The 576,716-nt window shown below is 46.8% G+C and overlaps 1 protein-coding gene, 6 non-coding genes and 1 pseudogene across 12 annotated transcripts; 7 read left to right on the plus strand and 1 right to left on the minus strand.

The window, feature by feature from the left end:
- Nucleotides 1-124,783: 124,783 nt before the first annotated feature.
- On the minus strand, nucleotides 124,784-447,065 carry PXN (paxillin). Of its 6 annotated transcripts, none has more exons than XM_078667662.1 (16): nucleotides 446,773-447,058; nucleotides 290,554-290,780; nucleotides 231,111-231,211; nucleotides 230,856-230,995; nucleotides 221,985-222,186; nucleotides 216,376-216,511; nucleotides 189,856-190,863; nucleotides 188,839-189,102; nucleotides 188,205-188,642; nucleotides 187,854-187,934; nucleotides 186,646-186,768; nucleotides 185,737-185,907; nucleotides 148,119-148,292; nucleotides 147,456-147,537; nucleotides 136,368-136,516; nucleotides 124,784-130,490 (listed from the first exon to the last, which is right to left on the minus strand). In XM_078667662.1, the coding sequence occupies exons 1-16, from the start codon at nucleotides 446,783-446,785 to the stop codon at nucleotides 130,224-130,226; spliced, it is 3,576 nt and encodes a 1,191-aa protein (XP_078523788.1). In that variant the 5' UTR covers nucleotides 446,786-447,058; the 3' UTR covers nucleotides 124,784-130,223. The 6 variants fall into 6 exon arrangements, with proteins under 6 accessions (XP_078523788.1, XP_078523789.1, XP_078523787.1 ...); XM_078667663.1 differs by lacking the exon at nucleotides 446,773-447,058 and adding an exon at nucleotides 297,950-298,090; XM_078667661.1 differs by lacking the exon at nucleotides 446,773-447,058 and adding an exon at nucleotides 292,561-292,887.
- On the plus strand, nucleotides 313,762-315,268 carry LOC144791509 (uncharacterized; annotated as a pseudogene).
- Nucleotides 447,066-507,112: 60,047 nt separating the features above from the next.
- Nucleotides 507,113-507,251, plus strand: LOC144793104 (U4 spliceosomal RNA). The gene has a single exon (XR_013602768.1). It is a non-coding gene; the product is annotated as a U4 spliceosomal RNA (small nuclear RNA).
- Nucleotides 507,252-508,542: 1,291 nt separating this feature from the next.
- Nucleotides 508,543-508,682, plus strand: LOC144793146 (U4 spliceosomal RNA). Its single transcript, XR_013602803.1, has one exon. It is a non-coding gene; the product is annotated as a U4 spliceosomal RNA (small nuclear RNA).
- A 39,145-nt stretch (nucleotides 508,683-547,827) lies between these two features.
- LOC144793027 (U4 spliceosomal RNA) lies at nucleotides 547,828-547,967 on the plus strand. The gene has a single exon (XR_013602699.1). It is a non-coding gene; the product is annotated as a U4 spliceosomal RNA (small nuclear RNA).
- An 8,647-nt stretch (nucleotides 547,968-556,614) lies between these two features.
- LOC144793186 (U4 spliceosomal RNA) lies at nucleotides 556,615-556,758 on the plus strand. The gene has a single exon (XR_013602832.1). It is a non-coding gene; the product is annotated as a U4 spliceosomal RNA (small nuclear RNA).
- A 9,043-nt stretch (nucleotides 556,759-565,801) lies between these two features.
- LOC144793118 (U4 spliceosomal RNA) lies at nucleotides 565,802-565,941 on the plus strand. The gene has a single exon (XR_013602780.1). It is a non-coding gene; the product is annotated as a U4 spliceosomal RNA (small nuclear RNA).
- A 9,327-nt stretch (nucleotides 565,942-575,268) lies between these two features.
- LOC144793590 (U4 spliceosomal RNA) lies at nucleotides 575,269-575,406 on the plus strand. The gene has a single exon (XR_013603074.1). It is a non-coding gene; the product is annotated as a U4 spliceosomal RNA (small nuclear RNA).
- Nucleotides 575,407-576,716: the final 1,310 nt, after the last annotated feature.

The raw sequence follows: 576,716 nt of genomic DNA on the forward strand, positions 1-576,716 counted from the left end.
CTCTGCGCATTGGAATAATACCTTCAATAGTATAGGCCTAGACCAGACGTTAACTAGGTCTACTACTGTCGATATTAGACTTAAAGTTTTGGGTTTGCCAGCTAGCTCAGAGTTCACTAGAACCTTTCTCGAATAGGCAAGGAGGAGTTGAACCTCCCTGGATAGACAAGAAGGGATTTAGTTTCTGACAACCATAGAACATGACAACTTTGCTCTCCCCTAATCAAGAGTATATCTCTAGAGTCGTGTGAACAAAAGGCAATTTATTTTACTCAGTCAGTACGTGCATTCTTAGTCTCACCAGATTGTAGAGAAAAGGAAGAGACGGGCGTGTTCAATAAAAGATGGTATTTATTGATCAGTCTCTTTTCTCATACAAGAGAAATGAATCGATATTATTGCAATACTTATGGTCAAGTAAAGTGCATACATTAAAAGCAGAAGTATAAAATAATACTGTAAAAACATTGATATGGTTTATAAGCCATATAAAGGTTTAAAATGAATAAAATAGATACATACACATATACATTTGACTAATCGTACTCAACTGGTGTTTCTAGCTACGCCTACCCCGTGTACCTGACCTAAGCCTAATACGTGGGCGGGAATAGAAAGTTACAGTTTAAGTTAAGTTTGTTTTGCCAAGTGACTGACTAAAGAATTCTCTGCGAGGGGTTATTCAGTTCTGTACCTGGAATTTAGGATGAATGAGGGATGGTATCTCTCGTCTCTGGTCTCGATATTCCAGGCTGCCTGTGAGGGCTACCCGGAAGCGCCGGAGCTGGATTTCTTGGCAGGAGAAAAGCAGCGTGTTGTTCTCAGCGCGTCAGGAAGGCGGGGCTGCGCCAGCGGGGTCTGCTCTGCTCTGGGCTTCGGCAAGTCTGGCTGCTCCGATCTCGTCACCACCGCGTGTGTTTGCATAGGGCAATATCGGTAATATTTATACCTTTAAGGTGCCGAGATTGACGTAAGGATGGACATAGATACGTCAATAAGGATGTCATACGACCTGGTCGTTAGCACATTCTTTTGCTGAAGTTCTCGATGAAATCAAAACAATGGCCGCAGGGTTTTTCCCAGGTTGTCATAGGTTTGATTTGTTTTGAGAACTCCGTATGCCTTATCAGGGGCTGGAGGAATATCGCTTGTCTAATTAGATGGCAAGCGTTATGACCTAATCAGATAACACGTTCCTGTGCCGTAGTGTGGCTTAATCAGATAACGGTTTCTGCATCATGGGGGTTTTTGCATCATGGGCTGGCTGCTAGTTAACTTTTTAACCAGAATAGGGTCAGGAATAGGGGGATCGATACAGAACCTATAGGAATACATCACACCGCCTCCCGCTCTGAGTTAAGATGGCCGCCTCCGTAGTGTAGTTTTGTTTTCTCTTACACCACCATCTCGGTAGGGGCCATCGATCGTTTCTGGTTGGTTGCGGGGGGGGGGGGTCTCGCAGGAGGGTGTAAGCACTGACCTCTGTTGGTCTAGGTCTATTGTTCTCTCCCTTTGTGTTGGTTTTGACTTCTTTCCTCTTCTGTCCCCCGTCCTGCGTCCCCCGTCTCCCGTTCTGCTCCAAAATGGTCGCTTCAGGAGGTCGGTTTCGTATGTCAGTTTTGCTTTCATTTACATCCCCCGCCCCTGCGAGGCACTCGGTAGTCTCTCGCTGATTGGGTCGCATCTTGGGTGGTGGAGCGCCATGCAGAGGGTATGGCCACTGACCTCGTAGGTGAGCTGGTCTAGGTCTGCTGATCCGTTTTCATCTTCCTTTCTATTTTCCTTGACTCCTTTTCTTTCTGTGCTCCGCCCTGCGCCAAGATGGCCGCCTCCGTGGGGGAGATTCGCTTTCACTTATGCAGTCGTCTTGGCATTCGGCTCGAATGTGGGAGCACCGTGCCGGAGGTACAAGCACCGACCTCGTAGGTGTGCTGGGTGCCCTTGGTGTGCTGGGTTCGCTTTCCGGTCTCGCTCTCTTTATCCCAGGTGCCCTTCTGGTGCCTTTCAGTTGGGGTCTGGAACTTATCTCATCTTGTCGCCGCCATCTTGGTCGCTCGGGTCTTCGGCTGCCTTGCTGCTAACTTTCCCTTTTTTGTGTTGTTTGGCCTGTTCTGGTTATAATTTCGGTTCCCTCAACTGTGGTGCACCGTTTCTGATATATGTTGCGATGGTTGTTTCTTAGTTTAGATCGTGATATCACGCTGTTTTCTCTGGTAGCATCCCGAGGAGTTGCGGAGCTCTGGACTCAGGCAACTCTTCCCATTGCCTTGAGAACATCCTGCTTCTGTGCAGTTTCTGTCTTTGGTCATTCCAATTACTTTGTCATTCCGTAATTGTGTTCCCCAGATATGTTATGAATGTGAAGGCTGTCTGGATTTGTGTGAGTTTGGTATGAATGGGTTGCTGTGATGATGCTGTGTGTCTCTTCACAGGTCTCTTTGATTTGATTAAATGTATTCTTTACTTGTGCTGAGTTGTGAGTTAATTCTGTTAAAAAATATTTATAGATTTGTATATTTATGAAAACATATTTGATAAAAGAAATGAAAATAAAAAAATTATATTTCTTAGATTTGTTGTAATAATTTTTGTTGATTGGGTTAACACTTTGGTTTAGGTGCTCACAGTGCTCTCTTGGATTAACTCCATTGTATAATTATTTTGGTCATGAGGGAGACTATTTTTGTGGTTTATTATCCAATAATATTCCTTTATTTCTCAATTACATGATTTTCTATTTTGTTTTTAAAAATCTTTTTGTGCTTTAGTAATTTTTTTTCTAAATGTGTTTTTTTTTAATGGCAACAAAAATGGTAACTGGGACAGGAAGAATTCGAAAAATGTGCACTGAGAAATGTGCAAAAATATAAAAAGAAAAAAAATGTGCATGTATGATTTCTTTGCAGCACTGCGAATAGCTGTAACACACTATTCAACAACACTTATAACAATACTACAGTCCATGCAATACGTGGCCATTCTTGAAAACTCTGGAGCCATATACGTTATAGTAGTCTGCACCTCTGAAGGGACTTTCTGGCTGGGTATTGTTGAAGCTGCCACTGATGTAGATGGTCCTCCAGCTTCCCTCAGATAAATCGCCAGTTAGAAACATTTTCTATGATAGGTTTTAACATAATAGAAGATGGACGTCGTCCCACATGAATATTTTTTGTTCGCCCCTCTAGAGAGGGTCTTGTCACACATTGTGCATTGTACTAGTTTTGCAGCAGCTTTTGATTCTCCATGAGTTTGGGTAACATTGGATAGTTTGAGGTTTGTTTGAAAGTTATGTTGTGTTTCTGAGTTCAGATGTCGAAAGTTATTATTTTAAACTGTTGTTCTTTAGAAATATGCTTTTAAACTAATATGTCACTAAACAGCTAGACTCAAACTTTGTGTAAAATAAGTCTAAATATCCGTTTAACACTGTCATTTGTATTTATGACAACTGATGTCAACGCGACCTCCAGTATTACTGTAAAGGAAAATGCATTTTTTATGTAGTTATTTCGACAAATGAATACAAAGGAGAAAGTTAAATTAGTATCTTACTAAATAGCTATACTGAAACTTTATGTCAAATATGTCTATATACGCGTTTTACACTTTGTCGAAAATACCCGGTAATTGCAGCGAGCCCTTGGCAATTGCACTCATAGAATCAAACAGGCACTACCTGTGCAATCATCAAGGACTCCTTTCTCCACCACTCTGCAAACGCATCTCATGGTCTCATGGCATACTACTGGTTGGAGAATGATGTGATATTGGATGTGAAGGGACCTTGGGGACCAAGAAGCCCTCCTGGTACTATCTGTAAGTCCTACACAGCGGTTACAGGGCTGATAGAGTTAGGAAAAATAATTTCAAAACCTTAGAAATTCAGTGAAAAAAAAACCAGTTACAGGGACGTTATAGGTAGGCTGACATTTCACTCGTACAAAACCAGAGAAATTCAGCATTTATAGTTAGCTGAGCTAACTATAACTCATGCCTCTCGCAATGCACTGCTTATGACTTCACATATTACATCACTAAGGACATGGTCAGTGACATCACTGATGACCTCTCAAATTACATCCCTGATGACATCCACAGAATCTCTGATGCACCCACTCACACCCCATATAACCTTTCATAACCCATATATCCACTCGCTCACCCATACAGACACACACACTCACTCACTAATATAGTCACTGACATATCCACTCATAAAGCCACTCACACCGAGTCAGTCACACATCTACTCCCCCATACAGTCAATCACAGCCACTGACTCACTCATACAGTTACACACACTCACTCATACAGATACTAACACATACTCACTCACCTATATAGTCACTGACACAAGCACACACTGAACTATACAGCCACTCTCACATTCACTCACTCACCCATACAATCACTCACATACCCCATTACTCACCTATACTGCCTTTCACATACCCAGAAACTCACCCATATACCGCTGGACACACGCACTTACTCACCAACATAGCCATAAACATACTCACTCACCCATACAGCCCTTCTCACACACACTCACTAACCCATAAAGCCACTGACTCACCCACTCACTCATCAATACAGGCAGTCACACAAGCAGTCACACACCCGCACAGGCAGTCACACACCCGCACAGGTAGTCACACACCCGCACAGGTAGTCACACACCCGCACAGGCAGTCACACACCCGCACAGGCAGTCACACACCCGCACAGGCAGTCACACACCCATACAGGTACTCAGACAACCAATCACTCACCCACCCATTCATTCATTCACTGACACACCTAATCACTCACTTATACAGTCAGTCATGCACCCACTGAATCATCCATATAGGCACTCATGTACACACTGATTCACCAATACACCTTGGTATACATATCTAACACAAACCTTTTAAAAACACTCAGTCACTGGATGATGTCATCAGTGGTGTCACTGACAATGTCATGCGTGATGTATTATGTGAGGTCATAAGCCGTGCATTGCAGGGGCGCAAGTTATAGTTAGCTCAGCTAACTTTAACTGCTGAATGTGTCCGATTTTGAACGAGTGAAATGTCCGCCTAACTATAACGTCCCTGTAACCTTGGTTTTTTTCAGTGAAAGAAAATAATATATATATTTGTATATATACACACACCTACATATATAGGACTCAAGGGTTCAGGCCAGACTCCTGCTGTCAAATAATATGATATTATTCTGTGATTGGGTCTTTACATTTTCGCTGGTAATCCTGCACATACACACACAGCATGCACATACATCCACAGTCGCAGTGACCAACAAAATTAACAAGCATTTTCAATGCAATAGGTCTCGCATTTGCGATAGTTTAAGCAATTGGCCTAGTAAATGACAAGGCCTTACTTATGTTTCAAAAACGGAAACATAAATAAAAGGCATTGTCATTTACAATGCCAATAGATCAAACTTGTGTAAAAGCGAAACCTATTGCATTGTAAATGCTTGTTTTTAAAGTGCTCAATTTACCACTAAATTAATTTCGCTAATATTCCCTTGAAGAATAATGTAGTGCTCACAGAATTCTGTAATGGATATCTTTGCCCTCCAATGGAACCAAGCACTTTTCTTTCTTAAATCTCCACACTAGTGACCTGATGTATCAGATGGATTTAAACACTGTCACTGGAATAATGTGAATTAGTGACCGTGACATTTTCCGCATAGTTACGGATTTGTTGCATTTGCTAAATAATCCATAATCTGTTGCATGATATGCAGAACGTAATGAAAAAAGTTGTTACTAGCTTTAACGGATAAAAAGTTACTAAAAGCGACAACGTGCTGCAGCACAATGGAAGGCTATTCATTGGCAAAGGTTGGCTGGTCACTTTTTAGTTGTTGACCCTGGTTTTACCTCATTCTGTGTCCATGAGAAAATGTATTGGTGCCTTCTAGTTCCATCGTGGAGAAGAGGGTCCTAGAGCATAGAAGTGTTTTTATATAAGTGTGCCTGTTCTCTGTCAGCAGCAGATGAGGCGGGCACACCCCCATAGCTGCATCTCAGGGGCCTCGAAGGCCCTCCTGTTTTGCACTTTTTGCAACAAACCACTTTTGTTAACTAGACATGCACAGGCTCTAAGGGGTACTGAGGGCCATAAAACAACTGATCAGATACCTCAGTGGGTAGGTGCATAAATAATGAACGTGACTGAACTCTAGTGTGACCTTCGCAGCAAAAGTTTAAATGCACAGCAGGGAAGACTCAGCCTTTTATACTTCTGATGTCGATTGTATTTTGCAATAGTACTGTCAATATACTAAAAAAGTGCTACATAAAACCATAGCACTGCATAGGCAGTAATACTTCTGTGCTCACATTACAAATTGTAAAATAAGTTATTGGCTCAAAATGCTAAGAAGAGCACATGTTTTAAAAGTGTTTCTGGAGGTAAAACAAAGTCTCCCACAAACACAAGACATGCCCAGTTGTTTCCAACAGGACTTTTGGACTCCAGCTGCGGAACAATGTTTCCTCTGTAATATTCCACTAGCAGCTGGTGTGGGATTTGCTGCTTTTATTGCATTGTTTTCCCCGGTGTGCTTCTGAGGCTCATTTACATATTTCATGTGTGTGTGTGTGTGTGTGTGTGTGTGAAACAGCCCGTGCACGAGCGTACGCCGTGACCAGGGCACTAAGACACAAACATATGCAATGCAATAGATCTCGCACTTACGCGAGTTTAAGCTATTGGCATTGTAAATGACAATGCGTTTTATATATGTTTTAAAAACCAAAACATAAATAAAAGGCATTATCATTTACAAAGCCAATAGCTCAAACTCGCATAAATGTGAGACCTATTCCAAATGGTAGGCATAACGAACAACAGGAGGAAAGGAGGTGGGGGGGGGACGGACAATGGGAACTGGTTACCCTATGAAGCCAGAATACACCTGAAAATTGCGTGCATCACTTATAAGGCCTTACACCACAATTCGCCCAGTTACATAGCACAGAAATTGACAATCTCAGGAGGTTCAAGAACAACAAGAAGCGCACAAACTCTCCTCCTGAAACCACAAAAATTCCACAAGACAAAAACATACAAACGCTCCTTCTCAGGGATGGCCCCCAGGATTTGGAATGTCCTCCCTCCAGAAATAAGACCTTTCTCATCCACTGCATCCTTCAAAAAGGAAGTCAAATCGATCCTCCTGGCTAAATTCACTTGAACTGAAAACTGTGTAAATACTATTTAACTGTTTCTCTTTCCCCTGTATTACATTGTTTTTGTCTTCTCATTATATGTAAAGCGCTCTGATATCTGTAAGGATCTTGTTCGTGCTATATAAAACCTTGAGAATAAAATAAATAAAATAAATAAATAACACGTACCGTGTAACAGGTGCCTGTCGCCATGGAGGTGACAAATGAACAGGAGGTGGTACTAAGGAGGGACTAACAAGCCTATTTACGAATCAGAAGTCAGCATTTAGGACGGACAATGACAAGCCAATGGCAAATATGGGCGGAGAGTGGGCGGGGCTTCTTTTTCCTACAGTAGATCGCAAGAGCAGCGCATGCGCGCTGGCTCAGTTTCAACCTAAATATGCACATGTGGTAGTATGAGGGGTCAGAGTCACCAAAAAGGTGTACGGTTAGGACACATCTCATACAACATGCCAACCAGGTGGATATTACAGAGGCAAACCAAAGATTTCCTAAAATGATCCAAGCCTTGCGCTTTAGTAACATGGCCTAAGACTCAAGGGTTACTCATATGAGTGTTCAGGGACACAACACAAACAACCGTACAATATAACAGAAACAACAAAATGCCCAAGCCAAACAAATAAAAATCAAATAAATGGATCAACAATTATCCATGAAACAAATAACTAAAAATAATTAAAAGGACATGGGACAAAACATCCCTTAACAAATTTACCAACAAATGAACAAGTTACTTACAATCATTAACACTGTTTCTGGTAGAGAACCTAACTGCAGGTTTCTCACCTTTAAATTCTTCCCCAGGCGTCAGACTGGATTGGGAAACTTTTGAGCAGTACCGTTGCGCACTGTAGTGTTGGTGAGGGCCCTAGGCCCGCATGGTAGCTAGCAGCAATGACCTGACACAGACACCAGTTAGGGGTAGTGGGAATGGCCACGAGCACGTGCGCTCGGCCCCTTTTATTGCCAGCGTCATGTGACACCATGACGTCTGTGGTGGGTGGGTGTCAAGTGTAATACAAACACTCATGAACACTAGACCGTGTTCATGCTAGGACTCTACATCCCTCCCATTTTTTAATTGCAAAAACCCACCTACGGAAATCAACCTGTGGGAAAAACAAACTGTATCAGGATGCAGTAAAGTGTTCAACTTCCGCTGAGTCCTTTTATCCGCCGCTGCTTGGAATCACAGACGATGTACAATCTGCTGCGGGGAACGTCAGTTCACAGTGGCACCGGTGTGGGGGTGCTCGATGGAACCAGTCTATTGACGACTCTGCGACAAGATTGTCCTCACAGTCCTTCTTTTGCTCACTTCCATGGCGACGGGTGCCGTTAGAGTTCTTGTGGTTCGCCGGGGAATGATGCACGATTTCCGGTCTTGGCCTTGGCTTCATTTGTAGTCTGTGTCCTACTTGGCAAAAGGCAGATCCGTTGCAAGGCATCCCTCTCACTAGGATGACCCCTCTCGTCGGTGTTCCCCTGCCACGGGATATCCTTGAGGTCCTCTTTCTCGGATTTGCGCTGGGCTGGATGTGTCCACATCAGTTGTTCCTGCGCCGCCGTCAGTGGGGGTATGGGGCAGACCATGTGCCTCACCTCAGATTCCGCAGCCTCGTCCCGAGGTAGCTGTTGGTTTCTGTCTTTGCTTGCGATGTCTTCGCCCTCCCCGGACCTTTCGGATGGGCGTCGGAGGACCGTCTCTCGTCGCGGGGACTGCGTCCCGGAGGCCTCTGCCCCTGAGTCACCACGGCTGGCATGTGTCCAGTGTCCGTGTGACCCCAAAGGTGGATGTCACCAACGGTCTCGCTTGCTCCTCTCCGCAGATCCTGGGTGTGCGGAAACATCGTCTGTCAGCTGGTCTTCTTTGCCACTGGTGTTCTTCCGGCCTCGTGTTCCTCGCACCGTTGTCCTGGCACTTGTCGCCTTACTTCTCTTCGGGAGTGAGTGGTCTTCCTGCACTTCTCTCTCTTTCGTTAGTTGTTTCCCTGTGGGGACGTTGCTTCGCACTGACTTCTCCTTCTACTCTTAACTGTGGCAACAGGCCACATGGATATACTTTCTTCCTTCTCACGGTGGCAAACGTGCCACTCAGATCTCTCCTTTTCTTCCTTCCTTTTCGCAGTGGCAGACGTGCCACTCAGATCTCTTCTTTTCTTCCTTCCTTTTCGCGGTGGCAGACGTGCCACTCAGATCTCTTCTTTTCTTCCTTCCTTTTCGCGGTGGCAGACGTGCCACTCGGGTCTCTCCTTTTCTTCCTCCTGCATCGCGACATCACTTGGACCGATCTTGTGTCTTCTCTTCTGACCTGGGTCCTCCATGCAGTGCGCGCACCCTGCATGTGTACCCCTGGTCTTGTCCCCGTCGGGGACACTTTCTCCTTCTTCCTCAGCAGCCAGAGTTGGTGTCGCGAACCTTTTTTTCTTGATGCTTTCTTTTCTTGATGCTTGTTGGTGACGTTCGGGGGTTCACGTCCGTAGACCTTTTCATGGGTGAACGTCCTGGACCGGTTGGTGGTCCACTTCTGCCGATGCCGGGCAGGTTGCTTTCGGTCGTCCTGTCGGACTTTGCGCTACAACAGTTCCTAGGGACCCGTTGTGGGTCAGCACTTGATGGGCGATCATTCTGCGGATCGGCTCCTGGGAGGCGCCATGGATCTGTCGCGGGTCGGCACTTGATGGGCGATCGTTCTGCGGATCGGCTCCTTGGAGGCGCCATGTCGTGGGGTCGTCCGCGAAGATTGTTCTGCGCGATGGCGCTGCATGCATTCTTCTTTCTGCTTGCGGTGGCTGTGCGTCGCCACGTGGCCGTTGTTTGCGCACTTACTGTTCAGGGTTCTGGGACGCCTGTTGCAGGACGTTGGGTACTTGCTGCTTTGGCTGTCGTCAGGTACTTGATGCTTTGGACCGTTGGCGGGAGTAGTTGATGCTGCGGTGAGCGCCTGTGGCCACAAGGCGTCGCTGCTCTCTCCGTCCTTTGATTGCGGCAGTCGTTTCCCTGGACGTTCTTCTAGTGCTTGGCAGTCGTTTCCTCCAGACGTCAGTGCTTGGATGCTTTGTGAGGCATTGGTGCCTTTTCCCACGTCGCGTTGGAAGTGGCAGCCGCCGACTCCTTGCTGGTGTGTGTGGGTGTCACTTGCGCTGTTGCGCAGTTACTTGCTGCGTGAGGTTGGATGCTTTCTTGCTGCGGGAGTTTAGACGCTTTCGCGGGGCGCTACTCAATCTGTTGCCCCTTGCTGCTGCTGAGTTCTCTTGCGTGGTGCAATGCTTGTTTTAGTTCTTGTGGATGTAGGTGCACTGTTGCTTTTGGCCACTGGGTGGCAGTGTTGCTGGATTTGGTAGCAGCCTGTCTTGTCTTCCCCTGATGTGCACTCTATTGTCACAGTGCACAGGGGGCTGGAGCTGCTGCTGCTGGGAGCTGGTGAGTCTCTTTTATTTGCATCTCTGTGTTTGCTCACAGGGTGGGGGCACATAGGAGTGCCTGTGCATGTAAGTGAGGCACTGCAGAGTTTTGGTCAGGGGGGTTAAATGTTATGATTCTTGCCGGCACTTTCACTTTCTCCGGTATGTGAGGCACCTGGCAGCCAGTGTCTCTGGGGCACGGTTGCAGTTCAGTTCAGCGCTGTCTCTGGGGCACAGTTGCAGTTTATTTCCGCGGCGCTGGCCGCTTCCAGGCGCTTTACTATTGTTCTGCTTTCCATGGAGCCCACGAGGTGGAGGCTCCTCTGATCTGCGGCGGCGCTGGCCGTGTGTAGGCGCTTCCATCTTTCCCCTCCCCGCCCGCTGCAGCCTCGGCAGTCCTCGGGGGGGGGGGGGGTGTTGATGCTCGGTCGCTCTTCCCTGGGCGGGGGGTGCTTGAGGCAGGCCGCGGGTAGGCTCCGCCGGCTCTGCCTTTTCAATGCTGAATTAGGCTCCGGTCTCCCGCCGCAGCAGCTTCGCATTCCACACGCTGCGCGGCGGAGACCTGTCACGGACGTCGCAGGCCGCGGGTAGGCTCCGTTGGCTCTGCAGTTCTTATCCACTCGGGGGTGCCGTCGGCAGGCCGCGGGTGGGCTCCGCTGGCGCTGCAGAGTCTTCCTTTGGGGGGGGGGCGCTACCGGCGGGCCACGGGTGGGCTCCGCTGGCCCGGATCACATTGCGAGGGGGGTCGGGAGGCGGTTAGCTACTCCGCTCCCTCCCCCTCGTTGCTGTTGGTGATTGCGGGTCCGGCCGCACTTTATCTACGCCATCTTCAGTCTCTGTGCCCCGCCGCTTCTAAGCACACACGCGGCGGGGGCAGGGGACGACTCGGGCAGGCCGCGGGTGGGCTCCGCTGGTCCTGCTTATTTATTGGCACAGTTCATGGCGGGCACTTCGCCCCTGGGGCTCACCTTCGGCCGGCGGGCCAGATGCTTGGTTGCGGTCGTGGCGGGTAGGCTCCGCCCGGCTCGTGCCCCTCTCCTGTGGGGGTCTTCAGCCTCGCGGCCGTCGCAGGTGGGCTCTGGGCGGTCCGCTGTTGCTTGGTGGCACTCGGTGGTGGCGGTCGATGCGGGTGGGCTCCGGTCGGCTTGCTGTGGGGCTTGGATGTGCCCACCGGCTTCTCGGCGCGTTGCGCCTCGCTGCAGGGGATGCCCTCTAGGCGGGCAGCTCTCTTCCCCTTTTTCATGTAGATGAGCAGTGGGTAGTGGCACGCATGGGCTGCACTACCGGCCTCGTCGCCATTGTAGTGTTGGTGAGGGCCCTAGGCCCGCATGGTAGCTAGCAGCAATGACCTGACACAGACACCAGTTAGGGGTAGTGGGAATGGCCACGAGCACGTGCGCTCGGCCCCTTTTATTGCCAGCGTCATGTGACACCATGACGTCTGTGGTGGGTGGGTGTCAAGTGTAATACAAACACTCATGAACACTAGACCGTGTTCATGCTAGGACTCTACACGCACCACCAGGTGGCACCGTATTGATGCCATTCCGCTCCGGGAATGATACACGGAGCAAATTTAGGCCCTACTCCTGTGTGCTTACGGCAATTGCTTTTGAGGCAGTCAGCACCTCAGACACAGACTTCCAACAGCATACTGGCATCGACCAGTGTGGAAATTGCTAGATTCGGGATCTTTTCACCTAACAGAGTCAAATTCGCAGAACAGGGAGGGTTAGTGGTTAGATCAGAGGTCTTCAAGCTTTTTTGATCCGAGCTCCCCCTAAGCAAAATGTTTTCAGGTCGGGCCCCCCTACAAAACTTTAAGGCAATTATTGGTGGAGCGGGAGGGACATGGCTGTGTGCGAGGGACGGGCTTATGAGATGGTTTCAGGAATACTTTTTCTATAGCTCATAAACCATACTAAGTATGATACTTATAAAACAGCAAATGCATCAAACAAAAACATGTGTGGTCCCAAAAATACTGCTCCCCATTATTGGGGTGTTGTAGCCCCTCACACTCTTGGACCCAAATGCAACTTCACCTGCTGTATTATTGATAACAGCAGTCCGGAGTAGCAGGCTATCTCCTCTACATCTTTCACCTCTTCTCCACCATGCCTGCCCATCACTCCGATTTTGAATAAGGTTCTCTGTCTCTTTCAGAAAAAACATAAAGCTCCCACACTATGTCTCCCTTTTTTCTGCAAAGGTGCCCTCGGTCCTAATGCTAAAAAGGAAAATAAGCTCCCATGCCTCTTTTTTAAAGGTAGACAGTGATAACTGTGATGCAGTGGGCCCCTCAAACCCATGGGCCCCAGTCCTGCTGCATCAGTTTAATTATTGATAATCAGTAGTGGCCACTTACACACCTGGCAGCAGTACCTGCTTCACTAATGAATGGCCTTTTTTAAAGTAAAAAAAGGCCACTTATATTACCGCATTTGCTACGTAATCCATCCTCTGCTGCATAGTACTGCATTTCCAATTATTCAGTGCTGTAAACTAGTACTTACAAACATTCTATTCTGGAGGACCGATTTATTTCTTTTCGATAGATCTGCTTTATTGTGCAGTACAGGAAGACAAATACATCCTTGTTGCACACTTGTGTTTTAAGTGAACCTAGTTCTAAGTATGTTACGGTTTATTTTGCTGCACAATTCACTTATTTTGTGGTCTTCTGCCAAGTTTTTTAAATATGTTGAGCGTGGATTCAGCAGCCATTTAATCTCCCAAACATACTTTGGGATTGGATCACCACAGACACCTTGCTGCTGTTGTCATAAGGCCGTTTGAGCTCAGGTACAAAAAAAAAAACATCTACTTATTGCCGCACAGATTAATATGTCCTCACAGCACTCAAACAAACATTAACTATGCCCTTGGCCGCTAAACAATTTCCACCCCCTTTAACAATTTCTTCTTTAACTTCATCTTGACAACTTCCGTTAGTGACAAACCATTTTGCCTTTTCTCCTGACTCCAATATTTCTTTGCACCGAACCAGCCTATCTGCCCCTGAACCAAGCCTGCCTTCCTTTCATTCCACCATTTTCCTCTTACTTTCCGTTGCTCTTTTCCCTGTTACCTCTAAACTCGTCCTTGGTGCCTTTTGATGAGCTTGACCTCTATAACTAATACCTCTTTCTCTGACTGCAGCTCTTTCCCAGTGCTCAACCTGCTGCTGAAGCCTATTGTCCCTGTACCAGAGTTGGCTGGTAGGCTCAGTGCTTCCCTAGAGTAACTGCTCGGTTGTGAATTCAGTGCTTTGAAGCAATTACCACTCCCAAATCTCCCGGGGTGAAGAGGGCAGTACCTACCAATCCACCCAGTGCCCTGCAAGTCCCTCCCTTTGTGGTGTGCATTTAAACCTCATAGGAAATAACAATTGAATTTACCAACACTGTTGTTCTGTAATTACCACATTTCTCATAATCATGATTCAAGCAGAAAAAAACTGCTACCACAAGATTCGGGACTAAGGACATTTCTGTAATAAAGGCCTCCGGGCCGGCCTTAGTCCTGGTGGCCCCCGGTGCGACAATGTTTGGTGACGCCCACCTCCCCCCCCAATGACCACCTCGCCACGGATTCCCTCACTACCACCATTTGACAATGCCCCCCAAGTCTCCATTACCACTGTCTTTTAGATTAATTTAGTTTTATAGCGCCACTCATACCAGTTTAAGGTGTCGGAACACTTTACATCACACATACGTTGCACGGAGACAATCATACAAGTGTTAATCCGTGTATGGGAAATGTTACATAAGACAGCGGCCTACAAGTTGTAGGAGTCACATGTCATGCATACTGGTGGGCAGTATAGTTTAATAGCACTCAGCTATATATTAGTATTTTAACTTTTAAACTGCAACTAACAAAAAGATCTCTCTGAGAAAAACCATAACCCATTGACCTATTTATAGTGTATGTACTATGTGATCAGAATCGGACATGTTCTGTGCAGCAGGCATATTAACCTTCTGCTCTATGATGAGTCAAAAGAAACTTCCACTTCCAGACAAAGCTTCCGTCTCTCCCCAGAAAGAACATTAATCACTGGAGTTATTGATACTTTGAAAATTGCTGGGGCAAGGAACATGGCATCAGGTGCTTTGAAAATATTGATGTTTATGCATAATAATAAATACAGCCAGTTGTTAACTCAGTAATATTTAATGGGTTTTGAAACACTTATTTTGGTACTGTTGCTGTTAGCAGGATGTTGGTTAAATACATTCTTGAGCAATCCTCATATAGGTCAGGAATTGAAATGGGGCAAAAATAAAAATAAATGTCTTTTGTTTTTAGCAACCTTTTTGACCCTGCCAGCACACTTCCTGACCTCTGCCCCCATGGCATGCTGAACACCGTTCTCACAAGGGCTCGAAGTAAATGAAGACAGCCTGGAAATGCAGCAAATAAACATCGCCACACTTCCAGGCCATCTTCATTTACATGCAATTGCAGAGGCATTCGTGCCCCCTGGGAACCCATCCACGCCCCCCCAGGGGGGCGAGCCCCACAGTTTGAAGACCTCTGGGTTAGATAGAGTCTCTACCAGAAAGAGTATTACAGAATGTAACTTGTTCTTCTGATAGAGACTTCTATTCGCAGGATCTTCACCATTTGAAAAGACACCACAGCAATACCTATTTGGAGGTGGGTCTGTTAATTGGTTCATATCAAATAGGCCTAAAGGACTAAGGGCCCGATGTAGGTAGCCCTTTACCGATCGGAATCGGCCGAAAATACCGATTTTCGGCCGTTTCCGATCGGTAAAGGGCTATGGAGATGTAGGGGCACATTTTCGGTAATTTTACCGATTCGTTATCATTACCGAATCGGTAATATTTACCGATTCGGTAATGATAACGATTCGGTAAAATTACCGAAAATGCAATGTAGGTAGCCTAGGTTCCGGCAGCACATGGCTTACAGAATCGGTATTTTACCATGGAATACAAATCCATGGTAAAAAACCGATTCCTGTGTACATGCACATCTGTGCATGTACACATGTGCCATGTGACAGACAGACGTGCCCTTAGGGCATGTCTGTGTGCCACATTGCACACATGGCCGTTTTGGGGGTGCTAGAGGGTGTCAAAGTGACACCCCCTGCACCCTTGTGAATTCTTTAATTACCGATTCGGTAAATACCGAATCGGTAATGCCTAATCATTCCTATGGGCTTCAAAGCCCATAGGAATGAATGGGCATTACCGATTCGGTATTTACCAAATCGGTAATTTAAGAATTGTTAAGGATTCGGTAACGAATCCAGATGTTGGGACCTACATCCCATTTACCGATTTTTTAATACCGATTCGGTAGGATTCGGTATTTCAAAATCGGTAAATGGGATTTACCTACATCAAGCCCTAAGTGGGTTAAATGACCCTATAGATGAGGTCTGCCCAGACAGTAGTGCTTCGTGAACATATGGAGGGACGCTCACGTCGCTCTTTGATAAATGTCCAGGACATGAACTCTGCGTGCACGTTAAGTGGTAGCAGCCTTAGCTCTGGCTGAATGAGGCCTTCAGGGGGGCTGCTACTTGCCAATGCATGGCAAATCTTAATGCAGAGCACGATCCAGCTAGAGGTGGTCTGTTTCTGCACAGCTATGCTCATTTTCGCTCCTGAAAATCCCTCAAGAGCTGATCGTCTACAGAGTTAATCATCCAATTGGTGTTCTCTGGTATTATTGATGTAAAAGCTCAGCGTTCTTTTGGGGTCTGCGTGATGTCTAAGGTGGAGTCTCCTTTCCACTTTAGAGGGGTGAGGCAGAGCATAGAACGCCAGCAAGAATATGGTTTGACTGACGTGGAGCGGCATCACAGATGTTTGAAGGAAGAATGCCTCAGTCTGCAGACCTACTTTGTCTGGGAAGAATGAGATATATGGTGGGTTGACAAAGACCTTGTCCTCGCTCACCCTCCATTAGTAATGGCAACTAGGAAAACTGCCTTGAGGGTGAGAAGCCGCAAAGAACAGCTGTGCAGCAGATGACTAGGATGAAGACCTCTGTCCTTCCCAGGTAGCAAGAGGTAGCGTGAGTAACAACTACAACCCACATCTGAAGCAGGCACTCTCTCGATGGATCCTTTGGCCAAAAGAGATAACTCTTCCTGCTGCAAGTCAGACAATTAGTCCTCCATCAGGTGTTCAGAGGATGGGGCAGCAAGGTAGAGTATATGTCTTCTGGAAAATTTGCAGGACCCACCTGTCTGATGTTATGGCCTGCCCACCTGGTAAAAATAGTTGAATTCTTACTCCAACCGGGTGGCCGTGCACCACTAATGGCACACTAAATGTATTTGGCAGGTGGGGCTGCAGAGGGCAGTGGACTGACTGGCCCAGAACCCCAGACTGTGGGGTCGGTGTGTGGCTTGGCCTCCGCCACAACACGGCTGGGACCTTGCTGAGGCTGAAGTGGCTGTGTGTATGGAGCACCCCTGCCAGATGCGGATGGCATGGTAGAGCAGACCAAACCTAGGTGCACACTGTGGCACTGATTTCTCCAGAGCGGAGTCTGCTTTATTCCCAAATGGCCTAGTTACGCGACCCCCAGCAACCAGAAATAATGGGTTACACAGAATGAATTAAGAAGAATAAAAGAATTCTGGAACACAGAGCAAATTGTGTTTGAACTTCATTTTGAACTTTATTTTGAAGAAATGTTACAACCCTTTTGGGATTAAGCTGGGACGTCACCCAATCAAGGGGCACGCTGCTTGGATTATTCCCAAATGGGGCATGTACATAAGGGACGACAGACCATCTTCCAAAAAACCTGTTGTTCTAAACCAGGCATGGCAATGGATAGCATCGCTAATACCAATGGCTCAGCAAATTGAATCTGTAGTAGCCAGGTCACAAAAGATTGTATACTTAGCAGCGTCACAGCCATTCTGTATTGCCTGGGACAGCTCAAGACAAAAGTCTTCTAGGACACCTGGGAGGACTTCAGCAAAATAATCCTAAACAGGATGGAAATAGCGGCCCAAAAGGCAAGTGCCACTGACACCAAAAGCTTGTAAAGAGGGTAGTTTCTTCCAAAGGTCTCCACTCTCTTAGACACACATCTATAGTAGTCTGGAAGGCATTCAGGGTTGTCTGAGTGGTGAAAGCGTGCCCCACCAAGCTCTGAGGGGGAGGGTGCTCAGTCAAAAAAGCAGGGTTGCTGGGGGGCAGGGTGATGGCGCCACACAATCTGGCTATTCATGGGAGCACCAAAACAAGGTTTGGCCAGGACCCTAAAAGGGTGACGGTGAAGGCCTCATTAAAGGGCAACAAGGGTTCAGTATTGTAATTGTAGGCGAATGGGTGGGTACTGTCCGGGATTGTGGCAAAAGGAGAGTCAGGACCCAGTTTGATTGTCACATCCTCATCGAGTGGCTACACCCAAGAACCACTGGATAGAGAAACTAGTAGAAATAAAGAGGGAGGTTTATTTATTATGAACAGATCCAATGAACCAAGAAAGAACAGCTGACACATGTTTCGCCCGTGGGGCCAATCGGCCAAGGGCTTTTTCAAGGAACTTTCACCATTTTGGGACCATAGAGACTGCATTGTTACTGAGAATTTACCGATAACATGACTATAAATAAGACGCTTCAGCCTTGGAAAAGCCCTTGGCCGATTGACCCCACAGGCGAAACACACGTCGGCTGTTCTTTTTTGGTTCATTGGATCTGTTCATAATAAATAAACACGAAAACCAGAGAATTGTGTTTTGGATTATACTATCACAGGATACTATTACTAAAATATAAGGCGCAACAACCTCCCTCTTTATTTCTACTAGGGTTCAGTATTGGTTTGGTCTGCTGGAGAACTTCGGTTAGGACACTGGTCTTGACCTCCAATGTGGGGAGCAGGAGGATGAGAACTTCAGCTGCCCTTTGCATGACCACTGTGAAGGAGGCACTTTCCTCTGTTGCAGTGCCTTGGGGTGAGACTAGGCCGGTGTCAGGAGTGGTGTGAAGGCCGCAGGCATTCTGGAGGTCCTCATACTGGTTTTCTTCATAGTAGGGGTACACAAATTCATCTCCAGCATCATACGCATTGTGAGAGTCCGTCCAAAACAAGGAATGTAGTGTATGAGACACTCCTTGCGGAACAGGGATGGTAAGTGGCCCAGATGGAGTGGGCAAAGGCTGTGGTTCGTTGGACTCTGCGCTCAGCCTCAGTCCAATTTAGGGAGGTGCCGGCTTGGAATCAGAAAGCACAACAGGATTCACCTCCTCCTCCAGTATGTTTGGATTTGGTGTTGACGTTCCCGTAGCTAGCATGGGTCGTGCAGCCGAAGTCAGCAAAAGCACCAGTACGAGTCCAGCAGCAGTATTGGAGGGTCCAACTGGAACTGAAAATGAACCTGCAGGCGGCATCCCAGATGGAAGACTTCTCGGCTCCGTGGGGCCCGCAGGCGAGCCAGGGAGAGTCGGAAGGGACCCCAAGAGTTCTAACATTGCCTTGCTGAACTCAGCCTTGGAGTCGCAGATGCCTGGAACCTCTAACTGTGCTGGAAGAAGTTCTGGGATTGGCTTCAACATCAACCAACTTTAGGAGCAAGACAGGGTCATGGTGACACCCTTGTCAGTTCTCAGGTGTACAAGAGAAGAGGGAAATGACAGAGTCCTACTGGGATTTGTATGTCTTGTATTCCCCGTTGCAGAAGGAAGAAACATGGTGGCATGATTTTTTCTTTTCTGGCCCCTTCCTTCTGGAACTCTTTACCCCTTACCATTAGGATCTTTGCTTCTTATATGGATTTCCGCAGGGAGTTGAAGACCTGGCTCTTCCTGCAAGCTTTTGCCGAGTGGTCTGCCTCTCTGCCCCCCTGTACGTCCGTCCTTAGCGCCAAGAAACCGCTGGGTCTACGAGCGCTCTACAAAACTCTTAACTTTAACTTTCTTAGACTTACCGGAGGATTTGGAGCTGAACAATGATCGACCTCAGGAACTACTTTGGATTCATAAACGCCAGTCACTGCAGGCCTTTGAGGCGTGGCTCTATCCCAGGCACCACAGGCATACGATGTGGATCCGTGACAGACATTTGCATGCATAACTCCTTACAAGGTTCAAAACCTGTCATTTTGCGAGGTGACATCTCTCCTGGCACACACTGTAAATCTGACGGGCAATGTGTCACAAAGAAACAAGTGGTGCGCATATTAGTTCAGCACCCCATTTCCAGAGTAGAAACAGGTCAGTGCAGAATCACATGCTGCCACCTGGTAGCGTGCAGAGATACTGCAAAAAAGTTTCTGGAGCCTGTAGGACGCCTGGGGAAGTATTCAAAAGGTGAGGAATCTGTGGTTGGTATTCTCATCAGAAGAACTCTATATAAAACACAACAGTATAAAAGGAACAATAGAAATCCTCTTGTGGACGAAAATTACGTTACCATTTTCTTAGTGGTTGAATGGAAAAGAGAATATTCAGCATCAAATTAATATCTACTGTTAGCGTCCACTACACAGGAGCACCACAATAGTGACTGCAGGGCCTCAACACATCTCCACAGTTCTGAAAGAATGGTGGGGCTAAGGAGAAGAGTTACCCTTACTATGCTCACTTGTCTTCTGTGATGCCATTTTCCACTATGCATAGTGGAATGTTAGCCAGGGCATGGAAGAGCTCTAAGTTCATACTGTCTAGGCCAAATGACAAAGCCAGATCCACACCACAGGCCCCATAAACACCAACAAGGCTCATCTGTGATTGTACTATTAGGCACAGGCTGAGGGAACTTATTAGTCCACAGGACTCAGTCTTGCCTACTGCAGTTTCTTCACCTCATTGTTCTCCTCTGGTCCTATGGCTACCAACACACACACACACCCTTGAGTGCTTCAAATCAGGAAAAATCAGTAGGCAACGATAGTGTCATTTTCAGAGTTAAGTCACTTTTGCCAAATAGGGCTGCAACAGTTTCTACCGCACTATGCCCATGGCCAAATATATGGAGACTGAACGTACAGTCAACTAAAATCTTCAGGAGACATTTTGAAAATCCAATACTGGAAGCAAATTCCAAGTTAATCGATATTTTATTAGTTGTATAGAGTGTGGTGTTAAGCCCATCCTTGCGCTGGGAATGAAGGGGAGAGAACAAAAAAAAAAAAGAAAACTAGCATGGAAATACGAAATGATTATCAAATAATGATTAAAAAAAGAATAAAAAAGTTAGTTTGGTAGCAAAATGAAACAGTGGTTTGAATTCAGTATTTGGGGCGGTGCTATAAAGGAGAAAATTCAGACACCCATCCTCAATTGGAGAACCTTAGGAACAGTGAAAAGATTTTCCGATTCTGAGTGCAAAGATGGACAAGTTACATACTTGTAGTTATAGCTCTGCATCGTAGGTATCTTCATTGAAGTCATAAATTTGGAATATTTTCCCCGCAGTCTGCGTGGACGCCGGAACATGTCCTTTAATATACTTAGACTTCGAGGAAAATTTAAATGAAGAATGTTCCTCATTCAAAATATTATTTCCATAGAGTATCAATGTAGTCTGTCAGAGATTAATTTTCCTTCTGTTTAGTGATGCGATCTGCCTCCTTCAAAATTCCTATCACTTCTGTCCTTGCTTACCGCCCCCGCCCCCCCCACTCCACCCCTCACTTCACTGCTGAGTTTCAGGAACTGCTTGCCACACTAGCAGTTAACAACTCCTCCGTCCTAGTACTTGGCGATTTTAACTTCTGGCCATCTGATCCCACGTAAGACGCGGCATCTAAAGACTTCACGGATCTTCTCCATAGTTTACATTTTATTTCACACATGTTCACTTCTACCCACATCAAGGGGCATACCCTGGACCAAATCTGATCATTAAATATTTTGGTCACACCCCCAATCATCACGCCCTGTCTCTGGTCCGATCATTTTCTGATTTCATTCTTCCTAGACCCAGCCTGATTAAACGCCCCCCTTTCCCCAAAAATACCTGGGCTCGTAATTGGAACAAGGTCGACATTCCCTCCCTTTGCTCCTCTCTTCAAGACTCCTATCCTGTCCTAGAGGAGCTTACCCCTGCATCCCAGCGAGCTGCCATCAACGATTCGCTCTCTAGGACATGCAACCAAGTGGCCCCCTTGAAACGTGTCACAGTTAAACGCGCTCATAACGCCAACAAATAGTTTACTGATGACCTCAAGGGAAAGAAATTAGCTGTGCGCCAAGCCGAGCGCGCCTGGAGGCACGCCTATTGCCCAACACTGAAAGCCCACTATTCCCTCTTGCTTACCATATACAAAAAGGCAATTCTCCTGGCTAAGACCAACTATTTTTCGGGCAAAATACTCGCAGCCGAAAATCGGCCGAGGGAAATTTTTTCCACCGTCCACGAGTTGGCCTTATCAGACAGAACTTCCCTCAAACCTCCCCCTTCTCAATCCCTCTGTGATTCTTTAAACAATTTTTTCATTGAGAAAATTGTAGCTATCAAGGCTAACATACCTCCATCTTCCTCCTCCCCCTCTGCTTCTGATCCTCCACCCAACAGGTCCCATGTAGATCACATACCTCCTATGACCAGGGAAACTCTATCTTCCCTGTTGGTCCGGGTTAAATCTGGTTCCCCCACTGATGTTTGCCCAGCTTTTGTTCTGAGAGAGATCTTTTTAGCTTGCCCTATCCCCCCCCCCTTGGCTTTCCTCAACAACTCCCTCAGCAAAGGCTCTGTCCCTGGCCTTCACAAAGCGGCAATAATAATTCCCATCCTGAAAAAACCTGGTGCTGATCCCTCTTCCCTTCCTAACTATCGCCCCATTTCCCTTCTCCCCTATCTGGGTAAAATCCTGGAATGCCACATCACCACAGTCCTCCGCTCTTTTGTCGAGGACAGTGGCTGTCTGGCCTCTTGTTAGGCCGGCTTTCGCCCTCTCCACTCCACCGAGAGGGTTGTGGTCTCAGTCCTGGACAGACTCAGGGAGGGGATGGATGCCAACCAGCCCCAAGCCCTGGTCCTCCTTGATTTGTCCGCTGCCTTCGACACGGTTGACCATTCCATTCTCCTCACCCGTGTCGAGGCAGCGGGCATCAGGGGGCCCCCTCTGGCTTGGCTCACTTCTTTTTTGAAAGACCGTACCCAGGCTGTTCATGTAGCAGATTTCTCGGCCCCTCCATGAAAGGTGCAGTGCGGCGTCCCTCAGGGCTCCTCCCTTTCCCCCCTTTTATTTAACTTGTATATCTTCCCCCTTATTTTTGCTTCACAGCAACTGGAGGTCACAGTCTTAAACTATGCAGATGACCTCCAGTTGATCTTCAACCTTTCCCCCTCCCCTAAGTCCACCCACAATTTTCAATCGGTTATGATTTTCATCAGGGACTGGCTGAATTTCAACCACCTTAAACTTAATCCAGACAAAACTGAGGTGGTTCTCACAGGTGGCACATCCCTGGACCCCCACATTTTGGCCCACCTCACTTGGTGCCCCCTCCTACCTTCTCACTTCCCACTCAGTTAAAACCCTTGGGATCACGCTGAACCAACAACTTACCCTGCACTCCCAGATCAGCCTGGTGGTATCATCTTGTTTCTTTACCCTTCGTACCATCAGGAAAATTTCCAGATTCTTATCCCCCTCTGCTTTAAAACTCATTTTGGCAATGGTGTTATCTCGCCTAGACTACGGTAACATCCTGTATAATAGTGTCCTGGCCTATGCCCTTCGACGCCTTCAGCTGGTCCAGAACCAAGCCGCCCGCCTCATTCATGGCCTCCCTAAACTGCACCACGCCACCCCTTTATCAAAGGACTTGCATTGGCTGCCCATTCGAGAGCGGGCCCTCTTCAAACTTGGCTGCACCACGTTTCAGGCCCGAGCCGGAACTGCTCCAGCTTTTTTAAATTCTGAAATCAAAAATGACACCTCGGTCAGAGAACTCCGTTCCTCCACCCAGTCTCTCCTTTCCGTACCACGTTTCAGGAAGAAAAGGATGGGAGGGATGAAATTTGCTGTACTTGGCCCCACTTTCTGGTACTCCCTTCCCCCCACCATCAGATCTATACCCTTGTACTCTGACTTCCGCAAGGCGCTCAAAACTCATCTTTTCCTGCAGGCCTTTCCGTTTTAACCTTCAGCACCCCTTTTACTGGGTTCAATTGCATCCTCAGCCAGGCAAGGGGGAGCATGCGCCCCTGCAGCAACATGGGAAATTCGTCACGAGTGAGGGGGCTTTCGTCCTGAGACTGACGCCGCCAAATGGGAGTACTGGGGGCATCAGCGGCCAAGTCGGGTCGCGGTGGAGAGCATCGCTGGGGTCAACGCACCATCATTGGGGGCTGCACTGGGCCAGCCAGGCGAGTGGCGAGTGGCGGATTGGGGGGACGGCCAGCCTCCATATAGACACAGTCGGGAATGGGACCCCGACTTTCGTGGGAACGGCAGCATATCCACCGCCTGGGGACTCATCGGCTGGGGTCAGTGGCCGGGTCTAGGCCACTGTGACTAGGGATAAGCCTGGCAGCGACTCGTCTAAGCAGAGCACTATGGACAAGTTCACAGGCCAGAGGGCTCCAGCAGCACCGTCCGCGGGGTCTCCAAACACGGTGCCGGACAACGCGGCCCTCCTGGCCGCCATTACCCAGTCTAGGGATGCCCTAGAGGCCAAAATCGGGGCGGTCGGCTCAGATGTAATGCTCCTGCACCAGGACCTGAGGAATGCGGTCGCCAACATCACTGAGACGAGGATTTTGGGCATGGAGGGTGTGGACGCCAAGCTGCAACAGAAGGTATCGTCTCTCGAAACGGGGCCTGGCATCGAGAGTGGAGGATGCGGAGGAGAGGGGGCGACGCAACAACCTGCGCTTTGTTGGCTTCCCGGAGGACTGCGAAAAGGGGAATATGGAGCGATTTCTTACGGATTGGCTGGAGGGCTGGCTTCCCCCTGGGGAGCTATCAACCTGCTTCGTGGTGGAACGTGTACACAGGGCCGTGATGCAGAAGCCCCCCCCCAGGCACCCGCCGTCCATCATCGCCAAGGTCCTCAATTACCATGACAGGGACACTATCCTGAAACAGGCCCGAGCTAGGGAACTGCTACGCTTCAACAACTCATGTATCTTCATTTTTCCGGACTACACTAAGCTAATACAGCAGCGGTGGCAGTCGTTCTTGGCTGCCAAGGCCCACCTCCGTGAGCTCAAACTCCCTTACACTTTGCTTTATCCAGCCAGGCTGCGTGTGGTATACGGGTCCTGCACCTACTTCTCTGACACTTCGAAGAGGCATTCCACTGGACAGATGAAACTGTGCGGTTACGCCCTCACTCTCCCTCGGAAAGAGACTCCAACTCCTCTTCGGGCAGGCCTGCCCGGAATCATCATGGGGAGAGGGGGAAGGCCCTCTGAATCCAGGCGTCGCTCACAGCCTGCGGATGCCGTGGCCAGGGAGGGGTCCGTCTCTCGGTCACATGTTTTGGCGGACTAACACCAGGTTAACCAGTCAATTTTCTGAACTTGAATATTCTTCATTGGCCGGAGAAGCGTGCATGATGGCCGGTCTCTCTGTGAGGTTCCACAGAAGGAGAAGAGGCCAATAGACAATAGGCTGTGACTTGGGGATCCATTGGCGGGTGAGGGGTGGGATCTCCTGTTGGAGTCAGCCTGCTCTGCCTGCCGCAACAGGTACTTCACTGTTTTGGAGGTACAGGGTGGGGGGATGTTGTTGGGTTGTGTTTTTGGGAGGGGTTTGTGGGGTTGCTGCACTGTCTACCTGGGTTCTGGACTCTGTTCTATTATGCGGAGGATTTTCGATGCTGCCATTGTACTGTATAGGGCCTGCATGGTGTAGGAATGCCTGTTAGCACACAGGAGGCCCCTGGTCTTATTAGAATCCTCAGTTGGAATGTGAGAAGGGCACTCGACAAGATAAAAAGGGGGGCTATCCGAAAGTCGGCCAAGCGTGCCCGCTCAGATGTATTGTTGTTGCAGGAGACCCACATCATGGGGACTAAGGCACTATGCTTTCAGCGTTTTGGATTTACCCAGGTCTTTCATTCCGGGTTTGTGAGGGGTTGCTATTTTAATACACGGTAGGGTTGCGTATACACATGTTAAGACCTGGGGAGACCTTCAGGGCAGATACCTATTCGTGCAGGGCACGGTGGATGGTGAGATCTTGGTTCTGGGGAGTGTCTACGCCCGCCTCTTTCCTGTGGGCTGGTGGAGAGAATTAGGACCCTGTGGGCGGATATACCGGATGACCTAGCGGTTGTTGAAGGGGATTGGAATGATGTGATGGATGTGGCCAGAGACAGATGGAGGTCCGGGGGTTTATCAGAAGCTCGCCACCCTACTAAATTATACTCCTTAGTGATGAGCCTGGATTGGGTTGACCCTTGGCACATGATGCATGGTAGTACACAGGGTTACACATATCTCTCGGTAGTTCATGGTTCCCTTTCCCGTCTAGATTATCTGTTTATTCCACGGGTCTTTGACAACAGGGGGATGGCGGCGGACATGCTCCCGCAGGGACTTTCCGATCACTCTCCGGTGGCACTTACTATACAAGCTGGGGGGCCTGTGGGCCATCCAGTTGGCGTCTATCAGTCTGGAACCTTCAGAAGGAGGATTATAGGGACTGAATGGACGATGCCATTGATCAATATCTAGATGTTAATTTGGGTTCGGTCCCGGGGGCTGGGACTCTTTGGGAGGCCTGAAGCTCACCATTCGGCCCTCCCAGGTATCGTAGGGACGGATGGGCTACGTCGGCTATTGCACGTAGTTTTGCAGAGTATTATGCTCAGCTATATACTCCCATGGAATGCCTCCCGGTGGAAGTCATTGATCGGTTCCTGGACGATCTCCCGCCGAAGGCACTTCCAGATGATGTTAGGGAAGTGCTGGAGGACCAGCTTACTGATGAAGAATTAGGGGCGGCCCTAAGGGAGCTAAACTAGAGCAAGGCTCCTGGCCCTAATGGCTTTCCATGCGATTTCTTTAAGAAATATTTTCAGCAGGTGGTGGAGGAGGCCAGGGACCGGGGGTGTCTACCCATTGACGGGAGGCATGCGGAGATGGTGGTCTTCCACAAACCTGGTAGACCGCCGGAACACCACGCCTCGTATCGCCCTATCTCCCTCCTGAATGTGAAGGATAAGATGTTAGCTAAAGCATTGGCGAAACGTCTTCGCCCCCATATCGCCCTACTTGGGCATCCGGACAAGGCTGGGTTCATGCCCAAACGTGCAATCCGCCATAATATCAGGCGAGCACATGTGCCAGTCGCAATGGTCCAGGGATTGGGAGAACGGGCAGCGCGTCTGCTGATGGATATGGACAGGGCGTTCGATTCCCTGAGTTGGGTCTATTTATTTGCGCTACTGCTGTGGCAGAATTTTGGACCGTGTTTTTTGTCCTACCTAACCCTGTTGTACATTGACTTGACGGCATCAGTGTGAGTTGTGTGCTTTGTCTCTTCTGGTTTTTCTATTGGGCGGGACACCAGGCAGGGGTGTCCGCTTTCCCCATATCTTTTTGTTCTAGCAATGGAACCCTTGGCTGCCTGGGTGCGGATGGACGCTCAGGTATCCGGTTTTGAGTGGGCGCACGGACTCTCGGATCGCATCGCCCTTTATGCGGACAATGTATTGTTTTTCCTTGTCAATCATGAACGCACAGCCCCCCGATTGATGCGTATCATACAGATCTTTGGGGAAACGACGGGTCTATATATGAACCCTCAGAAGTCCTCCTTGTGGGTATTGGGAGGTCGGGGTGAGCTTGGTAGTTGGGCATCAGCGGTACAGGTGGTGATGGGGGCATGAAATATTTGGGGGTGAATCTGTCCGATTCTCCCACGTGACCCAGAGTGACCTGTTGGCCTCTCCAGAGTCCTGCATTTTCATATGGGTTGCCCTTACTTTCACAGCAGGATGTGATATCGTAGACATTGAGCTTTGTGTAGAGCAATGGCAGTCTGGATTAGAGATATGCTGTTCTAGAATAAGGAGACGTGCACTGGGGTGTGGGTGCACTGGGGTGTGGGGAGGCAGGGGGGATGTTGGGTGGTTGCAGGGATCGATTTTATTTGAATTGCCTTTCATGCTCTCCTGTTTAAATAAGTAAAACGGTCAAAGTCAATTCCTTTTGTATCGTACATGCGGAAGCTGTCTCTGGGATTCAGAGGTCTGCATCATATGTGTTATTTTGACAAATAAAATCGTGAAAAAAAAAATAGGTCTGCCCCTTTAAGAATCTCAGAAGCACCTTATCCCACAATGCACTAATAACGGCGCCTGTCAGGTACATGTGATAGTATAAGATGAAAATCGTATGTGCGTTAGCTGGAGTAGGTCAACCATACTGTGCTAATGCATCAAACTGAAACGTGTTTAACTATTTAAACAAACTCCCCCATGTTTCTTGACGGAATGTTGCTTTAGCTCGATTGTCTGCATTTAGGCAATAGTGTCTGGCAAAAGCGTGTACAGATCTCCAAGTAGCTGCCTTACAGATCTCTTGAATTAAAACTTGTCTGACACCAAGCTATTGTTGCTGCTTTATCCTGTAGAGTGTTAAATATTAAGGGGCAGATTTATGATAACTGGCGCATCCCCAGGGATGCGCCAGTTATTTTGCGCCGCTGCTCCGCCACCCATGGTGCACCGCATTTACAATGCGGCGCACCATGGGGCAAAAACGGCACAGATGCGCGACGCATCTGTGCCGTAAAGGTGGCGCATTGCTGGAGTTGCGTCGCAAGCGCGACGCAGCTCCAGCAAGGCTCGGGGGTGCCCCATCTTTACAATGCTGCGTCAAGACCTACGCCTGCTTCAAGCAGGCGCAGGGTTTTGATGCAGCATTGGCCTGAAAATGACTGAGTGAAATCTTATAGATTTCACTCAGCCACTTTTGCGAGGCGCACCTGCCCCGGAACGCCCACCCTGCGCCGGAACGTCCACAAGTGGCGCAGGGCTTTACAACGTGACGCATCTGCCTAGATGCCTCACGTTGTAAATGGGTCGTAGGGATGCGCCACGTTTACGCCACAGTTGCGTGACGCAAACGTGGCGCATTCCCAACATAAATCTGCCCCTTAATGTTAAGCATACTTATAGAGCACACTATCACTCCCCCACGGGCATCCAGGCGCTAGTGTACATTTACTCAAGCTATACACCCATATTGCAGTTGGGGTCCTACGCAAAGAGGGGACTAGACAGCATCATTAGGGTAGAGCCAGGTCTTTAATTTCTTTCTAAACTGCATAAGATCTTCCACCTGTCTGAGACTGGTTGGAAGTGCACATTCAGGCGGCTGCAGAACTAAATGCTCTTCCTCCCAGTTTTACTCTCTAAAACCTGGGTGCCTTTACAAGTCTGGCTGAGGATGATCGCAGGCTTCTGATGGGAGCATACCATTGAAATTTGCTCTGCAGGGGTTTGGCCCCAGTCTGTGTAAGGCCTTACAAACAATACAGAGCGATTTTAAATTAATCATCTGTAATACTGAAAGCCAATGGAGTTCCTTAAGGGCCTGGGAGGCTCATGATCGTCGAGGTTTCATCAGTGCTAGTTTGGACCGCAGTTGGCCGGAGTTGTCTGACTTCTCTGAAGTCTCTCGATCAGGTATTTTGGGGCCTCCAGAAGAAGGGCATTGCAGTAATCCAGCCGGCTCAGAATGCTTCTTACTATCTGTGCCTTAGTTGGAATTGGCAGTATTGGTAGGATCTTCCTTAGTACTCTTATGAGGGAGAAACTGGTCCCCACTATTTTATTTTACATGAGTCTCTAAACTCAGCCGCTCATCAATTGTTACTCCCACCCAGGTTTCGTACCGCCTCAGAAGGTGTCAGTGGCTTATCCACTGGGATTGGCCAGAAATTGTTCGGGAGCTGGTGCGGAATTTGCTGGGCTGCCCAGCATAAGATCTCTGTCTTATCACTGTTAAATTGTAGAGTTATTTTTAAGTCAGCGTGCAACGTCCTGCATGCACGTGCAAAAAATTTCCAGTGACAGTGATTGGTCCCCTTCCAGAGATAGGATAAGTTGAGTGTCATCTGCGTAATTCACCAGGCTGACATTATGGGATTTGATGACAGATCAGGGGGCTCATGTAGATATTAAATAGTATTGGACTAATTGCCAAGCCCTGAGGTACACCATACCGAATGATAGTGAAGTCTGATTGAAATGGGGGTAGTGCTACTGCCTGTTGTCTATTTAACAGATACGACTGGAACCATTTTAAGGCCATATCCGATTCCCCGACTTCGTTAAGCATTGCCAGAAGAATGTTATGGTTCATCGTAACGAATGCAGCGGACAGATCTAAGAGTATCAGTATGATTGACTGTCCCTTGTCTGCTCGCAATCGAAGTTCGTCCAACACCATCGTCAGGGCGGTCTCTGTTCCATGTCCCGACCTGAAGCCGCATTGCACATCCTCTAACTTGTTATTATTTTCCAGGAACAGTGACAGTGTTTTGCTGACCAATCATTCTAAGATCTTAACAGGATATGGTAAGAGGGAGATAGGTCTATAGTTTTTTGGGCACAGGGGTCCAGAGTAGCTTTTTTCAAAAGAGGTGTTACTATCGCTTGTTTCCAACAGGTTGGTAATGCTCCATTGCTCAGTGATTGTCCACATATCTGTCGGAGTAGTGGAAAGAGCGCTGCATCCAATTCTTTCCCGATCCTGTGTGGTAAAGGATCCATTGGGGAGCCTGAGGAAACACTTAGAGCTAATCTATTAAACTCCTCCTCTGAAGGTATCACAAAGTGGTCAAGAGTGCCGGTTTACCCCTGCCAGATCGTTCCTCTTTCCGAGTTGGTGGTGGTGGCTTTTGGCTCGTATAGCTAACGTCCTCCCCTTTGTTTAAATCGGACACTTTTAGGCCCTCAATAATTTTACTGATCTTTTCCTCAAAGAAGATCGCTAGACTGTCACAGAGATCCTGTGTGGCGTTAATCCTATTTTTTGTGTAGTTAGGGTTGGTGAGATCCTTCACTTTTTTAAATACACTTTTAGTACTGTTAGATGCTTTTAGGATAGCGCCTGCATAATATTCTACTTTTGTTCAGGATATTTCTTTCTTATAGTTACTTCTGGATGTTTTCAATGCGATTTTGTCCTCAACTTTGTATATTTTTTCTCCACTTTCGCTCAGCCTGCCTGCAGCCCATTTTTAAGTTGAACTTTTCATTGTACCATGGGGAAGCCCGTCTGCATGGTTTTTTGTGGTTTTTTGTAGGAACGATATGATCTAACGTGTTACATATTTGTTCACAAAGTAACCTATAATTTTTGTCCGGCGATGTCTTTGCTTTTCTCAAAAGTCCTTAACAATCTCTGCCTGGATGATTGTTTTCCTTAGCGGTGGCTGGGTCATTCTTTCTAGGATGGAGTACCACAAACTTGTTCAAATAATGGTCAGACCGGTCTATGGGTAGAATATCCTTGATTCCAATATCATTTGCTCCAGAGAAAATTAGATCCAGTGTATGCCCTGCCCTATGTGTTGGTCCTGATACCCACTGTTGCAAATTCAGGTTCTCACTGGATTTGAGGATATTTTTAAAGGCTGAGTTTAGATTCCCATTAGGCCATAGATTAAAATCCCCTAGGATAAGTAATCTGGTATGGGTAAGTGCCATATTACTGAAGATGTCAATGAGTGCCTGTTTCTGGAAGCTGTATACAAATGGAGGTAATGGATCCTACAACTGACCAGTCCGGATCTCAACAATTGATAAAACAGAACAAGTTGACTGATCAGGATAGTTTTCAAGGAAACTCAGGACCCACGCAGCCAATATGTACTGCGTGGCCAACAGTTTTTTATTACGAAAGAATTTATTTTCATTTGCAATTAAATTTCGTTGATTTCTCAAGAAATGACATTAAGGAAAAACTCTGTCAACACAGTCAGTTCAAAAACATAAACTTGTGTGTACAATATATACAAAATTTGATTGCAAATGAAAATAAATTCTTTCGTAATAAAAAACTGTTGGCCACGCAGTACATATTGGCTGCGTGGGTCCTGAGTTTCCTTGAAAACTATCCTGATCAGTCAACTTGTTCTGTTTCTGGAAGCTGGCAGAGCCTGGCAGTCTCTAGCATTTTTTTTTTTGTGCAAAATAATTTTTATTGCAGACATTCAGTACAGAAGTTTTATCACAACATTAACACCTCTTAGCTCTTCCATTCTTCTTTCTCCAACCATTTCTGTACACAGCCTGGAGGCCCACAACCCGGAGGTCGGGCGGCGATAAATAGCAGAATTCTCGAGGCCTGATGAAGTGTATTAGGTGTAATCCTCTCTCTTGGGAATGTGCTTGTCTGCTTTTCTCCTTCTCCCCTCTATGGAATCTCCCAATATTTACTAACTGTCCCCAATGTCCTGTCCCACCCCCCTCCCAAGTGTCCACCACCTACTCAGAAGTTCTCGCCACTGTCTCATCTATGGGTTCAATCAGGAGTCAGAGTCTAGTGTCTGCCTAGGTGCGCGATGTCCCCGGTGTGTGTCGCGGGGGCCGTTCTCGTCCTCATCCAGGTCATCCTCATCCTCCTGTAGTGTGCTATCTCTTAGGGCTTGAACCAATGCCTCCCAAGCTGCCGCCGTGTCCAATGCTCTATCGTCCGGTTTACGGCGAGCCGTCTGGTACCGGTGCGTACTGTCACATTCGGCCCACCTCAAGAACTCATTGACCCATCTCCTGTGTGTGGGACCACCTCTCGCCTTCCAATGTCGTGCAATTTCTCTTTTAGCTATGATCAGGCGCATGTCTATAAATTTGCTTGTGGTTTTATTTTTGGGCGTGTGCGGGAACCAGTGTAGTAGGCATACTGCCACATCGTATTTCAATGTCCTGTCCGTCACTTTGGTTAAAGTATCGCCTATCGCTTGTTAGTATTCCCGGAGGCCAGGGCAGGACCACAACATATGTTCCAGCTCCGCTCCTTCCAAAGCACATCTCGGGCATGCCGCGTTGGTTGCTCCAAAATACTTCTTGATTTTGCCAGGGGTCATATAAGCCCTATGTAGCACGTAAAAGTGGATCTGTTGAAAGCGCGCATTTCTAATGCTATTGCTAGCTCGTCTCACCGGGCCCAAGTCGTCTCAGGGATCTCCCTGTTAAGGTCAGCTTCCCATTTGGCCTTTAGCACCGTCAGTGGCGGCAAATTTTCCCGGAGCATTCCGGAGTATAAGCATGTTACTGCCTTATGGGTTCCGGCTGCCATCATGGTGTACTGACAGGCCATGGTCGTTGTTGGTTCTACAAGTCCTCCCTTCCAGTGCGTCTGTATGGCTCTAGTCACCGCAGCATGCAGTAGGTACTCCCCTCTAGGTAGCCCAAATTTCTCCTGCAACTCCTGATACTGGACAAGCGCCCCGTCCTCGTAGAGGTCGCCAATCACTTGTATTCCCGCGTCCTCCCAGCTCTGCAACTACGACCAATCTCCACCATGGGGGAGCGCAGTTACCATCCCCAGGGGTATCTCCGGGGCATATGGGTGTTGCACCCGCGCGCGACGCTGGGATCGGTTCCAGCAGAGCCTGAACGTCCGTTCCTCGGGTGTCAGATCCCTAAGAGCGATTCTCTGCTGCAAGGCGATATAGGCCAGAACATGGCGCGGTGTGCCCCCGTCTCTCCCACTCTCCGGACCTCGATATATCCTTGCTATCTCCTGCGTAAAGATCTGCAGTTGAGCAGCTAAATAGTAGAGTTCAAAATCAGGGGCCGCCAGTCCGCCCTCATCATTCGGGCGGGTGAGCGTCGCCAGCGCCACTCTACATCTGCCCGTCCCCCATATGTAGGAGGTCATCTGAGATTTCAGTTGGCAAAATAAGGATCTAGGTATCCAGATAGGGAGGGTGCGGAAGTAATATAGAAGTCGCGGCAGGGCAATCATTTTCAATAAAGAAATGCGCCCAGTGACCGATATCGGGAGCGTTGTCAGATGCCCCACAAGACTTACCTTTGCTTGTGGAGTGATTCCGCAGAGACGACAAGAGCGCCCGCCCCTGTACCCACCTGACCCTCGTGGAAATAGGACCCAGCAGGGATGAAATGGACGCAGGGAAGGGAGCCAGGATGTAGAGGCTTGTGAATGGTGTGGAGCTCGCGGGGGTCTTGGGGCCAGCTGGGAAACCAGAAAAAAAAACAGATCAGAAAGGAAACACCCTCCCTCTTTCTGCGCAACCCCAAACAAGCACACACAGAAGTAAACTCTTTCCGGGAACTCACCAGTGATTCTGTAGATTGTTGGTTCCAGACTCCAAACAGCTTCTAACCAGGATAACCAAAGGCGGTGCACCAGCTCGACACAACCAGACTAAAGCAAAAGAAAAGCGCTCCTGCGCATGTAATAGAAATCAGGTCTTCGCCTCTGGTGCCCAGGCATCCTTTATAAACAAAACAACTATGTCCAAGGCTCTTTGTTCAGAAGAGCTAATTCTTCTTGTAGCGCCCCTGTGAAATGAAAAAACCAATAAGACCAAAGGAAACCCCAAAAGAAAAGCACCTTTGTGCTAATGTCCTAAAGTCATGAATAGCGCTCCTGCGCGACTGGGGTAGCAAACAAACACGTGTAGCCTTGGCTTGCGCTTTGGCGCGGTGCACCACACGGGAAACAAATACAAGCGCTCCTGCGCGGGAACAAACAAACCATAAACTAAAGGTTCCAGCACGACGGAGACCCGCTGAGGAAACAGCGCTCCAGCGCGGAGTTTATCAGCTGAGGGAAGCGCTCCAGCGCGGGGTCACCGGCAAGTGAAAACGGCGCTCAAACTCCGATGCCGTGTCTCAGGATACTCAGGAAGAATCCGAAGCCCTGAGCCGGCGGGAAACGCGCTGGTTATGCGTTTCCCCCGGAAGTGCTTCAGGAACCTCGGCCGGCCGACCACAACTAGACCGGGTCGGACCTTCGCCCGGAAGTGAGTGCTTCTGTGCGTGCAAGTGGGGATGACAGGGAGCGGCTAGCGCGCGGGGATGACAGCGCGCGGCGAACCATGACAGCACCCCCCCCTAGAACAGAACCCCCCCGGAAACCAGAAAGGAGAGGCAGGACGAGGGCTCAGAGGCTGGCTCAGATGAAAAGCACGGACCAGAACAGGAGCATGGCGCACATGGGACAAGGGTTCCCAGGACCGCTCATCGGGACCGTACCCTTTCCAGTCCACCAGGTAGAACAGCTTACCCCTGGTACGACGAGACCCCAAGATAGCCCTGACCTCATACTCAACATGGTCCTCCACCACCACCGGAGAAGGAGGAGAGGGAACAGAGCCGCCAGAACGGACAGCACGTAGAAGGGAGACGTGGAAGACCGGATGGATCTTCATATGCGGAGGAAGCGAGAGCCTCATGGCCACAGGGTTGACCACCTTTTCGATGACAAAGGGACCCACATAACGAGGCAACAACTTCTTGGGGCCATGCACATTGAGGTGCCGGATGGAAAGCCAAACCCTGTCACCCGAGCCGTATGCGGGTTCTTTCTGTCTATGAGCGTCAGCATGTTCCTTGTAGGTGTCTTTAGCCTTGGCCAGTTCGAACCGCGCTTGCTGCCAGAGTCTGCGCAGAGAATCATGATAAGACCGCACCGTGGGTAACTGGCTGTCTCACGAATCCTCCCAGGCTGAGGTGCGAGGGTGACGTCCGTGGAGGCAAAAGAAAGGAGACATGCCAATGGCCGAGTGCTTGCTGTTGTTATACGCATATTCCGCCATCCAAATTACTTCTGACCATTCCCTCTCAACCGTAAGCAGCAAACAGCGGAGGTACTGCTCCATGGTGTGGTTAGTTCTTTCGGCCTGACCATCGGTCTGGGGGTGGTACGCTGAGGACAGGCGTACGTCCATCTCGAGGATCCTGCATACCTCTTTCCAGAAGCGGGATACGAACTGTGGGCCCCGATCCGTTATGACCACGGACGGAATGCCGTGGAGTCGAACCACCTCCTGCACGAAGATCAAGGCTAGTTACACAGCAGAGGGCAGTTTCACCAAGGATACGAAATGTGCCATCTTGGAGAGGTGGTCCACTATGGTGAGAACCGTGGTGTGCCCCGTCTTGGTGAGAGGGAGTTCGACCACGAAATCCATGGAGATGGTGTGCCACGGATACGGCGGAACAGGAATGGAACGCAGAAAGCCAACAGGGGGCTCTGATCTGTTCTTGCCAAGCAGACAAACGGCACAGTCCGTCACATGATTTCTCGTGTCGGTTACCAATGTTGGCCACCAGAACCGTCTCCGTACGAGATCAAGTGTTTTGTGGTAGCCAGGATGGCCGGCGAGGACATGATCATGGCATAGGCCGAGGGCTTTTTTCTGTTCAGGTGCCTCCGGAAGGTACATTTGTTCTCCCCTGTACTGTGATCCGTTCTCCAGTGTCAAGTCTTCGTTGTCTTCTTCCGGGACCTTTTGGTCAGCCTGCTTCAGGTCTAAATTCGTCGAGGCTACCACGCCTTGGAAGTGATTTTCCGGGATTATGGGGACCGGCTCAAGGCTTTCGTCTTCTCTGTCGGATTCCTCAAGACGTGAAAGAGCATCCGCTTTGGCGTTGTCTTTCCCTGGCCAGAATGTGATCATGAAGTCATACTCATTGAAAAACAGGGTCCATCGAAGCTGTCGGGCTGTGAGAGCACGGGCTGACCGCAGAAACTGGAGGTTTCTATGGTCTGTGTAGATGGTCACTGTGTGTTTGGCGTCTTTCAGGAAGTGGCGCCATTCCTCGAACGCTGTTTTGATGGCCAAGAGCTCCCGGTCTGACACGGTGTAGTTGCGTTCTGCGGGTAGGAGCTTCTTGGAATAAAAGGCCACCGGATGCAACAGTCCCGTGCTGGTGCCCCTTTGTGACAGCACTCCTCCTATGGCGTCCTTCGAGGCGTCTGCCTCCACGATGAAGGGTCGTTCGGTGTCAGGGTGTACCAGGACCGGGGCTACAGTAAAACACCTCTTTAGTTCCTGGAAGGCGTCGTCTGCTTTTTGGTCCCAACCAAAACGTACCCCCTTGCGTAACAAGCGTGTGATGGGTGCCACCATCTCGGAGAACCCCGTGATGAAACGTCGGTAGTAGTTGGAAAAACCGAGGAACCGTTGAACTCCTTTCACGGACTCCAGGATAGGCCAGGATAGGATAGCTTCCACTTTCTTGTTGTCCATTTGGATGCCAGCCGGAGTGATGATGTGCCCCAGGAACTCAACAGACGTGACGTGAAAAACGCTCCTTTCCAATTTCACGTACAAATGGTGTTTCTCCAACCGTTGTAGGACGGAACGCACGTGCTGAACGTGTTCTGCGGTGGTCTGTGAGTATATCAAGATGTCGTCTATGTAGACGATACAGAAGATGTCGATGAAGTCCCTCAACACCTCGTCGATGAAGAACTGGAACGCTGCGGGGGCATTACAGAGTCCGAAAGGCATGACCTGGTACTCGAATAGGCCGAACTTCGTCCGGAAGGCGGTCTTCCATTCGTCTCCCTTCCGGACTCTGACAAGATGGTAAGCACCCCATAGGTCCAGTTTCGTGTAGATGGAGGCGTTTTTGACCTGGTCCAAGAGATTGGAGATCAGCGGCAACCGATTGTTCACGGTGATGGTGTTCATTGCGCGAAAGTCTATGCAGGTCCTCAGATCCCCTTCCTTCTTCGATACGAAGAAAAGAGGAGAGGAAACCGGAGACCTGGAGTGACGAATAAACCCGTTGTCTAGGTATTCGTCCAGATAGGAGCGGAGGTGGATGTTCTCCTTTTCCGTGAGCGAATAAATCCTGCTGCATGGCAACGTGGAGCCGGGAATTAGGTCAATGCGGCAGTCGAACGACCGATGGGGTGGCAGCGTGTTGGCCCCCTTCTTGTCGAATACCTCGGCTAGGTCCAGATATTCTTTCGGTATGTCTGCTTGGGAAACCATCCCCATGCCTTGAACAGGCAACGTGCGTGCTTGTATGGAGCGAGCTCCTAGCAGGTCGTCCTTTGCATAACAGGTGCAACAGCAATGTTCCGAATCGAGATGTAGGGTTCGGGATACCCAGTCGATGCGGGGATTGTGCTTCACCAACCACGGCAACCCCAATATCATCTTGAACTGAGGAGCGTCGATGACGTCGAAACTGATGGACTCGGCGTGGTTGTTAGACAAGGACATAGTCATGTTCTCTGTTCGGTGTCTGATGGGGCCGGAAGTCAGGTCTGTTCCATCCACCGCCTTCACGGGTTCAGGTTGGGCCTTCGACACTGTCTCAATGCCCAAGGCACGGGAAAATGCTGTATCGATGAAGCAGCCTGTTGCGCCGGAATCCAGCATGGGGGTTACCATCCAAATCCTGCCCGCCAGATTCTGTAAGGACACTTCTATGCCGACATGACGGCTTCCATCATGTACTGCGGGGACCGCTGATGTACAAGAAGAAGAACCCAGTGGACGGATCCCCTTGTCTACTGGGTTGTCTCGTTTCCCGCCTTGTCGCCCTTGGTCACGGGTAAGGCAAAAGGCCTTCTGCCCCGAGGTCGCGTTGGTTTCGCCGGGCATTCCCTTACGAAGTGGCCGCTTTTGCCGCAGTACAGGCACTGGTTCTGCTTCCTCCTCCTTTCTCTTTCTTGACTGGTCAAGGGCCCTCTTATTCCGCCGATCTGCATGGGTTCGGACGCTTCACCCTGGGGAGCGGGTTCTTCTTTGGCCTTCTCGAGTCCCTTGTCCCCGAAGGACAAGAGACGGTTGTCGCTGCCTTTCCCCTTGTCTGTCTTTCTTTCCTGCAGTCGGAAGTTCATTTTCACCACCATGTCGATGAAAGGACCGATTTCGTCAGGCGGAGCAGGATACTGCGAGATGAGATCCTTCAGGTCATCACGTAATCCTCGATAGAACACTGATACTTTCTTATCCTCAGGCCAGTGGGCCTCGATAACAAGCCTGCTGAACATGGTGATGTAATGAAGCAGGTCTTGGTTGCCTTGTCTCAGGCTGAGCAGTTCATTGTCGGCGGCTTGCACAAAAGTGTGGCGAGCGAACATCCGTCGCATAGCTTCCTTGAATGTTGGCAGATGGTTGAGCATGGGATCGTCGTTCTCCACCATGGACCATTGAGCAGCGTCCCCTCCCATGTAAGACAGTATGTATGCGACCTTGGATGCATCGTCGGGAAAGGCCGCGATTCTAGCCATGAAATGCAATTGGCATTGGTGGATGAATATTCCATATTTAGTGCTGTCCCCATAGAAGCGTTCGGGTGGTGCCAACTGTACGGGATGGGGAGTGACAACCTGAATGGCTGTGTCTTGGTTGGTGGCGGCAGAGGACCCCCCAAAGGTAAACGTCGGCTGTCTCAACAGGCCTTCTTGTCTGGCTCTAGGACTAGGAGTGGTACCCCAAGGATTGGTGACCCCGGCTGCCATCTGGCCCTGTAGGGCCGTTATGTCATGGCGCAAGGCAAGGTTCTCGGTCTGCATGGCAGCCAGCATGACGGCTATGTCTTGCAAGGTAACCTCTGGGTCGCCCATGTCATCTGGGCGGAATAGTTATCGTGGGCTTCGGATTCTGTCAGATGCCCCACAAGACTTACCTTTGCTTGTGGAGTGATTCCGCAGAGACGACAAGAGCGCCTGCCCCTGTACCCACCTGACCCTCGTGGAAATAGGACCCAGCAGGGATGAGATGTACGCAGGGAAGGGAGCCAGGATGTAGAGGCTTGTGAATGGTGTGGAGCTCGCGGGGGTCTTGGGGCCAGCTGGGAAACCAGAAAAAGAACCAGATCAGAAAGGAAACACCCTCCCTCTTTCTGCGCAACCCCAAACAAGCACACACAGAAGTAAACTCTTTCCGGGAACTCACCAGTGATTCTGTAGATTGTTGGTTCCAGACTCCAAACAGCTTCTAACCAGGATAACCAAAGGCGGTGCTCCAGCTCGACACAACCAGACTAAAGCAAAAGAAAAGCGCTCCTGCGCATGTAATAGAAATCAGGTCTTAGCCTCTGGTGCCCAGGCATCCTTTATAAACAAAACAACTATGTCCAAGGCTCTTTGTTCAGCAGAGCTAATTCTTCTTGTAGCGCCCCTGTGATATGAAGAAACCAATAAGACCAAAGGAAACCCCAAAAGAAAAGCACCTTTGTGCTAATGTCCTACAGTAATGAATAGCGCTCCTGCGCGACTGGGGTAGCAAACAAACACGTGTAGCCTTGGCTCGCGCTTTGGCGCGGTGCACCACACGGGAAACAAATACAAGCGCTCCTGCGCGGGGACAAACAAACCATAAACTAAAGGTTCCAGCACGACAGAGACCCGCTGAGGAAACAGCGCTCCAGCGCGGAGTTTATCAGCTGAGGGAAGCGCTCCAGCGCGGGGTCACCGGCAAGTGAAAACGGCGCTCAAACTCCGATGCCGTGTCTCAGGATACTCAGGAAGAATCCGAAGCCCTGAGCCGGCGGGATTATGCGTTTCCCCCGGAAGTGCTTCAGGAACCTCGGCCGGCCGACCACAACTAGACCAGGTCGGACCTTCGCCCGGAAGTGAGTGCTTCTGTGCGTGCAAGTGGGGATGACAGGGAGCGGCTAGCGCGCGGGGATGACAGCGCGCGGCGAACCATGACAAGCGTGGCCCAAAAGGCCATACAGCCCTTCAGTGCCCGCATGCAGCGGCCTACATTACCTTCCAACATGTCTGCCGCCGTGTGGTATATATATACTCCTAAATACTTCAAACTGGTGGGCTCCCATCTAACCTCGGTTCGGTGGTCGGGCCGTACTATGTCTCGTCTCAGAGGAAACAAGCAAGTTTTAGCCCAGTTAACTTTCAGCCCTGATAATTCTCCGAAGCGCTCTAGTAGTCGCTCCGCACCCTTCAACGCCTTTGATCCGTCTTCTAGGAATAATAGAAGGTCGTCCGCGTATAAGGAGATGAATTGTTGGCCCTCTCTGCTATCTATGCCCCGAAAATGTTTACCTGTCCGGGCTTCAGCCGCAAGGGGCTCAATCGCCAAGGCGAACAGTAGGGGCGATAGGGAGCAACTCTGTCTGGTACCCCGTTCCACCGGGTATTGGTGTGAAACGAGGGGTCCTATCCTCACTCTAGCCACTGCCACCGTATACAGGACTCGCGTCCATTTGATATAACCATCTCCCAGGCCACAGTGTTCCATGGCCTTGTATAAATATTCCCACTCCAGACTATCAAACGCCTTCTCTATGTCTATCGATAGGACCAGGGGTGTCTGGGCTTCTGTGTGTGGGCGTTCCACCAAGCGTGTAAGTCTCCTTATATTTATCGTCGTGCTCCACGCCGGGATAAAACCCGACTGGTCTGTATGGACTAGGTCGGGCATGTGCCGTAGGAGCCTCGCTGCTAGTATGGCACTTAATATTTTGTAGTCCGTGGTTAGCATGGATAACGGCCTGTAGGAGGCCGGGCTTTCGCTCTCCCTCCCAGGTTTTAGCAGTGGTATCACCAAGGCCTCGCGCAAAGATTGGGGCAGATGGCCGGTTGTCTTGGCCTCATTATATATTGTTTGTAGTCTCGGCGCTAGCAAGTCTAGGTATTTGCTGTAGAATTCAATGGGTAACCCATCCAGACCCGGCGTTTTGTTGCGAGCCATCCGTTTAACCGCCCCCCTGATCTCCTCTAATTCTATGTCCCTACCTAAGTAGTCCGCCTGTTCCTGATCCAAACGTGGCAATTGTAGGTCCGCGAGAAAAGCTTGAATGTTGTTCTCTTGCCCCGCCAGCGTGCTCCTATAAAGGCTCTCATAGTATCCCTGAAAGCAATTTAGTATCTCCATCTGGGAGTATTGTATGTGGCCCCCTTCTCCCTCGACTGCCAGTATCGGGGAGCTTTGTTTAGCGGGGTTGGCTGGCCACGCTAGTAGTGTCCCAGCTTTGTCCGCCTCAACATGGGCCCGGAGCATGTATGCTTTGTGATCGAAGCTGCGGAGGCGTCCTACCTCCACCGCTACTGCCTCTTTAGCCAAGCTGACCTCCTCCTGAAGCTCGGGGTGGCCCGGTCGCGTCTTCTTGGCGTCTCTCAACTTAGAATCCGCCTTCTGCAGATCCTCTAATAATACCTTCCGTACGCCCACGTGTTTCCCTATGCACTGGCCTCTAATTACCACCTTAAAGGCGTTACATTCCGTCGCTCTGGAGGCCGTGGACCCCTCATTTTCTGCGAAGTACTGGGCTATGCCCTCCTCCAGCGCCGCGTGAAACAATGGGTCATCCAGTGTCTCAGGCCGCAACCTCCAAGTCGGGACGCGTGATACCTCCGTAACCCAGTCCAAACTAATCAACAACGGATTCTGATCCGAGAGTGTCCTGGTTAGGTACTCGGTCCGTGACACAGTCTGCATTACAGTCCGAGAGCACAAAATTGCATCAATCCGGACATGGAGGTCATGGAGGCTCGAGAAAAACGAGTAGTCACGCTCAGCTGGGTGATGTGTGCGCCACGCGTCTGTCAAACTCCATCTCTCTTGCCAATCCAATCTCCCCTTCGTGAGACGGTGTACGGGAGAGTCTCCCAGTGGAGGGTGGGATCTGTCTAGTGTTGTGTCCGCTACTGAATTGAAATCTCCCTCAATTAGGACCGGACCCGCTAAGAAGTGTGCTAGTGTCCCCGATAGTCCTGTTAAGAAGGTCATCTGGTCAGTGTTTTGCGCGTATATGCTACACAGTACTATGTCCCTGCCCCGCAGTCTGCCCTCCACTGACACATATCTACCCTCAGGGTCTATTATGTGCCTAGTCGCCTGAAACGGGGTGCCCGCCCTTATCCATATCATAGCTCCTCTAGCGAATGCCGAGTAAGTGGTGTTAAAGATCTGGACCCTCCACCTCCTTTGCAGTGCTATCCCCTCTGGTTTTGTAAGATGTGTCTCTTGCAGCAGCGCTAGATGCACCCCTATGCGGACAAGATACGCATGTACTTTCTGTCTTCTAGTTATTAAATTCAGCCCTCCCAAACATTCCAGGTCATACATCGCAGTGTATTTGCACTAGCCATTATCCCATAGTTCATATCGCGGCCGCTTTTGCATTTCTGTTGCAACATGAGTGGTGGTGCCCCCCAACTAGCCTTCGAACTGTCTGACATTTGAAATCCCTTACGTTCCGGAACCATCCATTGCCAGACAAATGAAGCAACCCCAACAATTCCCTCACACACCCCTCCCAGAATAGGCCCCAATATCAAACTATCAGTACCCATCCAAACTTATTCAATCCACTCAACTTCCCAACTAGTTCACGGTCGTAACCGTGAGTGCCTTGAGGGCAAACGGGTTGGGGCCTAGGCCGGAAGGTAGCTACGCAGGCCCCCCCCCCGCACCCTCTCTCTTTAGCAGCGGTCTGACATCCCGGTCAGTGCCCCCCCGACCGCAATACCTTACGTTCGTAAATTCTTCCCTCTGCAGGAATGTCCTCTGCACGTTATCTCTGTATCAGTTATTCAGGATCTCTTCTGATGTTTGTGGTGTCACCAGCGGGCCCTTGGTACTGTGTGTTTCTGAATGCTCCGTCTCCGATCCCGTGCCTCGGTCCTCTGAGTTCGAGCCCTGTTTTGATGGGGAGGCGTCCGATCTCGACAACGATTCCACTGCTTGTAATGCAGCCTGCCGCTCCACCTCCGTCTGAGACACCGATGGTTTCCGTGATCCCTGCCTTCGCCAGCGCAGCCTCTGTGATCTCCGTATCTGCGTCTTTGCACGCTCCCTCTCCTCTTGGACTCTGGCACCGCCCGTGCCCGCCTTGTATGTCTCCCACCAAGCCCAAGCATCCGCCGATGTGGGGAAGAAGTGTGTTTTGTCATCCAGTACCACTCTGAGCTTAGCTGGAAAGAGCAGGGAGTACCGAATGCCCTCAGTTCGTAGTTCTCGTTTAATAGATAAAAAGGAGGCTCGCAGTCTTTGCGTCTCAAAGGTGTAATCAGGGAATAGGGTCACTTTACTATTCGCTACCTGGAACGGCCCTGCATCGCGGGCTCTCTGAAGCAGAAGGTCCCTGTCTTTGTAGTGCAGCAGTTTGGCTACGACTGGCCTCGGGGGCAGGCCCGGCTTAGGAGGACTAGCTGGAACGCGATGAGCTCGCTCCAGAGTGAAGAATGGTGATAGGCCATCCGGCCCCACCGTGGTCTTAAGCCAATTGTCCAGAAACTTGACCATATCTCCCCCTTCCGTTTTTTCCGGCAGGCCCACTATTCGAACATTACTGCATCGACTCCTATTTTCGGCATCTTCGGCCCTCCTCTCCAGCATTTGTATCCTGCTCAGAGCGTCCGTGAGCCTCTCCTCCATGTTTTTGTGGGCTGGGGCTAACTCACCTAAAGTGTCCTCGTCCTCTTTGACTCTATCTTTGAGTTTGTCATGGTCAACTCTCAGGAGACCCAGTCCAGACACCACCTGCGCAATATCTTGTTGCAAAGTGTCTCTCGTTGCCGCAATAGCCTCCAGTATGCGGTCCTGAAGTTGCTGCAGGTCCGAGGGCCCCATAGGGCCACCCTCTGATGTCTCAGAGGTCGCAGCTCCCTCGGTTTTCCCCTTGTTTTTTACCATGGTGTCAGTTCACTGTTCGCATCAGTGTCCGTAATCCTCCGTGCAGCTGCCGGGACGGCTCAGTGGTCTCCTTCAGGTCGCGATATCACATCAACTATACACCCCGGGCTTCCAGATCATCAGCTGACTGGCCACTAAGAGATTCAGTCTCGGTCTCGTCACCAGGCGGGAATCTACGGCCTCCCCCCACCTTCAGTCCATCTCCTCCACGTGTTTGTGGCCGCTTCAGCCGCAAGGCGCCCCCTCCGTCTCGCCACTTTGGGCTTGATTGCCTTGCTCACCAGTGTCCGGGGGTCTACCACTACCTCTGTCGACAAAAGGGGATGTATCTCTGGGTGTAGTTCCTGCCCTATCCGCGGCCAGGAACTTATCCCTTGTTGGGGTCTTCTCATCAGGGAGGCCCACTCCCCAGCCGCTGTTCGTGCTGTCCCAGGACCCCCCAGTAGGCCAGAAGTTGAGGCGAGGTCGCCCCCAGTCCTGGCTGTCGCTCTGGGTTCTGGGCCTCGCCCAGTTTCCCCGCTCTGCCCTCGGCGAAATAAATACACCTCCGTCGCTCCCTCTTGATCTCGCCGAACTCCCCAGTGCCCCGGAGCGCGGTCGAGGGCCACTCAGCCACGGCCGGAGGCCAAAGAGGTATCCCCCTCCTTCTCAGCTTCAGCGCAGGGCCCGTCCGGGGGCGCTCGTCCTTTAAGCCCTGCTTACCGCTTCTCTCTGTGCGGCCAGGGTGCAGGACCCCCCACAGTCAGCCACCGCAGCACTCCTTCCCGCTCGGCGGTGTTAGCTACGCCGTCGAAACCTCCAATCCTCCTGGGTCATCCGAGGGTATTTCCAGCTTCTTTTCCCTCCATTCCGAGGGCCTAGGACCCCTTGGATCCGACGCGCTATGGGATCCCTCCTCCCCCGCCGAGGGTGAGCACTGTTCTTCCGGAGGAGGCCGTCTCTCGTCCGCGTCCTCACAGCCTCCTCTCATGCCCACAGGCGGTAGCCGCTGGACGCTCCTCAGTGGCAAGGAGCGCAGACTTCCCCTCGGCCCCGTTCCGGGAAGGGCGCACCGCCGCACTCCGGGCTTCCTCCTATGTAGCTCCGCTCCTCAGCCTCCCGCGGCAGGCGGCGCCCAGGGTGTACCTCAGCGAGGCACGGGATCAGCCGGGCGGCCACCTCAAGTGAGCTGCATTTCCTCCTTCGTTCCTCCTGCCGCCATCTTGTCACAGGGGTCTCGGCTTGGTCCAAGCCAGCGATCGGTGGGCGTCTCAGTCAGGGGTCATGGGACTCACCACTATCCCGCCTGGCCGCTCTTTCGGCAGATCGACCGCTTCCCTTGTCTGCACAGCTCCCGGAGAGGTGCCTCTCGTCTAGGTGTGCTTCTCAATTACTCCCGGCACTCGTGGCGTCCGCCATCTTGCACACCTCCGTGCGCTGGTCCGTGATCGTTTTTCCTTCGCCGGCGGGCTCTCGTACAGTTCCGCCAGTGGTTTCAAGGGTGCAGCCCAGATTCCCGCTGCCTCCGGTCTGCAGATTAGGGCTGTCGCGGGTGTCGCCGCACCTTTTACCAGGATAAATGCGGGGATCGGGCGCGGAGGTCCGAGCTCACGCTGCCATTCCCTCCGGCGCCTAAGCCACGCCCTGGCGGTCTCTAGCATAGTATTCCAGTCAATAAATGCCCTTCATGATCTTTCAATGAAAAATCCAAAAGTTCTATTCCCTCTGCATCATCAATTTCCATTGCGACAAAGTTCCAGTCCTCTTTAAAAATTACCCCTACCCCACCCCCTCTGCCACCCTTTCTTGGCTTTTGAGAGGCCTTGTATCTTGGTAGGCAAGCTAGTCCTAGTTCAAAATCTGAGTCAGGGCGCATCCAAGTTTCTGTCAGAAATATTACATCCAGGTCATGTGTTTCTAACATTAATTGAATTTCCAGGTGGTGTTTCACCACGGATCTGGCGTTTAACAACCCACATTTAAGCACATTCCCTTTGACGACTTCAGAGGCAATTATTTCAGTCCCTTATGCTTAAGGTCACCAACATAACCCCTCTGCTCACCTATAGCTCAGAGCTGATCACTTGAGTAACAGATACGTCTGGCCCCAGTCGCATTTTCCTCCAAACTGGCAGCATGACTGGTGCTGAGCGTGGCCTTAGCGTGGAAAGGTGTAGACGGGCTTGCCTTTGGCTCACCCGTTGCACGCGTCCGCCGCACGGCCACGCTGCGGCCGTGCTTGTGAAGCCCCCGGAAGTCAGCATCTAGACCGCTGACTAGGTTTCCAAGCCTGGTGTATTTTCCAGTACTCCTGGAAGTAATGAGGGCTCAGCGCACAAAGATCACGCACCAAACAAGGTGCGAGTGCGGAGCTTCTAACCAGCCAGTAAGCGTATGTTCATTTTCAAATTCTAAAAGATAGCTAAACTAAAACTAAACAAGTTTAAAGGTGGTTAAAACAGCAATTAAAAGTGGCTAAAATGCGATGGATCTGGAATAATTAGCGTCCAGAAATGCAGCAGATCGAACAATGTTTTTACATTTCTTAAAGTTAAAACAGGTTGAGAACAAGTAAAAACAATTTAGCAGAGTAGATAAAACGTGCAAATGTGACCAATGGTAGGAGTGAGCCTTAGGTTTACCTGGTAAAGGTTTATTAGCAATCTGTTAGGACAAAGAAATATAAGAGACTATCCATCTTGCTATAGATTGTTTGAAGCAGCCAAGCCTCATCCTATCCATAGTTCATAAAAAGATGATTTGACTTTCGAAAACCTGTCGATTTGTCTAACTAAAAGTTCAATAATCTTCTAACATCTAAAGAATGCAGGGTTCTTTCTGCTGCTGTAGTAGGGCTCGGAAACAAGCATTTGCAATGCAATCGGTCCCGCCTTTGGGACCTTATATGTATTTAGTTATGCAGCCCAATAGCATGGGTGCTGAAACATCTACTGTTCTTTAACATTGAGGGAAAGTAAGCACCAAACTGGGTGAGACACCAGATATGGGAACACATGGAGAGAAATATTGCCTTTCAGCAGGAAATGGTATAGTCCAAAGCTCTGTTTTTAATATATAAAATCAGGGCATTCGGTGGTCGTATCAGTGAAAATATAAGATTTAAAAAATATATATATTGTTATCTACGGGTGCTCATGGAAGACAATTTCTATGGATCAGAATCAAGAGAATGCTAAAGTGATTCTGGTATTTTACTGACATCTGTTGGTAGTTTTCCATCAAGTCAGTTAGAGGCAGTTGAACAAGCAGAACGCAATTCTGGTATTTTACTGACCTTTACTGGTCGTTTTCTATCAAGATAGTTAAACAGAGGCAGTTGAACAGAAAAAAGTCACTAAGCGGAAGCAGACAAGTCCTATGGCTGATCTCCAGAGCCCACAAAATTCAATACACATATAAGTAAGAGGGGATCTTTTAAGTCACCCCGGTTCACTCCGGAACTGTGTGAGCTACGAAAAAAATGTAAAAAACTTGAACGTCTCTGGAGGAAAGATTGGGCCTCAAATAGCAAAGAAACGTATAAATCAGCGATGAAACAGTATAAAATCCTCATAAAAAATACGCAAACTGCCTATTTTGAAGGGAAAATTCTAGCTGCTGCCAAATCCTCCAAGGAGACCTACCGCATAGTACGGTCACTTATGAAAGTCCCCGAAAATTCTCAAGATCCTAAAGTCCTTCCCCCAGCTCCACCCCCTGACCTACCCTCCAGCTCGGCCCATCAATCAAGATGCCCCGTCCCTGGACGCCTTCCTTCCCATTTCCATCGAGAGGTTGGAGGCCACCCTCAATCAGGTGAAAAGTGGGTCCCCGGAAGATCCAGCCCCCATGAGCAAGCTAAAACTAGTTGCTCCCACTATATCCCCCCTCCTAACCAGGCTCATAAATTCCTCCCTCTCCCAAGGGTCAGTCCCCTCCAACTGGAAAAGTGCGACAGTACGCGCTCTCCTTAAAAAGCCCCACCTAGACCCCTCTGATCCCTCAAACTTTCGACCTATCTCCCTCCTCCCAGGCATTAGCAAAGTGGCAGAAAAAATCGTGAACGAACAGCTTTCATTATTTTTAGAGACCAACAACCTCCACCGCCACTCCCAGACAGGGTTCAGACCAGGACAAGGGACTGACACCACCCTCCTAGCCGTGACAGAGGAGACTAGAGCCATCTTGGATACAGGGGGATCAGTGGCAGTGATTCTCCTGGACCTGAGCGCCGCCTTCGACACGGTGGACCACACCATCCTCCTCCACAACACTGGAGTCACCGGGACCGCCCTGGCCTAGCTAAAATCGTTCCTGGAGCATAGGACCTTCCAAGTGGCCGACAATCACGGTCACTCCAAAGCTCTTCCCCTTCGATGTGGGGTTCCCCAGGGATCGTCCCTGAGCCCCACACTTTTTAACGTTCACATGGCCCCCTTAGACAACATAGTTTCACCATTTGGCGTAAAGGTGGTCATGTACGCCGACGACACCCAACTAGTCGTCTCCATCAACCAGGTCGATCAATCCATGGAGAATCTAGCTACCTGCCTGCACAACATATCCAAATGGATGGGCGACTCCCGATTAAAACTCAACGGTGAGAAATCGGAGATCATGCTCCTAGGTGACCCACACAGACTCCCTAAATCCCTCTCCTGGCCTCCCAGCATGGGCACCTCCCCCACTCCAAAAAATGTAATCAAGAGCCTGGGATTCTGGCTCGACCAGGACCTCAGCTTCAGATCCCAAGCGAGAAAGACAGCCGGCACTTGCTTCGGCCTCATGCGTGCCGCCCGGATGATCCTCCCCCTTATCTTCCCCAAGTCTAGAAAAATTCTCATCCAGGGCCTTATCATCTCTAGACTGGATTATGGAAACGCCCTATACCTGGGCGCCCCTGTAGCTGTCATCAAAAAACTTCAGTACGCTCAGAATGCCGCAGAAAGACTCCTTACGGGAACGAAATCAAGATGCTCGGCTAAACCCTCTCTCAAAGCTCTTCACTGGCTCCCCATCCAGGAGCGTATCGCTTTTAAGACCCTATGCATGTCCCACAAAATTTTACAAGGCAAAGGCCCACCCATACTAAAACCACTCATCAAACCTCATAAATCCACCAGACAGCTCAGGTCGGACTCCCTTTTTCTTGCCAGCATCCCCAGAATAAGAAAAGCGCGCACGGGAGGTCGCCGCTTCGCTTACAACGCCCCCAAGTTCTGGAATAGCCTGCCCTTTAACATCCGTAGAGAAACCAACCTGCTGTCATTCCACAGGCTACTGAAGACCTGGCTCTTCCCCCAATAATATCACCTCAGGAGCACTTTAAGTCGAGTCAAGTCAAGTCAAGAGATTTATATAGCGCACTACATACCCATAGGGTCTCAAGGCGCTTGAGGAAGGGTGTGGAATTACTTGTCGAATATCCAGGTTTTAAGTTGTTTTCTGAATGCTAGGTGGTTTTGAATAAGGCGAAGGTGAGTGGGAAGTGAGTTCCAAGTTTTAGCTGCTAGGTAGGAGAAGGATCTACCTCCCATGGTGGTTTTGTTGATGCGGGGTACAGTGGCGAGGGCTTGGTTGGAGGATCGTAGTTGACGGGAGGGGGTGTAGAAGGATACTATAAGCTGATACTATAGCGCTGGGACGCCCTCGGGTAGCTACGCGCTTTATAAATCCAAATCCAAATCCAAGTATATACTAAAGTATATACATGAGGTCTTGCATGCTCGACCTAAAAATGTAGGAAGTGTGATTAATTGGACATTATGATAATCTGAGACTACTTTGGGTAAAAATGAAGAATGTGTAAGCAGAAATACTCTATTATGATGAAAAACTGTGAATGGTTCTGAAGATGACAATGCTTGTAGCTCACTAACCCTGCGTGCAGAGGTAATGGCTAATAAAAAGGCAGGTTTCCATGACAAATGTTGTAAAGTCAATTTATGGATGGATTCGAATGGATAACCCATTCATTTTGCTAGTACCAAGTTTAATTCCCAAGGAGGATATGGTCACCTAACTGGAGGAAATACTTTAAGTCCTTCTAAAAAAATCCCTAACCACAGGAATATCGAAGAAAGATGGTTGTGTTGGAGACTTTCTGTATGCAGTATTTACTGCTAAGTGGACTTTAATGGAAGAAATCTGTAGACCAAATCTGGCCAAGTGAAGTAAGTACAGGAGGATGGCACTCTTGTAGATTAATAGGATCATGGCCATTGTTTTGACACCACATACAAAAACGTTTCAGCTTGAATGTATAGCATGATCGCGTTGATGGCTGCTTTGATTCTTTTAGGATGTTCATGCAATCTTAAGGTAAATTTAAACAGCCGTACTTGCGATATTAGGAGCCATGCTACTAAATTCAAGGATTGGACCATTGGAGGCAAAATCTGCCCTGAAGCCTGGATAGATCTGGTCCAAGTGAAAGGCGTCTCTTTGCCATTACCTGCTTTGTTTGGTCGCCTTTCTTGCTCCTTTGTCCAGAGGAGGTTCTTCAGCGTACGACCACCACTGCTGCTGGTCCTTCCCGCCGCCGTTAACTACATCTCCAGCGGCCGCGGAGCGGGAGGACTACAGCCCCCACAATTCCTAGCGTGTCTGCCACGCCCACTGACACGCGCTCTTTCGTGCCCGGAGGCGCACAAAACACCGGTGCTCCCTCGGTGGAGTGGGGGACTCTTTGCCATTACCTGCTTCGTTTGGTCACCTTTCTTGCTCTTTTGTCCAGAGGAGGTTCTTCAGCGTACGTTTGCGGCCGTCCGAGGCCGGAGGAGGCTGGGCTGGGTCACCCCCCTTTCGTCTTGACCAAAATGCAGTGAGACATATATTTTAAATGTTATAAATATAAATATTATTGACTTTGTGGAATTGTATATCGTGCCTTGGGGCACTTAAAAATCTCATATTGTCTTTATTCATTTTATACTGTCAACTAATACCCTGGTGTGTAGTGTTATGTCGGCCCGTCCGAGAACGTCAAGAAGCTCTCATTTTGTACCACTGGGGGGTCTGTGTCGGGAACCCTTGACAATTTTATCACTAGAGGTGCAGTTGTATTGGAACGGGAAATAGAACTGACGGAAAAAAGACTATCACTAGAGCTCCTTTCTACGAAGAGATCTTCCTTGGGTACCATAATGGGTGCTGTTTCACCAGTGCAGCCCCCGGTTAATGGTATTCTGCACGGGGGTTCCTTTACAGAGCAGGTGGGGCCAATTGGGTCAGCAGGGTCCCAGTCTAGTAGCTCACCTAACTCTTCCACCGATAGTATTTCCATATTAGGGACAAGACCGCGACTCTCAAATACTCTTGACATTTCCTCCCAGTCCCGGGTTTCTGTGTCATCCTCACCTAAACCGGGAATGCTTGTAAATCTGCACCAGCTAAAGGCAAAAAAAAGCGAGGGGGGAGATTGCAAAAGGGAGGGCGAGTAAAAGTGTCTAAAATGCATACACCTATACCTGCTCGGGTTCACTCGGTAAACCTTGTAAACCCGACACCTACTACCGGGATTATACCTAAGGTGCAAAAATGTCCTTCGTCTGTTGAAAGCCAACTTCCTATGGGTCTCTCAGAAACACTAGAGCAGTTATTAAAGTCCCTGTTACTTCCATTACTTGAAAGGATTAAACAAATTAACGTGAATCTGGGGAAACTTGAAAGAGCTGTGATAGCCAATTCAGTTACTTTGGATAAGGTTGCGGGGCTTAGCCAGGGTTTGGGACCTCCGCCTACTTTGAGTGCGGATATTGTTTCCCCTGATCCCCAGATAATGTCCCAGCGGAGCGCATCAAATAAACATAAGGTGAATAAACCATCCAATGCTATTGAGATTGCTAGAGGGAAAGTAAACGATACAAGTGTGCGACCTGTGTCTACCGACTGTGTTACTAGCTCAAAATTGGTAGCCCTAGAACATTGTGTGGACCCACATAGTAGAGGAATAAGCAGTATTCCCCCAGAAGCTCCCGTGTATAAACTTACCCCCCCGAGTCATTACCCTACACAGTCATTCTTGCTGGTGTTCCTGGGATCCAATCGGATAGACTTGAGTCCCACAGTGAACTTAAAAACAAGATTATTCACTGGTTCAACATTCATGAATGCCGAGATTTTGCATGTTAGAAGGGTGGGGTGGTTGGGGCATAGAACAAAGGATATCCAGGGGGATTGCATAATTGTGAACTTTAGGGACCCCAGACTGGTTAGGTTTATATGTCATGACTCTGGGTACAGGGGTACTAGTGGAATACAAACGCTTGACCTGAACTTTTTTCATCCCAGCAGTTTTATTGGCCAAAGCTCCTCCCATCAGTTCGATTGGGAGATGTCTAAAAGACGCCCATTCACAACTAGAAGGCAGGTGTTTTAACTCCCCCTGATGAACCGTTCTGAGTCTCTACTCGGTCTGGAGGGGGTGGACTGACTGGGATTAGGCTGCAGAGAAATTAGCCAAGTTGGGCGTCATGTAAATAGAGCTGCTGTCTGGGTTTATTCAAAAGCCAGCACTAGTCCTACGAGGGTACCTCCGGTTGCAGTATGTACGGACCCATCCATACCCTCTAGTGGTAGTATAGTTAATAATGGCGCTGCTTCTGGGTTAGCCAATTTGGAGGGGTCCCCTGTGATAAAACTAAACTGTACAAACCACAAGTCTTGTATGGGTGACCTACAGGATGGGGAAGAAAAGTTGGCTAATGATGAGCTGGGGATCGTGGCTCTCGCCCCCATTGAATCCAGCTGCCCTAGGCTGACCAATATTTGTGTCCCGGCCCAAAAAAGGGTTTTCCCTTCTATCCCGCCCAGTACAGTTATTGATCTAAATCTGACCAAGCTGATCTCTTGGAACATTGCTGGCCTGAAGAGTAAAATACCCTCAGTGGAATGGTCAGCCTTGATAGAACAGTACGATATCTTGATCTTTCAGGAGACGTGGGCATTGGATCCTATATACCGTCCTGGGTACTTAAATTTCTGTAAACCCGCAGTCAGAGGAAAAAAAAGTAGACCCTCAGGGGGCCTAACCATTTGGGTTAGGCCGTCTACTAACTACAGTCCAACCGAATTCGTGGTTGATAGCCCTGACCTCCTTGTTATAAACATGCATCTGCCCAATCAAAAAGACATTACCATTGTAAATGTGTATAACCGGGGTCTGCCAGGTGGTCGTGGCTCTAAAACCTTTTCTGATCTTGATACATTCCTGAATTTTGATGGGCATACCAGCAATGTTTTAATTGCTGGCGACATTAACTGTACGTTCGAGCCCCTTTGTTGTGATGGAGAAATACTCACGACAGAGGAGGATGTACAGTGGAATATTCCCCCGCTGGACCTCCAGCCAGTCAAGAAATGGACTGAATCAGCTTTGCAATGGATGGGTTTCTGTCTAGAGCGTGGTTTCAGAGCGGTGAATGGTCGGTCCTCCTCTGATAAAACGGGCCAGTCAACCTTTGTAAATGGCCCCTACAATAGTAGGATTGATTGCATCCTCATTAAAATTGAGTATTGGGGCATATTGGAGGACATGGAGATTTTGGATCGCCCGGAAAGCGACCACAACCCCCTTGCACTGAGTCTTCGCATAAAAGGCGGTTCTAAGTATAATCCCACAACGGAGATAGCTACTGCCGATACACTGCTTACAAACGACACACGTAGGGTGCGTTGGGCGAAAGTTGCCATTGATCCTGGGGCAATTGAAGAGATCAGGCTATTGGTATTAGGGGCTTTGGGGGCACTGAGATCTCTCCCCCCTTTGGAGGACAATACCAAAGAGTCAATCATTAAAATTCACGATAATCTTTTTAATGACCTCAAAGAGCTCTTTTCCAAACCATGTAAGTCTCAGAAAACAGCTGCTCATTCTACGAGCACCTCATGGTATAATAAATCTTGTCGGGTTTTTTATGGTATCCTGGCATTGGCAATTAAGTCCAAAAACATATCCGATATTAGGAGAGCGAGGCAGAACCACCGCAAAGTGCGGCTCCGCGCCAAACTTGACTGGGACACCCAACATTGGTCCGATCTATTAGCAGCCAGTAAGCAGAAAAATCTAACCAAATTCTGGCATAGTTAAATGGGGCAACTCCCAACAATCTCAGATCCTCATTAACCATGTTCCCTGTGAGATCTGGGTGGAGCATTACGAGTCCCAGTTTTCTGGGATGGTCTCAAACAACGTTGACCCCCCACTAGTCCAGAGTGGAACACTAAAGCAATTACCTTTGATTGTAAGGAGGTCGAGGCAGCCCTGGAAAAGATCTCATGTGGTAAGGCCCCGGGAATGGATTGCATCCCAGCCGAGGTTTTTAAATCCGATCAAACCAACTGGATTCCATATATTGTGTTTTTGGGAAATGCAATAGCCAGGGGGGCTAGTATCCCGGACTCGTGGCGTGGTGCAGAGATTCTGCCCATCCACAAGAAGGGGGATCGATCCATCCCGGGGAATTATCGACCGATCAGTCTGATCGACTCCATACAAAAAGTAGTTGCTAGAATGGTCTTGGCCAGAATACAGAGCTGGATAGAGCTTGAGAACATACTTTCGCCCCTGCATGCAGGATTTAGATCCCGCATAATTACGATCGAGTAGGTCCTTAGGTTTTTACTAATCTACTGGAAAGTAGTGAGTTTGGGTGGCGGTACCATCTATGCCGCCTTTGTTGACCTCAAGTCAGCATTCGATCTTGTGCCTAGGGGCAAGCTGTGGGGGGCCCTCAGAGACATGGGGATGCCATTGGAGCTTCTGTCTGTTGTACTTAATTTACACGAGGGGAATTTCGCACAAGTCCGCTGGGGCAAACAAGGGCAGGTCACTAATAGGTTTCCGGTGTCACGCGGAGTCAGGCAGGGCAGCGTTCTAGCGCCGACCCTGTTTCTGTTGTACATAAACAGGGTCGTGCGCTACTTCTCAGCCTTCCCGACAGACGCCCCCTCATTAGGTGGCACGAACGGAGGGGAGGTATGTCATGGTGAGGGGCAAACTAGATGGGAGGGACCTTACTCTGGGCTGTCTGTACGCCCCGAACGTAGACCAACCTGCGTTTCTCTCCTTATTGTCCAGTAAACTGGCCCAGTTTCTGGTGGAGCCCTTGCTCCTTGGTGGGGATTTTAATAGCGTCACCGACACCACCCTGGACAGGTCGCACCCCCCCCTGCCCAATGCACCGGCTGGCAAACTAGCACTTGCGCGCACTGCTTGGCAGCGCCAATGGGGCCTGGTCGACTCATGGAGGGCTAACCATCCATCAGACAGGGACTATTCGTTCTTTTCCGCTCTCCATGAGCTACACGTTCGCATCGATGCCTTCCTGTGCTCTCAAGGCATACATGCAGAGGTGTGCCACAGCGAGTACCTCACGCGCACGATCTCGGATCACAACCCGTTGCTATTGCACTTGGGCTGGTTCCAATACCGCCCGCGAATCCCTGTCTGGAAGCTACGCCCAGAGGCGCTGGAAGACCGTCTCTTCCGCACAACAATAGCCTCGAACATCGAGGAATACTTTCAGATCAACGCGGGCACGGCGGGCTCGATCACGATAGAGTGGGACGCCTTCAAGACGGTGGTAAGGGGTCAATGCATTGCGGCAGCGTCGGGTGTTAGGAGGACGTTGCTAGCAGACATCACGAAGGAAGATGGGAAATTGCGAGACCTAGAGAGAGCGAGACCTGAGCGTCCGGACACACATGAGGCGCTACTTGAGGCACGGGAAGCAGTGGCGGCGACAGTGGAGCACCTCAGGTGCTTCGACTACAAGACCTACCTCACACGCGCGCACTCGGAGCGCGACAAGGTGGAGCTCTTCTGGCCTGGCTGGCCAATCCGGCTCGTCGGAGCTCGGTCATTCTTGAGCTCAGGGACCACTCGGGAATGGCACGGTTTGATCAGGGGGGGATCAATGAGGTATTCTACGATTACTACATGGAGCTCTACCGCAGTAGGATCCTGCCGTCGGCGGAAGAATTCCAGGGTTTCGTAGAAGGCCTGGACTTGCCCGAGCTGTATAGGGAGGACGCGAAGCTGCTCGGGGGCAAAATTGAGGAGAGGGAGGTGAAGGTCGCCATCAAAAGCATGGCGAGGAACAAGACGCCGGGCTCGGACGGGCTCCCAACGGAATTTTATCTCACGTACATCGACCTCCTGGCGCCCAAACTGACGCAGGTCTACAATGAGGCGAAGAGGCTGGGCAGCCTACCGACGACCGTTGGCGAAGCACTCATAGTCCCCCTACTGAAACCGGGCAAGCAGCCGTGGGACAGGACAGCATATCGCCCGTTGTCCATGCTCAACCTAGATTACAAGATCCTGAGTTAGATCTTAGCGACGCGCCTGCTCCCCCACATGGCCTCGCTGATCCACGCGGACCAGTCCGGCTTCATTCCGGCCCGCAACACGGCGCTTAATGTGCGACGGCTCCTGCACGTGTTGGAGGCTGACACCTATGACGGTGATGAAGCGGCGGTGTTTGCAGTAGACATGGAAAAGGCCTTTGACAGCCTGGAATGGTTTTATCTCTTCCATGTTATGCGCACGATGGGGCTGGGCGATGGCTTCGTGGATTGGACGGCGCTGCTATATCGAAATGCGACGGCGAGGGTCAGAACTGGGAGAATCATCTCTGAGATGTGTGCAGTGAGAAGGGGCACCCGTCAGGGATGCCCTCTCTCTCCCCTATTATTTGCCATAGCTGTCGAGCCACTCGCGGCAAGGGCCCGACTAGGACGGGCATATCAGGGACTAGATGTCTATGGACAGGTACACCACATAGCTTTGTATGCGGACGACCTGTTAATGTTTCTGGCGGACTAGGATGACTCTCTGCGCGGTGCTAAGGCCCTCCTGCAATCACTGAGTAGGGTGTCAGGTCTCCGGGTAAACTGGGCGAAGTCATACTTGTTCCCAGCTCGACCGCGCAGAATATGCCCACAGCCCTCGGAGGGGGTGACATGGGAAGGGAGGAGCCTGCGCTACCTCGGTACCTCGATATTTCACGACAAAGCGGATATTCTTGAGGGGAACGTCGGTTCGGCAATCAGACACGCCAAAGAGAACTTTGAGTTTTGGAGTACACTCCCGTTGTCGCTCATGGGGAGAGTGGCACTTCTTAAGATGGTGACCCTACCACGGCTGCTTTATCTCTTTAGGACCCTCCCGATCTGGATCCCGGCGGGCTTCTTCCGACAATTAAGATCGTTAGTAATCGGCTTTCTGTGGGGGACGGGCAGACGCAGAGTGGCACACAGCACACTTCTCCGCCCTAGAGAGGAGTGGGGGCTTGCGGTACCAGACTACGAGCTGTACTACCTGGCGGCTCAGCTGCAGTGGCTGACGCAATGGGTCGCACGAGCCAGGAGAGAAGGCGATGAATCAGGAGAACCGGCGGGCCCGGTTCAGGTATTAGCCCGGATTGTTCTGGGGCTCCCGCTGGGAGATTTTCATCTCACGCAAGAATTTGCGACGGCCCGGAAGAGCTGGAATAGATACCGCCGGAGGGGCCGCATTGGGGTACCATACGCCCCTGAGATCCCGCTCCGGCTGTGCGGGGCACTGCCGCATGGGGGCTCCTGGCACGGACTGGGGGATTGGGAACAGCAGGGACTCAAGTCCATGGAGGACCTCTATGAGGACGGGGCGATGCTGCCTTTCGACATACTGAGAGACCGCTTTGAACTGTCGGGGGGGGGGGGACTTCCTCCTTCACGCGGCGCTAACATCGGCAATCCGCAAGCACTGGAAGATGGGCATGACGGAGCCGCCACTATCTCTGGGATGCCAGTACGTGGTGATGATGGCGGGGACGGTCAAGGCAGTCACGTGCCTATACAGACGCATGGTCTCGGAGACTGTTGCTCCTCTGCTGGCCCTGAAGGCGAAATGGGAGGCGGATCTGCCGATGGAGATCCCTGACGAGGCGTGGACTGGCATAGTGGCGCGGGCCCGAAACGGAACGCGCAACGCTAGATTTCAGCTGATGCACTTCTATGTCCTACACAGAGCCTACCTGACACCTGACAAATTACATAAATACTTCCCTACTCACCCGGCGACCTGTCCGCGATGCCCGGCAACCTCAGCTGATTTCCAACACATGTTCTGGTCCTGCCCAGAGTTGAGTCCCTTCTGGCTGGAGGTAGTAGACACCCTGAGGGAGGTCACGGAGAGAGACTTACATCTATCCATAGCACACTGCATCCTACACTGGTTCCCACACACTTCGAAGAACAAGATTACTAGCAAGTTCTTGGACCTGGGTCTGCTCCTGGCGAAACGTGCCATAACATCCCAATGGAAAGCGAATAGGGGCCCTGTAGTGGAGAGGTGGAAGGCTGAGCTGCTCAAATGGGCCAGGTGTGAAGGAGAACTCCGTATGCAGGCCGCACTTAGAACAGATAATGACACGGCGATGGAGAAGGCCAGGGCGTGGGAGGGGCTGATCTTGGACCTCACACTTTTGGGCCTGGAGGAGGAGGACACCCCGGCACATAGCCCTGCCCCGGCGGACCACTTGCCCAGAGAGGTGGCGACCTAGACTCTCTCCCTTATTCCCCTACTTCCTGAGTGAGAACTACGTCTCATTTGTTGGATACTCCTGATGGGCTACTTAGGGTCTGCATTGGTCGGGATGACTGTGATCTTGCATTGGTGATGAGCTGGCACGCTTGGGAGGGTGGGGGGTGGAGTTGGGGGAAGGGGGGATAGTTCGGGAGGGGGTGAAGAGGTGGAGGGGGACAGGGTGGGTTGGGGGGGTGGGGAGTCCTTGCTTAGGCATATATAAGAAGAGACCTTCCTGCTTTCTCTAGTCTACGCGATTCGGGGAGGGAGCGTGAGGATTGCAAAGCAGCACTGTCTTGCTCAGGAAGCTGGTAACAACTGTTCCGTGTTATTCCATCATACGCACGTATTTATCTACTATTGTGCTGCTCGACCTCCGGGGTGTGAGCTAAAGAGCTGTGTAGCACGACTGTTATTAATTCGTAAAGGGAATGTTTACCAGCAGAAATGACTCATACGATGTGAATGTACCACTAATCTCGCTGCAATAAAAAGATATTTACAAAAAAAAAAAAATTAGGTGGCACGAAATATCCGTTACTTATGTTTGCGGATGACACCCTCCTTTCGCAGACACAGGTGGGCCTGCAGGCAGCATTAAATAAATTTGAGGAATTCTGCCTCGACCATGACCTCCAGGTAAATGTATCTAAAACAAAGTTCATGGTCCTTGCAAGAGGCAGACCCGTGGTGGGCCATGTCACCATGAATAGCATTGAATTAGAACAAACCAATGTTATGATTTATTTGGGGATTGTCCTAGAAAGTAAAGGGAGATGGAGACCCCAGATTGACTCCCTCTCTCTCAAGTTTGCCCAGCTCTCAGGGTGTCTGGTTAAAGAGCAGAGATCTTCGCAGACGAAAAGGATTGGTCCCGCATTAAAAATCTTTAACCTCAGGATAGGTTCAGCGATTTTGTACGGAGCGGACCTCTGGGGTTTTGCGGACCTTTCACCCCTGGTCAAAGTCCAGAACAAATTCCTTAGAAAGTTAACCGGCCTCCCCAGTTCTAGCCCTATTATTCCATTATTAATGGATTTGGGTAGTCATTCCATTGATGATTTAGCTCGTTTTAAGCCAGTGGCCCTCTGGAGGAGGATCTGGACAACCCCTGAATTAGCTCTTTCTGCTAAATCTATTCTGGATGTTAGGTCCATTATGGGGTCGGGTAATATCAACTGGTTTAAACAGGTCAGACTCCTTTTGGAGACCATGAGCTTGAGCGATTTGTGGACTGATCCCGAAAATGGCAGTTTTCCTTCCAAGAAAGTATTTAAAAGCCTGTACTGGTCGGTTGTTCGTCAGAAGCGGATCGGCCAAACACTTGTAACCTCTTTGACCGGTCAGTTTCTGGAGCATAAACTCGATCCTTTCTTGGAGGATTATTGGGATATCATCACTAAGCCCAGCAACAGGAAACTGTTCCACCAGCTAAGGGTCGGTTCGCTTCCCACTGGATTATTTACCAAAAGGTGGAGGGGCCAGGAGGGTGTATTTTGCCGTTGGTGCCCCACTTGCGTGGAATCCGTCGGACATATATTTTTTGAATGCTCTGCGTATGTAGCACCAAGGGCAAAATGGCTCAAACCCATTTGTCGTAACATGGGTACCAGGGTTGGGCTGGAAGCTCTAAGGATTATGAGGACGGAGACTAGTGAACCTATCGCAATTGAGGTTGCGAAGTTTTTGGGATGGGTGTGGATTATTAGGAACAAAGAGTAAACCACCCGGTTGGTTCTACGTAGCCTTGTTATCTTGACCGCCCTATGTATTTTTATACTCTTTCTACTTACAAATTTTGATACCATGTATTGGCCACGTGTATATATATATATATATCTATTTTGTTGTTTTTAGCGTTATCCCTGTTTTTATCTTTTTTAACAATTGTATTTTATCATGTACGTCTTATGATGAAAAAAAATCGAAATAAAGACATATGAACTGAAAGGCGTCTGTGACGTGCTACGGATAGTTGGAGAAGATATGTGTACCTCCACTGCCTCAGCCAGTAGGGTGCAATTAGAATATTTTGTGGCGTGATCGTCGTAATTTCTTGATTACTTGTATTATTAATGGAATCAGTGGAAAAATGTAGACAAATGGAGTGAACCATTTTATCAAAAGGGAATTGCCCACAGAGCGTGGTTCTGGTACACTGGACAAGAAGTCTCTGCATTTTTTGTTTTTTGCTGTGGTGAATAAATCTAATGTTGGTGTACCCAATTCTTTGAAGATGTCATTTACTACCGCTTGGTTCAGAACCCACTTGTGGTTTTCTTTGGTTTTCTTCGTAAAACTGACTAAGGAAGTCTGCTTCTACATTTTGGATTTGCGCAGTGTGGAAGGCTGTGAGTGATAACCATCTTGCTAGTGCCCAGAGCCACATTGCTTGAGCTTAGAGTGATCGTTGGCTTGATCTTGTTCCACCTTGCTTGTTGATATAGTACATTGTAGTGGTATTTTCCATCTGCATCATTGGACATGAGAGATGAAAGACAAGCCTTGAGATCAAGATTGACCTTTTTTAGCTCTAATAAATGTATACGTTTTAAGGCTTCTCCTTTGAGACCAACGCCATTGAATTGTGAAGTGGCTGATATGTGCAGCCCATTCTGAAAGTGAGGCATCTGACTATAGTTTGTGAGGGCATTTCATTCTGAAAAGGAACTCCTGCTAGTAGATTGTAAGATTTGGTTCACCAGGTGAGAAACTGATGTGCACAGCCTGTCAGATAAATTCTATCTTCCCAATGACCAGTTTTCTGAGACCATTGATCATCTAGACAAACCTGTGGAGGTTTTATGGAGAGTCTTGCACTTGGGACTATGAATATGCAGGATGCAATGATCCCAGAAGAGATGCTATCTCACGGCCAGTTGGTTTGTCTTGTTCCATTAAATGTGCACATTACACTCTTCTCTGAAGGAAACCCTTTTTCCTTTTGCATATCTATTTTTTTGCCCCTAGAAAAATGAGGCACTGAACTGTCGCGGACATCGATTTCTTGAAGTTGATTCGTAGACCCAGGATGGACAACAGGTTTGTTATGACCGTGAAGTCCTTCTTTGCCTTCCAAAGAGACTCTGCTTTTGTTAGCCAGTTTTCTAAGTATGGATATACAAACATTCCTTTCTGTACTAAGTTTGCTGCCACCACTGACATGCATTTGGAGAAGGTGATAGGAGCTGATTGTAGGGTAAAAGAAAGCGCATATATTGGTAATGATTGTTTCCTACAAGGAATCTTAGAAATTGTCTGTGATGACAAAAAATTGAACTATGGAAATGTGGATCTTGTAAGTCTACTGAATATAGCCATTCGTGCTTTATGTGTTGGTATGTTTGATGAAGGGACAGCATCCCACATTTTTCTTTTTTGATGTATTTGTTGAGGAATCTGAGATCCAGAATTGCCCGAAGCTGCCTGGAAAGACTTTTCTTTTGGACTAGAAAGTTTAGTTGAGGAAATACCTTTATTGATCTGATCTGGGGGAACCTGCTCTATTGCTTGTTTCTGCGGTGGTGATGTAGGTTGTGCAGACAAGCCGTTGATGTGGACTAAAGGGTGGAGGAGTTTGCTTGAACCGGAGAACATAACTATTTGATATGATGTTTAACACCCATCTGTCCAAGGAAATGGCTTTCCACTCTTCGAGGAAGAATTTCACTGCTCCCCCACCAAGAGTGGGAAACTGTAAAGGGAGTGTCCGATTTTAATTGTTTGCAGTTTGACATAGGGCTCTAACGGTTTTGTTGGGGTGGATCTCCCATTTTGGAAAGGTCTTTGATATGGCCTTTGAGATTGTCTCTGCAGTTGCAAATATTGATAAGGCCACCTAAGGGGTTGAACTTTGTGGAAGTAGTACCTTCTATCTCTAGATATGTACTGCTGCCTGTACATTTTCTTTTGTTCTTCAAGGCCAACAGCCTTTGGTGTTTCCACCTCATTCTTCATCCTCACTATCTCTTCCTCAGTATCTTGTCCAAAAAAAGAGGAACCTGAAAAAGGTAAATTTGCAACCTTTAACTGGGCATCAGGTTTTAGACAAGACAGTCTCAGACAGGATGTTTGTCGTAAGAAAACGCGATTACAGAATGAGGTGGCAGAGAGTTTGACAGAATACACCACTGCACTAACAGATTGGTCGGAAATTATTGAGCCCTCATTAACCATTTCCAGAAAATCGTGTTGCCTGTGAGATTGTGGATCAGCTATAAAGGACTACATTCCATCACAGATTTCACTGTGATATCTTCCTAGCAGAGCAGCAGCATTAGCATTTCTTAAATGGGTAGAGGCTGTTCCGCAGACCATATTTTCAATGGCATCCATTTGTTTGCACTCCCTTGCTGGTGACTTAGTGGGCTAACGCGTCCAATGTAGGGGGGCCTGTGTTCGACCTCATGGTCACAGGTTCAAATCCCAGTTGGTCCAATTAGCCTTTCATCCCTCTGAAGTCGATAAAATGAGTACCATTGAGTTGGGTAACAATAAACATCTTTTATTCAGAACCAAGATACCCTTGGGTGAACAAATGCTTTACAAATCTGTCATTTCATGTTATCTAGTAGAGCTGTGAATTCAAGATGCAGAGGCATGTCTACGCCGAACCACTGTAGCAATTATTGAACCAGGTGCATGATCTATCTTTAGAAAATCCACATCTTGTTGCAGAGGTCGGAACATTTTGAGTAGGCTTGGTGTAGCAGACTTTACTGTAGTGGAGTAAGGAACCTTTCCTCTACCATGTCTCGAAGACCTGGGAGAAGAGGAAGAAGAGATCTTGGAGTTGTTCTTGGCTGCAATGTTTCGAGGACCACTGATACTGTTGGTTGAGGTTCATCCACATTAGTGTTCAGGTTCCTAGCACCTCTTACAAATGTCTCTTGAAATGTAAGGATATTGTCCACTTGTGATTTCCTAGAAGGGGACTGAGGCGGAGAGTTTGGAGTGTTGAATGAATGAGTTGACCTGGATTATGACAATCTTGACCCTGATCTGGAGTGTGAGGGGGTCATAGATCTTCTGTCATAAGGCATCCTAGGTGGTGGTGGTGTTTGAATTGGAGAGGGAGATTTCCATTTCCTAATGGGCAACATGGATGTGGCTTTTCAAAACCATTTAACTGGAGACAGATTAAAAGGGCGTAAAGGAATCTGTAGAGGATTACCCGCATGTATTATAGGCCTTGTAGAAGGTAGCAAAGTATCCAATGAACCAATGGAGCCTCTGAGATGCGAATGAATGCGTAGAAGGAGACAGACCATTCTGAGGAAGAAAACAGACTGATTTGATGTACTCTTGACATCCAGACAGGTGTGATCGATGCAGTGCAAGTCTTTTTGTTGGAACTAGTCTTCGACGGTAAAGAAGGTCTTTTTGATGTCGAATGATAGGATTTCGACGTCAAACTGAGAGATCTGGGTGTTGATTGGTGCGTCTTCGACACTGAACGAGAGTGGGACTGCGTTGAAGTTGGTGCAGTTATAGTCTTCAGCGTTGACAGCAGTGATGGCAATCTTGCCATCGACTTGGACGCAGAGTGATAATGGTGTCGATATCGACCCTACCAGGGATGGTGAAAAAGTTGGAGCCAAACCTCTTGGTGGGGATGATGTTCTTGACGTCAGTGATCAATGCTGATGAGTGGTGTTGATGTTGGTAAGGGGATGTTTTCAACTGTAGATCTCCCACCGTGGGAGTCTTTACCAGATTTTTTATGCTTTTCAGCAGAAGGATGATATGATGATCTTTCTAGTCGTTGTCCCTTCTTTCCTTCTTCTGCATTCACGTCTTGCATCAGACCTCACAGTCTGATGACCTCCCTGTCTGAGTGTCCTCTGACATTTTTTGACAAATGATGCATTCTTTTGTCTGATGTGATGGAGAAAGACAAACCACAGAGACTTTATGAGCATCAGAGCTTGCCTTCTTTCTTCCACATGATGAGCATTTTGTAAAAAGAGAAAGCATTCTGACTGAAAAATCTTGTCAATTAATGTACTCAAAAGAGGGAATGATAAATTGTAGAGTATAATGCTTTTTCAACCACTGAAAATAAAAATAAATGTCATGGAGGTGTAAAAGAACACCTGAGGTGTTCAGAGATCCTGCCAAAAGGAGCTGGAAACAAATCTGATTCTCCCAGGCAAACCGTCACTACAGTGTATTGTGGGATAGGGTGCTTCTGAGGTTCTAAAAGGAACAGACCTCTTTATACCTTTCTGTCAGTGTTAGCCTTCAGGCTGCATTTTCTCCTCATGATTTTGGTATAAAGGAAGCCTTTTTCCATGATAATGTTTTGTGCTTGCAAAGGCTATTTAATAGCTTCAGCTATTTTTCTACAGCATTCAGAAGGAAAATACATCTCTGGCAGACTACACAGAGACTATGGAAGAATTATTTTGTAAGAGGAACATTCTTCAATTACATTTTCTTCAATTTTAAGTATATTAAAGAAGGTGTTCCGCGCAGGCTGCGGGGAAAATATTCAACGTTTATGACTATCAATAAAGATTCTACAATGCAGAACAAGAGGGTCTATATATCTTCACCTTTTATTATAGTAAGGTTGAGAGGCATAATATGGTCTATAGTGAAAAAAGAGAGTTCCTTGAAGATGGCACGCTGTGCTTTTGGGAGCCAATGAAGATTGTATAAATGATGTGAGATAGGGAAGTGGAGAGGAAGTTTTAAAATGAAACATGCTGCTGCTGCTGCATTTAGCAGTCAGACATGAAATCAGATGCTGAGGGTAGCCTAGGTATAAAGAACTGACATACAACTGGGTCAGAAATAAATCCAACGTTTCCAACACAGTTGGAAGGAGTAAGAGTTGGCCTAATACTGGCGAACCACCAAACTGATGACCCCATTGAAGAAGACACACTGACAATCTTGATCTAGGTTTTATCAGCATGAAAGAATGACAATTAGCTTGCCCTTGCTGAATGTTGCTGTTTAGCCTTAATCGGATTGGTGTGTCGCCCACATAGACAAAATTGTATCCGTTGGCCAAGCACAGGACAGGGGAGTGGGGTCAAGTGATTTAAATGTTAAACAAGATCAGACTCAAGGAGAAGACTTGAGGAACCCCACAGGGAAGTGACTTAACATCCTAACAAAAAAAAGGTAGGTGGACAGCATGAGAGTACTGAGTAAGAAACAAGGATAACAAGGACAGAAGTAATGCCGGGTTAAGGCTGGTGAGAGAGTAAGATGGAATAGGACTTCATATCAGATGCCACAGACAGGTCTAACAGGATCAAGGCGGCATTTTCATCTTGATCCACGATCATCCGTGACTGACAGAAGGAATGTTACCTACCTTGTAAGCATCTGTTTGTAGCATATCCTGCTATAGATTCACATGCTCTGCATACTCCTTCCATATAGTGTTGGACTTGGGCTCCTCCCATTGTAGGTAATGCGCATGGGCACCAGCTACATTGTAAGATTGTTTTCCGCACAGCGGGTGAGTATAAAGACGAAGCGTTAGAGAGGAAAGTCTAGTGCTATGCAAGAAGTCAAATACAGAGAATGTAAGTAAATGAAAGTACATCTGCAACAAACAAACGCTTCCGGGGTGGTGGGTGGGCATATGGGAATCTATAGCACCTCATGGTACGAACAGATGCTTACAAGGTAAGTAATATATTCCATTTGTAGCATGTGTGGATAGATACACATGCTCTGAATTAACTGTAAAATAGTACTCCCCAACCAGTGGTTAGCAGGAAGTTGTTGCAGAGGACAGAAACCGTTCTTAGGTGAGACGGATTAACTCTTTGTTGGAGAGCTAAGCCGTGCCCACAGTAGTGTTTGGTGAATATGTGTGGAGTAGACCATGTAGCCGCCATACAAATATCAGCTATGGGTATGTTTCCAAGGAAAGCCATAGCGGCTCCTTTTCTTGTGAGTGGAATTCCTAATGCCTTAATGTAGCAGGTTTGGATACATTAGACAATCACTCTAGCTATGCCCACCTTTGGAAGAGCATCCTTTGTGTGGTTTGGCGAAAGCAACAAATAGCTGCAGAGTTTTGCAAAAGGGTTTGGTCCTGTCAATGTAATGCATGAGGGCACACTTGACAAACCATGAGAATGGTCCTCACCCCCGCAGACTCTGGATGTGGGAAGACTGCGAGCTCAACGGTTTGACTGAGATGGAAAGGGGATACCACCACTTTCAGGGTGAGGCTTGCAATTCACTAGCAAGTCTTAAAGATGTGATAGCAACAATGAAAACAACCTTCCAGGAAAGGCATTGTAATAGGCACAAATGCAGAGGTTAAAAAAAGAGGGGTCATGAGTTTGGTAACGACAACGTTAAAGTTCAAGATAGGGGCAGGAGGGTACATTTGTAGAATAACCAATTTGAGTATTTCCATGAAAGCCTTGATGCCAGAAATTCTGAATAAAGAACAATGTTTCCTGTTCTCCATGTAGGCTGCAATAGCAGGTAAATGAAAATGTATGGAAGTATAGGTGAGATCTGATTTTTGTAGATGAAGGAGGTAGCAGACAGTATCCCGAACTGCAGGTTTAAGCAGGTCTATTTGCTTAGAAATGCAGCAGTGGACAAACCTGTCCACATGGCAGCATAGCAGGCCTCCATAGTGGTCCTGCATACTTCTTTGAAGATAGACATGCACACTTGAGGAAGATTAAGATAGCCGAACTCTAGGACCTCTGGAGCCAGATTGCTAGATTGAGTAGACTGAGTTTGGGGTGCCAGATTGTGCCTAGTGTGGGGAGCTTCTTGTGGGGAACCGACAATGTCTGTAGAAGGGTCGAGAAACATGGTGAGGAATGTTTTCTGAAACTACCGGACCACGTACAGAAGCAGTGGGAGAGGAGGATAAGCATAGGCAAAGACCCATACCAATTCATCCATCGAGCATTGCCCTTGGGCAGTGGGTATGGGAACCTCAAGGCGAAGCTTTGGCATTTTGGGCACTGGCGAAGAGTTCGATCTCAGGAAGCCCAACACCGGCAGTTTGGGAATAGGGATTGGGGGTGAAGTTCAAACTAGTGGCCTTTTTGCTGCATCCCGCTAAGGAATGCAAAATTGTTGTCCACTCCCGGAAGGTAACCCGCCAACATGTTTATCTAGTGGCGAAGCTCCAAATGCTTTGTGCGAATGCTGATGGCTGCAGTGTGTGCTGCCTTGGTTTTCGATAATACATGGTGGTCATGTTATCTGTTTTTATCAAGACTACTTTGTGCTGAACATGGTGAAAAAAAGCCTTAAGAGCTTTCCGGATGGCCAGGAGCTTGAGGTAACTGATGTAAAGACCCTTTTGATTGGAACTACCATGTGCCCTGAATGGTCAGTTGATGAAGATACACTCCCCACACCGAGAGCGAGGAGTCTGTGGTGAGGGTCCCTTGTGGAACAAGGTCTATGAAGGGCCAGCCCTGCGACAAATTGTTGCTGTTCCGTCATAGAGAATGATGAATGCTGGCCCGTATAAGCACTAGATCCTCCCAATCACCCTCCACTCGTGACCATTGTGCCGCCAGGCACTGTTGGAGTGTACACATGTGAAGTCTGGCATGTGAAAATATGGCTATGCAAGAGAATATCATTCCAAGAAGGTGCATAATTGTTCTTACCATCAACTGATGATTTGGCTGAAAAAGATGCTGCACCTGCTGGAATACTTGCACTCTTGCCTGACTGGGGTAAGCCTTGCTGGTGACTGTATTGAGTTTGGTTCCCAGAAAGGGTTGAATTGAAGAGCTGAAGATGGGACCTGATGCTATTTATAGCAAAATCCAAACTGTGGAGGCTGGGCATAGTGATCTGGGTGTGAGTGAGACACTGCTGTTTGCTTACAGTCTTGATCAGCCAAATGTCCTAAGTAAGGGAATGCGTGAATGTCGGTGCTTCTGGGATGGGTGGCTATCCATGTTTAGGCACTTGATGAATACTCTGGGGGCAATGGTGACCCTGAATGGCAACACTTTGATTTGATGATGCTAACCATTTACCACGAAGAGTAGGTAGTGGTGATGAGCAGGATGCATAGGTAAAGGTAGGCGTCTCATTTTGAGAGCGGTCATGAAGTCACCTTGCTGCAGCAGTGAAATTACATATTGCAGAGTGATAAGTGGAAATGTTTTGAAGACTATGTACTTGTTGAGAATTTCCAGGTTGTGGAATGACCTTAGAGACCCGTCCTCTTTGGGGATGAAAGTACACTGCCAACCCCCCCCCACTCCTCCCCCTACCATGAGGTTGCAATACTACTGGTTTTGCTGCCCCTTTGTGGATAAGTGGCTGAAATTCTTCTTGAAGATGGCACTGGTGTTCTGCGGCTCGGATGCATTTGCGGCGAGGGATGTGGGGTTGCAGTGAGCTCCAGGCAGTTACTGTGCTTTATGATGGAGCGGACTTATTGTTCAGATGTGATCTCTTCCAAGGACAGGTCTTCCCCCAACAGATGTAGTGTGATCGGGGAGGAGTGGAAGTGAGCCACTGCTTAGAGTAGGCAACTTTAAATCGAGCTTCCATTGACCTCCTGGTGCAGTTACATCTATAGCCTCCTCTTAAATACTCCAATTTTGACTGATGGTAGTATTTTTTTTGCTGCGTCTGGTAGGAGGTGTGAGAGTCTGGGTTAGTGATCTTACTGCCCTCCCACCCCCCAATACTGTGACCTGTGAAAGGACATTGACGGAGTGGATGTCTGAAGAGCACCTGTAGAGAAGCCAGGGCCCAGCCTTCACACATTGTTATGTTAGCATAGGCTTCTTAGAAGGTTAAACGCCATTTTGCCACTTTGCAGCTTTTGCACACAACACTACACGTAACTGTTGTTGTAAGTTAGACTGCTTGGTTTCCTCGCATGAGAACGGTTTGTTTTTCACATCCCTAGACTTACATCACGACCTTAGTCTGTACACTGCGTGCAGAAGCCTTCAAGGTCACCATAACAATGTATTGCTGTTATTCAGATTGATCGGCCCCCGCTCTAGACACAACACACACACAGCTGCAACCAACTGAAATTCTAGTCCCTTTAATATTGCACTGCATGCATGATTGGGCACTTGAAGAGAAACCTTTTCCAGACAGAGAGCTTTGCTGATCCTGAGATGTGATTCACCTCTGCAGATCTTGGAAGCATGGGGTTCCCCATTTAAGCCTAAGAGACCTTCTATTATTATAAAACCTAGTTCCCAGCAGGAGAGGGTGGTTCACAAGGCGCTTTAAGACCTGTTTCCACAAAAATTGTAACATGATTTCCCCCTTTGTGATTTATGGAATTGTAACAATGCTGATTGTTTTATTTCTAATCATATGCCTGCTTATGTTAGCCAAAATACTGCATCTTAGAGCACGTAGTTAAAAATAAACATTTTAAACTTTTTCGTGTCTCGGATTACTCATGTTGTGGACTGGTATGAGAATAAAAACGAAAATGTTCTTGATTCCCACCATTTCTGAGAGTACCCTAAGTCGCATGTTCTGGGTTGTCTAATCATTGGTAGCTTCGCTGTAGGACGGAGAACTGAGACACTGATGCGAGTCGGTTAGGGGTTTTGGGTACTCAGGTAAGGTTTTTGGTACACCACAATTCACTGAGGTCCTGGTTTCCTGTGCATAGTTCTGTGCATGAGCAGAATCCCTGCATCATGGCGCACCTAACGTTTGGTCTTATATACGAGACACTTGAGTAGTGCTTATATTAGTCCACGACACCCTCACTCCTGTTCCCGGTTGACAGCAGTGACGGATTAACTTACCTATATGGTTAAATTACAGGTTCATTCAAACGTAAGATTTAAAAAAGGTTTGTATGTTGAATTGCTGCCCGTTTGTGCTACAATTCATTTAGATTGTATTTCGAAACTGTGTCCTTATGGGTGACGTTGACATTGCTCAGCATAGTCGAGTACCACTCCGTCATCATTTGACCCAATACGGGGTACCCGCTGAAGGTATGGCGGTGCCCTTTGTGATTAGTGCAGACGCAGCATACCCTTTTGCGCTTTTCTACTCTTGGGTTAGGTTTCCTGTTGTGAATGCAGATGATGGTACATTCCATAAGTACACTCACACGGTGGTGTCTAATGCCTATGCACCATATAGGACACAGGAGATTCCACTTTCTGCTTGGCAGCATCACGTTTGGTTTAATGGCGCCCTACCCCACACCATAACTGCGATTCGGTTAGGTCCCTTGTCTATTCCTGGGGCCACTTGGCCAGTCTTGGCCGGGTTCACACCGCATCCGGTTTATCAAACAGTCCCTATAGCTGAGTTACGATTACTCTATGTCTCCATAGTCGTGGTACATAGGGCTTTAGTGTAATATGTTTCCCGCAACATCCAGGTGGGGGCACCTGGAGCTGCGGCGCAACCAATTGGACCGGCCTGGATAACAATTAGTCATGTCATGGTTAATTTAGTAATGGGCAAGCGCCCCCAGGATAAGGACGGGTTGCTTTTTTGGCTTGCCGAGAAATTTGACCAACTGGAAGCAGTATTTCCTAATACGACACCTGTGGAATAACACAGGATTCTGACAATTAGTTTGGAGAAAGACTTGGTGTCCGAGGTAACAGATTGAGAGACCTGGGGTAAATTATTTGCGGCGGTCTATGCGAAGTGCTTCGGCACGCCATCTATGACTGCCCTGCCCTCCGTTATCAACCATGTTCAAGATCAACACAGTCCGGAGGCAGCTGTTGAATTGGGAATGCGACTTGTCGGAGTGTTTGAAATAGTTTCCGATCTCATCCTTGCTAACGTCAAGGGAGATGCGGTGAGCTTTCAGGTGTTTAATGCTTTGCGCAATGTCCCCGAAGTCGATAAACCCCGGCAGTTGCCGAAGATTATTGCAGAAGCTTATAAAACCATTAGCCGCAATAGTTTGGGTGTTAAGCCTTTTGCTAAAACAGCAGCTCAACCACAAACTCAGATAGCTAAGTCTTCTAAAGAAGACTGTCCAGTTTTTCCTAAACAGAATTGGAATAGTAAAAAACAGGGGCAGCAGCAAAAGAAACAAGGGTCGTGTCCTGTATCACCAATACCTGTGTGTGCTGAGCGCACATATGATTTGCGTGACCGCGCAAGTAGTAAGTCACCTGATAGATTTCAAGTTCCTGATCAGCGTTCTCCTCATTCTTTACAGGAAACATTGGTCTCACAAACCGGTGGAGGTGACCGCGGCAGAGGCCGGCTTCACCAGACTGAAGGTAAAGGCAAGCAGGATGACTTTCAACGAAAAGCGCCCGCAGTTTCAGAAAAAGAAAGTTGCTGCTTTAACTGCAAGGTATGCCACGGATAGTGAAAACACAGCTTCGGAACCTGCCATGGGCGCTAATGCTGCTAGACAGCGCAGCGGAGGTTACAGTAGTGCAGCAAGCATTGCGTTCGTATCTGAAGGTGACAGCAACTGAAACGTTCATCACCGTAGAGACAGCAGACACTAGAGTGGCTCCCCCTGGCAGACTATATGAGATAGTCCTTTTAATTGAAGGTGACATACAACGTAAAATAAAAGGGATTTTTTGGGAAAATCTGACCTCTACATATGACATTTTGTTGGCTGAGGTGGACTGGCCCCCACTTTTCATTTCGGCCGCTCCGAGAGGGGAGGATGTAATCCTCCCTAGTTTCGCACACACTGTGCCGAAGGAGCAGGCGCATAATTTAGCAGAAGAGTAGGCTCAGGTGCTTGCATCGGCTTTGTACCGTACTCAATGTGGATGGGACATACTTTCGCCCAGACATGAGATTCCATTGCGGTCTATGCCACAGCCTCAACCCCAATATCCCATGAGGCGTGAAGCAAAAGCTCCTGTTGCAGAAATCCTTGAACAATTGGAATATCAAGGTGTGATTGAGACGTGCGTCACATATGAATAATTCTCTTTTTACTGTAGCCAAACCTGATGGGTTGTACCGCCTAGTATTGGATTACCGGCATTTAAACTCTCACTGTCAGACCTGCGTGGTGCAGAATACTCAAAGTTCGGCCCTGGTGGATAGTCTCGTGAGAAAAAGGTTTAAGACCATGCTTGACATAGCCAATGTATTTTTTTGCCATAACCTGTCCTCTATTAGTTGTCCATGGACAGCTTTTACTTCTGGCGACAAACAAAAACAGTTCAAAAGATTAGCCATAGGTTTTTAAAACAGTCCAGGCGTCTTTGCCGCACGGGTTGTCTCTCTGTTAGAGAGCATTGACCCTGATGCCTACTCGTATGTTGATGATATTTATCTCACAGACGGCGAATTGTGGTCGCATCTGTGTCGCGTTGACCGCATCATTGTTATGTTTGAGGACTTAGGTTACAAATTTAACTTTGCAAAATCTCACATTGCAGATTACGCAGTGTTGTTCCTGGGCTATAAGCTCAACAATGAAGGTCGGGGAAATGCGCACAGTTGCACGCTCCAAAAACTCTGAAAAAACTACATTCTTTACTGTTTTTTAAAATTTTGGGCGTACCTACATTCCAGATTATGCCCAGCGTATCAAGCCGCTATATCCGTTGATACAACCAACTTTTACCAAATGTTGCTGGCTGCCGGAACATTCAGCTATACTGCAATCTTTGCAGTCTGATCTTCTTGAATCTAAATACCTACTGCCTCGTGATAACCACACAAACCTGGTAATAAGAATTGTGCCAGGCGCGGTGGGTTTCACGTACTTGACGTTTATTGAAGGAGACACAGTCCCTATTACTTACAAGTCACACTTGTACACTTCGACTGAAATGCGATTTCTACTGTCGAAAAGGTTTTGACTGCAGTGTAAATGGCGATTCTGAATGAGAGAGCGCTGTCGCAGGGGAAACACATGTTGGTTGTTACACCGTATCCTCCCCTTGAGGCAGTGACGAAAGCCAGTGTACCTAATGCACATGTTACTTACCTTCGGTAACGACATATCTGTAAGAAACAGTAGTTAGTGTTAGATTCCTTACCTTAGAATATCCCCAGGCGTCTGGCTGGATCAGTAAAGTTTTGCGTAGCAGTACCCATCGCGTCGGTAGGCGTCGTCGGCGGCTCCACGTCTGTTGTCGTGATCGCCGGGATGACGTAGTCTGAGTACTTAGACACCGCCCTCGTGCGCTGACATCAGTTCTTGTACATAGCTTCCCCGCGCCAGGAACGCAGAGCCATGCGAGAGACAGACACTGGTACCCTGAAACTAGGGCCCTCAAAGGAAGATACCTTAACCCTAGATATCGGTTCGCAGAACGGGGAAGATGGGTGGGGCGGTAAGGAATCTAACACTAACTACTGTTTCTTACAGATATATCATTACAGAAGGTAAGTAACTTGTGCATCTGAAAGAAACAGGTTAGTGTTTGATTCCTTACCTTAGAATAGATACCCCAGCAATACCAACCCCGGTGGTGGGTCTGCGTACCAAGATCACACCAGAAAGTCCTGGAGAACGGAACGGCCGAAAAAGCCATCTCTCTGGACTTGGCAGTCTAGGCAGTAGTGTCTAGCAAACTTGTGCAGCGAGGCCCACGTAGCTGCCTGACAGATTTCCTGCATGGGGACTCCCGGACTCAGGGCAATAGTAGCCGCCGTGGCCCGAGTGGAATGGGCCCTCAAATCAACAGGAGGCTCTTTTTTCGCCAAGGAGTAACAGATCTTGATGCACGACCCACCAAGAGATGGTCCGCTTGTGCACTGCCCGTCCCTTCTTAGCGCCCACGTAACCAACAAAGAGCTGGTCGTCCACCCGGAATTGGCGTGTGCGGTCTAGATAGAACGAGAGCGCATGTTTTGGGTCCAGGCGGTGGAGCCTCTCATCCTCTTTCGAGGGATGCGGAGGCGGAAAGAAGGTGGGCAAGGTGATGGACTGCCCATTATGAAAGGCTGTAACCACCTTGGGCAGGAAAGAAGGACGAGTTCTCAAGACAACTTTGCCCGGATGGACAGAGAGGAAAGGAGGCTTAGAAGATAGAGCCTGGAGATCACTCACTCTCCAGGCAGAGGTGATGGCAACCAGGAAAGCAGTCTTAAGAGTCAGAAGACGAAGAGGGCAATTGTGAAGTGGCTCGAAAGGAGCGCACATAAAATAGGTTAGAACAAGGTTCAAGTCCCACTGAGCATCACGAAAGGAACAGGAGGAAACATGTGTGTGATGCCTTTCAAAAATCTATTTACAAATGGGGACTTGAAAAGAGGGGGCTGATCAGGAAGCCTCAAGAAGTCTGAAATGGCAGAGAGGTAGCCCTTGATAGTGCCCAGAGCAGAGCCCTGCTGGGCAAGAGAAAGAAGAAAGAGGAGAACCTCTGAAAGAGGGGCAGAAAGTGGATCCACAGCCTTTGCTGTGCACCATGCCACAAATTTGTTCCACCTGCAGGCGTATACCGATTTTGTGGAGGGACGCTTGGCTGCCAGAACCACGTCACAGACTTCAGGAGGCAAGTCAAATGGCCTCAACTGTGGCCGCTCTATCTCCACGCATGTAGGTGGAGACTGGACAGGTTCGGGTGGAGGACCGTCCCCTGCTGCTGTGACAGAAGGTCCTCCCAAAGAGGCAGGCGAATGGGGGGGGGGGGGAGATCTACTGACATGCTGAGTAGCTCGGGATAACAGTTTCTTCGTGCCCAGTCCGGAGCCACAAGGATGACTCGGGCCCGGTCGCGCCTGATCTTCTTCAGCACTCTGGGCAGAAGTGGTATAGGCGGAAAGGCGTACAACAGACCGCAGCTCCACTCGCGACGAAAAGCGTCTCCGAGCGAGTGCTGTCTTGGAAATTCCAACGTGCAGAACTGATGACATTGCGCGTTCGGTGGCTAATAGATCTAACCAAGGCTCTCCCCAATGCAGAAGGAAAATGCTACTTACCAGTATGCATCTGTTCTTGGCAGGTAGGGCTGCTGAGATTCATATCTTATTACAAAAAACAGTGGACCCTAGTAGTTTGGGTGATCAGGGTAAGAATAGACACAAACTGGAATAGTATTTATGTCCTTTGTCCAGCCGGACAGGAAGTTATTTGGCAATGCACACAATCAGAAAGTAATGTCAAGGGGGCACAGCCCGTGACCCACAGTGAACAAGACAAAATAACAAGTATAGGCAAGAGCGAGCAAATCGGTCTGTATACTTACAATCAGTGAACAGACTTGATTGTAGTTTGAGTGACCATTGTACATAGTATTCACAAGCATATTGAGTACATATGATCCTATTGTGTCGACGACGTTTCGATGCCGAAAAACAAGATAAATGGCATCATCTTCAGGATAAATATATAAATCATGTTTGTCTTGGAATTATAAACAATTGCCTTTCATGCTACATACTAATGACATTAGTGGGAAAAAAAATGAGGGAGAGAAGGGAAAAATCAATGTAATTACGTGGCCAGGCATGTTTAAAACAAAAAACACACGGTGGTGCAATTTACTATTCGCACCTCAAGGACCGTTCTTTGCTGGCATGCTTAGTGCTGGAGCAACGATCTCAAAATGTGCACTTAAACATCGGTGCAGTGAGTTTAGATAGTGAAGTGTGCTCGGCGCAGATGGCGAAAAAGGAAGGAGAAGTGATGGCGCAGTGCGAAATGGTGTTGGAATTAAAAAGCCCGAGTTCCAAATGGGAACCAGTTCAGAGAAAGGGTGATTAAAAAACAAAACGTTGCATATGGCGCAGTGCGAGACAGTATCCAGAATAGAAGTGAGAGGGTCCAGAGTGACTGGTGCACTAACGAGGAGTAAACAGTGTTGGATACAGGGTTGTCTATACAGGGAGCAGTTTTATGTAACCGGCATGGTGACATTTGAAGGCATTTTCACAGCAGATCCTAACCATGTATACAATTGTCTATACAGTGAGCAGTATTGTGTGAGCGGCGTGGTGGCATTTGGGGAGAAAGTTAATATCAAGGCTAGTCCTTAAGGCGTGGACAATTATCTCTACAGTGAGCAAGTTTGTGTAAACGGCGCGGTGATAATAGAGGAGAAGGGTATTACCAAGGCAGATCCTTAGGCAGGGAGGTAGTACAGGTCTAGAGAAGTGGATCGATTTGGACCTATGGAGAAGTATTGTGCAGTTATGGCAAATTGAGCGTTAGAAAAATGAGCAGAGTATAGTTAACAATGATAGCGTGTATTTCAGATTATCCCGCTTTTGAGTCAATTAGACCGTCCAGATCACAGCTCGCTGGGGAAAGGAAGCATGGGCTCAGTCACAATTGTGTGACAGGGGGGCTAGGGTAAGGTTAAGCGGGTTAGGGTGGGTGTACTTACAGTTGTGCCGGTTGCAGAATCGCAGGACGCGGCATCTCTGGCGGGGATCGCTGTTGGGCTGTTCTATGGGAGCCTGCTAAAAAGACATGTGGTCTGGAAAAATAAAGAAGGGACTAGCGCGGACTGTGTGGTGGCCATATTGGAATGGCAGTCATGCAATTAGTACACTGTGGCCATCTTGGAGTGGAGAATGAGATAGCATGGGGCATGTGGTTAAAATTAACAATAAAGGAGGGACTAACACTTAGCTAAGCGGTTCAAAGGTTAACTATGACGAGGTGGCCATCTTGGAGTGGAGAATGAAAGGTGGTGAAGTGGTAGTGGTGGTGATATAAGTGAAAATCAAGACTTTAAAACAATGTACATTCAAAATATCAAGAGGGGAAACAGATGATCACATTTGAGAAAATATTTTCTATCCAAGGACGGAGACAGAACATATCATTGGCAGTAATTTTTCTTTGACAGTGATTTTTAACCAGGCATATCGTGGAGATGTTTGCACCTTCAGTTAGAGGAGGGTTGTCCAATCCTCAAAGCGGTTGAGGCCCATACGGATACTGTTGGTCCTTAGTATCCAATGGAGCTTCTCCTTGTTAAGTAGTTGTGACACATCCGCACCACGTGGTGGTGGTTTGATCTGTGTAATAATTGTCCAAGTCAAGTCTCTTTCATTGTGTGCCTTTTCCACAAAATGTTCCACCAAGGGGGCGTTTTCCGTGTTGCATTTTATTCTGCTCCGGTGTTGCCCAATGAGAAGCTTTATTTTCTGAGTGGTTTGACCTATATATATTTTCATGCATGGGCAAAAGATCGCATACACCACATTTGACGAATTACAATTGATAAAATGTTTTCTTTCAAACTTGAATTGAGCCAAATGAAATGGTGTTGGAATTAAAAAGCCAGAGTTCCAGATGATGTAGCAAGTAACAGATTATGTTTTGGATGGAGGCATCTAATGGATTGATCTGGTTGTTATTGCAATAGATTACAAATCTTTTCCATTTAGCTGCGTAGCATGCTCTAGTAATGGGGCGCCTTGCTTCCTTGATAATGTTCATGCAGTCTGGAGGCAAGTTAAGGTATCCGAACTCTAAGACCTCAGGAGCCAGATCACTAGGTTCATCTGATTGGGATCTGGGTGCGTGATTTCGCCATGGTTCTGTGTTAGCAATTGTGGCGACAGGCGTAGTCTTTGGTGCAGGACTACTGACAGTTCTAGGAGCGTTGTGTACCATGGCTGTCTTGCCCATGTGGGAGCAACCAGGATCATTGTGAGTGACTGTTGTTTTAGTTTGCGTGCCACTAATGGAATCAGTGGGGTTGGCGTAAAAACATACGCAAATCTACCGGACCAGTTCATCCATATCGCATTGCCCTGTGACAACGGGTGTGGGAACCTGGCGGCAAAGGATTGGCATTTTGAGTTTTCTTTTGTGGCAAACAGATCTATCTCTGGTTGTCCCCATTTTTGAAAGAATGGTTGGAGAACTTGAGGGTGAATCTCCCATTCGTGTATTTGTTGGCTGTGTCGGCTTAGTAGATCTGCGATCTGATTGTCTATTCCTGGGAGGTGTTCTGCCATGAGAAAGATGTTTTTTGGAATTGCCCACTTCCATATGCTCTGCGCTAGGTGAGACAGCTGTGTAGAGTGTGTCCCTCCCTGTTTTTGAATGTAGTACATGGCTGTCATGTTGTCCGTCCAGATTAACACAGCCTTGTTGTACAAGAATTTCTGAAAGGCTTTCATTGCTAGAAATACTGCTAGTAACTCTAAGTGATTTATATGCAATGTCTTTTGTTTGACTGTCCAGAGACCTTGGACTGTATTGAAGGAGGTGGGCTTCCCAACCTGTCAGTGATGCGTCCACAGTTAACACTACTTGTGCAACTGGCTCTTGGAACAGTCGCCCCTTGGAAAGGTTTTGTGGGTTCCACCACTGCAGAGAGTTGTAAGTGCGACTGTCTACCAACACTAGGTCTTTTAGTTGTCCTTGAGCTTGGTTCCACTGTTGTGCTAGGCATTCCTGCAATGGACGAGTTTGAAGTCGGGCATGAGGGACAATGAATATGCAGGAGGCCATCATGCCTATAAGCTGCATGAACACTCGAGCTGGCAGGGAGTGTTGTGGCTGACATTTTTGAATGAGAGACTGTATATTGGATATCCTGGCTGGATTTGGATATGCCTTCGCCCCTGAGGTATCTATTGTTGCTCCCAGATATTTTTGTATGTGGGAGGGCTGCAGATGTAATTTTGGGTAATTTATGGAAAATCCTAGACTGTGCAGAAGCTCGATTGTCTGAGACATATGGTTTGCACACTGTACACATGAGTTGGCTTTTATGAGCCAATCGTCCAGGTAGGGGAACACATGGATGTGTTGCCTTCTGAGGTGTGCTGCTACTACTGCTGAAAGAAAAGCCAATACTGATAGTTGGTTCCAACAAAATGAATTCCAGATGTAAAGACCACAGTTCAATACATATGTGCGCTACTAAATAGCCATTTATTTTGAAAAAAAAAATTTGAACACACTTTTAAATTAATCATGGGGTTCAAAAAGACAACAAAATATATAGAAAAAGAAGCAATCAAAAGAAGGACACTAGAGTGGGATAAAACACCTCATACAAACCATCATTCATAATTTTCAAGCATCTCACAGTCATACCTCTCACATTCAAACAATCAAACAATATACCCAACACCCACTGGGGAAAATATTTATAAACCAGTGGGATGAGAACTGGGTCTGCTGTGTTATAAGTCGCTATTCATACAATTCACAACAGTACACTTTGCTACAAGATTTTTTGTAATACAATTTACATTTCAATCAATAAAATTGGAGAGTACAAAAACAGTCAAGATGCACTAATTCCATTTAACACCAAGACCTAAACAGCAGACCAAACAAGGCCTACGCGCAGGCCGGACTGGGAACCGAAATCGGCCCTGGCAAAGTGCTCAGCCAGCCCCCCCTCTCCCCTGGGGGTGCGACCGCACTCTTTGCTAGGGCCGGTTTTCGGCCGTTTTTGTTATAGGGCCGTTTTTGCAGCTATGCTGTGACAAAAACGGCCCCCTGGGTCCAAAACCGGCCCCCACCCATGCGGCCGACCGGGGGATTGCCCGGTGCCCACAACGGCCAGTCCGGGCCTGCCTACGCGTTTCGAATCCTCACTGTTGGCAGGATTCTCATCAGGGCCAGTAAGCTCTGTGGGAAAAAGGAGAAACATGTGTCTAGTTTCAAAGGTCAAAGGGTCAAGAATCTATCAGAGTACTACAACACCTAAGTACTCACTCAGCTTACCGAATGGTCCTTCAGCCAAAAGTGGTGAAATTCAATGAGTGGAGTTTAATCACCTAAAAAGGTGAAGAAAGAACAAAAAGAAAAGAAAAGAAGAAAAAAGGTTCTTTTAAAAAAAATTATTTTTTGTAGGTAAACGGAGAGTTATGGGCAGGGACAAAACGGATGTCTTACCTAAAAGACCGGTGGGTCGATGGTTAATATGGTTGTTGTCAATTTGAATAATGGAAAATTAAGTCTCGTCCTGGCACCCAGAAAACCAAGCGTAGCTGGTATAAGTTACAGGTCGTGCAGTATATGTCAACCCTAATGGTGACGGTAAAAGCGGCGTTCTCTTACCGGAGTTGATCCCGTCTCCGAGGGATGAAAGCTTACATGAACTACCACTCTTTGCATTTAAGAAAGAAAGTAGCATTGCCAATTATGTGGTGAGAGCTGCAGCCCCAAGGGAGGCCCAACCCACCTTGAGACAAATTATGGGTTTAAATCCCATCGTAGGTCACCACAAATGTGGTACCTGCGTAACTTGTGAATACACTATGGAAGGTTCGCTCTTTCAACACAAAGGCATCTCATGGAAACATGATACTTTCAGCAACTGCAAATCTAATGTGTTCCCCTACCTGGACGATTGGCTCATAAAAGCCAACTCATGTGTACAGTGTGCAAACCATATGTCTCAGACAATCGAGCTTCTGCACAGTCTAGGATTTTCCATAAATTACCCAAAATTACATCTGCAGCCCTCCCACATACAAAAATATCTGGGAGCAACAATAGATACCTACAAAAAATTTATTTTTTTAAAAGAACCTTTTTTCTTCTTCTCTTTTCTTTTTGTTCTTTCTTCACCTTTTTAGGTGACTAAACGCCACTCATTGAATTTCACCACTTTTGGCTGAAGGACCATTCGGTAAGCTGAGTGAGTACTTAGGTGTTGTAGTACTCTGATAGATTCTTGGCCCTTTGACCTTTGAAACTAGACACATGTTTCTCCTTTTTCCCCACAGAGCTTACTGGCCCTGATGAGAATCCTGCCAACAGTGAGGATTTGAAACGCGTAGGCCTTTTTTGTTCAGCTGTTTAGGTCTTGGTGTTAAATGGAATTAGTGCATCTGGACTGTTTTTGTACTCTCCAATTTTATTGATTGAAATGTGAATTGTATTACAAAAAATCTTGTATCAAAGTGTACTGTTGTGAATTGTATGAATAGCGACTTATAACACAGCAGACCCAGTTCTCGTCCCGCTGGTTTATAAATATTTTCCCCAGTGGGTGTTGGGTATATTGTTTGAATGTGAGAGGTATGACCGAGATGCTTGAAAATTATGAATGATGGTTTGTATGAGGTGTTTTATCCCACTCTAGTCTCCTTCTTTTGATTGTTTCTTTTTCTATATATTTTGTTGTCTTTTTGAACCCCATGATTAATTTAAAAGTCTGTTAAAAAATTTTTTTTCAAAATAAATGGCTATTTAGTAGCGCACATATGTATTGAACTGTGGTATTTACATCTGGAATTCATTTTGTTGGAACCAACTATCAGTATTGGCTTTTCTTTCTTGTTATATAGTATTTGGCTCAGCCCTACTGATTAGAGTCGCCCTAGTTGTTATCAGCTACTACTGCTAGGCATTTTGTAAAAACCCTTGGTGCTGTAGTTACCTCAAAAGGAAGAACTTTGAATTGGTAGTGGTGACCCTCTATTGTGAACCCGAGGTATTTCCTGTGAGCTGGATGTATAGGTATGTGAAAGTATGCATCCTTGAGGTCTAATGTAGCGAGAAAGTCGCCTTGCTGAAGTAGCGGGAGTACTTGTTGTAGAGTGATCATATGGAATGCTCTGAAAGTATATATTGGTTCAGAGGTCTGAGGTCCAATATTGGTCTGAGGGACCCATCTTTTTTGGGAATAAGGAAGTATAGAGAGTATACCCCTTGCCCTGGTGTTTGAAAAGGGACTGGCTCTATGGCTCCCTTTTCTAGCATGGACAGCACCTCTTGTTGTAACAGCTTGATGTGTTCTTTTGACATTGGAAGGTGTTTGGGTGGTATGTTGGGTGGAGTAGAAGTGAGTTCCAGGCAGTAACCATACTGGATAATTTGTCTCACCCATCTGTCTGTAGTAATGGCATTCCAGACTGGTAGGAATTGTGTTATTCTGCCTCCGACTGGTGTTAAGTGGTCTGGAAGGAGTGTGAACAAGTCACTGTTTGTTGGTGGCGGAGGCTCTGGTGTTATTATTACCACGTCCTCTGCCTTTGTTATTATTTCCTCTATAGGTTCCTCTGTTGGAGCCTTTATTAAAGGTGCCTTGGGTATTTGTTTTAAATGATGAAGAGGTTTGTGATGTGTTGCCTCTGCCTCAGCCTCGAAAGGAGGAGCGGCAAAAGGAGCCCCTAGACTGTTGGAATTGAAGTGCACCCATGGACTTTGCGGTGTCAGTATCTTTCTTCATCTTTTCTAAGATGGTATCAACTGCTGGGCCGAACAAGAAATCCTGGTTAATGGGTTGATTAAGTATGGTAGACTGTACTTAATGTTTAAAACCTGAGATGCGGAGCCAGGCATGCCGGCGTAGCAACACACTAGTGTCGACAGACCGAGCGGCTGTATCGGCCGCATCAAAGGCGCATTTTATAGATGCGTTAGTGATGAATTTACCTTCTTGAATTAGGTCGTTAGCTTTTGCCTTATAAGGTTCTGGTAGGTGTTGTAATAATCCTTCCGGTTCATCATAGTGTGCTCTGTCATAGCATGCTAAAAGAGCTTGTGTATTGGCGATTCTCCAGGTATTTCCTGCCTGAGAGGCCACTCTCTTTCCTGAGGCTTCTAAGATTTTTGACTCTTTGTCAGGAGGGGGGGGCATCACCTGTTTGAGAATTCACCCTTTTTCTGGCGTTCGAAACAACAAGAGAGTCTAGTGGTAACGGAGACTTGATATAAGAGGGGTGTGTAGGGGCTGGTTTATATTTCTTTTCAATTCTTGGATTGAGGACACGTGCTCTGGCTGGGTCTTTAAAGATGTCTGGTGCGTGCTTAAGTACTCCCTTTAGCATAGGGAGTGCGCGTATACTCTTCTCTGATGTTGGGAAGGTATTAAATAGGAAATCCTCCTCTATAGGGTCAGTGTGCATGCTTACACCATGATACTGAGCTGCTCTGTCAACTAGCTGGTTAAAAGCAACCGTGTCATCAGTAGGGGATGACTTAGTGGGATATGTGGAGGGATCTGGTATGGGTTGTGTATCATATGGGTCATTTTGATCTTCCCATGTGTGATCTTGGTTTCCCTGATCATCAGGGTCTATAAAGTCCTGATGAGGGTCTTCACCCATGTCCTCTTCCTCATCATAATGTGGAGGTGTAGGAGAGTATGGAACATAAGGCATGTCAGGAGTGAAAGGAGGAGGTGTAAAGGTCTAGAAGGGGATTTCCCAAAGTCCTTTTTCTTAGGGAGAACAGGAGAAGGAGCCTCAGTGTCCAGTCTTCTCTTGTTCTTATTGTAGACTGTTATATGTCCTGTATTAGGGTCTATATGCAGTCTATAAAGTCTGGGCTCACTGGATCTGGATGAAAAAGTTCTTCCACTGTCCGTGGCTTCGGCACCGATGTTTTTGGATCGGTCGCTTGCTTGTTTTTATTTTCATCAGGAGCTTTTTTCAGCTCTACGTCTCTTGTCGGTTCGACAGCTGTTTTCGGCTTCATGGCCTTGTTGGAATCTACCACCTTCTTATGTTCGGCGCTCTTTTTCGGGTCGACCGCCTTTTTCAGCTCGATGTGTTTTTTCGGGTCGATGACCTTCTTCGGTTCAACTGCCTTTTTCGGTTCGACAGCCTTTTGCGGGTCGGAGGCAGGGTTCGGATCGACGACCTTTTTCGGGTCGATTCCTTTTTTCGCCTCGATTACCTTTTTTGGATCGACGCCCTTTTTCTGTTCGACAGTCTTTTTCGGCTCGACGACCTTTTTTGGTTGGCTGGGGTTTTTCGGATCGACGGCTTTTCTAGTGTCATGGCCCGTTTTAGGCTGTGGAACAGTCTTTGAGTCTATGGCCTTTTTGGAAAGGGTCTTGCTCGGTCCCGGGGTAACCCAAGGCTTTGTAATGGTCTTCGGAGCAGAGCCGGAAGGCAGGGCTTCTGAAGCTGTTTCGGTCGCGGCTAAGGCCTTTTGGCGATGCTTTGACCGGAGCCTTGTCTGGAGGTGGAGGCAGGGTAGAGGCTTTAGTACTCACGGTTTGCCCCGGTGGGAGGTCTTCATCAGAGTCCGACTGGTCTTCTACGGTGACTAGCTCTAGGTCGGAGTCCGCTGCCTCTGGAAGTTCATGTTCGTCGTCAAAAATGTTTTCCGGTTCAGGTGCCTGTCGCTGCATCTCTTGTCGAGCAGCTCTTCAGTTCCAGATAGTTTTCTTCGACCGGAACTGAGCACAAGCTGGACAATCTTCCTCGTTGCGCTCTGGAGACAGGCACTTGTTGCATACTGTATGCTTATCGCTATGTGGAAACTTGGATCGGCATTGTGGGCATCTTTTAAACTGGGTTCTTTCCATCGGCGGTAGGCCCACGTGGCGTCGAAAAGGCCCAACGGCCCGCGTCGACTACCAGAGATGGATGGAAAGAATTCTCGAGTCGAGGGATACCGAGCGGAAACAATACTATCGAAATTATGAGGTTTTTGGTTTAGAATTTAGGGAACTTTCGATCCCGAAGTTGGAGTTGTCGAAGTGCATCCGAACCCAATGGCGGAGAAAAACAATCTGAGGATGGAGAAGATGCCCATGCGCACTGTAGTCCAGGGGAGGAGTCACCTATCTCGTGATACTTCGATGACTCTTCCAGGACAGAAGGTGCAATCATCCGGACCCAACACTAGGCGGAGATCTATGCTAATATATGAATTCAGCAACCCACATGCCTCGAACAGATACCTTGCCCCACGTGCGAGTTCAGATGCCATTCGTGATCCATCATGCACCGGCGGCTGAGTTTGTCCGCCCTGGCGTTCAAGGGAACCTGCCAGGTGTTGAACCACCAGGGCGACGCCCTGGTGTTCCAGCCACTGCCAGAGGCGCAGAGCCTCCTGGCAAAGGGTCCACGACCCAACCCCGCCCTGTTTGTTGCAGTACCACATGGCGGTGGTGTTGTATGTGAACACCTGCACTACACTTCCCCGGACAGAGGGAAGGAATGCCTTCAGTGCAAGCCGGATCGCCTGCAGCTCCAAAAGGTTGATATGGAGCCGGGACTCCGCCGGAGACCAGAGGTCTCTGATCTCCGCCTCTCCCACGTGGCCGCCCCATCCCAGGAGGGATGCATCTGTCACTACCACGTGCTCCGGTTGGGGTAGGGAGAGGGATCTGCCGCTGACCCAATCACGGTCCGTTAGCCACCACTACAACTGTCTTGCAGTGCCCTCCGAGATCCAAACGTGGTCGGACAGGTTGCCCTGATGCTGTGCCCACTTGAACTTCAGGTCCCACCGCAGTGCCCGCATCCGCCACCTGGCGTGATGCACCAGAAGGATGCAGGAGGCCATCAGCCCCAGAAGCTGCAGCGTCAACCTGACCGAGACTCGGGATAAAGGCTGAAAGATCGGAATCAGAGCCTGACTATCCTGAACCCACTGTTCGGGAGGATAAACCCGAAACTGCGCCGAATCCAGAACCGCTCCGATGAATAGGAGCTTCTGAGAGGGGCACAGGTGTGACTTCAGCACATTGATGGAGAACCTCAGCAGGTGCAGGAGGTCGGCCGTAATCTGGAGGTGGCTGACGACTGTCTGGGGCGAGCCCGCCTTCAACAACCAGTCGTCGAGGTAGGGGAAGACTGAAACCCCTAACCTGCGCAGATGAGCTGCGACCACCGCCATCACTTTCGTGAACACCCGAGGGGCGCTGGTAAGGCCAAAGGGAAGCACTGTAAACTGAAAGTGCTCGTGGCCTACCGTGAACCGCAGATAATGCCAGTGGGCCGGCAGGACAGGGATATGGAAATATGCGTCCTGCAAGTCCAACTCTACCATCCAGTCTCCAGGGTCTAGGGCAGCTAAGACCTGAGCTAAAGTTAGCATCTTGAACTTCTCCTTCCGGAGGAAGCTGTTGATGCTCCGGAGGTCCAAGATAGGGCCTAGGCCTCCTTTGCCCTTCTTGGGTACCAGAAAGTAGGTGGAGTAGCAACCACGTCATACTTCCGGCTCAGCAACGCGCTCAATGGCCCCCTTGGCCAAGAGGGCCATACCTTCCTCCTGCAGAAGTTGCAAGTGATCCCCCGACATGCGTGGCACTGTGGTGGCATGGCTGGAGGGGTTGCCTCGAAGGGGAGGGAGTTGCCCCTTCGGATGATTTGCAGCACCCACCTGTGCGACGTGATGGTACGCCAGTGGAGGAGGTGTCCTGATGTCCTGATGAGGGTCTTCAACCATGTCCTCTTCCTCATCATAATGTGGAGGTGTAGGAGAGTATGGAACATAAGGAATGTCAGGAGTGAAAGGAGGAGGTGCAAAAGGTCTAGAAGGGGATGTCCCAAAGTCCTTTTTCTTAGGGGGAACAGGAGAAGGAGCCTCAGTGTCCAGTCTTCTCTTGTTCTTATTGTAGACTGTTATATGTCCTGTATTAGGGTCTATATGCAGTCTATAAAGTCTGGGCTCACTGGATCTGGATGAAAAAGTTCTTCTTCCACTGTCCGTGGCTTCGGCGCGATGTTTTTGGATCGGTTGCTTGCTTGTTTTTATTTTCATCAGGAGCTTTTTTCAGCTCTACGTCTCTTGTCGGCTCGACGGCTGTTTTCGGCTTCATGGCCTTGTTGGAATCTACCACCTTCTTATGTTCGGCGCTCTTTTTCGGGTCGACCGCCTTTTTCAGCTCGATGTGTTTTTTCGGGTCGATGACCTTCTTCGGTTCGACTGCCTTTTTCGGTTCAACAGCCTTTTGCGGGTCGGAGGCAGTGTTCGGATCGACGACCTTTTTCGGGTCGATTCCTTTTTTCGCCTCGATTACCTTTTTTGGATCGACGCCCTTTTTCTGGTCGACAGTCTTTTTCGGCTCGACGACCTTTTTTGGTTGGCTGGGGTTTTTCGGATCGACGACTTTTCTAGTGTCGTGGCTCGTTTTAGGCTGTGGAACAGTCTTTGAGTCTATGGCCTTTTTGGAAAGGGTCTTGCTCGGTCCCGGGGTACCCCAAGGCTTTGTAATGGTCTTCGGAGCCGAGCCGGAAGGCAGGGCTTCTGAAGCTGTGTTTCGGTCGCGGCTAAGGCCTTTTGGCGATGCTTTGACTGGAGCCTTGTCTGGAGGTGGAGGCAGGGTAGAGGCTTTAGTACTCACGGTTTGCCCCAGTGGGAGGTCTTCATCGGAGTCCGACTGATCTTCTACGGTGACTAGCTCTAGGTCGGAGTCCGCTGCCTCTGGAAGTTCATGTTAGTCGTCAAAAATGTTTTCCGGTTCAGGTGCCTGTCGCTGCATCTCTTGTCGAGCAGCTCTTCAGTTCCGGATAGTTTTCTTCGACCGGAACTGAGCACAAGCTGGACAATCTTCCTCGTTGCGCTCTGGAGACAGGCACTTGTTGCATACTGTATGCTTATCGCTATGTGGAAACTTGGATCGGCATTGTGGGCATCTTTTAAACTGGGTTCTTTCCATCGGCGGTAGACCCATGTGGCGTCGAAAAGGCCCAACGGCCCGCGTCGACTACCAGAGATGGATGGAAAGAATTCTTGAGTCGAGGGATACCGAGCGGAAACAATACCATCGAAATTATGAGGTTTTTGGTTTAGAATTTAGGAAACTTTCGATCCCTAAGTTGGAGTTGTCGAAGTGCATCCGAACCCAATGGCGGAGAAAAACAATCTGAGGATGGAGAAGATGCCCATGCGCACTGTAGTCCAGGGGAGGAGTCACCTATCTCGTGATACTTCGAAGACTCTTCCAGGACAACAAGGTGCAATCATCCGGACCCAACACTAGGCGGAGATCTATGCTAAGATATGAATTCAGCAGCCCACATGCCTCGAACAGATACCTTGTGCCACGTCAGAGTTCAGATGCCATTCGTGATCCATCATGCACCGGCGGCTGAGTTTGTCCGCCCTGGCGTTCAAGGGAACCTGCCAGGTGTTGAACCACCAGGGCGACGCCCTGGTGTTCTAGCCACTGCCAGAGGCGCAGAGCCTCCTGGCAAAGGGTCCACGACCCCACCCCGCCCTGTTTGTTGCAGTACCACATGGCGGTGGTGTTGTCCGTGAACACCTGCACTACACTTCCCCGGACAGAGGGAAGGAATGCCTTCAGTGCAAGCCGGATCGCCCGCAGCTCCAAAAGGTTGATATGGAGCCGGGACTCCGCCGGAGACCAGAGGTCTCTGATCTCCGCCTCTCCCACGTGGCCGCCCCATCCCAGGAGGGATGCATCTGTCACTACCACGTGCTCCGGTTGGGGTAGGGAGAGGGATCTGCCGCTGACCCAATCACGGTCCGTGAGCCACCACTACAACTGTCTTGCAGTGCCCTCCGAGATCCAAACGTGGTCGGACAGGTTGCCCTGATGCTGAGCCCACTTGAACTTCAGGTCCCACTGCAGTGCTCGCATCCGCCACCTGGCGTGATGCACCAGAAGGATGCAGGAGGCCATCAGCCCCAGAAGCTGCAGCGTCAACCTGACCGAGACTCGGGATAAAGGCTGAAAGATCGGAATCAGAGCCCGACTATCCTGAACCCACTGTTCGGGAGGATAAACCCGAAACTGTGCCGAATCCAGAACCGCTCCGATGAATAGGAGCTTCCGAGAGGGGCACAGGTGTGACTTCAGCTCATTGATGGAGAACCTCAGCAGGTGCAGGAGGTCGGCCGTAATCTGGAGGTGGCTGACGACTGTCTGGGGTGAGCCCGCCTTCAACAACCAGTCGTCGAGGTAGGGGAAGACTGAAAACCCCTAACCTGCGCAGATGAGCTGCGACCACCGCCATCACTTTCGTGAACACCCGAGGGGCGCTGGTAAGGCCAAAGGGAAGCACTGTAAACTGAAAGTGCTCGTGGCCTACCGTGAACCGCAGATAATGCCGGTGGGCCGGCAGGACAGGGATATGGAAATATGCGTCCTGCAACTCCAACTCTACCATCCAGTCTCCAGGGTCTAGGGCAGCTAAGGCCTGAGCTAAAGTTAGCATCTTGAACTTCTCCTTCCGAAGGAAGCTGTTGATGCTCCGGAGGTCCAAGATAGGGCCTAGGCCTCCTTTGCCCTTCTTGGGTACCAGAAAGTAGGTGGAGTAGCAACCACGTCATACTTCCGGCTCAGGAACGCGCTCAATGGCCCCCTTGGCCAAGAGGGCCATAACTTCCTCCTGCAGAAGTTGCAAGTGATCCCCCGACATGCGTGGCACTGTGGTGGCATGGCTGGAGGGGTTGCCTCGAAGGGGAGGGAGTTGCCCCTTCGGACGATTTGCAGCACCCACCTGTCCGACGTGATGGTACGCCAGTGGAGGAGGTGATGGCGGACCCTTCCCCCACTGGCATTGTATGGGCCTGAAAGCTCGGTCTAGGAAGGCTTTGAGGCAGATGCTGCGGGAGCGGGTGTGGACTGACCTGGCACTCCGGCACTGCCACAGCAGTTACCACGTCCGTGACTGTGTTGAGGTTGGTTCTGCGGCCTGTGGATGGCTGGACGTGTGGGGGCGCCCCTCCCGTGGGCACAGAAGGGGTGAAAAGCAGAAGTTTGCTGACACTGGCCCGACAGGCCCAAGGACTTGGCCGTAGCCCTGGAGTCCTTAAAATGCTCTGAGTTTCAGGTACCGCGCACTGTAGTAAATCAAGATGGCGGCTTGTCACACTGATATCGGCCCGCTTTCGGTGCAATCTGACCCTTAATGCTGCCTTACTGCTGCCTCTTATCAAACGCCCGGCCAGTGGAACAGTGCTTCTGCCTTTTAAGTACAACCACTGCTGTTGTGTGGTCCAGCGCCAATACGCTCTGTAATACCCTGGGCATATTAAGTCTGCTGAGTCCTTGGCAATTTTTCTCCCTGTTAGGCACTCCACATCTGTGTTAAGCCTATGTCACGCTGCCTACCTTCCTGAAACTTATGTTGTGGTCCTGGTCTGCTGTTACCGAGCATTTGCAAGGCAGAAGCTGTAACTTTTCCACTATTACCATCCTTGCCTGACTCTAAGATGGCCGACAAAGTGTACATTCTTGCAGGCATTGACTGTTACTAACACTGGAGTTGGTTTTAGCTGGATAATTGCGCCCAAGTTAGTCCTTAGTCAACGGTCCCAATTTCACGGTGCTCTTTCTCCCTATAATCTACGGGAAATCGAGTGAATACAAATTACATTGTGTTCAAATGTATACTTACCTAACCAAGTGAAGTCTGCCCCTTGGTGGTTTTCAACTTCTACATCATGGGGGATAAAGAGGCCAAAAATCTCAAAAGGCTGAAAGCCGATCCACCGAATCCAGATTCGCCGATCAAAGAAAACCACGATATCAACGCCATGTTTGATACAATTCTAATCAAGCTTGCTGAAGTTCATGATATCGCTAAATCAACCAAAGAAGAGATTGCTGCAGTCAGGCAAGACATCAAAGATACAAATATTAGGATTTCGGAAGCAGAAGGTAGAATAAGTCAACCAGAGCATTCGGAAGTGACCGTGAGCAAATCCCTCAAAGAGCTATCACTCTCAACAACCTCCATGTCAAGACGCCTGTCTGAGTTGGAAGACAGAAATTGTAGGGGGAACCTACGCATCTTCGGCATTCCGGAAGGCGCAGAAATAAAGACGGATCATGCGTAGCTGTTCTGGAATCCTGGTTTCCGCGGGCCACCAATCTTTCCTTCAGCAATCCGCTGGAGTTCGACCGAGCTCACAGAGTTCCAACACGTATTACGCCAGGTCAAAAAGGCCCCAGACCGATTGTCTGTAAACCGCTCAGGTACCAACATGTGGAACAAATCTTGTCATTCATGCGCAAACACAACCACTTACTGTGGATGACTACCAAAGTATCCATTTCCTGGGACTGCTGCAAGGAAACTGTTAATACAAGGAAAAACTTCCTAGCCCTTCATCCAAGGTTACGCACGCTCAACTATCAATTCGGCTTTGTGGGCCCGGCGTGGATCCGAGTGCTGATACAGGGAGTTCCACAGATATTTACAGATCCGTCACATCTGAATAAATTCCTCGACGGTCCAGACGAGTCTTCAATGGACACAGCTGCATCGAATGCCCCGGAAGTGGAAGCCTAACATGTACTGCTCAGACTGCTTACGACATAGCTCACCAGCGGGCCTGTTAGTAATCCTTCCTCCACCATCAGGGACCTTGTGGTCCAAGTATATGATCCCATATCCTCTGTCTAAAGGTGTATCTTGCTGAAGGTTGTTTTATTCAAGGTGTTACTGTGAATGTTTGTTAGGATGTCGTATGATCCAGGACGTGATCTACAGCGTGGTAAGACAGACTTTTCAATATAATAGAACTGCACCAACTGTTGGTCCACATTTCTTGCTGCGACCTCCTGCGTGCTCCATATATTGTTACCAATTACTATTTGTTGACTCTTGTGTGATAGCCTTAGGCAATGTTTTGGTCCTCATTAACGCGATAGCTCCGAACTCTTATAGCGATTATACGAGGTGAACACTGCACATGTCGGTGACCCACTCACAGTGATTATGGCAACTAAGCGTTGTATCTGCACTATGTTTTCTACTAGGTTTCCTGTTGGGTTCCACAACACCACATGACGCACATTTGGATGTAATGTGCGAGTTACTTGTTTCTTACACTCTTTGGTGTAACTTGAGTGTACTACTTTCAAGACTGTTCGATTCCTGCATATGTCAGTGACCCATTCATAGTTCTTATGGCGACTATATGTTGTAATTACGCTTTTCCACATGACGCACTTATTGGAGATAATGTAGTTAAGTCATTTAACTCATGTAGTTAAGTCACTTAACTCAGCTGTCTTTTGCACTCTTCGATGTACTTTAAAGACTGTTTTAATGCTGATCGTTTGACTGTATGCAATATTTCCAGAATGTGCGGGTAGAACCTGTTAATGTTAGTTGTTCCGAATTCTGTAACTATTGAGCAGGGTATAATCTGCAACTGCCAAGGGAGAGAGTTGTTGTTGTTGCGGGGGGGGGGGGAGCGAGGGTTTGGGGTGGGGGGGGGGGGTTGGTGGGGGATCTTGTCCATATTGTTGTTTTTTTTCTTCCTTTGTTTTTCTTTCTTTGCTTAACTCTGTGTTTAAACAGCTGCTCCTCGTATTTCAGTGATAGTGCCCGACTTGTGCGTTTACTCATGTGCTATGGTTCAACAGACACTTGCTTCCTCATGATCTTTATCTCCTATAAATGCATGCCCCACTTGTGGTCCATTTGCCGTATACGGCACATGCACATAGCACCTACCACCATTCATGATTCATGTATCATGCTGTGCTATCTATCACGCTTCTCCTCATATCATGGTCCCAAACAAGCAGTCTATTAGTATTGTTTCACTTAACGTAAAGGGCATGAATCACCCGGTCAAGAAGAGAAAAATACTCGATCACATACACAGGCAAAAAGGTGATATAATATTACTACAAGAAACTAAAATTGACTCGCCACAATTTAATTCAATGAAGAATAAAGTGTACAGCGAGGCAATCGGCTCGGATGCCCTAGGAAAAAGGAACGGGGTCTTAACCTTAATTGCAAAGAGAGCCAATATTGACGTCTTACAGAGTACTGCTGATTCCAAGGGTAGATGGGTATCTACAAAATTGTTGAAGGATAATAAAGAATTCTATGTAACCAATGTCTATGCCCCTAACAAGGACGACCCAAGTTTTTGGAAAGAGTTATCCGAATACATTCACACGATCCCAGACAATGCGACACACATCAATGGGTGGTGACCTCAATCTCCCACTTGATTCCCATCCGTATAGATACTCTCACTGCCCTTTCGCCCGAATAGTTCGCACAAAGCACTCCTCAATCTCTGCTCCCGTTATAATTTGATTGACTCTTGGAGATTGTTGAATCCAACAGGGAGGGACTATACTTTTCATTCACCTCCACACAAATCATACTCACGCATAGATTACATCCTCATCTCTGGTCACTCCTCTGCTGATATTGAGAACACTTCCATTGAGCCACGTGTAATTTCTGATCACTCTTGCATCACGAGGACACTGGCAATCCATAATGAGGTTAAAAAATCAAACATATGGAGATTCAATAACGCGGTCTTAAAAAATGATGCGAATAGGAAGGCTATTCAAGCGGCCATATAAGAATACCTTGCTCACAATAAAAAGGGGATACTACCGACCTTACGAGATGGAAGGCCCTTAAGACCACCGTTAGAGGAGTGATAATCAAGATTCGTACAGCCATGAATAAAGACGCCAACAATAATTTAACACGCCTAGAGCAGGAGATCTCAACATTAGATAAGAGACACATGCTTTCTAAAGACCCTCAGACCCTAAATGACATAATGACCAAAGAATATGAATATAACAAAATTATTAGTGAGAGAGCTGGAATCTGGCTTAAGAATCACAAAAACTTCAAACTATGCCAAACTAACAAAGCTGGTAAGAGCCTTGCATCTTATCTGAAATTTAAGTTGCAACAAACTGCTATTAAGAGCTTGGTAGATAAATCAGGGACGTCACACACAGATCCCACTAAAATTGCTGACATCTTTAAAGATTTCTACAGTGACCTGTATAGTAAAAACAGAGACCTTAATAGCACCAAATTACCGCTGCAGACATCGAACACGCCATAAAAACTCTCAAAACCGGGAAAGCCCCGGGACCAGATGGGTTCAGCGTCATGTTTTACAAGAGCTTCTCTTCAACCCTAGTAGAGCCCCTCGAAGACTTATATGTGGGCTTCACTAATAGTGGTCATGTCACTGGTACCCCTGCAGAAGCAATTATTGCTGTAATTCCAAAGGAAGGGAAAGATCCGACATCCCCAAAGAATTACAGGCCAATATTGCTGATCAACCTTGACTGTAAAATTTATGCCATGATCCTGGCCAAACAAATTCAGAAAATCTTGCCCAAACTCATTCACCCATCACAGGTAGGGTTTCTTAAGAACAGACTGTCTAGCGACAACACCCGCACCCTAGCACACATAATAGAAAAGGCCAAGCTAATTACCGTTGCAGTAACTTAAGATACAGAAAAGGCCTTTGATAAGGTCGACTGGTCTTATTTGGAAGCCACTCTACATAAATTTAGGTTAGGAACAGATTTTATTCGTACGGTGATGGCCTTGTATTCTAACCCATCAGCGAGAGTATGAGCAGGTGGATGCCTTTCGTCATCCTTTAACCTGGAGCAAGGTAAGAGACAGGGCCCCCCTATCTCCCTCCCTCTTTCTACTCGCCATCAAGCCCTTCCTCTATGATCTTCGACATAATGACCACATTAAAGGCATTTGCTTTGATGAGTATACAGTCAAAATCTCGGCCTATGCTGACTACGTCTTAGTAGTATCCGAGAATGCAGAATTAGCGGTTCCGGCCCTGATGTCCTCTATTGCAGACTTTGCCGAAGTGTCAGGCTATAAGCTTAACAAGGATAAAACGGAGGTGAACCTCCTCAATAATATAGGTGATAGAAGCATTATAGGTAACTTTGGCTTATTCTGGCAAAAAAAAGCGTTAAATATTTAGGAGTAGAATTCGAAAAAGATCTCATTAGCACCCTCAAAATTAATGAACATACCCTTCATAAAAAGATATCTTCTCTTTTGGACGGTTGGTCACCAAAATTATTGTCGTGGTGGGGCACAGCGGAAACTCTGAAGATGATGTGGAGTGGTGTGGCTCACTTGTTAGAGGCGGCAGACCCGGAAGCAGAAGTCGGCCCGGGACCAGGGTCGATTCCCGACGCGGCAGGGTCATGGACCAGGGTCAGCAGACTCGATAATTCTCGCCTCGGTGCCCACTCTAACCAGGGGTCCCATTCGGCAACTCTGGGCATTAGCTTGCCTAATCTCCACAACGCCCCCCCCCCCCCCACGCTGGGGATGCTTGGCTCCACCTTGGGGATTCCCAGCAGGGACCATCCCACAGGGAAAGCCAGGACGGGTTCCCCAGCGGTATACAGCGCCGAGATGCCCCCCCCGGTGATTCGCGCGCTTTACAAAAATACATACATAACATGATCACATCTCTGGTCAACTATCTTGTAAGTATGTTACCTATGCTACTATCGGATGACTTCCTCACCAAAATATATAAGCTCTTCAAAACTTTTTTGTGGCGGGGTAAAAAAGACAATAATCTCCCTGAAGAAGCTCCAACGACCGAAAGATAAGGGAGGCATAGGACTACCAAACTTCAGGTGCTACCAGACGGCATATTTATGCAAACAAGGTGTGTATTGGTTCCAGCCTCAATCCGAGTACACTCCTGTTTGGGTTCATGTCGAAAAGGCCATCATTAACAACTTACCGCTACCATCCTTAATGACAATGGATCTGGCAGCCTTTCTTCACTCCAGATACATATTTCTTAACACTAGAAGGGCCCTCCTAAACCTAGAGAGACATTCTAAAGTTAAAATGAAAATAAGCAAATCCAATGTAACCACGTTATGGTTCAACCCGGCCATAAAGGAAGAGGGCAAACACCTCTATTGGGAACACTGGTCTAAGAAGGGGTTGAACTTAGTGAAAGATCTTTATGAAGGGTATTTGCCTTTCACCACCTTACACTCCCGGTTCGCTCTCCAACCTCTTGACTTTTATAATTTCTTATGTCTTAAATCCTTTATCTCTGCCAGAGTCTTCTCTCCGAACGATCCTACAATTTGTAACAAGTTATTTCAGTTCAGTTCAAAAGTCTATTTCGAATGTCAATTCATAAAAGACAGTACATAAAAACACCAACATTTTATAAAACCATGATAACAATCATCATCTAAAAGTTTTCTTCATCTAAAAGAATATTAAACAATTTAATAAACAGTTCAATAAAGACTTCCAGTTATAACAACAACCACGTTATCAATATATAGAATATATAAAAGCAGGCATTAAGAGACATTGGGGTTCCTAGTTCGAATGATCCATGCCCAGCCTAGGTACTTAGCCACACCGACCACTACCAGCTCGGATGTGTTAGTACGAAATATCCTCATGGCTTCTAAAAACCCTTTAATTTCAAGATTACTACATAGGGGTTTAAGCCATTTTAACCGTGGAACGCGGTAGGCTGGGCATGCAAAGAAAAAATGGCCCATGCTTTCCGGATGGTTGGGGCACCAAGGACAGGTATAGTTTGAGTTCGCAGACCATTTCCCGGCAAAGGAATTAACTGGGAGTGACCCGACACGGAACTGATGGTATAATTTCCGGTCGAGAGTTTTAGTGATCACATCCCAGTAAGGTTCTAAGGAAGGGGTCAGTTTATGTACCAAAAAAAGTCCAGTTAAGTTAGTGGCGTCTGACTGGACCACTGCTAAGTGCTTTACTGTGGCCCAGTATAGGTCCTTGAAATCCTGTTTAGAGGGAAAGGGGGAACCCCCCGGATTAGACCAAAGGTGGTTGAGTCCCATCTCTTCCAGCACAAATTTTACTTCCCTTAGCCAGGGGATTCGAGATGCGCCCCACAATGACTTAACTTCGTCCAGTTCCTTGGCAAATAGGCTAAGCTCTGGTGTGGTCCAGAGCCGTCGCCACAGGGCCACCAGACGGAAGTGGGCCAAATCATTGAAGGGTTTGCAACCCAAATCTAGCAACAATGGTTTGGTGGGTGTGGATTGAGGGAGACCCACCAAATTTCGCAGGAATTTGTTTTGTGCCTTAACAAGGAGAGACAAATCTTTATACCCCCACACATCAGCGCCATATAATATGGCTGTATTCATTTTTACTTCGTAGATTTTTATCACCGGGGCAATACGTTTGGTCAGGGACTTCCTTTGCTCCTGTAATAAGCAGCCCGAGAGGCGGACAAACTTAAGATATAAAGCCTCAATCTGGGGTTTCCAGCTAAAGCGGTAGTCCAGGGTCACACCCAAGTACATCATTGTGTCCACTTGTTCAATCAGGGCACCATTCAAGGTAATAGAGCTTTTGATTGGGCTTTTATTGCTAAAAACCATAAATTTGGTTTTATCTGTGTTGATCTGCAGATCATTAACCCTGCAAAACTCAGCGAACCTGTTGAGGGCTATTTGCAACCCCCTCGTGTTTTAGAGAGAAGCAGGGTATCATCTGCAAAAATCAACATCGGGTATTTAGACCCGCCCAAAGATGGTGCATCAGTCGGGGTATCAGCAAAGAATTTTACAACCTGATTGATAAACAAAAGAAATAAGGTGGGAGCCAACACAGATCCCTGTCGCACACCGCGTGTAACTGGAAAACTATCAGTCACCTGACCTTGTTTACCCCATCTTACTCTAGCGAAGTTTTCTTCATGGAGTCTAACCACTAAGTCGAGAAGTTCAGGTGGCAGACCCATGAGTCTAAGGGATTTCCACATTTTCTCTCTTGGTACCAAATCGAAAGCTGACTTAAGGTCCACAAAAGCGGCATAAATAGCACCACCACCCAGCTTGACAACCTTCCAGTACAACATATTAAGTCTAAAAACCTGATCTAAGGTGCTGGTGCCTACTCTGAATCCAGCTTGCATTGGGGACAGAATATTTTCTTGCTCCATCCACCCCTGGATTCTCGCGAGTACCATCCTGGCAGTTATTTTTTTAAGAGAATCTATCAGGCTTATAGGGCGATAGTTCCCCGGGACTGAGCGGTCTCCTTTTTTGAATATTGGTAGAATCTCCGCCCCTTTCCAGGAGCCCGGGATCCTTGCCCCTGCAGCAATTGCATTCACAAGCATGGTTATGTAAGGAACCCAAATGTCAAGATTCATTTTAAAAAGATCAGTGGGTATTGCGTCCATCCCAGGCGCTCTACCTGAATGGACTGCACCCAGGGCATACTTCGTGTCAGAGGTATTAAAAACAAGCAAGCAATCAGGGTTAGAGGGCAAGACTACTTCCAACTCTTGATGAATATCCTGATCCACGTTCGGAGCTCTAAACTGCAATGAATAGAAAGCCACCCAGTCATCCGCAGAGACGTGATTCACAGGGGTTTGGGAATCCAGGTTCGCACCCCACTTAACGATTTCCCAAAACTTAATTTGGTTTGATGTTAGACATGCCGAAAGGAGCTCTGACCAATGACGGTCATCCCACTCCTTCTTCGCGGCCCATAGCGCCTTTTTGTAGGTCAGCCGAGCCGTTCTAATAACGGCTGTGTCTCTAGATTTAATCGCTAAAATCAATCTACTGTGCGCTACCCTACAACTCTTATTGTACCATTTGTTCCAGTTATTTCATTTCATGTCAATGGGCCACATGGTGTCTAAGATCTATAAAATCCTCTCCCCTAACCCCCAGAAGACACATAGGAAGTGTGAGCTCGCTTGGGGAAAATGAATATAACTCCTCTAACATATAATTCGATTGGGATAAGATACACCTTACACCTTTTTCCAATAAAATATCACCGATACTCTCTCAAACTAAGTTCATGTTGATAAATAGAACATATTGGTCACCGGAAAAACTATTTAAGCTTAAACTCCTTGACAACCCCCTGTGCTGCAATTGCAAATCTCATGTGGGGGACTTGGCTCACATGTTCTTTAATTGTCCGATGCTCCAAACCATTTGGGACAAGATTTATAACTACATTCAAAGAACCTTCCACTACCGGCCTAGCAGGGAATTCGCATATGTTATGCTCAGGGCAATAGACACAAGGTTAGTAAGTGAACATGACCGTCACCTAATGGATCTCATGCTTACGCTTGCGTATAAAGTCATCTTAAGCAAATGGAAAAGTGCATCTGATGTTTCTTTTAAGATATGGCAAGAGTGGTTGGCCTCTTTAAGGGGCGCGGATGATGATGCACTCAACTCCTCACCGTGGCGAAAATCGCACGCCAAACTCTGAAGTTCACATGACTCTCTGGAACTTTGCTACGACCCGATTTAGACTTGAACAGTAGTCATGCCCACTGTTATACAACACGTTTCTGTCAACCATAAGGGCACATCATAGGCGCTTTTACTCCACTGTTACGATTCGGAGTACATAACATGAGTTTATGTTAGCTGCTGCTTCCGTTCTCAAATCATTCTCGTCTTTCGTTCTTCCTTTCTTCCTCTTCCATATCTCTCTTCTCTCCCTCTCTCTTTCCTTTCTTTCCTCCTTCTTCTCTTTTCTTTTTTCTTTCTTTCTCAAGTCCTCTCCTATTGCAACTATCCTTTCTGGTTAAGAATTGCAAGTATTTATGTATAATGTTCACAGTTTCCCCGATAGTGAATCCCTTGCTTAAATGGTCTTGATGCTCTTTCCTTAAATTGTGTAACTCAGGTTGCATTTTCTCATGATTGTAACTCAGTGTATGTTTTTGTATTTGATTTTGTAAAACTCTGCTTCTCTTAATAAAAAAGATTTGAATTGAAAAAAAAGCGACAGCCATCAAAGGGCATGTCCATGAGCGTGGACTGGACATCCCCCGAAAAGTTGGCAGACCTCAGCCAGGCGTGGCGTAAAACCGCCACAGTCGTTGCAATCGCCCTACCCAGCGAGTCCGTGGTATCAAGTCCACACCGTATGGAATAGGGTGTTGCATCCCGCCCTTCTGCTATGGCTTGGGTAAGCTTTGCCTGGACCTCCACCGGGCACTGAGGCAGCACATCTGCAACCGTATCCCACAGAGTGGGTGTAACGGCCCAAAAGGCAGGCGGTGTTGTCGGACCGCAGCCCCAAACTCAGTGAGGAGAACAGTTTCTTCCCAAACTGATCGTACCTTTTGGATTCCCGTTCCGGAGGAGCGGTCGGGAATGCGGTCTGGGATGTAGAGGCCTGGATTACCAGACTCTCGGGGGTGGGTGTACAGAAAGCAGGGGTCGCCCGGAGCCGGGCGGTGGCGTCGGGCCACGTTCCGATCCACAGGGAGGCCTGTAGAGGGCTTGGACCAGGTGCCCATCAGAAAGTCGGTGAGGGCTTCGTTAAACGGCAGTAGAGGCTCCGAGGAGCTTGCTTGCGGTTTGAGCACCTCAGAGAGGAGGTTAGTCTTCACGGCCGTAACAGGGAGCTCGAGAGCCAAGGCCTTGGCTGCCCTGGTCAACACCACGCTATAAGCAGCACCCTCCTCCGAAGCCACGGAGGGAGGAGAGATGAATCCAGTGTCAGGCGAAGTGTCTTGACCACTGGCCTCCCCCAGCTCATCTGCCCAGTCCTGGCTCAACTGGCACTGCTGTGCCAGAGGGTCCTTCGACCCCTCCCAGGTCTCCCCTTTATCCGTGTCCTGAAAATCAGGCAAAAATGACGGAGCCGGGTCATAAGTGAATTGCTCACCCATCGACGTCGGACACGGCGCCGAGTGGCGCCGCACCGGCGTCGGACCCAGAATAGGGTTGAACCCAGGGCCGCCGTCGTCTGAAGACGGCGCCGGGAGCGACACCATGGGGGTCGGCGCCAGCGGAGTCGTGAGGCCCACTGGCAACGGCCAGGATCCAGGCCTGGATCCTGTGTGGCCCTGTGGCGTCGGGACCGAAGTCGACGGCGCCGAAGCACCCGACTGCACCGGGGCCGGAGCCACCCGCCTGCTAGGGCCCCCAGTCGGGATTGCGGGACCCGAAGGCGATCCGGTAATCCTCGACGGAGGGAAGTGAGTTCTCATGGCAATGAGGAAATCACAAATCTCCTCCGGCGTCGCTCGCAGGCCAGGGACCGGAGGGTATGGGTCTGGCGGCGGCTCCGGTGGAACCGCGCGGGTGGTGTCGCCCGAGTCCTCAGCCGCGTTGCGCGAGCGGAGTCCTAAGAGCTATGTCGTCTCTTGGACTTTTTCTTAGAGTGCCTCGACTTATCGGAGGACTTGGAGCCCAACGATGGTGATGACTCGACTATGACGACTGCGGCTCTGCGACAGGTCCCTTGACTTCCTCCTCGACCGGGACCTCGAGCAGCGCGGAGCCGACTGCCGGAGCTCGAGCCTAGCCTTTGAGGTCAAGGCCCGGCAGTCGGGGCAAGACTTGTCGTCGTGGTTGGCCCCGAGGCAGTAAAGGCACCGACGTGGGGGTCGGTCACCAACATCAAGGGGTGACAGGCCTCACAAGGCTTGAAGCCAGGCATCCATACCGGCACCAGGAGTCGAAAAGATGATCAAAAGAGATCAAAAAAGTTGGTCAAAAAGTGACCAGAGTACTGCTCTTCCCGGATCTGCGCTTGCTGGCTTGGAAAAAAGAAGAACTGACGTCAGCGCGCGAGTTCGGCGTCTAAGTACTCCGACAACATCATCCAGGCGATCATGACGCCGCCGACGGACGCCGAGCCGTATACGACGCCTACCGACTCGCAGGGGTGCTGCTACGCAAAACTTTCCGGATCCAGTCTGACGCCTGGGGATATTCTAAGGTAAGGAATCCAACACTAACCTGTTTCTTTCAGATTTAAAAGCTTTGCATCCTCGTTGGATACAATGTGCCACATCTTGACGTCTCCTGATGTCACGTTTATCTTTGATTCCTCATTGCAAACTCAGGAGTACTTACAGTATGAATTTGTTCATCCTGCTCCTTTGTCCTAGCGCCCGCTTGAGGATTACCATTGTATCATTTACACTGACAGTTCGGCGCAACCAGCGACGGAATCTAAGCATGCTTATTCGGCGGCCTGCGCAATAGTGGCGAGTATCATAGTGAATGGCGAATCCAAGTCAGATGTCGTGCACATGCAGACCTTAGGGGACTGTACCGCCTATTTGGCAGAGCTACGTGCTCTGGTGCTTACACTGGAGTTCGCTGATCGTAGTGTGACTACACTCATAGTAAGTGACTCTTACTACTATGTTCCGTCTTTCAATGACAATTTATTCTTTTGGACTCAAAATTAATATTGAGATTCCAAAGGTAGCACAATCAAACAAAATGCTTTGGGTTCAAGTCGCAGAACTTAAAGAGCGTATGCCTCTCAAATGTAATTGCAGAGGCCGCCGCACCCCCCCCAAAGGGGGGGGGGGGCTCAAGGGCCGGCACCATAACCCACGCCGAGCCCCAGTGGAAGAACCGGTTCTGGGCGCCCAGAAGCGGCAGGAAGGCTCAACACCTCTCAGGGGAACATCCTGTTGGCACCAAGGAACCCCCAGCCAATAGGGGGGACAGCATGGTACGAACCCCCCAATGGGGGGGCAGCTGCAAGGAGCAGACGAGCAGAAGGGGGGGATATAAGCCGCCGCTCCCCCCAGATAGCTCCTAATTTTCGTGGAGCGGGGGAAGCGGCTCACCTGAATTTTTGGAGAATGCACATTTAACTATACGAGGCGAAGCTGTGCCAAGGGAGACGGTAGGAAAGCCCTGACCAAGAAAACCAATCCTGATGAGGCGAAGCCCGGCAAGGCTGGTTGGAGTTCGAGAACACGAAGAAAGTGAGGAAGGTGCGCACGCTCACAACCCCCGCTCGAGATTCTCTCCGGCTGTAACCCTCAGGAGGCTGCCTATGGCTGCAGCGAAACTATTTTGCTGTGGTCCTCTCTGTCTGGTGGCAGTAAGGGGAAGGATGGCTAGTACCCACTGAGCGGCCCCGGGCGAGAGGCGGTGGAGGCCGTCGCACGCAACCAGGAGATTTGGGGGTCAGGTAGACCATCTCGGGTCCCTCATAGTGAAACAGGGCCCCCGAGGCGCAGCCTTTGTGAGGCTCGGTTGCCTGTCCGGAGCTGGATGGGCACCAAGGGACGACGGAACGGAAGCTGCCTGGTCCCGCCGGAGTACGGCCTGCTGGGGGGGGGGGGGGAGGAGGTACCCACTACGGCTAGAGCAAATGACCTTGGAGCCCGGGAACCAGGTTTGATCCTCGGCTTACTTCAACATCTTACGAGTCGGGGCAGTGAATCTCCCCGGCCTACAAATAAATAAATAAATTAGCGTATCCTGGAACCTGCAGCGAAGCAGGTGGGGAAGCACAGTAGAATGTCGCAGGAGTTCCACCCGGGAGTGGCGCAGAAAGCCCGCGTTTTCCGGCCTCTTCAAACTTACCCAGGGAACCGTCCACCAGGAATGGTGACCAGCTGCAAGAAACCGAGCGCCAGGAAAGCGAACCATATGATGGTCCATCACCACCCCCTATTGTACCGCGAACCAGGAAACCGGCACTCTCGTGCGAGCCAGAAGGCGGATGGACAGAAAGCTGCATACGAGGTGTGTATAAAAATAAAAAAGTGTAAGAAATATACAGGTATGCTGTGTTAGAGAAGTTCGCGAGGGGTACAAAGGCAGCGGCGCAGTACAGCCCCAGCTTTAAAAAAAAAAAAAAAAACACCCCGGAAGCTGGGATGCCCTCCACCCAGCCGGCCCTTGAAGGTCGAGGAGCGCCTTATGCTTAGAGCGTGGTCTACAGATAAGGCTGGGTAGTGGATTATTAGCATATTGGTTGGAGAGAAACCACACCGAGTGGGCAGTATCAGAGTACCAGACGCCGTACATCTGCGAGAAAGGGGAGCACATGCGGGCGCAAGCCGAGAATAAAGGCCAACACGGGCGGGCGAAATAAAAAAATAAAAAATGAATGAGAACGGGCGTGAATTCGAGATGAGACCGCCCTGTAGAGCAAAGGCCCACGTGTAAAAAAAAAAAAAAAAAAAAAAAGGAGCATCCTGTAAGAAGGCAGAACAGGTGTGCACCGAGCTCCAGACTAGCATGTAGGTAAAGGAACCATGCGGGGAAAGGAGTATACGTGAGCGCGAGCTGAGATTTCGCTGTAGGAGCATACCCTGTAGGAAAGGAATGCACTTGTGGGCAGGCGCTGCGTAATGGTACATAACAAAGGAGCAGGCACTGTAAATATGCTGTGGGAGAGACCTTACCAAACTGAGTGTTAGAGGACCTAAGTACGAGTCTGTAAACGGCGCGGGGCTGCCGGCTTACAAACGAAGAGGGGCGGGCGTGGCGTAAGGGCCAGAGCCACCGTCTTTGTGACCGATTTCGAGCCTCGGCAAGAGCCCGCGTTTCTGGGAAGAATCTGTCTGTAGGCGATTCGCTGCGCCTACCAATAAAGTAACTTGCCCTTGGGTAATGTAACTGGGGCCGATAAGGAAAAAAGCGCTCCAATAATGTTAGGTTGAGTTCGTGCTAGTCAAGTGTATACCTTTGATCATGGTAGCCGTTATCGGCATACAGAAGCCCGTGCCTTAGGTGTGCATGATGGTTTGAGGGCAGTCACAGCACATGGCGCTAAAATGTAAACAACTCTGGGCGGAGCATTTAAGGATATTTTCCTGGAGTAGATCATAATGTTTATGATCGGCACGATTCTAATGTGGGCACATAGGGAAATCGAGACACATGACAGCAAGTGGCCTACACGGCCAGCGCGTCGACCTCGAAGCAGGGGCACCAGGTTCGAATCTCGGAAGGGACGCCTAACGTGATTGGCTCAAGATCACAACAATTTTTGAAGCAGCGAGCACAAGATTTACACACAAAGGTTCGGGTTTCCAAATTTAGTAAGTTACTTATGACATTTCCTCGGGCTCGGCATTTTTTGTCAGAGTAATGCTCCAGAAGCGGTCTCGAGCCTGGTCTAGGGGCTCAGCTCACGAATGCGTCTGCTGCAGGGGCCTCAGGGTCACAGGTTCGCACCCCGGTGGGCCTTTCATCCATCCGAGGTCGATAAAAAATGAGCAACATTGTTTTAGGTAACAACAAAGATTTGTTATTCAGCGCCAAGTATCCGTAGTGGTGAACATGCTTACATTATTACACAGACTGCGCTGAAGTGTGCATGCAATTTCTCGCTCTGAAAGAAGTAATCCGATTACTTAGATATGCATTACGTGTAACACCTCTCTCAATTTGTTCATGTCCACGCCTGTGTGCCTCTTGCAGTAGAGGTTTATTCCTTGCACAATGGGAATGTAGTCCTTCTTTCATAATAGGCTCGACAGGATCACACATCTCAAAATGCAAAGAAGAATCCTGGCCTGTAGCACCTCATTCGAGGCATCCGGAACTTGAGAAGCACTGCTGTCAGGGCTTTTTACTGAGACCAAGCAGTAGATACCAATGCTCAATATGGCGACCTGTTCCGCGTGCGTCCTTTGTGACTGGCTCCTGGCCAAGGGAGAGCAGATGTCTAGGGCTTGTGTGCGTCGGATGCTTATGTCAGGGCCGGATATTGTTAGGTGAATCCGGCTGGATACAAAGGACTTTATAAGGGCAGATTTCTACATTCCTCTTTTTATACAAAGCAGTGGTGCCCGTGGGGTAAAAAATCGTTCAAGGTTAAGGACACAACAATGTACCCATTCTGAGGTTGCAGCTGAAATCACTGCGTCCGCAGCCATGAGCCTCACCCTCGCTCGGAGCCACGACAAGCGGCTCACTGCAAGTTACCGAATTTTAATTATTCACACTACCTCAATGCGCGCAGCATTGGCAAAGCTGTGGCAGGCGAATTAGGGAATCAGCGTAATCCCGGACGCGGTTGTGGAGAGGTACGAAGTGAGAAAGTTTACGTCATTAAAAAAAAACAAAAAAAAAACTCAGACCTCTACAGACCTGGAAGCGCTGCATGCCAATAGGATGTCCGTCAGGTAGAAGGCACTGGAATAAGCATGAGGAATAACCCAACCCCACCCTTGGAGTGGAGACGCTTGCGGCATGATTGTGTAAACACGGACTTGCCGGAAGGTGGCAGGGGTGAAACTCAACACGGATTGCCCAGCCCCTCCTCCCCCCCCACCCCCCAAAAGGGGGACAATGGCGGTGGCGGACATTCCGCATCCTGGTGCTAAATATCAGATGCTTATGGCCAGTGCTACGGCATGTGGGTTATCGACCTCTCAAAGATGAAAGGCTGGGCTAGCCTACTCGGACTTGAAAGGACGACTTTGGAGCCAAACTCAAATTACAGCAATGGCTACATGAATCCGCGTGGCCACTAGATCCAAGCACAGAAGCTTGCCAGCACCAAGGGGCTCATCCCCACCTGGGCAGTCACTTTGCCCCAGGGGCACACATCTGTGCAGAGGGCGGATCACGACTATCCAATAACCCGTTGCGCCCGGCCCACCAAGTGCACAAGGCCGGCTCAGAATATGTATGGCGGTTTTCGCCTTGGGTTTGCCCTGGTCGCCTAGAGCCATTCGGCCACGACCGAGTCTAGCTGGCGGAAGGATGAGAGTCAGTGAAGTGCCTTCCGGTGCCGCAATTGCGCATGTAAGCCACAATAATCACGAGAGCTGGGGGGAGCCGCAGGAAGACGTGCGCCTCCCTGCGGCGTGGCGGAAATTGTTACAACGGATGGCTAAGGAGACACACCAACAGGGCGGTGTGTAGAAGTAGGCCACTCATTTTGGGATGCCGCACGGCAGGGTGAGGTGGCCGGGCCAAGGAGGGGAGTAGCAAACGGAGACGGCGCTCGCGGCCCAGACCCGGCCGGACGGCAGGGAACAAAAAAGGTAGCGAGTTGGGCCTAACTCCTTGGAGAAGCTACCCCTCCCTACACGCAAAGGGCGTGGGTGACCAGCCAAATGGTGGTCCCAGAGGTAACACGACAAAGAGGACTACCAAGGACTAACAAAGGAACTGGTTTGGTAGGCGTGCCATCTACGAACTGAATGTACCACGCTATGATCTGCACAATATGATGATTGACATGTTTATGACCCAGATATGATTTATGACAACGATGACATGTATGATTTATGACCCAGATATGATTTATGACTATGGCGATGGCATGTATGATTTATGACCCAGATATGATGTATGACATGTTTATGACCCAGATATGATTTATGGGATATGGTATTGACATGTATATGACCCAGATATGATTTATGATCCCAATAAAACTGCGGCCAACAACCACCACAACAACTACGACCTTGTTGGCTAAGTGTATTGGGATAACAGGGGTACTGGTCTTGGGGTAGATACTTCCCACGGTATGGGGGAGTCCGGGGGTTATTCATACTCTTGGTCACCAGCGCGTAGGAGTACACGCTGTTGGTAACAGTCTTGCTGATGAAGCAGCAAAGACAGCAGTGGCATCATATGTAGGAGCTTGAGTTACACGTTCCAAAAGTAAGATTGATGATGACATCTTGGCAGCCATTGCTGCAACAGAGAAATGAGGTAATTACCCTACAGGTTTTTCTTCTAAATACTCTTATCATTTAAGTCCTGATAAAGTTCCCTATGTGAGAATTAACGACGTTGGTGACAGATTGGTTCCCAACGCGAACTGCAGGCAAACCTTGATAACAGCGGCTCACGAGGGCATGGCCTTGGCTCATGCCGGCATTTCAGCGACTGTATCGATCTTACAGCAACGTTACTGGTGGCGCGGTTTGTATATACACGACTCGGCTAATTATGCAGACTTATTCTGCTACCAACACTATGGCAATCAATTCCTGCATAAAGCAAACACATTTATTTATATGGTTAATTCTACACAATGGCAACATTGTTCTGCTCCCGTTGAAGGCAGCTTGAAAACTCTTTTGAAGAAGTTTATATATTTTACTGATTTTAAATCAATCCAATCCTGACACCTTTTATTTTAAGATGACTGCTAAGTTCTCTTCCAAAGTTTGACTCACCCACACCAAATTACTGTATTCGAAGTCCTTTATCGATCAATTAGCTATAGGGGGCTAAGAGCTGTGGAAAGATACTATTGATCTTAAATCTATTTGGGGTTCTAAAAGCTGGCAAGTGCAAGGCACTGAAGCGTTGCATTGTGCAGGTCTCATCCCGAACCACATGTTTTTTAATTAGACTATTTCACAAACTACTTGCTTTGGATTGGCTACATCTGAAAAATTAAATGCCCCTTCCATTCCCGATTTGGGAGAATACTCTACATGGTACAATCACACTGATAGGTCCCCTGATGAATTACGGTCCCTAATTACAAATTCTCCTTTAATATTTCCAGCTTGGATCCCGAAGGTTGGTTATTATGGCAGAAAAGTTCAGATTCATGCCAACATCGTTTTCTGGGTCCGGCCCCAGGCTATACACAGGTTAGGGTGGATCCCCGTTTTGAAAACGCCCATTCTGTTACTACCTATTCAGTTGGCAAATTATGTCAGAACTGGCTTAATAATTCCACTTTAGCGTCAGTTAAACTTAATTTGTCCAAATTGTCTGACGGTGTTGATTTGAATGACTTTGTTAAAGGCCCTGTGGGAGGTAGGTCAAAATGATGGATATATGCTATTTACAACGAAGTATGGAACTTGTCTGGGGGCGTGGTCTCGGAGGCGACCAAGATGGCCGCTTCTGGTTGAAGCTCCGCCGGTCGGGCTTGCTTCTCCTCTATTTCGCCCGATGTCGGGGTGAGATGACGAGAATGAACATCACCCAGATATGCCTGGGGATATGCTAAACAAGCTGCCCGGATCCAGGTCCTGATCCGACCTCCCTGGAGGGAGCTATAGGTCCCGTGGTGCCCGCAACATCTCCACGGCCTACGCATTAAGTCTGGGTCGCTGCCGGGGCTAGTCAAGGGGTCCACGCTCGCAGATGCCCTGAACTTGGCCCCCCCTGCCCTCCTCTCCCTGCTTCTCCCTGTTCGCCACCTACTCTCTGGCCGCTGCTCTCCCCGACACTGGTCCCGGGCCCGGGACGTGCTTTGGACCTTCTTGGCCTAGTGCGATCTCAGACGCCGGGGCCTCGAGTTTCGAGACTGGCCGGCCCGGGGGTAGGGCTGCGCGGGGACTGTGCTGCGGATGCAGGTGGTGCTCGGGGCTATACCGGGGCAATCGGGGCACTGCGGGCTTCCTCCCCTCGGCAACCGGGAGTCGCTGATCACCTGCGGTGGTGCGGGGCCTGTGCTGTGGGACCCCCTGTCGTCCTGGTCCTGATATCTGCTTGGGGTTAGTAGTCCCTGGGGTGTCCAGTGAGGCGAGGCTTTACTTGGGCCCCGGACCGACATGATCCTGCGGCCTCCATCTCCCACATCGCCGAGGTCCAACCTACCTGCTTCCCTGGCTCCCGGCTTCTGGTCTGCCTGATGCCCACTGCAACCTGCGACAGGCTTGCCAACATCTTATGCCTGGCGGGGCATACTACGCCCATCGCTGCCTGCCGCTTGGTTGGTGCCTCTAACCCAGTGCTCATCATTGATCGGCGGGTACTGCCCTGCGCCCTCCTGGTGTTGCTGCTACTATCCTGGCCGCCTACTGACACAGATCGCTGGTCTCTACTGGTTGCACCCAGATTGCTCCTTTTGAATACCCGGTGCCCACGATAGTTCGCTGCATTTCTATCAGCCTGGGTGTGCTTGCGGCCTTCTCTGGTCACCGTGAGCAACACTGGTCATCGTGGTGGTGTGCTCCCGCTTCGCACTAGATCCCCCTCCCATTACTTCAACGGCCATGGTTAAAAAGGACCCCAGGCAACTCAAGCTCCAGTTCCACAAGGCACTGAGTGCTGCGGCAGATGCCCCCACTGATCCGACATCGGAGGCTCCTGTTGCCTCAGAGGTGGATGGTTAGTCGCCCCTGGTCGCAGCCATGCTGGCAGAGATGAGAGCGGGATTTAAAACCCTGGAGGGCCGATTTGACGATCTCGACACAAAGTTGGCGGGAATGAACACGAAGATCCAGGCGCATGACCGAAGATTAGAAGATGTGGTCGAGTCCAGGGTCTCAGACATACAGGACGGGGCCTCCTCCTCCTTAAAGCAGCTGGAACGAGTTGAGAAGATCCTCAAGAACGAAGATTTGGAGGCCAGGAGTCGCCGCAACAACATACAAATCCTTGGCGTACCGGAGACGACAGCCACTGGCCGCATGGACACATTCGTGGAACAACTACTCTCAGATATGTTCGGCAAGGACTCCTTCACTCAGGGCTTTGTGGTTGAACAAGCTCACAGACCGCTGGGACCTCGTCCTGGGCCCGGCCAGCCTCCCAGGCCCATTATCGCCAGGATTATGAACTTTCGTGATCGCGACACTGCTTTGCGTGCGGCTCGTGACCTGGGGGAGATCCAGTGGCAGGGTAACAAACTCTCGTTCTTCCCAGACTTTACCATCATGGTACAGGAGGCCCGGTGCAAATTCCAGGGAGTCAAAGCAACGGCTAGGAACCTGGGCCTGCGGTACGGTATGCTTTATCCAGCTCGGCTCCAGGTGGACATAAATGGCAGAGCACGGGTGTTCGACACTCCGGCTGAGGCACAGGATTTTCTCCGTGACTACAAACAAGGCCGCGCGTCTGGCTCTGAGGCCCCAAGACCTTCTACCCCCCCGACGCAGGCATCTCAGTCCAGTGTGGACCTTTTTTAACAATCCGGGACAGGCTGATTTCCTCCTATGTTATAATGCTCTTTCGTTATGTCCCATTGATAGTTGTTCGTTTTCACATGCAACATATTTGATTGCTGTATTGCCCGACCGGCGTGGGGTTACCGCTCCCCATGGTGTACACCACTGTGGTTCTCGTTGTTGTTTTGATGCTGCACTTTGTTTTCCCAGATCAGACATTCATCCTTCAAGTGCACTGATGGTTATGTTAGGGTCTGCCTCTTCTTGGGGAATGAGAGGTTGGGTAAGGGGTGGTGGGGGGTTTGTTTTTTGTTTAATGATGTTTCTTCCAGTTTGCATAAATTAATGATTATTTGGTGGTTTGTGATGCATGCAGGTATCATTTTGATAATTTTTATGCAGCTCAAATATTACAGCTAGGAAATGTGCCCGGTCCTTCCGGGCTTTCACTATTGACATGGAATGTGTGTGGCCTGAATAACACCAGGAAGCGTAGGCAGGTGCTGAATTATGTTGCCGGACACAAAATTGATGTCCTTTTTATGCAGGAGACCCACACGTCTGGCTCAGATGGCGCCTCTATGGCATCGGGCTGGGGCCCACATAGATTCTTTTCCAATTATAGTAGATATGCACGCAGGGTCTCCATTCTTATTCATAAAAGAATTCAGTTTGCACATTACAACACGTACCAGGACCCTGACGGACGCTTTTTAATCATCACTGGACTGCTGCTAGGACACAAGCTCACTTTGGTAGGAGTGTACGGCCCAAACACTGACTCTCCTTCCTTTTTTCATTCTTTACAGACTCGCCTCCTTTCAATTGACACTGGCCTTCTGATCATGGGTGGAGACTTTAACCTCCTGATGGATCATGATAGGGACAGCACATCCACCTCCCCTGACACCAAACCCCGTGCCCGTTCTGCCCTGCGGGAGCTCTGCGCGCAGTACTCTTTAGTTGATGTAGAATCCCATCTGCACCCACAGCATCCTGCTTTCACTCACTATTCTGGGTTCCACAATACTTGGACGAGGATTGACTATTGGCTAGTTTCCCCTGGGGTTGTGGGCTGGATCGGGACAATCATGACTCTCCCCCGCACTTTATCTGATCATTCCCCGGTGGTCCTGCAACTACGCATTCCCCGAGCAGGTGGTTTTGAAAGGCAGTGGCAATTCCCTGGCCGCGCCTTGATGGACCCCGTTTTTAACGAAGAAGTCAGTCAGGCAATTGAAGATTACTTCGAATTGAATATCGGTTCTGTCGATACATGGGCGGTCTTGTGGGAGGGCTATAAGGCATATATCCGCGGGGTTTGCATCTCGAAGCATGCAGGTGTCCTGCGCGATCTGCGCTCTACTTTGGATCGTCTTGAGAGGGATATCGCGGCTGTAGATTGCGAATTGCTCGACGATCCCACCGACTCCCTTAAAACACGCCGCCTTGAGCTATGCATGGAGTTCAGAGACGCGGCCGAGAGGGAACTATCTTTTCTCAACAAACACAGTGTGGCGTGTCGATATGGAGAGGGTGAACACCCGGGTAAACTCCTAGCTAATACTCTGCGCCACACCCGAGGGCCAGCGTAGATCACCTCAATGACTGGCCCCGACGGCTCCACGTTACACTCCACCCCAGATGTGTGCGAGTTGTTCCTCTCCTATTACAGATCCCTCTATACTTCCCGTCTGTCTGGAGATACCGGCAACTAAGAAGCTTATTTATCCGAGGGGCCCTGGTTTACCTGGAACTTTATATGCAGGACTTCCTATTGACTCCCATCACCCCCGATAACGTAGTTGAGGCTGTTGACTCTCTGCGTGCTGCTTCGGCTCCCGGTCTTGACGACTTTTCGGCGGATTTTTAGAATGCTTATAAGGATATATTGGTACCACGTCTAGTGGAGGTTTACGCTGAAGCTCTTGAAGCAGGTATCCTCCCCCCAACGTTCCGTGAGGCGGTGAACATCCTCTTGCCTAAACCCGGGAAAGATCCCATGCTCTGTGGCTCTTACAGGTCGCTATCCCTGTTGAATTTGGATTATAAAATCCTGGCCAAGGTCATTGCCATCAGGCTGTCCTTATTGATGGAATTCATTTTCTCCCCGGTACAATCTGGCTTCGTTCCACGTCGTTCCACTTCTCTCAATCTTCGGACATTGTTCACAGTTTTACATAGAATTGAGCCGTCTATCCCCGCCGCAGCTATTCTACTAGACGCAGAAAAAGCGTTCGATTCTCTTAATTGGCCTTTTTTCCTTACTGTCATGCGCCGTATGGGCATGCCGGAGTGTTTTGTTGCAACGGTGGCGCTATTATATACTAAACCCTTGGCTCGCCTGCGCCTCAATGGCACTTTGTCCGAGCCCTTTCCTTAGTCACGCGGCACGAGACAAGGATGCCCCTTATCCCCTCCTCTCTTTATTTTGGCCATGTACCCTTTAGCTAGACAGTTCCAGGAAAATCACCTACAACGCGGGCTACAGTTCCGCACTGGTCCCCAGTTATCTATGTATGCAGACGACACCGTTCTTCATGTTCGAATGCCCCAGGACAATTTGACCCCCTTAATTCAGGAAATCGTCCGGTTTGGTGAGTTTTCAGGGCTCCATATTAATTTGCACAAATCAGTTATTTTTTCCCTTACGGCTGACACTAAGCCCTGGCAATGTGAATTTCCATTGGAATGGTGGGATGATTCGGTCTGATATTTGGGTGTCCATATTCACCTGGACACCGCCTCAATGATCCGCCTGAACTATGGCAGAGCAATTAGTTCATTAGAATCGCAGGTCACGAGGTGGCTACGACTGCCCCTGTCCATGGCAGGCAGAGTTGCTATCATTAAAATGGTGGTCCTGGCCAGATTTCTGTATTATTTTAACAATATTCCCATTCCCCTCACCAAAGCCTTCTATTCTCAACTTCGCTCTATATTGTTACGCCTAGTCTGGGGAGACGGGACGCCTCGGGTCAGCTGGAAGATTCTGACCCTGCCAATGGACAGAGGCGGTCTCGGGGTCCCAGATTTTTACCTGTATTATTTGGTGGCACAGTGCTGTTATGCCTATGCCTGGTTCCACCGGGATGCGCGCATTCCATATTTGAAGCCAGAGGCGGATCTGGTACTACCGCGGCAACTTCTCACACTACTCCCCACAGGTTGCCCTCGGGACCCCAAGGATGTTCAGACGGTTTCCACCACATGCTGGGCCTGGTGCAGACTCTTGGGGCGGGACCTATTATATTCCCCCGCGTTACCCTTACCCAATTCCTCCCTTCTTTAGATCACCGGGGAAACATTGGTAAAGCCCACCCTGGAGAAATTACATGTGAACACTCTCAGAGACTTGTTTCCAGATGGACATGCATTCTCAATATCAGAAGATGCTCGCTTTAGTGAACGTTCTTTTATGGACCCGTTCATTCTGACCCAGGTGCGCTCTGCTCTGAGGGCCAGGTTCCCATCCTTTCCTACGGCCCCGGTCAAGGCCTCCCCCCTCACTCTATTGATACAGAGCCCTGATGGGGCGCACCTAATTTCTAAACTTTATTGACAGTGTGGGCTCTCAGGCCAATAGACGACTCCAGGGTCCGGGCGGCTTGGCAGGTTGACTTGGGTGGACCGATTTCAGACGACCAGTGGGAGCATTGTTGTAGAGCCACCAGTGACATCTCCTTGAATAGTCGACATAAATTACTTCATTTCAAATTCCTCCGTCGGATGTATTTTACACCCGCCCATTCTCACAGAATTGACAACTCCAGACCACACCATTGTCAGAAATGTTCGGCTCCCTTTGCTCTTCTCACCTGGACCTGTCCTAAGATCCACCAGTACTGGTTGAGCCTGCACTCTACATTAGGTGACATTCTATCTATGCAGCTTCAACCCACTCCCGAGATTGCTCTTCTCGGTTATGTGGTCAACGTTCCCAGGAAGGTCCGGAGGCTTGCTACGCTGGGCTTCCAACTGGCCAAGCGGGAGATTGCACTGTTGTGGGGTGGCAGGCGTGACGTTCTGCAATACCAACTGCGAGGAGTTCAGTACCCTGCTTCCCAGCTCGTCCAGACCAATTGATATTTGGAGCCCGTATAGAGACTTTATTTCCCGCTGTAAGACAGCACACGTACCTCAAACACAAGCTGGCTTCACCCCTGAAGGTATGGGCTAGATTTTTGTTATCATTGACATTTGATGGCGAGAGCATTGTTTGTTTTGTCCGTGTGGATTATGTTATTTTTATTTATTGATGTGTAAGGTGTTTTGCCCACGACACAATATTAGTTGGTGAAATGTTTTGTATCTGTTTGCTCTTTCAGATATGTATTATCTTTTGATTTTCTCTAATTCAACTGGATTGTATCTATTAAGTCATGTCTTTTTATCTGCAAAACTGGAAAATAAAGGTTTAAAAAAAGTATGGAACTTGACTCAAATTGAAGCATCTTCTAGATTAAGGGCTATTGATCAAGGTAATTTAGAAAAAGTGCTCGCAGTTGTTGATAATAGCATTAATACTCTTTCTTCCACAATTTACACATTAGCTAATATTGTTTCATCTGTTGTGGATATTGTACATGATGAAGTGTCTGTTTTGTACAATGGTCAAAATCAATTATGTTCCGTAATGCAGTTTGCTTGGACTTTACAAACTTTAAAATCTGGGAAAGTGCCTTGGGACTACATGAATACCTCGTCCCTATTTTTACCGTTTAATCTAACTGAACGACAACAGTTCATATCCATGGAGGATGTTTCATATTCACTTTTGCATATTGAAAAATTGGAACCTTTACCATTTTCTGTTGCTGAATCTAATTCAGCTGTATGGCTCTTTCATGGGTTAATAAGACTGCCCTTCCCCTTGTTTAAATTCAGTTTATGTATGAAACACTATGCCATAGGCAGATATGAACCATTGGGAAGCGCCTATCTCCATGAGGTTTGGTCTCTGCCATGCACATATAGGTGCCTGAGAGAGGGTAAAGAAGTGTATTTAAAGGGTGAGGAGTGCACTTCACACCTGATCACTCATTTTGCAAGAACATACAATTGCACGGCTCATAACACGCAAGCTCCAAATTTAGCCTGCATTTTAAAAGGAAATCCAGTGCCAGCAATAACACCAATTTTCACACCGCTGCTAGCTAATGGTAGCCATTTACTTTTAAATAACGAAGATTGCTGCGGTATGCTGGCAGGGATTCCATACATTGTGCCCGTTTCCCAACGTGTAGTTTGCTGTAAATATGTGCTCTTCCCGCCTCCGCATGGGAGACTTGATGTTTCCATCTCACCTTATATTACGACCTTGAAAGCAGAGTTCAACAAGATGAGTAGAATAAGGGTTCTATTGTCCCAGAAAGAAGTCACCCTTACTTCTTCCCGTGAAACATTTGTCCTTCACGTGGGTAAAACCCGCACCGAGGTGCATGCACTTTTAAATACTGATCTCCCACTTCATTTTGGCGCTTTGATTAACACAATATTCAATGCCTCGTCAACAAATGACTTGGCGCATTTTTTCAAAGTAGTAAGCTCTGGCCTTGTGACTTCATTCCAAACTATATTTGGTGTGATACCGGCATTTTTTCATTCTATTTTTTCCAACATCTTCGCCGGGTTACCATCAATTCTCGCCTTGGCTGCTAGTGTGCTACTGTTGATTTGCTTGCTCAGAAACGGCTGCACATTCTGCGTCACAAGACTGCGTGCCACGGCTGCTCCAGCTTCGCAACCGGATGCTTGAATACTATGAAACGCTACCTCTGGCCACCTTGAGTGTAGCATATGGATTATCCTTCCGGTTCTCCTACTTTACATGCGTGCAACCCGTTTTCCATTGCCTCCATTGCTGTTTTGAATGGGCTCTGGATTTGTGTCTCTGCAATACGGTGTCTCCTAACCCGGATTATGATCGACGAATGACTCCTTTAGTGTCTCATGAGTTGGACTGTTCTGGTATCGGGATTATGGCCTGTGCGGCGGCACATGGAGTCCTAGGGAATTGGAATATATGTGCGACTGCACATGACTTCCTGGCACGCAGCTATCTCTAACAACACGCAAGTTGTTCTCTGATGGTGGTAGTGGCTCCACCTGTCGAAGAACATGTATGTTCCTTCACTTTATTAAATTGGATGGCTGAATTATTTTCTGATAACAATGATTTCCTTTTGGAGGCTGTGGCGACATACTGTCCCTATACGCTAATGGATTAAAATTGGCATTTGTCCAGCTTCAACACGTACTGTACTCGAAAAATATTTTTACAATTTTTTCCATCTCCATGATGGGCAATATACCGCCCCTTCTTGGTTTTTTGTGTTTTTCCGAAATGCTTCGGACTTCTCACTCACAATCATCCAGTTTGGCAAATTTGGAACATGGTTCTGTCTCACTCGAACTTGAACTCTGCGTTCCTAAAATTGCTTCCCTTCTTGTACGTGGTCCGATCAGGGGAGGGCGTAGTGAAGACAGGGCCCTGCCTGCACACATTGTTATGTTAGCATAGACGTATTAGAAGTTTAAACGCCATTTTGCCACTTTGCAGCTTTTACACACAACACTACATGTAACTGTTGTTGTAAGTTAGACTGCTTGGTTTCCTCGCATGAGAATGGTTTGTTTTTCACATCCCTAGACTTACATCGTGACCTTAGTCTGTATACTGTGCAGAAGCCTTCAAGGTCACCATAACCATGTATGCTGTTATTCAGATTGATCGGCCCTCGTTCTAGACACAACACGCACACAGCTGCAACCAACTGAAATTGTAGTGCCTTTAATATTGCACTGCATGCATGATTTGGGCACTTGAAGAGAAACCTTTTCCAGACAGAGAGCTTTGCTGATCCTGAGATGTGATTCACCTCTGCTGATCTTGGAGGCGTGGGGTTCCCGATTTAAGCCTAAGAGACCTTCTATTATTATAAAACCTAGTTCCTAGCAGGGGAGGGTGGTTCACAAGGCGCAATAAGACCTGTTTCCACTATCATTGTAACATAATTTCTCCCTTTGTGTTTTATGGAATTGTAAGCATGCTGATTGTTTTAATTCTAATCATATGCCTGCTTATGTTAGCCAAAATACTGCATCTTAAAGCACGTAGTTAAAAATAAACATTTTAAACTTTTCCGTGTCTCGGATTACTGGACTGGGACGAGAATAAAAACGAATGAGTGTTCTTGATTCCCACCATTCCTGAGAGTACCCTAAGTCGCAATGTTCTGGGTTGTCTAATCATTGGCAGCTTTGCTGTAGGCCGGAGAACTAATGAGACACTGATGCTAGTCGGTTAGGGGTTCTGGGTACTGAGGTGAGTTTTTTGGTACACCACAATTCACTGAGGTCCTCGTTTCCTGTGCATAGTCATGTGCATGAGCAGAATCCCTGCAACACACCCATTGCCTTGGCTATACCCAAGTCCCTTTTCAGCTTATGAAGCATCTGGTCTACCTACGGTTCAAATCGGTCTTCACCGTCTAATGGTAGGTTCAGCAGATGCTGTTGTACCTCTGTCTTAAAGCTAGAGACACTAAGTCAGGCATGACGTCTGGCAAGGATGCTGGTATTAACACTCCTGACCGCAGTGTTGGCTGCGTCGAAATTGCAGTGGATGGCAGCGTTTGAGATGGTCTTGCCATCAGTAACCTGCTCTTGGCCAAGCACCCTCTAACTCCTCAGTGCAGTGTTGGAGGAGTTTCTCCAGCTCATCCCAATGTGCCCTGTCATATCGGGAGAGAAGGCCAATAGTGTTAACCGCTTCGCTGTGGCCGGAATACCCCGCGGTGCCGAGGAATCTGACGCGTGCGCGGTTCGGATGGCCCCCGGCCGTCCTCCGCACATGCCCACTGTGCTGTCAGACAGCCGGGGGCCGTCCAACGCACGGAAGAGGTTAACAATCTACCAGTGTGTGGCTGATTGTACTGTGACCCTCTTGTCTGGTGCATCAGTCTTTTTACTCTCTTAGTCAGGGGGTGGAGTGTCCCTTGGAACGTGGGTGGTGTTCGCATTTCATCCGGACGAGCGTGGGTGCAGATGTAAGGCAGGTAACTGGGTGTGTATTTTTTGTCAAACCTAGGTGTGAGGACCGGCTCTTTCAAGGCAAGGTCTTGGGCGCTGTCTTAAGCATACCTTTCAGCATCAGGAGGAACTAGAAGATTTGTTGGGCCTTTGAAAGGGTTTCTGCCAGGAACTCATCTTCCTGGACGACTTGCATATCTACTTTATGAAAAGTCTCCGCCCTGTGAATAACCTTGTGGTCCGAGGTAGTGTCATCAGGTGTGAAAGGTTTCATCGGTTACAGGTCATGGTCTGTATAACCCAGATGTTCGACATCGTAGTTTACCCACGGGTCGTCCATGGGTTTAGGATCCTAGAGGCATCGTATGGTTTAACTGAATGCAACAGGCTGCCCTCCCCTCCCCATAGGAAGAGAGTGGTGACTTCTCCGGTGAAGTTAGAAGAGGTGGAACATATGGGGACGGTAGTGAGGGAGAGGAAGAGAAGTTGAGTTGAAGATCAAGCAGAGAGGGGGCTAGTGCCCTTGTCCTTATGTCTTTTATGACTTGGAAGAGGTGTGAGTTCCAAGGAAATTTATTCCTTAAAGGATAACATTCTTTTCCTTGGCAGAGTCTCTTGCCACGACATTGGAAGCTGCTTAGGGGAGAATTTCCCAGTTTATGGGTAGATGAAGAGCTGTTTTGACAAGTGTCCAATTTCTCCAGCAAGAGCTGGAGAATAGGCTGCTCAAAGTCATCAAAAGTCATCGGTCGCCAGAGCTTTTGGCACAGACCGTCTTTTCAGCATCTGTGGTGTCTTCTAAGTAGAGGCCTTCGGTTAGGATGGTGGCTTCGATGTCGATGCAGAGGTTGGCTTCGGTGCCGGTTTTGACATCGGTGGTGGTTTCAGCATCACCTTCGATGCCGGAGAGAATGAGCACTTCAGCTATGAGGAAGGCCGATGCTCAAGCGGGGCCTTTGCTTTGTCCCCGGAGAAGGGAGCGGTATTCACGCTGAAGGCTTCTGTTGGTGCCGAAAAAGGCATATAGGCATGGGTAGACGAGCAGGCTGTTTTTAAGTCTCTGGGCTCAACGCTCCACCCACACTGGGGTGGTGTTCTGCCTGTTGTGTGGCCATGGGTTTTGACTGGGTAGTGACCGTACTCATGGTTAAATTGTCAGGGGGTGGTTAAACCTCTTGATCTTGATGCTGCTCCATTCTGAGGGCAAGCTTACTTCCGAACTGGAGTGCAACAACTGGGTTTTGGAAAGGCTGGCTTCTACCACCAGCCCAACATCACATTCCCCAAAGATGTTGTGGTGTCATTTCCATCTCACCTCTGCATTCTCGGATGGGCTGACCTCTGTTCGCATCGATATTGAATGGTCTTCTTTGACCACAAGGTGAGGCAGGCCTGCAACGTGGTCTCGTCATCCTTAGGAGAGAGGGAGAAATGCTGGCTTGATGGTGGGCAGTCCAGGGGAAGTTAGAGTGAAACAGGGGAGGCAGTATTGGAAGGGCATCCTTTCTATCACTGACCTGGCATTCTGGTCAAGAAGACACTGGTGAGAAGGGGTGATAGGCCCTAGGAAGGGGGCAGAGACCCTAGAAAAAGTGAGCGCGGTTGTCGAAGTTCGTCGAACAATGATTAAGCAGGATCACGGGCTTGCTAAGCTTGTTCCGTGACAATGAGAATCACAAAATCAAGGAGGCCTGCTGAGGAGCAGTTTTAGGCGCAGAACACGGAGCCTTATATGTACACATCCGAACTAGATGGCCTAAAAAAAAAATAATAATAATCGAACAATGGACCAATTGTCCATGAGTATTACCAACTAAGGGAGGAGTCACTATACTTATGATTCAAAAGACTTCTTCCATGAAAAACAAGTGGTAAACATCCGAGCCCAACACTGGATGGCAGGATTATGCAGAGCATATGTATCTAGAGCCACACATGCTACGAACAACTTGATTTAGTACTATTGTTGTATTTCTACCTAGGACCCTAATTCGATATTCCTGACTTATGCCCTTATGTGGTTATAATAAATAATATCCTTATAAAGGCATAAGAATCATATCCATTTTTAGTCGTAGCCCATGCAGTTCAAAATTAAGCAAGGCTACTTCCCCAGACTCCTAGAGAGTACAACGCGTTCTTTAAACAAAGCAAACCTCCAGCAACCTGGGAAATCCCCATGCTTCTGTTTTGATTTGTCCTAGAACTCCTGCGAACACTGAAAGAACGGCCAGTTCTTAGTGACATCTTTATTGACGTCTTATGTCCAACCTTACGTCAAACCCGGCACCTTTCAGGTATAAATATACCAACGTTGCCTTAAGCAAACACGCGGTGGTTTGGAGCAGAGCGGCTTTCTACTTGCCCGAGAGCCCAGCTGATGCGAGAGCCCACGGACGCCGCCCCTCCCTTTTGACGCACAGAGAGACGCTGTCTTTTTCTCCAGCCGAGACAATCCAGCTCCGGTGTTTTCAGCCACCCTTGCGGGTTACTGGGATATCGAGTCCTGAGAAAGAGATACCAGACCTCCTACTTTCTATTACCCAGGTACGGAGCGGACTAAACCCTTAAAGAGAATTCTTGGCAAAAACCAACTTAACTTAAACTGCTACTTACTTACTCCTTCCCACGTATTAGGCTTAGGTCAGGTACACCGGGGTAGGCGTCTTTAGAAGCACCAGTCGAGTACGTTAGTCAATGTATATATGTATGTATATATTTTATCCATTTTAAAGTATCATATGGCTTAGAAACCATATCAATGCTTTTACAGTATTATTTCATAATACTCGTTTTACTGTACGCACTTTACTTCACATTAAGTATTGCAATTATGGCAATTCATTTCTCTTGCATGAGAAAGAAGACTGCTCAATAAATAACACCTTTTATTGAAAACGCCCGTCTCTCTATTTCTCTGCACTCTGGTGAAACTAAGTATGCACGATTGACTGAGTAAAATAGCTGTCTATTGTTTTCACACGACTCTAGAGATACACTCTTATTCTGAGGGAGCAAAGTTGTCATGTTTATGGTTATCAGAAGCTAATCCCTTCTTGTCTATCCAGGGAAGTGAACTCCTCCTTGTTTACTCGAGAAAGTTTCTAGTGACCTCTGAGCTAGCTGGCAAAACTAATTAAGTCTAATATAGTCAGTAGAGACCTAGTCTACCTCAGTCCTACGTCTACACTGCTGTTTATATTATTCCAATGCGCTGAGCCTATTGGGAATATAGGAACTACACTACATGGCGCCCAACGTTTGGTAAGGCGATAATCTAACGCAAGACACTAGAGTAACTCAGTCGTTTTTTTTTCACACAGAACCCTTTTTCCCCGTAAATACTCCAAAAGACGTCTGGAGTGGGTAAAAGGTTAAAATCCGCCGGAACTTAGTAGGAAGAGATTCCTATGTATAGTTTTGGTTTAGTCAACGTTGAAGGATACAGTGTTCCAAAATATTGTGCACCTAATCTTTGTTTCCCTTGAAACTTGATCTGCAACAAAAAACTTTGTCAGTAAAATGCCTGACGGAGACGAAGAAAGAGATGCTACAGTGTCTCCACAGTTGTTGGATGACACAAATATCCAACAGAATGACGCGAATGCTATTTACATTCCGGCAAATATAAGAAGAACTATAACTATTAAACGTATAGAAAATGGACTGACATCACAGGGTGGTACAGTCATATTCGTGGTAGAGGCCCATGAATATCGGCAGACAAGAGGTATTCTATTCATGGATACACTTTCCAGCAGCAAACGCTGTAACAAGAGAATTCCACTATTACAAAATAGAGGAACCTCCAGATGAATACACTCCTTTCGAGGAGGTTGAAATCCCATTAAATTACCAAGAGCACCTGCTCTGATTTAAAGGCGCCCTAAAACATAAAAATCACATCACAAGGCTCGGTCCACTAGCTAGACCAGGAGCAACGTAGCCGGTTCTAGACAGCTACACACCACATCCAGACATTGATAAAATGTCAGACCGGAAACTTTTAGCTCAGCTAAAAATACTAATTAAAATACATACACAATTGGTCCAATATGTAATGCGGACTTCAACAGTCCAACCAGCAATTAACATTCCACAGCTGACCCCTCATCAGAGGAACACAAACAAAATTACACCACAGAACATACAATCATGTCTTGGTAAAACACCCGCAAAACGGGAACAAATTCCATTCTGGTTAGCACAAAAAATCACTCAAATAGTGGCAGTTTTTCCTGATACTACAGCCAATGAGAAACACAGAATTCTGACTATCTGTCTTCCAATGGGGATCGCACCACATGTGGAGGACTGTGACACTTGGGGCACAGTCTTTGCTTCCATCTACTCAATAAATAACACCTTTTATTGAAAACGCCCGTCTCTCTATTTCTCTGCACTCTGGTGAAACTAAGTATGCATGATTGACTGAGTAAAATAGCTGTCTATTGTTTTCACACGACTCTAGAGATACACTCTTATTCTGAGGGAGCAAAGTTGTCATGTTTATGGTTGTCAGAAGCTAATCCCTTCTTGTCTATCCAGGGAAGTGAACTCCTCCTTGTTTACTCGAGAAAGTTTCTAGTGACCTCTGAGCTAGCTGGCAAAACTAATTAAGTCTAATATAGTCAGTAGATACCTAGTCGACCTCAGTCCTACGTCTACACTGCTGTTTATATTATTCCAATGCGCAGAGCCTATTGGGAATATAGTAACTACACTATACTATGCAGAGATCTGAAATCTACAGAGGGGAACGTACTTTAAGCAGCTCAATAAAAATGGACAGTTAAACACTGAAGTTTCTCTAGTACTTTTAAAGGAACAAGTAAGAGAGAAGTAGGGTGGAAGATGCTTAGAATAGTAAGATCAGGAGTGGGCTTTTATAGTAAAGGCCCTACCAAAGCTTTCTTTCAAGCAGAGGTACTGTGGCCATGGTGACAGATGAATTACAAAGATCATTAAGAATAATAAAGGAAAACTGTGGGAGGACAAATGCCCAGAGAAGTACCAGATTTTATGATTGTAGGAAGTTGGAGAATTGAACTAATCCAGAGAAGAAACATCAGAAAGTGTTAGCCCTTAAGGATGAGGAGAACTGAAAAGAGAACTAGGAAGCGGTGGAGAAGAAACAAAAGATGGAAATGCAATGTTCAGAGGTAGGTAACTGAGCTAGCTTTCTTTCTGCACCCAGGAGTCTGTCACACTAACAGGATTCTAGAGCGGACATCAGACAAGATAAAATGAAAATAAATGCTGACTCATCAAGGGTAACATCTTTAAATTAGGAGGTATATTGACCCTCTAACACACTCTCCGCCGGAAGCACATTAACAAATAAATGATAGTGAAGGCTGAAATATATATATATATATATTTTTTTTTTTGGAAAGGACTTGTCTGCACATTTATTCACCTCCTGTACTTCACATCGAAAGTGTAGTTAAAAAATACTGGATCAATTAGTGAAAAGCACAAACACTGTAATTTGTGGATTCATAACTGCCAATATTCACAAGATGTATTAATTTCAAATGGGTTACTTTATATAAATGTGTGCAGGCAGCCACTGCATATTTGTTGAGACACAACACACCTGATGTACCAGTAAAATTGACCTGCTGTTGCAAAGATACAACCACTTTATATGTGCTGACAAGTTACGAATCTCTAACGAGGCCTCCAATCTCTGTCAAGTCCAAAGTCAGGGTACAGAGAAGATAATGCAAAAAGGCCAAGAAACTTACAGTACGACAGATGGAACCCCCTATGCCTGGTTTAACGTGCATGGGAAACTATTGGAAACTGATCAAATTTACATTACATACAATTTTAACGTGCAGCACTGAGAGATAGTCATGGATCAGGCAAACCAGGTGCTCAGGTTCAGCTATGAATGACAGTGCCTTAGCCATTAGACCACATTTCACGCTTTTTCTTCAGTGAAGAATCCAGGCACTAAGTACACTCATACATTCATATGACATTACCTCTTGAAATCTGTTTGGATAGCCAAATACCTACCCGTCCCTTGGATTCTTGTTTGGAAAACCTTTCCCTTTAAATTTTCCATATGCTCCACTTCAAACTAGTCATTTTCATAATTTTCTCATCCTGATTATTAATCATGCAACATGAAAACTACAATAACATAAGTGAAAATAATGGCAACTTTTATTGGTGTAATCACAAGTTTAAAAAGGGAAGCAAAGTTAAATGTTTACAGAAATATAGCAAGTACACAAACGCCTGGGGAGGGTGAGGGTCTTGGGGGTACAATTTGTTCAAGCTGCAATCTGAGTGGTTCTGACCAGTCCTCTTTGAGTCTGTAAGAGTTCTTCAGACAGTGCCATGAACAGAGCACCAAGGATTAAAAGACTAACTCACAGAAACCCCAAACATAAGATTTTAACAAAACAAATAGTTAAAAAAATATATATATAATTTGCAGATGTATGTAGGGCTGGATCGTCAGGCTGCGGTCTTGGACCCACAAGTCAGTGTCCAGCAACTGTGCCTGAGGGGGTGTCAAGTGCTCATTCTACACCTCTGTATACAACTAATGACCACAGCGTTAATCCAGGCTTCAAAAGGCACAAAACATCGTCCACCCCCAAACACCAATCCTTGGAACCAGCAGATCTAGGGCACAATAGATGTCTATACTTCTGCATTCCTCAGGCCCAGTGGCACCTGTGCTTCCCTCACGACCTACCTCTGACAATGTGATAATCAGCACAGGAAGGAAGAAAGTACAACTATGGTACCAGAGGTTATGTGTATGCTGGAACATTCAGCAACTGGTAAATCAGTACCAGCTGCTGGTTCCACTGGTGCATTGGAACCAGCAGAGTTATGGTTCAAGAGCACAGCCCCGCTACTGAACCACCTGCAGTGCAAACTCTTACAATGTAAGCAGCACCTCTACTTGAGTCCCTGCAGGGCTACGTTATCAACCGAAACCATAAGATAACTATATCAGCTCCTAAACAACTACAGGTCCAAAGAGATCCCCAGTCGCCAAACGTGGTTTTGGTAGTATCTAGAACCAGCACACCGTTAGGAGGACCTGGAGATCATTACTGCACATGCCCTTCTACAAAAAGGCTCTGACTAGTGGTTATTAATTAACCGCCCTTGCCCTTCTGTGGAATGCTCTGCCCCTTCTCTCAGGCGGACTGTCTCCCTTCTGGTCTTTTGTTACCATATTATCATTTGTTCATTGACCTCTCTCACCCATACATGCACAAACCCTGAGGGTGTTTGTGTGCGCTATAATTGTTTTTTAGTATTACAACTATGGATCCATGGAGATTTTCAGAGCTAGTGTGACTATGCTTCAAGAAGTATTCAAAACCAGTAACACCCATGGTTTAATCGGTCCCCAGAATCTGCATAGCTAAGGACTTAAAGCTGCCCGGAAGATAATCAAAAATGGGCAAACCTCACTGCTTAGAAGTTTCCATAATCAGCACACAGATTGTTCAAAAACATATCAAGTCCTGGTACATCTAATTCCAAAAGTTTAGAACCTGCCACCCTTTTTCTCCATGGTCAACAAACCTACAGATATTCAAAACTGGCCCACTTACATTTCAGGAGGTAGTAAGAACTATAATAGTATGGAACATGGATTATGCAAAAAGTAGCAGATATTTAAACTGAAATGGTTATTGTTCCTGAAGGATCGAAACTAGAGCATTTATAATTCCAGAAGGATGCAGAGTTATAACACTCCTGGTACCATAGGAATGCAACATGTTAACATCTAAGGTACTCAAGATATGCAACAGTAGAAACATTATCGGGCCAAAGGAGTGCTGAAATAGACTAATAATGGCAACAGAGGTATGCAGAGTCAAAAAACAAATAGGTACATATGTATCTTAACTTCAGAACCAAAAACATTAGGCAGTTGATATCTAGCCCACTCAATTGTACCAGAAACAAAGTTTTTGATTGTGGCAGGGGCTGGTCCCTGCTGTATTATCACATCCCAAGCATTAGTGGGGACGTCCCGGTTACAGAATTAAAGTGGGCTGGGATCAGATACTTTCAAAAATAAAGAAGGGGGGTATGATTGAGGATCATAAACAATTTAATGGTGCAACTATGAAATATCTTTGGTAAAAATTCAGATCTGTTTATCATCATGTTCCAGTTCTTACATCCCTTCGTTTCTTCTCCTATCAGGTGCCCTCTCCTTTAATTAATCCTTCTTTAAGCTCCACTAGCCTGATTAGCTTACAGCTGGGAACAAATTAGCCCCTACAGTGGTGGCAGAACCCCAGTCTCTGTTGATTCCAGGAGGCTTCGGGTGAAGGTCTGGGGGCTTAAAATACAGCAGTTATAAGAGCAGCGAAAGCTGGAGTCATGCTTACCAGCCTGTGAAAAAAGAGACACCCACCCTCTAACAGGAACCACCCTTGATCCGCCCCAATAAGAATATTCAATGTTAAGAGGTCAGAGAGCAGATCCAGCAAAGAGCACTGCAGGATCTCGAGGTTAGATTTAATATATATTTATATATAAAAGTTATCTTTTTCCTTTAAATCACTTCAAAAAGTCTTTGTATTAGCATTACAATTTAACTGCATAATAAAGTCAAACTTTGTTGTAGAAATGTATCAATTATTATCAAAGACACCGTACAGTATTAGTGTAATAGGAAGACCCTAGACTGAACAGTTCCCATAGTCAGTAGAAGTTGATGGCAGAACAGTCAGCAGGAAACATTATTGCCACTTGTGAGCGGAGAAGGTCATCCAGTCTGTAGAAAGAGTACTTACATGAACCCATTTCCTCAATAAAAACTGAAAAAAATATTAAGGCAGTAGCTTTCTAAGCTTTGCTTTTCAAAATCCCAGCACAGTAAGATTCACACCTGAGAGCAGCCTCAAGTTGTGTACATATCCCATATTTATGGATAAATTCACACTAAATTTCGATATGTTCAGGTTAGAAAAAGGGAAAGGAGTTGAGAAGCAATGGCACTTATTTTTTCCACCGTAGTGAAGGTAGGTATATATATGAACACTGAGCAAAGGTGATGGGGGTAATTAGGGTTCAATGGTGCATTCAGGTTTCTGAAATAAGTGACCCAGAGAAAAGAGATCATCCAGAATATAGGAAAGAAGACTCCATGCCACACTTTTGTTTATCAACTATATAGCGGCTAGATTCACAGTTCAATGCAGAAATATTCCAGTGTCTTTGCCTTGGGGGTCAATCAGCAACTAGTTTTAAGGTCAAGTGAAGAGTGGCAACAAGGACACTAACCGTTAATCAGAGGTTTCATTGGTATTAGCCCAGTAACTAGATCAACAGCAAATCAAACCAAGCCAGCCAAGTTCATGGCAGAGCAAACTGGGTACATCATGGTCAAGCAACAGGGGCAATGCCAAAGAAAACTGGGTCCACCAGATCAATGGCCAAGCAACACAGTAAACTAAAATTATGGCAATGTGAATGACGGCCATGCACAATTTGGCAATGTCAAATATGGCACCGTGGTCCAGAGCAAACTGAGTCCACCAGGTCCACAGGAAAGTAATCTAGATTAACCCAACCAGATGCCCTGCAAAACAAACTGGGTCACATCAAGTCACACAAGCTGGACCAACCAGGACCACGTCAAACTAAACTGGGTGAATTAAGTCCACACCCAGGCAAAGTGGGTAAACTGTTCTAGGTCCAAACAAATAGGGTCAACCAACCCTTTGACGAAGTAAACTGGATCAATAAGATCCATGGTGAAATAAACTGGACAAAGTCCATGACTGGGTAAGCGGAGCCATACACAGTTACAGCCAATAAATCAAAGCCTACCAGGGCCATGACACAGGAAGCGAAGTAAACCATATCCATGGTAAAGCATAATGGTTCACACATCTAGGCCAATGGTCAAGCATGTCATATCAACCAGCTCAATGTTATAGCAATCTATATTAACCAGATCTATAGTAAAGCAGGTGGATCAACCATGCTTCTTACCAAGCTGGGCTAACGAGGAGCAGAGCCAAATAAACTGGACCAATCAGGCCCAAGGCAAATCTAGTTGGGTAAACATGTTCCATGATAAAGCAAAATGGGTCATATCTAGACCAATAGGCAAGCAAGACAGATTACACAGATGCATTTCAAAACTAGGCAGATACATCAGATTCATAACAAAGCAAGTAGATTACTGTACTTGTTATCGAGCAAACAGGGCTAATCAAGTGCATAGCAAAGTAAACTGTACCAACCAGGCCCATGGCAGAGCAAGCTGGGTCAACCAAATCCATGCCCACGCAAAGTGGGTTACATCCAAGTCCACGATTGGGTCAGCTTGATCACCTTTGTCCATGGTAAAGGACAAGGACATCTAGGTTTACAATACTACAACACAGGCAAATTATTGGAAACAAGTCAGACCAACAGACTCTCTGGTCATGATGATCAGGGCCATGGTCATGAAATATCAACTTTTAGGTTTATAGGGAAGCATGCAAGATGGACAAGACCATAGACTAGAATAATGGGGCAAAAGAGCTATAAACCAGCAAATTTGGGTAACAGGACAACAGACTAGAATTTTGGGAAGCTTGAAACAAATTTGTTAAATACTAGTGCCACCAGGGCCACAGATGAGTAAATAAGCGATTTGGACCAAAACCTAGAAAACTGGAATAAGGAGGGGTCAAAGTCATAAAATCTGGATAACAATTTACTTTAATAGGGTGATAAAGTCTATGGACTTGTAAGCTGAGTAAGACCAAGCTGTGGTCTGGTAAAATTGGATAACAATGAGCAAGAAAGCAAGGTCATTCAAATCTATGGAGAAGTATTGAGACAACCATCCTCATGCTCAGCTACCACAACCAAGTAAAATTATGAACTTGGTACAATCTGTTGTCTCTGTAAGCCAGCACAGCTCCAACTAGACTAGCAAGAGGCTTCGTCAAAAACCAAGACTAAAGGTTAAGTCGAAGAAGACAACAAGCGTTTGGGAGGGGAAAGGCCGCATTAATGAAACTTCATGCCACAGGGTGAAGGTATGTAAGGCATTGATGGCGAGGCACAATATTGCAAAAACTGAGAAAAGTATGAAATGCCCTTCTCCCCTTTAAAAGGGAGAAAAGTCACAAGGGGTCAAGATTGGAGTTGATAATCTACCATAGTTCTGCAGAAAAGAAAACACATGGGATATTGAGATGAAAAGTACTTCCCAGGTAATCTATGTGTGACCACAGCCCATGTTTTACATGGGAAAGGGCCTGCCAATGCTCTGAACTATGCTGGTAACCATCATATGTAAAGAGAACCATGCGAAGTCTCTTATTAGTAATGGTAGAGATTATTCGTCTAAGAAAATGCTGAACTCAAATGATAAAAACCCTCTATCACTTCACTGCCACACAGTGAGAACTGGAGAGGTATTTCCAGTTAAAATAGCAGGCACATCCTTCCTCTCCGCATTAAGGATGAGTTCCTGCCTATGTGTATGCTCCCCAGGGATCCCTCCTAAGATTTCAAGGCCACAGTAAAGGTGTGAGAGGTTGCCCTCTTGGGGCAGGAACGAAGCTCTGGGCCTACCGCATGCTTCAGGCTCTAGGAGAAGAGCTTGGGGAAGCAGTATTGACAGTAGGGCTTGTCATTTTGCTCTTTAAAGGTTCCTTTGTTAAGTTGCTTCAGGCAGTAGGCACAAACAAAATGTTCCGGGTGAAACTTCTTGGCCATTGCTGTGATGCAGCGTCCAGTGATGGGCTTCTGACAGCCAGAGCATAGCGAGCCACGGCGTTCATGGTAATGCACCTCACAGTAAGGCTGGCCGTCGTGTTCAAAGAAGCTGCCATTGATGAAGGGTGTGAAGCACTCCTGCAAGAAACAGAATGGAAATGAGCCACAAACACCCCCAGAGAGCATCAGCCAAAACAACATGAAAGGAGGCTGAGCCACCACGTGGCCCAGGTGTTCAATATCCAAATGCAGATTAGAGACTACCAGTCGCGTCAACAGACTACTGTGCCACACTTACAACCAGAGCCCCAGGGCATCAATATGCAACCGCAAATGAGGCCCGAGATGCAACCAAAGCTCCAGTGGAACCACAATCAAACCAGCACCAGACAATCAGTGCAGAAGAGGCCCTCCAACCGAACCACAAACCAAAGGAGCCATGCCAAACCTCAGCCCAGAGTCTGCTGCAGCATTTTCACCTATACAACTACTACTTGCAAGCACATCACACAGGTCCCAGACACAACCACAATCCAGGAGGTTCAGGTGCATCCACAGTTCAAGGGGTCACAGGTGCATACCCAATCCAAGGAGTACCAGGGCCATTCACTGTCCAATGGGTCCCAGATGCATCCACACTTCAAGGGGTCCCTACACTAACCCACAGACCTGGGCCACAACACCACGCATGGTTTAGGGGGTGGGTGGGTGGTGGCAAACCCGTACACAGCCCACAGATCACCCAGAAAACCACAGCAAAAGGAGCCACAGATGTGAAAATAGTCCAATAGACCCCAGAGCCATTGACAGCTGAGGGCATCCCAAATTAAACCAAAGGACACAGGAGGCTCAAATGTAACAACAGCCCAGGTGGTGCCAAAAATTAATGTCAGGTACCAGATGGAACACCTGGCAAAAGAGTCAAATGCTACTCAGAGAGATACAGTCATAACTCAAGTGAACCCATACACAAACTGCTGTGGGAACCTAGACACAACCACAGTCAAAGGAACCTAGCACACGCGGGGGGTCCAGACACACAACTACTGTGGGAGGGGGGTGAAGGGGAGGGCAGACACCCACCACCAAAGGAACACAGACACCAACAACCAGACAAGGCAACTCTGTCCCCACCACAGTCCAGGATGTTCTAGTCACTACAAAAGCCCAGGTAGACTCACACATCAAAATCCAAAGCCTTAGATGAAATCATAGTCCAACGTGAGATTATAGGTAACAAACCACAGAGGTGTTTGAGAGTAGGAAAAAACTCTGAGTGGAATATAGGTGTCACTGATGGATCGAGTGCACAGCAGAGTGAGGAAAATAGCCAAAAGAGGAAAGGATACAAACAGAGTAAAAGCTACAACAGCTAAATTGGTGAACAAAAGAGTTGACCCGCAGAAGGTGAGTGGAGGACACAAGCAACAGTGATGCTGTCGTCACTGAATGACAGAACTACTGACAATAAGAGATCATGGACATTTAGTTAAGGGTTTCAGGTGTCATCAAAGAGACAGCATGGAGAGAAAGAGGGCACTGCTACTAAAGGAAGACGCAGGATGGAAGATATGGTAGTATCAATTAAGCTGAAACAATCCAGAGAAAATTGAAAAAAGATTGGAAACTGTGAAAAAAACAAGAGGGCTGAATAATCAAAATAAATAAGGGAAAATTATTTGGATAGAGAAATAATATGGAGGAAAGAACAGTGAGGGCAAGGGAAAAGTGATAAAAAATTATAAGTATTGGGAGGAAAAGAAGAGAATAATCAGGATAGTACAAAGGTAACAAGATGCTGCATGTAAATTAAGTGAGGGGAGACCAGAGTCAAAAGTAAAAGACGTGAGATTGAGTGGGAGTCAAGTAGCAGAAAGAACTAAATTGATCTGCTCATACAAATAACAGACGGAGGCCCGGATTACGAATTTAGAAGTTATTTATCGCACATGATATATAAAAATACCATGGGGTTATTTATCGTGCGTAATAAACAACTATTACGAATTTGTGGGGAATAACATGCGGATATTGGTGTTTAATGTACCAAAATCCGCGTGGTATAAGATGCATGAAATAAGCCAAACTCGTAATTCTGACCTGTGTTTAAGCAGGGGTTTGCGTACGGGTTGAATTTATTGGTCCACTTGAAATCAGGGCCTCAGAAGGGTAAACAACTGAGACAATGAGGAAAGCAAATGAGAAAAAAAATTTCTAGACCGGTGGGACAAAATGAGCAAACGATTTCAAAGACAAAGAGAGAACAAAAGGGGGACAGATGGGTACAATGGGGAAACAAACCAGAAGAAGAGGAAAACAAACATTTTTGCAAAAAAGCCATTCCAACTGCGGGGCAGAGGGGAAGGCGCAGAGCGAAAGGGCAAGGGAAGGCGCAGAGCGAAAGGGCAAGGGAAGGCGCAGAGCGAAAGGGCAAGGGAAGGCGCAGAGCGAAAGGGCAAGGGAAGGCGCAGAGCGAAAGGGCAAGGGAAGGCGCAGAGCGAAAGGGCAAGGGAAGGCGCAGAGCGAAAGGGCAAGGGAAGGCGCAGAGCGAAAGGGCAAGGGAAGGCGCAGAGCGAAAGGGCAAGCGAAGGCGCAGAGCGAAAGGGCAAGCGAAGGCGCAGAGCGAAAGGGCAAGCGAAGGCGCAGAGCGAAAGGGCAAGCGAAGGCGCAGAGCGAAAGGGCAAGCGAAGGCGCAGAGCGAAAGGGCAAGCGAAGGCGCAGAGCGAAAGGGCAAGCGAAGGCGCAGAGCGAAAGGGCAAGCGAAGGCGCAGAGCGAAAGGGCAAGCGAAGGCGCAGAGCGAAAGGGCAAGCGAAAAGGGCAACCGGGGGGGGGGGACAGAGAAAAGGGCAACGGGGGGGGGGGGGACAGAGAAAAGGGCAACGGGGGGGGGGGGAGACAGAGAAAAGGGCAACGGGGGGGGGGGGGAGACAGAGAAAAGGGCAACCGGGGGGGGGGGGGGGGGAGACAGAGAAAAGGGCAACCGGGGGGGGGGGGGGGGGAGACAGAGAAAAGGGCAACCGGGGGGGGGGGGGGGGGGAGACAGAGAAAAGGGCAACCGGGGGGGGGGGGGGGGGGAGACAGAGAAAAGGGCAACCGGGGGGGGGGGGAGACAGAGAAAAGGGCAACCGGGGGGGGGGGGGGGCAGAGAAAAGGGGCAGAGAAAAGGGGCAGAGAAAAGGGGCAACCAGGGGGCAGAGAAAAGGGCAACCAGGGGGCAGAGAAAAGGGCAACCAGGGGGCAGAGAAAAGGGCAACCAGGGGGCAGAGAAAAGGGCAACCAGGGGGCAGAGAAAAGGGCAACCAGGGGGCAGAGAAAAGGGCAACCAGGGGGCAGAGAAAAGGGCAACCAGGGGGCAGAGAAAAGGGCAACCAGGGGGCAGAGAAAAGGGCAACCAGGGGGCAGAGAAAAGGGCAACCAGGGGGCAGAGAAAAGGGCAACCAGGGGGCAGAGAAAAGGGCAACCAGGGGGCAGAGAAAAGGGCAACCAGGGGGCAGAGAAAAGGGCAACCAGGGGGCAGAGAAAAGGGCAACCAGGGGGCAGAGAAAAGGGCAACCAGGGGGCAGAGAAAAGGGCAACCAGGGGGCAGAGAAAAGGGCAACCAGGGGGCAGAGAAAAGGGCAACCAGGGGGCAGAGAAAAGGGCAACCGGGGGGGGGTCAGAGAAAAGGGCAACCAGGGGGCAGAGAAAAGGGCAACCGGGGGGGGGTCAGAGAAAAGGGCAACCGGGGGGGTTAGAGAAAAGGGCAACCGGGGGGGGGGGGCAGAGAAAAGGGCAACCGGGGGGGGGCAGAGAAAAGGGCAACCAGGGGGGGGGCAGAGAAAAGGGCAACCAGGGGGGGCAGAGAAAAGGGCAACCAGGGGGGGCAGAGAAAAGGGCAACCAGGGGGGGCAGAGAAAAGGGCAACCAGGGGGGGGCAGAGAAAAGGGCAACCGGGGGGCAGAGAAAAGGCCAACCGGGGGGGGGGGGGAAGAGAAAAGGGCAACCGGGGGACAGAGAAAAGGGCAACCAGGGGGTGGGGGGGGCAGAGAAAAGGGCAACCGGGGGGCAGAGAAAAGGGCAACCGGGGGGCAGAGAAAAGGGCAACCGGGGGGCAGAGAAAAGGGCAACCGGGGGTCACAGAAAAGGGCAACCGGGGGGGGGGGGCAGAGAAAAGGGCAACCGGGGGGGGGGCAGAGAAAAGGGCAACCGGGGGGGGGGGGGGCAGAGAAAAGGGCAACCGGGGGGGGGGGGCAGAGAAAAGGGCAACCGGGGGGGGGGGGGCAGAGAAAAGGGCAACCGGGGGGGGGCAGAGAAAAGGGCAACCGGGGGGGGGGGCAGAGAAAAGGGCAACCGGGGGGCAGAGAAAAGGGCAACCGGGGGGGGCAGAGAAAAGGGCAACCGGGGGGGGCAGAGAAAAGGGCAACCGGGGGGGGCAGAGAAAAGGGCAACCGGGGGGGCAGAGAAAAGGGCAACCGGGGGGCAGAGAAAAGGGCAACCGGGGGGCAGAGAAAAGGGCAACCGGGGGGCAGAGAAAAGGGCAACCGGGGGGGCAGAGAAAAGGGCAACCGGGGGGGCAGAGAAAAGGGCAACCGGGGGGGCAGAGAAAAGGGCAACCGGGGGGGGGGCAGAGCGGAAGGGCAACGGGGGGGGGCAGAGCGGAAGGGCAACCGGGGGGGGGCAGAGCGGAAGGGCAACCGGGGGGGGGGGGCAGAGCGGAAGGGCAACCGGGGGGGGGGGGGTCAGAGCGGAAGGGCAACCGGGGGGGGGGGGGGTCAGAGCGGAAGGGCAACCGGGGGGGGGGGGTCAGAGCGGAAGGGCAACCGGGGGGGGGGGGTCAGAGCGGAAGGGCAACCGGGGGGGGGGGGGGTCAGAGCGGAAGGGCAACCGGGGGGGGGGGGGGCAGAGCGGAAGGGCAACCGTGGGGCAGAGCGGAAGGGCACCCGGGGGGCAGAGCGGAAGGGCACCCGGGGGGCAGAGCGGAAGGTCACCCGGGGGCAGAGCGGAAGGGCACCCGGGGGGCAGAGCGGAAGGGCACCCGGGGGGCAGAGCGGAAGGGCACCCGGGGGGCAGAGCGGAAGGGCACCCGGGGGGCAGAGCGGAAGGGCAACCGCGGGGCAGAGCGGAAGGGCAACCGCGGGGCAGAGGGGAAGGGCAACCGCGGGGCAGAGGGGAAGGGCAACCGCGGGGCAGAGGGGAAGGGCAACCGCGGGGCAGAGGGGAAGGGCAACCGCGGGGCAGAGGGGAAGGGCAACCGCGGGGCAGAGGGGAAGGGCAACCGCGGGGCAGAGGGGAAGGGCAACCGCGGGGCAGAGGGGAAGGGCAACCGCGGGGAAGGGCAACCGCGGGGCAGATGGGAAGGGCAACCGCGGGGCAGATGGGAAGGGCAACCGCGGGGAAGAGGGGAATGGCAACTGCGGGGCAGAGGGGAAGGGCAACCAAGGCACACAGTGGAAGGGCAACACAGGAACTGAGGCACAAAGAGGAAAGAGAACCGAGGTACAGAGCAGAAAAGAAACAGAGTTGCGGATTGTAAGGGGAACCGAGGTACAGAGGGCAGAAGGAATCTGCAGACAGAGTGGAAAACAGTGAGAGACAGGGAAAAAAACCCCAGAGTGGCTTCAATGAAATGCAAGAGAAGATTGTAAGGACGATCCAAGGAGAAACTGAGAAACAAATCAAAGCACAGGAGAAACTAAAGGAAACATATAGGAAATCATAATTAACAATTGGGGATGAGCTGAAATATAAATGTGGAAGGAACTATGATATACTTAGACAAGAAAAATCTACACAGCAGGCAATGGTACTGAAGGGATCAAGAGTGACAAAAAACAGGTCATAAATAATTGACAAGAAGGTGGAAATGAATCAAAATTCAGAAAAGGAACAAACTGAGAAAGTGGTACATGGAACATAACAGGAGGAATTAAGCACAGGACAGATAACAATAAGGGAGCTTTATAAGGCACACGGGACAAAGGAGAGCAAGACCATAAGGATGTGGAGAAGTAACCAGTAGGCACACTATCACTTACCCGACAAACAAAACACTCGGGATGCCAGAGTGAATTCAGTGCAGAAATGTAGTTCTCCAAGATTGCACGTGCACAGCCACCACATTTTGGAGCAAACATGTCAAAATAATCTTTGCGACAGTAGGCCTTTCCATCACGCTCATGGAATCCTGGTAAGAACGGAGAAAAGTAATTAGCAACAAACAAGGGCTAAAACTTAGAACTAGGCAAAGGTCAAAAATTTGAACTCAATAAGGGTAAAAAATTTGCACCAAACTAGGGCCAAAAATCAGAAGCATTCTCAAACAGAGGCATTCTTCCAATAAGCGGATAAACTACAAACTGGAGACCTATACCATTTTTCACTGTTTGTGTTAGCACATGACCAAAACTAATCCAATTAATTATGCTGGGTAGATAGACATAGTGGGTTGGGAGAGTTGTTCAAATTTGGGGGTGCTTTCCCAAATTTCCTAATGCAGCTAACAAAAAGTAGCCATTAGATGTGGATCTAGTGAATGGGATGGGTGAAGGGTGTGGTCTTTCAGAACACTATGTTACTGTGCACTTTGCATGCATTTCATGCCCTCAACATGTCTGCTATAATATATATCTAAACAAATATCCATTTTCCAGCTGCTCCCTTTAGTAAATCACTGTGAGAAATGTTGTTAATGGTTGACTAAGGTGTGAACCCTGGTCAAGCAACATCCACAATCTCTTCCCGGGTAAAAGGATTAGATTACCCTCTAAGCATCTGATCTTGGCATGTAGAGCTGTAGATTCACATTCTTTGCATACTCCTGCCATCAAGTGTTGGGTCCAGATGTTTGCAAGTTGCTTTTCTTCGAAGAAGTCTTTTCCAGGCACGAGGCGTAAGATGCTGGCTCTCTATATACCATACCAAAGTGAGGTATAGTGTGCACAGAGTCCAGTGGAACCCCAAAAGTAGGCAGAGGTAAAAGTAGATAATACCTTACTGTCTATTTGTGGTAGTGTAGGCGAGCAGTAAGGCTTTATCAGATGGTAGTGTTAAGCATCTATTGTACACACTCAGGCAGGAAATGATGTGTCGCACTCAAAAACTGAACTCAGTCCAATTTGTTTTCATAAAAATATTTAGTTGTATTTGATTTTCTAGAACCAAGCCAGGCCTGGTACACAAAAGTGTATTACTGTGCAAAAATAATGGAGCTTAATACATTTGAAATGCAGTAGAATGCAATTAGTTTGACAAAGTTACTTTTCATTTACTATTGTGAGTACTTTGTTCGTTACTTTTCAGAGTACTTTTTAAGTTACTTTTTCTACAAAGTGTGATTAGCCTAGATATGAAACTGGGACAATTCCTAGAAAAAGGTAAATAAATCAGTTTTTATAAATTTGCTGCTTCTTAGGGTTTCATACAAACCAACCCCACATTTAAAAGATTTTTCACAGAAAAGCAGTTAATTCAATCCTATGGGAGAAAATTAGGTTATTGGTTTTAAGGTAAGTGCTCGATTTTGAGACTGGAATTTCTGGGGTTAGAACTAGGGTCCCCCAAGGGTCAAGGATGCACTCTCAGAACACCCTCTGCGGCACTAGGGCGGCCAGGTGCAGTGTGCTGAGACCCAATGTTATCCAATGGGGGTTAGGGGGCCTCTGTTAAGTGGTTGCTTACAAGCAGGACACAAGGTTGTGGGAGCAAAGCTCCTGGACTTCGGTCAGGGCAAAGGGGGCTCTGATTTAGCACACAAGGCGCACCCACAGCGGCACAGGGGCGGCCGGTTGCTGTTTTGGAGCGGTTGTTTTCAATGGGCGTTGCCGGTTTTGGATTTTGGCTCCAGGCCTGGTCCAGGAAGACTTCCGGGAGGAACCAACAGCTGGGCAGGTAAGTTGGAGGGCTCTGGGACGTAGGTGCCCCTCTGGTTCTCTTCTCCAGGCAGCAGGGCAGTTGGATGCAAGGGTGTCTTTTGAGGTGGGATTTCACATTACCGAGCCACTCATGGTTGGCGGGTCACCGTGCAGAGGCTGCAGGCGATGTCGAGAGTCCTGGAGAGGTCAAACCCCCACTGGACTTTTACTCTGGAGCGCTGGGGGACCTCTCTGGGACTGGTGGACCACCAGGATTCAGGCCGGGTTTAGTGGTGGTTCCAGGCGTCGGGTTTCTTTGTCCTCAGCAGGCTCAGAGTCTGTCTTGGGAGATTCTTTCGAACAGAGCTGCTGTTCACATGAGATCCAGTCTTTGTTGAAGGCAGTGAGTCCTCCCAGGGTTCTGGAGGTCGCTGTCAAGCCGACTTTTGGCGCAGGATCTCTGGAAACTGCAGACGGGCCGTTAGGGCTGGGGCCAAGTTAGTTGTTCTCTGCAGTCTCCTTTATTTTATTTATTTGGAGACTTATAGAGCGTACGATTACCCAGAGGTGTCAACTTCGTAAGTTGGGGTAATCTGCCTTCTTGGTTCAGGGCTGCCCCCTAAATACTGTATTTAGGGGGCGGTTTAGGTGCCTAAAGGTCAGTAGCCAATGGCTACTGACCTTATGGTGACGACATCCTTGGTGTGCTCACCCCACGTGGGGGACAGGGCACAATCCCTAACACTGATTGGAGAGTGCCTGCCATCTGCAAGATGGCATATGCAGAAGAGTAGGTTTCACCTTGCCTCCCCCACCTGAGAGGTGGATGGGGCTGTTCAGATTTTTACTGCCTGTCTTTCTGCCGAAAAGGAGGGGAGACAGGAAGGAGGCCTGATCCTGATCGCAGCAGAGGCTGGGGGTCGCGTCACAATGGCGCAAGGCCTTTGAAGCTACCTTCCACAGAAGGATCTTCCTGACCTGGGGGGAGTTTGACCACCTCCGCCCAGAAAAGGCTTTGTTTGTGGGCTCAGCGAACAATGGCTCCCACCCCAGGGATCCAAAAGCTTGTCTTGTGATAGCAGTCTGGTGTTTACCAGTCAGGGAAGCCACCAGAGGCTGGTTATTTTTCAGGGGGCATCTTGAAGATGCCCTCTGAGTGCATTGTATAATAAATCCCACACTGGTATCAGTGTGGGTTTATTATGCTGAGAAGTTTGCTACCGAACTTCCCAGAATGCAGTAATGACAAACTCCCAGACCATATACTCTTTATGGCATTACTGCACTTACAATGTTTAAAAATGGACTTAGACACTGTAGGGGTACAGTTCTCATGCAACTGTACCCTCACCAGTGGTATAGTGCACCCAGCTAGATGGGTGTCCTGCCTAAACCTTACGGAGTGGGTTGCAGGCATGGTACACAGGAATGTGTGCCATGTCGACTTTTCACATTTCTCTACACCAAAACACGCAGTCTGCAAAGGCAGTGTGTGTGTGTGCGTGCGTTAAGGCACAGGACCTATAAGGGTGTCACAATATGTGCTGCAGCCCTTCGAGGCCTTCCAAGGTCACAGTGCCCTTGGTACCCATGGTACCTTTTACAAGGGACTTACACGAGGCCAGAGGTGTGCCAATTGGAGGTACAAAGGTACAGTTTTGGGAAAGAACATAGGCCCTTGGAACCTGATAGGCAGGGACCCAGGGCACATCAAAGTCGAAGTGCATCATAAATCTGGCAAAAGGTGTGTGGGTGTGTGTGTGTGGGGGGGGATTACTGCAAATTCTTAGACATTAAGTGTAGTAAAGCCATAAAGAGTATATGGTCTGGAAGTTGGTCATTAAGAAATCCACAGTTCCATAAGGCTTTACTGAAACCTCCGAAGTTTGGTAGCAAACCTTTCAGCACATTAAACCCACACTGAGGCCAGTGTGAGATTTAATGTAAAATCCACTGAAAGGGCATCTTAAACATGCCCCATGAAAAACGAACAGCTGTGGTGTGGTTCCTGAATGGCTGCCTGCCATTTGCCACCACCAGAGGTTTCCGGACCCCTGAGTAGACAGCCTGTGCTCTCTGGGTCCAAAGACAAAGCCCATCCTGGGCAGAGGTGTCATGCTGCCTCCCCCAGGATGGGTTGGGTCCACAAAGGTGAAGCTTTGAGGGCCTGCTGCCTCTGTGATCGGTCCATGCATTTTGCTGCCGCCAGCAACTGTCTCCCACCGGTTCTGCCCCCCACTTTGGATGGGAGAATTGGCGGAAAAAAACAAACTAGGAGGAGAGATGCACCCACCTTTGCCAACCTCACCCCTCAGGTGGGGGAGGCGAGGTGAAGCACATCTCAGTCCCCTTCATCTTGAAGATGAGGGGGACCCAACCAATCAGGAAGAGGCTTATGCCCCCCTCCCACTGAAGGGTGGCATAACAGGGGATGTTCCCACCTCAAGGAAGGGACCCACTAGTTCCGACTTGCACACCCTTTTTAACGTCTCTAAATCTCTAACTTAGGGGACACCCTGTACCTTGCCTACTCAGATTCGAGGAAGAAAGAAAGATCAAAGAGCAGTGCTGACCTAGGAAGAGGAAGACACCTTCTTCTTGCCGTGGTGACAATGATGGAGTCTGGCACGGTGTTTACCTGAATGTATTTAGGGTCCTTTGTCGAGAGTTTGTATTTTTTCTCCACTCTTGGGGTTCCCCTTTTTGCCAAAGCATGCTCCTTGAAAGCCTCCTTGGCCTGGTCCAGGATGCTTGGTAGCATTGGGAGGTATTGATTCCCCTTGGTGGATAGTGTTAAAGTTTCTAGGCGGTATCAGGAGTCTCCTTTCTCCCCCTCTAAGTGGAACCCGAAGGTATCAGCTGTTCTCTTCATGAGGCTGTTGTAGAAGGCTATGTTGTCTGGTGGCAAGCATTCTAGGGATAGCTACAGACCTCTTCTCCTGGGCTGCCTGTGTCGAGGTCGTTCCATTCTTCCTCAAAAGTCTGAGGCTTCCTCTTCTTCTGGAGCGTCGAGTTCTTCTTCGACGTTCTGTTCGTGAGGTTTGGGGATTGCCGGAGCTTTGAGGGTATCTTCCTCCTCCTGGGCGTTTGCGGCAGCGACGGGTTTTGCAGCAATTCTGAATTCCTTCAGCGCCTTGTCGAACTCCTTTTTTTCGTGTAAGGAGTGCCGCCATTTCTGCTTCCAGATGTCTTTTTCTCTACCTCGGGGGCCCTTCGGGCATCTGAGGCCGGGGAGATCCTCTTCTTGGGTGTGGTGGATTCTGCCTCAGAGGGTGTGGTTTCCCCTTCGCTGCTCTCGTTTGACACCTGCCTTTGTCGATTTCGACAATCTTCCCTCATCCGTATCCCTGGGGTGGAATAAGTAGGTTTATTTTGGTCGCGGCTGACCCTTGCTCTTCGTTTTCTTTGATGCCTGGGGTGTCTTTTGTGCCTTTTTTTCGAGGCCCTTGGTTTCCGACAGGTGCAGGCTTTTTACCTTGACCATCTTCTTCTCTGCGTCCTTCGTCGTCTTCTTCATGGTATGCCTCTTCTCGGCATCCTCTTCTCGGATCTTGACGTTAAACACGCGTGTCGATTCTGCGGCCACTCCCTGGTCATCCTCGCTGCTTGAGAGGCCCCAAGTCCCTCAGCGATTGTTGTTTACGGCTTTAGAGCAGGGCTGCGTAATGGTGCTCCCTTCTGCTGTCGACGTGCCTTGAGCATCTTCGACACAAACATCTTGCAGTCTTGATCCCGGTGATCCCTTGGCAGGTAGAGGTTACAAATGTCCTGTGAATCACGTTGTGCAAGCTTGTGGTGGCAATTTGGGCAAAATTTGAAAGGGATATTTTCCATGGCCCATATATTGCCCTCTTTCGATCCATCTGCGTCGTTGCTCCGGCAGGGTTCCCCGATGTGGAAAGGTGTCCGGAGATCTCTCTCCAGCTCTGGTGTCTTCTCAGACGATGACTTCTCACTCGAATTCCTTGATTCTGTGGTCAACGATGCCCCAAATAAGGAGAACCCAGACTATTCCAGACCCAACCACTAGATGGTGGAATAATGTACAGCATGTGAATCCAGAAAATGATTCATTCTGCAAAAGGATTATGTTACTTACCCAGTAAGCAACTGTTCTTGGCATGTAGAGCTGCAGATTCACATGATTTGCATATTCCTGCCATCTAGTGTTTGGTCTGAATGTTTGAGAGTTGTTTTTCTTCAAAGAAGTCTTTCCAGTCATGAGGTAAGGGGACTCCTCCTTTTGGGGATCGTGTGCATGGGCATTGATTCAATTTTTAGGTTTTGTTTTTTTCCGCCATCGGGTTCGGAGGTGTATTGCTGACCTCCGGTTCGAAACAGTTCTTCAGGTTCTCCCCGGTGCGCAATCAACTGTACCCACAAGGGTATTTTTCGGTACTTGTTTCCCTGTTCTCAGCATATCGAATCATTCGTCAAATTCTCCATCTTTTTTTTTTTATTATTTTTATTGAGAGTTCATAAAAACAAGATCAACATTACAGAATAAGTTGGTAAAAAAGCTTTAGTACAATAGATGGCATATGTTTATACATAAATAATCAACGTTCAAGTATCCATGACATAAATATGAAGTGCAATAAATAATTATAAAGTGCGGAAGTGCTTGAAAGTGCATATAGGCAGACTAGTGATTATAAAGGTATCTTTCACAGTTCAAAAACACTCCAGAACTTTTCATATTTTTTGAGCGCCCCTGATCTGAGCGCATATTTTCTTTCCCTACCCTGTGTACGTATTAATTTAGCCTTCCATGTCTGAAAAGACGGTACTTGATTGGTTTTCCAGAGCTGCAATATGAGTGATTTAGCTATTAGAGAAGCTATGAAAAGAAATTCGTCATATTTGGTGTTAATCGCTGAGCAGCCTAGAACAGGGACTAAATCATCGAATGTTATGGGAGTTTTAAGCTCAGAAGAGAGGTATTTTTCAATATCACTCCATAGTGGTTGGATTTTAGGACATTCCCAGACGATGTGTTTCCAGGTCCCTTTTTCCTCACATCGGAAACATTTATCGTCTACTATAGGAAAGATATTGTGGAGATAAGAGGGAGTTGTGTAAATCAACCATTTATTATAAAATTGCATGCGTTTAAAATTAGCGCCGCGGAAGATTGTTTTATTAAATTTGTTTATTTTGTCCCAAATTTGTCGATTAATTTCAATATCCTCCCTTTTTTTCCACCTCTCAATCTTGTTCGAAGATTCCTGCTTGTCCTCTTTTAATATTTTAATCCAAATACTCATCTTTTTTTGAGTTCTGTTGTTCAGTGCTGTAGAGATATTTTCCTTAAGGTAAAGATTTCCTATATCCAGCTCTCTGAGTATTGGATTCAACATAAAAAAGGACCATTTCAAAACTGAATGAGAGTGGCTCATCTTCTCCATCTTCGAACAAAAACCGTGTGGGCGGCCGCTGGGCCTAGCCGTGCCGGTCCAGCCATCTGCCGCTGGAATGGCCTCCATTCCAATACTCTCCTTGGTGCCACGCCAAGTACCCTTGCTCCGACTTTCATCAAGTTTGTAACTTGTACCTCTCTTTGGAGCACAAGGAGGAAGACTGTGACGCTTGTAAATCATTTCAGTCCAAAAAGACTCTACGCGATCGTCGGGCTCGATGACGAGAAATGCAAAGTCAACTGTTGTTTTGTTTGAAGAAAACAGTAACTTTACCTCAAGCCAACAAAAGTCTTACTTACCTTGTACTGTGAGATCCTTATGTGTGGTATCTAGGCATACCACCCCGAGGATTCAAAATTATCTAAAAGTAACTGATAAGTATTCTAAAAGTAATTATGGTGCAATGTAAACTGCTTTTTGAATCAATACCAACCTCCAACTATTGTAAATTCAATCACAACTGCATGTCGGTCCTGGACCCCTTCTCCGGGCCCCCAATGATGAAGAACTAAGTGTAAGCGCTGTCACACTCCCATTATCTACGGTGAAAACGCTCCTGCGACCGGTGTGGGGGGAGCGCACAGCCATCATGGAGACACCATACCTGCATGGAGAGGGCAGAAGCACGTTGGCGGCTCCCATGCCAGCAAAGGAGAATGCCGGCTCAGGTGGGCTCCATGAGCTGCCCCCTACAATGTGGCCATGTGGGGTGCCCAGGTGGGACAGGTCACCCTCAACAAAAAAAGAAAAATAAGAAAGCAAAAGTAGCTGTGTGGCTCGAGGCGCCATGGCAATCTGGAAATGCGGCCTGAGCCGCCTTATTAATATTCATGTTCCCGCGCATGAGCCCCCATAATGACCTGCAGGGCTCTTCTCTGCCCAAAGGTTTCTGTTTAGGCTATGGATACTGGGTAAGGAAGCAGTACTTGAGCCATTCTCCGAGGGAGAACAAAACAAGAAGAAGATTAAGTGAAGGCGGCACTAGCTGACTAAAGAGAAAGAAGCAAACAAGGATGACAAAGAAGCCAACCAGTGGTAAGCAATGGGCGTTCTCAAAGCCCACTGTAAGTAAACTAAATGTCTTCCAAGCGACAGCCATGCTCTTTCTCAGGCAACACCTAAAAAGGAGGTGGGGGGGTATAGAGCAGAGGAGAATAGGCAGGCATGACAGGTGAAAATGGGGAGGAGAGTTTTAAGAGACACGGATGAGGGAGGAGAGGATCAGGAATGGAACAGGACAGTAGAGGTGTAGAGTTGGACACAGGCAGAGGAGAAGCGACACAGTGAGGAGAAAGTGAAATAGAAATACAGGGGGGAAGATATCAATAGACTAAGACACTTAGAGGGGGTAGAATTAAATACATTTTGATGGAACATGGCTGCTAGGTCCTTCTAGTCTTGAATCCTAGACCTGGATTGGCTGCAGGGGACACCTGAAAATCCTCCTGATCGGCAGATGAATAGGAGGCTGGTTTCAGTGTCAGTGTGCTCCTGGAGTTTCAGCCAGTGGTAGGATTGGAAAACATTTACCCAGATTCCACAAATTGGGGGTTAAGGTGTGGCAGCGGAAAGAGGGTGGAATCACGAGGGGTGAAGTAATAAAAAGTCTGATGGTCAACTTATATATTTCTTTTCAAAACACTCTGGAACAAAGTAATTGGCAACAAGAACAAATGTGACAGTGAATCTGTTCTGGCCTACTTAATTGGTCATAAAGAGGCTATATTATAATGTATCTTATGGGGTTAAGGCACCTACTGCATAGATCTTTGTGTGCTCAGCAATTAAATAGCATCATTGTATCCCTATTACCTGCACTGCTCCAAGATCATTTTGGCCTTACCAACTCTAAGGAACCGGCATGAATATGATTTACTGCTGTAGATAAATATTTCCCCTAGGTAGTATGCCATACAAGGAAGTATGGCAGAATTTGACTGGATTCCCTTTAGAACTACTTGCGAAGTATTTATTTTCTGGGAAATAAATCTGCCAGTCCTATATCTCTGAACCCTCACAAAGTACCTTGGTTTTGTTAGGTGGAAATGGACTCATTAAAACATTTTCCATGGCTGCATTAACCTCCCTTACCTGCAGCAGCACCACAGGGTTCTTGATCTCCAATTTTACCATTAAAGCAGTAACATTACTCTAGACCTCACAAGTGTTTAGTCTATTTGAAAGCGAAAAGTGCAAAATCAGTGATCCAAGTTACAGCAAGTCACATTGTGTCATGAAATGCTTGCAGCTTTAAGAGCTTAAAGTAACAAATCCAATGCACTACCCTATCTCCAACTCTATATCTCTCGTAATATATCTACTGCTTCAACTCGGACTCATTTCAAACCTCATTTTACTACTCTCTCCAATGCACTACCCTATTTCTCAACCTATACCGCTCTCAATATATCCTCTACCTCCACTATCTCATTTAACCCAAACCCCATACCACTACTATGATCTCAAAAATAACCCTTTCTAGACTCTTTCCTCCTCTACCCTCCTTGCATCATCTCATACCTCTTTTACTATTCAGATCTCCCAAACAAGCCTTTCGAAACCCTTCCTTTTGACTCTTCCCCTCTACCTCCCCATTACTCATCTTAAACTCCCTCCTAATGCTATAACCCCCCCAAAAAAGAAAAAAAATCCCGACCCTTCCTTCTCTCTCTTCACTATTCCTTTTCATTCCAAATAACAAACTAACATGTTAACCACTCAAATTAATTTAATATTTCCCTATACTAATTCTCCATTAATCGTGTTTGGGTTCCAGAGTAGCGTGCTACTCTGGAATCTTGGGGTAGCAAGCGCTATATAAACGCAAACCTTTTCCCTCTTCTATCCCTCAACAATTCTTCTCAATCAAAATAATAGACTATTATAGCCACCGCTCAAATTACTTTTATATTTCACTATACTAATTCACCACTAATCCTTTATGCGTTCCGGAGTAGCATGCTACTCGCAAAAAGCGCTTTGATGCCTCGTCAGGGGTAGTAAGCGCTATATAAGTGCAATTACAATACAATTTCCTTGTGAAGTCCTGCATTTGAGAGTATATTTTACCTATCTGTGCCAAGTCCTGCTTGGTTCTAAAAATAAAACATAATATACCTTTTTTATACCTACCCAATTGGTTTGGATTCCGTCTCTGAGTGGGTGCCTACAGTCTTGATTGAGCAAATACAATAAATGCTTAACACACGCTCTAGATAAGCCAACTGCACCCCCCACTCTCACAAAAAGAGCTGTTAGTAGTCATCTAGGCCTCTGCTATACCTCTGGGGACTCCCTGGACTCTGCACACTATAACTTACTTTGGTATAGTATATACAGAGCCAGATTCTACACCTATGCATCTTCTGCGGCTTGGAAATGGATTTTCCTCCATGAATTATCAGTAGATAAATAAAGAATAAAGTGGCACCAGCTAGCTATGAATTGATTAAGGTCAGAATCTGGCTAATACCTTCTGTCTGGATAAAGTGAAGTCTGTTTTTAGTTGGTAGCCTTAGTCATTGAAGATCAAGATGACTATGTTCTAGGTAGATATTCCCTTTCCAACCATCGCCAAAGCATTGGATTCCCATTTTTTGGTGTGAATTGGTTGGCAATTGTTTGATCAAGATTATTCTACAGGCCATGAGGCAGTTTGCAAGACAGAAAATGCCACATATATGGTGGTGGAGTGCAGAATGTGGCGCAGGATAAACACATACAGAAAGCAAAACCCAATCCCATATTCAGCACTTAGCATGCCATGACAAACACCAGACTGTGGGATAGAATTAGGTTTTCACTAATCGTCAACCTTTGGCACTGGCAAAAAGTATCCACATCTCTGCTTTACCTTCTGGTCCAAAGAAAGCACCGCACTGAGCACAGAAAAAGTGCTCCGGGTGCCATGTCGTGTCCAGAGCAGTCACCACTTTCTGTAAACAGAAAACAAAGTCACTGTGAGAATCAGACTCATAGGTAAGCAAAAAAGATAAGTGTACAGAAATGGAAAGGTAAGGGAGAAAGACCTACAAGAAGAAAGAGTATAAAGATATTCAATAAGAGCAAAGTGATCTGTGCGAAGTAAGACAAAATGCAGAAGAGGGGACAAAGGAACTGGTGATGTGAACTGAGAATATGGTAATGGAGGGTGGGAGTGGTATAGATGAAGAGATAGGGTTCAATAGAATGAATGAGTATTCTTTCTCGTTCATACTGGAAATAAGGAAAGTAGGCCTGAAGGTAAACAACAAAAAATTGTGGCAGTGCGCTGCTTTCGAAATGCCATTAAGGATGCAACAAGAGTACATACTATCTCAGGCTAGTGCAAAGTAAGTCATATGTCAGGCTATTCTTGTAATGTCTTTATCTAAACACAACACTATTAGTGCAGCCTGGAAGTCTTCTCATTTCACTGTGGCCCTGTTGGCTTCTGCCTAGAAAGGATGGAAGCATCTCTGGACACTAAGCATCTGGAGTAGCGTTGTATATGGATCTGAAATTCAGAGCTACTTACATCCAAGATGGGCCCATTGCAATAGTAGCAGCGAGGTGAAAATAGGTTGTGGTAGTCCTTTTCACAGTAAGGCTGTCCATCACGTTCAAAGAAGTTGCGAGATCCAATCTCTTCCTGGCAATGTGTGCAGACAAAGTGCTCTGGATGCCAAGTCCTCCCCATGGCGGTGACCACCTGTGGAAGCAAAGACATGAGTGGGGTATGATGTGCTGATCCTCTCTTCTCCCACACAAACGGGTAAGATGAAGCACAGTGGGCACCTCTTACAGTATTCCTGCAACTGTACACATACGGAGGGGCAAGCCATAAAGAAAAAAAGAAAAACTCATCCTAAAATAAACGAGGGAGACATGACTCGAGTTGTGGTTAAGGCCAGATTTCTCTTGGTTGCACTGGAAGAAAAAATGCTTTTAATGTCTTCTTATCATTTTGCCTTAACTGTGGCTTTAACAATGACTGATTTTGCTCTGCTAAGCACCAGCAACATGCCTGGTTAGCAAGCAAAAAGAAATGTGTTACTTACCTGTAACTGTAGTTCTCCAGTATTGGAATCTTTCATAGATTCACAGGCTTGAATCCTTTCATGTCGTCGAGATAGGAGTCCCTAGATACTTTAATAAAGCAATATAGTGATAACCTAGGCCTTAGTTTAGTAACCTATCAGTCATTCTTTAACAAAAGAGACCAAATGTAGGTGTTAACCAATTAAGATGAATCACCCTCTAGAGCACGCCTTTGAGAAGTTCCAGTCACTCAGATTTTAGACCACGAGTGCAATCAGAAAAGTACTGCGGCAGATAGGTGAGCTTCCCATGGGAGGAGGGTGGATCGCATGTGAATCTATGAAAGATTCCAATACTGGAGATCTACAGTTACAGGTAACTAATTTCTTACTCTAGTGTTGGAACTTTCATAGATTCACATGCTTGAATCAGATTAAACAGCATTAAATAGCATATTTGCAGGATTAACCAATTTATAATAAATAAGAGCAAATAATATGCATATATAAGAAAGAAACCTGAAAACAATGCTCTTAATAAAGGATTATAGTTAAAAACATCTCAGTCTTTATTTAACAATGTAAACCACCATGGAAATGTGTGTAAACAAATAAATGGATGGTGGGAAAACCGGGATAGCTCACCTTTATTGGAAAAGAAGCTGGAGCACTGCTTGGTCAACTGCTGCATTGTTGAGAACCGCTGAGTCCAAGCAGTAATGGTGGGTAAAGATCTGTCTGTTCTTCCATGTTGCCGCCCAGCTGATTTCAGGAAGAGACACCCTGGCGAATAATGCTGTAGAAGTAGAAATAGTTCTTGTTGAACTGGGCTCGACCCGTGACGTGAAGTATCTGCCAGCCTTCTGGTGACAAAACTGGATTGCATGGGAAAACCATCGAGAAATTCTTAAAGTTGAGAGTGAAAAGCCTTTCCATGGAATACCGTAAATAATGAATAGTTGAGAGGATTTGTAGAAAGATTTAGTTGTCTCCAAGTAAAGCTTTAGGCATCGCTTGACATCAAGAGGATGAAGTGTTCTCTCTGCTGATGTCGAAGGATTTGGAAAGAAAGTCTTGAGAACTACGGGTTCATTCAGATGAAAGTCTGAGAGGACTTTGGGAATGAATTTAGTGCAGAAAGGAATACACTCAGGCTCAGAAGTCCCATAAAAAGGAACTAAAAGATGAAACATGGCTAGTGCTGCACGAAGCTTCACAAAAGAGGGACAGTGCAGCTTTCTGGCGAGTGGTCAACGCTCTATTTCTTAAAGCCGAAGATACACCTGCGGTAGAAATTGCTATTGGAGAAAACCTGTGGGAGAATTTTTCTCTCCAAAGTATATAAATCTGGAAAAGAAGATGTATTGTGACAACTAAAAATACAACAGTAACACAAGAAATTACGGCCACAGCCGGTGAGCACATTGAACTCTCTTTTTCCCTGGAGGAAATAACATATGCAATACCTGAGAGTAAGGGAGGTAAGGCACCAGGCCCCAGGCCCCGCCGGTGTCCCGGTAGACCTTTTTAAATATAATTTGCTTTTATGGGGTCCACATTTAACGAAGGTTTTAGCAGCCTGCTGTACTACTGGATTCATCGAGACGTGGTCAGAATCCATTGTGGTACCCATTTTTAAAAAAGGTGACAGGCAGGATCCAGCATGCTACCGTCCAATATCCTTGCTGGATTCACTGGTAAAAATAGCGGGACGCCTCCTCTTGAATCGGTTGCAAGACTGGGCAGAAGAAAACCAGGTGCTCTCAGACCTGCAATCTGGGTTCCGCCAGGGCTTGGGAACGCTCGAACAGGTACTGAACCTTAACATCCTGACAGGGAAGTACACGCTGTCAAAAGAAGGAAAATTATATCTAGCCTTTGTAGACCTATTGGCAGCTTTTGACTGCGTGGTACATGAAAAATTATGGGCGATTTTAACTACTATGGGGGTGGAGAAATCATTAATTTAATTTTTAAGACAACTTTACTGCAACACCAAAGCAAGGATCCGTTAAGGACTCAAAGGAGAATGCACTGCACCGTTCAAGGTCGAGAGGGGGGTTAGGCAGGGATGTGCCCTGGAACCGTTTTTATTCACTCTTTATACCAATTGTCTTAAACAAGCACTGGTAGAGGGGTGTCAGGACCTGCTACAAATAAATAGACGCCCTATACCCGCCCTCTTCTATGCGGATAACGCAGTACTGATGGCCCGTACTCCATTGTGATTCCAAAGGGTACTTACTAGGTACACGGAGTACATGGAGAAGCTTGGCCTGCGCGTTAATATTTCAAAAACACTTATAATGAAGTGCGGCCAAAATAGTACCAGGTACAGGGAGATTTTTATTGGCAATAGAAAGGTTGAATCTACAACAACATTTCCTTATTTAGGTATTTTATTTGACAACAAGGGAATCATGGAATCAGGCCGTAAAAAACAGGAGTCTGATTTTTATGAAAGCTGCTGCGGCCCTGGCTAACTTTGCAAAGAAGCTGGGAAGAAAACCTCCAGCCGAACTCCTGGAAATTTATAAGGCAAAGAGCACCAGCATAGCAATGTACTAGGCGGGTGTATGGAGCTACAGCGATACCAAACCTATCCAACAAGTGGAAAATGCTTCTTTAAAATACCTCCAGACAGTACTTCTATTTATGTATGCCACTCAGAATTAGGTTTGCCTCACATTTCAGATACAATTAAGATCCAACCAGTCCAGTTGTGGCATAGGATTTGGACCTCCACTACAACTTCCATTAACCAAGATGTTTTAAAAGATAGCCTCACGTTAGACTGGGCTTTGGAGATCCCCTGGCTGAATTATGTAAAAAAAAAAAAAAAAATCTGGGTCATCAAGAATATTTTAACAATCCTGATATTTTGCCTATGGTAAATAGAACATTTCTTTAAAAATCCTGTATGACACTCATGGAGGCAAACAGATTTGCAAGTGAGGCAGCTAAGTCGTAGGTACAATCCAATCAACATACTCACTAGATTTGGTACTCAGCTGTACTTACATTTTGCATTAAGTAGGTATGATCGATTTGTTTTAACCCATTTTAGATTTGGATTTTTCCACCGTGCAGTAAGCTTTCCCGAATTAAACGCCTCGTCTCCAACACTAATTAGCTGCCCCTGCGATAACCAATCCCAGCAATCAACTATGCATGTGGTTTTATTTTGTAAATTTTATGTAACGCAAGGGAAAAGATGGATTTGACCTGTTTTAAGACTCTGGGGACTGAGACAATGCAGGCCTGCTTTCCTAACCTTGAAATTTCTGGATAACGAATGTTTTACAAAGTCAATTGCTTCCTTCTTGAAAAGCATTATTAAACACAGGAAAGGGATGATTATATGAAAATGCATGAGATATCAAAAGGATTTTGAAACACAGTGGGTGCTAATCAATGTATTTTTTAGTATTTTTTTTATAAGGTATTGGGTATTCTGTCAACTACATAATCTTGATATTTTAACAGTTTATCTTTTATGATTTGCTGTACAAAAAAAAAATCGAATAAAGCTGAATTGATTTGAACGTAGGGTTTGTACGGAGAAGAACCCTATCATTCTTGAATTGGTGGAAAGGTTCCTGTATGGTTTCGGCCTGAATTTCACGGACTTTCTTGACAGAGGTCAAGGTGAGAAAAATAGCCAGTTTCCAGGAAAGAAATTTGATGTCCGCTCTGTGGATGGTCTCAAAGGGATCGTTCATCAGCTGAGACAGAACAGTGTTTAGTTAACATAGCGGATGTGGGGACTTTACCGGGGGAAAAGTACGGAATAAGCCATTGAGAAACTGCTTCATGTTCCTAGATGACAAAAAAAGATATGGAAAAGTAGGAGATCATGGGAAATGTCTGCCAAGTGCACTTTGATGGAACTAAATCGGACTGTGCTAGATGGAGAAGATATGGGAGAATTTATTCAGTGGAGGAGAGAGGATGTATCTTAGACCGATGACACCAGATTCAAAACCTTTTCTACTTCAGGTGATGGGATTTATTTGTACTATCAGCACAGACCCTGGCTAGGATTTCTCTACAATTCAATGGTATGTTCAAGTGTTGGAACTCATGAAATTCAGTAGCCATGTTGATAAATGAAGAGACTTGGGATCTTGATACATAACTTTGCTGGTTCATCGTTAGTAGATTGGAGAACGCTGTGAATAGGATGTGACGCTCCTGAGAGAGGAGTAGCAAATCTGTGAACCAGTGAGGTGAGGTTAAGAGGGAGCAGAGAGAGTATTATCTTGCAAGGTTCTGCCTGAATCTTTCTCAGGACTCTAAGACGACAGGAATTGGAGGAAAGGCCGCACCATGCAATCGAAAATCCATCCTTTGCTGTTCTGAGGTGCTGCAAAGAGATAGAGATTTGGCTTGTCCCAGTGTAGAAAGATACTGTTCAGGGTCTGTTGGTGGAGCTCCCTCCCGTGGCAAGATGTTGTGAATCTGCCGAGAGTGTCCACTATAGTGTTGTGTTTCCCAGGAAGATGTTTTTTCCAAAGTTGTCCCTTGTGTGTGATGGATCTTTCCAAGATTTTTTGCACTTCTTTGGAAAGTAAGCAGGATTTTGTACCTCCGTGCTTGTTGATGTAGTGCATCATCGTTGTATTGTCCATGCAAACAAGTACTGCTGAATGTTGGTTTCTTGGGAGAAATGCTTGCAAAGCAAGATGTACTGCCTTATGTTCCAGTAGGTTGATGTGAAATAGATGTTGGGCTGGTTGCCATTTGCCACTGAATTGGAGTACAGCTCTCCATCCCTCCAGGGAAGCATATATGGGGATGACCAGAGGGGCAGTCAGTGGTTGAAAGGACAGCCCTAGTGAAATATGTTCCTGACTTGCCCACCACTGCAAGGTGTTTACCATACGCAGAGTGATTTTGAGGATGTCAAAGAGGAGGAAGTTGGATATGTTGACTCCTAGGTGAAAGGAAGGGTGAGGAGGTGGAGCCAGACCATGGAACACATCATTGGTGGCGGTTGGTATCCTTGCCAGAACGTGGTGCGCTTCCTCTCGAATGTCTGTCATAAGAGAATAGAGGTGGTTGTTTTTGTTGATATTGGGGACAATATGATTTGAGTTATTGGAGCAAGAAGGGTAACCAATTCAAAAAGCTTTATTTCGGCATACATGTCATAAAAGCAATGTAAATACACAAAAAAAAATAAAGTTTGCACAAGCGTAACACAGTTTGATTATATTATTTACACTGAAATATGGTCATCATAGCCACGTTAAAACCCATAAAATGTAAACTTCATTAAATTAGCAAATAAAAAAGCTGAACATTCATCTTTGATCCTATAATTTACATTCAAACCAAGAATTTGGCAACAGAGCTTGCATAACAGAGGGATGGATTTGAACGCAGTATTCTCAATGCAAACTACTGCTTCTGGTGCCCAGATTCTTACATATAGGCTTCAGCCATTTTTCAGTGGGGCCACGTATTCTGGGCAAACAAGACATGGAAAAGTGTTTCTATTTTATCTATGCAAATGGGGCATTTGTTGTGAGACCAATTACATAAACATTTTACTGGATGGGTTTCTGTCCGAAATTGAAAGTATAGTCTCCTAGCGAAAGGCTTAGCTATAATGTCCCAATAAGAACCAGTAATAAGGGTAACAGTACTGCTGACACCCCCCCTCTGTAGGAAGGTTGCCCTCTTCCATGAGAGCTATGAAAAGACACTTTCTGGAACTGTAAGGTCCCCAAAGACTTTGTAGTATCCGTGTATGCCTTGATAGCCTGGAGGGCCTCTTCTAGGTGTTTCCCAAAAATGTCCTCTCCATCATATGGAAGGTCAAAGATCATCTTCTGGACCTCAAGGTGGAACGAGGTAGCTTTGAGCCATCCTTGGCGTCTTAGAAGTGCAGCGTCTGCTAAATGCCTGAATCCCGCATTGGCAACATCCATAGCACAATAAATGATTGGTCTGGATGAGCGCTCCCACATGTATAGGGCTATACACGTGGAGCTATATCCTAACCACATTTGTCGATTGTACCTCCCTAATATTGCCAAGGAGCTGGCCGCCCTCACTGTTAGCGCTGACATGGAGGAAAAATGCTTGCCAATTGAGTCTAGTCGTCTGCCACTCTTATCTGGGGGTGCCGAGAGTGGTGCAGATGGATCTTTAGAACGGCGTTGAGCTGCTTGCATGACCACAGAGTCCGGTTTAGGGGGTCCCATGAGACATGCGGCAGCGTCCTCAGGGCCCTTATACTTCTTATCGAGGTGTAGGAAAACCACCTGCATAGAAGCTGGGGTTGTCATGATTTTCACATCCTCTTCCCAGATGGAATCAATTATAGGTATGGCCCTGACAGATTTGCGGAATTGCTCCTTAAAGTCGTATAGAAAACAGTCTGACTGTTTTGTTGCCATTGGTAGAGCTAATCTCTTTGCTGCCCTCTCATGGAGGTTGTGTAATCCTCCTACATCCTCTAGGAGAGAATCCGTCGAAGGGGATGTTGGCAATGAAAGCAGCAGCAACAGATAATCATTCCATTCTTTTGCGGTGTCACAGTGCTCGCCCTCTTCCAGGTCTTCATCAGATATTAATGACTCTTGGTAGGAACTGTCTGCAGCGTGCGTGGAATTGGGGATAGTGTAGGCGAAGTTGGTCTCACTGGTGACTTTGCCAGTGGAGATGAAGCTTTGTCAGGAGGTGTGGAGGGTATGAAGCACCTGGGGTAGTCCTCTTGCATACATTGCAAATCAATTAGTAAAGATGATGTCTTGAAACCATATTTTGCTGCAGGAGCATAGTATTCTTGCTGGCAATATTCTTTGTCCTCATCCTCGGGTTGACATTTTATATGCAAGTCAGAAGGACTGTAAGCATCCCCAAAAAAGACCCACTTCTTCAGATTCTTCCTCATCTAGAAGGCGAGTGGGAAATAGAGGTGTAATCTTACTTGGAAAAGTGTGATCTGGTGTAATAAGAAAAGATTGGCAATGTTTTTCTGCCTTTTGTACATTTGAGGACTCCATAGATGATGTAGTCTTCTCCAGTGGGGACTGCGTCGACAACGGAGACTTCGTCGACAACAGTGTTTTCGTCAATGGTGGAGACTTTGTCGATGGTAGTGTCTTCGCCGACAGCAGTGGGTTCGCCGACAGCAGTGGGTTCGCAGACAAAAGTGGGTTCGCAGACAAAAGTGGGTTCGCAGACAAAAGTGGGTTCGCAGACAAAAGTGGGTTCGCAGACAAAAGTGGGTTCGCAGACAGCAGTGGGTTCGCAGACAGCAGTGGGTTCGCAGACAGCAGTGGGTTCGCAGACAGCAGTGGGTTCGCAGACAGCAGTGGGTTCGCAGACAGCAGTGGGTTCGCAGACAGCAGTGGGTTCGCAGACAGCAGTGGGTTCGCAGACAGCAGTGGGTTCGCAGACAGCAGTGGGTTCGCAGACAGCAGTGGGTTCGCAGGCAGCAGTGGGTTCGCAGGCAGCAGTGGGTTCGCAGGCAGCAGTGGGTTCGCAGGCAGCAGTGAGTTCGCCGACACAAGTGAGTTCGCCGACACAAGTGAGTTCGTCGACACAAGTGAGTTCGCCGACACAAGTGAGTTCGTCGACACAAGTGAGTTCGTCGACACAAGTGAGTTCGTCGACACAAGTGAGTTCGTCGACACAAGTGAGTTCGTCGACACAAGTGAGTTCGTCGACACAAGTGAGTTCGTCGACACAAGTGAGTTCGTCGACACAAGTGAGTTCGTCGACACAAGTGAGTTCGTCGACACAAGTGAGTTCGTCGACACAAGTGAGTTCGTCGACACAAGTGAGTTCGTCGACACAAGTGAGTTCGTCGACGATTGATTCTTCGCTGACAATGTGCACGTCAGGCAATTGATGCTTCGACGAGGATGAAGGTTCTGCTGATGCAGACGTTGATGAAATAGGTATGGTCGTTGACATGCTTGACGACGATTGAGATGTCGTTGACAGTACGGATGAGCCTTTTCTTATCGACGACGATCTCCGTCGACGGCACCGAAGATGGCTTCTTGAAGGAAAGTTTTGTCGGAGGCTGGCTCAGTATATAGTGTTCACCCATGGTGCGGCACTGAGTCCAGGCAACCCTTTGTGATAGTGTTTAGGTACCTGAAAACCAAAGCTCTCAAGGGGTAGCTGTGAAGAGCAGCTAAGGTTTATCCAGGAGAGTGTGAAGCAGGTGCATTTACCAATATAGTCAGTCAGCAATCTTTTCACACAAAGAACCACACCATGTTTGTATAAAAATACTTTGCATTTATTAAACACACATTAATAACTAACTTGGCATAGCTCCTACCCGGAGATATCAAATACACACAAAAAATAGTTCAGAAAACAGGTACGTAGCATAGGAAAACACATGGCCCCTATGTGGGTGGAAGGGTGGAGGGGCAAACCATATACTAAAATAGAGGAATGTGAATAGGTTACCAAAAAGGGACTAATACACAAGGATGGAGGACCACAGGGGAACCACAGAACCACCAAAGGCGAGCAGCCAGGGACCCAAAGGTGCAGAGTGGTTACAATGGGTCAGACGCCCATAGGGTAACACAGGGCAAGTTGCGGTTGAATTTTTACTATTCTAGAACCCTTCCCAAAGGACCCCTAACGAACCACTTGGATCAAGGAAGGTTGGAGAGACCCCCCCCCGTGAATACACAGGAAACCAGGGTACCGACACCAGAGAGCCCAGGTGCATAGGTTGAAGAGGTGTTGGAACTGCTCGTTAATGCCTATGGAGGATCGTGGAGGAACAGCAGCTACAGGCTCATGTGCCAGGCCGGCTGAACCAGGATGAGAAGAACCTGAAAGCGGAGGAGACAGAGTCCAAAGCACCCAGAGGTGACCAGGAGGCACAGGAGCACAGTACCAGCCGTTGTCGATGTTCTTGCTGTAGCACTGTGAGAATGAAGCAGCAGCAGTGGAGACCAGGCAATGATGCAGAAGCACAGGCAGCCAGCAGATGCAGGGGAGTGACTCCTTCACTCGAAGGGAGATTTCTAATGGCTTGGATGCAGGCTGAGTATTTACTGACTCGGAGGATGCATGGCCACAGAGTTGCAGAAACTTGGAGAGTGGAGACAAAGTTTCAGCAGGAATCTTCCCACCGAGAGCAGTCATGTCTTTAGTCCTGGTTCTAAGAAACAGCAGAGTTCTAGTGTCCTCCACCAGTCGGATCTTAAAGGTTGTAGGGACGAATCTAAGGACCCACCCTCAGAGGAGCCCTTAAGTTACCCTAAAAAGGGGAAAGACCTCTTCTGTGGCGATCCACCTATCGGGAGGGGGTAGGATTGGAGGGGGGGCAGTGACGCTACTCAGATAGCCTAGCCAAGCAGATGCCCGAAGATACACCATGGCAGTGTCAAATGGCCACCTGGAGGAGTTCTGGACACCTCCCTAAGGAGGAGCTGGACAGCAGGGTGGATACTCATTTCTCCTTTCTGTAGTTATGTGTCAGATCAGGAGCCAAGGGCTCCTGAACTGGGCCAAACTGGTTCATGAAAGGAGCACCCCCATGCTACCTAATTCCTAAGGGGAGGTGGCCACACCTCTCCTTTACAGGAAATCCTTTGTTCAGCTTTCCCTGCCCGAGTTGCGCTAATCAGCAGGGGGGCAGAACACTGTCTAGGGTCGGCAGGGGTGTGGGCTGGCAGGCAGACCCTGTAAGGCTACACAGGTAGGTGTTGAGGGGTCCTCTAAGGAGCCCCCCCCCCAGTACCTGGTATAATGCAACTAACACTAGAATTAGTGTAGTTGCATGATTTCAATAAGTTTGATACCAAAAATGACCAAGATCAGCGTAGAAATTATGTAACTGAACATCTAAAATTTCCAGTGTCGACAACACACCTAAAAATGGCTGCCCCGCACTTACATGGCCCAGAGAATGAAGTGCAGGGGTAGCCACACACTCAGAATCATGCACCTTGCGCTTGGACTGAAGGGCCTACCTTAGGGGTGACTTATAGGTTAAAAGTGCAGTGACCATGATATAAGGGACACATATCTAAGGTAAGTAAGTAAGGCTTTATTGTATAAAGTTAACTAAAACTGATACTAAGTTAAAAATATAAAAAGGCATGCAAATAGTGCTCGTGAGTAAATAAAACAATTGATTAAAACCAGATAAGAGCATTTGGTGATTATAAAAATCATGCGAGTTGCCAGGACCGATTAAGTCTAATGTCCACAAGTTTTTTAGTTTTGCAGTCTAAAATCATTTACCTGTTAGTTCAGCAACCTGCTTGCGCGAAAATCAACATCAATTCATTAGCTTCTCATCTATCTGTGCTAAGAATTTACTAGCATACAGTTCATATGCGAATCGTCCGATTTAAAACAGGCCATCACAGCTTGCCTCGGTGTTCAGATCTCTCGCTGGTTGAAGTGATACTCGAGCAGGCATGATCTGCCTCCTGTTAGATTGAGGCATGTGCATATCAGGTGAGCCATGTTCTCGACTCCGTTGTTGCACAGTCGGCAATCTGGAAACATTTGCCCCTGCAGCAATGGTGGTAAGTGCTGAATGTCTGTCAATTTTCCTACTTGATCTTTCAGGAATTTCTCCTTGTTGGTGCTGGAGTACCCTGCACTGAAGTATGGTTGTGGACTGAGCGATGCATAACCATTAATGGCCAACCAGGCGTGTTTATTCTGCTCGAAGGTAGCTTTATCTTCTACTAACGACATGCTCCTTATGTCTCTCTCACAAGTTTCTTCAAGCCGGCATGTGTGGTCGGGGCTTCCCTAGCCTGGCTGAGATCTAAGGTGCAAGCTCTGTAGAAACTTTGCACTGGCTCCCATGTGAGGCATAATGCATGAGGCAGCCTATTTGAGACCCTGGTTTTACCAATGCCCTGGGTACCTCAGTACCATATACTCTGGGCTTACAGCGGTACAGCAGTATGCCAATTGTGGGGTGTGCAAAGTACTAACTAGCAAAGAGAGCACTGCCACGGTGGTCCTCGTTAGCACGGTCCTAGTGTACTACAGCCAAAATACACTGAACCAGACAAAAAGTGGTGGTATCTGTGCCAGAAATATCCTAGTTTCAGCTGTGGAGGAGGCGTGGGAGGCTCAGATATAGTCTTTGAAGGCAGTTTAATTTGTAGAGAACGAGAAGACCCTTTTTCTCCATGCTTGCCCTCCAAGAGAGTCATGAGAGGATTTCTTAGCATACTTACTAGGCGAATTCTGAGATGACTGAAGAATCTCTCTACCTTTTAAGAGATCTCTTTGACGCAGTAGACTGTTCACTCCTCGAGTCTGAAACAGGCTCTGTTCTATTTTTAAGCTTCTGGAGCCATATAAGTGGTCATCCTTCACGGTCTCTTGGAGTCTTATTAGAAAAGTTACAACATACCTTACAGTCTGAAGCCTTGTGAGAAGGGTAAAGGCAGTAGATGCATTCTTTATGCGGGTCATCTGTGTATAGCCTCTTTTTCCTAAAAGTGGCACATTCTTTGAAGACAGCCTTGTTTACCTTGTCTGTGATGTAGTCAAACTCATCACAAAATTACAGATCTAGAGAATGAAAAATCTTTATCTATATATATATATATATATATATATATATATATATATATATATATTTTTTTTTTTAAAAACCTTTATTGCATAGAACCATAAACAATTACGGGCCTACAACCAACTGGCCGGCCTCGACAGCAATCGGTGCACCGTAGCAAGCAATATGGCAACTCAGTAGCAACGTAAATCCAAATACAGGCAACCCAGGTTACACGGAAACATTTACACTACCGATAAGCAGGAGAAAGTAAGGTTTAATTTTATAATGTTCATAAAACATACGTAATTAATAGACGTTAGAAAGGATCAAAAGTCACAATATACATTCAGAACAGAGGTGGGCGACGTCTATCAAGAAAGTCAACGAGCGTTAAGACAGAAGCAAAATGGCCGCACAGTAATAACTGAAAAGGATTGATAATCGCATAGTAGGTCGTGCGCCGATCGCCACCCACCCCACCCCGACCCACACCATTGACCCAAGGAAAAAGAAAAAGAATTAAAGAATAGAAAGGGAAAATAAGGCCCATAGGAACGAAAACAGACAAAACAAAGACCCCTCCCCCTACCCCCCACCCTGCACACACGTAGAGGCTACGGCCTACCCCCCCCCGTAACGGCGTGCCTGTCGCCCAATAAAGAGTACCCGAAATACAGAAAGAAAAGAAAGGAAGAAAAAGTACACACATGAAACCGGAGGAGGGCCAGATTTAAGTGTCCTAAAACGAACCACCAGGATATTTTCGGCCGCCCTACCCATCGATCCCCAATTGAAACATATCCAGCGTCCAGTTCCCCTGTCTACCCATCACAATCCAGCAAGCAAACAACCGTAAACAAAAGTGAAAAGCATTGTCAACCTTGTCCCTGACGATCCAGCGTGGCAGCGAAAAGCAAAAATAAAACTGACCACCAGAATAATGTGAACAGCTGCAAGTACCACGGCAGGCCAGGGCGCCGTCCACCAAGGCCAGTCCAACACAAAGCCATGTGGGCCATCGGTGTACAAAGAAGAGCGGTGCGCAATATCAGTCCTCCATAGGTGAACAGTGGAAGCAGAGGCGGCGCGCCCAGGATACCATAGGAAGAACTGCCAGCAGATCCAGAATAAGTTGCAGGACATGGCGCCCAAAGGCGACTCCCCCGCAGCTGCGCCAGTCCAGGAGTCTCACAACCCTCCACAGTTGTAGCAGATAGAGTCGCCGCAGCAGCCAGTTCTCGCACCTCCAGCGTCTCCATGCACCTCAGGATAGACAGCTCACCGTGCTCGGGCTCAGGGTGTGGCGAAGCGCTCTGCACGCGATCTCCAGCTCGGACAGTTAAGGATGGCGTAGATAAAATGGAATCCAAGCGGCCCCCCAGGTCCCGGGTATGACCAAACCAGGCAGCACGCAAGGCAGCCAGGGCGCCCAGAATCTCAGCGATCTGAAGGGGAACCTCCGGAGAGGAGGATAACGTAGCTCCTTGTAGACAAGGGTCGACAACCAAGGGCAGTCCTCGAGCCCCCCGCAGTTCGTCATCCCATGGGCGCCCCCACAAGCACAGCCAGGTCACAGGGACATGGGCAGCAAATTCCATTCCGATGCGGCACACGGACATAGTGTGCAGTCGGCAATGGTAAACACCCTCAGTAGTTGGTCAGGCCACCAGGCACAGTCGCCGAGCACTCGGTTCAAAATGGCCCCCCTCACTGCTCCGGAGAGTGAAAGGCATACGAGATACAAATGTAGCACTGGCAGCTGCGAGTCTGAGCAAGTGCGGAGGCAAAAAGGAATGAAAGCGCACCGCTGCAGAAACTCTAAGCGGCCGCCGCTTTCCGCTGGTCGACTCCGCTCTGCCATCCGTGGCCGCTGTTGTGGTGGTCGGAGCCAGCCTGCTCCGAGAACAAAGACCCGGTCGCCGCCATTAATACCAGGAAGAAAACAGGGACGCTCAATCAGTCCTGTCGAAGGGATTACATCGGGGAGCACACCGCTGGAATCTGCATCACTTCCCGAGTCCGATACCGTAACGAGAAGACCGGATAAATCACAGGATGAGCAACGGTACGGAGGGAAGACGAGCGGGGCGGCGGAGCCGAGGGTTTAGGCGGCCATAATGTTTGCAGGCTAGGCTCCTCCCTCTGTGTATATATTTTATATTTATGTATGTCCTTGAAGTTTGCTGAGGAGAAATTTTTTGAAAATCTCCTGTCAGAAGTTGTAAAAGGTAGAACTGAGCAGAGCGCAGTGGAGACTCCCTAGCACGACGTGCAGTAGAAAATCTAAGGGACTGGAGCTTCTCACAGGAGTGTTCTAGAGAGCGATTCATCCTGATTGGTTAACACCTAAATGTGGTCTCTTTTTTAAATAATTACTATGATAGGCTACTAAACTAAAAGGCCTAGGCCTTTTCTAGTCTATACAAATCACGTTATTGCTTTACTAAGGTAACGGGGGACTTCTATCTCGAAAACGGGGAAAGGTTCAAGCATGCAAATCTATAAAAAGTACCAAAACTGGAGGAAGGTTCTGCTTTAAAGGCACAGCTCGTCACTGCATTCTATCCAAGTAACTGTATTCCTTAGTGTAAGGAAAAGTGATACAGACAGGTGTTTGTTTCAGAAAGAGAAATATTTTTTATTTTCTGGACTTAACTGTATGTTAATTGCTCATTACCTTAGAAAGGGGTGGGGTGAAGTGGGGCCATCCAGAGAGTTTCCCCTGAATAGCTAACTGTGCAAAGAATGCAGAACATGTTTGATCTAAAAGACTGTTGATTATGTTTTAGTTTCTAAAACACCATGTGGGACATACTTTTAGCATTCATCACCAACAGCCTCAAAGGTTAACTGAGGAAACCGCAGTACTGGGTCTGACCTGGACCTACTGTTGAGTCAGGCTTGCGTGTTATCCCCTCTATCTCATACATACATATGAAATGTGACTATGGGTCAAAGGCTATATAATGCCAATAATTCAGAGAAATGTGCTCAGTCTCTGACTCTGTCATAGCAACAAAAGTACAGTTTCTTAGCTGACGGTGTAGTTTTGCAGCTTGAGGTTTGTCTTGATTCACATGCTGTGCATTATTCTGCTATCTAGTGGTTGGGTTTGGAATGCTTCTAAAAAACTGTGTTTCTACTCTTTGTTTTCTTGTTGTTGGTGGGCATCGATGTACCTCCATTTGATGTCCCTACTGACGTTGTTGTGCTCGATGTACCTCCATTTGATGTCCCTAATGACGTTGTTGCGCTTCCTCCGGAAGCTCCCACCTTTGGGCGACCTCTTCAAATTACTATTTTTCTCTTTCTTTACCTCCTTTCATCTTCATTTGTGGAGGAGGGTGGGATCGCTTGTGAATTCAGGAAATTCTTCAAGCTACAGAACTAAATCGACAGGTAAGAAACTACACGTTTTGCATCGTGAATCTTTATTGGAGTCACATGCTGTGCATTGATTTTGTAGCAGTTTGTTACGGCAGTGGTGGTTGGGTTGAAGATGTGCGCTGATTTGACGTTGTAAAACCTTTTGTCCTACTTGAGCTTCCTTGTTCATCTGAATATCTACACAACAGTGCTTTGTGAACGTGTGCACTGATGACCATGTTGCTGCCATACAAATGTCTTGTAGCGGTGTATTTGCTAAAAAAGCAATATGGTTGCTCCCTTTTTTCTTGTTGAATGCGCTTTTGGGGTCTTTTGGAATGTCTCTCCTGCATTCTTGTGGCACAACTGAATAGTTTGTGCTATCCATCGTGCAATTGTGTTCTTGGTAACTGGTCTTCCAAGAAAACATTTAGCAAATTATATAAACAGCGGTTTTGTTTTCCCTGTCAGCCGTTGTTCTTTCAATGTAGTACATTACTGCACGTCTAGCGTCCAGAGTATGTAATGTCCTTTCAGCCTGCGTTTATTAAAGAAACTTGGTATCTGCATACTTTGGTTCATGTGGAGTTGTAACCTTTGGCATGAATTGAGGGTCAGTTCTCATGGTAATTAGATCTTTGTGGATTTGAAAGTAAAGTTCCTGTAAGGTGAGTAAATTGAGTGCTTGTATTTCACAAACTCCGCATACTGATGTTATGGCCACTAAAAAGCAGACTTTAGTGTGAGCATTTGTAAAGTAGCCTTGTGTAACGGTTCAAATGGAGCCGTCATCAATTGTGTGAACACAATATTTCAATTTCATGTAGGTGCGGGTACCTTCTTTATAGGTGCGATTCTTTTTGCTACTTCTAGGAACCGCTCAATGATAGGTGACGTGTAGAAGCTTCTTTCAATGTGATCCCTAGTGTACGCAACTATTGTTGCTAAATGTACCTCCAAGGATTCATGAGCCAATATGCAGTCAAGAAGATGAGTTAAGTATCTCAGTACTGTTTTATCTTTTGGGATCTTTTTCAATAATCCTTCTTTTAGACCCCATAGTGAGTATCTTTTCCATTTAGCTATATAACATTTTCAAGTAGTTGGTCTTCTTGCTTCTATTAAGACCGGCACTGTTTTTTTCTGATATCTTTAGTGGCCAAATTCTAAGTCTTCAGGAGCCATGCTGCTTGGATTAAGCGGTCTTCCTTCTTGCATTGATAACAGATCTTGTCTTTTTGGTAATTTGTGAATCATTCCTTGAGATAGTTATTTTGGTTCTGAGAACCATGTTTCTCTTACCCACCGTGATGCAATTAGTATCAGAGTCATTCTGCTTATTTTGCATTTGTTGATCACCTTGTGAAGTAGTGGTATAGTTGGAAAGGCACACACACATTTCCTTAACCAATCTATCCACAGTGAATTCCCCATGGACTGGTGGCAGTATTGTCTGGATGCAAAGCATTGGCATTTCGTGTTCGGAGGTTTTGCAAACAGATCCATCTCTGGTGTTCTCCATTTCTGAAAGATTTCTGTGGGTACTGATTGGTTCAGTTCCCACTCGTGAGACCATGACGCTTGTATGCTCAGTCTGTGCTTCGACATGGTCCTTCGCTGGCAGGTGGACTGCTAAAATCTCCATTTTCTTTTGAAGGGCCCAATTTCACAACTCATCTGCTAGTTTGACAGTGATAGATACTGTGTCTCACCCGGTTTGTTTATGTAAAACATGGTGGTTGTGAGGTCTGTTTGTATCAGTATTGTCTTTCCCCCTAGCTCTTTCTGAAAGGCTCTTAAGGCTAGGAATATGATTTATAGTTCTAATATGTTGATGTGTTGTACATCCTGATCTTTTCAGACTCCCCTTACTATGAGACTGTTCATGTGCGCTCCCCATCTCCTCTGTGAGGTGTCTGTTGCTGCGGTTACAGTTGGCTGTGTAAATGTTCTTCCTTGCGTTATATTTGACCTGTTCCACCATCTCCTCCTGCATCCTTTGTGTGACAACAACTAGATCTTCCCAACACCTGTTGTCTGTGACCATTGAACTTGTAGCCACTCCTGAAATGGTTTCATGTGGAGTCTTACGTTTGGTATCAAAGGGATGCAGGAAGGCATAATTCCCAGTAGCTTTCCCATCGTCCTCACTTTCAGGGCTAGCCCCTTTCGGTATAGCTGTGTCTCCTTTAATAGTGCTACTGTTCTTTTCTCACTGGGGAAAATCTTATCCTGAACTGAATTCATTCTGGCCCCAAAGAACTTTTTCTCTTGTTCTGGTGAAGACTTCTTAATGTGTATTGAGAATCCTAGCTGGTATAGAGTTCTTATTACTTGCTGAATATGACCGTTGCATCTCTTGTATGAGTTTGCCCTTACTGCCAGTTATGGGTAAACATGTATGACTGTGTTAGACTTGGCATCTTTTGGTGTGCTTCACCTGATTTTTTTGCTTTCTGACCTCCCGGTTTTGACTCTGTTTTTGCTGTCGTAGTGTTTCTGTGCACTTTCCACACTGCTGATTAGTGGTGAAGTGCAAGTGCTCCTGAAGTAAATTGTGTTATGGATTGGTTTTTCCATGATTGGATATTTGATTTACAGGTTAGTCCCTAGTAAAGTGCACTGAGTGTGCCAGGGCCTGTGAATCAAATGCTACTAGTGGGCCTGCAGCACTGGTGGGTCACCCACATGAGTAGCCCTGAAAAGGTAACTCAGACCCGCTATTACGGAGTCTGCGCGCGGTTTGTATCTGCCATGTCGTCTTGACCAGTGCATGCACTTGCCAGTCCCTCTCCTTCCCTTTTCTTACATGTTTGCTACTCCTAAGGTAGGCCCAAGGTACCCCTGTGGGCCGGGTGCAGTGTATGCGAAAGGTAGGACATGCTCTGGTGTGTGGCATGTCCTGGTAGCGAATTACGACCAATTTTGTTTTTCGCTATTACAAGGCTACCCGTTCCTCATAGGTAAAAAAATAAAGTTCAGCATGCATCTTAGTTTAGTGAAGGTGATTTTTACATTCTGTGTTTGAAAATACCACTTTTAGAAACTGGTAGGTATTTTCTTGCTCATTCATCCTGTGTGCCTCTGCTGGAATGTGGATTGCCTGTCTGGGTTTTGGAGGACTTAAGGCTGGGGAGCAGGAGGGGCTCCAGATAGTCTAGGTGAGTCAGGAAAGGGCTGAATAGACCTGGGCTGCAATGGGGGTAGGGGGAGGAGATTTCCTTGCACCTCAAAGGGTCTGGTCTGCCTCTGACCATGCCATCTCCACCTCCTGCCAGGAGGTCACACCAGAGAAGGCAGAACCTAAGGGATCAAAGGATTTTGGGATATTAATATTGGGGCCCAGACCCCTGAACTTTAGAACTCTTTTGGACCAAGAAGACGGACAAGAAGAAGAGCCAGAGAAGCTGTGAGGAGGAACTACCACATTGCTGTGTAGGCCTGCAGTGGCTGCTTCTGTCTTGGGCAGTGAAAGGACTGGACTGATCATTCTTCAATCTACTTTTGTGAGGTTCTCCAATGGCTTGAGGTAGAGCTTGCCCCCTGTTCAAGATGTCTCAGGAACAGCAAAGACTTCAAGCTCTTCTGCCCTCAGCACTGGGGACAGTGTGTTTTGTGCTGCAACAGAAGAAAAAGCAACCTGATGCCGTCTACGACCTGCTGCTGACTCCGTGTCCCGAAGGCACCGCAGAGGGCACCGCCACAACGACGCACCGAGACCCTGTTCTCACAGACGCTGCCTGCTGATGCTGCCACCGAGCTGCTGCTCGCACCGCGACCTGTGGGCACCGCTCTGCCTCGCTTCACGACAATGCCTTGGTCTACCCAACGCCGCTCCATGCCGAAATAGACGTTGCTGCTTGCACCGTGGTTTAAGGGCACCGCTCGTAAACTTACGACGCACCACTCTCACCCCACACCGCAGCCATGGCCTACCGACTCCGGCGCCACCGACTCCAGTTCGTCAGCCAACGCCAGAGCTTCAGCAACGATGACGCCGCTGCTTGCACCATGACCTGCCAGCACTGCATTCACTTCACGCTGTGACCCTGGTCTCACCGACGACGCCATCTGACACAGCACCGCTGCACTTTGAACCACAGCACCTGACGCCTGGCAACGCAGGCACTCCCGACTTCAACAGAGAGGAGTTTAGATCTGCAACGCATGTGACTTCAAGGGCCCTGACGACTCCTGCACCAACCTCCAAAACCGACGCATGCAGACGCCGTGCTTTCGGACGCTCACAGAGTGGTCGCCAACGCCCTGCATTTCTAAAAGGTACCGTTTGCGGGTTGATAGACCCGAACTGAGTTATCAACTTCAAGGGAATGTTTTTCAAGCATATTTTGATAACCGAAGATTTTTAAGTATTGTATTATTTGTGGATTTTTATGGTATTTGGTCTTATCTTAAGTATATAAAAATATTGGATATTTTATCTAAACTGGTGTGGTTACCTTTTGTAGTGCTTACACTGTATTACTGTTGGATTTGTGCAAATGCTTTACACACTGCCTCTAAGATAAGCCTGACTGCTCGTGCCAAGCTACAAAGGGGGTGAGCAGGGGTTATTTTAGAAGGGTAACTCCCTTATCCTGACTAGAGTGGTGGTTTCTGCCCAACTTTGGCATATGCCCAAGTCGGCCAAAAATCCCATTTCTAACAGCCCGCCTTCAAAGGAGTGCTGCTACTGCTGCTAGACACTTTGTGAATACTCTTGATACCAACTTCATTCCGAACGCTAGCACTCTAAAATGAATAGTGCCTTTTGTCTACCACAAATGTGAGGACGTTTTTATGATTTCTTTTCATAAGGTTGTGTAAATAAGCAGCCTTTAAGTATATTGTTACCATATAATCACAAACTTGTAGTTGTGGTATCACCTCTTGCAGAGTTGTCACCTTGAATTTTTGAGTTTTTATATATTTGTTCAGATAGGACGTCGTGCCCCATCTATCTTTGGAATTAGCTTATATATTGCGTCATTTCCTTTGTTTTCTTTAGCACCAATTCTATTGCATCTTATGTCAACAACTCTTCTACTTCTTTGTGTAGGTGACTTGTTTCTTCCTTGCAGTATATTTTTCTCCTTGGTCACTTGCATGGAGGTGTTTTGTCTAATTCTTTGCAATATACATATTTTATTATGTTCAAAATGCATTTGTCTGAAGTGATCTTCCTACACTCCTGTAGGACATTTTTATCCTGCTGCCTACTGGTGTTGGATGTAGGAATGCTTGGAGGTGTGTGTGCTTTGTTCTTTCATCTCTATTGCTAACACACTCCTTGATCTGATTGGAGTGCATAATGTGCTTGTTGGTAAGTCACTTGCTTGCAGGGGATGTTCCTGTCCTTTGTGGTTGTCCTCGTCCACGATAGGACTGCCCTCCGCACTGGTACTACCAACCTTGATGTTGTTGCTGGTATGGCTGTTTTCCTCCCTGAAATATTTGTTGAGAGATTGTCTGATGGAGAGTCCCTCTTCCTAAAGGTCTTCTTGAGGGCATGGTTCCCGTTGGTATATTGACTCTGAACAGTAATGCCCCCACTGATTTTGCCATCTCATTATTCACTTTCAACTGGTTCAGTGAGTCATCTACTGCACTTCCGAACAGCTGCTCCCCAACAAATCATACATTTAAGATGTTGTTTTGGACTTCAGGTTTGAAACCTGAAATGTGTACCGAGGCCTGGGATGCCAATTATCATTTGTCTGCTTGAAGTATCGCAACATCTAGAGCTGATTTAAAGCAGGCGTTGGCAATATTTTTTCAATCCTCTACCAAATGGGCTGCTCTCTTTTGATACTGTTCTGGTAGGTGTTTGATTAACTCTCCTATCTCTTCCCAATGTTGACAGGCGTGGAGGTTGAGCAACACATTTGAATTTGCAATGCGCCATTGGTTTGCCATACTCCTCTCTACCTTTCGGCTGATAAGGTCCATCTTCTTACTCTCCCTATTTGGAGATGGACCGGTTGTGCTTGGCACATTTGCTCTTCTTATAGCAGTGGATGTCAAAATAGAATATGCTTGGATTGTATCCTTAATGTAACAGGAGTCCTTAGAAGAATATTAATACTTCTCTGCTCGAGTAATAACTGCTCTACATGTGGCAGGCTCTTTAAAAGCTTCCTTCCCTTGATCTAACACACTTGGCAACATAGGGAGAAGAACAATTGTTACTTACCTGTAATCTGTGGTTCTCCAGTATTGGTGTCTTTCATAGATTCACATGCCTGAATCATTCCCCGTCGGAGTGGGAGTCCCAGGGTATATAAAAAAGCAATAAATATGCCCATAATAATTAAAAACTTTGGTAACATGAAAACCAGGAAGTAAAGTAGCCCAAAGCTACCAAGAAAAAGTTCCACATCTATGACTATCATAGTCATTATACATAGTTCAAACTGCAGTCAATCAGGCAACAGCACCCACCAGAATGTTCTCCTCAGAGGCTCAGGCTCTCAGATTTTCTCGCACAAGAGTGTAACCAAGAGATAAGAGCATAAGCCAGCCTCTGAGGGGAGGTGGGCGGGTTGCATATGAATCTATGAAAGACTCTGTAGTCTAACTTCCCCCTCTCGCGAGACCACGCGAGTCAAGCGGCGGTGTGGTGAAGTTAACTCTGGCTGACTGCACCTTAGCTAAAGATTGAGGTTTCTGGTTGTCTGGGCGCAAATACAAGGATATAACAACAAAGTTGTGGAACAGAAGCATGCCTCGATTGTCCATCGGGAGGCTGCTGTGTTGGCGGCATTGAACGCCGATTGGCTGATGCTAGGTCGCCACAACCAGTGAAATTGAAGCTCTTTACAACAGCCCAGTGCCTCCCCCTGACTCAGTCACAGACCGAGACAACGACGGACAGGTAGGCACAAAGTTCAGCTGGGCTATACTTTACTATTCTTTATTTTCCTTCTCTGATCCGCTCTGTCCACGATTTTGGAGGAGGGAAAGATAATTGGTTTATAATCTTACAGAACACTGGTTGATCTAATATGTTCAGATATAACGGTGGGATAAGTTCTTGCTGTCCAACATAAGATTCAATGGATTGAATGAAACCTATTGTTGCAAGCAGTAGTTTTGGGTGTGGATGCGAGGCAGAGTCCTCACTTTGGGATAGGTTGATACTAGTAGGTGTGGCTCTGCGTGCAAGACATCTTTTAACCCTAGGCACAACTATAGGACAGAGCAGGTTATAGTAAGCTCTCTCTGCCCTTGATAAGTGCGGGGCTGTTTTGTCCTTGCAGAGCGGGGTCTCACAGTTCCTGAGCCAGGTCCAGGAAGAGGTGAGGTCCTTTCCCCGGGCACACTGGGTGAGTACTTAAATATCTTAAAATTTTGAATAGACTTCAGTATCTAACAGACCATGTTAGCTCAATTGGGTCCACGTTTGTGTTTGTTCTTCACAGATTTTGACAATACACCAGGTGCCAAGGAGGAATTCATACAGATGAAGGAGAATTATATCCTTTACTGTTGCTAATTCACTTGTGTGTTTTTTATAATTCCTTTTATTTTTTCACACATTTAATCACAATTAGGCAGTAGCATCTATACAGAACAGAGGCCCTGACGAAAGCCTATGGTCCTTTTCCATGATAGGCTGAAACATGTTGGCCCTCTCGCAGCTATTTGTTTAAACTGCGATAACTTTTTTGCACTGTTCTTGCTTTTAAATTGGAAGGGGCTTATGTTTAATAAATAGTCTTTTGATAAGTTCCCTATCCTATTTTAATCACCACACTTATTATATTTTTTTGCACTGCACTTTCCCATCAGATCAACATCATATGGTTCAGTAAAGTGATTGTGGGTCATTACCCCAAGCCAAACATGGGGGTATGCCGGATGTCTCAATGATCAAGAGACACAATACCTTGGCAGGATTACCAGATGAGAATATTGATCTATACAAGTCATTGATGGGAATCCTCAATGAGGTTGATCGACAGTCACAGGTGGCCCATTTTTGGTGATCTCACCCGTTAGTCAAATATGGCAGTCACTTCCTTATCTTAATGGACTTAATCAGACGTTAAGGTAGTTTGAAAGAGATCCCAACAAGGTTTCTAGCTTAGACCCCTAAGTTTGTTTGTTGTATAATCTATGAAAGACACCAATACTGGAGAACCACAGATTACAGGTAAGTAACTATTGTTCTTCTCCAGTATTGTGGTGTCTTTCATAAATTCACATGCCTGAATCAGAGTAGATAGCAGTACCCAAATAATGCTTGGAAGACGCTATTTGTAACATAAATCTGCATATAGAAAGTATATGGAATCACATACTAAAAATGCAAATATGCATAAATACATGAAAATTTGCAATCACATGAGAATGTACTCCATATTTGTCAAGATAATATGCGTCTGCGAAGCAGTACAGAGGAGGGGGGAAACAGAGACCCACCTTATTTGAAAAGATTGCGGAGAACCACCTGTCCCACTGATGTATCAGCATTGCGGACAGCTTCCAAACCGTAATGCTTGGTGAAAGTATGTCTGCTGGACCAAGTAGCTGCTCTGCAGTTTTGCTGAAGAGGAACACCAGCGAAAAGAGCAGTCCAGGAAGAGTCCGCCCTCGTAGAGTGCGCTCTTGGAGTTGTCTGCAAAGGTCTTCCAGCTTGTTGATGGCAAAAATCAATAGCGACAGAAATCCATCTAGCTATGGTCTGTTTAGACATCGCCTGTCCTTGCCGTATTCTACAGAAGGCAACAAACAATCGATCAGATTTACGAATGGTAGAGGTCCTTTGCAAATAGAACTTAAGACAACTTCTGATGTCAAGGGTATGCAAGGCCCTTTCCGCAGGGGATTGCGTGTTAGGAAAAAATGTTTTCAAGATGACTGGCTCGTTCAGGTGAAAATCCGAAGACACCTTCGGAATAAATTTAGGATTTGTGCGTAGCACCACAGAATTGGACGTGAATTGCAAGAATGGTGAATTTACGGTGAAAGCCTTAATGTCACTGACTCTTCTTGTTTAAGTCAATGCTAGCAGCAGAGAAACCTTCCAGGATAGAAATTTGAAATCCACTTTATGAATAGGTTCAAAGGGGTGGTGCATGAGCTGTGCTAATACCACATTAAGATGCCAGGATGGAGGAGGACGATGTACAGAAGGAAACATTCGAAACAGCCCCTTAAAAAACTGTTGCCTTATCCTCGATAAGTAGAGAGAATTGGACCCATCCTGTCGGAACCTTAAAAAAATGGCTGCAAGAAAAACCTTTAAAGTTGAATGAGAGAGGCCTGATCTTGCTAAGTGTAAGAAAAAAGGTAACATCTGCTCAGGTGTTGCGTGAATCGGGTGAACCTCAGTAGATTGATACCACATGTAGAATCTTTTCCATTGAAGTCTGTATGTCTTTATTATGGCAGGTTCCCGAGCGTTAACTAGAACTTCCTTGCAATCTGCAGGGATATTCAGATGAGCGAATTCAAGGTGCTCAGGCGCCAGGCAGCTAATTTCAGAGATGCAGGGTCCGGATGACAAATCTGACCATCCTGAATGGACAGGAGATTCGGTACTGGTCGAAACTGAATTGGATCGCACTCTGATAGGAGGAGAAGTTCGGTGAACCACAATTGGCGAGGCCACCTGGGAGCGATGAGAATTAGACGACAAGGTTCTCTCTTGATCTTCCGGAGAACTCTGGGAACCAACGGTATCGGAGTAAAGGCGTAAGCATATATTTGAGACCAGTTAATCGAAAACGCATTCCCCTGAGAATCCTTGTGGGGAAGCCAGCTTGCAAAGAATAGGCATTTGCTGTTCTTCTTGGTCGCAAAGAGGTCCAGATCGGGATCACCCCACTGTTGGAAGACTCGATCCACCGTCGGCTGATGTAGTTCCCATTTGTGCGTGAACACCATGGACCTGCTGAGGGAATCCGCCAGAACATTTGAAACTCCCGGCACGTGAACTGCCAAGAGATTGATTTTGTGCCGTATCGCCCAATCCCACATTTCGTGGGCTTCTTGAGAAAGAAGAGCCGATCTCGTTCCTCCCTGTTTGTTCAAGTAATGCATACTTGTAGTATTTTCTGTGCGAATCAGTACTGTGGCTCCTAGAATGACTGTCCGAAACGACTTCAGGGCTAAGAAGATGGCTCGTAGTTCTAGTAGATTGATATGCCACTTACATTGTTGAGGGCTCCATTTTCCGCTGACCGTTAGCCTTTGAAGATGTGCTCCCCAACCCTCGAGGGACGCGTCTGTGGTGATTGTAAAATTCGACGCTTCTTGAAGGAATGCACATCCCTTCTCAACATTTCTTTTTTGAGTCCACCAGAGGAAGGCCTCTCGCATTCGAGGAGTGACCTGAATAAGATCTTCGAATGATCCTGAGACCTGTAACCATTGCTGGTTGAGCTCTTTTTGTAGGGACTTCATCCTGAGGCGGCAGTTGGGTATCAAGGGGATGCAAGAAGAGACCATTCCCAGAAAGGACTTGGATTGTCGGACTGAAACTGACCTTTTTGATCTTAACTTGTGAGCCAGCTTGCGGATTCTTTGTTGTCTTTCATATGATACGAAGGCTTGAATTAATTGTGTGTCCAAAGTTGCCCCTAAGAACGTTTGCCTTTGCGAAGGAACAAGATGAGATTTGTCGAGGTTGATAGAGACCCAGCGACTGAAATAGAGACAGACATCTTTGGACATGGGCGTTTGTGTCTGAGAAAGAACTCTCCTTGATAAGGCAGTCGTCCAAGTAAGGAAATATTTGAATCCCTTCCAGACAGAGGTGCGCTGCTACTGGAGCTAGGACCTTCGTAAACACCCTGGGTGCAGATTGTAGTCCAAATGGAAGGACTTTGAACTGGAAGTCCCTGCCAGCCACCCTGAAACGCAAGAACTTTCTGTGCCTGGGGAGAATGGGAACGTGGAAGTACGCATCTTGAAAGACTAGGGTGGCTATGTGATCCCCTGCCAACAAAAGTTGAAGAATTTCTTGAAGGGTTAACATCCGAAATGACAATTTCTTTAGGTATTTGTTGAGGGATCGAAGATATAGAATGGGATGCCATTCTCCTGATTTTTTCTTTATTAGGAAAAACCTTGAATAAAATCCTGTTCCTCTCTGCAATTGAGGGACTTTTTCTATCGCTCCTTTTTGTATCATCATATTTATCTGGGAAAACAGCTCTATGAGATGAGCTGGAGGTGGGCCTCTTGTAGGGAAATTTGGAGGAAACTTTTCGAATTCTACAGCTTGGCCTTAGGATACAATGTCTAGGACCCACTTGTCCGATGTCATTGAGGACCAATTTGAGTAAAATTTTGAGATTCTTCCTCCAACCTTTACATGGGGCTGCAGCAAGAGCAATGGCAGGTGGCGATTCTCATTGTTTCTTGTTTGAATCTTTTCCGCGGTAGGAAGGCTTCCTTTTATTTTGAGAATAGGAAGTGTTGTGCTGACCATATGATTGATATCTTTGTGATTGGTAGCGCTGATTTCCTTGATATGATTTGTAGGATGTTTGTTGACTATAGTTTCCTCGATTAGAGAACGATCCACGTCCTTTCGCACACCGAAAGGGCGGCTTACGAAATTGCAAGGTACCAAGAGATCTGGCTGTTTCTTTGACTTTCTTGATGGTTTGCAGGGCTTCCTCTACTTGTGGGCCGAACAAAGCGTCTCCATGTCGAGTATCTTTGCCTGTACCTCCTGGCGAAACGAAGTAGCTTCAACCAGCCTTGCCTACGTAGAACAGCAGCACCCACAAGCTGTCTGAAACCTGTGGAAGCGACATCTACTGCCGAATCAATAATCTCCGAAGAGATTAGTTCCCCCTCTTGTAGTATCTTCAGAGTTTCAGCCTTTGACGGCTCTGGTAGCATATCGATATATGGTGAAATGTTTGACCACCTTTGTCGGTCGTACCGACCCAGAATGGCTAATGAATTGGCCGCACGGACTGTTGTTGCTGCCATGGTGGAGATTCTTTTTCCAATTGAGTCCAGCCGCCTGCCGTCCCTGTCAGGTGGGGCTGTGATCGGAGAAGATGGATTCCTAGCTCGTCTTTGAGCAGCCTGCACTATCACGGAGTTAGTTTTTGGGTGTCCTATGAGGCATGCTGGAGACTTGTCGGGCGCTTTATATTTCTTGTCCAGTTGGGACAAGACTGGAGGAATAGACGCAGGAGTTGACATTACTTTCAATCTCTCCTTCCATATAAAATCTATAATGGGAATCGCCCGTACTGGTTTTCTTTGCTGATCCTTAAAATCATACAGGAAGCATTCTTCCTTCTTTGTCTCCACAGGAATGAGGAATCTTTGAGTTGCTCTTTCCATGAGGAGGTGGAAGCCTCCAATATCCACTGGAGGAGAATCAGCAGGAGCCGGAGGTGATGGGAGAAGGGTTTTGGATTTGGTACTCATCCCACTCCGACAAAAGAGATCTCTCGCCTACTTCACCTTCCTCCGTATCTTCATCATCCGATGAATGTGCTTCAGGAGAATGATGCGAAGCCACTGGCAAAGGTGGTCTAGGAGACCGGAATTCTGAAGTGGAAGCTTGAGCAACCGGTGTAGGTGGCATGGACTCCGCCGATTCAGATGGCGGGAACCGGCGGTAATAGTCGTCTAGCATATGTTGAAGATTATTCAATAAAGCTATAGGTAATATCTGAGCTGTAGGGATATTATCAGGAGGTGAAGCCACAGGTTCAGGAGAAGGTTGGTCATCCTGATTATCTTCCTGGAACTTTATGAACAACTCCGAAGGGCTTCTAGCTGTTCAAAACCGGTCATCCACCTCAGAGTCCTCTTCACTTTCATCTGAATCCAGTAATTGTTCAGGAACCTGTAGAGGTACCTTATGTGGAGAAAGATGTAATGGAGATATGGGTTCAATCGTGGGACCACGTCTCTGCGACAAAGAAGGTGTCGTTGTAGACAGCGTAGATGTTAAGGCCGTAGACGGTGACCAGACTTGCAGCTCCGTGCAAGATGACAATTTTTGCATAGACGGGAGAGTCGTCGAAATGGAATCGTCACTGAAGGTGAAAACTTCGACGAGGAAGTGTCGGTCAAAGAAATCGTCTTCGACGACGAGGAGGGCTTCATCGCCGATGTGGTCTTCGTCGAAGATGTAGTTCTCGGTGACGAGCTCGCTGTCGACGAGGAAGTCGTCGATGAGGATTAAGTGGCCATCAACGAGGCTGTCGTCGATGAGATTTTTCTAGTCTTGGCCGTCGACGGAACGCCGACGACAGGTACTCTTTCGTCGACGAGATGGGTCTCACAGAAACGGAGACCAGCGTCAACGGGGATGACGCCGGTGACAATCATTTGAGGTTTAGGTGAGGAGAAGGTCACTGTCGATGTAGACGTTGCGTCGACGGGAATCTTTGTCGACGAAGCGGTCGTAGACGAGGTTGTCGAGGACGGGGGTCTTCTTCTGAGGGAGAATCTTCTCAGAAGTTGGCTTGGGAGGTAACATTTTAACTGACCTTCTCGGGGGCGTGGAAGGCAAAGGTTTGCCCTTGGCAGGTGGAGTAGCCTTCTTAGAAGTGGCGGGCCCTTCAGAACCCTTAGAGGGTTGTTGTTCCCTCAACACCTTGGCCCCAGGAAAAGACAAAACCTCTTCAGCAGCCCTCTTCCTAGAGGACACAGATGACCCAGAGGCAATACTTCCCACCTCAGAAACTGGATTGTCCTGATCTTTAAGCTTCTGTAGCCACAGAAGTAGATGGCCCTCTCTGTCCCTGAGGGTTTTCTGAGGGAAGGGCCTGCATGTCTTGCAGTCTCTCACCTGATGATCCGGGTATAGGCAATAGATGCATTTCTAGTGGGGATCTTCAGAGAAAAGCCGGAGCTTATCACAAGATTCACAAGGCCTGAATAAGGATTTCTTAGAAGACATCCCAAGAGTAGAAAATTCCTGAAGAATTGAGAAGAATTGAGCAGAGTTCTAGGAGACTCCCTTCACACGACATGCGGTAGAAAATCTGAGAGTCTGAGCCTCTGAGGAGAACATTCTGGTGGGTGCTGTCGCCTGATTGGCTGCAGTTTGGACTATGTATAAGGACTATGAGAGTCATAGATGTGGAACTTTTTCTTGGTAGCTTTGGGCTACTTTACTTCCTGGTTTTCACGTTACCGAAGTTTTTGGTTATTATGGACATATTTATTGCTTTTTTATATACCGTGGGACTCCCACTACGACGACGGGGAATGATTCAGGCATGTGAATCGATGAAAGACACCCCAATACTGGAGAAATCGAATTCTAGATTTTGTGGGCAGGAGAGTTTCTAATAGAATACACGATTCAGGCTTTTTTTCCCTCAAGTTAAACTCAATATCTCTCTGCTGCCTTCTTGACCATTTATTATACATCCCAATGTCATCAGGTGGTTATGGCCTAGATGGATATGTGTCAACAGTCTCTTCTGGAGAATCTGTTTTGAGATCCTGCCAATGTGTTTCTTGGTATACTGAAAACTCAGAACTCATGTACACCTTATCTTCCTCATCTTCATATAACATTTCCTCTTACTTCTCATGAGATTCAGGAGTTAAGGGTGTCTTGAAGTCTTCAATACTTTTCTCCCCGCCGTGCTCTGTTTTTGCCGAGCTCTTAGTAGGGATTCAATATAGTTTTACATTTTCATCGAAGTCCCTTTTTCTTTATTAAAGACTAGCCATTTCTTCTTCGAGCCTTCTCCTCTTCCTCTCAGACGCTTGTTGTACGGCATTGAGAATTCCTGTTTTTCTCTTCATCGTCGAAGAGTCTTTCGAAGGTGGTGCCGTTGGTGAACCATGCCCCTCTGATTTTGACCGCTCCTGTTTCGACGTCGATGAGACTTTTTCTCGACCGCCCTTCAACGTCTTGGATTTCTAAAAGTCTTTACCGCTGGGGTGTCCTTTTTGATGGATCAGAAGGTGCTCTTCTCCCTGTGCACAGCTGTGGCCGCTGAATGCTGAAGTTCCCTTCTAACTCTTAGACTCAACATTTCTGGACTCTTCTAAGTTCTTTGAGGACAATGGTTATCTTACCTCTTGAGAAGTCTTCTTGCCCCGTCGGGCCTCAACGTCCACTATCTGGATGTGGGTTTATGTCTCTCCTTCTGGTCCTCAGGCGACGTTCTTCTCCTAGTCATCTGAAAGGCCCAAGTATCACAGAGACGGTGGTGTATATTGACCCTGCACGTTGTAGTGGGATCTCCTCTGCCTCACTCACTCACCATCAGAGTTTTTGGGGTGAACACTGAGCACGCTTTGCAGTCATCACTTCGGTGGGTTACTAGCAGGCAGAGGTTGCATATCAAATGTTAACACTTCTGGGCAAACTTGTGATGGCCATTCTTAATGAACTGGAATGAATATGCTACTTACAAGTATGCATCTGTTCTTGGCATGTAGGGCTGCTAACATTCATATCTTTTGCATTAGATCGCCGCCTAGTGTTGGGTCCGGATGATCGCACATTGTTGTCCTGGAAGAGTCTTCGAAGTATCCTGAGATAGGTGGCTCCTCCCCTGGACTACAGTGCGCATGGGCATCGGCTCCATCCCCAGATTGTTTTTAGCCATTGTGGCAGAGATGGAGTGAAAAGTGTAAAGGATGTCCATGCTAATGATTGAATGCATGAGTATGTCTGCAGCTGCGACAGGCACCGGGGAGGAGGGTGGGCGATATGAATGTTAGCAGCCCTACATGCCAAGAACAGATGCATACTGGTAAGTAGCATATTCAGTTCGAGGCATGTGGGCTGCTAAATTCATATCTTTTGCATAGAATGTATAGCAGTCCCTCCATTAGCGGCGGTTGCCGGTGCCAGCTGCAGTAACCTGAAAAAGTGTCTTGAGAACAGCCTGCCCAACAGCTGCTTGCTGTTTGGAATGCACATCAACACAGTAGTGTTTTGTAAAGGTATGTGGTGTGACCCATGTGGCTGCTCTACAAATGTCTTCTAAAGGAATGTTCCCCAGGAAAGCCATGGATGCCCCCAATTTGCGTGTGGAGTGCGCCCTTGGGGGTATTGTTAAGGTGCGTTTAGCCTTTTGATAGCAGATCTGGATGCACTTAACAATCCATCTGGCTATTCCTGCTTTGTAAATAGGGTTGCCCTTGTGCAGTGGCGAGAAGGCAACAAAAAGTTGTTTTGTTTTCCTAAAGTGTTGTGTCCTGTCAATATAGTACATCAACGCCCTCCTAACGTCCAAAGTATGGAGCATTCTTTCCGCCACCGTTTGTGGGTTTTGGAAGAATGCAGGCAAGTCAATAGTTTGGTTGAGATGAAACTGTGACACCACCTTCGGAAGGAATTTGGGGTTAGTACGTAGTACCACCCTATTTGGATGAATTTGTATGAATGGCTCTTGGATTGTGAGCGCTTGCAGCTCACTGACACGTCTCAGTGAAGTGATAGCAATAAGGAAAGCCACTTTCCATGTTAGGAACTGGAGTCCACACGAGTGCAGTGGCTCAAAAGGTGGTCCCATCAGCCTGGTGAGGACCACATTGAGGTTCCAAACCGGAGCTGGCGGTGTTCTTGGGGGAATGACTCGTTTCAGACCTTCAAGGAAGGCCTTAATGGCAGGCACTCTGAAGACAGAGAGATGTTGCCTGTTCTGAAGATAAGCTGCTATGGCGGATAGATGTATCCGAATGGAAGTGTAGGCTAGATTGCACTTGTAAAGATGTAACAGATAGCAAATGATGTTAGGGATAGATGCATCTAGCGGGTTTATGTTATTGGCTGTACAGTGAATGACGAAACGCTTCCATTTCGCAGCATAGCATGCTCTGGTAGTCGGCTTCCTTGCCTCCTTGATGATGTCCATGCATTCTGGAGGCAGGTGAAGGTAGCCAAACTCTAGGACTTCAGGAGCCAGATCGCCAGGTTGAGCTGTTGCGGATCTGGATGCTGAATGTCTCCATGGTTCTGCGTCAAAAGCCTGGGCGTTAGGCGCAGCCTTTGATGCGGCACCACCGAGAGTTCCAGAAACGTGGTGTACCATGCTTGGCGTGCCCACGTTGGAGCAACTAGGATGAGGGTCATCGAGTGCTGCCTTAGTTTTCTTGCCACTAGCGGTATTAGAGGTGCTGGTGGAAAAGCGTACGCAAATTTGCCTGACCAGTTCATCCATATCGCATTCCCCTGCGACTGTGGGTGAGGGAACCTGGCGGCAAAGTGTTGGCATTTTGCGTTTTCGTTTGTGGCAAACAGGTCTATCTCCGGATGACCCCACTGCTGGAAGTACGGGCGGAGTACTGATGGATGTAACTCCCACTCGTGCATTTGATGGCTGTATCTGCTGAGCAGATCCGCCATCTGATTGTCCTTGCCCGGGAGGTGTTCTGCCATGAGGCAAATGTTCCTCTGAATGGCCCACTTCCACATGCTCTGAGCCAGATGAGACAGCTGCGGTGAGTGGGTGCCTCCCTGCTTTTGAATGTAGTACATCGCTGTCATGTTGTCCGTCCGGACTAACACCACTTTGTTGCACAGATGTACATTGAAGGACTTGAGCGCCATGAAGATCGCCATCAGTTCCAGATAGTTGATGTGCATCTTCTGTTGCTGCGTCGTCCATAGTCCCTGCACTGTGTAAGTGAGCAGATGAGCTCCCCATCCCTGGAGAGATGCGTCCGTAGTCAGGATAATCTGTGGCACTGGCTCTTGGAACAGTCGGCCCTTGCAAAGGTTGTGTGGATTCCACCAATGCAGAGAGTTGTACGCCCGACTGGTAACCAACACTAGGTCTGTCAATTGTCCCTGAGCCTGTGTCCACTGATTTGCTAAGCACTCCTGGAGCGGACGCATATGTAACCTTGCGTGAGGGACTATGAAGATGCAGGAGGCCATCATGCCAATCAACTGCATGAATACTCTTGCTGGAAGCGAGTGTTGTGGTCTGAACCTTTGGATTAGAGACAGCATGCTGTCTATCCTGACCTTGTTTGGCTGAGCCATGGCTGTCAGGGTATTTATCGTCGCGCCCAGAAACTGCCGCACATGTGCTGGTTGAAGGTGCGACCTTGGGTAGTTCAGCGAGAAGCCCAGATTGTGAAGGAGGTGAATGGTAGTCGACATGTCCGCGGCGCACTGTTGTTCCGACTTGGCTTGAACGAGCCAGTCGTCTAGGTAGGGGTAGACATGGATGTTCTGCCTCCTGAGGTGCGCCGCAACCGTTGCCAGACACTTGGTAAATACTCTTGGTGCGGTGGTCACTCCGAAGGGTAGGACTTTGAACTGATAATGCCTGCCTTGGATAGTGAACCTGAGATACTTCCTGTGGGACGGGTGTAGTGGTATGTGGAAATAAGCATCCTTGAGGTCTAAGGTTGCCAAGAAGTCCCCTTGGTTCAGCAAGGAAAGAATCTGTTGCAGTGTAAGCATATGGAAATGTTCTGATAGTATATACAGGTTGAGGGGACGCAGATCTAGAATGGGTCTGAGAGATCCGTCCTTCTTTGGAATAAGTAAGTACAGGGAATAGACCCCTGTGCCTTCCTCCTCCACTGGCACGAGCTCGATTGCGCCTTTTTGCAGCATCACCACTACTTCTTGCTGCAATAAGTGCAAGTGCTCTGCGGACATAGGCCGTTGCCTTGGTGGAATGTTGGGTGGAGTGGACTTTAACTCTAGACAATAACCGTACTGGACAAGTTGTCGTACCCACCTGTCTGTGGTGATGTTTGTCCAGACTGGCAGGAACTGCTGGAGTCTCCCCCCGACAGGTGTTAAATGGTCGGGGGGCAGTGACAGAGAGTCACTGTTTGTTTGGCGCAGAGGAACGGGAGTTGTTGTTTCCTCTGCCACGTCCTCTGGTGCTGTTTCCTCGATAACCCCCTTTATTCTGCTTGGGGTACGAGGACTGTGCTCCACCTCTAGTGAACTGTGATTGTTGACCCATCTGTCCTCGGGTGACTCCACGTGCACCTGAGCGACGAAAAGTGTTGCCCCGGAAATGTTGTGACTGAAGGGCCCCCATAGACTTAGCTGTTTCGTTGTCTTTCTTAATCTTTTCGAGGGTGGTGTCAACATCGGGACCAAACAGTCTATCAGGATTGACGGGCTGATTGAGTATGGTCGTTTGAATGTCTGGCTTAAACCCTGATATGCGTAGCCACGCCTGTCGTCTCAGCATGACGCTAGTGTTAACAGCCCTAGCTGCTGTGTCTGCGGCATCAAGTGCACACTTTATTGCTGCGTTGGAGATGAGTTTTCCCTCCTCAATAAGCAGTGTGGCACTCTCTTGAAACTGCGTAGGCAGGTGTTGTAAAAGTTGCTCTAGGGTGTCGTAATGCGCCCTATCATAACGTGCCAATAGTGCCTGTGTGTTCGCAATACGCCAGAAATTGGCAGCCTGCGCAGCTACTCTTTTGCCCCCTGCCTCAAGCACTTTAGACTCCTTGTCTGGGGGAGGAGCTTCACCCGTTGTCTGGGAGTTTGCCCGTTTGCGTGCATTTGCGACCACAAGAGAGTCTAGTGGCAACTGTCCCCGAATGTATGCAGGGTCTGCAGGTGCTGGTCTGTATTTCTTCTCAATGCGTGGATTGACCACCCTCGCCCTGGTAGGCTCTTTGAAGATTTCCGCAGCATGCTTAAGGACACCTTTGAGCATAGGAAGTGTCTTGACTGTCCTTTCAGAGACTGAAAAAGTGTCAAACAGAAAATCTTCCTCTACTGGGTCAGCATGCATGTCCACATCATGATTAGCAGCTGCCCGTTCAATGAGTGCATGAAATCCGGCAGAGTCTTCTGTTGGGGATGCACGTGCACTGAAAGGCTGTGAGTCTTGTCCCACATTTTGGATTCCTTGGTCACCTATGTCGTCATAGGAATCCTGTTGTGCATCGGGCTCATTGATGGGGAAAGTGTACTGGTCATCTTGTCCATATTCTTCTCCCTCAGAGTGGTCAGGGGAAGGTGTTGGGCTCCTTCTAGGAGGAGGCTGGATAGGGTCGATCAGGGCTGGAGTGTCCTGTGCAAGCCTTTTCTTTTTAAGTGGGATAACATAGGAGTCCACTGGCAGGGAAGTGATCTTCCTCTTGTAAAGGGTCAACTTGCCCGTGTCCGCTTCGATAAAGCGTTCCGAGTCGTCTCCTGAGTCGACCCAATACTCCAGCAGGCGTGGCCGAGTCCGATGTCTTTGGCGCCGTTTTTGGCGCAAAGGCCTTTGGTGCCTCCTTTGGCGGCAGAATGAAGAGAAGTTTGCCAGTAGGCTTTACTGGCATGTCCATCGTCTTCTGGTGCGACGGCGCCGGAGCCGACGTCGCAGAAGCCTTATCCCGTATTCTTTGAAGTGAAGTGGCGATGAGGGATGCGTCACTCACAGCGGCACTTGGCACCGACGAGGAGGACTTCACCTTGCCTTCGGTTCCGACGTCTTGTGGGCCCTTCGGAACCTTAGACGTCGATGCTGCAGCTGTAGACACAGAGTCCTTGGACCGATGTGCTGAGCCTCCGCCCTTCGATCCGTGTGATTTTGCCGACTCCGTCTCAACTACGCGTCCGACTAACGACGTCCCCGTTGGTACCGGAGTCTTGTCGCTGACTTTGGCGGACTTTGACGGCGTCGTCTCTGTCGACCCGTGCCGGACGACTTTCTTAGAGGAGGCCTCCTCTGCGGACGACTTCGGCACTGTCGGTGCGACAGTTTTCTTCGACTTCTGTGGACCGGAGGCCGACGGAGTCGATGAGGTAGCAGGCTTTGGTGGTTTTGGTTGAACGACCGCCATCTTAGGTGCACTCGAAGCCGTTAGTTTCGGTTTCGTTTTCGGGTCGGCCATTTTAGGAGCAGTCGATACCGAAGGTTTCAGTTTCGGTTTCGATACGGGCTGCGTAGCAAGTATGTCCGTGGCCGGGCCTGAAGGCGGGGCCGTGGCTTGCGGTACAGGGTCTTGGGTAAGGCCGAGTGGCGATCCCGTGACCCGAGCCTGATCCGCATAAGTTTTGGGGCATAGCTCATCCCCCGAGCTATCTTCCGCGGCCCCATAAACTTCTTCGACGTCCCCTACCTCGTCGACGTATTCAAGGCCTTGATCCACGACCCCGTCGTCGTCTTCCGGATCTGCCTCGACCTCCGTCGCGGGCGGTGAGATTTCAAGATGATGGCTTAGGCCCTCTTCTTCCTGGTCGCCGAAGATGTTATCTGGAGCCGGGGCCGCTTGTCTGGCCTCAAGGCGCACCGCGCGCCGAAGCTTGAGCGTCTTCTTCGACCTGAATCTGGAGCAGGCCATGCAGCTGTCCTCGTCATGGTCTGGCGAGAGGCATTTGTTACAGACCGGGTGCACGTCGATATGTGGGTATTTGGACCCACAGACGGGACAGTATTTAAACGGGCTCCGCTCCATGTTGAAAAGTTGTGGTCGTGTTGCGATGAGAAGGCCTCGATGTCCGAAGAGTGATACGACTCCGCAGATTCCGACTCAAAGAGACGGAAGAACTCGAGACCGTACGCAAACAATACCGACGTAATGAAACGAAGGCCTTTTGGCCTTAAAGAAGCTAGTTTTCTCGGTTCCGACAGAGAGACGTCGAGACCGCATCCGAACCCAATGGCGGAAAAAAACAATCTGGGGATGGAGCCGATGCCCATGCGCACTGTAGTCCAGGGGAGGAGCCACCTATCTCAGGATACTTCGAAGACTCTTCCAGGACAACAATGTGCGATCATCCGGACCCAACACTAGGCGGCGATCTAATGCAAAAGATATGAATTTAGCAGCCCACATGCCTCGAACCAGTGTTTTCTCCATCATCACCCACAGGGAGCCCCCTGTCCATGCACTCTGAAGATTTGTCGAAGAGGGCCCTCACTTCTCTGTAAATACTTCTCTGGTACCTCTACTAATGCCCCCTTCTCTCCGGCTGACTTCCGATAAGGTCTTTTCTATTTTTCGAGAAATTGCTCTTCCAATTGTAGGAGCTCCTTCAGGGTACGTCCAAACCCAATGGCAGAATAAAAATCTTAAGATGGTGACCAAAGGTGGGAGCTTCAGGAGGAAGCATGACGACGTCACCAGGGAACAACAAATGGAGGTATGTGGACCAACAACAAAGAGTAGAATGACAAAAAGGTTTTTAGAAATATTCCAGACCCAACCACTAGATGAATAATGCACAGCATGTGAATCCCAAAAAGGCTTGCACTGCAAAAAAGTGGTGTGTCATCTGGCAAACGGCAAACAACTCAACCCATGGAAAATGACTGGCTGTTTTGATAACATCAGGTACCACTACTCACCTGTCCTGCGATGGGCTTCTTACAGGCTCCACAAACACCTTTGGCAACAGTTGCTACCCCAAGTTTGTTCAAGTCAGACTGCAAACTTCCCAACATGTTGTCCAGTTGACTTCCAGGTTTTGGGGGTGCAGATGGAGGGGAGCCACTACCAGCTTTCCCTTGGGCCATAAACTGAAATAGACAAAGGGCTGCAAATGAACTATTACAAAACCAGACATTCTTGTACAAGCAAGAGTCAAATATGAAGAATAAATATCATGTTTTATGCACCCAGAGCTCTCATTATTAGACTATTCTTTCCATACAGTGATGACATCAACGGCTTCAGTGTGTGAAAGGGGATGAAAACAATTTAACCTACTAGTCAATATACATTTCTTACTTGGCAAATATCCGACTTTGGTCTATGTAAATGTAAATGTAAATGTCGGAATTTGTAAAGCGCACAGCTACCTCCACCGGAGGTGTCCCGGCGCTGTCCGTATACCGCTTAGGAACCCTTCCTGGCTTTCCTGGGAAATGTCCACTCCTGGGCACCCCCCAGGTGCAGCCAGGCATCCCAGCGCTTTTGGGGCCGTTGTGGAGACTAAGCAAGCTATTGCCCAGAGTTGCAGCGTGGGACCCATGATCAGAACAGGTACTGAGGCGAGAATATCCAGTCAGGGGAATTAATGAGTCGGAGACCCGCCGAGGCAGGAATCGAACCCTGGTCCCTGGCCAGAGCTCTGCATCAAGGTCTGCCTGCTCTAACCATTGAGCCACACCCATGACAACAAATCTAACAAAACCATCTGCATTGTACCAATTTCATTCTGAATAATCCATTGAAAGAGCTAGTGCCCAGTCTACAACTTAATTATCAAGCATAATACCAATCCACACAAAATACTCATGAGATCTGATACCAACATGTGTTTGGCTTCTCCCACAAGAAGTGCTCATTGGTGGGAGAGTTTGGTCTAAAGGACTGTACAACAAGTGTTCATCCTCGAATGGAGCCCACTGTAACGGAGCCCGAGGCCCAGCAGGAGGCTATAAAAGGATATACAAACAGGGAAAATAAGTTGCACATAAAAGAAATTGGAGACACAGCAAGAGAGTAACAATAGCTGCTCCGGTCCTTTTCCGAATGCAAGTTAGAGGGATATGGAACAGTCCGGTAGACATTCAATTTTAGCCAACAGTATAGAAAATGCCTGCCCATGTAGCAGTGCTTGTAGGCTGAGGACATTCACATGCATCCCTAAGTGAGGTCTAGAATACCCATGCTGTATCCAAAAGTAACAAAAGATGTAAAAATAAACTCCTCAATGCTGCAGCCAACAGGAGATACATTTCTTCTTCAACAGCAAGGTACTTGTAGTATGTAATGTACCTTGGATGAATTGCAGCAGTTCAGACAAATGAAAACGCTGACTTCCAACTAAAAATGTAAGAATAGGTCCACCATAGCAAAGAATGCCATAGTAGCAGGAATGTAGTAAGTCATGCCAAAGAAACTGCTTATTTAATGGAATCCAAATCAAACCTAACACCACCAACTTTACATGCATGGCAAGAGGCCCAGAGGGACAGAACCCCTTGCCACCAAATTCTAACCATCCTGCCAAAGCATCCAGTGCATTAGATTTAGCACGTCATGACAAATAGTCAAACTCTATTTTTTGATCAACCAGAGCCAATGACAAAAGCACACAACAAAAACTACCAATCTTATCTGAACGGCAACAGGAATCCTCAGAATAGCCCACCATGGCAAACAAATCAGCCTTATTTCTATGTTGACAGGTCACAAAGAGACAGCACACCATGCCAAAAACATTGGTCATACTAATTATATAGGCAAAACTAACCAAACAAACAGCACAACATGCAACCTCACATCCTGTGCAACAGGAAGAACAGAACTAGCAAAGAACACTAACCAAGGAATGTCAATCTTTAAAGGAATGTTGTATTTTCATGGTAAACTGGTCCATAAGTACACCACCGTAAGACACAATAAGTAATTCATATTTGCCTAGCATGTCAAGCCACAAACACACCATGCAAAAACCATTAACCACTATTCCAACGGAAACCAACTACAAAACATCATGCTGAGATGGGGTTCCTGCCTTTTCAGGTGGAGAGGGACCGAGAGGTGGACGAGTAGTATATGGACCAGTCCGTCTGACCATGGGTGGAGTCCAGATAATCTGTAAGTAAAAGCACAACTTTGATAGCAAGTGGTTTACGATTGCGGTGGGGCAACAAAGGGGTTAAATACCTCATAAGTCACAGAGGTTTAAATACATTTGCTGGCCAGGAACTTCCACTGGTAGTTCATCATCATTCTTACAACATAGGCATCAGTGGTGCCCAAAATCTTCAGCAGAGAATTTGTAGGCTACAAAAGGACCTACTGAGCTACCCACACTTCGTGAAATTGTACCAAAACAAACCAAACTGGAGGAAAAGATGCCTGCCTGCAATGGAGGGAACAATGGATCCTCGTCAGTCTGGCAACCAACAGAAACCTGTGCTTTGGGAGCAGATCGAGTTCTTGTCGTTGGAGTTTGGATTCCAGTGGGAGTTGTGGCAGTAGACCGATTCTGAAATCGTGGCTGTTCCGGTAGAGAAGCACACAACATGGCAAGCTCCTGGTAATCATCAGCAGAGGTTTCCCACTGAAAGAGGTGATGAGGCGGCTGGGAGGGTAAGGGAGGAGATGGGATAGGAGGTGGGAGGAGGGTTGGTGGAGCATAAGGGAGTGGAGGAGGTGGGGGAGGTGGCGGGGGTGGATAAGGTGCTGGCTCTTTTATGTGGCCAAACCCAGAAAGCATTTCATGGCGTTTCATTGGTGGAGAGGGAGGGACTGCAATACTTCTCCTCTGAGGGAGGGGAGATTCTGGAGGAATAATTATCTAAAGAGAGAGAGAGAAAAAAGAGGTATGAAACAACAAAAAACAGACTAGAGCTTGTGAAATCAAACAGGCACAGAACAGGATATCAATGCCTGACTGGCACTTGATGGAAAAACTCCTTTAATCCACATTTCTTCAATATCATTTACAATCAACCGCAGGACAGACAGAGCACATCCCATGCCATCTTCTCTACCTTCTCTATCTGCTGTCCACCTTCCCGCTGCTTCTTAGGGGGCCTGGATGTAATAATCACCCCTTCAGTCAGCCAATCATCGTCCTGGCTCTTCCAGTGCTCTTGTTTACCAATCCCCAGTTTGCCGTGGAGCTCTTCTATGAGCCGATCCTGGGACACAGTCTTATGGAATATGGCCGGACCAAGTTTGCGTCTAGGAGACAGGTCACGAGTCATGGGGTGCACGTTTGGAGTCTCTTTTGTCCTCTTGATTAAAGTTTTCATCTGGATGACAAGGTAAAAGTTTCACCATACACGCATTCATGGCAATGCAACTCAATGCAAACCACTGGCAAAAAAATCAAAACCGAGCCGGAGCATGACCACAAAGAGAGCAGAAGGGGTAGCTCATTTGAAAAGCCACCCAGAGGAAGCTGTAGCCTACTTTAACTTTGATCATGCAGCTAAAAACGCCATGACAGCACAGGCCTCAACTCCATGCAGAAGATGCAATTTAGCATTTGCAGAAAATGGTAGAGGATCAAAGATGGAGTCACCATGTGTCAAGTAACACTGTTGGGAAGGACTACATTACTTTATAAAAGATGGGGAAAGGGGCAATGTTATAAGGGGTTTAGGCACAACAAAAATCTCTCACGGGATTCACTGCATCTCCTCTCCACTTCTGTACCTTTCGACACCCGCACAGTACAACAAATATTACTGGGCAGGTGTAAAAATAAATGTTTCAATATCTACTCTTACTGCTCTATTCACAGGGTCGAGTACATGCAAACATGCACAAGAAATTAGGACCCTCGAATGGGTAGCACAGATGACACACGTGATGCAATGGCCTTTGATGTTAGACAGAGCACTGCAAGCAAGCAGTACAAGACAACTCCTGAATCACAAAGCCAAGCTACTGCTAAAGATGCAGCTTTCACAGCCATGCTGGAAGATGGGGGGCACATTCAACAAACAACCACCTTCGACCCCTCTAACTATATTCTCACTGCACACATCCCCAGTGCCTGCCTGGCGCGATGCTGAAATTCTTTCCACAGGCTGGAGCTCAGACACAGGGAGCAACTCTAGCTCTTCTTTTCCAACATTATCAGAAGAATCGGGGGATGCGGTTGAGCTTCGGTGTTGGTCTCTTTCATCATCTGTTCCTTTACCGCTGTCTTCCTTAGGTACCTGTCCTCTGCAGCTATTGCCCTCTGATGGTGCTGCTTCAGTCTCAGATTTGGCTTCTTGCTCAGCCCCCCATTTTGGCCATGTTTCTGGGGAACACTGATCATGCTCCGGTTCCATTATGGCTTTGGTATCAGGAAAGATCTCTTTCCGATCTGTGGATATCAACAGAGGTTCATCTATTTCTACCAAATTGTGGTCCTGCTTGGCCTCCTTTTCTGGCTCTGGTAACCAAAGCTGCTCAATCATAGCTTCTGTGATTCCATTTTCTGAGAAAGAATGGACTGTGCTTTCAGTAAATGTAGGCAGTTGTGGCAATGTATCAGAAAAAGGCTTTTCCACTTGCATGGGGCTGAGATAGCTTGATACAGATGTGGCACTGATCTCCGTGGTGTGGTCTCCCTGGACATGGTTGCCCATTTCTTCGCCTTTAGCACATCTCCGATTTTGAATCTGGTTGTCCGAAGATAATTTATGGTTCTCCACCTGGATGGAGTGGGGAATACCCCCATTGTGGATCCAGTTCTCATGTGAACTAAATGAGAACAGAGAGACAGACTTTGCTGGAGAGATGCCAGAGAGAGTGGTCTGAATGGTTCCTGATCCTCCTTCCCTACCAATGTGCAATGGTTGTGGAGTGGAGGTAGATCCTTGGACAACAAAACCAGAGCCATCCTCATCGATACGAAGAATTGGAAAGGAGCTAAAATTTAACAGAGGCGGGGAGTCTCTGCAAGGAGCATGCCGAGAGGTGTGGGCACTGTGCGACTTTGAATGATCTGAGCATGGTGAATCTCTTGGAAGTCCTGGCGAAGGAGGCTCAGACACTAAGGACAAGGTCGAACATGTCTGCATAGGAGGAAAAAAGAAATGGATGGAAAGAGGGGATGAGGCGAGGGGAAACTAATACTTTGCAACGCCTATATAATTTTATAGCAACCTCACATTAAAGCTTCAGAGCAACAGAACTAAAACTAAATCACACAGTTGTCATACTACGACAGAGTGAATACATTAGTCCTACCTGAATTAAAACACAGTTTGAGCAGCACTTCCGATAAGCTCATTTGAGTGCCAAACTGGTATGTGCACACATCCTCCATGTTAGAATTTCCATTCATGCGACCTACATGGATCCATACTGCCATAGACCAGTGATGTGACACATGGTATCACCCTCTCACAACCAACATACACCCATCCAGACCAGCAACACCTGACAGAAAGAGTCCAGCAGACTTACAAATACTTGGGAGTAATAATGGTAATGTATGAAAGCGTAACATATGTTAAACACCTGGTTGGGCAAACTTACTCAAAACTGCAGCCTAAGCATTTCTGTTTGCACAACCAATGATACTGCTTTAAAATGTTAATTGTAGCCAACCTTCTGTTTATTCTTCCATCCCTCTCTCACAACCACTTCCTACAAGAACATGAATGCTTGTGACACCACTTCAGTACACTTATTTATGGAGCAATGTATTGCAACGTCTTCAATGATCATAAAGTACAATTACTGCATCATTGTTTATATTTAGGCTGTCCGGTTTTAGGTTTATACCCATAACAACTGATAAACCCCCGCCCGAAAGGAAAATAGCCCTCCCCAGGGTAAACATATAAACACTGAAAATACACGTGCAGAACCACAAACCTAATGCAATTCAAAGAAAGGAAAAGGAGAGTGAAAGAGTATTTTTTTTCCTTCATGCAGGGGCCAACAAAATGTAACTTTGTTATACAGCAACAAGAAAGACTGGGTTAACATTATTCTGCTTGAAATTTGTTGTTAAGGGATGTCACTAAAATACTATTTCTTCTTCCTTTTGCTATTTCCAGTTTTGTAGTTTTTGGTCTAAAGATGCAGGGTTTAGAAGCATGTTTTAAGGCTTATTTAATGATTTTATAAACTATAGAGAATCAGGAAACATCAAAATCAAATTTGACATTTTGGCTGCGTTTGACTCTTTCACTGATCGGTGAAATGGCTGGTTGCATAAGAATCTTTCCCAATATGTGCCATTACATTTACCTACAGAGAATGTGTAAAAACCCTTGATACATCAGCTCCCAGTTTCTAGTGAGTCAGTATTGATTAGTAGGTGAATTGCCAACACCACAATGTCTCGGTTTGTTGATGTGAGTGTTGTAATGTGCTGGGCCCAAGCTGGCGGTTTGAATGGTTTTGTGTGTGTGGTGCATGAAAGGTACAACCTGTAAAGTAGATGGCTTAACAGGCTCAAGAGATGTGAGCCACTGGTTCAGTCTTTCTAACTTTAAATTTCCGTATTACCAGTAATTTCTATATTTAAATTTGTTAAATATTTTGTTAATAACATTTAAATGTTTTACTTTTCACTCACCATCAAGCCAAATTCAACCAGTAAGTGTGTGTACTTGAATAGTATATGGTGGTGCATTAAAATTTGTCTTCTCTTTCTTTCTCTTCCAGGGTGTACATTCCTGCAAACTCTCTAGCCAAAGTGGTGATATGTTCACTGAAACTTGAGAGGGAATTCTAGATGGATAGCAATGTTGTGATTCTGTCGAATCAGTTGGCAGCAGTTGAACATCTCTATGTCGATCATAGCTTATTACTTAAAGTCAATGGAATAAGAGGCGTCAACTGTTTTGACGTTGTGCGGTCTTTCTCCAAGAGCCTTGACTGCGACCCCCTAGTCGTCGCTGATTTCTTGGCCGTCGATGGTGACAGACGACGATACCAGTCTCAACTAAAGTATTCTGATTGCCAAAGAAGATTGGATTTTTTTCTTTAAGAAATACTGTTCTCTGTATTCTGGATACTGAGACTGATAGACAAGATGTTGTTTAAAAGAGTTTTAAACTGATTTTCTGACAATAATGTCAAAACAGCAGAGCTCCAGAAACCTAACAGTAGGAGCAGGAAAACATGAACTGATCTAACGGTCAGCTGTGAGGCATTATGGGATACAGGGGGTACTGTGAGCCCCTTAAAGGCAATGTGCCAGTTTTCTGTATTATTCTTCGAATTTAGCCTCATGGTTAAAAGGGTCTTCTATTTCCTCTCTCTTTTAAATAAAGGTTTGTGGAAGACATATAGTAAATTTTTAATTAATGGCATGAATTTCTTGTTTGTGTAACTATTAAAATGAAAAATAAATGTAATCTGGCCATTCTTCTCCCTCTATAGGCTGCAGATATAAATGAAAAACCCAAAGGTTACAGGGACATTATAGTTGGGCTCAGGTTTCATTTGCACAAAACCAGTGAAATTCAGCAGTTATAGTTAGCTGAGCTAATTATAACCCATGCCCCCACAATGCACTGCTAACGACCTCACATATTACATCACTCATGACATGGTCAGTGACATCACTGATGACATCACTTATGACTTATCAAATGACACCATCCACAAAAATCACTAACGCACCCACTCACATCTCCACAGAACCTTTAATAAACCCACTCCCACACAACCACTCACAAACCGATTCACAGACCCATATCAGTACTTACATAATCACTCATTGAATCATAGATCATAGATCTACACACACATCCGCTCTCAAACATACACCCACTCAATAATAGTCACTGACCTCCACTCTTACGGCCACTCACACACAGAGTCAGTTTCCCATAGAGCTACTTACATACTTCCTCACCCTTACAGTCAATCACACACCCACTTACTTACTCATACAGATACTAACACATACTCACTCACCTATACAGTCGCTGACACAAGCACACACTCACCCATACAGTCACTCATACCCCATCACTCACCTATACTGCCTTTTGCATACCCAGTTACTCACCCATATACCACTGACACATTCACTCACTCACACAGCCACACACACTTACCCACAGACCCCCCTCACACAGCACTCACTAACACATACAGCCACTAACTCACCCACTCATTCCTCCGTACAGGCAGTCATACACCCCCTCACCCATCCACACAGACACTCAGAAACCCATACAGGTACTCAGACAACCAATCACTTACCCACAAAGCCACTCACGTACCCACTCATACAGCCACTTAGACACCAACTGACCGACAGATACAGACAGTCACACAAACAGTCACACAACCATACAATCACTGAGACACCTAATCAGTCACACGCCAACTGAATCATCCATACAGACACTCATACATCCACTGATTCACCAATACACCTTGGTGTATATATATTTAACACTCAAACTTTTGTAAAACACTCCCAGTCACTGCGTGATGTCATGAGCGATGTCACAGACCATGTCATGAGTTATGTAATACGTGAGGTCAGAAGCAGTGCATTCCCAGGCAACATACCCAGATGCACTTCTAGACACAGTTTCAAACCTGATAACAATACACTCCAACCTATGCATTCTGGGTGACCTTAACATTTGGTTTGATAAACCCAACATGACCCATCCAAAAACTATAATCACCGGCCTAGACGCATTGAACCTGCATCAGATTGTCCACAATCCGACAAACACCGCTGGACATATCCTAGATGTCATTTTTGCTAATACTGAACTAGTTACCTTTCAAACTATAACTCTAGTCACATGGTCAGACCACCACTTGCTTGCCTTCCAACATAAAACAAAGCTAAGCGACTCACCTAAAACTACCTTACATCCATCCACCTATCGGCCGTGGAACAATTTGGAACACTTGGAAACACAATAAACATCCAGTACAAATCTGGAAAGCATAAATTATGTTCAAAATCTATGAGTGGCTACAGGAAGCTTTTGACATCCTGATACTACTCAAAACCACAAAACAGAAAAAAAGCGCCTTGGAGAAACATAGAAATAAAAGACATAAAACAACAAATTAGAAAGCTGCAACATACCTGGCTCAAAACAAACGCCAAACAAGACAAACTTCACCTACAGAAAATTAACAGATTATATAAGTCGGCTATCAAAAAAGCTAAGAAAAGGTACTATTCAGACGAAATTCAAAACGCTAAATGTGCAAATAAAGAATTCTATAAAATACTCAATGAATTTCGCAAACCAAATTGCCTAGAATGAACTCATCCTGTTACTCAAGATTTTACAGACAAACTGGCAAATCATTACACGGACAAAGCAGACACATTGGAATCGTACTTAAAACAGAAACAAAGCACCAGCACTAACCCTTGTACAAAACAACAATCCAAGAATGCTCTAATCAAGCCTCTCCGTTCCTTCCAACACATCTCACACGATGAATTTATGGACCTGGTCGAAGCAAGCAGGCCTGCCGGCAGCCCTTCTGACCCCTGCCCGCCACAAACTTTCAAGAGAACTCTTTTAACAACCTCTGCTGCCACTCCAGTAAGAAGAATGATCGTTTCCTTAACTACTGGAATATTTCCAGAAGAACTCAAAAAGTCATACATACGCCCTTTACTGAAGAAAACAAACTTGGACCCGCTGAACCCTGACAACTACAGACCCATTACAAATGGACCTTTCCTGGTAGAAAGAGCAGCGTTCGCCCAGATGTCACAATTCATCGAAGAGAATGACATACTTTCAGACTTCCACACAGGATTCCGTCCGGGAAGAGGCACTGAATCTGCCCTCCTTACCATCTGGGATGACCTAAAGAATACAGTTGACCGCAACGGGGTTGCTGCGCTACTACTCTTGGACCACTCAGCTGCCTTTGACAGGGTTGACCATGGCACTCTGAAACAAAGACTCTATGAAGCCGGCATAGAGGGAGCTGCTTTAGACTGGATAGCGTCCTACCTTCGAAACAGAACTCATGTCATCCATACCCTACCTTTTCTGTCCAAACCATCCTCCACAAAAGCAGGGTCACTCAAGGTTCTATCATCTCGCCCATGCTTTTCAACAGCTACATGAAGTCATTACCAATACTGATCAATAAATGTCACCTCACGTGCTATAACTATGCAGATGACCTGCAAATACTCCTTCAACTGGAATGCCCCAAAGACATTGGAAAATCACCCGTTTTCAGCTTCCTCATAACCGTGGATCAGTGGATGACCTGGAGCCATCTCAAATTGAATGCTTCAAAAACTGAAATACTCATGTGTGGCGATTGGAAACATTACAACCCGCTTGCTTCATGGCCTGATGAACTGGGATCACTCCCTAAAGTATCGAAGAAAGTAAGAAATCTCGGAATGACCATGGACTCCAAGCTGTCGATGAATGCCCAAGTGGATAAATTAGCAAGATCAAGCTTTGCTACTAAAACAAAGCTGCAACAAATTTTCCCTCATTTGGGATTTCCAAACAAAGTCCAAGCTTCTTCTGTCCAAAATCGATTACGCCAATAGCCTCTACCACGGATCACCTTTAACGACCATGAAAAAACTACAACCGATTCAGAACTCAGCTGCCAGACTACTTTTGCATATCAAACCGCAAGACCACATCTCCCCTGCCTTGAAAGCCCTGCATTGGTTACCGGTTGCCAGAAGATCCACGTTCAAGCTGCTTTGTATCACCCACAAAGCAATACATGGAATGGGACCGCTCTTCATCAGGATTAAAATCACCAAACACATTCAACAAAGAAACCTCTGCTCTAAAGGAGCATCTCGCCTCAAAATCCAACCATACAAGAAAAAAAACATGGGTGGCACATCCTTCTCTGTTCAAGCAGCCAAACTATGGAACTTTTTACCCCCCAACATAAGGTCCACCGACAACCACCTTGTCTTCAGAAAACTACTCAAGATTTGGCTCTTCCCCACATAACCACCATATGCAAACAGAAATTTACAGCATATCCCTCTGTATACAAGCATTTTTTATTCACAATAGATATGTACCTATCTCTGTGTATTACTTTGTATAAACATGTAAAATAATTATGTTGTTGAGAGAAAAAATAATAAATAAATAAAAATCATCTTTGTACTACATGTACATACTTCCATTGTGCATCTATGTACCTTCCATGTACTTGGATCTGTGTGTCTTACTTTTCTCCTGAAAAAGCATATCCAAAGCACTACCCTATTTCTCATCCTGTGCCTCTATCAATATCTTTAATCTACATATACTTACCTCCTTTATGTATCTATATACTTTCAATATAATTATGGATCTATATGTTTATCACTTTCTTCTAACTTAGCATTTCCAATGCACTACCCTATTTCTCAGCCTAAACCTATACCCTATTTCTCAGCCTATACTTCGCTCAATATATCTTCTAGCCCAACCTTCTGACTTATCTCAAAGTTCTTCTACTCCTTCCAATGCACAACCCTATCTCTCATCCTATACATCTATCAATATATCCTCTACATCCACTCGCTCATTTATCCCAAACCCCATACCACTACTTTGATTGCCAAAATAACCCTTTCTAGACTCTCTCCTACTCTACCCCTCCTTGCATCATCTGACAGCTCTTTTACTATACCGATCCCCTAAAACAAACCTTTCTAAACTCTTTCCTCTGAGTCCTCCCCTCCAAAACTCCTTTTTACACATCCAAAAGCCTCCTCCTATTGCTAAGACCTAAAAAAATATATATATATAATAATAATCTTTCACTCTTTTATCCCCCCACTATCCTTTTCAATCGAAATTAACAGACTAACATGTTCACTTCTCAAATTCCATATTAAACTATACTAATATACTGCCCAAATAACTGAATAACATATCCACTACTAAAATGACTTCATATTTTTTTTTACTATACTAATTTTCAACAGTAATCCTTTATGGGTTCCGGAGTGGCGTGCTACTCGCCAGAAAAGCGATTCAACCCCATCAGGGGTAACAAGTGCTATATGAATGCAAATCTTTCTTCCCCTTTTATCCCTCTGCTATCCTTCTCACTCCAAGTAACTGACTAATATCCACCACTGAAATTACTTCATATTTCATCATATTAATTCACCACTAAATCTTTGTAGGCTTCCTGAATAGCGTGCGTCAACAAGCGCTATATAAATACCAGGGGAATGTAAATGAGGAATGGACCACCAAAATAGAGTCATGGTACCGACATATCAATGACCTTTTTTTGGTCTGGAGGGGTTCCGTAAATGAGGCAGAGCAATACATCGCATATCACAACAGAAATGATGTCAACCTGCGATTCTCAGGTGAGGTTAGTTTAGTGGCAGTAATCTAGCTTGATCTGAGTTGAGATTATAGATGGAAAGGTCACCACAGCTGTGTTTAGGAAACCCACAGCTGGGAACAGCAGGCTTCACGCGTCAAGCAGTCACCCTCGAAAACTGAAAAACAGTATTCCCTATGGGGAGCTTTTGAGATTAAAGCGGAACTGCTCTAGGAAGTGTGATTTCGAGACAGAATCTCAAGCAAGTATAGATCGTTTCCTAGCTAGGGGCTATAATCTATGCCTCTTAGAAAGTACACTGAGGAGAGTTGAATCGCTTTCTCGAAAAGATGTGCTAGAACAGAAAAAGTCTATAGAGGAGAATGGAAAGTTTCGGATGATAACTATATTCTCCGAAGATGCAGACACACTGAGATATATAATGAGAAAAAACTGGCATGTGTTACAAACTGACACCATTATAGGTAAAGATGTTCCAGCTGCACCATTAATCACATTTAGGAAGGCACGTTCACTAAAAGATAGTCTGGTGCATAGTCATCTGGATGCCATTCCGGTCCGACAGGGAACCCTAAATGAAATGAAAGGATTCTATCCCTGCGGCAGGTGCAAGGCTTGCGCCTTCAGCAGAAGGGTGTTAACCTATGAAGTCAAGGGCTTAAAAGTTGGTAAAAGGATTAACAAATTCATGACCTGCCAAACGACACATTCGGTATATTGTTTAAAGTGCCCATGTGGACTGAGGTACATAGGGAGCACTATACACAGTGTCAAAATGAGAGTGCTCGAGCATATGCGTGCCATTGCAAATAAGGACTTCAATTATCCGGTGGCAAGTCGTTTTGCCATACAACATAAAAGTGACAGGGATCTGTTACAATACTTTAGTATAGACTGTGTGCCTTTGAATTCTATAGGAGGCAATAGAGTACTCAAGCTAAGGAGACTCAAGTCCCGCTATATTGTGGACCTGCAGACAAAGTCTCCAATTGGATTAAATAGTGGGGAAGAATTGACAATACATTTGGGAAATTAACAAATTTGTATTAAGGATGTGGCTGCTTTTTCGAGAAGAAGTATCTGTATAAATGAACTTGTTAGGAAAGATTTAGATATGTGAATAGACTACACATGGGTCTCTCTCTTTCTTTTTCTCTTCTCTTTTTCCCTTTTTCTTTTTATTGGACATGAACCGCATGATGTGATGGCCGATACATGGCATAATGTAACATGGAGCAGAGGACAATGCGTGCAACCAGCTGTTAATGGTCGCAAATGCCGATACACGGCAAGATTAATTCGTCTTTCAAATCACAGAAACAATGTAAAATTGTAAAACTCGATTCTGGGCTATAATCTATATGGCTTGTCTTTTGTTTGCCTGTGGTTAAATTAGGACGATGAGAGATGCCTACTCCTTTTTAAAAATGGCGCGCGCCATGTAACTCTTTTCGCTGGCTTGTTCTGTTGCCATGACAATATGCATTACGCTTTAAAAAGTCGCCTCGCTATGTGTAGCGCTAACACTGAAGAAGGAATTTCTCAGAAACGCGTTTGTTTACCTGAAGATTAAAACTCTGCTGGAATAAAGCCCAGCGAGTGCCGCTTTTCTTTCTTTTGTGGATACAAGAGGATGTTGGAGCATGCATGTTTACACGGCGCACTACCGTGAAGCGGCACCAGACTCTCGAGTGACTCGCGCTTAGTGCAACTCGAAGCATGATATATATATATATATATATATAGATATATATATATATATATATATATATATATATATGTGTGTCTGTGTGTATGTAATAAAACAATTCAGAACAGAAATGGAATTGAGATTGGATAAATATGAAAATAAAATTGAAGAAAGGAAGGAAACAAATTCAGGTGTGATAAAAGATTATGAGGTTGGAACTATCTTTACATTTGTTAAAAGATTTGAGACGCTCAAACAAATGAAAATTCAAGTTGGTAATGAATCGCATACAACAATAAGCAAATAAGATACTGATGCCAGTGAGGGGGAAGGAATCCCCCTTGGATCAAGGAAAGAAAAATGCTACTTACCAGTATGCATCTGTTCTTGGCATCTAGAGATGTAGATTCGTATACTTGTGCATAGATCGCCATCTGGTGTTGGGCTCGGATATTTGCACTTTGTTTTTGTCTTGTTAGTCTTTGTAGTCATGAGGTTGAAGACTCCTCCTTAGGACGATAGTGCGCATGGGCATCGACTCCATCTCCAGATTGATTTGCCATGGAGGGTTATGATGGAGTTAGTATGAAGTAGAGAAGGATGTCCATGTGTAATGTATCTAAGTAAGATAGTACTGGAACAGATAGAGGTATCCAGGGAGGCAGGTAGTCATATATGAATCTACAGCTCTACATGCCAAGAACAGATGCATACTGGTAAATACCAGTTTCCGTTCGAGACATATGAGCTGTAGATTGTATGCGTGTGTATAGACAATACAGCAGTTACCTCCTTAGCGGTGGCTACCTGTATCTGTTGCAGTGGTTAGAAAAAGTGTTCTTAATGCACAAGTTACTACTTGTGTAATGATATATCTGTAAGAGACATTAGTTAGTGATAGATTCCTTACCTTAGAATATCTGGATCCGGAAAGTTTTTGGTCAGCAGTACTCCTGCACGTCGGTAGGTGGCGTCGTGCGGTACCAAGGCCGTCACAACGTCACAGAGACTACTTAGGCGCCACCCATGCGCGCTGATGTCAGTTCTATACACGACTTTCAGCGCCAGGAATGCAGAGCCATGCAAGAAAATGACCACTGGTGCCATGAAACTAGGGCCCTGAAAGGGATGATCTTAACCCTAGAAATCAGTTTGCAGAACGGTGAGGATGGGTGGGGCGGTAAGGAATCTATCACTAACTAATGTCTCTTACAGATATATCATTACACAAGTAGTAACTTGTGCATTTGAAAGAGACACGTTAGTGATAGATTCCTTACCTTAGAATAGATACCCCAGCAATAACAACCTCGGTGGTGGGTCTGCGAACAAAATTACACCAGAAAGTAACAGAGAACATAACGGCCAAAGAAGCAGTCTCTCCGGACTTGACTGTCATGGCAGTAATGCTTGGTAAATGTGTACAACGAGGCCTACGTAGCTGCCTGACAAATGTCCTGCAAGGGAACGCCGCGTCCCAAGGCAGTAGTGGCTGCAGTCGCTCTGGTAGAATGGGCACGCAGCCCCACAGGAGGCTCCTTCTTAGCCAACGAGTAACATGCTTTGATGCACAGAACGACCCACCGAGAGATGGTCTGTTTGTGCAGGGCCCAACCTTTTTGGGCGCCCACCTAGCCATCAACAAGCTGGTCATCCACCCGGAACTGTTGTGTGTGCTTCAGATAGAACGAAAGCGCATGATTTGGGTCCAGACGGTGGAGCCTCTCTTCCTCTTTTGAGGGACGTGGAGGCGGAAAGAAGGTGGGCAAAGTGATGGTCTGCCCGATGTGGCATGGCGTGACAACCTTTGGCAAGAAAGGAGGACGGGTCCTTAAAACCACCTTGCTCGTATTAACAGAAAGGAAAGGAGGTTTAAAAGAAAGAGCCTGGAGCTCACTCACTCTTCTGGCAGAGGTGATCGCTACCAGCAAAGCAGTCTTTAGAGTGAGAAGACGTAAAGGACAGTTATGAAGGGGCTCTAAGGGAGCGCACATCAGATAGGTCAAGAAAAGATTTAAGTCCCATTGAGGTATTATGAAAGGCACAGGAGTAAACATGTGTGTAATGCCTTTCAGGAAACGGTTAACAACCAGGGACTTAAAAAAAGAAGGCTGATCTGAAAGCCTTAGAAAGGCGGAGATGGCCGAAAGAAAACCTTTGATAGTGCCCAGAGCAGAGCCCTGCTGTGCCAAGGATAGTAGGAACAGAAGGACCTCAGAAAGAGGGGCAGGAAGGGGATCCACAGCCTTCGCTATGCACCATGCCATGAATTTGTGCCACCTGCAGCCGTATACCGTCTTAATGGAGGGATGCTGGCTGCCAGAATTACATCACCGACTTCGGGAGGAAGATCGAAAGCTGTCAACTGTCGCCGCTCAATCTCCATGCATGGAGGTGGAGGCAGTACAGGTTCGGGTGGAGGACCGTCCTCTGCTGCTGCGACAGACGATCCTCCCGAAGAGGCAGTCGGATCGGGGGATCGATCGCCATGTTAAGTAGCTCGGGATACCAGTATCTTCATGCCCAATCCGGAGCCACAAGGATGACTTGGGCCCGGTCATGCCGAATCTTCTTCAGCACTCTGGGCAGAAGTGGTATAGGCGGAAAGGCGTACAACAGACCGCAGCTCCACTCGCGACGCAAAGCGTCGCTGAGCAAGTTCCGCCTTGGAAATTCCAATGCACAGAACTGATGACATTGCGCGTTCTCTTCGGTGCCGAATAGATCTAACTAAAGATCTTCCCACTGCAGAAAGAGAACTTGCGCCACTTCCGAGTTCAGACGCCATTCGTGATCCATCAAGCACCGGCGGCTGAGTCAGTCTGCCCTGGCGTTCAGAGAACCCGCCAGGTGTTGAACCACCAAGGTAATGCCTTGATGTTCCAGCCATGTCCAGAGACACAGAGCCTCCTGACATAGGGTCCACGACCCCACCCCGTTTGTTGCAATACCACATGGCGGTGGTGTTGTCCGTGAACACCTGCACTACACTTCCCCAGACAGAGGGAAGGAATGCCTTCGGTGCAAGTCGGATCGCCCGAAGCTCCAAAAGATTCGCCGGAAACCAGAGACCTCTGATCTCTGCCTCTCCCAAGTGGCCACCCCATCCCCGGAGGGACGCATCCGTCACCATTGTGTGCTCTGGTTGGGGAAGGGAGAGGGATCTGCTTTTGACCCAATCATGTTTTGTAAGCCTCCACTGCAATTGTCATGCAGTGCTCTCTGAGATCTAGACATGATCGGACAGGTTGCCCTGATGCTGTGCCCACTGAAACTTTAGGTCCCACTGCAGAGCCCGTATATGCCACCTGGCATGTTGAACTAGCAGGATGCAGAAGGCCCTCAAGCCCAGGAGCCGGAGGGTCATCCTGACTGAAACCCGGGATAGAGGCTGAAAGATCGAAATCCTAGCCTGAATATCCCGGACTCGCTGCTCGGGAGAATAAACCCAAAACTGCGTCGAATCCAGAACCGCTCCGATGAAGGGGGGCTTCTGAGAAGGACACAGGTGCGACTTCGGCACGTTGATGGAGAACCCCAGCAAATGCAGGAGGTTAGCCGTAGTCTGAAGGTGGGTGACGACTGCCTGGAGCGAGCCCGCCTTCAACAACCAGTCGTCGAGGTAGGGGAAGACTGACACCCCTGACCTGTGCAGATGAGCGGCGACCACCGCCATCACTTTCGTGAACACCCGAGTGCGCTCGCAAGGCCGAAGGGGAGCACGGCAAACTGAAGATGCTCCTGCCCTACCGTGAACCGCAGGTAACGCCGGTGGGCCGTCAGGACGGGGATGTTAAAATAGGAGTCCTGCAAGTCCAATGCTACCATCCAGTCTCCAGGTTCGAGGGCAGCCAAGACCTGAGCCAGAGTCAACATCTTGAACTTCTCCTTCTGGAGGAAGCGATTGACGTTCCGGATGTCCAAGATGGGGCACAGGCCCCCTTCCTACACCTTGGGGATCAGAAAGTAGTGGGAATAACAACCACAGCCTACTTCTGGCCCAGGAACGCGCTCGATGGCCCCCTTGGCCAAGAGGTCCGTGACTTCCTGTTGGAGAAGCGGAAAGTGATCCTCCGACATGTTGTGGAACTGAGGTGGCATGGCTGGGACAGACTTAAAGGGAAGGGAGTAGCCCCTTCGGATGATTTGCAGCACCTACCTGTCGGAAGTGACAGAGTGCCAGTGGGGGAGGTGATGTTGAATCCTGCTGGCTTCCGGCATGGGGTGCACCGCAAAGCTTTGACTAAGAAGGCTTTGAGGCGGATGCTGTGAGAGCGGAGGTGGACTGACCCGCACGCTGGCCCCTGTGGCACCACGGCTGCCAACACGCCCACGCTGAGGTTGGTTCTGCACAGGCTTCTGGCTAAACAAACGTGTAGGGGCGCCCCTTCCGTGGCCATGAAAGGTAGACGTGGCCAGGTGTGTGGTGGAGAGACCGAAGAACTTGGCCGTAGCCCGAGTGTCCTTGAAACGCTCCAGCGCACTATCTGCCTTACCGCCAAACAGGCGAGTCCCATCAAAAGGCATGTCCATGAGGGAACTCTGGACATCCCCCGAAAACCCCGTGGACCGCAGCCAGGCATGGCGACACAAGGCCATCGTCGTGGAGCCCAAAGAGTCTGCGGTGTCCAGCCCAGACTGAATGGCGAACTTTGCGGCAACCATCCCCTCCGCAACAGCTTGGGAAATTACAGCCCGAACCTCCTCCGGGCACTGGGGCAGAGTTTGCGCAACTGTGTCCCACACAGCGTGAGAGTAGCGGCCCAAGAAGCATGCGGTGTTGACCGACCGCAGCCCTAGGCTGGCAGAGGAAAACAACTTTTGACCAAACTGCTCCAGCTTTTTTGATTCCTTATCCGGCAGAGCAGTAGGGAATGCACTTAGGGAAGTGGAGGTCTGAATGACCAAGCTCTCCGGGGTCGGATGATTCGTTAAAAAGGCAGGGTCACCAGGTGCCGGGCGAGGACGCCTGGCCACGTTTTTATCCACAGGAACCCCTGTGGCTGGTCTAGACCAGGTGCCCATCAAAACATCTGCTAAGGCCTCATTGAACGGAAGCAGAGGTTCCATAGAACTTGTCGCCGGATGAAGCACTTCAATAAGGAGGTTCGTCTTGAGAGTAACAGTTGGCAGATAAAGGTCAAGAGCCTCAGCTGCCCTACTTAGCACCACAGTGTATGTGGCGCCTTCCCCCATGACAGCAGAGGAGACACAAACCCAGGCTCAGAGGAGAGGTCAAGTCCACCTGCATCCTCAGAGTCCTCCGCCCACTTATGTTCGGACTCGCACTGCCGTGCCAGAACGTCCTCCGTCTCCTCCCAGTCATCCCCCTCCTCCACGGCCCGAGGCACAGGCTGCAGCGGCGGGGGAGGCACAGGGGAAAAGAAATGCTCCAACGGCACCGGGAACTGCGCCGGGGATGGTGCCGATCCGGCTCCAGGTCCCAATTAGGGTCCGAAGCTGGTGCAAAATTGCCCGAAAACTCAGGCAAGGGCGGAGGTGGGATGAACGGAACCCATTGCAGCGCTGGAGCTGCCGGCGAAGGACCCTGCAGTGCCAGGGCTGGAGCCTCCGCCGGCGGAGGACCTTACGGCACCGGGGCTGGAGGCGGAGCTGGTGGCAAGCAAGGGCCCTCAATAGGGACCGCGGGGCCCGAAATCGGGAGCCCTAAGCCTGAATAGGCGGTCCATGGCGGTAAGGAAATCTTGAACCTGGGCCAGAGTCGCAGACGGACCCGGGTAGGGCGGGTAGGCCGCGGGGAATGACCCCTGGCCCCCTCGTCCGGAGACCGACCGACGCTTCTTCGACTTTTTCTTGTGACGTCTCTTACCCAATTCCAAGGGTGAAGACTTGGAACCCGAGGAGCGATCATGATGGCTCCGCAGTCGGTCCCTCGAGCGACCCCTGGCCCTCGAACGGCGCGTAGATGACTGCTGGGCCTCTAGCAGCTTTCAGGACCGCTCCCGCAAAGCCTTCGGAGCCATGACCAGACAGTCGGAACATGACCTGGAGTCACGGTCTTGCTCCAGACAGTAGAGACAGACGCCATGGGGGTTGGCCAACAACATCGTACGGCGGCAGGCCCCGCAGTATTTCAACCCAGGCATCCCTACGTGGCACTAGGAGTCAAAGACTCAAAAGCAGTAGAGACAAAAAGTCTCAAAAAAGTTAGTCAAAAAGTGTCTACGATACGTGCTCTAACCAGATCTGCGCTTGCTGGCGCGGAAAAAGAAAGAACTGATGTCAGCGCGCATGGGTGGCGCCCAAGTAGTCTCCGTGACGTCATCTCGGCACTTATGACACCAGCGACGGATGCGGAGCCGCACAACGCCACCAACCGACGCGCAAGGGTACTTCTGGCGAAAAACTTTCCGGATCCAGTCTGACGCCTGGGGATATTCTAAGGTAAGGAATCCATCACTAACGTGTCTCTTTCAGATACAGCCTGGCCCACACTAGCTTATTTGCTTGCACATCTTCACAATAGTGTTTTGTGAAAGTGTGCGGTGTAGACCAAGTTGCTGCTTTGCAGATATCATCTAGGGAAATGTTTCCTAAGAATGCCATAGATGGTCCTAGTTTGCGTGTGGAATGAGTTCTAGGGGGAAAGGTTAGTGTGCTTTTTGCTTTAAGACAGCATATTTGGATGCATTTAACAATCCACCTTGCGATACTCGCTTTGGAAATGGGATTGCCCTTATGAGGTGGGGAGAAAGCCACAAAGAGTTGCTTAGTTGTCCTAAAGGATTTTGTCCTTTCAATGTAGTAAAGTGTGGTTCTTTTAACGTCTAACGCGTGAAGAGCCCATTGTGCCACTGAGTCTGGTTGTGGGAAAAAGATTAGTGAGTTCAACAGACTGGTTAAGATGGAAGGCTGAAACGACTTTAGGCAGAAATTTTGGGTTAAGCCTAAGAACCACTTTGTTATGATGGATTTGTAAAAATCATTCTTGTATGATTAATGCCTGGAGTTCACTATCTCTTCTGAGAGATGTGATAGCGGCTAGGAAAGCTACTTTCCAAGTGAGGAATTGTGATTCGGATTTGTGCAGAGGTTCAAAAGGGGGAGCCATGAGTCTGGTAAGAATAATATTTAAATTCCATACTGGAGAGGTTGGAGGTCTAGGTGGAATTATTCTTTTAAGTCCTTCCATAAATGCTTTATTAGCAGGTACTCTAAACAAAGACAAGTGTTGTCTGTTTTGGAGATAAGCTGCTATTGCCGAGAGATGTAGTATTATGGATATATACGCTAGGTTACATTGTTGTAGGTGTAAGAGAGAACATATAATTTTTTAAATAGAAGCATCTAGCGGATTGATTTTGTTATTTGTACAGTAAATTACAAATCGTTTCCCATTTGCAGCGTAACATGCTCTTGTGGTAGGACGTCTAGCCTCCTTAATGATGTTCATGCAGTCTGGTGGGAGATTAAGGTAACAAAACCTAAAGACTTCAGGAGCCATATCACAAGGTTGAGTTGATTGAGATCTGGATGCCTTATCTCTCCATGGTTCTGGGTGAGTAGCTTGAGTGAGAGGCGCAGTTTTTGGTGAGGAACTACTGATAGTTCCAAGAGGGTTGTGAACCATGGTTGTCGGGCCCATGTTGAAGCAACCAGAATCATTGTGAGGAAATGTTGTTTGAGCTTCTGAACCACTAACTGAATTAGTGGCAGAGGTGGAAAATCGTAAGCAAATTTGCCTGCCCGTTCATCTATGGTGCATTGCCTTTGGACAGGGGGTGTGGATACCTGGACGCGAAGCTTCTGCATTTTGTGTTTTGATGTGTGGCGAACAGATCTATTTGTGGCCCCACATGTGAAAAAAATGGAAGAACTTGAGGATGAAGTTCCCATTCATGGATCTGCGGTGTCTGACGACTGAGCAGATCTGCAATCTGATTGTGTAGCCCTGGGAGGTGTTCTGCAAGCAGATATATGTTTTGCGGAATGGCCCATCTCCATATGCTTTGAGCTAGGTGTGAAAGCTGAACAGAGTGTGTCCCCCCGTGTTTCTGTATGTAGTACATTGCTGTCATGTGGTCTGTAAGGACCAGGACAGCTTAGCCTACCAGATGGAGTTGAAAGGATTTGAATGCCAGAAAAAATGACAGTAGTTCCAGATAATTTATGTGGTATTGTTTTTGTTGAGGGGTCCATATACCCTGAATGGTATAGTTTTGAAGACAAGCTCCCCAGCCGGTGAGCAATGAGTCTGCTGTTAGCACTATCTGTGGAACCGTGTCAAGGAACGGCCACCCCTTGGAAAGGTTTTGTGTATTTCACCATTGCAGAGAGCGATGTGTGCGCCTGTCCACCAACACCAGATCTATTAGCAGACCTTGAGCCTGGTAAGGGACCCATCTGGAGTCTTGCATAAGAGACCATGAGAATGCTAGAGGCCATCATCCCGATCAACTGCATGAACGCTCGAGCTGGTAATGAGTGTTGAGGCTGAAATTTGGATATTAGAGTTTGCATACTGCTTATCCTGAGAGGGTTGGGGTATGCTAAGGCTTTTGAAGTGTCTATTGTAGCTCCTAGGTATTGTTGTGTGTTGGACGGTTGGAGGTGGGATTTGGGAATATTCACCGTGAAGCCAAAGTTGTGAAGCAGCTGGATTGTTTTGTGTGTGTGTGTTGCACACAGCTGCTGTGTGATTTAGCTTTTATGAGCCAGTCGTCCAGATAAGGGAACACGTGAATGTGTTGTCTTCGTAAGTGAGCTGCCACTAATTGCGAGGCACTTGGTTAAGACTCTGGGTGCTGTAGTCACACTGAAGGGAAGGTCTTTGAAAAGTGTTGACCCTCTACCACGAGCCTGAGATATTTTCCGTGAGCGGGGGGAATGGGAATATGAAAGCAGGCGTCCTTTAGATCTAGAGTGGAGAGAAAGTCGCCTTGTTGAAGCAGTGGGAGCACCTGTTGGGGAGAATGACCATGTGGAAGTGGTCTGACTGAATGTAGAGGTTTAACGGTCTGAGGTCCGATATTGGCCTGAGAGAGCTGGAGTTTTTTGGAATTAGAAAGTAGAGGGAGCGGACAACTAGGCTCTTTACACTTCACCATGGCGCAAATCCCACAGGAAACTCTGGGGCTCTCTTGACTCACTAGAGCTTTGCTATGACCCTCCTTAAATTCTTTGATCTGCAATATATTCATAGTGCCTCAGTCTTCGGTCAATGTCAATCCACCCTGACTTAGCTTTGCTCTGCTGTCACTGGACCAATAAATACCAATAATTGGCAAGTGGCTAGACTAGCTGGTCACCTTTATTTCCTTATTGTGCTTATTCTTTCTCCCTTCTTGTATTTTATAATTTCTTATAAGTTGTTGCTGAGCTGACGCGGTTTTCTCATCTCAGTGCAACATGGTCTCACTTTCATTCTTTATGCTACAGTTATATACTGGAACCATCATACAATGTTTTCCTCTACACGGTGTGCTTATACCTTGCTTGTCAGCTCTGTAACCTTGGTATTTGTATTGTATTGTGTCTGTGTTAATAAATAAAGAGGATTTGAATACAAAAAAAAGAAAGTAGAGGGAGTAAACTCCTGTGCCTTGATGATGTAAGGGGACTGGTTCTATTGCACCTTTTTGTAATATAGAGAGGACCCCTTGTTTGAGGAGTTATGTGTTCCTGGGACATTGGACGATTTCTGGGAGGGATGTTTGGGGAGTAGAGTTGAGTTCCAGGCAATAACCATACTGGATAATTTGTCTTACCCACTTGTCTGTTGTGACAGAATTCCAGACAGGTAGGAACTGTGAGAGGCGTCCCCCGACATGAGTGGAATTATTGGGGAGAGGTGAAGGAAAGTCACTGCTTGGTGGTAGGGGAGTTGCGGGTATTGTTACCCTTACCATTGTTGCCTCTGTACCCTCCACAAAAGTAACCTCTGGAGGAATTGTTTTGATTGTGGTTCTTGTTTGAATCTGGAGATTCGGAGCCAAGCATGCCTGCGTATAAAATGCTGGTATTAACACCATCAATGCTACAGCAATTTCCCCTCAGCGCTGGCACTGATTGATTCCCATTGTTCATGACGAGCTCAGCTCGTCTTGAGCACACGAGCAGTGTACTACATGACGAGCTGAGCTCGTCATGAGCATGGAAGGGGTTAATAGCACGAGAGGCAGTATCAGCTGCATCAAGCGCACATTTGATGGACGTATTTGTTATTAATTTTCCTGCCTGTAGAAGGTCAATAGCTTTGTCTTTAAATTGGTAAGGAAGATGTTGCATTAGCTTTTAAAGCTCATCATAGTGAGCTCTGTCATATCCAGCCAACAAAGCTTAGGCATTGGCAATCAGCCAATGATTTGCAGCCTGTGATGCAATGCGTTTTCCAGATGCGTCTGAGTTTGGAATCCTTATCAGGAGGAGGGGTGTCGCCTGTGGCTTTGTGAATTTGCTCTCTTGCATGCTTTAGACACTACAAGAGAATCTAAAGGGACCTGACCTTTAATGTACACTGGGTCATTGGGAGCTGCTTTATATTTTTTGTCTACCTTGGTGTTAAATATCCTGGCTCTGACGGGGTCCTTAAAAACTTCTGGTACATGTTTTACCATGCCTTTTAACATTGGCAGTGTGTGTGTGGACTTTTGTGTGGGTGTAAATATTTCCAGTAAAAAGTCTTCTGTAACTGTACCCTGTGGTACTGAGCAGCTCTGTTAATGAGTTGCGCAAACCCAATATTGTCATCCAGAGGGATAGAGGTCCGGGTCACTGTGTGGGTCGGGATCTGATTTGTAATCATCCCAAGGATCTGGATTGTGTGGAATGGTATGTGCGTCATCATCTTTATCTGGATCTCCATCCCCAACCTCAAAAGTATAATCATCTTCATCATCTTGTAGTTGGGGTCAAAATGTATGTTGTGGGCAGTGTGCTGGAGAAATTAGCAGATTTGGATCAGCTGGAGAAGGAGAGCGAGGTGGAGTAGTGTTAGTGCCCATTTCGTTTCGCTTCATGGTAATTTCAGGGTCTTCTGAAGTGTCCAATTTTCTCTTTTTAGGAGGCTTGGTGACAACTTTGCCAGTCTCTGGGTCAAGGTAGAGAGTCTTGTTTTGGATCCGAAAAATCTGTTGGAATCTGGTGTACAGGTACAATGTCTTTTGTCGGTGCCGAAGACTTAGGGTCAGAATGTTGTTTAGCCTGTGTGTCTGAAGCTTTCTGTGGGGTCTTGGACTCCTTAGCTTTTGGTATAGGAGTTTGTGGCTCCAAGCGTTTTTCTGCTCCGAAGATTTGTTCGGTTCCGAACATTTTTTCCGTTCCGGATGCTTGTCTTTTGTTTGTTTTGGCGCCGAAGATTTCAGCGTCGATGTTTTTTGTGCCGCTGAAGAAGGGCGTGGCACTTCCTTGGTTTTAGACTTTGGTGCAGACGGTGATTTTTCGGCACCGGAATGGGGTTGGCTCGATCCAGAGCCGGAAAGCTTTTCTTTCATCGCCGGGCCCAAGGGCATAGCATTTGAAACGTGTTGCCGGTGTCGACTTGAGCCAGAGAGCAAAGGTGTTATCGGAGCCTCAGGTTTGGTTTTGGTTGGGAGAAGGGTTTTGGAACTCACAGACCGATGAACCGGAGTGACTTCCTGGTCTTCGACGTCGAAGTCATCGGCTTCGGAGATGGAGATCTTTTCTTCATCAGCTTGTTGTTCCAGCTGGAGATTGGGATCTGCTCCAAAGATGTCCGGAATCGAGCTGCTTCCACAAGACGTTTTGTGACGTCGAGCCCGTTGGTCACGGATGGTTTTCTTCGACCTGAAAGATTAACAGGACTCGCAGTTCTTGTCTTTGTGCTTCGGGGAGAGGCAGAGGTTACAAACCTTGTGTAAGTCCATGTGTGCTAACTTAGCACCACACCCGGGGCATTTCTTGAAAGGAGTCCTTTCCACTGACTGCTGGCGTGGTCGGCGTGAATAGGCCCAATGCCCATGCGTACTATCCTCCTAAGGAGGAGTCACCTACCTCGTGACTACAAAGACTTCCAAGACAAAAACAAAGTGCAAACATCCGAGCCCAACACCAGATGGCTACAGCTCATATGCCTTGAACACTACTTTTTTTTAGAAGAGATTAAATTACTATATATAGATCAGAGACCAGGAAGAGGCAGAGGCAAGGGGAGAGGTTGTGGAAGGGGGCAAGAAAAGGGGAAGATCAATAAGTCGTAAAAGGGAAGGAGAAAAAGGGAAGGAAATAAACTAACAAAAATACCCATCGCAATCGCCAGAAGAAATGAAAAATGTATACAAATCAAGAGCGGAGAACAATATCATCATCAATCTGTCGGGTTTAATTTTAGATCAAGATCAAATTAATCTCTGGAACAAGGGACTGACTTTCTGCCCTGAGAAGCACTATGATTATGTAGAAACAAAAATTGACATATATAAGAAAATTTAAACTAGCAACATTCTTTGCCAGGAAGGATATAAAACCATACATAAAAAGGAGAACATTCCAGAAACAAATTTGCTCATTGAACAAATAATAGACTTAATAACTTATGAATTAATATTGAATCTACAGGATGATGGAGCCACAGAAACTCAGATTCTAAGAGAGTTGGATATTAATACGCTAGGACATGGATGTACACAATTAAAAAGTAAATCAAAATTCTGACCTGTTAACCCCCAGTAATAGATTTGGCACATATCATGATTTAGTCATATCAGATATGGAAAAGTTGAGAAACAACTTACAAAGAAACAAATAAAATACAACTTGTGCAGGAAGAAAAGCACTTGACGATCACTGGAAGAATGATAAGATTGAAATTAAACCAGCAGACAAGGGAGGCAATATAGCGATTATACATGAAGGAGGCCAAAAGGCAATTGATGGTTAAATGATCTCCTAAAAATTGAAATCAAATACAATCAATTAACTTACAACAACCTAAACCAAAACATAAAGAGATGGCACGAGGAAGAAATAATACATGAGGAAGCCAAATTTCTACAAAATGAAAATCTGATTTCAACTATATATTTTCTTCTGAAAATCATTAAACATTGCTTAATCCGCCAGGGAGACCTATAATTTTTATCTGTGGGTCTCTTTATGAAAATGTTTCGATGTAAGTGGATTTCATTGCACCTATAGTGACCATTAAACTCTTACATTAAGGATGCATGTGATTTAAAAGAATTCTTGTGGACACTGATTGGCAAGATGGAATATTTTTAGTCAATTTTGATGTAGTATCACTATATACCTCCATAAATCATGACTTGGGTTTAAAAGCAATCAAGTACTTCTATTCTCAAATAAATATCCAATGTTTAACACATTCAGAACTTTTGATGGAGATGACCGTCTCAAACATGCAGGACAGCAAAGGAAGTTTCCTTCCCTGCGAGCAATGCAAATCTCACCATGGGATGGTGGGAGAAAACCATGGCTTGGGGAGAAGGGAACAAACAATACAATGAAAAAATTAATTTGTGGCTACGTTTCATAGAGGATCAATTCATAATCTAGAACAGCACCAAAGAAGAATTTATGGATTATTTCACGAAGTTTAATCAAAACGATGAGGGCCTGTCGTTTACCTGTAACATCAGTGTAACATCGGTGCAATTTTTAGATCTAAATGTATATATAGAAGATAATCAAATTAAAACAGTTTATCGAACACCAACAGCAACAAACCGTTTGTTACATGGATCTAGTTTTCATCCTAAATCATTGAAAAGAAGTATTCCATTCAAAAATTCTTAAGAATGAGACGGAATCGTTCTGATGACAAAGAACCTGAACTGAAATTAACAGAAACAGAATCAAAATTCATTCAAAGAGGCTACAAAATGTTGGATATAAAACATGGAAAAATGCATGCAAAAGCAATTCCACAAACTCAAGCCCTGATCAATAATGCGAGAAAACTGTGACGGGACAAGGAAGATCAAACGATAAGGATGATTTAAACTTTTAGCAAGGAAAATGATAACATTATTAAAATCATGAATACATATTGGGATATCCTTAAAAAAAGATCCAGACATTGGAGAGAAACTTGGCAATAGAGTGAATGTTTTATATCAAAAGGTTCCATCTCTTAAGGATAAATTACATTTTGCAAGATCGAGAACTAAGTCCTGGCTAACCAAATATCAAAAGGCCTTCACAAAATGCGACAAGTGCAAGGCGTGTAGCATTGGAAGGAACATAAAACAGCTTGTTGGTTTCAAAGGCAAAACCTTCACCATTAATGACAAAATCACATGTGACACAAGCCAGGTAGAGTATCTGATCGAATGTGGCCTGAAATATATAGGCAAAAGACACACAGATGGACGGAATGCAGAGCAAATGAAACATTCATCACCAGTCAAAAGATATGGGCTAAATCCATTTTTGTTTTGCTTACCATGCTGCCCCAGTTTAGACCCAGCCATATGCAAATCAGTCTTGACTCTGCCCCTCATGGGAACATTCCAGCCAGAACTGCCAAACCAGGTCCTCCCTGGACCGGAAACAAGCATCCTGGGACCGGTTTTGGGGCGTCACCAATCATCAGCGAGACTAGCTTGAATCCAGTGGCACAGTGAGCCTGGGACCCACATCTGGGCATACCCAGCGCAGTTCGGGCAAGAAAGCAAAAGAGACACAGATGATGGACGGACTCCAAGGCAAATCAAACAGTCACCCCCATCAAACTATCTGGGTTAAATCAATTGTTCTTTTGCTCCCCGTGCCACCCCAGTGTAGACCTAGTCATATACACATCAATCTTGACCCTGTGCCTCATGGGAACAGTCCTGCCCAAACTGCCAAGCCAGGTCCTCCCTGGTCAGGAAACAAGCATCCTGGGACCGGTTTTGGGGCGTCACCAATCATCAGCGAGACTAGCTTGAATCCAGTGGCACAGTGAGCCTGGGACCCACATCTGGGCATACCCAGCGCAGTTCGGGCAAGAAAGCAAAAGAGACACAGATGATGGACGGAATCCAGAGCAAATCAAACAGTCACCCCCAATCAAACGATCTGGGTTAAATCCATTGTTCTTTTGCTCACCGTGCCACCCCAGTGTAGACCTAGTCATATACACATCAATCTTGACCCTGTGCCTCATGGGAACAGTCCTGCCCAAACTGCCAAGCCAGGTCCTCCCTGGACCGGAAACAAGCAACCTGGGACCAGTTTCGTGCATCAACCCTTATCAGCCAGGCTAGCTTGAATCCAGTGGCACAGTGAGCCCGGAACCCACGTCCGGGCATACAAGGCACACTTCAAACTAAGAAGCCTGGGGTCCCGTTTGATCATACGATTCGGAACAAAACAGCCACAAGGCTTAAATGCAGATGTAGAATTATATGTACATCTATAATTCAAGAGAAAATCTTTTTTTTTATAAAAACTGCTATTGGACAACCTTCTTTCAAAAAGAGTATGAGATGTGAAAAGAAAGAAAGGACAGTTGGCGAAATCAACAACAATCATTCATTTGTCTGGCATTTCGAAATATATCCACCATAGGTAACATTATGAAACAAGGATAAAAATGTGTAAAACGTATGAACTGGTTAAGATTTCTCAACCTCATGGCCACTGAGTCTATCATGGCACTGAGTCTAGAATAGATATAGAAAATATATGGGAGATGGTAAATTAACACACCATGCTATAGAAATGATGTCTTTAATATATGGCACTCAGCACAAAATCAGGGGCGGTATAAAAATTGATCGATAATGCACTAAGCAGGAAGTATATTACAACAGCAACAACGACTGCTACTAAATCATGTACCTGAAATCTGTAACTAATTCATGGAATGAGAGTGAGTGTGGGTACAATGAACCGAACCATTGATATGTATTAAAATGAAACAAAAGGTGTTTTGAACAAAAACATTTTTTTTATTGCCGTTTGTTAAAACTATATATCCCAAAATGCTTTATTAAAAGCCAAGTGGGCATGTCTATATAAAATGAAATGAAAGTAGGACTCACCCAACCGTGATCAAGACTTTTTAGTCGAAATGCGGCGGTGTTAGTGGTGCGATTAAATACTTTGAATATCTAACTTCTGGAGTGCAGAATATTTCTTTTGGTGACAAATATATATATCAACACACACATATACATATACATACACATATATACATATACATATATATACATATATATATATATACATATATATATATATATATATATATATATATATATATATATATATATATATATATATATAAACTTCACTGTTACTTTGCACACCACAACACTGTTGTGACTGTTTCTTTAGCACAACGAGGTCGGTGCCTGGGTTTCCTGGTAGCGACTGTCAGGCCAGGGTTTGGAGTTTTTATATATATACATTTCTTATACACACACACACACACACACACACACAAACACACAAACACACGTGAGCAGGTCTATTCAGTGTTTATGACTATTGAGGAGTATTCCCTGGAAGAGAACATTCATCTTTAGGAGTAGATAATAAAGATTAATCCAAATCGTCTCCCTGACAAATGAGCACTAAACTAGCCCAACAGTGAGCAGAGGATTTTTGCAGTGGATTCATGTAATAAAGCACGATCTCCCGAAATCTTCTGATGAATGCACACCTTGAAGTCTGAGAGTGACGCCATCAGCTCGTCCAACTCCCGGGTAGCTGAAGAGGCTGAGATGCGGGTCTGCTGCTGGTTGGGGGTTACACGCTGAGGGCTGCTCACTTCTCCTTGAGACACTGTGATGGCAGGGCTGAAAACGGAAAAAGCAGAACACTGTCATGCACACAGGTTGAGAGCTAAGTCAACTGACATCATAGTATAACACACCCCACATCATGTAGCAAGTATAAAATTACAAACATGAAGCAGAAATGTTATCCAAAGATGCCCTGAATTATGAAGGCTTCCTCTTCATGGAAGAACAGAAAACGTTACTTACCTTTAATAAGGATCTTTCTGGTTGGATACTCAATCTACCTGAAGATTGCTCATCTGATTAATATTTCCTGATACTGGACCCAGAAACATTTCATGGCTCTCCCTGGCCAGAAGGGGGTGCTGGTTCTATCTCAGTGCCAGAACCGGCAATGGAGTGATACCAACAGAGCCATGAAGCGCTCCAGAAAGATGCCTACCGAAAAAAGGTTACTTCTAGTCCTGGTTCTGCACTGTAGGAATCTTCATCAATATCGAACACTAGAATAGAATAGCAAGCTAAAATCTTCCCTTCAGATAGTGGCAGTTGGGCAGTGGAATGCCTTGGAAAGTAGCAAGTTAAGATGTACAGGAGATGATGGTGGAAAAGATCCTCTAGCTTTGTCAGGATTTCCTGAGAATGTGTACAACCTGCTTGAGCGTTAGAATCTAAGAAATAATGTTTTGTGAACATATGTAGTAATTTCCAGGTAGCTGCTTTACATATATCAGCTATTGGCACATGTGTGATCCAAGATTCAATAAGATCGAGGTTTACAAGAGAAAGGATTGTTTGTTAACTGATGGCATAATGTGATAAAACAAACTATCAATCTATCTACAGACGGTTGGGGTGAGCCCATACTTTGACTAATCTGACTGTAGTTAATGCAAAAAGGAATGGTTTTTATTATATATTTAGTTTTAACTAGATAAAACCGTAAGTCTTCTGATATCCAGAGAGTGTAGGACAAGATGTGCAGGTGTTATAGGATTAGGAAAGAAGATAGGGTGAGTAACACTCTGGTTAATATTAAAGTCCAAAACTACTTTTGAGAGGAGTGAAGGATGGGTTATCCTTACCACTTAGTTAGAATGGAAAATGGTAGAAGGTTCTACTGCAAATAGCAGTCTTTCATGATAAATATTGCAATATAGTCTTGTGTATTGGCTTGAAAGGTGAGCCCATTAATTTTGAGTGACAGTGTTCAAATCCCGTGGTGGAGAAGAAGGTATACTTGGAAGAAATACTCTAAGTCCTGCTAAAGGGTCTTTTATGACTGGTAATTTAAAAGCTTTTATTGAGCTTAACGACAAACAAGGCAAAAATCACTTTTTCGTGACAAGTGATGGGATTAGGTCTGTTTTCCCAACAGCAAATACAGAAGATAGTCCACGTTATGGAATAACAACCATGTGGAGGGACATTTTGGTTCTTTTAATATCTCCATACAAATTGGTGGAAGACTTGGATGACCCTACTATCTGACTTCAGGACCCAGGCAGATAAACTGAATGATGTGAGATCGAGAGTTGGATTTGTCCCTGAAGTATGGTCAGTAGGTTTGGTCTGTAGGCAGACCTACTTGTGTAGTTTTACAGACATTTGAACTAAGTCCAGGTACCACCACTGCCTCTTGTAATCTGGTGCTCTTAGTATAATTTTTGATTTATACCTTTGAAGCTTTAGTATTACAGTTAAGATTAAGGTGATCAGTAGACATGTGTATAGAAAAGGCGTTGACCATTTGAGTGAAAGAGCATTCCTTAGAGACCCCTGTTCTGGTAGTCCGCACACGATGTATCTGCTTTTTGCGTTTTCTACTGTTACAAAGAGGTCTACCGAAGGTGTTTGTCACTTTTTGAAATGTCATCCAAAACTTTGTCAAGTGCCCACTTTAAAGACTCCTCATAATAACGGCTAAGAAAATCCGCTTGGATATTCATTTATTCCTGGAATGTGAACTGTCGGAATGTGAACTGCTGTTCGGTTCAGTTTGTTGGTTAGAGCCCAATGGTAGAACAATTGAGCTAGCATCGAAAGACCTCTCGAACTGGTCCATTCTGCTCTGTTTAAACAGCGCATGGGGTTGTCTGTATCTGAATAGTCCGCAGTTTTTTCAAGGATGGGAGGAAGGCTTTGAGCATTAAATGGACAGCTCAGAGTTCAAAGTAGTTTATGTGGTACAAGGTTTCCCTCTATGCCCATTGCTTCTGGACTTTCAGATTTTTGCGATGCGCTCCCTATTCCGAAAGAGAAGAATCTGGTACTATGCTCTAAGATGGAAGTCCCGATTTCTTTTTCTAAAACCATTGGTCCTCTAAACAATACTAGAGTGATCTCATATGCAAACTTGCATTTGGGACAACGTACATGCATGACGATATAGAGCCTAGCATGGAGGCTAGTTGTTTGGCAGTTTGGTATGAGGGTATCTCGAGGACGTGGCATTTGTCCTGGGTAGGTGGAATTGTCTCCAACACTTGACTTTATGGTTGTCCAAAGTTGCTCCTAGATAGGACAGTCTTTGAATAAGACTTACCAGTATGCATCTATTCTTGGCATGTAGAGCTGTAGATTTGTATACTTGTGCACAGATCGCCATCTGGTGTTGGACTCGGATATTTGCACTTTGTTTTTTTTCTTGGAAGTCTTTGTAGTCATGAGGTAGGGGACTCCTCCTTAGGACGACAGTGCGCATGGGCATCGACTCAATCTCCAGATTGTTTTGCCATGGAGGGTTGTGATTGAGTTAGTAAGAAATAGAAAAGGATGTCCATGTGTAATGTATCAAAGTAAGATAGTACTGGAACAGATAGAGGTATCCAGGGAGGCGGGTGGTCTTATACAAATCTACAGCTCTACATGCCAAGAACAGATGCATACTGGTAAATAGCATTTTCTGTTCAAGGCATATGAGCTGTAGATCGTATACTTGTGCATAGACTATACAGCAGGTACCTATTTAGCGGTGGCTACCTGTATCTGTTGCAGTGATTTGAAAAAGTGTTCTTAACACAGCCTGGCCCAAACTAGCATGTTGTTTTGCTTGCACGTCTACACAATAGTGCTTTGTGAACGTGTGTGGTGTCAACCAAGTTGCTGCTTTGCAGAGGTCATGGAGGGGAATGTTGCCTAAAAATGCCATAGACGCCCCTAGTTTACTTGTTGAGTGAGCTCTAGAGGGAATGGTTGAGGTGCGTTTGGCTTCAGCATAGCATATTTAGATGCATTTAACAATCCAGCTTGCAATCCCGGTTTTTGAGATAAGATTGCCTTTATGAGGTGGGGGAGAAAGCCACAAAAAGTTTAGTCTTTCTAAAAGATTTCGTTCCTCCAATGTAGTAAAGTATTGCTCTTTTTACGTCTAGCGTGTGAAGAGCTTGTTCTGCTACTGCATCTGGTAGAGGGAAAAGCACTGGGAGTTCTACAGACTGGTTAAGGTGGAAAGGAGATACGACTTTAGGTAGACATTTTGGGTTAGTCTTAAGAACCACATTGTTATGATGAATTTGCAGAAATGGTTCTTGTATGGTTAATGCCTGGAGTTCACTGATTCTTCTGAGAGAGGTGATCGCAACCAGGAAAGTTACTTTCCAGGTGAGAAATTGTAGTTTGAATTTATGCAGAGGTTCAAATGGGGGACCCATGCGTCTGGTAAGGACCACATTTAAGTTCCATATTGGAGAGGGTGAAACTCTAGGTGGGATTATCCTCTTGAGTCCTTCCATAATTGATTTGATAGCTGGTACCCTAAACAAAGACAAGTGCTGTCTGCTTTGGCAGCCTAATGGATGTATACTCTAGGTTACATTGTTGTAGATGCAAAAGGTAGCAGATGTTTTGAATGGAAGCATCTAGTGGGTTGATTTTGTTATTTGTACATTCACTCCAGCATCAAAAGTGATGCTGAAACCGGCACATCAGGCGTCCACTAGACGAGCACGTCTTAAAGCCCGAAGGCATTCGCATACTGTCCCCGCACACACGCAATAGCGTAAAGGGGAAAGGCGTGCCGGGGTGGGACTTATGTGACCTCGCTGACATCACGTGCCCGGACGACGCAGGGGAAGTGTGCCCCCCCGCGCACGTAGATGCTGTGGCAAAAGATTTTCCGGATCCAGTCTCACGCTTGGGGATAATTCTACACGAAGGAATCTGCGGCTAGTAGTCTTTATCAGATGACAAATATTTGCAGGAACTCGATTTCCAAACATTATTTTTTGTACACTCTATAGTTTTATAAGTAAAATCGAATGTCAGCAGGAAATTTTGTGGCTATGTCAATGGAAAATGTGCCGATTGTAAATGACAGTGTGCTACCACTTCATGCTTTAGTTATGTGTTTATCAAAAGGGATAGTTTTAAAACATGATTTGAGATACATCCCTGCCTCCTTCCTGATGACAATGCTGTTAATGAACTAAGAGGCAAGTCAGGAGTCATGTGTATCCTCTATGCGGCTGGATTTCTATTATATATGGTGCAAAAGTTTAGGCTATTAAATTAAACAGAAGAGTTTTTTGTACAGCAGACATGCTGAACTTGCGTATTTGAAGAGGCTCTCATATGTGATCATGAAGAAAATGGCATCTTTAAGAATAAAATATTAGCCCAGGATCACATAACCAGTTTATGGGTCATCAGCATTACAGTTAGGTCGAGTAGATTTAAGTCATTTGACCTGCAGGTCTGGCAATATTTTTATGATTTTTCGATGTCTGATGAATAGCACAATATAGTGCTTGCCCCCCTTGCTCTCAAAGGCCACCACTAGTTATTTTATTCTATAGGGAGCTGCTTGATTCCTTACAGCTCTGCACAGATTTCATTATGTAATTTCTTTCGATCTACCAGAAATCCTTATTTATGCGGTCAGGCGGTTCAGTTGGATTTCTTTTGAATTGGGATGAATTCGGTTTGGCTTTGCAAATCCCAGCTAATGATGGATCCTCCCCTCAGATCCATCTGGTTCTCAGTGGATTGCCTCTAGCCTCTTCTGTGCTCATGACGGCCCCCGGCCGTCATGAGTCACGGTGGGCGTGTGCGCACGATGGCCAGGGGACGTCCGAGCCACGCCTGGAATTTCCCAGCACAGTGGCGGAATTTGCGCCAGAGCGAAGTGGCTAGGGATGTCAACTGATCCTGCTTTGTTCTTTAGGGATCCACTTTTATGATACTCCCAGATGTCACTAATTGTTTCAGAATACTTGTGAGGGGATTGTTGGTCTGCACACAATCGTGGCAGACCATTTAATATATTGTACAAAACACATAGGCCACACTAGAATGGAACTAGCGAGGTGCCTTGTTTTCCAAATGGCCTCACTTTGGCACTTACCCTCGGCTCATTTTAAGGCTCAAGTCTGTGGCCCTTGTATTGAAGAACTATTATAATAGTTAAACTAGTCCGGGGCACATCCATAGGTGGCTTTATACCATAGGTGCTTACCATTACTCACAGTGGGTTGAGCTTAACTCCCATTCCTAAGAACCTGCATAATAAAGATTGACTCCTGGTACTCACACTGGGCTTGGAACAGAGCTCTCCAACTCATCCAGGAGGCTCTCCACACTTGGTCGTACATCCTCAATACCACGTCCTCCATTCCGCTTTGGTTTCTCCTTTGCCATAGAGTTTTTGACTCCAGTGAGATGTGCACTGTCTGTAATATTGTGGTGTGGCACTGTGCCAGCAGTAGATTGTGGAGGATTCCGGCAGACATCATCTGTGAATAGAGGACCAAAATGTATTAGAGTATCAAACTTGCACTGGTAAAACAGTGTACAACACTATATCCTATAATCCATCCTAAAAATCATCTTTTGCCCCTTGAACCAACCCAATTTTGAATCTTGGAGATTCAGCTTCGCTTTGCTCCCGCCTATCCTTCCATTTTTAGAAATCTGACCTCTGGGGCCACATACTCTTTGTTCACACTCCACGTCTATCTCTTCTTTGGGATCCTAATTCACTTGACATGCCTTTTTTAGACCTTATCCTGCCTCTCTCTCTTTTTGCATCTCTGGAATGGTGAGAACAAACGGCCCTGCACTGTTGAGATTAAGTGCCCTCGCGTCATTTTTTCTGACCAGCTGACCCAGACACTGGGATTTACATTTTGGTCTCTGTTGCTAACTAGAAAATATATGGTTTTATAGGTTGTGAATCCAGGTTTCCTTTGGATACAGAGTTATTTACAAAAGGTTAGGAGATTTTTTCAGCAGCCTGAGCTCAAACCCTCTGAACTGCTCTACCATGCTATCCTTCTGCCTGGCAACGTTAGTCATTGTAGAACATTTCTCATAGTAAAGCACTAGAGCCAAAGAAAGGCATTGTTAGAGCAAGCTTGGCAGTGTCAAGCATGTAGAAGGGGGCTTAAGCAAATTACAATCTTGCCATCAAGTTATACAGAGAGCACCTTACTGTTTTTAAATATAATCTGGCATCTCGCTGAACATTAAAGCCTCCTACTGAGATGCTGAATGGCCAGTAAGCCGTAGAAAATGAACATACAGGGTTAACATTTATGCACAGAGGCAAAATCCCATTGCACAACGGTTCCTTGATGTATGTTAAAACAGGCCCCGAGGCTCAACCAGAATGAAGAGTAATCCGCACCACAGACCTTTCCCTGGGTATAGATCTATCTTTTAGAAAAGCTTTGGATGGAGTTGTCGTAAAGCATTACTGGCAACCCCCTCACCAATACTGTTGCAGCAGCCTTGGCCCAGGCGGAATGTGACTGTAAACCTTTTGGGGTTGCTTCTTAGCCAGAGTGCAGCAGATTTTGATGTAAAGAATGCTTTAACTTATCATGGTTGCGGGATCTTGGAATGTGGGGCTAAGAGGGTTCTGTGGGGCTAAGAGGGTTCTATGGGACTAAAGGTTCCATGGGTTGACAGTTGAGAGGAGACCCACGGAGCTTGTATGTAGATGAGGCGTTACACATTGTAAATTTTAAATTATCCCGTTTGTAAGCCTTTGAAATACAGAGCTTTTCAACATTGATGAAGATTACACTGGATCAAGAACACCTCAACACCTCGCTTGGGTATTAGCGGCGCCAGAAGGAGGAGATTGAAATTTTGCTGAATGGCGATCTCCAGCGATTTATACGGTGGATGCAGTGGTGGTGGTTGCGGCAGCGATGAATGAGGGAAAAGGGAGAATGAGCTATTATAGCGAGTGGAACATTTTACCAATTTACTCACCAAAGTAATATAGGGATGCTCGAGTGCAGCGCAAAATCAACATCTGTTCTGTGATGCTGCCCCTGAGTGCAGCGCTTATTCTCCTTGAGGCAGCAACGACATGAGGTTGCTGGTACACGTGAGCAAGCTGTGGGACAGACAGTCCCTCTTTCAATCCGAGAGCTGTGCAGGCTCTGTGATGTGGTGCTTCAGGGAGTTAAGTGATTGTATTAGACGCACTCCAGTGCGTCAAGGGATTGGCTTGTATCTCTGCCAATGAGAGTCTTGATCTCTCCTGTTACCGGAGGAAAAAGGTGTTTTCTGATTGGCTGGGCATCATGGGCCTAAGATCATTCAGGTGTTGACCTGCATGTCACAGCTTGCCTTATTGACCGTGGTATTTGCTGGTTGGCCACAAGGAATCTCCTCAGTATATGCAGGTATACTGTGGTGCTCTGGGGAGCTTCTTCTGCTGTATGATAACCTGATTTACAGCTCCGCCGGCTGACTGATCACTCGAATTGCGACAACGTGCACTAAACTCCTCTTAGGTGGAACAGATATTCAGCATGGAGAGTGTGTTTTGAACTTTGGTGTTCAAGTAAGAGTGGGATGCTCAGGTGCCGAATTGGGTACTGGTGAAAGTAACTAGGGTATCAATTTGGGTATCGATGAGTTGTACAACTACAGCTAGAAGTGGGTGCCGAATTGAATACCGGCGGTCATGGAAGGGACTTGTTTTTTTAAATGGCTGTGTGGATTTCAGTAATTACAAGTATGGAACTGGGAGTGTGTGTGTGTTGATCGGGTTAATAATGCAGAATATTGCACCACCACAATTTATTTTTACATAGGTTACCAATATTGAATTGTGAACACTATGAAGGGTGTATGGCACATCTTTAAGTGCTGAAAGAAATACCTTTTTTCTTCTGCACTGTTTGGGGCCTGAGGGTCAAGATGTGTTTGAACACCTTCCTGACTTTAAGGATGTTGAAGCGGAAGGCCTGAATGAGTGATGTCTGCACTAAAAAGTTGGCCTGCATAAAACCACATTGGTCCTCGTGTACCAGGTCCCGGATAACCTCACCCAATCGTGTTGCAAGTACTTGGCACCAAACTTTGAGATCAGTGTTAAGCATAGTTAGGGGTCTGTATGCAGATGGATCTACAGGGTCCCCCCAGGCTTCAACATTACACACACCGCCCTCTCTCTCATAGTTGGCGGCAATTGGCCTTTATCCCTTGCCTCCAGATAAACCTCCAACTATTTCTCCCTAAGGGCCGGGGAATAGCCATGATAGAAGTCTGCTTGGAATCGATCACCGCCGGGGGCCTTAGACTTGTTTAGCACCTTAAAGACTGCACCTCCCTCCTCTATAGAGAATTTCTCTTTCAGCTCCAGCATTCTGCCCTCTGTAGCCTTGGGAGTCCCACTCTCGTCAGGAAGTCTTCCGTACTACCCTCAATATCTAGTGGGCCAGCACTACAAACTAATTTAAAGTGGTCCAGTAGTGTCGTCAGGCAATCCTGGCACCGGGAGTGTAAGTGACACTCCGTGTCCCGTATGGATACAATGGGTATCTCTGTTTCTCGCCAAAGAGTCCATGGCAGGAGTTTACCTGATTTGTCACCCTCTCTGTGTAGCAACTGCCAGAAGGCTCTTAGACCCGTTTTGTCCAAAGTGTCCTAGAGGGAGCACACCTCCATGAGCCTCCAGCGCACCTGCACACACCTCTAGAGGTGAATACCTCCTGTTTTCTGAATGTTTGCCAATTGATCCGCCTGGGTTTTTAAATCCGCTATAAGTCTTCTACACACTCCACAGATAGCGCTAATACATTACCCTGCATGATTGCCTTGAGAGCGCCCCACTCAATTGCCCTGTTGTCCATCGTCCTCTAGCTGTTACTAGTGTAAGTTTCTATGACGGTCCGCAAGTCCTCGCTGCACATGGGATCTGCCAACAAGTCAGAGGGCATCCGCCATGTTCTGCACCCATCGAGTCTCCCACCCCAGTCCAGTCCAGGGTTAACAGAGTTAGGGCATGATCAAGAAACGGTCCAACTGGCTATAAGTAATTTGGATTAGAGTGCCATGTATACTCTCGGCCCTCCGGTTGCAAGAGGTGCCACCCATCCAAAAGCCCCAAATTCCACATCGCTCTTCCCAGAGCGCCTGTCATCAATGGCTTGGCCCTATCCCGGGAAGGGTAGCGATCTCCCCCCATCCTCCATCTCTCACGTGGCACATAGGGACATTATCGTCTTTACTAACTTGGCATGAGCACGCTGCAGCTTGCCTGCTGCTTTGAACACGTTACTACAAATCTTTATTTTGTGCAATACTTTCTATGACTATTTTCACTTTTCTCTGCATGTTTCTGGGATTTTGACTGAACATTATGTGCAAGGTCGAACAACAATGCCACTTGTTATTTTGTTCTGGCCAGGCCTTAGCACCTAGACAAAACATACAGATGCAGCTGTTTGGACAATGTACTCTGGTTTTATGGGGAGACACGAATAGGTGGGACACAATTGGAGAGGGACCTTTCCAGGGAGGAGAGCGAGACTGCACCTGTGATGTCTAAGGTATGGGGACTGCTGACAATACCCAGAGATCTTCTAATATATAATAATACTACTTCGTAGCAAGCGGTAGGAGGTTGGGCTCTATTGTCTTTCCATGATGACATCTCCCTTCATGATTATGCTGACTATTTGTTTTATGCATTTTCTTGCGGCTAGTATACTGCATGATAGGGCACGTTAGTGAAAATAAATATTTTAAACTGTTTCGCGTCTATGTCAGACCGTATTGTGGACAAGTACAAGGGTGCGAGCAAAAGGGTGTGTCTTGTCACCGCGATTCCTGAGGGATCTGAGAGTGCTGTGTTCTAGGGTGTCTAATCATTTGTTTCTCTGTGAGTAAGAGAGCAAGTGAGACACTATAGCTAGACGATCCTGGGCTCATGGGTATTAAGGTGGTAGGATGTCCCATTCCCTATACACCAAGGTCCTATAATCCTGCGCATAGTTCTGTTTTTGGGCAGAATCCCTGCAACATATTCAGAACACAATTAAAATCACCCGCCCATATGATGGGGGATCCAGGATTATCTGCTAATATATCCTGCAACCCCTTAAAGAAGAACCCGTCATCTATGTTGGGAGATATGAATTTTGCAATGCAATCTCTTTCCCATCTAGAGAATCTTGAATCAGAACAGATCTCCCTTCTACACCTGCCTCATTGTAGGTAAGCCGAAAGGAGATTCCGGGGGCGACCCAAATGGCTACACCCCTGGCATAGGAGTAGTAAGAAGCATAAAACACTTGGCCCCTCACCTTTTTTTTGTGCCTCAGCAGTCTCAAGGTGCGTCTCTTGTAAACAAGCAATCTGAATCTTATTGCGTTTGCGGAAGGAATGGACCCTGTAATGCTAGGCGTAATCTCGGAGCTCCCTGACATGCTCACTGTAGGTGGTCCCTCTCAATTCCCCCACGCCCCCAATCTTCCGCCAACCAGAATAACCAACATAAGGGCCAGAAGGCCAACACCACTTTGCAGTGCTGTAAAACATGTACCATAATGACAAACACTGTGTCCGCCCCCCCAACTGAGGGATGCAGAAAACTGCTCTCCCACCACTCCATGGATACACAGTGTAACAACATTCCTTTCCACTGCAGATCCAAAATATCCTCGCTGCCGGGACCTACAGCCTAACCTTATCCCCACCCACATATTACCTACCACATATGTGAAGAAGCTACCCAGCAAAAGAATAACAGAACACTCAGTTATTCTCACCCCCCATACCCCACCAGCGACATTGTGCAGAGTAAATGAAAGGAAACTTCTCTGTAAAGGAACAGAGAATTAAACAATTTGCATATAATATTCTCTTTTTCTTGTTGTGGTTTGTGTTCATGACATTTCGCCTCCATCCTCATAAGTCGGCTGTGACATGTTCTCCTCCCGACGCACTGCATCCCCTCCCTCTACGGATTGGCGCCCCTTAAGGGCCAGAGCCAAGGTGCTACCCTCCTGTATCTCCACCCTAACAGAAGCGGTCGTTTGAGAGGTCAAACAAGAGCTATGTTCAGATCTCGTGTCCTCTCTCCCACTGGGGCCCTCTAGCGGCGACCACCTTTGTGTCTCAGATCTCCAAGAGCCATTGTGCTCTCTAGGGACTTTGTCCCACACCTCCAGCCAGCTTCAAACATCATCAGGTGAATCTAAAAAATGTGATTTACCCCCGACAGCAAGCACCCTTAGGTGGGCTGGATATAGTAACATGTAATGGAGTCCCATGGAGCGCAGTTTTGGTTTGACTTCCAGAAATGCTGTTTGGGCTGCCTGGACCTTGTTTGTATAATCTGGATATATGGAGATCTTATGATTCTCATATTTGGCAGTATCAGGGTCTCTGGCTGCCCTGAGGATTCTGTCATAACCTTTATAGTTTAATACATAAGCAACAATAGCTCACGTGAGGGGGGGTGGGGTGGGGCTGCAGAGAGGCCACCAGCGCGCAGTGCTCACTGAACAATTGACAGGGGGGACAAGCCATTGGGTTTCAAAGTGTCCCTGATGCAGGTCTCTAAGAACTGCTCAGGGTGTGTCCCCTCAGCCCACTCCAGGAATCCCAGGAGACGCACATTATTGCGGCGGGAGCAACCCTTCACATCCTCCACCCTTGCCTCCAGTACTCCGAAACGGGATGAGACTGCGGCGACCTGCTTTTTTAATGTGGCTACCTCTGTTTGCAACTCATCAATGGAGCCCTCTGTCAGATAGACCAAGTCAGAGACCTTACAGATGTCCATGCGCAAATGATTAACTTCAAGGGCAACAGTCTCAGTTTTATTTTCTATGGGTAGCCGGGAGCCTTGAATAGCTACCAACAGTTCAGCCCGCATGGGCTCCCCCACCGAGTGTTAAGCATCCTCACTCCCCCTGCTGGGCGTCACCCATGTACAACGCTGCAAGGTGGTGGCTGAAGTCACTTATTGGTCCATAGTATTGTCCTGATGGCCCCCACTTGTCTGTTCCTTCCCATGGGTGCTATAGGTACAGGAGTTTTTATGTATGCTCAGCTTAGGAATATCAGGTAGACAGTCTCTGGGCAGTTCTCGTCCACACCGTAAAAGGGGATTGGGGGAGCAAGGCAAAACTATCCCCCACCAGTGAGTCACCCCCATCAAAGAATGTTCCTTATTCCAAGCGCCTACCAGGTCTTCATTCACCCACACTTGTTGTGATCAGGAGAGCCAGTGGTGGGCAATCCAGGCCCAAACCCTCATACAGGATCCCCACAGGTCACCGCTCAGCCCCTCTCTATGCAGACCTCTAGAGTCTCTCACCTGCCAGTGCTCATCACTGTAGCCCCCGGAGCCAGACTCAGCGGATGTCACTTGCTGCCTCAGACACCCCGCAGGCTACTAAGTGGGTCGCTGGCAACTCTAGTTCAGTCTCCAGCCTCCGCCCCGGTAGGCCACCTCTCCTCCTCATGTTGTTGAAGTCCCGACGCTGCCAGTCCAGTACAGCCGAATCCAGGGGAGCAGATGGGAGGGGGCCACTTCACCCCAGCAGGAGTATTAGCAGGACCTCAGAGAAAGTGCCGGTTGGCACCACGCTGTCTCCCTCCCACTGCCCGGCTCAGCCACTGAAGGATGCAGGCCTCCTGACGCTCGCTACCCCACAGCAATTACTCTGAACCATCCAAAACTAGGGCAGGCCTCCAGACGCCCTCTGCAGCGCACCCTCTGCCACGATATTTGCGTCACTACCGGCAGCAGAACAGCCCCCAAGCTTCAGAGGGTGAAATACCGTTCACACCAGGGGAGGGGAAATCTGGACGATCTCACCCCAGCCCCCATAAAAAGTCCCCAAGCTCATCGAGCCACCGCCCATTACCTGTCCCATAGGCTCCACCTCAGCTCAACGGGACAAAAATTCAGGGCATGATAATAGTGCCGATGTGTATGCCTCATGTAGACTGCAATTCAATGTCCCTTAAGGCAGGATTATGGAGGATAATGCAGGATCGGACGGAAGCCTCTTAGAAGCGCAGCCTCTCTGGCATTTTGCGTGTGCAAATATTAAAACAAGTATTACAAATGGGCTGAATCCTGAGACAGATCATATGTCCAGAGTTTATTTGGGGTGGTAGCGCCTATCTGCCAGCAAAGATGTCAATCATCCTCGAGATATATATGTGAAAGTCGTTATTTCTGGCAACTTTCAAGAGAATCAACAACGTTTACAGTTTGGTTTTCGAAAATTAGCAAAATGCATGTCCACTTAGGATATTCACAGTATGCATTGCATGCAAAGGAAATTACCTTTTTCCTTCTGAAGCCAGACGCTGCTCTGGTACGCATCCACTGTCAAGCAGCAAGCATAAAACATGCTGGTGGGGTGAGGCCCCGCCAACCAGACAGAGCTAGCACCTTTATTTTTAGTTTAACTGCTTCACCTGAACCCCAGACATGCTCCTCTGTTGTTCCCCCACTAATGCGGTCACATTTGTTTTAATGTACAAATTGTTGGGGATGGGGGGGCAGGAAGGCATTTGGTGCCAGCTTATTTGCTTCAAAAAAAGTTGCATCATCAAGCTTTTTTTAAAAACTTTTTTTCCCTTTTGGTCCTGTTCCACAGCATCAGCAAGAAATGCTTTTAGCTGATGCTGTACTGCATTGCCAAAAACCATTGACAAATCCAATAGGTCCCAAAGGCAAGACGTATTGGATTTGCCAATGCTTGTTCTAACGCTGGCTCTTCCAGTCTCTCATTCTTTCCTTATTCCTGAACGCATCCTGTCCCAGTACAGTCAATGTGCATTTCTTACCTCTCTTCTTCCACCCATTAATGCATCAGCCTCGCTCTCCTTTTTGCTTCCTTCCAATACTAAATGTTCTCTACTTGCCCACCTCATCACTAGGTCATCAGACCTTGAGGATCCCCAGATCTCTCTGCGAATATGTTTCGGTTCATCTATCTACCATCTTTCTGTTTGCCTTACACCTGCCACTGGTGCTCACTTAGCCTCATCACTCGTCTTCATCAACCGCAGCCTCAACTCTCACTCTTCAATTACTTATTTCCCATGTACTTCAATACTATTGAAATGATAACGGCAGACTGATGGGCGTCCAGGAGAACCCTCTGCTGCATTGCTGCACTACCCTACTTACCCGAAATACTGTTGCTGACTGGAGACTGCTGCACCGCATTCAGCTCCAAGAGCAAGCGATCCAGTTCTGACAAATTACTGCCCAGTGATGAACTCAACATTGTCGGAGATGGCTCAGCCGATCTCTGTTTGTTGGGGAAACTGGAATTAAAAGAAACAAACCGGTCACTTTGGGAAATGTGAGAATTTTAAACCCACAAAACTTCATGTGGGCACTCAAAGAAACATTTGACAACCTCTTGAAAATAGGACTCACCTGTAGACGTGCTCCTCGTCACATCCACGCAGGGGCGGAGAGCTGATGCTCTCTTTGGGAGCCACAGAGATGCTTTTGGCACTGGAGCTGTAGGGGTTGGGCTGTTAAAAGGAATACGAGGCAATAAATAATTGAGAGCAAAAGAGGGAAGACTGTAAACAGGAAAAAAGGATTACCGAGCAGGAAAATGCATAGCAGGCCCAAAATTGAAATGGTATGACTTCCACTACTATCGTATGATTTCCACAGAAATAAAAACACCCAAACCGCCCCACCACTACTTATACTGGAACCGTCGTTGCTCGAGACTCCATCAAGTCTCAAGTACCCAAAGACAAAGCACTATGTTGAACGGTAACCCTATTGGACCAATCAAGAGATTGACCATCAGAACACAAAGCAGCTATCCATAATGGTGCCTGAGAGAGCATAGGCATGTGCATCAATCATGGGATGTAGTAACAGTGTGGACAACCAAATTTGCAGCACACTATCGCCACTACACCCACACCTACTGGAGACACCACTACACTATTAGAATAAACAGTCCACTGGGTGTAATTTTTTTTTTGTATGACCCACAACAATATGAGCTTTGGAAAGCACAACCATCTCTGTCCTGTGACCACTCCTACTACAGAATCCACCTCAGAGGAAGCATCAGATTACTGAGCAACCTCTACCTTACGCCACCAGTCTTTCTGTGGACAGAATGGACAGAAAATGACTCACTGTCAATCAAGATAGAATTCCTACCGCATGGGGCCAACATGAAACAACACTATTATTCAGAGCTCACTACTGACGAGGTTCTAGCTTTCAGTGGATACCACCATGAAAGAAGCATGAATATACACAGTACACCACCTGTTCTGGTGCAACAGGTTCGGAGGACAGCACAAGCATTCAAATATAAAGCTCACTGCCTAATATGGTAACACGATTACTGTGGTGTTACCATTAGAGACCATTAAAATACACAGAACACTATCTGACAAGATGCTACACTGTGGACACAGCCACACAACAAGCATCAAAATACATAGCTTGCTACCGGTTATGGGTTCAGAGATTCTGTGGCGACCACCATAAGATAAGCACTTACATTCACAACTCACTGTCCCATGCGGTAGCAGCCTTACTGAGGAGTAACTTTATGAAACAAGCATTTAACTAACTATTGCAGTTTACTAACTGTAGTACTTCTGGCTCGTTTGCCATAAACCGCTACAAAGCAGGCATTAGAAGGCAAAGGATTTACTATTGGACTAGTGGAGAAGTGTGGCTCACTGGTTAGAGGAGGCAGACCTGGAAGCAGAGGTTAGCCCGGGACCAGGGTTCAATTCCCGGCTCGGCGGGGTCTTGAGTCCTAAAATGTCCATGGACTCGACAATTCTCGCTCCGGTGCCTACTCGATTCACGGGTTCACACTCTGCGACTCTGGGCAATAGCTTGCTTAATCTCCACAACGGCCCCTCGCGGCGGGATGCCTGGCTTTCACCTTGCGGATACCCTGTAGGGGTTATCTCACAGGGGAATACCAGGACGGGTTCCCTAAGCAAGCGCTTAGAAAACGCTTGGTGATTTGCACTATATAAATTCCTGTACATTTACATTTACATTTTTACATTGACACATCACAGAATATGAACTGCAAAAAACAGCTCGCTGACCTGTAATAGTATCATGTCTACTGAAGTAACTGGCCCAAAACAACTATTTGGATACCTACCTGCTGTTGGCATACTGTCAGGTTTACTCTTAGGTACAAAAGACAAGCATTTGAAAAACACAGCCCAGGCAATAATAGTACTGAGTCCACTGAGGAAACCGCTAACGTATGAGCATTTTATTATAGAGACTAATATCGTCAAAGGTTCCACATCTACTGCTGACACAACTCAAGTGTCAGCAATAGAATACAGAATCTGCAATGGTAAAAGCCCCAGTTATTGTTACTACAACAGGAGGGTTCTGGGTGAATTCTCGGCAGAATAACAAGGGTTTGTTTTTCCCGCCACCGACCATCTCATTGCGAATTCCCTGCGGGGCTTTCACTTCTTGTTATAATGTGGCCAAAGGCAGAGTGAGGTAGAGGGTCTAGAGGAAGATAAGAAAAGGTACCCAATGCATCCTCTGTTCAAACATTGTAGGTCTGGCTGAACAGCACAGCTGTTGTCATACCTCATGTGATCACCAGAAAAAAAGCATCATGAAGGACTACTGAGAGGGGTTTTGCCTCTGCACAAATGTTGGTTCCCTGGAGTACAGGATTCGACTGGTCAGAAATTGTGTGCTGACACACGAAAAGAGTGCCACTGTTAGGCTGACTGGCTCATGGGGGGTTTCCCCGAGCCTAAGACGCCCACTGCTTAAAACCTAACGATGTGATGGCAAGCTGGCCTAGGCCTAGTGTGGAACAGCAGAGAGGTGCAAGCCAGGGTTTGCAGCCGACGCCTTGTTCAGCCTGTGCTTTCAGCCCCACGCCTTAATGTAAACCGCTTTGTCCTCTCCTAATGCTTACAAGTTAGATATCCCACACATTCACAAGTGCCAAAGTGAAGATGCTTTTTCCCCTCCATCTTATGGCAGCGCTCAGCTTAGTTTTTGTTCACTTAACATACAGTAACTCTAAGGACTGAAAGTACTCCAGCGTACTTCAACATAGCAACACCACACACTTGCAAGCACAATTGTTGCTGTACTGACACCTTATTTGAGGTGTGAATGCTGTTCTGTGGCGATTATGGCCATGAAAGGGCACCGGCCAAGAGGCACTGAGCTCTGCCAGCTTTGATGCGCGCTTGGGTACTAAGCAAAAGGAGGGAGTGCAGCTCCATGTGAGCTCTGTGCCCAAGTCTGCTCGCTGGCCAAGTATGTGGTGAGACAGCGACCAGCAGCAGACAGTCAGGGGGATGAACCTGAGGCACAGTAAGAAGCCTACCAAGCCAGCCGCCACTAATAAACCCACTCTGCTGTGCCACCCTGTACCCCAGCTGCCGTCGGGCACATACTCCCTCTCAATCTCGGCCACCCACAACCCACTATAGTTTCGAAGAGAAGGGGCAAACCGCCATCCCCTGCCCAGAACACAGTGCAGTAGTGGCAACATCCCACATACACCCTGAGGCAAGGAAGATGGCGCGGAACAGCCGCAATGAGGGAGCATCACTGGGGGAGCCAACTGAGTCGGCACAATCTACAGGGTCAGCGGCGAGGAAGGTGGCGCGAGAGAGACCGCAATGAGGGAGCATCACTGGGGGAGCCAACTGAGTCTGCACAATCTACTGGGTCACAGCCAGCAAAGAACCTTGGCATGCAGCCCCCCTCTAGTCAAAGAGACCCAAGGTTTCCAGGCTCAGCAAGGCACAGAGAGCGCGGATGACCAGGACTGGTCTGTGAGGGAAGAGCCAGTTTGAGTGCAAGTTTAGCGGTATACCTGTGGAAATGTATGGGGGAAAGGTGTGTGTGTGTGTGTGTATTAGTATAGGTAGAGTTGTGAGTGTAGGGTGAGCACTGTGCTTGCAGACTGAATGGTGTCTGCGTAAGTGCAAGGTGCAGTACATTCTAGCCTGACTATCTGGCATTGCCACTGCTTGCATGTTTTGAGTGATCTGGTCATGCACCTACTGTCCGGGTATCTGCTTTTTAAAAAAAATGTCTCAAAACCTCTCAATCTCTCGCTCTTTTAAGACGTACCCTAACAATCGCCATCAAGGACACTTCAAATTATTCACTTTATGCCTTCTCCATCATGGCAGCCTTGACTTGTTTACTGTGCCCTTCTCCATCCTGGCTGCTTCTCGGTCATGTATACTCTGCCTCAACTGATATGGTATGCCTCTCCATTAACGACTTTCTAAAATTGTCTGACTAGTTCACAATGCTTTGCCTGTTGTCACCCTATTTCCACTGTTGCCCCTATGCTACTAATACATACTTCAACAACAATAAGATGTAAAAAAAAAAACAAGCAACGGCGAAACAAATAGGACTGATATTGGCTGCCAACTTTTGGCTTTGCCAAGACTTAGGAGTGTTTTTAGTAAAAAACTGTTCAAGGGAACTTCTTTATGTGTGTAAGCGCAAGAACAAATGCCGTCACTCAGAGAGGAAAGTCCACGGATGAAGTGGGGTGACCCTGTGCTGTGGTGAGCAGAACAAAAATGCAAATGACACTCTTGCAAGCCAATTGATGAAGAAAGTTGGCTGAATGCCACTATTATGTTACATATATCATTTTATTAAAATCAAAAGATCTTGTGTAACAAAAGGCCTAAAAACAGGTCCTAAGAATAATTTACAAAAAGTAGGTTAAAACAAAGGTAACATGTTTTATAAATGCTTCAAATGATGAGCTCACCAAGATCTCCCACAGGAGGAAGGTGTATATGTGAATTTGTATATTCCAGATTTGCAGGCTTATTAAGATAGAACGCGAAGGACTGCAAGGGCGATATATTGGAAAAAGGAGGAGTATAGTTGAGTGTGTGTGTGTGTACAAAAGTGAGGGGGTGACTGAAGGAAGGAGAACAGAGGAAGGTGGAACACAACATAAGGAGGGAAGTGGAAGGGAAGATGTTAGATAAAATACCAATTTACAAGTTTTAAGGTGGTTTGGTAGTGATGTAGGCTTGCAGACAGGTGCCACATGGGCCGAAGGTGGCTGCCTAGTGAGAGGCTGCAGGGGTGAGTGGTGGGTTGTGGCGGGGTTCATTTCAGAAGGTCGGTATCCATTCTGGCATGCATCAAAAAGATGTGCTCCTCAGTGGAGAAGGGAGGCTAACTAATTAATTTCGCTGGTGGTAGTGACTGGTGCTTTCACAGTTACAACGGTGTAGTTACACATGCCACCAAACTCTAGTCTTCTATTTCAGCTTTATTCCTGGTTTGCCTTCATTTGCTTACTGATCATACCCATTGTGTTCCAGTCAAACTCTGCCCCTGGCTCTTTAGAGTGCCTTCCCCCAAACAAGTACCTTTAGAGCACTTTATGTCAGACAAGTGGGTTTCTGTACTTCAGCAAGGCCTCTCGGGATTTGTTAGTAACTATTTTCTATTTAATTCAGTCTGTGAGATTACCACCATTGAGGGAAAGTAATTTAGTGAGGGATATTAGCAGAAGGCAAATCGGATTAACATGGGAGGATAATGATATTAACCTTGGAATGACAGATATCGTAGACAGAGTTGCGCACTCGGAGGAGAGGTTTTGAAGAACCATGAGGAGAAATGGTTAAATAGCAAAAACGGGAAGTGGTGCTATAAGGGCAAAAAGGAAGGCTCACACACGTATAGCAAAATTACTTTTGGAAACTGGTTAGCAAATGAAACAGCAGGCCCCACATCGAATAACCAAATTACTTCTTTCAGCTGCCCTGGTAGACATTTGGACAAAAAAGTACTTGAAAAGCACAAAAAAATAATTAAAATTATTTGGCAGGAAACCTAGAAGACAAATGGGAGTCCAAACACCAGAAAACATTACAAATTTAATGAACAGTTCATAAATCTCTTACTACTTAGAGGGTGGGACATCTAGTTTGAATGCCACTGCTGAACGGCTACTGTACACTTCAGTCACTAATGTACTAGGTTTACACAACTAAACAACTCAATGTTATCACTAATCACGATCACAATGTTAAAAATATAACCTGAGAGCAGGTGCAGCTAGTACAGGTAAGATCGGTGGGGCAGTGGTGGCGGAGGTGGGGAGTCGACATACGACGGATAGGGAAAATAAATAAATAAAACCTCTTACCTTGCGCTCGCCGCATTGCCGACTAGCCGATGCGACGAGTGCAAGGTAAGTGGTTTTATTATATTTAATTTTCCCTATCCCATCGTATGTAGAATTCCCCCCGCCCCTCTTACCTGTACCGGCCATGCCTGTCTGAGAGACTCCGTACAGAACCGCGGTGCAAACTAACTAATGGCTAGGCATCAGGAGTACACTCTGCCCAATATGTACGAATACAAAGTTAATGGCAGAAATGCAATTACTTCACATCGATATGAAACTGGACTTTACTATAAACAATGATTTCTCTGACGAAATGTGAGCAAAACACAAACTGTTCTCATCTTTGTGCTTGAAGTAATGTTTCAGAGATCCTGCTTCGATGTATGGGAGGCTTATCTTGCTTCAACAGAAAACAAGAATTCCAAATATTGTATGACAGAATGGAGATACCTCTTACCATGGCAGAGTTGGCACCCCTAACAGAAACCCCCTCTGATTAATTCAAAACACAGTTCTGACAGAATATCTAGCTATGGCACAAGCAACAGGCAAAGCCCATAGAAGTGTGTGTGCTTAGTTCAATCAGTACCAATAATTTTAAGGGAAAGAACACAAAACAAACTTCCCAACCCAATTTAGAAAAATAAGAGGAAATTAATGACCAAGAAGACACTAAAGTCATCAACATCAGTTAAGGGGAACTGGAGATATGGATTTTTAAGGTATTCAGGCAAAGGGTCCCTAGAAAACATCAAGCCGTGTGTAAGAACAGTTTGCAGTGGATCGAAGCCTAGGCCTAATTTTAGGTCGATCACAATAGAATGGAGGTCAGATACAACAAGCGGTTTGTCCCGGTCAAATATTTTACCTTTCAATGTAGTCTCAAACTACTGAGACAGCTTCTTTTGGTCACACCTGCAGCCTTTAGATCCTCAGGTCAAACTTCTTGCTATTAGTACAAACTATGGAATCGGCACTCATCAGGAAGTATCATTCATAATGATAAATGTCCTTCAATCAAAAGTTAATCCACTTCAAATGAACAGGTCCGAACTTGATCACGGTAATTTTTCAATTCTTTAATGTAGTTTTCACACAATAGAAAAATGTTCCAAATCACAGCAGGTTTATTCCTTTTTCTTTTTTTAGCCTTTAGCCAACGCGTTTCGTCTCAAAAATGAGACTTCTTCAGGGCTCAAGAACCTGTTTTTAAGGAGTATGACGTGAGTTGCAAAATATTTCTTAGATCATGTATCAGTTAGAAAGGTCTGTTGTCTTTAATGAGTATCCAAAAAGAACTAAAGAGACGGCATGGTAGCCAGCAAAGAGAAACGACCAGTGGAGATTCTGTATTCGTTCGCCATACAGAATCTCCACTGGTCGTTTCTCTTTGCTGGCTACCATGCCGTCTCTTTAGTTCTTTTTGGATACTCATTAAAGACAACAGACCTTTCTAACTGATACATGATCTAAGAAATATTTTGCAACTCACGTCATACTCCTTAAAAACAGGTTCTTGAGCCCTGAAGAAGTCTCATTTTTGAGACGAAACGCGTTGGCTAAAGGCTAAAAAAAGAAAAAGGAATAAACCTGCTGTGATTTGGAACATTTTTCTATTGTGTGAAAACTACATTAAAGAATTGAAAAATTACCGTGATCAAGTTCGGACCTGTTCATTTGAAGTGGATTAACTTTTGATTGAAGGACATTTATCATTATGAATGATACTTCCTGATGAGTGCCGATTCCATAGTTTGTGCTTTGTATTAGGACTTTGTCCTTAAAGGAACAGATAGGGTTGTGTTCCTTGGTTTCGTGAGCACCATCTAAATATTGACAAGTCACAACTCAGAACAGGTGCGGGTCTTTTGCCTCAACCCTTTTTTCTGTTTGAAGTTCTTGCTATTAGTGCAGTCTACATTTAGGTCATCTGCAGGGTGTGGTCCTCTTTAGTTAGCTGGTCCCTCTTGGAGTCATGAGTATCTGCTTTTTGTGTCCCTGAAGCAGGTAAACATGAGGCAAAACATTTGACCCTTGGAGAGCAGTTCCAGTCTGAGAGTACCATCAGGATACAGAAATCAAGATTCTTCTTCCAGCAGGGTCATTTCCTTTAGAGGGAGTCTTACCAGGTCCCGGAATGTTCTGAGGAAGAGGTGATGGAGATGCCAAATGTATCCTGTGCACTAACCAGTGATTGGAGGAACAGTACAGTCAAATGCTAATGATTTTATCGCAGTCCCCCACCATTTTTTTCCAGAACTTCTGCTTTGCTTTATTGCAAAATTACCCAGCGGAAACCAGAAGACCAAGCAATGTTTGTTAGCAAAGTCAGAGGACTGACCATCGCAGACTAGAGCAGATTGGAGCCAATTCCCACGTGCAGTCATGGAGACTGTCCCAGAGCTGCAGAAGCAGCCAGGATGATCATGCCGCGACCAGGCGGGGGGAATCTAGTGGGAGGCTTTTAAGTGCCCCTTACTCCTGGTTCCTTTAGTTGCTAATCCCCAGTCTCTGTCTCTTGTCCCTGTCCCCGGCTACCTGGGTTCATCAGAGTCAACTGCTTCCCGATTAGGACCGAACCCTCTAAGGAGGTAAGAAAATAAGTTACTTATGTGCAACTGTAGTTCTCCAGTATTGGTATCTTTCATAGATTCACCTGCTTGAATCATTCCAAGTCATCGAAGTGGGAGTTCTACTGTACCATAGTAAGCAGTACCTAACATTACCATAGGCAATAATGGTAGTGAGACACTCACTTAAATAACAGCCATAGCATTTAAAAAGAACCAAACTCCAGCCAAAAGCATCCTCTGGAATACTTACCACAGAGGCGGATTCACTCACATTTTCAAGCACTAGTGGGAAAGAAATCCCATAACAATAAGAGGGGCCACTAAGGGGAGGATGGTGGGTCGCATGGTAATCTATGAAAGATAATAATACTGGAGAACTATCAGTCAGTATTGGATCTTTCATAGATTCACATGCTTTAAGCAGAATAGCAAGCAGTTAAAGTAATTGTACAATCCTTACGCACAAATAGCGGATGGTGGGTATAACCACCCATACAGAGAATCATCTATATACATGCACACACACACACACACACACACATGTATATATCTATATATATATATCTATATATCTATATATATATATATCTATATATATATATATATACATATTACCTACTGGCGGTCGCCAGTAGGTATATATAGTTAGGATTTTTTCTCTATGGGTTTTTTGAAAATTCTATGTCTAATAACTTTGGCGTTTGTGGACGGAATTGGCTGAAATTTTCAGGAAAATGGCACATTTTGTTTCTGAGCAGCCCTTGAAAATTTGGGGGGGGTTCGTCCAGTGGGGGCCGAGAAAAAAGGGGGGTCCCAAAACGTGTTTTTAACATTGAGTTTTCCATAGGGCGGTTGGCCTCACTTTTAGCCCGAACGGCTGAATGGATTTGCACGAAACTTGGCAAAATTGTAGGGACTGGTAGCCCGATGTGCCTTTTGTAGGTCTCAATATATGTGCTCCAGTGGATTTTGAGAAATTAACGTTTAAAAAAAGATATATATCTGTAACAGCGGACCAGTTAGCGCACTGGTTCGCGGACTTTTCGCGCAACGGAGCTTTGTGAAGCGAAGCTGATTGGTTCTCTGGCGTCTGTCAACATTCCAAAAAGTCCGTAGCGGCCGCCATCTTGTCTCTCGGTAGGATCGAGAGACAAGAGGAGGCCAAAGCGAAGGGGCAAATGACCATAAGGGGGAATAGTAGATCCTCGCTGACCCCCTAGGTTTGATGTGGAGGTTTTAAAAGGGCCCCGCGGGGCAAAAAAAAAAAATTATAATAATAATCTTACGGCTGAATGGATTTGCACGAAACTTGGCAAAATTGTAGGGACTGGTAGCCCGATGTGCCTTTGCTAGGTCTCAATATATGTGCTTCAGTGGATTTTGAGAAATTAACGTTCAAAAAAAGATATATATCTGTAACAGCGGACCGCTTCGCGTACTTTTCGCGTTACGGAGCTTTGTGAAGCGAAGCTGATTGGCTCTCCGGTGTCTGTAAACATTCCAAACAGTCCGTAGCGGCCGCCATCTTGTCTCTCGGTAGGATCGAGAGACAAGAGGAGGCCAAAGCGAAGGGGCAAATGACCATAAGGGGGCATAGTAGATCCTCGCTGATCCCCTAGGTTTGATGTGGAGGTTTTAAAAGGGCCCCGCGGGGCAAAAAAAATAAATAATAATAATAATCGAACGGCTGAATGGATTTGCACGAAACTTGGTAAAATATTAGGGACTGGTAGCCCGATGTGCCTTTGCTAGGTCTCAATATATGTGCTTCAGTGCATTTTGAGAAATTAACGTTCAAAAACAAGATATATATCTGTAACAGCGCTCCGCTTCGCGGAGATAAAATTATATCTGTATTACGTAGCTGTTGCTAACACCAGTTAGCGACGGCTAGTAGGAGATAGCGACCATCTTGGGCCCCACTTTGCATGTGAGTGATATTTATCACTAAAGACATGCAAAGTGGGCATGCCAAGATGTTAGCGACTGGAAACAGTCGCTAACATCGCTATCTCCTATTATCAACTTTTGGAAATATTCGAGATAAGCGCGAATATCTCCAAAAAGTAACAGCTGCCCTGAGCAGTTCTTAGCCATGTTATCCAATGGGAGGTGGATAACATGGCTAAGAGCATTAGCTCGGTAATGCATGAATATCGCGGAGTTTTCAGCGATATTAATGCATTGCGCTCGTTTTTTATCGTATTTGCGATAAACCTTGATAATAGCAAGGTTTATCTGCGATAATTTCGGACGGTAAAAAAATCTTTGCAATGCATCGTTAGGGATAAATATCGCTTAACTTTGGTAATATGCCCCAACGTCTGTTAACGTTCGATTCGAAGGAAATCAGGAATTGTTGAAAAACATTGTGTGCGCCATCTTGTCTTTTTTCAAATGCCACACTTTTGTCGTGCACGGCAGCCATTTTAGATGCCTTGACCAGATCCACTCTGTGCACGCTGTCGATCCTTAGCATGGCTCCCCACCCTCGCAAGCATCTCCCCCAGGCAGTGGTCACCCCCGCTCTCTGTTTTATGCATGGGTAATAAACCTCCCCCCATCTGCGCTGTTCTTCCCTGAGAATCACACCCTGTGCCCGCCCGACACCTCCCTTTCGCCCTATTCACTACCGCACCCTCTGACACTCCTTTTCCTCTGTGTCCGATTGTCCAGGCCGGTCCTAGGCTATCAGCTAGCCCTGCAGATGTAGTTTATAGCCACAGCTGTAAAGAATCACCCGTCTTCAAAGGAGTTATAGTAGATCAAGGCCCACACTCGATGAGATCCGTCACAGCAGAAGCGTTGCTATTATCTGAAAACCATCCTGTATTGTGATTGGGGAGGGGACCGAGCGTGAAGCGGAAGATTCCAGGGATGACTCTTTGTACATCAAAGTTTTTACAATTATGTGTCACATTAAAAATATATAGCACTCCGACAAAGTAGTAAGATTATAAAACTTTAATAATTTATAAATATATACAAGAAAACAAAAATAGTAATAACATATAAACATTTTTAGAGAAAAACAACGAAGTAGCGGTCGGCTGTGCGAATAGTCCCAACGCAGCACAACGTCCAGATTTCCGGCGTGGGGCGTCGCGGGGGGTGGGTGATCAGTAGCAAACTGTTGTGCGAATAGTTCCAAGGCAGCAGAACGCGCCGAAATCTAGATGACACAAAAGTGATGTCTAGTAAGTTGCCACCCAGCAAATAACGGCGTGGGGCGTCGCGGGGGGTGGGTCATCAGTAGCAAACTGTTGTGCGAATAGTTCCAAGGCAGCAGAACGATGGCACCAAGGTGATGTCCAGTAAGTTGCCGCACTGGTTTTGGTATCCTACAATGCTGCTCCGAATAACGGCGTGGAGCGCCCCGGGGGAGGCGGCGTGAACGGGCCTCTCCAGGTGGAGTCTCGTCTGTTGTAGTGGGGCGCCCCTTTACCGTTTCAGTTGCCATTCCGTCCGCTTTTGGTCCACTGTGTCAAAATCCGCCATTCAGCTGAGTTGCGCCCACTCTTGCGGTGCAGCGATAGGCGGCTGTCACAGGACTCTCAAAATGGCGGCAGGCTGTTTCCTTTTTGGGCCTGGTCCACTGAAATGGCCCTGGGACACCTTGGAAATCGGACGCTTGTCTGCTAGGTCTTGGACCCCATTCTCGAAAGCGTCCCCTCCGCCTTGAGAATTCATCAAACGTTTTGGGGGCCCCGACTCCTGCAGGCTTCTGGTGGGGAGCGGCTGCCATGATTGCTCGCGGAATGACCACGACGGAGCTACGAGATGGTGGTGCTCTCATGGTGACGCCAGCTTCAGTCTGAAACATCCAGAAACAAGGTGGGGCTTTCATCGTTTGGGGGGAAAAAAAAAGTTTTCATCCAATGAAAAGTGTTGTTTTTAGGTCATATGATCAAGCCTTCCATCATTAGGAAACCAAAAGTAAAATGAACCAATGAAAAGTTTTATAAACAAGTCACATGACCTGTTATGCGGCATAGGGTATAAAATGCGGAGAAAATACGTTGGCACGTGAGGCGGCGTCAGTAGCGGACCGATGTGCGAATAGGCCGAAGGCAACACAACGCGCCAAGATCCGGATGGCATCGAGGTGGTGTCATAGTTGAGAGTTCTGAGCAGCGGTTGTAACACTGTCTGAAGCTTATTTGCAGCTGCTGCAGCTTCACTACGCGCCAAGATCCGGATGGCACCGAGGTGGTGTGTAGGAAGTTGCCGCACTGGTGTGGCCATCCTACAATGCTGAAAGTCGGCGTGGGGCGCCCCGTTGGCCTGTGAGTTTGCGTCAGTAGCGGACCGATGTGCGAATAGGCCGAAGGCAGCACAACGCGCCAAGATCCGGATGGCACCGAGGTGGTGTCTAGTAAGTTGTCGCACTTCTGTGGCCATCCTACAATGTTGAAAGTCGGCGTGGGGCGCCCCGTTGGCCTGTGAGATGGTGTCAGTAGCGGACTGATGTGTGAATGGGGCCAAAGGCAGCGCAACAACATTTTCTACTATATTTCCGGTGTAGAAGAGACCACAAGGCGCTGAGATGCCAAGATCCGGATGGCACCGAGGTGGTGTGTAGCAAGTTGCCGCACTGGTGTGGCCATCCTACAATGCTGAAAGTCGGCGTGGGGCGCCCCGTTGGCCTGTGAGATGGCGTCAGTAGCGGACCGATGTGCGAATAGGCCGAAGGCAGCACAACAATATTTTCTGACTGACACCACAAGGCGCTGAGATGCCAAGATCCGGATGGCACCGAGGTGATGTCTAAGTTGCGGACTGATGTGCGAATGGGGCCAAAGGCAGCGTAACAATATTTTTTGTATGGAAGATACCACTAGGCGTTGAGATGCCAAGATTCGGATGGCACTGAGGTGATGTCTAGCAAGTTGGTGTGGTCATCCTACAATGCTGAAACTCGGCGTGGGTCACCCCATTAGCCTGTGAGATGGCGTCAGTAGCGGACCGATGTGCGAATAGGCCGAAGGCAGCACAACGCGCCAAGATCCGGATGTCACCGTGGTGGTTTCATAGTTGAGAGGCACTTCATCTGCAGTGGGGCGCCGAGATCCGGATGGCACCGAGGTGATGTCTAGCAAGTTGCTGTACTGGTGTGGTCATCCTACAATGCTGAAACTCGGCGTGGGTCGCCCCATTAGCCTGTGAGATGGCGTCAGTAGCGGACCGATGTGCGAATAGGCCGAAGGCAGCACAACGCGCCAAGATCCGGATGTCACCGTGGTGGTTTCATAGTTGAGAGGCACTTCATCTGCAGTGGGGCGCCGAGATCCGGATGGCACCGAGGTGATGTCTAGCAAGTTGCTGTACTGGTGTGGTCATCCTACAATGCTGAAACTCGGCGTGGGTCGCCCCATTAGCCTGTGAGATGGCGTCAGTAGCGGACCGATGTGCGAATAGGCCGAAGGCAGCACAACGCGCCAAGATCCGGATGTCACCGTGGTGGTTTCATAGTTGAGAGGCACTTCATCTGCAGTGGGGCGCCGAGATCCGGATGGCACCGAGGTGATGTCTAGCAAGTTGCTGTACTTGTGTGGTCATCCTACAATGCTGAAACTCGGCGTGGGTCGCCCCATTAGCCTGTGAGATAGCTGTTCTTTGGATTTGGGCCTGGCTCGTCTGCTGTAGTGGGGCGCCCCTTTACCGTTTCAGTTGCCATTCAGCTGAGTTTCGGCTGCTCTTGATGCTACAGCGACAGGCGGCTGCAACAGGACTCTCAAAATGGCGGCCTGTTCTTTGGATTTGGGCCTGGTCCACTAAAATGGCCCTGGGACACCTTAGAACTCGGACGCTCGATTTTTTTTTCCTTTCCTGTACATGCAAAAAAAGGTAAATGCCCGGTACGTTACACGCTTCATCTGCCACGATGAACTCTCCAGAGGAACCGAAAAAAAATATAGTTGTGGTAACTATACCATGCATCGTCATATGGAGAGGTGGCACCAATTAATTATAGTGCTGCATAAAAGAGAGATTTGGAGGAGAACCCCTGACCTGCTAGTACATTCATCAAAGAAGTGGCACTGAGAGCTTCAGAGGCAAGGGAAACGGTCCCAAATATTTAGAAGAACTTTGGAAAGATTAAAATGACATGTTTAGATTGTGGCAAATTAATTTCATGTGGACAGATGAGTGTTACTCTAATAAATACAGCATATGAACATCATCATAGTCGATGGTTGGTAGAGACATTTTGACTATATCCTGGACCTGCCCGTCCTCGCCCAAAATGGCGCCAGAATAAATGGGACTCGTAACTCCTTGTTGTGTACTGGTTGCAGAACCTTGAAATCACGAGATACGTATGCAGTTTTGAAGCAAATGGCGGGCGGGGACGAGAATTGATTGAATATTTCGACATCCCTATTGATATTAAGTTCTGATGTGTTATTGATTACTGTACTGTTGAAAGTTCGAATTAACGTCACCCATGGTACTTGCCCGCAAATGTATATCTAGATAATTTTATTGTAACTGGCCCTGTCGTATTTTAATTATAAAATGTACGTCCACCGATTCCGTAACTGTTAGACACCTTAGTTCTTGCAACGTAATGGCCCGCCCGTTACGTTCCTCTACAGTGTAAATGTCTATTCATCATATACGATTACAGTTTGCTCCGTGGCCGGCCCACGTGGTTATAGGCTCGTATTTGTATAATGAAATTTTCACAATAAAGGTTTTTAAAAGAAAACATGGTAGTAGTATATACATTGGTAAAGTTTTTAATAATAGTCACTGTTTTAGAATCATTAAAAGGCAAGTGAAATAAAGCAGACCAATTACATGAAGGGTAAAAGGTATAATACGAAGGAACGCAGTAAAGATAAATGGTCAAGGGCTGTTGTGTTTTCTATTCCTGCAACATAAAGTGATCGATAAGAATCTCATATTCAGGCGTATCGGCGACTAAGACAGCAGGTCGACCCTCTTTTGCTCAACGGCTCCGTCATGGGACGAAGAAACGCTCTTTTTCTCGAAAAAAGAATATATTTTACTTGCAGGACAGTTGTAAAATTTCCGGGAAAGTACATTAGCCTGGAACATTATAACATATATTTAAGAAAAAATAATGTTCGGAAGTAATGAAAAGCGTAATTTTTAGGTCATATGACCAAGCCTTTCATCATTACAATAAGAAAAGTAAAATGAACCAATGAAAAGTTTTATTAACAAGTCACATGACTTGTTATGCTTACGTTACGCGCTGCGCGCCCCGGATGACTTCCGGATGCGCTAACGCGGCGCGTCATATGACGCATTACGCGACAACGCAGGTACAGAATATAGTCAAAATGTCTCCACCAACCAGCGGTCGGAACACAACCCCTTTCAGCAGGCTAAATAGTTCTGTTAAATGACAACAGAAGGGACAGGCAACAAGAACCATCAGTCAAAGAGGGGAGGGCTAGTTCTTCTCTACCGGGTTACATTGGGGCGCTACCGGAACTGATCGAATTGGTAGTCTACAGTGTTTCTGGATGTTTCAGACTGAAGCTGGGGTTAGCATGAGAGCAGCACCATTTCGTAGCTCCGTCGTGGTCATTCCGCAACCAATCATGGCAGCCGTTCTTTATCGTTATTTTGGGCGGGGTGGGTGGCGGAGCCGAGCTGTTTTGCAGCCATCATTGTGTGGAGTTCAGTTCATCTCACTAGTTTTGTATTTGTCATGAGGGGTTGTTCCTAATGTTTCTATTTTAGCGAGGTCAAAAAGAGATCCCATTAGTGGCCTACTGATTTTGCTCGATTCCTTTTCTTTTTTTTTTACACGATTTTTCGTTATCTGCAAAGACTAAACAGAGTATTGCGACTCTGTGTTTGTTTGTAAATAGAGAATGAACCAAAGAGAACTAATTCTAAAACAGTAAATACTTGGATAACAATGAATCAAATGGAGAGAGAAGCAGGCACGACGGATTACAATGGGGGCAAAGACCTGCGTTAACTACCTTTCACTATCTGCAAAGAGAGAGTACTCCTAATAGAAATGAGGGGGGGGGGGCACCATTCAAAGCAGATCAGTGTGCATAAACACGAAAATGTTTTCACTTACCACGTACTTGACATTCGACAGCTTATGATATTTGCTATTAAAAAACCATTGAAATTCACTGAAAAAACCATAGGTTATAGACCATATTTAGTTAGGAATTAGCATTTACAAAACCTTATTTTACTCACACAAAACCATTGAAATTCCATATATAGTTAGTTGCACTAACTATATATCGCGCACCTGCAATCCACTGCTGATGATGTCACATATTACATCATTCATGACATGGTCAGTGACATCACTGATGACATCACTGATGACATCTCAAATGACATCACTGATGACATCACTGATGACAACATCCAGTGACTGTATGTTTCTGTAAAGTTAAAATGTGTCTTACATATTGAAGAATGAGTGGAAGTATAAGTGTCTGGACAAAGGATTTAGTAGGTGCATGACTGAATGCATGAGTGAGTGATTAAATGTGTCTCACTGAGTGCATGGGTTAGTGACTAAAGTGTCTTAATTTGTGCATCATTATGTCTGTTGTTCTGTAAACTGCTGCATGTTTTGATCAGTAGCTATATGATTAACTATATGGGTTACTGATTGATTGTCCAAGTATTTGTATGGGAGACTGAGTGTGTGTGTGGCTGGCTGGGAGGTGTGTGACTGTGCAGATCAATGTGTACTTGTATCAATGATTGTATAACAAGGTAAGTATGTGTTAGTATATGTTTGAAAATGTAAGGTGCTCCATGTTTAACTGTATAGACAAGAAAATGGAAGTGTCATTGATTCTTTACAGGACTGACTAGGTGTGTGAGTAACTCCATGGATGAGTGGCAGACTGTGAGTGTCTGTATAGGTGTATGAGTGCATATGATAGTGTTGTAAAGATGAGTGATTGTATGTATGAATGATAGTATGGGTGAATGAGTGAAGGTGTGTGTAGACGTAGGAATCAGTGAGTGCGTATGTAGTAACTAGTATTGGTGTGTCAATGGTTTCAAAAATTATATTCTGTATTTAACACTGGGTGAAACAGAGGTTATATTAAAATGTGAGGAGATGCATTGTATTGTCACATGAATGATATCATCAGTGATGTGGTCATTGATGTCAAATGAGATGTCATCAGTGATGTCATTTGAGATGTCATCAGTGATGTCATCAGTGATGTCACTGACCATGTCATGAATGATGTAATATGTGACATCATCAGCAGTGGATTGCAGGTGCGCGATATATAGTTAGTGCAACTAACTATATATGGAATTTCAATGGTTTTGTGTGAGTAAAATAAGGTTTTTTAAATGCTAATTCCTAACTATATATGGTCTATAACCTATGGTTTTTTCAGTGAATATATATATATATATATACACACATATATACACACACACACACACACACACACATTATATATCTGTATATATACATTAATTAAACTTGTGTATTCGAAAAAGGCTCATTTTATTGAAATAAATGGTTAAGAACCGCCTGTCCAACAGCTGCAACACTGTGCTGTGCGTATTCTAGACAATAGTGCTGCGTGAAAGTATGCGCATTCTTCCAAGCCGCAGCAGAACTTATCTTCTCAAGAGGCGCTCCAGCAAACAAAGCAGTTGAGGTAGAGACTGCCCTAGTGGAATGCGCCTTGACTTTAGTCCTTAACGGCCTGCCGGCCTTTCAAGGACAGAACTGGATGGTGGTTGAGAGCCGCTGGGCGATGGTTGCCTTTGTGAGACTAGGGCAACTTTAGGAGTATTTCCATATCTTATCAACAGTTGGTCAGTGTTCCTGATTGGTTTGGTGCGAAGTAAATAGAACTTCAGACAACCGTTGATGTCTAATAATTTAATTTAATTTAATTGTGGGTTTATATAGCGCTAGGAATCGACTCCCGGAGGAGTATCTCCACGCTTCGACCGCTGGGGAACCCGTCCTGGCTCACCCTGAGAGATGGTCCCTGATGGGTATCTCTAAGGTGCGACCAAGCATCCCAGGCGGTCTGGGGGGGCCGTTGTGAAGATGAGGCAAGCTGATGCCCAGAGTTGCCGAGTGTGGTTTCTGACTAGAGTAGGCACCGAGGCGAGAATTATCGAGTCCGCTGACCCTGGTCCACGACCCTGCCGCGTCGGGAATCGAACCCTGGTCCCGGGCCGTTCTCTGCTTACGGGTCTGCCGCCTCTAACCAGTGAGCCACACTTCTCCACCATATGCAGGGTTCTTTCCGCTGGAAACTGCGGATTAGTAAAGAAAGTTCTCAGTATTACAGGCTCATTAAGATGAAAGTCCGAAGGGACTTTGGGTAGAAATGTTTGATTTGTTCTGAGAATAACAGTTGTCTGTAAAACGTAAGAAAAGCTCCTTAATTGAAAACGCCTATATTTCGCTCCCTCTTCTGGCCGATGTTAGTGCCACAGGTAATGCAACTTTCCATTACACCGAGCTGAGGTATGCCTTGTGTATCGAGTCAAAAGGGCTTTTCATTAAACTACATTAGCACTACATGAAGCTACAACGCAGGAGGAGGAGCCCTTTTTGGAGGGAAAACTCTGAAGAATCCTTAGATTAACTGCTTAATGATCCTATTAAACCAAAAGACGGAGAAGACTAAGAGCGACTATATCTTGAGACTGCAGCGAGGAGTACTGGGCCAATCCTGATTTTGCTAGTGATAGGAGATAAGGTAGTATTTGTTCTGGTGATGCTTGAAAAGGATGAACACTCTACTGCTGGCACCATGGACTAAAACGTTTCCAGTTCAATCTATATGTTTTTGTAATGGTGTCCGCTCTGGCCTTTGCAAGAACGTCTCTGCAAATTAGATCAGCAAATTCATGGAATTCAGGAGCCATGCAGATAAGAGGAGAGAAGATCTGGATGAAGGACGTGGGCTTGGTTCATCCTTAACAGAGTTTTGGACGAGTTCAGGTGAATGTGGTTGCTTTCTGGCAAAAGGTTTAGCTTTGTGAACCGATGTCGTCTGGGTCATCTGGGAGCTATCAGGATTACACAACACTGTTCTGTCTTCACCTTGCTGAGGATCTTTGGTGTAAGAGGTATCGGGAAAAAAGCATATGCATATATCCCTGACCAAAAACGCATTCCCCGACGACCCTGGATGTGGAGGCCAACTTGCATAAAACCAGCATTTCCGGTTCTCTGCCGTTGCAGAGGGATCTAGAGCCGACTGGCCCCAGAGAGAGAAGATCCTGTATAGAGCCATTTGATTGCGTTCCCCTTCGTGGCAGCTGTTCCTTGTTCTGCTGAGCATGTCTGCTAATATGTTGCTTGTTCCGGGAACATGTTCTGCTCGAAGTGTTATCCCATGTGTCATTATCTAATGCCAGATCTGTTGAGTTTCCCTGGAAAGGGGAGGCAACCTTGTGTGACCTTGCTTTTTCACGCAGTGCATGCTGGTGGTATCGTCTGTGCAAACTAACATGGATGAACCTGCTATCCTTGGCAGGAAAGCTCACAGGCTTAGAAAGATTGCTTAGAGCACCAGCTGATTGATGTGTATGGTCTTTTGCTCTGTATTCAAACTCAACAAAGGAAGGCCAAGGGAGATTTATAGACAAGCAGTTGTTTGCTCCCAACCAATACCACTGTAACACACAAAGTAACTCCTGGGTCTTGAGCAAGAAAAAGATAGAAGATACAACTGCAACCTAACTCTATGGGATATTCCTTTTTAAGTATGATTTCCCTCACCCTTCTTTACGTTGTTCTTCAGGCCGGAAAGACATTGTCTTCAACCACCTCTGCCGCCTTAAAACTGCAGCTCCTGCAAACTGGCGAAACCCAGAGGAGCCTATATCCATAGCACAATTAATTGTTTCTGAAAATGTTCTTTTCCTCGCTTTTAAGAATCTCTTTACTTCTGCTCTTTTGCACTCGGTTACGAGGTATACGAAAGCACTAATGCCTCACTACTTTTGCCGGTCATACCGAACCAATATGGCCAAGGATTTGGCAGCATGCACCGTGTTTGCTGACAAAGAGGAGAATCTTTTACCTATATTGTCCAGACACCTGCCCTCCCTATCTGGTGGAGCGGAAATATATGTGGATGGATTTTTGGACCGATGCTAAGCCGCCTGAGAGATGACCAAATCCGGTTTAGAGTGGCCTACAAGGCAAGCAGGTGAATCTTCAGGCACCTTGTACTTTTTGTCAATCTGTGGTAAGATGGCTGTGACATCCCTTGGAGGTCTTGGAACAGGGTAAAGGGAACATGCACCACACCTTCTTGTGAAGGGGATTGGCCATAATGGGGTAAATGCTCACCATGCATGGGCCTTTCAGTGTATCTCACCTGCTGAGGGTTATAATATTCGTCATAGTACTGGCCATCATCCTCATCCTGATATTTTTTTGTAGAACTCGGAAGGGCTGTGGGCTGCATCAAACATGCAGTCATTATCTGACTCTTCAACATCAAGAAGGTGATACTTTGCTTGGTGAAGTATGTTCAGGTAGGAGGAATGTTTTCGTACCTTTTACTCTCTTCAAAGGTGTCATGGAGTCCGTAGATACAATTTGCAGATGCAAGGGCTTTTCCACCACCTTTAACGTCGACGTTATCTTTCGTGCCATAGTCGAATGTTCAGGTACCATAGATGGAGCTTTCATTGACTATACCTTTATAGAATTGATCGACGCAGACCATAAAATGGATGGCGTCTTTGATGTAGCCGTCTTTGACACTAATGTTGATGTCACTGTAGTTACAGTCATCGACAATGGTGTTCTCGACGGTGAGGTCATCAACGAGCTTTTAAAAGCACTTTTAGGCTTTATTGTAGATTGAGGAGGACTTCTCTGAATGTACTCCAGACTTCGCAGATGGAATGGTTGGCTCAAAAATTAGTTTCTGAGGAGATTGTTTCTTTTTTCTCCCTTTGGGAACTGTCTCGCACGATTCATGGCGACTCTTCGCTAGACTTCTCTAATGTGCTCTGGTCAGAAGATATTTCCCTCTTGTGTGACCTTTACTGAGAGGTTGAAGAGGTGTCACTGTCACCTTCTTCAGAAAGAGGAGACTTTTTAGATTTTGAAGCCAAACGAGAAGCCTCCCTTCCCTATCCTTTCGGGTCTCAGTAGAAAAGGTACAACAGATCTTGCAATCTTTTACCTTGACTGCAGGTTAGAAGCAGTAGTTCTTGTGGGGGGTCCTCCCACAGGGCCTGAAAAAGCCTTTCTTAGATGACTCCGACATGGTAGTAGTAGATGATAAATCTTCCAAACTGGCTGAGGAAAAACTGAGTAGAGCTCAGGGAGACTACCTTCCTACCACGTGCGGTGAACAATCTGAGGGAATCAGCCTCTGCGGGGAGTATTCCAGATGGTGCTTTTACCCGACTGGCTGGAGTTTGGTTCTTTTGAAATGCTATGGATAAGTTAAGTGTGTGCTTCACTTCCATTATAGGCTATGGTAATGTTATGTACTGCTTACTATGGTACAATGAGACTCCCACTACACTACGATGACCGGGAATTATTCGGGCATGTGAATCTATGAAATATCCAATACTGGAGTACTGAGGATTTCTGGGGTTGCCACGTAGCCATGTTGGGTCACAGGGTGACTTGGTGAGATGCGGGGGACCTACTGCACAACCTGGGCTGGTTGGCTGGCGACCTTGGTATGGGTTGCAGCCAGCGGCCTCCTGATGGCAAACTGAGTCCCAGAAGATAAAAAAATGATATGAGTACTTTTGATACGATTCAGTGGAGGCAGTTACCCCAGGCAACTTTGTTTCGCTGTTTGCCTTCGCCGTTTGCCAGTTACCACCAAATAAGCCAAAATTAGCATTCAACTGTCGACACAGGGAGGGCTGTTATTATGGACTAACATTTCCAACATATTTTAAAGCTTTAAGTCTTTCCTTTAGACCATCTTTTATTAGGAGCATTGCCACAAAAATCAGTTTTCACAGGCACACAATCGGATGAGGAAACAGAGGCACATGCAAACAGAAGTAGAAAGAGATCCACAAAACAAGCTATTCCTCTCAGTGGATGGATAACATGATAACCCCATGTAATACGGTGATGCTTGGATATTTTAAGCCTGGAGGCTCACCTGAAAAAGTGTTCTTCTCAGAGTCAGGCCCATTAGAAGAATGTCCGTTTGATACACGTTCTGGGACTCAAGATTATGCTGCTTATTTGCAGAAAACAGGTGGGGCAGAGTTGGGTGAACTGATTGCCCTAGGAGACGATAATAAGCTCCTTACCTCGCCTAATCAGAGTCAAAGCAAGGAGCAGGAAGCTTCAGGTTTACACGAGTGGTGAACCTTTTGATGAAAGCGAGATTACAAAGGACACCACCCTCTCCCTGTCCAGCCTACTGGTATCCCCTAAAGTCTAGGGTTTTTCTTACTAAATTAGTTTGATAAGAAGCCCAGGTAGGACTCACCTGGGTGCATGTATTAGTTGGTGATATATCTAGGGTCCTCCTAATAGAGGTGATAACTGAGGAACTCAAAGGTATTTTTAGATTGAGTGCATCATGCCTTGTCCAGTAGTTTTATTGGAGAAACTATAACCTACCGCCAAGTCTTCGCAGAGGTTGAGCCTGCCCTGGTAGTACCATCTTACCGGGGTGGGGAGAGGATGCCGATGATGAAGCATGACACTATTGTGTGTGTGAGGCATTTTCTTCCATTAAGGATGGCCTTCCCTCACTAAACTGACCCCAACTTAGTATAGCAGGAGTTGACTGACCTTTCCTTTAATTTTGTCCGTGGTCATCTTCGTGATGCTTTGATTTCCTTTGCAGATACCCTACCTTTACGTGAATAAATGTCCTATCTTTGATAACAAAGCAATACAAAAGGGGATGATGGACGGAGCGTTTGAGCAAATCAAACACTCACCCCCAGTCAACTGATCTGGGTTTAATCCATCACCATTCTTTAGCTCACTCAGCCACCCCAGTTCAGACATGGCCATATGCAAATCAGTCTGACCCTGTTCCTCATGGGAACAGTCCAGCCCGAACTGCCAAGCCATGTCTTCCCTGGACCGGAAACAAGCATCCTGGGACCGGTTTCGGATTCATAGGCCCAGATCTCTGTACTGGGGTGAATGTATGACATTGTTCTGCATTCTGTCCATCAACTGTTTTTGCATTTGTCACCCCGAGTGGGATGGGTATGCTCAGACGTGAGTCCCATGCTCTCCACACCACTGGAGTCAAGCTATCCAGGCTGATGAAGGCTGATAGCCAGAAACCGGTCCTTGGATGCTTGATTCCGGTCCAGGAAAGACATGGCTTGGCAGTTCGGGCTGGACTGTTCCCATGAGGCACAGGGTCAAGGCTGATTTGCATATTGCCATGTCTGACCTGGGGTGGTGTGGAGTGCAAAAAAACGATGGATTTAGGCCCAGATCTCTGTACTGGGGTGAATGTATGACATTGTTCTGCATTCTGTCCATCAACTGTTGTTTTCTCTATCTTTGATAACAACAAAAATAATAGAAATTAAAGATTAACACAGAATCTGAAATATTCAGATCCTTATAGTGTCCAACCTGAAGATGAGCATAAATAGAACAGTAAGAATACACACACGATGATAACATCTGATACCACAGGAAAAAACCTTGATGGAAATGGGAAAAAAATTTCAATAACACAATTTGAAAATGTATTTTTCGTAGAAATTTCTCCTGAATTGGGGAGGTCTAGTGAGCAAAAAAAGGGCCTGAGTCCCCAACATGAAATAAAATTACTAAAGGGACACAAATAAGTCTGCACGCGGGTAGCGTGATGAAAAATGGTGGGCATGTCGAATGGGAACAAAATTTAAGACACTCTAAACGAGAATCTCAGCTTAGAAATCCATTAAAAGTATGAGAGAAGTTTACTTCCAAAGGGTGATGAAATTCCTGTGCAAGAATAAAGAATATGATATTGTTAATGAGGGAAATCTGGAAATCGAATCCCCTCCCTTTAGTAAAAAGAGGTGAAAGGAGTAAAACTTCACAACTGCCAAACAATTGACACAGCTGTTAATAGGGGAGAACCGGAGAGCGCCTGCCTACAGTTAATAGACAAGGGGGAGAGGGGAGGGGGTAGGGGGAGTTGCTGAGATTTCAACTAGGGTGATAACTGACTGTGTCTGTCCATGGCTTAGAGTAAAAGAAATTGAGGGCTCCCCAGCGCCATATGGAGGCTGGAGGGTATGCTACAATCACACCAACTCAGAGATTAAGCTGGAGCCACTCAGAAAATGATATATTCTAATTACATAATGTGGTACCCAATAATTTAACTGTGTTCCCAGGATACAAATCACGTGATAAAAATGATATTCAAAATAAAGAAAATATCATTAAGCTCTGCTCACCTTACCTGGATAAAATTACCTCAAAAGACATGAGGCAGTTGCATAAAATCTGCTGGTACCGGGGGAGACCAATAAGGAAACAGAAGTTACATTTGTAAATTATAATTTTGTCAAATTGATTGACAGACACAGGAGGCAGGTGGCTTACAGGTCTATCAACATAGTACCTTTAACAAGTAGCAAATAACCTGCCATTTGTAAAAGAGCAACTACACATAATAGAGGTAAGTCAGCCCTATTTTCAACAGCAGAAAACCACAGAAAATCTGTGGCAGTGGTACAAGATAAAAAGAACCCCCTTCATTTCACTTTCAATAATACAAAATGCAAAAGGAGCAACTGAAGCCCACTCTTTTGATTAAGATTTGCTATTTATAAAGTGGAGAAGTGTGGCTCAATGGTTAGAGCGGCAGACCCTGATGCAGAGGTCTAGCCCGGGACCAGGGTTCAATTCCCCGCCTCGGCGGGTCTTGGGCTCAAAAATTCCACGGACCTGATTATTCTCGCCTCGGTGCCTATTCCAATCATGGAGTCCCACTCTGGAACTCTGGGCAATAGCTTGCTTAATCTCCACAACGGCCCCCACAACGCTAAGGATGCCTGGCCTCCACCTTGGGGGTGCCCAGGAGTGGACACCTCACAGGGAAAGCCAGGATGGGTTCCACAGCGGTATTCGTACAAGCGCCTTGAGACCTTTGCGGGTGAGTAGTGTGCTATACAAGTATCAATTTACATTTACATTTGCAAAGGGGCTATTATAAGGAAGAGAAAGTATATAATCCATAATACAAAGCTAATCAATTGGGCCTGGCTGCCTGAAACACTCCATCCGCAGTCCTAACCTTTTAGGTTCTTCCCTGAACACGTCAGTTGCTCCTGGAGTATAAAAGGTATTAAAGCCATAGATGTTAAGATGGATTAAATTCTCTACTTCAGAAGATATGATTTGTCTGGTTTATTGGATCCTGTCCATGGCCAGATTTCACAGAATTCTTCTCTCCTGCCAAGAAATCACAGTATGGGTGCCGTACATCTGGAGGGGTCTCTATTTCTATTTTATGTATTTATAGCATTTTATATAGCACAAACAATGACCATAAAGGTATCAGAGCGCTGTAGAGGGTTGCCTTACAGTAAGCAGCAATAATTTATGATACAATGTACATTGAAATGGGAGAGCACGGCACAACACAATAAGATGCTAAATGAACTAGTGTGAATTACAGTTATACAAATGATAGGTTTTTCTAGCAGTAAGGCTTTAACTTCCTTCTTAAAAAGCTTGAAGGAGGTAATAGCTCTCTTTGAGGGTGATAGTGAGTTCAAAATCGTTGGAGCAGATCCAGTAAAAGTGTGGCTGTGTTTTCCTTTTTTGAATCTGGCTGGTTCTAGTACTAGGGATTTAGCACTTCTAGAATCCCTTCCACCTCCTGATAGTTTGATCCTATTCACCATGTATTTAGAACCACAACTGTGTAGAGCTTGGTGAGTTATGCATGCAACTTTCAAATGGATCCTAGTATCCACTGGGAGCCAGTTGAGGGCTCTGAGTGATGGGTAAATGAGATCATAGCGCTGTGTGCCTGTTGTAAGACTTGCAGCTGCATTTAACATCGCTTTCATTGGGGCTAGGCTAGCTTTGAGAATACCTAGGAATGTTGCATTTCCATAGTCAAGAGATTGGGCCACCGTTTTGAGGTCTCCAGGCGGTATGAAAGGTTTTATTTTTCTTAGGAGGTGTAGGTGAGTGCTTTTGATGTCTAGCGATTTGACAAAATCGCAGATGGTTCCGGTGCTGTTTTGCGAATTGAGGTTATAAGACCATAGTTGAGGCTTGGAGTTCTAAGGGGTGGGGAGAAGATCATGAATTCAGTTTTCAGCAGATTTAGTTTTAGATGGTTGTGTGCCCACCAGTCCTGAGTTTTCCAGTCTTCAGATATCCTTTTGAGGGGAGAGTTTAGTGTAAAGTTGCGCATCATCAACATACATGTGGTAAAAGAACTTTTGATTCTTTAAGGATTTCCGTGAGTGGTTCCATGTGTAGATTGAAGAGCGTTGGTGAAATTGTAGATCCTTGCGGAACGCCCCTGTCCATATCTGCTACATCAGATACGCTGTTGCCAATTTTAACTCTTTGTTGTTGCTTCTGCAAGAAGGTGGTGAACCAGGTAAGCACCACTCCTGATAGGCCCATTCTGAATTCAAGAGTTTCTCTGAGGTGTTTATGGCTGACAGTGTTGAATACCGCTGGTAGACCCAGAAGTATAAGGAGACAGGATTCGTTTTGGTCAAGTGATGTTTGGATATCATCAAGGATGTTTAGAATGGCGGCCTCAGTGTTGTTAACCAAGTCTGAAACCGGATTGGTGATTATCTATTAAGTCAAAAATTTTAATGTGTTCACATAGCTGATCGTAGGCACATTTTTCAACCAATTTAGCTAGGAAAAGCAGATTGGCTACCGCTCAGAAGTTGCTCAAGTCTTTGTGGTCGGGTCGGTTCTTTTAGTAGGGGAGATACTTGGCCCTTCAAGCATTCTGAGAGGGATCCTTGTTGGAGAGATGCATTCACACGGTTTGTCCATAGGGAAGTGATGGAATGGTGGATCACTTTCATTAGGTGGGAGGGAATGGGGTTGAAGTGTGTGGTGGGTTTCATTGACTGAATGGTGTTCTGGACTTCTTCCTCAGAGATCTGAAGCTGTTCACAAGACTCTGTTTTTTCTTAGGACAATTGGGGTGTGAGGATCTGTGACCTTGTTGTGAGTGGGGATGATGGATTCACTAGGTTGGGCACTAGCTTGGCAGAGGATGGAGTTGGTTATGGTTACGATTTTCTCTTTAAAGAAAGTTGAAAAGGCGTTGCAGATATCCTTAGAGTCATTTTCAATTGTGGGTTCTGCTGATTTTCAAGATTTTTGTTTTATTATGTCAAAATGTTTTCTAGGCATATTCTTCGCCCTGTCAAGTTGTGATCTGATCACTGTTTAAGCTTTCCAGATAGCCTTTTTGTATGAGATTATGTGCCTTCTCAATTGTTCCAGAACAGTGTTTAGGTTCTTCCTCCATAGACATTCCAGATGTGTTAGTTTTTTGCCTTTTTAGAAGTAAAGGAGCCGCCTTGTGAGCTATGTCAGTCATACTGCTGTTGTAGAGATATGTCAGTTCTTGAACCGATGTTAGGTCAGTCGGGAGCGCCAAGGAGGTTTGGCATAGATCTGCCAGTTCAGTTTACCTGGCTGTAATCCCTTTCCCAAGTTTTATCCATTCTGGTTTGACCCTTGATTTTTGTTTCTTGTGTGGATATTTGAAAAGGAATTTGATAGTTACCTGACCAGTCTGTCTGGGTGATATCGAGCATATTTACTGATCCCAGTTTAGCGATGATGGGGTTAAGTGTAACCCCTTTGTTGTGAGTTGGTCCCTCGCATGTTTGAGTCATGTTGAGGTCCTGAAGCAAGTTACTAAGTGCTGCCACTGTGGGGTCTTTGTCATTGTTCCAATGCAGGTTGAACTCTCCTAGTAGTATGGTCTTAGAGAGTGGGGTAACACTGATTGTGATTGCTTTCGTAGGTTGCTCAAGGACGATTTTGCCATTCCCAGGTGGATGACATACAAGGAGTGTTTTTGCTGGCTGTTTCTTTTCCAGCTTGATTTTAGCTCTCAAAAGTTCAAACAATGACATCACTTCTAGTGAGAGTAAGTCTATGGTTAGGGATTTTCCGTGGATTATAGCGAGACTGTCCCCCAGCTTAAATGTACTGTCTCAATTTAAGATGGCGTAATCTGTGGAAATGAGAAGGTCCAGTATCGGGGTAGCCGTTTGGATGAGTCAAGTTTTGATTAGAAAGAGAATGTGCACAAGGATCACATCTGATATGCCAGTTGCATGTTTTGCAGCTGATCTGCAATTGCGCAGCATGCATTTTAGGTTTGTCATTGTTTTCTTAGTTACAGTGGAGGACAAATTGTTCGTTGCAATCGGCTTGTAAAGGACTGTAACTTCGGTTTTTGTGGTAGGAAGTCTTGACGACTGGGAAGGTGGATGTGGTGTCAAAGTGGGTTTTCTGTGCATCCTGATAGTATATGAGCAGAGCGTTTACCTCTTCTGAGAGGTGACTGATCATTCTTCTTGGCCGGTGAAGCCTGTTGTCACAGGGAGTTGTGAGATATTTGAAGTTGGAAAGATTTCTGTTAGATGGGGAGTCAGCGTACTTGGTAGTGGGTATGTACAGTTCCAGGATGTGTAGAAGTGTGATGACTTTCTTCTGGACCTATTCTATTTCTACCCTGAGAAGTTGCAGATTGTCGTCGATTTGGTTTATGGATAGATTGAGTGAGGCACACTGACAAATTACATTATCCTTCTGTGTGAAATTGATCCGGTCAGGGTTACTGTTAGGTTGAGTGCTCTTTGACCGGGAGATGTTCTTTATGCAATGATCCGTTACTTGGTGTAGTGTGGCAGCTCCTCGGGCTGAGAGGAAGGTTTATATAAGGTTCTAGTTGGAGTCCCTGTGAGGAGATGCAGACTGCAGGGCTGAGATTACTGTTGTGTGTAGTTCTGTGGGCGGTGTAGGTGTAAAGTAATGGTTAGGAGTCAGGGAGGATTAGCGGAGACTGTTACTTGCCTTTTCAGGTCACTAAAAACTGAGAATAGGTTATTGTTAGCTGGTTGGAGAAGGATGTTGCCATTTTTATAAATAGAAATGGTAGTTTTCTCTTTGAGTAAGGGGGGAGGGTGATATGTTGAGTTTCATAGCATAGGGAATGTTCTGGGTTGCATTGACAGCTATGAGGGGTAAAACGCATTCGCCATTCTGCTGAGTCTCGTCTGGAGGATCAGATCGGTCTAACTGGTGCCTTTTGGGAAGCAAAAATAGTAGTCCAATATGAGAGTTCCAGGGTTGCTTTTCAGAATATTGTGTTTTAAAGCTATTCAATTTTTGGATAAGTCAAGTGGGGAGTGGACAGGTTGGGAGCATTTGCGTTATTGTGGCCCAACATATTCCTTTATTGGAGGGGCCAATGAAGGTACTCTCTCATCAGGAACTGACCAGACCTTATCTGTTACTAATCAACATGCAGCAGAGGGTCTGTGGCGCCATTGATCCAAATTTGTATTTATTTATTTAGGTATTAAATTATTTTTCTTATCCTTTTCCTCCTACTGAAGACCGATGTGGTGTAGGTTCTTGTTGGAGAGAGTGAGTAATTTCGGCGCTGAAACTAGTTTGTTTCGATGCTTTGACTGCCCCTTAATTGGGGCAGTCAAAGCATCTATTTGTACTATTTACCTATTACAAAATGACTGTCTCTTGTGTAATAGACACTAGCATAGGATGCAACTGCCCAGTTCTCTCTCAAATGTGTTGCCTGGTTCAACTAGAACACACCAATCAGAAATAGCCGCCTCGTCTTCAAGAGTGGTTCCAAAGATTCTATGTCAGGACCGGAGGTGAGGATTATGCTCATCTTTCTTCACTTTAATGAATAGCAGCCATTTCAAGAACAACTTTAACAAACTACAATTCCCATGAGGCTTTGGGAATTTTAACAACAAAAGAAACAATAGAGTTCAGCATGACAATAGTCTCCTCCTTCAACCTATCAGGAGCCTCCAATCCAGGTTTTAGTACATCAACACTGTCCACCCATCTGCGGTGCGTTCCTCCCACCGCCTGAGGGCACCTGGCTGGCGCCTCTTACCGCGACACGCTCTCTGCATTCTGCGCATTCCAGAGCTTTCAGAGTAGCGCGCCCTGGTTGAGAGCCTTGAGTCCGTCTGGAGAGAGAGACACCCTTCGATGGAAGGGTCTGTACTGCCATTCGACGGCTTGAAGGTCTACGCCCCTTACACAGGGGTTGGTATTCTTGTTGTTTTCCACGCTCTTAAAGGGAGTCTGTACTGATTTCAGGATGCTGTCCTGTAGGGACCCTCCCAGACGTCGTATCCTCTAAAGGTTTCTGCACCTAGGATGAACTGTCCCTGGGGCTTGGACCCCACATTGTGAGTCTCCCTCACTCTAAAGGTTTAGGCTGACATCCAGACCCCTAAATACCTAGCACTCTGCCCGGGTGCTTCATAGCTGTATCTCCTTGCAGTGTAGAGCATTTCCCAATTATGGAACCCTCTGAGGATACCCAGGGGGAGTAGGACCCCCTAGGGTGGGCTTCCCTGGGACAATGATTTTTATGATGCGGTAGATGCATCAATTTATAGGGTAGTGGCCGAGGCCATGGCCCCCCTGGAGGAGTGCCTTACGTGCCTAACAGCGCAGGCCTGTGACCGAATCGCGGGGCACTCCCAGACTTCGGTGACCTCCCTTCTGCTAGCTGGGTCCCACCAGCTCCAGGAACCAACCCCCCACTGGCAAAGCGTTCCCTTGACGCTTTTGCCAGGTTGAAGCAGACGTTCCAGGCCAGTCCTGAACCCATTGATGGCGATCATAGGGATACGGATGACGACAGGTCCCTCCTGCCCCTGGCTCCCTTCCTCTCAGTCCCCGAATAACCCTCCCCCCGGTCGAGGTAGAGGCTGCTCGCCGTCCAGCTTAATAACCAGTACCACTGCAGAGGACAAGGCTCCCACCAAGGCCAGTACCAAGACCAGACCAGATTGGGTAAGTTCTATCTTACCAGAGGACTGCGCGGCGAAGGAGCCAGAGGAGCAGGTGCCTCCAATAACAGTGAGTGTTCTTTCCTCCCACAAAAAAATAGGGGGGGCGACTGGCGAATTCTTTCCAGCCTTGGACTTCCATCATGGGGGACGCCTGGGTTCTATAGACAATCCAAGTGTTCCAGATGGAGTTATAAGGCACCCTGGTTCAGACCGCGCCCCTGCGGCCCATACACTTTCCTGTGGCGGACTCTGCTCTAGTGGATGCAGAGATGAGATCCCTTCTAGTAAAGGGCTCTATATCACGAACCACCCCACACTCCAGGGGGTTTATCAGCAACCTTTTTCTGGTGGACAAGGCAGACTGGGTCGGCAGCCGGTTATCAACCTGTGCGAATTCAACGAGTGGATCGTCTACCACCACTTCAAAATGGAGGGGGATCCACCTGTTGCGGGATATACTCCATCCCCAGGACTGGATGAGCGTCTGGACCTCATGGACGCTTACCTTTCAATCCCGATATTTTCTCCTCACAGGAGATTCCTGCAGATGAGAGCCTGTGGCAGCTCTCTGAATAAGGCAACTGGAAGTAAATTAATGCCAACTCTGGGTAATGCGATGAATGTACTCAGAAACAAACTTAATACTTACCTGGATAAGATTCAGTGAAATTGTTACCGTCACTTCTGCCTCCCTGACAGCACAACACCATCACAACTGTATTTGGAATTTAATCTCACAATACAAGAACACTGAAAGCAAGATTGCTATTGTACTGTGAGAAAATGATGGTGGTTGATCAAGAATCATTTAAATATTGTTTGTGGCAGGAAATATTGACGGAGCTGTTGCAGTGGAAAATCATTTTAATAACCCAGTGAAAAATTGGGAAGAGCATGAATATGGGGTGTAAACCTTCCACATAAGCAACTAGCATAGGCACTGTTGAAGCAAGCAGGCAAAACCCCCCAAAATAACCTATCTGCAGGCTTGGATATTGAGAACCTGGACAAGACGTTGCATGGGAAGTTGGCAGTAAAGGTGTAACTTCATCCCCCAAATGTACTAGATTAGGTTAAGCAACCTTTGGCATAAGGCCAGAAACTGGAACTAATGAGGTTGAGATTTGGTCTTATTCCTCTGAAAGACCACTGTTACCAACTTTGTAAACTAGGCACTGCAGCCCTGGAAATATTGATTCATAGTGTATGCACTACTGTATGCACTTGCAAGATGCTTCAAGACTTGAGGAAATGTTGGTTGCGCCCAGTTTTTAGACCTTTTAACATACAATCTTGGCACAGAAGCTACACATTTCGGTCCAAAAGAATAATCTAACCAACTGTCAACATGATTTTTAAAAACATATTAAAGCTGCAATTAAGGAACTGATTCAAATTTTTAACTAGCACCAGGGTGAGGTTAACCCTTTACTCAAGACAGTGAAATATTTTTAATCTGCTAGCTATATAAAGAAAGCAACTAATTAGTTAACTAGTTTTTAAAGTATGGAAATTTCATAATGATTTTAGTGAATCGTACAATAAAAATCCCTCCATCTTTCCCAAAAATGTGTAAGGGAGCTCTGAAAGTGTGATGACTGGCAGAACTGTTTTTAAGCCAGAGCGGTTTCAAGCATAAAAATCTGATTTCACCATTAAGTCAGATTTTAAAAACTAATCAGAGAATAACTGAAGCATTTGTCTAGCCCCTTCCTAAGAAGAGATGGAAAATAAAGGTTTAAATCCCACCTAGGCCTATTAGGGAAATGTCAGGCCAGGACCAAGAGAAACAGATTTTGGGTTTTATGTCACTGCTGTGTTGGCCTACAAGCCCATTTTAGTGGTGACTTATGAATATATACAAATAGACGTTTTCTACATGGCAAAGGCATTGTCCCTGTCATGAGTCACCACAGTACATTTATACTGCAGCCTAGCCGGAGTACAATGGTGCTCCTTGCAAAATCAGATTTTGTCATATGAGGGTGATGTACATACACACGGCAGCCCACAAATGACATTTAATTTTCCATGCCTTAGGCACACTACTGGAAAGAATTTACAATGAACTTTTAGGGAAGTTATATAGGTCAAATAGGGAGATTCAATGTACAGAACACGATTTAGAGTGGAAACCAGTACTATAATACTATTTGGTAGTGCTTACGTATACGGAGTCCTAAAGCCAGCAAAAACCGTGTCCAAAAAAGGTGAAAAATCTATGACGACAATCCAAACAAGGCAGATTTGCTACAGGGCCTCTCTTGCTTCAACAGAAAAAAAAAAAAGAACTACAAATTTGTATCGCAGAATCAACATACCAAAATCTTACTGAAGTCTTGAAACACAGCATAGTGAATAGAGACAAGCTGTGTCTGTGGTTCCAGACCACTTATTAAGCAAATACTTACACACATTTAACTTGTATAGAGCACACCTGTGGCTTCAAAGAAAGTTGAGTTGTTTTCACTCTTATAAAGTATTGGACAGTACCAATAGGCCTGCATAAGTCTTACGAGGAACTTTTTCTATTACATTTTTGCAAAACAAGGGTTTTTGGTGGGAACGTGATGTTCCGGTAAAATAAGACCAAGTGCAAATAATCTGCTGACCATTCCTGCTCACCTCAACATTCTAAAAAGCACACTTCACATATCCATCACCTTACTCTGGAGCGTTACACCAAAACTCGGTTTGGTAAGGCCACAGACAATAAGGCTTATATTCTCCAAGGAAGACTTATCATTCAAGCTCTTCATCACCACCACTGATAGCGTGCAAGGCCTTCCTTTGCAGTCCACTGTAAAAATCTCAGAACTTCTCTATCGGATGTCCCCATTATCACCCTTGCTAACATCTACCATCTGCTGGCAGAACCCAGATTTACTGGACAAAATCTAGAGAACTAAATGTAATTGGCTTAGTGGAATCCAGGTGCAGTATATTCCTGTGGTGACTTCAATATTTGAGAATATCACTCATCAAACACCTTTCCGGCATCCTTCATCCAAGAAGTTGAACCTAGTTTGTTTTAGACTCCAAAGACAAGGCAGGGCACTCTGGAGTAGTAGGAAACTAAATACCCTTTTTTTTGTAAAGCCTCAACTAGGAGGCTTTGTTCATCTTCTAACCCTACAAAAGTGTCTTAATTTTTCTTGCAAAAATTAAATTATCAAAAAATTGAGGCATGGAAAAAATGAACATGTTACGTACCTTCGCTATTGTACTTTATGGTGGATACTCTAACTGCAGATTCCTCACCATTACAATATTGACAGGCGCCAAACAGGAGCAGAGATTCTTTTCTTAACGTTGTTCATGTGTGCTGGTAGGTGGAATTTTGTGTCTCCACAGTGGCTCTACACAGCCCAGAAGAGACTGAGCAGAGCTGAATATAAACATCACCCCTCTGTGCTGACGTTGGTTCCATTTATCTTTCTCCTCTGCATCTCAGATGAGGAGGGTTGAGCAAATGGCAAGCAACAGTGTGCTTGTTTCTAACTTGAGATCATAGTAGATATTAAAGAAGCCTTGCCACAGAACAGACTAGACAGAGGGCAGTGAGGAATCAGATGCAATAGAGTATCCATCAGAAAGAGCATTAAGAAAGGTAAGGTAACTTAATCTTCTGATGGATACTTCTAACCGCAGATTCCTCACCTTTAAATTAAATACTAAAGCAGTCCCTCAAAAGGTGGAAGATCTGGAGAGAGGTCTTTGACCAAATCATCTTGAAGAACTGAGAGGGCAAGATACCTTTCGCCAGGACCAGACTGTCAAAGCAGTAGTACTCCATGAACGAATGCACCGACGTACACAACGCAGGCTGGTGGAATTCTAGCATGGGTACACCTCACACAAAAAAAAAAATTAAGTGGCCTTGGCCCTGGTGGAATGGGCCTGCAGTCCCTCAGGAAGTTAAATCTTGGCCAGTGCATAGCAAATTCTAAAATATAGGACTATCCACTATAACAAGGTTCTCTACTACACCATCTTCTCTTGCTTTAGCCCAAAGAAACTCACAAAAAGCTGATCATTCCACATGATTGTGTTTTGTCCGATCAATGCAAATGCTTAAAAACCTCTTAGGGTCAAGCCTAAGTTTCTCCTCCTCTATCGAGGGGTGAGGCGGGGCAAACCGCCTTCGCAGTGTGTCACGTTCCTCATGATCATCCTCATCAGTGTCCTCGGGGACATAAGGCATACAGTGTACTGGATCAGAATCAGATGCAAAGAAGGCCTCAGACCAAGAGGTATTGGCTTGGAGTCTGGCTGTATAACAGCTGGTTACACCAGGGAATGGGGGTCCGAAAACACAAAATCATCATTGCTTTCCAAACGAGCATTTACAGTGCAATAGATTCCACATTTGCAAGGGTTTAAGCTAAAGGCGTTGTAAATGACAATGCCCTTTATTTATCGGTTTTGATAATTAACACATAAATTAAAGGCATTGTCATTTACAATGCCAATAGCTCAAACTCTTGACCTATTTCATTTCAAAGAGGCGGCTGCCATTGTCTGGGTCTGCTTGGAAATTGAAAGAGCGCATAACACGCTGAATATTGCAGGAAAGCATGTCATGCCTGCAGTCGGAGAAACTCTTTAAAAAAAATAGTGCTTACAGACTAAATAAGATATACCATGTAACAACAGAATTAAAAGGGCCAGTCCCCATGGGAGGTTACAAATGAAGACAAAGCAGTACTAAGGAGGGACTTAAAAGCCTATTAACGAATAAGATAAGAAGCCAGCAACTACAAAGGATAATGACACAAGCCAATGAAAAATATGGGCGGAGCTTCAAATCAATACTCTAAAACAGCATACCTCGCAGCATATGCGCTGCCCCGGCTCAACCTAAAATGTCTATGGAAAATGCATATTGTAAAAACTACTGAACACCAAAATTGACAGGAAGCTAGATCTTGGTCCATAAAGCACCCCTTTGTGATTTGATGTAATTCCAATCAGTAGCTTTTGAGATATTAAGTCTAAAAACATTGGTAAATCTGGACAGGTGTGATTCAAGGGACTTTTGTGAGAGTCCCATGAACCCAATTTGGAAAAATAGAAAGCTTGGACTAGCCAAAGGGGCATTTTTTCCCTTGGACTATCTTGCTCCTGTGGGAGTTAGACTCCTGCGGGAGAGAGCACTCTGACTGGCCACCAGCACATTAAAGAAAAATATCGCTGGCAGCCACTACAGGATTTGGCGGGAGGAGAGGGGGGGGGGCTTAGTTTTTCTTAAAACCAAAATAAGGGAGTAGGGCAGGGAAAACCAGTCCCCAAGACTCTTGGGGAGGCGCACAATTTCAACAATACTCAAGTGTTTTGCTGTGATCCAGTGCAAGGTTGCGGCGACAAACAAAAAAAATTTGGCCTGCAATTTTGTTTTTTACCATTTGGGGAGGGGACGAGTGAACCCCCACCTCCTCAAGTCGATTTGGGCCACAGGGACCCATCTCCTGGGGCCAACTTTAAAATAAAAAGCAGAAGGGGGATTAGGGGGGAGTGTGGCTCCTCTGTTCCAGCCATTATAGGACCCTGGGACCTCATTTGCATATTAGAGAGGAGGGCGGGCTGCATAGCCCTCCTCACCTGAGCCTTAATAGGCCCAGGGACCCCACCACCTGGGGCCGAATTGAACTCAAACGGGAGGGGGGGGTGGATGTGCGCCCCACAAGCATTTTTTTGGGCCCCATCCCAAGGGGCTGGCTCAATTACTGTGTCCTAGGGATTCCCACCCCCTGGATACAGTAGTTTCCCTGCCTGCAACAGCGTACACATGGATACAGATTGCTCCCGCCCAGCGGGAACATGCAGAAATCGCTTTTCCTCCAGGGCAGGAGCAATGCTGGTTTCCGTAGTATGCGACAGCCATCTGGGACACTTCTCCAGCATTCCCAAATGTACTGCGTAGTGAGAGCCTCAGGTGGGCACCCACCTAGAATTAAGACAGACCCCGGGGGCCTGGGTCCCGGGGCCTATTAAGGCTCAGGGAGGGGGACACGTGGGCCACCCCTTTATAAACAGAACTCTGCCCCGGGGTTGGGGTCCCCCGGAGCCTATTAAGGTTCGGTGAGGGGGGCCATGCCCCGCCACCGCTTATAAATATTAATCGTCCCCCAAGAGATGGGCATCCCTGGGGCTTCTTAAAGCTTGGGGAAGGGGTCTGTGCGCTTTCTTCCCCATATAAATAGAATTTGGCCCCAGAGGATGTGGTCTCCCAGGCCTATTCAGGGTCAGGGATGGGGACCACACACCTTCTCCCCTAATATTGTATTTGGCACCGGGTAATGGGTTCCCCGGGGCTTCTTAAGGCTCTGGGATGGGAGCCACGTGCACCCCTCCCATATTTTTAAACTTTTCCCCTGAAGAATTGGGTCCCTGGGGGGATTTGGGCTGAGGGGGGTGGTGCCACAAGGCCCCATCCTCTAATGTGAATGTATTTGATCATGGGGGCTTGCTCAGGGTCTCTTGAGGATCAGGAAGAAGGAACTATGTGTTCTACTCACAATATAATATATTTCTTGGCCCCACAATGATGGGTTTCCAAGGCGAATAATGGATTGGGGAGGGTGGCAGTGCACACCCCTCCTCTATTTAAAAACAAAGGGCCACGGGCCAATAGTGGCTTCGGGAGGGGGCTGAGCGATCCTTCCCCCGGCATGGGGTTGGCTGCTGATGGTGGGTTGGACGCTGGGCCTAGCCACAGGCCTTCAGCCGTGCAGGGGTTTGGGTTTACGTATGCTAATAAAATATTACTTTACATGAAAGTTATGTACAGTTATAGCGGAGCACGAATTATAGTTACCTTAGGGCATGAGTTATAGTTCCAACAGATAACTAGAACTGGTCAATTTCAGTGTTTTTTTATGTTTAAAACGTTAAGTTGGCACTGCCATTTTCACCTAACTAGAACATCACTTTAACCTTTGTTTTTTTGCTGCACTGAGCACACAAGCACTTGAAAACGGTTGTTCGTGTATTTATACACATTATGGCAAAACAACATCAATTGATATTGGTAAAAGATGGAGGAAGCATTATACAGAGCGAGCATGTGTGTACTATATTTATAGACACATACAATATTGCAAAGAAGTCTTGTATCATTATTATTATTATTATTTCTGAGCTTATACAGCGCCTGGTTACACTCGCCAGTGTGTCCCCGCGCTTTTCTGTGGCCTCAGCATCCCCTCAATGCAGCAATCCTAGTCGCAACCCCAAAGCTAATCCCTAGGGAAGAGAAAAGTTTTTAATTCCTTCCGGAAAGCCACCTCCGAAGTCTCCAAACGGAGTCCGGAAGGAAGAGTATTCCATCATCGGGCCGCCAGCAAACGGAAGGATCTACCTCCCATTCTGGCCCTTCTGATCTTAGGTATGAACAATAGGCCAGCACTCTGAGATCGCAACAGCCGAGTTGGGGTATACGGAGTAAGCAAGTTGCGCAGAAAGCAAGGGCCTTTCCCCTGCCCAATTCTATGGCTGACACAGAGAGCTTTAAACTGAATAGGCTCCCTGATCGGCAACCAGTGTAGAGTCTCCAAGGCTTTTTTGAAGGAGCTCTCTTGGGGAGCATCAGCACCAGGCGTGCGGCAGCATTCTGGATATGCTGCAATCTCTTAAGGAACCTCACATTAGCTCCCAAATAGAGGACATTCCCATAGTCCAGCCTGGAAGTCACCAAGGCATGGACCAGGGCCCTCCTAGCTGACACAGGGAGCAGATCAAGCGTCTTTCTGAGATTACGTAGAATGCCAAAGCAAGTACCCGCCACCCGACTGGTGTGGTACTCATAAGAGATTTTAGAGTCAATCCAGATGCCGAGGTTCTTAACCTGATCCTTAGGCACAGGTACGTGGACCAGTATATTGGGCCACCAGGCAGAAGTCCAAACAGATGGAGACTTGCCCACGACTAGCACCTCTGTTTTGTCTCAATTTAATCTGAGACAGTTGTCAGACATCCAGCCAGCCAGGTCTTGCAGGCAGGACGCAAACCGACTAGCTGCGTGCTCAACTGGTTGTGTCAAAGCCACGACCAGCTGCGTATCGTCAGCATATGTCACAACTTCCACCCCATATTGCTCCGATATTAATGCCACAGGCGCCATATATAGATTGAAAAGGGTAGGGCTAAGACTGGAGCCCTGGGGAACCCCTTGACTCAGCTCAAAAGCCTCCGATCTGTGGGGTCTCTGCTCAACACGAAAGCTACGCCCTCGGAGAAAAGACTCCAGCCATTGCCACGCCCTCCCTATCACTCCACCCTTTCTCAGGCACTGCAGCAAGGTGTGATGTGCCACAGTGTCGAACGCGGCACTGAGATCGAGAAGAATCAGTGCCGCTGTCTGACCCTCATCCACATGTCTCCGTAAGGCCTCTGTGGAGAAGAGTAAAGCAAACTCCGTAGAGGGGCAGGTGTGAAAACCCGCCTGGGAGGGATGAAGACGCTTATGAGCTTCAATATGGGTAGAAAGTTGTTGATTAACCAATTTTTCAGCTATCTTTGCAAAATAGGGAAGGAGTGAAATGGGCCGCAGATTGCTCAATTGAGTTATGCTAATCTGGGTTTTTTTCTTAAGTGGTAGTACTATGGCTTGCTTCCAAATTGACAGCACCCTGCCTGATTGAAATGTCAGTGTTAACAGATGACTAATGTACAGTGCCAACGTGTCGATATTTTCTCTTAAGATTTTGGCTGGAGCCGGATCTCTAGGTGACCCAGATTTCACACCTCTCGCTACTTTAATCAACCGATCCTCGTCAGGGACCATAAATGCCCTCAGGTAATCCTCTCCTAAGGGTGCCTCCACTAATAACTCCTTACTACCGGAGCAGGCCCTAGCCTCATCAGGCAAAGTAGAATAAATATAAATATCCTTCACTTTATTATAGAAGAATTCAGCTATCTGATTACAAGATTGCGCAGAACCCTCCTCCTGTCCTCCGATAGAGGCCAATGAAGATAGCTCCTTATAAACTGCAAAAAGTTCCTTAGTGGAGCAGTCCGCCTTGCCAATCCGCTCAGTGTAGTAAGCCGAGCGAGTTTTCCTTATCAAGGCGTAATACCCTCCGAGGCTCATTTTGTACGTCTTCTCCGGGTCCGGCAGGTAACCATTTCTCCATATTCTTTCCAGACACTTACAAGCTGTCTTAGCCTCTCTTAGTTCAGCATTCAATGTTTTAAGTACTTATTTTAACTATTTTTCAAATATTTAAGCAGTTATTTAAATATTTCTCCAAACTATTGATGTACAAAATTACTCTTTATATGCAATATGTTATGTGCAAAAGATTATGCCTGTAATGTTGAAGCAGAAAACCTAAGCTTCCCTCATGTCTTATGACTGTATAATGTTAAGCACTTTAAATCTATCACCAAGCACCGGTCACTTTAAAAGCAAAAAAACTGAAATTGTTCTGTCATGTGATCAAAGCTCAACCGGAGCCGAAACGCGTAATCGCGGCATCGAAATAAACTGAAAATATCAGCACTTATCTGGTGGTCCGTGTATGGTGGGTGTGTGTGTGTGTGTGTATGTATAATCCAAGGTACACTGGTGCGGAGTTAGGAATAGTAAATCTATTCCCTATATGCACTTACCCTCTCATATTTTTCCCCTCGATATTCTGTCAACCTCCTCATACCACAATATTCTGGAGGGTCAATACTCAGTACTACAACCACTCCAGAGACAGCTGGAAACGCACAAAAAAAGCCATAGCATAACCTCTATGAAAGCAGTTATGTGCTGCGTTGTCTACAAACAAGAACATTTGGGGCATGTCGGGACAAACTGCAGACTTGGTCTAGATTTGAGAGACACTGGTGGGTTGTGAACTTTATATTGATACCCAAGCAATCTGATTGACTTCGAGTGGCAGCATGGGATGAGTCGCCCTTTGTTTATTAAACAGGCACAGAGAAAAGCGTAAGAAAACAAAGACTATGACCTCAAAGAAGCCTTATTGCAGTAGCGCCCTCGCTGCCGTGATTGGCCCCGTTAGACGGGGCAGGATCTAATGCTTCAACTGCAACGTCTTAGACGTAAACTTTTCTTCCCTTCCAGATCTGCCTTCAGGGGGGCATAGGTGCACACTTGGTGCATGACTTGGAGTTGTGACCCGAGACCAAGTACCATAAACACAGATCAACATCGACGTCTTGCAGTCTTGGCATGACTTGAATCCAGTCGTTATTAGTGTAGGCATCGTTCCATAGCACAATGCCTTAAAGGATTTAGACGTTTTTGAAAGTCCAACCAGGTTGGTAGCAGAGTTCCAGATCCACATTGTAAGGAGCGGAAATAAAGTAACTTAAGTCAGCACGTGCAGGTGGCTCTTCTATGCAGCTGGTTGTATGTCGTTACAACGAATTCCGTTGCAACGCATGCCTTTACCACGCATGCGTTACAACGGAATTCGTTTTCTACGCATCACCTTTACCATGAATATTCCTTTACCACGCATAGATTTACAACGATTTTCGTTGTAAATGTATGCATGGTGAGGGCATACTCGTGTTAGAGGTTATACCTCTCCCCTTACATGACCCCCGCCCCCCACTCCTTATAATTACCCCTGTCCTTAACCTTTTTTTTTAAACTAAAATTCCCCTTACCATTTTAAGTCGTACCCTCTTCATCTTCGTTGGTTACATCGGTCGTACGTCGTAAAGAGGAAGCGGAAGTTTATTTCCCCAAACCCCCTTTTTCTTTGTTTTGCATTTACCACACATGCCTTTACTACGTATCTCGTAGTAAAGGTATGCGTGGTAAAGGCTGTCGTAACCACGCATGCGTTGTAATGCATGTGTGGTAAAGGTTTTCGTGGAAACGGCCGCGTTGTAGTGGCCGTTTCCCATGCAGCTTCACTCAGTCACTTCGACAGCGGTGCAGAGTAAGCACACTGCACAACGCCACCTACTGAAAGGGGTTTGAGGGTGGGGCTGCGCTACTAGGAACAATTTCCAAATCCAGTCTGGCACCTGGAGATATTCTAAAATTAAGGAATCTGCAATTAGAAGACCCCATCATAAATGTGTGTTTTCTTTGCAAAGACAGGCTAAAGGACCACTCTAGAAGTCGATCTTCCATTTACAGCAATAACATTAGAATCAATTTGAGCCTCTCATCTCCAGCGGTTACATGACTGGAAAAACTCATTGTGGTCCGTTTGCAATTAGTCTTTCATCCACTCACTTTATGCAACTGATACAGTTATGCTAGCTTTGGTAGGCAACCTGCTGTACTTAATGGACTGCAACGGATAAGCCCTTCTGATTGCATCAAAAATGCATTTCACAAAACAGCACATGCCTTTTAACAGTCTAATAAATTATTTAACCATTGCAAAGTATTGCTCATTGGAAAAACAATTCTACTGAATGCATCTCACGCTAAGGCCAGTTTGCCACTTATCTGGTAGCGGAGCTAATTTAGTCACTATTATCAAGCAAACATTTTGTTATGTTACGTTGATTTGTTTAGCACACTAATAACCGGAGAGGGTATCCAGATGCTTGGGCAAGGTGTGCAGGTGTGTGATCCGAAGGTGCTGATATGTCTTCAGCTTCTTGCAAAACTAAACTCAATAAGTGAGGGGAGGCTCTGATGTGCTGAATGAGGCCATTTCTTGTCTTGGTTGCTACGTAGGAGAATGAGCAAATGGCAGTTTTGCTTTTGCAGATGTGTGTGCGAGTTAGAGTAAGGCAGAGCATAGGGGTCTAGTGGGTTGGTAAAAGTGTATGCCTCTGTTCAGGTATTCTTGTCATGTGTTGCATAGGGCTTTGTATGGGTGTGAGAGAAGTTTGAATTGGCTGCGCTTGTGAATGGGGAACCAGTGACGCTTCCTGAGGTGCGGTGAGATGTGGGTCCAGTGTGGAAGGTCGAGTAGGAGTCTTGCGGCTGAGTTCTGGATGGTCTGGAGTCTGTGTAGGAGTTGTTTGGAGATTCCTGTGTAGAGTGTTGCCGTAGTCCAGCCTGCTGATGAGGAGTACTTGTGTGACGGTCCATATGGTGCTCTCAAGCAACCATTTGAAGATCTTTTGAAGCATGGATAAGATGCGGAAGCAGGAGATGCACACTGCATTGACTTGAGCTGTCAAGTTGAGTTCGTCATCACAGATTTCTTGTGTGGTCTGTAGATGTTGGTCTGAAAGTCCAACGGCCACCAGGTGGAATCCTATGGGGAGATCTTGTTGCCAAAGACCAATACGTCTGTATTGTCGGTGTTGAGCTACAGGCAGTTGGTTTGCATCCGGTCTACTGCCATGGTTATGCAGTTGGTTCTGGTGGTGTTTGTCTTGTCTGTCATGAAGAGGACGAGTTGGGTGTCATCGGCGTAGAGGAAGACGTGATGTCTTGTGATTGGATGATGTTGGTAACCGGTGTAATGTATATGTTGAAAGGAGTGGGGCTGAGGGACGATGCCTGTGGGACACTGCATATCAGTTTCTTGGTCTCTGATGTGAAGTGAGACAGCCTGACCCTTTCGGTTCTACCTGTGAGGAAGGAACAGATCCATTTGAGAATTAATCCTTATATGCCAACCTCGTGGAATCCTCTGATGAGGGTGTTGTGGGAGATGACATGCACAGATGCTGAGGCACACAGATTCAGTCCAAGAAGTAGTTAGTAGCCCACATAGTAATCAGAAAGAGTCCATTAGATGTGTCTGTATCTGCAAATAATTCACAAGTGCTCGTGGCACCAATCTCAAAGAAAAGAAATAACTTTGGAGCAAGCTTTTATTGACCACTGGGACTTCGAATCTTCAGGATGTGATGGTTACCTATGTAGGAAGGTAGATCCCTGACTATGGTTGCCCCCAACTTTTTGCCTGGTGTTTTGCTGGTTTTCTGACTTAGTTGACCTGGGGCCCTGCTATTCAGGACCCCAGGCCTATTGCTCTCTCTGTAAAATGGATTCCATGTACCTTAGGTACATATCTAATTGGATACTGAGTCACCTTATCAGTCCCTGTACAGTGTACCTTAGGTACCCAGGGCATAGGTGTACCCAGGGCCTACCAGTGGCTGCAGCATGTATTATGCCACCCCTGGCTGGCCATCCAAATCTGACACAACTGGCTGCACGACAGCTGGGGCAAGGTGGTGTAATCACCCTTTGCTTTAGATATAGTATACCTATATCTAACCCTAAAATGGGCACACAGATCTCCTATCAGTCACTCCTATGGCAGGCCTTGACAATCCTGAAGGCAGAGTGCTTGGAATCGTGTGAGATGGTGCTCTGGCATGAGCTGAGCCTGTCTGCGGCTTTCGGGATCTATCCCTTAGCCGTTTCCATGATATCGCATACCATATACTCTTAAGTGCATTATAATCCTCGCGGTTATATGCCAACTCTGGTATCGCTTTATCAAAACATGTCGAGTAAGGTGTCATACGAATTGGAATACTAACCCCTCGCCAATTCTGGCGACGGGGTTAGCATTCCACCCTTCTAGAGGGACACGACATGTATGTAACCTATAACCCCGGTTAAAGTCCAACAGAGCCTTAGCTCCACAAAATGGATGCTGCCACCGAGACACAAGTCTGCCCTCCTGCTGCTGGGAGTCCTCCCAGAGCAGGAGGCAAGGACAAAGGGTTTCCTGCCAGGGGCGGTGCTAGCACCGTCCCAGACAGGATTTTGTGTATCCTAGGTAGGCAGGGCTTTAGAGGAAGGTGACTGCAAGTGGCACCCCGGTGCTCACTGTGCATAGGCCGGCTGAAACCAGTTCCAGGGGCACTCCAGCCCCTGGCCTGGGGAAAGCCCGCCAAAGGAGAGGGGTGTAACCACCCCCCTCCTAGTCCCACCCATAGGGCAGGACTTAGTCGCGTGCCAGCCCCCTTTTTCAGGATAAAGGTAGGAACTGGCCCCCTTCCAAATTAGATCATCTTTGAATCCTGAATCTACTTTCTACGAAAAGGAACTCAAGACTCTTCTCAAGATTTCTCCCTTGTGACTAAGGAGTAGTCACCCTGCAGCAGCAGGCACCAACCAAGCTTCGCGGTTTGTTGCCAGTCTCTCCTCCGGATCAAGACTGCTTCATCACGACGAGAACCGGCTTCCCTGGCACCTCTGACCTCAACCCACATCATCAGCCCAGCTGTGAACCGTGGGTGCGACGAGACCTCGAGGGACCGGCCATCTTCTGAACTGCACGACGCTTGTCCCTCACGACATCCGAGTGACCCTCGACCGAGTGCTTTGGGGTAAGAGAAGCCCCGACCCTGAGCAGCTCCAGCACCGAAGTCCAGCCCCCTTGCATCCACGAGATCTGCGTGGGGCCCTTCTGCTCTTTGCTGCTCACCGCGTTGTCCAGGTCGCTTGCCCGTTGGCTAGTGGCCCCCTCACGACGCTCCACGACAATCAACACTGCTGGTCTGGTTGCTCCAGACTGGCCCTTGCTTCCCTTCTTCAGAGAAGCACCTTGGACCCTCCTGGTCCACCCAAGACGCCATTTTAGGTCCACCGCGTGGGCCTTGCATTTGCCAAGACTTGTTGCCCCAATCCTGGGTCCAGCGACGTCGACAGCAAGAACCTTCGTGGGACAGCTCGCACCTCCATCCTGGTCGCCAACAACGCCTCCTGGTCCGAGAGACTGCAGAGCCCAGCAGCGCCCACTCACCTGACTGCGGTGACTTCGCCCGGTGCCATCCTGGTGCCCACTTAATCACTGGCTAGTGATTCAAGAACTTGGTCCCCTCTGCTTTCAGGTTTTCTTCTTCCCTGATCCAGGCTTGGATCTCTTCGAACTTTTCTTCACTGGCCGCCTGCCAGCAACTTCTCCTTCAGGCTCCTGGTCCGTCAACGTGGGTTTCCGAAGCAACTTGAACCCTATGCAGCCGCAGCCCTTGGGCTAGGTAAATCCAGCACTCCGGTGCCTCAGCATAGTCCAACACTCCAAGTGTTCGGATCCACTCCTGTTTTCGTCCCAGCTAGTCGGGTTCGCCCGAGAACAGTAACTTTGTGAATTCTAGTTTCCATAGACTTTGTCCCGCATCCCGCGTGAGAGTGCACACTCTGCACCCGAGTTCCCTAGGCCTCCTGCTAGTAATCTAAAGGTTCAGTAGTCCAGTCCTAGCGATCCCAAAGCCTCTGAGAATCGTTACTTACCTGCTAGTAATTCGCATTCCACTTTTGTAGTATATGGTTTTTCGTGCCCCTCGGGCATTTGTGTAAATTGTGCGACTTGAAGTATTTTTATAAGAGTTTTGTTGTGTGCTTAGCTCCCTGTCTCATAAAGAGCCAGGATAGTCTTGTTATAAATAAATACACTGTTTATTTTCATAACAACTTGTGTGGTGTCCTTTCACTGGGTGATCAAGGGGTAATGTGATGGTAAAACAGCTGGCTTAACACGCCCTCTAGAGTCTTAGCCTTAGACTGCTCGTATCCATGCTACTAGGATAGCTGGTCTATAAGGTTGACTTACAACCAATCATCAATAAGGGTTGTTTGGACTGATATATAGTGATCACTAGAATAGTGAGCACTGCACATCAGGCCAACTTCCCACAACCTACAGGTACAGGAACTCGCAGAAATAAAGGTGGGTCGCAGAAATCCCGATCCATATCATAGGACTTGGAGACTCTGCACATATATTTAGGAACCACTGAATACCTAGAGGACAAAGCTTTCGAAAATGATTTTAGCTTCCTAGACTATCAGACTTTGCGTGGGGGAGTTCCTTCCAGGTCTTGGCCGCCATGTAGGAGAAGTATCTGCCCCCGTTCTGGCTCTGTGGATGCGGGGGATCACGGCACGGGCTAGGTCGGCGGAGCGTGGAAGGATATTCTTTCATTGAGGTATTGGGGTCTGGTGTTATGGAGGGCTTTGTAGGTGTGTGAGCAGCTTGAAGGTAACTCTTTTCGAAGGGGAACCAGTGGAGGTTGCAGAGGTGCAGGGTGATGTGGTCATGTCGTGGGATGCGGAGGAAGAGTCTGACTGCGGCGTTCTGGACAGTCTGGTGTTTGTGAGGTTGCAAGCGTGGTCCCTGGGGGTGGGAGTGCTTCCGGGGGTGGGAGTGCTACCGAGGTTGAGAGTGCTTCCGAGGGTGGGAGGCCACCAGGTGTAGTGCCAAGCGGCGGGTGGATCAGAGGAGGAGGACTTCCGTATTCTCTGAGTTGAGCTTTAGGCCGCTGCAGCTCATCCAGGATGCAATGTCCTTCATTCCTTCCTGGAAACTTGCCTCGTGAGGTCTGGTTCCTTGGTGAGGGAGAGGATGAGCTGGGTGTCGTCGGCGTAGGATACTACTAGGTGTTGGTAGAGGTATTGATTTAAGGTGTGTTGATTTGGCAGTGGATGATGGAGTGGTCGGTTCACATGAGCTGTGTGGTGGGGTTGCCTTTGATGCTGTTGCTTGTGGTGAAGATGGGGTTCAGTGCGTATCCTGCGGTGTGTGTTGGTTCTGTGACGAGTTGGGTGAGTCTGATGTTGCTCAAGCTTTTGAGGAGTGCTGTGGAGAAGGGGTCGTTTCGGTCTTCCAGGTGAAGGTTGGGATCACCGAGGAGCCTGTGTGGACTGGAGTCTATGACAAGCGATGAAGTTGGTAACAGGGGCTTGGAGTCTGCATGGCCAGTAGGCTAGGGTTCCTTTCAGGGTGAACTTGTTGGACATTTGCAGCCTGAAGGGCAGGTGTTCATTAATAGGGTGGAGTTCTCTTCTGATGCTGTGCATTTGATGGATTCTATGTAAATTATAGCGAGTCCTCCTCCTGGCTTATTAAGGTGGTCCTGTCGAGCGATCGTGTAGCCAGCTGGGATTGCTGCAGCAATGTCGGAAGCCAATAAGAGGTTGAGCCAGGACTCTCCAATAAAGAGAATGTTGGGTGAGTCGCTGATCCGAAGATCCCATATTTTGGTTGTGTGTAGGCTGAGTGATCGTGTGTTGAGAAGCATGCATAGAAGTGGAAGCTGGCGTGTGGGTTTGGGTGGGGGTGTAGACGTTGTTGGTGTTTGTGTGGTGTGTGTTGGGAGGAGTTGCTGAGGGAGTGGTTAATATTTTATGGGTGGGTGACTGCTGGAGAACCGGCAGTGTGTACAGGTTAAAGCTCCTACCGTGAGGTGCGGTATGGCAGAGGTTGGGGGAATGGCATCTGGGTTCTAGCGACATAAGGAGTGCTGCAGAGTATCGCTCGGCAAAGACAGGACCAGGGTTCCAGGCACAGGCAGGAAGACGGGCATGTCTTCGACACGCCTTCGAGTGACTACCATGCGTCCATGATGCAGCTGTCATTAAGTGTAGGTACTGGAAGTGAGGAGTAGGCCAGGTTGTCATCATGTAATTTCCTGTGCTGATGTGCGATGGGAAATAAAGTCCTCATGCTTTAGTTCTTGTTTTAAAGAAGGGTTTGATGGGAAAGCTGGTAATGTCACTTTCTGTCTAGATGGATGCTAGGAAATTCAGTGATGCTACTTCCTGTGCAGGTGGATGATGGGAGATCCAGTAATGTTGCTTCCTGTGCTAAAGGGTGATGGGAAATGAAGTCCTTTTGCTTGGATTCTTCTTTTAAAGACTGTTTTGGTGGGAAACCCAGTAATGCCACTCACCAGGGAAAAAATAAGAATGCACACACACAAATCGGGTGTGGATCATTAACATTAGTAAACACATACCACACAATGAGCTCTCTATAAAGTGTGCTGCACATAAAAGGAGTGCAGTTCATTAAAATCAAAAATGATTTCAATTAGTTTCCGTCTATCCATCAGGTATAAGAAGCATTGTTTTACTGCTAAAGAAATTATTGTAAGACAAAAATTAGAGAGTAAAATGCTTCTGCATCAAAGCCCTACCTGGAACTCTGCACTTACACATTCAACAACGATCCCAGTAGATAACCTGCATAATTTAAAAAACAAAAGATTCACCCAGGTCTGCCAGGGACTTTTTTTTATAGAATCTGGCTGTGGATCATTATACAAAATTCCTCTCAATTATCTCTTTAATGTCTACATGTACCCTCTAAGAGACAATCGCAGAGCCTTCAGAGCTAGCTTTGACATTACACACATAATACCCAAACTATCATCTATGAAGAAACGATCTTTGACAGTCCCAGCAACACTGAGATTGTGATGAAGAACACCACATGCTACGGGAAGAGTGAGATTCTGACCGTGGGCAGCCTCTGAGCTCTTTTTAGTATGCCTTGGCCCATTAGATTAGCTTGACCACAAAGTCCAAAAAAATATGATAGCTACTCACAAGACTATGTGCATCAAAGCATAAGTCTACACCGTCATCTACTCTGGGAAGAACACATTAAAGGGCATTCGTAACTTGAAATGCTAAACACAGAACTATGAACTTTCACTGAGGCACTAACCACACCTTTGGAGTACTGCAAAGTGATCCTCAATGATATAAACTCTTTCAAGAATAGTCTTCAACAACTGGCAACCATGAGCTTATGTCTTGAAAGCTCTTTTCAGGGGAATACAGGACTTTTTAATGGAGGTGGCCTTGTTGCACAAACTTCTTCAAAGCATTTCCCACTGCCCCAAACTAATCAAACTTATTCGGTCCTCGGAAAACAAAGATAATCTTGCAATATCGATTTGAACCCAATTTCCAATCCTTCCTTCAACTGAACTTATTTCTTTCCTTCCTTCAAATCTTAGCCTGCAGGCAGAATAGACACTAAATCAATAACAATCTACTGGAAAGTATAGCACCTCGACAGCTGCGCCACCTATTAACTAACTGCCTTCCAAATGCAAATAAAAACTAGTCTAGTCCCAAAAACCTTGACTAACTCCTCCTTAGTCCATCCTCCTGAAGCTCTACTCGCCGATGTCACTAGCACATTGTCCCATATAAACTTAAAAATAAATCAAATCAATGTGATCATCATTAAGACGGAATGGGAAAGGTATCCAAATGTTACATACACAAATCCATTATTTCATACAATACTTTATGGGAGCAACAAATTAAATGTGGACAGGCTGGTAAGAGAGTCAGAGAGTCCAACTTGAAGATGGAGTATGGAACTAAAGAACTACCAGTAAAAGTACAAGCAAAATCCCATTCCTAATTCATCTCTAAGAACGATGGCGCAATATAATCACCATTCCAAAAATAACCACAATTTAATCCTGCATCTTTGCAATGTTAAGATTAGGTTCAAGACCTTTACACCTTGTGGAACCCTGCAAATTTCCACACTAACTTTAGTGACAAACAGAAAACGTCTTCAGTCTACTTGTTCTCATAAAAATGGAGAGATCTGGCTGGGGTTATTTACCACTCAAACTGCTTCAGTTTCAATGAACACAAAGATTACTCCAGTTGGCCACTGCCCACACTGTGCAACTGGGCCAGATAAAGCAGGGTTGAATAAAAGGAGATTTAAGAGTTGACTACAGAATTGTGTGCCAAGAGCATTTTCAGACAGATGCTAAATTGGGAGGTTCAAGTAGGGCGGAGGCGCAGGGAACAGTCACTCTCCTCTCCGTGCTAAGGTTCGTCATCGTTACAGTATCACAGCAAGAGTCTTCTTTGTTGTTCTTGCTTGCATGTCAAACCCTAGTTCCTCTATGTGTCAGATTCTCTCCCTCTCTGTCGGTCTCACATGTTTCCTCACCCTAATCTCTCTGTAGCCCTGGCCTCTGTGCTAGGAACTGGCAGATCCCTTTCTCTTTTCCCAATCTTGGTATCTTTCTCCGTCAAGTCCTAAGACCCTCGTCCTTTTCTATTAGACATAGGTTTCTTTTTCCATTGTCAGTTTCTGATATTATATATGTGCTTCCACCCCACTGCTCTCTTTCTCTGTCATTCGTTCATCTCTGTGTCAGGACCTGGCTGCATCCTGTAAGGCCTTAGTAGATCTTGCTCAGGCAATGATACATGTTGTTCTTAGATCTTAGTCCCTGGCTCCGTCAGACCTTGGGAGCCCTCTCTGCCAGGAACTTGCGAATCAACTTCTTGGGCCAAATGTCAATGTCTTTTAGGCCTGGTTTCTTCCCTCTCTGTGCAGTGACTGGTTCCTCTCAGTTACTTTGACAGGACATTAAACACCCAATTCTCTTTCTTTAGGTCAATAATTTTCTGTATCAGGCACTGGTTCATCTCTCTTTGTCAGGTACCCGATTCATCTCTCTCTTCGTCCGGCACAGGTTCCTGGCCATCAGACCTTTATCAGTAGTGCTGGGTAAGGCTTAATTTTAGCTCTACCTACAGGCCCTCAACGGGACAAGATCAGTGGGTACAGGGAAGGCCAACGAACAGTGCCTCTCACTGGCAACTGAGAGAAGGGGTTCAGTCTTCAACACAGCAAATACATAGAGCACTTTGCATGATTTTTAGCTCGTCTCTGCAAAAACAGAACTTAAATCCATCATGGCATCGCCATAAAAGGGACGGCCCAGCTAAAAAATACTAAGGTTATGCCCCTCGGAATGCAAACAGAAGCAATCACAATAATGTTCTAAAGCATTGGTGAGAGCTAGGTTGAGCTACTATAGCCGCGTATGCTTGGGCTTGAAGTCTGAACATGTCTGTGTCACTTAGGGAACCGCACTTGTGATGGATAAAAGTGATGGATGGAAATGTTTGAATCAATATTAATTAGATTTACTCCTGGTCCCATTCCAATCCATCAGTTTTTACCTCAAAATACGGGTTTTACTGTGCTTTAATAGCACAGATGAGCAATAAAAGCATCCATGCTTTTTTCCTTGGCAAGTGACCCTCTGTCAATGGTATTCACATACTAGAGTCCAATTCTTTGCTGTGCTGTAGGGACTCGAGTCACAAAAGTGTAACGCTTAAGAGTAGCCTTGATCGGTTTGTTTCCAACTCCATGACCTTGCTTCCAACAATATTTCCTAATGTAGGCACATCCTGTAACCAGACACAACACTCATTCCGTGGAGACAAGACAGAGAAGGTATGCAACAACAAGCAGGAATTTTAATCTTACACCCTCCTGCCTCACAAGCTTGCCTAAGTGCAGCACCAGACCTGTGGCATACAACCTGAGGAATGCCCCACCCCCCGCCAGCCCTCATGCATGCTTTACACCTTGGTCACACTATAAACGTGAACTCTACAACAATTCCCTTGCAGAATGCAGGCCATCACCATGGTATTGTCTTAAGTATATTATGCCAACAGACCGCTCCTTGGAGCCATACTCTACCCACTCTGCAGACTTCAGCAAACCCAAACACAGCAGAAGGACAACTCCTGCAACTATGCCCACATGATCACATCACTACGGCCCTGCAAACTGAAATAGCGGTCTGTGGTTAGACTTCGCTCTTTAGAGCTTGCTGCATAACCCATGCGCATTCATGGTGTCAGACCGACCTTCCTTCAACTGAAACTTAGCAAATACTGCCAAAGAAGCATGATTTGATCCAGACTGGCACTCCAACAGACCAACAATTCTCTCAAAAAATACCCCATTGCCGATAACTTTCTCAGTCCAGACAGTCAAATTCTGGAACTCACTACCTGCAAGAAGGATCACTTAAAACTAACATGAATTTCAAAGATCTGTGAAGACTGGCTGATCTGAAACATGACTTCTCTGCCATAAATCAAACTAGAGGAAAACAGTAGATTCCAGCTATTTACGACTCACGCCTCTTTACAGAAATCTGCCCATCCATTTAATCAGTTACAAGTTGCAGCACCAAGAATGAACCTCTGACCCTCACACACAAAACCCAAAGATGCTCAAACAAATAACCATGCACAACAAACTAGATAGCCTCTTATCTGGCAACCTAGAAGATTGTATAGACTACTGTTCCCACATAACTACAACTTTAAACCAACCCTCGCCAAGCATGAACAAATAAAAAACGCAGGTCTCTTAATAGACCTCCCAGAAGTGCTTGGGACAGGGGCAAAAAAGGGACTACAGCATAATACAGTAATTTAACAAGTTGGGTAGCTTCTCACCCGCCAGCCCAGAAAAGTGCTTCAGAGCGACGCCAGTGGAATAAAGTGCTGTGTACGTGCTACAAGGCAGAGACCTTAAAAAGCTGGAAAGACTAAGTTTTGCTTGTGATCCACCTGGAAGCCAGAGGGTAACCACACCAATAGCCACTATTATTTGAAAACAGAGACCTTGCCCAAACTGATATCACCAAACATTGGTAATAACCAGGCACAAAGGATACACAATGGGAAAGCTTAAGTTTCATTCATCGAAAGCATTTCAAAGCACCACCATCTCATAAACAGGAAATAATCTTGGAATGTCTTGGCCCTATCTCTCTGTCTACTGTGCCACAACCTGGCTGCTCTCCAATTACTTCAGAAGTAATGCTGCTTTCTGGAGGCAGCAATGAGAGCTCTATATCTTATCGATCAAAAATGTCCTTTTTAAAAGTAATCTTTTTCGGAGTTGCCATTCTTTGGGCGTTTCTGAAATCTCTAACATTAGACTGAGGCTGGTAATGGCAAACAAAACATTCCACGCAGTCTACACATCAGCTTGTCAGGACAGGCACAGCAGTATAAGATGCATCTAAAAATGTTAAATGCTGACTGCACCTGCATCACGTTGCTAGCCCCAGAACACGCAACCCTCACCCAAAATCATACCCACTAGGCTGCACCTCCTACGTGCCTGTGAAAGGTACCTCAGTACAATACGTGTTATTTATTGTGCAAATTAGTTACACTCTGAATGGAAGCAGTTCCTGTCCCGTGATTGATATATATATATATATATATATATATATATATATATATATATATATATATGGCCAAATATGCAAAAATGTAACAATCCGTGAAAGAAAAAGTATATATATGAATAATTAACACAAAACAAACGTCCTTTTATTTGTAATAAAATATGAACAAAGAGGCATTCGTCACACATTGGAAAGAACAGGCATTCATTAGAGATATGTTTAATACATTTCGCTCTGCAAAGCAGGACAAAGAAGCCATTTCTATCCATACTGTTTCTTTTGTCATGCTTTATCCATCACACAACATTTGTTTTGCAGCTGGAGCAGTGGCTATAACTTGCCCTCGCTAATGGGGAGCGATGGGACGTCGGTTGCGACAGCTTGTTGGCAAAGATATTTTGGATGCCCTAGGTTTTGAAGGTTTCACATTGTTTTTGTCTGCAGAAATATTTTGTGTAAAAAATAAATTGTGGTTAACGTATACAGATGGTTGGGCAAGTCATATGCACGGGTATCCAAGCAAGTACGTGCAAATTACAGGGATACATTGGGAGGAGCATAAGATGTTCTAGAATCTGTCTTAAAACATACCCCTTTAGGGTTGATTGACTGTCGAAGGCCTTTTTGAACAGGGCAATTTTTAGATATTTACTAATGAGTAGCGAAGTGGCTGGTTGAGTTTTAAAGCATGTATGGAGTGGCTTATAGAGTAAGGGGGTATACAACCATGGGAACAGTCTCCAGTTGATCTTTGTGAACTGTGAATATCAAGGCGTGTTTCAGAAGTCCTTGCTCAGAGTATTTTGAATCTTGTCCTCCTCTTTAAGTGAGATAGCAGATTATTAGCGGTCGGTCCGTTTTTCTTTGTTCTTGGGCTTTCAAACTGAACTCTAACATGGCTGTCTAGTTTAGTACCATTTAGAGCCGCCTAACGGTTTTCAGGGAAAATCCAGTTGAGGTTCATAAGTATTTGGACAATGACAAAATCAGAATGGTATACAGGAACTACAGTATAAACCAATGAAAACATCCAACCCAAAATTAAAGGTTTTCAGTCTTTTAAACACTTTGATCTCCCTGGCTAGGCAATTCCGCAGCTTCACACTCAAGCAGCAATTGGCTCCTGATGGCGCACAAGCTAAAATGAACGGTTCACCAGGAGGTGCATACATGAAGTTCTTACAGCTATTATTGAGTTTAACGTCGAAGTCAACATCTCAAGGTTCTAAGCAGCACTGTATAACAGGCTCTATCCACATAACTACGGGTCTAAACCATTCTGTTTTTAGTGAGGAGTCCGGAAAGTTTCCTCAATTTGTGCGAAACATAATTCAAACATCCAAAATCAGAATCACCTTGGCCGAGTGGTTTTAGATTCTTTTCAGACAACCTAGAACCCTCTGGATACACCAATAACCAAGGTGTTCCACTAATTGATGCAAAGTCCTATAAAAACACTAGTGACAATGACCCTTTCCTCAAGAAAATGGCGTAGCTTAGCCAATATATGGATATAAAATCAACCTGTTTTGTGTGATGGCAGATTTTTCATAGATAAATGCTTATAAAACAAATTTCAGAGTTCGGACTTCTAGGGACAAAGTTATATAGGAGACTACCCAATCCACATGCTTTCATAAGCTGGCCATTGGCTTTAGAATACAGGACTAAGAGTGGACTAGCTCAACTTATCAACTTAGACTTGCTGGTATTAAGGGTGAACCACCCCCCAGCCCCAGATCCAAAGCGGTGTCTCATTCAGGAGACTGTTAATTTCCTCAAAGTCCATTAACGCATTACCATTGCCTCAGTTGTCATGAGCCAAGAACTGTGGGTCATCAGTGTAAATATGAAACCCTATGTCTCACGCCTGTAGGCGGGCTTGCAGCAGCTGCATAAAAATATTATGCAAAGCAGATGACCCTCTGGAACTCCACAAAAGGATTCTACCGGGGCACTACGTCCTCTAGAGGCGCTCTGTCCGAGAAGTAATCTACTCCAACGCAAAGAGTTATTGCTCAACCATCTGCAAGAGGCATTTTCAGAGTGCCAAGAACCACCACACAAGAGGTGGCGGACACCTTCACCCGCTCCAATATAGCCACAGAACCTGACCCTGCAGTCTCCAGGAGCAGCTACAAAAGTGTGGACTCTATATTTCACCTGGTTCTTAACCACAGATTAGCTGTATTATGTTGATTATTGAGAAAATGGAGCAGAGGAAAAAACCCTATCATGCCACAACTAGGAATGTCATCATCTCTAAAATACTTGTTCGGTTTTAAAACAATTTCGGGGCAAAAAAATTTTTAATGAATTTGCTTAACCACTATGTCTATCTGAAGAGAGAAGGACAGGCCTGAGTGAAATACCACGCTAAGGTGCTTTAATGTTCGGGGCATACGACTCGTAGGGGCCCAATTTAGCTGCACAATAATGTACCTTTATCAGTACCCCCACCATCAATACCTCTGCTTTGAATATGCTCACACAAAATAAAATGTCCTTCACCGACTAACAGATACCATCCAAGAAATCCAAGATGACGGAGCAGCTCTCTGAGCTATTTCTGATTGTAGGTGACGATGGAGCCGCACCCAAAACTACACTTTAGTTATAGGTGAATCCAAGTACTATCTGCGCACATTTCAATTATCACAGATACGTTTAGCATATATTTATAATTTAAAAACAAACATTCAAACTCTTTCCCAGGTATGGCCCTACTGGGGCACAAACCGCTGCACATGAAGGAACGGAAAAGAATGCCTATTTGCACAATCTTCAACTATGTGTAACGGGTGATGGTGTGTGAGGCAAGGCTGCTGAATACCATCTTACATTCCTTAGGTAATCCCAACTGTTACAAAACCATTAACAAAAACAAGTAAACATGTGACCATTTAATTAAAATGCGGGTTTCCTAATGCCCAGGTTGAGGAGTAAGCAACAAAGCGGTTGGAGAAGCACTGAGTAAACAGTTCACAAATCATTTGTACCCATAAGACCCTGCCCCGATGCTACCCGGATAACCTTCTACTGGGAAAAACAAATTTGCAGCAACTTCTTAACTGGACCATTTTTTCTCCGAACTTTAAATCTACCTCCTTTCATAACAACTCACATCACTTAAGGTATAAGTCCTCGAGTTTAAGAATAACAGCTTTTTTTCAATCTAGAAAAACACTTTCAGGTTCATAGCATAACCGGACCCATTTGTCTTGAGAATGCCCAATCTCCTCTGTATTTATGACGGAACTAAGAAAGGGAGGCAAAGTTCAGCCTTTCAATGCATTCAAAGGTAGCAGTCTGCTTTGGACTCCCAGGTGCAGTTCAAAAGCCTGTTTTTGTAAAGACATTTACTGTATAAATGGGATATCCTCTCATGCATGGCATTTAAAGCCACATAAGAGTGGAAACTTGGAACCCTTGTCCTACATTTAAAAACATAAAAGAAAAGACAAACAGCTATCTATAGAGTATTTACATTTACTATTAACTATTTATACTCACATTTGCAAACTATTAAAATACAGAGAAGCTAGTCTAATCTGCAACCAACCTAGCAGATCACTTTCTTCGCCAATTTTAAACGCTCTGCTCCGGCTGCCTGTTCGTAAAGGAGTACTTTTGAGCTGCCCAGCCACATCCATCGAACCCTCCATGCTGTAGGGCCACACTATTTGCTTAGTAGAGTTTGCTTGCACAAACCGATTAGCCAAACAAACGACCCTTCTTACTAGGCGGATATATGGGGCCAGAGTGGGAGGCCGCTCGTGTACGCATCTGGTCGTCGTGCGATGGAACGCATTCCCTCTGAATCTGCGGCACACTACGAGTCTAAGGAAATTTAGAAAGCTCCTGAGAACATGTCTTTTTAAGGGATAAATTATAAGTGGCAGTGTTTTAAGATCTTTGGGCCTCCCTCACTGATTTGTCCTGCTACTCGACACTCCCCCCACCTGTATGACCACGCAAGGATATTCCTTCTGGGATGAGTGTTGTGCCTTATAAATCAAAATAACATAACATTTGTTTTGGCTGAATATGGCAGGAGAAACCAACATCGCATTGTTAAACCTCACTCCAAAGCCCCTCCCAGCCATCAAGAAAACATAACAGGCGGGGGTAGGGATACCATGGGCAGATTAAAAAGCACAGGTTTGAAGGCACCATTACACACAGCCTGGAGGACACTTAGCTTCTTATGAGACATAAAAATAAAGTTATGCAGGGGTGGAGCTGCCCTTTAAGAATCTATATTCATTCGTGCAGCTACCCGGTCATCAGGAACTCAAAATAAATATGTGATTTAGCTCTGTGCCTCTAAATAGTTCTTTATTTTTGGATGGGAAGGCCCTCAAGATGCTGACTCTGCAGATACCTTTTCAATCCAGATAGATGCTGCGGTGCTCATTGGCCACAAGGAGGCTACAAGGTGATACCTTTTCCATTTGTGTTATCAGGCATTTCCAACCCTCTATATTTTGGAACAATGCGGTCAGAAAATGGCTTTAGGCTGTCTGTGCGAAGATGTAACTTCGCTTCCATGGTATTGTCACGAAAGGTGAGTAGATCTGTGCATGACCGGGTGAGGGGAGGATTCTAAATCTGAAGTCTGGTGCATCTTCAGTGTGGTCAGGAACACAACAGTCAGGGCACCACAGACACCACTGCAACCAAGCATCCACTGGCATGAAGCGCAGCAGACACCAGAGAAGAAATTGAATCACTGGTGGGTACACAGAGGAGCGGGTAGTAGTGTGCCCCCTCTTGCCTCCATGGGTCTGGCTCTCCGGTTCCCCAGTCTTCAAAGGACGCAATATAAAAAACGAAGCGATGGCTTATAAGCACTTCATTCCATGCCTGAATACCAGTGCTCTAGCACCAGAATCCTTTCAGCAGCACAAGTTACTGCAATAAAGCGGTGACAGCTCTACTGCTCACTTCAATGACTAGTAACGTGTGCTGCTAAAATAACCGCAGTTACTTTAGTGGTGTTACTTGCTTTTTGTAGAGTGCAGGGTTTGCACGTTCCTCTGCCTATTGATGCTTTTAAGATCACTGCGTGTTAATTATGGATTATTAATGGAGGACAGCTATTTTAAAGGGGTATGGGCAGGAAGTTAGCAGACTCTCCTCCTGGGCCTCTAGCCTTGTAAGTGTGGGTGAAGGGGTCAGTAGGGTGAGATATTTCCCTTCAGTGGATCAGACACCCTACATGCCCCTTACACCTATAACAATGTGTGAAAGTCTATGTTCACTAGAATGGTTTGAGTGCTATCAGTAGGATGGTGACATAAATGGCGTTTAGCTGCGGACAGCGCGATCTAATAACTTCTATTCATTGTTTACTGATTCAATGACAGACACTGTTGAATTTTCAGCAGGTGGTGTGTACTTGTGTGGAGTTCAGACTGCCACGTCCTCTTACCTGCTGGTAGATGTACCCTGGGATACTACTTTGCCACTGATCGTGGTGATCTGTCAGCGATCCATTGAGAGCTTCACTGGACGGAGGCGGGGGCACTGGTGGTGGGACAGCTACTTCCTGATAAGTGTGGTTTCCAGTTGGATAGGAATAAGGCGTTTCCTCCGCAAGGAAGACGGGTCGCTTGGAAATGTGCGACGTCGTAGACTCCAGGTCAGCCAGTAAGGCATCTGTAACAGAACCAGACATCCATTAGAGTCAAGAGGCAGAGTCTAAGCAATTTTCTCTGCAGCTTTATATAGAACAAACTCGACCCAACAGTATTGGAGCACTTTACATGAGCACCAGTTACTTTACAAAAGAAAACATTCATGTTTATGGTAGGCACGAGGAGATTCAGTGATTTGCCCAGAATTACAGGATGGTGAGACAACGCAGAGAGATTAACCCGGTTCCCCAAATCCAAAGTCGGCAGTTCTGGCTATTACGCCACATCCCTTCCCTCATACAACCTTTATTTAAATAAAACACAAGCTCTAGGTAAAACTGCAAAAGTTAACAATAAAGTTCCTTTACTGATTAAATCTGCATGTTGTATTATTAAATGTATTGTCCTAAAGGAGAAAAAAAAAGGTTTTAGGCAAGTGAACGCATTCATAGCAGTGATCTGAGAGATCTTGAAACTAGACGAGACCTTGAATTGCGGCCGGTTCCCTCAGCCTCCAATCGTTCCCAGGTTAATAAAGTATTAAAAGCCAATTTGAGTATGGTGGTTATGTGGGGAAGGGTTGACTCTTCCCCACGAAACCCCCAATCTCAAACAGAACTATACTGCATATCCCTCCGTATATAAGCATTTATTTGTATTATAGATATGAACCTATATATGTGTATTGCTTTGTATAAACGTGTAGAATAATTAGGCTTTTAAAAATATATATTCATTAGTTCTGCTTAATAAATGTACATATTACTGACAGTTACATTATTCTAGGTTCCCTCCACTACCCTTTTCAATCCAAATAACAGACTAACATGTCCACCACTCAAACTAATTTCATATTTTACTATACTAATTCACCACTAATACTTTATGGGTTCCGGAATATCGTGCTACTCATCGAAAAAGCGCTACAACACCACATCAGGGTAGCAAGAGCTATATAAATGCAAACCTTTTTCCCTCTTCTATCCCTCCACTATCCTTCTCAATTCAAATAACTGACTAATATATCCACAACCCAAATTAGTTTCATATTTCACTATACTAATTCACCACTAAACCTTTATGGGTTCCGGAGTAGCGCGCATCTCCCGAAAAACTAGTTCAACACCCTATCAAAGGTTGCAAGCTCTATATAAATGCAAACCTTTTTTCCCTCTTCTATCCCTTCGCTATCCTTTCGAGCCAAACAACTGCCTAACATATCCGCCACTCAAATGACTAGTTCACCACTAATCCTTTATGGGTTCCGGAGTAGCGTGGTACTCGCTGAAATAGCGCTTTGACACGGACAGGGGTAGTAAGCGCTACATAAATGCATGTACAATACAATAAAATCTTCACCACAAAGTTGGATCCCCGAAAGCAAATTTCATTAAGTAATATGTCCATTCACCATCATAACAAAACTGGGCTAAAATCGTTACTTTTTGCATTAGTGCAAAATGTTTTGGTCCAGATAATATAAGAGTTGATTAAATCGGCTAATGACAGGATTTATATTCCTATCTAAGTAGTGCACCAAAATAAAGAAAATCTTCAACTGTTGCATTTTTTCTTTAGCTCAGTGCAAATTTAGTAGGTTCTTTAACTGTATTTTTTTTAAATTGCCGTGCCTTGAATAAAAAGGTAATTTTGGGATGCAAGTGTGTACACCATCTCGAATCATCCCGCAGCTCTTATTAAAATGTTGCGATCCTTACTCACCACTTAGGTTTGTAAATATCGACTTTTCAATACCTCACTGAGGTCACCTGAATTTCACTCGAAAAGAAAAAAATACTTACTGTGAAAAATAAAAAAACATGGAATGAATGTTTTAGTCCAGCATTGTTTAAATAGAAATGAAGTCCGGAAAGTTAATGTGTGTCCTTTGGTTGGTTTGCTCATCGCTGGGGTGAGGTGCTTGGATGCGGCCCGATGCCCTGTATAGAAATACTAGTGGTTGGTATGGATAGCAAGACTTTCAGCTACAGAGCCCGGTTATTCCAGCTTTGCAGGGGCCTGCAGGCTCCGATCGCTTCCAGCTCGCCATGTCTCAGCACACCCTGGTTTACTGCTGCCTCACGCCCTGGCCTCGAGGAACACCTTTCTGCAAACCTCCGCGGATATGAGAAACAGCTGCTGCACTTCCTGGTATGTCAAGATGTCACCCCCCACGGGGAAGTGGCATTTCACGGGAGGGGGAAGCTAGGTTGGGAGGGGCCTTCATTCGAATAGGCAAACAAAACACAACTGCGTAACATTTACAAGGAGTTCCTTTTTTCAGCCTCACCCTTAAAGACAGCATCTCCAAATTAACCCTCTCAGTTCCAAAAGCTTCTCAAGATAGTATGGCACAGCGCTCCCTAAGCGGAAGACGTGCAATGCCCATAGGAGGAACATGTCTCCTCATCTCTTGCCTTTATCTACCATGTGAGATAGTTTCCACTATACTGTGTTCTGAGCAAACGTGTCATCCATCAGCTAAGCATGTTCATGTCAGCACTCAATGCAAGTTATCTGGTGTCCAAAGAACTCTCTGGGACCTACCACATGTGGTCGGCCACTACCCTTGCGGGGTCTGTTCAGTCTGTAACCAGACTAGCGCCTGTAAAGAAGTACGACTCTGTGACACATTTACTTGGCACCTCAAGAGGCACACAAATTGCAACTCAGCACAATGCATCTACCTTCTGACTTGTCTATGCGATAAGAAATATATTGGTATGACCATGAGACCGGTGAAGCTGCGGATTACTGAACACAAGCGAAATGTGAGATGCATGAAAACCACTACTAAACTTTACGCACATTGTAAGGAGGTCCAACACAAAGCAAATTATCTCAAGTGGTTGGTACTTGAGGATCTCGTGAACATCAAGAAACAAACCCTGCTCAGGATTGAACAGAGGTGGGTGCACCGCCTTGCCACAGACAGTATTGGCCTCAACAACAACATACCCTGGGCAGCCTTGGCTACTAATTAGTGTTTGGGGCGACCTGTCACTTAGTCCGGCCCCTTCAACTCCGGACCACTGACCCTTCGGAGTGGCCCTGGACAGTGCGCGTCTCTGTTCGCTTAAACCCCATAGGTTCAGTTAATGCACTCCTATGGCTTGGGGTTTTACTTCCCCTGACAACACCATATTTCTGTCCAAGGGTTGAAACTAACCACCATTACAGGTCAATACGTCATGACTACTTTGACCCTTCTAACACTATGGACAGACTCTACCGTCCATCTGGATACCTTGCACGGACCTCTAGCCGACACCATTCCCAGCTTACTTCTTTTAAACATATACCGACCCTTCCTGAGAAACATAACATCTCCAACCGCCCCCCTGATTATTCAATCACCCGGCACATCCTTTATCCAGTTCAACTTACATGCTTTATTTCTCAATACCAGGTCATACACTCCAAGATGGCCGCGTCCCTGTAGAGCCTTACTCATGTGTACACTTTACTTCTCTGTCTGTCACCACATGACCTACGTAGTCGAGACGCACGCTGTCTCGCGGGAGTTGGCGTGGATTCCACTTTACATTTAAATGGCATTCTCCCGACCCAGTGACTGCGCCGACTCCCCGGACATTGCGCGTGGGTAGGTTTCCAGCACTCGTTCTACTGAGAACAGGTGAGTGATTGCACGGGGTCAGATTGTGGCGGGAGTTGCCTGGACTGAACTCGGAGTCTTAGTGGCACCGCCGTGGAGCCTACACCGCTCATGGGACAGCAGAGCAGGTGGGCTTGCCTTTTACAGAGTGCCCACTGCGTTCCCAATTACTGCTTCGGGGCGGGGGACACCATCACTGCCTTCGAAATTGTGTGCAGCGGAGCACGACTTGGCGCTTGTCCTCACCCATGGAGGGGCATTGTCCTAAGTCGGCCCGTAGCACCGTTAACCGGGTCAGTTTTGATTGGACCTACCCCAGCCTGCTGTAACGGCCCACGCTCTGTGGAAACTTTGCGACTTTTGAGCCACTTGCAGGCTAACCCTTGGGATTGGTATCCACCTACCCTTCCCTCACTCTGCTGGGTTCGGCTACATGCCTCTTGTGTCTCCCGTATTTTACCCTTACCCAGTGGGCACCTTCTCCACATTGTGCTGGTGCCTCCCCATGTTTACCTTTTCTCCCTTTCTCCAGTACAACCACCTTGAGGTGTCCTACGCCGGGGAGACGACAGGAGCAGGCGCGCCATAGCTTCCGGGTGAGACAGGCCTTACCTCATTGTCTTTTACGCTTCGTTTGTGTTTTTACCAGTCATTTGACTTCTTCCTTTTAACGTCCTTCCCACCTTTGTAGTATTTACAATATAGAGCGTATAGTTTACTGTCTCTTACTCTGATGGATGAGCCATTTTGTGTGAGTTAGTACCCTATGACATAACTGACAACCTGTGTATTGTCTTTTTATGTCATCCCCCTTCCTTAGGTTTCAACAGACCTGGGCGGGATCACGTACATGCACCTTGTTTTTGCTGTGGTTAGGCACACTTCCACCACAGCACTTAGTGTAGTCTTTAGGTCCTGATGAAACGCACTGTATTGCTTTGAACACTTTTGCATGAAACATGTTGACCATGGATATAGAGTAGGGATTGGCTCCCCTGGATCCTTAGGCCAGAGAGTCTCCACTCTGTTTGTTTTTAGTAAGGGGGGTTACCACTTTACTAAAATTCCTCTGTGGACTACCCAACCTTTTTTAACCACTTACGCGCATCTACACACACGCACAAACCCCCACCTCTCCCATAGGGCCCTCACACCCACGGCACCATATGGCAAGAACAAAAGATCTCCGCTAAAGAGCCCCTTTATGGGTGCCCGCCGGGTATTGCACCGCCGACCTGACGAGGAGCGAGCCCATATGATGAAGCATGACACCTAGCTTGCTGGGTGTGTGAGGACTCTAGTTCCAACAAGGAGGACTCCCCTCCTGTTTGCCTTCCACTCACTTTGGTTCATCTATCTATTTCCCCCTTTTTTAACCTGGGGAACTGCGTACCCTCTTTTTTGGTCTACAGCACCCAATGATGCACAGCCACCAAGAAATCATCTTCACTTAACGTCATCAGAAGCTGGCATCCAACAAGTTAACATACTTTGTCCCATGCTCCAGAAGACCAGCATCGAGCACCGCCTCCTCAATCCTCTCTGCAACAGCCATCCACCACGCAAGAATCTAGTTTCTTGCAGCGAGAGGCATCCACCAAGCGAGCATCTACTACAGAACCCCCTTCTGCCTGAGGTAGGCGTCCACAAAGCGAGCAGCACACACTGACCAACCGGCAGGAGACATTCACTAAGCCAGCAAAATGCACAGACCACATCTGCAGGAAGCATCCACCAAGCGAGCGACACACCCTGACCACATCTGCAGAAGAGTCCACCAAGTGAGCAACACTCACTGATCACATCTTCAGGAGGCATCCAACAAGCAAGCAACCCACAATGACCACATCTGCAGATAGAATTTGCTCAACGAACAGCACTCAGCGATCCTTTTCTGCAGGAGGCCTAGCTCGAACAACTCCTGCTTAACTCTTAAGAAGAAGGAATCTACCAAACAAGCACCTGCACTTTTTGGAGCAGGAGACACCCACCAAGTAAGCATTTTAAAACCGCTTCTGCAGGAGGCAGGCATCCGCCACGCGAGCGACACAATAAACGGCTTATGCAGGCTGCACCAGTTAACTGCACAAATGCGCTGAATCTTCTTCTACAGGAGACATTCACCATGTGAGGAGTACGCGGAGAATGCAGTCTGCACGTAACTACCACAAAGCAGCCACCACACTGAGACCAACATGCAGAGGAGACATCCCTCCAAGCAAGCATGTGTGTCTGAAGGAGAAATTCACTAAGTGGGTGGCACACTAACCGTCTGCAAGATGCTTACACCAAGGGTCCGGTCCATTAGGCAGTGAAGCCAGTCTGCTGGAATCATCTATTAAGAGAGCAGCACAAAATGAGCATCTCCACCCACCGCAAGAATGCACAAGGTGAACAGCACAAACTACACAACACCTTTTCTGTATCGTACTTGACTTTAGCGATCAGCTCATAATGAAAATTACCAACACAGCAAGAATGCACCAAGTGAACAGTACACTCTACACCCTTTCTGCAGGGTGCTTGACCTTAGCGAGCAGCTGAGCATGAACATCTCCAACCACAGCAAGAATGCACCAAGTGAACAGCACAAACTACACTACATCCTTTCTGCAGGGTGCTTGCACTTAGCGAGCAGCTGAACATGAACATCTCCAACCACAGCAAGAATGCACCAAGTGAACAGCACAAACTACACTACATCCTTTCTGCAGGTTGCTTGCACTTAGGGAGCAACACAAAATGAACACCTCCACACAAAGCAAGAATGCACCACGTGAACAACACACTCTACACCCTATCTGCAGGGTACTAGACTTTAGCAATCAGCACATAATGAAAATTACCAACCACAGCAAGAGTGCACCAAGTGAACGGCACACACAACATCCTAACTGGAGGGTGTTTGCACTTAGCGAGCCGCACAAAATGATCACCTTACCCACAGCGAGGGTGCACCAAGTGAACAGCACACTTTACTCTATAACCTATCTGCAGGGCGCTTGATCTAACCGAGAACCCCAACATGAAGCACGTGCGCCGGAGGCCTCCACCAAGCCAGCACTTTTCGGTCCTCATAGTAAGACTACAAAGCGCCTTGAGTCCATGCCCTGCGCATGATTCAAGACTGAGCTGCAGTCAGGTGCCTGCCAGGCGCTGCTCTCTACTCTAGCGAGTACTCGTAGTTACTGTTACAAGTGCCCAGCCCTACTAGGAGTGCGTTGTTACACTGTAGATCGATGACACGTTGCTACTGGTAGCGGCTAACACGGACGTGCACACACCAGGCGCTAAACCACCCCTTCTACGCTCACATTCGACACAGCAGGAAGTGCGGGTCGGCTTCCAGATTCTAGGCGGGTGGTGGGGGAGGGGAGGCATGGAGGATGGAAGAGATCCCAGACATGCACAAAGTTCTCCTCAAAGTACCAAGTGAACTCTCGCTCACCCCCGCCCGTGCGCCGGGGCAGACGGAGGCCATGTTGTTGTCTTCGTAACTAAACCACGACTGAGAAACAAACCACAGCTAAACACTGTCGACGGAGCACGAAGCAAAGCCGAGGGCTTGGAATCACCTGACTGCCAGCAGCCGAAGCCAGGACCCGAGATGCGGCCACGGGACTGAAGCACCGCCGGCGCGTACCTGACTGGAGGCGGCTTCAGAAGCGAACCTACGGCGGCTCCGGCAGCCGGTCCCGGCCAGCCTGTGAGTGCGCTGAGCTGGGAGGAAGGAGGGAGGGTTGCAGCCCGCAGGCACTTATCGCCACAATGACTAAGGCAAACATCATCAAGCGCCGAGCACTAAAGAAAAGTGAACATGGAGCTCCGGAGCTCGGCGGCCTGTCCCGGAATCTCCAGCAAAGTCAGGCGTGCGCCGGTGCCACATGCCAGGGAGAAGGCCCCCGAGCAGGCACGGCGGGGGCCGTCACCGGCCAATCTGGTGGAGGTCCCGACACCACAGGGCCTGGTTTATGGTTGGGCATCTAAAAAAATGCGAGATATTCCGTCCGCCCCGTAATCGGGGCATCGGTTTTAGTCCGTGATGATATCCCGGAGTTGGTCACTGTTCTGTGCCCCCGTTCATGGAAGCCAGGTTCACAGTAAGACAGTTGTGGCCGAGCTCAAAGAAACCAATATTTAAAATAAATTAGGACGAATTATAGGGCGGAGGGAGTGCGGAGCTTCTAATAACTACCGATTTATGCGGAATTCCATTCATCTTAAGGCTGACCATGTCACTAATTTCAGTGGCAAATCTCAGCTCCTCTGCACCCACACTGCCCCTTCTGCTCCCCGAACTCTCCCTGCCCCTCAGCTTTCACACAGCCGTGACTGCTCCGTGCCTCTCAGAACACTCGCTGTTTTCTGATGAGGTGGCAGTGTGCACAGCACAGGCACGTTTAAAACACCTTCAGCGTGGCTGGCAGGGGTCCCGGACTAGAGCACCGAGTCATCTTAAATGATTTACAAGAACTACATACAAAGCTATACACCGAATAATAATAATAATAATAATAATAGCTTGCTAACAGCTTTACTAAAAAAGATTTAAATGTATTCCAGGACTTTGCATCCACGCGTGGGGGGAGGGGTGATATGTGTGTGACAAATGTCAGCACTAAGCTGAGCAGTGGGCCTAGTGTATCATCAAAAGGGACTGACAGACAGACCCCCACCCCTTTATTTACCCATCGATGTACATAAGTGCCTTCCCAGGGTATTCCTGGGGTTGGAGTGTCTGCCTCTTTGGAGTATTTTCCATGTACCTGTGTTCGGTGCCCTTGTGTAACATGCACACACCACTTTGCCCTTGAAACACACGGTTTGCTACCTCTCACATGTTTTTATCTTTGATACTTGCACAAGTGCCACCTTGCCTACATAACGCTTGTTCGTGTGCCTGAGTGTCTAGCACCTTTTGCAGTATTACACCTCAAATGATACTTTGTTCTCTCTTGTAACTGCACACTTGTCACCTTTTTCTTCCTGTGCACTTTACTACCTCATGTATTTTTGGCTGCTCACAATTCTCACTACCTCATGTATTCTGTGTGCTCACAACTGTCACTTTTACCTTTACTACCTCATGTATTTTTGGTTGCTCACAATTTTTACTACCTCATGTATTCAGTTTTGCTCACAATTGTCATTATTACTTTTACTACCTCATGTATTTTTGGTTGCTACCTCATGTATATTGTTTGATCACAAATGTCACTATTACTTTATGTAACGTAACGTATGCTTTTGTAATGTTTCTCATTATGTTCCATTTCTGTTCCTTTTGTGAAGCGCTCTGACACCTTCGGGTAAAGTCCGCGCTATATAAAAATGCATAAATAAATAAATAAATAATGATTTGAACAATGGGGTAGGGCCCTGCTAAAACCCACACTGGCCACCCATCACAATGAGAGACGCCCATGCAGGACGGTTCTCATCACAAGAAATCCTCTGCAGGCACCTCGGTTCCAGAGCCAGGCAGTGTTGGGCATTAAAGTGCCGTGCCAACAGCACCTGTGGGGCATGATGATACAGATGCTGCAGGTGCCTCACAGTGAGCTCCGTCACTGTGGCCCCTCCACCAGCAGAGTCCCTTAGCTGAAAATATTGATGGGACCGACCCCAGTGCCCCACAAACATTGGGGCCTGTGGTTTGCTCTTGGTCTGAGTCAGGGCTTTAAGTGGGACAAAAAAACTGGGAGGGTCTCTTAAAGTGGCGTGGCCAATGTAATTAAGGGCGTGGCTTAAAAACACGTAAGATCAAAACCTGTGCTTAACATAGTGTGCTGCCCGACTTGTATTTTGCTGTTTCTGTCAATGCATCCAGATATATGGTACATTTATCTGTATGGTATATCATACCTACAAGTAGTCAGAAATATTGGCTTCGTCAGTGGTTATTAGTTGCATAAGATAAATAAGCAGCAATTATGGCTTCTATATAATATTGAAAAAGCTTCCACTTAAAGCCCTGGTGACACCACGACAATGTTGCTGCTCCTGAGCGGTGTGAGCACGCGGACATCGATGTACCTGCAATGTGGGGAAAAACGGACCGCATGTGCCAGGGCACACAACAGAGCACGATTTAGACATGTTTCGAGGCCCCCTTTAAAAAAAAACTGCCGGTGCTCAATACCGGTGAGACCCGGCCCATTTAAAGCCCTGGTTTGAGTCGTGGCAACGTTGGCAGTATGACTGTTGGCTTGACGATGGCACAGTGTTTAGTGGGAATGGTTCTCAGGTGCTTTGCCTCCGGCTGCAGTTCTGGTGGCCTTGCTGGTGCGATGACAGCGTGGTCACATGTCTGGGTTCCTGTGATTTATCATCTGGTGCAGTCCAAGTTGTCTAGCTTGTGTTATGATCGTTCTGAGGTTTGAGTTGGTCAGGTCCCGTATTTTTGTCTCTGGATCTAAGAACTGATGACACTGTATGTGTGGCATGGCAATGAAGGTGCCTCGGTCAGGTTGCAGTTTCGCTGACTGACTAGGTTTGGTGGTCACAGTCCCAGGGTCCTGACCCACACACGATGGCATGGCACTATAGTTCACCATATTAATCCAAGTGACCCAACCCGGAGATGTCACAGTTCAAGAGGGCACACCTATTCCTATCAAATAAAAACGTATTTCATGCATCTGTGGCCAAGACGATGATGTACTTCAGGGCATGAATATGTGCCCACTGGGGTGCCACAGTGCTCTCTTGTATATGATGGAGGAAAGAGATATTGCAGGGCCTCCAAGCTTTTTGCGATTTTGTACCTTGGGGAGAAACCACACAAAAATCAGTATTTGTCTAAAAAAAGCACTCACCATGAAGAAATAGAAAAAAGGTTGTCTTATTGGTCCCACCCCTGTTACACGGCTCCATGAAATATTGTGTTACATTACATCAGAGGTAACAGAGCAGATTGTCTCCCTTCCGTAGACATTTCCCACACTGCATAGTAAGTTGGAGTGAGCACCTTTGACCTGCCGACCAACAGAATCATGCCCATTGGCCTCAGAGACCAGGCCCAGCCAGGTATGTGAAGACATTGGTGGTCCTGGCCTACACGCACGCGATGTGGCCACCACACACCAGGTATGGCCAGGGACTCCTGGCAGACACATTCATCCTTTCACCCACCAAAACAACCATCCGTCCGGCCGCTTGATCTTTCAGCCAATAGGCTGGGTGGTCAAGGAGCCTTGTAAGGCGTCGCGGAGCACTGGCAGCAGCCTTCTCCATACTCCTTCCCTAAGCCGAGCATCTGGCACCCGCAGAACAGAGCCACCCTGGAGCACCTCAGCAGGTCTTTGGTTGGCTCGGGGTGACATGCCAAGTGAACTGCACCTGTAAAACCGCAGGGGTCTCCCACCTACCCGTGTATCGTTCTCGAAGAGCAGGGCAGGAGCACAACCTGGTGTGGATGACATCACCGCCATGTAAGAGTGAGATTTTTGGAGTTAGGTGGGTGGCTGGAAAATCAGATATAGGGTTGTGTTTGGGGTGCGCGAGGACAAATAGGAAAGGGATTGCTTGGGGGACTTAAGGGGGCATGACGCAATGGATTCGCTTCTCTGGGGGTGGGGAGTAGAGGTACAAACTGCCTGCGAGGTTCTGGTGAGTATGCTGGTTAGAGCCAAGTACTGCTGTGGTAGAATTTAACTGGGTTTTGGAAAGTTACCAGAAACAGATCTACACCCAAATCCGCTGCTAGCTCAAATGTGCGTATTTGCAAGTTCAATTCAACGGTGGAATATCTGGCATCTTTTTGGTCTGAGAATCATGCGCCAATAAGGAGTGTGAATACAATTAAGTGCTGTAAAAAGGTGGTAAAAACATCCGTGTCTTGCAAAATTTCAATTTCTTGAGCCCCGGAATCAGCTGGCGCCAATATATATTCCAGGGCTCCTGGGACAAGCCCTCGAGACAGGGCAGAAAGTAAGATTCGAGGTGAGACAGAGGATGCCCCAAAGGAGCATCAACTTCAACAGGAGAAGAGGAAGCAAAGGGTTACTTGCTGAAAACACCAATGTAATGATTAACAGACTGTAAGAAGTGAACAGCAACACAGACCGGAACCGAGAGGGAGCAGCGAGTGTGCGAGGGCGGTGGGGAGGGGAGGATGACACACATCGGATATGAAGGTTTGAGGGTGTGGCACGCAGCGGAAGTGAGAACAGCAAGGGGGGTCAAGGAGGGGATAGCAAGAGGGTAGCAGAGGAGAGAGCTCACGAGCAGATGGGCAGACAGTCACAAACGGCATGAAGAGGGCTGGGCAGCATGGGGCCTGCAGGTTCGTCGAGCAAGAGGGCAGCTAGGGCAGGAGATACAGCAATAGAGAGCTCAGCCTCTGCTAGAATTGGGGGTCTACAAATAAAAAGCAAAAGGGCGATTAGCAGGAATATATAAACAACTGAGTCAGGGGCATACATTCAACTAAGGTTCACAGCTGAAGGCAATAGGGAGAAGTGGAAAAATCATCAGAGAAAAAAGGTAAAATAACAGCAAGATGAGGAGGAAACAGCAGGAGAAAAAGCTGCCAAGGATGGGGTGAGGAAGCAGGGGGAAGGCAGAAATGTGGCAGAAAGCAGGACAATAAAGGAGGCAGACAGCAGGTACAACACAACACTGAAAAATCCAATAAGTCTCACCTTTGAGACCTATGAGCTTTGACAATGGGTTTTAGTCATGGCGTTCAGCATGGCTAAAGATCAAAGCAACGTAAAAAAAAAAAACGGGAGCTGGGGGCTGAAGCAAAACGGGGGTGTGGGCAGGGAAAGTAGCATAGGGGCACGGGCGGGGAAGCAACTCAAGAGCCTGGGAGGGGAAAGCAACACAGAACTCTGGTAGGGAAAGAAACTGGGGGCGGGGGCAGGGGTGGGCGAAGCAACGGGGGATGCCGGTGGGGGAAGCAACGGGGAGGGGCGTTGGTGGGGGAAATCACCGGGAGGCGCGGGTGGGGGAAACCACCGGGGGGCGCGGGTGGGGGAAACCACCGGGGGGCGCGGGTGGGGGAAACCACCGGGGGGCGCGGGTGGGGGAAGCAACACGGAGGCGCGGGTGGGGGAAGCAACACGGGGGCGCGGGTGGGGGAAGCAACACGGGGGCGCGGGTGGGGGAAGCAACACGGGGGCGCGGGTGGGGGAAGCAACACGGGGGCACGGGTGGGGGAAGCAACACAGGGGCACGGGTGGGGGAAGCAACACAGGGGCACGGGTGGGGGAAGCAACACAGGGGCACGGGTGGGGGAAGCAACACAGGGGCACGGGTGGGCAAGCAACACGGGGGCACGGGTGGGCGAAGCAACACGGGGGCACGGGTGGGGGAAGCAACACGGGGGCACGGGTGGGGGAAGCAACACGGGGGCACGGGTGGGGGAAGCAACACGGGGGCACGGGTGGGGGAAGCAACACGGGGGCGCGGGTGGGGGAAGCAACACGGGGGCGCGGGTGGGGGAAGCAACGCAAGAGCCTGGGAGGGGAAAGCAACACAGAACTCTGGTAGGGAAAGAAACTGGGGGCGGGGGTGGGCGAAGCAACGGGGAGGGGCGTCGGTGGGGGAAACCACCGGGAGGCGCGGGTGGGGGAAACCACCGGGGGGCGCGGGTGGGGGAAGCAACACGGGGCGCGGGTGGGGGAAGCAACACGGGGGCGCGGGTGGGGGAAGCAACACAGGGGCGCGGGTGGGGGAAGCAACACAGGGGCGCGGGTGGGGGAAGCAACACAGGGGCGCGGGTGGGGGAAGCAACACAGGGGCGCGGGTGGGGGAAGCAACACAGGGGCGCGGGTGGGGGAAGCAACACAGGGGCGCGGGTGGGGGAAGCAACACAGGGGCGCGGGTGGGGGAAGCAACACAGGGGCGCGGGTGGGGGAAGCAACACAGGGGCGCGGGTGGGGGAAGCAACACAGGGGCGCGGGTGGGGGAAGCAACACAGGGGCGCGGGTGGGGGAAGCAACACAGGGGCGCGGGTGGGGGAAGCAACACAGGGGGGCGGGTGGGGGAAGCAACACAGGGGGGCGGGTGGGGGAAGCAACACAGGGGCGCGGGTGGGGGAAGCAACACAGGGGCGCGGGTGGGGGAAGCAACACAGGGGCGCGGGTGGGGGAAGCAACACAGGGGCGCGGGTGGGGGAAGCAACACAGGGGCGCGGGTGGGGGAAGCAACACAGGGGCGCGGGTGGGGGAAGCAACACGGGCGCGGGTGGGGGAAGCAACACAGGGGCGCGGGTGGGGGAAGCAACATTTTTGTCAGATAGCTTGGTTTACCCAATGTGGTTTTGCTAATGAAGTGTGGCTTTCTAAATTTGGCATGCTTAGGTGGTCCGATTAAGTATCGGGTCGTTCTTAGTGCCGTTGTGATCAAATGTTGTTCAAGGTGCAGTACAGTTTATAAAACCCCACACCATGATCAAGCGATCAAACGGGCCATTTTGCGCTGATTTTGTAAAGAATATTGACATAGCTCGACATTTTTTTGTTTGTCGACTCCATTAAGAATTATAAAGATCTAAACTTAGATATGCAGGTCATGTGACTTAGCATTATGGGACTTTAAATATGGATGCACTGTCCTAAAAAGGACTGTGGTCTTATTAGCCCTTCTTCTTTTTCTTCTTTTTACTATGTTATTCTCCCTCTTTGGAGCTTAGTCCCTGATACATTTGCTTCTTTAGGGTTACCGTTATATTAGGTACATCCCGCATGATCAAAAGACATGATTCTCACAATGTGTTTACCACCACTTTCCTTTAGAGTGGTGCCCCTTTCCTGAGCGGTTGGCAGGTAGAGGTGAGGTGACTTACCTAGTAGTTACGGGTGAGTCATTACTTTTTCAGTTTTTTTCTCTTTTTATGTGTGAAACAGAACTATACATTGATTATCCCTATGATCATGACATTAACAAATGTTGTTTGTTTGGTTATAGGTAACTTTCTCCAAGAAACAGGTGCATTAAGACAACAATTTGTTGGTCCCTGTATCCTTTTTAGGTCTCGCACCTGGCGATTACAGCGCGAAAGCGCTGTCTCGCCTGCGAGACCTATAGCCACCGGCATGCTGTTCACAGTCACAATGGATCAGGACACACACACACACAGACAGACAGACAGGCGCGCGCACACACACAGACACACGCGCACGCACACATCCCCCCAACCCACTCACCGGGCTCTTTCCGCATGTCCCTCTCTCCCTCGGCAGCGGGTCAGTCTCGGCAGCAGGCGGGGCTCTCCACAAGCACGGGAGCCCCGCTAGCTCACAGGCTCACTTCCGGCTGGCTTCACGGGCACAGGAGCACGGGGTAGGCTCCCGTCTGCTTCCTGTCTTTTTGCGGCCCAGCCCCCATCCCAACACAGGTTGCCTGGCTTCCTGTCCAAGCCAGGCTGCGGCGGTGAGTTTCTCAAAACCCGACTTGTTTCTTCTGTATCTACCTACGTCTGGTTGTTTCTTTCTGGCCCTCACTCTCTTTCTCTCTCAGACTCCCCTCTTCATTATTTTCTTCTTTCCAATAGCTGACCTAATTCCTCACTTACTCTTTGCCTGTCTTTCTCACCTTGACTTCGTTCTCTTTCTTTACTACTTTAATTGTTAATTAGGTTACAAAATGTGCTTCAGTGCCACAACCTTGTGCCTTGCTAAACCTCTTAAGCAACACTGTGTGGGTTCAAATGCTGATGGAAGTTCATAATGTGCCAAACCAACTGCAGAAAAAGGCAGTTGAATATTACGTTGCTCATTGGCACTTATTTTTTAGTGCTGCAGTAATACCAGGATTAGGGCGCAGACGGTATTCAGTGTTGTGTGGTAATAACGCAGTTCGCACAAATTCAGCGGACCAGCCGTATATCTACGGCGGCCCCTGGTCTACCTTGGTGCCATGCTGCCCTATTAAAGTCACCCCCCCGCCACACACACACACACACACATGGCTTACCACCCTGTCTTTCCACTCACCTGCCAGCCTCCACTCGCTTCCCCTGCCCCTCTGCCTATTCATGCCTCTCGCGCTCCTGCCCATTAGTTTCTTCTCCCTCCCTACCCGCTGTCTCACTTTCTTCTCCCTTTCTATCGCTGTTCCCCTCTCCCGCCTTACGCTGTTTCCCTCGCATCTATCGCTCTCCACCTACCACTGGAGGGATGTATGACGTTATAACGCATACTTTTACTCCGCAGACCATTACAACGCGACTTTTACACCGCATACCGTTACAACGCATAGCGCCTTGGGGCGCTGGATAGTGGTAAGTATAATTTACTATTCTAACTCCAGTCCCCGTGGACCCTAGGGAAGGTGTTGGATAGTAAATTATACTTATTCCCTATCCTAGAGCGCCCCCCAGCGCAATGCGTTGTAATGGTATGCGGAGTAAAAGTCGCGTTGTAATGGTAGTGCGGAGTAAAAAATGCGTTGTAACAGGTGTATACCCCACTGGAGTCCCCTCTCTTCCTTTCTACCGCACTCTCTTCCTCTTTCACCGTGCCTCTCACCCTCTTTCTATCCATCCAGTCCCCTCGGCTCGCATTGCTCCTTTCTACCATCATGTTCCCTCTAGCCCTTCTTTTCTAGCTCTCTCCCCTTCATCCCTTCTTCTGTGTTTCTCCCTTTCCTCCCCATATTCCATCCTCCTGTTCACCGTGCCTTCTTGTTCCTGCTTTAATTTGCAGCAATATTTTCCTGTGCCCCCCCACCCCTTCATTCGACATTTTATCTTCCCTTGCTGTTAGTCGCTATACATTTATAGCTTTCTCCTTTACTTCTCTACATAAAGGAAATTAACGTGTTCAGTACACACGAGTAGTAAGCCGGGATACCACTCATCAAAAAATCCTGGTCGCGAAAGTGACATGTCTGGTCGCAAAAGGCTGGTCGCAATTTTGACAGCTTTTGACATGTCTGGTCTTAAACTTCTGGTCTCAATTTTGACAGTTTAAGACCAGGACTGTTTAAGACCAGGGTTTGATCTGGCCTTAAACAGCCTGGTCTTAAACTTCTGGCCTTAAATTTAACAGCTAGGGCAGCAAAAACATGTGGTAATTGTGTATGTGTTTAAAAGTGCATAGAAAAACTGCCTGGTTGCAGGCTGGAATGTCTGGGCACTTTTAAAACTGGGGGTTTGCAGCCTGCTGCTGTTTGAACAGCTGCTGGGGCAGGCCTGAGTTCCCCAGCCCAGGGCCTGGGAAGAAGAATGTGTCATGTAGGTGTCAAAGCTGTAAAGGGTCCTCACAAACCTAACTGTGGTAATTCTCTCTAAAACCCACACAGCCACCCCTGAGCTTTGAGATAAGATAAAAGACAGGGGGCCTGTAGATCAAAGCTTCCAATGAGACCCTGAAACAGGGTGTCAGCTGTTAGGATGTAATAAACACATCACAAAGCCTCTGGTCCCAAATTTTGGCAGGTTAGTTCCAACTTGACGTGGCTGGCAGGAAATTTGACATATGAGTCCCAAGGTAGATTCTGTTCCCGGGCTCCCTAATTCCCAGGAGAAGGGGTCACGTAGGGGTGAAGAGTTTTACACCGGCCCCCATTGTCTAACCCCACTCTTCCCAGGATAGGCCTTGAGTTTGAGTAACAGGTGTCAAAGTAAACAATGTTGTACTGTTTATACTGTACAAGGATAGAAAAAAAAAGGTTCCCATCCAAAGGCCACCATGACATTGTTCTAAACACCCCTCAAGTCATAAAGGGGTGTGGGGGGCTTCTAATTAGCATGCTAGGACAGGTATAAAAAGGCCCCTCATGGAACATTGCCAAACACCCATTCAAAAAAAAACCCTTTGAGGAGCGACTGGCGTGGATTGTTCTGCTGTACCTGGAGGACTCCTGCATCTACAACCCAGTCAGAAAACCTTTGGGGATTTCTACACCATCAAGCCCTTCAAAACCTTGGGGAGTGACTGGCCTGGATTGTTTTGGAGCCAACCCTTGGAACTTAAGGCAAGAATGGACCGGAGCAACTTTTCCCAGATTGACGCCGCCATTCAACATGTAAAGAAGGTAAATAATGGATGGCGCAATGGTGTATTAGGGTGTACATGTAGTTTGGAAAAAAGTTGCACTTTTAAAAAATAGTACTATGTAGTGTGGATTGTAAACTGTTAATCTTTAAGGCGATGTGCTGTGTTTAATGTGAATAAAGGTTTTGTTGAAGGATGGAGTTTAAAAAGACTTGAATTGTAATGTAAAGGTGTTTAAAATGAATAAAGGTTTTGTTGAGTTTAAAAAGCTATGTGTGTAGGTATTTAGTGTTAATGGGGTGGTGACGTAGGGTAGAGTTTGCAGGTTATGTATTTAAGGGGCATAATGTTGTAGGCCTTAGGAGGGTACATGCAGAGTGGAACAGGGCATTTTACAGCTCATAGAAACATTTAACCACACTGTAACGGTACCATAGGGGCTTTAAATAATATACATGGCATATAATTAAAAAATAAATAATGCCTTGTTGTACTCACCAAACCGCTGTAGAGAGTTGGAGGGGTCCAGGGGGCTCAGGGGTCCTTGCTGCTCCTTGGGGGTCCTGAGGGCCTTGTATTTAAAAATTAATAAACCCAGGGGCCAGTTGTCAAGGGGGGCTCCTGGTGGGTAGCCATAGTCCCTTGGGGTGTTGTGGGGCTGTCTCTGTGAGTCCCAGGGGCCATCGGGGCCCGAATGCCCGAATTTTGATGTTTTTTAAATGCCCCCGAGCCCGCTTCTCCATGGCGCTGCTCGGGGTGTTGTGGGGGTGGGATGTGTGTCCCAGGGGCCACCAGGGGCCCGAATACCCGAATTTTGATGTTTTTTAAATGCCCCCGAGCCCGCTTCTCCATGGCGCTGCTCGGGGTGTTGTGGGGGTGGGATGTGTGTCCCAGGGGCCACCAGGGGCCCGAATACCCGAATTTTGATGTTTTTTAAATGCCCCCGAGCCCGCTTCACCATGGCGCTGCTCAGGGGCTCAGGGTAGGGCTCCGGTGTTCTCAGGGATCTGGGCCCCGATTGCTGCTTCTGTCCCGCTTTTGTTTTAAAAATGCCCCGAGCCCGCTTCACCATGGCGCTGCTCGGGGGCTCAGGGTCGGGTTCCTGTTGTCCTGGGGCCCCGAATGCCGAGTTGTGCCTCTGTTTTTTGTTTTAAAAATGCCCCGAGCCCGCTTCACCATAGCGCTGCTCTGGGGGCTCTGCGGGCGGGCTCCGGGTGTCTGCTGGGGCTCCGGAGCCCGTGTGCGGCGTATTTTCTTTTTTTGTTGTAAAAAATGCCCCCGAGCCCGCTTTCACAAGGCGCTGCTCGGGGGTAAGGGCTCCGGTGTATAGGTTCCCCAGCCGTAGGGTCCAGGGGGCATTTTCCAACGATCCCACGTGGATCCCCAGGGTCAGAGGCAGCATGGCGGCTGTGAGGCTTACCCGGAACCGCTGAGTAAAGCCCCGCCCCTTCAGTGATGTCACCAGTGCATCACTGCAGGGGCGGGCCATGCACAGCAGCCCCGGTGTTTTTTTTTATTGTTATCTAGCGCTGGACTTTACCCCGAATGTGTCAGGGCGCTTCACAATAGCGGGACACGCCTGGGGCATAGCGCTTCACATAAGAACTTGCTGCAAAAACATAAGGACTAAGGATTACATGCACTACATAAAAAGATACAAACAGGAAAAACACACCCTGCCCTGCAGCTCCGAGGTGTGTTTTTTTTTTTTTGTGTGTGTGTTTTATTAGCTAGCGCGAACTGTACACGAAGGCTGGCAGAGCGCTTTATATATGACCCATTTGTAAGACATAAGCACTAAGAATTGCATGAGTTACATAAAAAAGATACAAGTAGAAAAAATGTAGCGCAGACTTTACCCCAAGTTGTCACAGCGCTTTACACAAGAACCTGTTTGCAAAACATAGGGACTCAGGATTACAGGCATTACATAAAAGATACAAACAGAAAAAACTGCTTATGTAGCGCAGACTTTACCCGAAGGTGTCAGAGCGCTTTACATAAGACACAGTTGCAAAACATAAGGGGAGTGACATGTGTGCCGGTTACAAAAGCAAACGTTAAGCTACATGAGTAATAAATAAAGTGACAAGTGTGCAGGTTACAAGAGAAAACAAAGTACAGTTAGAGCTATAATACTGTGATATAAGGCAGACACTCAAGCACAAGAATAAGCGTTATGTAGGCAATTGTGGCAATGGCGCAACTATTTAAAGCACTCAAAATGTGAGAGTTATTAAACAATGTGTTACAAGAGAAAAGTGGCATGTACATGTTACAAAAGAGTAACCGGTATATAGGGTAGTGGTTAAATGTCAGAAGGGCCATGTGTACCTAAAGTGGTTTACCCCATAAGCAAAGGATATGGCGCAGGTTGTTTTTTAACATATGTTTTAGCGCAGCACATGCAACGTTTTTTTAAAAATGTGTGTTGGTGCACCCCGCTTATCAGGTTTTAAATGTATACAGGAATTGTTTGAAGTTGTGATACTTTTGTTTAAGAAAGGCGTTTACTAAAACCGCTGCTTTTTTTTAAAAATGTTTAATACAGGTGCAAGACCCTGCAAATGCAACCGTCACCAATGTGCCCCCTGCGCTGGCCCCAGCTGTAATAAATAGCAACGCTGGGCACTTGTCAGCCCCGCAGCCAGGTATATATATATATTTAAAGTTATGTAGTTCTACGTAGTTTTGTACACCAGTCTCTCAGAAGTTCTCTTTTTTCTAATGGGCTCTCATGTGTGTATGCTTTTACAGCTTATGACCCTGACCTGCAACAAGCTTTTGACGATTTTATGGAGTACATCGAGGCTCAAGACACTCTGAAAACTGTGCAAAACACTTCAGTTCCTACAGGTAAATAAAAAGACAGCTGTTATTTAAACTGTCTAAGACGCTGGGTAGTTGGTGGGGTAGGCCAGAGTCCTGACCCTGAGGATGTATAGAGGTAATCATCAGAAAAGATGTCTAATGTTGGGTATTATTTTTTCTTTACTGGTGTCCCTACGTTATGCCAGGACGTCGTCAAGGTCCAAGAGGCGGCGCATGGTTCAAAAGAAATCCCTTTGAAGAGGAAAGCTTCAACTTCTAAAGTGGGACCACTGTCAAAGAAAGGAGCTGCAAAAAGACCTCTTTCAGGTGTGTTTTTTACAAAAGGGTGTGAGAAGTACTAGAGGTGTTACAGACTCTCAAGCAGAAGGCTACAGCTGGTTGTAGCAAAGCCTATATCAAAAAAGGTGGCTGTGTAGGACGTAGCCCGCTGGTGCTTGTATGTGTTGTTTTTTTTTATGCTTTCTCTAATATATATATATTTTCTGTTTATATTTTAGAAGCGGCTCAGAAACATGCGGCTGAAGAGAGGTCGGTGGCGCCCTTAATGGACATAACAACATCCGTCCAGAACAACGGAAGCGGCGCGAAAGGCGTGAGTAGGCGTGTACGCCAGGAAAAACTCTCTACCTACTACACACCAAGCAACACGCTGAACAACCAGCTACAACAATCTATTCTGCACAGGGGTGGGGTCAACACTGGCGGCCTGCCTACAAACCAGGCCTCCCTTAAGAAGAAACATAGGGACTCAGAGAACCTCCCCAACCCTTTAAAACGTGTGAAGGCCTGTAAGGTATTCACAGATCCCCAAACAGAACAGTTAAACATGAAGAAGAAGACACCGGAGGTGCTCCAAGAGGGTCAGGCAAAGCTCTTAAGTCCTGAGAAGAAAAGCCCTAGCACCCCTGAGCCCCAAGCTAGCCCCTTAGATTTATCTATAAAAAAGGATGCTAAGCCCTTGAATGAGACCTATACAACCTTGAGCCCCAAGGAGGTGTTAGTTGCACCTGTGGGTGTAGAAGAGGCGTCGCCACCACAACCCCCTAAAACATCGCGCCTCTCAAGGAAACATCTGAAGCTGAAACCGGGGGTCCCTAAGCTACAGTTAGCAGAGTCCCTCAGCAACCCTAAGGCAACGGCGGATCCACCAAGCGTCCTGAAACCCCAGACAGTGCCAAATAGAATAACTGTACATGTAGAGGTGCATGCCCCTGAACAGCCCCCAAAACCGGTTGTAAGTGTTCAGGCACAGCCTAGGGTCTCAACAGGTGATACTGCGCAACCCCTAGAAGGTCCTTCTACCACGATTAGCAACTCTCTTGAGGCGTTGAGGGGGTTGGTAGACAACATAGGTAGAACCCCAGAAGCGGTGTACCAGGGGTCTTTGAGCACAGAGGGTTTACAGAACACAGGTAACCAGGCACCACACCCTACCACCGACATTTCAACTAGGCCCCAGGATTACAACGACACCTCCTCACAATCCTCATACCCTTTGTCCCCGAGTACCCCTCCAGGAGCATACGACCCTACCAGCCCCACGGCCATCCACATGTACACCCCCGTGTCCAGCCCCTCTGCCAACCCCGTGTACAGTCCTGTGTCCAGCCCAGCTGCCAAGCCCGTGTACAGTCCCGTGTCCAGTCCCGTGGCCAGCACCTATGCCAACCCTGTGTACAGTCCCGTGTCCAGTCCCGTGGCCAGCACCTCTGCCAACCCTGTGTACAGTACCGTGTCCAAACCCGAGGCCAGCCCAGCTGCCAATCCCGTGTACAGTACCGTGTCCAGTCCCGTGGCCAGCACCTCTGCCAATCCTGTGTACAGTACCGTGTCCAAACCCGAGGCCAGCATCTCTGCCAGCCGCGTGTACAGGTCCGTGTCCATCCCATGGGACATGCCCGTGTACAGACCCGTGTCCAACCCCGTCTTTGAGGGTTGCAGTATAGATGGGACTGGGAGGTTGCCTCCATTTATAAGACCTCGCAAGGTGTGCCCCCCTAAGCAGGAACAAGATGGGTCTGTAAACACAGAAGATGTATTGAATACACACGTAAGAGAGATACAGATGGCGGTTCGAAAATTAAAACGGCAGGCGAACCGTGCACTCATAAGAATGGATATGGGGTATTCCAATCTCATGAACAAGAGGGAGGCCCAACACCTGGTCGTGGCCAGGGTTGGGGTTTGTAAAAAAGACATCATACAGATGTGTCAGGCGGCTGTGGTCGACATACAAGGTACACATTCATGACTATGTAAGTACCAACCCCTAAAGACCCCCACAACCACTGGTGCTCATAAGAGACCCTCAAAATATAGCCGTACGGTCCAGAGGTTAGTGACAAAGTCTGGACGCTTTTTAAAACTGCTCAAGCAACGCCCAGTTGGTACCCCACAAACCTTCAAACAAGACCCCAATGTTTCCATAGAACCCTTCAAACAAGACACCCGTTTCCCTAGACCCTTTCAACCACGGTACCACAGCTTCAAGATCAACGCCTGAAGCATATAAGCCAGCACTTCACCACCGACAATACATAGGGGCAGGGTCTAACATACCTAGGGTCGGCCATTTAAAGGGGGTAGGGGGGATGGCAAAACTCCAAACAACGCAACATTCAGAAGGACCCAGGGGTGAAACTGTAGCGGGGGCCTCCATGAACAAGACATCCAACGACAGCGACCTACCTGTTCAGATAGGCTGGGGCTTGGTATCTAGAAAAGCCTGGGCCCGTAAAAAAAAACAAAAGTGGCTTAATAGTACAAAGCAACGCCGGCTTTTAATAAATAAGCTCAAGAAGGCTAGAATATGCGCTACCCGCAGGTTTACAAGGACCCCTGAGACAGGGACCACCCTGACCTCCCAAAGTGACACATCAGAGAACACCTCCACAAATAACACTCCTACTGATGAGGGCCCAGAGCCCTTGTTTTTAGAGAGTGTTAGGAGTTACACTCGCAATGTAGAGAGGTTTAGGGCCGTAGAACACTATGAGGAGTTTAGATTTGTTAACCTACATCAAATAACATCAACCACTCATGGTGTTCTGGCTATACATCAGGCTGTGCAGGAGCTCATAGAAAGGTTGTTACACGATGTGGGGCCTAATGACTTTTTCCAACTCCGCTTCCAGGGGCAGGGTTTTGACACACCGTTGTTCACCTGGCGGAAGACCCGAGATGTTTTTGATGCTGTGCAATTTTTAGAAAACCTCTCAAGGCTTTTACAGAGTAAGGCTGAACTAGTCGCCTATGGCACGTTTAGAGTCATAGCCCTCATTGTACGGGGGCGTGAGGGGGGTGTTTCCAGACCCTTAAAGAGCGTACTATACAGTAAAATAATTGGCAAGAAACAGAGGTGGCTGCTCAACTTTAGCAACGCCACTGCCAATACATGTCTGGCGGCCAGCATCGTGGGTCTGTTGATGACTCGCAAGACCCCTGACGCTGTCATCATGTCTAGAGCTGCTGAAGCCCATGAGGTTCTTGAAATACCTCCTGACCGAATGGTCGGCTTTGGTGATATAGGTCTTTTTGAGAACTATTTCGCCGTGACGGTGAAAGTTCTCTATCACAGCGGTTCCTGGAAGTATTTTACAACCGGGGAACCTGTGAGAAACAAGACCGTATATGTCCTCCACATGGAAAATCATTTTTACGGTATCTTGAACCTTAAAGGTTTTCTGGGGGCCAAATATGTGTGCGCCCACTGCGATCATATATACAACAATAAAACATACCACCAGTGTGAAATGTGTTGTAAGATGTGTCAGAGGGACGGCTGCATAGAAGACGCTACCCTAAAGGTGAGGTGCGGCATCTGTAGGTTGTTTTGTCGCTCGCAAAACTGTTTGAGCATACACGAGCAATCTTACAGCTGCGTCCCTAAAAAGGACTGTAGCGAGTGTGGGCGGTATGTGGCAGTGAATCACAAGTGCAAAGGTATGATATGTCCCCGTTGCCATGTATCTTACAAAGCCGGTACCAACCATCAGTGTTATATGGTTAAAGGTCCATCTCAGACCAAGACCGAAGACTATATAGTGTTTGATATAGAGTGCACACAAGAGACGGGGGTACACCAGCCTAACTACATTTACGCGCACCATCTAACTTCCGACGACAGTTGGGAGTTTGAGGGACGAACGTGCGTTGGTGATTTCCTGAGCACTTTCATTCAAGCCAAATTCCAAGGATATACCATGCTCGCCCACAACTCGAAAGCCTATGACTCCTTTATTCTACGAGACATGATTCGTGAAAAGATACAGGTGGAACTCATAACCCAGGGGTCTAAACTGATGCTGATGACGGTATGTCCTTTAAAAATACGCTTCATAGACACCCTGAATTTCCTACCCATGAAATTGAGCAAGCTGCCAAAGGCCTTTGGGTTCCCAGGGTGTAAAGGGTATTTTCCACACTTTTTCAACACCTGGGCTAACCAGAATTATGTGGGACCCATGCCGCCTCCTGACAGCTACGGGGTTGAATACATGATGCCTGATGAGAAAGTGAGCTTTCTAGAGTGGTACTCTGAAAACCGTGAAAAGGAGTTTCACTTTCAAACAGAGTTGAAAGCTTATTGTCAGGCTGATGTAATGATCCTCCGGCAAGCTTGTAACCTCTTCAGAGATGTTGTGGTGTCTATGACTAAAGAAGTCAAGGCCTTGAAACCTAAGACATTGACTAAGAAAGTCAAGGCCTCGACATCCAAAACCCCTGAAATACAGCATGCGGTCGAATACATAGACCCATTTCAAAACGTCACTCTGGCATCCATGTGTATGTCCATCTACAAACACATGTTTTTGAGGCCAGAAACTATCGCTCTAGTACCGCCAGACCTCTATAACGGTAAACAGAAACGTTATTCAACCCCCTCTATCCAGTGGCTCATGTACGTCTCTGAGAAGGAAGACATCCAGATTCAACATGCATTACAGGCTGGTGAATTCCGCCTGGGCCCCTATTACCTGGACGGGTACTCTGTAATTAAGGGTGTGCCGACAGCCTTTGAATTCAACGGCTGTTTTTACCACGGCTGTCCCAAGTGTTACAAGCCCCACGAATATAACAAAATGCTGGGTGCCAAATTTGAACACTTATACAGACGTACTCTGACAAAGGCCCAGTATGTTGAAAACAGTGGCTTTGCTATGAGAGTTCTTTGGGAGCACGAGTGGTTAGACATGTTAAAAACCGACACAGACCTCTGCTCTTTTCTTAAGACTCATGATTTACCCACACCTTTGGAGCCCCGAGATGCCTTATTTGGGGGGCGTACAAATGCCATACAACTGTACAAGGCCGTTGGTGAGGGTGAGAAAATACACTACTATGATTTCACCAGTCTGTACCCTTTTGTGAACAAGATGAAGTTGTACCCGGTGGGTCATCCCACCATCATCTATAGAGATTTTAAGCCCCTAGACGAATACTTTGGGCTTATCAAATGTGAAATATATCCTCCTAAGCAGCTTTACTTCCCGGTGTTACCATGCAGAGTCGATGGCAAGCTAATGTTCCCCCTCTGCCGAACCTGTGCGATGCTTAAAGAGGTTGACGGCTGCACACACACCGAGGAACAAAGGATGCTCACAGGGACCTGGTGTAGCATCGAGGTACAAGCTGCCTTAGAGAAAGGGTACAGGCTAGGTAGAGTACACGAAGTGTGGCATTTTAAGAGCACTACAACAACTCTTTGCCCCCTACATTAATTTGTTTCTCAGAGACAAGCAGGAGGCCTCAGGGTATCCTGAATGGTGTACTAGTCAGGATGCAAAACAGAAATACATCGATGACTACTACGCTCACGAGGGTATCCGTTTACGATCCCATCTGATAGAGGTCAATCCTGCACGCCGACAGTTAGCCAAACTCTGTCTCAACTCCTTATGGGGAAAATTTGCACAGCGCACAAACCTTTCAAATACTACCTTAATATCAGATCCTGATGAACTGTTCAAGTACCTGTTTGCCCCATGCTACGAGGTGTCCAGCTGCGAGTTTATCGATGACGATACCGCGGCTTTGTGTTGGAAATATGCCCAAGAGTACCCCACATCGAGTAACAACATAAACATTTTCATAGCCTGCTTCACGACAGCCCACGCTCGTCTAGAGCTTTACGGGGTTATGGATAAGCTCCAGGATCGCTGCTTGTATCACGATACAGATTCTGTGATTTTTCTGAGCAAACCGGGGGATGAAGACCCTCCTCTAGGAGATTATCTGGGTAACCTAACCAGTGAGCTAGATAAGGACGAGTATATAAAAGAATATACTTCCTCAGGGCCTAAAACATACAGCTACCGTACCAACAAGAACAAGGTGTGTATGAAGGTCAAAGGGATAACATTAAATGTCAGCAACACCCTAAAAATCAATTTTGATAGCTTGAAGAATCTGGTGCACGAATACGTTACAGCAGACGATTCTGAGAATGCTAAAACCATAGTCGTGAACCAACCCTGCATAGTCAGATCCAAAAAGAAGTGGGAAATCACAACCGAGCCTCTACATAAAACATTGCGAGTTGTTTTTGATAAAAGGGTCCTGACCACCGACTATAAAACACTGCCTTATGGTTATTATGCCCATTAGAGAGACAGCCGCCACAGCATGGACACCAGGTTACAACATCCATTCTCCTGCGTGCTAGCAGGACCCTCAAACTGTGGTAAAAGCTACTTTATAAAAAAGCTCTTAGAAAATGCCAACTCTGCTTTATCACAAACCCCTAACAATATTGTGTGGCTTTATTCATGCTGGCAGCCTCTTTATACAGACTTGGGCAGTCGGTTCCCACATATCAAATTTATAGAGGGTATACCGAATAACCTCAACGATGATGAACTACTACCACCAACCCTTGTAAATATGATAATTGTTGATGATCTGATGCGTGAAGGTGGTGATCATCCAGAGTTAGAGAGAGCTTTTACTCAATATTCACATCATCGCAATCTAAGCATCTGCTACATTGTGCAGAACTTGTTTTACAAAGGCAAGAACAGTAGGTCTATAGCTCTCAACGCTTCATACCTTGTTTTATTTAAAAACCCTCGGGACAAACAACAAATAGCTGTCATAGCTAAACAGATGTACCCCGGAAACACACACTTCTTCATGGAGGCCTTTAACGACGCTACATCAAAACCCCACGGGTACCTGTTGGTAGACTTAAAAAACGAAACTCTAGAAGACTATAGACTAAGGGCCGATATTTTTCCCCCAGAGCTACCTGTAGTTTACACACCAAAGCCCAAGACCAGGCCCTATAAAAAGCAGCGGTGAAGTCTTTTAGAACCATTTACAGGCCAGCCCTTATAACGCTCAGTGGTGACCATGTCTACACACCTACGCCGTAATTTAGCTCTCCTGAAAATGCTTGTTACAGCCAGCCCCCAACACCGAAAGGCCATCCTGGGCACCGCTTCTGACGATTTAGTGGCCGCCATTTCAGAAATTGCCCTGAACACCCTAAAAGGCAACGTCCCTATATCAAAGCGTCAGTTACAGGTTCTGAAGAAGAAGAAGGGGCTCATCAAGAAGCTCAGTAATAAAAGGGGCTCACTCATAACAAAGAAGAAACTGGTGAAACAGTCTGGAGGTTTTATAGGTAACTTGCTGGGCATAGCTATACCTGTAATTACAAGCCTCCTCTCGGGTCAGTGATGGATCATGCCACAAAAATGTATCTGGTTCCTAGGCAGCAAATGGAGCAGCTGAGGTCCACCGCGGACAATGCCTGGGATATCCGTAGAAATGAGACTCTACGCCTGGATACTGAAATTAAGGACATTTTGAGCAGGACTGATCTAAACCCCTACGACAAGGCTAACCTTTACAACAGCACTCTAAAAAAATTCTTAAATTACTACACCCAGTGGAATACTGAGAAGAACAAGTTGACTCTATATACCCCAGACTCTGAACAACCAGCTGCTCAGGCCCCCGACCCTCAGCCCCTACAACCGCCTCCCGATGGGGCGACAGCTTCAGATACCTTTGCTGGAGACCTCCTAAAAAATATAGGTCAAAGGCACAGAGGGGCTGCGCAGATGCTGATGAGTAAACTAGCCGCTTCTAAAGACCTAGCCTCTTGGAATGAACGCGGCGAGTTTCTCTACAAGGGCCAACCTGTTGCAGGGTCGCATATGTACGATCTAGTCAAAGGTCTGACACACCCCAAAATCCTAACGCCTCAAAATGCACCGAGAGGCTGGGAGCAGTTTCTGAGGGCCGCTGCTGAACTCAATATACCCTCCACGCTTGTTGGTAATAATGAACACCGGCGCCTGCTAGACAATTTGAAGAGTCCCCTACTGCCATCGCCTACAGGTTCTGAAGGCCCTAGACTATCTCCTACTTGGTCTACCCCTACCCAGCCGACGACATCTCGAAAAAAAAAAAAGACATTGACCCAGCCATCCATCGCTTGGATTTTTGATTAATTGTGTGTGATTTTTTATTCCTAGGTTTCTGCAGTAAAGTTTTGTCAACTAAATATTTGTAATAAACACCTTGTTATAACTTTACAAACCGTCTCAGTCGTCTTTCAAAAAATCATTTCATGTTGCATGTATATTGAAATAACGAGTCTGAATGCATGTTTTTAAAAAAATATGTCTTTTATTTTAAACGTTCAACTTTAGACATACAACTGTTATAAACCCTTACAGTTTTGACAAGGTACATATTCTGTTTTCACAGGTCTGACCGACACCCAGGTGTTTTCTTTTACATATTTCGCAACTATACGGTCATTGTTAACAAGATCCCCCGGATATAGATTTAAGAAATTTCTAAACGAAAGACCCTGTGACATTTTACTGATAAAATAAATACAATGTTCCCCGCATGTGATGGCCATGGAATCCTGCACCCTTAGTTTGTTATACTCCACCACAGCTGCAGCTTTTTTCACAAACTTGAATATAGGAGTTGTATAGAGTCTGTGCTCAGGGAACTCTGCGGTACTGTCAAACACTATAACCTTATCAACATCTATAAACATGGCCGCCCAATGTGTCCCAGCCTGGTCATGCGGGTCTGTGTTAAAGACTAGGGTGCATGGCCTTTCTGCCCCTATTTCGCATGGTAACCCATCGCTAGGGAAAACACCCAAAAAGTATTTCCTAGCGTATTTATGTCTGCTTAAGAAGTCACGTATCTGCACCGTATCCATTTCACCAATGTTTTTAAAGATAGTCAAACAAAATCTGCCTTGCGTGGTTGATCTGAATGATGCTGTCGAATACAGAGAATACGACCATGTTCACATTAGTCTGTAGTGGAGCTGCGAATCGTATTTCAGCTTTTAGATTCCCATTTTTGACCAGGTTGTAGTGATCGCCATCTTCCATGTCCGGTGTCAGGTCGAATGCGAACAGCGTGTATCCACGGCCATAGCCTTCTCTTGACACGGCTACACCGCAGTCCCTTTGATGCTTTCCTGTTATCGAAACCAGTCCTTGATATTCCCTGATGTAATGCCTTGCTTCAAAACTGGGGGTGTAGGGTTTTGCAGGAATCACATTGCCCTCGTGGACCAGCGCTGCGTAGTTGATGTTGTAGTGTTTAAAATTGAAGGGGTTTGAGCCATAGGTGCCACTAAAAGCTGTATTGTCCACAAACCCTATGATGATGAGTTTTGGTAACTGTCCCAGAAATAAATTCTGCTGTTGTGTTAAGCGGGTACCTGCAGGGATGCTGAATACCTTCAGAGCTACTCTTTCCACAGCGTACTTGGCGTTGGATATTTGCAAAGCTTCGGCGTGCGCTAACCTGACGCTCGGGGACACTTTCACTCTCTTTACAAACAGACTCGCAGACAGTATGTTCAGCTTGTACTGTTCAGCATCCCCGTTGATGAGGCAGAATGAGTCCTTGTTGCGATTGAGCTTGATCTTAAGATCAATTCCGTTGATGAGCAGTTTATCTTGGAAGAAGAGGTCCGAATGTATGCGCCCCAGGAGGTCAAAGGTACGGCTGGCTGCAGCATGCCCCGCTCTTTTTATAAAGCCCTTATTATCACCATCCAGAGCTGTGATTTCAAACTGACCGTGTGTATCCCTGTGAAAGAGACCCGCTGAAAGTTGTGTGTCAAGGGCTTCGCTACTGTAATTTAGAATGCTTTCTATGTAGGCTCTGTAGGCGTACATGTTATCGTTCTGGGTGATGAGTCGGTCGCCCAGGGTGATGTCCACTTGATTAAACATGGTAGCTAGAGGGTAAGCGATCGGTGCCACTTTAGCGTCGTCGGCAATGTCGGACCCATCCGCTTTTACGATTTTACACATAAGATGCAGCAGAGTGTTGTTGAGATCCAAATACATATCCGTGGCCCCTGACACATAAAACTCTATAGGTGCCAGAGGTGTCAATGCTGCTAAAGGTGACACCTCCATGAAGAAGCTGTTTTCGATGCTTGTCTGCGTAGGTTTTAGACTAAACAAGTCTAACTCTGATTTGGCGCACTCTCCAGATCCACAATGTACGAAGGCCATGGCTGTGTTTACAAGTCTTTAAAAAATATTTACTTTAGAGCCGGTTCGCTTCTTCGCAGCTCTCTTCCGTCTTGGAGCTCTTCTTTTCTGAGGACGTTTTGAAGAGGTCCTCCTTTTTTTATAGGGGGCTGGGGGACCCCTGCGTCTGGAAACACGCCGTTTCCTTTTGACACTAGCGCGTGGCTTATACATCAAACCAGCTCCTTCTTGAGGTTGCTTGTTCATGCGCTCTGCAACCGCCGATGTAACAGACCCCACCACCTCCTGGGCAATGTTCGTGGCAGCAGCCTTAACATGAGGCTTTGCAATTTCATAGCCTCTTCTCAGGAAAGGCATAGCTCTTCTAAACAGACTCCTAAAGAATCCCCCTAATCCAGCCCCGTACATAACAGGTGAACCTTGAAAGTACGGTGGTCCTCCATAACCGGCTTGGCTTCTGTAATAGTCTCTGTACATAGACGGATCTCCGTAGGTTTTCATAACCACCATGATGGCTGCTTAATACCCTCTGTCGTGTCTAGGCCTTAAATGAAGCTTGACAATAACTTTCCCGTATTTAAAGGCCACCGGCTCAGACTGATCATCGTAGATCATAATTGAAATAGTGTCAAAATGGTTTTTAGAAACTGCGACGTAGTCGGGTTTGTTAAATTGTATGTTGACCATGGTATTATTATCACCCTGTACATGCACCCACCTTAACAACGGCGAGTAACTATCACCTATCCTCTGAGACTCTACAATATCGCTGTACACATAGAGCGTGTAGAACCCCCCATTAATATCGGGGCACGTGTGATCTTGTTCCACGGGGCTTTTCACATGTTGTACTGTCCCTAAAATCCTTCTTAATTTACCTGAACAGTTAAACAGGGTGTTTCGATTTATGGATTTAAGAAACACCTTCCTTCTCACATTATCTAGCACCAGATGAATATTCGGATGTGGTTCTATACTGGCTATGGATTTGTTGATGGCTTCGATAATGCTTGTTACGTGTGGGTAGTAGCCTGGTGGGAAGGATGTGTGTATGCCCATGGGGTCCTGGTCCCTCTTGATGTAAAACTTGGTTTCAGCCGCTGTAAATGTATTCCATGTTCTAGGGTATTGTATTTCTGTTAGGGCGACCTCCCAGTCCCCCTTCAGGTCCACAGCCTTAGCCAATTTGACGGTGTAATTAGAAATCTGATTGTTGGGGAACATGTCCTTAGAAGCGTTGGATGGTAAGGTTATATAAAAGGGTGTAGTCTCCATCGTCGCAGCGGCTTTTAGTTCACACACCCTTCAGGGAGCTGGCCAACACCCAACTGTTAAATTTCTCAGGCCATCCGCGCCATTTGACATATGCCTGGCTCTTAGCACCGGTACCTTTCCTTTTCAGAACCTTTTCAACCCTATACACGCGGTTTGGATCATCGGGCACCTTTTGTAACTCTTCCTTGTAAAAGGATCCTGACACCGTTTCCCCATCGTAGTCCTTTAGCCTGTAAATATACACCCCTTCCTTAAGCTCCACACTTTCCACTATAAATATTTCATCACTAAAGGTCTGTTGGTAACCCTTCGTGAAGACTCCTTTCAGTTTTGAAATCCTGACGTGATCACCATTTTTAAAAACAGACTTCTTCACCTTTGTACCAAAGTTAGACCCATACACGTTTCTCCAGGCAGTTAACGAATTATCAGTTGTTACCTCTTCAGGTGCCATTTTGATGGTCCTATGATAACTGGCATTATATACAGCTATAAAAGCCTGTAGAACATCCACGTATCTGTATGTATTGTTGGCCGTAAAATACCGCCACATCTTAGACTTTAAAGTTCTGTTAAACCTTTCTACAACCGCTGCTTTTACCTCCGTGTGTGTTACAAAATGTTGAACATTATGCTGCTTTAATAATTTCTGAAATGACTTGTTTAAGAATTCTTTTCCTGCGTCTGTTTGTAGTTTTTGTGGAATACGCCCCTTATCGAAGATGGCTTTAAAAGCGGCTGTGACGCTAGCTCCACTTTTATCACGCAGCGCCTCTGCATACGCGTACTTGGACAACACATCTATGACTGTTAATATATAACACACACCGTCGTTATGTTTTGCTATATCTTGAAGGCTGATTATGTCCGCTTGCCACTGATAATCTATACACGCATTAACGATTGTGGGTCGCCTCTTAAAACGTCTTCTGGCAGGTTTATGTAGTGAATATGCCTCCTCTCCTGATAACCATGTCTTCACAGCTTCTCTGCTTACAGACTCCTTTTCAGCCACAGCCCTTCTATATAGAGCTGCGCCGCTTCCAAAGCTGCCAACCCCTCTTGTATCATAATAAAGTTTTCTTAACAGGCCCTCCGACATGTTAGCGGGCATTACAGTACAGGAAATGAAAGACGCTTGTTTTGTGTAAGAACATTTTATTAAAAAAGAATGAGTATTACCATATCACAGACATTTTACATTATTACATAGCAAGTACGGCTTACATAAAGGTATCTTGAGGGTGTAACATTCTACTACATTACTTTAAATGCACGCTATAAGGTCACAATACATCAGGCCTTATCTATTATAAAACAGCCTTTGTGGTGCCAAGGATACCACTTTTCTGTTTTTTAGATACAGATTACACATGCGCCTTTCTATAAGTCTCTGTGCCATCTTTTTGTCACAGCACACACCTGTGCCTGGCATGCTTCTTAGTTTTGCGTAGGGGTCGTTTGCATAGCGTATCTCCTTGACTGTCGCTATCATGATCTTCAGCATGTTCGGATGGACAAAACTATTTTCAGCGCTCAGGCCGTGCACCACCCTTAGCAGCTTATGCATCTTGTACGGGTCTAGCATACTACATATGTACCGGATTACACGGTCTCTGTATGATCCGGATAGACACTCGTGCGCCCCCTGTTCAGGGTCGTTAATACGATGGCCGAAACACAGGCTGTAATAGTCCCTTTTGACGCATGTGTATACAACCACAGCTGCGAAACCTTTAACACTTAATATGTCATCAGTGGTGAACCCAACTCTGGTGAACCCTGGCGTTGGTTTTTCAGAGTCGTCGTTCTTAGAACACTCTTCACACTCCTTAGACATAGGTGTCCCCAGATTTGTGGAACTCCCCGTCTGGTTTGCACAGCATATACAAGACAGATTCAAGCTGCGACCTTTTGCAGTCTGCCCCTGGGCATCAGTTCTTTTCGGTGTTTCATCCTAGGTTCAAAAGATAAATATTGACAACCCGTTAGCGTTAGAAAGACAACAAACGTTCATGTAAAGGGTCTACTCCTAACATTTTTTTTTGACTTACCACCACATTTTCACCATCCTCTGCAGCGCCTCTGAAATCTTGAGAGTCGGTAATATCCATTGGGGACCCTTCATCTTCCACGCTTGTACCAGGCTGTTGCACAACTACTTCCTGAGGACTCGTCATGTGAACATCCGGGGTTTCATAGATGGGTGTGTTAGGAGCTGGTGCTCTCTAGAGGGGCCAAAAGTAAGATTAACGTTTGGTATTTGAAGAAATAAAATACATCCTTATGCAAAATAGTTGCTCCTAACATTTTAACTCACCTCCACATTTTCAAACCCCGCGTCGGCTACTCTGACATCTTGAGAGTCGGTAATATCCATTGGTGAGCCCTCATCTTCCACGCTTGTACCAGGCTGTTGCACACCTACTTCCTGAGGACTCGTCATGTGAACATCCATGGTTTCATAGACGGGTGTATTAGGAGGAACTATGGATTCTTCCTCATCCTCCAACTCCAAGAGCATGCTTTGCTCACACGCCAAACCGTCACTCGAACACTCGCTAGAGCTGCTGTCACGCTTAATCGGGGGCACCCGGCTCGGCCATTGCTTAACAAACCCCCAGCCAGAAGGTTCTCCTGGTTGAGCATTATGTTCCATTACCGCAGGTCTGGTTCTATAAAAGCTACTGACGGGGATCTGTGAGCCACCAAACCAATGTTTTCTCTCAATTGGTTTATAGCTCTTCCTTTCTGCCATGGTGACCCTTCACGTTGTCCGGCGGCTGCTTGCTACAACAGGCTCCTGACAAAGGCTTATATGTATTCAAAGAAATCACCACCCCTAAAAGAGGCGTATACCTCTACACCACAACAGGGACACATGGCCATAGGGCTGCTTTGCCACGCCTCTACCTCCAAAAAACAACCCGCCCCCTGTGACTCATACGCCCCTTCCGGGGCACCTGCCGGCCCTTGTCAACACTCGGGCCACCTGTCACTTGTTTGAGGCCAGCAGTTTAAGGCCAGAAGTTTAAGACCAGACTGTTTAAGGCCAGATCAAACCCTGGTCTTAAACAGTCCTGGTCTTAAACTGTCAAAATTGAGACCAGGAGTTTAAGACCAGACATGTCAAAAGCTGTCAAAATTGCGACCAGCCTTTTGCGACCAGACATGTCACTTTCGCGACCAGGATTTTTTGATGAGTGGTATCCCGGCTTACTACTCACACGTGCTCAAATTTCTTTTGATTAATCCCAAGCTTTCCCACTATGATTACAGCATTGTTCCAAGTCTGTAAGACACAAAAAGTTTCCTATTCATGGATTTTATTTGACAACCTATCTCTTTTTAAACAAGCATTTACAATGCCATAGGTCTCGCATTTGCGATAGTTTATGCTATTGGCATTGGAAATGACAATGCCTTTTATTTATTTGTTTAAAAAAACAACACATTAATAAAAGGCATTGTAATCTACAATGCCAATAGCTCAAACTCTAGTAAATGCGAGACCTATTGCATTGCAAATGCTTGTCGCTTACACTCTTCACTTTCATCTGCAGCAGCATAACAGGTCCTGAAGAAAGCCTAGCCTCCCTTTAGGCAAGATGGCTGAAACATGTTGACCAATTAGTTATTTTCCACCATCGCGGTTTGTAATTTATACCGCTGGTGCACTGCTTTTTTAATCCTGGCAAAGAACACCTCATAATAAAGTCTTTTTTGGGTGTTCTTGAGCTAGTTCACTTCCCCACTATTGCATTATTTTGCGCTGCGCCCTCATACACAGTACTAGCTCATCATTTGTTGATTTAGTATATCCTACTCCATCAATAAAACATCCCTGAGCTCCTCCCTTTCAGAAAGGGGGTTGTAGCCCCCAGAGGTACTAGGTTTTTCCTCTGGGAGGAGAATCCCAAATGGTGAAGCATGTCACCTTCGGGTGATTGAGAGATTTCGTCCTAAAAAGGGAAATAATGCCCTAAAGTTAGGTCTTTTGGGCTTAGTTACGAGTTCTGTTCCGCCTTTTCATCTTTGTCCACTGGACAGATTAGTTGGTAGTGGTCTTTCCACATTCTTTAAATAATTTTGTAGACCTCAGGATTTCTTGTTGTTATTAGTTCTAAGATTAGGGAATAAATCCTTTGTGGTTTTTAAACTCTCCCTAGGACACTCCAGCTTTGAACCTTTAATTGTAGAAACTTTTTCAGTACCTCTAAGCAGAAAACTAATCTTTACAACAACGAGCAACTCGAAACCACCGTATTTACTCGCAACTGTCACATTTCCTGCAGCACCCAGAGTGTGAAATTTCCACACCCAAATTAGCAACTTCCTCACAAGCTCGGGTGACTATGTTACTGTGCTTAACCTTCACGTGGCCACCGCACTTCCTTATAAAACTTGAGCACACAAAGCACAGTCACTTTTTCTGCAAAACTGTAACAATCAATCCTTACACCAAACTCACTTTAATTCTATACAGAGGATCTCTCAGTTCTCAAGAAACGGAAAATAAGGCCCACCCCCCGGCTCATAGCCGGTCCAATCACCATGGTCTGGGATGAGGGACTGGACCTCATCAAAAGAACACTCTGTCACTGACCATCCGCCGGCGCAATAATAATCACAGCTCGTTGGCCGGCGAACCAAACTTTCATGGGTACACCATCCATTCACCCATGCACACGCACTCTGGAGCGCTGGCAGGGAAGCTTCTTGGACTGAGCAAACCTTTAAGTTAAGAAGTTTAAACAACCAGGACTGAGTAAAACATTTAAGTTAATAAGTATATACAACTAGCGCAATGCCTGTCATTCCTAGGCATCACACCAACAAACAATCGCACACCAAGTGTCTGCACAACCTCAAGCATTAGCCTGAGCTAAACACAGTCTAACCCAACCCCCATCAGAAACCTATCGACTCTTGTTCAGCAGCAAGCTGGAAGATGTCCCAACCCCAAAAGTAACATATCTGAGATACTTGTCAGTCCAGATATCACAGGCTGCATGGTCCTCTCTCTAACTGGTAAGTGATCTTTGTGGTACTGTGCCATTACGAACTAGTGCAGCTCTTGGCACTAAGGTGGGCACCCTAGCCAACTCTCTCCTGGGTGATAGAAACGGTCTGCGAGCTTGTCCCTGGCTCGAGGACAAGACTCTAGGCAGCTGCTGGCAAGGCTGAGAGGAGGACAAGTGCAGGATACACCAGAAACTGCCTGTGAAGTAAGAGCTCGAGATCTCTGCCCACAAAACACCCAAGCGTAGACGAGGATGGATTGATGACTACACGACAGCCTGCCAGAGAGTCGAGCATGGCATTTGTGTAATTCATGCTACGGACAAAAAGAAATACTTTGCAGGTAAAATTGCAGGTCTTGACAACCAAGCAATACAACTCCAGAATGTGAAAAACGACTACAAACTAAAACAGGTCTGTTCAATTAAAGAAATATTACGAAACATCCACCAACATCCTTCACAGAAAAAAATATCCCTTCAAAAGCATCACTCACTGCAGCCTGTCACCTTCTTCCAGGCTCAGGCCTCTGTACAAAGCGCTGAAGATAGACATCTTTACATCTATTTGTCTCCGTGTCCTTCAATTGCGTTGCTGTGCAGGCCCCGTGCTCTGCATCTACAATTCCAAGCCCGGTGCCAAGTTCTCGATTAATTTCCATTGCAGCCCATTTACTACTGCGGTCACTCTCTGCTCCCTACGCGCAGAATCTCAACGCGCTCCTAGTGGTCGAAAAAGAACCCACGCATGAGCGGTTTTATGACCCGCTTACAATCAAAAGGATTACAATATTACACATCACGGAACTGGGTCATTAGGGTCTAGTTGTGACTTCACTACTCACTTGTAACAATAAAGTAACTACTCTACAGTAATACATTATTACAATTCAGTTGTGACATTACAATGTCTGCTAGTAGAGCCAGGCGACCGTGTAAAATGGAGGTCATCGAAAAAACGTAAACGGCTGTTTAAACGATGAAAGTGCTGACTAGTACTTAAGCACTCCCCCTTCTCAGCTGCGTTTCTCAAAAAATGCACTGTCTTTAGCCAATAGATGGACACACACTTATGGCAGGATATTTATTACACTGCTACAGTTCATTACGTGAAAGGAAGGCTCTTTCCATAGCATTACATTCTCTGGCTTGCATCCGGTTTTGAAATGGACTTACATTCATCTGTTTAAAACCTATTTTTGCAACAAACAACAATCAATCAATCAGATTTCTAAAGTACGGCAAATCACCAGTGAGGGTCTCGAGCGCTGGGGTTGCTGCTACCTTCGCGGTGAACCGTTCATTTGAAAAGCCAGGTCTGGAGACCTTTCCTGAATTGCTGGAGCAATGACATGGTCCTGAGGTGCAGCGGAAGGTAGTTTCAAGCTTTAGCCAGCAGGTGTGAGAAAGCATGTCTTCCACTTTTGCTTCGGTGCATCTGGGGGGTGGGGGGGTTGTCTGCGAGGAAGAGGAAGCTGGGTGTCTGGTTGGTTGGTGGAGATCAAACGTTTGTTGCTGTAAATTGGCCCTTTGTTGTGCAGGGCTTTGTATGCATTGGTCAACATCTTGACCTGGCATCTTTTCTTGATCAGGATAGTGTAGCTTCTTAAGGTGGGGTGTGATGTGGGTTTGTCTGGGGAGGTCGAGGATAAATCTGGTCACTGTGTTTTGTATGGTCTGTAATCTCTTAAAGAGGAGTGCTCTGATTCCTACATGAAGTGCTTTCAGTAGTCCAGCCTGCTGGTGACGAGGGCGTCCGTGACGGTCCGTTTGGTGTTGAATAGGAGCCACCAGAAGATCTTGCGTTGGGTGTGGAAGCAGGCGAATGACAGTGCATTTTCCTGTTTCTTCATGGAAAGTTTGCTGTCCAGAATGACTCAGAGGTCGCATTGCGTGGTCTGTCGGGCGGGGTTGGGAAGAGTTCAGCAGGCCACCAGGCGTCATACCATGGAGAGGTGTTGTTCCCGAAGAGGAGGACTTCGGTCTTGTCCATGCTGAGCAAGAGACAGATTAGTAGTCTGTAAAACAAGGGGACCCACTCGGTAGGCAAGGACCAAGGGTATTCAGTATTATCATGAGACAGTGGTCAGCCGTCAAGCGGCGCGACCGTGGGACACCGGGTGAGTATTAAGTTCCCGTTCTGACGAACTGCCATTGTGCCGTGCAGACGTGGTTCCATTGTGAATCCGAAGGTCCCGCCTCAATCAAGGCATTACCACATCCCCTCCGGAACCATCAGGTACACCGACCAGGTTCCTACGATACGGGCTACCGCCCCCCACGTTCATCACCCTGCCCTGATACCGGGACTCCCTTGTCGATCCCGAACGGGAACTTAATACTCCCCCGGTCTCCCACGGTCGCCGCGCTTGACGGCTGAACCACTCATCGGAACGATTTAGGCAGCCCTTATAGCAGCGCCAAGCCCTACCACTGGACACGTTGATACCTTCGAATCCTTGCTATCCCACGGAGCCTATTAAGCAACCAGGCTAACATACTCAGGCTTTTTATTGGTTGTCCTGATGATGATCCTCTATTGTTACAGGATCGAAACGCCGTCGACTACTGATGTAGTTTAAACAATAGTTCCCCATTGTGTGACGCAATTTAGTTTCTACTACATGAGCAAAGCTATGTTAAACTTTTCCTCCCTGTACTAGCTTCTCACGATTTACATAATTTCCTGATAACTTTCTATTCCTTGTATGTTATGTTTCTAGCCTTTTTTTATGTTGTGGATACAGGACTGTGTCCCACTTTATATGTTCCTTTTGATACTGCCTTATTCTGATCATTCATTAAAACTTAGGGTCCGGCTGGACACCTTATTTATTATAGTGCATATTGTGGCCTATAATTATTCTGAACTTATACATTCTCAATTGTCAAGAGCTAGAGACAGATGTCCTTTATCCAGTCTGCGACGTTCCTCATACATTTGTGGAAATTATCCCTGGTAGTAGAGGGGTCTTCTGACAGCTAGATGATGAGCTGAGAGTTGTCAGCGTAGGAAAGGATGAGTTCGTACGATCAGTCGGCGCTGACCAGGGGGTCATGTACATGTTGAAGAGGGTGAGGCTGAGGGATGGTCCATGGGGAACATTGCAGATAATAATCTTGGGTTCCAAGGTGAATGGTGGGAGGCCGATTCTCTGGGGTCTGCCGATGTGGTAAGTGGTGAATCATTCGACGGAGTCTCCCTGGATTCCAATGTGGTGGAGTCTGTTGATTAAGATGTGATGGGAGATGGTGTCAAAATCAGATAAAAGGTCCAGGGGGATGAGGGTTGCCAATCCACTGTGGTCGAGGAGGGCCTGGATGTAATTGGTGGCTGCGATTAGGGATGTCTCTGTACTGTGGTTGGCTTGGAATCCAGATTGAGAGAGGTCCAGGGGATTGTTGCGTTCCAGGTGTTCAGTAAGTTGCTGGTTTACTGCCTTCTCAAGAACCTCGCTGGAAACGGGAACAGAGAGATGGGCCGGTAGTTCTTTGGTTCCACTGGGTCGGCTGATGGTTTCTTCAGAAGTCTCCTCACTTCAGCGTGTTTCCAGTCATCATGGAAGGAGGCAGAGGAGATAAAGGGGTTCAGGACTTTCTTGAGCTTTTTGCAATCAACTTGCTCCCGATGTTAAAAAGACGTGGCCGGGACAGGGGCCCGTGGGTGCACGGAGTGCATGATGGAGATTGTGGCTTGCATTCTGAGAAGGCCCCAATGAGTCATCAGGTGTTTGAAGTTTGTGTTAGTAGGTGTGAGCCAGCTGAAGTGGTCTGCAGCGGTGGGTTGGGTTTTGAAGTTTTCATAGATGACAGATTTTGTCATGGAATAAATCCACCTGGTTGTCACACAGTTCTTGGGAGGGGGCGATCTGTTCCTGGCAGCTGCAGGGTATGCAGACATCGACCGGCCACGCCAAAGTCAATGTCGGCATTACTCGCCGTGAATACTGGATTATATATCATAGAAAGTAGTTTCTAAAAAAATTATAATAATAATATGATAGATATGCTCTAAAGATGAACTTCATTAGCAATCTGTGACTATGCTATCATCATTCACTATAATATTTGGATATTGGATACATTGTGTCTACAATTGGTAGTGGAAGATGGTTCGTGATTTTCCAATTTTGAATAAAGCAGCAAAGGCCCAGAGAAAGTCTTTGGGTATTGTCCTATAGACGAAAGACGTGTTGGCTGGGTCATCAAATAACTGTATTGTGTACAAACACGTCTTCTTGAGAGTACAAGATATGAAATAAAGACCAAGGACGAACACTCAAAATTATTGTTGTATATGGACTAACGATTTGAAATTTGATCATCATAATATTTTTTCAGGGAACTGACGTGTTTCGAGACAACACATGACTATACCGTTAACTCTTGGATACACAGTATGGACCTATGCATGTGTGGTCACCCGATTATCAGTATTGCATTTCATCAAACTCAATCTTACATGTTGTATATCTATTGGAGAAGAATGCATCATATCCTTAATGAAACTTCAAAGGGATGCTTAAAAAGTGCTAAAGAGCAGTCAAATTAGTCCAGAGACCAAGGGCCGGATCACAAAACTGTTTTGAAATGCTATTTCATGAATTCTGTGACAAGTTAAAGACAATGCTTGGTGCAAACCCCTTTAATCACAATATGATTAAATCAGGTCTCTAGAGGTGGCAACACGTTACAATAAAGTTTGTGCACATTTGTTGTGTTGCATTTTGTTGCGGCAGAGATTAAATCTGTTTTATGCTGCTCTATTTTTGTACATCATATTTGTAATGTGATGTACTATGGTTGTTGTGTTGCCTTCTGTTTTTATTAGTGCCATTGTGTTTTAGTTCTGTGATGTTTCTTTGTGTATATTATGTGAACAAATGCAGCAACATCTTCAGCCACATGCAGCAGATGCTTTTAAACTTCCTGTAACGAGCAGCCATTTGCCAATGTCTAAAGGGGTAAAATAGAGCTGCTTTAGCTCTTTCAGAAACCAGTCAGCAATGGCGTGGCTAGGGGGGGTGTTGGGGGCTGTCCGCCCCAGGCGGCACACTTTTGGGGGCAGCCGGAGGCAGCAGCGTGGCACTGGTGGCCAGCCCAGGATTTATTTGGGCACATAGTCACTGAATGTGATGTACACCCACCACCCCCAGACGTACGGCTGTCGTTCTTTATGGGCAACTTCTGTCTACAACTTGGCAGTCAAAAGCTCATCCTTAATGCAGGATACAGCCTGAATAGAAGAGCAAGCAGGGAAGATGAAAACCGACCACTGGGTTGTGTTAGAAATAAATACATATATATTTGATATATACCTTGTGTGGTGTCCTTTCATTTGGTATTCAAGGGATTATAATTGGTAAAACAGCTTGCTTCAGATGCTCTCTGATGTTTTAGCCTAAGACTGCTGGTCCATGCTACCACTAGGATAGCCTAGGATAGCTTGTCTATAAGGTTGACTTTACAACCACCATCAATAAGAGTCGTTTAGACTGGTGCAAGGTGCCCACTAGAATAGTGGGCACCATATGCCAGGCTAACTTCTCACACTGGTTAGCAGTCTAGTCGTCAGACCGGAACTACTGTAGCGTCATCAGCGCTTCCGGGGACTCCGCTTATCAGAGGCGGTCTCCCCCGGCTGAGCGCTTCGAATTATCGTGTGTCCGCTGTTGGATCTGGATACTGCCCGTTGGTAACTGGTACGCTGTGTGCTCTTCCCGCGCTGGAGCACTTATCTGTGGTTGTTCTGTTCTTCACGCGCTGGAGCGCTGATGCACTGTTTGGTCTGCCTACCCCCGCGCTGGAGCGCTCAAACCCTTTTTTGCCCACTTTCCGCGCTGGATCGCTGGTTATAATTTGCATGCTGCTCAGGAGCGCTACCAGGTGCTTGTTCATGACATGGCTTTATATAGAACAAGGGAAACCCAAGGAAGCAATAGGTCCGGGACCTTGGGTAGTTACGTATTTAACAAGAACAACGTCCCTAACCACTATAAATTAGAAAGGAAGTAATAAATATAAACTAGATACTTGCTATATTCTCTGTCCAGCCGGACAGTTTTCAATATTTGTATATGCCAGAATACATAGGAATTTACAGTGCGTCATGGAGCGTAGCTGATCGCTAGCACTAACGTGGTAATTCCGAGCTGGTGCTCTGAGGATTGTGTACGTGACTGTGTTTGCTTGGGTTACTGCGCTAGTCCTTCACCTGCCTCTCAGCGCTGGTGCGACTGTTTGAAACCTGTGACTTTCTTAGCCGGGTTGCATTTCCTTCTCAGTTTATACTTGCCTCTGTACAAGGATCTATTGTACACTTGTAGCGCATGTGCGCTTCTTGAGGATGTGGGATGCGAAATAATGTTGATTTTCATCCTGACAAATGGACCCACGATGCTGATGGTCTTCTTATGCCGAATGTTTGTAAGATGATTGAAGAAAAGTTAATAAAAATCTGTTTAAAAAAAATTAAAAATGTGCGCTTCTTGATTTCCCTTTCTTCTCGCAGGAGCGCTAACAACTTGGCAAGAGTTTTCAGTTCCATTTCGTGATGATAGCAGGCCTGCTGATGTCCACTTAGGAGGTAATCTTTGTTCCCGCATGAGTATATGTGTATGTGTGGTAGCTAGTTGTTGCACTTATAGTGATAGTGTTCCCTTGTCCATCTGTCCAGCTGGTGCCCACAGCCTATCAGAACAGAGGGATTTTCACCACTACCTCCTGGCATCAGCCTGATCCTTTTAGCTACCATCCTCTCTCCCATCTTCATCCTGCTTATTGTCATACCTATGGTAGGGTAAGTGGGCGTGGGGGCGATCGCTCATGTAGTCTCTGCGAGATCTCTCCGCAAGAAGCAGGTAACATTGCGGGGAACCGGACACTCCCTTGGGTGACTTCCAGGAAGCTCCGGATGCAGGAAATTGCACTACCCAATCCTGGGGCTGCTTTCACAGCATGAAAGCAGCACCAGGATTGGATAGAGCAGGCTCTCTCAGCAGTCCTAAGAGCACTGAAGGCCTGCACTTTCTCTAACCCAGCTGTCTAAAACAGCTAGGTTAGAGATCTTTAAAATGTGCATGTCTCGCTGGCTGTACCAAGACAGACAGTGAAACAGACATGCACATTTTAAAGCGTACAGCTCCCTGCTGCTGACACTCAGCAACACTAGCCTCACCTGATGCGGACATTTAGTTAGGGACGGTTTGCTGAAAAAGAAAACGATAATAAATGAGCTTTATTACATTTTATTTTTCAGCTCTGGGACTTGTGGGGCGACGCTCCTTCGCTCAAATGGAGGAGCTGCCCCTGATTGCCTCATATGATCTTGCCTCATGTGGGGACAAATTGCACTTGTCTGTAGATGCAATCTTCCTACACAAGATTTTATTTTCTACAGCTCTCCACTGTCAAGCACACCAGCCAATCAGGGTTCTGCATTGGCATTTACCATCTGCTCAGTATGTACATAAGTAGGTTGCATTATAGATATTGAATGATGTGGACTCTGCTCATATACTCCAATTGCTATCAGCAGTCAGATTTCCAACACCTATAATTTGGACCAGACAGCCATGTATGCACACAAGAACCCTTTGATACCTGCCTGCCAGAATGGTAAGTGGTACACATTTCTGAAAGATCACCATGAGGTCATAGAACTTTGCTTCCTCATTCTGGAGCATATCCTGCCTACTGCAGACGACGTGCTAGAACAATGCACCGCATTAAGAGACAATACGCATGTATCTGTATGTGGGTGGGTGTGTTGGGTCCACAAGATGTATTTTGAGGTACGCCTAATTAAATCCCAATTTTCAAGCGTGAGCAGCAAACTCTTTTTGGATCTAAAGCAGCAATTGAATGTCTCCAGGATTTCATGCTGATAGTCTCCTCAGCTTGATGGAAATGGCAGAAGGGGTGCTCGCAAAGGATGGGCCCGAGTCGCAACTCTTGCAGGGTAACTCAAGTCTGTGAGACACCTGCTATCTCCCCCTCAGTTATCCAACCTAACTTGTGCAGCACAGCAGAATGTGTGCATTTAAATATTCTATCAGCTCTTGAATTCTGTCACTAACAATGTCTGAAAGTGGAGCTTGGAGGGGCCACTACCACCAACAGATAGTGCCAGAACAACCTGTTCAGAGAAACCCCATTTACTTAGTTTTTGAGTTTCATTTCTCTCTTATTTATTCATTCCCTCCTTATTTCAGTTTTCCCACTCTTTTTTCCTACTTTTTTTTCCTTACTTTGCTCTCACCCTCACCCCTCATTTTTCTTTTCTTTTGTATTTCCCTCTAATCTCCCTTTTCCGCTACTTACTCACTGATTTTGTTCTCTTTCATCTTTTGCTACCTTTTTGCTCCCGCTGTCTCAAATCACTCATTTTAATTTTATTCTTCTCAAATCAATATTCCCTATTTACAAAATTACATGCTCTTGATTTACTTTTTTCTCCAAGTCCGTTTTTATTTTTTCTCCCCTTTCCCATCTCGTAATCTTAATTTTTCTCTTGTCTTCTCTCTTAATCCTCTTTGTACCCTTCCTTTCACTCTACTTGATCATTTTTTCCGGCTTACCTGGATATTGTTTTGATGTATACTTTGGTACCACCAACCTTTCCTTTTGTTTTGGCTTGCTTATCTTTGTTATACTTGTGTTTTTCCCTTTTTGGGTTTGTTTAGGGAGTCTGAGCCATAGTTGATAAGCAATGAGAGCTGCATGGCTAGGGGAGAGGATATGGCCTAATGGCTAGAGCGTCAACTTCGAAGGTGGGGAACCGGGTTCGAGTCTGGGCAGGGACGGTCAACATCCTGTGGTTCTGAGCAAATTACTAAATCTCCCCCTTCCTAACAAAATAATGTGTCACTCTAAGGAAACTGGTGCTCATGTAAAGCGCCCTAATACCTTCGGGTCGAGTTTGTGCTATATAAAACTAAAATAAAAAAAGAAAGAAAGAGGCCGTGACCACAATAACAACCACGCATCCCACCACCCAGCCGTAGTTAAAGGCAGGTACTATAGAAGAAGGGAATGATGCTGAAACCTAAGAGAGGCATACGGATAGCCTTCAACATTGCTCAGTGTGCTTGAACTGCAATTGCTACTGTGGGTGAAGGATAGTTAAAACCAAGGACACCAGGACCAGTTACTTTAGTGGGAGATGCAGAAATGACATTGGGGCGAGTGTGAGATGCTATAAAACCGCTATACCAGCAGTAGATGCAACAGGAGCATAAGTACCAGCGTTACATGCTGCATGAACTGAGGTACCAGCAGGAGACAGCAGGAATGCTATCATTGATGATAGGAGGAGGGAGGTTAATTCTGCATTAACAGCAGACATAATAGGTCTGTTGCATACCTGACTAAAATGGTGATCCTGTCAAGATCACTGTACTATTTCTCAACTTACCAATTCCCAGATCCAAGAGCCTCGTCCACATGCCATGGTAGGGGGATCTAATTTGAAATAATGAATGGTGCAGAGTAGCACTTTCCTTTCCAAATTGAAAGTACCCACAGAGCAGGGAGGCATGGGAGCCCTGCACTTCAAGCACTGCTCTCTAGCGGTGCAACTTCAGTGGCCTTCTCGAGAATGAATGTGTATAGTGTGGCCTATGTGACATTGGTTTCATGCATAAGGACCTGAGGGGAGTTTCTTAAATGACATGCATGGAGAGGAGCAAAAAGGAGATAGCTATACCTTTGTTTATGTTTCTAAATACTGTTGTTGTTTGGTAGAGTGTGGGTGTAGAGTGTGACCTATGTGGGAGTTGTTTTGGTGTTGTGCTTGATGTCTAGCGGGTGGTTTTACTGCTGTGGTCTTGTAGCAGCAAGGAGGAAGGGATACATTTACTTATACGTTTAGCTACCATTTTAATGCTGGTGGGCCTTCATCAACTGAGACTTGACCTTCGAGATTTGCTCTATGCTTATGCAGCAGTTTCACGACCTTTCTTATGCAGTGGAGTAGAGAGTGGCGTCATAACTTAAACCCTGCCGCTCGCCATCATTTTTCCCCAGACCCCCCCCCTCTACCCGCCGCTACCTGCCATGGGCGCCAATCTGAGGGATATCCCCGGGCACCAGAAACTCAAGCTACGCCACTACCAGCCAGTCAGCCTAAAACTGTGTCCGAAACTGTATCATAAATGAGCAGTAGCAGCCCTCACTTCGTGTGATACAGCCTCAAGACCTCATCCTACCTTCGAAACACGTTTGCTGCCCTTGTTTTCAAGGTTGGTCCATCCACCTGTGACCCGGTGCACCAGCACATTTGTACTTGGGACGGGAGAGCAAACATGCTAACAGCAAGCTGTCTAAATCCCCAACAAGTCTCGTAGGGTCTGTTACTCAAATATGTTGCCCAGTTTTGCCTCACTAAGGTCCAAGAAAGTTACACTTAGAAAACTGTCACTTAAACGATGCAGGGGTTATGGGCTGTGGTTAAACTAGCTGCTGTGGAACCCAGAGTTCAAATCTCAGATTCACCAACTGACAAATAGTGTGATCCTGGTGAACTTTATCTTCTTATGCCTCAGGTACCTGGCGGACAGGACAACTGGTCAAATCTCATTAATAGCACCTTCACACAGACCATGACTTCTATGCAATAACATTCAGTATGGTAGAAGTTGTGGTTTTTATTCAAGTTACAAGTATAAGCTTATATGTTTCGCCATGCAACTTGTCGCTGCTTAAAAAACATCAGGATAACTGGGTTGCCTCAGTATGCAGTCAAAGAGCAATGTTGCTTGTATCTGGCAGAACTGGTAACACCTAAAAACATATTACCCACCTGTATTTAGCAGCGTCTGTAATAAAACCGGATATTTAAATTTACTTGAAATACGCAACTTTGTTTGAATTAGAAAAAAAGTCTGTTTTATCGCACACTCGCCTTGATGGTTAAGATATGTATATCTTTTTTTTAAATCATGTTTGCACTTGTGCATGTAACCAGAACACCACCTGGTTGAGCAAGAAAAGGAAAAAAAAGTGGACGCTTCTTTCGCTCACAAAAATACCTTTATAGGGCATAGAGCCTCCAACCGCCTACAAGGCAAACGAGTTTCATTTGAGACAGACAACCAAAACACAAAGGCTCTATTTAAAGTATTACACGTGGAAACACGAAGAGCAGCAAACGCACGAAGTACCACAGCAGTACGGTGAGACCCTGCATTATTACTCACAGGAGTTTAAGTGGCTGAGCAAACCCTCTCTAAATTAGTAAGCATCAAAAACGTGTAATGAATAAGAATCAGGTACTTAAGGGCCGTGCTAGAAGGAAAAAATGTAGAATAGTGTATGATGAGAATATCATTAGTTTTGGCATAGCGACATGGAGCAGAAAACCGCAGAATGCTGCACCGCATATCTAAAACAAAAAAACACAAAATATGAGAAAAATCTCCGACAGCAACCTTATCCAGCCCAAGATAAAACAACAACTTGGATCTATACGCAAGCCCAACACCACAAAACCAGCCCATAACATGCATGCCCAACACCACAAACCAAGCCCATAACCAAACCACATGCAAACGCAAATCCTTACCACGCCCTAAGCCAAGACCACACCAAAACCGTGTATATGAAACAAATCAGGGTCCAAGCCCAAACCAAACTATAAACTAAGATCAAAACAAACCACAACACCCAAGTGCAAACCACAACACCCAAGTGCAAACCACAATTCTAGACCAGAACTAATCTCAAAGCACCACCCAAACCACAACATAAAACCCACATCACAACTATACCCGTATACCATATTGATCTTTTTCAAACACTTTTCTTCCAGTTGAAATTGATAATTGCAGCAGAATGAATCTGTGTTTCCGTCGCATCACATGGAGGTGTAAAGTGGTACTGGAATACAAGTCAATTATTTCTATTTATCGATCAATGCAAACCTTTTAACTTAGTGTTTATAGAATGGCTGCCAGTCCACAACCAGAGGTAGTGAGGATTCTCACTGCTAGTGACACAATGATAGAGCGGTCTGCCAGGCATTTGTAATGTTTTCACAGGCCACATGCAGAACCGCATGTAGAGTCTGGCGTGCCCTTGTCAGATGCAGTCATGCATTCACTGGTCAGATAAGGTTGGTTGCCCATGAGTGCTACACAATGCGTTCATAGGTCAGGCGCAGTCAAGTAGTCACAAGTAAGATGGGGTCAGAAGCACAGGGGTTAGACGGTGTCCTACCAATACATTGGAGGCATTACATCGGAAGTCAATACATTGTAGTTGGTACATAGATTCATTAAATTGCAGGTACGTTTTCCCCTGGTCTACATCTTTACAATGGAAGTAGGCAATTTTTAAATGTCCAAAGTTTAAAATGTGTGTGTGTGTGTGACTGTATATACATTTAAATCTATCTACATAAATATATATCTGCACACATTTTTAAGATTAGGTCACCTGAAATTGTAATCTTAAATTAGAATTCATTTATGAATTTAAATTACTAAATTGTATAATTATCTGATTTCAATATTAATTTAATATATATTTATAAAATGTAAATATAAAATATAAATGAATACAAGGATACGTGGTTACGTTTTTGAATTTTTTAACAGTAGTAAGCCATTTTAGAGCTTAGGTATGGGTGAAAACAGGGTAACAGGTGTTTTTAGGGTTGGTGATCGGTGAGGGAGGTTACTTGCTTATTCCTACAACTCCTCCTTAGGTATAGGCCCTCGACCAGGACTCTCTAGCCATCTCGGTCGTGTGCTTTTCTTTCAATCTGACTTCAGGAGTAACCCATCTCCTTGCAGTCAGCATCAGGGCCTCAAGGTGTTCCTTGGTCTTCCTCTTTTCCTTTTCCCTTGAGGGTTTCAGGTCAGGGCCTGCCTGGTAGTGGGGTGTGATGCAGGTTTGAGAAGGGTGTGACCAATCTAGCCCCAGCGGCTTTTTATGATATCTTCCAGAGCAGGGGGTTGGAATGACTGCTGCTATAGGTCATTGTTGTTGATGGTATTTGGCTAGAGGATTTGGAAGATTTTACTCGGACAGGTAGTTATGGTCTGGAATTTGTTGGTGGTGGTCATTATTGTCTTTCAAGTTTCTGCTCCATACAGATGGAGCGATTTTACTTTGGTGTTAAAAAAATGATCTTGGTTTGCAGTGTTAGGTCCTTGGATCTCCAAATCTTTAGCTGAATGAAGACAGCCCTGATTCTTGCTTTGACGTCGGCATCAGCACCGCCCTGTTGGTCTATGACTCTGCCCAGGCAAGTGAAACCCTCAACCTGTTCCAGTGCATCACCTGCAAGCGTGGCCACAGTTGTGGTGGCCTTGTTAGCCTTCAGGTTCTTGGTTTTTCCCCTGTGGATGTTGAGGCTAAGTTGTGCCGATGTGAGTGCCACAAAGTCAGTCTTCTCTTGCATCTGCAGATGGGTATGGCAGAGTAGGTCCAGGTAGTCTGCAAATTTCAGGTCATCGAGCTGCATCCAAGGTGTCCACTGGAGCCCATTTCTTCTCCTTTCCTTGCTGTGGGTGTCTTCATGATCCAGTCTGTGGCCAGTAGGAAGAGAAAATACATGAACAAACAACCCTGGCGGACTCCATTCCTCACTTGAAAGGTTTGTGTGAGTTGTCCTCCATAGAATATCTTGCAGGTAATTCCCACGTAAGAGGTCCTGATTATTCTAACACGTTTATCAGCATTGTACTTTGTGAGGTCATCAGCTGTGAATAATGAGTGTTTGAGTTAGTTATTTAAAACACCTAAAACTGTTGAATTTCAGTGGGTTGAATTTCAGTCTTACATTAAACTAACATTTTCACCTAACTATAAAGTCACTTTAACATTTAGTTTTTCAGTGAATTCCTGATTTTTTTTTTTAAATGCAAAGTAGGATATTTTTGGCCAAACATACCCATAATGTCACTAACTATTTTTTTTGCGAATTTCTAGGATTTGTATTAACTTAAAGTAATATGTAATTACCACACGTGAGGAAAAACCTGCGCCGTAGACGTCCTTGGGCCGTGCATGGTGGGGGATTGTTCAAACCCCTTCCACTCATGGCCAAAGGCCGTGCAATGCGCCGGGCTAGCTGCAAGGCCTGGTCGTGTGCCCAACACCTCATAGGGCTCAACCTCCCCACCGCACTTGGGCAAAGGCTGTGCATGGCATGGGGTGGCTGAAGGAAGTTGCCTTTGTCCAAGCCCTTATTCACACCCCCTCACCACCACAGGCAATGGCTTTTACCAGTTCACAGCAACCCACTGTAGACCCCGCCCCCTTTTTATTAAAAAACAAATAAATAAAATTCAGATCCCATGAGACTCATGCAGTACTGCTTTTTGTGGGACTCTCTCTGGAATCAAGGAGGGCATGCCGGCTTCTGTGGGGCACCAGAAGGATTGCGAACACATAAAATTATATATACAGATATTTTACAATTGGCTCCCCTCCTCACATTGTCCTCTACCCTGCCCCCTTAGCTTTTTTAGATCTCGGCCTGGCGAAAGCAGCGCATGCGCTGCCCTCGTCATACGAGGGCTTCTTGGAATCATTTAGACTCGGAGTTGAAGCCCCGCCCATCTTCATTTGCAGGCGTCATCCTCCATGCAAAACGCAGGCTCATGATTGAAAAGAAGGCTTCTTAGTCCCTCCTTGTTACCGCCCTATCCACTTTTGGCCCCGCCCACCGAGATTGGATCTCGCGCTGCATAGGCGAGACCTAAAAAGTGGATGGGATGAGAGAAAGCAACACGGATAATTTAACCTCTCCCGAGAGTGCTGGTCTATTTGCTGGAGCTGTAATGTATTTAAAACTATAAACCAGAGGAGGTCGCTATTGGGTAGTTATTAAAACCAAGTTTATAGATTTTTATTTGCCAGTACCTTTGACTCTGTTTGACGCACGTTTGCCAGAGGTTTCTTTGTTATATGTATTTTGTGATTTTCTTACTGATGAAGTTGTCCTGTTCCATGCATTGCTTTGTAGGTGGTACAAAGCAGCTTGAAAGTGGATCTTCTGGCAACCTCTAACCAAAGGCAGGGCCATTAAGGCAGCAGACATATGGGCTTGTGGCTTTATATTGTTGAATAGTCTGGCAGCATAGTTTTGAATTTGTTGTAGTTTTTTCACAGGTTAGACAGTACAAGAGATAGTGGCTTGGACCTTGTGTGGAAATCCTAGGTGTAGGAAGATGCGCCACAGAGTTTTCATAGTAATGAAGCTTGATTTTGCTAACTTATCCACTTGGGCATTCGTTGATAGCTTGGAGTCCATGGTAATTTTGAGGTTTCTTACTTCCTTGGATAATTTAGAAGGTAAACCCAGATCGTCATGCCGAGAGCTGATCACATTTTACTAATCGCCACAGGTGAGTAGTTCAGTTTTGGACACTTTTAATTTGAGATGGCTCCATTTCATCCACTGATCAACGGATCGGAAGCAACTGAAGTTTTCTGAGTTTCCAATGTCTTTGGTCCTTTCCAGTTTAATAAGTATTTTTGCCATCTGAGTAGTTATAGCAGGTGAGCAGAAATGTATTGATCATAGGCCGGGAACTACTTCATGCAGATGTTAAGCATGGTTGAGATGACAGACTTCAGGGACCCGTGATTTTATGATGTAGGGTTTGGATGAGAAAGGAGGAAATGGATGACTTTGGCGCGCATGGGTCAGTTGCATGCTAGTGGGGTGCACGTGGGTCAGTGTGAGTGCGAGCCAGACACAGAGCGGCTGGGTTGACGGACTCGGGTGCTCCTGGGTCAGATTCAGTTGGGTGCCCCTCGGTCGAACAGAAAGCCTGGTACTCATAGGTCACAAGTTAGAATAGGAGTCGGAGCTCGAAGGTCTAGTGTACAGAATTAGATGCTCGTTTCTCAAATGAAGAGTCAGATGCAGTGCTCGGATACTTGTGCACGTTTCCTCTTTTTTTATTAATAATTCTGAGCACAGCCTTTGTGTTGTAGTTTCCCTTTACCTACAGAATGTATACTCGAATGTATACTCGATATGAAAAAACAAAGTGAATAAGCACTTAAGTTTCTGAAATGTAAACGGAGGTCGAGGGGACGGTCGTTTGTGTAGCGCTCTAGTGCTCCGAGGGTCTCAGGTTGAGCCCCCGGAAGCACTCCGCACAATGTATCACTTTCTGGCCAGGCGTGGCCAGAAAGCTTTAAATAAAGGGACCGAAGTGGCTCGGCACTTCCGGTCCGCACCAGTGTAGTACTGAGTGTGTGTCACCTTATTGCGCTCCATGTGCACAACCGCGCCGCAGGCATAGGTCGGCCCACAGGTCCCCACACTGGCGACGAAGGTGGGATATCCAAAGGCCAAGCAGCACCCACCAGCAACCCTCACCTGACCTGTTCGCCCGGCCGCAGCGCCGGAGGGAAACGTCAGTGACGACGGCCACCGCCACCGAAAGCCAAGGCTGCATCCCAGAAGACCCAAAGCACCGGTAAGCAGCGTGAGCGAAGGGCTGCGTGTGGCACCGGCGGCAGCGACGGCAGAAAAGCCCAAGGCGAAGACACGCGCCGAAGACAACAGCCAGGCGGCAGGCCCAGCGGGGCGCGCATGCGCAGAACGCGAGGCGCCGGCACCAGAGGAGAGAACCCGGGGAGAGCGCGAAGCCGCGGAGGCGCCTCAGGCAAATTGAGAGCGAGGCTCTATAGACACGGAGAGGGCCCGGTGAGGCCAACCACACCACGAGGTGACGCAGCAACACCCAAAGCGAGCGCAAGCAGCCACACCAAGCATTGGGAACCAGCGCCAACAAGCATAAGCAAAGCCAATCAGCCACCAAGCACCCATTGGACCGCGCAAGCGCCAACAAGCACGAGTAAGTGCAAACCAACACGCAACAAAACGACACCCAAAAGACAAACGCCCAGACACCGGCCAGTACCACAATGACTACCAACCCTGGAGGGGCAGCCGGGGGAACCAACCAAGCTCAACAAGCGGCGCCACCAGTAATGAACCTTGGCGCTCAACCACCGACGCCGTCAGCCCACTCACAAATCCAGGCACTACCACCATTCAGCGAGCTGATAGACCCCGGGACAGCTGCCCCCAGATGGGCTGTATGGCTAGGGCAACTTAATAACTATTTCACTGCCACCAGGGAGAAAGATGACGAAGTGAAGAGGTCCCTGCTGCTACACTTTGGGGGCACAGAACTGTATAAACTGTTTAAACACCTCCCTAACACAGGAGATGCCAAAGACTATAACGCAGCGGTCAATGCGTTGAACGCCCATTTCGACCCCCAGCTGAACCCCCACTATGAGCGATTCAAATTTCGCCAATCCCGCCAAAGGGAAGGAGAGTCCATGGATGCATTTCATGCACGGCTGAGGGATCTCATAAGCACGTGCACGGACGACGACGAAAAGAAGGAGGTGACCGCGCAGCTCATTCAAGGTTGTCGCAATAAACACCTAAGGACACTCATTCTACGACAGCCACGGATCACCCTTGAAGAAATATTAATCCTGGCCAGATCCCACGAACTATCGGATGTCCGCGCAACAGCAATGGAAGCAGCTCTGAACCCACGGGCAGAAGCAGGAACCGTGGTGAAGACTGAAAGAGTGGATGCAATCCGCAACACAAGCCGAGGAAGCAGAGGAAGATGGCCGACCAGAACGCCACGCAGAACATCGTGTGGATACTGTGGCCGAGATGAACACAACCAAGATGGCTGCCCAGCACGTGGCAAGACATGTTCAAAATGCGGAATACCCAACCATTTCGCAAGCGTGTGCAGGGGTAGCTCCCGAGGAAGAGGGACGTCAGGAAGAAAATCAATCACCGGAGCAGTGAAACAGCTGTCACTGGACGACGCAACGCCGTCTCAACCACACAGACCACCGAGGCGACCCCAGTTTGATGACTCACCCTCAGAAGATGAAGATGAATGCTACTATGTATCGTTCGTAAGTGAACTGAAAAAGCGACGGAGACCACAGCCCAAGTGTCAGATAAACATCGACGGGTCCCCAGCGTGTGGCGTCATCGACACGGGAGCTACCATTAACGTCATGGGAATCCAGCACTATAAAGCACTGAACCCGAGACCCAAGCTAGTACCGTCTAAGGCGCGCATACTAACGTACGGTAGCCAGACACCCCTCCCACTGCGAGGGAAGATGACGGTCCAAGTAAAAGCAGAAGACAACGAAGTAACAACCACCTTCCACGTGATCGACAAGGAAGCAGACTTGCTTGTAAGCAGCAACACGGCAGAAGACCTCCGCCTCATTGCGTTCGCAAACGCAGTCAAAATGCTACAAATAGAGGACATCCTGGAAATGTTCCCCACATTATTCGAAGGTCTTGGCACAATCAAACGACCACCCATTAGGCTACACATCGACCCTGCCATCCAGCCAATAGCCCTAAGACACAGAAGAATACCTTTTCACCTGCGCGCAGCCGTAGAGAAGGAGCTCAACCAACTTGAAGAACAAGGGGTAATCGAGAGAGTGTCAGGGCCAACGCCATGGGTATCCCCAATGGTAATAGCCGAGAAGCCGCGACAGCCAGGCAAAATCCGCATCTGCATAGACATGAGGATGCCCAACAAAGCCATCAGACGCGAACGCCACCTCACCCCAACGGTAGATGACATCCTCACGGACCTGAATGGGGCCCAATGGTTCTCTAAGTTAGACCTTAATGCCGGATATCACCAGCTCAGGCTAGCAGAAGAGAGCCGCTACATTACAACTTTTTCGACACACTTAGGGCTGAGACGGTACAAGCGACTGAATTTCGGCATCTCATCCGCAGCCGAAATATTCCAGAACACAATAAAGGAAATCTTAACCGGACTTGATGGAGTACTAAACGTCAGTGACGATATTTTGATTCACGCCAAGACCAGTGAAGAACACCACCGACGATTGAGGGCCACTCTACAAAGACTCGCACAGTACGGGGTCACCCTGCACAAGGACAAATGCCAGTTCTTCAAGAGATCAATAGAATTCTTCGGATACGTATTCGACTCGGACGGAGTAAGGGTAGACCCCCGCAAATCACAAGCTATCAAGAATGCTCCAGCACCCTCAACCGCTTCCGAAGTAAGAAGTTTCTTGGGAATGGCGCAGTACTGTGCCAGGTTCATACCTAATCTGGCCACAATAGCGGAGCCTCTGAGAAGCCTAACGAAAAAAGACAGTCCATGGAAGTGGACAGCAACGGAAGACAAAGCGTTCCACCGAATCAAAGAAGCCCTGCTAGATAGCACAACGATGGCGTACTTCGACACTGCAAGACCCACCGAGGTACTAGTGGACGCCAGCCCAGTGGGCCTAGGGGCTCTCCTGTCGCAAGAGTCCGAACCCGGGGTGTGGGCCCCGCTGGCGTTTGCAAGCAAAGCTCTGACGGCAACAGAGTCCCGGTACTCACAAATTGAGAGGGAGGCACTGGCCGTAAAATGGGCGTGCGCCCATTTCCATCTCTACATCTCCGGACACCCTTTCAGGATGGTGACAGACCACCAACCGCTGATCCCGTTGTTTCGGGGAACTGCTCCGCACCCCCCGCCAAGGATCGAACGCTGGGCAATCCAGGTTCAACAGTACCAAATGGACTTAGTATACCGACCAGGGGCGAAAAACCCGGCGGACTTCCTGTCGCGCCACCCCCCCGCAGATGAGTCTAGCAACACAGACCCTGAGGTACACACCGAGGAATTCATCAACATGTTAGCCACGGGCGCATGCCCCTGCGCACTGACCGCCGACATCATCACCTCTCACTATGACAACGATGCAGTGGTTGGAAGGGTGAAGGAGGCCATACAATCCGGCACGTGGACGAGCTTCCTGAAGGACACCAACGGGTGGAACGAAGCAGACAGAACACGCCTACAACAATACTGGAAGGTGCATGACGACCTCAGCTGCGCTGACAATGGCCTCCTACTGAGAGGGACTCGAGTGGTCATTCCCAAAACACTGCAAGAGAGAGCAACCGCCCTAGCACACGAAGGCCATCAAGGCACCCGCAGAATGAAGGCGAGGATGCGGGAAAAGATATGGTTCCCAAACATGGAGGAGTACATCGAAGCCTGCGTAAGGGAATGCCGGGCATGCCAAATCACAAGCAGCCCCGAAGCACCAGCCCCCATAATCACAGAGGAACATGCTCCATCACCGTGGGCATGGCTAAGCATGGACTTTGGCAGTTTCCCGGACGGAAGAGTCACAGTGGTGCTGGTGGACAACTACACCAAATACCCCATAGTGGAGATAACAACGTCAACCAGCTTCGCGAACATTCGCCCCATCCTCACCAAAACATTTGCCCTGTTCGGCATCCCAATGGTCATCAAAACGGACAATGGGCCCCCATTCCAGGGGAGTGAGTTCAAGGAGTTCCTAGCCAACCTTGGCATAAAGCATCACCGAATCACCCCACAATGGCCACAAGCCAACGGTGAGGTAGAACGTTTCATGAGGACAATAAACAAGATACTAAGGATATCCTCAGCAGAAGGAAGTGACCCGGAGGAAACACTACAAGCATTCCTGAGGGAGTATCGCAGCACGCCGCACAGCACCACCATGCAATCACCATGGGCATTGATGCTGACCGGCCCCAGAAGGGATCTGCTACCTATGGCTGACAATTGGACTCCTCCACCATACTCCCCGGCAAATACCCAAGATAGGAGAAGAAGGACAAACGAGAAAGCGAGTTGCAAGAGAAGAGCCCAAGCAAAAACCCTGAGTCCAGGAGAGACGGTGCTCATCCGGACAAGGAGACCCGGGGGAAAGTTCAAGACCCCTTTCGAGCCGGAACCCTGGGTCATCAAAGAAACCCACGGAACAGCGATCACTGTCAGGCGAGACGGAGAAGAAGTGACTCGCAATGTATCATGGTTCAAGCAGATACCGAAGGGACCAAGCCCCAGTGGCGGTGCACCTGTAACGAGGGACGAAGGAGAGAATATTGCCCCAGAAGACAACTCATGCCTGGCCCCGGACATTGCAGAACATCCATCCCTGCCATCACCGGGACCTCCTCAAGACCTGATTCCTCCGAGAGGCAAGTGGCAGTACAATCTCAGATCCAATCCACGGCCCAGTCAGAGACTGGCAGACTTTGCATGTTGAACGGACTGTGAGAGTTTGTTTTGAAAAATCCAAGTTGGGAAGGGATGTAGCGCTCTAGTGCTCCGAGGGTCTCAGGTTGAGCCCCCGGAAGCACTCCGCACAATGTATCACTTTCTGGCCAGGCGTGGCCAGAAAGCTTTAAATAAAGGGACCGAAGTGGCTCGGCACTTCCGGTCCGCACCAGTGTAGTACTGAGTGTGTGTCACCTTATTGCGCTCCATGTGCACAACCGCGCCGCAGGCATAGGTCGGCCCACAGGTCCCCACAGTTTGGATGTTTCCGTCATCTCGCAGGTCCGACTCCTAGCGTGAATAACCGGGCTATCGTCGAAAGCAATCGAGCAAGAAACAAAAAATATTGTAAGCAAAGGTCAGTATACGTTTTAAAGTTAAAGATTAGTCTGTGTAAGACCGACATCTCAGAGATATCCATCAATCAGCCACTCCACTGCGAGAACTCGGCCTCCGAAAGGCCTTGATAAAGGACCGGAAGGGGAGGAGAGGTGGGGCCTTATAGTACAGTGATTATCGTGAAGTCTCTTCCACTGCAAATGAGAGTGAAGGGCATCAGCTTTTTGCACTCGGCACATTACAGTTCTTCAATACTTATTCCAGAAATCCTTTAACTGAACAGTCACATTTATACATATGCATTACGCGACGAGACCAGCAGATGGCGCTATTGACTCATGCACATATGTTTTACCTAAGGAAAGTGGAGGCCTCCTGTTAAAAAATTTTAGGGGCGTGAGGTTAAAAAGGGGGCAGTGCCACCAGTGCAACGGAATACCAGGGACCAAGCCAGACAGATCATAGCCACTAGTTAGTAAAGGCCTTTACCCAATCAATTATGTCATTAGTGGATTAAGGGGCTACAGACCTGTGACTCATACTTGGCAGCGTGCTATCTATAGCATTTGTAGGCTGGAAAGAACGGCTGACATCTGTCAGCACAGCAGGGGAACAGGCTAGGGTACTGCACATGCATGCAATAATCTGCCTATTTTCCAAAAGGAGAGTAATTTATCTAGTTATTGGGGACATATCCAATACTCCCAGTATTAGGAAACGCAGCCAGCATTGGCAAAGTCAAAAGGTCTTGCCTTTCAGTGATGTTACACGGCCCTTTGACTTTGCCAACGCCTTTTGTTGCTGCTGTTCCGCATTGGCAAAAAGTTTGCGGATGGGGAACAAGCATCGGCAACAAGCCGCAGTAGCAGGACTCATGATTGGGGGAACTTTTTGATGTAACTTTTAAGCTACCATTCAAGGTGTCAGATATTTGAAAAACTGTGCGAAAGTGCAATAAAGAACAAGCATCTGCATAGCCAATAGGTCTCGTCTTTGGGAATTTATAGGTGTTTAGCCATGCAACGGTTGATGTTGCACCAAGGATATTGTGCTGCATAACTAAATACTTGTAGGGTCCCAAAAGTGAGATCTATTGGCTGTGGACAAGTTATGGACGATACACAGTAAGCAGCATTCTGCTATACATTGTTGTTTTGAATAGTTTCAACGTCAGTTGGTAAAAAGAAGCCATTAAGTGCATAGCTGCCAAGGTTTGAAATTGCTATGTGTGAAATGTTCATAATTTTATTGTAATTATTTTGCCCCAGTATTAAAGTCATTTTAGAGTTTCTCATTGCTCAAATAGGTGTAATCACCGATATGTATGTTTCCCTCATTTTCATTGCTTCTGAGTCTGATGTGGTGCCAAATGGCCAAACCAAATGCGGAGATAGCCTAAGAAACAGAGAGAGTGCATATAGCAAACGGTAAATGATGTAATGGGTGGGATCGGGCCCTCATTTACTCAGGTAAAGCCACTTTAGAAGCAACACAGCCCACAATGCTCTTTAGCTTGTGGAAATTATACGAATTGAAAACTTCTGTACCAGTACGGTGTTTCTCAGGAATTGGGATTCCGGGAAAAGTCAGCATTGCATTATAAACGCTGGAGGTCGACCATTGTCCCTCTCAGCTGTCATAAGTACGTTTCTATTTTCTTGGCTGTAATTGGCCTCGTAATTGTAGTAATCTCTTTAAAAGAGACAGTGGGTTTAATGTTATAGAGAAGGGAAGAAAACAAAGATTTGACTACTCTCTATTAAGACAAAGACGACGAGGATTGTAGAAAAATTGGGTGTCCAGACACCTAATCCCACTTGGTTTATTAGTTTTATCGCCACAACAAACTGTCTATCCTACTCTAATTCTCAGAATACACCCCCCCCCAAACCCCCACACCCCAAAAAAACAGGTTGACACGTCATTGATTGATCGTTGTGCGAGTCAACTGGGAGAATGTTAAAATAAATGGCTTCAGTTTTTGACTTAAATGGCAAAGACTAAATAAAGCATGCGGTCTACAGAACACGGTACCGAGTCAGTAGAGGGGGAGACTTGTAGCATGAAACTGAGCTAGCGAAAGGCATCATTCCATTGCTAAATGAGTCTTCCATGCAGCAGGTCTGTAATGAAGTGAGCAAACACAATATCCCTGAATTATATATTATTACACTTTTCCCAAAGACTAACAACCGCTGAAGCCTGACTGACGCTACTCATTTCTAACGCCACGTAAAGGCTAAAGTAAAGAGAGGCTCACAGTGACGACAACACGTTCGCGCAGTACTTGACAACGAACTGGAAATGATGGTATGCTCTGCGCAGGACGTCACCCTGGATTTGGGAGGCCCCGGCATGAATGCAATAGTCCTGTAATGTTCAGGGCAAAGGTACGATGTTTGTGGTCATTTGCAGACCCATTTAAGAAATCATTTAAGTAAAAAAAAAACGCAGGAATTGGGTAATATTTTGTGGCCTCGTATTCACTGTTTGGTATAGCACCTAAACCCCCCCCCCTCCCCCTCATGCCACTTCATTTTGTAGTGTAGTCCCAAAAATACCCTGTCATGCAGGCCCTACGACGTTTACGGATAACATATACTGTGGGTCTGGTGGCAGACTGACTCTGTACACCCCCACCGCATATATCAGCCTATGGTTTGCATTACTAGTTCGCAGTGCCACTAGAGTCTCCTATTATCAGAGAGATTTGTTTTTGGCAACCTTAGAACACAATAACCTCAGACTTGTGGAAACAATATATTACTTTTCACCCAGTCACTCGTGCCTGCTTGTTTTTGCTCTCAGAGAGATACAGAGAAGAAACAGTCAAACGTGTTTACAATAAGAATTTATTGTACAGTAGTTCTTATCATGTAGAATAAGTGTGCTGTTATGATTGTAACACAGTAGCAGATATATAGAACCAGCAGTACATTGAATAAAAAGGAATAGTATTGTTCTACCATTTTTCAATAGTCATGAACACACACATGAATAAGAAATGCATTTATAAAATGAATAGTGTACTCCTAAGATGCCTGACTAGATGTACCTATGTGAACCTATGCATGTAAGTCGGTGCTATGTAGCCTAAGCCTAAGAGCCCTTAAGACTAAGAGCCAAGAATCCCACTAGGCTTCAGTCAAACCCCCATACCTGAATAGTAAGAGTGTGGGACTTTGTCCTGGACTTGAGCTGGACACCATGCAAGGGATCGTCAGACCACTGTCAGTTGGAGCGATGGCATGCCGGAGCTGCAGCGTCTCTGGTAAGTGTGTCGGCCTTGAAGACTCGGGTCCCTCCTGCTTTCTGATAGCAAGAGGTGCTGTATTTATGCAGTCTATGTATGTGTGTTACCCATTGTTCAGTAAGAGGGTGACGTTGGGGATTAAACCTTGTGTGCCGATGGGAGAGGTGAAGTGTACCCCCTGGAGAGTGTACTCGTCAATTATTCATATGCGCTAAGGATGACGTCTTAGCAATATCGATCTGGCAGAACCCACCCTCATCATAGAACTAGGTGAAAGGTTTAGTCCATAAAAGGCTGCAGACCTTGTAAGGCTTGATGGTAGAATACGGCATTCTGTCCTTATTTGGAGTTATGTCCTTATAAGGCTCGTTCATATGAAATAAAGGGAGTTGATGTAGGGAAAGTGTACGATGTTCCCTGGACCTATATTAGGGTACCGATATGAACTATAACAATTTCATTAAGCGTATGCAATTATATTATTATAAAACAGATGTCACTTTATAACTTTTAGCTGCGTGGAGGGTGTATAACTGATAAAGGACTCCTGAAAATACGTCTGTCTGCATTTACAGTACAGATGTGGCCCAGTCACAGTGAAGTAACATTAATAATCCCCTCTCTTTGGCCTCTCACCAGTGCGCAAACGGACATGTCACAGCACCAAATTTGACGAGCGGGCCGCGAAAGTGAAAGAAAAGCGCAGTGTTTACCATGCGGGAGCAAGCAGCAGCATGCGCGATAATTACAAACACATGCACGAGGGCTCATTGGGAACAATGCAGTACATACACGAGTTTCCCAAAAAGTCCTGAGCGATTCCAAGAGGTCCCTCCTAAGCAGTGCTTGCGCTGCGTAGGCGAGACCTAAAATAGAAGGAGCAGCTCAGCAGCAAATTGAAACCGCTAGATCCTTGATATAAATTAAACAGCTTAAAAACAAAAACCAATGTAGAGCAGCGCTAGCGGGGTATAGAATTTGACGCTGGAGTGTAGGGTGCTGGCGGAGTGTTGGGGGTAGTAAACAAAAAAAAAAGCTGGAATGGGGAAGCAATGGACAAGGTAAGGAGCAACCCAGAAATTGTTTTGTCGCTGGGATTTGGGGGATTATGGGAGAAGCTACAACGAGGGAGATAAAAAAAAGACAGGTGCTTACTTCCATGGAGGTCTGCAACAAAAAGTAAAAACTAGCTCCCTGAATGTAAGAAGTGGAAGGATACAAATCATGCAATCACAAGGTTGGTAAAGAAACTATGCTCCAGGGGAGGGACAAACCAAAGAGGAGGAAGGAAAGCCATTGAATAAGAAGAAAGAAAATGAGAAAACCAAAAACTTAAGCAATGGGCAGATCCAAAGCACTGGTACTGTTCACAATCAATCAACATTTGTACAGCACAGCACCGTCACCCATAGGGGTATCTGTGTGCTGAGGGTGCCATGTCTCTGTCGAAAAGCCACGTCTTGAGTTTCTTTCTGAAGTTCACCAGGGAGGGTGCTGGTTGGAGGTGGAGGGGCAGGTAGTTCCAGGTCTTGGCGGCGATGCAGGAGAATTAGCGGCTCCTGCAGCGGCTGCGACGGAAGCGGGGGAGCGAGGGCGAGGGAAGAAAAACGCAGGTGTCTAGCAAGCAGATGGAAAGTGAGTCGATGCTTGATGCAGGGCAGTCCTGCATTGTGTAGGGCTTTGTAAATCTGCAAGAGAATCTTGAACTGGAATCTCTTCTGGATGGGGAGCCAGTGGAGGATTCTGAGCTGGGGGCTGATGTGGGTCCGTTTGGGGAGGTCCAGGATGAGTCTGGCTACAGTGTTCTGTATGGTCTGGAGTCTTCCTAGGAGCTGGGAAGAAATTCCAGTTGAGAGTCACCATATTTGAGGCGGCTGGTGACGAAGGCCTGTTTATTGGGATCTATCTGAAGATTCTGCAGAGCATACAGAGGGTGTGGAAGCAGGAAGAGCAAATGTTGACTAGCCGTTTTATTGTCCACTGGCTGTAGAGGATGATGCCTAGGTTGCATGCGTGGTCTGTTGGTGTGAGTGTTTTCGGAGTTCTGCTGGCTACTAAGTGTGGTCCCATACAGAGGTGTTCTTCCTGAAGATCAGTACTTCAGTTTTGTCGGAATTGAGTTTGAGGCAGTTGTCTCATTCATTTGGCTACATTGGTCATGGCATTGCAGAAGTTGGCTTTGGAGGGGTCCTCAGTGAGTGAAAGGATTAGTTAAGTGTCTTTTGCATAGGAGATTATGTTGAGTCCGTAGGATCCGACTACGTCAGCGAGGGGGGGGTCATGTAGACGCTGAACAGGGTTGGGCTGAGGGATGATCCTTCGGATCCATCACATACGATTTTCTTGGATTTGGGGGTGAAGGGAGGCAGTCAGGTGCTATGTGTGCATCCTGTAAGAAAAGAGGAGATCCACTTGAGGCTATTTTGCTTTATGCAGATGTTGTGAAGTCCGACGATGAGGTTGTGGTGGGAGACTCTGTCAAACGCAGCAGAGAGGTCGAGGAGGATCAGGGCCAGTTTCTCCGCAGAAGATGTCGTCTGTGGCTACAATCAGCACGGTCTCCGTGCTGTGGTTGGCCCAGAATCCGGATTGTGAGGCGCCAAGTAGGTGGCTTTGTCTCAGGTGTTCGGCGAGTTGTTGGTTGATGGCTTTCTTGAGTACTTTGCCTGGGTAGGAGAGCAGGGAGATCAGTTGATAATATTTGGGATTGCTGGGGTCGGCAGAGAGTTTCATTAGGAGGGGGTCGGACCTCTTTGTATTTCCATCTGTCAGGAAGGTTGCTATGAAGAGGTGGAGGTATAGAGGATGCTGGTGAGATCAGTGGTGAGTTCAGTGTTGATTGCGTTAGTTCCAAGGTTGAAGAGAGTTGGTGGGGGCAAGGGGTCGGTGGGCACCCCAAAGTGAATGGCCAACATGATGGCGGTGCGGGTCTGGGGGGTGACCGGAGACCATGTGATGATCGTTCAGCTGGTGTTTACTGGTTGGTTGATGTGGAGGCTGAGAGTGGTGGGTTAGGAGTCGAAGTTGTCGTAAATGATGGCAATCTTACCGTGGAATTAGTCTGAGAGGGTATTGCACAGAACCTTGGAGGGGTGGATGGTTTTCTCGCCCCCCTTCCAACCCAAAACAAATTGGCCCCACTCCAGTCTCAGCCACACTCCAATCCAGGCCAGCCACACTCCAATCCAGGCCAGCCACACTCCAATCCAGGCCAGCCACACTCCAATCCAGGCCAGCCACACTCCAATCCAGGCCAGCCACACTCCAATCCAGGCCAGCCACACTCCAGTCGGCCCCACTTCACTGTCACAGCAGTGTAGGGAGGCCGAGCCCACAATCTCCTTTGTCGCCAAGTCAGCAAAATGCAGCACTAGTAAGTCGACCAGGGGCCTGCGTAAAAAGGGGGTGGTGGCCAGGCCCCTCATGGCGAGGCCTCCTGTCCATACCTTCCCTATAGAGCAGGAAGTGGACCAGCGGGTCAAATTGGGGCGTTCCCTGTATCCAAGTAATTTCGACCCTCCAATCCTGCAGCTGCCTCTCAGGGGGGCCTCTTATTCACTCACACCTCCACTGGGATCTATGTGACTGTTGGGGAATAGTAAACTCTGCCATATTTATCCCCAGAGCGCCCCATTCTCCCTTAAATAATAACACCACTATGTCCAGTGATGGAATCCTAAACTTTGTTGACCAGGACACAATACTTAGGATCGCTCAGAAAAACACAGAGTTATGCTGTGAATCCTCCAGGATACTACTTTCCCCAGACTAATCTGTAAGAGTGCAATAATGGCGCACATCCTTCTATCCAGTAAAACACAAACTGAGTCTCATGCAACTGCAATACATGTTGTTTTACCCAGCCAAGCTTTAGGTTTTACTTCAGGGGTCTTACTTATTTGAAGCACACAAAAGGAACAGGAGTGAGTGGAAGAGCGGGTGAATGTTCATGGATGACCTGGCGATTCTGGGCCTGAGGCAGCCGGTTCCCCGGATATTGGAATGCCAGAATACAGCAAGACAGAGCAGAATAAGACATCAATGCCTGGGCTCAAAATGAAAAAAATGCAAAGCACACCAGCTCTCCATCTTCTGGATTCAGTAACAACAGTGACCATGGACCCAAACTGCGGCAAGATGTCCACAGAACAACACATTGCTGGCACTCATAAGTGCCCGAATGCCTATTGGACAGCTAAAGGCAATTAAACTCTGCATTTGACCTTGTAATAGTAACAGATGACACTAAGGCCAAGGGCCAAGCTTAATGCATGTTAACAAGTCAAGTCAAGTCAAGTCAAATATGCTTTATTCGAGATTTCACTCATAAAAGCAGAGACAATTCAAAAAATACAAATTTAGTTAACAATCAATTACAATAAAAAACAGTTAAAAAAAGCATATTATTTACAATTCATGACTCAATTTCAATTCAAGACTTAAAAATATCATACTAAAATTTGAACTATTAGAGATTTTTTTTAAAGAATTGGGTTTTACAATTTCCTAAAAAGAAGATATCATGGATGGGTGTAAACAAGTGGTTCAACTAGACAGAGAATAGTCAAATGACTAGCAGTCTCTATCCAGTTTAACCACAGGTATATCAGACAGAGAATAGTCAAGAGACTAGCAGTCTCTGTCTAGTCGACCATGCCCATCCAAGGTATTTAGCAGTTGCTATCAATACCCACATCTCACTAGTAGTACATAGGATACGCAAGGCAGTTAAACTACTGGTAGTCCCTAGATTCTTACACATCGGTTTTAACCATACGCGTCTGGGATCCTCATAAGCAGCGCATACAAACAGAAAATGACCCTTAGTTTCATTAGCAGAGCCACAGGCAGGACAACTAGCATTTACACCACCTTCCCATTTAGCAGTCAAAAATCGAAGGGGCAATGAGCCTGCTCTCAGTTGAAATAGGAGTTTACGGTCACAAGGCCTTGTTATACAGTCCCAATAAGGTTCCAAGGAAGGATACAATTTAGCCTCTAAAAATCCTTCAGTCATAGAACCTAAACTAGTGCTGGACCAGCCCCGGGAAGTTACCTTTTCCCAGTAGATTTCCTTTAAGAGACTTTTAGTGGGAAAGACTGATCCAGCTGGATCTGACCAAAGCAAACCCATTCCGAGGTCATTCAGTTACTTTCAGGGAGTAAAGCCACCTATTTTTGTGAAATATATCTGCTCTAATGATGTCTAAGAACCCCTCAGCATAATGTAAAAGCTTGGGCGTGGTCCAGAGCCTCCTCCAATACAAGATTGGTCGAAGTCTGACCAAGTCAGTTACCGATTTTCTACCCAAGTCATACCTGAGGGGCAATAAAGGAGTACTTTTCGGAACACCAGTTATCGAACGGAAGAACTTGTTTTCCGAAATTTGTAAGGCAGCCACATTCTCAAAGCCCCATAACTCGGCACCATATAGTGCAGAGCCAAGAGCTTCAGCCTCGTATATCTGCAAAGCAGGTTTGACAGGTTTCGTAAAAGGCTTCCTGTGCTCGGAACTAATGGCACCTGATAATTGCTTATGTCTCAGAGAAGCTATATCTATATGATTACTCCAAGAATTCTTATTTGAAATGTGGATTCCTAAATAAGTGAAAGTATTCACCACTTCTAAGGGGCGTCCATTCATAATAATTTTGGATTTAAAACTCGGATGGGGGTTAAAAATCATTAGTTTCGTTTTAGAGACATTAACCTCCAGACCATGTACGCTGCAAAATGAATCAAAAATAACTAATGCTTGCTGGAGACCGCTTGGAGTTTTCGATAAGATAAGCGTATCGTCAGCGAACATTAGTATTGGGATTTTAATGTTAGCTAATGAAGGGGCATCCAATTCTGCCGATACCATAGGTGATACAACACCGTTTATAAACGGTATAAAAAGAGTAGGGGCCATTGAACAACCTTGCCGGAATCCCCGCTCTACCGGGAAGTCCGCTGTCTCCATGCCCTGACCCCCCCCATTGTATTCTAGCAAATGTAGATTCATGAAGCCTCATTATTAGAGTCAGTAAATCATCAGGGACACCCAGGTTCCTGAGGACAGACCACAGCTTCAACCGCGGGACTAGGTCGAAGGCAGCCCGCAGGTCGACAAAAGCTGCGTACAGGCTGCCTCCGCCCAGCACCACAGTCTTCCATTGCAGTAGATTGAAGCGAAAAACCTGGTCCACAGTACTTGTCGACATACGAAAACCCGCTTGGAATTGTGACAAAGCATCGTTGTCCTCAGCCCAATCCAAGAGCCCGTTTACAATCACACGCCCTATTGTTTTTTTGTATAGTGTCAATAAGGCTGATCGGCCTATAATTTCCAGGATTGGATCGATCGCCTTTTTTGAACACTGGTATGATTACTGCACCCCACCAAGATGCAGGTACCGCAGCACCCCTTGCAATACTGTTAATAAGGAGACTGATGTACCTGCACCACCTCTCCTTGTCATTAATAAAAACATCGGCAGGAACACCGTCCATACCTGGTGCACGACCACTATTTACAGTACTCAAAGCCCCCAGGATTTCTTGTGGACTGAAGAAATTATCTTTAAAGTGGGTATAATTTATATCCGTGCTACATGCAGACCGATTTAAGTCTGCATACTGCCTACTGAAAATTTTTATCCATTCTTCTTCCGGAACTTTATTATTTGGCGTTTCTGGTTTTCCCTCACCACCCCATTTAACAATGTTCCAGAACAATCTAGTGTCTTTCCTGTCACTGGCTCTTTTTAATTCAGACCAGTGTCGCTCATCCCAGGCTTTCTTTGCACTCGCTATACTAGCTTTGTACTTCTTCCTAGCAGATTGGATAGCCATAGTATCCCTGGTCTTTAGGACAGCACCCAAAACATTTCGGGCGTCCTTACAAGGGGCGTTATACCAGATTGCGTTCTTGGGTACTCTCACACCGTTACCCTTGACCCGCTTTAAAAAATGGTGTTTAATAACTTTGAAAAGAGTATCATGAATTTCGGTCACACCCCTCTGCTCATGCCTGGAGTGATTAAGCTGCTCCATAGCGGTTATAGCTTTTTCAACCTCATTTATGATATCGTCAGTTGCCTTTTGGTTAGTTACTACATTTGTCCATTTCAACCTACGTATATTATTACTAGGGACAATTTGAGGTGGGACAAGTGTACTAAAACAGGTTTGCCCATGTGGAAACGACCACCATTCATGCTTTACACACAGGGGATTGTGATCACTCTCACTCCTCCAAACAATCTCCATGTCACTTAGCAGAGGCCATAAATTCAAAGTACAAAGTCGATTCTGCTCTTGTGCCTCCCATTGTCAAATGTCATGGAACCACCTTTGTCACTTTGCGTCCTACCTTAATGCTCTTAAGCCTTTCTCTAGACAAAGAGCATTCATACTAATCACATCTTTAGTCCAGCGCACAACTGGTTTCAACTCTAATTTCGGGACCCCCCAGTGGCAGTCCTCGTCATCCCCTAGAAAATCTTCATCTGTCACTAGGGGCTCAAAAGTTTGGTTAAAATCACCTGCAATAATAAACGGTTGATCCCAGGAGTAAACATCAAGTAAGGAACCCAATGCCACCAGGACCTCCGATCTCCCACCCCCTGAACTCCTCGCATATACATTGCAGATGTATATCAAACCCAAAACATCAGAATTGATTGTAATTAGTTGGATGTCTCTATGCCCAGTTTCTGTTACTTTGACATCCAATTTTAATGTCTGACGAACCCAAATGGTTAGACCACCCATTGGTCTTCTCCTTGGGCCTTTAACGGCTGGTACAGAGTAATTCAGGTATCCTTGAGCAAAAAGTGGTTCACATGACCAAGTCTCCTGAAATATACATATATTAAAAGAATTGACAAATCGAAGCCAGTCTCCAGAGTCTAATTTGGAGCCCAAACCAGCAATATTCCATGAAAAGAGTTTCCCCTCAATAACCTTAGTGTCTTCAAGGCCCATCGATACTGGATTTGTTACACATAATTCTCCATTCAAGACATCTTCTTGCAAAGAGGTATTCTCAACATCAGAACCCAATAGAGGAACAGCAACACCCCTGTCAGACTTAAGTTTAACTGGAAATTTGGAAAGTAACATAAAGGGCTCGATCTTTTTGCTACTAACCAAAGAGTTTGTATCCTTTCCTATAGTTCCTTGGAGAATAGAAGTAGCTTTAGGAAAACCAAAGTCCTCCACAATAGGGGTGTAGATTGGATTTTTCTCAACAAGAGCAATAAGTCGAACACTACCTGTCCTCTCAAGTCAGTCACAGTCATTCAGGTCTGACAATGCTGCAAATCTATTTTCAACACCAATATCCCACTCGCTTGACTGTGGAACCCTACCCCAGTTATTTGTCACCAGGTTCCATTTTGTTTTTAAAATATTAGGATTAACTGAATTACTTCTCCTATAGAAAAAATCCAAAGTCAGCGGGACAATCTCAGCACTCCTACGTTGGGGGGGGAAATATATGCGTTAGAAGCTCAGGGAGTACTTCTGGACTTAAAAAATGCAGGACTACACAATCCCCCTTTAGTTTTTTTGCGGTAGTCCCTATCCAGTCCACCCTTCTAGCCATAGTGATCTCCCCGGCTAGCTGTTGTTTCCCTCTCGGAGATATCAGCATGTTATTACATAACCAATGGTAAGCTTTAGTAATCAGAGAAGAAGTGGATTCTGTTTGACCTGATTTTAACGGAGGCACATTTGCCAAAACAAGTGGAGAGGCCTCCACAATCAGTTGAACAGGGCCTTGATCTGCACTATTCACTATGGAGTTTAGTGGTATGTCTTTCTTGGCTGATGCCCTAATACCTTTATCTGCTACCTGATGTGCTGTAACCGAAATTGATCTCACGTCATCACTATTACTCCCTATCCCATCACTAAGAGTATTTATCGATGGTACAGCCTTGATTGTAGCTAAAGTTGGTACAATATCTCCCTCCACCATTGTCTTACTTAGCAATCCCCCTACTCTGGTTACCTCTGCTGTTAAGCGATCAATTTTGGATACCAAAGGTTTAATTATTGAATTGATCTTTAAGTCAATCATACTAGCTAACTTATTGATGATATCATCACTTAATATCTCCTTCTCTGCTTGAACCCTGTTCACTTCAGATATAACAACGTCTTTCAGTGGAGATACCATTCTTTTCCTACTGGAACGCAGCCCACCCCGTTTACTCTGGCCCTTCCAACATGCCCTTATGGCTCTAGTTACAGGCACAGATACGGGGGGAGGTGAAACGACTTCTGTCAAATTTAACTGGTCACCTCGGACATCATCTGAATCAGCAGCCAAAGATAAAATTAAATCAGGATCAGGATCCACATTGAGACATGACTCAGAAGGTGAGGCATCGCCATTATGTATTTGTACCGGTACTTCAAAAACTACAGGATCTTGGGATAGATTTTGCGTAGAAGTAACCGGTGGTGAGCTCAACCCCAATGATATGCGCCTTGTGCTGTTGATTTTGCTCACGACCTGAACTAAATAGTTGTCTATAGTATTAGGCACAGATGAAGACCTTAATTTAGACATTTTGGCAGGCGAAGTTTAAATGTTATATATCGAAATACCACCCTCGAACCAAAACAACACTGATAGAGTGAAAAAATCTATAGTATATAAAAGAATACTTTGTCAATGATAGTTCTTACTTAATAAGAGGCACATATAGCCACAATAAAACGAGCAGGGGTCCAGGCCAAGGCCACTTACGGCCAGTCACGGACTGTCTCAGACTGTCCGCCCTTTGTCCAAGCTTCGTCCGGCGCGTCCCGCGCGCGTCCTCGCGGGACGAGAGACCTGTCGTTTTATGCGCCTCCTGGCGCGCTGGCTAGTGGCGTCGTCGATTTCCCCCGTGGAATCCTGGGGATTGTAGTCACCACCTCAGTCGGACCGGCAGAGCCAAGCCCGGCCAGTCAATTCAGGGAATGGTGGGGCGGAGCCAAGCCCGGCAGCTGGTCAGGGAGCTGGGAACACCACAGCGAGTCTAGGAGCAAGGGACAAAGAAAAACGGGAAACTCGGCCCCTGGCGTTGTTTTATGCGCCTCCTGGCGCGCTGGGTAGTGGCGTCGTCGATTTCCCCCGTGGAATCCTGGGGATTGTAGTCACCACCTCAGTCGGACCGGCGGAGCCAAGCCCGGCCGGTCAATTCAGGGAATGGTGGGGCGGAGCCAAGCCCGGCCGCTGGTCAGGTAGCTGGGAACACCACAGCGAGTCTAGGAGCAAGGGACAAAGAAAAACGGGGAACTCGGCCCCTGGCGTTGTTTTATGCGCCTCCTGGCGCGCTGGGTAGTGGCGTCGTCGATTTCCCCCGTGGAATCCTGGGGATTGTAGTCACCACCTCAGTCGGACCGGCGGAGCCAAGCCCAGCCGGTCAATTCAGGGAATGGTGGGGCGGAGCTAAGCCCGGCCGCTGGTCAGGGAGCTGGGAACACCACAGTGAGTCTAGGAGCAAGGGACAAAGAAAAAAAACCACACAAAAAAACCTGCATGTTAACTCTTAAGAGCAACAGATGCTTCATGTTGGGATGCATGTAGTGGGGAGAAGTTGGGTGTTGGGGTAGGTTGATTTTTGTTCAATTGCAGAACATTGGGGTTTTAAGTTAAGGTTTTTATTCCATTAGTGGGTACAGGCATACTTTCCAACCTTAAAGTTCTTTCCTGGAACATCAATGGCCTAAAGATCAAGGTTAAAAGGTGAGCTATAAAGCAACATTAAAAAACAAGCACCAGCAGGGATCCTTTTTCAAGAAACACATGTACTGGACACCCAGTGCCGATTCCTGGTTCAGTGCAGTTATACCAGGGTGTCATTCTAGATTAATGACAGGTTCCAGAGGGGTAGCAATTTTACTGCACAAGGCACTTCCTGGTGCAGGAGGTACTTAGTAATGCACTGGGGAGCTATATGGCAATTCTAGGCAAAATTAGAAGGACTCCCCTGAACTACTGACAGTTTGTACTTCCCACCTGGCTTAACACACACTCTACAGGCCATTATCAAACTGTTTAGTGCATTGATTGTACACATGGTCATTGGCATGCTTGTGTCCATGTTTATCTATGCTTGGCGTCCCTGTTCTAGAATGGTTTAGTGTTAGGGGACTCAACTGTGACTTCTTCCAGTTGCAGCTGAGTTACCGAGCTGACCAGTCTATCTAGATCATAGGCAAATCTTCAAGGATAATATATGTACCTTCATCATTCTTCGGTGCCTTCCTTCTACATATTGGCGACGAGCGGAGACCCATGCTCTTGCCCACAGACAGGCACCGACTAGGCATTTTCTATCCAGCAGCCATTTCCTGCTATTGATTTAGGCTGCTTGTGAGTTGGTTGTAGCCGCTGGGGTCATCAGAGACCCTCTAAGGTACTTTCGGATTTTTAGTGTATCCCAAATTTTGGTTTCTTTCCTGCTTTTGGCATGAGCAGGTTGGCGCATTCTAATGCTAGATACATGTGCGTTTGGCAAAGAAGTGACAGTGACCGCGAGGCAAGCTGTGTTGGTATGAAGGCAGAACAAGCTGATATCTTACAAGGCCATAAATTCCAATAACTCTGTCAATACTGTTTTTGATTCAGATTATGAACAAGGGCTGGATGTGGTATCTCTCGTTAGTAAAAGAGCTAAAGGTAAACATGTTTACCAGAAGAGGCCAGCATACGTTGTTAAAGGTGTGGATCCAAATCCCACATTGGCAATAACCCTATTTGTCCCGCTACTGGTAAACGCTATTTAGCATGCAGGAAAATTGGACATTTTCAAAATATTGACATATTTATAAACAGGACTTCCATTAGAATTAATAGCATTGATGTTCAAGGTGATGCAGTTACAGAAAGATTGAGCAACGTTGTTCTCACCATTGAATGCAACGATGTTGGCAACAAAGGTTTAGTTAAATGACCATTTTGTGAGGCAAAATTTGGTCGTAGATCATTACAGCTCACGGCTGATTCTGGCTCACCCGTTACCATTCTTAGGAACAGCACTTGGAGAAAAAGATAGACATGTTGGAGTATTTTGTTTCTTCTTTGGAATGTTTGGGTAGGTGTACTAAAACCAAAATGTGTGTGTCTGGTAATGGAAAGAATATCATGGGTTGGCAGGAATTAGAGAAGTTAGGTTTTTATCTTAAACTGGGCAGGGACAATCCTGTGGTTGTTGGTGCAGAACCCATTGCATGCATTTCAACAGTAATATTGATAGCATTCTAACAGAACTTAAGGATGTTTTTCACAATCGTGTGGGTAATGTGAGAGGATTTGAACAACAAATCAGATTAAAACCCTTAGCGGACCCAGTTCATAAAGTTCACCCCGTTCAGCTTAGTATCAAGAGAAAAAATGGAAAATTCTCAAAATTGTATGCATGGAGGGCATCATTGAGCCTTGCAGCTCTTCGCAATTGGGTTCTCTTATAGTTGTCGCAAGAAAAAAGTCAGGAGAAATCCTCTCATAACACTAAACAGAAACATAATAGTGGATATCATCCCCTGCCTAAGATTCATGAGCTTTTGTCTAATCTAGGTGAGACCATGTATTTTTCTGTACTCAATTTGCATTCCGCGTATCACCAAATAGCATGTTCTTCTGATTCTAAAGAATTGACAATGTTTGTCGCAACTTTTGGGGTATACAGGTACCTGAGATTACCATTTCGGCTTGCATCCTCAGCCAATGTATTCCAGAAGTTAATGGATAACTTGTTTGGGGATGTAGTCGGAGTACAAGCCTATCAAGATGACATTCTAATCTATGCATACAATTTGGGCAAGCATAATGACATCCTCAAAGAAGTTCTGTCTATTTTGTTATGTACCAGTATGACCATTAGGAAAGGCCAGTGCAAATTTGTTATGCAGGAATTAAGAGTATTTAGGTCGCACAATCACTACTTCTGGAATCAAACCCAAAATTTGTCTTAGAAGTGCCATCAGAGAAACCACACCACCTGTGGATAGGGATGCCGGTCGTTCCCTTTTGGCACTAGCCGAGCAATGTGCTTGGTTTGTTCAAGGTTATGCAAAGGTAGTGGAATCCTCGAGGGCATTGTTGAGAAAAGGAGCAAAATTACTTTGGTCAGATAAAGCACATTCTGAGTCTGTGAAGGCAAAAAGAATAATTGCAAGCTTTTAGAGAAGGAAGCAAATGTATCATTATCGTTGATGCAAGGGTGGCTTAGGAGCTGGACTCAGTCAGTGGGTTGGTAATAAGAAAAAAACTGAACGAAAGAAGCCTTAATTTTTTCCTGTTTTTTTTTGCTCCAGTTGAGCCGTTTACAATTCCCTGTTTTTTGTTTGTCACCATAAAAAATACAAAAAAAATATAAAATTCTTCATAAAAGCCAAAAAAAGTAAAAAAAATTCCCCAAAAAATAAAAAAAATATAAAACAACAAAAAGAATAAAAAAAACAGTTTTTAGAACTACCTCTAATTTATAAAAAAATGCTACATTTTTTGAAAACTGTCATTCTTTTTTCTCCAGGGTACGCTCCCCGGTGCCCGTAACGGGCGCTCCCCCCGCGAAAATCGATTTTTTTTTTTTTGCCCCGCAGGGCCCTTTTATGGCCCCCACATCAAACCTAGGGGGTCAGGGGGGGTCTACCCTGCCCCCTTATGGTCATTTCCCCATTTGTTTTTGCCACCTCTTGTGTCTCGATCCTACCGAGACACAAGATGGCGGCCGCTCCGGACTGTTTGGAATGTTGACAGACACCCAAGAGCCAATCAGCTTTCCGCTCGTGTAGCGCGCCAGGTGCGCGCACCGGGGCGCGCATATATTTTTTTTTTCGAACCTAAATTACTCAATATATATATATATAAAATATATATATATATATATATATATATATATATATATATATAAAATATATATATATAATATATAAAATATATATATATATATATATATATATATAAAATATATATATATATATATATAAAATATATATATATATATATATATATATATATATAAAATATATATATATATATATATATAAAATATATATATATATATATATATATAAAATATATATATATATATATATATATAAAATATATATATATATATAAAATATATATATATATATATATATATAAAATATATATATATATATATATATAAAATATATATATATATATATATATAAAATATATATATATATATATATATAAAATATATATATATATATATATATATATAAAATATATATATATATATATATATAAAATATATATATATATATATATAAAATATATATATATATATATATAAAATATATATATATATATATAAAATATATATATATATATATATAAAATATATATATATATATATATATATATATATATATATATATATATATTTTTTTTTTTTCATTTCATTAGCACTGATGCGGATGTTAAATCTTTTATAAAATATTTTCAGGCTGGAAGGGTCTCCAAAGGAAACTGACAGATAATGGCACACAATTAGTTTCTGAACGCACGTGAGCATTTCTCAAATAGAATTGATATCAAACACTTGGGAGTTACCTTGCACTCACCTTCATCTAATTGTCTGGTGGAAAGGGCAAACTAAGTATTGAAGGAATGTATACAAAGTACAATCACTTCAGGCGCTGATGTAGCTAGATTTTTGAAGACCGAAGTATTGATCTATACTGTACTACAGGTGTATCCCCTTTCACATTATTGAGAGGTAGAGTTTCTCATACTAATTTATTTCCTGGTTGGCTGGAAAGCAAGTGGCATAAGGGCATGCACAAGAATGTTTGTAGTCATGATGAGTTGATTTCAAACATGGCTAGTAAACTGTCGACAATAAAAAAATATTTTGTTCAAAAGCACAATCTCAAAGAGATACTTATCAGAACCGGTGATTGGGTTTTGATATAAAAAAAAACAGTTATAATGAAGAAAGGTGAATCATGATTTTCATTGCCAGTTCAAGTGGTGAGAGTAAGCAAAGGGGCGCTATTTTTGGATGGTAAAACAATTGTGGAACAGAAGACAGTTGGTCAAGCTCACTTCCCAACAAGCTGTCTCTATCAATGAAACCAGAAGAAACGTTGGTGAGTTAGGTGAAGCAGATTTAGGCCTAATTGGTTACATACGACAGAAAGTGAAAATGTTCAGAAAACATGTGTTGATGAAGATTGTATACAAGGTTCTAGTGTCGCAGTGGGTAAAAATCACAGTTACACTGCAGTAGTCAATCCTGTTCACCGTACTGCTCAGGTAACCAGAAAACCTGCAAAATTCAACGAATATGGATTGTATTGAATGGGTATTTTCTTGTACTGTTTTTACAATATTATATTTATATTTTTTTGTTCTTTGGGGGAAGGTGTTGTAGTGTATTGATTGTTGCACATGGTCAGTGGCACGGCCGTGTCCATGTTTATTTATGCTTGTCCTGGAATGGATCGGTGATCGTGACTCAACTGTGACTTCTTCCAGTTGCAGTTGAGTTTCCGAGCTGACTGGGTATCGAGGTCGTGGAAAAATCTTCGAGGATAATACATTTACCTTCATCATTCTTCGTATTCGGTGTCTTCCTTCTTGTACAAGCTGGCATTGGCAGTCACTACTGACATGTCACCTACAGGTGAGGACTTTAACTTTGCAATGGACCACTTAGTTGGCTGGAGACTTTTATACAGCAGACTGCACTCCCTGGCTGGGCAACTGCGCTATGGTTGTGTGATGTTTGGATGTGGATGCCTCCCACAGATCAAGCTTTCATATTCTACTCTGGAGCACACAGGCCAGCACCAGACTAGACTGCGTGCTACTCCCAGCAGTAGAGTTACAAGTCAGAGGCACTATTATACCTCATAGATGCCTCTTGGATTGCTTCCTGGTCGAGAGAACACTCTGGAGATCCAAGAGAGCAGCAGGTCATCAATGGCGTCTTAACCCCTGTTGGTTATCAGATGAGCATTTCACTGATTGGGTTAGTGAAGATATAGAGGATCACCTGGATGTCAATAAATCCCCTGGCACTTCAGCCATATCGGTGTGGGAGGCCCAAAAGACAACATTCAGACGCAAGATACTTTCCTCCCTGGCTAGCTACTGTAGGGATAGGCACTGTGATACATATGTTATTCGAATTGCATTGTTTTTTTGTTGTGGTTTCTATATATAATGTGTAGAGAGTGCATTGGAATCTGGGGCGTGGGGGGATAAAAGGGAAGTGAAGTGCTCCTTGAGAGCATCAGTCTCCTGTGAGCTGCGTCTCAGTCATGTATTGCTGTATTCCATGTGAGTAAACTCCTCCTTAGACACTGTTCTTGTGGATAATTATGTATGTATCCACTTTTGCAACACTGGCAACAAGCTGAAGTGAACCACATCTATTCACCAGGTACCTGCATGAATTGTTTTGTTCATCCAGGGACTGAGTTAGCACCTCAGAAAAGCGTCTTGGTGGCAAGTTTACTAACAGTTTTGAGCTGACAGTAGTTCATCGGCTATCATCACTGTGAATTGCACTTGAATTTGGCACAAACTCCCCAAAGGTACAGTTACATCATTACAGCGGTTGAGGGGGCATGGAACATTACTGACTTTAACATGAGGAGGCCATTTTCTTTTGGAAGTTTGGCATGGATTTTATCGATCATGATCACAACAAAAATAGCGCAAAGCCATCTTTCATTGGGGAGTGGTAATTATACTGTTACATACATTGTGGGAAGGAACCTTTCATTGGGAAGTGTAATCTTACTATTCAAGTTTTGTAAACCACTAGCTAGGGCATCTACAGAGATGCACACACCATTAATAGTAGGCGTGTTGTTACTGTGATACATTCACGTCTGTAAGAGTATACATGTACTTTGCATGCGATTCTACTATATAAGTAATAGAATGGTGAGGCGTACACCACTGAGTTCCTTGGACTGCAGTGACTACTTACATTATTTTATATCATTTACTTTTCGGAGTAGTGACTATTTCCATTATTTTATTGCATACTACTGTTTGTTTATAATAATGTCAAGCATTGTTCTACCTCCTCCATTTTTAACGACTCCACGTTACAATTGAACGCTCTTATAAATGTGTTCAATAAATAAGAGGTGTGTCAGGATGTGACACTCATGCAGTAACTAAGACTTTTCCTGATAAATTAAAAAAAAACATGTTTAAGAAAGATGGACCTAAAAACATCACTTTCGTGTTATAAATGTGGTAGTCTGTCTCATATTGGTAATTTCAGAAATTGTCCTGCCATAGATAAGGTAGGCTCAATGTGCAACAAAAAAAGGGGCATTTCAACAGTGTGGAAGTCCAGTTCTAGGTAGGTGAATTTAGTAAATGATGAGCAATCAATTCTTTTGGGTGATTTTGAACCTCAACACAGTTTTAAGTGTGGGTGGTGGTAATATCAAGAAAGGGTTTCCATCTTGTAACATCCCCATTGAATTGGAACAGGTTACCGTTCTTGTTGATTTGTGAGCTTGGTACACCATTATTGGGCAGGGTATTGTCAAAGAAACGTGACCTGAAGAATCGTTATCACTGTGTGATATATATCTCCAGGGGGTTATATCGGTCATAAAATTGACTTAGTTTGCTATCTCTGGGCTGATTTGTATTTTGCTGGACATCGCATACGTCAAGTCAAGTCAAGTCAAAATTTGTATAGCGCACTACTCACCCAGAGGGTCTCAAGGCGCTTGGGGGAGTGGGGAACGTTATTTATCAAATATCCAAGTTTTGAGTGGTTTTCTGAAGGATAGGTGGTTCTGTGTAAGGCGGAGGTGGGTGGGGAGAGAATTCCACGTTTTGGCCGCTAAGTAGGAGAAGGATCTACCTCCCATGGTGGATCTTTGGATGCGTGGAATCGTGGCGAGGGCTTGATTGGACGATCGTAGTTGGCGGGTGGGGGTGTAGAAGGTCAGGCGGGTGTTGAGGTATTTGGGTCCTAGGTCGTAGAGGGCTTTGTGTGCGTGGGTGAGGAGACGGAACGTTATTCTCTTGTTGATGGGGAGCCAGTGGAGGTCTCTCAGGTGACCGGATATGTGGTTGTGGCGTGGTATGTCTAAGATGAGTCGGGCGGATGCGTTCTGAATGCGTTGAAGTTTTTTCTGTAATTTGGCTGTGGTTCCGGCGTAGAGGGTGTTTCCGTAGTCTAGTCGGCTTGTGACGAGTGCATGGGTGACCGTCTTTCTTGTTTCCGTAGGGATCCAGCGGAAGATCTTTTTGAGCATACGTAGGATATTGAAGCATGATGATGAGACGGCGTTGACTTGTCTGGTCATTGAGAGGGAGGAGTCTAGAATGAATCCTAGGTTGCGAGCATGGTCCGTTGGTTTGGGTGCGGTGCCTAGGGCCGGTGGCCACCATGAGGTGTCCCAGGAAGAGGGGGAAGATCCTAGGATGAGGACTTCCGTCTTGTCTGAATTTAGTTTTAAACGGCTGTTCTTCATCCACTCTGCTACATCTTTCATCCCTTCGTGTAGGTTGGTTTTGGCGGTGTTTGGGTCTTTGGTGAGGGAGAGGATCAGCTGTGTGTCGTCAGCGTAGGAGATGATGTTGAGGTTGTGTTGGCGTGCGATGGCTGCGAGGGGGCTCATGTAGACGTTGAAGAGGGTGGGGCTGAGCGAGGATCCTTGAGGTACGCCGCAGATGACTTCAGTGGCCTCTGACCTAAAGGGGGGGGAGGCGGACTCTCTGGGTTCTTCCGGTGAGGAAGGAGATGATCCAGTCCAATGCTTTTCCTTGTATTCCAACGTTGCTAAGGCGTTTTATGAGGGTGCTGTGACAGACCGTGTCGAACGCTGCGGAGAGGTCCAGTAGGATGAGGGCAACTGTTTCTCCGTTGTCAAGAAGTGTTCGAATGTCATCTGTGGCTGCGATGAGGGCGGTTTCGGTGCTGTGTTTGGCTCGGAAGCCGGACTGTGATGGGTCGAGGGAGCCGTTGGACTCGAGGAAGGCGGCGAGCTGATTGTTGACGGTCTTCTCGATTACCTTGGCAGGGAAAGGGAGGAGCGAGATGGGGCGAAAATTCTTAAGTTCAGTCGGGTCTGCTGTGGGTTTCTTCAATAGAGCACTGAGTTCGGCATGTTTCCAGCTTTCTGGGAAGATGGCTGTGTTGAGGGAGCAGTTGATTATATCCCGGAGATGGGGTGCGATGGTGGAGTCAGCTTTGTTGAAGATGTGGTGAGGGCATGGGTCGGTTGGTGATCCGGAGTGAATGGAGTTCATCACGCGGATGGTGTCCTCGGTGCTGATTGGGTCCCAGGCGTCAAGGGTGGTGGTGGTGGTGGGTTTCAATTCGGTAGTGGTATGTATGTATGTATGTATGTATGTATGTATTGGTACTCTTTTATAGCGCAGGTCTGTCACCCAACGGGTATCCTGGCGCTTTGACTAGAAGGAACCTGCTTCGCACCATGCTGACTTATAAGAACTAACGTGACCCAACCTTAGGAAAGAGATGTGTTTTTAAATTTTTCTTAAAGGAATTGAGATCGTTCATGCTTCTCAGTCCTAGCGGAAGAGCGTTCCATAGCCTGGCTGCCGTAAAGCTGAAAGATCGGCCGCCCAGCCGCGATCTCAAAACTTTAGGCACCACAGCAAGGTAAGCAGAAGCCGAACGAAGGAATCTGGACGGAGTGTACCAATGGAACATATTCTGTAGTGGCACTGGGCCTTGTCCATGAAGGGCCCTGAATACAATACATAAAGATTTAAAATCGATCCGCTGAAGGACCGGTAACCAGTGAAGGTCCCTTAGTGCCTGAGATGAAGAGTCAAGGCAGCGACGAGCAAGCGCTAATTTGGCTGCGAGATTCTGCACCCGTTGCAGTTGTCCTATCAAAGTAGATGGTGCTCCAAGAAATAGAGCATTACAGTAGTCCAAGCGACTTACAATAATGCTCCTCACCACCTCTGGCCTGCTGTCCATGGGAAGCATCGGAAGGACCTTTCTCAGCATACGAAGCAGTCCCATACAAGTGCTCACTGTTTTATTAACGGCTGCATCCAGTTGGAGGTTAGACCCAAACATCACTCCCAGATTACGGACCGAGATGGCAGACACAGTCGTGCTCTGGAAGGAAGGCGGCCAAAAGTCCGGCGGGAGAGGTCTAGGGACGCGATCAGTAGTGCAGTGTAAGACTTCTGTCTTAGAGCTGTTAAACTGCAGCGAATTCTGATTCAGCCAGTCCGCAGTTGCGAGCATACAACGGTGGAAGGTGTCTAGCGCCACTGCTTCCTTGCCCTCAAGCGAGAAGACAAGTTGAGTGTCATCTGAGTAATTCGTCACCGCTATGCCGAAGGATCTAATCAACGCAACCAAGGGCCGCAGGTACAGGTTGAAGAGGATAGGGCTGATGGCCGACCCTTGTGGAACACCTTGTTCCACTCTTCTGATGTTAGATTTGAAAGGTGGCAATGACACTACCTGATGACGATTTCCAAGGTATGATGTCAGCCACTTCAGGGCATGGCCTGTCACCCCTACTTCCTCTAATCTTTTAATCAGAATTGCATGACTGACTGTGTCGAACGCGGCCGACATATCGAGCAGCACTAAAAAGGCTGCTCTTCCATGGTCGGCTCGCGTCCTGAGATCGTCTAGCACAGTCACCAACGCTGATTCCGTCCCGTGGGCCGGTCTAAACCCGAATTAAACCTCATCCAAGCAGGACCCGGTCTCCAGGTACTTAGACAGATGTTTTGTAACCCACTTTTCCAGAATCTTTATTGGAAACGGGAGCAGGGAGATAGGTAGATAATTTGCTGGGCAAGCCGGGTCCAAGGTGTCCTTTTTAAGAAGAGGGGATACCACGGCTAATTTCCAGCAATCTAGTACCCGTGCTGAAACCAGGGACTGATCACAGATGGCAAACAGCGGGGGGAAAAGTTCTTCCCGGAACAGCTTCCAGTGTTTATGTGGAAGCGGGTCCAAAGGTGATCCCGACGACACGCTGTGAGCCAAGGAACAGAATTCCTCAAAAGTTGGAGAAGGAAAACAGTCCAACCTGGCAAAGCTGGGGGTTATTTCTATAGTAGGCCCGGGATGCGTTTCGTTACATCCTTGAGGATTACCGCTAGATGTAACGCCAAGATTGTTCAAAATGGCTGCGATTTTGTCCTCAAAGGCCTGTGCCAGTGAGTCGCACAGAGACTGAGATGTGGAGATAGCATTGGCCGCGGTAGCAGGGCATGACAGGTCCTTCACCATCTTAAACAAGGTCTGTGATTTGTTTACTGCCACCCGCAAAGACTCTTCCAAAAACCTGGCCTTCGCACATTTGATCTGTGCTTTATAGATGGACAGGGCCTGTTTGTAGAGAGCCCGATCGGAGTCCAGGTAGTTCTTTCTCCAAGTACGCTCGGCCCGCTTACATTGGAGTTTAAGTTGAAGCAACTCCTCGGAAAACCATGGCATAGGCCTGTTTCTGATTTTCCGTAAAGGGGCCAAGGAGTCTAGGGAGGACACGATCCGTTGGTTAAGCCTTTCGTAGCTCAAGTCTACGTTTTCCTCTAAGGTGAAACCCTCTGAGAGTAGTGAAGGTAGAGGGGACTGACTCAAGAGTTTTGACCATTGTCTGGTACTTTTAACCCCACCTGAATTCCTATTTCTCCCCTGCCCCACCTTGGGCGTAAGAGAGAAATGCACCAGCGCATGGTCTGTCCAGCACTGGGGCAGGATGTTCCGTACAGTTACGTACTCTGGATCTGCGAAAACTAGGTCCAGTATATGGCCCTTTAAGTGGGTATGGGTGAGGACCAGCTGCTGCAGCTGAATACTCAGGCAGGTCTGGGTCAGGTCTGTGAGCGCAGTCTCTCCAGAACCGCCTAACCAGAGATTGAAATCTCCCAGTACCATTAACCTTGAGTGCGAGGTGGATAGATCAAGGATTAGCTCAATCAGCCCTGTCACGGCCGAAAAAGGGCTAGATGGAGGTCTACAGCAGAGCAGACCGGTAAATAGAGCGCCCCACTGCCCATTCAGAGAGAAGGCTAGTAGTTCACAACCAGGAATGGTCTTGATGTCAATCAGGGATAGATCTATTGATTCTCTGAAAATTAAGCCCAGTCCTCCCCCTCTAGCACCGATCCGAGGGATGTGCCTGATTTTATATCCAGAGGGGCAGGCCAAGCCCAGCTCCACTGCACAGTCCGTGCTTGTCCATGTCTCTGTCATGAGTAGAATATCTAACTCATGGCAGTCAATTATGAAGGCAATATCTCCGTGATGTGAACACAGCGACCTCACGTTTAGAAGGCCGCAGCTAAACGAGTCTGTCTGCTTCCCCGCTGCCACTGCTAGTCCTCTTAGCGAGGAACTGGTGTTAATACATAGGAGTTCATCTCGAGTGTAGGTGATAGTCCCCTGAGATGGTAATCCAGGGGGACCGGCCCCCGGCGCGTCCGTTGAGCGAACGGGCGCAAACGGGCTTACCTCTGGCGCACCTCCGGCGCACCCGCTGCGCACCGTCGCTGCGCGCCTGTCTAGCAGCCATCTTAAAAAGCCAAGGCTAAGAGATCACGTGGGTCCTGGCAGGGCGAGTGGCTCTCCCTCACCCAAGATGGTGCTCCGTGAGGAAATCCTTCTCCCCAATCCAAGATGGCGCTCTGAAACCGGCGCGATGATTACACAGTGCCCCCGAGTCCCTTCTACCCCACGAAGTGTGGGTGTGCAGGAATTAAATGTGGGTAAGAGCTCCCTGTAATTCCCTCTAAGCGGCGCAGGCAAAAGAAATGTAGAAAGAGCGGGCGCTCGGCGCAAAGCAAAGGAATAACAATTTTAAAATATTAAAATGCAAGAAGAGCGTTTTACACGCAGCGCGAGTGCTGGAAGCTTGTAATCTGCCTGAGCGAGGTAGGAGGTCCTACTTTTATTACCTCCTCCTCCAATGCGTGGGTCCTGGCAGGGCGAGTGGCTCTCCCTCACCCAAGATGGCGCTCCGTGAGGAAATCCTTCTCCCCAATCCAAGATGGCGCTCTGAAACCGGCGCGATGATTACACAGTGCCCCCGAGTCCCGAGTGGTGAGGGGGGTGGACTGTTCGCCAAAGCGGTTATGTATGTCAGCGATTTTGCTGTGGAAGAACGAGGCTAGAGAGTCGCAGAGGTCTTGAGAGGGGGTGATGTCATTGGTGCCGGCGCTGGGGTTGGTAAACTCTTTGACGATGTTGAAGAGTTCCTTGCTGTTGTGGGCGTTGTTGTCGAGTCGATCCTTGAATGCTGATTTCTTGGTGGATCGGATTAGCTGATGGTGCTTTCGGGTGGCGTTCTTGAGGGCGGTCATGTTGTTTGTGGTTGGGTTTTTTCGCCAGGCTTTCTCGAGGGTGCGGCAGGTCTTTTTGGATTTCTTACGTTAGTCATTCAACCAGGCGGCTTTTTTGATACCAGGTTTGCTGTGATTGTTTTTCAAGGGTGCTAATTCGTTAGCGCAATGTGTGATCCATTGTGTGAGGTTGATGGCTGCTTCATTTGGGTCCAGGGGTTTGGCGGGAGGGTTTTGAAAAAGCGATGTGTTGAGCTGGTCGGTGGTAGTTTTGTTCCAGTTTCTGCGGGGGATTAGTTATGGTTGATGGTGGGTCGTGGTCTTTCTGTAAATGAAGTGGACGCAGCAATGGTCCGTCCATTGGAGTTCTGTGGCGTGATTGAAGAAGATGTGCTTGCTGGAGGAGAAGATTGGGTCGAGCGTGTGACCAGCGTAGTGAGTGGGGGTGTTTACCAGTTGTTTGAGTCCGAGATTAGCGAGGTTGTCCAAAAGGGTGGTGGTGTTTCTGTCGTTGTTCTTTTCCAGGTGGAAGTTTAGGTCCCCAAAGAGAATGTATTCCTCGGAGGGGAGGGCGTGTGGGCTGATGAAGTCGGTGATGTCTTCGCTGAAATGTGTGCGGGGTCCTGGTGGTCTGTAGATGAGGGTGCCTCTGAGTGTGGTCTTAGGGTCGGTGTGAATCTGGGAGTGAAGGTGTTCGGCGGTTGTGAGGTTGTCATCGGAACTGGTCGTGATGCGGATGGTGTTCTTATGGACGATGGCTATGCCTCCTCCTGTTTGGTTAATGCGATCTTTTCGAATGATCTTGTAACCGTTCGGGATGGCTATGGCGATGTCGGGTGCAGATGAGGCGTTCATCCAAGTTTCTGTAAGAAAGGCGACACCCGGCGTATTGGTGTCTAGTAGGTTCCATAATTCAGTGGTGTGTTTGAGAACAGATCGGGTATTGAACAGGATGCACTTCAGATGGTTAGGGTCGGAACTCTGTTTGGCGTTTGTGGATTTAGTGTGGGTCCTGATACAGTCGAACTTGCAGGAGTGGCAGATGAAGGGTCCATGGGTGTGTCCTGGGGCGGCATGGTAGCAGTTAGGGAGACGCCCGGAGTTGAGAGCAGAGAGGGTTGCGGCGTCGTACGTTATGCGGGTGGAGTGGAATTGGCGGGGACCAGGGGGCCTGGCGCTGGGCGCGGTCCAGGCGCGGACGGGCGTAGACGGGCTTACCTTTGGCGCACCTTCGGCGTGAAAAGTGTATGCAGCAAGGAACAGCAGTCTCTTTTAGGATGGCCTCATCAGCAACAAATGGGCATCAGACTAGGTACCAGGACAGGTCTATGTAGTGGAGAACTCAAAGGAAGATTTATCAGCCACTTTCAACGCAACATCACAAGTGATTGAATTGGTTCTAGGTCTAAAAAAGAAGTATAGGGAGGTTTTAGTGAGAGACTGGGAGAGTTTTGCGGGTTCAAGCATCCCATAATATTGAAGGACAATGCTGTTCCTGTTCAACAAAGTCAGAAGTGTTCCACTTTCTTATAGAGAGAAGCTTAAAGAAATGTGGAGTGACTTATGCAAGGAAGGGATTAGTGAGCTAGTGAAATCTTCTCCTTGGGTGCTCTGGTGGTCATTTCTGTGAAAGAAGCTGGGGAGATAAAGCTCTGTATTGATTAACAATCTTAATAATGCAATTTGGCTTGACTCCCATCCTCTCCCAACGTTTTCTCTAAACTGGATCTTGCTAGTGCACACCATCAAGCCAAGCTAAAAGACGAACCCAAGGTTCTTACAGTCATTTATCACACCAGAAGGTTTGTTTTGCTATTGTGGGATGTCTTTTGAGTTAGCCAGTGCTGCTTCAGTTTTCCAGAGGTTAATGAAGGAGACACTTGAAGGATTACCTGGTGCAATAGCTTTCCTGGATGATATCATGGTATTCGGAAGTAATGTGGAAGAACAAAACTATTATCTAGACAGTGTTTTAAAGGCATTGCTTGATAGAAGGTTGACACTGAAAATAGCAAAAAGAAAATTTAGAAGGTATTAACTGGAGTGCCTTGAACGTTTGATAAGTGGGTCAGGTATTAAGCCTCAGCATGGTCCCGTTGAAGGTATTAAGCCTCAGCATAGTCATGTTGAAGGCATTATGCAGGCTCCTATTCCTTATTCCAAAGAACAATTAGTTGCTTTCCTTCTCTTAGCTGAATTTCATGCTAAGTTTGTTCAAAACTATGCAAGGAAGGTTGAGCCATTTAGGTGTCTACTAAAGAAAAATGCTACATTTAAACGTAATTAATATATGACCCAGGCATTCAATGAAATGAAGGACGTAACTGTCAATGCACCCGGTCTCAAATAGTTTGTTGTTAGGTATGGAGTGTATTGCAGTTCTTATGGTAAGGAAGGGTGGATTGTTTCCTATGCATCAAGAACAATCTGTAAGGCAGAAAGGAATTACTCTGTGATTGAAAGAGAACTTCTTGTGTGTGTATGCAGTTTCGGACATTTTTGGATGCTTCTGTGGGGGAACCAAATCTGTAAAATAAAATAAAAAACTTATCCTAAACCATTGGTGCATATGGTGTCGCTGGGTCGTGGCCGCATCATGACAGCAGAGTGAGCTAGATCAACATCTACATTGGAAGCATTTCAGTACAGGGCTGAATATGTTCCAGGTAAAAGTAATGTTCATATTACCTGCATGTCAAGATTGCTTTTGTTTGAAAGCAGTTTGCCTAAAGAAGCGTAGTAAGAGTGCGAGATAGAGTTCGCATTTGCTGATGTCAATTTAATTGGTGCTGACAAAGCAGTGATTTCTGAATCTATATGGGGTGAAGAGCTGAGTTTGGACTCAGAGTTGTGCAACGTTGCCAAGTACATTGAGAGTGGTTGGCCTTAGAAACAGAATGTGCTGGGAAAGTTGATAGCGTTTTAACGTGCACAAAGAACTTGCTATTGAGAATGGTATAATTGTGAGAGGTGGTAAATTTACACCATCTTTTGGGTTGAGGGGGAAGATTATTAACAGTGCTCACAAAGGGCATACGGGAAATTTCAAGCACTAGAAGACAGGTTAGGGAGTATTTCTGGTAGCCTGGTATAGATGTTATAGCGGAACACAGAGTTAGAACTTGTCATATTTATGCCACCAGTGACAAATCAACCAGGTCGTGGACTGCTAATTCTTGTCCTATTGAATTACCTGTGGGTTGATGGCAGAATTTGGCAGTAGGCATTATTGGTCAATTTTCAACTCTACCTAAGGCAAGAAGCAAATGGCATAGCGGTTGTGGAAAATAGTTCTAAATTGTGTGAAATCAAGGAAGTTACCTCAGAGTGTCGTGGAATTTCTGGACAAGTTGTTTTTAAGAGAGGGAATTCCACAGGAAATGTCTCGGACAATGGTCCGCAGTTGGTTAAAGCAAACACTCAGAATTACTTGACTAAATGTATGTTTCATAAATCGATTTCAGCATTCATCCTAAAAATAATGGTCAAGTTGAGAGATGTAAAAGAGAGTGGTGAAGGATGCTATTCAGTTGGCTGTCACAGGAGTGTTTAATTGGAGGAGAGCCTTGCAGTCTACATTGTTGGCGTATGGAACTACTCCCAGTTCTGTAACCTTAATGAGTCCATTTGAATTATTGAGGGGATGGAAACAGAGTACCAATTTTGTACTATGGTTGTTGAAAAATAATAAAAGGAGTGATGCGGAGGTTGCATTCCAGAGTATAAGAAAGGCAGCAGACTATTATAAATATAGAATGAAACAACGTGGATAGAAGGAAAGGTGGTTGCAGCAAGCAGGTTGTAAAAGTTGGTGATTCGCTATGCTTTAAGAGAAAGAAGTCCATCGGTGAAGGGTCAACATGTTGGGCTGATCCTGTAGAGTTACTGAAGTGTTTAATGTGGTGCGTATTGTTGGTGGAACTGTATGGAATCTGGATCAAGTTTCTTTGTTTAAGGGGGAGGCAGCAGAACCGGTGGACATGGGTGAGGACAACAGCAATGTATTTTTCGATGTATTTGATGCAAAATGTGGAACAGAGATAAAAAATTTAAATCTACATCATTGGCAGAAACAACATCTAGGATTCAGGTTATCCAACAGACCATTTATAGTCCATCAGAGGTTTCCGGTGGAACGTGTGGATAGTGAAAAATACGCTGGTTGCCTGCTAGGTTTAATGATTATGCCTTGCAATAAAATTTTATATATACACATGGCCATGTTAGGTGTCTTCATTTTAAAGGGTGAACATGTGTTACACATGTTGTAATTCAGAATTGCATCTTTTGTTGTTATTTATAATTGTAATGTGTAGAACGTGCACTGGATTCTGGGGGAGGGGGGACTATAAAAGGGAGATGAAGATGTTGGTTAAGATCATCAGTCGCTCGGCAGCTGTGTCTCCCTCGAATCATGTACTGTTCTATTCCATGTGATTAAACTCCTTATTGTATACTCTACTTGTGGATTATTTTGGATTACCCACTGATGCAACAAATGGGGACAGAGCAAACAGAGTTAGAAGCCTTGATCCGTAGCTTAGAACACAACTTTGCCAAGCACCCAACCGAAGATGTCCAGTGAAGACCAGAGGTAGCCCAAATGCCATCAGTGAAAAATTACTAGATAGGGCAAAACATAGACATGGGCTGCTTCACAGCACAAGCTACATGACATGGGGGACAAAATGAATAAAATAATATATTGGCTGGCCAACCATGAGGTTGAGTCCAAAGTAATCGCCCATATCCATGATCTCGAACAACTGATGGTCACTAAAGCTGATGACATAATAGAAGTCTTTGCTAACTATTATAGAACTCTGCACCGCAGTATACCCATCCATACGGAGGAATCCAATAACCCAATTATTAACAACATATAAATGTCCAAACGTCAAAAATCTAATAAGGCGGTCCTGGATCTTCCGATTTTGGTGGATGGGATTCTGGATGCCATCTGTGCTACTAATCTTTGGAACCCTGATGGCTACGCTTCCGGAAGCACTACACGCTAACCTATGGCCATATCATCTCTGGGGAGCTATCATAGTAGTTATTCCAAAAACCTGATAAATCCATGACTAACTGTGCCTATTATAGGCCTATATCTTTCATTAACACATAGAAAAAGAATTTGACAAAAGTCTTGGCCATCAGACTGTCAAATGTTATAAGATCCTTTGTTAATCTGGAGCAGAATAGATTTACGACTCAGAGGGAAAACAGACATTGTTTTAGGAAATACAGGTGATCCTGGCTATTCTCGATCAAGTGGATCTGCCCATAGCTTTGGTCTTAACAGACTTTGGAAGAGCATTTGATTCAATCTACTGGTCATTTGGCCACCAAATTAAAAATGTACTTTAGTCCACAGTTTAGGTGATGCATGCGGCTACTTTACTCCTCACCCTCGACCAGACTCGAATCAACAGTGTTTTATCATCATGCTTTCCCACAGAGAGGGCAACATGGCAGGGCTGCCCCCGTCCTCTCTCCTCGTTGCCTCGATTATAGAGTCATGTGCATGCTGGATGAGAGTGGACGCCCAGACAAGGGGTACTGATTTGGAAGGGAGAGTGGAGGACCACATCTACCTTTATACAGACAATGTACTATTATACGCACAGAGGTCCCATCTGTTGGTCCTCAGATTTATGCACATTTTTAAGGTGTATGGGGTGGACTCCAGCCTCTGTGTTAATTGGCACAAATCCACTCTGGTTACACTAATTGAAAAATGGACCGGACTGTATTTTGAGACTCCAAGCTATGAGCCTTTGAGTGATCCCTTTAAATATATGGCCTGTCCATTACAAGCAACCCTGAAGAGAGCTGGAGAAGTAAGATCGCTCCCAAATAAATTAGGACAGCAACTGGAAGTCTGGGGAAGGCTCAGAATTTATATATAAGACAGTGGAGCCAGGTTTAACATGATCTCATTCTCAACTCTCCCGGGCTGCTCTCCCGGATTTAATCAGCACGGAGGCACTAGGATGTGCGAATTTTAACGTCCTTGGTGACCTCAACCTCCATCTGGACTGTCCGTCCTTGTCCTCTATTCGGAGTTTCTTGGCCGACTTAGAGGCCTTGCAGCTCTCCCAGCTGGTGACCTCCCCCACTCATCGAGATGGTCACATCCTCGACCCGTTCTTCACCAACTAAGAGGAAATTAGAGTACTCTGTCCTATTCAGATGATTTGGACCGACCATATGCCGGTGAAAATGATTCTTCCCATGTCCGAACCTCCTTTTATTTCTAAGGACAGAACAATTCTTAAACGACATTGGAACAAATTAAAATTAGAGGACTTCTATCATTTGTTGGAGAAAGTACCCCTGGTCCCGGTCACCAATGTTGATGGTGGCTATGACTCTTTTTGTGCTTGGATCTCCCGCGCCCTTGATTCCTTGATCCCTCTGGTATGGTCCAAACAGGGCTCCAAGGAGCATAGCCCATGGTACGATAGTACCCTATCGTCCCTTAAAAAAGCTTGCAGGCAGGCTGAAAGGCTATGGAGAAAATCATTTGATCCTGAGCTCAAGGCTTGCTACTTTGCTAAAACGAAGATTATCATAGAGCGGTATGTAGAACTCGTGCAGCCTATTATGCTCAAGAGTTTCTGAATAGCCCTAACCCCTCGAAACTTATATTCAAGGTTTTAAAGGACCTCGTGGCTAAGAGGACAACAGCTGCAGAAATATGCTTGGACTCCCACTGCGCGGGTCTGGCCTCTTTTTTTCTCGAGAAGGTGCAAGCCATCTATCGAACCCTCCCTACGGTTTCGTCTAATCCAGAGCGAGCCAGTTGTATCTTGGGAGATAGTGTCTTGACACCCTGCCTTCCTTGACAAGGGAGGCCTTTGATCACTTGAGTCTAAAAATTAAGTCGGGTTCTCCTGCAGACCCGCTTAAACCGGTTCAGCTTAGGAACATGCTGCCGCTATGCAGCAATCCGGTGTTGTCTCTGATCAACCTGTCACTATCTTCAGGTGTAGTGCCTTTTAGGTGGAAGCAGGCCGTAGTCACACCCATTCTGAAGAAGGCTACCCTTGATCCTCTCAAACCTGAGAACTATCGCCCGATCTCCTTGCTCCCCTGGGCTACAAAAGTTGCTGAGGCCCATGTGAACGGCATCCTGGCAGACCATCTTACCAGAGCTAACATTCTAGACCCAACTCAGAATGGGTTCCATGCGGGCCCCAGCACGGAGACGGCCCTACTTTCTATGGTCGAACATCTGCGTTCTGTGCTTGATGCAGGTCGGACAGCGGCACTAATACTATTAGATCTTAGTGCCGCGTTCGATACGGTCTCGCACAGGATTTTACTTCAGCGACTTGAGGAAGTAGGAGTCAAGGGCTCTGCCCTATGCTGGTTCCGATCTTTTCTTACGGATAGGTCGTTCCAAGTTGCGATTCCACCTGGCAAATCCAAACCTTACCCGTTGGCCCTGGGGGTTCCACAGGGGTCATCGTTGAGTCCCACTCTATTTAATCTTTACGCGAGACCGCTGGCTGCGGTCGTCAAGCAATGGGGCCTGACGATGGTCTCATATGCTGATGACACGCAGCTGGCGGTCACGTTGAGTGGGGACTCTGATGTGGAGGCTCTCAGGTTCCGGGACGGTTTACGGGCAGTGGCCAATTGGATGAACTCTAACTGTCTCCAGTTGAATACTAAGAAGACAGAGGTCATGGTGGTTGGCAAGCAAGTGGGGCTGTGGGGTGACAACTGGTGGCCTTCTGAACTGGGTGTGACCCCCTCTCCGGTATCGGAGATAACAAATCTTGGGGTATGGCTTGATCCAACACTTAGCTTTATCTGCCACACCAAGAGGGTGGCGGCCTCTTGTTATGGCATTATTAGAGGTCTTAGGCCTATACTGAAATTTTTTGATGCCCCCACCAGACAGCTGGTGGTTCAGTCATCAGTACTGTCCCGGCTGGTCTATGCCAGCTCGCTCTTGGCCGGGATAAACCAGTCTGAACTCATCCGGCTGCAGCGAGTACAAAATGCTGCAGCCAGAGTAGTGGTAGGTCTGCCTAGGCGGTGCTCGGTTTCAAAAACGCTGCACTCGCTTCATTGGCTCCCCGTAAATCAGAGGATTAAATTCAAGGTTCTCTGCTTGGCATTTAAAATCCTCAGGGGTACGTCTCCCCAAATCCTGGCGAATCTTTTAACACCTTATGTCCCTCTGCGAACGCTGAGATCTCTGGGTCAGAACCTGGCAGTGGTCCCGCGCTTCAGGTTGAGCAGAACGGGCGGCCGCTCCTTTCGAGTGTTAGCAGCGAAGTGGTGGAACCTGCTTCATCCCTGAGATCCGGGCAATTGATGACCTTCTTCAATTTAGGCGCACCATCAAAACCTTTCTGTTTGCTTATTCATAGGTTGTTTTCTGTGCCCTCTCTCTTTCGATGTTGTGTTGTGTTTACCTTCTCATAGCGCCAGGACGCCCCTTCGCTGGGGCAGCTGTGCGCCATATAAATAATAATAACATAACATAACATAACTATAGCGCACAGTGAAGAAAGACCATATATGCGTCTCCACAACGTCTTTAAAATTGCCACAATCTATGTTAACATCCTACTTTTGGGGGGTGCCCCACCATGGGTCTCATTCTACAAACGTGCCAATCGCCATTCCATTCAAATGATGGTGGATTGGGGATTGCAGCTATTCAACTGTACTACTAGGTGGCTCACTGGATCCCAATCAATGATTGTTTACGCGGTGATAGAGTAGATTGGGCCATGAGACTAGAACCAAGACTCCTTCATAAGCAGGTTTTGGCATCCCATCTATATGCAAAGAGACCAGCTGATTCCTATACCCCACCTCCCAATCACCAAAATACCCACAAAAAGTTGGCACAGTATTTTTTTAAATTTTTATTTATTGTGGCACAGTGCTTTTAAATGGACTCCCTGGGGTGGGACACTAACAAGGGAAACACCGTTGCTGGTGGGAAGGTGGAGGGGTGTTGGATTCCTGCTGTTACAATTTTGAAGGAGTTCCAAGCCTGTGGCAAGATAGTTACCTCTAAGCTCCGGTACGTCTGGGTGTCCACACACATGAAATACTTTGAATACCTTATTAAAAAATTAGAACTACGTGGTTCCCAATTTTTCCAAATCCTACAACTGAGGCAGGTATCAGAGGGTCACAGACTGAAGCCCATCCCGGATATTTTAATCTAATGGAGTCTAAACTTGCATTGGAGGTGATCAAAGAGAAAGAGATCTACAATGCAGTGTGCTCTTGTAGTAAACACTACTGATCCTCTTAGAGGGAGATAGGTATTAGATGTTAGTGAGATAGATGAATGACGAAGCCAAAATTGCTGCATGCGATTCAGCACTCAACTAAAATGCGGCTAATACAGTTTAAATACATTCTTAGAGTTTAGTATATGCCAGGAAAGACTGAATAAGAAGAGTTGGGGCATTCTTCCCCAATGTATGAAATGCAACACATCCGTAGTCGTGTTTTTACATGTAATCTGGAAATGCCTGGTGATCCAGGCCTATTGGAACCAAACACACTGTACTTTGCAAAAAAGTCAATAGTATTCCCTTTACACAAACTCCAAAAAGTGTCATGCTGGGCATTCAGCCGGACTAGGATGATTTTCGGCGTTATAAATTATTGCTGATGATGCGATACATGGCAGTCAAAACAGGCATTGCTAATTACTGGCAGTGTACTATTGCACCTGATGTTTCTGAATGGTTTAATGGAAACGGTGTCCACACATGCAGATGAGACAAACCCCGGGGACAACAAGAAGAGCCATGCAGTCAGAGCAAAGAGCTTGAGAATGTGCATAAAGTCTACATTTCTGACGCCAGAAATAGCTTTCGTACCAGAGGGCACCAAGAACCAAAGCAGAGTGCAAATGAAAGAGCACCGGTAGCAAAGGGTATCTTACCAGAGCACTAAGGATCAAGGCAGTCTATTTCAGAGTTATCTAATGTAGTGCCAGGCGGGCCCACTCTATCCAATATTTTTAGGACAAAGCAAGGGAAGATAAGATGTGCATAGTGCATTATGCAATCAAGGTTGGGTCTAAGCACCAATCTTAGTGGAGGGGCTGTCTGAAGACTGGTCTGAAAAGAATATGCTACTCTTAAACTTAAAGTTAAAAACTACTTAAGTCACACTCTCCAAAAACTTGAACTTCCAAAAGCAAGAAAGCAGAAACCACAGTCTTCATCCACCCACACTTTCAACTTGAAGGGCTTCTGGTGAATCACACCTTACCAGGAACGGTCTGATGAGCTAAAATCTTATTTTATAGATAACGTTAGGTGAAGAAACCACACCCCCTCACACACAATGTAATGCTGGCATAGGTCTTTAAATCGTGACTTCTACAGGATAATAGAGACGAACAACGTCAATTATTTCTGTTTAGAGTAATTGTATGTCAGTTTTTCTTATGGAAATATCCTGAAAATCAGACATGGATCTGGCCCTCCTGGAGTTGCCAGGATACCCAAGTCCTCATGGTATGGATCACCAGAAACCCCTAAATTCTAGGACTGGGGTCGGAGGCAGATACAGCTGAACCTTTGTTCTTCTTGCAGAATCTCATTATTTCACGTAAGAGAAGACATCTGATGAGCCTCTCTCTCTACCCAAGTATCAAAGTTGTTTCAGCACAGAACCATCCTCTTGCCAAGTCGCGGATTTGTCAATACATAACCGCTCCAGTCTGCACAAGAAACTAGTCAACAGCTGGTAAGCTTAACCAATGCCCGATCCAACCCGGGGTTGCTGCTATACACAGATCTCTGTTCATGTAGCCCTGATAGCACTCTTGCGACTAAGTCCACTTTGCGCTAACTGCACATCAGCACTGACTAACCGCCCCTCTCTACCCCACAAATGAGACAGTACACCAGATGTGCCCACTACTATCACCATCCCCAATGCTACCACTGGGCTGTGACTGTAAATTGTTCTGCCCACTGATACCCCAAAGGTGTCACTTCAGACATCAGCAGCACCTCAACCCAGGCTGTGACAGAACAGCTGTTCGACCCCTTTCTACCCACAGGCTGCGACTGTACGTCAGTTCTGTCCACTGCGACCGCAGTAGTCTCACACTTGGCCTGAGCTGCAGCCTCATTGCTACACCCAAGCTGTGACTGTACATCAGTTCAGCCCACTGCTACCAAAGAGCTATGATTGTCATCAATGTTGTCCTACAGATCTGTTACTTCAAGGCTGATTATACATCAGTTCTGCATGTTAGAACCGCAGCAAGGTCAACGGACATCATTTCCACCCACTGCCACACAGAAGTGTTCTGTCGACTAAGCTAGAACAGTAATTCTGCATCTATTGTGAAGTACCAGATCAGTCACTAGCTATCAGTTCAATCAAGTTCAAGTTTAATACTTTATTCGACAGCATTGTCATAAAAGCATGTTTCCCTACTCTAAACAGAATAAATACTACACTAAAATTTTAAGAACAGGTTAAAATACATATTAAATACCATCAATTTATACAGTGCTGGCGAATATTTCAATTTATAAAATTCATACATTTATAAGATCCGAGTCACAGTGCAAGGCCTTGACAAATTGAGTTAGCATTGTAATTACATTTCCCATAATTATTTGCAGTTTAAAGTGCGCATGCGTATTATCCAGGCCCACCAAGTATTTGGCTACAGCGATAGCAAGGATGGGGGCACAATTTGATCTTAATATCCTTAGTGCCTCTAGATATTTCCTTGTCCTCAAATTCCTACAAACCGGTTTTAGCCATCTACTTCTTGGGGCAGCATATAGTGGGCAGGCAAAAAGAAAATGTGGGATGTCCTCTACATGTACTTTACAATAGGAACAAATATTTACATTGCCAGGGGACCATTTAACAGTGAAGGCATTAAGGGGTAGAGAGCCAATTCTAAACTGAAAATACAGCTTCCTGTCTAAGGGTTTAGAAATCAAATCCCAATACTGTTCGTATTTAGGGAGAATTTTAAAATCCAAGAACTGTGATGTCAACATGGATGATTGGTTGGAAGTCAAAACAGTATTATATATCATGTCCCAATACATTTTTTTCAATAATGCCTTAGATGGAAAGGCTTGCGGGTCTACTGCAGTCCACAGGTGATCTAGGTGCAATTTTTGGAGCAAGTTCCTAATTTCTTTAAGCCAAGATATATTATGAAACCGATCAGAGCTTACAACGTCCATAATATCAGCTGCGTAATGTCCCAATTCAGGAGTAGTCTTTATACGCCTCCAGTATAGGAGGGGACGCAATCTGGCCATATCCTCAATCTTTTTCCTCCCAAGATCATATTGGAGCGGGATCGATGGAGTGCTCTGCGGGAGACCAGCCATTCGACGAAGGAATTTATTTTCTGCAATGGCCAGTGTACTCAGATTGGTAAAGCCCCATAGCTCTGATCTGTAAAGGCAGGCGCCCAACACTTTCATACTGTAAATCTCCATTATTGGCTGGATGGGTTTTGTAAATGAAGATTTGTGTTTTTGTGCTATAGCCCAGGCCAATTGATTGAACTTTAGCACCACAGAGTCCATATGGGATTTCCAGTTCATGTTGGCCTGTAGGGAAATACCTAGATAGGTAAAGGCGTTCACTTCCTCCAATAAAGACCCATTAAAATGCATTTTCCCCTTAGATTGCTTTGTAGGGTTCAGGTTCATAAACTTAGTCTTTGTTGTGTTTAGTTCCAAGCCCCGAATCCGACAGAAATCACCAAAAGCGTTTATTGTCTTTTGTAAACCACTAGGGGTCCGCGAGACCAGTAAGGTGTCATCAGCAAACATTAATACTGGAACCCGCACCCCATCTAGTATCGGGGCATCTGTCGGAGATTGCTTTAAAAAGTCTACTATGCCGTTGATATAAAGAGAGAATAAGGTGGGGGCCAGGACGCAGCCCTGTCTTACCCCTCGCTCCACAGGGAAAGATTCAGTGACGTCTCCCTGTGCACCCCACCTAATCCTGGCATAGTTATTTTCGTGCATCCTCACGAGCAGGGTGAGCAATTCAGGGCTTATTCCGAGATCCCGCAAGACAATCCAAAGTTTTTGTCTGGGTACTAAGTCAAACGCTGACTTTAGGTCAACGAAAACAGCATATAATGGGCCATTTGTCAGGGTTACATTTTTCCAGAGCATGGTTAAAAAGTGGAATACCTGATCAACAGAGCTAGTTAATGGACAGAAGCCAGCTTGGTACGGGGAAAGGATATCTTTATCATCAATCCAGGCTTGTATTTTGTTTTGTAACATCCTGCCCATCAGTTTTTGTGCAGAGTCGATAAGGCTAATGGGCCTGTAGTTACTTGGTAAAGCCTTATCCCCTTTTTAGGTCGAGCGACCTATCTCAATGCGCATGCGCATTGAGAGCGGGAGCTCGATCTATTGCGGCTTAAACAGAGCTTACCGAGATCAGGCGATTCCCAGGCGATTTCTTCCAGTGCACGTGAAAGCGCGTGCACAATGCCACCAGCCGCTTGCCTCGCATTACCACATCAAAGGCAAGGCGGCCTCGTCTCAGGCCCCTGCTGCTTCACACCCTCATGCCGCTCTCCCCGCTCCGCCCCCTCCCCTGCCCGCCGTGTGCATTTCTCCTCCGCCGGCCGTACTTTCACTTTGACGGCCGCAGGCCGTCTCTCGTGTTTCTCCTTGTTATTGTTCGAGTGTTTCCCTGGCTCAGCATGGTGCCCGATTCATGGACATTTACAGACGCTCTGGTCTCTGTTATTGTATTTCCAGGACATAGTGCCATTCTGCCGCAGCAGCATTAGGGCTGTACATAAAATGCCATGCGATAATTCACTCTAGTTTTACCTAGGCTCTCACAATGTTTTTAAGTAACGTGACAGCTGCAACATATTTAAGTGCCCAGACAGCTACAACCACGCTTGTGAACAGCATTTCTTACCCCGCTCGGTAGGCGGGGTCATGACTTCACTCAAATGGTGAACAATGGCATGGGAGTCAAGAACATCGCAGAGTAGGGTTATAAGCTGCCCGGTGCTTGTTCTACATTGGCATGCAGCCCTCCCTTTGAAGACTAGATTCCTGTTTGTATTCCCCAGTCTAATATAAACAAGCATTTTTTATACTGCAATCAAAATAAAATAGCCGTCTCTCGTGTTTCTCCTTGTTATTGTTCGAGTGTTTCCCTGGCTCAGCGTGGTGCCCGATTCATGGACATTTACAGACGCTCTGGTCTCTGTTATTGTATTTCCAGGACATGGTGCCATTCTGCCGCAGCAGCATTAGGGCTGTACATAAAATGCCATGCGATAATTCACTCTAGTTTTACTTAGGCTCTCACAATGTTTTTAAGTAACGTGACAGCTGCAACATATTTAAGTGCCCAGACAGCTACAACCACGCTTGTGAACAGCATTTCTTACCCCGCTCGGTAGGCGGGGTCATGACTTCACTCAAATGGTGAACAATGGCATGGGAGTCAAGAACATCGCAGAGTAGGGTTATAAGCTGCCCGGTGCTTGTTCTACATTGGCATGCAGCCCTCCCTTTGAAGACTAGATTCCTGTTTGTATTCCCCAGTCTAATATAAACAAGCATTTTTTATACTGCAATCAAAATAAAATAAAGCGGAACAGGACCGTAAATTACGTGTGACGTACATTGCATACAAACTGAGGATTCACGTGTGTTTGTCTATACACTCCAGCACCCGCTTACACATACAGTGGTACCCACACAGCAGCGCACACACACTAACAAACATAGATAGATACACAGCACAGCGTGGGACACGCACACAAACACAGTGGCTCACACACGCACACTCACAGTAGGCCACATACAGTAACTCGCTGTACACACACGCGCACACACACGCTGTACATCACGCTCCACATACACAGGCACTCAAGGTTAAATGCACACGCATACAGTGGCACAGACACAGAGTGAGTCACACACAACTGCAAGGTCAGTAATTGTCAGGTACAAACCCACTCGCAAACAGCGTGACTCACAAGCGCAGTAGTGCATACCCTCACACTGTTACATGCTTAAAGTGGCACACAGTCTAAGATGCAGTGACACATAGACTATTACTATGAAGCACACACACTTAGATAGACATACCTAGGCACGTGCACACGAGCACTCCTAATTTCAGATTTGGACGTAGCATTCGCTGCGTTTTGTAGTTTGAGAGGCATTTGAAACACACAACCACCTGCCTTTAGCTCATACACTCAGAAGGTGCCAGCACGGGGCTCCCTCCTATATCCGCCTTAATGCGCTCTTGTTCTGCCAATTAATTAGCCTCCGAGGGTGGGAGCGGTCGCTCTTGTGATCCCCCCGCCTGCCGGGAGGCTCGGGCACATTACAGACGGAATAGCAGTGGTCCCCACGCCACCAGCTGCCTAATAACTGAGCTGCCTGCAGCCCGGCAGAGCACAGCTCGGACCTGCCCCACCAGGCTCGGCACCAACAGCTCCCCTAATCAGCCGGGCCAGCCGGCCACTGCGAGCCGCTCTTTAGTGGGCAGATGGTGTGACTTTGGACACTTTTACCTGCGTTAAAGTATTGCATGCCTCCCTCGCCCCCCCCCCTCACTCCCCTCAAACTATACACCCCTGCTTTCAAGTGGAGGCTGGAGGGCATCTTACTCATTCTAGAGACTAATTACAACTCTGATTTCTAGTGTTTATTTGGAAGGGGCACAGAAGTTGCAATTGTGTGTTGCATTATTTCTTATCAAGCACGTAGCAGCAAACACCTGGGTAGGTCAAATGCATGAGAGTATTTTTCTAGGGTTTATCCCAAGCTCAAGCATTTAAAAGTACTTTGAGATGTGATAAATGTCCAAGATCACACAGGGTGTGCCTGCAATGACACTGTAATTGTGCCCAGCTATCAGGTTTTACAATTTGCACTTCAGCCGCTGGATGGTAGGTAGGATTTGTAAAGTGTGCCCAGGATCACACAGTGTGGTCATGCAGCAGTTTAATTGTCTACTGGACCAATAAAACTAACATTGTCCAGTATACCAATCAAAATTGCTCTCCAATGACACCAGGCAAAGCAGACGCTCCCTCAAACAGATCACCAAGCGCAATTTACCCTACTTACAGCCTAGCCTGTTCTCTGTCGAGACTTGAGCAATCTTTAGAGCACAAGATAAGATCTTTTCACATGGAAGAGTCAGACGTATTGCAACACTACTTAAGAAACAAGCATTGGCATAGACAATAGGTCTCGCCTTTGGGACCTTATACGTGTTTAGCCATGCAACAGTTGATGTTGCTGCACCAAGGATATTATGCTGCATAACTAAATACTTAGAAGGTCCCAAAGGCGAGACCTATTGGCTATGCCAATGCTTGTTTGAAAACTGGTATTATCTCAGCACCTTTCCATGTTGCTGGAATCATTGCTCCTTGTGCGATGGCATTGCCAAGCCATACAAAATATTTACACCAGTTGGCCCTGTCAGATAAAAACACATCCGCCGGTATTCCATCAATTCCAGGCGCCCTTCCTCTAGTTACCCCGTCCATTGCCTCGTTTACGTCTTTCAATGATAATATTCCATAAGTATAGAATACCCTTTCTGGTGGCATTTCGGTTGGAGGGGGTAAATTATCTGCGTATTGTGGTTTAAAAAAGTCCACCCATGCTTCCTTTGCTACATGATTTTTCGGGCAGTCTGCTATTCCCCCACTGCCCCACTTTAGGATGGCCCAAAACTCTTTGTTGTTTGGCTGCACATGCTTTCTTCAGATCTAACCATATGTTCTCGTCCCACAGTCTTTTTGCCCTAGTTTGTGCTTTCCTATAATCATCCCTGGCCTTTAATACTCCTATTTTAGACCTCAATGCTACACTGAGTTTCTGTCTCGCTTTTCTGCAGGAGTGGTCATACCATCCTCTTGTTATCAGTGGGCCAGGACCCTTCCTCTGCTTGGTTTTTTTGGAAAAAAAAAACTCTGTAAGTTAGCAAAGAACGTTGACTGTGCTCTTCAATCAGTTAATTAAAATTTAATTCATTGCTATGAATCTGTAGTCTGGTGTAGTCTATCTCCTCTAAATCCTGCATATCCCCGGGCTTATCTACCAAAGTTGCCCATTTAATATGACGGAGATTATTAGTTGGGACAACATCTAGTGTCGTAACACCCCTTTCCGGATTAGTTGAATTTTTACCTTGATCCAGATTAAGGAGCAGGCACAACGGGTTATGATCACTCTCCAATCTCGATGTCCCTTGCATATCTACCACTTTGTGCCAGTCTCTAACATCTATAAGGATGTAGTCTATCCTGCTACTTGTCCTCAAATTATCAAAGGTGTGCTTGCCCTGTGGGTCTGACAGGGTGCGGCCATTTACTGCCCTCAGTCCCCTGGCCAGGCATAAACTCTTAACCTGTATTGCCACTTCTGTCCATTTTTTTACCATCGGAAGATCCAGTTGGGGAACTCCCCATTTGGTATCTTCCTCAATGGCCAGTTCGTTATCCTCGAGTCCTAGGGGTTCAAATGTTGTATTCAGGTCTCCCCCCACTAGGATAGTTTACTGTGGAGGAAGAATCTCTAAGTCATTATCTAATGCACCTATCACATCCGAGGCTTTGCCCCCTTGAGTTCCCCTGGCATAGATATTATATAAGGCCAAGTTATGGCCATCAGCCCAGGTGAACACAAGTGGGAGTAGATCACAATTACAAATGGATCTCTGCTTGATGGTACATTGTAAGGATTGTCGTACCCAAATAGTTAGACCCCCTGAGGGCCGCCCTTTAGTATTCTTTTTCGCAGGAGCAAAGAAATTTAAGAAGCCCTGTCGGAAAACTGGTGCCACTGCCCAAGTTTCCTGCATCATAATAACATCATGGCAGTCAATAAACTCACACCATTCGGGGGTTTCTAATTTATGGTGAATTCCCGCTAAATTCCAGGAAATAAGTTTAAGGCTACCTTTCATCTGGGTAGTCCGCTCTTGTGATGATGCACCCTGGTTAGGGGGGGACAATGGGAATAAAGGGCTATTTTCCTCATTGCATACAGTAGTAGGGGTATTTAGTGGGATGTGCTCTACTATACTGGGGAGATATTCCCTGGGGTTGGGTATCTTACCCTCCCTATAATTTATTTCTAGATGCTTTATAATACCATCATTTCCGCTATATTGAAACTCTACAGCCTTAGCCTTTCCTATACTCATCCATTCTTCCAGTCAATCACATTCACTTAGACCAGAAAGGGCCGTGAACCTATTTTCCATCGGGATTCCCCAATTGTTCCTAATATCAAGGGTTTTGGCTTTTTTTAATACAGGGTTCCATTTAGTTTTCAACATTGTTGGATTTAGAGTATTACCTTTTTTTGTATAAAAGAAATCCAAAGTTAGTGGCACAATTTCAGTTGATCTACGCTGGGGGGGGGGGGTATATATTCGCTAGAATGTTTGGCAGCACTTCTGGGTCAGAAAGGTGTAACACCACACAATCCCCCTTGAATTTTTTGGTGCCACCCCCGATCCATTCAACTCTTCTAGCTTTAACTACTTCTTGTGCCAGTTGATCCCTGCCTCCCGGAGTAAAAGCCATGTTCCTTGATAACCAATGGAGTGATTTATTTATCAAGGAAGGAATGTTCTCAACTTGCCCTGGTTCCTGCTGGGGGACATTTGCTAAGACCAATATTAGTGGAGATGCCTCTACAATTAGTTCTACAGGCCCCGTCTCTAAATTAGAATCTTCTTTTCTCTTTCTTTGGCTCGACCCTGCCGAGTCCCCGTTATTGATATCTAATTCCCTCAGGCCCCCCCCTCCCTGGATCAGTGCTCTCTACGGAGGTCAAGAGAGTGTTTTCAAGTAGTTCTAACCTGGGGGCAGTTTGAGTATTTTTTGTTTCAACTATAAGTGTTTTTGGCAATGGGGTTTTCGCTTTTTCTTCTAATGATTTTTGTAGAAGACCCCCCAGCCTATTCACCTCTTCCGTAAGCTGATCTATTTTACTTAGGAGCGGTTTAGTTATAGTTTTGATCTTATTATCTACGGCATTTAGCAACTTCTTGAACTGATCTTCATCCAAGTGTACCTTCCCTCCAGTAGTACCCCTTGTATCATCTCCACTATTTTCCAGGGGGGATTCATCGGGACGCTTTTTGCTTGAACGAAGACCGCCCCGTTTGGGTATGTTCTTCTCCCCCCCCTTCGTTACTCTTGGTGCTGGGACCGGAGCAGGGGCCTCCTCTTCTAGGAGGATTATTTCTTCTTCAGGCGCACCCTCGGGTACTGGTTCAGCAATGGCTACTAGAAGCTGGGTCAATGAGTTGTTCTCCGGAGTCTGGAACACCTCGTTGCTAAAATCGAAAACGGGAGTACATAAAGGCGTATTGTCAATAAGCAATTCTGGTGAATAACTCAGCCCCAGAGATGATCTCCTGTCATTATTAATCTTAGCAACTTTCTGAACCATATAATTGTCTATGGTATTGAGGGGGGCAATCAATTTTGCTTTTGACATGTTGGAAGGCAATTTTTGTAGATAGAGTCTATGTAGATCCGTGGGGGGCTAAACGAAGAATGATATCACGGACACTTGCAGTTAATTTTGGGAGATAGTGACTTACTTGAGAGATTTGGACAGAGATCAGGGCCCTGTCCCTGTCTCTTCGTGCCGATGAGGGCCGTAGAGGGCCCGCCCTTTGCCCGGGCTTCGCACGGCGTCCCGCTGCGCTACAAACCGATGATTAAATAGGGACGTTGCAGGCAGGGGGGCGTGTCTCACTGGGGGCGCGGCCGTGCACACCTGTGCAGCGCAGGGACTCCTGGTGTTGTGAGTCCCTGCAGGCGCGCTCCCTCGGCAGGCTCTCGGTGCTCCCTCCTCGCACTTACAAACAGCGGACGCCCAGGCAGCCTCTACCCCTCGCCACACGCTGCGCAGCAGCACCTGCAAAGCGGGTGCTGCAAGTTGTTAAAAATAGCGGCACAGGCGGTGGATCCCTCCGGGGATAAGGGGAGGCTCTATGGCAGTGAAGTTCGGCGTTTATCAGTAAGTCCAGCAGCACCCAGGTCAATTTCACATTCAAGAGGGTCCCCAGTTCAATCCATTCACTGCTACCTCAGGGTTTAACTGCAAATTAATTCTGTCCACTGCTAGTCCAGCGCCTGCTGTACACCAGTTCTGCTTAGTGCGACCCCAGAGCCGGGCCAGCCGGCATTGAATATCCGATCAACGTGCTGCCACCTCACCGATCTAACTGCACACCAGGTCTACTTACTGCGACCCAACAACTGTAACTGCACATCAGGTCTGTTTACTGCGACCCCACAACTGTAAGTACACACCAGGTCTGTTTACAGAGACCCCAAAGCTGTATTTGTACATTAGGTCGGTTTACTGTGACCCTACAGCTGTAACTGCACACCAGGTCTGCTTACTGCGAAACCAAATCTGATTACTGCGACCCCTGAGCTATATCTGTACATCAGGTCAGTTTACTGAGACCCCACATCTGTAACTGCGTTTCGGCTCTACTTAATGCGACTCCACAGCTCTGTACACCAGGTCTTCTTACTGCGACCCCTACAGCTGTAACTGCACGCAAGGTCTTCTTACTGCGACCCCACAGCTGTAACTGCACATCGGGTCTGCTTACTGCGACCCCCACAGCTGTAACTGCACATCAGGTCTGCTTTCTGCGACCCCCACATCTGTAAACTTAACACAAGGTCTAGTTACTGCGACCCCTACAGCTGTAACTGCACATCGGGTCTGCTTACTGCGACCCCCACAGCTTTAAACTGCACACGAGGTCTAGTTACTGCGACCTCACAGTTGTAACTGCACATCAGGTCTGCCGCCTGCAACCCAGAAGAGGTGACTGTAAATCCCTTGAGCCGCAGCCCCGCGCTCACCGCCGCTCCCTGTCGTAGGATGGCATCAGGGCTGCGATGAAGAGTTAAACAGTCGACAGCGAAGAGAAGGCCCCGGGCGCATTCCTTCCCCGGGTTCCTGACGTGCACACCCTCCGCTATCAGATGCAAGGATATTTGCACATTCCAGCCGCTTGCAGCATTTCCAGGCATTCCCTGCATGCCAGCACTTGCTGCCCTCACGGGGACTGAAATCAGGAATGCTTAAGAATAGCTGAAGGGACGCAGGAGGAGAGCACGCCACAGCAGAACGTCCGTGTGTCCGAGAATGGACAGGCAGCTGAGCATGAGGGAGAGGACAGCACAGACAGAAGGGAAAGAGCATAGTATCTCAGAGGATGGAAGACAGCATACACCAGAGGGGGCACCAGGGCACGAAAGAAAGCATGGACCAGAGAACAGTAGAGAGCACAGACAACGCGAAGTCAACGTTCACAAGAGGGGGGGATTAAGAGCAATAGATAGGTAAGGGAACAAACTACAAGAAAAGGAAAGACCAAAAACACAAGGGAGTGGGAAAGGCATACACAACAAACAAGAAAAGGAGTATGGACGACCAGGAAGGCCAACAGCGCCCGACCCAAAGACGGCCACGAGTGCCCACGCCAAGGAAGGCCACGAGCGCCCGCACCAAGCAAGGCCACGAGGGCCCGCACCAAGCAAGGCCACGAGGGCCCGCACCAAGCAAGGCCACGAGGGCCCGCACCAAGCAAGGCCACGAGGGCCCGCACCAAGCAAGGCCACGAGGGCCCGCACCAAGCAAGGCCACGAGGGCCCGCACCAAGCAAGGCCACGAGGGCCCGCACCAAGCAAGGCCACGAGGGCCCGCACCAAGCAAGGCCACGAGGGCCCGCACCAAGCAAGGCCACGAGGGCCCGCACCAAGCAAGGCCACGAGGGCCCGCACCAAGCAAGGCCACGAGGGCCCGCACCAAGCAAGGCCACGAGGGCCCGCACCAAGGAAGGCCAAGAGCCAGGACAGAAGCTAGATTTCTGAATGAATGGAAGCAGGATCATGTCAAGCCAACTGTATAGGGTATGTTATCTTACATGTATTTGTACTGTTCATTTTCACCTTCTGCACAGAGCGAAAACAGTAGCATGCACACCAGAGAGCAACTGGAGCAAGGAGAGCAGCATGCACGTTGGACAGGATGAGCAGCAAGGTCTGCCTGTAAACCAAAATCGTCCCCTGCAAAAATGTTCAAACCAGTCCTCATTGTAGGAGGCTGCAACTAAAATGTAGCCATGGCACTTTCATTGTTGGGTCTTGCATCCCATCAGACTCTGAAAGAAGCCCCTCTACTCTGCAGCCCACCCTGGGAACGCCAGAGTGATAGAACGGCCTGCCCTGCTCTGATGAACAGCCTGCAGGAGAGAAGGGAGCAGCGCCACATGAAAATCAACAGCGAGCAGAGTTGCATATAGGCCAGATAACAAGGAGCAGCGTAGCAAGTGGTAGGGAAAATACAGCATTGTGGTACACGGACCAGCGAGCATGTGCCAGTGAAAACAGCGCAGTATGCCATGATAACTAAAGGGAGAAAACAGCAGTGCCAAACATCATGGTAATACAAAGATATCCCATGGAGGACAGTGCACATGAAAAATGGGACACTGGACTGGCTCACATAGTACATAGCTCCATTACGTCACATTTAAAATCCAGCTTTCATCCGTAACTCTATGCACTGTATTATACGTGGGAAAGGAATTCTCTATGTACAGCATCAAGAAGGCAGCTGGCAGTATAAATGCAGAGACCGTGCACGGTACATTTGACATGGTTTCATAAGAGTACGAGAGTCACAGGGCCACTATCTGGTACCTCCTACAGGCTCTTGTAAAGCTCTTAAACTAGCAGGATAGGAAAGGCAATGCTGCAGAATGCCGCACACTGACTACTCACCACAGGAAACCCACCTTCCCCTCTGAGCTTTAGGCCCTGGCACAGGGCCGAAGAACACACCGTCTGTACAGGTTCACTAACAACCCTGAACAGCGTAGCACTTAGAAAAGATGGGGACAGTTACACCAGCACAGGGAAGGGTGATAACACGGATACAGGAGGCCAAGAAACTAACCACCTTGAGACTTAGTGTCACACAACCGCGCTCGGGAAACAAAAAAAGCAACTCTAAGGAGGCAGATATAAGCAGCATGTGGAGGGAAGCAACCACATAAGCAATAAGAGCAGGGAGCGCGAGTTACTGCCATTGTTGGAAGAAGTATGGCAACTAGTTAGTGTGCCAGTTAGGAGCTCTGCAGTAAGCCCCTCTCTAGGACCGTAGTCTCCTTTGCGTTGAGTTTCAATATTCAACTTATCGCTTCAAATGTATCCAAAATGGCCCCCGAAGTTTTCAATAGCCTACCTAATGGTATCAGGAATGATATTATTAGGTAGCCTGCCGAGCAAGACATCAGCAGAGACAGGACATCATGGATGAAGCGGAGGCAGCAGACGCATAAGTAGCAAGGGTGCATCAGTGACCCCACATGAAAAGAAACTAGGAGATTCCAGAGTACACTAGATAAGATGGGGAGCACAGACTGTTTCCGGAGTCGGTAACTATCGAGCTAGGAGATAAACAGTTCACCCACCAATAGGCGCCTGGAAACTGCAAGTGCTATGGAAGGTATTTTGGGGGCAATTTTAGAGCTGTATTGACAGAAGGCCATCCAATAGAGCAGAGAAGATGATATCATTCATTAGGTAGCTAACAATTGAAAAGCAAGCACTTGAGAGTAACAGTAAAGCCAATCTATCACAAGCAATATGTGGGTTATAAGCCAACTGTAAGCTGCCCACAGATTTTTTCACCAACATATATCTTGTGGCGTCTTGGGGCGAGACCTAAATAAATAGGGGGAACCATGCAAGTAATCAGTCAAGCAAACACACAGGCAAAACGTGGAAGTACTGAAGCAAGCCTGGAAGGGTGGAAAGTGCACATCTAGATGGAAAAAGAGCTGTGGAGGGGCACAAACAAAGAACATATGAAGTAATATTGGTACAAGTGATGTACTGCTCTGCGTTTACAGTCAACCTGCAGCATCTCCGCTTTTTCATTGGAGTTGCCACCACTTGCTGGTATGTAGTTCAAAATTCAAAATTGGTGCATCAATAGATTGTTATTGAAAGGCTGTAGCTCCTGCAGTACTATACATAAACCCAAACACCAGACTAAGATACACCGAACCACGACTGACCCCTAATGGTGAAAATACACCACAACCATACCCCATAACCCCATGACGGCCCTACACCAACAATGCTCTACTGAAAGCCTGGCTGCACTTATGGAACTGCTTTATCCCTTCTGAAGCCTAACTCTGTAAATATCACAAATTTCTGTAGTTGCCCTCTCCTATAGTAATACTAAGCTACCTTTAAGCCAGTGCTCTACAAACTTCGGGCTATTCCGGGAGGACCGCAATAAATACTTTTCCGAGAAGTAGGCCTGAACATCCTTCAGCCAGTTCCCAACTCTCTCTGAAAACATAACGTTGATACTGGTATAAGGCAAAACGTGCTTAAAAGAGCGTTTAAACGTTAAATATGATCTTGTAAAACAATGTAAAGTATAAACCCCTCCTCAGGCACACACACCTCCAAAGAAAATGCCTTAGACATTTTAGCTCGCCAACCTAGAAGGTTCACAATGTCAAAAACTGAAATTATTGTAGTGGAAAAAATATGCGAAAAATAATTTAATTTTGGACATTTCATTTAAGCTCAGCCCACCCTGAAATGTGTTGCATGCTTTCAATGTTTGTAGAATGACAAATTAAAAAGCACTAGTATTCGTTTTTTTATTTCTATTTCTTGAAGGACGCGCCCATCTAAAACGTTTTAGTTTGCCACAATATTTAACATTTTGCTCATAATGTGTATGATGATTCGAGCGGTTTTGGTGGGTTACAAGTATTTATTTTATGCAGGACTTGTAAAAAAATAAATAAATCTTTGAAGACCACTACCCTAGGCCTCATAATACTTGCTATTTTATTACTGAACCACAACGATGGCTGCAAGTGATAAATAACCCCGCTGCTATTTAACTGCTGACCTCACTGCTGTAAGAATAGTCCAGACCTACCTTGTGCTGCACCTGTTGTGGCGCTACTGAACTCCTTGCAGTATGTATATCCCATTCTTACCCTACTGTACCCCTCTAAAGTAATCACTTGCTGTGGTCTACTGGGGCCCCCACAGATCCGAGCACACGTGCAGAACCTGGCCTTCAGCACCACCTTCTATTTAGAGGACTGGACCGCACACGGAGCTGTAAACTGTAACTCAATCCCAGCAGGACAGTTTTACAGGCTGAGCAACTGCAGGGGAGCAGGCAGTTTTGGTATCCGGCTCCCCATCATAATGCAGCTTTTAGAAGTTCCAACTTAAAATAACTACAGCACGTAACACCACACTGTCCTTCACTGCAGGCCATGCATCATCCTATCGACCGAAGCACCCCCCCCCCCCCAACCACCCAACTCATCCGAGCTCCGTATGAGCCCAATACAGCAGACCACCACCATACATTCTGCCAAATAGGAGCATGAGCATATATGTAGATCACAGGCACTGATAGCGACTATGGAGTTATGGGTAGGTCTGACTTTACATTAGGAAGGCGTTTTTTGTTGTGGACTCGGGTGCCGTTCGTTAAATAAGCATAACATCCTTCAATAAAAAAAAAAAAAGTTTATCCGATTTGGGTTGGGCATGTCCTACCTATCAAGCAGTGGCCCAAAAATGGGATCAAAATATGACATTTTTATTTTTAACTGCTATAGAATCCTTTGCTCTCAGATACAGAAAAAAATAGTTTAACAATATTACACCAAACTTGGCTTGAAAGTAGTAGCACTTTACTCTGGGAAACTCTTTTGCTTGATTTGGTGTAAATCCGCTCAGCAGCTTTTTTTTGCGCTTTTTTTGTTAGAAATCAACAATAAAACATGCTTTGGGTGAGTTTGTAAGGGTAAAAATACATATTTGAAATATATGCGGCCATGAATTTGTGAATCCAAGTAAAAAAGAATAAAGGTGTGCCATTGGACAAGGAAGTTATTTTTCTTCAATCCTCTATTATGGATTTGCGAATGCTGCAGATTTGCCAGTCTGCTGAGCTCGGATTAGCTGGACATCACAGAAAAAAATCTGCTTTAGTTCTCATCACTCAACAAGGTGCATCAATTACAGCGTTGGAAAGAACAAAAATTCAAAGGGAATAAGGGTGTAAGGTGAGCTAAGCCTAACCCACAGGCCCATATGCAGGGGTGCAAAAGGGAGCCCCAAATTATTCAAATGAATGCAAATCCTCTATTCTCACTAGGGTCCTCCTGGAGTCTCAGGATTCGCACATCAGTTAAACTTCTATCATGTTTTTTAAAAATTAGCGCATTACATCTATGCTTGGCCAACGCTCCATGAAGATTTGCCTGCCAGCAAAGGGGTGGGCACAGGGCCTCGCCGAAGACCAAGCCTGTGGCCAAACTAGCAACGCACACTATTAGGCCATGCTCAGTGGGGATTGGCCGCCAGTGGTAGGTTGGGTACAGGCTGCTCCATCCGGCTTAAAAGTGTTGGCTACCCACAGCAGGCTGGACGCAGCGAACTGTTGCATGTGGTACACTGTAGAAAATGATAATCTTTGTGTGATTGTCCCCCCCCCAGATTTTTTCCATATTTGTTTGATAGCTTTAGTACTATGTGCACTTTACTCCTGCTAACCAGCAGTAACATGCCTGGGTTCCTCTTTTTAAAATTGTCAAACTGACATACTACTAATTTGTATATTTAACTTGTTTTTAAGTCCCTAGTACGAAGTACAAAACGTACCAAGGGCCTGGAAGTTCAATGAAACTAGTGCACTGGAGAACCTATTGGGCTATCTACTATAGTGGCAGTGCAAACATGGCTTCCGGCTTACCATTGTAGCATGACTTTAACAGTGAAAAACATGCACAACGACCTGTCAAAGTAAACCCCTGTTCACAGGTAAAAAACTTCCTTATAAATATTTGTAAGTCACCCCACGTAGGTCTAGAAACCCACAAGGATACATGGCATTTAAAAGTAGGACATGCAGAAATGTTAAGTTACCATGTCCTTACAGTGACTAGCCATAAAAACTATTTTCACTGTAAGAAGGCTAGGAAGAACATAGACAAACACTAGGAAGCAATATTAATTACTAATACTACATCTCGGGAAAGGGACCAGCAGGAACAATTATTAAAACCACTATTTTAATAGTTATCAAAAATCCAATTCAATAGTGAAGTCGGATGTTTAATAAATATTAATAAAAAAGTAGCTTTTGGAATGTTACCCTTTACCTGCGTGAACTATCAGAATACTAATCAGCCTAATGTACTACCAGCTCAGCCTATGCTCAACCTTGAATAGGTGTGAATGCTTCTCCGGAGTAAAAAATAGGCTGACCTGAATGGGCAAAGATGACTCCTCTGAACCTGCCAGAATATTTAGTATGGGTGGTTGTGGACCTCCCCTTGACAGTACAATGTCAATTCCTCGGTCTGTTGAGCCACATGTAATACTTGGGGCACACTTGAAAGGGAGAAAAAAAGACCCCAAAACAATTCTTGTGCTGCCACTATCTGATTGCTGGAGGACACTAGGATTACCATACCACACTCCCATCACACACTTGCTGTCCTCCGAGCCTACGCTGAGTGAGGCCAAGGACTTCTTCCATTTTCGACTGCCTTGCTACATTGCATTTTTTGCCTGTTTGCAGTAGGGCGAACACAAACTACTACAAAAGTAGTTAGCTAGGAGCACTGGAACTTTTACTCCATTGAATAGGGAGCGGGTACGAGTCGTCCTCACTCACTTTGCATGTCACCCTAAGTTAAGCTTGTCTGCTCTGTGCTATAACTACCAGGAGGTTGAGCTCCGGTTTATTTAGTTACTTGGAAAGTTCATCCTGAAAAGGCTCCAATTATTCCTTGAAGCGGGTCTTCGTCCCTCCCCATATAATAATTTAATTTCTTCCATACATGATAAAAACACAAATTCACTGAAAAACAAAGGTTAAATGAAGTTATGGTTAGTGTTGGCTATAAATAGTCTGTCCTTTTTTCAAGGTTCACTTTTAGTGGATTTCAGTAGCATTTTCACAGTGTTTTCCAAACCTTACGAAATCATTGCTTATCCAATGCAGAAATTGTTAAAAATACCATATTTAATTTAAAGCAGGTGTAGTGCATGGTATGTAGTGTATTCCTATTGGCAATGTGGCCAATGGACTAATGTTAAGACTGTTTTAAGCAGAGAGGGTCTGTGTATTGCACTTAACTTAGACCCATGTCTCATTAAATTCCCTCATATCTTATTACACTTACTCTGTCAGGACTCTAGTTTAACAGGACTAGTAATGGATTAAAAAAAAAAAGTGATATATTTAAATGTTTTAATAAACAAATTCCTGGACAGAGTTGATGGTCATTGCCTACTCTTTGCTGAATAGTATGACATCGTAGGGCATCAACCGTGCTAACAGCATGGTACCTTGTGAACTCTTCAACATTTTGAATTATACCAGATTAATCTGTAGCCCTTTAATCAAAGACAACTGAAGATTGACAGTTCATTCATGCTCCCTCTACTGCTTGTTTGCACTTTCTGCCTGACTACATTAAGGTGGCGCTGTTGTGTGGACACTTCTAGCAGCCAAGTGTCCCTACAACAAATATCTCACTTTAAGTCAGTCCTGACCTTTTAACAGACAAAATATTGTGTTCTGGGACTTGAGATGTTGCTGTAAAAATTGTACCTATGGACTCAATAATCCCAGCAGTAAAATGCAGTTGAATAAACAGCCAGGATTAGTGGTAGGTATCACAAATAACGAGGCACCTTGCAGATTGTGCGACTTTGACTCCCCTGTTTTTTCACTCACTTGTGGAGCTCCGCATGGTTCTTCCATTAGCCCCACGTTGTTTGAGGATTTAGCACGGGTGATCAAATCTTTTGGCGTAGCACTCACGTCATATGCACACGGCACCTAAATAGCGCTCTCCGCTCATTGCAGGTGCAGAGGTAACAAGTGGCAGATGCTTTTAAATCTTGATTCCACGTGACCATGAGACCCAAATCTACCAGTCCCATAATGCATCAATATTCTCCCTTGTATCATGGTGCTGTTCTAAATGTTGCGTCAGAGCGTACTTTCATCAGTCTTTCTGTGCATTGTTAATAAAGTGCCGCGGGGATCGTCAATTTTATAATTTCATTTTTGACGGACCTCTTTTGCGGACTTGCTACATTATGGTAAGTATTCATTCCAAAACGTAGTGTCCCGAAATTGCCGGGAAGAGGTGAATGCTCTGTCCTCGCAGTTGAGCCTGCCCTGCATTGTTGGAGGCCTCCACAGACAGAGGATTTGCCTTTGGTTTTCAAAGAGGGGGGGAATGCCCACATGCCTCCACGTAAAGAAATAAAGGATTCAGCCTGATACTGAAAGGAATTTACCTACGGTATGTGTGGAGGCAAAACAGGGAGAGGTATTCACGTCTTCCCGGCAATTTCGGGACACTGTACGTTTTGGAATAAATACCACAATGAAGCAAGTCCAGAAAAGAGGTCTGTCAAAAATGAAATTATAAACTTGAGGATGCACGTGGCACTTTAACAATGCACTGAAAGACTGGTGAAAGTACGCTATTACGCAACATTTAGAACAGCACCATGATACAAGGGAGAATATTGATGCATTATGGGACTCGTAGGTTTGGGTCACATGAAATCAAGATTTAAATGCACCTACACCTAGTTACCCTGCACCTATGATTAAGGCATTCTGCCGAAATGTGTCAGGAAATATGAACTCTGGAAGTGCAACCATACCATTTGTGCAATAAACGTCAAGATGTCACTGTGAAATTGGTCTCAGCACCCTTCTGTTTAACGGGATGCTCTGTACCCGCAGTTGAGGCCGCCCTCCAGGGTTGGAGGCCCTCCGTCGACAGAGGATTTTATATATATATATATATATATAGATATATACACACACACACATATATACATACATATACATATATACACATATACATTTTTTATGTATGCTGCTAGTCCGATTCACAAGCTACTGTTATACTCTGCTGAGTGTTTTGCCAGTATGAAATACATTGCAGGAGATGATGCTGTTTTAGCCTATTTTATTATATTTTCTGTGTACTACATTGATATGGGTCTTTTATTGCCGTGATTTGCAAAATAAAGATTCTTTAAATTGATATATATGTTGCTCGTTCTAGCAAATCCTCTCTGTGGGAATATAAACGAGAGCAGACCCGATTTTGTGCAATTTAGTTTATTTACACCGAAAGTCTATCCGTCATGACGCGTTTCGGCAGATCCCTTCCTTGATCACATGACATGATATATATATTCATTCAACATGGTTTTGTGATTTGCTGGTGTGCTTACCGGTTGCTGGTGGTACAGGGAAAGGAAATTCCACAGACACCTATTAACATTTGCCACTATGTCTCCCCATCAAGAGAAAGCCTGCACTCTAATTCTTGAGGATTTATTTTCTTTAATTACAATAAATCATACAGGATAAAAACAAACCGACACGTTTCAGCCGTAGCCTTCCGCAGGGTCAGAGTTTGTATGTACAAAATGTCCTTAAAAAGGGACCAAGACCATTTTCACATGTGCAATTTAAAAACAAATGGAAAACCTGTCCGTTAACTTTGCTTTCCAATATCAGTATTCGATGTTCCAAAGTACCACTATGACCGTGATTTAGGGGACAACCCCTCCTGTAGGTCCCGAAATATTCACTGCTACACGGAGATTTCTATTCCCAGAACATCATAAAGTGTCTTGTGCCAACAGTTCCTTGGATGGGGAAGCTGAGGAAAGTGGGACTTAGTCGGTCAGGCTCCTCATTTTATTATTGTTGCCAACTGCGTTCATTAACAGACCATCCTCGAATTTGGTGCAAAACTATCGTTTCCCCACAGTCTCTGCTGCTGGAGGGAGGTTCTCACTTCGAAAATATCAAAGTGCCTTGTGCCAACAGTAGTTGCCAAGAGGATGCTAAGGAAAGTGGGAAAAAAAAGGCTTACCTGAAACAGATAGACGGCTGCCTCTCCTCCATCCTCTTCATCTTCCGGTCCCAGTCCTGGCTGGCAGCAGCAGGAAGCACTCTGGCAGCAGGCTCTCCTGGGCAAATCACAAAGCTGCAATGCAGTATTGTGATTGGCTCCCCATAGCCAATCACAACGCTGACGGGTACAGGGAGGCTTTGCATGTTCCTCACCAGGCTGTGTAATGCAGCCTGGTGGGGAACATGCAAAGTGCCAAGGACTTCTTGGACGGCTCCATAGGGTCTCAAACTCTACTCTTGATTGACACTTGCCATAGCCCCAACTCCCAGTAATACAAGCATTTGAAATGCAATAGGTCTCGCATTTGCGAGACTTTGAGATATTGGCACTATTAAATGACAATGCCTTTTATTTATGTTTTTGAAAACCTGCAAGCGGTGTGTGTCGCTTGCAGGTTTTCAAAACACAAATAAAAGGCATTGTCATTTAATAGTGCCAATATCTCAAACTCTTGCACATGCGAGACATTTGTGGCACTCGTGCTTTAGCAGTAAACATCGTAAGCTAAAGAGCGGGTGCCGCGATTGCTTAAGAAGTAGATTTTTTTTCCATTTCTTTACTTAATCACGGCACCCGTGTTTTAGCTTACGATTTTTACGGCTAAAGTGCGAGTGCTGTGATTGTAACAAAAGAAAGCAAATATTTGTTTACTTTTGTTACAATGGCAGCACCCATGCTTAGGCAATGAGCGGCTTGAGCTAAAGCGCGGGTGCCGTGATTGCTTCAAAAGTAAAGAAATAGAAAAAAGAAAGGGCTTTTTTTCCTATTTCTTTGCTTTTGAAGCAATCGCAGGACCTGCGTTTTAGCTTAAGCTCTTTAAAGCTAAAGCGCAGGTGATGGCATTGTAAAAAAAAAAGTAAATTCATTTTTAAAAAGGCATGCGGCCGCCATTATTACTGCTGGCTCGCTAGTTAAATAAAAAATAAAAATAAAAAAAATATTGCTGAGAGCGTGTTCTGCCTGCATAACCAGGCAGGAGAAAGACCATTAGCAAAAGAGTGCTCGGAGGCTGTAATTCAAAGCTACTGAGTAACAACCCATGTAATGGGGCGTCCTGATGGGAGGTAACAAGAGAAGGCAGGGAGGAACTATGGAGACACTATTAAGCCTCTTAAACAAAAGATTACAGCACGTCTTGAAGAGACAACACAAGCGCTGCCTAGGTGAGACCTAAAACCAAATGGCCAGAGGAAATGTAGTAGACTCGAAGCAAAGTGCTCCTACTATGCTGATGACCTCATTTTCTGTGCAGATGGGAAACTGGACACCATCCCAGGTCTCCTGCAGTGTCTTAAACAAAGAGCTCTGGGATGAGGGGTCCATAGAGGAAATATCACAGAATATTTTTTATAAGAAGAATCCATGACCAAGAGGGTTGACCCCTCCAGATCGAGAATAACAATCATGACCCTGGGAGCTGGGCCAGTGTGGCTGCCCCTCAAGAAACTGATGCAATTTCTTCTCAGTGAAGATTTACTGAAACAGACTAAAAGCAAACCTTCAAATTGAAAGCATTGGGGCAGGTCTTCCAAATTATCTGTAACCCTAAGGCAGACTGCGTGAAAAGAAAGGTAAGTGACGTTAAAGATGCTGTACAATGAGGGTGGTCAAGGGATGTGACCGACTCCCATGTTATTCTCCTCCAAGGCTTATGTGGTCTCCATCTACATCCGCATCACTCCAAGGACCACATGGTCTACTCTTTCAGCTCTGCTCCTTATTTCTCCCTGTGAAGCGGAGGCTGGCTGGCAGGGATCCACAAGATGGCTCAGTAAAACACAACCAAACATTTTAGTAAACTGCTCTGGAATCAAGCTCAAAAGTATTTAAAAGTATTTCCTCTGATTGGAGGAGACAAAAGATCAACTACAGGTTGGTTTGAGAGTAGGATTCAGAGGACTACGAAGGCATTGACTGAAGACAGATCCGAACAGATTAGCCTGACACAATCTGTCTTATTTTTTATCTTCTTTACTTGTGCATAATTTTCAACGCGTAGGTTCTTACTTCTTACTGACCTAAGCCACTGCAAAGGGCCAAAAACATTTGTGCACCTGAACCACCAAGTTAAGAATAAACACGCTGAAATTGAGAGGGGACAATGGTAGGAAAGGGTTGTAAAAGTGGGGGTATGAGGTTCACCCGGTCACAAATCACTGGCTGTTCTAAAGCCAAGTACCTCAAACTAGGATGTAGAATTTCATGTAAAACTACCAGTCACTTGCTACTCTAAAGTTAGATTTTAAGATTGTTGCTAGAGGTTACCCATCACTGGTTTCTCAGAAACAGACACTGGCACAGAAAAAAGAGCCGCAGGGAACACCACCTCAGCAGACTATTATCTGGTACAAAAATCCATGTCAAAATCTAACATCAAAAATATATATTGGACTCCTAGCTGCCCTGGGAACATAGGTCATGAACACAAACCAAACCACATTTGGATCCCATCTAATTGCGCAATCGCTCTGGGTCTTTCAAAATTTGCTGACATCCTGTCACTATATTGGGGAAGAAAAGGAGTTTCCTGATAAAAACCACAGACCTCGTGATACGGTGATTCATTTTCCCCACATCTGATAAAAAGACGGATGCTAATACTTTTTAATGCAAGAAGTTGCATGAATCTTAGACATGAGGACTGTGAATCACCCTATGAGGAGGTCGTGTAGCTAAAACGTGGCCTTGACGACATGATTCACAACCATGAGTTCTCCACAGCAACATAAAAAATAAAAAGGTCACATTAAGTGTGTGCTTGCAGGCCGGGACTCGGTACGAAAAGGAACACTGCTGTTCTGGAGTTCACATCTAAAGTTCTTTCAACTTTTTTGAAGTTCCCAAAGTTGTAAATATCATAGGAAATGGGTCTTCTATAGCAAACACATGTGTAGTCAATTTGTGTAACAGTTTACTTCTTGTTGTGCTAGAAAGTGTGGTAGAACATTATTGGCCAAAAGTCACAATCTTTAGCAGATGTATAGGTCTACACCAACTTCTATGAAATTTGAGGGGCAATAGATCTCACAGAAGAGTCAAAGTCACAATCAAAATAGAGGCTAATAAAAATGTTTAAAAAATCACCTGTAACTCAAGGTTACGGTCACAGTTTCACAACACAGCTGATCAGAAAGAGATCACAGAGCATTCACAATTACGCCAGTCAATATTACAGCTGCTAAAAATACAAAGGCATCAGACATCATTGGTACCACAAAGAGCCACACTCTCAACGCAGACCTAATCACCACTGTCACCAAGACATGTTCTCTGTCTCACACCAGATTAAATTAAAAGTACCATAAATGCAGAGATATAACCTACATCAAGACTACCACAAAGAACAGACACACAACCCCACTCTACACTGTAGAACAGTCACTGTAGAGTTACAAGCACAGTTCCACAGCAGACTATACCAATGACGCCTACTCCTGACAAAACACCTCTGATCCAGATTGAACAAATTCACGTTATACGACCAAGTGCATTGATACAAAGTTTAAAGCCCCGGGACATACATCAAACTCCATAACCAGTGGCGAGGCTCCTCTGACAGTTTCTAATGCCAGTCTGAGGCATGACGACGCACTGCGAGAAGGTGCAAAAATAATAAAGGAGCAGGCATGCTAGGGTGTATTTTTGGCACTTGCTACCAGCTGCTGTGCGTGTAAGTCTGTAAGAGGAGACAGTCAAAGAAAAGCAGAATTCCAGCCCTTAACCGCAAGTGAAGGAAGCTACTCTGCAGGCCAACCATTTAACAGGCGAGCAAATAAGTGAGCGAGTACGTCCACGAGGAGCAGAAGGAAGGTCGGGGGTCACTCACCTTCTGTTCGTACAGGAAGTGGCACAACAATTGGAGGAACCAGTTACTTCCCGCCACGTGTTTCCTGGCAGCTTCTTTCCGGTCAGTCCATGCCCTGGACACACTTATCTTCCAACCGCTTTGAAAAATCAGGCCAATAAACACCATGTGCGTACCACGACTCCTCTGACATATCTCACGAGAGCGCGCGTAAACACACAGTAATCAGTATAAAGCACTATACTCCCAAGAAGCCAGTCGGAATGGTCTCATTCTCAGGGGTACGTGAAGAAGCTGCCACAGGAAAGTCCAGGTAAAAGCCTGAAGAGCGCCTGGCGCAGGAGGCCCGTGGGGAATCAGATGCACACCTCTGCCAAAAACGTGTGCCATGTCAGCCATTAGAGCTATGAGTAGGCCAGGAAGGCTTCACGCATCCGAAGCCATTACCGTAAGTGCTAGCCCAGGCCTCAGCGGTGCTTCCCGTCTCAATGCTCAAGCCCAGCAGAAATGTAATGGAATTAAATGCAATGTAACAGAGCTTTCGTACAGTGTACGTTCACCAATGACCTGGTCCTTTAACACTTGGTGCAGAGCTTGTCTGTGGTTCGGGAATGCCACTGGGCGTTGTCGCTGCTGGGGGCGAGGTTATGACTGTGAACATGCCCCAGACAAATGAGTAAGAGTGGTGTGGGATCAGTGTAGGGTTTTCAATGCAGATGGGATGCCGGAAGCTGGGTGGGGATCCGAAACCCTGTTCAGTCAGAATATGTTTGAGTTGCCTCTGCATGATAACGGCCACCGTTCGAACCTTCAGTCCCCACATTCCTCAGCGGCCACCGTTCGAACCTTCAGTCCCCCTTCAGTCCCCACATTCCTCAACCGCCACCATTCGAACCTTCAGTCCCCGCATTCCTCAGCGGCCACCGTTCGAACCTTCAGTCCCCGCATTCCTCAGCGGCCACCGTTCGAACCTTCAATCCCCTCATTCCTCAACCGCCACCGTTCGAACCTTCAGTCCCCGCATTCCTCAGCGGCCACCGTTCGAACCTTCAGTCCCCGCATTCCTCAGCGGCCACCGTTCGAACCTTCAGTCCCCCACATTCTTCAGCTGCCACCGTTCGAACCTTCAGTCCCCGCATTCCTCAGCGGCCACCGTTCGAACCTTCAGTCCCCGCATTCCTCAGCGGCCACCGTTCGAACCTTCAGTCCCCGCATTCCTCAGCGGCCACCGTTCGAACCTTCAATCCCCTCATTCCTCAACCGCCACCATTCGAACCTTCAGTCCCCGCATTCCTCAGCGGCCACCGTTCGAACCTTCAGTCCCCCTTCAGTCCCCACATTCCTCAACCGCCACCATTCGAACCTTCAGTCCCCACATTCCTCAACAGCCACCATTCGAACCTTCAGTCCCCGCATTCCTCAGCGGCCACCGTTCGAACCTTCAGTCCCCCTTCAGTCCCCACATTCCTCAACCGCCACCATTCGAACCTTCAGTCCCCACATTCCTCAACCGCCACCATTCGAACCTTCAGTCCCCGCATTCCTCAACCGCCACCATTCGAACCTTCAGTCCCCGCATTCCTCAGCGGCCACCGTTCGAACCTTCAGTCCCCCTTCAGTCCCCACATTCCTCAACCGCCACCATTCGAACCTTCAGTCCCCACATTCCTCAACCGCCACCATTCGAACCTTCAGTCCCCGCATTCCTCAGCGGCCACCGTTCGAACCTTCAGTCCCCCTTCAGTCCCCACATTCCTCAACCGCCACCATTCGAACCTTCAGTCCCCGCATTCCTCAACCGCCACCATTCGAACTTTCAGTCCCCTCATTCCTCAGCGGCCACCGTTCGAACCTTCAGTCCCCCTTCAGTCCCCACATTCCTCAACCGCCACCATTCGAACCTTCAGTCCCCGCATTCCTCAGCGGCCACCGTTCGAACCTTCAGTCCCCGCATTCCTCAGCGGCCACCGTTCGAACCTTCAATCCCCTCATTCCTCAACCGCCACCGTTCGAACCTTCAGTCCCCGCATTCCTCAGCGGCCACCGTTCGAACCTTCAGTCCCCGCATTCCTCAGCGGCCACCGTTCGAACCTTCAGTCCCCCACATTCCTCAGCTGCCACCGTTCGAACCTTCAGTCCCCGCATTCCTCAGCGGCCACCGTTCGAACCTTCAGTCCCCGCATTCCTCAGCGGCCACCGTTCGGACCTTCAGTCCCCGCATTCCTCAGCGGCCACCGTTCGAACCTTCAATCCCCTCATTCCTCAACCGCCACCATTCGAACCTTCAGTCCCCGCATTCCTCAGCGGCCACCGTTCGAACCTTCAGTCCCCCTTCAGTCCCCACATTCCTCAACCGCCACCATTCGAACCTTCAGTCCCCACATTCCTCAACCGCCACCATTCGAACCTTCAGTCCCCGCATTCCTCAACCGCCACCATTCGAACCTTCAGTCCCCGCATTCCTCAGCGGCCACCGTTCGAACCTTCAGTCCCCCTTCAGTCCCCACATTCCTCAACCGCCACCATTCGAACCTTCAGTCCCCACATTCCTCAACCGCCACCATTCGAACCTTCAGTCCCCGCATTCATCAACCGCCACCATTCGAACCTTCAGTCCCCGCATTCCTCAGCGGCCACCGTTCGAACCTTCAGTCCCCCTTCAGTCCCCACATTCCTCAACCGCCACCATTCGAACCTTCAGTCCCCACATTCCTCAACCGCCACCATTCGAACCTTCAGTCCCCGCATTCCTCAGCGGCCACCGTTCGAACCTTCAGTCCCCCTTCAGTCCCCACATTCCTCAACCGCCACCATTCGAACCTTCAGTCCCCGCATTCCTCAACCGCCACCATTCGAACCTTCAGTCCCCTCATTCCTCAGCGGCCACCGTTCGAACCTTCAGTCCCCCTTCAGTCCCCACATTCCTCAACCGCCACCATTCGAACCTTCAGTCCCCGCATTCCTCAACCGCCACCATTCGAACCTTCAGTCCCCTCATTCCTCAGCGGCCACCGCTCCAAGTTCCCATCCTCCCGAAAGCAAACCGGTGATACCAACGAGTCTAAAAGGGAATTCGCGAGGCAGAGGAGAACCACAACATACAATGCAATGTAAAAGCAAAAACAGAGATTAACATCAGCCGACGCTCTCCGGTACACGCTTACAAAGATGCCGCTCACAGGTGCGACTATATGCACACAGGGGCTCTATACTATGATACTGCCATCCACAACAGCCAATAAGAAGCCGAGACAGCGCGGCTGCATATTCCACAACCACGCAACGGAAGTGGTCTGAGGTTGCTTCGAGAATAAGTCAGACACTAGACAAAGCGGCATTAGCCGCAGCCCTCAACATTGATCGGCTGCTATGGCCACGGGACACTTCCTGGCATGGCAGCAGGCGCCTCGAAGCAGAGAGGCGAAGAGCTGGTGCCCACCGTGCGGAATACAGCCAAAGCAACTCAGAGCCCAGTCCCAGCCTCAGCTAACCATAACATCTCTACCAGGGGCTTAGCTCCAAAGGGGATGTTACCGCCACCCCTAAAAATGTATTCAGTAGTAAATAGTTGGGTAAACGTGCCTTTATTCGGGTAACGTGCAGTGCCTGTCGGATTTCACCTGGCATTTCTACATGCCCACACTGACAAAAACACTCTCTCTCATTTATGCATGAAACGCCTTAACAAATGTGGATTCGTTTGAAAAATATTGTATTTTAAGTACACCTACCAATTTGCACTTCTCTCTCTTTCCACTGCCTCTCAAGGCCCACTCATGTCCAGCTTCTCATATAATATTTTAACAAGATGTACTAGCGCGATTGTTGGGTAATCTGAAGCTCACACCCCCATCATACTGACCTAGCTAAGCTCCTGATCTCTCCTCTTTGTACACTGGCCCACAAAGCATGGGCGACCACTAGCCACTCACAACATCATAAATCCGATGGTCACGGAAGGGGGCGGTACTGGTTACAAAAAACATAATGTAATGCACCTACTTACAGAGTATCCCAGATCTGCTTACGATCCGTGCAACATCTAACAAGTGCATGCACATCCCAGCCTAAAAGGCCTGTAGCTCTAAACTTCAATGCACAAAATTCCTGAGGTAGCAGAAGTGACGTCACATGCCCTTTGACTTTCAATTTCACTCGCACACACATGCTTACACATACACACACATTCACATACACACACACACACTCTAGGCCCGGCTTCAGGATCTATGAGGGCAATGAAGAAGCATGGTTAGGTAATGAAGGTCAGTGGGGAAAAGAGCAAAACCCATCAAAGGTTTTTGGAAATTAGTGGTTTGTTTATACACTGACAATCGGTGTTCTTATATTTAGGATCATAATTATAATCCCCTCGCAGCCATTGCTTCGAGTCTCATATGTCGCAGCAATGATGTCACAACTACAAATGATTTATTTTCTATAATTAACAGAAAATACATTACCATTGTGGTAATGAAAAAACCACAGTGCTGTGCAGTATTGTTTTCAATACACATTATCCATTATCAAAAAATATTAAATAACTATGTAATGTAACATAACATTATGAACCTTTAGTGACATCTGCATACCACTCTCCTGCATGGTTGATTATCATGTCATTAGAACTCCACAATAGCATTAGAAAAACAGGGGGCCTATGAATTATAAACTTCACTTGCATAGATATGTATCGCCCTTATCCTAGTAGTCCTTTCAGCTGAAAGCCGTGCCAGGATCGAGTGACAAAGATGTGCTCCCTGCTGTTACTCAAAACTGCCAGCCAAGAATGTCAGCAACAACTCAAAAGCTGTCAGCCAACACTCTGAATACTTCCCCTTTCCTTCTGTCAAATGTTCTCCCATGGGACGTGTGGAAGGAGAGAAGGCGCCTATGTATGACTCACTGGAAACGGTGAGATACCATGTGCTATCAGACCTGTATAGAAGGGGGGGTGGAGTTCTCCTGCTGTGTAGAGCCTCCTTCTTACTGAAGTTTAATATTTTAGAAACATGTTTGCTAGCTTAGTACTTTACAGTGGTTGGAAATGAAAAACACAAATAAGCAAACTCTAATCTTCGAAACTTTGTACAAGCCTTACTAGAAGTACGCACTATTGCTCATTGTGTATCGTCCATATGTACACACCCAAATACATCATTATGGCACAGTCATGTCACTATAGTTAAGGTAAATTACATTTTCCATGAGGAATTCAAAATCTTTTTTTTATAAACTTTATCAAAATTCAAATTACCTACTGGGATATATGTATACAGTTACACTCATGAAGTTTAATAAATCCTGAATTACATATTTTCAAAGATTTTTTTAAATCAATTCTCAGCACTATTCACATTAAAGCACACGTTTCTAAAAACTGTGAATTCAATTTCACAAAATCTGATATTCTCATATGATCTGCTTGGCCTGCACCCATATACATACTTGGTAAAACTAGTCTCCAACATTTGATTAAAAAACATTTTAAACATATTCAAGACGTCTACAGTGTAGGTATGCGCAGAAAGTACACATTCATATGCAAACAGTATTTAAATAAACTTGTGCTGGAAGCACCCCACCAATTCAAGTTCTGCAGGGCAAGGTTACCATCGGTCAAAGTGAAAGAGCCTTTCCTTAAAGAAGCTGGAAAACTGTGCTCCTCATTACCAGTGGCTCAATAATTCCAATGGGCCTGGTAACAGGCATTACCATGCACATTAGAATGAAGAGTTTAGTGTGAATACTGCTAACCAATGATATACCACCCAGTCAAGGCAAAGTTTCCGGATAGAATACTGGGGAAAAATATGTAGAAATCGGTCCAAATTCTACATATTTCCCCAAAACCCCCAACTCATGTTATTCCCTCAGTTTGAAATTTACTGGGACTCCCTGGTAACGTTATGTTGGTAAACAAAAGAACAACAAAGTGAAATAAAAAGGGATTTTTTACAAGTCGCCTTAACGAGGGACTATGTAGAACACACACAGAACTGAGCCTAATTGAAAGTACAATTACAAACTAATGAATGAAAACTTTGAAGAAAAAAGTGTAGATTCGTTTAAAAAAAAAAATCCATGCAGATTTTGGGCACTCCCAAACTGTGATCCATCCTTAAACTGGATGGAGATTTACTCCAGCAAAAGGGTGGAGTAACGCCCATTCCAGGACTGGAGGGGAAACGGATCACTCGTACACTTGATGGGGGGGGTGGAGGGGAGGGTTGTCTCCATGGGGAAAAATATTCTCACTGCAGAGGAAAAAAGTGTGCATTTGTGCAGGTGTGTCTATTCTCCTGCGTTGACTTTTCTGCTATGCAGAACTCAATCCAGTTGGAATAGGACCCATAGGGAACAGTCAGACAACATTCTTAAAAATATACATGGAAACCTGCGCTTGGTGCTACTTTCTATTTGTACTTCTGAGCACTTTCGTGAATTGCAAAAAGTAGTAAAATGCATCTGCATGTACGCGTAAATATAGCCGTGCTTTGGAGATTTAAACATTTTTCCGTGAATGAAGCCCAAGGTTTTTAACTAGCATTAATGGGACAGTGAGTGTAGAACACAATTAAAAATAGATCTCACACAGATGAGTCAGTCTGTTGTAGTGTTGGTGTTGTTGAAAAAAACATATAAAACAGTGGTATATCAAAACCTTGAATTACTCTGTAAAATCACCAGTAATCTGTGACATGACATTCTGGATTGTTCAGGAATATTTAAGATATTTGTATTGTGCTATTATACAATTTTAAACCACATTAACCAATGCGTTTCACCATGATTGAGTCTTTTCATAGGTTATACACTTTTTACTTTTTTTTTCCAGTGAAACATTTTTTCATGAAAAATTAGTTATATGCAGCGCTACAGCATATTCTACTCCTTTGTAGCACTCTAAACAAGTGTTCCTATTAAAATCAACTCAATGATACTCTTTCTATTTATCTCAGAAAGATGAAATGCTGAGATTTCCCAGCAGGGGTTCAAACCAGTCACCTGGAGGTCCCACAGGCATCACTGCAGAAGGGACTATACTAACACCCATCAACATTCTAATTAATGTCAAGTGAAATAAATAGAATTACCTATTGACTGTTCTAATTTTAACCTATACAACATTCTTTTGTTCATTCTTATTTTAATGTATTTTTCCAAAAGTGCATCCTGGTGGAAATGGACTAACAGCTGGAAGAACTTAAAACAAATCCATAAATAAGTATAGGCACTTACTGTATACAGTGTTTGATGTACTTTTCTTGGTAAAGGTGAAAACATCCTTGTCGGTGCTGGTTATTGTAAAGTTGAATGATTAGTTAGAGCACTGGGTCCACAGGCCTGCATGGAGTGTTTTATTTTATTTTTTAAAAGATGCAGTTTCCAATTCTGGAAGTCACTTGGTTGGGCCAATGGGCACTCTTGGAAGGGCCTGAGCCACCTCGCCCTCCCTTTGGCACCGGGTCTAACTTTCTCTCAAGTAAACACACACTCACCCACAAGCACGGACACAACATACAAGAATAAGCATTTTCATATTCCAGCTAATTGCACTTCATATTTTTATTAAACTAATAGTGAATACTTAATTATCCATTAATAGTGTAATAAAAGATTGAGAAAAAACAAAAAGCGAAGCCTCAAGCAATGTCCATAAATACAAGCTGCCACTGTGTTCCTGGCACTGATTTGGTCACCTCTGAGGCCAGGGGGTCGCAATTGCAGTACCAAGGGTCGCAAGCCAGGTGTTGCAACTGCAACCCATGGCGACCACTAAATGACACCTATGCTTGTAGCATCTTAAATAATGTAACCAAGTACACACAGAGATCCTATGTACATGCGTCTTTTCAACTTTTTGAACTACAAGGCCCAGTGTAATTATCCTGCATTACGGTTTAATTCACAACCCACGCAAATATAGCATACGGATTTTAAAAAATGGTCTCAAATATCAAATCACCCATCTGTGCAACCAACACACTCACATTAAATTCCTCTCTCTCTGACCCCACTATAACATTCATGCACACAGAAACACCATAAAACACATTTTACATGAGATAGGTTTGTGCCTTTATATATATCCTAAGTCCTTTTAGCCAGAGTCCAGCAGTGGGCAGAGGAAAACAAGATTCTTTCAGATTTCCAGGCCGGGTTCCGAGCTGGCACGGGAACAATTGAACAAACATTAAGGCTACTTATGATTTATTGGAAGGTGGTCGTGATTGGGAAGGGTACCCTATATCTGGCCTTCATCGACCTCCGCACAGCCTTCGATTTGGTCCCTAGAAATAATTTATGGAAGGTTTTGTGTGACCTTGGCATGCCATCTTACCTGCTCCACCTGATTATGAGGTTCCACGAAAAAAACTATGCCCAAATTCGCTGGGGGCCGAATGGTGAAAAGACCTTAAGAATAGATGTGAACAGAGGTGTAAGACAGGGGTGCGTACTTGCACCAACACTCTTCTCGCTCTACGTGAATGGGGTGGTGGACTGTCTGACCAGGATACCAGCTGATGCACCCCGTCTGGCAGGTCGCTTAATTCCTACCCTGCTTTTTGCGGACGATACTTTACTTCTGTCAAAATCCCCGATGGGACTTCAGCAGCTTCTCTTTGGTTTTGATGCCTTTTGCAAGCAAAGAGGACTCTGTATTAACACAGACAAAACAAAGTATCTTATCCTGAATCCCCCGCAAAAACTTGGCCCCCCACCAACATTGGGGTCTGTTGCACTGGAAAGGACCAAGACGTTTGATTACTTGGGTATCCGGCTGGTGGACTCGATGAAATGGGACCATCATTTGACCAAAATGTTGCTAAGTTTGAAAAGAGTAACTGGGGCTCTGTTGAAAGAGCAAAGAGCAGCCTCTACGAAACCCATAGCAGCAGTAATGGATATTTACTCGGCCAGAGGAGTAAGTGCCGCTCTTTATGGGGCGGAACTCTGGGGAACGTCAAACATGAAAGATCTTACTCGAGCTGAGAACACCTTCTTGAGAAGTTTGATGTCCCTCGGTCCCTCTGTCCCTATCCTGCCGTTGCAATTAGACATGGGCTGTCGGGCGATTGAGGACCAAGCCAAGTTACGCCCTTTGCTTCTGTGGACCCGCATCTGGAGAGTCCCTGAGCTGTCAAGTTATGCGGATGGCCTGCGTGAGATCATTAAATCCACTGGCTGGACAAAAATAAAATGGTTAAGGGACATCAAAGCATTACTTGCCAATCTGGGCCTAGAAGAAGCATGGCATCAACAGACGGCTCCGCCCAAACTAATGTTAAAACAACTCTATTGGAAATGGGTGGCAAATAAAAGAAACTCTTCTGTAACGATTTGTAAATCGTCTAGAAATTTTATGGAGTTTAAAGATGTCCCCCTCAGAGAACTGTATTTGGACATTATTTCAGCCCCATGGGAAAGATCCTTGTATTTCAAATTTAGAATAGGTCTTCTTCCCTTAATGGAACTCACAAGCCATTGGAAAATTCCCTACCAGACTGCCCCGTGGTGCCCTTTCTGCCCACAGCGTTATGAATCTGTCCCTCATTTTTTATTCGAGTGTCCTGTCTATAAAGTTCCACGGACGAAATGGCTAAAACCCATGTGCCTTACACTGGGAACAAGACATTGTAATATGGCACTAAGGATACTACTTTCAGACACTCGTTCATTTTATGCATGCGCCACCTCGAAGTATCTTGGGTGGGCATGGCGGATTCGGTCAAAAAGACTTAGACAAATAGTTTAATCATGTTTTTATTTGCTGATTTCTATCATGCAAGGAGTCTTTTTTATATGTCTTATTCTTATTGTTTAAAATGAATTTTAATTGTATGTACGCTTTTTAAGATATTTTTTATGTCGAAATAAAGCCTTTTTTGACTTGACTTGACTTGACTTGAATACTTAATTATCCATTAATAGTGTAATAAAAGATTGAGAAAAAACAAAAAGCGAAGCCTCAAGCAATGTCCATAAATACAAGCTGCCACTGTGTTCCTGGCACTGATTTGGTCACCTCTGAGGCCAGGGGGTCGCAATTGCAGTACCAAGGGTCGCAAGCCAGGTGTTGCAACTGCAACCCATGGCGACCACTAAATGACACCTATGCTTGTAGCATCTTAAATAATGTAACCAAGTACACACAGAGATCCTATGTACATGCGTCTTTTCAACTTTTTGAACTACAAGGCCCAGTGTAATTATCCTGCATTACGGTTTAATTCACAACCCACGCAAATATAGCATACGGATTTTAAAAAATGGTCTCAAATATCAAATCACCCATCTGTGCAACCAACACACTCACATTAAATTCCTCTCTCTCTGACCCCACTATAACATTCATGCACACAGAAACACCATAAAACACATTTTACATGAGATAGGTTTGTGCCTTTATATATATATATATATATATTGGATTACTTTGAAGAGGGTGATCCTTGTGGCATATACTTCGCGTCTGTCAGGAGCGCGATACAAGGCCCAGTCCATACAAGTAGTCCTGGAACTTCGCTGGCATCGTGGCAACAGTTTTCAAGGTATTGAATGCTCCAGGACCACCTCAGAACCGGACCAAGCAAGCGGCCGCTGTCAATGACAGCCTGTGACTTCACATGGAGGCAGGGTGATCCCTCTTCCGATTCACGGCCCGTTTTTGGTTCCAGCTATGGGGCTTTGGACGTTGGGGACTCGAGGGGGCTTTGCAACACTTCAATAAGGGGCCACCAGCCACTACATGGCCCCTCCTTTGCTTGGCAGTTCACATTTTAAGAACATTGAATTCGGTTGCCAGCGGATTTTATCCGATGCATTTTGGGAACTGTAGTTGTACATTATACTACAGGTGTTTCCCGGCAACTGAATCACCTGATCTCCCACGTGTGGGAGGGCCTCAGCAATCTACAAAGGAGGGAGGAGGAGGTACTCAAGAATTGAGCAGCGTCTGAGGAAGGCTTGTTAGCCGAAATGCATCATGCTGTGTCATTCTGTGCATTAAAAGCCTCCAACAAGTACCCCGTTGTGGCCTTGGATTACTTTGAAGAGGGTGATCGTTGTGATAAGAACATATATATATATATATGTTCTTGAGGTAAGAAATCACAAAGTGCGATGTGACTTTTGAGGTATAATATTCTGTATATTTCATGTCAGAAATAGAGGTAACCAAAGAACAGCCGACATGTCTTTCGCCAGTATGGCCAGCAGCCTAAGGGTTTTCTCAAGGCAAAAAGTCTTGTTATAATACATGCAATGGTTGTAGGATAACTTCGTCCGTGATGAAGAAAAGAAGAAGGTCTCTGCGGTCAGGAAAGGAGATGCTGAGCACACGCACACAAATCCACAAAATCACTCGTCATTCAATGCACTAATACAAGCTGTGAGCACAAACATAACATTAGATGGGATAGCCGAGCACTTCCTGAAAACGTGTGTGCAAAGCACAGGTCAAGATGGAGCCGACTCAGCTTTTTATCCTTCCAAAGCACATAGACATAAACAGAGCTGAATCACACTAGTGCCTATCATTTACATGAAAATCTAATACAAATGAGTTTATAAAACCAGTTACTATTATTTAGGCATCAAATGTAACACACCCATAAACACATGTAATCTCTACCTCAATAAAATACAATTGCGATACAACACACACACACAATAATCATCCACAACTCAATGAACATTAAAAATGACCAAGGGCCAGATGTAGGTAAAATCAAATTTGCGAGTCCTTATTAGCTCATTTTACCGATTCGCTATTAAGGATTTGCAAAATTGAATGTAGGTAAGAATCGCTAAAATATTAGCGATTCCTTAATATTCCTTAATAACTAATCGCAAATTGAGATTTGTTAATAAGGAATACCTACCCATTCATTTCTATGGGATGGGAGGCCCATAGGAATGAATGGGAAGATATTCACTATTTGCGATTCGGTATTAGCGAATTTCAGCGTTAGTTATCGTTATTTGGCCACCTAAATCTGGCCTTTAATCTTCTAACTCAGACTTATGGTTTTGCATATTCTGGTTATCGTATTTGAGAACAGAATTCTAGGTACCTCTTCCTGCTGTCCATCAGTACCATTGAGACACTTATCCATTTATCAAATCTAGACAGGAGTGTCGCACTTGGAGAAGACCACCCCACCAGAGCTAATGTGCTAACAGGGTCTATCCCCAAACACATACTAATCCATTCCGGTGCCACCTCAAACTCCTGAAACTCATTCTGGGACAACACCAGAAACACAACCATCCTCCCAGCATTCTGGAAACTTCTTACAGCTATCAACTTAAACACCATCTGCCCCATAAACACCCTTTCACATTTCTGTACCTCTTACAAACTTTTAAAATAGCCTCCATCAACCACTCTGAGCATCTTAGAGTACCTCAGGTTCACTAGTCTGGTGAAAGGGCCAAATCGTGGGATCCTAATTCTAAATGGTGCCTTTGAAAAACACGCGGACAAACACACTCCGCCTGTTGTGACTTATAAAATGCATCCATGTGCATAAAAATACAATCTTGACATTTATTAGACTTTTTAAACCTTGACCACTGAACCAGGTGCTCATTCAACGCCTACTTTGTTTTGACAGCTGATGCAGAAATACTTGGCCCAAACAGCTTCCCTGATAAATGGACCTGGCAGTTACACCTAAACCCTGTGCCTCAGGGGAGACCACTCTCCTGGTCCACCATTACTGAATTACCCATCGTTACTCAAGCATTAAGTCAAAAACTCGTAGAGCTTACTCCATCACTGATGCACTATAGGACCAAGACCAACAATTGCGGTGGGAGTGAGTTAAGGCTGTGGAGTTGGTGCTGGTATCGGGATGTGGATAACTACGGTTCATGTCATGGATGATGGAGGGTAAGTGCAGTTGTTTGTGCACTGAGCGGCTTCAGATCTCTCTATGTTCGGTAGCTGCATTGTTACACTGGAGGCTATCAGTTATGGTCCGCTATAAATTCTTGCTTCTATGTAAAGAACGGTGGTCTTCAATTTCCGTGCGACAACACTCATGGTAATGTTGCACTGCTTCCGTGATCACCACTGGTCACCACGGGCTAACCCATCATCCAAAAAGAAAAGCGCCAGACAACAGACATCATTCATGCTTCAAAACGCTGAAACATAACACAATGACCATTCACAACAATCCTCCAGTCAATACACCCACCACACAAACTAAAGATCCAAATCATGAGCTTACACCTACATACACCAGGATATGCAATATGCAACACGTACATCATCTCAACCCCTTCCAGGTCATAGTTTACCGTGGTTACAAGCACACACATGCCAACCTCAACGATTATAGCAGCCAGTGAAACACAACTCATGTGCAAAGATAATACAAAGCAGCTGAGTTACCATTTTGCATGGCATATAAAAAAGAAATAGGGTGAAATATGGCACAAGTAAATCCTGAAATGTTTAAACTCGTTCTTAACACTGTGCAGGGGTTTCACACTTTTCAAAGCTACTCTATTTACAGTTGCTAAAAGAAACATGTATAATTTGTCACTAACATTTTTATAGACTTGCAGAGTCAACTTGTTGGATCAGCCTAATCAATCCAAGCAATTATTACGTTTTGGCACTATGGCTTTTAAGAGCCAATAACGGACACCTATTTTGTTGGTATTTTTCATTGCAGGAAATAACTAGATGCATCATACACCCTTTCTTTGTAAAAACCGGCAGTCCACGCTGCACACAGCCCTAAACAAGCTGAATCGATCCAATTATACAAAAACCCACCCGTCACCAAATGCAGCAGGGCAGAAACGTTGGTGAAGGACTTGAACCACAAAATCACCCATATGCAGGCATTAGGAAGATCATCTCTTCAGTGACATGAGTGCCATGACGTTGACTACATTGGGCACCTACTTCTGCTTGGGGTACCTACCTTTGCTTCGGACAGAGGCAGCTAGGATTCGGTGACACCTTTGAGCAGGATAGGGGCTGGTGAGGAGACTCATCTCAAAGGTGAGATCAATCTGGGGGGGGACGGCTTTCTCTTATCTTGCACCACGGAACTGGAATTCGCTACCAATTACACTGATATCAGCACTTTCTCGCACACCCGTAAGCGCAGAGATACCCCTTCGGGGGTGATTCAGGCGCTATATAAATAAAATCTGAATGAAGTCAACTCTAGTTGTGTGATCTCCATCGAGAGGCGCCCAGACTGTACTTCTGTCTAGTCCTAAAGAAGGGAACCACCACTGATTATTCAATTTTAGGTCTGGGAGAAAAGGGGAACAACGAACACCAAACAAACTATCAAAAACCTCCCACCTGACCTACATTTCCTTCCTATAGGGCAAAATAAGCTCCAATGGGTTAGTGACATTCAATCTGAGACATGACGCATGCAACAATTGCTACTTTATCAACATATTTTTAGCTTGATTTATTTCATTGTTTGCATCAAAAAAGTTAAAAACCACACATTCATAATTTTTCCATTTTTCTTTTTACAAACGTGTTGTACAGTTCATAAATATTTTTGCACTTAAATGATATTTTTTTACCTCATCGCTGTGGCGCAAATTCCGCCGCAGTGCTGAGATTACAATCTCGGGCGTGGTCATGACGGCTCCAGGCCGTCATCAGCACACGCCCACCGTGACTCTTGACGGCCGGGAGCCAGCGCAACTCCAAAGGCAAATGACAGCATGTTCTACTACAGCTCAAAGTGCAGCGGCCACCAGGGTGTTCCAATCCATCCTTGTGTGGAACGAGCTCTGTAGGGCATCTGCGATTCTCACCTAGAGGCTCCCTCTCCAGGAAACTACCTTTTCCAGGTCAGATACGAGTGAGACTGTCGTGAGACTGTCACCTACTGAGAGGGGGGCCTCAATGCTGCAACTGTTTGGCTTCTGGGAGGGAAGCCTGCTACTGAGAAGGTGCACTTGGTCTTTGTGATGGACGCTCCCTTGGGCATGGCCTCAACGAGAGAGAGTGGGAGAAAGGTGAAGAGAGATCTGTGCGCGCGCTTATAAGCACCTGCACTGATGTCTGGGGTAAGACAAATGTGTGAGTGAAGGGGTTACTTGCTGCCATGCAGGAGCGGTCTTGTGTTTCATACAAAAGCGTCAGAAAACCTTTCATGCCACTAAAGCACGAACTACTGGCATTGTCAGTGCTTGTATTCTGCTTTACAAAACTCTTCTGTACCACTGGGCGCCAGACATCGAAGATGATTTCCGGGGCTGGGGCACACAAGAGGAGTCACTCAAAAGCCCAGCTTCTGCCTAAGGCCCGGGGAAAAACACCAAACAAAGACACTAATGTCTGAAGAACTGGCATCCCCGGCACACAAGTCCATCTTTGACTCCCCCTCAAGAGTGACTTTACCACAGGCAGGGCACCAGTTCCAAGCTTTAATGCAGTGAACTGCAACTTACCCCAGCAGAACCGAAGAAAAAGACTGCAAGACCTGCTGGAAAAGGCAAACAAAGCTCTCAATCTTATCAGCGTGGAAACGCACCCACACACACTCGGCCAGCAGGGCAACGGGGCATGGCACGCCTGGGTACAACATTCCCGAGCAGGACTGGTGTTTGGAGAGGAAATCGAACTCCCAGTACTAAAAGTACGTGCCCGCCATGAATCCACAGGTCTCCCACAGCTGTGCATCTCTGGTGCCATAAATCACGTGTGCAGTGAATTAGGATGCGTCTCAGGAAGAAGGGAGGTGTCTAAATCCTCCCTTTCTCTCAATGTGATATGATTACATCTCTGGTGTCAACCTGCGGGCCGGAATCCTATACCTTTCTTTAGCTGTGAAAATCATTAAACACACCACAAGTTTTGCCATTTCGCAGCATAACGGCTGAAATGCTTTGTAGATCATTCATAATACAGTACACCTCAATCTACTGTATATGGTGAGAAACGGTTTTTAATCACTAACAATTCAACTTGTACTTAAACATCTTGTCTCAATCATTAGTTAATAGGTACAAGTATTGCAACTTTTGTATTACATAAACACGATTTTCGGATATAGACATTAACATTGTTTGTGAATTGTGAACACACAAAAACAGTGACCCAAGAAAAAGTGTGAAGTGAAGCAATCACAAAGAGCACCAAATATATAGCGCAAAGAAGGTGAAAAAGATTAGCTAAAGAGAGGCAAGTCAATCACAACTTCTTGAGGGCGCACCCGGAAACACCCTTTGCTGACACCTACTTCTCATCGGGCAATGGAGCCCTGAATACTGATTTCATCTTCCACACCTCACGCAGAGCCTAATGGAGAAAAACTTTCCTATCTCTACTCACAGTCTCCATCACCAAGAAAACAACCCATGGCTCAACTCTCACCATCACACCTTCCCACCTCTTCCCTGGCAGGTCTACCATTACAATCTATAATACCGGGATTGTCCTGATCCAAGCCACGGACAAGAACCTGGAACTACTAGACAACCTGTTCCCCAAGTTCAAAGAGCACCTCTCAAAGCTGCGGACCCGAACCCAGAAGTCCGCCAGCACTATCCCCCCTGACCTCGCAGCCACCACCTACTACACCTCTACCCCCAGCACCCCAGTAAATGGCCCACCTGCTGTTAACGCACGCCACTCCCCAAGGACAGTCACGAATATCCCCACCGCACATACTAGTAGCCCCTCCAACACGACACTTCTTATCCCCACCCACACCCCCTCCATCCCTCTCCCCTCGGACAGATCATCCCCCACCCACAACACTCCACCATTTGAACAAGCCACCGCCCAAAGTTTATCCACCCCCTCCCATCCCCCCCTCGACAGACACCTCTCCCTCCCCATCTCTCTCTCCACTCCCACCCACGTGTCTCTCACACCCGACACAACAACTCCCACCCACAACACGCCTACATCTGCGCACACCATCACTCGGAGTTTATCCACCCAACCACCCCATCCCCCCCACGGCAGACACCTCTCCCTTCCCCGCTCCCTCCCCACTCCCACTCATAACGTCATCCCCCTCCCAACACAAGATACAGAACATACCCCCTCCCTTACCCTAGCACCCCCCTCTCTCCCACCTCCTATTCTTAGCCCTCACTACCCTCCTGTCTCCCCCACTGTCTTCAACCTTCACTCACTCTTCTACTCACCTGTACCGTCTCCCACTGAAGTCACTATCTATGCTTCCCACCCACCGCCTGCCTCACCTTCACCACTCACACCCCTTGCCCACAAACACGTCCACACCTTGAATACCATCCCACCCATTAGCACCGCGGAACACCTCAGCAACCCTCCTGACTTGACCTTATCCACACTCCAACAAGTCAAGGAGGAAATTTTACAAATCAAAAAAGACATCCACGCAATCAAAGACCTTCTCTCCTCACAGCCCAGTCTACCTCCCACCATCCCATTACCCTACAAACGACGCACCCTTCCTACATACACTCGCCCCCGACGACACCAGCAATGGTCCACTATCCCCGTTCGCAATAACTCCCACCGCCCCCGTCGTGTTCTCAGCCCCTTGTCGGACCTCGACCTTTGCTCTCTCCTACGCTCTTATGGCCCAGGTCCGGTAAAAGGTTTTTCCAATTCGCACATCCCCATACCCACAATTCCCACAAACGCTCTGAGGCTCCCAACACTCAACAACAGAGGCTCCATCCCTAACAACCTCAGGAAAGTTCCCCTCACACTAGAAAGCTCGACCACCCTTCTCTCTCCCAAACTCAAATGCATCCTACTAAACTGCAGATCGGCCCAGAGACATTCCTCCGACATCGCGGATCTTGTCTCAAATAGGGAGCTAGACCTAGCCTTTCTAATGGAAACGTGGCTCACTGAAGCCTCTACTCCGATTATGGACATACTAGTCCCCCCCAATTATCACATCATTAGGCTGGACAGGTCTCCTGGCAAGACGGGCGGGGGAATTGCATGCATTGTTAAGAGCAACCTCTCCGTTACTCAAGTCACCTCCCCCTCCCTTTCCTCCTGTGAACTCCTCTGCCTAGACATCATCAGTGAGGGCAAACAAGTATGTACTTTACATCTCATTTATCACCCGCCTGGTGACAATCTCATATTCACCCAACAAGTCATGGACCTGATCACTTCCAACGCCGGTCGGCAGACCACTCAAGTCTACCTGGGTGACTTCAATCTCCACTGGAACGATCAGAAAGACACTGCAGTGAATAGTCTAAAAACTTTCCTCAATGCGCTTGACCTCACCCAATTATGCGATAAACCAACACACGACAAAGGCGCGATACTCGATCTCATCATTGCCAAAGAGAACGCTATTCAACTGGAAGCGATTCTACCCTGCGATTGGTCAGATCACCACATTATCACCTTCTTTATCAACGAAAAAGTTAAACCTAACCCTACTCAACCAATCAAATCCAAAACATGGAAAAGGGATTTGAAGAATCTTAACCCCTCCACCCTACCTCCCCACATCGGCAACCTCCTCCTTCCCCCTTCAGGTGCCTCAGATGTTCAATCACTGACTGACCACTACCTTGACTCTATGAATACAATAGTCAATGAAGTCGCCCCTCTGCAACTGAAGAGAGTCTCCACCAAAATTTCTAACCCCTGGTATGATGACAGTCTCAATGACGAAAGGCGTAATATGCGAATGGCAGAGCGCACCTGGAGATCGGACCCTTCAGCACTGCATCTCAAAAAGCTCAAGAACAAGAGAAATGCCTACTTTAGGAAAATAAAGCGCACAAAGTCGGACTTCTTCAGCCGCCAGTTGGACCAAGCGAAGAATAGGCCAAGAAAACTGTTCGAGCTAATCAAGACCCAAACAAAGGCACAACCCACACAATCAAATAGCACAACAAATGACACTCCACACTGTGAAGCCTTCTCTGCTTTCTTTAAACATAAGACTGACAACATAAGAAATGACCTCATAATGGATGTAAATCGATACTCCAACTACACCAGAATGGCTGACACTCAACCTAAAAACAAGGCATGCTGGCAGTACTTCGACACCTACTCGGAAGAAGCTATACACAAACTGCTCTGCACTTTGAAGCCCTCTAATCACCTCACAGACCCTCTACCTGCTAATGCGGTAACAGACTTTATCCCCTTGCTCCTCCCTCTCTGGACCAAGATCATTAACAGCTCTTTGCAACAAGGACACATTCCAGACTCCCTTAAGGTGGGGCAAGTCACGCCTATACTCAAGAAACCTACAGCTGATCCGTCTGACCTAAACAATTATCGGCCCATCACCAATATCCCCACCCTGGCCAAACTGTTGGAGAAATGTGTCCAACTCCAACTAACAAAACACATTGATAAATTTGACCTCCTCAACCCTCATCAATCAGGTTTCAGAGCGAAACATAGCACGGAAACAGCTATGACACACATAATTGATGACGCCCTCCAAATTCTGGATCGTAATGAGTCCTGCCTCCTCATCCTTCTTGATCTCTCGTCAGCATTTGACACGGTCAAACATGAGAACTTGTTGGAGCTGCTAAGTACTAGGATGGGGCTATCGGGAACTGTTCTCAAATGGTTTTCGTCTTTCCTTCACAACCGGTCTCAGAGGTTCAAGATCGACAATGTACTATCTACACCGGTGCCTGCAGATCTTGGGGTTCCACAAGGATCCACCCTCTCTCCTACACTGTTCAACCTCGTTATGGAACCCCTCGCCACCTTGCTTCAAGCATCCAATGTTCAATTCCATATGTACGCTGATGACACACAACTCTACCTAAAGTTACAGTCCCCGGAAGATATCAAACAGCTGAATTCCACGCTTATTAACACCCAATCCTGGCTGGCCGATAATCACCTCAAACTAAATGCTCTAAAAACTGAGTTCCTACTCATCTCACCTCCGGCGAAAATCTCCACCACCCAAACCTGGCTCAACAACCTAACAGCACTCAATGTCCAACCTACCATCGTGGACTCGGCGAAATCCCTAGGCATCACACTCGACGCCAAGCTCGACATGCAGCAGCACGTCAGCAAAGCCACAAAAGCAGCTAATTTCCAAATTAACACGCTGAGGAAAATTAAACCCTTCCTCCCGGCCAAAGACTTCCAAACTGCTGTACAAGCTCTAGTCATCCCTCGAATAGACTACGGAATTGCGACCCTCAGCGGTCTCCCGCTATCCACAACAGCACCCTTAAGAGCCTCCCTGAACGCTGCCGCGAGACTCATTACTGGCTCTAGAAAGCACTCGCACATATCCCCAGACCTAAAGTCTCTAAAATGGCTGCCTTTTGAAGCCAGAATACAGCTAAAAATTGCAACTATGACACACGCGGCCGTGCACCACAAGGCACCCAACTACCTCGCTCAAAAGCTGTCTATATCAGGAGGTTCGAGATCCAATAGGAGTACTAAAAATCTACTCCTGAAACCTCGTAGATTTCGGAAAGCGAAAACTTACAAACGCTCCTTCTCAGGAATGGCACCCAGGATCTGGAATGCGCTCCCTCCTGAAACAAGGCTAATCACCTCCACTGCACTCTTCAAGAAAGAGGTGAAAACAATGCTTCTGGCCAAGATCTCCTGATCGCTACAGATGTTGGTTCAGAGACTCTGCATTGCTTGTACCGCTGCTCTGCCTATCCCCTGGCACTATACTCGACTTGTTGGGGGCACTATTACGCTACTCTCTTACTACCGACCAAGATATGATACACGTTGGTTTACTGATCCACCTGTTCGCCATTGTAGTGGGATCAATGACCTGTGCTGCTCTATACTACTCCCTTACCTGATCATATATGGATTGGTTTTATGTTTGTTTTTTTCATCCATGTTATTACCATGTTACTTACCATGTTATTACCATGTTATTACCATGTTATTACCTTGTTATTACCATGTTACCATGTTACTTACCTGATCATATATGGATTGGTTTTATGTTTGTTTTTATCATCCATGTTATTACCATGTCACTGACTATTATACTGTTCCCATTATCTCTGTTTACTCCTATTGCCCCTTCCCTGTCTTTGTGAAGCGCTCTGATATCTGTAAGGATCCTGTTCGCGCTATATAAAACTTTGAATAAATAAATAAAATAAATCTCTTAGCACCATCCCAGGTTTGTTTAATGACTGTGTGAGTGTCTGGAATATTTGAGCGATTAAGTCCCACAATGTGTTCACTAAAGGTAAAGAAATCAGATTTATTAGGTGGGGGTTGAGCGGAGGTTATTTTAATGACTTGAGGGTTATCCTGACATGGGTTATGATGATTCCTTGAGATGGGTAGTCTCACGCCCCAAATAATAATCCAGTTTCTTACAAATATCATCAGGATCACAAAGACAGATTTGGAGACTACAGCCAAAGTCCCAAGTTATGTAAAATGTATCTGATAATAGGTGCTCTCGGTAATTACATCTGCCCCCAGAAGGGATATTTAGAATGTCTGAAAGCTATTGACGCCCTAAACAGCAATATCACCCTGGCTGACTCTGTAAAATCACTGGGAATCACACTCGATTCAAAACTTGACTTGGCCAAGCACATCAAAATGTGCCTTCCTTAACTTGAAACTACTCAACAAAATAAAACCCTATAATCCGCCTAAGGACCTCAATCAAGCTACTCAAGCACTAGTGCTATCCAGAGTAGACTACGGTAATGCAGCCCTCACAGGTACAGCTAAATGCCATTTAGCTCCCCTCAGAGCGACACTCAATGCAGCAGTCAGAATGATCACAGAAACAAAGAAATACGATCCCATACCACCTGCACTCAACGAGCTAAAATGGCTCCCAGTCGGAATGCGTGCCAATTTCAGAACTGCTTGCCTCACACACAAAGCCCTGCACACTGGGAAACCAGCCTACCTGGCCTCCAAACTTAAGAAGGCCGGCCAGACTAGAACCCTCAGTAGCTCCAATACACTTCTCCTCATCCCACCAAAAAACCCGTAAACAAAAAAAACGCAGCCCGCTCCTTTTCTGGAAGCGCGTCCAAAATCTGGAATTCCATCCCAGTGTACATCAGAACTACCCCATCCTTTCCAAAATGTAAAATGCAACTGAAAGACCTCTTTCTCAATCGTCCACCCATGTATTGATATCTGCCGATGGAGCACACTAGCCGGAACCGGATAGATGCCAGATTCTCTGCCATCAAGTCATCTACCACCGCCAAGCCACCGGACACCTACCTCACCCCCACACCCATAAAGGGGGCTGGCTTGAGCCAACGTGCACACCGCTATGACTCCATCTGACCTCTTTGCTTCAAGGCGGTACAGCATACCCAAACAAAGCACCAGGATCCATTATACCATTATATATACTACCGCGCTATTATGTTTTCCTCAAGACTAGTGCATTTATGTGATTTCCTGACTCATATGTTGTAAAGCTCTCCAATACCCTCGGGTCTGGCCAGCGCAATATAAAACTCTCAAATAAATAAGTGAATAAATCCTGAGCTCTATTTCGGCGGTCTAAAGTCTAAAATGTGGATTGGCGGTTACCACAACAAATACTCTATGTTTTGCATTATTGCTTAGCATTTTATCATGACCAATTTCCTCACACTTCTTCTGGTGAAATCTGAGAAGAGAATATAGCAGAGTGTGGCAACTGCTTCACAACCCAGATTGCTTAGCCATGTGTAAACATCGATTCGCACATGTATTTTAAAACACAATTTTGAGTCAGTGTGTAAGTAAAGTCTGTACATTTATAAAACACGGGGTTAGGTTAGATCAATAGAGATTAGCCTATGTATTGCCATTCTTATGGCCGTGCAGCCTGTAGAATTCAAATATGTTGTATTGTAATGTAGTTGTATTTACACAGAACTTCATAATCCTGACGAAGCACCAAAGAACATTTGTGGAGGGGCAGCATGCTACTCCAAGGAGTACCATAGATGGAACAAAGTGTTTGTTTTGCTGCCTGTATGTGGAGTTTATTGATATCATGTATCAGGACCAGAGTTGGCTCTTACGTTTTGTTCTCATGCCTCTGCATGAAGTTGAAGAGAAAATGAGTGAAATATAGGTAGCTTAAGCATTAGGTTCTAATTGAAGGACAGAAGTGCACGCGTGTAGTCTGGCCTATGTTTGAGGTTTTAGCTGTGGGAAACTATAAAATAAGCCTGTAGCTGTGCTTATTCATTGGGGTATGAGAGACGTGCGAGGACAGACAGCTGCCCAAGCTGATACCGGTCATCTATTGAGTGAGTTCCCATATCAGAGTACAGCGAGTGGCGGCTGCTGCCAATCCGACACGAGGGAGTGGAAAAATAGTCATAAAAAAATATAAATGTACCTTCCCTGCTAGCCGCCGTGATCTTCTGCTTCTGTCCTGGCACTGCAATTCCCATGAGCACAGGCTCCAAGACCCCACGCAATCCCAGCGCTTCTCCCATGCTAATACTCCCAGCATGAGAGAAGCACTGGGATTGGGCGGAGCAGGCAGGTTTTGAGCTACAGCAGGGACTCGGAGCCTGTGCCCCAAAGCACTGCGGATATCTCCATGGATCAGCCTGGAGATATCCAAGTGCGCATGTCGGTTTGGGCGGCCAAACCAACATGTGCACTTTCAGTGCCTACCACTACGCCTACCCTGCTGCTGATGCTGGGAATTCGTAAAGTGATCTTCTTGGCGTCCACGCCGCCTGAATATTGAGTCTCTAAAATAAAACTGTAGTGGACTGCCACAGAGATTGTGAAAACGTTTAAATTATCTGAAGAATATTGATGGACAATAAATGAGCGGCTTTTTATTTATGCACAAGTAATCCTTATTCGAGTGACTCACACTGTAAAAGGCTGCAGCTTTCTACTTCCCAGGGTGATGTGTCTACGAATGAGACTACTTAGACCGTTATAGGTACAGCTTGCAGTGTACACTTTGGAAAAAAATCGAAGCCCTAATAGAAATGGTGATCGGTTCCCATATAATATTCTTGATATCTATACAGAGTATATATTATTCTTGGGAAAGATCGGGTATTCTGCTGAGAGGTCCTGAGGAAGGTGGTCTTATCCCACCGAAACGCGTCGACCTTGCGTATCTAATCACACAACAACTTGTGATCCCTCCGATACAGAATCAAGAGTGAATGTTGATTGTATGAAAGTGTGTGTATGATTTTTTGATAAATATGTATTAGGTTTTTGTTTTCTCTGTATGGTATCTGTATATTAATTGTTCAAATGTTGAATCATATGTGTTTTTGTAAAATAATGTTCCAAATCTAATTGGAATAATATAAAGAAATAACAAAAAATAAATATTAAAAAATCTTAAATGAAAAAGTAACCACCTTGTGTTGACAACTTTTATCAAAAGTAGAAATGTTGTGATTTGTATAAGTTAGTAGGTCGTGAGGGAAGTTTGCGCCGTCATGTTACATTGTTTCCCCTCTTTCCCTGACCATTAAAGTAAATTCAGAGGGGGTCCCATATCGTTGTAGATGCTGCGGCATGGCCACGCCCTATACTCCAGACTGGAAGTAAAAAATAAAAAGACAAAAAAGTTTTGTCATTTTATTTTTCCTCAGTCTGCTGCATTTCAGCAGTGAGGAGACACTCCTCCCGATAGCAGAGGAGCCGCCCCTGAGAACAGGGAAAACAAAGTGCACAGAGATGAAGGGAGCTACCCTAGGGAGGTGCAAACTCAGGGTTTCAGGCACTGAGGTCCCGCAGTGCATCCATTCAACCTCAATACAATGTCTGTGGAAGGAAAAAGCTACATGAACTTCTAAGTACAAGGGGTCCTAGGGCACCCACAATACACTTTAGTTAAAGCAACAATTACCTTGGATTAGGTGTGCGGACAGGCTTTGGGGCCTCGGGCATTAATAATTATCATTGATAAAACCAGATGACAGACTCCATTATTTTTGCTCAGTTTCTATTTAAATAGTACCAGATTCTATGAATGGGTTTAAAGCATTAAGAAATTAAAACAAAACTACGTTTCTGGTATATCTGCACTTTGGTTCACTCAAGACTATGGAAAGTGATATACAATTGACAATACAATATCACAGCCTGTCTGATGGTATCTTGCATGCTGTCTTTGGTTGAGGCTAAAGTGTGGTGAAGTACTCCTGCTTTGCATTTACAGATGTGGTGGGATCTGATAACTGGACTTTTAAACCATGTTTATCTATTCCCACACACTTTAGGTGGCCTACCATAGATGGATTACAAGTTGTTCTTTATTGGCGGGATGCAAACTCTGCACCAGTAATTACTAGTGGAGTAAAAACCCACCAGCACTGTGCAATTAAAAGTTAAACCTACAGAATGGGGAATTATTGGGTGGACCCATAATAACCAGGTGAAGTTCTGCTTGGCATTCCCTCTTTCAGGAGATTTAATGCAAACATTGACCACCTACTCAGGCGGTAAAAGTATGCAAGGGCCTGTGGTAAAATTGTCCAGGGAGCTGTGGGGGCATTTCATACTTCTCTGCACCTTGTCTGAGGTTCAGGAAGGAGTTACAGAAGGACTCAAGGTTACAATGCAGCCTTTCCTCGTTGTGATTTTATCTGCAAGATTTTCAGGCTATTAAAATCTGGTTGGTTGTTCCAGCACCCAGAAAATCCAGATGCTAGAACGCCGAATCTCTAATAATTGTGCATAACGCAATTCCGCTCGGCACAGTTCAGAATCGGGACAGATGTCTTATCTGGGAACCTTGCAACGGGGCTGATTAGGCGCAGAGAGAGCGCAACACCAGGAGGCACTAGAAGCAATGGATAAACAAAAAAGCTTCCTTAATCTGTAAACAACTTTTGGAGAAACTCAATGACCTCAGTGTTTTAAGTGTGCAGGATCTATTGGGAATGATGTTCCTAATCTTTTTTTAATTTCACAATAACAGTTCCCATACTATGAAATGTTATGGTGTTATCAGCCGAGTTCTGGAGTGTGTCCTTCTAAAGTAAACTTATAAGACAAGTTTGCACTAGAGGTCTGATTATTACAAAAATAACGGAACGCTTGCTTTATCTTAAACACAAAGGGGTATATTTATAAGAGGTTTGCGTCATGATTGCTCCACGCAACATGGTGCATGTGTAACACAAACCTCAAAGTCAGATTTTTGATGCCACGCAAAGCCACTTGAAGTAACTTTGAATGGCTTAAAATTTTTTGAATAAAGCAAGGCAGCGCAAATCACTGTGTTGTGTTACTCTGCGGAAGAGAGAGGTTCCATGGGCGTTTGGGTGAGTGCTCCTACGCAACTCCCATGGTTTTTGATGCATTCCGGATTTGTAAACCTGGGAATGCGCCAAAAAGATACACTTCCCCAGGAGAGGTGTAACAAGGAGAAATAGCTTTATTCCTCTTCATTTTTTCCTCTTTCTGTGTGTGCTGCATTTTGAGCACACAAAGAGGAAAACGCCTCTCAGCATGGTTTATGTGCAGAAGGTGCCCCTTCCAGCACAAAAAACAATCCTGTATGCAATGGAGGCTCCTTTGCAACATGGTGCAAAGGTGCCTGTGTTGGCGCTAGGCGGCCAAAATGACACCAGCACAAGGGCAAAGAACAGGAATGCTCTGTATTGGATAAATACGATGCATTACCGCCCCTCCCTGTGATGCAGGGCAGAGCAGCCGCAGAAAGGTGACCTGCTGCCCTGCACCGCAAAAGACAAATATGCCCCTAAATCTCTGCACATTTTGGGGCAGTCTATCTTAGATCTTATATTGTGTGTAATACAATTTAAAATGAATGACTTGCACATTCACTGAGGTTCACTCGCAGGCTAGGACTTGACAGTACTATACATAAACCTCACAGTTCTCAGGGCACCAAGCAGGGCTCCGTTATGTGACTGTCTGGCAACACACGGACATCTGCAATGGCTGCATTAACCAACTGAGCTTTCACAGAGTTGTTTTAATTGCCATTTATTTTTCTGTTAAGACGTGTGTGCTAAAGTATACATGTGTGTACCTGAAGTAGAAAAGCCAACAAAGTAGTTGCCAATTATTTTGCTTTATTTTTTAGCCGCGTCTCTGTCCCAGCCCCAGCCTCCCTGGCCGTGCTCCCATAGCACTCATGTCAGAGATACTTTACTTTTTTATGTACTTCACCCTCTGACTGAGCAGCGAGTTACTTTGCAAGAATGTCCTTGAGACTCCATCTCTGGAACCTGCAGCAGTCACGGCCAAGACACGGGGTGGCGGCGTACCCCATTTAGCCCACTGGGCCTTGCGCCCCTGGGTCAGTGTATGAGCCGATGCCCATGGGGTTGGGGTCTTTGGGTTTCTTGTAGTGTAGAAACGTCGGCGGGTTTAAGCAAGGTCTGCAGGGAGTGATGCGGCAGCGAGACCTGCACTAGGCTTCCCAAAGGGAGGCCAGACACTGCGGGACACGCCTAGAGGTGCAGGGTTAGGACACCGGCGCTAGACCCTCTGAAACCCTAACCGCCTCCAGGAATAATCCTGTTGCTTCCCTGGAGACAGGCGCGCGGCTCTCTCGCTTTCCCGGAACTTGTCTCTCCTGACCTTTGGAGCCTCTAAGGGTGACCGGGACAGGGAGGCTCAGAGGCTCCTGGTCCCTCCCGCCCTGGTGAGGTGCACTCACGTTATAAAAGCGGCCACAAATAGAATGGTCTGTCACAAGGTGGCCTCGCTAACAGGAAGTGAATGATACACCACATCAACCCCAGCAAAAACGTTTCAACTGCAGGTGGCCAGAGCAGAATGGGGCCACAAGGGTTTCCACGGAGGGTCCCCGAAGACCATTCACCTCTTATAGCACCCCCCCAAACTTGGCAAAGGCTGGGTGATCTCTCACTCACGCCGGGTCTGGTGGCGCAGTGGACAAATGCATCCACTGTAGGGGCCTGTGTTCGACCTCATGGTCACAGGTTCTAATCCCAGCGGGGCGACTCAGCCTTTCATCCATCTGAGGTCGATAAAATGAGTATCATTCAGTTGGGTAACAATATACATCTGTTATTCAGCGCCTTGAGACGTTCGGGTGATACGTGCACTTTACAAAAGTACATGTTTTATGTTTTAATAGGTATCCAACCCCCATGGTGAGAACACCTCCACCCTTGTTCGACTGTGCTTTATGCACTGGTGTGCGACATATAGCAACTAGTGGAGCGGGGCAACAATGAAGCACTGTACACAAATAAAGGGTGCTGGGGGCAAAAAAACAGTGTAAATCAATTGAGCTCCGTTAAGGTTGATTTACATAAATAAAATGCATTTCACACATATTTACAATTTTAGAAGGAAGGCTTTGGGTACTTCTCCCAGAATGACACGCTTTTCAGACAGATGCCAAAGCAGAGTGCAACCCTTGCTCTCGGGTTCCTGAGTACACAGCTAGGCTACTAGAACACCTCTCCAGCCTGGATGCTGTACTGCTGACAAGTCATGCAGCTGGTACGTCTCACCCCAAAATAAGCTGATGGGGCGTGGCTTTGAAATGGAAGGGGGTTCTTGTGTGCATTCCATTGGAGACAGTTGGTGACTGATGCCAGGAGCGGTTGGTGGGGATTGTCGTTTGTGCTGTCTGGCATCTGGAGAATAAATCTACTTCGCCTACACTTTTTTATGCGTGATATATGCCGCTCAGACGAATCCATCACAGGGCGGTGCAGTATGTACAAGCCCAGAAGGTGCGAGTACCCGAGACCCTGACCCCACATACGGATGAGTGAGTCCCGCCTTTAAAGGGGCTCACTGGTAGATTATGTACCTACTCACGAGGTGCCAGCGCGCTCCACCATCCCAGTGTCTGATAGCAGTTTCACTCTCAGCGGGAGTGTCCTCGTTTCTGATATACCATAAAGGACGCGGAACCTGTGATCTCTATCCTGGATTTATAGATTTGTGATACGTGGATAGGACTGAGCAACAAGTACTGAAGGAGTGAGTATATGTGATGGTTTGAATGTGTTAAAAGAGCAGGCTGCAACAGCATTAAAGGGACAGTAGAAAATTACAACTGAATGCATCTAGGTCACCTGGGTAGTAATAAATGCGCATCCTTGTCCAACTTTAATGGCATGGTGGACAGTGATATATATCGCAGATGTAGAGGCCATACAGGGGTGGTGAGGGCGTAACCGGGCCTACCAGGTAGGCTTGTTGAAGGCTGACCGGATCCCTCAGGAAGCCAGTTGTATGAAGACACCCTCCAAGATACCATGACGAGTCAGAGTTCTTCAGCCAGCTGGACATAGGCTATAAGCGCTGCTTACTGACTGGCAGAGGATAAGTTACCCAGTGTTTAGCCCCCACAACATTTCAGACTCACTGCCTGGCTCTTTGACATAATTTTATGTATCATTTGTGTGGCAGCTCCAAGCCACTTTTACTCACTGAGTGAACGAGTCAAGTCCCCTAACCTCACTCTGCTTTTCGGTGTACCCCAGCCCTACAATTATCCAGCCAGTCTCATGGTCACTTTCCAAGCAGTTCCTCCAACAGAGCCATTCAAGGGCAATCTTTCTAAAAGTCCTGTACAAAGGCTTACCATGAAGACTTCATTGGAGGCCAGAGGTCCTACTGAGTTCAAACCTACGACCAAGTAAGGTGTGAAATACTCCACCCATCAGATAGAAGTTCAGAAGCATCTAGAGGTGGCTGCCCTAGGTCTGCTGAATGTATTTCACCCATTGTAAGTATCTAGCCTAGCCTTGACATTAAAGAGGGGGCTGTGGTTTCTGCAAGTTCCTCTTTTAGTTCCAACATCTCCAAATGCAATAGAAACTTAATGAATCTGAAATATAAGGAACAAGTGGACATTCCTGAACTATTAGCATTCAAGTTCCCATCATGGTCGCGGTTAGATCTCCACCCTTGAGTGCAAATCCAGGCATTCTCACAAATCCGATTTCATGTACGAGGAGGCTATTGTCCCTTCTGTGTCTACCTGCAGGCACATGTGATGCCCCAACTGTTAAACCACATGTGGAGAGATAATGTGTCTCCAATAGAGGTCTCAGGTCTGGGCATCCTCCAGACTCGAGCCTAAAGAGGGGTGTACGACATACCCAAGAAAGCTGCCATCAATATTTGAACCCAACAGAGATTTAAGCAGTCAGTCTTGGCTCTACAACTCTTCTCCGGCGCCGTCGTTTTGTCTAAACCTCCACTTCACATCCATTGCTGCTGGTTTTTCAAAAATAGTTAAAAAACATTTCTCGCCTGACTAACTAAAAGCACACGGTGTAAACAACACAGTCTTAGACCCACCCACATCCTTTCGCTTTGTATCTTGATGCCTGCTTCTTCTGTCTCCTCTTGCCATGGGATACATGTCAGGGAACAGGAATATTCTCATGATAAAGCAGTCCTTTCTTCACAATTTCTGCTCTCAGAATAGCATTCTGTGCATCTTCTTGCACTATAGAAAGGATTGTAACGTTGTTCTTCTTGCCGTCCCTAAAGCCCTTTACTGGAAATTGTGGTGCCCATCTCCATTTAGTGAAAAATTCCCCAAAATCAGGAATTACCTTGTGGCTAAGCAGTCTCAAACACAGGTAAGAAGTCAGAATCCATGATCGGCGGCCTTCTCAATATCCTGATGGTTCTAGTGTTTTGCATGCCCTCTATGTGTTCCATTTGGTCCACGAGAAGAATGATGGGGGTGGGGGAGGGTCACAAATCTGGAATGCGATGACTTTGATAACTTGACTCATCCATGGCACTGCTTTCTCCATTGTCTGTGCTTGTCATCTATGGAGGTAGCCTTCTTCTTTTCCTCAGTCAGCCTCAATTTGACTTAGTTTGGTCTTGTATGCCACCATCCACTACTGACTAAATTTTCTCATCACTTCTTCCACTAACGCCCTAAACTCGTTTCTTGCAACTGTAGCGAAATTTTGAAATCATTGTTCTCACTCACTGCAAGGAGACAACTCACAAGAATTCAGAAGCAGCGCCATTGCTTGCTTCTCCATCTTGCACTGCATGTTGTTCCATAAAGTGCCAGTTAGCTGCCACTGAGGCTATGCCACCATGCACAGAATCACAGTATGTTGAGTGTCCCTGCTGAGACTTGTACCCAATTCCCCAGCTTCAAGGTCGACCGCTGTAGCCGTTAGGCCACATCCTCTCCTCTGGTCAAACACTCGTAGAATGTGACTTTTGTGAAGTAGAGTGTTCTCCCCACAAGATGAAAGGTTTTATTTCTGAAAGAGAATTTCTATTTGTGGAATAAAATGCTTGAAGCATGTGTTAACATAATGAACGACAGCAATAGTCTAGAACCACAACCACAGGACTGATGAAGGAACAGCCCCCTTTTCTGGAGATGAGGAACATCCAGCAGGAAGGTTCTAAATTATGTAAACTTTGCACAAAAGGTTTTACAATAGCATCATAAGGGTAGTTGGAGAAACTAAACCTGTGTGAGGGCCAGGTGCTCTCACAGGGTTAGAGTTCTTTGAAAAGTGTGCGGAGCTGTTCAGAGGCATTAGCAAAGAGAGGTGAGCTGTGTACAGAGCAAGGCAAAACAAGTGCATGTGTATTTAGAATTCATAGGCAGTACAGATTGCCAAAAACACCACAAAGTGTACAGAGACCACAAGCCCAAGCAGGCCTGGTCTGCTGTAGTTTAAGTCAAATGTTTGTGAGCATGCACCAATCTCTCAACTTACTTTCCAGAGCATGTATCTACCCAACTTGCACCCCAACGAAGTCTTAAGGAGTCACCAAAAGGCTTCTAAGAAAATCCTGCATTCTGTATTTACAAACTATGACCCATCATGCACGATCTACCCAGAAATGTTTATTTATGAATGGTTTTGTAAAGTACAGACCATCTCAATAGAGGCAAGGGTGATGTATAACACATGACCCAAAACAATAAAACATAACAGTAGTATTAACATATATATTTTAAGATTAATTTTGTGTATTGTTGGCCTGTGGGACAAGGTCATAATGGGTCTTTTTTTATGCTGGCAACATCCCATCTTTCATTTAAGACAATACACCTGCACCCAATAAGTAAAGCACAAATGTGTGTCTTTCAGAAATCTCTACATTAAAGGGCGTTAGCTCAAATGGTCTTCTGAAATCATCAGCCTGTCAAAAGCCTAAAGCTGGCCTCCCTTAATCTGATAGACATCTATTTAATGAGACAGAAGCAGTTCACACACACATCCTTCTATACACAGGGCTCCAAACCCTAGAATTCAGTCCATTCTCAAGACATGAAAATGAATACCTGAAATTTGGGAAAGGAGTAAAACCTATTCAGACCGTCTATGTCCGTCATACAGAATGAGAGACAACTTTTATATCAGAGAATGTGAGTCAATCCAGACCAGGATCCTTAGCACCTAAAGTCTACAGCCGCCCCACTCACCATGCTTCTTGAAGTACTCAAATGACCGATAAGCAGTATAGGTGACACATAGACAAAAATAAAAAACAGAATAAATAACAGTAAATAGGAAGAATGGATCTATAATATGTTGTGTGCACTTAAACGCTATATGTGAAGATGTTAAGAAGTAGAAGCTATGTTAGATATTTTATATAATTTCTTTAACTGGACTTTGCTTGAACATAAACAATGTCAGGATTAAGATTTAATCAAAGTCCGGCAATATGAAAATATTCAAATAAGGCCGAGACCTTCACTGCGGATAACTTGCTGGTTAAAGGGTTCACAGTCAACCTGAGTCTTAGACCCATGGATGACTTCAACATCCTCTGCTCAGTAGAACACTTAATGAAACTGCCCAAAAATGAACACACGTGACTTCACAAAGACTGGTCTGTTGTTCACAATATTTCCAGGTGGCATTTGTAAACAGGGTAAATCTTTCAAACCAGTGCAGAAATACCGCCCAGTAGGCAATGTGGGACTAGACGGCCCTGTGATATTCATTTAATGCTGGCGTCGACAGAAAATATTCCGTTTTGCATCACGTGTCAGTGGATTCTCCTCCCTGGTATGGTGTGGGGGTAAATACATGTTTACACAGTCAGTGGATATCCTGAAAATCTGGCATAAATCAGACCCTACGTTGGGCACTCCTGCATCAGAGCATACAACACAACATAGCAAAAGAACAGAGGAGCCGGGACTGAAGGAAGCCTCGAGACAGCGACAGAGCATGGCACGCAGACCTCACGAGAGCGCTGGCTGAGCATATTTCTGTACTCGACTATCTGTAATTAGTCCTGGGGCGTTTCTGCCTGCCTTCTGAAGTCTGTAATTAGCCCCAGAGGGCTTCCCTATCGGTGGCTGGCCTGGTGTTTCTGCAGTCCCTGGTGTCTGTGCAATGCCTTGGGGATTTATGTAGCCTCCGGTGTTTGAAGATATTCACTGTGAAAACGGAAACGCTCTCAAGAAAAGACGCACCCCGAGACACCTCAGCCTCGGAGGAATGCAACTAACACCAGAATGAACTAAGCCTGTCTCGTCAGCGCGTGCTATCACAAAAGTACACATAGTAGCGGAAATACCAGGTTACGCCACACCCTGTGAACGAGCACCCGAAGCAACGAATACCTCGATTCGGAGAACTTGCTGCTCAGCCTAAAAACACACATTTAAAACACCCCCAGGCAGCCATTGGCTGTCATTGTATTAAAGTGTGCTTTAAAAGCGCCTTCAACTCACGTTGCAGAAAAAATTACCACCCTCAATTTTACTGCAGTTCTAAAGTATGTTTGAGCTCCAAAGGTGGGGTGTTCCAGCTTCTTCGAAGTACCCCATGTAAGCACTGGCTTGCTGTGTGGGAGGGAAAGCAGTGAGGAGTGGCAGCTCTCACGCACCCCTTAGATTTCAGTTCTTTAGAGTGAAGTAGCTCACGACAGGAGCCAAGGCGTGAGAATCGAACCCCATTGCGTGGAGTCTGTAGTATCCTCATGTTATGTCTTTATGTTCCCCTTCACCTTGTAACTAGCAGTGTACTATGTCACTTGAACACGTGCAGTCAGCCCGCTACAGAGTCCAATGCTGGGGTCAGGTTGTGGCAGGTCTGTTTCTCATACAGATGTGTGGAGGCAGGAGATAGCCGAAGAAAGATAAGGAGGACGCACTGGTGTGTATGAGTAAATGCAGACAACTGGACTCAAATCACTCGTCTTATCTGAGATGAAATAAGGCAGGGCCCAGCTAACGGCAACCGGAAATTCTTCTACTGTTATCACACCAAAAGTCCACCGAGGACTGTTTATCGGCTAAGAGAGTCATAATAGAGCCTTTTTGGGCACTCGTTTACTTTGGCGGGAGGAGGGGAGAGGCAATGCCCTGCCCTCTTCACTACACGTTTATTCCCTGCTCTGGGTGGGAGAGACACTCTTCGGTGCCCTGGTTTTCTTTGATTTTTCAGCTGGCCTGCTGGTTTTCAACCCTATTGTTTTAACCTTTGGCTTCTAACCCCTTCTTGGGACAGTTAGCCTGTGGTCCACGCAGTAACCATTTACACACGGGGTGGCAAAAAGTCCACTTGCTCTCAGTTTGAAAGCTACAGTTCAGCCCTCGGATGAGTCCCAGTCGGTGCCCATGTTTGGCGTGTGTGCCCTACTACTGCCAGCAGGTGATCAGTCCATGTTGGGGTGACTTATCGGTGCGGTGCCCAAACAATTGCCAACACACGCTTTACTCCCTTCAGAAAGTTGGCATTTTATTTACCTGGAGTGACAGTGTGTGTGTATATACAAACCCCCCTTTCTCTGGTCCTCCGAGGAGGAGGCTTCTCAAACCTAAAGCAATTTCACCCCATGATGTATGTATGCCTCCTCAAACTTCGGTCAGTCTACCCTCAGTGGTTGAGTACTGCCCGGGCTAGGTAACTTTGTGCTGAGCAAGCAGGCTTTTATTATGGTAAGTAAATCGATGCAATGCTTTGCGCCACACGAGTCAGAACTTTAGGCAAAAAAAAACATAATATATGTTTGTGTCTTACCCATGTCTCTCCTCCAGCGAGGAGGGCAGGGACGTTCTGTAGTCACACAGTCCTGCTCCCTTTTGCAGCCGTGTCCCCCCACCTTGTCAGTGGAGTGTCTGATGCCAAGCCTCTGATGACTTGGGCAAGTACTGCCCATCTGGTTTGGTATTTATATGCCTTCTATATTCTTTTCATTATTGTTGGCACCAGACTAGTGTTAGGACTTACCTAACCATTACCATGTGGTGTGAGTCTGCACTCTACCCCCTTCACGTAAAGCTGGATTGGTGCTCAAGCCTGGAGTAACTTGGCACTTGGGTGCCAACTTTTGCCACTTAGCTTTTCATACTGACGATCAGTTTAGGGCATCACATTTTGCATGCGTATTTTCTCTTTTCCGGCCACAGGTTGGCATCAGCCGTGGGTGACTTCTCCCCACGGTGCCCTCTGCGGTGGTATGCTTCCGTTAATTCTTATCAGCGAAAGCCACTTTCACGCTGCACAAGAAACCTTACTCGGAGAACACTTTTTTTCTGCACTTCTCCTCGACAACAATCCTGGACAGCAAAGCCCTGTATGCACAAGGGGTCCATTAGGCAAGTGGACGCCCTAAGTGCAGTTGTGATGGCCCAACCTGACTGCTGGGGGAGCCCACTTATGGGTAATGGTGTGTCCCCAAAACCGCAGTGCCTTTATTTTCAGTAGAAATCTCGCCAGTCAGTCAGTGCAGCAACCATTCAGTAACTCATCCCCAGGTACAGTGGCTTCCATGCTGCAGCGCCCCACAGTGCCACCCCCTACAACTGAGCACCCAGTAAACAGTATCGTGCTCCTTTCGTTCATACCTTGTTCTCCAGAGTAACCCAACCACAGTACCCCGTTATTTACAATAGCCCCCTGCCCATCGCCTCCCGTACACAGGGTCCCCGTTTGCTGCAGATCCCGGTATGCAGTGCCCCAAACCACATGACCCCACTCGCCAATGCCCTCCCCGTGTACGGTACCCCCACACATTGCCCGCCACACTCACCCAGGTCGTCCATGGCTGCGTGTGCCCGGGCGGCGCTCCCCACCCCGGGGAGAGCTCCCTCGGTCTCCCCTGAGCTGCTCCTGCTCTCCCCACGGCCGGCCTCGGTCCCCCGAGACGCACCGGACCCCGCTCGCCGCCGCTCCTCTCCACCCGCAACTTTTCGGCGACGGCAGTCGGGACAGGCCGCGCGCTCCCGCGACGCCCCCTTCCGACGTGCGCGCCCCTGCGGTCACCGGGGCACGGGCTGGGGGCGGGCGCGTCCGCGAGGCACCCAGAGAGCGCTCAGGGAGCGGGCCGTGGAGGGCATGCCTGCGTCCCAGGCGAGGCGCACGGGTGCCACCTGCCGGAGAGCAGAGGCGCTGCAGCAGCTATCCCAGGGATGGAACCGGGCAGCAGCGCCTCCCGCAGAACAGAGGCAGAGCAGCAACGTGCACCGAGGAGCGAGACCAGGAGCGCCCTTACCTGGAGAGCACGCGCACTGCTGTAGAGGAGTGGGTTGGGGGGCGCTAGCTACTGAAGCCTGGCTCTGGCTGAGCTCGAGGTCCTCTTGGAACTTCGAGCCCATAACAAGGATGTGGCCTAACGGGCAGAGCTGCTGACTTTGGCGTTGTGGGACCAGGCTCGAGTTTCGGCGTTGGCTCAGCATGCTGTGATTCTGGGCAAATCGCTTAATCTTACGGGAGCGTACCATAAAATAAATGTGTCCCTGTGTAATGTAATTGGTGGTCATGCAAAGCGCTCCAATACCTTTGGTTCGAGTTCTCGCTATTTAAAACTGCAATAAAAAAAGAACAAAACAAAAACAAAACTAGCCGGACTTTCAAGTAGCTTCTGTGACTTACTTCTCTTCCTCTACCCAGGATGAACAGAGCTGCTGGATGTGCAACTGGCAAAACTAGGTTCAAGTTTCAGCTCAACATCCTGTGATCTGTGGCATAGGAAAGTAGGTGCGGGCTGCCCCAGGTGTCATCACTGAGGGGGGTGACAAAGTCACAAAAATATGTATTTTTGCCATTTTGTCAAGCCAGGGTGACAAGAAATGTATACACCGGGTACCAACCTTGCTACGCCACTCCCTGTGATTCTGGTCAAATCATTTAATCTCACCTTGCCTATCAATAATGCATGGAACTTTGTGTAATGCAACTGGTGCTCCTGTAAAGCATTCAGTCTTACCCATTTACTTCACGCTATACTTAAGTACTGGACTGAGGGACACTGTGAAAATAATTTCATGGAATGTGTATGGGTTAAAAACAACTTTACAGAACACGGAATCATTTGACTTCCTACAGTCTGGGGATCTGTTATGCCTCCAAGAAACTTGGCTGCTAACTTCAGAGGCCATTCTAGGCTTCACGGAATTTCAACAGTCGGCAAAAAAGCACAACATATTCGGAAGACCGTAGGAGGGACTATCTATATACACACGAATCAGCTGCAACATCAAAGCCACACTCCTACTTAACACAGACATGGCCAAGCTACTCATTTGCAAGGCTTCAAATTGAACGGCTGCCCATTAAAGATTTTACTTGTGAACATCTACTTTAACAGTAAGGAATCATCAAGACCTAGTGCCATGAGGGCCCTATTGGATGCACTGGAAGAGCTACTAAGCAGCCAGCCAAATTGTGGGATTATAATCGCCAGTGATTTTAATACTCGTAACCTAGGACCTGCACCTAACGATGCCCTACAGCTGGAAAGCTGATGAATACATTTTTAAATACACATAGATTAAAACCAATACAAACCCTCGACCACCAAAAGATGGCCTCGAAAACAGAACTACTGGGAAAAACCAAAACCACGATCAACTATATCTTCGTGTATAAACGCTTGTATGGACATGTGTCAGAAACTCAGAAATCCGCGTTCCAGACAAGCGATTATCTTCCACTGGCCATAACCTTTGCATTACAAATGGCCATGCAACCGCTCGTTGCCATAGTGCGTTATACTAAGGGGGAGGAAATTCACACCTTACAGAAGAGAATAAAATGGGACACAATAGATACGACAGCATTAAGCAGGTGGAAAACCATCTGGCCTAGTCTTGCTCATGAACTTACGTTAGGCAACGTGTGTGAAAATTGGATCAAACTGGCAACAGAGGTGTATGAGCTTTTGATATTCAGACAAATAAACCACGACGAACACCTGGAGAAGGGATCTGCTGCCAATCACATCCCCAGTGCGCAAAAGTGGGGCAAAGCAAGCGGGCCTTGAGATCAGCCATTCGCATCCATAAACTAGAGGGAAAGGCCAAAACTCTCCAAAATCAACTCCTAGCTAGGAAAATTCACAGGAAAAACGTATGGGACAGCAAAAGAAAACAGCAAGAGTCCTAATGGTTGCACATCCACAGCCTACTGACCCCAAATATACAGGCATCATTCTGGTCATACATCAATAGGCTCTCAGGGCACAGCCATGATAGGCGCAACATGGTTTCCAGCCATTCATGGATTGCCCATGTGGCCGCGTTGTATTGTCGTGTGCCAAGTCAGGCTCAGCTTCATCAGCAACATCTTCACATCATTGATGATTTGCGAAATAACCTCGCTCCAAACATTGAAGATACAGCCGTACAGCCAATAACGGGGAAACCCTCCTATCGCGAAGTAACATCAGCTCACCATGTTGAAGCGAACCGTGTCACACTAATCCAAAAAAACATCAGAAAGGATGGAGCACCGGGTCCCAATGGCTTACCAAGACATCTCTTCAAAGAAGACTGCAATTTCTGGGGTACCATACTTACACCACTTTACCAGTGTTGCCTGACCAACTCAACAGTCCCGGAGACCTGGAAACGTTCTCTGTTGCAACCCATTCATAAAAAGGGAGACACTGGGGATCCAATGAACTATAGGCTGATCACTCTCCTGGACATCGAGGCAAAAGGATATGCAAGCCTCCTTCTGCAAGATTTACAGGAATGGGCCGACAACAATGAAATCCTTCCATCCTACCAATCTGGTTTTAGGCTTTGAGCATCAACGATGGATAATATCTTATCTCTCGCCTACCTTGCAGAACAGTCCACTCAGAAAAAGGAGCTGCCACTTTTTGCATGTTTCGTGGACTACTCCACGGCATTTGATGGTGTTAACCGGAGCCTCTTGAGGTGGAAATTGCAAAACTGGGGGGCACCACCAATACTGCTAAAAGCAATAATCAGCCTTTACCCCGGAACATGGGTGCAGGTGAAGCTCACGACAAATGCAGCCACTAAAAAGATCCCAACAGATCGAGGGCTGAAACAAGGCTGCCTACTGGCGCCTCTCCTTTCTAACTTATACACGGCGGACCATGGCAATGTATTATCCAAGGCTAACCTTCTGTCTCTTAAAATTTGCTCGACTAGATTATTCTTAATGCAGTATGCGGATGATATGGTGTTATTGGACCACACTAAAACAGGCATGAAACGATTATTGGAAGCTCTAAACAAGTGCAACAACAACAACGACCTATGGGCAAATGCAGGAAAGACGAAGGTGGTAATATTTGGGAAGTATGCCAATAAACTTAGACAACACTGGAGACTAGGCATCTTGAATATAGCAACAACGACCAAATACAACTACCTGGGGTTCTGGCTCATGAGCAACGTGAAACCCACTGCACACATTGCTTCCATGGAAACAAAAGCTAAGGCAGTGTTGTATGCCCTATGCATGCTGAATTCTAAATAAAGAGGCCCATCCACCAAACCCATCAGAAAGGTCATAACCGCTAAGTTGTTACCCTCTCTTACATACGGCCAACTAGCATTCCCAGCGGCTTATAGTAACATTTTGGAATAAGCCATGTGTTGAACGTTTAAGCAAATGTTTCAAATACCAACATATGCTCGGAATGCACTGCTCCGACTGGAATTCGGGCTCAACAAAAGGAGCTATGAGCATTGGTCCTCGATTGTGCGTTTCTATCGAGGGGTATGTGCGGCTCCCCCACACTCCATGGAAGCAATCCTAAAAACAATTTTTGAGGAAGAAAATAACTCGTGGTCCAATAGCCTGCACACCGCCTGCACTGAACTGCATCTTGACATGTCCAACTGGCAGGATTTATACATCAGCCCGGTATCCTAAAATCGATCTTAAAAAAACAAGTTAGATTACTCTCTAAGGAAGAGGATATGAAGGAACTGAGGCTCTCCAGTCGTAACATCAGGATTCTTGCCACCTCCTATGAAGACCGCTTAAAGCAGCCGTACCTTGATGCCGCTTTAAATAAGTCAATTTTAAAGCAAATCTTAGCAGTGAGACTTATGGTGCTGCCGATAAAAGACATTAAAATGCGCTGGAAATCATTAGAGGTGGTCAGTAGTTGCCGACAGTGCCAACAGTATGAGGAAACCATGGCTTACTTGGTGTGCATATGCCACTGTTTAGGACAGGCTCGCCACACTTTACTAAAACCATTGTTTCTAAAATATGGAACACGCACATGTCAAGATGCGATGGAACTTCTCTTTAATCTGGACATTCCAACGGAACTGGCAAGATTTGCGAAATTTGCATATAAGTTGAAAGAACTTTTAGCTAATGCTTCGCACATTGCACTTTAATTGAATTCCTCGCTGCTAAAGCACCGAATACGTACCTGCATAGTCGCCATGGAATTTTCTCTGGGTCCCATAAAGATGAGCAAAAGTTTGCACTTCAATGAAAAAAACCTAAACCATTGCCTAATCAGGGATTGCAACTAACTCAAGGCATTAACAGCTGACTATTTGCACTGTTTTACTTATTTTAGCGTCAAATGTAATATTTTAAACCTATTTCATCCATGTGATATTTATTATTGGTTGAACAGATACCGACCATAACCTAATTAATTAAGTGCTGGAATATCTCCGCTGGTTCTCCATTGTAGCAATTTTAATTAATTGAAACAATAAACTTTATCTATCTATCTACTTAAGTACTGAAATAAGAGATAAAGCCAACGCCTTAACATAAGAAAAGACAAATAGATACCCATTTACAAACTCATTTGTACAAAGTGAAACCAGGAAACCCAGATAAATTGCGCTTCCCAGCTTAAATTGTGTGACAATCACAATAATTCCGAGCACCAGTGTTCAAATCACAAATTTCCACAATAAGTTGATGTTTTCAGTGCTCGACTCCTGCACAGGCTCTAAGATCCAAGCCAGACCTCTTGGCCCGACTCTGGCTCGGCTCTTCCTGCTAATTTGTTGGCTCACCTACCTCTACACAACAATGGCACCTACCGGAGAATAGATGTGTAGCACTGACAGCAATTGGAGAGCAGAAACATGGCATTACCGCCTGTCGGAGAATACAGATACTGCAGTGCTGCTTTGGCACAGGGTGCCTTCTGTTGTTGAACTAAGTGGCACTTGCAGAAGCATAGAGGCTCCACAGTGAAATGTTTGCACTGGGCAAGAGGGTGCATCAGCACCACTTCTGGAGAAAAGAATGAAAAACCATGACTTGGCAAGGGGAAACTGGGGCTTTGGGAGGCAAGTGCCTCCCAAATGTGTTATTTTTGGGGGCTTGACATGTTTTTTTGGGAGGGCGGTTGATGTCATTTTAGTGTGGTATGGGTTACAACAGGGCTTTGTGTGGGTATTGCGGTTAGTTTAAAATTAATTATGTGTTTAAGATATCTTTTGGGGGTGGATACTTCTTTTGGAGTGTGGGTGATAGTGGAACTCTGGGTGTCTATTGTGTGAGTTTGGGTTTGAGGTAATTGCCACAAGGCTTTGCATGGGGATGGAGGTTTGGTTGGTATATATGATTGGTTTAAGGTATTTTTAGAAGGCTGGGTACTTCAGTTGGTGCATGGGTGATAATTGGACTTTGGGTATATATTGGGTTAGTTTGTTACTTCATTTTGGGGTTCAGATGTATTTTTGAGGTTTTATTTAATTTTATTGGGGTGTGCATCATAGTAGAGTTTTGGGTTGGTATTTGGAGTAAATTTGGAAATAATATTCACCTTCTGGTAAATTTTTGGGGTTCCCCAATTTTTCTAGGATTTAGGATAATAAATAAGCTTCCTGGCCTATTTTGGAGACAGCGGCATTTAACCCTTGTTTTCTAGGACTGGAGTTAGAATAATAAATACATTTCCCTGGCTATTTTTAAGGCATTTGCAGTTTCCAAAATTGTTTAGTCCTAGAGTTAGAATAGTAAAACTGTGCTCCCATTGTCAGTAAACTATTTGTTGACTTGAGTGTGTTACTGGAGGCAAAAAAGTAAGGCTGCTTTAGTTTTGTGATTATTTTAGTGTCATTTTTGTAATTTGCTTGGTGTTTGTGTTTTTTATGTTTGATTTTGGTCAGGATTGGTTTTAGGATTACTGTTAGGGTTATTTTTAGGTGATGCCTGCACAGCTCATATGCTGTGTTGCAAGACATATTGTTTACAATTAGGTGGGTTTACAAGCAGCCCACAGCCCACAGAATAGCATTAGTCGTTTTCGTTGTCACTCTCATTCCAATCTTTAGACTGCTTAGCTCCCGTAGGCTTCCATTCCTTTCTTGTGCTAGCTCCTCCATTTAACATGGATCGAGTACACATGTTTTCCTTTGTTTTTGTTCTTCCTCATTTTTTTTGCAGCACACAATTTTTTTATTATTTTATAAGCTTTTGGGTATTAATTATGAACGTCCGATGTGCTTTCCTACTTTTAACACACATAATCAGTTTCTTAATATTGTTGTTTCACCCTTTCTGCTTTTCTCTCTTGATGCTTTAGTTATTTACACCCACAGCTGTACTAATCTGCTCCACACTACGCTACATTACTGCACTCTATGCCACCACAGGCGTAACAAAACTTGAGGGGGCCTCCCTGCAAGGCCAGTGGAAGGGCCCCCTCCGGGCTCAATCAGGAGCTCTGCAGCCATAGTGCTATGCACAGGATCCCCTGGCGCTTGGGCGCCCAGCACCGCGTGGGCTGTGGGGGCCTGTGTTACGCCCCTGTATGGCACTCCACTCCACATCACTCCACTCTTTGCCACTCTACACCACTCCACTCTACGCCACTCCACTCTGCTGTATGCCACCCCACTCTACTCTACGCAATACCACTCAACACCACTCTGCTCCGCTCCACTACACAACACTCTACTCTGTGCCACTCCACTCTACTCTATGCCACTCCACTCCACACAATGCCACTCTATGCCACTACAGCCTAATCTACGCCACTCTACTCTATGCCACTCCACTCTATGCCACTTCACACCACTCTAATCTAAGCCACTCTACTCTGCCCCACTCCATTCCGTGCTTCTCCAACCCATGCCACCATAACTCTTATACAACTCTATTCTATGCCACTCTACTCTGTGCCACTCAACTCTACACCACTCTACTCTATGCCACTCCACTCTACTCAATGCTACTCTACTCTACCACCACTTTACACCATTCCACTCTACTCTATCTATGTTCACTCTCTTCCACTCCACTCTACGCCACTTCACACCTCTCTACTCTACATCAATTTTGGCCACTCTGTCACTCTACTAAACATCACTTTACTCCACCCCACTCTATTCCACTGTACTCTATGCCACTGTACTCTATGCCACTCTATTCTACGCCACTCCACTCTACACCATTCCAATCCACTTTACTCCACTGTACTCCATGCCACTCCATTCTACTCTCCCCCACTCTACTCCACTTTATGGCACTCCATTCCACTCTACTCCACTGTACTCCACTATACGCCACTCTACTCTACGCTACTTTACTCTATGCCACTCCATGCCACTCCACTCCCCACAATGCCCCTCTATGCACTCTACAACACTGCTCTACGCTTCTCTACTCTCCTCCACCCCACTCTACTCCATCCCACTCAACTCCAGTCCACACTACTAAGTGCATCTCTATTGTATTCTACGCCACTCCATACCAATCTACTCTACGCCACTCTACACAATTCTGCTCTATGTCAGTCTATGCTGCTCCAGCCTACGCCACTCCACTCCACTCTACTCCACACCTTGCCACCCCACTCAATGCCACTCCACTCTACCCCATTCCACTCTATGCTTCTCCACTCCACACAATGGCCCTCTACACCTCTCCTCTCTACTCCACTGAACTCTGCGCCACACACCTCCATGCTACTCTATTCTACTCCACCCTACTCCATGCCATTGTACGCCACTCTACGCCACTCCACTATACCCCACCCAACTCTACTCTACGCTACTCTGCACCACTCTATTCTACTCCATGCCATTCGACACCACTCTACTCTATGCCACTCCTCGTCACTCGGCGCCACTCTACTCTACATCACTGTACTCTGAGTCACTCCACACTCCAGCACTTCACTCTATGCGCCAGGATACCCGTAGGGTGACAGTTGCGCTTTATAAAAGCTCAATTCAATTCAATTCTATGTCACTCCTCAGTATGCCACTATACTCTACTCTAAGTCACTCAACGCTACGTCATTTACACTATGCCACAACTCTCTATGCCACTCAATTCTACTCTACGCCACTCTAGTCTATGCTACTCTAATTTACACTGCTCTACTCTACGCCACTCTACCACACTCTGCTTTATGCCACTCTACTCCATGCCACTCAACTGTATGCCACTTCACTCTACAACAATCCTCTCTACTCTATGCCACTCTAGCCTATACCACTCCACCATATGCTACTCCACTCCACACCACTCTAAGCTACTCTACGCTACTCCACTCCACTGTGCACACCTCCACTCTTTGCTATTCTACTCCACTCTCCTCTACACCACTCTCCTACTTGCATTGCTACTAACTCTTAGCCAGGCCGAACAGCAGCCATGCATCTTTATCCCATGGCTAAAAGACAGTGGCTAGGCCAATAGCCCTCAAATGAACAAGCTCTCCCATATACATCTCCTAAAATGGGATTCCAAATGGGTAATGATTCAGTATCGCAGATTTACTGGTCACAATATGTATTTTGTGACCAGTTATTCATACATTTGCCCCCTAGTTGGCTTGTTTGTATGTTTGTTATGTGGAGTAGAAGGAGTGTGAGAGAAATAAAGGGCGAGCAGGCCACAAACGCATAAAGAGCGAGCGTCTGTGTACGCAGAAGACACCCCGAGAAGAGGAGGAGAGCGTGGGTTTGAGGAATGATAAGCTTGAAAAGGTACAGGAAAGATATTTTGCTCGAACACCTGATGTTAACCATATGAGAGAGATAGGAAGAGTGTGTGAGAGAGCGAGAGAGAGGGGTGAGAGAGATTGAGAGAGAGCTAGAGAGAGAGAGAGAGGAGGGATGGGCACCCAGAGGTGGGGGGAGGCTAGAGCTGGACCAGTACACAGAGCGAGGAGGTACAAGAAGGTAGCCTGTGTGAGCAGGCAGTATAGAGAGAAGAGAGGGAGTGTGAGGGAGGGATAAGAGGGGGCAGTGGGATTATCAGATGAGAGGGGGTAGTGGCAGTGAGAGGGACAGTGGTTGTGCAGTAGAGAGATAACCGGGTTGGTGGAAGTGATTGGGACAGATGGGCTGTATTGGAATTTTTGTTGTGCAATTGTGTGACTTGGAATTGTGTGGTATGGTGTGGCATTGTGTAGTTGAAATATGTGACTTGGTGTGCTGTGGCATTATGTGGATAGTAATTAAATGGTATTAAGTGTACTATATTTATATAGAGTCAAATTGTATGTTATGGAGTTTATTATGTGGAGATGCATCTTGTAGAGTTGATTTATGTGGTGTGATTTTAAATTTAGTGGCATGATGTGGAAATGTGTGGTGTGGATTATGGGTATTTGGTGTGTTGTGGAATTGTATTGTGTTTTTGAAAAAAATTGTTTGGTGTGGAATTATGTGGTGTGTATTGGGAATGTTTGGAGTTGAATTTTGTGGCCTGGTAATCTGTGGGGTTGAGTGAAAGTATTCTTATTAGAAGTTTGTGTCATGGTGTGGAGAGCATTTATGTGGATTGTTGGAATGTGGCATAGAGTGCATTTATGTGGGGTGCCTTTATGAGTAGGTTGTAATTATGTGGAGTTTGATTATTCTGCAATGAGTGGTATTATGTGGAATGTGATTGTGTTGTATGGTGTAGAATTGTGTGGCATTGAATTGTTTGGAATTATGTGCGATGGTTTGGAGTGGTATTATGTGGAATGGCGTGGAGTAGTATTATATGGTGTGAAATTATGTGGCATGTTGAAAAGCTGAATTTATGTTGTGCAATGCCAATAGGTCTTGCTTTTGCGAGAGTTAAAAATGAAAATATCTTTTACCCATGTGTTATGGAGTAGAGTGGATATATGTGGTGGGTAGTGGAAGTGTGTGGGTTGGATTGGAGTTGTTTGTTGTTGAATTGTGTGGTGTAGATTGGATGTGTGTAATGGAATTATGTGGCATGGTGTGCTGTGGAATTATGTGGATAGTAATTATGTAGTTTTGAGTGTACTGGAATTATGTGGACTGGGATTATATGTTGGAAAGACTGGAAGGGCTGGGGCATTGTTAGTAGAACGGTTAACCCTGCTTGACATGCAACTCACTGCCACTGTAAAAGGTGAAAACTGTGGTGCCTTTTATACAAAATAATAAAATCCATGTTGCTGTGTTGGATGTACTGGATGGGCTGGGACAGTGTCAGTGGCATGCTTAAAGCGCAGGTCACTACCACTGTAAAATGCAAAAAATATTGTGGCTATAAAAAACTAAATATGCTATACGTCTGTGCCTGCACACAGACCACACATAAGGAGGGTTGCATAATTTGTAATCATTAGTTGTACATAATATATTATTTAATGCAAACACTATATCTCTTAACACAGCTGTTTGCTACCATTCATGAACCGCTAACTGTCACAAGGCCAAGTGACACTCATAGCATGCATTGTTGAAGGCAAACGATCCGACTTTAATGGACTAACACTTTGAAATTGCATTTGTGCCCGACTTGATTTGTGTGTATTAGCTCCATACCTCAAAAAATGAATTCAAGCACTCGTCAAAAATGCATTCTTATCATTAGCAAGTCATGTTGTGGGTGACGTTCTAAGAGTATTGGCATTATTAATCAAGCCTTCCTGTTTGACACAGGCACTCTTGCAAATGAATTCCAAAATATGCTTTTATCCTTAACGAAAGACTTAAAATTACATTGATTTAATTTATTTATGTCCTGCTTTTTAGGAACATATATATTTCGTTTGTTTGCACACATTCAATATTATTGTAAGCAAGGCCGATTTCCCATTTAGAAATACAGTAAATAGATCAGCGTTGGGCAAATCAGTTTGAAATGAAAATGTTTCTCTTCTGGGCAGAGCTGGGAGAATTCAAAGTGGAAAACATCTATTAAAGTGTTGGTGTCACTGTAAAATATAGTAATTTTGGGCAATTCACAGTGTTTAGGGTCCATTTCCTGTGGAGACTTTTATAGTGCATGATAAGATCTCTGCAGACTATGGAGCCAGCCAGCCTAGTTTCTTTCTACATTGTCACTTTCATGTGCACACCACATGATGAAAGCTTCCAACCTATGTGTCAAGTACTATTCTTGAAGAAAAAAAAGAGGAAAGAAGTAACACCAGGGATTGAATAGATAGCTATACAATTACTGCACACTGGGTCATGCAGTGTGATTTAGGAATACGTGCTTGCTTGAGACAAGAAATGGAAAGTGTTTCAACCAAAGTGCAGTTTTAAATATTTTGCCAAGGACGCCCTGCTGCCCCCAAGTCTAGCTGAAAGGCCTTTGGTGGCGGTTATCAGTCACAAGAAACTGTTTATGTGGGGCATACAGGCACGCCTCTTTCTTAAATTACTTTAGCCCGAGATTCAATCAGGTCTCTTTGTTATCAAGCTCAGTAAACATACAGTCTACGATTTAAGGGGCATATTACCAAGGGCCCTTATCGCCGCTTTAGTGGGACTTTTTCCCGCTAAAGCGGCGATAATTTTCTCGCCCAATTACCAAGCTGTCGCTAACACCAGTTAGCGACATCTTGTAGGCGAGAGCGAAGATTTTGGGGCCCACTTTGCATGTCTGCGATATTTATCGCTAATGACATGCAAAGTGGGCGTGCCAAAATGTTAGCGACTGAAAACAGTCGCTAACATCGCTATCGCCTATGATCAACACAGGCGTAGTTTTCGAAATATTCGCGCTAAGCGCGAATATCTCCAAAAGCTAACGCCTGCCCTGACCAGTTCTTAGCCATGTTATCCAATGGGAGGTGGATAACATGGCTAAGAGCATTGTCACGCTAATCCATGAATATCGCTGTATTGACAGCGATATTCACGCATTTCGCCTGATTTTTATCGCTTTTGAGATAAACCTTGCTAATAGCAAGTTATCTCAGCGATAAAAACAGGTGAAGGGCGGCGATAAACATATTACCGCTAACCCTATTTAGCGATAAATATCGCTGTAGGTTGGTAATATGCCCCTAAATTCCTTGATGCTGAGCATTTTAAGAGCGGATGACAGAAGACAAAAGTGATATTTTTACATATCAAACCCTTTCACCAAACACCAGGGGGAAATTATGCTGTCAAACTTCACACACCATTGGAGTATTTTGTAATTTAATTGTTTAATAAGGAGTTTTGCACTGGAATACGTTTACCCTGCAAGAGATGTTCATACCGTAACAATGGAAGCATGTACCTACCAATATTATAAAAATACTGAAAGGAACTAAGAAGGAAAAATACTTCAAACTTGGGAAGTGGGTTCGAGTCTCGGCATCGGCTCTCCCGGTGAGTCTGTTGTTGTTATTATTTCCATTGTTATTGGCATCATTACTAAAGTGCAAAAGTTTGTGCGCGATGTCTAACATAGGTTTTGTACCGGAAGGGCACCATTAAAGTTAAAAAAACGATGTTAAGACAGTTTAAAACTTGTCAAACATTGTGTGCATGCTGTACAGTGCAGCACACATGTAAGGTTTTGAAAACTTGGAAAAATAAAAACATTTCTCCAAGAGAACACCCGACTTGAGGACAGGGCCGAACTGGGAACCAAAACCGGCCCTGGCAAAGTGCTCGGCCTGCCCCCCCTCGGGGGGGGGGCGCTTTTCGGCCGATTTTGTTACAGGGCCGATTTTGCAGCTATGCTGCAAAAACGGCTCTGTAACAAAAACGGCCCCCAGGGCCCAAAACTGGCTCCCACCCTTGCGGCCGACTGGGGGATTGCCCGGTGCCCACAACGGCCAGTCCGGGCCTGCTTGAGGAGGTGTTATTCTTTCGCTCAAACGGCTCAACAGACGCCTCACAAAGTAATAAAAGGCAGCGCAAAGTGCTACTTTGCATTACTCGAGGAACTTTTGCACAGGAAACATTTTAGTGACTTCATCCCAGGAGCCATACAAGAGTGTGGTGCAAACAACACCTCAAATGTGTAGTGGTGGCATACTGCACATGACATGAATGGACCAAAACTTTAACCATGTGAAGAAAACATTGACAAGAGCTAATGTAGGTATTGTTTCATCGAGGAAAAGCGTGGAAATGCAGGATGGTAGGACTTTTGTTGATGGCTTCAAGTTCTGTTGTTTTCCATGATAAATATGTGGATTTGTTTTGCCAATGCAATGACCTCTGCAGGACATTCAGTGTACTGCAGCTGCCCACATCCCAAGAATGATTGTAATTCAAAGGAAAAATCTTCACATTCCCATGATGCACCAACAAAAGTCGGGTGCCATTTGTATTGTGAAGAATGATAGAATGATGGGTGGCAGGACTTTTTTTGTCAATCACAGAGTCTAGAGCTTTACCTCACAGAAAAGTGTGGAAATTCAGTGATTGTACCCAAAGTATGATGTTTACTGGGCGTTTTGGGTAACAAAATGTGGTGGGATCCTTGTAAGCTACACAACCTTGGATTCAGCCAAGTCTCTAGCTTTGAAAATTGGTTATTTGGGGGCAAGCAGCCCTCGATTCCAGGTATGGTAGGTCAAAATCCCCAAAGGACGGAGGGTAGGGCCACTAACCTTGATGCCTCACGGCTGGGAGAGTCGGCCTACCAAGAGGGGGTAGCAAACGAAGACGGCGCTCGCAGCCCAGCCCCTGCCTGTTGGCAGGGCACAACAGGAGTCCGACAGGTAGCGAGTTGGGCCTAACTCCAGGACAGCGGCTACACCCCCACCCTCATGCGAAAAGAAAATCCAACCGAACGAACTGACCAGATAACTTTCAGCGACAAGTAATCTTGCAAAATGATGTGTAATAAATTACTGAGTAAATAGACATGTATTCCTAAATAAAACTGCGGCCAACAAATGACCACCACAAGAAGTGTGTACGTTGGCTTTATTACAGAAGGGATACATCGTGATACATGCAACTGGGGGGAGTGGGGCTGAGTGCGTGGGTTATAAAAAACACCCTTATAATCACCTGATGTTGTGGATAAGTCCAAATATAGAGTGGTAGGAATAACACCTGTTCCTAAACTAAGATTCATGGGCCTATTTAAAGAAATGCATAGATTTTCTTCATGCCCATTTTTATTCATTAGGTTGTTCCTTATGAATCGATGCATGGTCAAACAGAATTACAAATCATTATATGCCGCTGCTCAGATAATGGCTTTGTGTGACCAACAAACAGGATAACCGACAACACTATGGATCAGATGTACACATTTTTTATGCAATGCAGCGTCAAAACCAAACTTGCTGCACTTCACTAGAGGGAAATAGTGCAGAACCATAGCTACTAAGATTGGCCTGCTGCTGATGTCATCGCCTTCACTGGTGCACAAACAGGCTGCCTTGCAGGACGCACAACCTTGCACCATGCTGCAAAGTTGAGAGTGCGCTGTCTAACATAGGATTTTACAATGGAAGCATGTATTTCCAGCCAAATTTCTGTGCTAAGAAAAACTAAAAAGGACCCCACACATCGAATGCACTGCAGCATACATGTAACGTGTAGACTTTTTTTTTTTAGAAATAAACACATTTCTTCTTGTTAAAGTCTGCTTCAAGGAGGAGTTCGTTTTTGATGCAAAGTGAAGGCTGGCTATCTTAATAGAATGGAATGGCATCCAAACCTATGGGTATTTGCATTCATCTGACAGGGTAATTCTCTCTTAAAACCCCAGTGATGTAAAGTGATTCAAAGTGGTGCAAAAGGGTGGCGCGGAGAATCCGGTATCTTTCTGCAAATCCAAATCCATAAGCATCTGAATTCATTTATCAGAATTTGAAAAAAAAGTAACAACTCACAAAATCCAATTTGAAAATGTAAATTTACAAACATACCTAGCACTGAGATAGTGAATCATTATGTTTTGTGTTAATAAAAAATACAAATCTCATTTTGAGATTCAGTAAAAAGCACAAATTGCGAATGTCGCACCAACAGTTGTTGATAGCAAACTAAGAAGCCAGCCATGTGAACTTTAAGAAGAGAGCATTCCACCAAAAGGAAATCAGCGCTGCCAGTACCATCAACATTTAGGCCCCAGTACCAACCATAATAGGTAAGCTAGCACTGCAGAATGTCAGGGGAAAATGTAACGAGAAGGCCACTAATACAAGAGAAAGCTCAGTTGTGTCTGCACACGTACCCCTACTAATATCTCAAGAAAAAAATACATTCAACAGAGTTCATGTTAAGTCTCACAACTTCCAAAAATAATGAATCGTGGGATTGTAGTGCATGTCCACAGTGTAACAACAAAAACAATGTCAAAGTAAGAGTTACTGTTGTACCACTAACAGAGAAATGGGTGCATGTATACCTTTCTAGTCCCCATTACCTTCAGACTCTGGGGCATATTATCAAGGGATTTATCTCTGCTTTTTTGGCTTTAAAAGCCTAGAAAGCGGAGATAAAATGATCTCCCTATCAGCAACAGGGTGGCTAACACGCAAATTCGCATGTTAGCACCCTTTTTCTCTACGCTTCCCCTTGCATCTCTAATGAGATGCAAAGGGGGCGTTCCAGAGAAAAATAATAGGAGAAATGTTGTTAAGCGACATTTCTACTATTATCAAGGATTTCGCTAACCCTGTTAGTGATAAAAAAAGCAGCGCTAACCGCGGTTAGCACTGCTTTTTTTACACCTGGTATTTTCCTAACTTAGCCATGATATCGTATGGAAGGTGGATATCATGGCTAAGTTTGTGAGCCCCTATCATCAAGCTAACTCCAAACTTCGAGAGATTATCGTTGGTTTTCCAGCGATAATCTCTCATTTGGCAGTTAGCGCGAGGATTTTTATCACTTCTGAATTAAACCTTGCTAATAGCAAGTTATCTCTGCGATAATTTCCGGCGATGCTTAGCGTTAAAAAATTCGTTGCTAAGCCGCGTTAGCGATAAATATCGCTAATTGTTGGTAATATGCCCCTCTATTTCTAATTTGCTAGCATTTCATTACAGAAATTATCAAAATGCCTCTCATGTTCTATCATCTGATCAGATGAACTATAAACCTTACCCTCACACTTACTTAGTCACACTCCATTGCTCAAAAGTTAATAATCAAGTTGCAGTACTCCAGCTCATCAGAGATCAAATACCCCAAAGTGGCTCAACTGAGACCCAGGAAGAGTAGCCGGGAACAGCCCATAGTCAGCTGTGTTACAAAAGGGGAGCAAGTACTCCACACTCAGCAATCCATCCTAGCATGGCATTGCAGACACAGGGACAGGAGGGAGTGACAAAGATAAAGCAGGATAACTGCAAGCTATTTTGCAAAAAACACACCCACTTCTGCAAGAGCCAGTGGCACAGCATGACGCGCCATGTTGCAGCCAGACCCTACCACAGCAAGGCAACATTGTAGAGTCTACCTATGACTGGCAAGTCAAGGAAATTATAGTTATCAGAATATAGCCCTAATGCCTCAAAGAACCTGGGAGCATATTATCAACGGGTAGCTGTAAATATTGCAATTCTCGCTTAGCGTACATTTGATTATCGCCATCTATCGCTGGTTTATATCGCCATGTTATCGACGTATTAACAACGCTCTGCTAACAGGCGATGTATAAACCAGCGATAGACGGTGATAATTCTCATTAGCGTGTGAAATCCAGCGATCATTTCACACGCTAATGGAAAAGCTTGATAATAGGGGAGTGTGGACCTAACCAGCTGTTCCACCTCTCATACAAAACATGGCTAAGTCAACTTTCAGGCAGGCGTAAGAATACGGCGATAACCGCAGTTTGCGCACCTTCTTAATCGCTTCGCGGTTCTTGGGCCGCTTTGTAAATACTGTGATGTCGTGTTAGCGACATCTGTCATGTTGTTTCTTGGCAGGAACGCCTACTTTGCATCTAATTAGCAATGTATATCGCTAAGATGCAAAGCGTCATAGAAACGGCAGCTAACATGCGCTAATGCATGTTAGCGCCGCCTTGATGATTGTGCGATAAAAAAACGCCGCTTTTTCGGCGCTATGTGCCAAAAAAAGCGGTGTTATGTCCCTTGATAATATGCCCCCTGGGCCCGAGAAAATAACAAAACAAGGGGGAATCTGAGAGTATCACTTTTATCCTGGTCTCAGGTACTAAGACTAATCATTCAATTCCTACCTTCCCAAACTATGGCTGGTGTACTGTAGTGTGTTATTTAATGAATACACTTTTTTCCTTGATTTTGTTGTAGGTTAACATGCTAAACTCTCGATCTGGTATTCATTAAAACTTCAATTATTTACTGTTAATCATAATTAAAAAATATCACATCCGGGTTATAGGCATTTCAACATGATCTTATTTACAGAGTAATAGTCCTCGCATTACCCTTTAAACGCACAGCACATTTGTCAGTGCTTCTTCATGAGAACTGCGAGGAATGTAAACAATGGAGTGTAATGTTCATTCCAAAGAACAGAGGTAAGCTGCTGATTGTAATTAGCAGCCATTAATCCTAATTGGTAGAGAACAATTTTGAATGACTGCTTTATCAATTTGTAAACAACAATATTATACATTTTTCCAGGCATTAACGAGGAGTTATAAGTCTGATCTTTCCACCAAATGCTGTTCATTTTCCAGACACATGCAACCTTTCAGGCGCCAGACTATGCAATCCATTGTTGTTAATTCGCATAACTTCGAGGTAAACTGCATTTTTCTTTAGTAAGCCTGGTACAAGTAGCCTTAATATTGCTGAGAGGTGATATGGTTCACATCTTTTGTGGTACACAATATTTGGTTTAGTGCCAATCTCAGAGAGAAGACTTTAGTTATAAAATCAATAACAAGCACACAGGTAAGCATTATCAGAACTCCCAACTGAATAATTATTAATTAGGATGCAGGTGCTCAAAGAGAGAGAGCCCCCAACCGCACTTATTAATAGATATGTTAACTCTAAAAATGATGGGGCATATTTACAACAGAATGGCGGAGCGTGGCATTAAGCAAACATTGCTAACGCCACACTGCCATTCTGAAAACGTAGGTTGCACTGCATTCACAAGAATGTGGTGCACACCTGCGTTTCTCCTAGCGTTAGTGCTAAATCTAGCTGCCTAGCGCCAAGGTAGGCACCCTTGCGCAAGCGTGCCAGCGTTAGGCAGAACGCCCACTGCAACACCCACTGCCCACTCCTTTCACGCTAAGTGCAGCATGAAATGGGGCCTTATTTACAAGGCGGCGTTAAGCCACGTTAAGTAAGGCAAAGGGATTATCGCCACAGCAACGTTCCTGTGGTGATAGGGGCTTGTAAATATGCCCCGATGACTGCACCACTGGTTCACCATAAATATATTATGTTCTAGGGATACAAGCTTGAATAACATGGCTTTTTATAATAATAGAACTAGACATATTACATTACATAACATTACAATAATAATTACATTCCCTCCATTACAAATGACTGATGGAAAGGTATACGCAACACTGATTGTGGAATGCGACTACACCAATATTAATATAACACATGTATGTAAATGCTTGAAGAAACAATGTGAATGATATCTCTCTAGAAATTCTGTAGTAATGAGAAAGTAAAACATTTAAAGGTTTCGACCAACACTACATAAGAAGGATCTGTACTCAGTAATGAACACTGTATGCTATATACCATTCAACTATAATTTGATACATTAATTACTACTTGTTAGAACTGGCATCTTTAACATGGTTTCTCCCTATCTTATTGCCTCTACCTCCTGTATTTTTGATGCTGTGCTGGATTTCGTTTTTGCTGGTTTAGATGCTCTGGGCACTTTGCCACTGCTGTTTAGTGTCAAAGTGCAAGTGCTCCCTGTGTAAATTGTTATTGCGATTGGTTATCCATGATTGTCATATTTGTGTCACCAAGAAGTCCCTAGTAAAGTGCACTAAGTCTGCCAGGGCTGGTGGTAACAAATGCTACTAGTGGGCCTGCGGTACAAAAGGAGGTGGTGATGGACGGAGCATCTGAACCAATCAAACACTCACACCCAGTCAAAAGATCTGGGTTTGATCCATCACCGGCTTGGCAGTTCGGGCTGGACTGTTCCCATGAGGCACAGGGTCAGACTGATATGCATATAGCCATGTCTGAACTGGGGTGGCAGAGTGGGCTAAAGAATGGTGATGGATTAAACCCATACCAGTTGACTGGGGGTGAGTGTTTGATTGGTTCAGATGCTCCGTCCATCACCACCCCCTATTGTACCGCTTTGGCCGCCATAAGTGTGGCAGGGTATGCTCAGACGTGAGTACCTTGCTCACTTTGCCACTGGATTTAAGCAAGCCGGGCTGAAGACGGCTGGAATGCCAGAAACCGGTCCTTGGAAGCTTGTTTCCGGTCCAGGGAAGGCATGGCTTGGCAGTTCGGGCTGGACTGTTCCCATGAGGCACAGGGTCAGACTGATTTGCATATAGCCATGTCTGAACTGGGGTGGCAGAGTGGGCTAAAGAATGGTGATGGATTAAACCCATACCAGTTGACTGGGGGTGAGTGTTTGATTGGTTCAGATGCTCCGTCCATCACCACCCCCTATTGTACCGCTTTGGCCGCCATAAGTGTGGCAGGGTATGCTCAGACGTGAGTACCTTGCTCACTTTGCCACTGGATTTAAGCAAGCCGGGCTGAAGACGGCTGGAATGCCAGAAACCGGTCCTTGGAAGCTTGTTTCCGGTCCAGTAAAGGCATGGCTTGGCAGTTCGGGCTGGACTGTTCCCATGAGGCACAGGGGCAGACTGATTTGCATATAGCCATGTCTGAACTGGGGTGGCAGAGTGGGCTAAAGAACGTGATGGATCAAACCCAGATCTTTTGACTGGTTGTGAGTATTTGATTGGTTCAGATGCTCCGTCCATCACCACCCCCTTTTGTACCGCTTTGGCCGCCATAAGTGTGGCAGGGTATGCTCAGACGTGAGTCCCTTGCTCACTTTGCCACTGGATTCAAGCAAGCCGGGCTGAAGACGGCTGGAATGCCAGAAACCGGTCCTCGGAAGCTTGTTTCCGGTCCAGGGAAGGCATGGCTTGGCAGTTCGGGCTGGACTGTTCCCATGAGGCACAGGGTCAGACTGATTTGCATATAGCCATGTCTGAACTGGGGTGGCAGAGTGGGCTAAAGAACGGTGATGGATCAAACCCAGATCTTTTGACTGGGTGTGAGTGTTTGATTGGTTCAGATGCTCCGTCCATCACTAACCCCTTTTGTACCACTAGTGGGCCTGCAGCACTGATTGTGCCACCCACATGAATAGCCCTAAAATGGTGTCTCAGGCATGCCACTGCAGTTCCTGTGTGCAGTCCGTGAACTGCCATGTCCTCCTGGTCAGTGTCCCCACTGGCCAGGCCTAACCCTTCCCTTTCTGTACACATTGATCACCCCTATGGAAGGCCCAATGTACCCCCTTGGGCAGGGTGCAGTGTATGTGAAAGGTAGAGCATGTACTTGTGCAGGCGACATGCTCTGGTAGTGAATGACAGCCATTTTCGTTTTTCACTATTGTAATTCTACCTTGCCCGTAGGCTATCATGGGGAATGTTGGCTACAGTGGCTACCAGCATATCCTCCCATAGGAGCAAGGTAGGACATAAAAGTCTGGTATCCCTGAACTCAGAATTTTATAACACATCTTTTAGGAAAGGTGGTTTTTAAATCCTGTGTTTGAGAACAGCACTTTTAGAAAGTTGTTGTTCTCTTGTGTGACCTTTCTGTGTGCCTTGGCCTGTTTGTGAATTGACTGTCTAGTTTGAGAGTAACAGAGGCTGGGGAGGCCCCAGGAGGCTGGCTGAGTCTGCCCCAGGCTGAATGACTGCATCTGCATCTTGAGTGGTGAAGGGGACAGCACCTGGGCCTGAATAGGGCTGTGCCTGTCTTCCACAATGCTGGCTCCACCTCCTGCTGAGCGGCTGACGACCCTGCCCCTCTCTCTGAAAGGAAAGGAGAAACCAGGAAAACAAAGTGCTCAAGGAACACCCAGAACTGGTTCAGTCCGGGCTCAGAGCCCGCCTGCACAAAGGGAACAAAGACTTTTAGGGGTATAAGTACAGGACCCCTGACTACAGAAAATTAGATCATCCTGGAATCAAGAAGGAACCTCTGCCAAGGAGATAGCTGAAATTGAAGAAGGAAGACTGTCCTGCTGTTGCTTTGCTGGACTGACCTGCTGTTGCTTTGCTTCCAAGGAGAGGGGAAGGACTTTGCTTTGTGCTGTGTCCCCTTGCTTGAAGGAATCTCCAAGGGCCTGGGAAGAGCTGGCTCCCTGTTATGAAGTCCCAGGAACAAAAGCACTTCACCCCTAGCTTTCCCGAACTCTACTGAGAGAGTTCTGTCCTTCCTGGAGTGCTTGGCCCATGTGTGGTGCCTCTGGAAGTAGTACCTGTGTTGGGAAACTGGAAACCAAGATTTGAGAGACTTTGCTACAGAAAATGTATCGCAATCCTGGCCGAGCAAGAAAATTCCCGCCGCTACGAAGACCGAGATCGTCGCGGCGCCTGTTGCCGCTGCCAGAAGACGACACATCCTTCGTTAGCGGGAAGATTTCCGTTGCTGCGGACAGCATCGCAGAGCCTGTCGCCGCTGGGTGAGATCACCGCATCACGTTGCTGCGAGAATCGTCGCTGAGCCATCGCATCGAGGAGGTGCGAGATGAGGATCGCCGATGGATTGCGCATCGTCGCCCCGGAGATCGTCGCAGCCCCCTGAGATCATCGCATCGTGCCTTTGTGAGGGAAAACTTCCTACGGAACCTACTCACCGGAGTCCATACGTCATTGCCTTCCTCCCCATACAGACTGGATTCGTCGCAACACGTCCGCTGCTGCAGCGGGGCTGTCGCTAACGCCTCCCCAGGGTCTCAGGAGTAACGCATCGCTTGTTTTATATCGCTACAGCTTCTGTGCTTGGAACTTTTTATTGCAAACAAAGGTACTGTGGCTAAAACGTGACGCAACTGTGGATCATTTTATCGCTAACCTTAAGAACACTTTGCGACCATATTCTTGAACTGTGTATATGTTGGATTTTTGTCGTTTTGGTCTTGTGTAGTTTAGATTAAATACCTTTATTTTTCTAAACTGTTGTGGAGTCAGTTTGTGGTGTTTTCACTGTGTTACTGTGAGTTTTGGTACAAATACTTTACACATTGCCTTTGATAAGCCTGACTGCTTGTGCCAAGCTACCAGGGGGGTGAGCAGAGGTTATCTAAAGAGTGTTTCCTCCTTACCCTGACTAGAAGCAAGGTTCCCTATTTGGACAGTGGTACCTACCTCTGCCAACTAGAGACCCCCAGTTCTAACATTGTTGGTCTGCGGTGGGATTTGAACTTGCATTTGTACTAGACCCACAGTGATTGGTGTACATCACTAGTAAGTGCAGACCACTACGCCACCGCATACTACTTTTTTTTGGTTGGTTCTATTTTTGAGTAACTCTTCAAAGCATCATGTCTGTGAATGGAAAGGCACCCAGTGTGGAGGCAGAATTGGAGTTTTGCATTGAGGATTTGTATTCTTACAAAGTTGAGCAGCTTAGACAATTCTGCAACAAGTTTGAGTGCCCCATAAAGAGCAACTTCAGGAAGGAGGAGTTGCAGAGAATCTTGAAGGCCCATTGGAAGGCACAAGAGGGAAATGATGCAAGTGGGGGGAATGGTTTTCAACCCCGAGATCTACCTGTGAGCAGACCAGACTCAAGGCCTGGCAGCAACTATTCCAGTAGGGGCTTCACTCAGGAAGAGTTACAGGAAAATCAGAGAGCAATGGACCATGACTTGGAGGTCCTAAAGTTAAAAATGGAAATGGAAAAAGAAAGAGCCGCAGAGGAGAGAAGAAGAGCGGCGGAGGAGAGAGAAAGGGCGGCGGAGCAGAGTAATAATGCCCGTGCCCTTGAGGAAAAGAAATTGATTTTGGCTCATGAGTTGAGCATGAGGGAACTGGATATCAAGGCCAAGCAGGTGGATTCCAGTTCAAATGGTGGCAGTGCACAGCCAGTGCAGGGGGGTAAAGTATATAATCCCAAGGATCTGGTACAGAATTACAATTGGAGTGAGGATATTTATGCCTGGTTTACTTCTTATGAAATTGCATTGAGAATGAATGGTGTGCCTGAACAGCATTGGGGGGCGGGCCTGTGGAAAAAATTTGAGGCTTCTGGGAGGAGTGCTCTGGAGCCCTTAGAATTAGCAGGTGCCATGACGTACCCCAATATGAAGGAGGCCCTATGTCTCAGGTATTGACTTACTACAGAGAGTACAGGCTGCAGTTTAGAAACTAAAAGAAGAAAGTGTCTGAGACTTGGATGGAGTGTGTGAATTTGTACTCACATGCACTGGAAGGTTGGATGAAGGGCGGCAAAGTAACTGATTTTAAGGGGTTATTGCATTTAAGTAGTTGGGAGCACTTGAGTAGTCTTTGTGTTCCAGAGCTGCTCCAGCATCTTTTAGACAGCAAGCTGACAGACCCCATTGAGCTTGCTAAGGAGGCGGACCGCTGTACCAGTACCAGGGTCCATAGAAGAATTGTGGGTACCACAGCCAAAGGTGGGCAGGGTCCCCAGCAGAAGAGTGGGGGGGACAAGGGTAACCAAAGGGAGTTCTCTCAAGGGCCCCAAAATAGTTCTCAGGGAAAGGAGTTCCAACCCCCCAAATCCAAGCAGCCATGGCCACCTAGGGGCAGATGGTAAAACAGAGGTCCCCCTACCTGCTATCACAGCAATGAGGTGGGGCATGTTATCAACAGGTGCCCCAAGAAACCCCCAGCACCCGCTGGTGCTCCAGCCCCCGGGCTAGCAAGTGTAGCTTTGGGAGGGGGTTTGATTTCTAGTGGGGAAGGGGAACTAGCTGTGATGATCCTTGTCGCCTTAGGAGACCAAGAGATGGTCCAGGAAACCTTCCTGCCCCCTAACACTAAGAAATACGGGAAGAAGGTGATCATCAATGGGAGGGAGATAGAGGCTCTGAGAGACACCGAAGCCAGCGTGACATCCGTGAGGTGTCAGTGGGTGTCTGAAGAGCAGTGTATCCCCAATGTCCTCTGCCCGGTAATTGCAGCTGATAGCTCAGTGCGCCTCTGCAAAGTGGTGCGTGTTCCCTTTGAATGGGGAGGGGTCCTTGGTCTCTTGGAAGTTGTTGTCAGTGATGCCTTGCCTGTAGACTGTGTGCTAGGTAATGACCTGTAGAGTTCTCCATGGAAGGATGTGGAGCACCGAACTCATTTGGAGATGTTGGGTTTGCCTTCATGGATCTGTGTGACCACGAGGCCTAGGGCAGCCAGTAAGGGAGATTCAGCAGAACTGGAGCCTGAAACAGTGGCCCAGAGACCTGCCAGGAGAGGAAGAAGCCAGTGGTGCGGGAACCCTGCCCCGGCTGTTCCCACAGCCCAGGAAGGAGCAGAACCTGAGGGGGATGTTCTGGAGCCTACAGGGGAGCAGGTGGCCGATCTGGGGGAACTACCTGAGCTGACCCATTGGCAGAAGGAGGGTGGGCCCTCCATGGATGAAATCTGCCAAGCGCAGAAAGAGTGCCCTATCCTCACTGGTGTGCGGCAACAGGCTGCAGACCAGGCAGCAGGTGGAGTGTCCAAAGATCATTTCATTTACTGGGAAGATGAGTTGTTGTATAGTGAGCCTAAGTTCGCTGAGCCCGGTGCAGCCCGTGTTCTGGTGGTACCCGAGCGCTTCAGGAACTTTCTAATGGGTCTGGCTCATGACGTGCCTCTCGCAGGACATCTGGGGCAAGACAAGACCTTTCACAGGCTTGTCACCCACTTCTAATGGCCCCAGATGAAGAAGCACGTCGGTACCTTTTGTAGATCTTGCCAAACATGTCAGGCCAGTGGCAAGAGCGGAGGGTGGTGCACGGCACCCCTCCAACCCTTCCCTGTGGTGAACACCCCTTTCGAGTGGGTGGGCATCGACATCGTGGGGCCCCTGGACCCCAAGACAGCCTTAGGCAACAGGTTCATCCTGGTCTTGGTGGACCATGCCACCTGGTACCCGGAAGGGGTTCCTCTCAGGACAATCAAAGCACGCGTAGTAGGCCGTGCATTGATGAGGATCTTTTCCTGTGTGGGGTTCCCCAAAGAGGTGGTCTCCGACCGGGATACCAACTTCATCTCTAGGTATATGAAGTCTCTGTGGGAGGAGTGCTGGGTAACTTATAAGTTCACCACTCCTTACCACCCTCAAGGAAATGGGTTGGTTGAAAGGTTCAACCGCACCCTGAAAGGTATGATTATGGGCCTAGCGGAGCCCATGTGACGGAAGTGGGACGTCTTTTTACCATGTCTGTTGTTTGCCTACAGGGAGGTGCCTCAGAAGTCCTTAGGGTTCAGTCCCTTTGAACTCCTGTATGGCCACCCTGTTAGAGGACCTCTCACACTGGTGAAGGAGGGGTGGGAGAAATCCTGTGGGAAGACACCCCAGGGTGTGTTCAGCTACGTGCTGGCCTTCCGCAACCAGACACAACGCTTCAGGAAGCTCGCACAGGAGAACCTAGAAGCTAGCCAGGAAGAAATGAAAAGATGGTACGACCAGAATACCACTCTGGTCGAATTTCAACCTGGGCAGAAAGTGTGGGTGATGGCGCCAGTGGAGCCTTGTGCGCTTCAAGACAAGTGGACTGGGCCATATGAGGTGGTGGAGCGCAAGAGCGAAGTAACCTACCTGGTTAACTTGAAGACTCCCAGGCAGCCCCAGAGAGTCTTGCATGTGAACCGCCTCAAACCCCACTTTGAGAGGTCTGAAGTGACAATGCTCCTGGCTACAGATGCTGGAATGGAAGAGGAAAGTGACACTCTTCCTGACCTACTGGCAACCAAGGAGCAAGACGGGTCAGTGGATGGTGTGGTCCTCTCGCCCACCCTGACCCCAGAACAGCAGAGGGACTGTCACCAAGTGTTGGGTCAGTTTTCCTCCCTGTCTCCCTGACCCCAGGTATCACCAAGTGGTGTGTCCATGATGTGGACACTGGAGATAGTTTACCTGTGAAACAGAAATTTTACAGGGTAGCTGACAAGGTCAGGGCCAGCATCAAGGAAGAGGTTTCCAAGATGTTGGCGCTAGGGGTGATTGAGCCCTCCAGCAGCCCCTGGGCTAGCCCAGTGGTCTTAGTACCAAAAGCTGCTGTGCCAGGTGCCACTCCAGAACTCCGGTTTTGTGTGGACTACCGTGGGCTCAATGCGGTCACGAAGACTGACGCACACCCCATCCCCAGAGCTGATGAGCTTGTGGATCGGTTGGGGGCTGCCCAGTACCTCAGTACGTTTGATTTAACTTCTGGGTACTGGCAGACTGCCTTAACTGAAGGGGCCAAAGAGAGGTCAGCATTTTCAACGCCAGAGGGGCACTTCCAGTTTCGAGTCATGCCCTTTGGGTTGAAGAATGCCCCTGCCACATTCCAGAGACTGGTTAACCAGGTACTGACCGGGCTGGAGGAATTCAGCACTGCATACCTGGATGACATTGCTGTGTTCAGCTCCACGTGGGAGGAACACTTGCAACACCTCTGTGAAGTGTTGAAGGCTTTGCAAAGGGCAGGCCTCACTATCAAGGCCAGCAAGTGCCAGATAGGGCAGGGATCTGTGGTGTGTTTGGGACAGCAGGTGGGGAGCGGCCAGGTGGCACCCCTACAGGCAAAGATTGATACCATTCTGGCTTGGGAGCCCCTCAAGACCTAGACAGAGGTGAGAGCCTTTTTAGGTCTCTCCGGTTATTACAGATGGTTTGTCAAGGGATATGGCACCATCGTTGCACCCTTGACAGAGCTTACTTCCAAGAAGAAGCCCAGGAAAGTGAATTGGACCGAAGCCTGCCAAACTGCTTTTGATGCCCTGAAGACTGCCATGTGCACAGCACCGGTGCTCAAGGCACCTGACTTCTCTAGTGAGTTCATAGAGCAGACAGACGCTTCAGAGCATGGTGTGAGAGTAGTACTCTCACAGATCACCGATGAGGGCCTTGACCACCTTTAGCTTTCATTAGTATGAGGCTACTCCCCAGGGAACAGAGGTGGAGTGCATTTGAAAGGGAAGCTTTTGCTGTGGTCTGAGCCCTGAAGAAGCTGAGGCCCTACCTGTTTGGGACTCACTTCCATGTTCAGACGGACCACAGGCCCCTCAGATGGTTAATGCAGATGAGGGATGAGAACCCAAAACTGTTGTGGTGGTCCATCTCCCTACAGGGAATGGGCTTTACGGTGGAACACCGCCCTGGCACAGAACATGCCAATGCTGATGGTCTGTCCAGGTTTTTCCGCCTTAGTGAAGAGAACTCCCAAGAGGGCGGTTAGATCTCCCCACTTTCAGCTGGAGGGGACACATGTTAGACCTGGCATCTTTGGCGTCGTTTCCCCCTATCTTGTTGCCTCTACCACCTGTATTTTTGATGCTGTGCTGGATTTCGTTTTTGCTGGTTTAGATGCTTTGGGCACTTTGCCACTGCTGTTCAGTGTCAAAGTGCAAGTGCTCCCTGTGTAAATTGTTATTGTGATTGGTTTTCCATGATTGGCATATTTGTGTCACCAAGAAGTCCCTAGTAAAATGCACTGAGTGTGCCAGGGCTGGTGGTAACAAATGCTACTAGTGGGCCTGCAGCACTGATTATGCCACCCACATGAGTAGCCCTAAAATGGTGTATCAGGCCTGCCACCGCAGTGCCTGTGTGCAGTACGTGAACTGCATGTCCTCCTGGTCAGTGTCCCCACTGGCCAGGCCTAACCCTTCCCTTTCTGTACACATTGATCACCCCTATGGAAGGCCCAAGGTACCCCCTTGGGCAGGGTGCAGAGTATGTGAAAGGTAGAGGATGTACTTGTGCAGGTGACATGCTCTGGTAGTGAATGACAGCCATTTTTGTTTTTCACTATTGTAAGGCTACCTTGCTCATAGGCTATCATGGGGAATGCTGGCGACAGGGGCTACCAGCATATCCTCCCATAGGAGCAAGGTAGGACATAAAAGTCTGGTATCCTTGAACTCAGAATTTAATAACACATCTTTTAGGAAAGGTGGTTTTTAATTCCTGTGTTTGAGAACAGCACTTTTAGAAAGTTGCTGATCTCTTGTCTGACCTTTCTGTGTGCCTTGGCCTGTTTGTGAATTGACTGTCTGGTTTGAGAGTGACAGAGGCTGGGGAGCCCCCAGGAGGCTGGCTGAGTCAGCCCTAGGCTGAATGACTGCATCTGCATCTTGAGGGGTGGGAGGGGATAGCACCTGGGCCTGAATAGCGCTGTGCCTGCCTTTCACAATGCTGGCTCCACCTCCTGCTGGGCGGCTGAGGACCCTGCCCCTCGCTCTGAAAGGAGAAGCCAGGAAAACTAAGTGCTCAAGGAACACCCAGAACTGGTTCAGACTGGGCTCAGAGCCCTCCTGCACAAAGGGACATTTAGGGGTATAAGTACAGGACCCCTGACTACAGAAAATTAGATCACCCTGGAATCAAGAAAGAACCTCTGCCAAGGAGAAAGATGAAACTGAAGAAGGAAGACTGTCCTGCTGTTGCTTTGCTGGACTGACCTGCCGTTGCATTTCTGCCAAGGAGAGGGAAAGGACTTTGCTTTGTGCTGTGTCCCCTTGCTTGAAGGAATCTCAAAGGGCCTGAGAAGAGCTGGCTCCCTGTTATGAAGTCCCAGAAACAAAAGGACTTCACCCCTAGCTTTCCCGAACTCTACTGAGAGAGTTCTGTCCTTCCTGGAGTGCTTGGCCCATGTGTGGTGCCTCTGGAAGTAGTACCTGTGTTGGGAAACTGGAAACCAAGATTTGAGAGACTTTGCTACAGAAAATGTATCGCAATCCTGGCCGAGCAAGAAAATTCCCGCCGCTACGAAGACCGAGATCGTCGCGGCGCCTGTTGCCGCTGCCAGAAGACGACACATCCTTCGTTAGCGGGAAGATTTCCGTTGCTGCGGACAGCATCGCAGAGCCTGTCGCCGCTGGGTGAGATCACCGCATCACGTTGCTGCGAGAATCGTCGCTGAGCCATCGCATCGAGGAGGTGCGAGATGAGGATCGCCGATGGATTGCGCATCGTCGCCCCGGAGATCGTCGCAGCCCCCTGAGATCATCGCATCGTGCCTTTGTGAGGGAAAACTTCCTACGGAACCTACTCACCGGAGTCCATACGTCATTGCCTTCCTCCCCATACAGACTGGATTCGTCGCAACACGTCCGCTGCTGCAGCGGGGCTGTCGCTAACGCCTCCCCAGGGTCTCAGGAGTAACGCATCGCTTGTTTTATATCGCTACAGCTTCTGTGCTTGGAACTTTTTATTGCAAACAAAGGTACTGTGGCTAAAACGTGACGCAACTGTGGATCATTTTATCGCTAACCTTAAGAACACTTTGCGACCATATTCTTGAACTGTGTATATGTTGGATTTTTGTCGTTTTGGTCTTGTGTAGTTTAGATTAAATACCTTTATTTTTCTAAACTGTTGTGGAGTCAGTTTGTGGTGTTTTCACTGTGTTACTGTGAGTTTTGGTACAAATACTTTACACATTGCCTTTGATAAGCCTGACTGCTTGTGCCAAGCTACCAGGGGGGTGAGCAGAGGTTATCTAAAGAGTGTTTCCTCCTTACCCTGACTAGAAGCAAGGTTCCCTATTTGGACAGTGGTACCTACCTCTGCCAACTAGAGACCCCCAGTTCTAACATTGTTGGTCTGCGGTGGGATTTGAACTTGCATTTGTACTAGACCCACAGTGATTGGTGTACATCACTAGTAAGTGCAGACCACTACGCCACCGCATACTACTTTTTTTTGGTTGGTTCTATTTTTGAGTAACTCTTCAAAGCATCATGTCTGTGAATGGAAAGGCACCCAGTGTGGAGGCAGAATTGGAGTTTTGCATTGAGGATTTGTATTCTTACAAAGTTGAGCAGCTTAGACAATTCTGCAACAAGTTTGAGTGCCCCATAAAGAGCAACTTCAGGAAGGAGGAGTTGCAGAGAATCTTGAAGGCCCATTGGAAGGCACAAGAGGGAAATGATGCAAGTGGGGGGAATGGTTTTCAACCCCGAGATCTACCTGTGAGCAGACCAGACTCAAGGCCTGGCAGCAACTATTCCAGTAGGGGCTTCACTCAGGAAGAGTTACAGGAAAATCAGAGAGCAATGGACCATGACTTGGAGGTCCTAAAGTTAAAAATGGAAATGGAAAAAGAAAGAGCCGCAGAGGAGAGAAGAAGAGCGGCGGAGGAGAGAGAAAGGGCGGCGGAGCAGAGTAATAATGCCCGTGCCCTTGAGGAAAAGAAATTGATTTTGGCTCATGAGTTGAGCATGAGGGAACTGGATATCAAGGCCAAGCAGGTGGATTCCAGTTCAAATGGTGGCAGTGCACAGCCAGTGCAGGGGGGTAAAGTATATAATCCCAAGGATCTGGTACAGAATTACAATTGGAGTGAGGATATTTATGCCTGGTTTACTTCTTATGAAATTGCATTGAGAATGAATGGTGTGCCTGAACAGCATTGGGGGGCGGGCCTGTGGAAAAAATTTGAGGCTTCTGGGAGGAGTGCTCTGGAGCCCTTAGAATTAGCAGGTGCCATGACGTACCCCAATATGAAGGAGGCCCTATGTCTCAGGTATTGACTTACTACAGAGAGTACAGGCTGCAGTTTAGAAACTAAAAGAAGAAAGTGTCTGAGACTTGGATGGAGTGTGTGAATTTGTACTCACGTGCACTGGAAGGTTGGATGAAGGGCGGCAAAGTAACTGATTTTAAGGGGTTATTGCATTTAAGTAGTTGGGAGCACTTGAGTAGTCTTTGTGTTCCAGAGCTGCTCCAGCATCTTTTAGACAGCAAGCTGACAGACCCCATTGAGCTTGCTAAGGAGGCGGACCGCTGTACCAGTACCAGGGTCCATAGAAGAATTGTGGGTACCACAGCCAAAGGTGGGCAGGGTCCCCAGCAGAAGAGTGGGGGGGACAAGGGTAACCAAAGGGAGTTCTCTCAAGGGCCCCAAAATAGTTCTCAGGGAAAGGAGTTCCAACCCCCCAAATCCAAGCAGCCATGGCCACCTAGGGGCAGATGGTAAAACAGAGGTCCCCCTACCTGCTATCACAGCAATGAGGTGGGGCATGTTATCAACAGGTGCCCCAAGAAACCCCCAGCACCCGCTGGTGCTCCAGCCCCCGGGCTAGCAAGTGTAGCTTTGGGAGGGGGTTTGATTTCTAGTGGGGAAGGGGAACTAGCTGTGATGATCCTTGTCGCCTTAGGAGACCAAGAGATGGTCCAGGAAACCTTCCTGCCCCCTAACACTAAGAAATACGGGAAGAAGGTGATCATCAATGGGAGGGAGATAGAGGCTCTGAGAGACACCGAAGCCAGCGTGACATCCGTGAGGTGTCAGTGGGTGTCTGAAGAGCAGTGTATCCCCAATGTCCTCTGCCCGGTAATTGCAGCTGATAGCTCAGTGCGCCTCTGCAAAGTGGTGCGTGTTCCCTTTGAATGGGGAGGGGTCCTTGGTCTCTTGGAAGTTGTTGTCAGTGATGCCTTGCCTGTAGACTGTGTGCTAGGTAATGACCTGTAGAGTTCTCCATGGAAGGATGTGGAGCACCGAACTCATTTGGAGATGTTGGGTTTGCCTTCATGGATCTGTGTGACCACGAGGCCTAGGGCAGCCAGTAAGGGAGATTCAGCAGAACTGGAGCCTGAAACAGTGGCCCAGAGACCTGCCAGGAGAGGAAGAAGCCAGTGGTGCGGGAACCCTGCCCCGGCTGTTCCCACAGCCCAGGAAGGAGCAGAACCTGAGGGGGATGTTCTGGAGCCTACAGGGGAGCAGGTGGCCGATCTGGGGGAACTACCTGAGCTGACCCATTGGCAGAAGGAGGGTGGGCCCTCCATGGATGAAATCTGCCAAGCGCAGAAAGAGTGCCCTATCCTCACTGGTGTGCGGCAACAGGCTGCAGACCAGGCAGCAGGTGGAGTGTCCAAAGATCATTTCATTTACTGGGAAGATGAGTTGTTGTATAGTGAGCCTAAGTTCGCTGAGCCCGGTGCAGCCCGTGTTCTGGTGGTACCCGAGCGCTTCAGGAACTTTCTAATGGGTCTGGCTCATGACGTGCCTCTCGCAGGACATCTGGGGCAAGACAAGACCTTTCACAGGCTTGTCACCCACTTCTAATGGCCCCAGATGAAGAAGCACGTCGGTACCTTTTGTAGATCTTGCCAAACATGTCAGGCCAGTGGCAAGAGCGGAGGGTGGTGCACGGCACCCCTCCAACCCTTCCCTGTGGTGAACACCCCTTTCGAGTGGGTGGGCATCGACATCGTGGGGCCCCTGGACCCCAAGACAGCCTTAGGCAACAGGTTCATCCTGGTCTTGGTGGACCATGCCACCTGGTACCCGGAAGGGGTTCCTCTCAGGACAATCAAAGCACGCGTAGTAGGCCGTGCATTGATGAGGATCTTTTCCCGTGTGGGGTTCCCCAAAGAGGTGGTCTCCGACCGGGATACCAACTTCATCTCTAGGTATATGAAGTCTCTGTGGGAGGAGTGCTGGGTAACTTATAAGTTCACCACTCCTTACCACCCTCAAGGAAATGGGTTGGTTGAAAGGTTCAACCGCACCCTGAAAGGTATGATTATGGGCCTAGCGGAGCCCATGTGACGGAAGTGGGACGTCTTTTTACCATGTCTGTTGTTTGCCTACAGGGAGGTGCCTCAGAAGTCCTTAGGGTTCAGTCCCTTTGAACTCCTGTATGGCCACCCTGTTAGAGGACCTCTCACACTGGTGAAGGAGGGGTGGGAGAAATCCTGTGGGAAGACACCCCAGGGTGTGTTCAGCTACGTGCTGGCCTTCCGCAACCAGACACAACGCTTCAGGAAGCTCGCACAGGAGAACCTAGAAGCTAGCCAGGAAGAAATGAAAAGATGGTACGACCAGAATACCACTCTGGTCGAATTTCAACCTGGGCAGAAAGTGTGGGTGATGGCGCCAGTGGAGCCTTGTGCGCTTCAAGACAAGTGGACTGGGCCATATGAGGTGGTGGAGCGCAAGAGCGAAGTAACCTACCTGGTTAACTTGAAGACTCCCAGGCAGCCCCAGAGAGTCTTGCATGTGAACCGCCTCAAACCCCACTTTGAGAGGTCTGAAGTGACAATGCTCCTGGCTACAGATGCTGGAATGGAAGAGGAAAGTGACACTCTTCCTGACCTACTGGCAACCAAGGAGCAAGACGGGTCAGTGGATGGTGTGGTCCTCTCGCCCACCCTGACCCCAGAACAGCAGAGGGACTGTCACCAAGTGTTGGGTCAGTTTTCCTCCCTGTCTCCCTGACCCCAGGTATCACCAAGTGGTGTGTCCATGATGTGGACACTGGAGATAGTTTACCTGTGAAACAGAAATTTTACAGGGTAGCCGACAAGGTCAGGGCCAGCATCAAGGAAGAGGTTTCCAAGATGTTGGCGCTAGGGGTGATTGAGCCCTCCAGCAGCCCCTGGGCTAGCCCAGTGGTCTTAGTACCAAAAGCTGCTGTGCCAGGTGCCACTCCAGAACTCCGGTTTTGTGTGGACTACCGTGGGCTCAATGCGGTCACGAAGACTGACGCACACCCCATCCCCAGAGCTGATGAGCTTGTGGATCGGTTGGGGGCTGCCCAGTACCTCAGTACGTTTGATTTAACTTCTGGGTACTGGCAGACTGCCTTAACTGAAGGGGCCAAAGAGAGGTCAGCATTTTCAACGCCAGAGGGGCACTTCCAGTTTCGAGTCATGCCCTTTGGGTTGAAGAATGCCCCTGCCACATTCCAGAGACTGGTTAACCAGGTACTGACCGGGCTGGAGGAATTCAGCACTGCATACCTGGATGACATTGCTGTGTTCAGCTCCACGTGGGAGGAACACTTGCAACACCTCTGTGAAGTGTTGAAGGCTTTGCAAAGGGCAGGCCTCACTATCAAGGCCAGCAAGTGCCAGATAGGGCAGGGATCTGTGGTGTGTTTGGGACAGCAGGTGGGGAGCGGCCAGGTGGCACCCCTACAGTCAAAGATTGATACCATTCTGGCTTGGGAGCCCCTCAAGACCTAGACAGAGGTGAGAGCCTTTTTAGGTCTCTCCGGTTATTACAGATGGTTTGTCAAGGGATATGGCACCATCGTTGCACCCTTGACAGAGCTTACTTCCAAGAAGAAGCCCAGGAAAGTGAATTGGACCGAAGCCTGCCAAACTGCTTTTGATGCCCTGAAGACTGCCATGTGCACAGCACCGGTGCTCAAGGCACCTGACTTCTCTAGTGAGTTCATAGAGCAGACAGACGCTTCAGAGCATGGTGTGAGAGTAGTACTCTCACAGATCACCGATGAGGGCCTTGACCACCTTTAGCTTTCATTAGTATGAGGCTACTCCCCAGGGAACAGAGGTGGAGTGCATTTGAAAGGGAAGCTTTTGCTGTGGTCTGAGCCCTGAAGAAGCTGAGGCCCTACCTGTTTGGGACTCACTTCCATGTTCAGACGGACCACAGGCCCCTCAGATGGTTAATGCAGATGAGGGATGAGAACCCAAAACTGTTGTGGTGGTCTATCTCCCTACAGGGAATGGGCTTTACGGTGGAACACCGCCCTGGCACAGAACATGCCAATGCTGATGGTCTGTCCAGGTTTTTCCGCCTTAGTGAAGAGAACTCCCAAGAGGGCGGTTAGATCTCCCCACTTTCAGCTGGAGGGGACACATGTTAGACCTGGCATCTTTGGCGTCGTTTCCCCCTATCTTGTTGCCTCTACCACCTGTATTTTTGATGCTGTGCTGGATTTCGTTTTTGCTGGTTTAGATGCTTTGGGCACTTTGCCACTGCTGTTCAGTGTCAAAGTGCAAGTGCTCCCTGTGTAAATTGTTATTGTGATTGGTTTTCCATGATTGGCATATTTGTGTCACCAAGAAGTCCCTAGTAAAATGCACTGAGTGTGCCAGGGCTGGTGGTAACAAATGCTACTAGTGGGCCTGCAGCACTGATTATGCCACCCACATGAGTAGCCCTAAAATGGTGTATCAGGCCTGCCACCGCAGTGCCTGTGTGCAGTACGTGAACTGCATGTCCTCCTGGTCAGTGTCCCCACTGGCCAGGCCTAACCCTTCCCTTTCTGTACACATTGATCACCCCTATGGAAGGCCCAAGGTACCCCCTTGGGCAGGGTGCAGAGTATGTGAAAGGTAGAGGATGTACTTGTGCAGGTGACATGCTCTGGTAGTGAATGACAGCCATTTTTGTTTTTCACTATTGTAAGGCTACCTTGCTCATAGGCTATCATGGGGAATGCTGGCGACAGGGGCTACCAGCATATCCTCCCATAGGAGCAAGGTAGGACATAAAAGTCTGGTATCCTTGAACTCAGAATTTAATAACACATCTTTTAGGAAAGGTGGTTTTTAATTCCTGTGTTTGAGAACAGCACTTTTAGAAAGTTGCTGATCTCTTGTCTGACCTTTCTGTGTGCCTTGGCCTGTTTGTGAATTGACTGTCTGGTTTGAGAGTGACAGAGGCTGGGGAGCCCCCAGGAGGCTGGCTGAGTCAGCCCTAGGCTGAATGACTGCATCTGCATCTTGAGGGGTGGGAGGGGATAGCACCTGGGCCTGAATAGCGCTGTGCCTGCCTTTCACAATGCTGGCTCCACCTCCTGCTGGGCGGCTGAGGACCCTGCCCCTCGCTCTGAAAGGAGAAGCCAGGAAAACTAAGTGCTCAAGGAACACCCAGAACTGGTTCAGACTGGGCTCAGAGCCCTCCTGCACAAAGGGACATTTAGGGGTATAAGTACAGGACCCCTGACTACAGAAAATTAGATCACCCTGGAATCAAGAAAGAACCTCTGCCAAGGAGAAAGATGAAACTGAAGAAGGAAGACTGTCCTGCTGTTGCTTTGCTGGACTGACCTGCCGTTGCATTTCTGCCAAGGAGAGGGAAAGGACTTTGCTTTGTGCTGTGTCCCCTTGCTTGAAGGAATCTCAAAGGGCCTGAGAAGAGCTGGCTCCCTGTTATGAAGTCCCAGAAACAAAAGGACTTCACCCCCAGCTTTCCTGAACTCTATTGAGAGAGTTATGTCTTTCCTGGAGTGCTTGGCCCATGTGTGGCGCCTCTGGACGTTGTACCTGTGTTGGGAAGCTGGAAACCAAGATTTGATAGACTTCGCTACAGAAAATTTATCGCAATCCCGGCCGAGTGAGAAGATTTCCGCCGCTACGAAGACCGAGATCATCGCAGCGCCTGTCACCACTGCCAAAAGACGTCCCATCCTTCGTTAGCGGGAAGATTTCCGTCGCTGCGAACATCGTCGCAGAGCCTGTCGCCGCTGGGTGAGATCACCCCATCACGTCGCTGCAAGAATCGTCGCAGAGCCATCACATCGAGGAGCTGAGAGAGGAAGATCGCCGCTGGACCTTATACTTCTTTTCATTGCACTCCTTGCAGTTCACTTGGACAAGCACTAAACAATGTGTTGTGCATTTAAAGGATTATACAAGGACAATTGATTTGTAAATTATACAATGCTATAATGTCAATGATCCAGATGTGATCTTTTAAAATTGTGATTACCTATAAATAAATGATGTATTAATGAATACCAGATCAATGGAGAGTTGATTCTGTTAACCGATAACAAAATTAATAAAAAAAGGCATATTGATTAAATAATGTACTAAAGTAAACCAGCCACAATGATTGCTAGGTAGTAATTGAATCTTTAGTCTTACCAGCTCACACTAGGTTAAAGGTGATACTTTTAGAACCCCATGTTTTGTTATAAAGTCAAAAAGATTAAGCATCAGCATTGCCTATCAGGACAGTGGATAATGCAATGGTGGGTGTTATGAACTGGCAAAAAACTGTATTAAAGGGATTTGATTCAATGGCATGGACATGTCAAAGGAAGTGGAAACGCTATGTCGAACAGTGGTTGAGGGATAGAGCACACAAGCAATGCTTTCACCTTAAGACATTTGGTTGTTCTGTTAAGTGACTAGCAGCAACAACCCCTATCAGGTATAGGTAATCAGAAAATCTTCACGATGAGTTGACAAGTCAAAATGGTGATTTGACAAGAAGCCTTTTATAGATCACAAGTGTACTGGAGAAATTAATAACCTTTAATTCTGCTATTAGGAGTGCACTACCAAAAGTGAGGAAGGCTCATGTTTGAGTTACTTGACAGTTCAAGATAATACAATTAGCTCATGCTGCAGGAAAAAAAGTGGTGACGTACAAGGGCGTAAGACAGGCAGGGTTGATCATTTAAACTGATAGCAGTGGTAAAAAATCATCAGATTATAGAGAAGCATTGAAAGAGATATTGGCCATAAGGAATATTACGCATTTGCCATGGTTAGAGTACGTCAAGAAATGGCTTGAAAAATTAGGGCTAAGTGATTTTTGGTTTGACCCTGATTCCCTCACAAATAGTTCAAAAAAGATTTTGAAGCAAAGGTACTGGGATTACATTAGAGACTCAGTGTTATTAAATCCAAGAACAGGGACTCTAACCTCGAAATTTTTCGAAATTAAAATGACTATGTATTTAGAGCCCCTTATGGATGAAATTCACCCTCCACTGGCCAAAAGCCTATACTTAAAGTTCCGGTATGGTATCTTACAATTAAAAGAAAGGACAACCAGCTGGACCTGTAATAAGGGGTTGGCCGGGGCCGCTGGCTCTAATATATGTGAGCTATGCGAGATGAGGTTGAAAGAGGATGAGTCCCATGTTTTATTCATATGCCCAGCTTACCTAAGAGCCAGGAAAAAATGGCTCAAGCCAATCTGTAAAAGGCTAGGCTTCAGACAAATTAAGGTTGGACTTAGAATTTTTAAGGGTGACACTGCACAACCGATTGTGTTCAGCCTAAGCCGTTTTCTCCTATGTGTAGCCTTGATTAGGAGGATGAAAAACCTAAAAACCTAAAAACCTAATGAAATAGGCTACTTTACCATGTTTTTAAGTTATTGGTCAGCTGCTAAATGTTGTTGCTTTACTGTCCTGATGTGTATTCTTTCTTTTAACAAAACAGATGTTTAACCTATTTTTTTTATCAAATTTGAATATTTAGTGTTCTGTATACTAGAAGGGCCAATCAAGATCTAGTCAATTAAGTGGATGGCTTGAAAAATGAACAGAATTTTAGGTTTTTTATGCAAAGGAAATGTGTTGATATTTTACCCACTGCTACTGTTTCATTATGTATTATATTGCAACATGATATATTATGATTGTATGTTTGTATCTTACAAGGTTTTTTAAACCGAATAAAGATTGAAAGAGAAAGAAAGAAATCATAAACATGTTAAAGCACTCATGATGTTCATGCCATATTTTTTCATTGCATTTGTTTGTGTCGTGTGTGATTCACCAGTTCTGAAGCTTCTGTAGTGCTTCAAATTCCATGTTAAAATGAACCTATGAATAAACAGAATTGTTAATACCAGACACATCATAGCTAGTTGTGCATTCTAGAATCACCATGAAGTCCCCTTCTCTCAACAAATCTCTTAGGAAGTGAATAGCAGAAGAAAGTGAAGATGTATGCTGAATGTGGCTATTAATAACATTTGACCAAAGTCCTGTTCTTTTCAAAACAATTTGAAGAGAGAATTTAAGCTAAATAGATGGAGAGGAATCTTCAAACCTCTAGGAAGCCGAGAGTTTTGGCTTGTGCAGATGGGAGCTGTAAATACATTTTTGAAGGCCACGAGAAGGGACCTCTGGCCACCAGACAGGCTTAATTGGATTTGTGCAACACTTGCTCTCTTCATACGGGACAGTGCCTCCGCTGATCTGTTATGGTATGCAGGAGAAAGGCAAGGCCATCTATGAAACACATACAGGCTCCTTTTGGTGCTAAGATAGTTTAGTTAGAGGCAAGATGGGAGGGGTTGGAGAACATACTCAGGAAAACTCTAAATTCATGTTATAATGTTGCAATTTTTTCTGATCTGTTTATTAGCTGCTAACAGTGCCACTATTTTGTTTGTTATAATAGTCACAGCTATACTCATAGTATGCACTAGAATTTGATTTTGATTTTAATAAAAAGTCTTAAAATCCTATTCTTAGTGTATATTCTTGGGTGTGTCTATTCATGGTGAAAAGAGGTTTGGAACCTATTAATAATAAGAACTCCTGTGAGTCTCACAGGACTTATGGTTGTCCAGAATGCACCATATTTATATATTAACCAGGTGGTTTGTGGGTTACAGTCCACTGGGTTTTCTATCTCTATTTGGCATTGTTGACTAGATCTGTTCTGCCAGAAGTCCTAGAGACCCCAAAGCTCAGGCCGCTTTCTGTATAAGCTGGAAAAAACACAAGCCATTGGAATGAGGGGTAGTAAGCAAAATGTCTGTCTTTTTAAACAAAGGAGAGTATCTCTTAGAGTATGAACTCTTGTTTCTTTAGTGAAAAATGAGGTGGATTAGAGAGAGAGGTTTAATTCAGGGCAGCGTAAAATACCAGGTGGAATCCTGTCACAGTCTGAAGAATTTATGCATCCTGAGTAAGAAATCTGAGCCCGAACTCAAAGTAAATTTGAATCATTCCCACTAGTTATGTTGGGGAGGAAATGTGAAGTCTCAAGCGAATCTGAGGAGGTTGAATTTCAATCAATCAATCAATCAATCAGACATGTGTAAAGCGCGCTACTCACCCGTGAGGGTCTCAAGGCGCTGGAGGGAGAGGGGAAGATGCGGCTACTGATCGAACAGCCAGGTTTTGAGGAGTCTCCTGAAGGTCAGCAGGTCCTGGGTCTGCCGCAAGTGGATGGGTGTTCCATGTCTTGGCGGCGAGGCGTTCTGTATTCGTTGGAGTCGTTTCTGGAGTTTGGTTGTGGTTCCTACATAGAGAGCGATGCTGTAGTCCAGTCTTCTACTGACGAGGGCTTGGGTGACCGTCTTTCTGGTTTCGGTGGGGATCCATCTGTAGATTTTGCGGAGCATGCAGAGGGTATTGAAGCAGGAGGAGGAGACAGCGTTGACTTGCTGGGTCATAGAGAGCATTGAGTCCAGGATGAACCCCAGGTTGCGTGCGTGGTTGGTGGGTGTCGGGGCAGCTCCCAGCGTGGTCGGCCACCAGGAGTCATCCCACACGCTGGGGTTGGAGCCAAGGATGAGGACCTCCGTTTTTTCAGAGTTCAGTTTCAGACGGCTGGTCTTCATCCACTCTGCGACGACCTTCAGTCCCTTGTGCAGGTTGGATTTGGCGGAGGCTGGGTCATTGATGAGGGAGAGGATCAGCTGGGTGTCGTAAGCGTATGAGATGATGTTCAGGTGGTTCGCTCGGACGATGACGGCGAGCGGTGCCATGTAGCTGTTGAAAAGGGTTGGGCTGAGGGATGATCCTTGGGGTACACCGCAGGTGATCGTGGAGGCTTCGGATTGGAAGGAGGGAAGGCAGACCCTCTGGGTTTTGCCGGTGAGGAAGGAGGTGATCCAGTTCAGGGTTTTGTCCGTGATCCCTGCATCGTGGAGGCGTGTGTACAGGGTGTGGTGACAGACGATGTCAAAAGCGGCCGATATGTCTAGGAGGATGAAGGCCACTGTTTTGCCATTGTCCAGCAGGGTCCTGATGTCGTCGGTGGCAGCGATGAGAGCGGTTTCGGTGCTGTGGTTGCTGCGGAAGACAGATTGGGAGGAGTCCAGGATGTTGTTCTCCTCCAGGAAGTGGGTCAGTTGTCGGTTTGCAGTCTTCTCAATGACTTTCGCCGGGAACGGGAGCAGGGAGATGAGGCAAAAGTTCTTGAGGTCTTTGAGTCTGCTTTGGGCTTTTTGAGTAGGGCGTTGATTTTGGTGTGTTTTCAGCTCTCTGGGAAGGTGTCGGTTTCGAAGGAGCTGTTGATGAACTTTCGGAGATGGGGTGCGATGATGGTGCTTGCTTTGTTGAAGATGTGGTGTGGGCAGGGGTCGGAGGGTGAGCCGGAGTGGATGGTGTTCATAATTTTGATGGTGTCTTCATCGTTGACGTTGTTTCAGGAGAGCAGGAAGTTGGTGTTTTTGGAGAGTGTTGGGTCGGGGGTGTAGGCAACCGTCGCCGGAGTCTGGGTGTTGAAGCTATTGCGGATGTCAGCGATCTTGCGGTGGAAGAAGGTGGCCAGGGAGTTGCAGAGTTCTTGTGATGGCGAGATGCCGTTGGAGCTGGAGTTGGGGAGGCGAGTTCTTTCACGATGCTGAAGAGCTCTTTGCTGTTGTGTGCGTTGTTGTCAATGCGTTCCTTGAAAAAGGTCATTTTGGTGGATCGGATGAGTTGGTGGTGCTTGTGTCTGGCGTCCTTGGTGGCCGCGTGGTTGTCTGGTGTCTGGTCTTGGCGCCACTGCTTCTCGAGTTTTTGGCAGGTTTGCTTGGAAGTCTGGAGGTCGGCGTTGAACCAGATGACTCTTGTGTCAGTGCGTCTGTTAGAGGTCTTCCTGAATGGGGCGAGGGTGTTGGCACAGTTGTTGATCCATTTTCTGAAGTTGTCGGCCGCTGCTTTGGTGTCCGAGGGCTCAGATGGGGGGTCTCGGGCGAGGATGGTAAGGAGCTGGTCTTCGGTGACTTTGTTCCAGCTGCGGTGTGGAATACGTTGTGGTTGGCTGTGTGCGGTGTGTTTCTCAAAGGAGAAGTGAATGCAGTGGTGGTCGGTCCAGTAGAGTTTGGTCGTGTGACTGATTGTGACGTGATTGTTGGCGGAGAAGATGGGGTCAAGCGTGTGTCCGAAGGAGTGGGTGGGAATTGTGACAAGCTGTTTGAGTCCGAGGTTGGCGAGGTTGTCGATCAGGGTTGTGGAGTTGTTGTCCTTGGCGTTCTCGAGGTGGAAGTTCAGGTCTCCTAGGAGAATGAAGTCTGTGGAGGCGAGGGCATGCGTGCTGATGAGGTCGGCGATGGAGTAGCTGAACTGTGGTCGGGGGCCCGGGGGTCTGTAGACGAGCGTTCCTCTGAGGGTGGTGTTGTGATCGACGTGGATCTGGAAGCGTAGGTGTTCGGCCGTGCTGAGGGAGTCTTCAGCATTGGTCGAGATTCTGATGGTGTTCCTGTGGAGGATGGCGATTCCTCCTCCCGGTTTGTTATTTCGGTCCCTCCGGGTGATCTTGTAGGTGTCCATGATGGCTATGGCTATGTCGGGCGTCGAGGAGGCGTTCATCAGGTCTCCGTCAGGAAGGCGACGTCCGGGGAGGTAAAATCGAGAAGGTCCCAGAGTTCTACAGCGTGCTTGTGGACTGAGCAGGAGTTGAGAAGTATGTATCTGAGATTGGTGTGGCCTGCTTTGTTGGGAAGGGCAGGAAGCCCTGGAGTGTGCTGGCTGGTGTAGCTGCCATTTCGCCAGGTGAAGGGTCCGTGGGTGAGCTTTGGGATGGCCTGGAAGCAGGTGGAGATTTGGCCGGTGTTGAGTGCGTGGAGGGAGGGGTCAGGGGGTCTGGCGCTGGGCGCAGTCCCGAAACAGACGAGTGCAGACGGGCTTGTCTTAGGCGCACACCGCTGCATGCATCTGCTGCGTGACCGCGCAGCGGTCTCCATTATGTAGCGGCGGGGGAGGAATAGGAGCAGCTGAGAGGCGGGTGCGGCGTGGGCGGGAAAGACAGGAGCAAAAGGACGAGGGGCCACAGAGAGGAGTCAGCGGGGTCAAAACAAAATATCAACAGGACATAACCAAGACAAAATATAGGCCAAACAAGGCAAAATACAGTGACACAATCAAATAAAATAAAGAAGGAAAAAAAAAACAGTACCGGCACCAGCAAGGTGCAGACTCGAACCCTGCCTGGGCGGACCGCAGGTAGAGGACAGCAGGAAAGAGCTGCGGGGAAGGAACTGATACCTGGCCGTGGGTCAGGGGTCTAACTCGTGCTCTCCGCAGCGCTCTCCATTAAGTAGGGGCGGGGAAGGAGGAGCAGCTGGGAGGCGGGCGCGGTGTGGGCGACAACGACGGGGGCAAAAGGACGAGGGGACAGAGAGAGGGCTTGGGTGACCGAGTCAGCGGGGGCCGAAACAAAATATAATCAGCCAGAAACCAAAACGAAAAACTATCCATAAAAGGCAAAACACAGTGTCACAATGAAATAAAATAAAGCAGGAAATAAACAGTACCGGCACCAGCAAGGTGCAGACTCAAACCCTGCCTGGGCGGACCGCATGCAGAGGACAGTACAGGGGAGCCGTAGTGAAGGAGCTGATCCCTGGCCGGGAGTCAGGGATCCGATTTCCATCACAGGGGTGTCCAAAATACCCAAAGCTTCTGTAAGGTGTGACTCTGGAGGGATATAAGTCTTCTCGTTATTGGTAGTCAGAAGGCATGGTGGAAGGAGGCCTGGCCAGCGGACCTCTCCTTGCTTCTTCTGTTCCTGGTAAGATGGTTTTAATTTAAAATCAATCTAAATCTAATTGTGCTTTGGTAATTGAAACGAACATGTTGACACATTTTGTCAATTGTTTTACAAAGAATTTCTCAAATAACAAACCTCCAGCTGATTGACCTCCCTCATTAATGGTTCGGTTGAAAACTTATGGCCCTTCTAGCAGAGGGGACACAGTAAGAGGAGCGTGGGCACAGGATTTCCTCTGACTCAAAACCGTTATCTAAAAGGTTGGCTAAAGAGGGGGTTGTATTACAAGGCCCTTCCCCAGGGTCCACCTCATATCATTTGTGTGGGCAATGGATGACACAGGTGCTCCAGTAGTCCAATTTCTCTTCTAATGCAACAGAGTTGCCTTCTTTTAAATCCTGACTCTTGACAGTGCAAGTCACCTTCAGTGTCCTGCATGCCTTTTGGATGGAATTTAAATACACCTTTTTTAGGCTATGGCAGCAGCCTTAGAAACTGTCTTTGCCTGAGAAAGGTCTTCTGTTCCCAAAGAAGGGGTTTCACGGCAGGGCTTGGGAGGGCTGGAGTATCAGGCAACAGCAGGAGAGAAAAGAGCATCTTCATCTGTTGATCCAACAGTCCAGAGACCAAGACACAGACTTTTGAATGGATGTGCCCAAAATGTGTCAGTCTCTGAATACGTACTGATCAGCTTTATTTGAAGCAAGATCAATTGCTGGAGGGGTAGGATTTCCTTTGTCCCTTAAAGGGTGTCAAGTGAGGATTTTTTCACAAAACACCCTTTTAAGTATTTAGGGTACGTGCTACTGCCACTAGTAGGTTAAACGTGGAAGAGACGAGGCCAGCTACGGCCTGCTTGAAAGGGAGAGAGAGGGAGGTCTCCAGAGACCTGGAACCGAGAGGAACAACCCATACAAAATGTGTTTCCAGTCACCGGAGGGAGGAAGCAACTGCGGTCCAATATACCATGTCCTGGAGGACCGTGGTCTGAGGAAAGTGTTGCATTCCTATTGGTCTGGTTGGGCTGATTAGTGGCAAAACGGTGTCGGATTAAGTGTGGTATCATTTTACTCGTGGGAACAAGGGGAATGCTGGGTGGTAGGACATTAATGCCAGCATGGTGATCCCACACAAAAATGTGTGGAAAAAGTGATTTTTTCAGCTAAATGTGAGGTTAGCAGTGGATTCTTGGTAGCAAAACATTGTGGGATCCATGCAAGTCATACCTCCTTTGACTCCCCAGGGTGTCTAGTTTTCAGAAATGTGTGAGTTTGGTAGGTTTCCCTAGATGGCCGCCGAGCACTGGGTCATAAACCCAGGTGCCTCCCCTTTCAAACCCAGGTTGTTTTGTGATAGGTAAGTTTGATGTCTCCACAATACGTTTTGGGCCCTTGCCTGTTGTGAGTACTTGACCCACCCACACGATTGAGGTATCATTTTTATCGGGAGACCTGGGGGAATGCTGGGTGATAGGAAATTTGTGTCAGTCAGGTGATCCTACAACTTTCCCGCGCAGACATTTGAGAAAAATTAGATTCTTTCAGCTAAATTAGAAGTTTGCAGGGGATTCTGGGTAGGGAAATGTTAGAGGATCCACGCAATCCATACCTCCCTGGACTCCCCAGGGTCTCTAGTTTTCAGAAATGTGTGGTTTTGGTAGGTTTCCCTAGATGGCCGTCGAGCCCGGGGCCAAAAACCCAGGTGCTCCTCCCTTGCAAAACCAGGTCGTTTTGTGATAGGTAATTTTGATGTATTCACAATACGTTTTGGACCCTTGCCTGTTGCGAGTACTTGACTCACCCACAAGAGTGAGGTACCATTTTTATTGGGAGACCTGGGGGAACGCTGAGTGGTAGGAAATATGTGTCAGTCAGGTGATCCTACACCTTTCCCACACAGAAATTTGAGAAACATTTATTTTTTCAGCTACATTTGAGGTTTGCAGAGGATTCTATGTCAGGACCGGAGGCTTCAGATTATGCTTTTCCTTCTTCGCTGTTTATTACAATTACAAACCACAGCAGCCTAGAAAAGCACTGAAGTCTAGAAAAAAATGACTGAATAATCTCCAAACCAAGAGATTAAGAACATTTAACATCACAATCCAGGAAGAGAAAACTACATTTCCCATCAAGTCCATGGATAACTACACAACAATAGTCCTTTCACAGTGTCCATCGCACGAAGATAGGGCGTCCATCTTGTGTCCCCTTCCTCTTTCTTCGCTGCTTCGCAGCCAGTTAAGTCCCTTGTTTTTTTCCTCTTGCGTTTTTGCGGTAGTGAGGGTTAAAAATTGCATGTTTGGGACTTTTTATGTTTATAATACGGTTGCGTAGCTATGTGAGGGCTCTTGTGGCGGTGTTTGTATTTTTTTCCTCAGAGCCCCTTGGTGTAATCATCGCGGGGACGCTTTCGCCCCTCACGCGATGTCCCCGTTTTCTGATGCGGCGCAGCTGCGGCCGCTAGAGGGAGCCGTCGCGTCTCGTTCTCCTTAGCGCGGTTCCTCTCGCCGACGGGGACCGCGCTGAGGAGAGAGAGCCGCGCCGGAGCCTCGCCTTTGTTGCTGCCTCAACCCGGACGCCCGATTACGGGTTGTATTTTGCCCCACCTTGACATTGACGCCCCGAAGGGGTCTGTACGGCGGATTACTGCCCTTGAACGCCTGCGGGCAGTATAACGGCACCTTAGCGGTTATCACCGCATTGTTCAGTTACGATCCTTACGTAGGTCCGCTTAGGGCCCTTTCATTAGCGCGCAGGGGGGGCGGCATAGACCCGGTCCTTGAGAGGGTCTGCGCGCTGGAGGCGGGTGCTGCCTCGATAGGTCTGGTCTCCAGCCCACCTGATTACTAGCCTCTGGATGGGCCATAACCGGGTACTGCGCTTACCTGTTAACCCCGTGCCTTACTCCCTTCTTGTCCTTTTGGCAGGGTAGTTCATCATGGCAGAGGGATACTATGTAGAAGAAGAAGAATCTCATCAGTACCTTAACGATGATGAGTTCTATGACGCGGTTGACAGCTCTATTTATCGCTGCGTGCAGGAGATTGTAGGCCCCATGGAGGACAGGCTCTCCACGCGCATTGTGGAGGAATGTGCGAAATTAGGTCAAGCGCATTTGGGAGCGTCTGGAGGCACCTCTGCGGCCTCTGAGGGGGTACCCCCTGCTCCTAAGAAACTTTGTAAGGACGGTGCTACGGGGCCCACGCAGGGTGTGGACAGGGGTGCCTTTGGGCGCCTGCGCGACGCTTTTTTGGCAAAGGCAACCGATCCTACCCCTGCGTCGACCCCAGCCCCGGGACCTTCAGGGCAGTCTGTAACAGCCCCTTCCTCCCCAGGTGGGTTCTCCCCGGCAGACACTGACGACGACGACGAGTCGGTGCGCTCATGGCGGCCGTCCGGCTCCGCGACGGAATTTCCGCAGGATAGCTCGGGCATGCAGGACCCGGACGAGATTGTTCATCCACGGTCAGCAGCCTGGGTGCCTGGGGAAAAGGTTGCGAAGTTTGTGGCGGCACGCCTCCGCAAGCCGCTGGAGAAGGAAGCTCGTAGTTGTCTGAGGGGAGAATGCCCGCGTCCTACCCTGGAGGGTAAAGTTGCCATGACCCATGAATTAGATGGCAAAATGGCCACATTCATGGCGAAATTTGTCAAAGACCCCCGTAAGGGAATTGACCGATCCTGGCGTTCCTGTCAGGATAAACTGCTGGACGCCATAGGCCCCATTACAAAGATCCTGGACATGGCCAAAGAGGCCAAGGTTTCTGGCACTCCTATATCCCCGGACGTGCTATCCAGCTGGGCACAGAGAGTAGTCATCTTTCTGGGAAACGCCAACTGCGCCCTCTCAACTGAGCGCCGCCGGTCGCTGTTGATTAAACTCGACCCCAAGTTAGGTGACCTAGCCTCCTCGGAGGCGGGCGCGGTGGCGCAAGGCGGTTTGTTTGGTGACCCCTTTATCAAGGAGCTGGGCAAATTCGTTAATACGTTTACCTCCTTGGATAAGGCCCAGTCCAGCATAAAGAGGGTCTTCCAACAGCGTTTTTCCCGAGGGGCCGGTCGCGGTAGGGGCCACGCGACCGGCCGTGGCGGTCAAAATTTACCCAACAAAGGGCAAGGCTCCGGCAGAGGCCAATACAACACGTCGGCAAACTACACCAACTTTTACCCGACGAGAGGCCATCGCTTCAGGGGGCGCGGAGGCGGTTTCCGGAATGACGCCGGTGGTAACAGTTCCCATGGTAAGTGTGATACCTGCGAGTCAGGTGCAAATTGGGGGACGGCTGGCGGGCTTTCCAGACGCTTGGGCAGCAATTACGGCAGACGCATGGGTGCTGCAGACAGTGCGAGGTTTCCGCATGGAGTTTTACGATCAGCCCTATCAGTTGAGGGCACCACACCCTATAGTCTTCTCGCAGGCAGATGCAACCTTAATCGACGAGGAGGTCTCAGCGCTTTTACGAAAGGGAGCCATCTGCCGAACGGAGAGGCACCCCTTCGGCTTCCTCAGCAACGTCTTCTTAGTCGAGAAGACGGACGGAGGACAAAGGCCCGTGATCAACCACAGAGACTTCAACGGGTGGTTAGTGTACCATCATTTCAAGATGGAGGGGATTCACCTACTCCGGGACGTGCTGCTCCCGAACGACTGGATGGTCCGATTGGACCTCAAGGATGCTTATCTGGTCGTCCCCATTCACCCTCCACACCGTCGGTTCCTTCAATTTCTCTGGAAGAACCAGATCTTCGAATTCACCGCCCTTCCGTTCGGGCTTTCATCAGCCCCTTGGTGCTTCACCAAGCTGCTGCACCCGGCGGTGGAAGTCCTTCGGGGTCAAGGGATCCGAATGATCGTCTATCTGCACGACATCCTACTGATGGACCAATGCCCCAACAGGTTGCTCCTTCAGCTCAATCGAACAATTTCATTGTTACAGGGCCTGGGGTTCATCATCAACGATGACAAGTCAGTTTTTTCACCTTCTCAGACGATGACGTTCTTAGGTTTCGTAGTGGACTCTGTACAAGCCTCCCTCAGCCTTCCCTCGAGGAAGATTGCCAAAATCCGTCATGTGCTGAAGCAGACGATTGCAAAGTCTCATACCTCCCTGCGGCAGATTGCCAGAGTGGTAGGACTCCTGTCCTCCTCCATTCAGGCAATCTTCCCGGGCCCCCTGCACTATCGTGCCCTGCAGCGCCTCAAGGCGCATCACCTCAGAAAGGGGTTGTCCTACGACCAGCTGGTCCCCCTCTCTCAGGAGGTAAAAGGGGAGATGGCTTGGTGGCTCTCTCATATGGAGGCGTGGAACGGCCGAGCAATCTTCGGGTCCGTTCCGGATTTGGTCATCGAATCGGACGCCAGCAGATCCGGTTGGGGCGCCCGCTGCGGGGATTTCTCTACAGGCGGCGTTTGGTCGTCCGAGGAACAAAGGCTCCACATCAATTGTCTGGAGCTGCTGGCGGGATCTTTCGCGATCCGCTGTTGGACCAGAGACGTGGTAAAATCATGCGTCCTTTTGCGTATGGACAATGTTTCGGCGGTTCGTTATGTGAACCATCTGGGCGGCCCCCGGTCCCGTGCGCTAGCGGATCTGGCGACGGACTTTTGGGACTATTGCCTCTCTCATCAGGTCTCAGTGACGGCAGAATATCTTCCGGGCCGGGACAATCAAGTGGCAGACTGGCATTCAAGGTACCTGCGGGACTCCAGTCTTTGGAAGTTGGACACCCAGGTTTTCCAATGGCTGAACAGCCTGTGGGGTCTGTTCTCGGTGGACCTGTTTGCGTCCCGACTGGATTTCCAACTTCAGAGATTCTACAGTTGGAGACGGACCCGCGAGCGGAGGCTACGGATGCGTTCCTCCAGGATTGGGGTCAGGGAAAGCTCTATGCGTTTCCCCCGTTCTCGATGGTGCTGAGGGCAGTGGCTCAGCTACGCCGCCAGAGGGCAGAGGTGACTTTGGTGTCACCGGTTTGGAGGTCTCAAGTTTGGTATCCAGTTCTTCTGGAACTTTCCTGGGATTCTCCAATCCTACTACCCCGGCTCCCTCATCTCCTTCTCAATCCGAACGGGGAGCCACATCACCTTGTCCTGCAAGATTCTCTCCGCCTCATGGCTTGGCGGCTTTCCGGAGACGTTGGTCGCTCCCAGGCCTTTCGGACTCGGCTCAGGACCTTTTGTCTAAGGCCTGGGCCAGCAGTACTACAAAGAGGTACCGCTCGGCTTGGACCAGGTGGGTTCGTTGGTGTATTCGACGAAACCTGAATCCCCTGGTCGCAGGAGTTGTTCCCATCTTGAATTTCTTGGCAGACCTAGCGGTGGAAGGCCTAGCTTACCGCACTATTAATGCGATGCGGTCGGCAATTTCAGCGGCTCACGAGCCAGTGGCCGGGGCTCCAGTGGGCGAACATCCTTTGGTTTGTAGGCTCCTACGAGGAGTCAGGCTTTCTTTACCCCCGGAGCCGCGCTATTCCGTCCTGTGGGACGTGAACGTAGTGCTGAATCTTTTTCTTTCCTGGCAACACAACAGGTATCTGTCCCTGAAAGAATTGTCCGCCAAATTGGCTATGCTCCTGTGTTTGGTATCGTGCCGCAGGGTCTCGGATGTCAGAGCCTTGGACATTTCAGCGAGAATTTTCTCACCAGAAGGAGTGACATTTACGTTGGGTCGTCGCACAAAGTCGGCGACGAGATCGATCTCCTACCCGGCCTTTGTGGATGTCCCCAAGCTATGTGTGGTTCAGTGTCTAAAAACATACGAGGATGTCACTCTTGAACTTCGCCCCCCGGGCGAGAGACAATTGCTCATAGCCCTGCGTAAGCCACACAAAGCGGTTTCTTCCCCCACCATAGCCAGATGGGTGCGGTGGGTGCTGCAGGAGGCTGGCATTGATACTAAGATGTTTGGCGCTCATTCGGCTAGGGGGGCCATGGCCTCGAAAGCTTTTTCTTTAGGTGCGCGTTTGGAGGACTTGATGCGAGCGGCGGATTGGTCCTCGGATTCCACCTTTAAAAGGTTCTATTTTAAGCCGGTGGTGGACATTGCGCATCTGGTGGTAAGTAAGCTTTGAACGAGCATAATCTGAAGCCTCCGGTCCTGACATAGAATCGAAATTTGCCTAGCTTTGTAACGGTAAGTTTCAATTCTATTAAGGACACGGAGGCGAGGATTATCCCTCCCGGTCCTTCGGAGGAGATCCCACCCGTATGGCTGTAAGTAAACAGTTTTGCTTCTAAGGCTATTTAATGTACTGCTGCATTTTGCCTTTGTGGATAGTTGGTGATTGTTTCTGCTTGTTATTATTACTCGTACAACGCTTACGCTGTTGTTATTGTACTCTGCTAGGTACTGAAGGTTCGAAGCAGGACCGTTGAGGTTTCGGCGTGACTCGCGCGAAGAAAGAGGAAGGGGACACAAGATGGACGCCCTATCTTCGTGCGATGGACACTGTGAAAGGACTATTGTTGTGTAGTTATCCATGGACTTGATGGGAAATGTAGTTTTCTCTTACTGGATTGTGATGTTACATGTTCTTAATCTCTTGGTTTGGAGATTATTCAGTCATTTTTTTCTAGACTTCAGTGCTTTTCTAGGCTGCTGTGGTTTGTAATTGTAATAAACAGCGAAGAAGGAAAAGCATAATCCTCGCCTCCGTGTCCTTAATAGAATTGAAACTTACCGTTACAAAGCTAGGCAAATTTCGATTCTGGGTAGGAAAACATTTAGAGGTCCACACAAGCCAAAGCTCCCTGAACTCCCCCGGGTGTCTAGTTTTCAAAGATGTCTGGGTTTGTAGGTTTCCCTAGATGTCCACCGAGTGCGGGGCTAAAACCTAGGTGTGCCCCTTTGCAAAACCAGGTTGTTTTGTGATAGGTAATATTGATGTTGCCACAATACGTGTTGGGCCCTTCCCTGCTGCAGGCACTTGCCTCACCCACACAAAGGAGGTGCCATTTTTATTCTGAGACTTTGGAGAATGCGGGGGTGGAAGTTTTTGGACCCACGCAGATTCCAGAACTTTCCAACATAGAAATATGGGGAAAATGTGGATTTTTATTTACAAAGTTTGAGGTTTGCAAGGGATCTGGGTAACAGAACCTGGTGTGAGCCACACAAGTCACCCCCTCCTGGATTCCCCTGGGTGTATAGTTTTAAAAATGTATAGGTTTGCTAGGTTTCCTAAGATGCCAGCAGACCTAGGTTTCAAAATCCAAAGCTAGGCATTTTGCAAAAAAAAGGGTCAGTGTTCACGGTAAAAATGTAGTGTGTTCACATTGTGTTTTGGGCCGTTGCCTCTCACGGGCACTAGGTCTACCCACAGAAGTGAGGTACAATTTTTATCGAGACACTTTGGCGAATTTGGGGTGGGTGGAAGTTTGTGGATCCACGCAGATTTCAGAACTTTCCATCGCAGGAAGTTGAGGAAGTTTTGTTTTCTTTTTTTTACAAAGTTGGAGATTTGCAAGGGATTCTGGGTAACAGAACCTGGTGAGAGCCACACAGAGCCTCATGGATTTCCCTGGGTGTCTAGTTTTCACAAATGTATTGGTTTGCTAGGTTTCAGCAGGTACCGGCAGAGCTACGGTTAAAAATCCACATCTAGGCACTTTGAAAAAAAGGGTCAGTTTTCACTGTAAAAATGTTTTTGCCTGTTTCCTGTTGCTGGCACTAGTCCTACCCACACTAGTGAGGTACTATTTTTATCGGAAGACTTTGGGGATTTTGGGGTGGATGGAAGGTTGTAGATCAATGCAGATTACAGAACTTTACATCACAGAAATGTGTGAAAAATGTGTTTTTTATGACCAAGTTTGAGGTTTGTAAGGAATTCTGGGTAACAGAATCCCGTGAGAGCCACACAAGTCACCACCTCCTGGATTTCCCTGGGTTTCTACTTTTTGAAAATGTATAAGTTTGCTAGGTTTCCTTAGGTGCCGGCAAAGCTAGGGTTCAAATTCCACAGCTAAGTACTTTGAAAAAATAGGGTCAGTTTTCACTGTAAAAAGGTGATGTATCCACGTTGAGTTTTGGCCTGTTTCCTATAGTGGGCAATAGGCCTACCCACACAAGTGAGTTATCATTTTTATTGGAGGACATTGTGGAATGCGGAAAGGGTGGAATTTTGTGGATCCACGCAGTTTCCAGAACTTTCCATCAGAGCAATGTGTGGAAAATGTGTTTTTGTTTACAAAGTTCGGGGTTTGCAAGAGATTCTGGGTAACAGAACCTGGTGAGAGCCTCAAGTAACCCCTTCTTGGATTCCTCTAGGGGTCTAGCTTTAAAAAAAAGTATAGGTTTGCTAGGTGTCCCTAGGTGTCGGCTGAGCTATAGTTCAAAATCCATTGCTAGGCACTTTGCCAAAAAAAGTTCTGTTTTCACTGTAAAAATGTGGTGTGTCCACATTGCGGTTTGGGCCGTTTCCTGTCTCGGGCACTAGGCCTACCCACACAAGTGAGGTACCATTTTTTTCGGGAGACTTAGCGGAACACAGAAGTGTAGACCAACTGGTATTACCTATTGACTTTCTATGCATTTCTGCCTTCCAAATGTAAGACAATGTGTAAAAAAGAAGTCACTTTGAAAAATGTCCTATAATTCACATGCTAGTATGGGTACGCACAATTTTGGAGATGTGCAAATAGTTACTGCTTCTAAACTCTATATTTTGTTCCCATTTCGGAAATACATAGGTGTCCTTGATAACTATTTTTCACTCTTTATTTTTTACCAAATTAATTGCTATATACCCGGTCCACAATGAAAAACCATTGCAAGACCCAGCCTAGTTGTTGGTTCTGGGTTCCTCTGGTTCTTGGTGAACCTACAAGTCCTATATATCCGCAGAACCAGAAGGGTCCAGCAAGTGTAACGGTATATTGTTTTAAAAAAATCTGTCATACTTAGAAGAAGTTACAGGTGGAAACGTTGGCACTAATTGTTTTTTTTTCAACTCTTTTAAAATGTTTCTTATTTTAAACTGTTAGTTTCCATATAAACACCTTGAGGGATCTACACAAATGAACCCTTGCTGAATTCAGAATTTTGTCTACTTTTCCTAAATGTATAGCTTTCCAGATCCATTATTGGTCTCTTACCCTTTTCTACCATTAACTGGAAGGAGATTGAAAGCACAAACAATATCAAAAATAGGCTATGTCCCAGTAAAATGCCAAAACAGTGTAAAAAATTTTGGTTTTCTAACAAAAGTTTTTCTGTCCCTGAAAGCTGGGAATTTAGTGATTTTAGAACCACAAACACTTTGTTGATATCATTTGCAGGGAAAAAAACAGGTGCTTTCTTCTGCAGCACTCCCCCCCCCCCAAAAAAAGATAGCTGTATTTTGGCTAATTCCTGGGTCCCCTCCAGAGGAATCAACAAACCCTGGGTACCTTTAAAATCCCAATGATATTGGAAGAAAAGGACGCAAGTTTGGCATGGATACCTTATATGGACAAAAAGTTACAGGGGCCTAAGCGTGAACTACCCCATATAGCCCAAAAAAAGGCTTGGCACAGGGTGGGAAAGGAATAACAGCGAAGAGGTTAAGGCTATTGACGCCTATTTCATAGTCCCGCCTATAGGTACAAAATTGGCCAAGATTGGAGGTGGGAGTTGGTTTGATAGAGATTGTATAAAGGCAAGGAGATCACAAGCAGTGGCAATTAAAGCGAAAAATCCCTCCTTGATAATTCCTCTACGAAACTGCACAAGCTGTTGTTGGCAAAAGTTAAAACAGAGTGGGAGGATGCAAGGTGACGGGACTTGTTGGAGTCTTGTTCATCAAAGATGATTCTCTGTACTGGAGGCTAGTGACCAAAGGTGAGCAACTGCTGGGATGGAGCCCCAGAACTTTGTCCCATTGGGAGAATGTCAAGTCAAAGTTTTTATTGCATAATTAGTTAAAATTGTTACAAAATTCGCATAATAAAATAACGATACATAGTTTATTAAAATTTGGTAAAATTATTGTCTCTCGGCCTTTGTTTTGTTTAAGGACGGGGCCTGTGTGGTCCTGGGGTTAGGCTGGCCCTGTTTGCCCACCAACTGGATGGTCCTCCTGTTCTATTGGTTCTAAAAGTTTTCTTGCTACTGCCAAGAATTTGACTCCACGGCATGCTAGAATTATATTGGAACCACCAAGCCAGCTTGTGACTGCGTGTCTACAGGATCGAATGTTTAGAGCATTGAAGATGGGTTTCAATAAGAGTCGTCTCTGACTAATCAGGGCCGGACATAGGCAGAAAAGGTGGAAAAGTGTTTCGGTTTTGTATCCGCAAAGGCGACATTGATTCGTCTGGTGTGGTGATTTCCAGGACGGTAGTAAATCCTTCCTGACATGCATCCCCATCAAGACTTTTTTAGATGTCCACTAAAGTGGGATGTTAGATATGCGTGTATTTTTGGGGTTGTGAAGCAGTTCAGGATGGTTCAGGCATGCCGCCGTTTTGCCAGTAACTCTTTGTCCTCAAAAAAGGATTTCCATTTTGCTGCCGCGTTGGCTGATTTTTTTAAACGTACTTTATCTGTCCCTGATTTCCAAACGACTTCTAGCTCTAACTTTTCCACGCAGAATGTCAGATACTTTCCCCAATTGTTCGTGGTTTCAGTTTCCCCCCGTTTTTTAATTTCCTCCCAGCTTAGACAGTCCAGGGAATCTGGATCTGCGGATCTAAGTTTGTGGCAGAAATTCACGAAGCCGCTCATGCTCCGGAATTTCTGATTTTGCAGTCCAAATTCAAGCCTGACTTGTGCGGCTGAAGCAGATTTAGGAAGATTGAAGACCGCTTTATAAATTTTAATTTGTAATTCATTTAAAAAGTCCACCTCCTTGCCACACCACGTGACTAAACCATAGCATAGGGTGGGCATAATCTGTGCTGCCATTGTTTTTAATAAATGATTGTAGTTGGGGCAATCCATTTCTTTCTTTTAGAGAGCGATACGCGAAGATTAAGGATTGGGCTATCGCTTTGAGTGCTATTTTGTGGTCCTTATAATTTGCTCCTTTTGTTATTGTAATTCCCAAGTACTTATAGTGCTCTTGTTCTTTCACTGGTGCCCCTTGGGCCATCCATTTGTACTTTAGGTTTTGCCGGTCAACTAGGCGGATCACTTTGGTTTTCTCTTTGTTAAGTGCTAGGCCTTCCCGTTCTAGGTACAGAGTTAATTTATTAATAGCTCTTTGTAAGCCAATTGGTGTCTTGCTCAATAATACAATATCGTCAGCATATTGTAAGTAATGTATTGCGTTGTTTGCCAAGAGTGGAGGATGGTTATCTGCTGATTCGATCGCACTTGTGAGGTCAGAGAGAAAAAGGTTAAAAAGGGTAGGGGCTAATACACAGCCTTGCTTTAAGCCTTGGGGCGTTTGGATGCTGCTGGTGGTACTGCTTCCGTTTCCCAACTTCACTCTTACCCAGGTGCGGTGATGTAGGGCTTTGATGGCTCGTAGGAGTTGGTAAGGCATCCCCCAACTCTCTAATTTGCTCCACAAGCGCTCTCTGTTTACCCGGTCGAAGGCTGACTTGATGTCTATGAAACAGGCGTACAACTGTGTGCCATTTGTTATCGCTTGGTCCGTTAGGATGGACAGGCAGGTTAGGTTGGTTGTTGTTCCCATTCCTTTCCTGAAGCCTGTTTGATATTTTGGCATAATCTTTGTGTCTGATATCCAGGCTTGTAATTCACATAGAATGCAAGAGGCATAGAGTTTAGCCTCTACGTCTAGTAAGGATATCAGTCTAAAATTTGCGGGATTGCAATGATCGCCATGCTTAAAAATTGGATGGAGAGGAGGAGCCTAGCGCGGGACCAAGATGGCCGCGTGATCGTGTAGCTCCGTGTGACCCGCTCCACCGCTCGTCTATCCTGTCATATATCCTGCTGCCCGAGGACAACCTTCGATGGGTGATTAGTGTGGCTGTGTCCTGGTGAAATTGTGGCTCGAAGGGTCCATTTCTACCCCTTCAAATCGTTGTCCGAAATTTTGGGCCTGCTCGTCGCCGAAACAACGGACTCTGGTGTCATTGGTGGCCGGGACCTAATGCGACAACAATGGCATGGTCTACCGGAAGTGGTGACCCCACCTCGACCCGCCTTTTGAATTGACTGTCGGCGCTGAACATTTCGGAGGGGGCTCCCACATTTTGGCGTGAGGACTCGCGACTTAGCCCCTGAGCGCTTTTGAGTCTACTCGTGCTTATCGCTAGCTTGTTCTCCTGGGCCCCCGGAGGTCGCCCGTCATGGCTGCCAGAGCGGACTCGGAGAAGCCTCCCGTTAAGGGCAGCAGAGTTCAGAGATCCGTCCAGTCCAATAAATTGGACAAATATACTATTCCTAAGGGGTCCCCGGCTGACCAGAAGCAGCTGCCAGTTACTGAAGCCACCCCACCAAGAGCTGGCGTAGAGCCTTCTTTGCAGGACATCATGGATGTGGTCACCAGAATCGAAACATCTATGGCGACTAGAATGGACGCGCTTGATCATAAGCTTGACTCGGTTAAGATTGACTTTAACCTATTGCGCACGGATCATGGTAAGACGAGCGAGAAAGTGAAATGCCTCGACATCCTGACCTCGAGCCTGGTAGACGATACCGCTGAGCTGCAGAGAGAGGTCCGAGCTCTTCAGGCGTCCCGTGCGGAGACCAGGAGGCTTCTCGATGATTATGAAGGTCGCAATCGTCGAAATAACGTCCGCATTTTGGGTGTTCCTGAAAACTCTGAATCACCTGCGCCGGACCTATTTGTTGAGGACCTGATCCTTAAACACCTGAAACCTAAGGGCCTCAGTAAATTTTTCACGGTGGAAAGGGCTCATAGAGTGCCAGGGGGGCCGCCGAAAGTGGGTGCGCAACCCCGACCCATGATCGCTAGGGTGCTGAACTTTCGGGACCGAGATGCTATTCTGCAGGCCTCGCGGATAGACGGCCCTCTGTGGTATGACAACGTCACAGTGTCCTTTTTCCCGGATTTTACTCAAGCGGTGCAAAAGATGAGACAGAGCTTCCTCCGGGTCAAGCGGAGGTTGAGAGACAAAGGGATCAGATACTCTATGTTGTACCCTGCCAAGCTGCGAGTCGAAGTGGACGATCGGACATGGTTTTTTGACAGGGCCGAGGTGGCGTCGGACTGGTTGGATACTGTTAGACCGGATGACACAGCGGAACACCAGCTGGACACGGAGGACAAGCAGCAAGACCCGGAATGAGGAACTTTTCCTTTGATTATCATTTATTATTGATATGGGGGGGGAAGGGAATGGCCTTTCATTGCACTATATTCGCGTTATGTTGGACTGTGTTGCCTGTCTCTTGGGATGTTTATTCTTGGGGGTCGGGTTGCGGACTACATGGTAGGCACCTCCTCTTCCTACTTTCAGTAACCATTGTTGGGTGGGGCGACAGGCACACTGCTAGTTGGGTTTGGGGCGTAGTCCTGATGCAGGGGTGCAGGGAGGGGGGCGGTCCTTTGAGTTGGGGAGGCGGGTTGTTGCAGGGTTTTTGTTTTCAGTTTCGTTTCACATTGCATTGGGCCTCGAATGATGTGCGCGTGCGCGAGGGAGTTGGGTGAATGTCTGGCTCTTCAGTGGGGTTAGGGATTCGGGTGTTGAGTTGGAACGTAAATGGTTTAGGGGACAAGATCAAAAGGGGCATGGTTAGCCAGTTTATCAGGCACCACTCGCCTGATGTCATGCTTCTCCAGGAAAAATTGGATGGATAATACTTCCCTTCCAAGAGGCGGGTATCTCAGCGAGGTTGTATATTCGATTGAACAGTGGCATTAGAATTTCTGCCCACAGATCCGGGTCATGCTTGAATATCGCGTTCGGTAGCCCGTTTGGGCCTGCTGCACCCTCTGACTTTAGTCTTGAAATTATAGACCTTAGTTCAGTTTTAGTGATTAAGTCAACTGGGTCTGTTGACCCCTTCAGGGGTTTTTCCTGGTTGGGTTTCCAATGGTCCTTCTTCGTCGCTCCTTTTGGTTCCTCTGTGCTGGCTTTAACTGCCCCATCGGGAGAATGGCTTATCCATTTCTCGGTCTTATATCAAGAACAGGCCCTACTTTTGGATAAGGCATCATTGGTACCGACCATAGTTAGTATCACGTCACCACCTTTCTGCATGCAGGATGTTTTAAATTCGCTGGCAACTTTTTCTTGTAGGACAGCGGCTGGCCCTGACAGTGTGACTGTGGATGCTTTTTGCACGTTATTGGGTGTGGGCCCTATATATAATGGTTATAGCAAATGAGATAGCACTGGGAGCCCCTACACCGACCGGCATTGTGGCCAGGTGCGGAGGTGGTCCCTGTGTATAAAAAAGGGGACAAGAGGCTACCTGCTATTTACAGGCCAATTAGTCTAATTGACTGCTTATAGAAGGTTTTTTGACGAATGGTTCTGACCAAGATTCTGCATTGGGTGGAAAGTAATGATATAATAAGCCCTCTGCAGGCATGGGTTGAACCTAAGATTTCAACGATTGATCAGATCTTCCGTTTTGCTATCTTCTATTTGAAGACGGTCCTGATCAGCAATGGGGACCTTTATGTATCCTGTGTCGATCTAAAATCTGCTTTTGATCTTGTACCACAAGGCAAGTTGTGGGCGATATCAGGAGAAATGGGTATGTCCTCTGATGTTGGTCAGACCACATGAAAATAATTTTGCCAGGGTACGGTGGGGCTCTCATGGACAACTGACTGAAAAGATTCCAGTTCTGAAGGGTCTTCGCCAGGGTTGTGTATTAGCGCCTACCTTATTTTTCTAATATGTGAATTGGTTGGTACATCATCTTTTAAATGTCGAGGCCGACACCCCATGCTTGGTGAATGGTAAAGTTCCATTGCTGTTGTTTTCAGATGAAATTCTGTTAATCTCAAAAACACAGAGTGGCCTCCAAAAACTCTTGGTCAGTTTTAACGATTTTTGTGTGGAGAGTGGCTTGCAGATTAATGTTGACAAGACTAAAGTTATGACTTTTAGTCATTGTAAAAAATGTAAGGGAAATCTACCTCTAGGAAGTGACTTTTTGGAACATATTTGGGGATTAAACTTACACCCAACATATCCTAGGGCCATCAGATTGACGTTGCTACGTTAAAACATAAACAAACAGCTGGAGTAATTTAAAAAGAACTGCATGCCAATTATATTAGGCCTATTGCTCCTGCTCTGAAAATCTATGAAGCCAAAGCTCTAGGGGCTGCACTGTATAGGGCTGAGCTGTGAGAGTGTAATATGCCTCTTGAACCCGCATCCCATTACCCCGCATGTTGTTACAACAGGGTGATTACAACGACCGCGTAGCAACAACACATACCATTACCCTGCAAGTTGTAACAACAACTTGGGGAGGGGGGTGCTGGATGTTGGAATAGTATGATTTACTATTCCAACTCCACTCTGTGTGGACAGTAGAGAAGTTATTTGAATTTAAATCCAACACCTTCTCCCCCCTCCGCAAGTTGTTGTTACGACTTTTTATTTGTATTTAAAGAGTTTTATATAGCGCAGGCAAGACCCGTAGGTATCAGGCGCTTCACATAAGGTTAGCAAAATGACAACAATAATAACAATTACACGTTACATCAAATATATGAGGCACATTAACGGGAGATAAGGAGAGACCAGGACGAGGGGGCATGAAATTCACAAAAGATTGTTTAGCTTTGCGCAGTGGCATTATCGTAGCAAATGAGGTCTAACCGAGGTGCGATTATTGCTTATTGAAAACTTAACCCAATACCCCGTCAAAGAGACTTGAAATATAGTCGAAATGACAATTTTTGAGAGTCTCTCAGAGACTGGAGAATATGTACTAAAAAATTAAGATAGTTTATTTTGCATTAGAACATTGGAATGTTGGGAGCTCCATTGAAAACAATGGACTGCTCCGGGCTTATAATGGCTGGTATAAGCCTGGAGCTCCAACATTCCAATGTTTCTTTGTTCACAGCTCTGGCTGTGAACAAAGGCTTCAGTGAGCCTGGGGGATTCCAATCCCCTCGCGATCCCTGAAGGCTTTGTTCTTTTTTGTTAGAACATTCTGCCCTCTAGTTGCAGAATGTTCTAATAGCCTTATAGCCCTTCGTAGCTGGGCTATACCGCTATTAAAGTCCCTCTCCCTTGGTAAAGGCCCGCGCCTTCGGCGCGGGCCTTTAATGCTGGAGAGGGCCTTTAATAGCCGGTATAGCCCTCTACGGTGGGCTATAAGGCTATAATGTGATTTTCTTGCATAATTGTCTTCTGTGACAAGGATAAAACTGTGACTTTATTTGTCCTCAGTTTACTCTTTACGTTCTGTTTTGTTTTCTCAGCTTTTTAAAAACGGCAGTAATTTAGGGATTTTTTCTCCTTGATCAGTTTTCATAATTCTTGTATTTCTTTCTCTTTGTTCTCACCTTCGCTCCCCGGATTCGCTCGGGTCAGTGATGGGCAGAGGACGGGCTTTTAGTGGCAAAAGGATATTCAGCATTGACGCAAGGAAACTTATGCATATATGCAATGCGTCAGTTCCTTGTGAATCTTCCCCTAAAATGTTTTGAAAAGCAGGAAACCAGTATATTGTACCTCCTAAAGCTAAAAATTAAATGCAGCAAATGCAACTATGTAGTGCCATGAAATGGCAGACCTGCAGTATGGAATATGGAAAAATGTAGCAATAATTTATTTTCCTTTAAGTTATTGCCGTTCCTCCTCTACTAAACATTTGAAGACAGTGCGCCCTATGAGGATGCTAATATGAATTTGTGGTTCTTATATTTTCCACAACCCATGGCTAGCAGCCTAGATCTCATCTTCATGTGAAGGGATATCTGCCAGAGCATCAAACCCATAACTAGGGAGGGTGCTGCTTACCTGGACAGCTATTTAGCATATGATTTCCCAGAATTCTCTGCATGTGGCTAGCGACGGTTTGGGGCAGAGAGCTGATGGAAATTAGTAAAACAACGCCAACATATGTCTTACATTGCCTGTCAGAAGCAGTGGAGGTGTAGTTATGCATAAACAGATAAAATCTTTTGAAAAGGGTTCATGTTCTTTGTAACATGGGGTACTAGGGCGAGGGGGCATGAAATTCACAATAGATTTGTTAGCTTTGCGCAGTGATAGTATTGTAGCCGATGAGGTTTAACTGAGGCGCGATTATTGTTTATTGAAAACTTTACCCAATACCTCGTCATGGAGACTTGAAATATAGTCGAAATTACAATTTTTGTCAGTTTCTTTGGAGACTGGAGAATATGTAATAAAAAAGTAAGATAGTTTATTTTGTAGTGTGATTTTCTTGCATAATTGTTATCTGTGACAAGGATAAAACGGTGACTTTATTTGTCTTCAGTTTACTCTTTACGTTCTGTTTTGTTTTCTCAGCTTTTTAAATATGGCAGTAATTTAGGGATTTGTTCTCCTTGATCAGTTTTCATGATTCTTATATTTCTTCCTCTTTGTTCTCACCTTCGCTCCCCGGTTTCGCTCGGTTCATTGATGGGCAGAGGACGGGCTTTGTTTCCCTCTCTGAGGTGACTCGCAGTCCGGCGCAGGGCTGGGCTCTTCCGAGGTCTCATCTCCCATTCAAATGTGCACAAACTGCCCAGAAAGTTTATTTCTGGGAGCAAAGGCATTTGTTATCAGTAGGAAAATGTGGAGAGGGTTCATACAGATTTTATGGAGTGCTTAAAACAGAACAAGAACTGACATAACTGTTGTTTTTGTCGTTTAATATTATGTAAAGTGTATTTCTAATGCTCTTTGTGGCACGGAGTAATTGATGTTACCCAGCTGTATGACAGAGGCATAGCTTCCGTTGGTGCAACAGGTGCAGTTGCACTGGCGCCCACAGACCTGCGGGACCCACTGAATCCTGATTATTGCGGTATTTTATATTTCAAACATCAACCAAGAGGCCTATTTCCTTCCTTGCACTAGGGCCCATTCTTTCACCTGAGAGCCATGAAAAGCTGCCTGGATCCTCCCTGATTTGAATTGGTGACAATGAGGTCAGGCAAAGAGCTCTTGCGTGGCTGCATCAGCCCAACTGGGCTACCAGATCCGGCACATTTGTATGCTGCATGCAGACGGAGACACACAACGTACACACAGCCATATACAGGGCACTTATACAAATCTGTATTGTGACACCGCTGCGGCGTAAATGTTGCGGCTCATTTACAATGTGACGCATCTAGGGAGATGCGTCACGTTGTAAAGCCCTGCATCACATTATACCTGCGTCAGGTATAATGTATGCAGGGTGGGCATTCCTGGTGCGGAACTGGACAAAGAGAAAGGGGTGTAACTACCCCCTTTTCAGGGTCCACCCATAGGAGGGACCTAGCAGGTAATCCAACCCCTTAGTTTGGTATAAAGTTAGGAGCTGTGTCTAGAGACATCAGATTACCCTGGAAAGAAACTATGACACGAAACTCTTGGACCTCGACTTTCTATTCTGACTAGAAGACTGGAGAATATCTCCCTTGTGGTCAAGGAGTGACCACCCTGTTCAAACAGGCACCACCAGTAACTTGCCGGTTTGCTTTGTTGACGCTCCCGACGGAACCCGATGACTCACCTACTCAGGACTGGACTTCCAGACTTCCCATACTCCGACCCACATCCACAGCAAAGCTGAGACCCGTGGCGGACACGAGAGACGTGGGACCAGACTCCCTGGACATCCTGCAAATTGCTAAATGCATCGACTCCTGAAGTAACTCGCAGTTGTGCATTGGGGCACGAGAAGTCCCAGACCTGAGTGATGTCTGCACCAGAGCTCAGCACACAACACTCCACGAGTGCCGCGTGGGGCATTTCAGCTTGATGTGTCTTCCCAGGTAGTAGCCCGTTGGCTAGTGAGCCCCCTGAAGACGATCCTTTTAATTTTCAATGCTTGCCTGGTTGCTCTAGGCTTGCTTCAACTTCCTTCCAAAAGAGAAGCGCCTCAGACCTTGCTGGTCTGAACTGAAGCGAATCTTCACTTCCTACGTGGGTTGCGGTTACAAGGCTTGTTAGGTCTAATCAGGACACCGCAGTCAACTAGAGCCTTTGTGGGACAGCTCGACTCCAGCTCCTGGTCATCCTCGACGCCTCCTGGTCCTCATGGCTGCAGAGACAAGCTTCACCTCTTCACCTGTTTGCATCGCGACATCACCTGGTTCTATCCTGGTTCCATCTTGGTCACTGGCTAGTGACCCAGACTCTGTCCCCTCTGCTTTCAGGTTCTTCAGCTCCTTGACCCACCCTTGGATCCACCCAGACCCTCTCCCTTTGGCCTTCTGCAGCACTTCTTTTGCAGGTCTCCATTGAAAGCATCGACGAAACCCGACACGAAAAGACACCTATGCACCCAGCTTCCCTGGGGGAGGTAACTCGAGTACTCCGGTGCTCCCGTGGGTATTGACTATCCAAGTGTCCTAGTTTAAAGGGGTTTCACCGTAGTCCACCCGAAAGTGTCCTTAATCAGTAACTTTGTGACTTCTTCGTTCTCCATTGTAAGTCAATGGTAACTTGCGTCTGCGTTCCCACACTGCACACGTCTCCCGTGGGTCTCCTACTTCCAAACCTTTGGTCCTGTAGTGTAGCCCCATCGATTCCCTAGGCCCTAGGCCTATTCACCTTTCCTGAAGTGGTTCTTATACCACTTCCTTAGACACCCAGAAGACACAGACTCAGGACTGGACTGACGTTGTAGATTGTGCCACTAAGGCTCTGTAAGGCTGGTTACTGGGCAGTAAGGTCAAAGACTATACAGGATTGTATGATTTGATTATGGGAGAGCAAATTCTTAATAATTGTCAGAACCAGTTATTGCATCAGCACCTGATTGACTCTGATCTGACCTCTCCCCAAGAATTGGGAAAGAAGGCAGACAAGTGGGTCAGAACCAGGGTGAAGCAGAAGGTCCAGAACCAAGGTGGTGATCAGAAGAAGCAAGACCAAAAGAGCGGGGAGAAAGCTAAAGACCAGAAGTCTTCTCAAGGTCCCCAAAAAGCTTCTAATGCTGGGGGTTCCCAACAATCTAAGAAAAAGGAAGGCCCAAAGAAACCCTGGTGCAAAACTTGTAAGGTTAATTCTCACTGGACTAGTGATTGCACCAAGAAGGAGACAGCTCCAACCACTGTTGCCCCCAAGGCACCTGCACCCCCTAGTACAGTTAACAGTGGTGGTTCTCATCCCAAGGCTATAGTGGGGTTAACCCTGGGTACTGAGATGGATTCTGTCCTAGTCAGAATACCAACTCAAGCTGTTCTTGTCTGTGATGTGGACATGGCTATGTCCTCTACCGTAAGTCCCAGTAACTTGGGCAAGTACAGGCAAACACCTTTAATCAATAACGAAGTGGCTAAGGCCTACAGGGACACATGTGCCAGTGTCACCATGGTAACCCCTAACTTCGTGGACCCTGGTCAGATAATACTAGGTGACAATTACCTAGAGACCAATGCAAGCAATGTCACTACCACCCATAGTATGGCAATTGTTAATTTCTCCTGGGGAGGGGTAACTAGCCTCAAAAAGGTTGTTGTTAGTTCAGACCTCCCTGTAGAATGTTTTTTGGGCAATGATCTGGAATCTTCAGTCTGGTCTGAAGTGGAGTATAGGACTCATGCAGAAATGCTAGGTATATCAGCACATGTCCTTCACAGGCCAAAAAGTGCATAACTGAACAGGCTCTGGATCCTGAAACTATGGACCAGTTGCCTACCAAGGGAAAGAGCAGTAGGGTTAAGGCTGATAGTGAGACCCAAGACGGAACTGTCCTAGAAGAGCTTGAGCCTGAACAGGTTGAGTTTCTTGAGACAGGGGGACCTTCAAGGACAGATCTGAGGCAGGCGCAGCTGGACTTCCCCTCTCTTGAACCCCTCAGACAGCAAGCTGCTGCTGAGGCTGCTGGGAATGCTACAGGTACCCATAGAGTGTATTGGGATTAAGGGCTCCTTTATTCAGAGGCTAGAGACCCCAAGCCTGGTGCTTCCAGGAGGTTGGTCATACCTCTGGCATTCATGGGCTTCCTTCTTACCTTAGCCTATGATATTCCCTTAGTAGGACATCTTGGCCAGAACAAGACTTGGGACAGGCTTGTCCCTCACTTTCACTGGCCACACATGTCAGAGGATGCCAAGGAGTTTTGTTGCTCCTGTGTCACCTGCCAAGCCAGTGGCAAATCAGGTGGCACCACAAAGGCCCCCCTTGACCACTACCTGTGGTGGGGGTTCCCTTTGAAAGAGTTGGGATAGGCATTGTTGGACCAATGGATCCCCAAACAGCCTCTGGGCACAGGTTTATTCTGGTGGTAGTGGATCATGCCACCAGATACCCAGAAGCTATTCCCTTAAGGACCACAACAGCCCCTGTTGTGGCAAGAGCCCTCCTGGGAGTTTTCTCAAGAGTGGGCTTTCCGAAAAGAGGTTGTCTCAGACAGAGGTGCAAACTTTATGTCTGGATATTTTACTGCTATGTGGAAAGAGTGTGGAGTGAACTACAAGTTCACCACACCCAACCATCCACAGTGCAATGGTCTAGTTGAAAGATTTAACAAGACCTTGAAGGGCATGATCAAGGGACTCCCTGAAAAGCTTAGGTAAAGATGGGATATCTTGCTGCCCTGCCTTTTATTCGCTTACAGAGAGATCCCACAGAAGGGGGTTGGCTACAGCCCTTTTGAGCTTCTATTTTGGCACCCTGTAAGAGGACCCCTGTGTTTGGTGAAGGAAGGATGGGAGTTACCTCTCAAAAAGCTTAAACAAGACATAGTGGAGTATGTACTTGGTCTCCGCTCCAGGATTGCAGAGTATATGAAAAAGGCTTCTAAAAACCTTGAGGCTAGCCAGGAACTTCAAAAAGCCTGGCATGACCAAACGGCTGTGCTGACTGTTTACCAGCCAGGACAGAAAGTGTGGGTGTTGGAGCCAGTGGCCCCAGCAGCACTCCAAGACAAATGGTCTGGACCCCACACTATTGTTGAGCAAAAAGGAGAGGTAACCTACTTGGTTGACCTTGGAACTCCCAGGAGCTCCCACAGGGTGCTTCATGTCAACAGATTGAAGGCATATGTTGACAGGGCAGACATGGGCTTGCCCATGGCTACAGATGAGGGACAGGAAGAGGAGAGTGACCCTCTCCCAGACCTGCTTTCTCAGAACCCTGACGATGGGTCAGTTGATGGTGTAGGCTTGGCAGGCAGCCTCACTGATCAACAACAGAGGGACTGCAGACAAGTTCTACAGTCCTACAGACATATGTTTTCTCTGACTCCAAGTCAGACAAAGTGGTGCACCCATGAGGTGGACACTGGTGACAGTCTGCCTGTGAAGAGTAACATCTACAGGCAACCTGACCACGTCAGGGACTGTATCAGGACAGAGGTCCAAAAGATGTTGGAGTTGTGAGGGAGTTATTGAGCCATCAGAGAGCCCCTGGGCCAGTCCAGTAGTCCTTGTGCCTAGAACTCACACCGAAGATGGTATGCGAGAGATGAGGTTTTGTATAGACTACAGAGGTCTCAATGCTGTCACTAGGACAGATGCCCACCCAATACCACGGGCAGATGAGCTCATTGACAGATTTGCTTCTGCCAAGCTTTTGAGCACATTTGACTTGACAGCTGGCTACTGGCAGATCAGACTAGCTGATGATGCAAAAGCCAAAACAGCATTTTCAACCCCAGGAGGACATTATCAATTTATGGTAATGCCCTTTGGTCTGAAGAATGCACCTGCCACATTTCAAAGGTTGGTGAACCAAGTCCTCACAGGCCTGGATGACTACTGTGCAGCTTATATTAATGATATTGCTGTCTTTAGCTCCCCCTGGGAGGATCACCTGATCCACCTGAAAAATGTTTTAGAGGCCCTGCAAAAGGCAGGCCTAACTATCAAGGCTACTAAGTGACAGATAGGGCAGAGTAAGGTTGTATAGCTGGGCCACCTTGTAGGTGTTGGTCAGGTTCAATCACTGGAGAGCAAGATCCAGACCATTAAGGACTGGACTCCTCCAACCACCCAGACACAGGTCAGAGCTTTCTTGGGCCTGTCTGGTTACTACAGGACGTTTGTTAAGAAGTATGGGTCCATTGTGACTCCTCTTAATGACCTCACCTCAAAGAAAATGCTATAGAAAGTTCAGTGGACAGTAATCTGTCAAAAGGCATTTGATCACCTGAAGCAGGCCATGTGCACTACACCTATTCTGCAAAGTCCAGATTACTCCAAAGAATTCATTGTCCAAACAGATGCTTCTGAGTTGGGTGTGGGAGCTGTTCTTTCACAATTGAATAAAGATGGTCAAGACCAGCCCATTGCTTTTATTAGCAGAAGGCTGACCCCTAGAGAGAAACGTTGGTCAGCTATTGAGAGGGAGGCCTTTGCTGTGGTTAGGGCCCTGAAGAAGCTGAGGCCGTACTTGTTTGGTACTCACTTCAAGATTCAGACAGACCATAAGCCCCTCTTGTGGCTAAATCAGATGAAGGGTGAAAATCCCAACCTTCTTAGGTGGTCCATTTCCTTACAGGGGATGGACTTTACAGTGGAACATAGACCTGGGACTGACCATGCCAATGCAGATGGACTCTCCAGATATTTTCACTTAGAAAATGAAGACTCAACTGGTCAAGGTTAGTTTAATGTCCCTGTGTTTGGGGGGAGGGGGTTGTGTAGGAGAGTATGGTCTGCTTCCTATGGTCACCCCCACTTTTTGCTGTGATTTTCTGTTTTTTTGACTTTAGTGTGGCTGTGGGCCTACTAATCAGACCCACAGCCCAGCTGTTCTCCCTCTAAATTGATACCATGTACTTTAGGTACATACCTAATTGGGTACTGGGTCACCTTTGTGAGCGCCTGTATAGTGCACCATAGGTATCCAGGGCATAGGTGCATCCAAGGCCTACCAGGAGCTGCAGCATGTATTATGCCACCCCTGGCTGGCCATCCAAACTGACACCATAGGCTGATCACTCAGCTTGGGCAAGGTGGTGTAATCACCCCTTGCTTAGATATAGTATATCTATATCTGCCCTATATATAGACACATATATACCTTTAAGTCACTCCTATGGCAGGCCTTAACAATTCTGGAGGCAGAGTGCTTGGCTTTATGCGAGAGGGTGCCCTAGCATGAGCTGAGCCCCTCTGCAGCTTTCAGAACCATGTCCTTATAGCTGTTCTATGATATAGCCATACCATATACTCTTAAATGCATTATAATCCTCGCGGTTAATGCTAACTTTGGTTTGGCTTTATCAAAACATGTTGTGTAAGGTGTTAAACACTTTGAAATACTACCCCCCACCCCCAATTCTGGCGGCGGGGGTAGTATTCCACCCTTCTAGAGGGAGAAGACATGTAGTTACTGCTTTACCCGGTTAAAGTTAAACAGAGCCTCAGCATCACAAAATGGATGCTGCTGCCACAGACACGAATCTGACCTAATGCTGCTGTACTAAACTCCGGAAGGGGAGGCCTGGACAATAGGTTTCCTGCCTTGGGAGGTGCTAGCACATCCCCAGACAGGCTTTTAGTGTATTGGGGCAGGGAGGGCTGCAAAATGAGACACTGCCTGGGGCACACAAGGTGCTCCATGCATAGCCCGGTTCAAACCAGCTGCTGGGGCACTCCAGCCCCAGCTCTGGTGCGAAACTGGACAAAGAGAAAGGGGTGTAACCACTCCCTTCTCATGGTCCACCCATAGGAGGGACCTAGCAGGTAATCCAGCCCCTTAGTTTGGTATACAGTTAGGAGCTGTGTCTAGAGACATCAGATTACCCTGCAAAGAAACTACGACATGAAACCCTTGGACTTCGACATTCTATGCTGACTAGAAGACTGAAGAAGATCTCCCTTGTGGTCAAGGAGTGACCACCCTGTTCAAACAGGCACCACCAGTAACTTGCAGGTTTGCTTTGTCGACGCTCCCGATGGAACCCAATGACTCAGCTACTCAGGACTGGTCTTCCAGACTTTCTGGACTCCGACCCACAAGCACAGCAAAGCTGAGACCCGTGGCGGACATGAGAGACGTGGGACCAGAATCCCTGGACATCATGCAAATTGCTAACTGCATCGACTCCTGAGGTAAGTCGCAGTTGTGCATTGGGGCACAAGAAGCCCCAGACCCGAGCGACATCTGCACCAGAGCTCAGCCCTCCACACTCCACTAGTGCCGCCTGGGGCATTTCAGCTTGATGTGTCTTCCGGGTTGCTATCCCGTTGGCTAGTAAGCCCCCTGAAGACGATCCTTTTAATGTTCAAAGCTTGCCTGGTTGCTCTGGGCTTGCTCCAGCTTCCTTCCAAGAGAGAAGTGCCACAGACCTTGCTGGTCTGAACTGAAGCGAATCTTCACTTCCTGCGTGGGTTGCGGTTACCAAGGCTTGTTAGGTCCAATCCGGATACCGACACCGCAGTCAACTAGAGCCTTCATGGCACCGCTCGACTCCAGCTCCTGGTCATCGTTGACGCCTCCTGGTCCTCGTGACTGCAGAGACAAGCTTCACCTCTTCACCTGTTTGCATCGCGACATCACCTGGTTCCATCCTGGTTCCATTCTGGTCACTGGCTAGTGACCCAGACTCTGTCCCCTCTGCTTGCAGGTCTTCAGATCCTTGATCCACCCTTGGATCCACCCGTACACTCTCCCTTCGGCCGCCCGCAGCACTTCTTTTGCTGGTCTCCATTGAAAGCATAGACGAAACCTGACACGAAAAGACACCTATGCACCCGGCTTCCCTGGGTGAGGTAAGTTGAGTACTTCGGTGCTCCCGTGGGTATTCACTATACAAGTGTCCTAGTGTAAAGGGGTTTCACCGTAGTCCAACTGGAAGTGTCCTTAATCAGTAACTTTGTGACTTCTTCGTTCTCCATTGTAAGTCAATGGTAACTTGCGTCTGTGTTCCCACACTGCACGCGTCTCCAGTGGGTCTCCTACTTCCAAACCTTTGGTCCTGTAGTGTAGCCTCAGCGATTCCCTAGGCCCTAGGCCTATTCACCTTTCCTGAAGTGGTTCTTATACCACTTACTTAGTATATGGTTTGTGAGGGCCCTAGGGCAGAACTGTATTTTGGGCAACTTATAGTATGCGATTTCGATTCGATTCGATTTAAAAAACTTTATTCGATCATTATAAAATAATCATAAAAGTGCAGCTGTATATCACAACATTTACAGTTTACATTTACATTTTACAACATACTGTTAAAAGGACATACTTTTCCTAAAAGATATAGATTTTAAAATATATACAGACGTAAAAAAGCACACATCAGGTTTGGAAAGTGCGAATAAAAGACTCATAGCTGTTTCCACAGAGGATACCTTATATTTTTTAAAAAGTGGTTTCAAGTATATAATCCGGAGTTGTAGATAATAAGGGCAAATCTATAAAAAGTGCACAGTGCTCTGTTTGGAAGATCCGTCACACGGACAAGGGGCTACAGTGTGAAGTTGGATGTGCGGACAGGCAACAAGCAAATGAACTATCTCCATACGCAATCTGGTAAGAACAAACTGGTGTGATCGTATGGTTACCATTTTTAGATATTCAGCAAAACCAGGTTCAGCCAGATTATATGTGTTATAAAAACGAAGAGTAGAGAGCTGGCTAGTGGCAGAACAACGCTTTTGTGCCTTAGCCCTCAAGTACAGGTGTTTTAACTCGTTTTTTGGGATGTCCAAAGCACAAAGGGGGTCATCACGGACATTTAGCTTAAAAACCTCATCATATGTAGAACATATGTAGTTGAGCCAAGGAATCAAATTATACTTGTCCAGGCGAAGACAATCATTAATAATATTCCTCGTAAAACTGGTCTGTTCTTTGAGCCAGATAGACCTCCATACCAGCAGGGGTCTAAGACCAATAAGATCTGTGAGATGTTCCAGACCAACCTCCTGATGTATCAGGCTGGTAGAGGCAGAAGATGGTAGACAGAGGAGTTTTTTAATGAATTTATTTTCTTCAACTTGGAGTGATTGATGATTGCAGTGTCCCCATACCCCAGACCCATAAAGGGCCAACGCAACACATCTATGGCGATAAATGTATAGCATATCAAATATGCGCCTTGAGCCCAGCTTAGAAGCAAATTAAAAAATTCCAAAAGCACTTTTACCCAATTTTCCTCTAACATTGGTCATCTCATGTGACCAAATGCCACCGCTATTAAAAGTGATGCCTAAGTAACAAAAGCTATCAACCACTTGGATCAATTGGGCCTTTAATGTAAAGGGTCTAGGTTTTTTGACTTTCTTTCCGCAGGCCAAAATAAAAGTTTTTGAATTATTAATCTTAAGTTTTCTCCCATTAATAAAGTCCTGAAACGTATCCATTAATTTTTGCAGCCCTAAAGGGGTTCTGGATAAGAGAACCGTGTCGTCCGCGTAGAGCAGAACTGGGATTGATATACCCTCAGCGGACGGAACATCGGCATTAACTGTTCGCAATTCTGTTTCAATGGCATTAATAAAAAGGGAGAAAAGAAGAGGGGCAAGAACACATCCTTGCCTTATTCCGGACCTTACTCTAATGCTCGAGGTACATTCGCCCATGGGTCCAAAACGGATATTTGCAGACAGGTTACCATATAGATGGACCAAAAAATAGATGATTTCGGGGTGGGGGGGCCCATATTCAACAGGGTTGTCCATAGTAAGCCATGGTCAACCAGATCGAAAGCACTTGACAAATCCGCAAAACAGAGGAACAGCGAACCCTGTTTTGCACGCGTATATTTGCCTATAATAAGGTCTAGGTTGATGCACTGTTCTATAGTGCCTAACCCCTTGCGGAAACCAAATTGGGAGTCCGCTAGGATCCCATTCTCTTTAACCCATTCCTCCAATCGGATCAATAGCACCCTACTCATTATTTTCATGGAGGAGTCGAGGAGGGAGATAGGGCGATAGTTCTTGGCCTCGCTCCTATCTCCCTTTTTATAGATAGGGATAATAATCAACTCTCCCCACGACTGAGGTGCAAAGGCCAGGGCTACTGCGTTAAACACTTTGGTCAACAGGGGACTCCATAATGTTACATCTGCCTTGTATAGGTCCACAGGGACCCCATCAGGGCCGGGTGCCTTCCCTCCCTTGCTACTTCGAATGGCACTATCCACCTCAGCAATTGTGATGTTAAGCGGTGTAGGAGGACCAGGGACTACAACCATATCACTCTCCGTAAATGTCCCTCCCGGGTTAAAAATGCTAGAAAAATGGGATACCCAGTTTTACTCACTTACTTGGGCCGAGAGCACTGGCGCTACTTCATCATGGAGGAAGGGACTATTAACAGTGGTCCAAAATAACTTAGTATCTCGGAGATCTACAGCCTTAGATAAATTGTCCCACGCTTCCTCTCTTAGCTCCTGTTTCCTCAAATTCAGGTGCATTTTATATGTGCTCCTTAGGGATCTAACCACTTCCTTATCCCTAGGCTTACTAGCTAGGGCATTTTTTAGTTTTTGTAGGGATTTTGTACAAGCCCTGTTGAACCACCCTCTAGGGGCCCCTTGTCCCTTTGCCTTGTTCTTAGTCAAAATCTTTTTTGTGATTGCATTAATTAGTTCAAAGCCAGCCAATGTGCTTGTCGGACATGTATTAGGCTCAAGACATGATTCCACCTCCGGTAGGCATGCAGACACAATTTTAGCCAACAACAATACCTCATTGTGTCTACCCCATTTAATCCTAGGACCGTTTGGCCTATGCGGAATTATATCCGCCACTATTCCATGGGGTACCACAGCCTTCTCCCCCCACAGAAACAGGTGTATAGTTAAACAGTTATGGTCACTGAGGGCCAAATCTAGTATTTCTGGCATAGTACACAAAGAATTTATACTTGCGGAGGCTATAAGATAATCTATACCAGTGGCAGAGTTCCTTCCCACAAAGGTTGGTATCGATTTGCCCTCGCTATCTTTCTTTGGTGACAATATCCAGAGAGTGGTCGCCAATGGCGTGAATGGTTTTAGATGGTTCAATCTCCCATTGAATGTTGTGTTATTCCTAGTAGGTACAAAATTCCATCCATATGGATCACGGGCCGATACATGTGGCTGGTTCCTGACATTATTCAGGGTCAAGGGGTGGGTATTGAAGTGAGTCTGTATTTGTGGATATTGTGGAAATAAGTGCTGGGATGGGAATACCACTGATCGCGGGTAAAAATATGTCAGTGGTCGGGGAGTGATACGGTTGTTGGCATTTCCAGCAGGCCAATTTAATATAAACTGGACTGCTTCTTGGTCTCTAAAATTTACCACCACTATATCACCTTCGATGTCTTTAGGTCTTCCCCCCAACCATTGAAGGCGGCGGACATGAATGATGTCGCCACTGATATTACTTACAATTGGCCTATATAACCTCAGCCAGTGCATTATTTTATTCTTTAATTGGGCAAAACCTTCCCGCTTGTTCTCCTCCAGTTCAGGTACCCCTGTAAGAACTACCACGAAAGGCACTGCTTCCGGTGGGAGTTCTGGAAGAGGGGCCCTGTTTGGTCTCCCCCGAGTATGCCTGGGATTTTCTCCCTCCCTAGTTGGTATCCCCGAAGTTATATTACCCAGACCCTTCGGCGGCCTTTTGGTTGGAATAGCTGGAGTCGGGTCGGGTTTATTGGTAGGTAATAAATGGGATGGGTTGTGTTGCTTAAGTTTGTTATTATGTGGAGGGATCAAGGTCATATTCGAGACAGGGATTGGGGCAGAAGTAATAGGTTGAGTAGGTGGTATAATATTTTGCATGGTATTATTTACATCTGGCTTAATGGGAACTCCATTACTTGCCAGTTCCCGCTCTAATTTCCCTAAACGTTCCTCCACCTTATTCAATTTTTCAATGATAGCTAGTGAATAATTCCTGATTAGGTTTTCAATGCTATCCAGTGTGGCCAAATTATGGACTATTGGCGGCACGATATCTGTTGGTAGATGGTCAATGTTAGCCTCGCAATCAATCTCTATAGAGTGTGGGGATGGTGGGATAGGAGTAATTACTTCGGGTATAGCTATTGGAGCCTTAACACTCCCGGTGATGGACTTAGTTTTTTTTCCCGAACTCGGTATGACACAGTTTCTGTTGTTGCGGTTCACCCCTTTTCCTCCTTTTTTTAGTAGGCGGTGGGCCAAAATGTCTAAGCGGTGTGATTTTTTTTACCCTAGTTGGTAAATTTTTACAAGGCAAGGATGTAGGGGTAGTCAGAGCCTCAGTTACTGTTGGAATGCTAATACAATTAGCTGATGACAAGCCATTCACAATGGTCTTGCGGCAAGTACTAGCTGGCGGCGTACAATCTCTAAATACAAGGGGTAGGCTATCCGATAAGAGTAAACAGTCATTACCATTTTGGCTCCCTTCAGTAGAGGCAATTACTGGTAGCGGTGACTCAACCAGAGGCCTATTCTTCATACCTTCTATAGAGCGGCGGCGTTCTGCTCGCCGCTCTGCTAAAGCATTCTCCTTAGGAACGTCCGCAACAGTCTTAGTAAAATAATGGTCCAAAGTTCCATTGAGGGAGCCCCCTAACCTATCCGACATGATAGGGTCAGTGCTGGTCGATGACATTTGAAGGGAGCAAACACCCGTAGGTAAAAACAAAATAGACCTACTAAGAATATATACACAGGGGCATGAACAGCCAAGGGTTTGGGCCCAGTCCAGTCTCCTCTGGCCTCTGAGGGCCACAGAGGGCCCGCCCTTTGCCCGGGCTTCGCCCCGGGCACTCCCGCGCGCCACCGCGCAGCGGTTTCCTCTAACAATTAAATTGAGCAAGGGCGGGGGGCGTGACCGGCAGGGAGAGCGGCCTCAGGTGTTACGAGCAGGGACTCCTGGGAAGTTGAGTCCCTGCTATGCTACTCGCAGCCCTGCCGGTACAATGGAACACAGTTTGCTTCAGTCCCAAATGCCCCACAGCCCCGCAGTGCCAGGTGACGAAGCGGGACCCGCGAAGCGGGTCCGGCAAGGCGTTCAGCGGTTTCCTCGGCCCTCGAAGTCGGTCTGGGCAGGTAGGAGCCTGTGCACAATCCACAATCCACAAACAGCAAGGCGTTCCTCTCGCGTACCTCTCGCTATGGTTTCCCGCAGGCAGAGAGATCCAAGCAGGTTATATCTGGGCGGGGGGCGTGACCGGCAGGGAGAGTGGCCTCAGGTGTTACGAGCAGGGACTCCTGGGAAGTTGAGTCCCTGCTATGCTACTCGCAGCCCTGCCGGTACAATGGAACACAGTTTGCTTCAGTCCCAAATGCCTCACAGCCCCGCAGTGCCAGGTGACGAAGCGGGACCCGCGAAGCGGGTCCGGCAAGGCGTTCAGCGGTTTCCTCGGCCCTCGAAGTCGGTCTGGGCAGGTAGGAGCCTGTGCACAATCCACAATCCACAAACAGCAAGGCGTTCCTCTCGCGTACCTCTCGCTATGGTTTCCCCCTTATAGTATGCTTAATGAGTAACTTGTAATGTACTAGGATCTCTGACCTCATAAAGAGTCCAGAGGGGTTGTGTTATTAATAAATACATATATATTTGATATATACCTTGTATGGTGTCCTTTCATTTGGTATTCAAGGGATTATATATGGTAAAACAGCTGGCTTCACATGCTCTCTGAAGTATTAGCCTAAGACTGCTTGTCCATGCTACCACTAGGATAGCTGGTCTATATGGTTGACTTTACAACCATCACCATAAGGGTTGTTTACACTGGTGCAAGGTGCCCACTAGAACAGTGGACAGCATATGCCAGGCTAACTTCTCACATTTGTGTGCAGGGGTTGGGATAAGAGCTTGCTGTTGTTTTGCCATATAATCTGGAGATATCATTTGAAAAAGCACATTAAGGTACCTAGAAGTACATATAAATCAAGTCTTATAATACTTAAGTTCTACTGAACTTAGTTGTTGTAGAGGAAAGGGCCTAGCACACCCTGACTACAACTCCTAGAGAGGTTCTAGTAGGTAACACTTAGTGTAGGTAGGTGCACACACCACACCTCACTCGAGAATGTCCTTGAGAGGAGAGCCTAGTGTGTCTCTCCCAGAGGAAGTGGACCCTCCCAGGATCCCTTCCCACTCTGACACATTTACTTTTAATGAACTTAGAAGTTTGTGTTCCCTCAGGAAACTGAGACAAGGACAGAGTCCAACCCTAAGACACCTTATAGATTTGTTAATGGAGTATGATGCTGAGAAAGCAGCAGCCCCAGATCAGACTGGTAGTGGAAGGGGGGGGGGCATTCATCAACAGAGGATTCTCAGGATGACAATCCAGGGGGGAATGATGATGAGGATGATGACCAGGTCCAAGTTGAAGAACTGGACCAGGACAACCTAGGACTACCTGGGGCTGGACAGGAGAGAATCCCATCCCGCCCCAAGTAGGCCTAACACTGAGCAGAGAAAGAGGAGGTCACTTTCCAGTGACTCCCACCACTCTGATGACTCAGTAGGGTCAAATACCTCAGCAGTGATGAGGATGACTTCACCTCAGAGAAGAGAGCATAAGGCTAGGATGAGGGAAGTCAATCTTAGGATCCAGAGGCAAAAGATTGCCCTGGCCAAAGAGACCCTGCCTCTTGCTAGAGAGCAAAAGTTGAGTGGATTAGATTCCACTTGTGGCAGCAGCATCCCTAGAGGTAGGGAAAGGTCAAATGACCATAGAAACCTAATTAAGATTGTCCCTCCCTACCAGAGTGGGGATGACATCCACAAGTGGATAACTGCTTTGGAGAGGGCTTGCAAAGTACAGCAGGTACCCCAGTCAGTGGGCAGCAATCTTATGGCTCTCCTTTTCAGAAAAAGGTAGAGACAAGCTCTTCACAGTTAGTGATGAGGATGCTGACAACTACAATGTCCAGAAGAGTGCTCTAATAGATGGGTTTGGCTTAACCACTGAGCAGAATATGTTGCTGTTCAGAGACACCCAGAAGACACAGACTAAGGACTGGACTGACTTTGTAGATTGTGCCACTAAGGCTCTGGAAGGCTGGTTACTGGGCAGTAAGGTCAAAGACTAAACAGGATTGTATAATTTGATTATGAGAGAGCAAATTCTTAATAATTGTCAGAACCAGTTATTGCATCAGCACCTGACTGACTCTGATCTGACCTCTCCCCAAGAATTGGGAAAGAAGGCAGACAAGTGGGTCAGAACCAGGGTGAAGCAGAAGGTCCAGAACCAAGGTGGTGATCAGAAGAAGCAAGACCAAAAGAGTGGGGAGAAAGCAAAAGACCAGAAGTCTTCTCAAGGTCCCCAAAAAGCTTCTAATGCTGGGGGTTCCCAACAATCTAAGAAAAAGGAAGGCCCAAAGAAACCCTGGTGCAAAACTTGTAAGGTTAATTCTCACTGGACTAGTGATTGCACCAAGAAGGACACAGCTCCAACCACTGTTGCCCCTAGGGCACCTGCACCCCCTAGTACAGTTAACAGTGGTGGTTCTCAATCAAAGGCTATAGGGGTAACCCTGGGTACTGAGATGGAGTCTGGCCTAGTCAGAATACCAACTCAAGCTGTTCTTGTCTGTGATGTGGACATGGCTATGTCCTCTACTGTGAGTCCCAGTAACTTGGGCAAGTACAGGCAAACACATTTAATCAATAACAAAGTGGCTCAGGCCTACAGGGACACATGTGCCAGTGTCACCATGGTGACGCCTAACTTTGTGGACCCTGGTCAGATAATACTAGGTGACAATTACTTAGTGACCAATGCAAGCAATGTCACTACCACCCATAGTATGGCAATTGTTAATTTCTCCTGGGGAGGGGTAACTGGCCTCAAAAAGGTTGTTGTTAGTTCAGACCTCCCTGTAAAATGTTTGTTGGGCAATGATCTGGAATCTTCAGTCTGGTCTGAAGTGGAGTATAGGACTCATGCAGAAATGCTAGGTATATCAGCACATGTCCTTGCTGTGACCAGGCCACAGGCCAAAAAGTGCAAAACAGAACAGGCACTGGAAACTGAAACTATGGACCAGTTGCCTATCAAGAGAAAGAGCAGTAGGTTTAAGGCAGTGCCTTCCTCCCTGCCTCAGAATGAGGATCAGCCTTCTGAGGAAGCTGATAGTGAGAGCCAAGAAGGAACTGTCCTAGAAGGGCTTGAGCCTGATCAGGTTGAGTTTCTTGGGACAGGGGGACCTTCAAGGGCAGATCTGACGCAGGCGCAGCTGGACTGCCCCTCTCTTGAACCCCTCAGACAGAAGCTGCTGCTGAGGCTGCTGGGAATGCTACAGGTACCCACAGAGTGTATTGGGATGAAGGGCTCCTTTATTCAGAGGCTAGAGACCCCAAGCCTGGTGTTTCCAGGAGGTTGGTCATACCTCTGGCATTCAGGGGCTTCCTTCTTACCTTAGCCCATTATATTCCCTTAGTAGGACATCTTGGCCAGAACAAGACTTGGGACAGGCTTGTCCCTCACTTTCACTGGCCACACATGTCAGAAGATGCCAAGGAGTTTTGTCGCTCCTGTGTCACCTGCCAAGCCAGTGGCAAATCAGGTGGCACCACAAAGGCCTCCCTAATACCACTACCTGTGGTGGGGTTCCCTTTGAAAGAGTTGGGCTAGACATTGTTGGACCAATGGATCCCCAAACAGCCTCTGGGCACAGGTTTATTCTGGTGGTAGTGGATCATGCCACCAGATACCCAGAAGCTATTACCTTAAGAACCACAACAGCCCCTGTTGTGGCAAGAGCCCTCCTGGGAGTTTTCTCAAGAGTGGGCTTTCCGAAAGAGGTTGTCTCAGACAGAGGTGCAAACTTTATGTCTGGATATTTGACTGCTATGTGGAAAGAGTGTGGAGTGAACTACAAGTTCACCCCACCCTACCATCCACAGTGCAATGGTCTAGTTGAAAGATTTAACAAGACCTTGAAGGGCATGATCAAGGGACTCCCTGAAAAGCTTAGGAGAAGATGGGATATCTTGCTGCCCTGCCTTTTATTCGCTTACAGAGAGGTCCCACAGAAGGGGGTTGGCTACAGCCCTTTTGAACTTCTATTTGGGCACCCTGTAAGAGGACCCCTGTGCTTGGTGAAGGAAGGATAGGAGTTACCTCTCAAAAAGCCTAAACAAGACTTAGTTGATTATGTACTTGGTCTCCGCTCCAGGATGGCTGAGTATATAAAAATGGCATCTAAAAACCTTGAGGATAGCCAGGAACTTCAAAAAGCCTGGCATGACCAAACGGCTGTGCTGACTGTTTACCAGCCAGGACAGAAAGTGTGGGTGTTGGAGCCAGTGGCCCCAGCATCTGGACCCCACGCTATTGTTGAGCAAAAGGGAAAGGTGACATACTTGGTTGACCTTGGAACTCCCAGGAGCTCCCACAGGGTGCTTCATGTCAACAGATTGAAGGCATATGTTGACAGGGCAGACATGGGCTTGCTCGTGGCTACAGATGAGGGACAGGAAGAGGAGAGTGACCCTCTCCCAGACCTGCTTTCTTAGAACTCTGACGATGGGTCAGTTGATGGTGTAGGCTTGGCAGGCAGCCTCACTGATCAACAACAGAGGGACTGCAGACAAGTTCTACAATCCTATAGACATATGTTTTCTCTGACTCCAAGTCAGACAAACTGGTGCACCCATGAGGTGGACACTGGTGACAGTCTGCCTGTGAAGAGTAAATTCTACAGGCAACCTGACCCCGTCAGGGACTGTATCAGGACAGCGGTCCAAAAGATGTTGGAGTTGGGAGGGAGTTATTGAACCATCAGAGAGCCCCTGGGCTAGACCAGTAGTCCTTGTGCCTAAAACTCACACCCAAGATGGTAAGCGAGAGATGAGGTTTTGTATAGACTACAGAGGTCTCAATGCTGTCACTAGGACAGATGCCCACCCAATACCACGGGCAGATGAGCTCATTGACATATTGGCTTCTGCCAAGCTTTTGAACACATTTGACTTGACAGCTGGCTACTGGCAGATCAGACTAGCTGATGATGCAAAAGCCAAAACAGCCTTTTCAACCCCAGGAGGACATTATCAATTTGTGGTAATGCCCTTTGGTCTGAAGAATGCACCTGCCACATTTCAAAGGTTGGCGAACCAAGTCCTCACAGGCCTGGATGACTACTGTGCAGCTTATCTTAATGATATTGCTGTCTTTAGCTCCCCCATGAGGTGGACACTGGTGACAGTCCGCCTGTGAAGAGTAAAATCTACAGGCAACCTGACCATGTCAGGGACTGTATCAGGACAGAGGTCCAAAAGATGTTGGAGTTGGGAGTTATTGATCCCTCAGAGAGCCCCTGGGCCAGTCCAGTAGTCCTTGTGCCTAAAACTCACACCCAAGATGGTAAGAGAGAGACGAGGTTTTGTGTAGACTACAGAGGTCTCAATGCTGTTGATTGCAAATGTTGAAAACATAAAAAGAAATATTCTGTAAATAAGCGAAGAGTAAAAAGAAATATTGAAGAACTTGAATTGGAAGAATGGAATAGCCAGATCTATAAGAAGATGAAAGATTCTCATAATAATAATGAGAAAAATCAGAATAGAAAATTTGAAGAGATTGAAATGAGTGAAATGTGAGAAGTTGGCATCTGTTTCATTATTTATTTATTTTGCCATTTGTAAAGCGCTCTGCAACCCTACGGGCATCCTGGCGCTGAGTACCTAGGCTGAAAAAGTACTGTGCAGCAGATAGGGGACAAGGACTCAGGATCTAAAGATTTGAGTTTTTCGGGAAGAGCCATGTTTTTACCTTTTTTCGAAAGGGCAATAGATCACTTGTTTTTCTGATGTCAATAGGTAGGCTATTCCATAATTGAGCTGCCACTTTACTAAAAGCTCTACCGCCAAGAGTTGTTTTTTTAATCCTGGGTACATTAACAAGATTTAAGGAAGAGGATCGAAGAGATCGGGTGGGTTTGTACCAGTTAAGTTTGTTTTGGAGTGGTTGGGGGCCTAGTCCATGCACTGCTCTAAAGACAATGCAGAGGGATTTAAAAAGGATCCTCTGATGAATAGGCAGCCAATGTAGGTCAGCCAGGGCAAGGGTAGTAGATGATCTTCGTTCTCGAGACAGTGCCAGCTTTGCTGCAGCCGCCTGGACACTTTGAAGCCTGGAAATGAGATATATAGGAGATTCCAATAAGAGTGCGTTACAGTAATCCAGGCGGCTGAGGATGGTACTCCTGACTATGGTGGCTCTAACCTGTAAAGGCAGGAGGGGCAGCAGCTTGCGGAGTCCTCGCATAAGGGCAAGGCAGCTACTGACCTGTTTGTTGACATTGGTTTCAAGGCTCAGTCTGTTATTAAATGTGACTCCAAGATTCCTAACTGAGTTCACTGGTACTGGGGAGTTCCCCAGCTCAGGAGGCCAAAAGTCTATGGGTAAGACCTTGGGTATTCCTCCTATCGTACAGTGTAATATTTCCGTTTTGTCACTGTTGAACTGCAGTGAATTCTGATTGAGCCAAAGCGTCATTTCCAACATACAGGCATGAAAGGTCTCAAGGGAGTCAGCCTGAGCACCATCAAGGGATATCATCAACTGCGTGTCGTCTGCGTAATTAATTACGCTGACGCCATGGGTTTTGATGATGCTTATCAGGGGTTGCATATATATATTAAAAAGTATAGGGCTAACGGCTGACCCCTGTGGGACCCCGTGTGGAACTTTGACAAATTTTGACTGAAATGGAGGGATGGCTACCGCTTGCCACCTGTCTCTCAGGTAGGAGCGGAGCCAATCCAGCGCGATTCCCCCGACTCCAATGTTCCTCAATCTTGTCAGCAGGATGTCATGACTTACCGTATCGAATGCGGCGGACAGGTCCAGCAAAATTAGGGTTGCTGAATTTCCCCTGTCCGTCCGCATTCGTAGCTCGTCCAGAACTGTCACCAGAGCTGTCTCTGTTCCGTGAGCAGGTCTGAATCCAAACTGCTCCTCTTCCAGGATGTTGTTGGTTTCCAGGAAGAGGGCTAATGCTCTGCTGACCCATCGCTCTAGGATTTTGATGGGGTAAGGTAAGAGCGATATAGGTCGGTAGTTTTTATAGCAGTTTGGGTCAAGGTTTGACTTTTTCAATAATGGGGTAACAATCGCCAGTTTCCAGTCTTTTGGTACGGTGCCTGTATCGAGGGATTGGTTGCACAGCTGATGCAATACTGGGAAGATTTCTTCCCTGAACTCCTTTGCTATTTTGTGGGGTAGAGGGTCCAGAGGGGATCCCGATGTCGTATTAAGGGCTTGTTTTATGAAATCTTCCTCTGTAGGGGTCTCAAAGGTATTTAAGAAGGCCTTTGGTTGTGAGCATCTTGTATTTATCTCCCGATATTCCGAGAAGCTGTTGTTATTATCTAGCGATGGCGGACTTGGCACATCTTTCAGTCCCTCAATGATTTTTATAATTTTCTCCTGAAAGAATAGCGCTATGCCATCACATAGTTCTTGCGAAGGCTTAATTTGGCTGTCTGCACAGGCAGGAAGGGATAACTCTTTGATGATCTTGAAAGTGTCACGGGATTGATTGGGACTATTTAAAATCAAATCTGCAAAGTGATTTGCTTTGGCTAAGGAGATTTCTTTCTTATAATGTACTATTGTAATTCTCCATAGGGTTTTCTCCTGTTCCGAATAGTTTTTTCTCCAGAGCTTCTCCGCCCTTTTACAGGCGGATTTCAATTCTCTCAGTTTATCCGTATACCAGGGTGCGGTAGGTTTTCCTCTTTTTCTAATAATTTTCAGGGGTATAACATCATCTAGTTTCTTGGTTAGTTCTTTGCACATTGAGAGATAGTTGGTATTGACATCGCTCTCTGGGTTGAACGATGTTCCTATTCGGCTACGGTCAGATTTTCCTTCCATTTTCCTTTTCTGCAAGCTTTTCCAATTACGACCAAAGAAGGACCTGGTCTGCACTTTAGTAGATCCTGTATTGCTCGGGGTGTGAATATAAAATAGGAGAAGATGGTGGTCTGACCAGCCTACTGGAAGAACTGTGCCCATAGTAATTGTGTCCTCTGCGGCGAATATCAAATCCAGTATGTTTCCCTGCTTATGTGTGGGGGTAGTTATCCACTGTTTCAGCCCCACGTTGCTGCAGGATTGAATAATATTTAAAAAGGCCGTATGAAGTTGATCGTTGTCCCAGAGGTTAAAATCTCCCAAAACTAGTAGTCTACTGTGAGAGATAGATATATTATTAATGACCGCAATCAATTCCTGCTGTTGCGTGACATTAATATGGCCCGGAGTCCTATAGCAAATTAGGCTCGTGAGACAGTGACCGGAGTCATGTTTGAATGAGACTCCAAGAATTTCGGCACATGAGATTGTATCAACATCCAGAGTTGCAATGTTTAACTCTTCCTTGAAGATGATTCCCACTCCTCCTCCCCGTCCTATATTCCTGGGTTTGTGTATAATCTTGTATCCAATGGGGCAGGCTAGCCCTAGTTCTGATTCCATTCCCGCTGCCATCCAGGTTTCGGTTAGGAATAAAATGTCTAAGTGGTTGGTCTCAATCAATAGCTGTATTTCAGTGGCATGTTTCGGGAGTGATCTGACGTTTATTAATCCACTACTTAATTTACCCTTGCTTATTTGCTTGTATCCAGCGTGCGTTGGCGGGATAGATCTATCGTCAGGAAGTACTTTGGTTCATTAATTAGTGATGATATAAAATATCATCAAAGAGGAGATTGATGGAGCAAGGATTCGCACATGAAGCGACTTGCTCGTATTCATGAACCTCGAATAACATTAATAATGTAATCAACATGTTTGTTTTACTAATTTTGCATATCCTACATTTATACGGGGTGTCCGAGTGAAGCTTGCTTATGTGTCTACTAATCCTAATACGCTTGCATTTAAAATGGCTGCTGCTACGCGAGGGTTTCTATTGCGCATGCGTCTGTTATACTCACGTGACATGACGTATACTATGCTTTGGAGGGAACTTTTCGCTTCTGCGCATTAGAAATAAGATGGCTGCTCTGTGTTACCGCATGCATGAAGCTTGCATTGCTGCTTTTGCTAAGCTGTTCGTTCTGCCTAATCCTAATGCTATAGTTAAAATTACGATAATGGGTATAGAGTAGAAATTCATGGCATACAGTGCATTCATTTATTTTGAATTCTAAAACTGTTTCTTTTCCATTTTCATGTTGCACTTTGAAAACTGGCCTGTCTCGAAACGCTGTACTCCATGTTTGTTCAAACTGCGACTGGGCGAGAAATTCAAGTCTCTGGAACAGTGACCTTTGGACTATAGCCAAGGAGCTGACTGACTGAGAAGATGCTCCTGGGAATCTGCCTTTATGAACTCAAATTTTATACAATGTAATCGTCAATAGAACGTCCATTGTTAGGTGACATGAACACCGCATGGGAACTTAAAGTTGATGGGCGATAACGTTAAAATTAATATTCAACACTGAAGTAACAAAATTTAGTGTGGTGTGACGACCTCTCCTCCTCTTTTGCCCAATCGAAATTGGGGATCCTTACACTTGCAACATTGTGGGGTGGTACACTGACCTGGAAAATAGTATAACTAGCGTAGGTTTAGCTAGAGAAATTGTCCGACTTGTCCGAATAGCTGACCTGTCACTTACCCAACCCACTCAATAGGTGACTAAGAGCAGAGGGCTGCAGAGCACTCTGTCAGAAGATGCGCTGACCCAATCGGGGTTTGGGAAGCTGACATGCTGGCGAAGCACTTTGCCAGTGAAATCGATAACCCAATCGGGCTTCTGACTGTTAGCTGCAGAGAGGGAGTAGCGCAGGCGTTGCAACTGAACTGCGGGTGCTGGTCTTAACCTTTGGGGTCCAGTCCTGATACAAATCTGGGGGCATATTATCAAGGACAGGCGATACTTTATCGCCGCAATTATCGGCAGGAAACTGCAGATAAAGCGGCGATAATGGCCTTGATAATATGCTCTATGAATTCCAATCGAAGCCCATGTTAGATGTGTTCACATCCAACATGGGCTTCGATTGTAATTCATAGAGCATATTATCAAGGCCATTATCGCCGCTTTATCGACAGTTTCCTGCCGATAATTGCGGCGATAATGTATCGCCTGTCCTTGATAATATGCCCCCTGGTTTATACTGTCCTGATTCTGATCTGCACCTGCTGGCCTACTGGCAATCTGCAACTTTTGGGGTTTCTGTCTTTAACTGACCCGTGGCCAGGGTTAGTCTTCACGCCATTCTAGGTAAATATAAACCTGTGTGGGTATCGTCGTTACATTTTGTGTTCTTTTCTTTACCCTCCCAAACTTGCTAAAGCTTTGATTATATATATATGTTCCTTTTCTTACCTTCCCATAGTAAATGGTAAATTCATGTTTTGCTGGTTTAATTAGCATGTTCCATTTTTCTACCCTCCTATAGATTATGCTGGAGTGTTCTTATGATTGCATAGTATATATTTCTCGATCTGACCTAAATTTCTCTGTGAAAATACTATAATTTGGTCATTTGATTTAATAAGTGTGTTCCATTTTCTTACCTTCCCTATAGTTGTATGCTCAAATTATTATTCGTGATTGCATATTATGTTTCCTCTTCTTACCCATCCTTTGATAATTGCTTAAAGTTGTGTTATTTATCATGTTCCATTTCTTTACCTACCTTTAGAACATTGTGTAAGTCTGTATAAAGTTTAAATAGCATGTCCCTTGGCCGCAGAGTAATTGAGCTCCGTGCCAGTTGAAGCTTCCCATCGTCGATCCGACTACTTATCCTGACACTGCCCCAGTGTAGCACCGCGAATGTGGTGTACGAACACTCCCGACAACCGGTGAGCTGCACCAGACTTCCGAAAACTGAAAGGTCGCCGTGTTATGGCCTTGTGAAAACTGAGGCCTAGGCCTGAATTGACGCCGGGACCTCGGGTAATCATCAGCCCGAATAAAAACTGTCTGAGTCGGCGGAGGCGGCGTTGATATGCGGCAAACACAGCGTCTCTCAGCAGCAGCAGGCGTTCCTAACGGAGCAACGGCAGCAGCACCGGGCAGAAGGTAGTGAAGACCGGGGTGCTGCCACAAACATCAGCCCATGAGGTCTGGGGGGGCCCGACATCCTAGAGCACTGTACCGCCCCAAGCAGCCAGAACTTCCCCAGGGCATGCGTCCGCGGGAATCAAGACGCAACACTGAGCCCGAGGTCGGGACCAACCACAAGGTGCAACGTAGCTCCCGGAACTGAGGCCTGCCCACATAAAGAAGCCGGGGACTTAAGTTTGTGGCCAGCCCAGAGTACACAGGGCCTACCACTGAGAACAGAAAGCGGGGATCTCGGCGCTCAGTAGCAGTAAAACCGCAACACTACATACCATCACGAGAGCTGCGCTGCACCTCCGAGAACTGAAGGGCCACGGAATTACTGTCTTGTGAGGACTGTGGCCTAGACCTGGATAGACGCCGGGGCATTGGACTCTCCTCAGCCTGAACAAAGACCGGCGGCGTCGCTGTAGGTGCGCAAAAACGTGGAACAGCAGAGTCACCCGGCAGTAGATGGGAGCAAGGACAGAAGAGCACTGTACTGCCCCAAGCAGCCAGAACTCCCCCAGGGCATGCGTCCGCGGGAATCAAGACGCTACACTGAGCCCGAGGTCGGGAGTAACCACAAGGTGCAACGTAGCTCCCGGAACTGAGGCCTGCCCACATAAAGAAGCCGGGGACTAAAGTTGGTGGGCAGCCCAGAGTACACAGGGCCTACCACTGAGAACAGAAAGCGGGGATCTCGGCGCTCAGTAGCAGTAAAACCGCAACACTACATACCATCACGAGAGCTGCACTGCACCTCCGAGAACTGAAGGGCCACGGAATTACGGTCTTGTGAGGACTGTGGCCTAGACCTGGATAGACGCCGGGGCATTGGACTCTCCTCAGCCTGAACAAAGACCGGGGGCGTCGCTGTAGGTGCACAAAAACATGGAACAGCAGAGTCACCCAGCAGTAGAGGGGAGCAAGGACAGAAGTGCTTCTGCGACTATCAGCCCGCGCTGTACCACACCAAGCAGCCAGAGCTCCCCCTGTATACGCATCTGCGGACGTCTATACCCCACATCGAGCCACGAGCTCCGGGCCAAACGCGAGGCGCATCACAGCTCCCGGAACTGGGGCCTGCCGCACGAGGAAGCCGGGTACTAAAGTTGGAGGACATCCCAGGGAACGAGGAGCATACTCCCGAACAAGACAGTGGTAAGAGCAGCGCTTAGCGACCGTAACTCCGGAGCACTGCATGGCACCGCAAATGCGGGGAGATAATTGCAACGACCTAGGAGACATTGCTGAGGCCTGAAAGAACAAGGACAAATGATTCACGGCACCAAGGTGGTCAGCCCGTCAATCCTGTTATAATACACAGTAAAAACCCAGTGCCAAAGACAGACACATAATAGTGCAGCACACAGTGAGAGCCCGAGCAAGAGTGCTTCAGCCTACCACACAGCCGAACAGAATTGGGGGCGGCTGTAGATACGCAGAGGGCAAGCGGCGAAACACCCCCAGTTCCCACAGACTCGGAGCGCGCAGGGCGACGTGGGCTCCCTGCGGATAAAACCTCTGCCTTCAGTTAACGACTACCAGGGCCCACTCGTGCAATCCTGGTACAAGACACGACCTACTAATAACTATTGCCGGCCGGGGACCCAAAGTGACGCAGACCCCCAGATTGGAACAATATGCCTACTCGAAAGACTCCAACGGGGACAAGCCCAAAGTGCGACCCCCGGACGTACCGGCAAGTACGAGGAAGTAACCCTCCAGGATGTCATGGCGGCCTTGAGAACGATGCAAACCTCCATGGGCACGATCTCCACGGACATTAGCCTCATACGGGCAGATTTCGCAAAAATGACGGATCGGCTGGTGGAGGTGGAGAAAACAACGGCGGACCTCTCCACAGATACGGCAACGCTACAACAGCAAGTACGCCAGTTGGAAGAGGACAACAAAGTGATTAAGGCCAAGCTTGATGACCAGGAAGGGCGATCACAGAAAAATAATGTGCGTCTGGTAGGTGTTCCGGAAAACGCAGGGGGCCCAGCGCTAGATCTCTTTGTTGAAGATCTAATACAGAATCACCTGAAACCGCGTGGGCTCTCCAAATTCTTCTCAGTTGAAAGAGCGTATCGGGTGCCGGGAGACAAACCGCACCCGGGGGCTCAACCACGACCAATACTGGCGAAAGTATTCAACTTCAGAGACCGCGACGTGGTGCTACAAGCGGCCCGAGTAGCACCGCCATTAAAAGTGGACAATGCAGAAGTCGCCTTTTATCCTGACTACACAGCAGCGGTCGCCCAGCAAAGACGCAGTTACATGGAGGTCAAGAAAGAACTACTCGCCAGAGAACTGAAATATTCAATGTTATTCCCGGCGAAGCTATGGGTGGAGTCAGACGGCAAGACACTGTTCTTCGAGACACCGGGAGAAGCGCGAGACTGGCTGGAGGGATGGAGACCGGCAAGAGGTACTAGAACAACCTTTGAAATGTGTACTAGAACAAGAGACACCACTAAGGTGGGACGCTAATGGTGCCATCCCGACAAAAAACGAAAAGAAGGATGATACCCCGGGAAGAAGATACGGATAATGCACACACGTACCAAGGGACCCAGATGACATCAATTTCAGAGATGCCAAGGGACCTCCTGAGACCGCGACTGACGGGGTAGTCACTCCTTGGTTACCACAAATTGTACCGGTATGTTTTGGGTGCACAGACCACTCCAGAGGCATCTATCAGCACGAGAGCACGAGAGTGGCTCAGGGGCCTGGGCCCCCACAGGTATGATGGAACAATTAAGGGGCGAAGCTGGGAGCTTCGCGCTGGACACGGAAGACTCCCTCCCACGAATGAGAAGCTTTGTTAGGGAAATTAAGCACTCTGCTCAGTTGGGGGGGGGGGCGGACAGTTTCAGTACCGCCGGGCAGGGAGGCAGGGTGGGGGTTAGGGGTTCAGGACTCGTTGAAGCAAATGTTAAACTGTTTAAGTTTCTTAGTCAAGATATCTCAAAGACCAAATGTAAGTTTTAACTGAACAGTGTATACACGCGCATGGCAGACAATGCGGAACAGAAGTCACAAATGGTATTTGAAATCAGTGTACACACACCATACACGACATGACACCACATGAGAGTAATGATACCAACACTCAGTTACCACTTCCGCCAGGCCCTCCCTTGTCCATAATATCATGGAACGTGAATGGTTTAGGACATAAAATCAAAAGAGGGTTGGTTCTACAATATTTAAAATGCAGAGGGCCCACGGTCGCATTACTCCAGGAGATGCACTTGAAGGGCACGGCATGCAAGGCACTAGACAGGTGGGGCTGCAAGATGGTGGCCCATGCGGAGTTCACGTCCGGCTCTAGGGGGGTGGGAATCCTGGTCCATAAGGGCTCCCCACTGGTGATCAAGAACAGTTGGGCTGATGATCAGGGGGGGTTTGCAGTTCTATCCGGGCAGTGGGAAGGAAGAGTGTATCACATGATCTCCGTGTATGTCCCCCCGACACTTCACCAACAGGTATTTCAAGAACTCGGAAAACTCCTACTGGACCTCCCTGAGGGAGAACTGATAAAAGGCGGAGACTTCAATACAGTTATAGATGCGACCATGGACCGCAACCCGTCCAGAGATGCGAACCGATCAAATCGGGCCATGCAAGAATTCATAAATGCAATGGGACTGACTGACATCTGGAGACTCAGGCACCCAACAGAGCTTCAGTACACCTTTCACTCAGGGGCACACGGAAGTCTCTCTCGAATAGACTATATGCTGACACTGGGGATCACACCTGGGAAGGTGCGAAAGATAGAGCACTTACCGAGAGGTATATCAGATCACTCGCCAATCCAGCTCTTTTACACCGCTCATATCCCTGGAAGACGGAGGGTATACCCGCTTTACCCGGGGTTCCTGAAAAATGCCAAGATCGCCAAGGACCTTGTAAAATCCACTACACAGTACTTTGCATAAAATGAACAATCAGTTCAGTCATCAAGCACACTATGAGAGGCATTTAAAACTGTTATTAGAGGGCAGGCCATCTCAACCATCACACGACACAAACGTACGCAAAGGGAGACCCTAGATACACTAGAAGAAGCCATGCAAAGAGCGGAGAGAACACATGCCACAAATCCCACTGACACCACGGCCCAATCCCTGGCATTAGCGGGCCAAGAATTTAGAACCTATGCATGGGAAACCGCAAAGGCCAAACATACTGATACCCTCCACAGAATCTATGAACTGGGGGACAAAACGGGAAAAATGTTGGCATGGATGGAAAAGCGGGAAAAAGCAAGTAGATGGATAGCGCAAATCTGCCTGAGTGATGGCGCTATCACAACAGACCCTGAGCGCATAGTGGAGGAGCTGGCAACACATTATGAGACAGTGTATACACCACAAGCGGTAGCCACAGTGGAGGAGAACGCACATTTTCTGCGTGACATTAGGATGCCTACGCTTCAACCGGAAGCTATGCAGGACCTAGACGCAGACCTCTCAGTGGAGGAACTGGGGCGGGCACTAGCGGCGCTTCACACGGGGAAAGCAATGGGGCCAAATGGACTACCAGTGGAACTGTACAGGAAAGTGACGGGACTGATTACACCCCACTTACTCAACATGTACAATGACTGCCTAGAGAAGGGACTACTACCACGAGACCAGAGACTAGCCACAATTGTAGCCATACACAAGCCGGGCAAACCAGCACAATTGGCTGCTTTCTACCGCCCAATATCACTAATGAACGCAGAAGCCAAAATACTGGCCAAAGCTTTGGCACTTCGATTACAACCACACCTCAAGGACCTGGTTCACCCGGACCAATCGGGCTTTATGCCCGGGCGTAACACCTCCCTTAATTTACGGCGGCTGCACGGTGTACTGGCCCGCACATCAATGATACAGAAAGACGCAGCCATCCTCTCCTTAGACGCCACAATGGCTTTTGATCTAGTGGAATGGCCGTTCCTCTTTGCGGTGCTTTAGAAGCTGGGGTTTGGCCCAAGGTTCTGTGCATGGATCAAGCTCTTATATATGGAACCCCTCGCACAAGTGGTAGCTAATGGGAGAATATCGAGGGAATTCAAACTGGGGAGGGGTACCAGGCAGGGCTGCCCGCTGTCACTGCTTCTCTTCGCCCTTGTGCTGGAATCGCTTGCTGCATGGATTAGGCAGGACGTGTCTATTCATGGACTGAGATGGGAGGCTGACTGGGAGGACCGCGTCTCACTCTATGCGGATGACGTGCTCATATATTTGACATCCCCGGCGAGGTCCTTGGTGTTCCTACTAGACATTCTTACAGCTTATGGGAAAGCATCTGGATATACAATTAATTGGACGAAATCGCTACTCTATGTGCTGCACGGCCCCACGCCCCGACTCCCCCGGGGATGCGAACTGCAGGTCACGACAAGAGGATTCAAATACTTAGGAATATATGTCACCCCGACAGAGTCCGTCTTCATGGAAGAAAATTTAATGAAGCCCTTGGAACGACTTCGAGCTGATACCAAGCACTGGAGATCCCTCCCGCTGACACTACTGGGAAGGGCCGCATTGTTCAAAATGCTGGCGCTACCTAGGTTCCTTTACGCCCTACAAAATACCCCATTTCCGGTCCCCCTCTCATACTTCAAAACTATTGAGTCGGAAGTGTTAACACTACTATGGGACGGGAAGCCACCCCGAATAGCGCAACACACACTAGTGCGGAGTTGGTACGACGGGGGTATTGCCCTACCGAACGTTAAATTGTACTACTGGGCCTCGCAGCTGATGATAATAAATCAATGGCTGCATGTCCCACAGGACGAGCCAGCATTCAGATTGGATCGGAGCCTCCTACCTGCGGACAGACTGATGAGGGCACTGTACACCAACAGAAAACAGGCCACACTCACAGGACCAACAGCACACACGGTTAGAATATGGCACACTGCACAAAGGGCCCTGGGGTGGGAAGAAGTACTGACACAGGCTACTCCCCTCTGGGAGACGCGGCAGCTGGGCACCCTGGCTAACACAAAGGGATTCAGACAATGGGACCTCATAGGTATCACTAAGATAGGCGATCTATGGGTGAAAGGAGAGATAATACCATTTGCAGACTTACAAGCGAGGTATGGGATGGCAGACAAGGAACTCTACCGCTACATACAGATAAGACACGCACTGCAAAGTGCAATCCCCCCAGAGACCCAATTGGTGGAGTCCTCTCCTCTGGAGGACAGACTCCTTACAGATTATATGGACAAAAAGGCCACCTCACACACATATAGGAAACTGATTAATAATCAACCAGACCCCCTGATAGCATTAAAGGATAAATGGCAGGCTGAACTGGGAGACATAGAGGAATCGGACTGGATGGACGCTCTAGCGTCTGCCCGTGAGGCGGCATTCCCATCCCGACTTAAACTTATACAGCTTAAAATATTACACCGAGTATATTACCCATGCACCACGCTGTATAAGCTGGGGCACACACCAGATCAGCTTTGCCTTAGAGGTTGTGGTTGTACCGGGACATTTTATCATATACTATGGGAATGTCCCCCTATACACCGTTACTGGGAAAGGGTGCTAGCCGTAATTTCAGAGGTTCCCTGCGATCCCAAATGTTGCCTCCTAAATATCTGGCAACCCACCGACTTAAACTTGGCATTACAGAACTGGGCCACTTTGAGGATGGCAATTGCAAAACGAAACATAGCTAAAAACTGGGGCTCCGGGGTATCACCTACACGTACACAATGGGAGAGGGATATGAAAGTCACCATGGTGGCTGAGAGGGCAGTCTACACACACAGGGGTTGTCCAAAGAAATGGACCAGAATATGGGGAAAGTGGAATGAATTCCGGGGAAACATATGCGACCCTCCCCTACAGATCCCCTCCCCTGAGGTTAGTCCATAGCTACAAACGGGAACGACAGGGTCAGGCGGAAGATAGAACCACACAATGTTGCACGTATACACTTGAGGAGGAACGGTATCACCTGTTAAACTATGTTCAAAATGAAGCTGTAATGAAATAAGTTATGTCGCGCGATTATGCACTGTGCACTGCATGTTTGATTCATGGAAGAGATGCTTGATTTTAGTTAACGTTAATGATCAAAATGACTGTATACAAACTGTATTCGGAACAATAAAGGTTTTTGGAAAATCAAAAAAAAAAAAAAGAAAAAGGTGGGCAGCATGTGAGGTAGTTGTTGGCAGCAGGTTGCGGCAAACTGTAGAACTACTTTCAGATCTCTTACAAACGCACCATATTCCCCCATTTACCGAATGATCCTTGGCATTGCTCGGGCTGAGGATCTCATACTTTGTGTACACGTGCTGCCCAACTCAGCCATGTTATTGCATTCTAGACCAGGAAATGTTAGCAACAAATGTTTCTTGACTATTTGTTGGGGTTTGTGCATACCGCTCAGTCATTGAGCATAGCTCACCACATTTTAAATGATTAATCCCCAGTCATGTTTCTGCAACACTACACATTACTGTTTATTTTTGTGCTGGACATTCCTGGATTGTGGCGATATTTCGAGATCAGAAAATAAATCTCCACTTTCTAGAAAAAAAAAAGAAGAATAATGTAATCAACATGTTTGTTTTACTAATTTTGCAAATCCTACATTTATACGGGTGTCCGAGTGAAGCTTGCTTATGTGTCTACTAATCCTAATACGCTTGCATTTAAAATGGCTGCTGCTACGCGAGGGTTTCTATTGCGCATGCGTCTGTTATACTCACGTGACATGACGTATACTATGCTTTGGAGGGAACTTTTCGCTTCTGCGCATTAGAAATAAGATGGCTGCTCTGTGTTACCGCATGCATGAAGCTTGCATTGCTGCTTTTGCTAAGCTGTTCGTTCTGCCAAATCCTAACGCTATAGTTAAAATTACGATAATGGGTATAGAGTAGAAATTCATGGTATACAGTGCATTCATTTATTCTGAATTCTAAAACTGCTTCTTTTCCATTTTCATGTTGCACTTTGAAAACTGGCCTGCCTCGAAACGCTGTACTCCATGTTTGTTCAAACTGCAACTGCGCGAGAAATTCAAGTCTCTGGAACAGTGACCTTTGGACTATAGCCAAGGAGCTGACTGACTGAGAAGATGCTCCTGGGGATCTGCCTTTATGAACTCAAATTTTATACAATGTAATCGTCAATAGAACGTCCATTGTTAGGTGAAATGAACACCGCATGGGAACTTAAAGTTGATGGGCGGGAACGTTAAAATTAATATTCAACGCTGTAGTAACAAAATTTAGTGTGATGTCACAACCTCTCCTCCTCTTTTGCCCAATCGAAATGGGGGATCCTTACACTTGCAACATTGGGGGGTGGTACACTGACCTGGAAAATAGTATAACTAGCGTAGGTTTAGCTAGAGAAATTGTCCGACTTGTCCGAATAGCTGACCTGTCACTGTCCCAACGCACTCAATAGGTGACTAAGAGCAGAGGGCTGCGGAGCACTCTATCAGAAGATTCGCTGACCCAATCGGGGTTTGAGAAGCTGAAGTGCTGGCGAAGCACTTTGCTGGTGAAATCGATAACCCAATCGGGGTTCTGACTGTTAGCTGCAGAGAGGGAGTAGCGCAGGCGTTGCAACTGAACTGCGGGTGCTGGTCTTAACCTTTGGGGTCCAGTCCTGATACAAATCTGGTTTATACTGTCCTGATTCTGATCTGCACCTGCTGGCCTACTGGCAATCTGCAACTTTTGGGGTTTCTGTCTTTAATTGACCCGTGGCCAGGGTTAGTCTTCACGCCATTCTAGGTCAATATAAATCTTTGTGGGTATCGTCGTTACATTTTGTGTTCTTTTCTTTACCCTCCCAAACTTGCTAAAGTTTTGATTATATATATATATATGTTCCTTTTCTTACATTCCCTTAGTAAATGATAAATTCATGTTTTGCTGGTTTAAATCAACATGTTCCATTTTTCCACCCTCCTATAGATTATGCTGAAGTGTTCTTATGATTGCATAGTATATATTTCTCGATCTGACCTAAATTTCTCTATGAAAATACTATAATTTGGTCATTTGATTTAATAAGTTTGTTCCATTTTCTTACCTTCCCTATAGTTGTATGCTCAAATCATGTTTCATGATTGCATATTATGTTCCCTCTTCTTACCCATCCTTTGATAATTGCTTAAAGTTGCGTTATTTAGCATGTTCCATTTCTTTACCTATCTTTAGAACATTGTGTAAGTCTGTATAAAGTTTAAATAGCATGTTCCTTGTTCTTACCTTCCTTTTAAATTGCTAAATGATTGGCATAATTTATCTCTTGCATAGCTATACAATATTTCTGATTTTCGTTATTGAGAGTTTGATGGTGTACAATCTATGGATCATGATTGATGAAGATTAGATAAAGATTTTAAAGTTTCCCAAGTCTGTGGTTATTATATGAGTGCATATGTTATTTGCTACCAAATTTAATCTAACTGCCTGATCCAATAGGTTACAGGTACCAGTGACAAGGATTGGTAAGTCAATGGTATAGGACCTAGTAGGTAAAATATCTGGTAGTCAGAGCGTAGGTTACCTGACTTAAGAAATGTGTAATGATTATGGGCCCAGGTGAGTATGGTAAATTTATAGTCGGGTGACCTGCGCGCTCTATCACTGTCACTGGGACAGATGCCCACCCAATACCAAGGGCAGATGAGGTCATTGACAGATTGGCTTCTGCCAAGTTTTTGAGCACATTTGACTTGACAGCTGGCTACTGGCAGATCAGATCAGACTAGCTGATGATGCAAAAACCAAAACAGCATTTTCAACCCCAGGAGGACATTATCAATTTGTGGTAATGCCCTTTGGTCTGAAGAATGCACCTGCCACATTTCAAAGGTTGGCGAACCAAGTCCTCACAGGCCTGGATGACTTCTGTGCAGCTTATCTTGATGATATTGCTGTCTTTAGCTCCACCTGGGAGGATCACCCACCTGAAAAAGGTTTTGGAGGCCCTGAAAAGGGAAACATCCTTTACAACGAAACTTTTTCAACGTAGTACCTTTACAACGCAGGATTTACAACGCAAGTCGTTACAACGACTTGCGCTGGAGGGCGCTGCAGGATAGGGAATAGTTTAATTTACTATCCAAAACCTTCCCTACTATCCACGGGGGCTGGAGTTGGAATAGTAAATTAAACTATTCACTATCCAGCGCCCCCCAACGCAAGTCGTTGTAACGACTTGCGTTGTAAAACCTGCGTTGTAAAGGCATGCGTGGAAAAAGCATGCGTTGTAACGACATACATCCCTGCAAAAGGCAGGCCTAACTATCAAGGCTACTAAGTGCCAGATAGGGCAGAGTAAGGTTGTATACCTGGGCCACCTTGTAGGTGGGGGTCAGGTTCAACCACTGGAGAGCAAGATCCAGACCATAAAGGACTGGACTCCTCCAACCACCCAGATACAGGTCAGAGCTTTCTTGGGCCTGTCTGGTTACTACAGGAAGTTTGTTAAGAACTATGGGTCCATTGTGACTCCTCTTAATGACCTCACCTCAGAGAAAATGCCAAAGAAATTTCAGTGGACAGTAATCTGCCAAAAGGCATTTGATGACCTGAAGCAGGCCATGTGCTCTGCACCTATTCTGCAAAGTCCAGATTACTCAAAAGAATTCATTGTCCAAACAGATGCTTCTGAGTTGGGTGTGGGAGCTGTTCTATCACAATTGAATAAAGATGGTCAAGACCAGCCCATTGCTTTTATTAGCAGAAGGCTGACCCCCAGGAGAGAAACGTTGGTCAGCTATTGAGAGGGAGGCCTTTGCTGTGGTTTGGGCCCTGAAGAATCCGAGGCCATACTTGTTTGGTACTCACTTCAAGATTCAGAAAGACCATAAGCCCCTATTGTGGCTAAATCAGATGAAGGGTGAAAATCCCAAACTTCTTAGGTGGTCCATTTCCCTACAGGGGATGGACTTTACAGTGGAACATAGACCTGGGACTGACCATGCCAATGAAGATGGACTCTCCAGATATTTCCACTTAGAAAATGAAGACTCAACTGGTCAAGGTTAGTTTAATGTCCCTGCGTTTGGGGGGGGGGGGTAGGAGAGTAGGGTCTGCTTCCTATGGTCACCCCCACTTTTTGCTGTGATTTTCTGTTTTTTTTACTTTAGTGTGGCTGTGGGCCTGCTAATCAGACCCACAGCCCAGCTGTTCTCTCTCCAAATTGATACCATGTACTTTAGGTACACACCTGATTGGGTACTGGGTCACCTTTGTGAGCCCCTGTATAGTGTACCATAGGTACCCAGGGCATAGGTGCATCCAAGGCCTACCAGGAGCTGCAGCATGTATTATGCCACCCCTGGCTGGCCATCCAAACTGACACCATAGGCTGATCACTCAGCTTGGGCAAGGTGGTGTAATCACCCCTTGCTTAGATATAGTATACCTATATCTGCCCTTATATATAGACACATATATACCTATAAGTCACTCCTATGGCAGGCCTTAACAATCCTGGAGGCAGAGTGCTTGGTTTTATGTGAGAGGGTGCCCTAGCATGAGCTGAGCCCCTCTGCAGCTTTCGGAACCATGTCCTTATAGCTGTTCTATGATATAGCCATACCATATACTCTTAAATGCTTTATAATCCTCGCGGTTAACGCTAACTTTGGTTAGGCTTTATCAAAACATGTCGTGTAAGGTGTCAAACACTTTGGAATATTACCCCCCTCACCAATTCTGGCGGCGGGGGGAGTATTCCACCCTTCTAGAGGGAGAAGACATGTAGTTACTGCTTTACCCGGTTAAAGTTAAACAGAGCCTCAGCATCACAAAATGTATGTTGCTGCCACAGACACGAGTCTGACCTCCTGCTGCTGGATGAAACTCTGGCAGGGGAGGCCTGGACAATAGGTTTCCTGCCTTGGGAGGTGCTAGCACCTCCCCAGACACGCTTTTAGTGTATTGGGGCAGGGAGGGCTGCAAAAGGAGACACTGCCTGGGGCACACAAGGTCGTCCCTGCATAGCCTGGTTCAAACCAGTTGCTGGGGCACTCCAGCCCCAACTCTGGCACGAAACTGGACAAAGAGAAAGGGGTGTAACTACCCCCTTCTCAGGGTCCACCCATAGGAGGGACCTAGCAGGTAATCCAGACCCTTAGTTTGGTATAAAGTCAGGAGCTGTGTCTAGAGACATCAGATTACCCTGGAAAGACACTACGACACAAAACTCTTGGACTTTGACATTCTATGCTGACTAGAAGCCTGAAGAAGATCTCCCTTGTGGTCAAGGAGTGACCACCCTGTTCAAACAGGCACCACCAGTAACTTGACGGTATGCTTTGTCGACGCTCCCGACGGAACCCAATGACTCAGCTACTCAGGACTGGTCTTCCAGACTTCGCGGACGCCGACCCACATGCACAGCAAAGCTGAGATCCGTGGCGGACACGAGAGACATGGGACCAGACTCCCTGAACATCCTGCAAATTGCTAACTGCATTGACTCCTGAGGTAAGTCGCAGTTGTGCATTGGGGCACAAGAAGCCCCAGACCCGAGCAACATCTGCACCAGAGCTCAGCCCTCCACACTCCAAGAGTGCCACGTGGGGCCGCTCCTGCATTTGAGCTTGATGTGTCTTCCTGGTTGCTAGCCCATTGGCTAGTGAGCCCACTGAAGACGATCCTATTACATTTTCAATGCTTGCCTGGTTGCTCTGGGCTTGCTTCAGCTTCCTTCCAAACGAGAAGGGTCACAGACCTTGCTGGTCTGAACTGAAGCGAATCTTCACTTCCTGCATGGGTTGCGCTTACCAAGACTTTTTGGGTTCAATCCGCATACCGACACCGCAGTCAACTAGAGCCTTCATGCAACAGCTCGACTCCAGCTCCTGGTCATCATTGACACCTCCTGGTCCTCGTGGCTGCAGAGACAAGCTTCACCTCTTCTCCTGTTTGCATCGCGACATCACCTGGTCCCATCCTGGTTCCATCCTGGTCACTGGCTAGTGACCCAGACTCTGTACCCTCTGCTTTCAGGTTCTTCAGATCCTTGATCCACCCGGACACTCTCCTTTCGCCCGCCTGCAGGTCTCCATTGAAAGCATCGACGAAACCTGACACGAAAAGACACCTATGCACCCGGCTTCCCTGGGTGAGGTAACTCAAGTATTCCGGTGCTCCCGTGGGTATTGACTATCCAAGTGTCCTAGTGTAAAGGGGTTTCACCGTACTCCACCCGGAAGTGTCCTTAATAAGTAACTTTGTGACTTCTTCATTCTCCATTGTAAGTCAATGGTAACTTGCCTCTGTGTTCCCACACTGCACGTGTCTCCCGTGGGTCTCCTTCTTCCAAACCTTTGGTCCTGTATTGTAGCCCCAGCCATCCTCTAGGCCTATTCACCTTTCCTGAAGTGGTTCTTATACCTCTTACTTAGTATATGGTTTGTGAGGCCCCTAGAGCAGAACTGTTTTTTGTGGATGTATGTCGTTACAACGCATGCTTTTTCCACGCATGCCTTTACACTTGCGTTGGGGGGCGCTGGATAGTGAATAGTTTAATTTACTATTCCAACTCCAACCCCCGTGGATAGTAGGGAAGGTTTTGGATAGTAAATTAAACTATTCCCTATCCTACAGCGCCCTCAAGCGCAAGTCGTTGTAACGACTTGCGTTGTAATTCCTGCGTTGTAAAGGTACTGCGTGGAAAAAGTTTCGTTGTAAAGGATGTTTCCCATTTTTTGTGCAACTTATAGTATGCTTAATAAGTAACTTGTAATGTACTTCGATATCTGACCTCATAAAGAGTCCAGAGGGGTTGTGTTAGTAATAAATATGTATATATTTGATATATACCTTGTGTGGTGTCCTTTCATTTGGTATTCAAGGGATTATATATGGTAAAACAGCTGGCTTCACATGCTCTCTGAAGTTTTAGCCTAAGACTGCTTGTCAATGCTACCACTAGGATAGCTGGTCTATAAGGTTGACTTTACAACCATCACCATGAGGGTCGTTTAGACTGATGCAAGGTGCCCACTAGAATAGTGGACAACATATGCCAGGCTAACTTCTCACACCCTGGCTAGCAGCCTAGATCTCATCTTTGTGTGAAGGGATATCTGTCTCAGCATCAAATCCATAACTAGGGAGGGTGCTGCTTACCTGGACAGCTATTTAGCATACGATTTCCCAGAATTCTCTGCGTGTGGCTAGCATTGGTTTGGGGCAGAGAGCTGATGGAAATTAGTAAAACAACGCCAACAGATGTCTTACATTGCCTGTCAGAAGCAGTGGAGGTGTAGCTATGCATAAATAGATAAAATCTTTTGAAAAGGGTTCATGTTCTTTGTAACATGAGGTACTAGGGCGAGTGGGCATGAAATTCACACTAAATTGTTTTGCTTTGTGCAGTGGCGGTATCGTAGCCAATGAGGTTTAACCGAGGCGCGGTTATTGCTTATTGAAAACTTTACCCAATACCCTGTCATGAAGACTTGAAATATAGTTAAAATGGCAATTTTTGACAGTCTCTTCGGAGACTGGAGAATATGTAATAAAAAAATTATGATAGTTTGATTTGCAATGCAATTTTCTTGCAGAATTGTTGTCGGTGACAAGGACAAAACTGTGACTTTATTTGGCTTCAGTTTACTCTTTATGTTTTGTTTTGTTTTCTCAGCTTTTTCAATACAGCAGTAATTTAGGGATTTTTTCTCCTTGATGAGTTCTCATAATTCTTGCATTTCTTCCTCTTTGTTCTCACCTTTGCTCCACGGATTCGCTTGGGTCAGTGATGGGCAGGGGATAGGCTTTCTTTCCGCTCTCTGAGGTGACTCGCAGTCCGGTGCAGGGCTGGGCTTTTCCGAGGTCTCATCTCCCATTCAAATGTGCACAAACCGCCCAGAAAGTTTATTTCTGGGAGCAAAGGCGTTTGTTATCAGTAGGAAAATGTGGAGAGGGTTCATACAGATTGCATGGGGTGCTTGAAACAGAACATGAACTGACAAAGCTGTGGTTTTTGTCGTTATGTAAAGTGTATTTCTAATGCTCTTTGTGGCACTGAGTAATTGATGTTACCCAGCTCTATGACAGCGGCGTAGCTTCTGTTGGTGCAGCAGGTGCAGTTGCACTGGCGCCCACAGACCTGCGGGCCCCACTGAACCCTGATTATTGCGGTATTTTATATTCCAAACATGAACAAGGGGGCCTATTTCCTTCCTTGCTCTAGGGCCCATTTTTTCACCTGAGAGCCTTGAAAGGCTGCGTGGATCCTCCCTGATTTGAATCGGTGACAATGAGGTTAGGCAAAGAGCTCTTGCGTGGCTGCATCAGCCAAACTGGGCTACCAGATCCGGCACATTTGTATGCTGCATGCAGACGCAGACACACAATGTACACACAGCAATATCCAGGGCATGTATAAAAATCTGTATTGTGACGCAGCTGCGGCGTAAATGTTGCAGCCCATTTACAATGTGACGCATCTAGGGAGATGTGTCACGTTGTGAAGTCCTGCATCACATTATACCTGCGACAGGTATAATGTATGCGGGGTGGGCGTTCCCACGCAAAAGCCTTATAGAACTGACGCACTGAAATCTACAAGATTTCACTGCATCACTCTACGCCTTCACTGCGTCAAAATCCCTATGCCTTCACAGACCAGGCATAAGGAATGACTCAGGGCTTTTTGCGTCACTTTCATGAGCAACTCCAGCAAGGTGTCACTTTAGTGCCAACAGATGCGTCAGAATTTCTGACGCATCTGTTAGTCCTTGCGCCATGGAGCATTGTATTGTGAATACAGCACATCCATCGTGGCACAAGGACATTCAGCACTGACGCAAGGAAACTTATGCATCTATGCAGATGCGTCAGTTCCTTGTGAATCTTCCCCTAAAATGTTTTGAAAACCAGGAAACCAGTATATTGTACCTCCTAAAGCTAAAAATGAAATGCAGCAAATGCAACTATGTAGTGCCATGAAATGCAGAAGTGCATTATGGAATATGGAAAAATGTAGCTATAATTTATTTTCCTTTAAATTATTGCCGTTCCTCCTGCAGTAAACATTTGAAAACAGTGGGTCCTATGAGGATGCTATTATGAATTTGTGCTTCTTATATTTTCCACAACCTATGGTTAGCAGCCTAGATCTCATCTTTGTGTGAAGGTATATCTGTCTGAGCATCAAATCCATAACTTGGGAGGGTGCTGCTTACCTGGACAGCTATTTAGCATGCAATTTCCCATAATTCTCTGCGTGTGGCTATCGACGGTTTGGGGCAGAGAGCTGATATAAATTTGTAAAACAACACCATTTTATGTCTTACATTGTCTGTCAGAAGCAGTGGAGGAGTAGTTATGCATAAACAGATAACATCTTTTGAAAAGGATTAATTTCTTTGTAACATGAGGTACTGTCATATAGTTACTCATTGCCTTTATACTGTGTTAAGTTAGCATGAGCTTACTAAATGTTTAAACGCCATTTTACCTTTTGCTGCTTCTGCACACGACACATAATTGTTGTTTTAGCTTTCAACCTAGTAGAGCGTTGTGATTTACACAAGAATAATATGTAATTGCTCTGATATCAGCTTTGCTTGGTAAACTGTGTCTGTACAGTGAGTGCTGAAACCTTCAAGGATAACTTGACACAGTGTTGTTGTGAGGTCTGATCTTCGCACCTTCCTAGACATAAAATACATGCAAGCGGCAGCCAAATTCTGGCTTTAGGCACGTTTTATATTGCTCCACACAGAGCACACCACACACTTGATGGTGCTTTGCATGCAGAGAGCTGGTGGAAGATGATGCGATCCCTTACCACTAGGATCTTGAGGTATGGGGCCGCCCTGATAACACCCAAAGAGACCTTCTTAGATATAATATAATATACTAGATAGGGAGGGTGAGAATTAGGTGTTGTTAAACCCTATTCATTTCATCATTTTAGCATGTTGTCACCTTTTGCATTCTATGGACTAGTAACTATGCTGATAACTTTGCTTCTTATAATATGTTTGCTTGTATTATCTAAGATACTACGTTTGAGAACACTGCATTAGTAAATAAACATTTAAAATGTACAGGTGTCCTCATTTACTCCTAGTTCTGGTTTGAAATGATTGTATAACGAAAGAGTGTTCATGTATTCCACATGACCTGAGGTATTCTAAGTTCATGTTCTGGTTTGTCTAAACATTGGGAGTTTGTAATCACCAATGAGACACTGTAGCTAGCTCGGTAAGGGGATTTTGGGTACTAAGGCGAGTTTTGGCACACCCTAATTCACTGAGGTTCCAAGTCTTTATGCACAGTTCTGTAGGAGAAGGGAATCCCTGCTACATGGCGCCCAACCGTTGGTGGTCTTATTTCATGACACTCGAGTAGTACATCATTCATTCCTTAACCCCTTCGATGTCGTTTCCGGAAATGGTGGTGTCGGAAAAACCCTACTATTTGTGAAATAGGTCTTTTCAAGCTTGAATCTTTCTAAACGGTTTCCTTGAATTACTACCCAGTTGTGCTACAAAGTTTACTTTGTCCTTTTGCCTTTCTGTGTCGTTATGGCCGCGGTGGACATTCCGCGGCATAGTCGCATTGCGGTGCGTAACCATTTGCAGCAGTACAATGTCCCCGTGGATGGCATGGCCGTGATAATGGTGGTGAGTGCGGAGATAGCTTACCCTTACGAAATCTTTTATTCGTGGGTGAGATTCCCAGCTGTGGACCGAACTTCAGGTGTGTTCCACACGTACACTCCCACTGCTGTGCCAAATGAATATACTCCGTATAGGGCACAGGAAGTACCTATAGATACTTGGCAGCATCGCGTGTGGTTTGGTGGCGCCCTCCCACATTCTTTAACCGCTCCGAGGTTAGGTCCTTTGTCCATTCCAGGCGCAAATTGGCCTGTTTTGGCTGGATTTACTCCTCATCCTCAACACGGCAATTGTACCGTTTTTAAACTTCATAGACTACTTGTAGTCTCAATTAGCGTTATTCGAGCGTTGGTGCAATACATAACCCGTAATGGTCAAAGCTGTGATGGGCAAGCGTCCCCAGGATAAGGATGATTTTCCTTTCTGGCTTGCCGAGAAATTTGACCAGCTGGAAGCAGTATTTCCTAACACGACTCCTTGTGAAAAACACAGGATTCTGACAATTAGTTTACCCAAAGACTTGGCCCCTGAAATCGGTCACTGTGAGACCTGGGGTAGAACATTTGCGGCGGTCTATGCGAGGTGTTACGGCACTCCGTCTATGACTGTCCTGCCTACGGTCCTTAAGCATGTTCAGGATGAGCACGGACCTGAAGCTGCGGTTGAATTGGGTATGCGCCTGTGTGGCACCTTTGATGTGGTTTGCGATCTCATTCTTGCTAATGTCAAGGGGGATGCAGTGAACTTTCAGGTAGCTAATGCTTTGAGTGCGCTTCCCGATGCCGAGAAACCCCGACAGTTAGCGAGGATTATTGTAGCGGCTTATAAAACCGTGGGTCGCAATAGTATGGGTCTCAAGCCTTTTTCTACTAAAGAGAAAACGCAACCCCAAGGGCAGAAGTCTGACACTGACCTACAGCCCAAGTCCAAAAAATGAAATTGGCCTACGAAGCAAAAACAGGGAAAGCAACAGCAACAGAAACAGGAGTCTCGTCCTGCGTCTCCATTGCCTGCACCCCCAGAACGTATTTATGACTTGCGCGATCGCGCGAAGATAAAATCACCTGATCGGTTTCAGGTTTCTGATCAACGCTCTCCTCGTTCTTTTCAGGAGTCATCGGCCTCGGCGACCGGTGGTGGAGGAGGCGGAAGGGGTCGGGTGGCCAGCAAGGACGTGACCAGCCCCGCCCAAAAGACAGTGCAGGCAAGCAGTACGGATCTACACCGAAAAGACCCCAGTTTCAAAAGAAGAAAGTCGCCGCATTAACAGCGAGGTATGCCACAGATAGTGAGAACGCGGCTTCGGAATCTGACATGGGCTCTGACCTTGCTGGACAGCGCGGCAGAGATTACCACAATACGGGAGGCCCTGCGTCCACTACTGAAGGTGACAGCGACTGACCGTTATGTTGTAGTAGAAACAGCTGACACTAGAGTTGCTCCCCCTGACAGACTTTATGAAATTGTCCTGTTTATCGAAGGTGACATACAACGTACCATAAAAGGGATATTTTGGGAAAATCTTTCGTCTACTTATGACATTTTGTTATCGGAGGCTGACTGGCCCCCACTTTTTGTTCTCGCAGCTCCGCGAGGGGAGGAGGTGATCCTCCCCAGTTTCGCGCACACAGTCTCGAAGGAGCATGCGCTGAATTTTGCAGAAGAGTGGGCTAAGGCTCTAGCGCCGGCTCTCTACCGTACACACTGTGGTTGGGATACATTTTCCCCACACCACGAGATTCCTTTGCGGTCTCAGCCGCAGCCTCAACCTCAATATCCTCTTCGACGTGAAGCTAAGGCTTCCGTTGCGGAAATCCTTGAACAATTGAAATATCAAGGTGTAATTGAAACGTGTGTGTCACCAATGAATAACCCACTTTTTACTGTGACCAAGCCAGACGGATTGTATCATTTGGTATTGGATTACCGGCATTTAAACTCGCATTGCAGTACCTGTGCGGTACAGAATACTCACGGCTCTGCTTTGGTGGATAGTCTTGTGCGTAAGCGGTTTAAGACCACGCTTGACATTTCCAATGGTTTTTATGCCCACCATTTGGATGGTCTGAGTTCCCAATGGACCTCCTTTACTTGAGGCGGTGTGCAAAAACAATTTCGGCGTTTGCCTATGGGCTATAAGGATAGTCCTGGGATTTTTACTGCCCGCATAGTCTCTCTTTTAAAGAGAGTTGACCCAAATGCTTGTTCGTATGTGGATGACATTTATCTCACAGACGTCGAACTTTGGGAGCATCTGTGCCGAGTTGACCGCTTAATTTGTAGCTTTGCAGACATGGGTTACAAATTCAACTTTGCAAAATCGCACATTGCAGAGTATACAGTGTTGTTCCTGGGCTACGAGCTCAACAATGAAGGTAGAGGATTGGCTCCTCACTTCTTGGAGAAATGCGCACAACTGCGCGCTCCAACAACTCTGAAAAAAATTACAGTCTTTGCTGGGATTTTTGAACTTCGGGAGAGCTTACATTCCCGATTATGCCCAGCGTATCAAGCCTTTGTATGCTTTGATACAACCAACTTTTTCCAAATCATGCTGGCTGCCTGAGCACTCTGCTATTCTGCAATCTTTGCAGGCTGATCTGCTCGCTTCTAAATTCTTACTGAGTGGTGACAACCATACCAACCCTGGTGATAAGAATCATCCCTGGGACGGTAGGTTTCACTTACCTGACTTTTAACGAAGGAGACACAGTGTCTATTGCTTACAAGTCACACTTGTACACTTCGGCTGACATGCGATTTTCCACTGTGGAGAAGGTGTTGACGGCTGTACAGATGGCGATTCTTAAGGAACGTTCTCTGTCACAGGGAAAACGCATGTTGGTTGTTACCCCGTGTCCTGCTTTAGAAGCAGTTACGAAAGCCAGTGTACCGAATTCAAAAACTTTGCATTCTCGGTGGATACAATTGGCTGCTTCGCTGACTTCCCCGGATGTCACGTTTGTTTTTGACGCCTCCTTATGGTAGCAGGAGTACTTACAATATGAATTCGTTCATCCAGCTCCTTTAGCTATGCGGCCTTTGGAGGATTTCCATTGCATCATTTACACTGATGGGTCGGCGCAGGTTGCGCATGGCTCTAAACACGCCTACGTTTCCGCATGCGCCATTGTGGTCGGTGCCATGGTGAACGATGAGTTCAAGTCCAGAGTCGTGCACACGCAGACTCTAGGGGACTGCATCGCACAATTGGCAGAGCTTCGTGCTCTGATGCTTGCGTTGGAGTATGCAGATCCTAGTGTGACGACTCTTATTGTGAGTGGTTTCTATCACTGTGTCCAGTCTTACAATGAAAACTTGTTCTTTTGGATTCAAAATGACTTTCGTGATTCCAAGGGTAGCACAATAAAACATAAAATGATCTGGGTTTGAGTGGCTGAGCTTAAAGAGCAGTTGCCACTTGTGTTTGTAATTCATACTCTCGGCCATCAGCTTGTTGGAGTGCACGCTGTGGGTAACTCGCTTGCTGATGAGGCGGCGAAATCTGCGACATCGACATATTTAGTTGCAGCAGTTACACGGTCAAAAAGTAAGATTGATGATGATATCTTGGCGGATGTTGCTGCCACTGAGAAGGGAGGTAAATATCCTGCGGGGTTCCCTTCGAAGTACACATACCACTTAAGTCCCAATAAGGTTCCTTATGTGAAAATTCCTGAAGTTGGGGAGCGGTTGATTCCCAACTCGGACCGTAGGAATACGTTGATTACAGCGGCACATGAAGGTGTGGCGTCTGCGCATGCGGGCGTCTCGGCCACTGTATCTCAGTTACAACAGCGTTTCTGGTGGCGGGGACTGTACAAACAGACGCGCAATTATGTCCTTCAATGTGACATTTGCCAGCAGATTAAGCCTTCGACTGCTGCGCGTCCACCACAGACACAGTTGTACATATCTAATAAACCACTAGGATGCGTTTATTTAGATCACTGCGGTCCTTTTTCTTCTGATACTTCATATAAGTATATCTTAGTCGCAGTTGATTCATGCACACGCTTTGTCTGGGTCTGGCCCCACCGTAGCGCTGATTCACGGACTGTCATAAGAGATTTGCGCGTCTTTGTAGGGATTTTTGCCTGTGCTACCTTCCATTCGGATCAGGGTCCTGCTTTCGCCTCTAAGGCTTATAAGGATGCCATGATGTCGATGGGGGTCCAAGTCAAGTTTTCGTCTCCATACAGACCTGAGGGTAATAGTGTAGTGGAACGAATGAACTGTGACTTAAAGCAATCTTTGACAGCTCGAGTTATAGGCACTGGCAGGAACTGGCTGGCCCATCTCAATGGCGTGCAGCATGCTCTTAATAATCTCCCTAGAAGGTCTCTGGGTGGGCGGACCCCATACGAAATGCTCTTTGGTATCAAGATGTATGTCCCGGACCTTGACGGTCTAGACTACGTGGCCCAAGCCACAGCCTTTGACGTAGATGAACATTGCAATGTTTTACAGGATCTACAAAAGACCAGAGACAGTCTTGCAAAGGAATGTTTGCCCTCCACATCGGATGATGCGTTGCAGATCCCGGTAGTTGGCTGGCTACCCCAAGTTGGAGAACTGGTTCGGGAGAAGATCGAGAACAAAAAAGAATTTGGTCCCTCCTATCGAGCTCCGGTTCCTGTGCTTGGTGTGAAGGGCACAAGAACAGTCATTTTACCACCACTTCCAGGTCGTAAGGAAAACGGGTTTATCTCAATTGACAATGACAAGATACACAGAGTGGCCGATTCTTCTTAGCATGACACCGGCGGTCTCCTGTCTTTCAATTGTGAGAAATTCTGTTTTGGCCACTGCTTCTAATCCAGAGCCAGAGGTGGCCATCGAGATGCCTACAATTTCCAGTCCTTTATTAAGTACTTTGCCTGGTACTAACGTTGATGAAATCGATTACACTTACCCGACTGACTTATCGATGCCTGATTTGCAAACACGTTTGGCCACAGAATCCAGATTTTCTTTTGACACTGTTTCGCATGACTCAAAAAAGCCCTCACGTCTTGCAATTTATGCCAGTTTATTTAAAAAACACTTTTTGATTCCCCCTTGGACATATACTTGATTAGTACTTTTTTCAATTTACCTTTTTATGTCAATTGGATTTGTGTTTTATTTTTTTGACTCCTCAATGGACACTATGTCGAGGAGAGAGCTTTCAGCACACAGACTGAAGAGAGACTTGACTTTTGTTAACATCACTGCTTAGCATGTCCTAGATGGGATTGTGTTGGATGCCGTTAAATTTCAAATCCATGGCCCCACTGAGGTTGTTAATGTCCCTAATGTGATCAGGGTAAACATGGGGGATGTAGTAAAACAAAACATACGTTCTGATGATTGGGATGTTCAGGTCGTAGAGGAATTGTTTTCTGATTTTAAATATTATGCTGCCTTTGATGCTGAAGATTTGTACTTAGAATCTGCTAATTATGGTGAACTATTTTGTTTCCAACATTTTGGCAACCATTATCTGCATAAAATTAATTCCAGAAGGAGTGATGTGAATTATACACAGTGGGAGCACTGTCCAGCTCCTCTACAAGGCAGTTCGAATACGATTATTGCTTATTGAAAACTTTACTCAATACCCCATCATGGAGACTTGAAATATAGTCTAAATGGCAATTTTTGACGGTCTCTTCGGAGACTGGAGAATATTTAATTAAAAAATAAGATAGTTTGTTTTGCAATGCAATTTTCTTGCAGAATTGTTATCTGTGACAAGGACAAAATGGTGACTCTACTTGGTTTCAGTTTACTCTTTACGTTCTGTTTGTTTTCTCAGCTTTTTAAATACAGCAGTAATTTAGGAATTTTTTCTCCTTGCTGAGTTTTCGTAATTCTTGTATTTCTTCCTCTTTGTTCTCACCTTTGCTCCACGGATTCGCTTGGGTCAGTGATGGGCAGAGGATGGGCTTTGTTTCCGCTCTCTGAGGTGACTCGCAGTCCGGCGCAGGGCTGGGCTCTTCCGAGGTCTTATCTCCCATTCAAATGTGCACAAACCGCCCAGGAAGTTTATTTCTAGGAGCAAAGGCATTTGTTATCAGTAGGAAAATGTGGAGAGGGTTCATACAGATTGTATGGAGTGCTTGAAACAGAACAAGAACTGACAAAGCTCTTGTTTTTGTCGTTTGACATTATGTAAAGTTTATTTCTAATGCTCTTTGTGGCACTGAGTAATTGATGTTACCCAGCTCTATGACAGGGGCGTAGCTTCTGTTGGTGCAGCAGGTGCAGTAGCACTGGCGCCCACAGACCTGGGGGTCCCACTGAAATCTGATTATTGCGGTATTTTATATTCCAAACATTAACAAGGGGGCCTGTTTCCTTCCTTGCTCTAGGGCCCATTTTTTCACCTGAGAGCCTTGAAAGGCTGCGTGGATCCTCCCTGATTTGAATCGGTGACGATGAGGTCAGGCAAAGAGCTCTTGCGTGGCTGCATCAGCCCAACTGGGCTACCAGATCTGGCACATTTGTATGCTGCATGCAGACGGAAATTGCAAACACAACAGTGATGGACAGAATGTGGATCAATGTCACACATTCACCCCAGTCCAAAGATCTGGGCCCAAATCCATCGTTTTTCCACTCCACACCACCCTGGGTTAGACAATGGCGATATGCAAATCAGCGCTGACCCTGTGCCCCATGGGAACAGTCCAGTCCGAACTACAAAAGCCATGTCCTTCCCAGAACGGAATCGAGCATCCGAGGACCGGCCCGGTTTCGAGGTAACACCTCTCATCAGCCCGGCTAGCTTGACTCCAGTGGTGTGGAGTGCCTGGGACTCACGTCTGAGCATCCCCAGTACACTTAGAGCGGTAATTGCAAACACAACAGTGATGGACAGAATGTGGATCAATGTCACACATTCACCCCAGTCCAAAGATCTGGGCCCAAATCCATCGTTTTTCCATTCCACACCATCCTGGGTTAGACAATGGCAATATGCAAATCAGCGCTGACCCTGTGCCCCATGGGAACAGTCCAGTCCGAACTACAAAAGCCATGTCCTTCCCAGAACGGAATCAAGCATCCGAGGACCGGCCCGGTTAAGAGGTAACACCTCTCATCAGCCCGGCTAGCTTGACTCCAGTGGTGTGGAGTGCCTGGGACTCACGTCTGAGCATCCCCAGTACACTTAGAGCGGTAATTGCAAACACAACAGTGATGGACAGAATGTGGATCAATGTCACACATTCACCCCAGTCCAAAGATCTGGGCCCAAATCCATCGTTTTTCCACTCCACACCACCCTGGGTTAGACAATGGCGATATGCAAATCAGCGCTGACCCTGTGCCCCATGGGAACAGTCCAGTCCGAACTACAAAAGCCATGTCCTTCCCAGAACGGAATCAAGCATCCGAGGACCGGCCCGGTTTCGAGGTAACACCTCTCATCAGCCCGGCTAGCTTGACTCCAGTGGGGTGGAGTGCCTGGGACTCACGTCTGAGCATCCCCAGTACACTTAGAGCGGTAATTGCAAACACAACAGTGATGGACAGAATGTGGATCAATGTCACACATTCACCCCAGTCCAAAGATCTGGGCCCAAATCCATCGTTTTTCCACTCCACACCACCCTGGGTTAGACAATGGCGATATGCAAATCAGCGCTGACCCTGTGCCCCATGGGAACAGTCCAGTCCGAACTACAAAAGCCATGTCCTTCCCAGAACGGAATCAAGCATCCGAGGACCGGCCCGGTTTCGAGGTAACACCTCTCATCAGCCCGGCTAGCTTGACTCCAGTGGTGTGGAGTGCCTGGGACTCACGTCTGAGCATCCCCAGTACACTTAGAGCGGTAATTGCAAACACAACAGTGATGGACAGAATGTGGATCAATGTCACACATTCACCCCAGTCCAAAGATCTGGGCCCAAATCCATCGTTTTTTCACTCGACACCACCCTGGGTTAGACAATGGCGATATGCAAATCAGCGCTGACCCTGTGCGCAATGGGAACAGTCCAGTCTGAACTACAAAAGCCATGTCCTTCCCAGAACGGAATCAAGCATCCGAGGACCGGCCCGGTTTCGAGGTAACACCTCTCATCAGCCCGGCTAGCTTGACTCCAGTGGTGTGGAGTGCCTGGGACTCACGTCTGAGCATCCCCAGTACACTTAGAGCGGTAATTGCAAACACAACAGTGATGGACAGAATGTGGATCAATGTCACACATTCACCCCAGTCCAAAGATCTGGGACCAAATCCATCGTTTTTCCACTCCACACCACCCTGGGTTAGACAATGGCGATATGCAAATCAGCGCTGACCCTGTGCCCCATGGGAACAGTCCAGTCCGAACTACAAAAGCCATGTCCTTCCCAGAACGGAATTAAGCATCCGAGGACCGGCCCGGTTTCGAGGTAACACCTCTCATCAGCCCGGCTAGCTTGACTCCAGTGGTGTATAGTGCCTGGGACTCACGTCTGAGCATCCCCAGTACACTTAGAGCGGTAATTGCAAACACAACAGTGATGGACAGAATGTGGATCAATGTCACACATTCACCCCAGTCCAAAGATCTGGGCCCAAATCCATTGTTTTTCCACTCCACACCACCATGGGTTAGACAATGGCGATATGCAAATCAGCGCTGACCCTGTGCCCCATGGGAACAGTCCAGTCCGAACTACAAAAGCCATGTCCTTCCCAGAACGGAATCAAGCATCCGAGGACCGGCCCGGTTTCGAGGTAATACCTCTCATCAGCCCGCCTAGCTTGACTCCAGTGGTGTGGAGTGCCTGGGACTCACGACTGAGCATCCTCAGTACACTTAGAGCGGTAATTGCAAACACAACAGTGATGGACAGAATGTGGATCAATGTCACACATTCACCCCAGTCCAAAGATCTGGGCCCAAATCCATCGTTTTTCCACTCCACACCACCCTGGGTTAGACAATGGCGATATGCAAATCAGCGCTGACCCTGTGCCCCATGGGAACAGTCCAGTCCGAACTACAAAAGCCATGTCCTTCCCAGAACGGAATCAAGCATCCGAGGACCGGCCCGGTTTCGAGGTAACACCTCTCATCAGCCCGGCTAGCTTGACTCCAGTGGTGTGGAGTGCCTGGGACTCACGTCTGAGCATCCCCAGTACACTTAGAGCGGTAATTGCAAACACAACAGTGATGGACAGAATGTGGATCAATGTCACACATTCACCCCAGTCCAAAGATCTGGGCCCAAATCCATCGTTTTTCCACTCCACACCACCCTGGGTTAGACAATGGCGATATGCAAATCAGCGCTGACCCTGTGCCCCATGGGAACAGTCCAGTCCGAACTACAAAAGCCATGTCCTTCCCAGAACGGAATCAAGCATCCGAGGACCGGCCCGGTTTCGAGGTAACACCTCTCATCAGCCCGGCTAGCTTGACTCCAGTGGAGTGGAGTGCCTGGGACTCACGTCTGAGCATCCCCAGTACACTTAGAGCGGTAATTGCAAACACAACAGTGATGGACAGAATGTGGATCAATGTCACACATTCACCCCAGTCCAAAGATCTGGGCCCAAATCCATCGTTTTTCCACTCCACACCACCCTGGGTTAGACAATGGCGATATGCAAATTAGCGCTGACCCTGTGCCCCATGGGAACAGTCCAGTCCGAACTACAAAAGCCATGTCCTTCCCAGAACGGAATCAAGCATCCGAGGACCGGCCCGGTTTCGAGGTAACACCTCTCATCAGCCCGGCTAGCTTGACTCCAGTGGTGTGGAGTGCCTGGGACTCACGTCTGAGCATCCCCAGTACTCTTAGAGCGGTAATTGAAAACACAACAGTGATGGACAGAATGTGGATCAATGTCACACATTCACCCCAGTCCAAAGATCTGGGCCCAAATCCATCGTTTTTCCACTCCACACCACCCTGGTTTAGACAATGGCGATATGCAAATCAGCGCTGACCCTGTGCCCCATGGGAACAGTCCAGTCCAAACTACAAAAGCCATGTCCTTCCCTAGACGGAATCAAGCATCCGAGGACCGGCCCGGTTTCGAGGTAACACCTCTCATCAGCCCGGCTAGCTTGACTCCAGTGGTGTGGAGTGCCTGGGACTCACGACTGAGCATCCCCAGTACACTTAGAGCGGTAATTGCAAACACAACAGTGATGGACAGAATGTGGATCAATGTCACACATTCACCCCAGTCCAAAGATCTGGGCCCAAATCCATCGTTTTTCCACTCCACACCACCCTGGGTTAGACAATGGCGATATGCAAATCAGCGCTGACCCTGTGCCCCATGGGAACAGTCCAGTCCGAACTACAAAAGCCATGTCCTTCCCAGAACGGAATCAAGCATCCGAGGACCGGCCCGGTTTCGAGGTAACACCTCTCATCAGCCCGGCTAGCTGGACTCCAGTGGTGTGGAGTGCCTGGGACTCACGTGTGAGCATCCCCATTACACTTAGAGCGGTAATTGCAAACACAACAGTGATGGACAGAATGTGGATCAATGTCACACATTCACCCCAGTCCAAAGATCTGGGCCCAAATCCATCGTTTTTCCACTCCACACCACCCTGGGTTAGACAATGGCGATATGCAAATCAGCGCTGACCCTGTGACCCATGGGAACAGTCCAGTCCGAACTACAAAAGCCATGTCCTTCCCAGAACGGAATCAAGCATCCGAGGACCGGCCCGGTTTCGAGGTAACACCTCTCATCAGCCCGGCTAGCTTGACTCCAGTGGTGTGGAGTGCCTGGGACTCACGTGTGAGCATCCCCAGTACACTTAGAGCGGTAATTGCAAACACAACAGTGATGGACAGAATGTGGATCAATGTGACACATTTTCCCCAGTCCAAAGATCTGGGCCCAAATCCATCGTTTTTCCACTCCACACCACCCTGGGTTAGACAATGGCGATATGCAAATCAGCGCTGACCCTGTGCCCCATGGGAACAGTCCAGTCCAAACTACAAAAGCCATGTCCTTCCCAGAACAGAATTAAGCATCCGAGGACCGGCCCGGTTTCGAGGTAACACCTCTCATCAGCCCGGCTAGCTTGACTCCAGTGGTGTGGAGTGCCTGGGACTCACGTCTGAGCATCCCCAGTACACTTAGAGCGGTAATTGCAAACACAACAGTGATGGACAGAATGTGGATCAATGTCACACATTCACCCCAGTCCAAAGATCTGGGCCCAAATCCATCGTTTTTCCACTCCACACCACCCTGGGTTAGACAATGGCGATATGCAAATCAGCGCTGACCCTGTGCCCCATGGGAACAGTCCAGTCCGAACTACAAAAGCATTATCCTTCCCAGAACGGAATCAAGCATCCGAGAACCGGCCCGGTTTCGAGGTAACACCTCTCATCAGCCCGGCTAGCTTGACTCCAGTGGTGTGGAGTGCCTGGGACTCACGTCTGAGCATCCCCAGTACACTTAGAGCGGTAATTGCAAACACAACAGTGATGGACAGAATGTGGATCAATGTCACACATTCACCCCAGTCCAAAGATCTGGGCCCAAATCCATCGTTTTTCCACTCCACACCACCCTGGGTTAGACAATGGTGGTGTGGAGTGGAAAAACGATGGATTTGGGCCCAGATCTTTGGACTGGGGTGAATGTGTGACATTGATCCACATTCTGTCCATCACTGTTGTGTTTGCAATTACCGCTCTAAGTGTACTGGGGATGCTCAAACGTGAGTCCCAGGCACTCCACACCACTGGAGTCAAGCTAGCCGGGCTGATGAGAGGTGTTACCTTGAAACCGGGCCGGTCCTCGGATGCTTGATTCCGTTCTGGGAAGGACATTGCTTTTGTAGTTCGGACTGGACTGTTCCCATGGGGCACAGGGTCAGCGCTGATTTGCATATCGCCATTGTCTAACCCAGGGTGGTGTGGAGTGGAAAAACGATGGATTTGGGCCCAGATCTTTGGACTGGGGTGAATGTGTGACATTGATCCACATTCTGTCCATCACTGTTGTGTTTGCAATTACCGCTCTAAGTGTACTGGGGATGCTCAGACGTGAGTCCCAGGCACTCCACACCACTGGAGTCAAGCTAGCCGGGCTGATGAGAGGTGTTACCTCGAAACCGGGCCGGTCCTCGGATGCTTGATTCCGTTCTGGGAAGGACATGGCTTTTGTAGTTCGGACTGGACTGTTCCCATGGGGCACAGGGTCAGCGCTGATTTGCATATCGCCATTGTCTAACCCAGGGTGGTGTGGAGTGGAAAAACGATGGATTTGGGCCCAGATCTTTGGACTGGGGTGAATGTGTGACATTGATCCACATTCTGTCCATCACTGTTGTGTTTGCAATTACCGCTCTAAGTGTACTGGGGATGCTCAGACGTGAGTCCCAGGCACTCCACACCACTGGAGTCAAGCTAGCCGGGCTGATGAGAGGTGTTACCTCGAAACCGGGCCGGTCTTCGGATGCTTGATTCCGTTCTGGGAAGGACATGGCTTTTGTAGTTCGGACTGGACTGTTCCCATGGGGCACAGGGTCAGCGCTGATTTGCATATCGCCATTGTCTAACCCAGGGTGGTGTGGAGTGGAAAAACGATGGATTTGGGCCCAAATCTTTGGACTGGGGTGAATGTGTGACATTGATCCACATTCTGTCCATCACTGTTGTGTTTGCAATTACCGCTCTAAGTGTACTGGGGATGCTCAGACGTGAGTCCCAGGCACTCCACACCACTGGAGTCAAGCTAGCCGGGCTGATGAGAGGTGATACCTCGAAACCGGGCCGGTCCTCGGATGCTTGATTCCGTTCTGGGAAGGACATGGCTTTTGTAGTTCGGACTGGACTGTTCCCATGGGGCACAGGGTCAGCGCTGATTTGCATATCGCCATTGTCTAACCCAGGGTGGTGTGGAGTGGAAAAACGATGGATTTGGGCCCAGATCTTTGGACTGGGGTGAATGTGTGACATTGATCCACATTCTGTCCATCACTGTTGTGTTTGCAATTACCGCTCTAAGTGTACTGGGGATGCTCAGACGTGAGTCCCAGGCACTCCACACCACTGGAGTCAAGCTAGCCGGGCTGATGAGAGGTGTTACCTCGAAACCGGGCCGGTCCTCGGATGCTTGATTCCGTTCTGGGAAGGACATGGCTTTTGTAGTTCGGACTGGACTGTTCCCATGGGGCACAGGGTCAGCGCTGATTTGCATATCGCCATTGTCTAACCCAGGGTGGTGTGGAGTGGAAAAAGGATGGATTTGGGCCCAGATCTTTGGACTGGGGTGAATGTGTGACATTGATCCACATTCTGTCCATCACTGGTGTGTTTGCAATTACCGCTCTAAGTGTACTGGGGATGCTCAGACGTGAGTCCCAGGCACTCCACACCACTGGAGTCAAACTAGCCGGGCTGATGAGAGGTGTTACCTCGAAACCGAGCTGGTCCTCGGATGCTTGATTCCGTTCTGGGAAGGACATGGCTTTTGTAGTTCGGACTGGACTGTTCCCATGGGGCACAGGGTCAGCGCTGATTTGCATGTCGCCATTGTCTAACCCAGGGTGGTGTGGAGTGGAAAAACGATGGATTTGGGCCCAGATCTTTGGACTGGGGTGAATGTGTGACATTGATCCACATTCTGTCCATCACTGTTGTGTTTGCATGCAGACGGAGACACACAACGTACACACAGCCATATATAGGGCACGTATAAAAATCTGTATTGTGACGCAGCTGCGGCGTAAATGTTGCGGCCCATTTACAATGTGACGCATCTAGGGAGATGTGTCACATTGTAAAGTCCCGCATCACATTAAACCTGCGTCAGGTATAATGTATGCAGGGTGGGCGTTCCCACGCAAAAAGCCTTGTAGAACTGACGCACTGAAATCTACAAGATTTCACTACATCACTCTACGCCTTCACTGTGTGAAAATCCCTACACCTGCACAGACCAGGCATAAGTTATGACTCAGGGCTTTTTGCGTCACTTTCATGAGCATCTCCAGAAATGCGCCACTTTTGTGCCATCAGATGCGTCAGAATTTCTGACGCATCTTTTAATCCTTGCGCCATGGAGCGCTGTATTGTAAATACAGCACATCCATCGTGGCACAAGGACATTCAGCACTGACGCAAGGAAACCTATGCATCTATGCAGATGCGTCAGGTCCTTGTGAATCTTCCCCTAAAATGTTTTGAAGACCAGGAAACCAGTATATTACACCTCCTAAAGCTAAAAATGAAATGCAGCAAATGCAACTATGTAGTGCCATGAAATGGCAGACGTGCATTATGGAATATGGAAAAATGTAGCTATAATTTATTTTCCTTTAAATTATTGCTGTTCCTCCTCTAGTAAACATTTGTAGACAGTGGGCCCTATGAGGATGCTCTTATGAATTTGGCTTCTTATATTTTCCACAACCCATGGTTAGCAGCCTAGATCTCATCTTTGTGTGAAGGTATATCTGTCTGAGCATCAAATCCATAACTTGAGAGGGTGCTGCTTACCTGGACAGCTATTTAGCATACAATTCCCATAATTCTCTGCGTGTGGCTATCGACGGTTTGGAGCAGAGAGCTGATAGAAATTAGTAAAACAACACCATTATATGTCTTACATTGCCTGTCAGAAGCAGTGGAGGAGTAGTTATGCATAAACAGATAACATCTTACATTGCCTTACATGTTCTTTGTAACATGAGGTTCTAGGACAAGTGTGCATGAAATTCACACTAAATTGTTTAGCTTTGTGCAGTGGCAGTATCGTAGCCAATGAGGTTTAACCGAAGCGCGATTATTGCTTATTGAAAACTTTACCCAATACCCCGTCACGGAGACTTGAAATATAGTCGAAATAGAAATTTTTGACAGTCCCTTCGGAGACTAGAGAATATATAATTAAGAAATAAGATATTTTATTTTGCAATGCAATTTTCTTGCAGAATTGTTATCTGTGACAAGGACAAAACGGTGACTCTATTTGGCTTCAGTTTACTCTTTACGTTCTGTTTTGTTTTCTCAGCTTTTTAAATACAGCAGTAATTTAGGGATTTTCTCTCCTTGTTGAATTTTCGTAATTCTTGTATTTCTTCCTCTTTGTTCTCACCTGTGCTCCATGGATTCACTTGGGTCAGTGATGGGCAGAGGACGGGCTTTGTTTCCGCTCTCTGAGGTGACTCGCAGTCCGGCGCAGGGCTGGGCTCTTCCGAGGTCTCATCTCCCATTCAAATGTGCTCAAACCGCCCAGAAAGTTTATTTTGTCACAACCAACTCCGAAGACACCCTCACCGCCGCCGAACACCTACACTTCCAGATCCACACCGACCCCCAGACCACCCTCAGAGGAACACTCATCTACAGACCCCCGGGCCCACGGACACAATTCAGCGAAACCATCGCCGACTTCATCAGCCCGCACGCCCTAGCCTCACCAGAATACACCCTCCTAGGGGACCTTAACTTCCACCTGGAGAAAAACAACGACAACAACACCACCACCCTGCTCGACAACCTCGCCAACCTCAATCTCAAGCAACTGGTGGACACGCCAACCCACCTCGCCGGCAACACGCTCGACCCCATCTTCTCCGCCAGCAACCACGTCTCCTTCAGCCAATCTACCAGACTACACTGGACGGACCACAGCTGCATCCACTTCATCTTCAAGAAGACCACCTCCCACCACCAGACGCCACAGATGCCCCACAGATGCGGGAGCAAAGTCACCGCAGACCAACTGACCACATCGCTGAGCCAGAACCCACATGTAGACACCCCCAACACCAACGACGCAGCACACAACCTCGCACAGTGGATCACCAACTGCGCCGACGACCTCGCTCCTCTGAAGAAACCCCTAGGCAAGACGAGCAACAGAGAAACCGCATGGTTCACAGACGCCCTCAGAATCTTAAAGAAATCATGCTGAACCCTCGAGAAAGCTTGGCGCCACGAACGGACAACAGAAAACATGATAGCCCTCAAGAGGGCCACCCGCGAATACCACCAGATGATCCGCACCACCAAAAGGACATCGTTCAAAGAGCGACTAGACAACAACGCCCACAACAGCAAGGGACTCTTCGGCATCGTCAAAGAGCTCTCGAACCCCAGCGCCAGCAACACCGACATCACACCGTCGCAAGACCTCTGCAACTCCCTCGCCACTTTCTTCCACCGCAAGATCGCAGATAAACACGACAGCTTCGGACCCCAGACTCTGCCTCCAGCCACCATACCAACGATCCCCACCACCAGCCTCAGCGCATGGACCCCCATCAGCACTGAAGAAACAACCCGCGTCATGAACACCATCCACTCCGGCTCCCCATCTGACCTATGCCCTCATCATATCTTCAACAAAGCCGACACCATCATCGCACCCCACCTCCGGAACATCATCAACAGCTCCTTCACGTCAGCCACCTTCCCTGGAAGCTACTAACACGCAGAAATCAACGCCCTTCTGAAGAAACTAACAGCGGACGCCAAAGACCTCAAAAACTTCCGCCCCATCTTTCTTCTCCCCTTCCCGGCTAAAGTAATCAAGAATAACGTCAATAAACAGCTGACTGCATTCCTCAAAGAAAACAACTCGCTCGACCCTTCCCAGTCCGGATTTCGAGACAACCACAGCACCGAGACCGCCCTCATCACAGCCACCGATGACATCAGGACCCTGATGGACAACGGAGAGACAGCCGCTCTCATCCTCCTGGACCTCTCGGCAGCCTTTGATACCGACTGCCACCGTACCTTAATAACCCGCCTCTACAACACTGGGATCCAAGGAAAGGCCCTGGACTGGATCACATCGTTCCTCTCCGACAGAACCCAGAGAGTCCGCCTCCCTCCCTTCTGCTCCGAAGCACCAAGATTATCTGCGGCGTACCCCAGGGCTCCTCGCTCAGCCCAACCCTCTTCAATAGCTACATGAGCCCCCTCGCCACCATTGCATGCAAACACAACATCAACATCATCTCCTACGCCGACGACACCCAACTGATACTCTCCCTCACCAATGACCCTCTCACCGCCAAAGCCAACTTCCAAGACGGAATGAAAGATGTCGCAGAATGGATGAAGCACAGCCGTCTGAAGCTCAACTCGGACAAGACGGAGGTCCTCATCCTCGGACAATCCACGTCCGCCTGGGACGACTCCTGGTGACCCACGACGCTGGGCACCGCACCGACACCCACGGACCACGCACGCAACCTGGGATTCATCCTGGACTCCTCCCTCACGATGACCAAACAAGTCAACGCAGTCTCGTCCTCATGTATCAACACCCTGCGCATGCTCCAAAAGATCTTCCGGTGGATCCCCACCGAAACCAGAAAGACAGTCACCCAGGCCCTCGTCACCAGCCGACTGGACTATGGGAACGCCCTATATGCAGGAACCACAGCCAAACTCCAAAAACGCCTTCAACGCATACAGAACGCCACAGCACGACTCATCCTTGACATCCCTCGCCACAGCCACAAACCACTCACAGGCGAAACATGCACTGGCTCCCCGTCAGCAAGAGGATCACGTTCATGCTGCTCACCCACGCACACAAAGCGCTCCACAACATGGGCCCCGAATAACTCAACAACCGCCTCTTGTTCTACACCCCCACCCGCCAGCTCCGCTCCACCAGCCTCGCCCTTGCCACAGTCCCACGGATTCGCAAAACCACCACCGGAGGAAGATCGTTCTCTTACCTGGCAGCCAAGACATGGAACTCCCTCCCCGCACACCTACGACTGACCCAGGACCATCTCACCTTCAGGAAACACCTCAAGACCTGGCTATTCGAGCAATATTATTATTATTATTATATTTGAGTTTATAAAGCGCACAGATACCCTGGGGTTTCCCGGCGCTAACAGAGGAAAAGAAGCAGGGAGACCAAAATGAAGGCGATTAGGCAGAAAAAAGCCAGGTTTTCAGGCCCTTCCTGAATTTCAAGTAGCAAGTTTCAAAGCGCAGAGAGATGGGGAGTGTATTCCATAATGAAGGCGCCAAATAAGAAAAGGAACGACCACCCACTCTGGTACGTTTGAAACGGGGCACGGAAAAGGTGCCAAGAGAAGAAGATCTAAGGGTGCGCACTGGGCAGTACGGGTGAACTAAATTGGAAAGATAGGGGGGAGAATTGCCTGTTTTAATCCGGTGCATATAGCAGAGGGCTTTGAATTTTGCTCTTGATTCAATGCGCAGCCAATGAAGGTTGCGCAGGGAAACCGTGGCAGAGGCAGTTCTGGGCAGGTTGCAGAGCAGGCGAACTGCCATGTTTTGCACCACCTGTAGTTTGCGTATTGCCTCCTTGCAAGCCCCCAGGAGGAGTACGTTGCCGTAGTCTAACCTGGAGGTAATTAAAGCCTGGACCACAGTTCTTTGTGTGTCTGGAGGAAGCATCCATGCTATTTTTCTCAGCCACCGTATGATATTAGTACAGGTGGCTGAGACTTTCACAACGTGCTGCTTCATGGACAGTTGGTTGTCAAATGTAACTCCCAGGTTACGTGCTTTGGTAGCTGGAATCGGCAGGGGACCCATTTGCTGAGGCCAGTGTTTGGGGCCCCACAGAGAGCTGTCAGGACCGAATAAAAGAAGTTCGGTTTTGTCGCCGTTTAATTTTAGTTTATTGGTCTGCATCCAATTGGCAATATTAGTGAGCCCAGATCGGAGAGATGAAGTGGTGGCGTGTTTATTAGAAGAGAGAGAAAAAATGATTTGGGTGTCATCGGCGTATGAAAATATGGAGAGACCAGATTGTTCTGCCAAGGAGGCAAGAGGGCTGACATAAATGTTGAAGAAAAGGGGACTTAAGATAGAACCCTGGGGTACACCGTGAGGGGACGGGAGGGTAGTGGAGGCAGAAGTGGAGGAGAAGACCTGAAAAGTGCGTGCAGTCAGAAAACTAGCAATCCAGGCAAGAGCTGTGCCACGGATACCGGCAGCCTTTAAGGTGGAGAGCAGGATGTCATGGGAGACGGTGTAGAACGCAGCGCTTAAATCCAACAGGATAAGCGCCACCGTCTCCCCTCTGTCCACCTGCTGTCTGATGGCCTCTGTGACACCTAAGAGGGTGGATTCAGTAGAGAATCCAGCCCTGAAGCCAGATTGGGACGGGTGTAGGAATTTCGTATCCTCAATGTAAGAGGAGAGGCAGAGGTTAATGTGTTTCTCTAATACCTTGGACAAGTAGGGGAGTAGGGATATGGGTCGAAAATTAGCGGGGTTATTGGGATCAGCGTTAGTTTTTTTAAGAAGGGGAACCACCATAGCGTGTTTCCAAACTGCAGGAACAGTGGCTTCAGACAGAGATGCGTTCAGGAGAGCTAGGATGGGTGAAAGGACGGGGGTGTCGAGGGTGCTGAGAATTTGAGGGGGCATGGCATCCAATGGGGAGCCAGATTTGATTTTTGCCATGAGTTCAAAAAAGAGTTCTAATGAAATCGGGTCCCATTTGTCAATGGGGGAGTGATGAACAAGAGTATTCGTAGCCTGGGGGAAGGTGGTGACAGGGTCTATACTGGGGGAGTTGTCCAATGCTCGTGAGGGGGCATCGAAACCAGCATAGATGCGGTCTATTTTCTCCCTGAAAAAAACAGCAAGTGCGTTGCATTGATCTGAGTCCAAACAGGGGGCTTTTGGCAAGTTAGATTGTCCAGAAAGTTCTTGGACTGCTCTAAAAAGAGCTTTAGGGCGGTTTTGGGCTGATAGAATGGAGGTGTTAACATAGTTTGCTCTGGCATTTTTGCACAGGGCGTGGTAATGTCGAAGTTCCGTTTTATAAATTTCTTTAGCATTAGGGGAATATTCAGATCTCCATCTGCGTTCGAGTTTCTTGCACTTAGATTTAGCACATTTAAGTTGATCAGTGAACCAGGGGGCAGGGGGGTGGGTAAAATTATGTTTTCCTTTTTGAGCCGGAAGACAGATGTCAATAGCTGAAGACAGCCATGTGTTAATTAAACTTTCATCTTTGGTAGTAATATTGTTGGGTAGGGAGGGAAGGGTGGTGGCAAGCTGGCGATTCAATTGTAGCAGATTGAGTTTTTTCCAGTTCCTATTCGGTCTAAGGGTCTGAATATGAACTGGTGGATTGACAGTAACACTAGTCAAGATGTTAAATTCCACAATGTAGTGGTCGGACCAGGTAATGGGTTTAGAAGGGAGACAGGTAAGGACATCAAGATTCGAAAAAATGGGGTCAAGAAGGTTACCCGCTTTATGTGTGGGACCAGCATTATGAAGATGTAGATTAAGAGCGGCCAAATCTTGAAGCAGATGTGTACCGATAGGACAGAGTGTGTTGTTGAAATGGATATTAAGATCGCCAAGAAGAAGAAAATTCGAGGTTTGCATTAATAGAGGAGCTATCTTTTCCGATAAGGAAGAGGCCCAGGCGCCAGCAGCGCCAGGAGGACGATAGAGTAAGACACCCGAAAGGGTGTAGTGAGGATTCAATAATAGTTTAAAGCATCCAGCTTCACAATTAGGTATGAGTGCGTCCTCCCACTTGCATGAATAAATCCGTTTATATATAATGGCAATGCCCCCGCCCTCCTTGCCTGGTCTGTTGCGGCTCACATAGGTGTAGTTATTAGGGAGAGCTGTGGCAATGTCAGGTCCCGAGGAGTCGGTCAGCCAGGTCTCTGTTAAGAACAGGGCCGCCGGACTGTCGGAAACCAGAAGATCAAAAATGTCCCTCTTATGTTTAGGCAGGGACCTGCAGTTCAAGCTCATAAAGGTATAACCGGTGGAGTGATGCATGGAGGGGGGAGTGACTTGATATGGAAAGGGATTCAAAAATGTAGAACTGGGAATATGGGTAGGTGATGTTCCAGAGGTAAGAGTCAAAGAGCAAACCTGGCAGGAAGTAGGGGCGTCCATAGCCCGAAGACAAGGGCAAGTGTTGTTAATAGGAGGACGAAGAGATCGCAAGGCATGGCTAGAATAATAAAGCCTGGGGTTTGTGGGGAGCGGTGCAGGGGTGATGGCCCCTGGTCCCGTCTGGTCGCGGACGGGCGCAGACGGGCTTGGCTTAGGCGCGGCTTCGGCGCGCATCCGGCGCGCCCGCTGCGCCAGCCCGCTGCGCCGCCTGGTTGGCTTGCACATTTTATGGGGAGGAAGAGGGGCGGGAAGGACGGCCCGACTTGAGCACTGTCCCACCTGCCACACTCAAGATGGCGCCCACCGCTGGGCTGAAGGAGAAGAATGAGTAAGTCAAATGTGTTAGAGGTGTCAGAGTGCCTGGTAAAATCAATTCCCCTTATGCTAAAACCCCCAGAGATAAAGTGAGACAGTTTTTAAAAGTATTAAAAAACGCTACAAATGCGCAGATTTTCTGAACACAGGTCGGCTATTCCGTTACTACAATTCCTCTGCCGCTCGCAGCCCCAGTTTCCCTCACCAGGGAGAGCGACTGTAGGGCACCGAGCGCTGCAGAGGGCTCCGTTAAGTACACCAGAAGGGCGGGAAGGACGGCCCGACTTGAGCACTGTCCCACCTGCCACACTCAAGATGGCGCCCACCGCTGGGCTGAAGGAGAAGAATGAGTAAGTCAAATGTGTTAGAGGTGTCAGAGTGCCTGGTAAAATCAATTCCCCTTATGCTAAAACCCCCAGAGATAAAGTGAGACAGTTTTTAAAAGTATTAAAAAACGCTACAAATGCGCAGATTTTCTGAACACAGGTCGGCTATTCCGTTACTACAATTCCTCTGCCGCTCGCAGCCCCAGTTTCCCTCACCAGGGAGAGCGACTGTAGGGCACCGAGCGCTGCAGAGGGCTCCGTTAAGTACACCAGAAGGGCGGGAAGGACGGCCCGACTTGAGCACTGTCCCACCTGCCACACTCAAGATGGCGCCCACCGCTGGGCTGAAGGAGAAGAATGAGTAAGTCAAATGTGTTAGAGGTGTCAGAGTGCCTGGTAAAATCAATTCCCCTTATGCTAAAACCCCCAGAGATAAAGTGAGACAGTTTTTAAAAGTATTAAAAAACGCTACAAATGCGCAGATTTTCTGAACACAGGTCGGCTATTCCGTTACTACAATTCCTCTGCCGCTCGCAGCCCCAGTTTCCCTCACCAGGGAGAGCGACTGTAGGGCACCGAGCGCTGCAAAGGGCTCCGTTAAGTACACCAGAAGGGCGGGAAGGACGGCCCGACTTGAGCACTGTCCCACCTGCCACACTCAAGATGGCGCCCACCGCTGGGCTGAAGGAGAAGAATGAGTAAGTCAAATGTGTTAGAGGTGTCAGAGTGCCTGGTAAAATCAATTCCCCTTATGCTAAAACCCCCAGAGATAAAGTGAGACAGTTTTTAAAAGTATTAAAAAACGCTACAAATGCGCAGATTTTCTGAACACAGGTCGGCTATTCCGTTACTACAATTCCTCTGCCGCTCGCAGCCCCAGTTTCCCTCACCAGGGAGAGCGACTGTAGGGCACCGAGCGCTGCAGAGGGCTCCGTTAAGTACACCAGAAGGGCGGGAAGGACGGCCCGACTTGAGCACTGTCCCACCTGCCACACTCAAGATGGCGCCCACCGCTGGGCTGAAGGAGAAGAATGAGTAAGTCAAATGTGTTAGAGGTGTCAGAGTGCCTGGTAAAATCAATTCCCCTTATGCTAAAACCCCCAGCGCCCCCCTCAGCGCCTTGAGACCCTCACGGGTGAGTAGCGCGCTCTACAAATATACTGATTGATTGATTGATTGATTTCTGGGAGCGAAGGCATTTGTTATCAGTAGGAAAATGTGGAGAGGGTTCATACAGATTGTATGGAGTGCTTGAAACAGAACAAGAACTGACAAAGCTCTTGTTTTCCTCGTTTGACATTATGTAAAGTTTATTTCTAATGCTCTTTGTGGCACTGAGTAATTGATGTTACCCAGCTCTATGACAGGGGCGTAGCTTCTGTTGGTGCAGCAGGTGCAGTTGCACTGGTGCCCACAGACCTGCGGGACCCACTGAACCCTGATTATTGCAGTATTTTATATTCCAAACATCAACAAGGGGGCCTATTTCCTTCCTTGATCTAGGGCCCATTTTTTCACCTGAGAGCCTTGAAAGGCTGTGTGGATCCTCCCTGATTTGAATCGGTGACAATGAGGTCAGACAAAGAGCTCTTGCGTGGCTGCATCAGCCCAACTGGGCTACCAGATCTGGCACATTTGTATGCTGCATGCAGACGGAGACACACAACGTACACACAGCCATACATAGGACACATATAAAAATCTGTATTGTGACGCAGCTTCGGCATAAATGTTGCGGCCCATTTACTATGTGACGCATCTAGGTAGATGTGTCATGTTGTAAAGTCCCGCATCACATTATACCTGCATCAGGTATAATTTATGCAGGGTAGGCGTTCCCACGCAAAAAGCCTTGTAGAACTGGCGCACTGAAATCTACAAGATTTCACTACATCACTCTACGCCTTCACTGTGTCAAAATCCCTACGCCTGCACAGACCAGGCAAAAGTTATGACTCAGGGCTTTTTGCGTCACTTTCATGAGCAACTCCAGCAATGCGACACTTTTGTGCCAACAGATGCGTCAAAATTTCAGACGCATCTGTTAATCCTTGCGCCATGGAGCGCTGTATTGTAAATACAGCACATTCATCGTGGCACAAGGACATTCAGCACTGACTCAAGGAAACTTATGCATCTATGCAAATGCGTCAGGTCTTTGTGAATCTTCCCCAAAAATGTTTTGAAAACCAGGAAACCAGTATATTGTACCTCCTAAAGCTAAAAATGAAATGCAGCAAATGCAACTATGTAGTGCCATGAAATGCAGACGTGCATTATGGAATATGGAAACATGTAGCTATAATTTATTTTCCTTTAAATTATTGCCATTCCTCCTCTAGTAAATATTTGAAGACAGTGGGCCCTATGAGGATGCTATTATGAATTTGTGCTTCTTATATTTTCCACAACCCATGGTTAGCAGCCTAGCTCTCATCTTTGTGTGAAGGTATATCTGTCTGAGCATCAAATCCATAACAAAAGGGTGCTTCTTACCTGGACAGCTATTTAGCATACAATTTCCCATAATTCTCTGCGTGGGGCTAACGACGGTTTGGGGAAGAGAGCTGATAGAAATTAGTAAAACAACGCCATTATATGTCTTACATTGCCTTACATGTTCTTTGTAACGTGAGTTACTAGGACAAGTGTGCATGAAATTCACACTAAATTGTTTAGCTTTGTGCAGTGGCAGTATCGTAGCCAATGAGGTTTAACCGAGGCGTGATTATTGCTTATTGAAAACTTTACCCAATACCCCGTCATGGAGACTTGAAATAGTCGAAATGGCAATTTTTGATAGTCTCTTTGGAGACTGGAGAATATGTAATTAAAAAATAAGATAGTTTATTTTGCAATGCAATTTTCTTGCAGATTTGTGATCTGTGATAAGGACAAAACGGTGACTCTATTTGGCTTCAGTTTACTCTTTACGTTCTGTTTTATTTTCTCAGCTTTTTAAATACAGCAGTAATGGGATTTATTTTCCTTGATGAGTTTTCGTAATTCTTGTATTTCTTCCTCTTTGTTATCACCTTTGCTCCACGGATTCTCTTGGGTCAGTGATGGGCACAGGACGGGCTTTGTTTCTGCTCTCTGAGGTGACTCGCAGTCCGGCGCAGGGCTGGGCTTTTCCGAGGTCTCATCTCCCATTGAAATGTGCACTAACCGCCCATCAAGTTTATTTCTGGGAGCGAAGGCATTTGTTATCAGTAGGAAAATGTGGAGAGGGTTCATACAGATTGTATGGAGTGCTTGAAACAGAACAAGAACTGACAAAGCTCTTGTATTTGTCGTTTGACATTATGTAAAGTTTATTTCTAATGCTCTTTGTGGCACTGAGTAATTGATGTTACCCAGCTCTATGACAGGGGCGTAGCTTCTGTTTGTGCAGCAGGTGCAGTTGCACAGGTGCCCACAGACCTGCGGGACCCACTGAACCCTGATTATTGCAGTATTTTATATTCCAAACATCAACAAGGGGGCCTATTTCCTTCCTTGCCCTAGGGCCCATTTTTTCACCTGAGAGCCTTGAAAGGCTGCGTGGATCCTCCCTGATTTGAAACGGTGACAATGAGGTCAGGCAAAGAACTCTTGCGTGGCTGCATCAGCCCAACTGGGCTACCAGATCTGGCACATTTGTATGCTGCATGCAGACGGAGACACACAACGTACACACAGCCATATATAGGGCACCTAAAAAAATCTGTATTGTGACGCAGCTGCGGCATAAATGTTGCGGCCCATTTACTATGTGACGCATCTAGGGAGATGTGTCATGTTGTAAAGTCCCGCATCACATTATACCTGCATCAGGTATAATGTATGCAGGGTGGGCGTTCCCACGCAAAACGCTTTGTAGAACTGGCGCACTGAAATCTACAAGATTTCACTACATCACTCTACGCCTTCACTGTGTCAAAATCCCTACGCCTGCACAGACCAGGCATAAGTTAAGACTCAGGGCTTTTTGCGTCACTTTCATGAGCAACTCCAGCAATGCGTCACTTTTGTGCCAACAGATGCGTCAGAATTTCTGACGCATCTGTTAATCCGTGCGCCATGGAGCGCTGTATTGTAAATACAGCACATTCGTCGTGGCACAAGGACATTCAGCACTGACTC

The sequence above is a fragment of the Lissotriton helveticus genome, chromosome 11 (assembly GCF_964261635.1).
Source record: "Lissotriton helveticus chromosome 11, aLisHel1.1, whole genome shotgun sequence".
Classification (NCBI taxonomy): Eukaryota; Metazoa; Chordata; class Amphibia; order Caudata; family Salamandridae; genus Lissotriton; species Lissotriton helveticus.

Excerpts from the sequence above, each read along its gene's own strand:
- PXN (XM_078667661.1), bottom strand. The coding sequence starts at position 292,663 with ATGAGCAAACCAACCAAAGGACACACATTAACTTTCCGGACTTCATTT. Across the intron at positions 230,996-231,110 it reads GACGAGGAGCACGTCTACAG|TTTCCCCAACAAACAGAGAT; the intron begins GTGAGTCCTATT and ends TTTTAATTCCAG. Across the intron at positions 187,935-188,204 it reads CATTGTTCCCTCCATTGCAG|ATTATCTGGACTCCACCCAT; the intron begins GCAGGCATCTTT and ends TTTTACTTACAG.